The sequence below is a fragment of the Lucilia sericata genome, unplaced genomic scaffold (assembly GCF_015586225.1).
Source record: "Lucilia sericata isolate MDLA Ls3-8-SP2 unplaced genomic scaffold, ASM1558622v1 Contig000176F_arrow, whole genome shotgun sequence".
Classification (NCBI taxonomy): Eukaryota; Metazoa; Arthropoda; class Insecta; order Diptera; family Calliphoridae; genus Lucilia; species Lucilia sericata.
Window position 1 is genome coordinate 67,501 of NW_023994204.1, and position 502,279 is coordinate 569,779.

The 502,279-nt window shown below is 30.5% G+C and overlaps 7 protein-coding genes across 17 annotated transcripts in view; 3 read left to right on the forward strand and 4 right to left on the reverse strand.

Annotated features, from left to right (window-relative positions):
* Nucleotides 1–5,024, forward strand: part of LOC119601600 (succinate--CoA ligase [ADP-forming] subunit beta, mitochondrial) — a 12,145-nt gene extending 7,121 nt beyond the window's left edge. Inside the window, exons 6-10 of one of the 2 annotated variants that reach the window (XM_037952625.1) lie at nucleotides 1–148; nucleotides 652–654; nucleotides 3,388–3,812; nucleotides 3,877–4,046; nucleotides 4,824–5,024. The exon at nucleotides 1–148 is cut by the window's left edge and continues 123 nt beyond it. In XM_037952625.1, the coding sequence (XP_037808553.1) occupies nucleotides 1–148; nucleotides 652–654; nucleotides 3,388–3,812; nucleotides 3,877–4,046; nucleotides 4,824–4,836 (759 nt within the window). In that variant the 3' untranslated portion in view covers nucleotides 4,837–5,024. The remainder of the gene's footprint in view (nucleotides 149–651; nucleotides 655–3,387; nucleotides 3,813–3,876; nucleotides 4,047–4,823) is intronic. The other variant, XM_037952626.1, reaches the window with a different exon arrangement.
* Nucleotides 5,025–6,543: 1,519 nt separating this feature from the next.
* LOC119601599 (beta-catenin-like protein 1) lies at nucleotides 6,544–8,662 on the reverse strand. The gene is made up of 4 exons (XM_037952624.1): nucleotides 8,521–8,662; nucleotides 7,898–8,456; nucleotides 6,967–7,832; nucleotides 6,544–6,899 (listed from the first exon to the last, which is right to left on the reverse strand). Exons 1-4 carry the CDS (start codon nucleotides 8,548–8,550, stop codon nucleotides 6,618–6,620), a joined length of 1,737 nt encoding a protein of 578 aa, XP_037808552.1. The 5' UTR covers nucleotides 8,551–8,662; the 3' UTR covers nucleotides 6,544–6,617.
* Nucleotides 8,663–10,063: 1,401 nt separating this feature from the next.
* Nucleotides 10,064–20,007, reverse strand: LOC119601595. Its single transcript, XM_037952618.1, has 3 exons — nucleotides 19,676–20,007; nucleotides 18,506–18,659; nucleotides 10,064–10,762 (listed from the first exon to the last, which is right to left on the reverse strand). The coding sequence occupies exons 1-3, from the start codon at nucleotides 19,822–19,824 to the stop codon at nucleotides 10,400–10,402; spliced, it is 666 nt and encodes a 221-aa protein (XP_037808546.1). The 5' UTR covers nucleotides 19,825–20,007; the 3' UTR covers nucleotides 10,064–10,399.
* Nucleotides 20,008–44,346: 24,339 nt separating this feature from the next.
* On the forward strand, nucleotides 44,347–49,121 carry LOC119601593. The gene is made up of 5 exons (XM_037952615.1): nucleotides 44,347–45,857; nucleotides 45,925–46,704; nucleotides 46,764–46,896; nucleotides 47,186–48,672; nucleotides 48,731–49,121. Exons 1-5 carry the CDS (start codon nucleotides 44,705–44,707, stop codon nucleotides 48,904–48,906), a joined length of 3,729 nt encoding a protein of 1,242 aa, XP_037808543.1. The 5' UTR covers nucleotides 44,347–44,704; the 3' UTR covers nucleotides 48,907–49,121.
* A 2,438-nt stretch (nucleotides 49,122–51,559) lies between these two features.
* On the forward strand, nucleotides 51,560–341,765 carry LOC119601594 (heparan-sulfate 6-O-sulfotransferase 1). Of its 2 annotated transcripts, none has more exons than XM_037952616.1 (6): nucleotides 51,560–52,123; nucleotides 60,783–62,357; nucleotides 333,668–334,042; nucleotides 338,204–338,752; nucleotides 338,816–339,000; nucleotides 339,110–341,765. In XM_037952616.1, the coding sequence occupies exons 2-6, from the start codon at nucleotides 62,136–62,138 to the stop codon at nucleotides 339,243–339,245; spliced, it is 1,467 nt and encodes a 488-aa protein (XP_037808544.1). In that variant the 5' UTR covers nucleotides 51,560–52,123; nucleotides 60,783–62,135; the 3' UTR covers nucleotides 339,246–341,765. The 2 variants fall into 2 exon arrangements, with proteins under 2 accessions (XP_037808544.1, XP_037808545.1); XM_037952617.1 differs by lacking the exon at nucleotides 51,560–52,123 and adding an exon at nucleotides 53,060–53,293.
* Nucleotides 341,766–348,505: 6,740 nt separating this feature from the next.
* Nucleotides 348,506–353,600, reverse strand: LOC119601596 (collagen alpha-1(IX) chain-like). The gene is made up of 8 exons (XM_037952619.1): nucleotides 353,391–353,600; nucleotides 350,533–350,990; nucleotides 350,285–350,476; nucleotides 349,873–350,226; nucleotides 349,609–349,816; nucleotides 349,138–349,551; nucleotides 348,837–349,073; nucleotides 348,506–348,756 (listed from the first exon to the last, which is right to left on the reverse strand). Exons 1-8 carry the CDS (start codon nucleotides 353,479–353,481, stop codon nucleotides 348,587–348,589), a joined length of 2,124 nt encoding a protein of 707 aa, XP_037808547.1. The 5' UTR covers nucleotides 353,482–353,600; the 3' UTR covers nucleotides 348,506–348,586.
* Nucleotides 353,601–370,852: 17,252 nt separating this feature from the next.
* LOC119601591 lies at nucleotides 370,853–484,030 on the reverse strand. Of its 9 annotated transcripts, none has more exons than XM_037952607.1 (20): nucleotides 483,831–484,030; nucleotides 473,334–473,459; nucleotides 472,627–472,974; nucleotides 471,843–472,554; nucleotides 422,546–423,525; nucleotides 417,697–417,955; nucleotides 417,177–417,464; nucleotides 413,810–414,471; nucleotides 413,609–413,746; nucleotides 413,414–413,548; nucleotides 412,615–412,806; nucleotides 404,911–405,246; nucleotides 403,457–403,812; nucleotides 399,385–402,317; nucleotides 398,453–398,575; nucleotides 390,300–390,537; nucleotides 384,759–384,936; nucleotides 384,523–384,693; nucleotides 384,319–384,453; nucleotides 370,853–371,157 (listed from the first exon to the last, which is right to left on the reverse strand). In XM_037952607.1, the coding sequence occupies exons 1-20, from the start codon at nucleotides 484,002–484,004 to the stop codon at nucleotides 371,155–371,157; spliced, it is 8,487 nt and encodes a 2,828-aa protein (XP_037808535.1). In that variant the 5' UTR covers nucleotides 484,005–484,030; the 3' UTR covers nucleotides 370,853–371,154. The 9 variants fall into 9 exon arrangements, with proteins under 9 accessions (XP_037808535.1, XP_037808537.1, XP_037808534.1 ...); XM_037952609.1 differs by lacking the exons at nucleotides 370,853–371,157; nucleotides 412,615–412,806 and adding exons at nucleotides 378,422–378,551; nucleotides 406,095–406,217; XM_037952606.1 differs by lacking the exon at nucleotides 370,853–371,157 and adding an exon at nucleotides 378,422–378,551 and having other exon boundaries at nucleotides 399,385–402,275.
* Nucleotides 484,031–502,279: the final 18,249 nt, after the last annotated feature.

A 502,279-nucleotide genomic window follows, 5' to 3' on the forward strand; every position in this document is an offset into this window, starting at 1 on the left:
ATGCGTGTTGTACAGAAAGTTGGCTTGTCTGAACCCAAACATGCTGAGGACACCGTCAACATGTTGTTGAACATGTATAAATTATTCTTGGAAAAGGATGCTTTACTAATTGAAATCAATCCTTATGCTGAAGATGCTATCGAAGGCTGTAAGTATTTTGGAAGTTTCTTTCTTAAGCGGTTTATATTTATTATTAATCAAGAGATATTTAAAAGAATTCTAATAAGGCTTCAAAAATATTTAGTTTTTTATTAATTAACTTTAAATTTAAGTCAAATCTCAAAACTAATAACTGACGGTAATTGTTTTCGGATCAACATTTTAAATTCAACATTTTTGTTCAAATATTTTTATGCAATAACAAAAACGAAGAACAGTCTAAACTTAATATGAAGAAAGTTTGTGTAAAGCTTCCGAAACTTTATAAAAATCTTAATTTTAAAATACTTCGTTTAAAAAGTTTTTCGTTTGTGTTATTGAATAAAGTTTTTGAATTTATCAATTTTGAATTGGTTTTTAATTTGTATTTTTAATATATTTTTCAAATTTTTTATTTTGAATTGGTTTACAACACGATTTTGTAATATAATGCACATTTCATTCTATTTCATTGCAATTCCCAACCATTCATATGATGACCATTATCAACAGCCTGTAAGTAGTGTTTTTTTTAACATCCTGATTCTTGATAGAATCAAATGTAGTAATTGCTTTTATTGATGCCCTTTTTTCTGTATAAAACGCTTAGTTTAAATGTTGTTTATAATTTTAGTTTTAGTTTTCAACTTTAAAACTTATTAACTATTATTTTTTGGGGAGATTTTTAGAAATATTATTTAATTTTTTAATATTATTTAAAATTTACTTGTATTTTACACCATTGCACATTTAGGTTGTGGGCAATTTGCACTTTTCACTACAATTCTTTCACCTTAAACCCTAATTTCTATTTAAAGTCTGTTTTTATACAAATTTGACGGTATTTTTATATAAAAACATTTGTTTGAACGAAATTTTACACCAAATTTTCGCCAATATTTCTCGATATGAAAATCAAATGAAAATGTTTTCGATTCACAAAAGAAGTCCGGAGTTATTCTTTCACCTTCGTGAGAAGTGTTTATATGAGTTTATCTTTCGGTTTGTAATTTCTACAATATAATTTTCCGGATCCTTATAGATAGCGGAATCTAATAAGCTATGTCCGTCTATCTGTGTGTCCGTCTGTATGTTTCTTGAAATCAATTTTCTGAAGACCCCAGATATCTTCGAGAACCAACAACAACAACATACAGCTTTATATGGTAAATGTTGTTCTTGTGTACTTAGTTTGCAACACAGTGCGGGGAACAACTCGTAATATTATTTTTTTGTTAATGCCAAAATCAAAGATTGAAAATTGTTTGTGTGAAATTAAGCAGGGATGGAAAAATATTTTAAAAATTAATTTTGACACAAAAATTACACTTTTATACAAAAATTACATTTTACACAAGAATTACATTTTACACAAAAATTACATTTTACACAAAAATTACATTTTACACAAAAATTAGTATTTTCATAGATGTTTACACAAAAATTTTTTTTACACAAAAATTACATTTTACACAAAAATTACATTTTAAAACAAAAATTAAATTTTACACAAAATTACATTTTACACAAAACTTACATTTTTACACAAAATTTAGTATTTTCATAGATGTTTACACAAAAATTACGTTTTAAAACAAAAATTAAATTTTTACACAAAACTTACATTTTTACACAAAAATTACAGTTTTACACAAAAATTACATTTTCATAGATGTTTACACAAAAATAATTACACAAAAATTTTTTACACAAAACTTAGATTACACAAAATTGCGACACAGAAATAAATGAGACAAAAAGGATGGGTTTGCACAAAAAGAACAGGGGACAAAAAAAGGACAGGGGACACAAAAAAAAGGGACACAAAAAGGACAGGGACAAAAAAAAAGGACAGGGGACACAAAAAGGACAGGGACACAAAAAAGGAGGACACAAAAAGACATTTTACACAAAATGACATTACACAAAAAACATACAAAATTTTACTTTTACACAAACATTTTTAAATAAAAATTTCATTTTACACAAAAATTTAAATGTTTACACAAAAATTTAAATGTTTACACAAAAATTTAAATTTTTGCACAAAAATACATTTTAACACAAAAATACATTTTTACACAAAAATACATTTTTACACAAAAATACATTTTTACACAAAAATACATTTTTACACAAATTTAAATTTTTACACAAAAAGTTTACTTTTACACAAAAATTTCATTTTACACAAAAATTTAAATTTTTTACACAGGAATTTTTTGCACAAAATACATTTTAACACAAAAATTACAGTTTGACATAAAATTAGATTTGAAAATACTAATTACATTTTAAAACAAAAATCACATTTTTACATAAAAATTCAATTTTAGACAAAAATTTATTTTTTTAACACAAAAGTTACTTTAAAAAAAAACATTTTTACACAAAAATTACTTTTTTTTTACACAAGAGTTACATTTAAAAAAGTTCATTTACACACAAAATTTTCATTTTAACACAAAAATTTACATTTTTATACAAAAATTTACATTTTTACACATGTTCCGTTGAAGTCTTATAAAATCCGACATTCCTTCTATGTATATAACTAATCTGGTGTCTGTTTTTTATTCGATGATTCGGAACAAGTTTTTGGGTCACTTTTCACCTTTCCGATTTTGTTGAATATTTTTATTTTGATTAAAAAAATAAAAAAAATGACATTATTTTTACTGTTTCCAAGATGTTCTTTCGGAACTAGTACAGTATGTGTTCTTTTGAAGTAGATTTTTTATAATTTCTCCACAGAAAAACTAAAGCTACGTTCATACCTATCAAATATTTGACGAAAATGACGTGACTCCTAAATTTTGATTTCCTTTAAACATTCTTTTTCTTTTTAAACGTTCTTTTTATTAGTTTCGACATGATTTGCAATTGCAAAAATAAAAAATAAAAAAAAAAATAATTACAAAAATAGTGGTTACGTTTTTTTGCTCAAATATTTGATAGGTATGAATGAACTTTAAATTATATTTTGTTGGTATAAGGGTAAAATGTTTATATATTTATTTATTATTTTTCCTATTATTGATATTCTATAGATGTTGCTATTATATTTTCTATAACTTCAACTTCCTTCTCAAATGTTAATAACTCTACTTCCTTCATTTATTAACTTTTTTAATACAACTATTCTAATTTTTATATTAATTAGCTGTTATTTGCTAAAAACGCTAAAATTTCTTTTTTAAAAGCAAATCTTAAACAAAATTTTCTTATAAAATCCCTGCTCTCCATTAGTCTTTGCTCTTGATGCCAAATTCCGTTTCGATGACAACGGTGAATTCCGTCAAAAGGAATTGTTTGCCATGCGCGATTGGACCCAAGAGGATCCCAAAGAGGTGGAAGCTGCTAAATTCGATTTGAACTACATTGCTTTGGATGGTACCATCGGTTGTATGGTCAATGGTGCTGGTTTGGCTATGGCCACCATGGATATCATTAAGTTGTACGGTGGTGATCCAGCCAATTTCTTGGATGTTGGTGGCGGTGCCACTGCCCAAGCTGTAAAGGAAGCTTTCAAAATTATTACCTCCGATCCCAAAGTGTTGTGTATTTTGGTAAACATTTTCGGTGGTATTATGCGTTGTGATGTCATTGCCGAGGGTATTATTGCTGCAGCCAAGGATTTAAATATGAAAATGCCAATTGTTGTTAGATTGCAGGTTAGTGGAAATGATGATTATATTTTCTTAAAGACTTTTTTATTTAAAATTTTTAATATTCCAGGGCACCAAAGTGAATGAGGCTCGTGAATTGATTAAGAAATCTGGTTTGAGAATTATTCCTCGTCACGATTTAGATGAAGCTGCCAATTTGTCGGTACATTTGGCCAAAATTGTTGAATTGGCCCGTGAAGTTAAAATGGATGTTAGCTTCGAAATTCCCGACAGTGTCAAGTAGAGATTTTTATTTTAATTCAACTACTTACTATTCTCTCACTGTCTCACTTTCTTAAATAAAACTCAATACTGCTACTACTATTACTACCATTACATACACATACCGAAATCGGCAAAAACATAATAACATCAGATTGTTAATATAACGAAACATTTTCTTCAATTGTAGTTAAATAGAATATACATCAAATTCATACTAGTGTTTTGCAAAACCACAAAAAACTTAAAAAATTACTATCTACAAACTGATATTGAAGCTTATAAAGCCTTATAAGAAAAAACTATTAAATTATAAATTTAAAATCTCAAGCACAATTTATAAATTATATAATTATCAGGCACTAAATATGAATTGTAAATGTGTTTGTTGTTATCACTGTTAATACGATAAAAAAAAGTAATCGACTTTATTATATTTTTGCAAAACATTTTCAGAACTCTATATTTTTGTTTTGTAGTTTTATTTATCTTTGGTTGTATTTATCTAGTATGTATTGGTTAATTAATTATTATTTTACTCTTAATTTATTTAATTACTTCTCTTTACACATTATTTTGTTTTTCTTTTTAAGTTTTCAAAGCATTTAGTGTATATTCTTTTGTTTTTCTCTACTTTATTATTTTTATTTTCTTTATTTTTTTAGTTTTAATTTAAACATAAACAGAAAAAAATTACACCATCTTAAACATAAAATACCTCTTAAAAAACCAAATATTTATTATTTTATTGTTGTTTTTTTTTTTTTTAACTAATTTATTTTCTTTTTTTGCTAGGGGCAGCAAATAGAAAATCCTCCTTGCAATTTAAACTTTTGAAAGCTTGTTTGAAATTTCCTTTGTTTGTGTGGGGCTTTCTCCATATAGTTTTTGAATGTTTTTATTCCTCCATATTTTGGCCAATGAAAAAACCATTATTTTTAGAATTAAATTAAAAACATTTTATTTAAAATATACAATAATATAAAATATTAATAATTAACAAAATTTATTTACAGATAAAGGATCCCCGTGTACGGCACTAAAATAATTGGCCTATTTAGGCCAGTAATCAGAAATAAAAAGAAAAAAGTAACAGTAACGTAAATAAAACAAACAGAAATATCTGATTTCCATAAAAAGACAATTAATCAAATATTTTGTATAGAAAAGTATTATAGAAAGCGTCATCGAATAGTTATTTAAAGAAAACTTCATAATCAAACTTCTTTTTTTAACAGAAAACTTCTTCGTCGAATAGTTTTTTATGGAAATCTATATAAATGAATAGTTTTATATAGAGAACTTCTTCATGGAACGGTGTTCTATAGAAAACTTCAACATCTAATAGTTTTCTTTATAAAACTTAACTATCGATCAGTTTTTTAAAGAAATTTCCTTTATCGAACAGTTTACTACACAAAACTAGAGAAAAGTTTTCTTCAAAAAACTTGTTCCTCAAAAAATTGTTTATAAAAATTCTCATTATTGTGCAGATTCTATAAAAATCATCTTTATTTAACAGTTTTCTATAGAAAATTTCGACATCAAATAGTTTTCCGTAGAAAACTTCATCATCGAATAGTTTTCTACAGTAAACCTCTTCATCCAACACTTTTCCTACAAAAAACCTTATTATGGAACAGTTTTCTATACTTTTCTATACTTTATCATGGAACAGTTTTTTATATAAAACTTTATTTTCGAGAATTTTCTATAGAAAACTTCTTCATCGAACAGTATTCTTTAGAAAACTTCATCGTCCGAATAGTTTCCCCACAAAAAGTATTTTATCGAACTGTTTTCTATAGAAAACATCATCATAGCTTTCAATAGAAAACTTCTTCATTGAAAAGTTTTCAATAGAAAACTTCTTAATTCAAACGTTTTCTATAGAAAATTTTCTCATCGAACAGTTGTCTATAGAAAACTTATTCATCGTACAGTGTTCGATAGAAAAGTTCTACATTGAAAAGTTTTCTATAGAAAATTTCTTTATCTTCATTGAACCGTTTTCTATTGAAAATTTCTTTATCTTCATCGAATAGTTTTCTATAGAAAACCTTTTCATCGTCTATTCATTATCAAACAGTTTTATATAGAAAACTTTTTGATCGTCTATTCATTATCGAACAGTTTACATTGAAAAGTTTTTAATAGAAAACTTCTCCACCGAACAGTTTTCTATAAAGAATTTCTTCATCGAACGGTTTTCAATATCAAATTTCTTCAACGAACTGGTTTTTATAAAAAACTTCATCGAATATTTTTTCTATAAAAAATTTCTTCATCGAACAGTTTTCTCTAGAAAACTGCCTCGTAGAACAGTTTTCTACAGAAAATTTCCCCATAGAACAATTTTCTATAAATAACTTCAACGACGAACAATTTTTTTATAAAACAAACTTCAAAATCAGTTTTTTACAGAAAACTTCTTCATTGAACATCTTTCATCAGAAAACTTCATCATCGAATAGACTTCAGTACATATTCTATAGACAACTTAATAAATAATAACTTAATAAATGTAACGTAAATTCTCTTAATTGGAATTTATATTTATTTAAACATAAAAAGAATCCATGAAACATTTTAAAAACGATCAACTAACGATAAAATATGAGTTTGTTCCTGTTCTTTCCAATCCGTATCGCCATCATCACCCAAATTGCCAGCATACTCACGCATAATGCTGCGTATGGTCTTCATAGAGGCGCCTCTTAAATTAAGTATCTGAACTACACGCTGTTTAATTGATTCAGTGGTCGAGCTAATTTCCAAAATAATATAATCAATCATTTGTAAAGTAAATAAACCGCCTGTTAAACGTTTAATATAATTGTTTTCTGCCTCTTCATCCTCGTTGTCTTCATCCTACAAGAAAAAGCAAAACAAAATATATACAAAATCTTTAGGGAAACAACAGTATAAAATAGCAAACCTTTTCCTGCTGATCTAATTCTCTATCAACAGCTTCTACCTTTTCCAAATATTTCAAATGTAATTCCAACAAACGATCCACCTTTTCGTGATCATTTTCGGTAAATTTCGATAACAGCCTTTGACGTTGAGCTCCTTTGCAATTTCTCAACATGCTGGCTATAACAGCACAAACATGTTCCTCATGAGCATCGGCCGACAATAAACGTTTGTTTTTCTTGGGTGTTTTCATAAACAGAGGGAAAATTGTACGCAAACCCAAAATATCTACAAATTTATTACAATTATCTTTACCATCCGGACCCGACATGGCATGATCGAGTACTTTTAACGAACCATTTCTTGACATTTTCTTTTCTCTTAACATTAAATTCATCAACTGTAAACCTTCACCTTTCAAGAAACGTTCACGATTTTCTTTCGCCATTAGGGCAGAACACATACAATTAAAAAGATTTTCCATATATTCCTGTTCTTCATTGGAGGCAGGATCATGTTTTTTATAAAAAGCCAATTGTTGCAATAAAATATCAATGCCATCCACCTCGCCCAACATAAGTCTGTTTTCATTGTTAGTCTGTATAAGTATGGATAAGATTTCACTGCAGTACAATTTGTTGGCATCATAGGGTGGCTTCTGTTTAAGTCTTTTTAAAATCCAACTTAATAAACCTTGTTGCGCAGCTTCACGCACCACCTCACTATTAATTTCGGTTAAATTCTCTATAATTGATAAAGTATTGTGTACACCATCGGCCTCTTCCTTAATCTGCTCATTAAGACGTTCCAAGTTTTGCACTAGGAGAGCTGTAACCTGTTGCTTGCGTAAAGCGTCTATAAGTAAATCGCAACCCTCACTACTTTCACCTGTTATTAAAAAATAAATATTAAGAAATTAATGGAATTTTTCTATTTATGCAAAACCAACTTACCCAATATATCGACATCTGTAACCTCCTGCAATAAATCCACTATAGCCACCGATATATCAGTATTCGGATGATTTAATAACTCCAATAAACTTGCTACACCATTTAAATCCACTAACAGAGGATATAAGTCAGGCACGGTAGCCACAGCCTTCAATTCCTGTATAACACTGTGTAATTCTACCTCGGAATCCATAAATTTTACCGGATTATCAGGATATTTGATTCTTAACTCTTGATTCTTTAAGTTTTTCTTTTCAAACACCAACAGCAACTTCTTCAAACCCTGCTCATCTAAGACATCACCCTCGGCTTCTTCACTTTCGACATATTTTAAAATATTCAAACGTTCCTCCTCCGTTAATTCAGGATCCATTAAAAATGACGGCACCGCTGACAAAGTTGGTGGTTCTGGTTTAGCAAAATCTGCTGTTTCTTTAGCCTGAGCTATACGTTTCAAACGTCGGGATTTTTCATCTTGTCGTGAGGAGCTATGATGTTCCGGTGAGCCACCACCATAGTCGTCATCATCCTCATGTGGCCTTTTTGGTGTGGACTCGGGCTGTTAGCAAAAGAAAATTAGTTAGAAATTTGTGTAAGTATTGATAATATATAATTTTACTTACTTTAAATGACAGTAATTCTCCAATATCCATATTTTTCTGCCTTAAAACGTTTAATTAATAAAAAATGTTTTTTCTAGAATTCTAAAAGCAAAAATGTAAACAAAAATACGGCTGTCAAAATATATAGCGAAATAATTTCATAGCCAGCAGCTTGGGTATGTAATGCCAGATTGTTAGCACAAAAAATAGACAATAAGTAACGGAAATAAATAGTAACTATAAATAATGTGAAATTTTGTGCAATTTTTGGATTTTTTAGACAAATCTTTTCTATTAAGTAGAAAATATGATTGTTTGTTTTTTGTTTTAAAAATTTCTGGTTTTCCCATTACAATATATTTTTTTCGTTAAGGGCTAAATAGACTACAATAATTTTGTAACTGCGACTCTTGCCTAATATCGAGCTTTTATATATGTCAAGAATGGAAAGGAAATGACAGGAAAAATATTTTTGTAATGTAAACAAATCAATCCGCGAAAAGTTTTAATTATTTAGAAATAATATATATTTATTTAGAATAAAATATATTTAAAATATACCAAGTGTTTTCCCAGTAAATTAATGGAATTTTTCATAAAAATGTTGTGCAAGTGTTTGAATACGTTAAAGAAACTCGTTTACATTAATTAACAGGTAAAATCTTTAAACAAAAATAATCTAGATCTAATTTTTCAACTAGTAATATCTGAAATCATAGGCTTCTAGCCACTGATGTTAACTATGGACTATTAAAAATCCGTTTATACAAGGTTCATTGCTATTTAGTATATATATATTACTTTGACCATAGGCAATATTGTTCCTGTCTTAGACGGGCGGAAGTCGTTGTTGTAACAGCTTAAACTGTACAATTTTGATCCGGTGGTCAGGTTGAGCTCCAAGCCAAGAAGTTGCACTACTTCAAAATTTTTGGCTAAGTGAAGTAGGGTGGGCTGGACAGTTGTATATGTGTTGGGTATCATAGAGACCATGACCACGTGCTGCTCATATTATGCGGTATGACGAGGCGCTAAGCCGCTGCTCTATCTTCATCTAAGTTGTGCCAGAGCAACTTTTGTTTTCTGTGGTAGGGTGTTCGACCAATAAGGACGATATTTCATTAAAGTATTCAGTAAACAAGTTTTTATAGAAAACGTCAACAACGTTTAGTTTTCTATAGAAAATTTTTGCCATCCATAGAAAACTTCATCATTGTTTCGTTTTCTATCATCATCGATTAGTTTTCTATAGAACATTTTGGCATTGAAGATCTTTCTATTGAAAAAAACTTTATCATTAAACTGATTTCTATAGAAAATTGCAACATCGAATAGTTTTCATTAGAAAACTATAGAAATCTTTATAAACGAAGAGATCTCTCTTTTAAAAAACATCATCATTAAAGAATTTTCTGTAAACAACTTCATCATCGAATGTTTTTGTAAAGGAAATCTTTATCATCCTTGATTTTAGTTTTTAATATTATGATTACCCGATCCTGAGACCTTTTAGCAAAGAAAACTCTTACATTTTTGGTTTTTAGTATTTTTTCTTTTGTTTGGTTTTTTATTTTTTTAACATAAATTAATACAAAAATTAAAAAAAATTAAACTAATTAAGTGTTGAGTAGAATAGAAGACAGTGATATAGATATTTTAGCAGAAACAGAGGACATATGCAGGGAAATATGAACTTTTTAGAGAAATAGTATTAAAGAATATAAAAAAAATTTTATTATTTTTTTTTTTTTTTGGAAAAAAGCGAGAAAAATGAAAGAAGAGCAAAATTTAAATATTTTTGGTTTCTAAAAGTTGAGCATGTGTGTGTGTGTGTGAAACACAAATTTGAATTTTTTATAATTCTTTAATTAAAAGGGAGGAGTTTAACCTCAAACCCACTTTAAATGCGCAATTGAGGGTTGGTGTAACGAACATATTTCAAGAGAGCATCGTTTTCCTCACAAACGAAAGGTTTCTTGTGGTGGCAAGCAACATCATGCCAGTTGACACCATCATTGTAGAATTGATTCAAGAGAGCCAAACAGTTTTCGGGAGCACCATTTTGTTTGTATTCACGGTTATCGGGTTGAGGTAAACCAATACCGCCAGTGGGAGACCAATCACCTTGGCTGCGTTCATTAGTGGGGGCAAGTTTTTGTAAAGTAGCAGTCCAGAACCAGCCGTTAATGTTGGTGGGCTGTAAATCGGGACGTTCGCAACCCTTGAAGTCACATTGGCGACCAGAGGTCCAGATGTATTTTACCTGGAAGAGAGGGAAAGTGGAAAAAAAGGAATTAATATCAAAAAACTTTCTTAATTGTTAAGGAAATTTATTAATTACATTGATCATGTGTTTATTATTTGTTTAATGTGTAACAATTTAACACTTCATAGTCCAAGAAGCATGTAATTTTAACTCATTAACCAAAAACATTTTTTCACTACATTACTTTACGTGTTTTTTTCTCTCTATTTCTTCTCCATTTGTTGAAGCTCATTATTAATAAATAAACAAATTTACCATACAAAACTGATACCAAGCGGTACCAGCATAAAATAATAAATTTAAATTTTTTTTAATTTCCATGAGTGCAAATGTACAACATACAAATGGACGGACGGACGGATGGACAGACAGTTAGTTGTTAAAAAAAAGGAAAAGTTAACGACATTTCTAGCATAAACATGACTGTATGTAAAATATAACGGAAACTATTGTTACCAAATAATAAAGGTAAAGAAATTTTAAACATTAAAGCCCTCATTGTTCAAATACTAGCTAGACCCAAATCGTGCCTATAAATACAACAAAAAAGCCGTAAATTGTCATCACTATTTTTAGTGTTAAACAAAAAAAAAATTCATTCAAGTGTTTGAGTGTGTTATTTTGGTTTTGCTTAAACAAATGCATTAAAAACATTTAACCTAACCCCACCTTAATGTGTTTTGTTACCAACTTTGGTCTAAAAAAAATCGAATTTTTTTCTTAACAATACTTTTTACAATATCATTAACAGACACTTTCTCTTAAGTATGTTTATTTGTAAAGCTATTGAATCTATAGGTTTATTTTATATTTATATTACATTTATATTTGTTTGTTGTTGTAAAATATTTGTGTTTAAAGTTATTTAAGGTTTTTATGTTGAGTTGTGGTTTTCTTGGTAAATAATGCTTCTTTTAAGTTTTTACTTATTTAAATATTTTTGTAAAATATTCATTGATTTTTGTGATTAATTTTAAAGTTATATTGGTTTTTCCTGTAAAATATTGTAAAAAAGCTTTTTAAAGTATTGTGCTTAAGCGTGGCAACGTGATCAAATTTGTCCTATTAAAGTAAAGGAAATCTATAAATGAAGTTTTGGGGTTTTTAGAGACACACGTGTTTTGTTTTTAAAGTTTGAGGCAAGAAACTTTTAAGGTGTTTTTAATTAAACGGCATTTTGTGGCCATTGAAGTTTTTTAAATAAATTTTCAAGATTTTCTTTAACCAAACTTTATGACAATAGTTAGAAATTGAACAAAAAAAAAAATCAATTTCTTTACATTTTGCTGCAGCTGTAAATTGTTGATATACAAATCTTTTATAAAAGGTTTTTTGCAAAGAAAATGGACCTTTCTTAAACTTAATTAACACCATAAATGCTTTCAAAAGCACAATATATTGGAATAAAGCTTTTTTCCCAAAAAAAAAATCAAAAATTTCAATTAGTAAACTTATTTTTGTTATTTTGATTAAAGTCTTAATAAAAACATATTTCTTCTCGAAACGAAAATATTTGAAAAATAAAAATACAAAGCTTTTTAGCTTAATTTTTTTTATAAAAGCTTCAATAAAAATATATTTTTAAATCAAGTGTTATAAATTGTTAAAAATCTGTTATAAAAAGCTTTACCCTTAAAGAAAGCGCTTTAAAAGGAGCTTTTTTGAACTAAATACTCAAAGTCACTCATTTTAAGCATTTTTGATCTACATACTGAAATTGACTATGGAAACGATATTTGAAAAATAAATAAAAAAAGCTTTTTGGCTTAATTTTTTTTATAAAAGCTTCAATAAAAATATATTTCTAAATCAAGTGTTATAAAAGCTTCAATAAAAACGTCATTGTAGATAAATTGTTATAAAATCTGTTTTAATGCAAAAGCTTTACCCTTAAAGAAAAAACTTTAAAAGGAGCTTTTTTGAACTAAATACTGACTTTAAGCTTTTTTGATCTATATACAGAAATTGACTATAGAAACGACATTTTGAAAAATAAAAAACAAAGCTTTTTGGCTTAATTTTTTTTAGAAAAGCTTCCATAAAAATATATTTTTAGATCAGTTGTTATAAAAGCTTCAATAAAAATATATTTTTAGATAAAGTATTATAAAAATAAGTTCTAATGCAAAAGCTTTACACTTTAAAAAATAGCTTTGAAAAAAGCTTTCTTAATTACTATACGGAAAAAAGTTTCGTAAAAGCTTCGTTTTAAGAAAACATATAAAACTTTTGTTAAAAACTTTTATTTTCTTCTTAAGCTCCAGCAAAGCTCGCCTTTATCCCGATTGTTTCTAAAGCAATTTAGTGGACTTTTAATATTCACGATCTATTAAGAATATTTGACAGATCTGTGCATCATATTGTTCGTTAGGATCTCTAGAGCTTTTTAAAGTTATGTTTGACAAAAGCTTTTTCATAGAAAAAGCTTTTCGTGAAAAAAATATTTAAAAAATCGTTTTAATTTTTCAAACATTTTTATCTCTTATCGAAAATACATTTTTAAGCTTTCAAATGAGTAAAGTATTTATTTAGAAAGCTTTAGTAAAGCTCGTCGTAATCTCCATTGTTTCTAAAACAATTTAATGGACTTTTAATATTAACGATTTACTATTAAGAATATTTGTCTGATCTCTGCATCATATGCTTCGTTAGGATCTCTAGAGCGGTTTACAGTTATGTTTGAATAAAGCTTTTTAATAAAAAAAAAGCTTCTCGAGAAAAAATATTTAAAATATCAAATATGGATTTGATAAGATGATTCAAAATGAAAGCATTATTGTAGTCCCTATATCTAAACGGGAAAACTTTTTTAAACAAGTATCGGCAGAGAGTGCAATATTAAAGCTCTCATTGGTTTAGTTAGTTCTTATACATTAACTTTACGAGAGAGCTTTAATCGTTATCTATTATAATAAATGAAGTTTTATAATCAATTATTTGTTATTTATGAAAAACAATTTTCCCAAATCTTATTCAAAATTCTGCTTATGTTTATTGCAAATAATAAACAATTTCATGACTTTAATCTTCTGTTCAAATTTACAATAAATTGCTACCAATTGTTTGTTTTTGTTTTTTTTTTTTGTCTTCTTTCTATTGTATTTCGGCAATTCTATTGTTTTAAAATTTCATTCAATTTAAAAAAACTAAATGATCATTTAATGTGATATTTTTTTTTCTTTCTAAAACAAGCTTTTGTTTATTATTAATGGGCAGTAAAACATAAAATAATTTATTACAACATAAACCACTTCAACTTGAATTTTGAATTTTGATTCATTCATGAAAAGAAAACAAAAACACACACACACACATATACAAAATATTGAGTTTTGACAGTTTTGTATCATTAAACGTGATTTTAACATTAAAATAGATTTGACATACATTTGAAAATGGCATAATTTTTTGGGCCAACGATTGTGTCAACCTTTTAACAACAATATAGGGGTAATTAGTTGTGATCATTTTGAGAGTGATAATGATAATAGTGATAATTTAATGAAAAGATTTTGAGTTCAAAAAAAATTATAGATAATTAAAGTTTTTTTATTAATGATTTTGTAATTTGTAAAAAATAATTTTATTAATTTATAAAATTTGTGAAAATTATTAACATTTCTCTTTTAATTACACAGGCCAACAAAGTTTGGAAAAAAAGTCGAAACCCAGAATCCTAGTAAACTTTTAAAGGACTGAGCAACTTTGAATCTTAATCTAGTTCTTCTTCACATTATGTTTTCCACATATCGTGTCATAAAGATTGAAAAATTCCATTTTCAAGATGTTATAACAAGCCGAAGCCAGTTTTATTTACAATGATTGCTTTATTATTTGAAGATCCAATCTGTCGACTTTCAATTAAAGGTTTAACCACGGTTATAGCTCATCCCTTCTTCGAGATATCCTTAGCTAAAGTTTATAATAACTTTTAGACATTAACGATTGATATCTTGATCTAATTTAAAGATCTACTGAAGCAAAAAATGATCAAAAACGATCATAAGATAAAAGATAAAACAGGCAAAGATGAAAGAGACAAATTTGTTGTTTGCAGGATTTTGTGTAAACTCTTAAATGAGAAGATTTAAGAAGGAATCCTTATACGAAGTTGTGTTCAGATTACATTTGGCTATTTTCTTATCAAGGAATTATTTTTATAAAGGACTGACATATAACGGAGATTACACCTTAATTATGAAGTCGACAGATTGAGCTTTCAGATGACATGACAAATTTTCTAAATAAAGATGTCTTCACGCTATTATAGCGACTCAAATATGATCAAAAACTGAGGGATACAATAACTCGAAAAGTTGCTATAACTCGTTACTTTAGAAAAGTTTACTTGGACTCTCTGAGTTAAAAATATGTTATGTTGCTGTTGTTGTTTTATGATTTGCAAACAGTAGCTAAAGTCTTTAGCTTTATTACCTACTGTACGAGTAAATAATAACTTTTGTTTTAAAAAAAAATTTCCGGCAATTTTTTTATCATTAACATTTTTTCTTTTTCTTTAAATATAGAGACATATACAAGGAAAACTTTTATAAACAAACCGCCAAACATCTTAAGACCTGCTTATTCATGTTAGCTGTTTGTTGTTATTACTTAAAATGCAATTTGTTTGCTAGGGGAAATAGCAACAAAAACCGGCATCACAATTTTTTCATTATTTTTTTTTATAATTTTATTAAAGCCTTAAGTTCAATGTAAACTCTTGTTGTTGTTTTTAAATTAATGCCAGCTTTACGTGCAAATTTTAAACATTTTTATGTTTTTTTTCTGCTGCTGCCTCATGCCACATTATTCATTTATTTATGCCTCTTGCAATTTAAATAAGTATGTATTATGTAAGTTTGTTTTTTTTTTCTAGCTAATTGTTTTTACTTCTTCTTTAAAATTCATTGAGTAAATTTTTTTTTAATTTTTTCCAAACAGTGTTTTAGTTGTGTTGTAAATTGAATAAAATTTTACAAATTTTGTAATTCTTTGTGTTATTTTTAATGCAAACTATAACACATGTATTGTCTTGAAATCGAAAGTGTTTTGTATCAATTCACTTTCATTTTCAATCGTTAGTTTTCTAATTTAAATTTGTAACACAATACGCATAAATAATGCTCTAATTTTTTTTCATTTTTTCATAAAAAGATGTGTTAAGAATTTAAATTTTGTTATACATTGTTAAAAGAAAAAAATGTGTGTTAATACTTAATTTGTATAAAAATTACATTTACAAAAAAACTCTTCAAGAAATTCAAATTCATCGGCAGGTTTGTTTCTTAAGTCTTTTGTTAACATCAATGTTGTTTAAGTCTTTGGTTTATCTTCACTACATATGTGTGGATATATGTGTGTGTGTGCATTACAGCTCTAATTAGTTGAACAATTATGATTATTTAACTCAAATATTTCAACTAGATCATTAACTCCACATTATAAAATTAAGAAATAATTAAAACCCCCAGAGGGTTTTGTTCCCCCTAGGGCTAATTTTAAAATGATCAAATTACCAATTAGTCTTATTATATTATGTTGTCACATTATTTTCAAACTGATATAATCATTCAAAATGACCTTAATGTAACAGACAGAAATCGTTTATCATTATTATGTCATATTGAAGCAAAAAAATTTCAATTAGTTTCTCAAAAGATGATCGCGATTTGTAATGATCGCGACATACATCAGGTCTTATAAAATATAATTATCAGGAAATAATTACATTATTCAACTATTATTAAAAGTTGCAAAAGTTTAATTCCAAAAAAATCTATGTATTTTCCTCTCTGCAAGATCACTATGTCTTATAGTTGTATGGAAATATACGACTGTTGGTAGAAAAGGTAAAGATCGCCATTCTAAGCAACTAAATTGATAAATATAACCAAAATTTTGTATAATTTAAGAAACATATTTTAAATATCAGAGCAAATGCAGTTTTAACAATATCACTAAAGCAGTGATCGCCATTTAAACCTATTAAAGGGAAAACAAATTGAATCGTCTCTTAACAGATTTTAAATTTGTCTCATGTTTGTCTATGTTTTACACATTCGTGATCAATGAAAACCCTCAAAAGAAGATCACTTATTAATTGCTTTCGCGATCACCACACTTATGACTGATCTTTTGCGTTCACAATGAATAAAGAAATATTCATTATTTTTGAGAAATTTTATCTAGAGATCAATCTGATGCAGTAAAGATCCAATGCGATCTTATTAGACATTGCCATAGTGATCACTTGGTCTTAAATGAGAATTTAAATGTTTTTGAATGTTTTTTACCTAGTTATCAATGAAAATCTTCATATAAAGATCTTTTCTGAATAATTTTAAATAAAAAAACATTATTTTTTTTAATTTAATTTAAATATCGTCTGATAGAAAAAAAAATAATAATAAAAATAAGAAGATCAACCTCATGCACAAACAAACGAACTTGATCTTTTAATGAACAAATGAAGAGAGATATTCTTATTGTTTTTTTTTTACTGTGTGATCTCACGCTTAATTTTTATTTCGATCGCATATCCAATAAAACACAAAATCAACACACAAAATCAATAAATTAAGTTTAAAGCAACTTATTACCAAAATATTGTAAATATTGTTTAATTTAAAGACAATTATACAAAATGTTATAAACATTTAATGACAGTTTAGAAAGTTTCCACGGTTTTTTGATAAACAAAAAATGACTCAGAGATCATTTACATGAAGCACTGGATCGAATTTTAAATGGAAAATCTTAAAAGCTTTAGAAAGGGACTTGAAACTATAGAAAAAATTGCTATAGACAAGAGCAAGTTTTCTAGAACAAGTTTCTAGAGAAAAAGTTGCTCTAATCTAGAGCAAGTTTCCATATAAAATGTTGCTCTAGTAAGCCAGTTTTTATATAAAAAGTAGATCTAGTCTAGAGCAAGTTTTTATAGAAAAAGTTGCTATAGTCTAGAGCGATGTTTTCATAGAAAAAATTGTTCAAGTTTAGAGCAAGTTTTCATAAAAAAAGTTGCTCTTGTCTATAGCAAGTTTTCGTAGAAAAAGTTGCTCTAGTTTAGAGCAAGTTTTCATAAAAAATTGCTCTAGTCTAGAGCAAGTTTTTATAGAAAAAGTTGCTTTAATCTAGAGCAAGTTTTTATAGAAAAAGTTGCTCCAATCTAGAGCAAGTTTTTACAGAAAAAGTTGCTCTAGTCTAGAGCAAGTTTTTATGGAAAAAGTTGCTCTTGTCTATAGCAAGTTTTCGAAGAAAAAGTTGCTCTAGTTTAGACCAAGTTTTTATAGAAAAAGTTGCTCTTATCTAAAGCAAGTTTTCATAGAAAAAGTTGCTCTAATCTAGAGCAAGTTTTTATAGAAAAAGTTGCTCTAATCTAAAGCAAGTTTTTATAGAAAAAGTTTGTTTAGTCTAGAGCAAGTTTTATAGAAAAAGTTGCTTTTGTCTAGAGCAAGTTTTTATAGAAAGAGTTGCTCGTATCTAAAGCAAGTTTTCATAGAAAAAGTTGCTCTAATCTAGAGCAAGTTTTTATAGAAAAAGTTTCTGTAGTCTAGAGCAAGTTTTTATAGAAAAAATTGCTGTAGTCTAGAGCAAGTTTTTATAGAAAAAGTTGCTGTAGTCTAGAGCAAGCTTTTATAGAAAAAGTTGCTGTAGTCTAGAGCAAGCTTTTATAGAAAAAGTTACTGTAGTCTAGATCATTTTTTTTATAGAAAAACTTTACATAGATTTATTTAAACTTACTTTTTCATTGACAACACGTTGCTTAATCCATTCGTTTTCCAAGCTAGTTTCCAAAGATACTGAGTCCATACAACGTCTGCGGCAGTAGTTTCTGGCACTCAACCAATCTTCTTCGACACCCTTTAAGGCAGGATCGCGCCAAGAGAAGAAGTAACTGTAATTAAAAATTTAAAAAAATATATATAAAATTTTAAATAATTTAAGGAAAAATTTTACGAAATGAACAAAGTTTAAAGAAAGTTTTTTGAAAAAATTTTTTATTCTAAATTCTAAAATGATCATTAAATAAAATATTTTAATTAAAAAAGTTGTGATATTTGAATTATTTAAATAGAAGTTTATAGTTTAATAAATTAATAATACAATTTTATTGTTTATAATTTAAAAACTTTTAGTTTTCTTTAAATAGAAAAAATAAAACTTTAACTGCCTTATTCATAAACAATTATCAAAGGTTTATATTACAAATTTTGTATGAAAATTTTATTTGAAAATCTTTGATAAAAGTTTATGAATGAGACCCTAATACTTCTTGTTAAAATTAGTTTTAACTGTTTTATAGAAATTTAAGGATTAATCGCGAACAAATTATTCAAAAAGTTCTTAAAGTTAAATTTAAAGAAAGAGGTTTTTATTTGAAAAACATTAAAGTTTTAATTATAATATCGATTTTACTTTTAAAATTTGGAAAATGTTCCTTTTCCGCGAACGAATGAACTCAAAAAAATGTTCAAAAAATTTGATAAATTTTGAATAGATTTTTAAAATTTATTTTATTTCATTTGAAATTTATTCGGCAACTTGGCTGAAAGCATAACTTTAAAATTTTAAAAACTAAAATTTGAAAAATTTCAAAATTATGGAAATTTTTGGAGAAAATATTTAGAACATTTTTTTAATATACAAAAAAAAAATGTATTTAAATTTTAGCAAATTTTCATAAATTTTTAAATAAAACCGTTAAATAATTTTATAATTTTTTTATTATTTTAATTTTTTCTTTTTTTTTTAAATAATGCAATTTATGTTCTTAAAACTTTCACTTTTCAATGACTCATTTAATAAACCAAAAAAAAAATCACAACTTTTTTTTATTTATTTTTCTTTGTTAAATTAATAAAATTAAAATATTTTTTATAAAAAATTCTTATATTCTTTTTCTCAACTCACCCTTTGCCATCGGGTGTCTTTTCATGTATAACTCTTTGAGCACACAATTGTGGATTTGGTGGATCGAGTACACGACCATTGGAGAATTGTGCCAAACCCACACTCAAAATACTGAACAAACAAACACTGGCCACTACAAAGGCTTTCATTTTGGAAATTTTTATTTAATTTCTTTTAATTTTTCTTTAAAAAATATATTAATTTATAACTGAAACACCACACTTTCGTTTTCGTTTTTTTTTCGGTAGTACGGCACTACTACTGTTTTTTAAATTCGTAACGTAACGACGACCGTAATTTATAAAATGACATGGAATTTTATATGCCTCCTCACTTTATATACCTAAATGAAAAAAATTATTAAATGCAAACACAAAATTTAAAAAAAATATACTTTGAGTTTGAGCTAAAAGTAATGAGTGAGTTTTTTTTCCAAACCCAAAAAGCTGAGAGTACATCATGAGCAGTAGTAAGTTTGTTTGTATTACATGTCTGTGCTCTTGGTTTTAAAATTTTATGTTTCTTCAATTTTGGAAAAAGACTTGAATTAAATTTGAATTTTTTTTTCTTACTGGCAATGAGTATTATGTAGTTGGTAATTCAGTTTTTTTTGGTTTTAGGCTTACGTGATTTTAGTGGGGGGACTGAGGACAAGTTTTTATTTATTTTTTTTTTTTTGTTTTACTCAATTGTCTGTGAAGTCCAGTAATTTGAATTTTTTTAAAGGAAAATATTTAACAAAGTTTTTTTTTTAGCAAAACAAATTTGGATAGAAGATCATTGATATTAATGCTTGAATAATTTTGAACACTTTTTTCTTTTAAGGTGTTTGTTAATTATCTTTTTTTTAATAATTATATTTGTTTATACCCTACCTATGGGTTTTAAATTAATTAATAAAATATTTTATAAATTTTGCTAATAATTTTGAAGGTTAAAATCTATTAAACAAAGTTTTCGTCCTAAGTTTTTTGTTAGTCTAGAGTGAAATTTTATAGGAAGAGTTGCTCTAGTCAAGAGCAAAATTTTATAGAAAAAATTGCAAGTTTTTATAGAAAAAGTTACTCTAATTTATTACAAGTTTTAATAGAAAAAGTTACTCTAATCTAGAGCAAGTTTTCATAGAAAAAGTTGTTCTAGACTAGATCAAGTTTTCACAGAAAAAGTTGCTCTAATCTAGAGCAAGTTTTCATAGAATAAGTTGCTCTAATCTATCGCAAGTTTTCATAGAAAAAGTTGCCCTTATCCAGAGCAAGTTTTTACAGAAACAGTTGCTCTAATCTATAGAAAGTTTTTATAGAAAAAGTTACTCTTGTCTACATCAAGTTTTTATAGAAAAAGTAGCTCTTGTCCAGAGCAAGTTTTTATAGAAAAAGTTGCTCTTGTCTACAGCAAGTTTTTATAGAGCAAAGTTTTTGTAGAAAAAGTTGATCTTGCCTAGAGCAAGTTTTTATAGAAAAAATTGCTCTTATCTAGAGCAAATTTTTATAGAAAAAGTTGCTCTTATCTAGAGCAAATTTTTATAGACAAAGTTGCTCTTATCTAGAGCAAATTTTTATAGACAAAGTTGCTCTAGTCTAGAGCAAGTTTTCTTAGAAAAAATTGTTCTAATTTAGAGCAAGTTTTCATAGAAAACTTTAATCTAGAGCACGTTTTCATAGAAGTTTTTATGAAAAAAGTTGCTCTTGTCTAGAGCAAGTTTTTATGGAAAAAGTTGCTCGTGTCTTGAGCACGTTTTATAGAAAAAGTTGCTCTTGTCTACAGCAAGTTTTTATAGAAAAAGTTGATCTTGTCTAGAGCAAGTTTTTGTAGAAAAATTTGCTCTTGCCTAGAGCAAGTTTTTATAGAAAAAGTTGCTCTTATCTAGAGCAAATTTTTATAGAAAAAGTTGCTCTAGTCTAAAGCAAGTTTTCTTAGAAAACATTGTTCTAATTTAGAGCAAGTTTTCATAGAAAAAGTTGCTTTAATCTAGAGCAAGTTTTCATAGAAAATGTTGCTCTTGTCTACACCAAGTTTTTATGAAAAAAGTTGCTCTTGTCTAGAGCAAGTTTTTATGGAAAAAGTTGCTCGTGTCTAGAGTATGTTTTATAGTAAAAGTTGCTCTTGTCTAGAGCTAATTTTTATGGAAAAAGTTGCTCGTGTCTAGAGCAAGTTTTTATAGAAAAAGTTGCTTTGTTTAGAGCATGTTTTTTATAGAAAAAGTTGCTTTGTTTAGAGCATGTTTTTTATAGAAAAAATTGTTCTTGTCTGGAGCAAGTTTTTATAGAAAAAGTTGCTCTTGTCCAGGACAAGTTTTTATAGAAAAAGTTGCTCTTGTCTACAGCAAGTTTTTATAGAAAAAGTTGCTCTTGTCTAGAGCAAGTGTTTATGGAAAATGTTGCTCTTGCCTAGAGCAAGTTTTTATAGAAAAAGTTGCTCTTTTCTAGAGCTAGTTTTGATTGAAAAAGTTGCTCTTGTCTAGAGCAAGTTTTTATAGAAAAAGTTGCTTATGTCTAGAGCAAGTTTTTATAGAAAAAGTTGCTCATGTCTAGAGCAAGTTTTTATAGAAAAAGTTGCTCATGTCTAGAGCAAGTTTTTATAAAAAAAAGTTGCTCTAGATCAAGTTTTTATAGAAAAAGGTTTAGAGCAAGTTTTTATAGAAAATGTTGCTCATGTCTAGAGCAAGATTTTATAGAAAAAGTTGCTCATGTCTAGAACAAATTTTTATAGAAAAAGTTGCTGATGTTTGGAGCAAGTTTTTATAGAAAATGTTGCTCTTGTTTTTATAGGAAAAAAAGTTGCTCTAGTCAATACTAAGTTTTAATAAAAAAGTTTACCCTGGCTATAGACGAAAGCAAATATATCTCTCTTGATCTTTGATAATTTTTAGTTTTTATTGTAAAAAGTAGTGTGTTTCATAAATCTATTAATGTTTGAAAATTTTATGTTTGAACATTTTAAAAATATTTTTAAATTATTTTACTTAAATTTTGTTTGGCATTTATGTTTTTTTTGGTAGTAGTTTTATTCAGTTTGTAAATTATAGCCGGAAGATTTTATTTTATAGATTTCTTTTGTGTTTATATTTCGTATTTTTAGTTTTTCATCTTGTAACTCTTATATACGGTCTTTAGGTACTGTGTATTTTCAAAACAAATATTTACCAAAAACATTTGTTTTTTTTTGTATATTTAAGTAATTTTTGCATAATTATTTAAATGCATTTATGTCCAATTTTTTCAATGTAAAATTTTCTTAAACTATTTTGAGTAAATAGTTTTTGTTTAAAAAAAATCCTATGGCATTGTTTAAATATTTATTCAAGTTGAAGTTTAAACATAATTAGTATATTTTGCTATTATTGTTTTCTTTAAAGTACTTTGTCGGTTGTAGTTTTTTAGGGTGTTGCAGTTGGTCACAGATAAATGATATTTATTTAAAACAATTTGTGTTTTTTCAATGTTTTCTCAGTCTTACATAATATTGTTGTAAGAAATTTATCAATGAAATTTGGGGTTTTTGGTGTCGGTGTGTGGTGTTTTTTGTAAAGAGAAACTTGTTTTTGTCAAAATCATAAAATTTTGTTTGTTCAATTAATTTTTTTTTTATAAATATTTTTTGGTATTTTTGTTTAATTGCCTTATTTTTTTATGAAATCTGTAGGTAGATTTGTATTGTTATTATTAATTCTCACGTTTGTTGCTTAACTCTTTTGATTTTTAATACTTTGGTAATTAGCAAAAAATTAAAAAAAAACATAATTTCTTATTATTTTATAAAGAAATAAAATTACATAATTTGAGTTTTTTGCAGTTTTATGCGTAATCAATCTTTATTTTCTGGTACAACAGGTTGATTGAAGTGTCAGCTATAAGCAACTTTTATATATTTAATTTTTGTTTAATATTTTATCCTTTAACAATTGTTAGTTAAGTTGTCATGCCTTTTTTGGAAGATGTCTACCAATTTCAGCTAGATTAGGTTCCACACGCAGCCATACAGTGATGTTGATCATATAAAAAGTTTAAAAAAATAATCATCTCTAAAAAACATTAATGACTTTCCATAAACGTTAAATTGAAAAAAGATCGTTTACTGATCACTCATAGTTTTAACCAAAATTGTTTTATATTTTTGTCTAAAATTGTTTTTTACAAAATTCTAGTTCAGTTCTAGTTCAATTCTAGTTCAGTTCTAGTTCAGTTCTAGTTCAGTTCTAGTTCAGTTCTAGTTCAGTTCTAGTTCAGTTCTAGTTCAGTTCTAGTTCAGTTCTAGTTCAGTTCTAGTTCAGTTCTAGTTCAGTTCTAGTTCAGTTCTAGTTCAGTTCTAGTTCAGTTCTAGTTCAGTTCTAGTTCAGTTCTAGTTCAGTTCTAGTTCAGTTCTAGTTCAGTTCTAGTTCAGTTCTAGTTCAGTTCTAGTTCAGTTCTAGTTCAGTTCTAGTTCAGTTCTAGTTCAGTTCTAGTTCAGTTCTAGTTCAGTTCTAGTTCAGTTCTAGTTCAGTTCTAGTTCAGTTCTAGTTCAGTTCTAGTTCAGTTCTAGTTCAGTTCTAGTTCAGTTCTAGTTCAGTTCTAGTTCAGTGTTCCTAGTTCAGTTCTAGTTCAGTTCTAGTTCAGTTCTAGTTCAGTTCTAGTTCAGTTCTAGTTCAGTTCTAGTTCAGTTCTAGTTCAGTTCTAGTTCAGTTCTAGTTCAGTTCTAGTCAGTTCTAGTTCAGTTCTAGTTCAGTTCTAGTTCAGTTCTAGTTCAGTTCTAGTTCAGTTCTAGTTCAGTTCTAGTTCAGTTCTAGTTCAGTTTCTAGTTCAGTTCTAGTTCAGTTCTAGTTCAGTTCTAGTTCAGTTCTAGTTCAGTTCTAGTTCAGTTTCTAGTTCAGTGCTAGTTCAGTTCAGTAGTTCAGTTAGTCTAGTTCAGTCTAGTTCAGTTCTAGTTCAGTTCTAGTTCAGTTCTAGTTCAGTTCTAGTTTCAGTTCTAGTTCAGTTCTAGTTCAGTTCTAGTTCAGTTCTAGTCGTTCTAGTTCAAGTTCTAGTTCAGTTCTAGTTCAGTTCTAGTTCAGTTCTAGTTCAGTTCTAGTTCAGTTCTAGTTCAGTTCTAGTTCAGTTCTAGTTCAGTTCTAGTTCAGTTCTAGTTCAGTTCTAGTTCAGTTCTAGTTCAGTTCTAGTTCAGTTCTAGTTCATTTCTAGTTCAGTTTCATTCTAGTTCAGTTCTAGTTCAGTTCTAGTTCAGTTCTAGTTCAGTTCTAGTTCAGTTCTAGTTCAGTTCTAGTTCAGTTCTAGTCAGTTCTAGTTCAGTTCTAGTTCAGTTTCTAGTTAGTTCTAGTTCAGTTCTAGTTCAGTTCTAGTTCAGTTCTAGTTCAGTTCTAGTTCAGTTCTAGTTCAGTTCTAGTTCAGTTCTAGTTCAGTTCTAGTTCAGTTCTAGTCTCAGTTCTAGTTCAGTTCTAGTTCAGTTCTAGTTCAGTTCTAGTTCAGTTCTAGTTCAGTTCTAGTTCAGTTCTAGTTCAGTTCTAGTTCAGTTCTAGTTCAGTTCTAGTTCAGTTAGTTCTAGTTCAGTTCTAGTTCAGTTCTAGTTCAGTTCTAGTTCAGTTCTAGTTCAGTTCTAGTTCAGTTCAAGTTCAGTTCTAGTTCTTTATTTTCTGGTACAACAGGTTGATTGAAGTGTCAGCTATAAGCAACTTTTATATATTTAATTTTTGTTTAATATTTTATCCTTTAACAATTGTTAGTTAAGTTGTCATGCCTTTTTGGAAGATGTCTACCAATTTCAGCTAGATTAGGTTCCACACGCAGCCATACAGTGATGTTGACCATATAAAAAGTTTAAAAAAATAATCATCTCCAAAAAACATTAATGACTTTCCATAAACGTTAAATTGAAAAAAGATCGTTTACTGATCACTCATAGTTTTAACCAAAATTGTTTTATATTTTTGTCTAAAATTGTTTTTTTACAAAATTCTAGTTCAGTTCTAGTTCAATTCTAGTTCTAGTTCAGTTCTAGTTCAGTTCTAGTTCAGTTCTAGTTCAGTTCTAGTTCAGTTCTAGTTCAGTTCTAGTTCAGTTCTAGTTCAGTTCTAGTTCAGTTCTAGTTCAGTTCTAGTTCAGTTCTAGTTCAGTTCTAGTTCAGTTCTAGTTCAGTTCTAGTTCAGTTCTAGTTCAGTTCTAGTTCAGTTCTAGTTCAGTTCTAGTTCAGTTCTAGTTCAGTTCTAGTTCAGTTCTAGTTCAGTTCTAGTTCAATCTACTTTTTATAATTAACTTTGTAAATAAGCGTTATAACAAGAAAAGTGTCACAATCAGTGATCATTTATATATTTTATAAAATAATTAAAATTTTATTTGGAAATAAATTTTATATGCCACAGCTTTATATTCCGTGTCATCATTGGATATCTCCTTCCAATGTTTATTTGAAAATAAAATGTATATAAAACCTAATACCACGATATTCCTAAAAATTAAAATTGTAATCAAGTACTCATTCTAGTCAATAAAATAAATCAAGTTTCTTGCTTAAGTCTTTTGATTTAAAATACCCTCATAATTTTAAACAATACCGCTAATATTTATTAACTATTATTTCTCAAACAACAGCAAAAAACACACGTGCTTATTTGCTTAAAAAGAAATTTCAGTTTTAAAACAACCATAACCATGCACAACAAAGATTAGTCACAAACACAATAAGAAAGAAAAAAACTTGAAATAAATAAATTGTCTAGATAAAAAATTAATCAAAATCATTCAAAATTAAGCAGCAGCAAACATTAAGCGGGTGTGAGATATTTGAGCAGCAAATGAAATTTTATAAAAACAACTATGATATGAATCAAATAAATATATATTTTTTAAATACTTGTTTGTTTGCCTATGCAATATATGTGTTAAAAAGAAAGATTTCCGTTTTTTTTTCATATTTGTTTTTATCATAATGTACAAAAAAATTGGTACTCAATTTTACCAGTAAATATTTCACAATGGTTTTTTTTGGGAAGAAAAAATTTATACAACAAATTTTGTGTATGTATATATAAATATTGAGGCAAATAAAACGTATTTAATTTTTAAAATGTCTGTAAATAATGGGATGGGCAGTACTTAATGAGAAAAAAAGATGTCTCCTCTGTATAACAAGTGAATTATTAAATAAGTAATGAGATATTTAAAAATAAACAAAAGGAAGTTTTTAAAATATCCTACATATACGAAATTCCCGTTTATGTACTAATCAATAGACTAGTTCATATAATAGTAGAGAGAAATAGTCTATAGTCTAGCGAATAAACTTATGAAGACAATAGACTAGTCTATAGAATAGTTCATATTCTATAGACCTGTCAATTGACTGGTCTATAGAATAGTCTATAGACTAGTCAATAGAGTAGTTCATACAGCTGTCCATAGAATAGTCAATAAGCAAGTTCATTTACTAGTCAATAGACTAGGCTGGTACATAGAATAGTCAGTGGACTAGTCATTATACAACTCGGTAGAATAAAATAGTCCATAGACTAGCCAATAGTATATGGACTTAGCTAATAGAGTAGTCCATAGACTAGTCCATAGAAAAGTCAATAGAGTAATCCATAGACTGGTCCATAGAACATAGACTAGTCTATAGAATAGTCCTTAGACTAGTCTATAGAATGGTGCATAGACTAGTGTATAGAATAGTCCATAGAATAGTCTATAGAATAGTCCATAGACTAGTCTATAGAATAATCCATAGACTAGTCTATAGAATAGTCCATAGACTAGTCTATAGAATAGTCCATAGACTAGTCTATTGAATAGTCCATAGACTAGTCTATAGAATAGTCATAGACTAGTCTATAGAATAGTCCATAGACTAGTCTATAGAATAGTCCATAGACTAGTCTATAGAATAGTCCATAGACTAGTCCATAGACTAGTATAGAATAGTCCATAGACTAGTCTATAGAATAGTCCATAGACTAGTCTATAGAATAGTCTATAGACTAGTATAGAATAGTCCATAGACTAGTCTATAGAATAGTCCATAGACTAGTCTATAGAATAGTCCATAGACTAGTCTATAGAATAGTCCATAGACTAGTCTATAGAATAGTCCATAGACTAGTCTATAGAATAGTCCATAGACTAGTCTATAGAATAGTCCATAGACTAGTCTATAGAATAGTCCATAGACTAGTCTATAGAATAGTCCATAGACTAGTCTATAGAATAGTCCATAGAATACTCAATAGACTAGTCCATAGACTAGTCTATAGAATAGTCCATAGACTAGTCTATAGAATAGTCCATAGACTAGTCTATAGAATAGTCCATAGACTAGTCTATAAAATAGTCCATAGACTAGTCTATAGAATAGTCCATAGACTAGTCTATAGAATAGTCCATAGACTAGTCTATAGAATAGTCCATAGACTAGTCCATAGACTAGTCTATAGAATAGTCCATAGACTAGTCTATAGAATAGTCCATAGACTAGTCTATAGAATAGTCCATAGACTAGTCTATAGAATAGTCCATAGACTAGTCTATAGAATAGTCCATAGACTAGTCTATAGAATAGTCCATAGACTAGTCTATAGAATAGTCCATAGACTAGTATATAGAATAGTCCATAGACTAGTCTATAGAATAGTCCATAGACTAGTCTATAGAATAGTCCATAGACTAGTCTATAGAATAGTCCATAGACTAGTCTATAGAATAGTCCATAGACTAGTCTATAGAATAGTCCATAGACTAGTCTATAGAATAGTCCATAGACTAGTCTATAGAATAGTCCATAGACTAGTCTATAGAATAGTCCATAGACTAGTCTATAGAATAGTCCATAGACTAGTCTATAGAATAGTCCATAGACTAGTCTATAGAATAGTCCATAGACTAGTCTATAGAATAGTCCATAGACTAGTCTATAGAATAGTCCATAGACTAGTCTATAGAATAGTCCATAGACTAGTCTATAGAATAGTCCATAGACTAGTCTATAGAATAGTCCATAGACTAGTCTATAGAATAGTCCATAGACTAGTCTATAGAATAGTCCATAGAATAGTCTATAGACTAGTCCATAGACTAGTCTATAGAATAGTCCATAGACTAGTCTATAGAATAGTCCATAGACTAGTCTATAGAATAGTCCATAGACTAGTCTATAAAATAGTCCATAGACTAGTCTATAGAATAGTCCATAGACTAGTCTATAGAATAGTCCATAGACTAGTCTATAGAATAGTCCATAGACTAGTCTATAGAATAGTCCATAGACTAGTATATAGAATAGTCCATAGACTAGTCTATAGAATAGTCCATAGACTAGTCTATAGAATAGTCCATAGACTAGTCTATAGAATAGTCCATAGACTAGTCTATAGAATAGTCCATAGACTAGTCTATAGAATAGTCCATAGACTAGTCTATAGAATAGTCCATAGACTAGTCTATAGAATAGTCCATAGACTAGTCTATAGAATAGTCCATAGACTAGTCTATAGAATAGTCCATAGACTAGTCTATAGAATAGTCCATAGACTAGTCTATAGAATAGTCCATAGACTAGTCTATAGAATAGTCCATAGACTAGTCTATAGAATAGTCCATAGACTAGTCTATAGAATAGTTCATAGACTAGTCTATAGAATAGTCCATAGACTAGTCTATAGAATAGTCCATAGACTAGTCTATAGAATAGTCCATAGACTAGTCTATAGAATAGTCCATAGACTAGTCTATACAATAGTCCATAGACTAGTCTATAGAATTGTCCATAAACAAGTCCATAGACTAGACGATAGACTAGTTCATGGAGTAGCCAATAGAGTAGTCATAAACTAGAAATTTCCATTTTCCATATCCGGTTTCAAATGCTAAAAAAAAACTTCTCAAATGTAGTAAAATTTACACATTTCATCATTTAATGAAATCTTTTTCAAATTTCTAAAAATAAACTTAATAAAATCACTCAACTACATTCCTTTAAAAAATTTACGAGTCGGATTTCTTCAAACATTTTAAGTTGCATATCTTTCAGCTTTATCAACAAATTATATAAAAAGCAACAAACAATATCTGTAAGAATAAATAATGAACATCAGACAATAACAACAAACAACAACAACAAAACCAAATTATTACAACAAATTTTAACCAAGGTCAACAAGGTAAAAATTTTATAATATATTTAACAGAAAGAAGACTAAAGAAAAAACATTAAACAGACAAAATCAGAAATTTCACCCAAAAATGTGTAAAATCATCCTAAAAAAAGTGTGTCATACTAAAAATAAGAAAACTACAAAAAATACAGACGTGAAAAAATGTTTTAACAGAAACCAAAAGCAACTGATAACTGATTGCTTTTGTTACTAGCTTCACCTGTATTTTAGTACTTAGGGCGTTATTGTTTTTTTTTTTTTTTTTTAACAAAATTTTGCAAGTAATCCATCACGTGCATTATTTAACAAAGAAATTTCAAAAACTATGTAAACCAAACTTTAATTTAAAAACGAAGTTTTATAGGAAACCATTTAAGTTACAGCACATTTTCACTGCATTTGGTTTTAATATTTAATTTGTGGTTTTTAAAAAATATAATAAATGTTGTCTTTAGTTAACAGCATCAACGTTGGGTTGCTTTTTGTTTGAACTGAAAAATTAATTATAATTTTAGGGCATAGTAGAGATTTTTCTTTAGAGTTGGGTACTTTTAGTTTGACAGAAGGTTTGTGACTTCAGTATGTTAAGTGATGTAAAACAACTTTGACCTGTGTGGTTAGTAGCCGGTATATTTATAGTTAACCACGATAAACAGCATCCTTTACGAGGTCGAGTATTTGTTCAGGGCAAACTCTGCTTAATTGGGCGAATCATATTGCTTGAAACAAACATATTGAGAACAATTCAATCTTATTTTTAGTTTAATTCAAGTACAAATTCGGATGACTTTAATATCGGATATACATACTTAAATCAATTTTACAACAAGAAAACAAAAAATACTTAAGACAAGTACGTGGTGAGATAACTTTGATTCCAAAAATACTTGGCTGATTCGTACTTGTTTCAAGTATTTTGTACTTGATTCAAGTACAAAGTTACCGTACTATTGAAACCGATCTGGATATGTTCTAGTACGATTTATCGATCCTTTATTTAAATGTATTTTTATATTCTTCACGTTCGTATATAATGTATATACAATATTCCGAGTCGATTTAGCAATAGCTGTCTGTGTGTATGAATGTCGAAGTGTTTTACGTGAACACCTGCCGCCCCGTTTGCGCTTCTTACACGCTGATGGCAATTAACGTATATGAAATTTCCGGTCCAGTATAAGTGCACTTTGTTCGAATGCTCGAGCTATCTAATCTCTTGCCATAGAAGTCCCGTTGGGGAATGACAAGTGTCATGAGTCAAGCTCAATCTATCCCTGACAAGGGAAAAGGCAATCACTGGTTAGAGTCGATAGAAGGGGCGGGCCCAACATCAGCTGAAAACATCCTATTGATATCATAAGGAATGCTCTGTCCCTACTAACATTCTCATCATCTAAAGACTCATCCCAGTGCATTCCAGGACCTCTTAAAGTCGCCCAACTACTGAGAAGGCTTCTGTTGATTCAGCAACAGCACCTAGGGGACGTAATTGGTAGGCCAAAACACGGATCTATATTTAATTAGCCAGACATATTTCAGTGGCCACAAGGACCTACTGTGATAAGTTGTGCATGTTTAAAGTAAACTCCAACACACTCAACCATGTAGAAAAATCGCCGATAAATTAAAGATTAAGATATTAGAGCTCCACAACGTCTCAACCAATTTCACCGACATTCCAACCGTAACTCCTTCTGTCATTCCAACATCTCCACAGATACAATTCAGGATCTCTCTCGTCCATCAGATCCGAATGGTACATCTCACTCCATCACATACCAAATCTTTGCATTATCAGCTCAATTCCAAAATTTTATTAATCCACAACTTTGCCTTGTGGTTTGTACCGCTTCTAGTTTCTAACAAACTTATCCCGAAAATTCATATTTCACCGTGTATCAATCATTTAACCAAACACCCCTTCCCGCAAAATTTGGGTTTAACCTACAGCCACTACGTAGATCCCGAGGGAACCTCAACCAACTGAACAGCCAGGACAAGTCCTGCGCGCAACTGGCCAGATTATGTGATGCTCTGGTTATATCCCAGTTTATAGACCCGGCAGACTAGATGTACTAGTAGCACCTCTTTACCCCGGGATTGCAATACACCAAGATGAGGGTCTTTATGAAAAGTCGATTTTTAGACTTTTGAACTTTTTTCATTTAATTAAAAGTCGACTTTTAGTATTTTATAAATAGTCGACTTTTCGACTTTTTCCGACTTTTCGATTCTTAGACTTTTTGACTATTTTCGAATTTTTTTCGACTATTTTTTTAATTTTTCGAGTTTTTGTGATTTTTTTTAGAGTTTTTGACTTTTTTTCCACTTTTTTAAAATGTTCGACTATTTTTGACTTTTTCTACTATTTTCGAGTTTTCGACTTTTTAGACTTTTTGACTATTTTCGACTTTTTTTCGACTATTTTTTGAATTTTTCGAGTTTTTGTGATTTTTTTTAGGGTTTTTGACTTTTTTCCACTTTTTTAAAATGTTCGACTATTTTTGACTTTTTCTACTATTTTCGAGTTTTCGACTTTTTTCTACTATTTTCGAGTTTTCAACTTTTTTCGACTTTTTTCGACTTTTTCCGACTTTTCGACTTTTTTTGACTTTTATTTACAAAGTCGACTTTTCGACTTTTTTCATAGACGATAGTCGAGTTATCGACTTTTTTGGAACAAAATAGTCGACTTCGACTTTTTTCGACAAAAAGTCGATTGTTCGATTATTCGAAAATCGATTTATAGAACCCTAATCCATACGGAGATATGGGAGATATGAGGAAACCTCTGAAAATTTCAAGAAGAAATGGACATTTGAGTGCATAACAGAACAAGAGCAACACTTAACGTATGAAACTGTGTGCCAAAATCAAGGAAAGAAATGTGTTTGTAGGAAATTAAAAAAAAAACTTTCTGATTCTTTTTCGTTTTTTTTCAATATTTTTTATTTAATATACATATTTATCCCCAAAAAGGACTTAATTTGAGAAAGTACCAAACACATATCTTAATTTAAAAGAAGTACCAGTCATTCAATTAAAAAAATACTATTTATAGTTTCAATAAACTGCAGAAATTTTTATCTTTTAAAAACCTCACCTAAAAACTATAAATTGACCCCTCTAATTAACCCTTTTGTCAAAACAAATTGATTGTCTAGGGTGCAACAAATTGTAAATAATAATTGAAAAAAATAATTGTATACTACATTTACACACTACCCAGCAGTTTGGAGTGGCAGTCCCGAACTAATAATTTCAATCTTAAATTCGATTACAAATGGACTGCTACTGATGAATTAAATAACCATTTTCTAATGGGATATATAGACATTTTCTAAAGTGTAGACCAGGGCGAAGTTATTTAATTTTGCGGCGAATTCATTAAATTTTTTATATATGGAGTTTGACAGCGTCGGTTTTGAGAGAGAAGTTTTTTTATATGGAGTTTGACAGCTTTGATCTAAATTTCCATGGACAAAAAAACATTCAGCTGTTGAAATTAGTTTCGCCATGGTGTAGACATTATAAATTACTTACAGTGGCACTAGAGTGGCGATTTCCTAGAACCAAATTATTTCTCTTTGTATTACTACATAATCATCAGTCAAGGGATACATACTGTACTTATAAAAATATTGGGTAAAGCAGTACTTTAAAAACCATTTAAAAACTGCGTCTGCTTGTAACTCTCAGTTTTGTGTTGATGTAACTTGTTATCGATAATTGTGGTAAACATCAACCCTTTTTCTTTCCAAATGATTAATTTATCACCTCAAACCAATTTCATTATGTGTTTTAACCTATTTATGAACAAGCCAAAAACAAAAATCCATTAAACATAATTTCCTTATAACAATTCAGGCCCAAAACAACACAAACCAAAGAAACTTGCTGATGTTTAATGTGTTCAGACTGACAAAGCATATATGATTTTTTCCACTCATAACGAAATTGAAACCTCCTTCAATTAAAGATCTTTTTCTTCGTTACTAATGGCTAAAATGTAAAATTATGCAATATTGATATAAGAAAAGAGAAGATTTAGTTAGTTTTAATGCGTTAGGTCTTTTTATTTGTATTTCATTAACATTCAGGAATTAGGTGTGAATTTTAAATAAGAAAGTGTATTTAAGTTTTCTTTACTTTTTTTTCGTGTGCACAAATATTATTTAAGAGTAAACAATAAATGACTAACTGTTTCTACCCGGCAATGTACCGGGTTTCCAAGAAACATAAAAAATACCCTAGACTTAAGTTACTTCTTTTAAAAATCTAAATCTAAACAAGCGAAACTTTTTCTGTGGAAACTCAAAATAAGAGCAACTTTTTCTAAAAACAACTAGAGCAACCTTTTTAAAAAAAACATTGCTCTATACTAGAGCAACATTTTCTATAAAAATTTGCTATAAACTATAGCAACTATTTTTGATCTAGACTATATCAACTTTTTCTATAAAAACTTGCTCTAGACTATAGCAACTTTTTCTATAAAAACTTAATCTAGACTAGAGCAACTATTTCTATGAAAAACTTGTTCTAGACAAGAGCAACTTTTTCTTTAAAAACTTGCTCTAGACAAGAGCAACTTTTACTTTAAAAACTTGATCTAGACAAGAGCAACTTTTTATATAAAAACTTGCTCTAGAAGAGAACAACTTTTGCTATAAAAACTTGCTCTACACAAGAGCAACTTTACCTATAAAAACTTGATCTAGACTTGAGCAACTTTACCTATAAAAACTTGATCTAGACAAGTTTTTAAGACAAGAGCAACTTTTTCTATAAAAACTTGCTCTAGACAAGAGCAACTTTTTCTATAAAAACTTGCTCTAGACATGAGCTCTAGTATAAAACAACTTTTTCTATAAAAACTTGCTCTAGACAACAGCAACTTTTCTATAAAAACTTGCTCTAAGCTAGAGCATCTTTTTCTATAAAAACTTGCTCTAGACTAGAGCAACTTTTTCTATAAAAACTTGCTCTAGGATAGAGCAACATTTTTATAAAAACTTGCTCTAGACTAGAACATTTCTTTATAAAAACTTGCTCTAGACTAGAGCAACTTTTTTTTATAAAAACTTGCTCTATATTAGAGCAACTGTTTCAATAAAAACTTGGTCTAGACAAGAGCAAATTTTTCTATACAAACTTGCTCTAGACAAGAGCACATTTTCTATAAAAACTTGCTCTAAACTAGAGCAACCTTTTTATAAAAACTTGCTCTAGACTAGAGCAACTTTTATAAAAAACTTGCTCTAGACTAGAACAACTTTTTTTATAAGAACTATACTAGAGCAACTTTTTTTTATAAAAACTTGCTATAGATTAGAGCAACTTTTTCTATAAAAACTTGCTCTAGATTAGAGCAACTTTTTCTATAAAAACTTGCTCTAGATTAGAACAACTGTTTCAGTAAAAACTTGCTCTAGACAAGAGCAACTTTTTCTATAAAAACTTGCTCTAGACAAGAGCAACTTTTTCTATAAAAACTTGCTCTAAATTTCATCGACTTTTGCTATAAAAATTGGCTTTATACTAGAGCAACTTTTTCTATAAAAACTTGCTCTAGACAAGAGCAACTTTTTCTATAAAAACTTGCTCTAAACAAGAGCAACTTTTTCTATAAAAACTTGCTCTAGACAATAGCAACTTTTTCTATAAAAACTTGCACTAGACAAGAGCAACTTTTTCTATAAAAACTTGCTCGAGATTACAGCAACTTTTTCTAAAAAATAAAGTTTAATTTTAAAACCGGATTCTTTAATATATATTCCTTATATTCTACTCAATCCTTTAAAAATCCATAAATCGATTTAAACATAAATTTAACTATAACGGACTTTTATTGCAAATTTAAAATTCCCTATAGAAACCGACAGTTAAACTGTCAAATTTTGATGGGAGTTTAAAAAAAATACTATTACAAACACAATTTGTTTATTAAAATGTCTTCCTTTCGAAATTTCTTACATAAGTTCAAGCGAAAAAAAGACAAATAAAACCATAAAAATTTAGTACATTTAAACAATAAACAAATTTTAAAACAATTCACGTTTAAACAAATTGTACTGATAGCTAAGGTTTGAGTTTTTTTTTTTTTTGTTTTTTATTGTGACTGTATTAATTGTCTATAATTTAGCAAAAGAAATAAAAATAAATATGTTGTCAACATTAAAAACAAAAAACAACAAATAAATAAATTTATTTAATTTTTTAGCTCGTAATAATAATTGCAATTTTTGGTTATTAAAGTAACCCATTGGTTTTCATAGTTTTACGAGTCTATATTTTATTAATTTATTTATAGTTTTCTTGTACATTTCGGGTGTTTCATGGTCATAATAGTATTTAAAGATTATGAAAAATATTTGGTTACTGTTGTTTTGTTTTTGTTAATTTTTTTATTAAACACTACCTAAAGTACACGTGTAAATTAACTTTGGTTTTAATCATAAAATAAAAAAAAAACAAATTTATTAATAAAAAAATTTTAATAATTAAAAATTTTGTAAATATTCATGTCTGATTATTATAAAAATATGCATATTTAGCTATTTAATACCCCAAACATAGATTATTTTCAATATTGGCAACTTACTGGGGACATATGTTGTTGTAGTGGGAAATTTGGGAAGGTTGTTTGTTTGTAGAATAAAAAAATACATAATTAAAAACTAAGTTTATTATTAATTCTAAGCACATTTAGAGAATATTTAAAATTTTGAAAATAAAAGTTCTAGAAGTTTAGTTTATTATAAACTTAGTCAAGAAATCAAACAAACTAATGGAATAGGTATTTGATGATTTTTCTTTAACAGCTCCGAGGACGTCTGAAAAATGTTACTGTGTAATAAATGTATTTATTTTTACCCACCATTAAAAAATATTGATTTTGTCATTCCGTAACACATTGAAGTATTAAACATAAACTATTAAGGGTGTTCATATTCTGTCTCTATATTAGATTCAAAGAACAGAACCAAAACAGAAGTAGAACAGAACTAGAATAGAACTAGAAAAGAATTAGAACAGAACTAGAACAGAACAGAACAGAACAGAACTAGAACAGAACAGAACAGAACAGAACTAGAACAGAACTAGAACAGAACAGAACAGAACTAGAACAGAACTAGAACAGAACTAGAACAGAACTAGAACTAGAACTAGAACAGAACTAGAACAGAACTAGAACAGAACTAGAACTATAACAGAACTACAACAGAACTAGAACTATAACAGAACTACAACAGAACTAGAACTAGAACAGAACTAGAACAGAACTAGAACAGAACTAGAACAGAACTAGAACAGAACTAGAACTAGAACAGAACTAGAACAGAACTAGAACAGAACTAGAACAGAACTAGAACAGAACTAGAACTAGAACAGAACTAGAACAGAACTAGAACAGAACTAGAACAGAACTAGAACAGAACTAGAACAGAACTAGAACAAAACTAGAACAGAACTAGAACAGAACTAGAACAGAACTAGAACAGAACTAGAACAGAACTAGAACAGAACTAGAACAGAACTAGAACAGAACTAGAACAGAACTAGAACAGAACTAGAACAGAACTAGAACAGAACTAGAACAGAACTAGAACAGAACTAGAACAGAACTAGAACAGAACTAGAACAGAACTAGAACAGAACTAGAACAGAACTAGAACAGAACTAGAACAGAACTAGAACAGAACTAGAACAGAACTAGAACAGAACTAGAACAGAACTAGAACAGAACTAGAACAGAACTAGAACAAAACTAGAACTGAACTAGAACAGAACTAGAACAGAACTAGAACAGAACTAGAACAGAACTAGAAAAGAACTAGAACAGAACTAGAACAGAACTAGAACAGAACTAGAACAGAACTAGAACAGAACTAGAACAGAACTAGAACAGAACTAGAACAGAACTAGAACAGAACTAGAACAGAACTAGAACAGAACTAGAACAGAAACTAGAAACTAGAACAGACTAGAACCGAACTAGAACAGAACTAGAACAGAACTAGAACAGAACTAGAACAGAACTAGAACAGAACTAGAACAGAACTAGAACAGAACTAGAACAGAACTAGAACAGAACTAGAACAGAACTAGAACAGAACTAGAACAGAACTAGAACAGAACTAGAACAGAACTAGAACAGAACTAGAACAGGAACTAGAACAGAACTAGAACAGAACTAGAACAGAACTAGAACAGAACTAGAACAGAACTAGAACAGAACTAGAACAGACTAGAACAGAACTAGAACAGAACTAGAACAGAACTAGAACAGAACTAGAACAGAACTAGAACAGACCTAGAACAGAACTAGAACAGAACTAGAACAGAACTAGAACAGAACTAGAACAGAACTAGAACAGAACTAGAACAGAACTAGAACAGAACTAGAACAGAACTAGACAGAACTAGAACAGAACTAGAACAGAACTAGAAACTAGAAAGAACTAGAACAGACAACTAGAAACAGAACTAGAACAGAACTAGCAAACAGAACTAGAACAGAACTAAGAAACAGAAACTAGAACAAGACTAGAACAGAAACTAGAACAGAAACTAGAGCAGAATTAGAACATTACTATAACAGAACAGAACTAAGAACCAGAACATAACTAAGAACAGAACAGAACTAGAACAGAACAGAACTAGTACAGAACGGAATTCCTGAACTGGACTGGACGGAACAAACAAAAATTGTATTAAGATAAAATATCTGTACTCTTAACTTATTTTTAAATTATCTTGTCATAATTAGTTAAATAAACAAACCATATAGTGGTACCTTTAATGTCGTTTTCGCTGCTTTATTTGCTAAATGAAGAAATTAACTAAATATTAGCATTGTTCCACATTTTGTTTACATTATTTATCTGCAAAAATAACCCGCCAGTAAGCGTAATCAAAAATGACACCAAATCTAAAAAAAATACTTTCTCTTCAAACTGATTACGGGTGTAAAATTTAGGAATGTTTTAAATCCATGAGTAAATAAACAATTGATCAAAATTTAAGTAAAAAAGTGTTATTCGAACATAACAATTAGGTTTTTACAGTGTCAGCCAAAAACTATAGGAACGAATATTTAAAATGTTTTGGGTAATGTGCATTTAATATTTAGTCTATATGATTTAAAAGAAGACATTTATGGTTTTAGAGGCCAAGGTTTTCTTTGAACTAAAATTATTAATAAAATTAAATAAATTTAATATTTTAAAGCAAATATTGTTAACTTATAAAAAACGAAGCCCCTTTTTCAAATTAACAGACAAGTGAATGAATGAGTGAATAACAATGTTAAATTTTTGAAGTTTGTTATTATGACTCGCAATGCTGTTGTAGGTGATGACATTTGGCACACTCGTACCCAAGACCATTAAAAACCCCAAAATCCAAATAAAATTAACACACACACTCAACTTAACTGGTTAAATTGAATGTTTAAACTTAAACTTACAAGTATTTATGTGTGCGGAATATTAAAATTAAATGTACTTAGATTTGAAAACAAAAAAACTTTGAGTGCAAAAATTATAAGAGCCATTTAATAAGTTTTTTTTTTTTGTTTTTGAAAATTGTTTATTAAAATAAGCAATTAAATTGTTTTAATAAAATTTTTCCTAGTCTGTTAAATATTCTAAATTATATTCACCTTGATTTATAATTTGTTTAAAATTTTTTTAACTTTAAAAAAACACCGCAAAGCGTGAATTTATTTGACATAATACGGATGCCAAAAGAAATATTATACGTCAGTCAATATAATTTCATGGATAATTTTGTGTTTTTTTTTTTTAAATAATATTCTCAATAAAATTTAAAATTTTCAACACAAAACTTTTTTTGCACTCTGCTTTAAAAGCGGTAGGCAGTGCAGTTTCTTTAACAATTTTATATGTGGTAAGGCAGTTTAGTAGGTGTTATAGAATATATAGAAATGTACTAGAACTGAACTAGAACTGAACTGAACTAGAACTGAACTAGAACTGAACTAGAACTGAACTAGAACTGAACTAGAACAGAACTAGAACTGAACTAGAACTGAACTAGAACTGAACTAGAAGAATTAGAACTGAACTAGAACTGAACTAGAACTGAACTAGAACTGAACTAGAACTGAACTAGAACTGAATTAGAACTGAACTAGAACTGAACTAGAACTGAACTAGAACTGAACTAGAACTGAACTGAACTAGAACTGAACTAGAACTGAACTAGAACTGAACTAGAACTGAACTAGAACTGAACTAGAATTGAACTAGAACTGAACTTGAACTGAACTAGAACTGAACTAGAACTGAACTAGAACTAGAACTGAACTAGAACTGAACTAGAACTGAACTAGAACTGAACTAGAACTGAACTAGAACTGAACTAGAACTGAACTAGAACTGAACTAGAACTGAACTAGAACTGAACTAGAACTGAACTAGAACTGAACTAGAACTGAACTAGAACTGAACTAGAACTGAACTAGAACTGAACTAGAACTGAACTAGAACTGAACTAGAACTGAACTAGAACTGAACTAGAACTGAACTAGAACTGAACTAGAACTGAACTAGAACTGAACTAGAACTGAACTAGAACTGAACTAGAACTGAACTAGAACTGAACTAGAACTGAACTAGAACTGAACTAGAACTGAACTAGAACTAGAAACTGAACTAGAACTGAACTAGAACTGAACTAGAACTGAACTAGAACTGAACTAGAACTGAACTAGAACTGAACTATAACTGAACTAGAACTGAACTAGAACTGAACTAGAACTGAACTAGAGCTGAACTAGAACTGAACTAGAACTGAACTAGAACTGAACTAGAACTGAACTAGAACTGAACTAGAACTGAACTAAATGAACTAGATCTGAACTAGAACTGAACTAGAACTGAACTAGAACTGAACTAGAACTGAACTAGAACTGAACTAGAACTGAACTAGAACCTAGAACTGAACTAGAACTGAACTAGAACTGAACTAGAACTGAACTAGAACTGAACTAGAACTGAACTAGAAACTGAACTAGAACTGAACTAGAACTGAACTAGAACTGAACTAGAACTGAACTAGAAACTGAACTAGAACTGAACTAGAACTGAACTAGAAACTGAACTAGAACTGAACTAGAACTGAACTAGAACTGAACTAGAACTGAACTAGAAACTGAACTAGAACTGAACTAGAACTGAACTAGAACTGAACTAGAACTGAACTAGAACTGAACTAGAACTGAACTAGAACTGAACTAGAACTGAACTAGAACTGAACTAGAACTGAACTAGAACTGAACTAGAACTGAACTAGAACTGAACTAGAACTGAACTAGAACTGAACTAGAACTGAACTAGAACTGAACTAGAACTGAACTAGAACTGAACTAGAACTGAACTAGAACTGAACTAGAACTGAACTAGAACTGAACTAGAACTGAACTAGAACTGAACTAGAACTGAAACTGGACTAGAGACTGAACTAGACTGAAACTAGAACTGAACTAGAACTGAACTAGAACTGAACTAGAACTGAACTAGAACTGCTGAACTAACTATGAACTAGATCTGAACTAGGAACTTGAATTAGAACTGAACTGAACTGAACTAGAACTGGAACTAGACAACCTGTGAAACTACAGAACGAACTGAACTACTGAACCTGAACTAAGAAACTGACTAGAACTGAACTAGAATTGAACTAGAACTTGACTTAGGAACTGAACTAGAACTGAAACTAGAACCTGACATAGAAACTGAACTAGAACTGGAACTAGAACTGACCTAGAACTGACATAGAAACTGAACTAGAAACTGAACTAGAAGCTGAACTAGAACTGAACTATGAACTAGAAACTGAACTAGAACTGAACTAGAACTGAACTAGAACTGAACTAGAACTGAACTAGAACTGAACTAGAACTGAACTAGAACTGAAACTAGAACTGGAACTAGAACTGAACTAGAACTGAACTAGAACTGACCTAGCAAACTGAACTAGAAAACTGAACTAGAACTAGAACTGAACTAGAACTGAACTAGAACTGAACTAGAACTGAACTAGAACTGAACTAGAACTGAACTAGAACTGAACTAGAACTGAACTAGAACTGAACTAGAACTGAACTAGAACTGAACTAGAACTGAATAACTAGAACTGAACTAGAACTGAACTAGAACTGAACTAGAACTGAACTAGAACTGAACTAGAACTGAACTAGAACTGAACTAGAACTGAACTAGAACTGAACTAGAACTGAACTAGAACTGAACTAGAACTGAACTAGAACTGAACTAGATCTGAACTAGAACTGAATTAGAACTGAACTAGAACTGAACTAGAACTGAACTAGAACTGAACTAGAACAGAACTAGAACTGAACTAAAACTGAACTGAACTAGAACTGAACTAGAACTGAACTAGAATTGAACTAGAATTGAACTTGAACTGAACTAGAACTGAACTAGAACTGAACTAGAACTGAACTAGAACTGAACTAGAACTGAACTAGAACTGAACTAGAACTGAACTAGAACTGAACTAGAACTGAACTAGAACTGAACTAGAACTGAACTAGAACTGAACTAGAACTGAACTAGAACTGAACTAGAACTGAACTAGAACTGAACTAGAACTGAACTAGAACTGAACTAGAACTGAACTAGAACTGAACTAGAACTGAACTAGAACTGAACTAGAACTGAACTAGAACTGAACTAGAACTGAACTAGAACTGAACTAGAACTAGAACTGAACTAGAACTGAACTAGAACTGAACTAAAACTAGAACTGAACTAGAACTGAACTAGAACTGAACTAGAACTGAACTAGAACTGAACTAGAACTGAACTAGAACTGAACTAGAACTGAACTAGAACTGAACTAGAACTGAACTAGAACTGAACTAGAACTGAACTAGAACTGAACTAGAACTGAACTAGAACTGAACTAGAACTGAACTAGAACTAAACTAAACTGAACTAAACTAGAACTGAACTAGAACTGAACTAGAACTGAACTAGAACTGAACTAGAACTGAACTAGAACTGAACTAGAACTGAACTAGAAACTGAACTAGAACTGAACTAGAACTAGAACTGAACTAGAACTGAACTAGAACTGAATAGAACTGAACTAGAACTGAACTAGAACTGAACTAGAACTGAACTAGAACTGAACTAGAACTGAACTAGAACTAACTGAACTAGAACTGAACTAGAACTGAACAAGAACTGAACTAGAACTGAACTAGAACTGAACTAGAACTGAACTTGAACTAGATCTGAACTTGAACTTGAACTAGAACTGAACTTGAACTAGAACAGAATTTGAACTTGAACTAGAACTGAACTTGAACTGAACTAGAACTGTACGGTTACTTTAAGTCGTGTATACCGATCGTAACACTTCGTAACAGTTTGTATTTTTAATGTTAATATGCAATGCAAGTTTTTTTAATTTATACCTATTCTCGCCAGTCTGTTTTGAATATTTTTATTTTAAATTAAAAACACGAGACTTGAGAAACCAAAAAATAAATAAATAAAAATCTTATTAAACCATTTAAATTACTTTTATTTCCGCTTAATAATTTTTTGGACAAATGGGCGTTTGGTTTGAATATTTTTAAAACTAAAATCAATACAAAACAACAACTAGAAGAAAAACTTAAAAATTCTATTGATTCGTTTGCAAATAATGTTTGGCAACAAACTATATTGAATGTTTATATCAAGTTCATTATCATCGATATTAAAAATGTTTTGATTTTATAAAAAAATATACTATTAGAATATTTAATTTTTCATAAAATTAAAGGACTTGGCGAGAGATTTGATAAATAATTTATTAAAATGTGTAAATAATTAAAATTTTGTATGAATTATTGTATAAGGTTTATATTTGATATTTCAATGAGTTTGATTTTGAAATATGGGTCAAATATATTAATGTTTCGGTTAATGACAAATAATAAATAATCGGGAACATGTCATATCTTAAAAATAAACAAAATATTTATGTATTATAAACGACATTTTCTACAAAAAATTAAACATAAAATAAAATCAGATTTTATTTCAAAGTTGTAGAGATTTAAAAAATTTAGCAGTTTTTTCAATTGGCTTCTTATTTAAGAAACTATAACCATTTATAGGTTTTCTAATTAAAATCGAATATTGTCTGAAAATTAAGTAATCAGTATCAAGTTTAGCTATGACCTATATTTCATATAAATCGGTACCGTAGGCTTGTCGTAAATAGCACAACATTTCGAATTTGAAAATAGCTACAAATTTGCATATTTAACCTAAAGAAGAAATCTTAATGATAGTTTGGAATAGCCTATCTTTCTCTCCGACTATAGATCTGACACTGCACCGAATTTCATGTAAAACGGTTTAGTTGTTATGCCGCAGACAAGAAAGCAATTTAATTTTAAAATTTCTTGCAATATCAGTTAAATAAATAACCTGCATCTGGCAACACCCCTCGAAATATATATAACAACTGATAGCTGTGAAACCCAATATCTGCAGATAAAACAGTTTGTCAGCATTTTTTCTCGAGAAAACGTGAATGCGAAGTAGGCTCTGTGAAAATTATAAAAAAATACCAAGAATAATGTTTTAAAATTTAAAAAACCACAAGCAAAGTGTTAAATAAACATAGTAGCATTGAAATAATATAAAACTTTCGCCACAGAAATAAAATTGAAAAGAAAAACGTGAATTTAAAAATTTGCTCAAGAAATTTCGTCACAGAAAATTAAAGGAATAAGAACAAGCATTGGAAAAAAATTCTGACCATCGACGCACACACACATTCGAACGCGTTAACGGCATTACCAAAACACAAAAGTGTAAACATAAACAATAAGAAAACAACAAAACCATCAGAAAACATAAACAATGGGTCGCCGGTGTTGCATTACCGGTTGTACATCCACGTCACGCTTGCCGGAGCATCATGGTGTTACTTATCATTCGTTTCCCGCTGATCAAAATGCACGCTCTATTTGGATACGTAACACGAAAATCAGCTCAGATCGTCATATTACCAAAAGTGTTTTAGTCTGCTCGCGGCATTTTCGACGTGCAGACTTTCAGCCACAACGCAGTGGTAAATATTTGCTAAAGCAAAAGGTGTTTCCTACCGTCTTTCCCTGGGGTAAAATAGATGCAGCACAGATTGAGGAAGATTTGGAATTTTTAAATTCTACTGGCAACTCGGCACCCAGTAATTTGTTGTCAACCTCCTCCACAGTAGATGAAGATACAAAAGCCACTGTGGCCGCCACGGTGGCTCAGATAATGGCTCAGACTGCTGAATTAAATGCTGCTGCGGGTATTAAGTTGGAAAAGCCGGAGTCGGGATTAGAGGAGTCATTTAGTGAACCTGCTGTGGTAGCTACCAACCCCCCTACACCGCCCAATGTTAAATTTGAACCAGTTACCTCATTTAACCCCGGAGCTAGACTAGAGGCCCAAGATTTCGATGGTGTTTGGCATGCGGCCCGTATTGTGGAAGTGGATAATGATGATCGTGAAGTTTTAATTAAATTTGAGAAGACGGGTAAAAATAAATCCACTATGGCTGGTACTGAAGAATGGATTCCCATGAATTCAACACGTCTACGGCAGCGCATTTCCACCAAACCTATATTGAACTTTGAATTAGAGGAAAAATGCTTGGCACGTTGGTCGGGACCACGCAAATTTCCCGGTACTGTTAAGAAAATCTTACCCAATGATGTTTATGAGATTCTATTCGATGATGGTTATATTAAAAATGTACGCGCTATTCATATGAACAAAGTAGCAACAACAACAACATTACTAGAACCAACAGTGATGGAGACAATACCAGCAGAAGTTCCGGCTGATGTGCCTGTACCAGCTGTTGTTTTAGCTGATACTGCAGAACCTTTGCCAGTAATTCCCACTACTCAAGCTATAAAAAGGCCTTCTTCGGGTCAGAATTCTGGTAGTCATACTAAAAAACGTACAGCCAATGGCGGCAGAAAGGATTGGCCTTTGTTGGATTTGTCTAAATTGGATTTGTGTAAGTTTCTATTTTGTTTATACTTTCATAATATTTAATCATAACTATACTCTTCTCCCCTAAACAGCCTCTCTTAATCTTCCCGAGATACCCAAAGATGGTGAATGGACTTGTCATTGGGTTAATGATCAACCCATTGGTCGTGAGGGTTATTTAGTAGTGGGCGAACATCGTAAACCCACAGTTATAGTAGAAGATTGGCGTCTGCCTCCCGGTTGGGTCAAGCATATGTATCAACGTTCTAATGTCTTAGGCAAGTGGGATGTAATATTGGTATCACCCAATGGAAAACGTTTCAGATCAAAACCTGATCTCAAATCCTATCTGGAAGAGTTGGGTCAAATTTACAATCCAGATATATATGATTTTAGTATACATCGTCGTCGTGCTAAGGATATTAATTGTTATGTATATACACCCGACTATGTACCACAGCAGCCGGCTAAATCTAAGTCTTCCTTAAATACTTCGATAGACACTAGTTTGGCAACTAAAACATCATCAATAGTGGGAACATTACCCACTGCTGTTTCCTCACCCTATATGGAAACTCCCATAGCAGAACCTTTGCCACCTATAGAATTATTAACTACTTCTTCTAGTAGTATGGCGGCTGAAGATAAAAGTGTCACCCAAGTAGAGGCAGAAGTACCGAAACAACTTTTAGAAGCAGCAGAAGTTAGTTCGACACCAACACCTACTTCAACACCCACGGTGGGTTTGAAAGAAGAGGTCGTGGTATCTTCAGACTGTGCTACACCTACTCCAGTGATTGCTGCTGCAGTTCCTCCAGCTTCAGTAGCAGCGCCTGCTGCGTTAGAGACTCAAAAAGTTGATGATGGTTATGGTGGGTTTAATTTGTATTTTATAGTAGATTATTTGTACTTATTTTTAACTTATTTTTAGCTCTTATTGGTGGCTTAAAAGTACAGATTATAGATAATCTATTCCGTTGTCCCCAGGAGGGTTGTTCCAAGAATTTCCGCAAAGAAAATCATTTACAAATACATGTCAAGCACTATCATCGCAATTTGATCAAGTAAGTTTAGTTGTATTCCGAGTACATTGAAATCATTTTTCACCTTTTTTAATGAAAAGCTTTTTAAGCCCTTTTTGTACCATGAAGATTTGTTTAAGAAATGTTTTAAAATCATTTTGTTGTAGATCTTAAAAAAGCTTTAAAAAAGAGTTTTTTTTTAATATTTTTCAAATCTTTTTTGAAAAGATTTTTTTATATAACATGAAGCTTTTGAAAGTCCTATAAATATTTATTTACTGTTTTATTTAAAGAAAAACTTTTTATTTAATTTTGATCCTTTCCCCTGCAGATTACTCGGCACCTGTCCCAAAATGCTCGAACTGGCTGAAAAACGTACACATCCTGTCGACAATGAAGCCTCAGAACCGGTACCTAAAAATCAAATACCCAATCAGCAGTTCTTTGCTAAATTGCATCAACAAGATCTTGAACAAACTCGGGCTCATCGCAGAAGTACTGGTGCCCTAAAGGCTTCTGTGGATGCTGTACCAAACGAAATTAAAATCGAACCAACTGAAGAAACACCAATTAAAGTTGAAGATAATATGGATACTTCACAAAATGATACTTCCATTAATACGGCTTCTAGTACAGTTTTGGAAAGTTCTTTTGCTTCGACTAGTGCAGCCGATGAGACGGTGGCTTCAGCAGATGCTTCCATAGCAGCCGAGGCACCGCCCAGTAAACGTTCTAGGTTTTCACCAAGCAAAAGAACTCCGGGCTCTAGGAAAAGTAATCGTCAAAGAACTACTAGAAAGTATCTTACTGCAGCCCAGGCCACTGCAGGAGTGGTGGCTACTACTACCGCTGCTAGCGCGCCACTGCCGGTGCCTGTGGCAGACACCAGTTTTAGTGGTGTGGCTGAATTTGAGGAAACCCGCCACTCCTTTAATGCTACTCCCGATATTAATAAAGAAGTCAAGAAACGTAAAACAGTTTTACCTTCTAACACACCCCTAAGTAGTGTGGATTCTCCCATTACCGCTGATTCGGGATCAAATTCTTTCCAACCACAAAATTCCACAGAAAATGATGCTATCAACCAACCTCCTCCTCAGTACATCAAAGAAAATGGTGAATTAATTAAAATTGTACACATGCGCCAGGAAGAAATCATTAATTGCTTATGTGGCTATTGTGAGGAGGACGGTTTAATGATACAATGTGAACTTTGCCTCTGCTGGCAGCATGGTCTGTGCAATGGCATCGATAAAGTTTCACAAGTTCCAGATAAATATGTCTGCTATATATGTCGCAATCCCCAAAGATGTCGTGAATCTTTACGCTTCAAACATGATCAAGATTGGCTCTATGAAGGCAAACTTCCTGTGGCTAACTATCATACTTCCAATAATAGTGTTTTAAACAAAAGGGCAGAATACCTTAAACGTTCTCATACTTTGACGGGCAATCTATTGGAGTTGAAAAACTATATGCACTCACTAAGAGTTAAAATCAATATAGCCAATAATAAATGTCATCCCAAGCTGTATTTGTGGGCTAAAAAATGGGATGAGGATGAAGTGGTGGATGTAAAAAATGAAATTAAACTTGAGGCGGAGGATGAAAATAAAACTAACAATCCTGCTATGCCGTTAACACCCAGCAAGAAAATTAAATCTGAACCCACAACACCAGCCAGACTGGTGCCCAATATACCACAACCCGAGGCAGCCATAGATCCCAGTGAGTGTCAGCAGCGTTTAATGGAACACATTAAGATTCAGCAGGAATTGGTAATGGGACGTTTGAGTGACATAGAAGCAGCCATAGATGGTAGTTATTTTAATAATTTCTATTGTGAATTTCAAGTTTTAAATATGTTTTTTTTTAGTTTTGGAAAGTGAGGATGATTTACCCGATTTACGTGAAGACGATTTGGGTGCCACCAAAGATGTTCTGGCTGCTTTCATTAAAGAATTGGATACGGTTAAACAAATTGCCAAGCTTAATAGTTTGGAACATACAAAATTGGCCTATAAGAATCCTATACCTCCAGCAGTTAAATAATTTTGCTGATCATTTCCTTTCTTTTCTTAAGGAATTTGTTTTTACTATTTTATAATTTTATTCTTAATTTTTTTTGCTTAGTTTATTTAGTTTATTATAATCAATCGTTTTAATTTGCTATAGCTTTTTAAAAGCTAATTGCTATTCCTTGTAGATTTTTTATAACTTGTTTTAATTGGTGAAATAAATTTTGAATAAAAAACCCCCCTACCCCAGCCAAATTATGTAAAGGATTTTTTAATTTAAAGAAATGTTGGAAAATTTTCAAAAAATAGTTTAAATTTTTTTATGGAAACTCGCAAGTTCGTCTAATATTCAAAATAGGTTGTGGTCTTGACTGTTTTTATTTAAAACTTTTCACATATAGAGGGCGCCTTTATTATCAAAGTGTTTGCTTTCATATTAGATTCGCTGTATTTTGACAGATATACAACAACAATTTAAATATAATGGTTGGCAACGCAAGTAAATTACAAGCAACTACACTTAGGAAAATATTTTTTAAACTATACAGTTAAAATTTAAGGGATAACTAAAGGATCTTTTATTATGCTCTTCCTATCTTTGAATTTAAACACAGCAAAGATATTGAGCGGCATTTTGGATTTTGACGCCCAAGAAAAAGCTGTGTTTCTTACCTAAAACAGAGTCATAATCTACTTCCTTTTAATGTTAAAGGAAAACGTCTCCTTCGTCCAGAGTAGAACAGCACTGGGCGGGTCTAAAATGTTTACATAAGGACGTTTCCAAAAGTCGAAAATCAAACCAATTTTTAATTTGGAAATTAATTAATTATGTAAAGCTATGTATACATGGTTGTTAGATCTTACAACGTTGGCAGTAAAATGTGCAGAAAATGTCTAACAATGGCATCAATTTACAAATTTTATCTTGCAATATTGTCAGCAATGCTTTTTCTGACAAAAGAAAAATTGCGAGTTCACACGATTGTTGGACATTTTCTGCACATTTTACTGACAACGTTGTAAGATTTGACAACCGTGTATCAGAGCTTTAACAAACGTATTTTTGCATCATACACACACACTAATATTCCAAAAAATTACAAAATAATGAATGAAAAAAACAACAACATGGCGATGAACTTGTCAAAATGAATTACGAATGTGTCGTAGAAACGGGTTAATTGTCTATCGTCATTCAAAGGCCGAATAAAGTAATTCAACTGCACGTGTGAACTTGGTATAAAGGATTGAACAGAGCCGAATTCGAATCTGGCATCAGAATTAATCAGTCACATTAGCGTTTGCAACCATTACAATATAGCTTGAAAAAACCCCGTTTTTGACAATATTCGAGTTTGAGTGAGAAATAAAGTAAAAATTCATTTTTTTGGAAATTTAAGATTTTTCCAAACTTTAGTTTAAGAAATTTCGAAAAGGGAAGAAAATATAATAGAGCTTTAATCTGTATTTTAAAGTCGATGGATTGTACTTTGTTATAATAGAACAAATTTTACAAATAACGGTATTTTCGCGCGTCTTATATATAGTCAAAAACGGGTTTTTTTCAATCATGACATGATATCTAGAAAACAGGATCTGATGGATTAATTAAGTGGCCAGATTTGGATTCAGCGCTGCACAATTCTTTAAATTAGAAATTTATTGGCCTTTGTTATTCTCAAAAGTGCGAAAATTTTTTTTTTTCAGTTTTGGTAGACTTGCTCATGGAAGTGATTATATTTTTATCAATATTACCCCACATGTTTATCTTTCTACACAGAAAAAAGTTTCAGCATAAATATTATGAACTGCGTTCATTGACTAAAGTTAATAATATTTAAGAATAAGTTCCTAAAATGTATGAATTTTTTCATTTTTATATTTTTAAACATAATCTAGAAGCCTTGACTTAAAATATTAAAAATTTTCTTTATATTTTTCTGTTTGTTAAAAAATGTTTGAAATTTTCTTTAGAAAATTTTTTATTTCTTTATGATTTTTAGATTGAAAACAATGAAATATGCGCGTAACATGCAACATTTTCTGAAGAATGGATGTTTAGCTATATGCTGGTTTTTTTATTTCATATTTTGTTTTCCAGCATTTTTATTTATTTATCATAAAAATTCGCTAATATGTGATTATTTTCTAAAAAATGGAAGATATTAATAGGTAACGGTTATTTATTTATTGCATTTTTGATGAAAATCAAAGAAAATGAAAAAAAAAAAAAAAAAAAAACAAAAAAATCTTTCATGTACAAATTCATACATTTTATGAACTTTTAATATTCTGAATGAAAATGGTTTGGGAAAAAAAAGTCATGTTCGATTCATTCAATTTATTTCAAAATTTATTCCAAATATGAATTATTTTTTTCTGTGTATGGAAAATAGTTGTTTTTGTTTTCAAAATACGATAAAATTTCTATTTCTAACAAAATAATAAACGCTGTCCAATAAACAAAAACTCATGTTTGTTAGAATCGTGCAATTAAAGTTCAAAACTTTTCTAATTTGATTTCTTATAAGAAACCCAATAAATTTTTCACTAAATCTTTTAAGAATCAAATTCCTATTACGTTTTCCTACAACTTCACCGTGTATTACTAAAAATTTAAAGACGCATTGCCAATCATTTAAAAGAAAATGGTTTGACAACTTAACACCACCAGTCAAAGAAAAACACTTGCCACTGACAGTTGTTTAGTTGACAGCAACATGAAAACATGTTGTACGGGTAGTGCGTAGCGATAAATTATTAAACGAATAAAACAAATTGTAATTTTTTAACGATTTACACAAATAACTTAAAAGAATAAACAAAATAAGATAATAGTGTAGAAAAGAATAAATTTACTTTTAAAAATAAATACAAATTAAAGCAAACGTTTAAGAAAGTTTCAAGTAATTTAACAAAAAGTTTTGTGTATTAAAGTGTGTCTGTGCAATTTCCTTAAAAAGTGTGTAAAAATATAAAGTTGTCCCCCTCTTTTTGTAGCAAAGTGTAGAAAAAAATCCAGTAGTTAATAAATAAAGAAAAAATAACGTGATAAAAACGTAACAACAGCAAGAGAAAGTAAAATATAACAACAAATAATAAAAACAAAAAAAAAAAAAATATTAAAATAAAGTGTAGTGCAAATGTAAATACATAAATTGTTTATAAATGAAAAGCTTGTAAAGCAGCGTAACAAAATTAAAAGAATAAATAATAATTCTACAAAGTACAACAACAATAATCTCTTCAAGGTGAATGAATGGCTGCTTAAAAAACAAAAATCAAATATTTTCTTTAATAGTTTTAAGATTTTTTTATGATTAATTTCCACGGCGTCTGCTATAGCTATAAAAATTTTATGTTTTTTATTTATAATTTTTATTAGAAAACTGAACTAAAAGCTACTCAACTGTTGTTGAATAATGCTTAAAAGAAATTTTCTTTTAATTTCTTTAAATAAATCCAACTTTATGGGAGTTTTTTTCTAATAAAATGTTTTATTTTGGCAAATGTTTACAGCTGTTTTTCTTTCATTTGCTTTAATGCTGTATTTTATTCACTTTTTTGCTTTAGTTTTTATTTTCCCCTTATATTCTTGGTTGTTTTTGATGTTAATGTTGGTGTCATTTTGACAGCTTGGCCAGACTATGGGACGACTACCGCGTCGACACCATAAGCACACACATTTTATGCTGCTGATAACCCTTTCTTTACTCCTTCCTTTGTTTTTTTTTTTCTTTCTCTTACAATTTTCCTTTCTAGGCGGGGGGACACATTTACCTTTTTTACTATAAAACAACAACAAAAACTCAGCAGACGCTTGTCTTCTTTGTCCATTTGTTTTTGTCGTCTTCGTATGTTTTTATTTTTAGTTACACTTTGCCGGTTGTATTATTTTTAATTGCTTGCTATTTACTTTTTCTATTGTTGTTATTTTTCATGTTTTATTTCTTTTTGTTTTTGCATAAATATTTATTGGTTTATTTTGATGTTTAAATTTTCTATCAGTTTATTTTTAATCTTTGTATTTAAAAGAAAAAAAATAATGTTTTCTTTTCGTGTCAATTTTTCTGCGTGTAGTTTTTTTGTTATTGTTTGCTTATTGTCTACCTCTTTCTCTTTGTATTGTTTTTGCCATGTTTGTTTTAACTTTGATTTTGTTGGGGGGAGTGTGTGTGTGCATTTGTTTGTGTTTAGACAACGTTGCAATGCGTTTTTTTTGCATTTCACCAATATATTTGATTGTCTGTCTTTAAAGTGCGTTTAATTTTAGCATTTATTTGAGATTTTTAATTAAAAAGTAGTTTATGTGAATATATTGTTGAAGTGTTTAGTATTTTTAACAATTTTGTTTATTATTTATTTGGTACTAAAGTAAAAATGTGAATTGAACATGGTGGAGGCCTGCGAGCAGCAGACAGGTGAATAAAAAATTATATTTTTTAGGAATTAATAGAATTTGATAACTTTTAACAAATCCTGTGGAATTTGTGCTAATTTGTTAAAATAAGTTATACCTATGGTCTTTTTAAGAAGTCGCCGTTTAAGTTCGTTTACTGTTACAGTTATCACGCCGGTTCTTAGTAAGTGGGAAGCTGCCTTGAATTGTAACAAGGTATTGGACAATCAGTTTTAGTTCCAATTCTTGATAAGAATTTGCCTTTATAAGATGATATTGATTAAAGTAAATTAAAAATTTACACAAATTTCACACATCCCATGTTTGACATAAATTTCGATGAAAATCATACTTATATCCATGTGCTTGCACTTGATAGCACTTACTTGCACATTCTGAAACAGAAATTCACGGTGAATAACAAAAATATTACATCGGAATTGAATTTTAATCGTAAAACAGTATTTCGAGAGTTCGCCGATGCCGCTGGTTAGTTCAAATTTGAAAATGAGCTGTTTTAAGTCATTAGTCTTGAAAAACAACTCTTAAAGGTGGGCACTCACGGCGTTGGGCACTCACAATGTATGCACGAAAGTTGTCTAGACGGAATGTAACTTCAAGCTTCAAGCATCGATATTTCCAAAGTCAGCCACGATTACCGATGTGCTTTACATTTGGTGAAGAATAGTTTAAAACCCTTAAATAGCATTATTCTGAGATCTGTTCGACAAATGAATAATCACTGAAAACGAGATCTCTTTATCTAATAAGCAATTATCTAGGTGTCACTTTGCAGTTTCTAATTTTAAAAACTTTCTAATTTGATTAGAATCAGAAGACCTCTTCGAAAATTCTAATGAACATTCCTCGTTTTCCTTAAAGATTTTGATGTTTGTTTTTTGGTGTAAATTGTTGTAATTTTTTGGGGGTTTTTCCATGTGTAACACCATGTCCTAATGTTTCTTGTTCAAAACAAAAGGACCTAAACATTTGCAGTTATTGAGAGAAGTAATTTTGATAAGAATACTTATTACAATAACAAAAATTCACAAACTTGGATCATTAGACTGATCTATTGATGGTTTATTAACAATCGATAATTTTATTGAATGGTCTATGGCTAAGTCTAATCTATAGACTATTAAATGGTTATTTGGCTAGTTTACTGTCCTGTGTATGTAAAATTATATGGATTAATTTAAGAATAAGTCTTTGGCAACGTCTGTGATCTATTAAGAAGTATACGAACTATTCTATAAAGTATTCGTATTCTTTTGACTAGTCTATTATGTTGCCTATTAAATAGTCTATGGACTAGTCCATGGGTTAGCTAATGCAAAAGTCTAATGATGGAATATGGACTAGTCTATTGATTGGTTATTGACAATGAACTCATTTATTGAAGTGACTAAGTCTAATGTATAGTATAGTTTATGGTCGATCTGCTAACTAGTTTATTGTCCAGTCTACGGTCCAGGCTATAGATTAGTTTATGGACTATTCTATGGACTCGCCACCGGACTGAACAATATACTAGCCTATAATATAGCCCATTGACTATTAAATATTCCATAGGCAATAAACTAGGCAATATACTAGTCCATAATTTTCTCAATAGAATAGTCAATAGGCTTGCCAATAGTTATGTTTCGTTTTAAATCTCTTCATTTGCAACCCTCTCCACTTTTAACCAATTTAAATTTTACACATTATTAATGTTTTCTCCTTCTATGGGAAAATATTAAATACAAAAAAGTTTCGTTTTTCCTTCATTTCAACACTATATTGAATATACATTTTCATTCGGGTGTGTTAATAACTTCAGCCTATTGTTAATTAAATATTATACAATATTTAAATGTTTATAAACATGCTAATAACTAAGTTATTATATTTCTGTAGAAAATAGACCATATATTACCACATACATACATACTATTTATCATCTTGGGTTTTTTTTGTCTGTTTGTAGGCTCAAATTTCCTTAAGTTTTGGTCTCTCTTTAATAGTTAACAAGTGTTAAACTACTTTAATATGTTTTAAGTTGTATTTTATAATTAACATACATACAAATATACAATTTAAATTTTTGTGTTATAATGTAAATAAGTTGCTTTACCAAAGATTATTTTATAAGTGTTAATTCTACAAAATTTCTAAATAACTTCAAGGCATAATATTCAATGCAAATATTTAATAAAATTTTATTTAAGTAACCATTTTATGGTTAAAGAAATTTTATAAAACATAAGTTTAAGTTATTATTTTAAGTTTAAGATATACATAAATATGTTTTTTTAAATACATATTTAAAAAACTTTTATTTCAAATAAGTACAGAAACAAGTATAGAAATGTTAATACTATTGTCCAAAGTAAATAGACTAGTACAAAGAGTAGTGCATCAATTAGTTAATAGATTCATTCATATACTAGATCATAAAATAGTCAATAAACTAGTCTACAGACTTATCCATAAAATATTCTATAGATCAATCAAGAAACTACATTATAGATTAGTCAACTCACCATATACTAGTCCATCGTGTAGTACATCTATCAGCCAATACGATAGTCTATCTACCAATCCATATACTTGCCAATAGATTAATTCATCTATCAGCCAATAGGATAGTCTATCTACTAATCAATAGATTCATTCATATACTAGATCATAAAATAGCCAATAAACTAGTCTACAGACTTATCCATAAAAGATTCCTTAGATCATTCAAGAAACTACTTTATAGATTACTCAACTTATCATATATTAGTTCATCGTCTAGTACATCGACCAGCTAATAGGATAGTCTATTTACTAATCCATAGACTTGACAATGGATTCATTCATATACTTGATTATAAAATAGTCAATAAACTAGTCTACAGACTGCTCCATAAAATATTCAATATATCATTCAAGACACTAGTTTATAATTTAGTCAACTGACCATAGACTAGTTCTTCATCTTGCCCATCATCCTGTCAATGGGATAGTCTATCAACTAATCCACAGACTTGACAATAGTCTATTACACTGAACAGTCAATGGACTGCTCAGTATAATAACAATAGACTTGTCAATAAACTATCCGATATACTTTTACTTAATAGAGTAGTTAATGGAATAGTCCCTAGACTAACCAATAAGCTGAGCGACAGACTAGATTAGTGCAAAGACTAGTTCATATACTAGATTCTAGAATTATCTATAAACTAATCCAAAGATTGGCATATTCATTAGTCAATTGACTAGGCCATAGAGCAGTTCATCGACTAGTCAATGGGCTAGTCTATAGATTAAACCATAGATAAGTCCATAGTAGTAGTGTAGACTAAACCACAGTTTAGTTAATGGACTAATTTATAGAATAATCCACTGACTAGTCAAAACTTTTCAATCGAGAAGTTAACCGAGTGTTCAATTGACTAATTAAGAGACTACTTAGTACTATTTTAGTTAATACACTGGAACATAATATTATCAATAGACTAGTCCCTAGACCGGACAAAAGACTAGTCAACAAAATAGTCAGTGGACCATCCAATAAACTAATTTATAAAGTGGTCAATAAAGCATAGACTAGCAAATAGTCCATCGCCTAGTCAATGGGCTAGTCAATAGACTAGATCGGTTGCTAGTCTATAGACAACTTCATATACTAATCCCTAGACTGGTCAATAGACTCGATCATCTTATAGTCACTAGGCTTGGTAATAGGCAAGTCCATGAAATACTCCTTAGCTGAAAAAATAAATATTTTTAATCCAAATATATGCAATTCTTGGTAAATTTTGATATTTCGACTTTCCATGCCTGTATAGGAGTATGTTTTTTTTCAGAGAGCCAGATAGAGAGAGCGAAATTGTGTGCAATATTTGCCAATATACGAATGAAGACTAGCAAATAGTTCATCGACTAGTCAATGGGTTAGTAAATAGACTAGATCGGTTGCTAGTCTATAGACAACTTCACATACTAATCCCTAGACTGGTCAATAGAATCGATCATCTTATAGTCACTAGGCTTGGTAATAGGCAAGTCCATGAAATACTCTTTGGCTGAAAAAATAAATATTTTTATTCCAAATATATGCAATTCTTGGTAAATTTCGATATTTCGACTTTCCATGCCTGTATAGGAATATGTATGTTTTTTTTTGAGAGCCAAATAGAGAGAGCGAAATTGTGTGCAATATTTGCCAATATACGTATGTAGATATTAGGGTGATCGATTATTCGACATTTTCCAAAAACCGGTTTTCGAATAGTTCGAATAGTTGACATTTAAAAAAAACCGGTTGATATTTTTCAAATTCAGAAAAAACCGGTTAACCGGTTTTTCATTACAATTAAAAAAATATACTGTAATTTGAAAAACTTAATGTTTATGTTTAAATTTGATTAATAAAACATGGCCCGAAAAGGAAAAAGTGGGACACTTCTGTTAAACATAAGGTACTATGTAATCCTAGCTTATTTTAAAAGCCCTGTTTAGGAAATTTGCATAGGCATTCCAACACTTCCATAAAATTTCAGCCGTAAATTAATTATTGTAATTGGAATATAATCTTAAGATTGCTAAATTTTATCAAACAGTTATCCATTTAACAAATAATTTTTTTTAATTAATTAGGAAAATCAAAAAAGTTTAACCAAAAGAGCTGTAGAAAAATATACTCTAGTTCCTCGACTCGAATATTTTTAAAATTTAGACGGGCTGTATTATTATTTACTTAAAAATTTCATTTAAATAATCTTTGAATACAAAGCAAATAAAAGTATTCGAAACCGGGTTTTAAAAAGTGAAAAAACCGGGATATTCGATATTCGAAAAATCAACATTAAGAAAAAACCGACACTGGTAAAGCAGAAAAAACCGGTTGAAAAATCGAGTCGATCACCCTAGTAGATATATGTATACTATGTGTGCAAATATTCATATGTACACTTTTTTGGTGCAGCAGGAAATGCATTTTTTAACCGTCTGTTGTCATGATTTTTAAAAATAGATAACAAACAGCTACTGCAGCTACAACGACACTTAAAAGCAAGTAGCAACACATAATACCTACATATAGATTTTCAACAAATCCTTTCAATTTTATTTATTATTTTTTTACTGCAACAAAACTATTTCACTAGAAAATAAACTAAGAGAATTTCATTCATTTTTTCACGATTTTGTGAAAATAAACAAAGGAAAAAAACTAACATTTATAACATGCAAAAATTCCCCAATTTTTCTTCATTTTGTGCAAATGTCAGCAAAATAAAAATTTGTGGAATATAACAAAAAATTCATTGATGAAAAATTTATAAAACAAAAAACCCTTTAGTTTTATTGCTTTTTCTATTTTTTTTTTCTATACTTAAAATAATATTTGTGGGAATAGCTATTAAAGTACTTCATTTTAGCTGTTGTTTACTAACAAATGCAATTTGCAAATTGCTTTGATTTTTAAGAGTAGAAGGAAATTTTAATTTTGAAAACATAATATAGCTTTTTTTTGGAGCTATAAGTTGACGTGGTTTGTTAAGTGGCTATTATTGCCATTTTAACTTAAATTTTTTTTTAAATCTTAAGAAATTTCGATTAATCGAGCCTAACGTTAGACATAAAAGAATCAGTAGATTTAGCTAGAAAGTGTGTCCAAAGTTTCAGATTACTTTTTTTCTTTTAGCATATAGAGATTGTTTAGCATATTCCCTTTTCTTTTACCCATATTTTGTTAATAGCTTCATCTTGTTTTTATAGGAAGTCTTTAATTAGTTGCTAAACATGAACTCATTAATTTCAGTTTTATTTCTAAATAGAAAAAGGTTTTCTTAAGAAATGTGATATTTATTTTTACCATTAACAAAATATAGTCTTACCTTCATTTAAATTTCTAATTTTTCTCCCCTTTATTTTGGACCCTATCAGCTTTTCTCTTTTATAATTTAATCCTTTTTTTGTTTACAAAAAAAAAAAAAAGAGTAAAAATAACAACAACTTAAATACGTTAATTTTTTTCACAATTTAATATCATTTTAAGTGTAAGGCAGGGATGGATAACTTAGTATTATTGTACTTTTTTTAGCACGAAAATTGTTTATATTTTTTAAACATCAGCTTAAAAGCCGATAGACTATTTAAAGGATTAGTCCATAGCATATTACATATACTTATCTACGGATTAGTTCATAGATTAATCCTTGGAGTAGTCTGTAGTCTAGCCAGTAGAATAGTCCAATAGGCTAGACAATAGACAGGTTAAGAGACTAATAAATAGGATACTCAATAGACTAGTTAATAGACTAATCAATAGACTAATCGATAGATTGGTCAATAAACTAATCCGTAGCTTAGTCACTAGTCTAGTCTACAAGCTAATCAATTGACTACTCCATAGGCTAGTCAACAGATAAATCTACAATTTAGTCAATATATTAGTCCATAAATAATGCCATAGACAATCAATAGACTTGTCAAAAGACTGGTCCATGTACTAGTAAATAGAATAATCCTTAAACCATTCAATAGCCGTCTTCATAGATCAGTCAACAGACTGGTCAATAGACTACTCCATAGGCTAGTCAACAGATAAGTCTATAGGATAGTCAATAGAATAGTCCATAAACAATTCCATAGAAAACCAATAGTCTATTTCTTATACTAGTAAATAGACTATTTTCAATAGACGACTTTATAGATCAGTCAATATACTGGTTCATTTCGCTATAGATCAGTCAATTGACTTGCCTAAATATCGGTCAATCGGCAAGAAATTCATACCCTAGTCCATATACTAGTCGTTAGACTTCTCCATAGATTAGTAAATAGTTCTCCATAGATTAGTAAATAGTTTTATCCCTAGTCTAGTCCACAGTTTAGTTAATAGACTAGTTAATATTATGATCCGTAGACTAGTCAATGGAATAGACCATGGTCTAGTCAATAGATTTGTCCATAGACTAATCAATAGAGTGGTTCATATAATACATTGCCAATAGAATTGTTCATAGAATGGAATACTTCTTCGACTAGTCAATAGAATAGTTCATATACTTGTCAATAGATATGTCCATAGACTATTCAATGGAATTGTCTACAGATTAGTCAATTGATTTGTCCAAAGACTAGTATATAGAATAGTCTATAGACTGGTCAATAGAGTATTCCATAGACAAAACAATAGATTTGTCCATAGACTAGTCAAACTACTCCTAACAGTAGAAGTTCAAAGTTTAAACTTTCCATACCTGATGAAGTTTGTTTTCTGCTTCTCTCTGTGCAAAAAATAATCAGAATTGTTACTTTATCGTCATAATTTAAGGCAGTCCAATGTACTCTTGCTCGCAATGCTTTCATGTATCCGAGAGTGTTGTGCTGACTGTTTTTGGTCCTTGAATGTATTCCTTACTTTTTGTTTTGTTCTATAAAAGTAGAAAAATTACAAAAATATAACGAAAAACTGTAAAAATACTAATTTGCCAACATTTTTTCTCTTTTTTTTTTCTACGATACAGGTTCTTACTAAAGTTAAATGCTCTATTTGCTGCCACGACAAGGATACAAAAAGACAAAAAAGGCACTAATAATGGTGTGAGTTTGCTGTTAACTTGGATGGGTACTTTAGATATGCTAGAGAGCCGAACAGTAAAGTGATTGCTTACAATTTGTGCGTGTGGCAAAGTACATATTGCGGGGGAAAGGAAAGACAAATGGTGGCAAATTAAAAACAGTATCCTACCTAAAAGTATGTAATTGGGAAAAAAATTACTATTTTAGCAATTTTGCCATGATAGCAAGGAAAATAGACTCTATAAAGCGCTAATTGTATTATAATAAAGTGAATAGAAGGAAAGGCAAAAGCAAAAAAGCTTAAATGGAAAAGCAAGAGCAAAAACAATGTATGTAATTGAAATCTAACATTACAATAAATGAGGAAAATCTATTGTCATTATAGTGTTCCACAGCACTTGTGGAATCATTAAACTAAGCCTATCAACAGATTAAGGCAACAAAGTCTATACTTGCATGTTGGCTGGGATTTAATGAGGAAAAAGGGAATTGACAAAAAGGTAGAATTAAATGAAACTAAAATCATTTAAAAATTGCTGTCTATAATAGAAAAAATAGACAGATAACTATTGTCACCCCAGTTAATGGACAGCAAAAAAAGGTTTAATTTTAAAATCACAAACCCAAAACTAAATGCTTAAACTCATTAAAGATAGCAAAACTCTAGCAAAGCCTTTCTATGTACAACAGCGCCATCATTAAAACAATCTTCTAACTATTTGTTAAAAACAAAGCAAACAAAGAAAACAATCGGATTAATTCATTCCATGTACAAGTACACTATATGTAAATAATCGAACATATTGTAGCCCCTGGAGATTAAAACGGCATTTTCCCGTACTCCAAAGCCAAGAAAAAGCCTAAATAACAACACGCCCATACAAAACTTGTTAACACGGAAAAAACGCTCAAATACCCGGGATTACCTACAACAATCAAATAAAAACAGCAAAGTGTAAAAAAAACGCAAAATCTTTATTCCCTTAAAAAACACACACACAACAACAATACACAAAGTAATCCCCCACAACAGCAACAAAATAAAATAAACTCTAGTCCAAAAAAATATAACTTTCAACCCCCAACCCTATTTCCACATAAAATGATGTTTCTACGCCTGCAAAAAATAGTTTAATTCCAACTCCCATTTTTATGTCTTATTTAATGAAGTTATCTTTACGCTTTTCATCTTTAAACTTTTTAAAACGTTCACATTTAATTGACAACTTCATTATTACTACCACTACTACTACTACTATAACTATAATTATTGTTGCTGTTGTTCCACGTTATGGATCATGCCTTTGGTGAAGGAAAAGTTAGAGACCAAAGAAATCATCAAGGATATGCGCAAAAACGTTTCGGTACAAGTTGATAGTGATTTTGCTTTACTTCTGCCCAGCGGTGTTTATGAAATCAAAAAAATGGAACCACGTTCAAAAATACGAACCATTATCGTATTTTGTTTATTTTTAGCTATAGCGGGTATTATTGGTTTCGGTTATTTCTGTCAAGATCAGGTGAGTGAGATATATATATTTTTTATATAAAATAATTTTATTAGAAAAAAATAAAAGTATTAAAAACAAGATATGGACTAGGTCATGGACTTGTCTATCAATAGACAAGTCCTGTACCAGTTTAAGGTCTAGTTTATTAAGGGCGGGTTTCTTAATACTCAGTTAAACTATGCTTAGATTAAACTCGGAACAAATTTAGGCGGACGTTAACCGATGATTGTGTTTTTCAGTTATGGATTTAAGTTCAGTTAACTTTGTTAGTATTGCCAACTTTTCACTCAAAAACATAAATAATGAACAGCTGTTTTTTGCAAATAATACTTTTGTAAAATGAAAAATTTTGAAAAAAATGTTAAATAAACATTTAAAACAATAATAAATAAAACAAAACAAATCAGAAAATTGCAATTTACTTAAAATATTAAGTTTTTGTTCTTCCGAAATCATTGTTTTATTGTTTTTGTTAATTGTGTCTTCTCACTTATAATTTAAGTTTATTTGGCCAATAACACTCAGTTAAACTAAGGTAATAAGTAACGTTACTGTTTACTGAAAAATACAAAACATATATTAAACTAGGTTTAAACAAAGAATGTAGATTATCTTTATCTGAAAAACCCGCCCTAAGTAGTCCATTGACTAATATGTGGACCAGTCTACTGTAGACAATTAATTAGTCTAAGAACTAGTCTTTTAACTAGCCTTAGAAATAATTTCTTTACTAAACTAAGAACTAGTCCATTGACTGGTCTAGTTTATAGGATAATGTTATATCTGCTTTATACTTAGGCTAGTCTACTAACTAGTCCAATATATAGTCTTATGTCTTGTCTTTTTAATGTCTAGTCCATGATCTAGTATATTGACTAGTCTAAAGTTTAGTCTACAGTTTGAACTAGTCTAAGCATTAGTCTACTCACTAGTTCAAGAACTAGTCTATTGCCTAGTCTATGGATTAGTCTCTTGACTAGTCTAAGAACTAGTTTATTGACTTATACAAGCCTGATAACTAGTTTATTGACTTGTCCAGGGACTAATCTATTGACTAGTCTAAGATGTAGTTAACCTATGGACTAATCTGTCTAGTCCATGATCTAGTATATTGACTAGTCTAGTCCATGATCTAGTATATTGACTAGTCTAAAGTTTAGTCTACAGTTTGAACTAGTCTAAGCATTAGTCTACTCACTAGTTCAAGAACTAGTCTATTGCCTAGTCTATGGATTAGTCTCTTGACTAGTCTAAGAACTAGTTTATTGACTTATACAAGCCTGATAACTAGTTTATTGACTTGTCCAGGGACTAATCTATTGACTAGTCTAAGATGTAGTTAACCTATGGACTAATCTATCGTCAAGTATAAGAACTTGTCTAAGAACTAGTATATTGACTCGTATAATAACTAGTCTTAGAACTAGTTTATTGACTAATTTATTAACTGGTCTAGAGGTAGTTAGCCTATGGACTAATCTATCGACAAGTATAAGAAATTGTCTATTGATTTGTGGAATAACTTAGTCGAAGAACTAGTCTATTGACATGTATAATAACTAGTCTAAGAACTAGTTTATTGACTAGTCTATGGACTAATCTTTTGACTGGTCTAAGAGGTAGATAGCCTATGGACTAATCTATCGACAAGTATAAGAACTTGTCTATTGATTTGTCGAGTAGCTAGTCGAAGAACTAGCCTTGTATAATAACTATGTAGTCTAATAACTAGTTTATTGACTAGTCTATGGACTTATCTATTGACTAGTCTAAGAGGTAGTTATCCCAGGGACTTATCTATCGACAAGTTTAAGAACATGTCTATTGATTCGTCGAATAACTAGCCGAAACACTAGTTTATTGATTAGTCTATGCAATAATATATTTACTAGTCTATGTACTAATCTATTGACTAGTCCAAGAGGTAGTTAGCCTCTGGACTATTCTATCGACAAGTATAAGAACTTGTCTATTGATTTGTCGGATAACTAGTCCCAGAACTAGTCTATTGACTTGTATAATAACTAGTCTAAGAACTAGTTTATTGACTAGTCTATGGACTAATCTATTGACTAGTCTAAGAGGTAGTTAGCCTATGGACTAATCGATCGACAAGTATAAGAACTTGTCTATTGATTTGTCGAATAACTAATCGAAGAACTAGTCTATTCACTTGTATAATAACTAGTCTAAGAACTTGTTTATTGACTAGTCTATGGACTAACATATTGACTAGTCTAAGAGGTAGTTAGCCTATGGACTAATCTAAGAACTTGTCTGTTGATTTATCGAATAACTAGTCGAAAAACTAGTTTATTGATTAGTCTATGCAATAATCTATTTACTAGTCTTACAGTTAGTTAATTAACTTGTCAATGGATTAGTATATTTACAAGTATAAGAACTAGTCAATTGACTAGTCAAAGAACTAGTCAATTGACTAATCAAAGAAATAGTCTGTTGACTAGTCAAAGAACTAGACTGTTGACTAGCCTATGGACTAGTCTAATGACTATCCATGGACTTATCTATTCACTACTCTATGGACTAATCTGAGAACTAGTCTATTGACTAGACTATGGTCTAGTGTAATGACTATTCTATGGGCTAAGAACTAGTCAATTGACTAGTCAAAGAACTAGTCTGTTGATTAGCCTATGGACTAGTCTAATGATTACCCATGGGCTTATCTATTCATTAGTCTATGGACTAATCTATTCACAAGACTATGGACTCATGTAACAACTATTCTGTGGGTTAATCTATCTATTGATCTACTTGCAACTTCATCACAACAACACAAATTGTAACAATTTCATAAAGTTTATAACAATTTCAACACACATTTACTATTTACATTTACTATAAACATTGTAGATCTGAATTTTCTCAGTTTCAGCTGTAGTTGTCATTACTAAATTGTGTAAATTTCCTATAAAATAGAAAATAAACAAAATCTCTAATTCTAATGTTCCTAACTATCAGATTAATTTATGCAAGAATTTATTTTTTGCACAAAAAGTAATGACAATAAAATGTTAATAAATTAACGGAAAAAGAAAGACTAAAAGACATGGATTTTGGCGCCACCATAAATAGGTGTTGCCGGTTTTTGTATAATTATTTTAAAGAAATTTATGTTTTTCTCATTATTCTTCTTTCTTTTAATAAAGCGTTTAAAATTTATGGATGTTTTTTATAATTTTTTAAACAGAAAAAATTTATATATGAATGACGACAATAACACCATTTTTTTTTAAATATTGTATATTCTTGGAATCTCCACTTGTTACCCAGTGAATTGTGAGAGCAAAATTAAGTTACAAGTTTTTGAAATCTAAGAAATATTATTTTGAAAATTTGCCCAGAATTTCTGTTAAAAAAGCTGTAATAAACTTTTATTAGCAGTTGCCCGTACTTTACTAATTCTCTTTTGCTTCTGCGTAATCTAAGTGATCTCAATCATTTCGCTGGGTTAAATTTTAAATACCAGCTTTTGAATTTATAACTTTGGTATGCGTATTGATTTTTATTATTTTGTTTGTTTTATATATTTATTTTTATGAATTAAATTTATAAACTCGTTTAAAATGCTGCTGTTAAAATATGATTATTTTAATGATCATAGTACTTTGTAATTCACATTGAAATTTAACATCAATTTAATGATTTAACACACTTGAATATAAAAGACAAAAGAAGATTTAAACAAGATTTAAAACTGTATTTTATTAATGCAATAAATTTTAGATTAAAACAAGTTGCGAATAAGCTATAAAAATTTAAAGAGTAGTTTTAGTAAAATAGAAGGCTTTAGCATTTGATTTGGAGATCTTTTCTATTTCTTGTCGATTTAGAAATGATTTCTTTTTTCTCAACAGGAGAGCGTTTTCTTTACATCAATGGTATGTAAAGAGTTATATGAAGAGCTTTCTTGAAGTCTTAACTTCACACGTATGACTTCTTACACATGTATAACAAATAATAAAAAACAGTTAGAGAGCATTTTTTACTATTTGCCGATTACTGCTTTACATCTCTTTTAAAAGAGCTCTTAACAAAGCTCTTTGCCGATCAGGGCTCTGTACTATAAAAATTTTGTACTCTGTCCATTTTTTAATAGAAAATTTAGCAACGAACTTGAGAGTCTTATTTTGTATATAAAATTTGATCTTTCTCTTAAGAGAGACTTATTTTTTAATACAAATTTTAACCTCTCTCTTAAGAGAAGATGTTTTCTTTAGGAAATTTGAAATCTCTCTATACAAAGTTTAAACTCTCTCTTATTTTCTATATAAAATTAAATCGTTCTCTTAAGACAGACCTATTTTCTATAGCCTACATCGGCAGAGAGTAAAAAATAAGTTCTCTTACTGGTTTTTATCGTTTTTTTCTTATAAAGGTGTAAGTATACATGCGTGGGAAATTAAGAGTGCAAGAAAGCTCTTAACAAAGCTCTTTGCCGATCAGGGTTCTATAGAAATTTTAACCTATCTCTTAACTAGGGAAATTTGAACTTCCTCTTAAGGCAGTCTCATTTTCTATAGAAAATTTATATATCTTACGAGATGCTTCTCTCTTTTGTTTAGGAAATTTTAACTCACTCTTAAGAGACACTAATTTTCTATAGAAAATTTTAAATTTATCTTAAGAAGGACTTAATTTTCTATAGCAAGTTTGGCATCTTACTTGAGAGAGTCTTATTTCCCATATAAAATTTTATCCTTCTCTTAGAAGAGGCATACTTTCTGAAGAAATTTTAAACTCTCTATGTTTTCTTTAGGAAATTTTAACTTCCTCTTAAGGAAGCCTCATTTTCTATAAAAAATTTGTCCTCAGTCTTAGGAGAGGCTATTTACAAAAAAAAAATGTGATATCTCTTTTTAGAGAGGCTCCTTAGAGCAGCTTATTTGGGAAATTTAAGTTTTTATAGGAAATGTGTCATCCCACTTGAGAGAGGATTATATTCTACAAATTTCATCCTTAAGAGAGGATATTCTTATATATTCTTAAAATAGGCTGTTTTCTTTAAGATCTTTGAACTCTCTCTTAAGTGAGACTCATTTTCTATAGAAAATTTGAACCATCTCTTAAGTGAAACTCATTTTCTACAGAAAATTTGAACTCTCTCTCTTAAGTGAGACTCATTTTATATAGAAAATTTGAACTCTCTCTTTAGAGAAGCTACTTTCTTAAGAAAATTTGAACTCTCTTTTATCATAAGAGGGACTTATTTTCTATAGTAATCCTTGAAACCTGTTTTAGTTTTAATAAAAATTTGGCATCGCACTTGAGACAGGAAAATTTTCTATAAAAACCTTGACCTCTCTCTTAAAAGAAACTGTTTTCTTTAGAAAATTTAAACCCTCTTTAAAGACAAAAAATTTAAAGACTCTTTTTTCTTTGAAAAAGAAAGGTAGACTCAGTTTCTATAGAAACTTAGAACTCTATCTTAAGATGGATTATTTTTCTATGAAACATTTCAATTGTAACTTAAGAGAACATCATTTTCTATTAAAATTTATACTTCTCTTTTTAAAGAGGCTTATTTCTTGTATATTATTTGAACTCTTTCTTTCTAGAGAGGCTTATTTTCTATACAAAAATTGTGTCTCTTTCTTCAGAGAGAGATTAAATGTTTTCTTTAGAAAACATATGTTTTCTCTTAGGAAGTTCTCATTTTCTTTAGCAAAATTTTAAGAGAGCCTTTTTTTCTTTTATCTCTCTTGAAAACTTTTTAAACTTCCACTTCTACTTCCCCACCAAAACCAAAACTTTTCTCTTCCCCCAAATTGTCACCTATACAACCTTAAACCCTCTACATACCACCTGTCTCTATAGGGGACTATGTAATTTAATACTTAATATTTAAACTGGTATGTGGTTAAAAAATATGTATATAAAAACAACCATAACTATACGTTGAGTATATTATAAATAAAATTAATTAGATGCACATAAATTAAAATGTTTCATTTTTATATCCACCTCTGAAATATAAAAAGGTGTCAAAATCGATAAGATTAAAGATACCAAAACAAAAAAAATTACAATAATAATATTGTAATCATCGTTTTGACTAAATAGTTAAGCGCTAATCAAAATAAGGGCGATTACAATGAAAAATCATTAAAAGATTATACATATATGCATTTGACTAAAAGTTATAAATCATTTATGTATGGATGATGGGTTTTTGGAAATGGGTTTTAAATAATTCAGAATACATACATACATATGTAAGAGAGAAAGTTAAAGTAAATGTGATGTAGTTAAAGAGACTTTTTAGGACTTTTGAAGGAAATTTATATATTAAATGTTGTCTGTGGTTAAAGACTTAATACTATAACACTATAGTTGGTCTTTTGACATCTTTCGCTTTATGTGTTTTCAAACAAACATTCACACGTTTGCTGCCTGCCTGTCTGTCTGTCTGTCTGTCTGTCTGTCTGTCTGTCTGTCTGTCTGTCTGTCTGTCTGTCTGTCTGTCTGTCTGTCTGTCTGTCTGTCTGTCTGTCTGTCTGTCTGTCTGCCTGCCTGTTTGTCTGTCTGTCTGTCTGTCTGTCTGTCTGTGCGTCCATATGCATATTAAAGCTGTGCTCTCGTGTGGTTTAGCATTAATCTATATTTATTCAATTCATTGGGATTTTAATTCACCATATAGTGTTTTATTTATTATAATATATTTTTAATTTGATATTGTTTTTATTTGTTTTTTTTTTTCTTAATTTTTTTTTATTATTCACTATATTTTAATAACTTTTGTAAAGAAATACATAACAAAATCCATTTTGTGGTTTTTAATTTAAATTTATACGTATTGAAATTGTAAATTGTGTTATGAATATCAAATTGTAAACACAATGAGTTTGCTATAAATATTTAAAATTATATGTGGAGTATAAAAAAAAACAAATGATTATAAATAAAATTTTTATTTAAATTGGGCCAAAAAAACCCCATAAACTTACATTACAATACTACAATAGTGGCTGAAATAATTTATAAATATTATGCATTTTATATCGTTATAAAACAATTCTTTTATATAGTTTTTTTTCTATTGTGGTGGTAGGCGAGAGATAATAGAATTTTCTTGGGTTCTCATTTTTATTTTGATAATTTTATTTAAACTAAATTCATAGAAATGAGAAAAATTATATAAAAACATAAATAATACTTTGTAAAGTCTTTTTGAAAATTCAATAATATTTAAAGAATTCTCAAAAAGGGGAAAATTTTACTAATTTTTTTTATGTCAAAAACGCTCTTTAGAAAACAGATTTATATTTGGAGAAATTTCTATAAATTAACTTTCTAAATAAAATTAATTTAATAAAGAGAGTAAAATGTTCTATAGAAAATTCAACTCACTTATAAAGAGAGTAAAATTGTCTATAAATAAAATTTAAATCTCTTAGAAAGAGAGTAGGATTTTCTATGAAAAATTCAACTCCCTTAGAAAGAGAGTAAACATTTTTATAGAAAGTTCAACTCCTATAAAAATTTCAATTCTCTTGTGAGGAGAGAGGTAAATTTTTTGTAGAAAATTCAACTGTCTGATCAAGAGAGCAATATTTTCTATAAAAAACTAAACTCTTTTAGAAAGAGAGTAACATTTTCTATAAAAAAATCAACTCCCTTTGAAAGATACTAAACATTTTTATTGAAAATTCATCTCCTTAAGAAAGAGATTACAATTTTATACAAATTTCAATTCTCTTGTGAAAAAAGAGGTAAATTTTTAGTAGAAAATTCAACTGTCTGATAAAGAGAACAATATTTTCTATAGAAAATTTTACTTTCTTGTAAAGAGAAAACATTTTCTGTAGAAAATTCATCTCTTTTATAATTTCTTATATAAAAAAGTAGAAAATTCAACTCTCAATTATACACTCTTATATTTTCTAAAGAAAATTCAACTCTTTTATGACGAGAGAAAATTAAAATCTTTTATAAAGAGAGTAACATTTTCTTTAGCAAATAACACTCTCTTATAAAGAGTAAAATTTTCTATTGAAAATTTAACTCTTTTATAAACACAGTAACTTTTTCTATTTAAAATTCGACATTCTTAAAAAGAGAATAAATTTTTTTTATAGAAAATTCAACTCTCTTATAAAAAGAGTAACATTTTTTATAGAAAATTCAACTCTCTTATGAAAAGAGTGAAATTTTTTATAGAAAAATCAACTCTGTAGTAAAAAGCGTACAATTTTCTATAAAAATTCTTTTATAAAGAGAGTAACATTTTTATATAGAAAATTGAACTCTCTTTTAAAAAGAGTAAATTTTTTATAAAAAATTTCTTATAAAATAATTTTCTATAGAAAATTTGAATTCTCTCTTATCCTAAGAGGGACTTCTATAGCAATTTTGAACTCCTTGAAGTCTGGTTTAATTTAAATAGAAACTTTGAACTGTCTCTTAAAAGATGCTGTTTTCTTAAGAGAGACTCAGTTTCTATAGAAACTTTGAACTCTATCAAAAGAGGGACATATTTTCTATAGAATATATAAATTGTAACTTAAGAGAGAGAATACTTTTCTATTAACAATTTTATTTCTCTTTTTTTTTTGTAAAATATGTGAACTCTCTCTCTTATTTTCTATACAACAATTTTGTCTCTTTTTTCAGAGAGGTTTATTATTTTTTAAACATATGTTCTCTCTCTGGAAATTCTCATTTTCTTTAGAAACATTTTAAGAGAGGCTTTTTTCTTTTCTCTCTGTTGAAAATTTTTTAAACTTTTTTCTACCTTCCTTCCAAAATTTCATTTCTTTTCCTACAAATTGTCACTTATACAATCTTAAACACTCTACTTACCACCTGTTTCTATAGGGAACTCTGTAATTTAATACTTGATTCAACTCTGTAATGAAGAGAGTAAAATTTTCTTTAGTAAACTCACGTTTTTTTAAAAGATATTTTCTATATAAAATTCAACTTTCTTAGAAAGAAAAGAAGAAAATTATACAAGATTTAACTCTCTTATAAAGAGAATGACATTTTTTATAGAAAATTCAACTCTATAATAAAGAGAGAAAAATTTTCTATTTAAAAAACAAAAATTTTTTAAGAATGATGACTCCTGATTTGCTATTAATTTACGTTCATTATTCCTTCTTACAACTTAAAATCATTTGACCGCAACGTTTCTGCTGTTGACCGTCCTTCCTTCATATCATGTTTATCAGATTAATTTAATGTATTTTCATTTTGCTTTTAATTTATATGTATATTTTTTTCGTGATTCATCTCAAACATCATACAGGAACACAAAAGAACAATTTAAAAAGTTCAAAATTAAGCCGCTAAAGTAAAATAAAAAAAAAAAAAAAAATAATAAATGAATAAAAGAGAACAGACTTACCAGCAGCACAGAGGGAAGATGCAGCTGATGAGAGAAAGATTAGTTGCAAGATTTTTTCACACAATACACAGCAGCCCCCAGAAAACTTTCCCAAAAAACAAAACGAAACCAAACAATGAAACTTCATTCATTGTCTTATATTGAGATTCTTTTTTTTGCACATTTCTGCATTTCCAGAGCTCTTGAATCATCTCCTCTCATACTGCATTTATTTATGCTTTAGATAAGAAAATAATGCAGGATTTAAGAAACATAAAAAAATAATATTTTCTTTTTATTTTCGTTAAGTTATTTAATGATTTTTTTTTTACTCTCACACACATTCATCCTATAACTTTTTACAAGTTCAAGTTCTTTTTACTTTGAAAGGGCATGAAGGAAAAAAATGAAAAATAAAATTTTTTATTATATTAAAATGCAGTCTTATGAAGCAATAAAACCACCACTAACAGCCAGCCAACCAAGCACCTTGTCAAGAAATTGTAAAGAAAGCACAAAAATAAATGAAAAAATACAAAAAATTTATAAAAATTTCAAAAAAAAAAATATATAATCTTATTATCCTCCCAAAACGACAGACCGAGCATAAAATAAGAAATTATTGGCTGACTCTAGAAAAATATAAAAAGAAATTAATATTTTTTTTGTTCACATTGGTTTGTTTTTATAATTTCAATTGCCTGGGATAGGTAAAAGAGAGGAAGGTAACCTAAGGAGCTTTGAGGTTCTTAGTAATACACGTGCACAGAACGTTTTATCACTTGAATAATTCATCATTGGACCAAAAAATTTAATTAGACTGTGAGGATTTTTTAAAGTAGACTAACTCAGTTTTTAGCAATAAAGAGAGTAAAATGATCTATTATAAAGAGAGTAAACTTTTCTTTAAAATATTTATATTTCTAAAATGAGAGTGAAATACTCTAAAAAATTTCTATAAATAATTCAACTCTCTTATCAAGAGAGTAAAATTTTCTATAGAAAATTCAACTCTCTTATCAAGAGAGTAAATTTTTCTATAGAAAATTCAACTCTCTTATCAAGAGATTAAATTTTTCTATAAAAAATTCAACTCTCTTATAAAGAGAGTAAAATTTTCTATAAAAAATTCAAGTCTCTATAGAAAATTCAACTTTCTATAGAAAATTAAACTCTCTTATTGAGTGAAGTTTTCTATATAAAATTAAATTCTCTCATTAAGAGAGTAAATTTTTCTATAGAAAATTCAACTCTCTTATTAAGAGAGTGAAGTATAGAAAATTAAATTCTCTCATTAAGAGAGTAAATTTTTCTATAGAAAATTCAACTCTCATATTAAGAGAGTAAAATTTTCTATAGAAAATTCAACTCTCTCATTAAGAGAGTAAAATTTTCTATAGAAAATTCAACTCTCTTATTAAGAGAGTAAAATTTTCTATAGAAAATTCAACTCTCTTATTAAGAGAGTAACATTTTCTATAGAAAATTCAACTCTCTTATTAAGAGAGTAAAATTTTCTATAGAAAATTCAACTCTCTTATTAAGAGAGTAAAATTTTCTATAGAAAATTCAACTCTCTTATTAAGAGAGTAAAATTTTCTATAGAAAATTCAACTCTCTTATTAAGAGAGTAAAATTTTCTATAGAAAATTCAACTCTCTTATTAAGAGAGTAAAATTTTCTATAGAAAATTCAACTCTCTTATTAAGAGAGTAAAATTTTCTATAGAAAATTAAACTCTCTTATTGAGTGAAGTTTTCTATATAAAATTAAATTCTCTCATTAAGAGAGTAAATTTTTCTATAGAAAATTCAACTCTCTTATTAAGAGAGTGAAGTATAGAAAATTAAATTCTCTCATTAAGAGAGTAAATTTTTCTATAGAAAATTCAACTATCTTATTAGAGAGTAAAGTTTTCTATATAAAATTCAAACCTTTTATCAAGAGAGTAAACTTTTCTATAGAAAATTCAGCTCCCTTATTAAGAGAGTAAAATTTTTGTATAGAAAATTCAACTCTATTATTAAGAGAGTAAAATTTTCTATAGAAAATTCAACTCTCTTATTAAGAGAGTAAAATTTTCTATAGAAAATTCAACTCTCTTATTAAGAGAGTAAAATTTTCTATAGAAAATTCAACTCTCTTATTAAGAGAGTAAAATTTTCTATAGAAAATTCAACTCTCTTATTAAGAGAGTAACATTTTCTATAGAAAATTCAACTCTCTTATTAAGAGAGTAACATTTTCTATAGAAAATTCAACTCTCTTATTAAGAGAGTAACATTTTCTATAGAAAATTCAACTCTCTTATTAAGAGAGTAACATTTTCTATAGAAAATTCAACTCTCTTATTAAGAGAGTAACATTTTCTATAGAAAATTCAACTCTCTTATTAAGAGAGTAAAATTATCTATAGAAAATTCAACTCTATTATTAAGAGAGTAAAATTTTATATAGAAAATTCAACTCTCATATTAATAAAGTAAAATTTTCTAGAGAAAATTCAATTCTCATATTAAGAGAGTAAAATTTTCTATAGAAAATTCAACTCTCATATTAAGAGAGTAAAATTTTCTATAGAAAATTCAACTCTCTCATTAAGAGAGTGAAATTTTCTACAGAAAATTCAAATTCATTGTACGCTTATTAATTTTATAAATTATGTTTGCTCTTACTTACGTTCGTAAAAATTTCACTTTATTAATTAACTCAGTCCTGGAAAAAATATCTTTAACATCAAATGACTCTAGAAGTTATCGTTACTTTCTGTTAAAACATAAAATCACCTGTGCCGTAATAAAATTTCATTACTAGGCAAAAGATTTTCGTTTATTCTTTGAGTTTTTTTTTCTGCTCAAGCAAAGGAAACCTTCCTCTTATGTCATTTTAAGTATCATTAGGATATTTTTGTCACGATTTTACTTTCCGTTTATGTGGCAGACATTATTTTCTATTAACACATAAAAAAAATCAAATCGTCTTCTTAAACATTTTGGTTATACACACATACCTTTGGTTTTTAAAACTACCTTCAACTGACATATCTTGTACTAACTGGCAAACGGCCTGAAAATATACTTAAAATTTTTCTTTCAAACGACCAACTTCTGTTTTTACCAAAAAAAAAAAAAAAAAACAAAAACGTTGATGATGACTTCTTTTTCATTTAATTTTTTTTTCTTCCACTTGCGAGAGCCATTAAAATCGTGGTTGTAATTTGAAAATATTACTTTTTTTGATTTTTGTTTTATAGAGAAAAAAAGAAATGCTATACAAAACAACAACAACACCATCAGCAATAACATGGAAAATCATTTCTGTTTCCTGTCATTGTTTTGTCATCCTGTATCGTGTTGTCTTTTGTCTGCTGCTACCATCTCTTCCATTGTTATGGTCGCTTTTTTCTTTCGAGAATTTCAAGTGTATATTTTTGTGTAGTATTTGTTGTTGTCATTACAAGTACTAGGGTAATATACGCTTTTTTCTCACTTTTACTATATTTTTGTTGTTTTTCACTTTTTCTCTACTTGTCGTAATTGTCTTTATCAGAATCTTTGTTTTTACCCTTATAATGAAATTTATGTTTGGCACACTTCTTCTTTATTATCATTATTTTTCTTGTTGTTGTTGTTGTACTGTATTCGCTTTTTAGTTGGAGTCATTGTGTTGTGATTTGTTTTAACAGCTTCATGTTCTGCATCAGCAGCAGCCAAAAGAATGTCTAATACCCAGCAGTTCTGGTGTTTGTTCTCGAGAGAAAAATGTTCAACTCTACTTCAGTTCAAGTTCAGTTCTAGTTCAGTTCTAGTCAGTTCTAGTTCAGTTCTAGTTCAGTTCTAGTTCAGTTCTAGTTCAGTTCTAGTTCAGTTCTAGTTCAGTTCTAGTTCAGTTCTAGTTCAGTTCTAGTTCGTTCTAGTTCTGTTCTAGTTCAGTTCTAGTTCAGTTCTAGTTCAGTTCTAGTTCAGTTCTAGTTCAGTTCTAGTTCAGTTCTAGTTCAGTTCTAGTTCAGTTCTAGTTCAGTTCTAGTTCAGTTCTAGTTCAGTTCTAGTTCAGTTCTAGTTCAGTTCTAGTTCAGTTCTAGTTCAGTTCTAGTTCAGTTCTAGTTCAGTTCTAGTTCAGTTCTAGTTCAGTTCTAGTCAGTTCTAGTTCAGTTCTAGGTCAGTTCTAGTTCAGTTCTAGTTCAGTTCTAGTTCAGTTCTAGTTCAGTTCTAGTTCAGTTCTAGTTCAGTTCTAGTAGTTCAGTCTAGTTCAGTTCTAGTTTCATTTCTAGTTCTCGTTTCAGTTCTAGTTCAGTTCTAGTTCAGTTCTAGTTCAGTTCTAGTTCAGTTCTAGTTCAGTTCTAGTTCAGTTCTAGTTCGTTCTAGTTCAGTCTAGTTTCAGTAGTTCTAGTTCTAGTTCAGTTCTAGTTCAGTTCAGTTCTAGTTCAGTTCTAGTTCAGTTCAGTTCTAGTTCAGTTCTAGTTCAGTTCTAGTTCAGTTCTAGTTCAGTTCTAGTTCAGTTCTAGTTCAGTTCTAGTTCAGTTCTAGTTCAGTTCTAGTTCAGTCTGTTCAGTCTAGTTCAGTTCTAGTTCAGTTCTAGTCAGTTCTAGTTCAGTTCTAGTTTAGTTCTAGTTCAGTTCTAGTTCAGTTCTAGTTCAGTTCTAGTTCAGTTCTAGTTCAGTTCTAGTTCAGTTCTAGTTCAGTTTCTAGTTCAGTTCTAGTTCAGTTCTAGTTCAGTTCTAGTTCTAGTTCAGTTCTAGTTCAGTTCTAGTTCAGTTCTAGTTCAGTTCTAGTTCAGTTCTAGTTCAGTTCTAGTTCAGTTCTAGTTCAGTTCTAGTTCAGTTCTAGTTCAGTTCTAGTTCAGTTCTAGTTCAGATCTAGTTCAGTTCTAGTTCAGTTCTAATGCTGGTTCTATTCTATTGCATTAGACATATATAATTCAAAATGTGTAGTTTACCTCTATTAAAACTAAAGGGCTTCGTGCCTTTAACAGCAACTTTATTTACCCTTATTTCCCTTCAAAAAGTACTTAAGAGATAAAGTGGAGACAAAAGCAAATGTTTATTATACAGACTCTTGATTTCAACTAAAAATATAATAACAATATTTGTATCGTCAGAACATCCTTAAACGTTTAATACCAACCTAATATCTTCAACGTTAGTTGTCACTTTTTTGAAATTTTGTCTGCTAGAAAAATTTTTAATTATGACTACAATATCACGTGTACAATCACACAATCGAAAAACAAATTCAATTTCTAGGCCTTTAATAAATGTTTCGTAGAATTTGTTTTCATTTTGTAAAAATAACATTTCCCGTACAAGATTTTTACGCTCATCACCTTCATTCAGGTGTTTCGTTTGCTGTGGCATTCATATTTTTGTTTTAAAATTTTTTTAATTAAATACATTGTTTTTTATACATACAAATTTGTTTCGGCTGCATAAATTAACATGAATTGAAAATATTATTTGTGTTTTTTATTTCAATATTCAGTTTTCAAATTTCCGTTAAACTAGTGTACATAATTTTATTATTCTAAATAAATCTCATGCAACATTTAGAATGAATTTCTCACTTTGCTTATGGAATTTTTAATTAGTATATTGTGTAACATGTTAATGGAATTTGGAATTTTTTTATAAGGAAATGATAATTAAGTGAATGGTTTTGTAGTAAACTTTACAATGATGAAGGATCTTTGAATGAGGGACTAGATCTTTGAATTCTAGCTTTCTATACAGAGAGTTACACATTTTCTATGGAAAAATCTAATTCCCTTATATAGAGAGTAACATTTTCTATAGCAAATATTTTACAGAGTAAAATTTTAAATGTAAATAAAATGAAAAATTCCACTTGAAAGTTTAATTTTTCTAAAGATTACAAAAAAATCTTTTGTTATCTCAAACCTAAAGATGCATAATTATCTTATTGTTACTATTGTACTCAAGACCTTAAGCTTAAAGACCTTTCACAGTCTAATATTTGCTCAAGATTACAGCATCTGATATTTTTTTTCTACTCTAAGCAAAAAAAACTAACTAACTAACACAAATTCATAAACCATTTATAAAATTTGATATCTTTTCATAAATATCTATATTTATACAGACTTGACATCAAATTGTATCTAATTGCCTAAACGTTTGTTTGATCATCAAACTAAACATCAACAACGTCGTCGTTGTCGTCATCTTCATTTCAAAAAAGTCAATGACTTTTAACTAACAAGACATAAACACACAACAAAACATAAAATATCAAATGTCAAAAAATGTAACAATTTTCTTAAACTTAATTTAATTAAAAAAACAATCCAACACGACGAGCAGCAACATTAGCATCACTTAAATTAATAGAAACAAAAAAATATAAAACCTTAAATACCTTTTGACATACATTTGTCTTGATAAAACAAATACTGTAAACTAAAATAAAAGAAAAAAAAGAAGAAATCATCATCAACCACGATTCAGATTATAAAGATTTCAAACTCATTTTAAAAATGACGCGTGTCTTATTTCATTTATACACTTTATACGTTCGTTTTTTTGTACAAATCTTTTTTTTTTCCTTTCGGTTTTTATGTGTTTTATTGCGGTTTCACTTTCATGTGGTTTTAAACTGCTGTTATGATCCTAAAAAAACAGATTAAACCACTGACAGAGTTTAGCTTAACCTGTTGTGAAGCTTAAGTGATCATTTTCTTTCTGATTTTCTAGTTCTGTTCTAGTTCTGTTCTAGTTCTGTTCTAGTTCTGTTCTAGTTCTGTTCTAGTTCTGTTCTAGTTCTGTTCTAGTTCTGTTCTAGTTCTGTTCTAGTTCTGTTCTAGTTCTGTTCTAGTTCTGTTCTAGTTCTGTTCTAGTTCTGTTCTAGTTCTGTTCTAGTTCTGTTCTAGTTCTGTTCTAGTTCTGTTCTAGTTCTGTTCTAGTTCTGTTCTAGTTCTGTTCTAGTTCTGTTCTAGTTCTGTTCTAGTTCTGTTCTAGTTCTGTTCTAGTTCTGTTCTAGTTCTGTTCTAGTTCTGTTCTAGTTCTGTTCTAGTTCTGTTCTAGTTCTGTTCTAGTTCTGTTCTAGTTCTGTTCTAGTTCTGTTCTAGTTCTGTTCTAGTTCTGTTCTAGTTCTGTTCTAGTTCTGTTCTAGTTCTGTTCTAGTTCTGTTCTAGTTCTGTTCTAGTTCTGTTCTAGTTCTGTTCTAGTTCTGTTCTAGTTCTGTTCTAGTTCTGTTCTAGTTCTGTTCTAGTTCTGTTCTAGTTCTGTTCTAGTTCTGTTCTAGTTCTGTTCTAGTTCTGTTCTAGTTCTTTCTAGTTCTTCTAGTTCTGTTCTAGTTCTGTTCTAGTTCTTTAGTTCTGTTCTAGTTCTGTTCTAGTTCTGTTCTAGTTCTGTTCTAGTTCTGTTCTAGTTCTGTTCTAGTTCAGTTCTAGTTCTGTTCTAGTTCTGTTCTAGTTCTGTTCTAGTTCTGTTCTAGTTCTGTTCTAGTTCTGTTCTAGTTCTGTTCTAGTTCTGTTCTAGTTCTGTTCTAGTTCTGTTCTAGTTCTGTTCTAGTTCTGTTCTAGTTCTGTTCTAGTTCTGTTCTAGTTCTGTTCTAGTTCTGTTCTAGTTCTGTTCTAGTTCTGTTCTAGTTCTGTTCTAGTTCTGTTCTAGTTCTGTTCTAGTTCTGTTCTAGTTCTGTTCTGTTCTAGTTCTGTTCTGTTCTAGTTCTGTTCTAGTTCTGTTCTAGTTCTGTTCTAGTTCTGTTCTAGTTCTGTTCTAGTTCTGTTCTAGTTCTGTTCTAGTTCTGTTCTAGTTCTGTTCTAGTTCTGTTCTAGTTCTGTTCTAGTTCTGTTCTAGTTCTGTTCTAGTTCTGTTCTAGTTCTGTTCTAGTTCTGTTCTAGTTCTGTTCTAGTTCTGTTCTAGTTCTGTTCTAGTTCTGTTCTAGTTCTGTTCTAGTTCTGTTCTAGTTCTGTTCTAGTTCTGTTCTAGTTCTAGTTCTGTTCTAGTTCTTGTTCTAGTTCTGTTTTTCTGTTCTAGTTCTGTTCTAGTTCTGTTCTAGTTCTGTTCTAGTTCTGTTCTAGTTCTGTTCTAGTTCTGTTCTAGTTCTGTTCTAGTTCTGTTCTAGTTCTGTTCTAGTTCTGTTCTAGTTCTGTTCTAGTTCTGTTCTAGTTCTGTTCTAGTTCTGTTCTAGTTCTGTTCTAGTTCTGTTCTGTTCTGTTCTAGTTCTGTTCTGTTCTAGTTCTGTTCTAGTTCTGTTCTGTTCTGTTCTAGTTCTGTTCTAGTTCTGTTCTAGTTCTGTTCTAGTTCTGTTCTAGTTCTGTTCTAGTTCTGTTCTAGTTCTTTCTAGTTCTGTTCTAGTTCTGTTCTAGTTCTGTTCTAGTTCTGTTCTAGTTCTGTTCTAGTTCTGTTCTGTTCTAGTTCTGTTCTGTTCTAGTTCTGTTCTAGTTCTGTTCTAGTTCTGTTCTAGTTCTGTTCTAGTTCTGTTTTAGTTCTGTTCTAGTTCTGTTCTAGTTCTGTTCTAGTTCTGTTCTAGTTCTGTCTCTGTTCTAGTTCTGTTCTAGTTCTGTTCTAGTTCTGTTCTAGTTCTGTTCTAGTTCTGTTCTAGTTCTGTTCTAGTTCTGTTCTAGTTCTGTTCTAGTTCTGTTCTAGTTCTGTTCTAGTTCTGTTCTAGTTCTGTTCTAGTTCTGTTCTAGTTCTGTTCTAGTTCTGTTCTAGTTCTGTTCTAGTTCTGTTCTAGTTCTGTTCTAGTTCTGTTCTAGTTCTGTTCTAGTTCTGTTCTAGTTCTGTTCTAGTTCTGTTCTAGTTCTGTTTTAGTTCTGTTCTAGTTCTGTTCTAGTTCTGTTCTAGTTCTGTTCTAGTTCTGTTCTAGTTCTGTTCTAGTTCTGTTCTAGTTGTGTTCTAGTACTGTTCTAGTTCTGTTCTAGTTCTGTTCTAGTTCTGTTCTAGTTCTGTTCTAGTTCTGTTCTAGTTCTGTTCTAGTTCTGTTCTAGTTCTGTTCTAGTTCTGTTCTTGTTCTGTTCTATTTCTGTTCTAGTTCTGTTCTAGTTTTGTTCTAGTTCTGTTCTAGTTCTGTTCTAGTTCTGTTCTAGTTCTGTTCTAGTTCTGTTCTAGTTCTGTTCTAGTTCTGTTCTAGTTCTGTTCTAGTTCTGTTCTAGTTCTGTTCTTGTTCTGTTCTATTTCTGTTCTAGTTCTGTTCTAGTTCTGTTCTAGTTTTGTTCTAGTTCTGTTCTAGTTCTGTTCTAGTTCTGTTCTAGTTCTGTTCTAGTTCTGTTCTAGTTCTGTTCTAGTTCTGTTCTAGTTCTGTTCTAGTTCGGTTCTGTTCTAGTTCTGTTCTGTTCTAGTTCTGTTCTAGTTCTGTTCTAGTTCTGTTCTAGTTCTGTTCTAGTTCTGTTCTAGTTCTGTTTTAGTTCTGTTCTAGTTCTGTTCTAGTTCTGTTCTAGTTCTGTTCTAGTTCTGTTCTAGTTGTTCTAGTCTGTTTTTCTTCTAGTTCTGTTTTAGTTCTGTTCTAGTTCTGTTCTAGTTCTGTTCTAGTTCTGTTCTAGTTCTGTTCTAGTTCTGTTCTAGTTTTGTTCTAGTACTGTTCTAGTTCTGTTCTAGTTCTGTTCTAGTTCTGTTCTAGTTCTGTTCTAGTTCTGTTCTAGTTCTGTTCTAGTTCTGTTCTAGTTCTGTTCTAGTTCTGTTCTGTTCTGTTCTATTTCTGTTCTAGTTCTGTTCTAGTTCTGTTCTAGTTTGTTCTAGTTCTGTTCTAGTTCTGTTCTAGTTCTGTTCTAGTTCTGTTCTAGTTCTGTTCTAGTTCTGTTCTAGTTCTGTTCTAGTTCTGTTCTAGTTCTGTTCTAGTTCTGTTCTAGTTCTGTTCTAGTTCTGTTCTAGTTCTGTTCTAGTTCTGTTCTAATTCTGTTCTAGTTCTGTTCTAGTTCTGTTCTAGTTCTGTTCTTGTTCTGTTCTATTTCTGTTCTAGTGCTGTTCTAGTTCTGTTCTAGTTCTGTTCCAGTTTTGTTCATAACAATTATAGCTTCCTCGCAACTTCGAATCTAACTCATTCAGATCTGTGAGTAGTGAAGATCAACTCCGCTGGCAGTTTTATTCATTTCTCACCTTATCACTTCATGGGTTAATGGCCCTAAAAGTGTTGGTTTTCATACATTTTTATCTGACTCTTTGTGGCTGCTTGACTTGATGGTTTTGTTTGTGTTTGTTTGTTTCAACTGTTGCTTCTTTGTTGCTGATGTCTAAACCACCATCATCAACCAACAATCTTTAACGTCATTGCGGCCTTACTCCTCTCTTCTCACGTTCTATGCCCCGCTTATTTTATCTTCAGCTGCTGTGTTTTTACCATCATATTGCTGATGTTGTTGCTGCTGCTGTTAAATGTCCGCTGTGCTAAAGCCAAACTAATCCCATTAGAGATCATCAACAAGAAGATTAACAATAACAATTTATTCTTTTATATTTTTTCCTCTTTTTAGTTTTTTTTTTGTACTTTTATGTGTATTTTTTCATAATTTAGAGGTTTCTTGTGTTGTGTATTTTTTGTTTTATGATTTTTTTCTTCTTCTTCCTCAAATGTGTTCCTAATGATGATGATGAGTAGCAGAATGCCGCCGAATTGTAAAGTATAAATATTAGTGGCAAAGGAAATAAAAACCGCATATGGTGCTTAAATCGTAATACAAGAGAGATCAAATAATATGGGTTTAAAAAATAATTATATAAAAAACATCCATGAAATATTAATATGAAAATATTTATGCTGAATGTGTGCCTCTGATAGCCAGTCGAGATATAGGTATGATTAAAACAATAAAAGAAAACAGTTTGAACACCCTACGGTTTATACATAGGGAATTGTTCATAACAATTTATCAAAGGTTTATAAGACTAATTTTCATAAAAAAACGTTTGATAAATTGTTATGAATATAGTAGATAAACTTTATAAAATCATTCAAAATCTAAATAAACTTTTAACCTTATTGTTTTCGTACTGGCCTACAAAAGAAACATTTCACCAATAATAACTTCTTTATTTCCGTAGCTCATTTATAAAACGTTTGATGCGTTAATTTAACAAAAAGTATAAGACGTTATGCCTTTATTTAAAAATATTTTATATATTTTTTCTTAAGTAGCTTCCATTATTAAATAATTGCGTTAAATTTTGAAGCATTAAGTTTTTCTTCTTCAACTTTTTCTCAATAAATCTTATTGGTTTGAGCGGCTGAAATCAAAGAAAATTTATTTTTTAATATTTTTTTATTGAAAGATTTTTCAAGTGTTTTTTTGGTTTTTGGGGAACACACAAAAAGTAGAATAGACATGTTAATGATGGGAAGCAAATTTTTTGGTAAATTACGCTAATTGGATCAAGTTTAGTTTAAGTTTTTAAGGAGTTTGAATTTGAAATCCTATTTAAATGAAGAACGAAACCAATTTTTTTTAACACGAAAAGAAATAGCATGGTTCAATTCTAGTTCAGTTTTAGTTCAATTCTAGTTCAGTTCTAGTTCAGTTCTAGTTCAGTTCTAATTCAGTTCTAGTTCAGTTCTAGTTCAGTTCTAGTTCAGTTCTAGTTCAGTTCTAGTTCAGTCTAGTTCAGTTCTAGTTCAGTTCTAGTTCAGTTCTAGTTCAGTTCTAGTTCAGTTCTAGTTCAGTTCTAGTTCAGTTCTAGTTCAGTTCTAGTTCAGTTCTAGTTCAGTTCTAGTTCAGTTCTAGTTCAGTTCTAGTTCAGTTCTAGTTCAGTTCTAGTTCAGTTCTAGTTCAGTTCTAGTTCAGTTCTAGTTCAGTTCTAGTTCAGTAGTTCAGTTCTTTTCAGTTCTAGTTCAGTTCTAGTTCAGTTCTAGTTCAGATCTAGTTCAGTTCTAGTTCAGTTCTAGTTCAGTTCTAGTTCAGTTCTAGTTCAGTTCTAGTTCAGTTCTAGTTCAGTTCTAGTTCAGTTCTAGTTCAGTTCTAGTTCAGTTCTAGTTCAGTTCTAGTTCAGTTCTAGTTCAGTTCTAGTTCAGTTCTAGTTCAGTTCTAGTTCAGTTCTAGTTCAGTTCTAGTTCAGTTCTAGTTCAGTTCTAGTTCAGTTCTAGTTCAGTTCTAGTTCAGTTCTAGTTCAGTTCTAGTTCAGTTCTAGTTCAGTTCTAGTTCAGTTCTAGTTCAGTTCTAGTTCAGTTCTAGTTCAGTTCTAGTTCAGTTCTAGTTCAGTTCTAGTTCAGTTCTAGTTCAGTTCTAGTTCAGTTCTAGTTCAGTTCTAGTTCAGTTCTGGTTCAGTTTTAGTTCAGTTCTAGTTCGGTTCTAGTTCAGTTCTATTTCAGTTCTAGTTCAGTTCTAGTTCAGTTCTAGTTCAGTTCTAGTTCAGTTCTAGTTCAGTTCTAGTTCAGTTCTAGTTCAGTTCTAGTTCAGTTCGAGTTCAGTTCTAGTTCAATTCTAGTTCAGTTCTAGTTCAGTTCTAGTTCAGTTCTAGTTCAGTTCTAGTTCAGTTCTAGTTCAGTTCTAGTTCAGTTCTAGTTCAGTTCTAGTTCAGTTCTAGTTCAGTTCTAGTTCAGTTCTAGTTCAGTTCTAGTTCAGTTCTAGTTCAGTTCTAGTTCAGTTCTAGTTCAGTTCTAGTTCAGTTCTAGTTCAGTTCTAGTTCAGTTCTAGTTCAGTTCTAGTTCAGTTCTAGTTCAGTTCTAGTTCAGTTCTAGTTCAGTTCTAGTTCAGTTCTAGTTCAGTTCTAGTTCAGTTCTAGTTCAGTTCTAGTTCAGTTCTAGTTCAGTTCTAGTTCAGTTCTAGTTCAGTTCTAGTTCAGTTCTAGTTCAGTTCTAGTTCAGTTCTAGTTCAGTTCTAGTTCAGTTCTAGTTCAGTTCTAGTTCAGTTTCTAGTTCAGTTCTAGTTCAGTTCTAGTTCAGTTCTAGTTCAGTTCTAGTTCAGTTCTAGTTCAGTTCTAGTTCAGTTCTAGTTCAGTTCTAGTTCAGTTCTAGTTCAGTTCTAGTTCAGTTCTAGTTCAGTTCTAGTTCAGTTCTAGTTCAGTTCTAGTTCAGTTCTAGTTCAGTTCTAGTTCAGTTCTAGTTCAGTTCTAGTTCAATTCTAGTTCAGTTCTAGTTCAGTTCTTATAAAGTCGATTCTCATAAATACGATAAATATGTAGTTTAAGTTTACTAGACAACCTAACACTACAGCTTAACGACTCAATTTAAAATCAACATTATCAACGCTGGCATTTGAAAACCACATTTAAATGAACATTGTAAATTTTATTTGCATATTAATGTGGGTTTTTGATTACGTTGCTGCAATGCAATCCAATGGACGCCGCCACAGTGCTTCTGCTGTTGCCATTTTCAACTAACGAACTGATTAAGTTGCGTCAAACACATTTCTACTAAAAATTAAAATTTACACCAAAAACAAAATAGAAATGATCCATGTGTGTAAATCCCTTTATTTGCAATAACACATGAAAACTGAAGAGTTGAGTACTCGTACAATGTTTAAATATTTGCATTTATTGCAACTTAATTTCTAAACGAAAATACACAAGTTTTTCGCTTTCCGTTGTTTAGTTATACATATAATACGCAAATATTATGCCATCCATACAATGTGTAATTTAGCATTCCAAACTAATACTTTAAAAATATTTCTTTTTTCGTTTTTATGTTATTCTATTCTGAACTGAAATGGAAGTGAATAAACATGAAAATACATTAAAATGCTTTATTTAATACGAAACCGCACGCAAAAAAAACGTGATGTATAATAAATTAAAGCGATAATGGAATTTAATATTAATTTTAATCATTTTTGCAAATAGAAATGCCAAAAAATTATTATTTTCATTGTTATTACGCCAGTGCGAATAACGAATTTACGAATTTCTAATTGAAATTTATTTATTATGTGGCAAAATTAAAATATCTCGAGTTAAATACTTTATATCTTCTATGCCATATTGACAGATATAATGTGAGTTATGTCTAAAAAATTTAACATTTAATTAACCCCATCTTTATGGTCTATTAGAGAGAAGATTAGAATTTTATACGCGCATTTTGCAAAAAAAGACGAATTGGCAAATAATTTAATTAAATAATTCTGAAAATATATAATTTGATAAAAAAGTTTGTAGTGAATCATTTTTTAAATAATTAAGACAAATTATACTGCTGCCAGACTTTTTTTTAATTTTAGAACAGAACTAGAACTAAACTAGAACAGAACTAGAACAGAACTAGAACAGAACTAGAACAGAACTAGAACAGAACTAGAACAGAACTAGAACAGAACAGTACTAGACGAAACTAGAACAGAACTAGAACAGAACTAGAACATAACTAGAACAGAATTAGAACAGAACTAGAACTGAACTAGAACAGAACTAGCACTGAACTAGAACAGAACTAAACAAACTAGAACAGAACTAGAACAGAACTAGAACAGAACTAGAACAAACTAGAACAGAACTAGAACAGAACTAGAACAGAACTAGAACAGAACTAGAACAGAACTAGAACAGAAACTAGAACAGAACTAGAACAGAACTAGAACAGAACTAGAACAGAACTAGAACAGAACTAGAACAGAACTAGAAACAGAACTAGAACAGAACTAGAAACAGAACTAGAACAGAACTAGAACAGAACTAGAACAGAACTAGAACAGAACTAGAACAGAACTAAACAGAACTAAACAGAACTAAAACAGAACTAGAACAGAACTAAAACAGAACTAGAACAGAACTAGAACAGAACTAGAACAGAACTAGAACAGAACTAGAACAGAACTAGAACAGAACTAGAACAGAACTAGAACAGAACTAGAACAGAACTAGAACAGAACTAGAACAGAACTAGAACAGAACTAGAACAGAACTAGAACTGAACTAGAACTGAACTAGAACTGAACTAGAACTGAACTAGAACTGAACTAGAACTGAACTAGAACAGAACTAGAACAGAACTAGAACAGAACTAGAACAGAACTAGAGAACTCGAACTGAACTAGAACAGAACTAGAACAGAACTAAACGAACTAGAACAGAACTAGAACAGAACTAGAAACAGAACTAGAACAGAACTAGAACAGAACTAGAACAGAACTAGAACAGAACTAGAACAGAACTAGAACAGAACTAGAACAGAACTAAAACAGAACTAAACAGAACTAACACGAACTAGAAACAGAACTAGAACAGAACTAGAACAGAACTAGAACAGAACTAGAACAGAACTAGAACAGAACTAGAACAGAACTAGAACAGAACTAGAACAGAACTAGAACAGAACTAGAAACAGAACTAGAAACAGAACTAGAACAGAACTAAGAACAGAACTAGAACAGAACTAGAACAGAACTAGAACAGAACTAGAACAGAACTAGAACAGAACTAGAACAGAACTAGAACAGAACTAGAACAGAACTAGAACAGAACTAGAACAGAACTAGAACAGAACTAGAACAGAACTAGAACAGAACTAGAACAGAACTAGAACAGAACTAGAACATAACTAGAAACAGAACTAGAACAGAACTAGAACAGAACTAGAACAGAACTAGAACAGAACTAGAACAGAACTAGAACAGAACTAGAACAGAACTAGAACAGAACTAGAACAGAACTAGAACAGAACTAGAACAGAACTAGAACAGAACTAGAACAGAACTAGAACAAACTAGAACAGAACTAGAACAGAACTAGAACAGAACTAGAACAGAACTAGAACAGAACTAGAACAGAAATAGAACAAATGAACACTAGAACAGAACTAGAACAGAACTAGAACAGAACTAGAACAGAACTAGAACAAACTAGAACAGAACTAGAACAGAACTAGAACAGAACTAGAAACAGAACTAGAACAGAACTAGAACAGAACTAGAACAGAACTAGAACAGAACTAGAACAGAACTAGAACAGAACTAGAACAGAACTAGAACAGAACAAACTAGAACAGAACTAGAACAGAACTAGAACAGAACTAGAACAGAACTAACAGAACTAGAACAGAACTTGAACAGAACTAGAACAGAACTAGACAGAACTAGAAACAGAACTAGAACAGAACTAGAACAGAACTAGAACAGAACTAGAACAGAACTAGAACAGAACTAGAACAGAACTAGAACATAACTAGAACAGAACTAGAACAGAACTAGAACATAACTAGAACAGAACTATCAAATCAGTTTCAATTCTGTTCTAGTTTTTTTCCATATAAATTCTATTTAATAGGCAAAAAGTAAAAGCAGCAATAAATTAACAATTATTTTTGATTTCAATTTATTTGACTTTTATATGTATTCACACACCTGATTAATCACTTTCTATTTTCTATATTTCGCAATAAAATGTTTGTTTTTTCTTGAATTTTAATTAAACCTTATAACGCTAATCAACATAAATAATCTCGCTGACAAATTAGTTTGTTAAACCAATAAACGAATAAAATATTAAATAAATACTATAATGAAAATAATATTTTTATTATACACTAAACTAAAACTATAAATAAAAAAATAAAAAGCTTTATCATCAGAACAGCATCCACAGAATTAGCATTAACAGCTCTGCCTCCCCTGGGTCACAGTCATCATAACGAGAATATGCAAATAAATTTGCTTAAAAGGTTTTGTTACATAAATACACACATTATCGCTAAAAGTTAGTACTTTATTTATACTTATGTATATAAATATTTTGTGGTATTTAGTTATTAAACAAACACTAGTCGCAATTTAAATTAGTCATTTAAATGTTGACATTTTTCGTGTCACTAACATTTACTTTTTGTAGGTATTTTGTACTTATTTGTGTTAAACAAGTTTGTTTATTAAAACTTATTAAGTAAAATTGTAATTGTGCCACATGTAGAGTGCATTAATATTTAAATCATTATTTACTTAATCGCTAGATAGTGGCGATGTAATGCTAACGTTAACATGACAAATAGTACTTTTCATTTATTTTAAAATTCACTTTTATATCTGTTTATCTATAGACGATAACATTTACTATTAAGTATAGTTAAAAAGTAATTAATTTGTTTATTTTATATTTTTAAATTGAATCTGTCAAACTTTTATAGTTTTGATTCTATAAATGTAGGATAATGTTGTGATACAAGCAGCTACTTCAGAGTTTATTTTCACTTTAAGTTCAAAGTCGTTTCCAGTTCTAGTTCTGGTTCTAGTTCAGTTCTAGTTCTAGTTCTAGTTCAGTACTACTTCATTTCTAGTTCAAGTTCTAGTTCAGTTCTAGTTCAGTTCTAGTTTCAGTTCTAGTTCAATTCTAGTTCAGGTTCTAGTTGCAGTTTCTGTTCAGTTCTAGTTCAGTTCTAGGTCAGTTCTAGTTCAGTTCTAGTTCAGTTCTAGTTCAGTTCTAGTTCAGTTCTAGTTCAGTTCTAGTTCAGTTCTAGTTCATTCTAGTTCAGTTCTAGTTCGTTCTAGTTCAGTTCTAGTTCAGTTCTAGTTCAGTTCAGTTCAGTTCTAGTTCAGTTCTAGTTCAGTTCTAGTTCAGTTCTAGTTCAGTTCTAGTTCAGTTCTAGTTCTAGTTCAGTTCTAGTTCAGTTCTAGTTCAGTTCTAGTTCAGTTCTAGTTCAGTTCTAGTTCAGTTCTAGTTCAGTTCTAGTTCAGTTCTAGTCAGTTCTAGTTCAGTTCTAGTTCAGTTCTAGTTCAGTTCTAGTTCAGTTCTAGTTCAGTTCTAGTTCAGTTCTAGTTCAGTTCTAGTTCAGTTCTAGTTCAGTTCAGTTCAGTAGTTCAGTTCTAGTTCAGTTCTAGTTCAGTTCTAGTTCAGTTCTAGTTCAGTTCTAGTTCAGTTCTAGTTCAGTTCTAGTTCAGTTCTAGTTCAGTTCTAGTTCAGTTCTAGTCAGTTCTAGTTCAGTTCTAGTTCAGTTCTAGTTCAGTTCTAGTTCAGTTCTAGTTCAGTTCTAGTTCAGTTCTAGTTCAGTTCTAGTTCAGTTCTAGTTCAGTTCTAGTTCAGTTCTAGTTCAGTTCTAGTTCAGTTCTAGTTCAGTTCTAGTTCAGTTCTAGTTCAGTTCTAGTTCAGTTCTAGTCAGTGCTAGTTCAGTTCTAGTTCAGTTCTAGTTCAGTTCTAGTTCAGTTCTAGTTCAGTTCTAGTTCAGTTCTAGTTCAGTTCTAGTTCAGTTCTAGTTCAGTTCTAGTTCAGTTCTAGTTCAGTTCTAGTTTCAGTTCTAGTTCAGTTCTAGTTCAGTTCTAGTTCAGTTCTAGTTCAGTTCTAGTTCAGTTCTAGTTCAGTTCTAGTTCAGTTCTAGTTCAGTTCTAGTTCAGTTCTAGTTCAGTTCTAGTTCAGTTCTAGTTCAGTTCTGTTCAGTTCTAGTTCAGTTCTAGTTCAGTTCTAGTTCAGTTCTAGTTCAAGTTCTAGTTCAGTTCTAGTTCAGTTCTAGTTCAGTTCTAGTTCAGTTCTAGTTCAGTCTATTCAGTTCTAGTTCAGTTTCTAGTTCAGTTCTAGTTCAGTTCTAGTTCAGTTCTAGTTCAGTTCTAGTTCAGTTTCTAGTTCAGTTTCTAGTTCAGTTCTAGTTCAGTTCTAGTTCAGTTCTAGTTCAGTTCTAGTTCAGTTCTAGTTCAGTTCTAGTTCAGTTCTAGTGTCAGTTCTAGTTCAGTTCTAGTTCAGGTTCTAGTTCAGTTTCTAGTTCAGATTCGAGTTCAGTTCTAGTTTCAGTTCTAGTTCAGTTCTAGTTCAGTTCTAGTCAAGTTCTAGTTCAGTCTAGTTCAGTTTTCTAGTTCAGTTCTCGTTCAGTTCTAGTTCATTCTAGTTCAGTTCTAGTTCAGTTCTAGTTCAGTTCTAGTTCAGTTCTAGTTCAGTTCTAGTTCAGTCTAGTCAGTTTCTAGTTCAGTTCTAGTTCAGTTCTAGTTCATTCTAGTTCAGTTCTAGTTCAGTTCTAGTTCAGTTCTAGTTCAGTTCTGTTCAGTTCTAGTTCAGGTTCTCTAGTCAGTCTAGTTCAGTTCTAGTTCAGTTCTAGTTCAGTTCTAGTTCAGTTCTAGTTCAGTTCTAGTTCAGTTCTAGTTCAGTTCTAGTTCAGTTCTAGTTCAGTCTAGTTCAGTTCTAGTTCAGTTCTAGTTCAGTTCTAGTTCAGTTCTAGTTCAGTTCTAGTTCAGTTCTAGTTCAGTTCTAGTTCAGTTCTAGTTCAGTTCTAGTTCAGTTCTAGTTCAGTTCTAGTTCAGTTCTAGTTCAGTTCTAGTTCAGTTCTAGTTCAGTTCTAGTTCAGTTCTAGTTCAGTTCTAGTTCAGTTTCTAGTTCAGTTCTAGTTCAGTTCTAGTTCAGTTCTAGTTCAGTTCTAGTTCAGTTCTAGTTCAGTTCAGTTCAGTTCTAGTTCAGTTCAGTTCAGTTCAGTTCTAGTTCAGTTCTAGTTCAGTTCTAGTTCAGTTCTAGTTCAGTTCTAGTTCAGTTCTAGTTCAGTTCTAGTTCAGTTCTAGTTCAGTTCTAGTTCAGTTCTAGTTCAGTTCTAGTTCAGTTCTAGTTCAGTTCTAGTTCAGTTCTAGTTCAGTTCTATTCAGTTCTAGTTCAGTTCTAGTTCAGTCTAGTTCAGTTCTAGTTCAGTTCTAGTTCAGTTCTAGTTCAGTTCTAGTTCAGTTCTAGTTCAGTTCTAGTTCAGTTCTAGTTCAGTTCTAGTTCAGTTCTAGTTCAGTTTTTCTCTGCAGTTAGTTCAGTTCTAGTTCAGTTCTATCTAGTTCAGTAGTTCTAGTTCAGTTCTAGTTCAGTTCAGTTAGTTCTAGTACATACATTGTTAGCTCTGTTCTTGATAAATGGTCACTGAACGCGGAGTTGTAGTGAAATTTTTAAAATTCATTACAACGAATCCAAAATTAAAATCCTTCTGCGTCTCGGTTCTTGTATCCGTTGGATTTCTTAATTTTATTTTTTATGCTTTTACTTCTCCCCCCTTTATACTTTTAGCAGCAAGTACGTGAAAAGATTAAATGATTAAAAACAAAAAAATAATATAAATGTATAAAATAATAAAAATTTTCTGCTTCTGTTCTCAAGCACACTTCTACTACTTCTTCGGGGATAAAGAAAAGTGTAAAAGAAATTACAATCTAATACTTAGAGGCTCATGTCATATAACACACTCTTACTGAATTTATCATAAGAAAAGCACAAACATAAACAATAACGAATAAAACAAACAAAAATCTTAATACATCTTATGATTTGTTATTAAATTCTCTGCCATATACACTTAGAAAAATATATGAAATATATGAGTTGTAGTTGGTTGTCGTACACTAGACAAGATCTTGTATATAATGAAAATAAGTTTTAAGTAAAATGTCAGATGGACAAAAGTGCTCTCACACCATGATTATAGACATCCTGCTGATTTTGTTGCTCCAACTTTTAAACACAGGCGTTAGAAAGTGTTTAGCTTTTGTTAAACTTTTTGAGTGGGATTAAAAGAAAAAAACTTTGTAAATTTCAACTTTCACTAAAATTTTGACTTTTTAATTATGTGGAATACAAATTCAAAAGCTTTTGCTTCTGCCAGTGATGATCTATGGTTGTACCTATCAAGAAGTATTTGCTCTTATGGTTCTTTTCTAGGGACTAGTCATATTACCACCAAAGGACTGTGAATATCCCTAATATACATGTGGTATAAAAATACCCTTTTCCTTTAATATATAGTCTAATATTGTATTCATTTATTGTTGCTTATTGCTGAAATTCATCATAAAATTATTTCATGCTTTTCCTTTACCGTTCAAATTACAAATTTCATAATGAAATTCATACATACATATAATTCAGACAATCGCATGAGCAGCATATATACCACACTTGCACCAGAGATAGAGAGAAGCAGACAGAATTCGAATATGAAATCCCAGTTTATAATACGAATCACGTTAATAATCTTAAGAATATATACTTGAACAACACAATAATGAATGTATCGACGAAAGCAACGCAAACAGAATTTTATTTCATTAAAACGCACAAATTGCTGAACATCTTACTTCTCTTCTTAGTATAAAGCCTTAATAACCGACAAGAGTGAGCCCGAACCCGAGAGTTCGAGTAATATTTCATTAAGATTTATTTATAGTCATATGCGTGTGTGTACTTGTTGTTTGTATATTTAAGAAATTAGTAACGGATTTATTAAAGTTAATAAATTATTCTGTTTTTGTTTTCTTTTATTTGGTTTTATTTCATACTCATATGTTGTCATTTTGTTTTATGATTTTTGTTTAAATAAATGTGCAACGTGCTTTATAAAAGATTTATTAAATATTTTATTAAGGTTTTGTCATCTTGCTCAAATGAAGGCATATAAATTAAAAAGAATTGAATGAATAATATTAGGATGTGTTAGAAAGGAATGATGAATCAGAGCTTTTTTAGTTTGGAAGTGTTAAAATGGTGACAGTACTTTGTAAAAGAGAGTTTTATTAGAAAAGCTTTCAAAGTTTGTTTTTTGGAAAACATTTTGTTACTTACTACTTATGTAGTAAAAACTTTTACAAAACATTACTTTACATTATTTTAAGCTTTTTTACTCAAAAGCTTTTGCAAAAAATATTTTCAATTCAGAAAACACGTTTCTATGAAAGCTTCTATGAAAACTTTTTTTATAAAAAATTTTTTTATGAAAAAGCTTTGTAAAAAAATTCTTTCAAAAAGGATTTTTTTTTAAATATATTTAAAAAAAAATAATTTTTTAAAAAATTTTTTGGAGTAAAAACTTTTTTTTAGCTTTGAAGCATTTTTACTCAAAAAATATGTTTTTTCATATTTTTTCTATAAAAGCTTTTTTCCTGTAAAAGCTTTTTTAAATAAACGTTTCTATAAAAAAGCTTCTATTAGTGGAATTTTTTGTATGTAAAAGTTTTTCTTCAATAGAAATCTGTTTTGTTAAAAATCTTGCAAAAACATATTACAAAAAAACTTTTCAGGAAAACTATTTTTAAAAAGAGTTTTAGTAAAAAATCGTTTAGGAAGGTTTTTAGTAAAAAATCTTTTAATAAGATTGTTAAAAAGAATTTCATCAAAAAGCTGGTAAAAAGCTATTTCAGTTAAAAAGCCTTTTAGTAAAAAAGCTTGTAAAATGTTTTTACTTAAAAAAGTTTGTAAAAAGCTTTTTAGTAAATAAATATAGTTTGTAAAAAGCCTTTTAGTAAAAATAGGTTATAGAAAACTTTTTAGTAACAAAAGTTCGTAAAAAGCTTATTAGTAAAACAGCTTTTAAAAAGTTTTTTAAGTAAAAAAAAAGTTGTTCGTGAATAAAAATAAATTTTAAAGCTTAAAAAACTTTTTTAAGACTCTAAAAAAAGCTTTTTTTAAGATTTTAATTAAAAGCTTTTAAAGTTTTTTAATCAAAACAGCTTTTTAAAGCTTTGGATGGAAAAAAAGCTTTAATTACGTTTTGAAATTTGTTTATGAATTTCTTAAAAAATTATAAAAAAGCTTTTTATTAAAAAAAATTTGTAAAAAGCTTGTAGAAAACTTTCTAGAAAAGTAAGCTTTTTCTAGAAAAAAATTTAAAAAGTTTTTTAAAACTTTTTAAAGATTTTATTTAATAGATTTTAAAGTTTTTTAATGAAAATAGATTTTTAAAGTTTATATTGAAAAAAACTTTAATTACATAAAACGTTTTAAAAACTGATTATGAATTACTTAAAAAATTAAAAAAAAGCTTTTTATTAAAAATTTTTTGTAAAAAGCTTTTAGAAAAGCTCAGAAAAACTTTTTTAAGCTTTTAATGAAAAAAGCTTTAATTCTATAAACAGTTTTAAAATCAGTTTATGAATTTCTTAAAAAAGTTGTAAAACAGCTTTTTAATAAAAAAAAGTTTTGTAAAAGAATGTAGAAAGTTTTCTAGATGAAAATTGTAAAAAGCTTTTTGATGTTATAAAATTTATTTTAAAAAGTTGTTTTATGAAATACCTTTATTTAAAAATAATTTTTAAAGCTTAATAAAACTTTTTTAAGTCTCTGAAAAAAGCTTTTTTAAGATTTGAATTAAGAGCTTTTAAAGTTTTTTATGAAAACAGCTTTTTACAGATGAAAAAGCTTTAATTACATAAAACGTTTTAAAATCTGTTTATGAATTTCTTAATAAAAGCTTTTCTTTTATGAACGTTAAAAAACTTATTAATGGAAAAAAGCTTTTAAAAGTTTTTTAAACAAAAAAGCTTTTTTAAAATTCCTTTAAAAAAGTACAAATTTCAATTTGTTTAACTTTATTAAACAACAGTCACTCAATTAAAGTTTTTTAAAACAATGTTTTTAAACTCACAAAAAAAACTCAATATATAAAATTAAAAAAATAGTTCTGCATCATTTAATAATTTTATGCAGATGTTTAACACATTTTTAATGACACTTTGGTTTTAATGTGTTTGTCACTCGCATATAAAACAAACACTCAATTGAAAAATATTAAAAAAATCACATCATTCAAAATATTTTAATGATTTTTGAAAGCCACCATAAAAATCACTGAAAAAAACTTTAAATTATTAATTAAAAAAATATATATTTATGCATGTATTTATGTATTGTTTTCCAGCATAAAAATTGATTTTCATTTTGTTGCTATTATTTTATCGGGGGTTAAACATGCTGAACGCAAATATAAATAAATTTATTAATTTAACAAATAAATAAATAATATGAACTCTTAACTAGAGATGATTTTATTATAAAGCTACTGGTTTTTATTTAATTTAAGTGGTTTTTATTTCTCAATATTTTATTTTGTATTTTTTGAGGGATTTTATAGTTTGTATTATGTGTGTATGTTTGTCCGTCTGTCTGTTTGATTATTGTGCTTCTGCTTTGTGGATTTTTAATTTTGTTTTATTTTTTGTGTCCAATTTGGTCTAAAAAAAAGTCTGGCAGTTTTGGCGCCATCATAAATTATAATATAGTTGAAAATGATACAAACTCAAATGTATGAGTTTGTGCAAAAATTACTTAACTCGAAATAAGATGTTATAATTAAATGTAAGTTTAGTAAGAAATCTATGATTAAGATTGAAAAAAAATCCATTTTGAATTTTCAAAAATTTGTTTCACTATCATAATCTGCCTTTCCTTTTTTCATGAGTTTTAATTGGGACCAAAATTTAAACAACCGGATTCTTTTTTGTACTAAAAAGTCTTTGAAAGCTTTACTTAACAAAGTTTTTACATGTTTTTAAGAAAAAGCTTTTAGCAAGCATTTTACCAGCTCATTTACTAAGGGTATTTACAAGTTTATTTACAGCAATCTCTTCACAAATTTTTTTACAAAAAAACTTTTTAAATAAACGGCTTTTTACTTTAAAGAGTTAAAAATTTTCTAATAAGACTTTTAGTAAATAAGAACAAAAAACCTTGAAAAGCTTTTTTAGTTAAAAGCTTTTATTAAAGTTTTTTTTTTAAGTAAAAAACTTGTTAAAGCTTTTTAGCAGAAAGCTTATAAAAATTTCATAAAAATCTTTCATATTAAAAAGTTTTTTTTTTAGTAAAAAGCTAAGTGAAAATTATTTTATTAAAGAGGCCTTTAAAAAGCTTTCATTAAAAGAAAAAGCTTTAAACATTTTACTTTAAAAGCTTTTTATAAGCATTTTATTAAATAAACATTTGTAAATCTTTTTTTGTAAAAAGTATTTTACCAAAAAGGAATAATCTTTGAAAAGCTTTTTACTTTAAAAACTTTTATAAACTTTTTACAAAAAAACTTTTTATAACAATTTTACTAAAAAAGCTGTTTATGAGATTTTTATAAGCTTTTTACTAAAAAGCTTTTATAAGTTTTTTTGGTAAAACTTTTCTAGTAAAAAGCTTTTATGCGAAATATCTTTTACAAAAAAGGAATAAACTTTGAAAAGCTTATAAAAATTTCATAAAAACCTTTCGTGATTAAAACCCTTATAAAAAGTTTTTTTTTAATTAATAAGCTTATAAAAAGTTTTTTTTAGTACAAAGCTTATAAAATGCTGTATTTTTATTGAGGCTTGTAAAAAGCTTTTAATATTTGACTTTAAAAGCAGTTTATAAGCTTTACTAAAAACTTTTAAAGCTTTATTAGTAAAAAGCTTTTATGTATAAAAGTTTTTTAGTAAAAAGCTTATAAAAATTTCATAAAAATCTTTCTTGATTAAAATGCCTATAAAAAAACTTATAAAAAGTTATTTTATTGAAAGCTTTTTATAAGCTTTTACAAAGTTTTTATTGAAAGCTTAAGCATTATAAAAACACATTTTAAAAAGCTTTCTAGTATAAATATTTTCTAAAAACTGAAAAAAGCTTTTAAATAACAAATTTTTTTAGACAATTATTTTTAAAGCTTTTTGATAATAAGAATATGCTAAAAGCTTTTTTTTTTTAATTATGCACAAGAAATATTTTTCGCCTTCACTGTAACCCAGCTAAATAGGGTATTAAAGTAGAATGTATAAATTTATGATGACTATAACAAAGTGTCATATTACACTACTACAAACACTCTACAGTAATTACTACTTAGTTGAGTAGTAGTTGTAAGCATCTTGTACAATACACATACATTTTGTTGTTATAATTTTAGCAAAAAACTTTTTTCTATATTAACATTAATTTCTAAATATGTTTGTTAAAAGCAACTGATTATTAAAATTGGATATTTTGTTAATAATAATATTTTATCGTTTAATGTGTATAATAATAAATGTATACAAAATTAATTATGTTATTAAATATGCAAGAATATATTTATTATAAAACTAAAGCCATTTGTATATTATAATTGGCGCTAAATTAGTTATTCTTCTATGTTTAATGAATTTTATATTTTATATACATTAATGGCAAATAATAGTAAATTTAATTTGAGCAGATGGTTTAATGGAAAAATAATACTAATGTTCAAGGCAAATTGTACAAAAGAGTAGATAAGTTGTGCTAGATTTAACGAATAAATTAAAAACTTTAAAGTCTAAACTAAAACGAAAACTTAATAAGTTGTAAAACTGACTGTAATGATGTACTTGTGCACTAGTTTTCTTCTTTTATTTATTTAACTGTCTGGAGTTGCTTTTAAAACTTTTCTTTGAAATCTATTTAAATAACCTCTTTTTTCCAAATGTATATTTTGTCAGCTTCTTAATGCTGTCATCTCATCTCATTTCATTTCACTTTAATTTACTCTATAGTCTTCTATAAAGCTGCGCTATTTTCAATTTGTTTGTTGTTTAATTAAATGTTTTTATTTTCAGTTCATTTTCTAAACTTTTACTGGAATCTTAATACAACGAACAAAAAAAAAAAAAAAAAAAAAAAAAAACAAGAAAAACATTTAAAAAACAAACAAATTTTCCTAGTCTTCCTTATTTGTTTGTCAGTCTATTTCCAACTTAAACTCATGGCATACAAATTCTTCTATTGTGTGTTTATATATTTTTTTGTGGTTTTAAGTGCTGACAAGTATTTGTAAACATTGTTACAAGTGAGATGAATTACAGAAGCAGAATACAAAAAAAAAAAAATACATATTAAATAAAACGAGAGCATAAAAATGTTGCATGTTGCCAATTGTTAGCAATGATGGAAGGTGGAGGTGGTACCAACAACAGCCAGTTGTGGTTCTGTTACAAGTAAAACAGGTGCTGACAATAAACGACAAGAAGCCACTCAAACATAATGTTGCGGCAATTAGGGTGGTATATGGTGGTTAAGCTTCAAAGTTTTTTGAACTTTTAAAAAAATTAGGGAGAAAAAGAACAACTCAAAAAGACTAAAAAAGTACCACTTATAAACTATTTTAAATACTTCTTTTATTACTTCTATTTATTGTAAATGTTATTTTGTTTTAAGGTTTGTTATAAACGTTTTAGTAAACAACTTTCAAAAAGCTTTAAAAAATGTTTTACTACTTACAATAGATTTTTAATTAAAAAGCAGATTGTTAAAAATTTTAGTTAAATTTGTCTTTAAAACTTTTTAGCTAAAAATAATTTTTACAGCTTTTTGAAAAAAACTACATATGATAAGCTTTATTTAAAAAGGTTTCTTTGAAAATATTCGATATTTTAAGTAAAAAGCTTTATAGAAGCTTTTAAGTAAAAGGCTTTATAAAAGCTTTTGAGAAAAAGCTTTTACGTAAAAAAGCTTTTACGTAAAAAAGCTTTTAAGTAAAAAAAGCTTTATAAAAGCTTTTTAGTAAAAAAGCTTCATAAAAGCTTTTAAGTAAAAGGGTTTTTAAGTAAAAAGCTTTAGAAAAGCTTTTAAGTAAAAAGCTTTAGAAAAACTTGTAAGTAAAAAGCTTTATAAAAGCTTTTAAGTAAAAAGCTTTAGAAAAGCTCTTAAGTAAAAAGCTTTATAAAAGCTTTTAAGTAAAAAGCTTTATAAAAGATTTTAAGTAAAAAGCTTTATAAAAGATTTTAAGTAAAAAATCGTCATAAAAGCTTTTTAGTAAAAAGCGTTATAGAAGCTTTTTATCAACAAAGCCCACATTAAAAAAGCTAGATGATTGTTTTCAGTAAAATACTTAATGTATTATTTGAAAGAGGTTTATGAAATTTTCGGGAAATAGCTTGATGATAGCTTTTTAGAAAAAAAAAAAAATAGCCTGATGAAAGCTTTTTAGTAAAAAAAATATAATTTATTAACGAAAATAGGTCTCAGTTGTAAAAATAGGTTTTGTAAAGCTTTTTATTAAAAAGTTTTAGTAAAAAGCTATTCAAAAAAGCAAGAAAAAGTTTTATAAAAAAGTTATAATATTACAAACAAACTCATGAAAAGTTTTTTTTATAATAAATATTTTATAAAAAAACCTTGTAAAAGCTATTTATAAGAGTGCTTATAAAAATCTTTTTATGAAAAAGATCGTAAAATAAACAGTTTTTTATATAAAAACTTTTCTATACACTTTAGAAAATTTTTAGAAAAAAGCCTTTAAAAACTCCTATAAAACTGTGTAGAAAAAGCACGTAAATAATCCCATAAAAGCTAATAAAAAGCTTTTTAGAAAAAGGATCTTAAAAAGATTTGTTACAAAAAAGATCATTTAGAAAAAAGCTTTTTCGAAAAAAAGTTCGTAAACAGCTTTTTAGAAAAAAGTTCGTAAAAATCTTTTTAGAAAGAAGCTTATATAAAAAGGTCTTATTTTCTTTGAAAAATTTTAGAATTCTAGAAAAAAGCTCCTAACAAGTTTATTCGAAAAGAGTTTATAAAAAGCTTATAAAAAACTTGTAGAAAAAAGTTTGTAAATTTTTTCTAATTTTTTTTTGGAAAAAGCTAATAAAGTAGCTTTTAGAAAGCTCAAAAAAGAGTTTTAAAAAGTTCGTTCAACGAGTTTTAGAACACCTAAGAAACACTAGAAAATGCTCATAAAAAGTTTTTTAGAAAAAAAATCACAAAAAGAGTTTTAGAAAACATTACGTAAAAAGCTTTTTTGGAAAAAAGTTCTTAGAAAACCTTTTACAGAAAAAAAAGTATTTTTTTTAAACACATAAACAGCATAAGTGCCTTTGAAGAAAAATTCTTAAAAAAGAAAAGACTAAAAATCCTGTAATAAGATCAGAATAAAAGTATTTATTTAGTAGGTTTTCTTTAACCAAAAGCTTTAGTTTACTAATATTGTTGACATCTAAAACAAACACCAACACCCTATTATTCCAATCCATCATACACAAATACTTAACTTGTTTCCATTCAAAAAAAAAAAAAAGGTTCCACAAACAAAACTATTCAATGAACTTAATATGTATGATTGGAATTGATAACAAATTGGTTTTTAGTTATATGTACTTTAACAACAATCTTAATATATACTAGTACAAGTGCAACTTATACTAAACATTGTATGTAAGTATATGTTGTAAGTATTTTTAGCTTGCGTTCCAAATCAAATTGCAACGTATCGAACAACTAAAACAGTTCCAACGATAGATACACTCGTGCCAACCTATAGCAGCGCTTTAGAATTGTTAATGCAACTAAAAGTCTTAGTACCTGGTTACAATTAAAATTGCAATCTTGTAAATGCTAATGTTTTTCAAATGAAATTTATGCAATTTTATCCGTATAGCGACTACTGCTGATCCATTTACAATGAATTGATTATTAAAACATGATTTACAATAATAAATTGTTGGCATAAGAATTGGTATAGCCAACTGTCTATCTAACGTTGGTATTGCGAAATTAATACAAGATAAAAGATTTTTCAAATTTTATAAAGTGTTTGTTTTAGGATTTTTTTTTTGATTGGAGGTTATTTTTACAAAAGCTAAACTTAATTAATTAGGCAAAATAATGTAAAATGTTTTCCTTTCGCCAAAATAATTGATACAATTAATTGGAATTGTAAGGTTGTTAAAGACAGAGTTTTTTTGCCAAACAATTATTGCTTTAATTAGATTGAAGAAATCTTTAATAGATTTATTACATTAATTTAATTAAATTATTAATTGAATTGATTATTAATATGAAAATTTTAATTGAACTTTAATCTCAAAATCAATTAAATTAATCTTGACATTAATAAAAATATTAAACAACAAATCTTGAACAGAACTTTATCTCTTGTAGAATTTCAGTATTATATTTAATGAATTTTTTAATTAATTTAATTAATATTTTATTTCCTTCTATCTTTTTAGGTAAGCTTAAAGATTTCGAATAGTTTCTATAAATTTTGCTGTAAGTAATCCCAATAAAATTTTAATTTTGTTTTCAAAACTACCAAATAGGAAACATTAAAAATTTTTCAAATCCCAAAAATTTTCCCAAAATAAAATCACAACCAACGATTAGGCCCCTAGAGAGTTTTAAACTCAACAAATTTTAAAACAAATAGCATAATATCTAAAGAAGTATCTTATCAAAACAATAAGAAGAATACTTTTCAAAAATCCCTACAGAACTCGCCTAATAGTTCCGTCTAAAATCATTTATTTAATGAAAAAAAAAAAAAAACTCATTTAAAAAACATAATTTATTTAAATACTTTACTAAATGAAAAGTGACTGATTTGTTTATTACATCCATTCGACAAGTGATGTTTGTTTTTTTATTTATTAAATCAAATTACCACTAAATCTTTTTTGTTCAGAAGCGTTCATTTGAGCATAATTATGGTACATGCATTTACAAATTGTTGTATTTGTCTATCTGTCTGTCCGCTTGTCTTTTTGTTCGTTTTCGTATATTTTAAAAAATGTTAACACTTAATTAAATTGCTGTTACACTTTAGTAAATATCAAATAAAAACATTTTTATATACATGTTTCTTTTTTATAAATTACATAAAAATACATTTAATTGATATGTGTTTCTAAATTGTGAATTTAAAAAAATGCATTTATTTAACAGTAAATGAACATTTTTAAACCGCCAGAAAAATTAATGTTAAATAAATAAATAATATACAAATAAATAATAAATGTTAGCAAATAAATTTATAAAATAAATATTGAGTGTTTAAATAAGGGTTTATTTAAATAGTAGCAAATTTTTTTGTAAAAAAATGTTTCAAAATTTCAAAAAAACAGCAGTGGAACGGAATGAAAACAGAACGAAAACAGAACCAGAATAGAACTAGAAGATAACCAGAACATAATCAGAACAGAACTAGAACAGAACTAGAACAGAACTAGAACAGAACTAGAACAGAACTAGAACTGAACTAGAACAGAACTAGAACAGAACTAAAACAGAACTAGAACAGAATTAGAACAGAATTAGAACAGAACTAGAACAGAACTAGAACAGAACTAAACAGAACTAGAACAGAACTAGAACAGAACTAGAACAGAACTAGAACAGAACTAGAACAGAACTAGAACAGAACTAGAACAGAACTATACAGAACTAGAACAGAACTAGAACAGAACTAGAACAGAACTAGAACTGAACTAGAACTGAACTAAAACTAGAACTAACTAGAACAGAACTAGAACAGAACTAGAACAGAACTAGAACAGAACTAGAACAGAACTAGAACAGAACTAGCAAACTAGAACAGAACTAGAACAGAACTAGAACAGAACTAGAACAGAACTAGAACAGAACTAGAACAGAACTAGAACAAACTAGAACAGAACTAGAACAGAACTAGAACAGAACTAGAACAGAACTAGAATTAAACTAAAATTGAACAACTTGAACTAGAACAGAACTAGAACAGAACTAGAACTAGAACAGAACAGAACTAGAACAGAACTAGAACAGAACTAGAACAGAACTAGAACAGAACTAGAACAGAACTAGAACAGAACTAGAACAGAACTAGAACAGAACTAGAACAGAACTAGAACAGAACTAGAACAGAACTAGAACAGAACTAGAACAGAACTAGAACAGAACTAGAACAGAACTAGAACAGAACTAGAACAAACTAGAACAGAACTAGAACAGAACTAGAACACAACTAGAACAGAAGTAAACAGAACTAGAACAAACTAGAACAGAACTAGAACAGAACTAGAACAGAACTAGAACAGAACTAGAACACAACTAGAACAGAAGTAGAACAGAACTAGAACAGAACTAGAACAGAACTAGAACAGAACTAGAACAGAAAAAACAGAACTAGAACAGAACTAGAACAGAACTAGAACAGAACTAGAACAGAACTAGAACAGAACTAGAACAGAACTAGAACAAAACTAGAACAGAACTAGAACAGAACTAGAACAGAACTAGAACAGAACTAGAACAAACTAGAACAGAACTAGAACAGAACTAGAACAGAACTAGAACAGAACTAGAACGAACTACAACTAGAACAGAACTAGAACAGAACTAGAACAGAACTAGAACAGAACTAGAACAGAACTAGAACAGAACTAGAACAGAACTAGAACAGAACTAGAACAGAACTAGAACAGAACTAGAACAGAACTAGACGAACTAGAACAGAACTAGAACAGAACTAGAACAGAACTAGAACAGAACTAGAACAGAACTAGAACAGAACTAGAACAGAACTAGAACAGAACTAGAACAGAACTAGAACAGAACTAGAACAGAACTAGAACAGAACTAGAACAGAACTAGAACAGAACTAGACAACTAGAACAGAACTAGAACAGAACTAGAACAGAACTAGAACAGAACTAGTACAGAACTAGAACAGAACTAGAACAGAACTAGAACAGAACTAGAACAGAACTAGAACAGAACTAGAACAGAACTAGAACAGAACTAGAACAGAACTAGAACAGAACTAGAAAGAACTAGAACAGAACTAGAACAGAACTAGAACAGAACAGAACTAGAACTAACTAGAACTAAACTAGAACTAAACTAGAACTAAACTAGAACTAAACTAGAACTAAACTAGAACTAAACTAGAACTAAACTAGAACAAAACTGAACAGAACTAGAACAGAACTAGAACAGAACTAGAACAGAACTAGAACAGAACTAGAACAGAACTAGAACAGAACTAGAACAGAACTAGAACAGAACTAGAACAGAACTAGAACAGAACTAGAACAGAACTAGAACAGAACTAGAACAGAACTAGTACAGAACTAGAACAGAACTAGAACAGAACTAGAACAGAACTAGAACAGAACTAGAACAGAACTAGAACAGAACTAGAACAGAACTAGAACAGAACTAGAACAGAACTAGAACAGAACTAGAGCAGAACTAGAACAGAACTAGAACAGAACTAGAACAGAACTAGAACAGAACTAGAACAGAACTAGAACAGAACTAGAACAGAACTAGAACAGAACTAGAACAGAACTAAACAGAAACTAGAACAGAACTAGAACAGAACTAGAACAGAACTAGAACAGAACTAGAACAGAACTAGAACAGAACTAGAACAGAACTAGAACAGAACTAGAACAGAACTAGAACAGAACTAGAACAGAACTAGAACAGAACTAGAACAGAACTAGAACAGAACTAGAACAGAACTAGAACAGAACTAGAACAGAACTAGAACAGAACTAGAACAGAACTAGAACAGAACTAGAACAGAACTAGAAACAGAACTAGAACAGAACTAGAACAGAACTAGAACAGAACTAGAACAGAACTAGAACAGAACTAGAACAGAACTAGAACAGAACTAGAACAGAACTAGAACAGAACAAGAACAGAACTAGAACAGAACTAGAACAGAACTAGAACAGAACTAGAACTAGAACAGAACTAGAATTAAACTAAAATTGAACTGGTACTGAACTAGAACTGAGCTAGATCTCAACTATAACAGAGCCAGAATTAAATTCGATCTCGATTAAATTTGATCTACAGCTATACTTTAGATTCACAGATTTAACACACATCAACTGAAACAAATTTTCATACCCACAAATTATGTAAATTGTTAATTCATTAAAATATTAAAAACACTTAAAAAAAATTTAATGGCAATTTGTTGGGCTGCTTAACGACACACTCATTCAAACACATTTCATAAATCCTCTTAAGAAGAATCCTCTTGAGAATTTTCACCAAATTAAATAAATAAAAAAAAACATACACTCCTTAATATGTTTTTAATTAAGTATTCATGCATGTGTGTGAAATAACACATTTTTGTATTTTATTTTTGGCTGAAATTGACACTGCTGATGCTGACAGTGCTGACGCTGCTGTGGCTGCGTGTCGCAGTTTTTATTGCAGTTGTAAGTTTATTTAGTTGGGCTGTCAATAAATTATCAATTCTCTCAACATGTTGTTGTGTATATTGTCAATGTTGCTGTTTGCTATTGTGACTGCTGCGAAAAGAGAGTAAGAGGAGAGTCAGGAATGTGTAGCCTATCATTATTATTATATTGTATTTATATAAAAATAAAATGACACTTAATTCAAAGTGTCACTAAAAGTCGTTGTCATCGTCATCATCATCATTTTCATTCTCAGCGTCATTATAACTGGCAATTGTTGTTTTATGTATATTTCTCGTTTTCTAAGTATGTGTGACACTTTAATGGCAAAAAAATACAGTAGTTATTTTTATTTGAATGTTTTATAAATGTATTGAAGTTTGTATATTAAACGGTTCTGTAGAGAAGGACTTCTATCTGAAAAGTTATTATTTTAGGAACCAAAGTATGATTGCTCCAATTCGAGAAACGTTACCAAAATTCGACGTTGAACATTTCTGATTGTGCAAGAACTGTTAAAACAGACCTCGTTAGTGCAGTGCATGTGGTTTGTTCGTATGTATGGAAGTGTACTTAATAGAGTAATTTTTTATAATGAAGTTCAGACTGTTAGTGTGTGGTTCGTAATAACTTAAACTTTATTTTTCAAATATTGCCGCCAACAATATAAACATTTGCTGTTGTTCCTATCTTCTGATCATGTGTGCATGTCTTCGTTTGTGTTCCCCAACAGTTATAAAGGGAATTAATGTATCAATTTCTCGATAACATTTTTCCAATTGTCTAAATACTAACCAGAACTAGAACAGAACTAGAACAGAACTAGAACAGAACTAGAACAGAACTAGAACTGAACTAGAACTGAACTAGAACTGAACTAGAACTGAACTAGAACTGAACTAGAACTGAACTAGAACTGAACTAGAACTGAACTAGAACTGAACTAGAACTGAACTAGAACTGAACTAGAACTGAACTAGAACTGAACTAGAACTGACTAACTAGAACTAGAACTGACTAGAACTGAACTAGAACTGAACTAGAACTGAACTAGAACTGAACTAGAACTGAACTAGAACTGAACTAGAACTGAACTAGAACTGAACTAGAACTGAACTAGAACTGAACTAGAACTGAACTAGAACTGAACTAGAACTGAACTAGAACTGAACTAGAACTGAACTAGAACTGAACTAGAACTGAACTAGAACTGAACTAGAACTGAACTAGAACTGAACTAGAACTGAAACTAGAACTGAACTAGAACTGAACTAGAACTGAACTAGAACTGAACTAGAACTGAACTAGAACTGAACTAGAACTGAACTAGAACTGAACTAGAACTGAACTAGAACTGAACTAGAACTGAACTAGAACTGAACTAGAACTGAACTAGAACTGAACTAGAACTGAACTAGAACTGAACTAGAACTGAACTAGAACTGAACTAGAACTGAACTAGAACTGAACTAGAACTGAACTAGAACTGAACTAGAACTGAAACTAGAACTGAACTAGAACTGAACTAGAACTGAACTAGAACTGAACTAGAACAACTAGAACTGAACTAGAACTGAACTAGAACTGAACTAGAACTGAACTAGAACTGAACTAGAACTGAACTAGAACTGAACTAGAACTGAACTAGAACTGAACTAGAACTGAACTAGAACTGAACTAGAACTGAACTAGAACTGAACTAGAACTGAACTAGAACTGAACTAGAACTGAACTAGAACTGAACTAGAACTGAACTAGAACTGAACTAGAACTGAACTAGAACTGAACTAGAACTGAACTAGAACTGAACTAGAACTGAACTAGAACTGAACTAGAACTGAACTAGAACTTAACTAGAACTGAACTAGAACTGAACTAGAACTGAACTAGAACTGAACTAGAACTGAACTAGAACTGAACTAGAACTGAACTAGAACTGAACTAGAACTGAACTAGAACTGAACTAGAACTGAACTAGAACTGACTAGAACTGAACTAGAACTGAACTAGAACTGAACCTAGAACTGAACTAGAACTGAACTAGAACTGAACTAGAACTGAACTAGAACTGAACTAGAACTGAACTAGAACTGAACTAGAACTGAACTAGAACTGAACTAGAACTGAACTAGAACTGAACTAGAACTGAACTAGAACTGAACTAGAACTGAACTAGAACTGAACTAGAACTGAACTAGAACTGAACTAGAACTGAACTAGAACTGAACTAGAACTGAACTAGAACTGAACTAGAACGGAACTAGAACTGAACTAGAACTGAACTAGAACTGATCTATATCTAAACTAGAAGTATACTAGACCATGCCTTCTATGTAAAACTGTTTTAACTTCATTGCTTTTGTTCCAATTTCCGTGCTACTTTTTTTTTTGCCTCCTGGGAAGTTCTTCAACTCTGTAATCATAGGCCTACTGAACTACAGGGACATACATTTATATGTAAGTGTATTGTGCTATTTAAAAAAATGTTCACACATTTTCTCTGTGTGCGGCATAAATTATGCAATAAAGCTGCCAATTTAGCTTGAAATGGCAAAATATGTAAAGAAAAAAATTATATTAAACAAAATAGAATTAATACACCAACTAACAAGCTCAAACAACAAATTTTTAAACGTTTTTATTATTATTGCTGTTTATTTTTTTATTATTAATTTTATTTCATTTACAAGAGGAAATTACCATGTGGCAGATAATAAAAATTGAAAAAGACACTTGTTGTTTCAGTTTTATACAATAATAAATGAAGAAATTCTTTGTAATATTAAAAACAGACAATAGACATGATGTTGTTATGGTTTAGTAAATAGCATTAGTATGCTGATTATTAGGGGTTATGAAGGGACGTTGAAGAGTTAGTAGTAAGTTAGCAAAATTATGTGCCATTAGGTCTAAATTAGAGTTAACATTTTTATTCTTAAGTTTTTTTCTAAAATCTTGTCTTATGAGTTCAAGCCTGTGAATGATCTCTTACAAAGCTCTACTGAAAATCACATTTAAATTAAATAAACTTAAAATAGACCTTAACAAGTGTCAATTACTCCACCGACTTTCGCAACGAACCTCTAATTTATGCATTAATACATTGGTTTTTCCACTTATTCATATTTATTATACGATTTATATAATTTATTTATTTCCCCCTAAAAGTTCTTTTAGGTTGGCACTTTTAATTTATTTGCCTTTCTCTTTACGTTGGGCAAACCTTAAAATGTTTCCATGTTAAAAAAAAGATAACATAAATGTAAATGTAATTGCTAAAACAGCTACTAAAGGCATATTGCATTTATTAGTTTGCTTTCTTTGTAGTTTGTCTGTAGAGTCATAAAGAAATTTCCCCCCATTTGAATATTGTCTAGGCCTGGGCTCTCCGTAATAAGTTTAATAACACTTGAACTTCTAATAAACATTAACTAAACTACAAAGAAATAAAAAAAAGAACAAAAAAGTCAATGAATAATAAAATACTGCATATGGATATTTATGTTGAAGACACTTCAGAATAGTAAACAGAGAGAAAAATATCATCAAATGTTGAGTATAGTTTCTGCTCTTTAAATCATATATATTTCTTTAAAAAGCTCCATTGTTTTTTTTATTATTTCTCTAAATTTTGTTGTTCGAATTATTTGTTTTTAAAGATGAAGTTTTTAATTAATGAAAATAAAAGCATTTTAAAACGTTTTTTTTAACAAAAAAAGCTTTTTATAATTATGCTTATGTAAATCAAAGTATTTACGAAGCTTTTTTAGAAATAACTTTTTTTACGTTTTTTTTTTTTTTGCAAAAGCTCTTTCTTGAAAAAAGCTTTTAAAAACGTCTAAAAATACTTTTTTAAAAAATTGTTTTCTGCAATGGATTTTCTGACATTTTTCTACAAAAAGTGTTTTTCAAAAGGAACTTTTTTAAAAGCCTTTTTCAAGAAAGAGCTTTTCAAAAAAAAAAAAAACATTTTTTTATAAAACTATTTAAAAAATTTAAGTTTTTTACATAAACAACTTTTTTCAAAAGTCTATTTATTGAAAGCTTTTTAAACTTAGTTTTCAAACAAATTTTTAAAAAGAGCTTTTCTTGAAAATAACTTTTTTATTTTTAAAATTAACTTTTTTAATTTACTATTTCGAGCTTTATAAATCACAAAGAGCTTTTAAAAAGTTTTTCTTAAAAAATGGATTTTCTGAGATTTTCTTTAATAAGCGTTTTCCAAACAGAGTTTTTTAAAAATTACATATTTTTAAAAATCTTTTTCAAAAAAAAAATTTAAAAACCATTTAAAAAAAAATTATTTTTTATAAAAAAGTTTTTTTTTTGAAAAGTTTTTTAACTTATTTCTTAAAAAGCTTTTTTAAAAAAGAGCTTTTCTCAAAAGAAATTTTCTTTTTCAAAATGAACTTTTTCATAAGTTATTTTAAGCTTTTTTAAAAGCCTATTTTTTAAAAAGCTTTTTTACGTTTGGCAAATGTAACGTCACTAATAATTACGCAACACTTTTGGGTTCCATCAGTGACGTTCTAAGTTTACGTTGAATTTAAATATTTTCTAGGGAACCGTTTTCATTGTTCCTAGACCATAACCCACCCCGTTGGTATCCAAATACCACCTTGATTAATTCTGGTCAATTTATGAATTAATCCCAATTAAACAAAATTTACTTAAAAAAATATTCAATTCAAAATGCATAAACAACAAAAACAAAAAAAATATATTTAAAACACGCGTAAAAGAATCGAATTAAAAACAGTGATAAAAAAATTGTTTAATAAACAAAATTTGAAATGTAAAAAAAAAAAAAATATTTTAAAATTTCTTTTAAGCAAACCAACAAAAATTCGAATAATCATAAAAGTTTTGAGTTGTAGAAACTTAAGTTCAAAATGGAATCACAACAAAATTCAAACAAAAAAAAAAATATATTCAAATATTTAAATTCACCATACAGAATTTCAAATTTCATCACAACTAATATTTAGACAAAAATAGGATAACGAAATTTGACAATCTAAATTAAATCAATTAAACTACACAACACACAGTGGTATAGGAAAAAAAAAAGAGGGAAATAATTCGGTAACTTCTAAACGGTTAATCCGATTTTAATGAAATTTGGTGTGCACAAAGAGGAGGTGTTGTCGAGTTTAGGTTTTGAATTTGGACCTTATAGGCCAACCAGGGGCCCGGCGGGGGGTCATCAAATTAGGACACCTCGGCTATGTTAAATTTTTAAAACGATCCTATTTCTTCATTTGAGTTCCGATTTAAAAAAAATTTCGTATATAGAATCTCCTCATCGACCACTATAAAAAATGTTGTCATAGCAGTAAATTATCTCTTATAGTTTAGGAGATATTCGCATTTGAAAATTAAAATTTTAAAATTTTTACCGTCCTTACTTTAGTTTTTTTTGATAATAGCAGGTCCAAATATTCCCGATTTTCGCCATTTTGTTTTATTCGCTTAACAACAAGTTTATATATCAAGCAGTGAAAGAATTATGTAAAAATCATGACTGAGTCCAAAGTTATAGGCATTTTAATTGAAAAAATTAAAAAAAGGCGATTTTTTGTCATTTTTTTGGGAAAAAAGTATCTTTTTCTTTTTAAGTTATCTAAAAAGTTTCTAAGAAGATGTATATAGAATTTATACTTTTTGGAAAGCTGACTTTACATAAAGTACGATAAATGAAACAAAACCTAAAAATTTTTGATACCGAGGGGACCAGGTCCATCCAAAAAAACCCTATTTTTTATGGAAAATTAAATTTTGAGCAAAAATTCTCAAATCGCATAGTCGATATCAAATTATAGTGACCTGTTTTATATGACCCAATAAGTTCTTAATCATTTTGTAACGGGTTTCGATAACCCCGCCCCTGGTATGGATATAATAGGCAAAAAACCAAAAAATCCCATTTTTGGGATTTTTTAAAACTTTTTTGGGAATTCCGGGATTTCTAATAAGAAAATTCGAAATTTTTATTTAATTTTGGATTTTGAGTAAAAAAATCTACCTAACTGTAAAATTTCATCAAAAAATATTCATAAATAAAATTTTTATTGCAATTTGAAAAATTTGTATCTTCGCAAAAACTGAATAAAAAACATTTTTTAATTTTTTTTAAAAAAAGTATTCCGCGAATTTTTTAATTTTCAAAAATTATATACAGTTTTGAAAAATAGACAAAATTACCTTTCCATTGATATATAACATGCCTACCTAATGTTTTTTAAGTGACAAATTAATTAGGGAAAACTCAACATCTTTTAGAAAATTTGCCTAGCACTATTATTTTCATCCATAAGGTTAACTCTTAAATTTGTTACATATATGGATGAAAATAATAGTGCTAGGCAAATTTTCTAAAAGATGTTGAGTTTTCCCTAATTAATTTGTCACTTAAAAAACATTAGGTAGGCATGTTATATATCAATGGAAAGGTAATTTTGTCTATTTTTCAAAACTGTATATAATTTTTGAAAATTAAAAAATTCGCGGAATACTTTTTTTAAAAAAAATTAAAAAATGTTTTTTATTCAGTTTTTGCGAAGATACAAATTTTTCAAATTGCAATAAAAATTTTATTTATGAATATTTTTTGATGAAATTTTACAGTTAGGTAGATTTTTTTACTCAAAATCCAAAATTAAATAAAAATTTCGAATTTTCTTATTAGAAATCCCGGAATTCCCAAAAAAGTTTTAAAAAATCCCAAAAATGGGATTTTTTGGTTTTTTGCCTATTATATCCATACCAGGGGCGGGGTTATCGAAACCCGTTACAAAATGATTAAGAACTTATTGGGTCATATAAAACAGGTCACTATAATTTGATATCGACTATGCGATTTGAGAATTTTTGCTCAAAATTTAATTTTCCATAAAAAATAGGGTTTTTTTGGATGGACCTGGTCCCCTCGGTATCAAAAATTTTTAGGTTTTGTTTCATTTATCGTATTTTATGTAAAGTCAGCTTTCCAAAAAGTATAAATTCTATATACATCTTCTTAGAAACTTTTTAGATAACTTAAAAAGAAAAAGATACTTTTTTCCCAAAAAAAGACAAAAAATCGCCTTTTTTTAATTTTTTAAATTTAAATGCCTATAACTTTGGACTCAGTCATGATTTTTACATAATTCTTTCACTGCTTGGTATATAAACTTGTTGTTAAGCAAATAAAAAAAAATGGCGAAAATCGGAAATATTTGGACCTGCTATTATCAAAAAAACTAAAGTAAGGACGGTAAAAATTTTAAAATTTTAATATTCAAATGCGAATATCTCCTAAACTATAAGAGATAATTTACTGCTACGACGACATTTTTTATAGTGCTCGATGAGGAGATTCTATATACGAAATTTTTTTTAAATCGGAACTCAAATGAAGAAATAGGATCGTTTTAAAAATTTAACATAGCCGAGGTGTCCTAATTTGAGGACCCCCCGCCGGGCCCCTGGTTGGCCTATAAGGTCCAAATTCAAAACACGACAACACCTCCTCTTTGTGCATACCAAATTTCATTAAAATCGGATTAACCGTTTAGAAGTTACCGAATTATTTCCCTCTTTTTTTTTCCTATACCACTGTGCAACATTGGTATATGCAATAATACCACTGGCTGTAGCAAATCAATCCTACAAGACATTTTCATTTAATGCACAATTATTAATCAAAACATTTTGACAATTAAGTTACATTTAAATCAAAACGTCATGTTCCCGTTGGGTGCCATTTGTAACGTCACTAATAATTACGCAACACTTTTGGGTTCCATCAGTGACGTTCTAAGTTTACGTTGAATTTAAATATTTTCTAGGGAACCGTTTTCATTGTTCCTAGACCATAACCCACCCCGTTGGTATCCAAATACCACCTTGATTAATTCTGGTCAATTTATGAATTAATCCCAATTAAACAAAATATTTTATTGTGACTTTATGCCATCTATCCCTAAAGATTTCCACAACTCAATAACAAAAAAAATTACCAACACATAGTTTTCATTTTCCCATTAAATAAAATATAAAAATTATTTATTGAACAAAATTTAAAAAAAAATTTAATAATTAACAAAATTTGAAAACAATAATTTGTACAAAGTCGTTTCCATGTTAAAATATTATAACGACAATGAACAAATACTATTACAAATTAAATTTTATTATAAAAAAAAATTAGAGTTTAAAATTAAAAAAAAAACAATTATAATTTAAAAATTATTATAAGTAAATAAAACTTACATATTTCTGGTTCAACGATGAAATGTACATTTCAGCTTCTTAGAACAATTTAAAATTTTATAATAGTACAAAGAAAAAAAAAAAAAAAAAAAACACAGTTATATAAATTAATGAAAATATTAAAAATTAATAAAAATTAAATCAATTTGTTTATATTATGACTCGATCCGGATACTGACTTCCAACAGATTTCGAAATACACTTTCACTTTCATTGGACTCTTGAAATTATCATCAATTATTTTATTTTGAAAATGTAGCAATGTGTTTTTATTTCTTTCTCTTATTTGAGTTTCAAAATGTTTGTTGGATTGTTTTTCTTTTTAAATGTTTTTTTTTCAAAGTATTAAAAAAAATATTTATAGTCAAAATGTAAATCTTTATTTATATTTCTTTCTTTTTTTTTTTCAATTAATTTTGCTTTATGATATATTTGATTTCATTTGTTTTATTTTTTTTTTAATTTTAGGATTTTTAATTCATCCATCACTGTTTTTATTATTAAAATGTTTTTTTTTTTTTTTTTTTTTTTTTTTTTTTTTTTAACAAAAATTTTTTTTATTTATATAATTTTATTTAAATTTTTCTTACATGTTTTTTTTTATTTGTTTTAATTTTCCTGTTCAAATATGTTAATTTTATTATATACTTCACAAAATTCAATTTATATTGTTTATGTATTAATTTTAGAATTAATCTCTATTTTATTCCTTTTCATTTAAATAATTTTTATTTCACTTATATCCTTTTTTTTATTTAAAAATTATCCTTTCCTTCGAAATTGTTTTTATTTTAGGCGAATGTCCTTTTCTTTTGTATTTATCATTCAGCTAATCCTTTCATATTTTATTTATTTTATCACAACTATTTTTACATTTATTTTCCGTAATATTTTCAAAATTTTTAAATTCACACTTCAATTTCTATTGCTTGAATGAATAATTTCTCAAACTTCAAAAAAAATATAATTTTCCAAAAGCAAAGCCTATACAATTTAAAAAAATTTCTATCCATAAGTAAAACAACAAATTTAAAAATATATTCAAAATTTCAAACATGTTACCTATGCAAAACAAAATAAAAATAATTTTTCAAAACAAAGGTTACTAAATCAAAACAAAAATATTTTCAAATATTCCATACGTTCAAATTTAAAACTTTTAAATTTTCAAACAACATACCCAAAAACAATTTTTATTATAAATTTTCCAAAGACTATGCCAACTCAATTAAAAAAACTAATAAAATTTGAATACAAAATTTGAATTTTAAAATATAACAAGTATTTTGAAAAACAAGTAGAAAACTAAAAAAAACAACCCCAACACAAAGAATTTTAAAAAGCTTTTGAAAAAATGTCTCGTTTAATATTTGTCAAGAAGAGTTATTAAAAATTGCTTCAAAAAGTTTTTTCAGAATGAGCTTTTTTGCAAAATAAAATCTGAATTTTCTGGCATTTTTCATTAAAAAAGGATTTCTTTTACCTTTCTAAAAGGAGCTTTTTACAGAAAGAGTTATCTCTTTTCAGAAACGGTTTTTCTTATTTTTAGTTTTTTTTTCAATAAATTTTCTGGGGTTTCTTCTCAAAAATGTTATTTTATCGAGTTTTTCAAAAATATCTTTTACAAAAATAGCTTTTTAAAGCTTTTTTAAAAAAATAGCTTTTTAAAACTTTTTTTTTTAAATAATAGCTTTTTAAAGCTTTTTTACAAAAATAGATTTTTAAAGCTTTTTACAAAAAGAGCTTTTTAAAACTTTTTTTAAATACATAATAGCTTTTTAAAGCTTTTTTTACAAAAATAGCTTTTTAAAGCTTTTTTTTTTTTAAATAGCTTTTTAAAGTTTTTTTACAAAAATAGCTTTTTAAAGCTTTTTTACAAAAATTGCTTTTTTTTACAAAAATAGCTTTTTTACAAAAATAGCTTTTTTTTACAAAAGTAACTTTTTTGGAAAAAATATCTTGAAAACTTTCTTTTATGTTTTCTAGATATATCTACAATGAGCTTTTTGGATTTTTTCTAAAAAGTGCTTTTAGAGACAATTCCAAAAGGGGGTTTTAAGGACATTATTTTAAAAGAGCTTTTTTCTAAAATGTATTATAAAGCTTTGTATAATATTAACAATATAACTTATATTTTTGGATATTATTTTCCTTTACAATAAATTATTTCTATGAAATAAATTTGTGAAATACATTTTTTATTCAATTAAAGCTTTTTCAAAAATTAAAGCTTTTACTTACACAAAACTTTTTTTAAAGCTTTAAAAATAACTTCTTTACTTCAACGAAAGTCTCTCACAAAGACATTTTTCATGTTTTTTTTTCTGACAGTTAAGCTTAAAGCTTTAGGAATTTATAAAGTTGTTTCTCTCAGTGTATCTAATAATAAAACATCTGAACACACTACCTACAGTGGCGGCCATGAGGTTAGCACATTTGGTATCTGTTAAATATAAAATCAAATATTTCCTATAGTTCTTAACTTTTTTAACAAATTCTTTTTTATGCGTAACACATGTCCTTCGAGGATCACGACACATTACATTTTGTTCCACTACTTTGTTGCATATAGATTTTTTTCTTTCCAAAGTACATCTACCCCCAAAAAAATCTGGACATAAGTTTAGCACAAAATAAAAAAAATCATTAAAAAATTAAAAATAAAGCAAAGAAACCGGATAAATTTATGTAATTGCACTTAAAATTTTATATTTTGTAGAATAGTTGCACATTTTGATAACATAATTTCTTCTCCTGGACATAATCTTCACCAGTACACACTAGAAATTTCATGACATAAATTTTAACTTTCAGCCCATAAATAGGCAAAATTCTTAGGAATTTGTGTTTTATTTGTTGCACCATTTCGTTTAATATGTTCCCTATTGGATTGGGATCTAGAAATTATTCTGGGCGCTGCAAACATGTCAATCTCGCTCGCTTCCAAGAAGCTCCTCTCTGTACTTTTAACATATTTTGGGTCATTGTCGACCAAAAAACGCCATTTAACTGAACTTTTGTCCACTAATTTTTTTACTAAAATATTTAACAGTCTATTTTGATAGTCATACTGATCCATTTGTGCATCCACCTTGCGTATAAAACCTCCACTACGCCCGGAAAACGCCTCCGAATTCGTCATATTTCACCCATTGTGTTTTATGCTTTTAAATGTACACTTTGGTTGTTGCTGCATGTTTGGAGTACAGCATAATTACATTTTTCCATCAAATTTGATCCTATTAATCTTCAACTAGTATCCTCCAATCATGCAGATAAAGCTAAAGTGTTCCAGAGAAATCATATATCACAATAGGGGGAAATTTCATGGTATTCATTGCATTTTCTTGGCGTGCTGTTGGTCCTATATTGATGTTGGATGCAGAAATGGATCCGTATGACTATCAAAATAGGATCTTAAATACTTTATTAAAAAAAATCGGAGGACAAAGATGGCGTTTTTTGGTCGACATCGACCGTAAATATGCTAAAAGTGCTGAGATGAGCTGCTTGGAAGCGAGCGGGATTGTCATGTGTGCAGTGCCCAGTATATTTTCTCGATTCCAATTCAATAGAGAACATATAACATGATATGGACCAACAAATAAAAGCAGAAATCACCAAGAATTTTGCCAATTTATGGGCTGAAAGTTAATATTTATGTCATGAAATTTCTAGAGGGTTCTGGTGAAGATTATGTCCAGGAGGAGAAATGATATTATCAAAATCTGCAACTATTCCACAAAATATAAAATTTTAAGTGCAATAAGATAAATATAGCCGGTTGTTTTGTTTTATTTTTAATTTTTTAATGATTTTTTAATTTTGTGCTAAATTTATGTCAATATTTTTTTGGGGGTAGATGTACTTTGGAAAGAAAAAAATCTATATGCAACAAAGTAGTGGAACAAAATGTAATGTGTCGTGATCATCGAAGGACATGTGTTACGCATAAAAAATAATTTGTTAAAAAAGTTAAGAACTATAGGAAATATTTTATGTTATAGGCAACATATACCAAGTGTGCTAAAATCGTAGCCACCACTGTATGTAAAACATCAATAAAATTTATAAAAATAATAAAAAATTATAAAAAAGCAACAAACAGGCAATAAAATCTATCCACTTCTATTAACAAAGAGGCAGTTAGATCCCCCTGTCATTTAAAGCCATAAATTAACAAGCCCATTCTTTGTCCCCTTATGTTGGTTTTTTTTTTTATATGAATGTACAAATAGGAATAAGTTCAATAAGTATACAATAAAATATTTAGTACCAACTGGTATAAATGTGCGTTATTGTATTTACAATCATTTTGATAATTTCACATTTGCAAAATTATTACAACATTTATCAATTTCCGCGTATATTATTATTATTAATTTGTTGTTCACAGTTCAAAATGATGTATAAGTAAAATATACTACTCCTGTTGCGTCCCAAGATGGTTTCTCGGTTGGTTGGTTGGTCGTTGTTCGGGTAGGTTTATCTTAGTTGTACTTTTATACCCACTTTTTTATGTTTAAACAACGACGAGTATTAGTAATAATGGAACACATCATACTTCTTTATTTATTCTTTTCCTTTTTTATTATTTCAATTTTATTTCCACAATAATCTTGTTTAATTTCAAGTTGTATTTATTGGCAAGTTGTGTTGTAGCTTTGTCACGTCTTTTTTATATTTTTTCATTCCTCTAAACGCGCCTGTTGCTTTATTGTCATTTGCCGTCTGTCGTTCCCGTGCTGGAGTCAGAGTTATACTCCTCTAACATCGTTGTTGTCGTCGTCATCACAATCACCATCATCATCAGTATTTATACGCGAATATATTGTCATTGTCGCCGTTTAGTCATTGAACAAGAAGTTTTCGTTTAATAAATTCTTAAGATTTATTACTCTTCAACATATAAAATTTGTCTGTCGTTCTGAGTCGTTCTTTATTTTTATATCTTTTTTTATTATTCAACATTAGTTTAGTGTAATTTAGCGCTTCTGGTACCAAGTACAAATATGTTTGTTTCAATTTTTACTAATTTTTATTCATGTTTATTTGAATTTGCCAACCAAAAGACTGCCTCTGCCTAACTGACTGCCTCCGAGACTGCCAGAATTGTTGTATTAAGTGATAAATTGTCATTAAATAAAACAAGTGTTGGTTAATAAAAATCTTACAACAACAACAAAATTTACTTTTTTTATTACGTTTTTGATCATTATGTATTTAATTAATATAAGACAAATGTATGTTTGATAAATTCTACACAAGTATAAAGGCGTTTACTTGACAGAATGCGGAAAATCACTTAATAACAAACAATTTAATGAGCGGAAGAAATTGCTTTGGAAACCAAAAAAGGGAAAACTATAAATTTTTTATCATGAATAATTTTTAAAAAATTATTGCTGCAAAGTCTGAGTTTTAAAAAATTTCTGTAAAAGAGCTTTTTTCTCTAAATGAAAAAACAAAGTTTTTAAAGCAACAATGTTTTAAAAACTCAAGAAATGTTTTTATAAAGAGAGCTTTTTGGCAATTGAAGCATTTTTGTACTAAAACAGCTTTTAGAATTTTTTCGTTCAGTTCTAATTCTGTTCTAGTTCTGTTCTAGTTCTGTTCTAGTTCTGTTCTAGTTCTGTTCTAGTTCTGTTCTAGTTCTGTTCTAGTTCTGTTCTAGTTCTGTTCTAGTTCTGTTCTAGTTCTGTTCTAGTTCTGTTCTAGTTCTGTTCTAGTTCTGTTCTAGTTTCTGTTCTAGTTCTGTTCTAGTTCTGTTCTAGTTCTGTTCTAGTTCTGTTCTAGTTCTGTTCTAGTTCTGTTCTAGTTCTGTTCTAGTTCTGTTCTAGTTCTGTTCTAGTTCTGTTCTAGTTCTGTTCTAGTTCTGTTCTAGTTCTGTTCTAGTTCTGTTCTAGTTCTGTTCTAGTTCTGTTCTAGTTCTGTTCTAGTTCTGTTCTAGTTCTGTTCTAGTTCTGTTCTAGTTCTGTTCTAGTTCTGTTCTAGTTCTGTTCTAGTTCTGTTCTAGTTCTGTTCTAGTTCTGTTCTAGTTCTGTTCTAGTTCTGTTCTAGTTCTGTTCTAGTTCTGTTCTAGTTCTGTTCTAGTTCTGTTCTAGTTCTGTTCTAGTTCTGTTCTAGTTCTGTTCTAGTTCTGTTCTAGTTCTGTTCTAGTTTCTAGTTCTGTTCTAGTTCTGTTCTAGTTCTGTTCTAGTTCTGTTCTAGTTCTGTTCTAGTTCTGTTCTAGTTCTGTTCTAGTTCTGTTCTAGTTCTGTTCTAGTTCTGTTCTAGTTCTGTTCTAGTTCTGTTCTAGTTCTGTTCTAGTTCTGTTCTAGTTCTGTTCTGTTCTGTTCTAGTTCTGTTCTAGTTCTGTTCTGTTCTAGTTCTGTTCTAGTTCTGTTCTAGTTCTGTTCTAGTTCTGTTCTAGTTCTGTTCTAGTTCTGTTCTAGTTCTGTTCTAGTTCTGTTCTAGTTCTGTTCTAGTTCTGTTCTAGTTCTGTTCTAGTTCTGTTCTAGTTCTGTTCTAGTTCTGTTCTAGTTCTGTTTAGTTCTGTTCTAGTTCTGTTCTAGTTCTGTTCTAGTTCTGTTCTAGTTCTGTTCTAGTTCTGTTCTAGTTCTGTTCTAGTTCTGTTCTAGTTCTGTTCTAGTTCTGTTCTAGTTCTGTTCTAGTTCTGTTCTAGTTCTGTTCTAGTTCTGTTCTAGTTCTGTTCTAGTTCTGTTCTAGTTCTGTTCTAGTTCTGTTCTAGTTCTGTTCTAGTTCTGTTCTAGTTCTGTTCTAGTTCTGTTATAGTTCTGTTCTAGTTCTGTTCTAGTTCTGTTCTAGTTCTGTTCTAGTTCTGTTCTAGTTCTGTTCTAGTTCTGTTCTAGTTCTGTTCTAGTTCTGTTCTAGTTCTGTTCTAGTTCTGTTCTAAGTTCTGTTCTAGTTCTGTTCTAGTTCAGTTCTAGTTCAGTTCTAGTTCAGTTCTAGTTCAGTTCTAGTTCAGTTCTAGTTCAGTTCTAGTTCAGTTCTAGTTCAGTTCTAGTTCAGTTCTAGTTCAGTTCTAGTTCAGTTCTAGTTCAGTTCTAGTTCAGTTCTAGTTCAGTTCTAGTTCAGTTCTAGTTCAGTTCTAGTTCAGTTCTAGTTCAGTTCTAGTTCAGTTCTAGTTCAGTTCTAGTTCAGTTCTAGTTCAGTTCTAGTTCAGTTCTAGTTCAGTTCTAGTTCAGTTCTAGTTCAGTTCTAGTTCAGTTCTAGTTCAGTTCTAGTTCAGTTCTAGTTCAGTTCTAGTTCAGTTCTAGTTCAGTTCTAGTTCAGTTCTAGTGCAGTTCTAGTTCAGTTCTAGTTCAGTTCTTGTTCAGTTCTTGTTCAGTTCTAGTTCAATTCTAGTTAAGTTCTTGTTCTGTTTTAGTTCTAAATAAACATTTGCTTTCTAATTTTTTTGTTGTTTTTTTAATTCCATATTATGTATATATTTCCATTTATCATCATAGACAGCTAGTCATTTCCAATGTCAAATTTTTTTATTTAAAAATAAATTTTAAAATTATTTCATAAAAAAAAATTTGACAAATGACAAATTAGTCTTATTTTTAAAATAAAAAATTTAAGAATCATCTAAACTTAACACCTTAAGTTTTATATTTTCTAAAAAATAAATCTTAAGGTTTCATATTTTTGGGTGCAGTTACGTGTTTCATATTATTCTTACACCATAGACTAAAATCAACTAATTTAAAAATAATTATAACAAATGCTGATTAATGATAAAAAATATTTCATTAAGTTGCTTTAACCGAAAAAGAATATAAGAAAAACTCATAAAAATAGATTATGAATTATTGTTGAGTTTTTTTTTATACGGTAGCACAGCCCATCAGACAGTCACACATTAATTAATGACACAATCAAATACCATTAAAATCACATCGACCAATAAAGATGATTACCGTGGCTGTGATATAGTAGACGACACAGCTAGATTCCATTACAATAAATAATAATGAAGGGGCGTAACAAAAAAAAAAATACTATTTTTGGAAAAATATTAATTGCAGCATACAATTTAATGTTACTTGGAAAATGAAGAATATAAATTTCTAACACATCATCAACAATATTAAGTTCATGATTAAATGTCATCATCCCAAGCAACATTTGCAGCAGATTTCTTTTTACGTAAAATTTAAGGCCGAAATATTTTCCTCTGATTTTTTTATTTATTTAAATTACTTCAATTTTGTTGCCAAGTACATTTTAGATTTAGTTCATTTTTTTGGAAAATTGTAATGAACCATATGGGCACAAGCGTAACGTACAAATTTATCCATGTATAAAACCAAACAAACAACGAACCAAGCAACCACCCATCCAAGCAATTGCACCCCAGAGTCGTACATAATGCACTCCTCCATAAGCACAGATTTCTACTTTATTTACTTTCCCTGCCACTCAACTCTCTATACTGCAGACCATCTCACTACTACTCTTCACAACTGGATAAAAAAACACATACATACATACTTAAAGAATCTTGCCACAGTTTGAAATGTTTATGAATGTTTGTTTTTATCAGAAAAAAGGGGTCAAATAAAAAACATTTGTAACAAAATTATTACAATGAGTCGTTCAATTGAAATGTAAATAGAATAAACATGAGTTTTATAAATAAAAATTCAAAATTTTAAAGGCATGTGGCAAAGAATAAACAAGAAGTGAAACGCTGTCATTTTTTTACAACAATAACATTACGCTCTTCTCACAGACGAGTGCTGTGTAAATCCAACACATATGTAAAAATTTTATTCTCTCTCCAAACTTCAAAACTTTTTCGCGAAAATTTGAGGATAATAGCACTTTGAAATATTTTTTATCACTTAACATTATATTTTATAATTTTTTTGCACAATTTAAACTCATTTAATAGCCCGAAAATAATATATTTTTTACAAACGAAAAAAAAATATTTTTTGTTTTTTGACATTGAATTTTTGTTGTTTGAAATTAAAACTAAAAAAAAACAATGTTGTAAATTTTCGTATCGTAAACGAAAAAGATATTTCAAATAAATAATTTATTTTTTCAATATTATAGATTAAAAAACAAATAGACGTGTTTATAAAATGTTTATAGATAAAATATGTGCAAAATATCTTAAGAAACCTTTCAAAGTATAAATTGAAATGTAATAATTTTTTTTCAATATTTTTCAATACTATTTTTTGCAACTATGTTGACTTGAGAATTCTACTAATACATTCTTAGAGTTAGGTACCGGATGACAGTAGACTTAGGTACTTTTGACAACAGTTTCATTTCTTATTTATTCTTTGGCATGTGGTCATATTGGTTTAGAAAGAAAAAGAAAAGACATTGATTTTTAAATTAAATATGAGAAATGTCACTATAATTACAACACAATTTAATTTTTTCTAAATTTTCTCATAAAAAAGCTTTTTGGGTAAACTTTTTTGACAAGCCTTATGGATAAAATAAAAACATATGAAGAAAACTTTACTTTAGAATAGAACATTCCGAAAGAAAGACTTGTGAAGATAGCTTAAAGAAAAATTTGCTTTGTCATACAATAAAAAATAAAAAAAAGCTTTGTTAAAAGCACTTGTAAAGAAAGCTTTTCTACAAAAATGCTTGTGAATAAAGAAAGCTTTTCTGTAGAAAAACTCGTAAAGAAAGCTTTTCTATAGAAAAACTCGTAAAGAAAGCTTTTCTATAGAAAAACTTGTAAAGAAAGCTTTTCTATAGAAAAACTTGTAAAGAAAGCTTTTCTATAGAAAAACTTGTAAAGAAAGCTTTTCTATAGAAAAACTTGTAAAGAAAGCTTTTCTATAGAAAAACTTGTAAAGAAAGCTTTTCTATAGAAAAACTTGTACAGAAAGCTTTTCTATAGAAAAACTTGTACAGAAAGCTTTTCTATAGAAAAACTTGTAAAGAAAGCTTTTCTATAGAAAAACTCGTAAAGAAAGCTTTTCTATAGAAAAACTTGTAAAGAAAGCTTTTCTATAGAAAAACTTGTAAAGAAAGCTTTTCTCTAGAAAAACTTGTAAAGAAAGCTTTTCTCTAGAAAAACTTGTAAAGAAAGCTTTTCTCTAGAAAACTTGTAAAGAAAGCTTTTCTCTAGAAAACTTGTAAAGAAAGCTTTTCTATAGAAAAACTTGTAAAGAGAGCTTTTCTGTAGATAAACTTGTAAAGAAAGCTTTTCTACAGAAAAACTTGTAAAGAAAGCTTTTCTATAGAAAAACTTATAAAGAAAGCTTTTCTATAGAAAAACTTATAAAGAAAGCTTTTCTATAGAAAAACTTATAAAGAAAGCTTTTCTATAGAAAAACTTATAAAGAAAGCTTTTCTATAGAAAAACTTGTAAAGAAAGCTTTTCTATAGAAAAACTTGTAAAGAAAGCTTTTCTATAGAAAAACTTGTAAAGAAAGCTTTTCTATAGAAAAACTTGTAAAGAAAGCTTTTCTATAGAAAAACTTATAAAGAAAGCTTTTCTATAGAAAAACTTATAAAGAAAGCTTTTCTATAGAAAAACTTATAAAGAAAGCTTTTCTATAGAAAAGCTTATAAAGAAAGCTTTTCTATAGAAAAGCTTATAAAGAAAGCTTTTCTATAATCGATTTTTTGGTTCAGAATATCGACTTCTCATAAAAAGTAGAAGTGATCACAGATTGAGCTAATTTCCCACAAAACCCAGTACTTACTGAGTTATAAGGATTTTTAGGTTTGGTAGAATTTTTGGCTCGAAATATCAATTTTTCATAAAAAGTAAAAGTGATCACAGATCAACCCTATTTCTTTAAAAACCCAGTATTTACTGAGTTATAAGGGTTTTTAGGTTTAATCGATTTTTTGGTTCAAAATAACGACTTTTCATAAAAAGTAGAAGTGATCACAGATTGAGCTTATTTTCTCAAAAAAAAAAAAAAAAAAAAAAAACACAGTATTTACTGATTTATAGGGGTTTTTAGGTTTGGTCGAATTTTTGACTAAAAATATTGATTTTTCATAAAAAGTAAAAGTGATCACAGATTGAGCTTATTTTCTAAAAAAAAAAACAGTATTAACTGAGTTATAAGGGTTTTTAGGTTTGGTAGAATTTTTCGCTCAAAATATTTTCATAAAAAGTAAAAGTCATCACAGATTAACCCTATTTTAAAAAAAACCCAGTATTTACTGAGTTATAAGGGTTTTTAGGTTTAATAGATTTTTTGGTTCAAAATATCGACTTTTCATAAAAAGTAGAAGTGATCACAGAATTAGCGTTTTTTTTCAAAAACCCAGTATTTACTGAGTTTTTAGGTTTCGTCGACTTTTTGGGTCAAAATATTGATATTTTATAAATATTTTGATCACTTGTTTGATCACTTCTACTTTTCATAAAAAGTAGAAGTGATCACAGATCGAGCTTATAATTTGGTGTATTATTTTGCGCTCTACAGCCCTGTAAAGAAAGCTTTTCTATAGAAATACTGGTAAAGAAAGCTTTTTATAGAAAAATTTGGGAATAAAGCTTTTCTATAGAAAAACTTGTGAATAAAGCTTTTCTATAGAAAAACTTGTGAATAAAGCTTTTTTATAGAAAAACTTGTGAATAAAACTTTTCTATAAAAAAACTTGTAAAGAAAGCTTTTCTATAGAAAAACTTGTAAAGAAAGCTTTTCTATAGAAAAACTTGTAAAGAAAGCTTTTCTATCGAAAAACTTGTAAAGAAAGCTTTTCTATAGAAAAACTTGTAAAGAAAGCTTTTCTATAGAAAAACTTGCAAAGAAAGCTTTTCTATAGAAAAACTTTCAAAGAAAGCTTTTCTATAGAAAAACTTGCAAAGAAAGCTTTTCTATAGAAAAACTTGCAAAGAAAGCTTTTCTATAGAAAAACTTGCAAAGAAAGCTTTTCTATAGAAAAACTCGCAAAGAAAGCTTTTCTATAGAAAAACTTGCAAAGAAAGCTTTTCTATAGAAAAACTTGCAAAGAAAGCTTTTCTATAGAAAAACTTGCAAAGAAAGCTTTTCTATAGAAAAACTTGCAAAGAAAGCTTTTCTATAGAAAAACTTGCAAAGAAAGCTTTTCTATAGAAAAACTTGCAAAGAAAGCTTTTCTATAGAAAAACTTATAAAGAAAGCTTTTCTATAGAAAAACTTATAAAGAAAGCTTTTATATAGAAAAACTTATAGAGAAAGCTTTTATATAGAAAAACTTATAAAGGAAGCTTTTCTATAGAAAAACTTATAAAGAAAGCTTTTCTACAGAAAAACTTATAAAGAAAGCTTTTCTATAGAAAAACTTATAAAGAAAGCTTTTATATAGAAAAACTTATATAGAAAGCTTTTATATAGAAAAACTTATAAAGAAAGCTTTTCTACAGAAAAACTTATAAAGAAAGCTTTTCTATAGAAAAACTTGTAAAGAAAGCTTTTCTATAGAAAAACTTGTAAAGAAAGCTTTTCTATAACTTGTAAATAAAACTTTTCTATTGAAAAGCTTTCTTCACAAACTTGTAAAGAAAGCGTTTTTTTTATAGAAAATAGAAAAAACTTTTCTATGAAAAATATTGTTCAAGCCTTTTCTATCGAAAATCTTTATGTTTTGATGCCATACAATACTTTCATTTAAATTTGGTCATTATTAACATTTCACCCTTTTTCACCTAAATAAATCTTTCAAATACTTTGTAAACTGCCAACTAGCACCTTTATTTTGAACAACACGTGCGCTCTACATTAAAACAATAAAAATTTCTTGAAGATTGTTTTAATCGATTAGATTTACTGCATAACAAAAATGCATTCAAAGTGTTTTTTTCTATTTTTTCTGATGCTCTGATTTTATGGTCAATTCCATTGAATAAATAAGCATTAAAATGCAGTTTTTGTTTTATGCTAAATAAAAACTTTATATTTCCTTATTATTTTTTTTCTGCTGTTATATTGGAAAGTTTTCTTTTTTAATTTTTAGAAATTAGTATGGGATTTATTATGTTGCATTCGTTGCTAAGGTGCTAAGATTTGTATATTTATTACTAGAGGTGTGAATTAATAAATTTTCATTTCATTTTCTTCACAACTTTTTTTGGATCATTTAGTTATTCCATATATATGTTGGCTTAATGTTCCGGTATTTAGCTGTAATTTGTTTGTTTTAGTTTTTCCTTATTTTCATAAACTATATAATTTTAACGCTGAGCTGTGAACAATTAACAACATCACACTCTGTTTTGAAAAATTAAACAAAAACTGGAGCAAAATTGCATATAATTTTGAAGAAAATATAAATATCTTTAAGTAAATTATATGTTTGCCAAAAAGTTAACTATATACATTTTTACAAGATCTTTTCTATAAAAATATTGATTGTATAATTTAAAATGCGAAGTTTTTTTAAATTCTTAACGTAAATTTTAAAATCTGTTCAAAGTATTGATCATTATTTGCTTTGCCTTATTTCCATCTTTTTTGGCTACATATGAATACCATGCCAAAGACGCTAAAAACGTATCAAGCCAATTTCAGATGCCTTGTTCTGAAGAGAAGCGTATCCCAGAGAGAACGTTCTGCAATAGCAATCTTTGACAAGATACCCTCTAAAAATCTTTGATAAATTTTCTTCTAGACATCTTTAATAGGTTTTCTTCTAGAAATCATTATCATGATTTTTTCAAAGATTTTCTCTAGAAAAATTTCCTCTTGAAGTTTTTGACAAGTTTTCCTATACAATTTTTATAGCAAATTTTTGACAAGATTTCTTTTAGAAAGCTTTTCGATAGAAAAAAGAAATTTTTTGTAGAAAAACTTGTAAAGAAAGCTTTTCTATAGAAAAACTTGTAAAGAAAGCTTTTCTATAGAAAAACTTGCAAAGAAAGCTTTTCTATAGAAAAACTTGTAAAGAAAGCTTTTCTATAGAAACACTTGTAAAGAAAGCTTTTCTATAGAAAAACTTGTAAAGAAAGCTTTTCTATAGAAAAACTTGTAAAGAAAGCTTTTCTATAGAAAAACTTGTAAAGAAAGCTTTTCTATAGAAAAACTTGTAAAGAAAGCTTTTCTATAGAAACACTTGTAAAGAAAGCTTTTCTATAGAAAAACTTGTAAAGAAAGCTTTTCTATAGAAAAACTTGTAAAGAAAGCTTTTCTATAGAAAAACTTGTAATGAAAGCTTTTCTATAGAAAAACTTGTAATGAAAGCTTTTCTATAGAAAAACTTGTAAACAAAGCTTTTCTATAGAAAAACTTATAAAGAAAGCTTTTCTATAGAAAAACTTATATAGAAAGCTTTTATATAGAAAAACGTACAAAGAAAGCTTTTCTATAGAAAAACGTATAAAGAAAGCTTTTCTACAGAAAAACTTATAAAGAAAGCTTTTCTATAGAAAAACTTATAAAGAAAGCTTTTCTATAGAAAAACTTGTAAAGAAAGCTTTTCTATAGAAAAACTTGTAAAGAAAGCTTTTCTATAGAAAAACTTGCAAAGAAAGCTTTTCTATAGAAAAACTTGTAAAGAAAGCTTTTCTATAGAAAAACTTGTAAAGAAAGCTTTTCTATAGAAAAACTTGTAAAGAAAGCTTTTCTATAGAAAAACTTATATAGAAAGATTTTTGTAAAGAAAGCTTTTCTACAAAAAAATATGAAGAAAGCTTTTCTATAAAGAAATTTTTCTATAGAAAAACTGATAGAAGAACTGTGAGAAAGTTTTTGTTCTAGTTCTGTTCTAGTTCTGTTCTAGTTCTGTTCTAGTTCTGTTCTAGTTCTGTTCTAGTTCTGTTCTAGTTCTGTTCTAGTTCTGTTCTAGTTCTAGTTCTGTTCTATAGTTCTGTTCTAGTTCTGTTCTAGTTCTGTTCTAGTTCTGTTCTAGTTCTGTTCTAGTTTCTGTTCTAGTTCTGTTCTATTCTGTTCTAGTTCTGTTCTAGTTCTGTTCTAGTTCTGTTCTAGTTCTGTTCTAGTTCTGTTCTAGTTCTGTTTCTAGTTCTGTTCTAGTTCTGTTCTAGTTCTGTTCTAGTTCTGTTCTAGTTCTGTTCTAGTTCTGTTCTAGTTCTGTTCTAGTTCTGTTCTAGTTCTGTTCTAGTTCTGTTCTAGTTCTGTTCTAGTTCTGTTCTAGTTCTGTTCTAGTTCTGTTCTAGTTCTGTTCTAGTTCTGTTCTAGTTCTGTTTAGTTCTGTTCTAGTTCTGTTCTACTTCTGTTCTAGTTTTGTTCTAGTTTCTGTTCTAGTTCTGTTCTAGTTCTGTTCTATTTCTGTTCTAGTTCTGTTCTAGTTCTGTTTCTAGTTTCTGTTCTAGATCTGTTCTAGTTCTGTTCTAGTTCTGTTCTAGTTCTGTTCTAGTTCTGTTCTAGTTCTGTTCTAGTTCTGTTCTAGTTCTGTTCTAGTTTTGTTCTAGTTCTGTTCTAGTTCTGTTCTAGTTCTGTTCTAGTTCTGTTCTAGTTCTGTTCTAGTTCTGTTCTAGTTCTGTTCTAGTTCTGTTCTAGTTCTGTTCTAGTTCTGTTCTAGTTCTGTTCTAGTTCTGTTCTAGTTCTGTTCTAGTTCTGTTCTAGTTCTGTTCTAGTTCTGTTCTAGTTCTGTTCTAGTTCTGTTCTAGTTCTGTTCTAGTTCTGTTCTAGTTCTGTTCTAGTTCTGTTCTAGTTCTGTTCTAGTTTTGTTCTAGTTTTGTTCTAGTTCTGTTCTAGTTCTGTTCTAGTTCTGTTCTAGTTCTGTTCTAGTTCTCTTCTAGTTCTGTTCTAGTTCTGTTCTAGTTCTGTTCTAGTTCTATTCTAGTTCTGTTCTAGTTCTGTTCTAGTTCTGTTCTAGTTCTGTTTTAGTTCTGTTCTAGTTCTGTTCTACTTCTGTTCTAGTTTTGTTCTAGTTCTGTTCTAGCTCTAGTTCTGTTCTAGAACTAGTTCTGTTCTAGTTTTCTAAGGATTTTCTTTAGACAAAATTTGACAAAATTTGATCTAAATAATGTAAATAATCTTTATTTAATTAACTTAATTATTCTCAAACTTTATTAATCTAATTTAATTTTCATCAATATCTCCTTATTATTCGGCTTTTAATCATTTTATATACATTTTGTTTACCTTCAATAATCCCATTAAATTTAATTTTAATTCTTTTAAGTATTTTATTTAATTTAATGATAAATTTCAAAAAAAAGTAACTGCTTGATTGCCAGTGACATTTATCAAATTTATAATGATAAATTGTCTGCATACGTATGACGTTAAATATGCAAGACTACTACGTCAAATTACCGTACGAATATTCACATTATAATAGACCGTTATAAATATTAGGTCGCTCATACACCCATTTATGGTTGGTTCATTTATTACTTTAACTGCTGCAAATAGTCAGTCGTCTGACGCTTTGTCGTAAATTGTCTGTGTAATAATTTTTATTACAATATATGTATGTTTTTTTTGTTTGTTGTATTTGTTTTATCATGCATTTAATTTAAATGCACTAATGATTATTTTGTCATATTTTAAATGAGTATTTTATCGAATCATTATTAAGCACACACAGACACATATTCATGCATACACTCTGACATCATTAAAATAATTAAACTGCTTGTGTTTGTGCACTAGCACTGCTTTTCAAGCAATGCAGCAGTAGTGGCAGTCAATATATTGACATTAAAATGGTACTTTTGTTTTAAAAAATTTGTGAAAGATGATTATTATGTCGAATTTTATATAAAATAGATAAAGTGACAGAAGTTTTAATTAAAATTAATGACATTTTCAATGTGTGTAAGTTTTACAACAATTATGACTATAAATAATTTTTTTACTGTTTTTTCCCTTATTATACAGCAGTTTTTCTCTTATTTTAAATCATTAAGTTATATCAAAAAACCGCAAATTATAATAATTGCAATAACTATGAAAAATGAAAACAATAAATACATTACAATGTAAATAATTTATATTTTGTTGAATAATTTTTAAAGTTGTCATATAAAACAAATTAAAAGATATAATGGAAATTTAAATTTTTATGGCTGTGGAGCAGAGTAATTGGCAACATTTGAATTATGATTAATTTCTGTATAAATTTCTTTCGAAAAGCTTTAGTATGAGATTTTTACTATGCGAAACATCTTCTATAAAAATCTATGTCAAAGTATCTGATAAATCGTTGACCAGATTGTCTATAAAAATCTTCGACAAGATTTCCTATAAAAATCTTTGACAAGATTTCTTATAGAAGTCATTATTAACGTTTTGTTCACAAATTGTTTTTCAAGTTTGACAACATTTCTTTTAAAAATCGTTATCTAGTTCTAGTTCAGTTCTAGTTCAGTTCTAGTTCAGTTCAAGTTCAGTTCTAGTTCAGTTCTAGTTCAGTTCTAGTTCAGTTCTAGTTCAGTTCTAGTTCAGTTCTAGTTCAGTTCTAGTTCAGTTCTAGTTCAGTTCTAGTTCAGTTCTAGTTCAGTTCTAGTTCAGTTCTAGTTCAGTTCTAGTTCAGTTCTAGTTCAGTTCTAGTTCAGTTCTAGTTCAGTTCTAGTTCAGTTCTAGTTCAGTTCTAGTTCAGTTCTAGTTCAGTTCTAGTTCAGTTCTAGTTCAGTTCTAGTTCAGTTCTAGTTCAGTTCTAGTTCAGTTCTAGTTCAGTTCTAGTTCAGTTCTAGTTCAGTTCTAGTTCAGTTCTAGTTCAGTTCTAGTTCAGTTCTAGTTCAGTTCTAGTTCAGTTCTAGTTCAGTTCTAGTTCAGTTCTAGTTCAGTTCTAGTTATTCTAGTTCAGTTCTAGTTCAGTTCTAGTTCAGTTCTAGTTCAGTTCTAGTTCAGTTCTAGTTCAGTTCTAGTTCAGTTCTAGTTCAGTTCTAGTTCAGTTCTAGTTCAGTTCTAGTTCAGTTCTAGTTCAGTTCTAGTTCAGTTCTAGTTCAGTTCTAGTTCAGTTCTAGTTCAGTTCTAGTTCAGTTCTAGTTCAGTTTTAGTTCAGTTCTAGTTCAGTTACAGTTCAGTTCTAGTTCAGTTCTAGATCAGTTTTGTTCTAGTTCTATTCTAGTTTTGTTCTATCATTGTCACTGTCATTACAAAAACCCATATCTCATTTGTTATTAGTTTGATAAATTCAATCTTAACATGACTATGACTTTAACTTTTGTATTACATTTTTTGTAATTTATTTCACACATAAATTTGACTATAAAACTTCAGCATTGACAAATTATTGTCAGAAATTAAATTATACCAATTCATTCTAGCAAATTTGATCTAACCACTAATATTATTTTTTGTATCTAATTCTAGTATAATTTATAGTTTTTGGCAACATTTCAGGAAATTTCTTTGACATTTGTGTTTGTAGAAGTGTGACATCTTAGAGAAACTTTTAATTTTTGTCGTTTAACTATGTATGTATGTGGTTCATTTCTTAAGATTTGGTTTAATTTCTTTAGCTGATTTTTGGTTTATTCCTTTTTTTAATTTCTGGCTACCAAAAGTTAAGATGTCCATTTTTTTACTTTTTTCAGTTGTGTGTTCTTGTGGTATGGAAAAGACGATAAGTCACTAAATAGTAATTTTCTCTTTTAGTTAACGCTTGACCTATTTTGAGGCTTATTAAACATTTCATTTACTGCTGTTGGTCTTTTACTTATCCTGCAACGAGTATGTCTGTACTTATGTGTGTATGTATATGTGGTAATGTATCTGCGTCTAGCTGTATCCATAAAATGATAGTTATCATTTTTATTTTAGGGAATAATGTTGAGAACATTATTATTAAATACATTCTAGACGACGTACTACTGAAGATAATAATGATACTGGTGGTTATATTTTGCAAAATGCTGCTTAACACTGTCATACTCTTGCACTCACACACACACACATTGCAAAGTTTCTTAAGCTGCAGGAATTTTGTTGAGGTTATGGGTCAAACTCTGTCATAGTTGAAAATTTCTTGGTTCAACTTTTTGTGCGCTTTTAAGAAAGTAAGAAGAGAATGAAGGAAACGTTTTCATATGAAAAAAGGTTTTGTTATAAAGTTATAAAGTATCTGCTCGTTATACTAGGAAATTCTTATTATAAAATTTTGTGGTTTGTCATTAATTAGAGGGAAATGAAATTGTTATGTAGGATAAGTTTTGAACGAAAAGAAAAGGAAAGATGATATTAAAAAATAAAGTATATTATTAAAACAAAATGTGTTAAAAGATTTTCTAATAAATCAAGATTTCCTATAGAATTTTTTGCAAAATTAAAGCCAAGATTTACCATAAAGTTATGATCTGATCTAGTTGTGTTCTGGTTGTGTTCTAGTTCTGTTCTAGTTCTGTTCTAGTTCTGTTCTAGTTCTGTTCTAGTTCTGTTCTAGTTTCTGTCTGTTCTAGTTCTGTTCTAGTTCTGTTCTAGTTCTGTTCTAGTTCTGTTTAGTCTAGTTCTGTTCTGTTCTGTTCTGTTCTGTTCTAGTTCTGTTCTAGTTCTGTTCTAGTTCTGTTCTAGTTCTGTTCTAGTTCTGTTCTAGTTCTGTTCTAGTTCTGTTCTAGTTCTGTTCTAGTTCTGTTCTAGTTCTGTTCTAGTTCTGTTCTAGTTCTGTTCTAGTTCTGTTCTAGTTCTGTTCTAGTTCTGTTCTAGTTCTGTTCTAGTTCTGTTCTAGTTCTGTTCTAGTTCTGTTCTAGTTCTGTTCTAGTTCTGTTCTAGTTCTGTTCTAGTTCTGTTCTAGTTCTGTTCTAGTTCTGTTCTAGTTCTGTTCTAGTTCTGTTCTAGTTCTGTTCTAGTTCTGTTCTAGTTCTGTTCTAGTTCTGTTCTAGTTGTTCTAGTTCTGTTCTAGTTCTGTTAGTTGTTCTAGTTCTGTTCTAGTTCTGTTCTAGTTCTGTTCTAGTTCTGTTCTAGTTCTGTTCTAGTTCTGTTTCTAGTTCTGTTCTAGTCTGTTCTGTTCTGTTCTAGTTCTGTTCTAGTTCTGTTCTAGTTCTGTTCTAGTTCTGTTCTAGTTCTGTTCTAGTTCTGTTCTAGTTCTGTTCTAAGTTCTGTTCTAGTTCTGTTCTAGTTCGTTCTAGTTCTGTTCTAGTTCTGTTCTAGTTCTGTTCTAGTTCTGTTCTAGTTCTGTTCTAGTTTCTGTTCTAGTTCTGTTCTAGTTCTGTTCTAGTTCTGTTCTAGTTCGTTCTAGTTCTGTTCTAGTTCTGTTCTAGTTCTGTTCTAGTTCTGTTCTAGTTCTGTTCTAGTTCTGTTCTAGTTCTGTTCTAGTTCTGTTCTATTCTGTTCTAGTTCTGTTTCTAGTTCTGTTCTAGTTCTGTTCTAGTTCTGTTCTAGTTCTGTTCTAGTTCTGTTCTAGTTCTGTTCTAGTTCTGTTCTAGTTCTGTTCTAGTTCTGTTCTAGTTCTGTTCTAGTTCTGTTCTAGTTCTGTTCTAGTTATGTTCTAGTTCTGTTCTAGTTCTGTTCTAGTTCTGTTCTGTTCTAGTTCTGTTCTAGTTCTGTTCTAGTTCTGTTCTAGTTCTGTTCTAGTTCTGTTCTAGTTCTGTTCTATTCTGTTCTAGTTCTGTTTCTGTAAAGACTTTCAACAGACGGACACCTATCTAAAATAACACAGAAATCTACTCTACTCTATACATATATTGAGTTTGGCGATAGTCATAAAAAACTCTATTTAATTTACTAGATTAAGGTGTTAATTAATACAGAAAATCGTCTTACAAAACTTATTAGTTTTTGTTAATAGTCCACTGTTTTTGCCCGTAAAGCTTAACTATATAATATTTAAAAAGTTGCTACTATATACATATATGTAGTTGTTATATTTGGTTAACGTTGTTGTTATTTTTTGTAGTTATTAAATTTCCATATAAATTCAGACTATTACAACAACCATTACTATAACAGCTTTGATAGTGTTAATTACTAAACCTCTTATGGCGCTTAAAATAAAAAAATTAAAAAAACACATATGTATGGTTCAACATGCATCTGGGTTTTTGAATAAAGTCATACTATGCTATAAGCTCTTTAACTATACCCTGCCAGCAACTCAAATAACTTTAAATGCATTAAAAGCCGACTTTTTCATCAACTAGTTATGATTGATTCTTGGGGAACTCCTGCATTATATGATAGTTAACTTGTAGCTAGTCTTTAAAAGTCAGTTGTTGACGTTAATAAATACCTAATTTTGGAACATTTCTGCATTACATTGTTGTTCGTTTATAGTCAGTCTACTAAAGTTAACAAATAAAATCATAATAATAGAGAAACAAGAGAAGACATGTTGAAATACAATAAATTCTCTCCAGATAATTTTGAGGTACTTCTGCATTACATTATAGTTAACTGGTAGTTAGTATTTAAAAGTCGGTTATTTACGTTGCCAAATACAAAATTTCGGGACAGCTCTGCATTACATTGTAGTTAGCTTATAGTCAGTCTGTAAAAGTAAAGTTGAAGTGAATTTTTCTCGTAGTCGACTACAAAATTGCTGGCAGGGTAACTACATATACATACATATATTACTATATTTCTGTGTCTCCCTCTCTCCTACAAAGTTTAAACTTACAAACATCCTTGTACATATATGGAATTGCAATATGTTATTTAAAATACACGATTTGAGAGGTCAAACTTAGAAGAACTTGGAATATATTTTTTTATAAAGATCGCTCATTTTCACAACTGAATATTGCTGAAACCACTTTCTTGTCTAGTTTCATAAAAGTGATCGCGTTTTGGTGTCTAAGGGAAAATGTATCAAAAATTTATTAGTTTCATTTCGTCCTGGATCTCCTTAAAAATACTTTTTCAGTTTGCCTTCTCCTTTAGTACTTTTCTGGTTTGTTTGGGTATTTTGAGTTGTTGCTTTTTTGTGTGTTAAGTACCTCATTTAAATTTTACGAGTACTCTGTGCTGTGTTAGTTTTTTTCTTTAACTGCACCATATTTTTGAATTTAAAAAGTTTTTGCGTGTGCATTTTTTACTAACTACACACATATTTTAATTCAGTTTGTTCTTATTCCCCATTAAAACATCTTTGTAAAAACCTTAACGTACGACACTCACTAACATATCGTTAGCAAAAGTGTTAAAGTTTTTTAAGACTCTAAAAACTCTTTTAATGTTGAAGATAAATGCAAATTAATTGATTAAAAATGTAAAGCTTATGTTCTAATCTTTAACTCAATAACTTGGCTTAGGAGATCTTTCTCTTGTAAATTTATTTAGATCTTTTTGATGTTATTGAGGCGATATACTAACATAACTGTATTGCCAGCAAATTTAAAAAAACTAGAACTGAACTAGTACTGAACTAGAACTGAACTAGAACTGAACTAGAACTGAACTAGAACTGAATTAGAACTGAACTAGAACTGAACTAGAACTGAACTAGAACTGAACTAGAACTGAACTAGAACTAGACTAGAACTGAACTAAAACTGAACTAGAACTGAACTAGAACTGAACTAGAACTGAACTAGAACTGAAAAAACTGAACTAGAACTGAACTAGAACTGAACTAGAACTGAACTAGAACTGAACTAGAACTGAACTAGAACTGAACTAGAACTGAACTAGAACTGAACTAGAACTGAACTAGAACTGAACTAGAACTGAACTAGAACTGAACTAGAACTGAACTAGAACTGAACTAGAACTGAATTAGAGCTGAACTAGAACTGAACTAGAACTGAACTAGAACCGAACTAGAACTGAACTAGAACTGAACTAGAACTGAACTAGAACTGAACTAGAACTGAACTAGAACTGAACTAGAACTGAACTAGAACTGAACTAGAACTGAACTAGAACTGAACTAGAACTGAACTAGAACTGAACTAGAACTGAACTAGAACTGAACTAGAACTGAACTAGAACTGAACTAGAACTGAACTAGAACTGAACTAGAGCTGAACTAGAACTGAACTAGAACTGAACTAGAACTGAACTAGAACTAGAACTGAACTAGAACTGAACTAGAACTGAACTAGAACTGAACTAGAACTGAACTAGAACTGAACTAGAACTGAACTAGAACTGAACTAGAACTGAACTAGAACTGAACTAGAACTGAACTAGAACTGAACTAGAACTGAACTAGAACTGAACTAGAACTGAACTAGAACTGAACTAGAACTGAACTAGAACTGAACTAGAACTGAACTAGAACTGAACTAGAACTGAACTAGAACTGAACTAGAACTGAACTAGAACTGAACTAGAACTGAACTAGAACTGAACTAGAACTGAACTAGAACTGAACTAGAACTGAACTAGAACTGAACTAGAACTGAACTAGAACTGAACTAGAACTGAACTAGAACTGAACTAGAACTGAACTAGAACTGAACTAGAACTGAACTAGAACTGAACTAGAACTGAACTAGAACTGAACTAGAACTGAACTAGAACTGAACTAGAACTAGAACTGAACTAGAACTGAACTAGAACTGAACTAGAACTGAACTAGAACTGAACTAGAACTGAACTAGAACTGAACTAGAACTGAACTAGAACTGAACTAGAACTGAACTAGAACTGAACTAGAACTGAACTAGAACTGAACTAGAACTGAACTAGAAAACTGAACTAGAACTGAACTAGAACTGAACTAGAACTGAACTAGACTGAACTAGAACTGAAACAAGAACTGAACTAGAACTGAACTAGAACTGAACTAGAACTGAACTAGAACTGAACTAGAACTGAACTAGAACTGAACTAGAACTGAACTAGAACTGAACTAGAACTGAACTAGAACTGAACTAGAACTGAACTAGAACTGAACTAGAACTGACTAGAACTGAACTAGAACTGAACTAGAACTGAACTAGAACTGAACTAGAACTGAACTAGAACTGAACTAGAACTGAACTAGAACTGAACTAGAACTGAACTAGAACTGAACTAGAACTGAACTAGAACTGAACTAGAAACTGAACTAGAACTGAACTAGAACTGAACTAGAACTGAACTAGAACTGAACTAGAACTGAACTAGAACTGAACTAGAACTGAACTAGAACTGAACTAGAACTGAACTAGAACTGAACTAGAACTGAACTAGAACTGAACTAGAACTGAACTAGAACTGAACTAGAACTGAACTAGAACTGAACTAGAACTGAACTAGAACTGAACTAGAACTGAACTAGAACTGAACAAGAACTGAACTAGAACTGAACTAGAACTGAACTAGAACTGAACTAGAACTGAACTAGAACTGAACTAGAACTGAACTAGAACTGAACTAGAACTGAACTAGAACTGAACTAGAACTGAACTAGAACTGAACTAGAACTGAACTAGAACTGAACTAGAACTGAAATAGAACTGAACTAGAACTGAACTAGAACTGAACTAGAACTGAACTAGAACTGAACTAGAACTGAACTAGAACTGAACTAGAACTGAACTAGAACTGAATGAACTAGAACTGAACTAGAACTGAACTAGAACTGAACTAGAACTGTAGAACTGAACTAGAACTGAACTAGAACTGAACTAGAACTGAACTAGAACTGAACTAGAACTGAACTAGAACAGAACTAGAACAGAACTAGAACTGTATTAGAAGTGATCTAGATGAGAACAATAACAAACTTAACATTATCAGTCGTATTTCCTACTTCCAGAATTAATCAAAAAATCTCTTGAGATAAATAATTTTCGTTTGCTTGGCAACACTACCACAAAATAAAAATATTCTTTGTTCTTACACTTAAAAGTATTAAAATAAATTGTTCCATAAAGGTTTCATTTCGCATTTTAATGGGAGCGAAAAATGCAAAGAAGAAAGCGAGAAAATAAGTTTCGTATTTGGTAAAAAAGAGTTATTTAAAAATTAAATTACTGCAGATATTTAAGAGAATTAACTACTCTACTATAGGCACTGTCGACAAGCCAAGAAATTGGTTAAATTTTTATGTCTATAATGCATATTTGTACGTGTATAAATAGGGTACCCAATTTGACCTCAAAAAGTAAAAATGTTTTAACAATTTATGCTGCCTAGTGAATTTTTCTTTAGATTTATCTTAATCTATTGTGTGATTTTCGTTACTTTCATGAAATTTGCCAAATATTTAAGATTTTGACCTTTGACCCCAGCTTTCAAAAGTTAGAAAAATTGTGTTATTTTTTGCGAGAAATGATAAATTTTAGGTAATTATAACATTATTCAAATTTCTCAAATATTTGTGATGGCATTTTAGATTTTCAACAATTTATAAAACCCTTCGTTACCCACTATACCGTACACAATAACCAAAAATAAACTTTTTCTCATTTACTGCAAAAGAAAAAGGATTTATTTTTGCTACTTTATCAGATGCTTACATCTATTCTATTGCTTTGTAAAAGTGTAGTTAAGTAAACCCTGCAGATCGCAGAAGCCAATCACAGATTTGTAATCGTTTCTATTGGGAATGGATCTTTTTACTCAATAATAGATTATTTTTTAAAAAACTATATAGAAGATAGTTTCTCTTTTAATGAATTCTTCAATTACCTAGAGCAACTAAAGAGTCAATTAACTTCCTGCTAGTTTACTTAGAGACAATAAAGTAACCCTTGACTTATTCTTACTATTAAGAAGAAGTAATGAAGACAATTTCTGAAAAACTTATGTTTATAAGCTATACCTTGACTTCCCTTTAAAACTGTTGGGTAAATGCAGGTGTACGTATGTAGAACGGAAAATGTATACAAACAAATATACAAAAGTATCTGTGGTACTTGAAGTATTTGCATGTAGTCGTTGTATTTGAGTGTGAACGTAAATAAAACAATATGAAAATTTTATATACAAAACTTTATATTTCTTTTTATTTGGTAGTAATATCTTTTCATATTTTTGTTACTACGAGTATGTTTTCTTCTTATTTTTTTTTTTGGTTATGTATTTTTTACTTTGTTTTCTACTTCTCTGACTGTCAGTGTGTGAAAGTAAACCTTGTGAGATTTCACCTAAAAGTATGTTAAGGTTTCTGTTATTCAAAATATTTGCATTTAAATATTTCTAAAGCTTTTGTATGCACACATACACTGAAATTATCCTAATATACATACCCTGCAGTTCTGTGTGTTTGTACCAAATTATGTGCAGAGCTTATTAGGTTCATATACTGGCATATCGTCAATAGATTAGTAATTATATTAGTTAATAGAGTAGTCAGTAGAGAAGTCCAGACTTTGCCACATACTTAACCAAGAAATTTAACATATTGAAAAATTGTTAAATTTCTTGGTGGCAGGTGGACAATGCAGCCATTGTCCACCTGCCAATCTGTTGGGTCCTATATACGTTCATTCTTATACAAATATGTATTCGTTCCCTATTTTATATGAAATTTGTTTTTTGGCTTGTTATGGTTGTTGGAATTGTTGTTAAACACATGTTGAGTTTTCATGAAAACATTGTTTTGTATTATTTGCTTCTTTTTGGGGTTTACCAGCTTTTTTTTTCTGCAGCAGCTATTGTTACTTCCTTTGCCTTAAACATTTAATTTAATTTTACTTTTATTTAGAAAATTTTCAGTTTTCTAGAGTCTTTTATTTTTTTACTTTTTCTCACTTTATGGTTTTATTTTAATTAAAGTTTCAACTTAATTGGTTGAAAATGCTTATTTTTGTTAAGGTGTACTAAAGAAGAATCCTTTACTAGAAGAGTAGTGTTAACAATAGCAAACCTAGAATTGTTATATAATTTTATATATTTTTAATGGACAATTTCGATAAAAGTTTAAGGTAGTTGAGAATTTCGAAATAGTCAGTAGAATAGCCAGTGGAATTGTGTATGGTCTAGTCTTTGATATAGTCTATGGACTAATTTATGACTAGTGCTTAGACTAGACTAGTCTATGAACTAGTCGGTTGACACGTTTATTTACTAGATAATGGTTTATTCTATGAATTGATTTATTGCCTAGTCTATGTAAATACTAGAGTATGTACACAGAGGGAAGAGGAAATATACACGCCCGGTACCAAATTGACACTAAAGAGTTTATAATTTTTCAATAACATCCGTTGTCAAAGTATATACATACGTACGACAACACCATGGCAACGGATTGTTTGTCAATAGTGAGCTTAACACGTTTGTTAACATTTGGACAACGGATGTGTATAAAAATTTGATTTCGACAACGAATTGTTGCATTATTGTCAACATTACATAGTGTTGTCGTACGTATGTATATACTTTGACAACGGATGGTATTGAAAAATTATAAACAGTTTAGTGTCAATTTGGTACCAGACGTGTATATTTCGTTTTCCCTCTGTGTACTAGTGTAAAGACAAATCTAAGCACTGGTCAATAGATTAGTATAAGGATTCGTCTGTGAACTGGTCAATAGTCTATAAACTAGATTAGTCTATAAACTAGACTTGTCTATGAACTAGTCAATGGACTAGTCCATAAACAAGTCTATTGACTACTTTATGGACTAGTCTATGAACTACTCTATAGAATAGTATATATACTGGGCCATTCTATGATATAGTCTATGGACCAGTATACATATACGAACGAGTTGGTCTATGAATTAGTCTATGGACTAGTCTAAGAAATAACCTATGGACTAGTCTGTGTGCCATTCAATGATATAGTCTATGTATGTATATGAAATACTCTATGGACTAATCAATGAACTAGTCTATAAACAAGTCTATGGACTAGTTTATGAACTTATCTATGGAATAGCACATGAACTAGTCTATGGACTAGTCTAAGGACTAATCTATGGACTACTTCATAGACTAGTCTGCGTGTCATTCTAGGTATAGTCTATGTATATGAACTAGTCTATGAGCTAGCCTATGGACCAGTATATGAATTAATCTATAAGCAAGTCTATGGACTAGTCTATGAACAAGTTTCTGGCCTAGTCTATGGACCAGTATATGAACTAGTCTATAAGCAAGTCTATGGACTAGTCTATGGACTAATCAAAGGACTAGTCCATGGACTAGTATATGAACTAGTCTATGAAATAATCTTTGGACTATTCTATGGACTAGTCAATGGACGAGTCTATGAACTAATCTATAGACTAGTCTATGAACTATGAACTAGTCTATAGAACAATCTATATACTAGTGTATGAATTAGTCTATGAAATAGTCTATGGACTAGTCTATGAACTAAAATAGGGACTATTCTACGAACTAGTATATAGACTAGTCTATGAACTAGTTTATGGAAAAGTCTATGGACTAGTCTATGGACTAATTAAAGGACTAGTCCATGGACTAGTATATGAACTAGTCTATGAAATAGTATATGGACTATTCTATGAACTAATCTATAGACTAGTCTATGAACTATGAACTAGTCTATAGAACAATCTATGGACTAGTATATGAATTAGTCTATGAAATAGTCTATGGACTAGTCTATGAACTAAAATAGGGACTATTCTATGAACTAAAATAGGGACTATTCTATGAACTAGTATATAGACTAGTCTATGAACTAGTCTATGGAATAGTCTATATACTGGACAATGGACTAGTCAGTGGGCCACATTATAGATCTCTTTATTCTACTAGTAAGTTTGTGAAACTAGTCCCCCTATTAAACCTTTCATATACCACAAAAACTAATGAAACTTTTCATTCATTTAAACATTTTTTTGTTACATTTATAATTGTATATAATTTCATATAATTATAAAATTTGTTATTTTATACCAAAGTATTTATTTGTTCTTTCTACTTCTACATCTCGTTTCAGGTAAACAACAAAGAAGTGCAAAATTTTAATTTGTTTATTTAACTCTGGTTTGTTCCGTTATGTTGTATTTATTTAATTATAATTAAGCCTTAATGTATGCTATGTTTCTTATGTATTTGATAGCCCCCCGAATGTAGGCTACACAATTTCTTTTATTTAATGTATACGTTTGTTTTTTTCTTCATTTGTATGTTGGCCTTAATGTATGTAATTATTTTATATGTGTTAACATTTCATATTTTTTTTGTTTGTAAAATTTTATTATTATTTGCTTACACTAATTGGAAGAGGGTTTTACGTTGTATAGCAATTAATTACATTTTTTTCTTTTATAATTTCTGTGAGTTTTTAAATTAAATAAAAAGAAATTGTTTAGCATAAAAGTAAAAAAAAATGTGTGCTGGCAAATGAGTTTGTATGAGCAAATAATAGGAAGTTTTGTGTTTATTTAGGAAAAAAGATAAAAAAAGATTTTTTTTAAAGAAACACATTTTTTCAGTAAATTTTTAAATTTATTTTAAAGTTTTTTTCTTTAAATATTTAAAGAAATTTAATTTTTATTTTTAACTTTACTCCATAACTGCGTAGTGTTGGAAATTAAAAAAAAATATTTATTTTTTTCGGTTTACTGCCTATTTATATTATTTGTTTTGTCATCAACGAACGTGACTTTGAGCTTTAATTATACCAGCAAATAATTAAATTAAAATTATATTTACTTTTGCTACCTTTTTTAAACAGTTTTTTTTATATTGCAAAATAACAATTCCCGTTTTTTTTTTCAAAAATACTTTATGTATAAATTTTTTCATTTAAAATTATTATGACAATTAATTATTTAATCCAATTATGAATTTTAGACAGCTATTGCCTAGTTGTATTATTTAAATACAATAAAAATCTTATTGTTTTAATATTAATTAAAACATATATTTATTTGTTAAATGTTTGTTTTTATTACCCAAAATTTTCATGTTTTTATTTAATTTGTTAACCACTAATTGTTAAATAATGTAAATAAATTTGAACAATATTGAAACTGTTTTTTGCCACAAAACTCCATGCATTTCTTGTTTAGCTTTTCTACTAATGCTAATTAATTTATTATTGGGCTTTGTACTGCGGCAGCTATAATAAAAATTGTTTTTTTTTTAATTAGTTGGTTTAACAAGAATTTTATAATTATTTTAGTATTTTTTTGTGTTTTTGCTTTATTTTAATTAAATTTGCTTTATTTAATTAAGAGAAATGTTTGGTCATTAATTTTAACTTATATTTCTTGAATATAACCTAAACATTATGCGGCATTATAAATAAACAAATATTTACATAAATGATTCTCAGTGATTATTATTGATTTTTATTTGCCTTTAATTAGGCTATGATTTTGTATTATTAAATTCTGCCTTAAAGTATGCCACACAAATTCAAATTAAAAAATAGATTAATAGATTGGACAAAATGTTAGTCATAGTGTAGTCATTAGGATAGCCATAGCCTAGTTGAAAAACTAAACAGTAGACTAGTAAATTAAATAGCCAATGGTCAATTAATTAGTTAATGGATTGGTCGATAATATAGTCAATACACTATTCAATGGACCAGTCTATGGCCTAGTCCATAGTCTAGTCTATAGTCTAGTCTATAGTCTAGTCTATAGTCTAGTCTATAGACTAGTCTATAGTCTAGTCTATAGTCTAGTCTATAGTCTAGTGTATAGTCTAGTGTATAGTCTAGTCTATAGTCTAGTCTATAGTCTAGTCTATAGTCTAGTCCATAGTCTAGTCTATAGTCTAGTCCATAGTCTAGTCTATAGTCTAGTGTATAGTCTAGTCTATAGTCTAGTGTATAGTCTAGTCTATAGTCTAGTCTATTAGTCTAGTCTATAGTCTTAGTCTAGTCTAGTCTAGTCTATAGTCTAGTCTATAGTCTAGTCTATAGTCTAGTCTATAGTCTAGTCTATAGTCTAGTCTATAGTCTAGTCTATAGTCTAGTCTATAGTCTAGTCTATAGTCTAGTCTATAGTCTAGTCTATAGTCTAGTCTATAGTCTAGTCTATAGTCTAGTCTATAGTCTAGTCCTATAGTCTAGTCTATAGTCTAGTCTATAGTCTAGTCATATCTTCTATAGTCCTAGGCTATAGTCGATCTATAGTCTAGTCTATAGTCTAGTCTATAGTCTAGTCTATAGTCTAGTCTATAGTCTAGTCTATAGTCTAGTCCTATAGTCTAGTCTATAGTCTAGTCTATAGTCTAGTCTATAGTCTAGTCTATAGTCTAGTCTATAGTCTAGTCTATAGTCTAGTCTATAGTCTAGTCTATAGTCTAGTCTATAGTCCTAGTCTATAGTCTAGTCTATAGTCTAGTCTATAGTCTAGTCTATAGTCTAGTCTATAGTCTAGTCTATAGTCTAGTCTATAGTCTAGTCTATAGTCTAGTCTATAGTCTAGTCTATAGTCTAGTCTATAGTCTAGTCTATAGTCTAGTCTATAGTCTAGTCTATAGTCTAGTCTATAGTCTAGTCTATAGTCTAGTCTATAGTCTAGTCTATAGTCTAGTCTATAGTCTAGTCTATAGTCTAGTCTATAGTCTAGTCTATAGTCTAGTCTATAGTCTAGTCTATAGTCTAGTCTATAGTCTAGTCTATAGTCTAGTCTATAGTCTAGTCTATAGTCTAGTCTATAGTCTAGTCTATAGTCTAGTCTATAGTCTAGTCTATAGTCTAGTCTAGTCTAGTTCTATAGTCTAGTCTATAGTCTAGTCTATAGTCTAGTCTATAGTCTAGTCTATAGTAGTCTAGTCTATAGTCTAGTCTATAGTCTAGTCTATAGTCTAGTCTATAGTCTAGTCTATAGTCTAGTCTATAGTCTAGTCTATAGTCTAGTCTATAGTCTAGTCTATAGTCTAGTCTATAGTCTAGTCTATAGTCTAGTCTATAGTCTAGTCTATAGTCTAGTCTATAGTCTAGTCTATAGTCTAGTCTATAGTCTAGTCTATAGTCTAGTCTATAGTCTAGTCTATAGTATAGTCTATAGTCGACTAGTCTATAGTCTAGTCTATCGTCTAGTCTATAGTCTAGTCTATAGTCTAGTCTATAGTCTAGTCTATAGTCTAGTCTATGTCTAGTCTATAGTCCTAGTCTATAGTCTAGTCTATAGTCTAGTCTATAGCTAGTCATAGTCTAGTCTATAGTCTAGTCTATAGTCTAGTCTATAGTCTAGTCTTATAGTCTAGTCTATAGTCTAGTCTTAGTCTAGTCTATAGTCTAGTCTATAGTCTAGTCTATAGTCTAGTCTATAGTCTAGTCTATAGTTCTAGTCTATAGTCTAGTCTATAGTCTAGTCTATAGTCTAGTCTATAGTCTAGTCTATAGTCTAGTCTATAGTCTAGTCTATAGTCTAGTCTATAGTCTAGTCTATAGTCTAGTCTATAGTCTAGTTATATTAGTCTAGTCTATTAGTTCTAGTCTATAGTCTAGTCTATAGTCTAGTCTATAGTCTAGTCTATAGTCTAGTCTATAGTCTAGTCTATAGTCTAGTCTATAGTCTAGTCTATAGTCTAGTCTATAGTCTAGTCTATAGTCTAGTCTATAGTCTAGTCTATAGTCTAGTCTATAGTCTAGTCTATAGTCTAGTCTATAGTCTAGTCTATAGTCTAGTCTATAGTCTAGTCTATAGTCTAGTCTATAGTCTAGTCTATAGTCTAGTCTATAGTCTAGTCTATAGTCTAGTCTATAGTCTAGTCTATAGTCCTAGTCTATAGTCTAGTCTATAGTCTAGTCTATAGTCTAGTCTATAGTTAGTCTAGTTATAGTCTAGTCTATATCTAGTCTATGTCTAGTCTATAGTCTAGTCTATAGTCTAGGTCTATAGTCTAGTCTATAGTCTAGTCTAGTTCCAGTCTTAAGTCTAGTCTATAGTCTAGTCTAGTCTAGTCTAGTCTAGTCTATAGTCTCGTCTATAGTCTAGTCTATAGTCTAGTCTAATAGTCTAGTCTATAGTCTGTCATAAGTCTAGGCTCTTAGTCTAGTCTATAGGTAGTCTATAGTCTAGTCTATAGGTCTAGGTCATAGTCTAGTCTATAGTCTAGTATAGTTAGTTCTAGTGTCTATAGTCTAGTCTATAGTCTAGTCTATAGTCTAGTCTATAGGTCTAGTCTATAGTCTAGTCTATAGTCTAGTCTATAGTCTAGTCTATAGTCTAGTCTATAGTCTAGTCTATAGTCTAGTCTATAGTCTAGTCTATAGTCTAGTCTATAGTCTAGTCTATAGTCTAGTCTATAGTCTAGTCTATAGTCTAGTCTATAGTCTAGTCTATAGTCTAGTCTATAGTCTAGTCTATAGTCTAGTCTATAGTCTAGTCTATAGTCTAGTCTATAGTCTAGTCTATAGTCTAGTCTATAGTTTATAGTCTAGTCTATAGTCTAGTCTATAGTCTAGTCTATAGTCTAGTCTATAGTCTAGTCTATAGTCTAGTCTATAGTCTAGTCTATAGTCTAGTCTATAGTCTAGTCTATAGTCTAGTCTATAGTCTAGTCTATAGTCTAGTCTATAGTCTAGTCTATAGTCTAGTCTATAGTCTAGTCTATAGTCTAGTCTATAGTCTAGTCTATAGTCTAGTCTATAGTCTAGTCTATAGTCTAGTCTATAGTCTAGTCTAGTCTATAGTCTAGCTATAGTCTAGTCTATGAGTCTAGTCTATAGTCTAGTCTATAGTCTAGTCTATAGTTAGTCTATGTCTAGTCTATAGTCTAGTTATAGCTAGTCGATAGTCTAGTCATAGTCTAGTCTATTAGTCTAGGTCTATAGTCTAGTCTATAGTCTAGTCTATAGCTAAGTCTATAGTCTAGTCTATAGTCTAGTTCATAGTCTAGTCTATGTCTAGTCTATAGTCTAGTCTATAGGTCTAGTCTATAGTCTAGTTCTATAGGTCTAGTCTTTATAGTCTAGTCTATAGTCTAGTATATAGTCTAGTCTATTAGTCTAGTGCTATAGCTAGTCTATAGTCTAGTCTATAGTCTAGTCTATAGTCTAGTCTATAGTTCTAGTCTATAGTCTAGTCTATAGTCTAGTCTATAGTCTAGTCATAGTTAGTCTAGTCTAGTTATAGTCTAGTCTATAGTCTAGTCTATAGTCTAGTCTATAGTCTAGTCTATAGTCTAGTCTATAGTCTAGTCTATAGTCTAGTCTATAGTCTAGTCTATAGTCTAGTCTATAGTCTAGTCTATAGTCTAGTCTATAGTCTAGTCTATAGTCTAGTCTATAGTCTAGTCTATAGTCTGTCTCTATTCTCTGTCTATTAGTCTAGTTCTCTAGGTCTAGTTCTATAGTCTAGTCTATAGTCTAGTCTATAGTTTAGTCTATAGTCTAGCTTATCTAGTCTATCAGTCTAGTCTATAGTCTAGTCTATAGTCTAGTCTATAGTCTTAGTCTATAGGTCTAGTCTATAGTCTAGTCTATAGTTAGTCTATAGTCTAGTCTATAGTCTAGTCTATAGTTAGTCTCTAGTCTAGTCTATCGTCTTAGTCTATAGTCTGTCTATAGTCTAGTCTATAGTCTAGTCTATAGTCTAGTCTATAGTCTAGTCTATAGTCTAGTCTATAGTCTAGTCTATAGTCTAGTCTATAGTCTAGTCTATAGTCTAGTCTATAGTCTAGTCTATAGTCTAGTCTATAGTCTAGTCTATAGTCTAGTCTATAGTCTAGTCTATAGTCTAGTCTATGGTTTAGACTATAGTTCAGTCTACAGTTTAGTCTTTGTATAAGTATATCAAAAAACAGCGGTTTCATTGACCTCTCCAAAAACTGCTGGGTAATTTTCATTCACAATTTCGTATATATTCATAAGTTTTTAGTTTAGCAGTTACCTGCTCATTGGACATGATTATAGAATTTGAAATAACGCCAAGTTTGTTGTAGGTGAGTGAAGTGTGTCTATAAGTTTTTCTCTTGTTGTTTTGTTATTTATTTTCAAGTTTAATGACTTAAAGTTAAATTACGTGTTAAACATGATGTTTATTTTTTTCGTTTGCGTTGCTGATAATGTTTGCACATGTACACCAAAGTACATTCATATCAACAACAAAAATAAATGAGGTGGAAGGAGTGATGGCTATTGTATATTGTTGTATGTAAATTCAAATTCAGAAGAACATGTGTCTTGTAGAATGTGTAATGGGTCATGATGTATAAAATTTATGATTGGCATTTTGGATAAGCAAAAGTTGTTAAGTTATATTTTTTACTACTTTTTTCATTTAACATTTATTATCTGTTTGGTTTTAATAGCCAGAAAACTGTAATCATTTTGGTTTAATTATGTAATATATTTGTTTGAAAATATAATAAAAATAGCTAAGCATACTTTTAGGTGGTATCTATAGCTTGAGGTTATAGTTTTTATTAGTTAAATAATTTTTATCTAAAAACAATTACATATACATACTGTTAATATGTTTATTTTGAAACCAATTTGTGTTGTTATTATATTTATAGAATTATTATTGTGGAAAAAATTTAACATATTTTCAGGCTGTTATTCTGGGAAATTTTAACATTTATAGTTTTTCTTTTTCATGTAATTACGTATTGTACGTATAATTACACTACTTCATATTAACGCATGTGCTTGTTGTTTAAATTGAATAATTAAATTTAAAAAACAAGTTATATTTGTTATAGTTTTAATATGATTCTAAGAATAAGATAATTATAAACAAATATGTTATAGATTACATTTGTATGATTAAAATACATAATTTATTTTAATTACGGTATTATTTTAATATATTGTATAGCATAATTTTATTATCTTAGTGTTTTCGAATAACTTTTTTGAAATTTGGAAAGACTATAGTATAAACTAGACTATGGACCAGACTAGAAACTAGACTCTAGACTAGACTAGATTATATTGTAGACTATAGACTAGACTATAGACTACATTACAGACTACATTCTAGACTATAGACTATAGACTAGACTAGAATAGACTATAGACTAGACTATAGACTAGACTAGACTAGACTATAGACTAGACTATAGACTAAACTATAGACTAGACTATAGACTAGACTATAGACTAGACTATAGACTAGATTATAGACTAGACTATAGACTAGACTATAGACTAGGCTATAGACTAGACTATAGACTAGACTATAGACTAGACTATAGACTAGACTATAGACTAGACTATAGACTAGACTATAGACTAGACTATAGACTAGACTATAGACTAGACTATACTCTAGACTATAGACTAGACTATAGACTAGACTATAGACTAGACTATAGACTAGACTATAGACTAGAGTATAGACAAGACTATAGACTAGACAATAGACTAGACTATAGACTAGACTATAGACTAGACTATAGACTAGAATATAGACTGGACTATATACTAGACTATAGACTAGACTATAGACTAGACTATAGACTAGACTATAGACTAGACTATAGACTAGACTATAGACTAGACTATAGACTAGACTATAGACTAGACTATAGACTAGACTATAGACTAGACTATAGACTAGACTATAGACTAGACTATAGACTAGACTATAGACTAGACTAAAGACTAGACTATAGATTAGACTATAGACTAGACTATAGACTAAACTATAGACTAGACTATAGACTAGGCTATAGACTAGGCTATAGACTAGACTATAGACTAGACTAGACTATAGACTAGACTGTAGACTAGACTATAGACTAGACTATAGACTAGACTATAGACTAGACTATAGACTAGACTATAGACTAGACTATAGACTAGACTATAGACTAGACTATAGACTAGACTACAGACTAGACTATAGACTAGACTATAGACTAGACTATAGACTAGACTATAGACTAGACTATAGACTAGACTAGACTAGACTAGGCTAGACTATACACTAGACTATAGACTAGACTATAGACTAGACTATAGACTAGACTAAGACTAGACTATAGACTAGACTATAGACCAGACTATAGACTAGACTATAGACTAGACTATAGACTAGACTATACACTACACTATAGACTAGACTATAGACTAGACTAAAGACTAGACTATAGACTAGACTATAGACTAGACTAGACTATAGACTAGACTATAGACTAGACTATAGACTAGACTATAGACTAGACTATAGACTAGACTATAGACTAGACTATAGACTAGACTATAGACTAGACTATAGACTAGACTATAGACTAGACTATAGACTAGACTATAGACTAGACTATAGACTAGACTATAGACTAGACTATAGACTATACTATAGACTAGACTATACACTGTAGACTATAGACTAGACTATAGACTAGACTATACTATAGACTATACTATAGACTAGACTATACACTGTAGACTATAATAGACTTGAATTATTATTTCATGCTTTTTACTCATACATTATTACATTAATTAATTAAAAAATATATTATAAACTTACATTTATTAACCTTTAAATAAATATTTAAGTTAATTTTTTTATTTTTACAAACCAGAAATATACATTTATCTATTGCATATTATAGGGATTTGTATAACATTCGTTTGCTAAGATATTCATAGCATACCTAAGGGATTTATTCAATTACTAGCATTTATTCAAAATTCCTTTGTACTATAAAAGGAAATTCTTATGAAATTAAATGAAATGCAACTTAAAAGATAAAAATAATAATAAATTTGCATATGAAATTTATAAAGTAACTATTTATTAAATATTATTTAAATTTATAAGCTTGTAATAAAATATTTAAAGAAATATTTGCAAGAATTAAAGTTTTTGATAATTTCTTTAATGTATTTATTAAAATCTATTTAAAATTTGTATATATTTTCCATCAAGAGCAAACTGTTGCATACTTTAGGGATTAGCTGCACATTTTACTTGGTATACTTAATGGTGCTATAATACTATTGCATACCTTAGGGATTTATTGTTTATATTCTGTACTAGATTTTATAATATTTTTTAAAATAAATATTGTAAAATATAAATTGTTTTACAGGAAAATTACATTGAAAAATCTGCTTTTATATGGGTCATCAAAATTAGGGAATATATTTTAATCTATTGATTTTTTTAATAAAAAAGTTTCAGTTTGTAAAACTTTTTGGTATATTTTTGGGCATAAATTTAATAAACGTTTAATCAGCATTTTTTATATTGCAGTGATAAGTTGCATTTCAAAAAAGTTTATAATCTATTGCTAGAATTGTTTTTTCTTTTTGCAGTTTCTTTAATTTTCTTTGCTTAAATCATAAAACTTACTTTTTAAGCGTTTTTATAGCATACTTTTTGGCTAGGAAAAATATAAGATTTATTTTATTCAAAAACAACTATGAAGTTTCATTACAACTTATTTATTTTTATTTTTTACCAATTTATTTTATCGTTTTTCTATTTTATTTTGATTATGTTTTTTATTTTTCATTTCTTAGTTTAAAAATAATTTAATCAAATAACTCAAATACTTACGATTGTTGCAGCAATTTCATTCATTTACTGCTTTATCTCTAGACATTTAGGGTTTATTTTAAATGAAAACGTTAAATCTTTTTATGGGATATTTTGAAGTTTTAATATTATATCCTTTTACAACGCTTCTTCTCTGCAACTCCTTATTTTATTGTTATTTGCAACCTGGAATTTTTAACAGAAAAACCAAACAGCCCACAAAAGGTATGTTAAGGACGTTGATGATGATGACGATGTCAGTCAGATGAAGATAAAGTTTTAATGTTGATGGCGTACAGGAATATTGCATTTCAATGATGACTAAAGCCACTGTTTGGCAAGTCATGTCTTTTATTCATTTTCCTTTTATGCTGATGCATTAAATTTTTTTCATTTAACTTAATGCCTTGGGGACTTTTTATCAATATCCTTCATTCCTTCATTTACTCCCATGTAATTGTGTGAATGTATTTTCAAATTCTCCTCTATTCCCCGCATTCCCTTAGATTTCAGTTTATTGCAAAAGTATTTGCAAAAAGATTTCTTTCTCGATGGGGTTTTCTCTCCATTTTTTTTATTTATTTAACAGGACCTGAAACCGAAACAGAAAAGTAATAAAGAAAACATCAACATAAAATAATACAAAAAACCCAAGTTGTATTACCCGCATTTTTATTTCATTTTTAAATGCTGCAAAAAAAAAAAAAAAAAACGGAGTATAACACAAAACTGTCCTGCCATATATTTCAATACATTGTAGAAAATGTCAAGTTTTTTTAATGTTGCGTTTTCATTTTAGAAAATTGTTCACTCAAACAGTAAGGGCAGAGACCATACAAAAACCAACACATACAAATGAATATAAAATGCAGTTTGTTAAGTATATAAAAAATACATAAAAACGTACAAAAAATAATAAATAATAAAGAAAATACAATAAAATGTGCTTGTTATCTAAATACAAATGTTAAGCGCCATTAAAATAATTTCTCTCAGCCTTAAAGTAGGCTAAGGTTTTGCAAATGGTTTCAAATATGTCGAAATCAAGCAGAAAATGGTTTAACATTTCTCTGTTGGCAGGGCATTACGAAACAATGTAGTTTTATGCAAAAATAAATAAGTTATTGGCTGATAAAATTATTGTAAAGTAATTTTGTTGAATGGTATTTAGAGTTGGAAACCCCTTTTTGATATGCTTAGTTTTTAACTGGTTAAAAGTAGGCATTTTCTTCTTTATAAATATCGCTAAGATTAAGTAAAAGTTATTATTATTAACTATCGAATGCAGCTTTAAAAGTATGTCAAAAGAAAATACTCAAAATGAGCTTGTTTTCTAAAAGGAAATGGGAAAAAACAATAAAAAAAATTTTTCATAAAGCCTTAAGTTAGGCTAAGGTTTTACATATATACAAATCAATCAAAAGCTTAACTTTTTTTGTAAAATCGGAGCCTTTTAGATAGACTCCGGATTTTATGCAAAATAAATTAATCATTGACTACTAAATATAAGCTCTATAATTTTGCATATAGTCTAGTCTATAGTCTAGCCTGATAGTCTAGTCTATAGTCTAGTCTATAGTCTAGTCTATAGTCTAGTCTATAGTCTAGTCTATAGTCTAGTCTATAGTCTAGTCTATAGTCTAGTCTATAGTCTAGTCTATAGTCTAGTCTATAGTCTAGTCTATAGTCTAGTCTATAGTCTAGTCTATAGTCTAGTCTATAGTCTAGTCTATAGTCTAGTCTATAGTCTAGTCTATAGTCTAGTCTATAGTCTAGTCTATAGTCTAGTCTATAGTCTAGTCTATAGTCTAGTCTATAGTCTAGTCTATAGTCTAGTCTATAGTCTAGTCTATAGTCTAGTCTATAGTCTAGTCTAGTCTAAGTCTAGTCTATAGTCTAGTCTATAGTCTAGTCTATAGTCTAGTCTATAGTCTAGTCTATAGTCTAGTCTATAGTCTAGTCTATAGTCTAGTCTATAGTCTAGTCTAGTCTAGTCTAGTCTAGTCTATAGTCTAGTCTATAGTCTAGTCTATAGTCTAGTCTATAGTCTAGTCTATAGTCTAGTCTATAGTCTAGTCTATAGTCTAGTCTATAGTCTAGTCTATAGTCTAGTCTATAGTCTAGTCTATAGTCTAGTCTATAGTTATCTAGTTCTATAGTCTAGTCTATAGTCTAGTCTATAGTCTAGTCTATAGTCTAGTCTATAGTCTAGTCTATAGTCTAGTCTATAGTCTAGTCTATAGTCTAGTCTATAGTCTAGTCTATAGTCTAGTCTATAGTCTAGTCTATAGTCTAGTCTATAGTCTAGTCTATAGTCTAGTCTATAGTCTAGTCTATAGTCTAGTCTATAGTCTAGTCTATAGTCTATAGTCTAGTCGATAGTCTAGTCTATAGTCTATAGTCTAGTATAGTCTAGTCTATAGTCTATAGTCTAGTCTATAGTCTAGTCTATAGTCTAGTCTATAGTCTAGTCTATAGTCTAGTCTATAGTCTAGTCTATAGTCTAGTCTATAGTCTAGTCTATAGTCTAGTCTATAGTCTAGTCTATAGTCTAGTCTATAGTCTAGTCTATAGTCTAGTCTATAGTCTAGTCTATAGTCTAGTCTATAGTCTAGTCTATAGTCTAGTCTATAGTCTAGTCTATAGTCTAGTCTATAGTCTAGTCTATAGTCTAGTCTATAGTCTAGTCTATAGTCTCTAGTCTATAGTCTAGTCTATAGTCTAGTCTATAGTCTAGTCTATAGTCTAGTCTATAGTCTAGTCTATAGTCTAGTCTATAGTCTAGTCTATAGTCTAGTCTATAGTCTAGTCTATAGTCTAGTCTATAGTCTAGTCTATAGTCTAGTCTATAGTCTAGTCTATAGTCTAGTCTATAGTCTAGCGAATTTAAAACATGCTTTTATTAACAATAAATTTAACTTCTCTTTACCATTCACTCCAAATTACAAACCACACTTTATAAAAACCTCCAAAAAGTCTGCTATTATTAAGCCAAACCAAAAACTCCTAAAATTATACAACATTTTCTCACATGTGTAGCAAAACCAAAAACCACCTTGTTAGCAGCTGTCTGAAACTCCTTACAATCATTCACTACAAAATTTTAGTGAGTGAGTTAGTGAGTTCCAGTGTATGTGTGTGTTCGCATTCACCTTTTGTTGTTAATTCTTAGCGCGCTCCAAGGTAATTTCAATATTTGAACACATTCATTTAATCCTTTGTACCAACCAGCATGCAACACTGCAATACTTTAGTGAAACCTTCTTTTGGTAGACTTAACGTTTCCGATTTTGTTTTGTTTTTCGCCTTTGTTCCTCCTGTCCTATTCGCATTGATTCTTTTAAACACGAACATCGAGTTAAAATGTCAACCGTTAGCAAGTATGTGCGTGTTTGTTAAACAACGTAGTGTGTGTTTTTCGCGTGACTTTTAAATACTTCATCATTTAATGTTGGATGCATGGTTGTAATACCTTGCACAGCAAATTTTACATAAGTCATAATATACAAACATATGAAATGCTTTTTTTTTGTATAAAATTTAATGTTGCAAAATATGTATGTGCAATTGTTTTACTTTATTTTTACACACTCATATGTAATATTTTTCCAGTTTATTGTTGGTAGTATAATGTATCCTTTGTTCTTTTAAAATCTCGTTAACCAATAATGAACGCCGTAATTTAAAAATGCTTATTGTAGGGAGGTATTTTACTGCAGTGATAATGACATTTTATGTGATTATCAGAGACAGTTGTCGGTTAATGGTGATAATAGGTGATACATTTTTAATGAAAGGAAATAGCAGGTCGGAAAGACTAGTCTATAGTCTAGTCTACAGACTATAGGACTGTTGCATAGACTGTAGACCAGGTAAGAAGTCACAGTAGAGACTACAACTAGAGATCCGAGACTACTATCAGAGGCTAGACCATAAATCAGACTATTAGATTATACTGTAGACTATACTGTGATTAGACTATAGATTAGACTAGACTATAGACTAGACTAGACTAGACTGACTAGACTAGACTATAGACTAGACTATAGACTAGACTCTAGACTAGACTATAGAATAGACTATAGACTAGACTATAGACTAGACTATTAGACTAGACTATAGGACTATAGACTAGACTATAGATAGACTAAGACTAGACTATAGACTAGACTATAGACTAGACTATAGACTAGACTATAGGACTAGACTATAGGATAGACTAGAAGACTAGACTATAGACTAGACTATAGACTAGACTATAGACTAGACTATAGACTAGACTATAGACTAGACTATAGGACTAGACTATAGACTAGACTAAGACTAGACTATAGACTAGACTATAGACTAGACTATAGACTAGACTATAGACTAGATATCGACTAGACTATAGACTAGACTATAGACTAGACTATAGACTAGACTATAGACTAGACTATAGACTAGACTATAGACTAGACTATAGACTAGACTATAGACTAGACTATAGACTAGACTATAGACTAGACTATAGACTAGACTATAGACTAGACTATAGACTAGACTATAGACTGACTATAGACTAGACTATAGACTAGACTATAGACTAGACTATAGACTAGACTATAGACTAGACTATAGACTAGACTATAGACTAGACTATAGACTAGACTATAGACTAGACTATAGACTAGACTATAGACTAGACTATAGACTAGACTATAGACTAGACTATAGACTAGACTAGAGACTATAGACTAGACTATAGACTAGACTATAGACTAGACTATAGACTAGACTATAGACTAGACTATAGACTAGACTATAGACTAGACTATAGACTAGACTATAGACTAGACTATAGACTACACTATAGACTAGACCATAGACTAGACTATAGACTAGACTATAGACTAGACTATAGACTAGACTTTAGACTACACTATAGACTAGACTATAGACTAGACTATAGACTAGACTATAGACTAGACTATAGACTAGACTAGACTATAGACTAGACTATAGACTAGACTATAGACTAGACTATAGACTAGACTATAGACTAGACTATAGACTAGACTATAGACTAGACTATAGACTAGACTATAGACTAGACTATAGAGTAGACTATAGACTAGACTATAGACTAGACTATAGACTAGACTATAGACTAGACTATAGACTAGACTATAGACTAGACTATAGACTAGACTATAGACTAGACTATAGACTAGACTATAGACTAGACTATAGACTAGATAGACTAGACTATAGACTAGACTATAGACTAGACTATAGACTAGACTATAGACTAGACTATAGACTAGACTATAGACTAGACTATAGACTAGACTATAGACTAGACTATAGACTAGACTATAGACTAGACTATAGACTAGACTATAGACTAGACTATAGACTAGACTATAGACTAGACTATAGACTAGACTATAGACTATAGACTAGACTATAGACTAGACTATAGACTAGACTATAGACTAGACTATAGACATAGACTATAGACTAGACTATAGACTAGACATAGACTAGACTCAGTATAGACTAGAATATAGACTAGACTATAGACTAGACTATAGACTAGACTATAGACTAGACTATAGAACTAGACTATAGACTAGACTATAGACTAGACTATAGACTAGACTATAGACTACACTATAGACTAGACCTATAGACTAGACTATAGACTAGACTATAGACTAGACTATAGACTAGACTTAGACTATACTATAGACTAGACTTAGACTAGACTATAAGACTAGACTATAGACTAGACTAGACTAGACTTAGACTAGACTATAGACTAGACTATAGACTAGACTTATAGACTAGACTATAGACTAGACTATAGACTAGACTATAGGACTAGACTATAGACTAGACTATAGACTAGACTATAGACTAGATAGATAGGACTATACTAGACTAGACTATAGACTAGACTATAGACTAGACTATAGACTAGACTATAGACTAGGACTATAGACTAGACTATAGACTAGACTATAGACTAGACTATAGACTAGACTATAGACTAGACTATAGACTAGACTATAGACTAGACTATAGACTAGACTATAGACTAGACTATAGACTAGACTATAGACTAGACTATAGACTAGACTATAGACTAGACTATAGACTAGACTATAGACTAGACTATAGACTAGACTATCTAGACTATAGACTAGACTATAGACTAGACTATAGACTAGACTATAGACTAGACTATAGACTAGACTATAGACTAGACTATAGACTAGACTATAGACTAGACTATAGACTAGACTATAGACTAGACTATAGACTAGACTATAGACTAGACTATAGACTAGACTATAGACTAGACTATAGACTAGACATAGACTAGACTATAGACTAGACTATAGACTAGACTATAGACTAGACTATAGACTAGACTATAGACTAGACTATAGACTAGACTATAGACTAGACTATAGACTAGACTATAGACTAGACTATAGACTAGACTATAGACTAGACTATAGACTAGACTATAGACTAGACTATAGACTAGACTATAGACTAGACTATAGACTAGACTATAGACTAGACTATAGACTAGACTATAGACTAGACTATAGACTAGACTATAGACTAGACTATAGACTAGACTATAGACTAGACTATAGACTAGACTATAGACTAGACTATAGACTAGACTATAGACTAGACTATAGACTAGACTATAGACTAGACTATAGACTAGACTATAGACTAGACTAGACTATAGACTAGACTAGACTATAGACTAGACTATAGACTAGACTATAGACTAGACTATAGACTAGACTATAGACTAGACTATAGACTAGACTATAGACTAGACTATTGCTTTTGAACTATCTTCCTTCTAATAATCTTTTTGACGCCTCTGTTTAGTTTAGTACGCTACCATTTATATACGTACATATACATACACATATGTATAATATGTAGTTATTATATTCTCGCACATGTCAAAGAATGTGATACACTTTTCAATCCAATTAAAATCCGGCAAATAATGTGAACTTTTAACGTGCAAATTTATATTTGGTTTCACTAAAACACCAACACTCTCACAACGAAAGATAGGCTTATTTACATGTACATTTTGCACCCGCACATACATACACAAATGCTTTGTGTGATGAAAACCCCTGAAAAACAGCGAATGTTGTTACTTGTTACGAAAATTCCAAAAAGTTTTGTTACGTAAAGGATCTACACAACTCGATGTGTTTTCGTGAGCATGTGGTGGTAGAAGTTGTAAGTTTAACCAATTTTTTTTTGTCAATCTGTATCATGCACACATCCCCATTCAGACATCCATTTCGACATTTCACCCACACTAGTTTACACTAACAGTTGTGCATGTCTTTCAAAAAGTTTTACAGGGCTTTTTCGCTTTTGCACTTTTTAAGGTTGTTATTTTTGTTCTTGGTGAGTGTGGTGCTGTTATACGTTTAAATTTATGAATTATTTAATATACTTTTAGGAGAATAATAAAGTTTTTTTTTATTTCTTTGCTATTTGTTACAAACTTTGTTTATAGACTTGTTAAAAGTGTTGTGAATTTTTTATGTCAGGAATTTTAAAATTTCCTGATAATTGAATAATGCGTTAAACAATTATTGATTTATAAGGAAAAATGTTTTACTACAAGAGAAAAGTGTTTATGTAGACAAAATTGAGGAGAAATGAAGGAGTTTTGGTTTTAAGGCGCCTTGGAGATATGCAATGGAAATTTGTTATAAAATTTACATTTTTGTTATCAGAATTGTTGTCCACAGTTAGAGGCTCCTAAATTTTACTTTAGTTTGTATTTTGACATTAAGTTTCTTAGCCTATTTTAAGGAGTTACGTTTATTTGATAACATTGCCTACTTTCAGGCTGTGTAAGTGTTAGTAGACAGTATTTTATAGCTGTTGTTTTATTCAAACAATTCTTATTATCTTTTTTACACAGAAGATGGTATCGTAAATAAGAGAATACCACTTTAATCTATAACATCAGTTTTATTTACACAATTTTCAAAAAAAGCTTTTCTATGGCATTTTCCACAAGACGAAAATAATTTTTCAAAATTTCCAAATCTAGGTAAGGTATGACTTTAGCTATTGCAGCCAAAAAAGACGAGAAAAAAACTTACTAAGATTTTCTAGTTGCTAAAAAACAGTAGTTATAAAGCAGAATAGTATATCTTTAATAACAACTTAAGGTCCGGTTTTTATCAGATTTTTGTAGTTTTGCCCCACTGTTGTTTTTTTAGCTTGAGTTCACAATGTAAGACAACAATACAACTTATTGTTGTAAGTGTTTGGCAACATACAAAATATTGCATTACACTTCATACACAATTATTTTTTACAACAGATTCGATTTATTTTTTTATTGCTGCATTTCGATGTTTGGCTCCTAGTTTCCACTTTAGGCTTCTCTGTATTTTTTGTACTTTTTTTTTGCTGTGGTTCCTGTTGTGAATTACAAACCAACATTAACTAAGCCTTTGGCCTAGAAACCAAAATATGTTGTAAGTAAATTGTAGTCAGAACTCTACTGTTATTAAACCCCCTCTTCTTTTTCCATAGTTGGATGAATACAGTTTTTTTCCTAAGTTTCTGTTTATTGTTGTACTTTTTTAAATGTTAAACTCTTTAAGAACGAAAAAAAGTACGTGCTGAAAATATTTACCTTTTAAAGTTGTATTTTCTTTATGATGAGAGCATGGGTTAATGGAAACTTTATACTTGCAACCATCTGCTGCTGCTGGTGGGTGCAATAGTTTTTCGCATAAAGTTTTTCGGTTAGATACTTATTGTTTAAAGGTGAAGTGGAGCTGAAAATATGAACTATGTTTGAGCAAATATTCATATTATGTTGCAAACACTAAAACAAATATATTTAAGGCAAAAATGGACTAGATTATATACTAGACCATAGGCTAAACTAAAGTCTAGCCCATAGACTAAATTAAAGACTACACTAAAGACTAGACTATAGACTAGACTAAACTATACTACAGAATAAATAATAGACTAGATTATAGACTAGACTATAGACTAGACTAAACTATACTACAGAATAAATAATAGACTAGATTATAGACTAGACTATAGACTAGACTATAGACTAGACTATAGACTAGACCAGCGGTTCCCACCGATTTTTACTTCGCGGACCCCTTGAAGAAGTTATTTAATTTCGCGGACCCCCATACATATTTTGATATCTTATTGTTCTAAATAATTGTCCATCCGAAAATTGACCTAGTTCATTAATTCCTAGGTCTAATAAATGTAGAGATGTCATATCTATAAAATATTCCCGTACATTGAGAATACATTATATTTCAGATAGGTTTTCAATTGCATGTTTTGAAGATAGAATGACTTCTTTGTTGATATGTTAACATGATGTTTAATTTTATGATCGTGAGATCTTTCATGTTCATTTTTTAAAAAAAAATTTATAAAGAGATGCATAAAGAGTCACCTCTGTTTTGGAAATATATAATTTTAGTCCTTTCAAACAAGAACACTTTTGCTTACAATTTGATAAACTTAAATCTGTAATAAGCTTGTCTTTGAATTGAACTTCATACTCCGGAATACCAGTATCCCTAATTTAATTGTAAGGCAGAGTATTATTTGTCTGAAATAAAACCATTATTTCAGTACATATACAGGAAATAAAAATTACAAATCACGCAATACTTTAATTTATAAAAGTTATACAATAAATTTGTAGGGCCTAGCTTCTTCCTGATAAACAACCGAAAAAATAAAATTCAAAAAGTCACCAAAAAATTTGGGATTATTGCACAAAAATTGGAGATATTTGTACATACATATAAAAGCAGAATATTGTTTAATCATGGTTTTTTTCGTTCGTCTTCGCGGACCCCCTAGGATTTTACTACGGACCACTAGGGGTCCGCGGACCCCCATTTGGGAACCGTTGGACTAGACTATAGACTAGACTATAGACTAGACTATAGACTAGACTATAGACTAGACCATAGACTAGACTATAGACTAGACTATAAACTAGACTATAGACTAGACTATAGACTAGACTATAGACTAGACTATAGACTATACTATAGACTAGACTATAGACTAGACTATAGACTAGACTATAGACTAGACTATAGACTAGACTATAGACTAGACTATAGACTAGACTAAACTATACTACAGAATAAATAATAGACTAGATAATAGACTAGACTATAGACTAGACTATAGACTAGACTATAGACTAGACTATAGACTAGACTATAGACTAGACTATAGACTAGACTATAGACTAGACTATAGACTAGACTATAGACTAGACTATAGACTAGACTATAGACTAGACTATAGACTAGACTAGACTATAGACTAGACTAGACTATAGACTAGAAAAACTAGAACTATAAGACCTAGACTATGACTATAGACTAGACTAGAAGACTAGACTATGGACTATACATGACTATACATGACTACGACTATAGACTGAGACTATAGACGAGACATATAGACTAGACTATAGACTAGACCTATAATACTAAGACTATAGACTATACATAGACTAGACTAGACTAATAGACTAGACTATAGACTAGACTATAGACTAGACTATAGACTAGACTATAGACTAGACTATAGAACTAGACTATAGACTAGACTATACTAGACTATAGACTAACTATAGACTAGACTATAGACTAGACTATAGACTAGACTAGACTATAGACTAGACTATAGACTAGACTATAGACTAGACTATAGACTAGACTATAGACTAGAACTATAGACTAGACTATAGACTAGACTATAGACTAGACTATAGACTAGACTTAACTATAGACTAGACTAGACTAGACTATAGACTAGACTATAGACTAGACTATAGAATAGACTATAGACTAGACTATAGACTAGACTATAGACTAGACTATAGACTAGACTATAGACTAGACTATAGACTAGACTATAGACTAGACTATAGACTAGACTATAGACTAGACTATAGACTAGACTATAGACTAGACTATAGACTAGACTATAGACTAGACTATAGACTAGACTATAGACTAGACTATAGACTAGACTATAGACTAGACTATAGACTAGACTATAGACTAGACTATAGACTAGACTATAGACTAGACTATAGACTAGACTATAGACTAGACTATAGACTAGACTATAGACTAGACTATAGACTAGACTATAGACTAGACTATAGACTAGACTATAGACTAGACTATAGACTAGACTATAGACTAGACTATAGACTAGACTATAGACTAGACTATAGACTAGACTATAGACTAGACTATAGACTAGACTATAGACTAGACTATAGACTAACTATAGACTAGACTATAGACTAGACTATAGACTAGACTATAGACTAGACTATAGACTAGACTATAGACTAGACTATAGACTAGACTATAGACTAGACTATAGACTAGACTATAGACTAGACTATAGACTAGACTATAGACTAGACTATAGACTAGACTAAACTAGACTATAGACTAGACTATAGACTAGACTATAGACTAGACTATAGACTAGGCTATAGACTAGACTATAGACTAGACTATAGACTAGACTATAGACTAGACTATAGACTAGACTATAGACTAGGCTATAGACTAGACTATAGACTAGACTATAGACTAGACTATAGACTAACTATAGACTAGACTATAGACTAGACTATAGACTAGACTATAGACTAGACTATAGACTAGACTATAGACTAGACTATAGACTAGACTATAGACTAGACTATAGACTAGACTATAGACTAGACTATAGACTAGACTATAGACTAGACTATAGACTAGACTATAGACTAGACTAGACTAGACTATAGACTAGACTATAGACTAGACTATAGACTAGACTATAGACTAGACTATAGACTAGACTATAGACTAGACTATAGACTAGACTATAGACTAGACTATAGACTAGACTATAGACTAGACTATACTAGACTATAGACTAGACTATAGACTAGACTATAGACTAGACTATAACTAGACTATAGACTAGACTATAGACTAGACTATAGACTAGACTTTAGAATAGACTTAGACTAGACTATAGACTAGACTATAGACTAGACTATAGACTAGACTATAGACTAGACTATAGACTAGACTATAGACTAGACTATAGACTAGACTAAGACTAGACTATATACTAGACTATACTAGACTATAGACTAGACTATAGACTAGACTATAGACTAGACTATAGACTAGACTATAGACTAGACTATACTAGACTATAGACTAGACTATAGACTAGACTATAGACTAGACTATAGACTAGACTATAGACTAGACTATAGACTAGACTATAGACTAGACTATAGACTAGACTATAGACTAGACTATAGACTAGACTATAGACTAGACTATAGACTAGACTATAGACTAGACTATAGACTAGACTATAGACTAGACTATAGACTAGACTATAGACTAGACTATAGACTAGACTATAGACTAGACTATAGACTAGACTATAGACTAGACTATAGACTAGACTATAGACTAGACTATAGACTAGACTATAGACTAGACTATAGACTAGACTATAGACTAGACTATAGACTAGACTATAGACTAGACTATAGACTAGACTATAGACTAGACTATAGACTAGACTATAGACTAGACTATAGACTAGACTATAGACTAGACTATAGACTAGACTATAGACTAGACTATAGACTAGACTATAGACTATACTATAGACTAGACTATAGACTAGACTATAGACTAGACTATAGACTAGACTATAGACTAGACTATAGACTAGACTATAGACTAGACTATAGACTAGACTATAGACTAGACTATAGACTAGACTATAGACTAGACTATAGACTAGACTATACTAGACTATAGACTAGACTATAGACTAGACTATAGACTAGACTATAGACTAGACTATAGACTAGACTATAGACTATACTAGAATAGACTATAGACTAGACTTTAGACTAGACTATAGACTAGACTATAGAATAGACTATAGACCAGACTATAGACTAGACTATAGACTAGACTATAGACTAGACTATAGACCAGACTAGACTAGACTATAGACTAGACTATGGACTAGACTATAGACTAGACTATAGACTAGACTATAGACTAGACTATAGACTAGACTATAGACTAGACTATAGACTAGACTATAGACTAGACTATAGACTAGACTATAGACTAGACTATAGACTAGACTATAGACTAGACTATAGACTAGACTATAGACTAGACTATAGTCTAGACTATAGACTAGACTATAGACTAGACTATAGACTAGACTATAGACTAGACTATAGACTAGACTATAGACTAGACTATAGACTAGACTATAGCTAGACTATAGGCTAGACTATAGGCTAGATTATAGACTAGACTGTATAGGCTTGTCTGAAGTCTAGGTTATAGACTAGATTATAGACTGGATAATAGACTGTATTACAGACTAGACACTAGACTAGATTCATTGAGACTAGACTAATTTATAAACTAGATTCATTGAGACTATATTATATACTTGACTATAGTTACTATAGATTGGTCTGCTGACTAGATTACAGACTAGATTATAATCTGATCTGCAGACTAGATTATAGACTAGACTCTACACTAGATACACTTATAGATTTTAAAAATACTAACTTTTTTCCTACCCAAATCACCTTGGGTGTAAATTTCGTGTATATGAGAAAAAGAACATAAAAATCTTAAAAAATCGTTAAAGTCTTGTTCATAATAGCTGTACTTACTTAAATATTCTACGATAATAATAATGTACACTTGTGTGTTGTTCCTGGTAGTTTTTCCTAACTATTGTTTGTTACTTACACAGAGTATTAAAACTATTATCAGCATGGTTGTTACATTTTATTTACAACCAAAACTTAACTGCTTTCAAAAAATAAAACTACAAAAAAAAAAAAAAACAAATACTTGAAAATTTCTTAAAATTGCCTTAAGTATTTTAAAAACTTTATAAAATATTGAAGAGGAATAAAAAACAACAAAAAAATCTTACAAGCACAACGATAATTTGTGTGTTAAGTATTAAAAGTAAAAGTTTTTTTCCATATTTTTATGAAATATGAACACAGTTTTTAAACTTGATATTAAAACATTTTGCAAAATAGCACCTGAAAAGAAATTTCTTGTTTTTGAGTGCATTTTGTGGAGTATTTTTAATGAATTTATGAAATAATTAATAAAGAGAAATTATTATCAAATTAATTTTATATTGATTTGCGGTAAGCAAAACATGCTTTAAATTGTTTTAAATAGAAAAAATGTTGCCTACTTTTATGTAAGATTACTATAAACTAGACTACAAACTAGACTATAAACTGTACTATAGATTAGACTAGAGACTAGACTATAGACTGGTCTATAGAAATTTTTAATGGCCATGTAATCCTTCAATTTATTGTCCAATGATTGCCTACTTTTAGGCTTATATTACATTTACAGTCAGTTATTATTGAAATAATTTAACAATTAATCTTATTACCTTTTGCTTAAAAGTTTTAACTTTTAATTACTTCTTTTAATTTTACAATTTTCTATTTGTACTCTACAATAAAACAATACCATTTTAATTGCATTTCGCAGTAGCGTTTTTTTTTGCGCGTTAAACGTTTTAATTTGTTCTATTTTCCTGTAGCAATTTGCAATAGAACAACTAGATGACATTTCCTTTTAATTCTATTTAAGCTTTTTGTTTGGGTCCTTAAAAAGCTTTTAAGTATCTTTGTTAGGTTCTTACTGTTTTCTCTTTTTTCTAACAACTTTTCTTATTGTTTTCGTTTTGATTTCTTTTTGCAAAAATTTTTGCTAAAAGCCAAGAAACTGGAAAAAAAAGTAAACAAATAAAATAGTTCAATTGAAATCCTTAAGAATTTTTTTTATAGCCACTAAAAGTTGCAGTAGAAAAAGAGGAAAATAGCATGGTTACCAAGAACACGCCAGCACCATTAAGTTGTGTTGGCAGAAATAATGGCAATTTTATTGTTTATTTGTCCTGATCAAATATAGTGAATAGAAATTTAATTTTAAGAAAAATACAAATAATGAGTAGAAGTCAATAATTGCAAAAATTGTTAATTAACTTAGAATAAAAGGAATTTGTAAATGTTGGAAACGAAATATTATTAAAAAGTAGTTGAGTTTTAGTGACAGTTTTTCTTTATAATTATTACTTTTATTTTAATTAATAATTGTTTGAAACTGACAGTTTATACGGGAGTTTGTCTACTATAGATTCGACTATAGACAATTGACTAGACTATACACTAGACTATAGACTAGAATATAGACTAGACTATAGATTAGACTATAGACTTGACTATAGACTAGAATATTCACTACACTATAGACTAAACTATAGAGTCGATTATAGACTAGACCATTAACTAGTCTATAGACTAGACCATATACTAGACTACAGACAAGACTATAGCCTAGACCATTTACTAGACTATAAACTAGAATATATATAAGACTATAGACTAGACTAAAGACAAGACAATAGACTGGACTATAAACTAGACTATATACTTGACTGTAGACTATATTGTAGACTTGACTATAGACTAAACTATAGACTAGACTAGACAACAGACCATAGACCAGAATATAGACTAGACAATATACTAAACTATAGACTAGACTATAGACTACACTATAGACTAGACCAAAGAGTATACTATAGAGTAGACTATAGACTGGACTATAAACTATAGACTAGACTATAAACTACAGACTAGAATATAGACTAGACTATAGACAATACTATAGACTAGACTATACTAAAGACTAGACTATAGACAATACTATAGACTAGACTTTACTATAGACTGGACTATAGATTAGATATAGACTAGACTATAGACTAGACTATAGACTAGACTATAGACTAGACTATAGACTAGACTATAGACTAGACTATAGACTAGACTATAGACTAGACTATAGACTAGACTATAGACTAGACTATAGACTAGACTATAGACTAGACTATAGACTAGACTATAGACTAGACTATAGACTAGACTATAGACTAGACTATAGACTAGACTATAGACTAGACTATAGACTAGACTATAGACTAGAACTATAGACTAGACTATAGACTAGACTATAGACTAGAATAGATAGACTAGACTATAGACTAGACTATAGACTAGACTATAGACTAGACTATAGACTAGACTATAGACTAGACTATAGACTATAGACTATAGACTAGACTATAGACTAGACTATAGACTAGACTATAGACTAGACTATAGACTAGACTATAGACTAGACTATAGAAGAGACTATAGACTAGACTATAGACTAGACTATAGACTAGACTATAGACTAGACTATAGACTAGACTATAGACTAGACAGACTAGACTATAGACTAGACTCTAGACTAGACTATAGACTAGACTATAGACTAGAATAGACTAGACTATAGACTAGACTATAGACTAGACTATAGACTAGACTATAGACTAGACTATAGACTAGACTATAGACTAGACTATAGACTAGACTATAGACTAGACTATAGACTAGACTATAGACTAGACTATAGACTAGACTATAGACTAGACTATAGATAGACTATAGACTAGACTATAGACTAGACTATAGACTAGACTATAGACTAGACTATAGACTAGACTATAGACTAGACTATAGACTAGACTATAGACTAGACTATAGACTAGACTATAGACTAGACTATAGACTAGACTATAGACTAGACTATAGACTAGACTATAGACTAGACTATAGACTAGACTATAGACTAGACTATAGACTAGACTATAGACTAGACTATAGACTAGACTATAGACTAGACTATAGACTAGACTATAGACTAGACTATAGACTAGACTATAGACTAGACTATAGACTAGACTATAGACTAGACTATAGACTAGACTATGACTAGACTATAGACTAGACTATAGACTAGACTATAGACTAGACTATAGACTAGACTATAGACTAGACTATAGACTAGACTATAGACTAGACTATAGACTAGACTATAGACTAGACTATAGACTAGACTATAGACTAGACTATAGACTAGACTATAGATAGACTAGACTATAGACTAGACTATAGACTAGACTATAGACTAGACTATAGACTAGACTATAGACTAGACTATAGACTAGACTATAGACTAGACTATAGACTAGACTATAGACTAGACTATAGACTAGACTATAGACTAGACTATAGACTAGACTATAGACTAGACTATAGACTAGAATATAGACTAGAATATAGACTAGACTATAGACTAGACTATAGACTAGACTATAGACTAGACTATAGACTAGACTATAGACTAGACTATAGACTAGACTATAGACTAGACTATAGACTAGACTATAGACTAGACTATAGACTAGACTATAGACTAGACTATAGACTAGACTATAGATAGACTATAGACTAGATATAGACTAGACTATGACTAGACTATAGACTAGACTATAGACTAGACTATAGACTAGACTATAGACTAGACTATAGACTAGACTATAGACTAGACTATAGACTAGACTATAGACTAGACTATAGACTAGACTATAGACTAGACTAGACTAGACTATAGACTAGACTATAGACTAGACTATAGACTAGACTATAGACTAGACTATAGACTAGACTATAGACTAGACTATAGATTAGACTATAGACTAGACTATAGACTAGACTATAGACTAGACTATAGACTAGACTATAGACTAGACTATAGACTAGACTATAGACTAGACTATAGACTAGACTATAGACTAGACTATAGACTAGACTATAGACTAGACTATAGACTAGACTATAGACTAGACTATAGACTAGACTATAGACTAGACTATAGACTAGACTATAGACTAGACTATAGACTAGACTATAGACTAGACTATAGACTAGACTATAGACTAGACTATAGACTAGACTATAGACTAGACTATAGACTAGACTATAGACTAGACTATAGACTAGACTATAGACTAGACTATAGACTAGACTATAGACTAGACTATAGACTAGACTATAGACTAGACTATAGACTAGACTATAGACTAGACTATAGACTAGACTATAGACTAGACTATAGACTAGACTATAGACTAGACTAAGACTAGACTATAGACTAGACTATAGACTAGACTATAGACTAGACTATAGACTAGACTATAGACTAGACTATAGACTAGACTATAGACTAGACTATAGACTAGACTATAGACTAGACTATAGACTAGACTATAGACTAGACTATAGACTAGACTATAGACTAGACTATAGACTAGACTATAGACTAGACTATAGACTAGACTATAGACTAGACTATAGACTAGACTATAGACTAGACTATAGACGACTATAGACTAGACTATAGACTAGACTATAGACTAGACTATAGACTAGACTATAGACTAGACTATAGACTAGACTATATACAAGACTATAGACTAGACTATAGGCTTGACTATAGACTAGGCTATACACTGGACTAAACTATAGACTGTAGGCTAAACTATAGACTATACTGTAGACTTGACTATAGACTAGGCTATACACTGGACTAAACTATAGACTGTAGGCTAAACTATAGAGTATACTGTAGACAAGACTAGACTATAGATTAGACTATATACTGGACTATGGACTAGACTATAGGCTGGACTATAGACTAGTCTATACATAGACTAGAGCATAGACTAGACTATAGACTAGACTATAGACCGGACTATAGACTAGACTATAGACTGGACTGTAGACTAGACTAGGCTATAGATTAGACTATAGAATACACTATTGACTAGACTAAAGACTAGGCTGTAGACTAGACTATAAGACTATACTATATATAGACTATACCATAGACCGGACTATAGACTAGACTATAGAATGGACTGGACCAGATTATGTACTATACCATAGACGCAACTACTGACTAGAAATGTTTCATGGAGAGTTTCCCCTTGAGACATTTGAAATTTCTATATAAAATATATTTCTAGATAGCATTTTAAAGTAACAAATATATTGCATATATTTGCAGTATATAAAAATATGTATGTATATAGTCACCTGCTTTTAAGAATATAATTTAATATTATTATTTTTATCAATAAACAATTCTAATTGATTTCTTTCTTTTTTTCCAGGTAAGCTGCTATTATTTTGTAATATTAAGAGTAAGTAATTTTGCAGTGGAACCATTACTACATATGAGCTAAATTTAACTACTCTCCCTTCAAAATCCGGTCATAGGTATTTGTTAATGATTATATATATATATATATATATTAAACACAAAAAACAAATACTTAGAATCATCAAACAAAAGCTTGCAATTTATTAGCAAAATATGTATTTGCTAATTTTATAGTGCATATTTAAAGGCTGTAATTATTTGCTTTTGTACACGTTAGACATCCAGGTAATAAATTGTCACAAAGACGACATGTTAACATAGTTAAGTAAACACTTTTACATTTAAGCTTAATCACAAAATTGCATGTCTTCATGTACGTAAATAAACTATAAATAAAATATATTTTCACCTAAAGGTAGGCAATATTTTAGATACACTCCTGCTCCTGGTATGAATGCAAAAAAGGAAATCTGGTCAATTCTTAGCATATTTATAAGGCAAATAAACTATAAATAAAATAGATTGCAGCTTAAGGTTGAAATTTACAACATTTTCAACTTCTTCGATGAAAACAAACTTTATAAAAAAGATTCGTAACATTTTTAAAGAAACCTTAAAATGTTTTCATACCTTATTTTTAGCTTTAAAAGAATTTGAAAAATATTCTAGAAAGGAAAAAAAACAAAAATGCTTGTTATGCAAAAATTTTCTTGTTGAAACGAAAAATGAAAACAATCACTTACCCCAGATTAACTGACTATCTGTATAAGAAGAAATACAATGAAAAGAAAAATAAACTAAACAAAACTAAACTAAAGAAAGCAAACTAAACCAAAACTATCCACCCAATGATTCCTTAGAATATATTCTTCTAAGCAAAAACCTAAAACTTTAGATTAAGACCAATGACTGACTGGTGGAGGTGACGTTAAGACAAGGGATTACAACGCAAAATGGAAAAAAGTGCGAACAACTAAAACTTGAGGTAAAGTAAGAAGAAAATGTTTTTCTTTCTGTTTTGTATTGCTTTTTCTGCTGTTGTTTTCCTTCTGCTGCTGGTCAAGGTATTTGAAAAAATTACACACAATATCAATTAATCACTTAGAGTGCGAGAAAGGAAAACACACATGGGGGTCAAAACACACAACATGTACCATGAAGGAGGAAAACAAATGGAAAAACTGAAGATGGAATTTGTAATGGCTAATAAATCGATAAAATTAAAAGGAATATATGAGATTTTGTGAAATATGTACTGTAATGGAAAGATAAAAATAAGTGAACTAGAACTTAACTAGAACTGAACTAGAACTGAACTAGAACTGAACTAGAACTGAACTAGAACTGAACTAGAACTGAACTAGAACTGAACTAGAACTGAACTAGAACTGAACTAGAACTGAACTAGAACTGAACTGAACTAGAACTGAACTAGAACTGAACTAGAACTGAACTAGAACTGAACTAGAACTGAACTAGAACTGAACTAGAACTGAACTAGAACTGAACTAGAACTGAACTAGAACTGAACTAGAACTGAACTAGAACTGAACTAGAACTGAACTAGAACTGAACTAGAACTGAACTAGAACTGAACTAGAACTGAACTAGAACTGAACTAGAACTGAACTAGAACTGAACTAGAACTGAACTAGAACTGAACTAGAACTGAACTAGAACTGAACTAGAACTGAACTAGAACTGAACTAGAACTGAACTAGAACTGAACTAGAACTGAACTAGAACTGAACTAGAACTGAACTAGAACTGAACTAGAACTGAACTAGAACTGAACTAGAACTGAACTAGAACTGAACTAGAACTGAACTAGAACTGAACTAGAACTGAACTAGAACTGAACTAGAACTGAACTAGAACTGAACTAGAACTGAACTAGAATAGAACTGAACTAGAACTGAACTAGAACTGAACTAGAACTGAACTAGAACTGAACTAGAACTGAACTAGAACTGAACTAGAACTGAACTAGAACTGAACTAGAACTGAACTAGAACTGAACTAGAACTGAACTAGAACTGAACTAGAACTGAACTAGAACTGAACTAGACTGAACTAGAACTGAACTAGAACTGAACTAGAACTGAACTAGAACTGAACTAGAACTGAACTAGAACTGAACTAGAACTGAACTAGAACTGAACTAGAACTGAACTAGAACTGAACTAGAACTGAACTAGAACTGAACTAGAACTGAACTAGAACTGAACCAGAACTGAACTAGAACTGTACTAGAACTGAGCTAGAACTGAACTAGAACTGAACTAGAACTGAACTAGAACTGAACTAGAACTGAACTAGAACTGACTAGAACTGAACTAGAACTGAACTAGAACTGAACTAGAACTGAACTAGAACTGAACTAGAACTGAACTAGAACTGAACTAGAACTGAACTAGAACTAAACTAGAACTGAACTAGAACTGAACTAGATCTAAATTTGAACTGAACTATAATTGAACTAGAAATGAACTAGAACTGAACTAGAACTGAACTAGAACTGAACTAGAACTGAACTAGAACTGAACTACGAACTGAACTAGAACTGAACCAGAACTGAACTAGAACTGTACTAGAACTGAGCTAGAACTGACTAGAACTGAACTAGAACTGAACTAGAACTGAACTAGAAACTGAACTAGAACTGAACTAGAACTGAACTAGAACTGAACTAGAACCTGAACTAGAACTGAACTAGACACTGAACTAGAACTAAACTAGAACTGAACTAGAACTGAACTAGATCTAAACTGAACTGAACTATAATTGAACTAGAACTGAACTAGAACTGAACTAGAACTGAACTAGAACTGAACTAGAACTGAACTAGAACTACTAGAACTGAACTAGACTGAACTAGAACTGAACTAGAACGAACTAGAACTGAACTAGAACTAGAACTGAACTAGAACTGAACTAGAACTGAACTAGAACTGAACTGAACTAGAACTAGAACTGAACTAGAACTAGAACTGAACTAGAACTGAACTAGAACTGAACTAGAACTGAACTAGAACTGAACTAGAACTGAACTAGAACTGAACTAGAACTGAACTAGAACTGAACTAGAACTGAACTAGAACAGAACTAGAACTGAACTGAAATCAGCAATCAACAACTTTCTTAAGCATTTAATGTATTTAATCTTTAAATATTTACAGCTAATTATTTTTCTACAGAAGGCGAGAAACAACTGCATTTTTAAAGTGTTCTAAAAAGAAATTCTCAAATTTAATTGACAATTTCTTTTGTGTCACTAGAAAAACACAATTTAAATGTAAAATCATAAACATTTGATAGCAGTTTCCTTCAAACTCTCTGTGCAATCAAATGTTATTGCGGACTTTGATGGGCCTAAAAGGACATACATATGAAACAACATGAATTAAGTACTTGTTGTATTTTTAAATTAAAACATTTACACTAAGACCGACGGACAAACGAACGAATGGGCAGAGTGTAGACAAAATCATACACATGCTGAGATACCACCCTCTAGACACCAACAGACTTGTTCATTTAGGAAACTTAGAAAAAAAAATATATAGAGGAAATATATACAAACGTATGACCGAATCCGAAATTGTGCAGACATTACAGTTTTGTATAAAACTACTACAAAAGATGTAAATTTTGTGTTTCATTTCTCCCTACTAAATGTGCAAATCAAAATTGTAATGGAAAAAGTATAAACCAACTGAAAAAAACAGGAAAAAAATTTACATTTTTAAACTGAAGTCATTTGTGTAAAATGTTAAATGAATTGTCATTGCTGCCATAAAGAATCATGCAAATGAAACATGTCTCCTATTGCTGGGTTCACACAAGCGTAGTAAAATACTCCAACAATGGCTAAAATGCACTTGACAGACAAACATGGCAGGGAAATGCAAGAGGCAGACAAAAAAAGCAAAGCACTTGCAAATGGAATGGATAAAACTAAAATGTTTCTTGGAAATATGTACTTAAAAGCAGACATAGATGGAATAAAAATGCAAAAATTTTATATAAAAAATTAAATTAAATTAACACTTTTGTTAAACAAAACCGAAAATTGTCATATCAAATATTTTGACATGTAACAAAGGAGAAAAAATTTTTTTGATTAACCAAGTTGTCCTGTAACAGACAATGCTTTTAAAGATTAAAAGAACATTTTGATATTTTAAAACCATTAGACAAAATTTTCAGAATTTTTTTTCCAAATGTTTACTTTTTTCATATTAAAACCTTTGTCAACAGTGAAATGTCTGTCTACAACATAAGTTTCTTTTAAAAAATTATTTTTATTTTAAGGAGAATATTTGTCTTTGTTAAAAAGGTCAGTTTATACTTAAAGCGTTAGGAAAACCACACAAAAATTACAAATGTGAATAATACGAAATATTTTATGTTTTAATTACAGTTATAACCTTCTTTTAAAATCAGTTTTGAGCAATTTTCATTGTAACCAAAAAATTTTTTGGTAATCTGTTGAAAACATAATAAATATGTATATTGGTTTTCAAAATTATCAACAATATTAGTAAAATATTATTAGTTATAGCCAAATCAATACTTCTCAATAATTAATATCAATCATACGCCCCGTATAAAAAAATTATATAAAGGCAATAATTGATAAGAATTTGGAAACTTAAAAGTGGAAAGCAAATACTTTTTTCTTTAGAAAAAAAATTTTCTATAGAGAAATGTCTTAGTTCTACTTCAGTTCAGTTCTAGTTCAATTCTAGTTCAGTTCTAGTTCAGTTCTAGTTCAGTTCTAGTTCAGTTCTAGTTCAGTTCTAGTTCAGTTCTAGTTCAGTTCTAGTTCAGTTCTAGTTCAGTTCTAGTTCAGTTCTAGTTCAGTTCTAGTTCAGTTCTAGTTCAGTTCTAGTTCAGTTCTAGTTCAGTTCTAGTTCAGTTCTAGTTCAGTTCTAGTTCAGTTCTAGTTCAGTTCTAGTTCAGTTCTAGTTCAGTTCTAGTTCAGTTCTAGTTCAGTTCTAGTTCAGTTCTAGTTCAGTTCTAGTTCAGTTCTAGTTCAGTTCTAGTTCAGTTCTAGTTCAGTTCTAGTTCAGTTCTAGTTCAGTTCTAGTTCAGTTCTAGTTCAGTTCTAGTTCAGTTCTAGTTCAGTTCTAGTTCAGTTCTAGTTCAGTTCTAGTTCAGTTCTAGTTCAGTTCTAGTTCAGTTCTAGTTCAGTTCTAGTTCAGTTTAGTTCAGTTCTAGTTCAGTTCTAGTTCAGTTCTAGTTCAGTTCTAGTTCAGTTCTAGTTCAGTTCTAGTTCAGTTCTAGTTCAGTTCTAGTTCAGTTCTAGTTCAGTTCTAGTTCAGTTCTAGTTCAGTTCTAGTTCAGTTCTAGTTCAGTTCTAGTTCAGTTCTAGTTCAGTTCTAGTTCAGTTCAGTTTCAGTTCTAGTTCAGTTCTAGTTCAGTTCTAGTTCAGTTCTAGTTCAGTTCTAGTTCAGTTTAGTTCAGTTCTAGTTCAGTTCTAGTTCAGTTCTAGTTCAGTTCTAGTTCAGTTCTAGTTCAGTTCTAGTTCAGTTCTAGTTCAGTTCTAGTTCAGTTCTAGTTCAGTTCTAGTTCAGTTCTAGTTCAGTTCTAGTTCAGTTCTAGTTCAGTTCTAGTTCAGTTCTAGTTCAGTTCTAGTTCAGTTCTAGTTCAGTTCTAGTTCAGTTCTAGTTCAGTTCTAGTTCAGTTCTAGTTCAGTTCTAGTTCTAGTTTCTAGTTCAGTTCTAGTTCAGTTCTAGTTCAGTTCTAGTTCAGTTCTAGTTTCAGTTCTTCTAGTTCAGTTCTAGTTCAGTTCTAGTTCAGTTCTAGTTCAGTTCTAGTTCAGTTCTAGTTCAGTTCTAGTTCAGTTCTAGTTCAGTTCTAGTTCAGTTCTCGTTCAGTTCTAGTTCAGTTTCTAGTTCAGTTCTAGTTCAGTTCTAGTTCAGTTTCTAGTTCAGTTCTAGTTCAGTTCTAGTTCAGTTCTAGTTCAGTTCTAGTTCAGTTCTAGTTCAGTTCTAGTTCAGTTCTAGTTCAGTTCTAGTTCAGTTCTAGTTCAGTTCTAGTTCAGTTCTAGTTCAGTTCTAGTTCAGTTCTAGTTCAGTTCTAGTTCAGTTCTAGTTCAGTTCTAGTTCAGTTCTAGTTCAGTTCTAGTTCAGTTCTAGTTCAGTTCTAGTTCAGTTCTAGTTCAGTTCTAGTTCAGTTCTAGTTCAGTTTAGTTCAGTTCTAGTTCAGTTCTAGTTCAGTTCTAGTTCATTCTAGTTCAGTTCTAGTTCAGTTCTAGTTCAGTTCTAGTTCAGTTCTAGTTCAGTTCTAGTTCAGTTCTAGTTCAGTTCTAGTTCAGTTCTAGTTCAGTTCTAGTTCAGTTCTAGTTCAGTTCTAGTTCAGTTCTAGTTCAGTTCTAGTTCAGTTCTAGTTCAGTTCTAGTTCAGTTCTAGTTCAGTTCTAGTTCAGTTCTAGTTCAGTTCTAGATCAGTTCTAGTTCTGTTCTAGTTCAGTTCTAGTTCAGTTCTAGTCAGTTTAGTTCAGTCTAGTCGTTCTAGTGTGTTCAGTTCAGTTCTAGTTAGTTCTAGTTTTCAGTTCTAGTTCTGTTTTCTAGTTTCTAGTTCTGTCTCGTTTCTAGTTCTAGTTTGTTTCAGTTCTAGTTCGTTCTAGTTCTTTCATCTTTCCTTAGGTTAGTTCAGTTTCAATTTCTATAACTTTCCTTTCAGGAGTTTTCCATAAAAATTCTATTATAGTCTATAGATAAATATGGACAATTTATTAATATATTAAAACAATTTTATGTCTTCTAAAAATTATTTAAAAGACATTTTCTGAAAATCCCGAACCATTTTTCCTTGTTTACAATAATCCCTAAAGTATACCTTAAATGTTCCCTTACAAATAGTTCTCTAAAGTATGCTAAATTTTAATAGCACCTAAGTAACATTACTATTGCTCATGTGCCATTTTCAAATGGAAAATATTCCAGCTACAACAGGCAAGAAAACATACTATGCACTACCATTTTGCCATTAACTACGGATAATTATAAGAATTAAAGAAAGAAAAAAATAAACTAAAAATAATATTATTCAAATGCAGTACAATTATTCCATTCAAGTTCTGCAACAACACAATTATTTGTCTACAACATTTAACAAAATGTTTTGTTTTTTGTTCGCTTTTCTCATTTCATTTGTATTTTTACATAATTTTCCTGCAACATGACTGTCAGTCATGTCATGAGTATGTTTGTTATTTTGTCCCCCTGTTGTAAAAGTTGTTCTTATTATTTTACATGTATTTGGCAGAGAAAAACTATAGAAAAAATTATAATAATAAAGAAAACATTAATGTTAGACTAACACTAACACTTGATAGAAATAAAATGTTTTACATTTTCTAAACGTATTAGTATAGGGTGGTAATAAAATATGAACATAAAAAAATCCGAAAATTTAAATGCAAAATTCATAGCACTCGCTATGTGTGTTGCAACATGACTTTTGGGGCATAAATGGTTGTTACTGGTTGTCGATGTGTCTGTATGTTTGTCTCTGTCAATCTCTGTATGCTGGCAAATATTTAAAATGATTTTAATACATAAGTTTGTCATAGATATTATGAAAATATCTACAATTCAATTTACATACAATGTTTTTTAAATATATATGAACCACTTGCTAGTTTGTCATCATCAGACAGAGAATCATCATTATTATCAGCCAGCATCAGTAACAGCTTTAGAGAGAAAAGTTGTAGAAGCAACATCAATATTATTATCATGACAACAGATGTGTGTGGCAGCAGCATTTAAGCAGCAGACCCAAGAAAGTGGAATCCAAAAAAAGCTGTAAATTGCTTTCAAATAGTAATAGTTCTAAAAATGACTAAATTGCAGCTTTTATGCTGTTCTAAATTCTGTTCAGTTTTTCGAAGAACTTAACTCTTTATCTGATAATTTTCAAAATGTTTCTATGAGGCGTATGATTAATATTAATTATTTACGTGATACATATACTAGTCCATAATATTATTTGTCTGTTTTTTTTTTTTTTTAATAAAAGGTAATGCTTGTCAATCTACCTAATATTTTTCGTAACTTACAATAATTACAACTTTAAAATACCTATGAATGAGAACAAATTATTTTCAATCCTTTTTTCAAACCCCTGTATATATAAAATATATTTAATCCCTTGTATATTTTTGAATTTTACCAAAATATAAATGTTTGCATGAATCTTAAAAGAACATACAAATATGGACATGAATATTAAGAAAATATCAACATAATGTGAGGGATCTTTAGTACCAATGAAGAGTCAGAGGTTTATTTTCAAGACACGATTCATATAAAAAATAATAATACTCACTTTTTCATATTGTCGTCATTTTTTGACTTAAGGTGTTTTTGAGGAAAATGTTCAAGTCAATGTTCCATTGAATATATGTGATACAGAATTTACTTTTTTCATTCTACAATTGCGTTGTTCGGCCTTAGTTGCAGCCCAGATCTTGTTCAGTTCTTGATCAGTTCTAGTTCTATTCTAGTTCAGTTCTAGTTCTGTTTTAGTTCTGTTTTAGTTCTGTTCTAGTTCTGTTCTAGTTCTGTTCTAGTTCTGTTCTAGTTCTGTTCTAGTTCTAGTTCTGTTCTAGTTCTGTTCTAGTTCTGTTCTCGTTCTGTTCTAGTTCTGTTCTAGTTCTGTTCTGTTCTAGTTCTGTTCTAGTTCTGTTCTAGTTCTGTTCTAGTTCTGTTCTAGTTCTGTTCTAGTTCTGTTCTAGTTCTGTTCTAGTTCTGTTCTAGTTTTGTTCTAGTTCTGTTCTAGTTCTGTTCTAGTTCTGTTCTAGTTCTGTTCTAGTTCTGTTCTATTTCTGTTTTAGTTCTGTTCTTGTTCTGTTCTAGTTCTGTTCCAGTTCTGTTCCAGTTCTGTTCTAGTTCTGTTCTAGTTATGTTCTAGTTCTGTTCTAGTTCTGTTCTAGTTTGTTCTAGTTCTGTTCTAGTTCTGTTCTAGTTCTGTTCTAGTTCTGTTCTAGTTCTGTTTTAGTTCTGTTCTAGTTCTGTTCTAGTTCTGTCCTAGTTTTGCTGTAGTTCTGTTATATTCTAGTTCTGTTCTAGTTCTGTTCTAGTTCTGTTCTAGTTCTGTTCTAGTTCTGTTCTAGTTCTGTTCTAGTTCTGTTCTAGTTCTGTTCTAGTTCTGTTCTAGTTCTGTTCTAGTTCTGTTCTAGTTCTGTTCTAGTTCTGTTCTAGTTCTGTTCTAGTTTTCTAGTTCTGTTCTAGTTCTGTTCTAGTTCTGTTCTAGTTCTGTTCTAGTTCTGTTCTAGTTCTGTTCTAGTTCTGTTCTAGTTCTGTTCTAGTTCTGTTCTAGTTCTGTTCTAGTTCTGTTCTAGTTCTGTTCTAGTTCTGTTCTAGTTCTGTTCTAGTTCTGTTCTAGTTCTGTTCTAGTTCTGTTCTAGTTCTGTTCTAGTTCTGTTCTGTTCTAGTTCTGTTCTAGTTCTGTTCTAGTTCTGTTCTAGTTCTGTTCTAGTTCTGTTCTAGTTCTGTTCTAGTTCTGTTCTAGTTCTGTTCTAGTTCTGTTCTATTTCTGTTCTAGTTCTGTTCTAGTTCTGTTCTAGTTCTGTTCTAGTTCTGTTGTAGTTCTGTTCTAGTTCTGTTCTAGTTCAGTTTTAGTTGAAAAAATATTTTTGCAGGAAACTAGCAGTGGTGTTCTAGTTTTTAGATTTGCAAAACTAAATTCATTAATCTGCTTCAATCTAATATTATCTTATAATTTTCTTAAGATATTTTATACAAATGCTAGCACAAACTATCTTTGGAATGGGTTTAACGTAATACTAGTTTTTGATTAGATTTCATATAAGTCATTCAATGTAAATATCTTTATATAAATTTAAAAAAAAAAATATTATTAAAATAACATCTCAATATGGTCAAGAGAATTCTCCAAATGCTTTGCATACCAAATTAAATTGAAATAAAATGAAATTCGAACTAAAAACCAATAATAATTTCTATTAAGCAAATACAATAATATAGCATATGTGTATGTGGAAAATAAATTTTGCCAAATTAAAAAAAATATATTCTAAATAGCTTACATTTGATGGTATAATTGAACAACAACAAAATCGTTGCATATAATTTACATTATTCCCATTACACATGTAAAGTATATGGTAAATAAATATTAATTATTTAGAAATTACAATCTACTTTTGGGGGTTGTACAATAGATTATATTAGTTTTGCATATTTTATTTGTAATGAAAATTATTTATTAGAGGTAAATGTAGATAAAATGTTGGTGATTTGTTTTGAATAAAATTATGTAAATTTTTTTGTTTTTGCCTTAAAGCACAAATTAACCTTAATGTTAACTAGGTGTTTCCTGCAAAAATTAATATATATTTCTATTTACTATTTCGTACACTGGAGCGTCTGATTATTATTAATTATAAAATTATGATATAAAATTACAAAAAATCACTTCATAAGTCTTTATTTATTTATTAAACATATTAAAACCGAATTTAGAAAATACTTTAGACCACGTGCTATTTTGTGGAAAAGGTCTATAAAAATGGCCTCCAAACATGACTGTTTCAACATAGTTTCTACATTAATATTCTTTAAAGTTTAATGTGGCAACTAAACGTCTTTAAATAATTTCTCCTCAGAGAAATTGCAAAATTCCAGTTGACTCATAACACAGATATGAATGAAATCATTATTTTGTTGTCCACACAAAATGGGCGTAGTAAAACAGCAAATAGCATTAAAACTTTTTAATTTCCATTTCAATCAAACAAGCCGTCGACTAATCAATTCATTAAAATTACAATTAATTTTATGCCCCCACACACAATTTAGAAAATGAGTTCGCATTTTAAAAGGAATCTGCCAAATACACTCATTATTTGTTTTAATTTTCACTCAGATGAATGAAAAGAAAATATAAATAAGACTGAAGGGAAATTTTTTTTATAAGGTTTTTTTGGTACTGTACTTAAATATGGTAGATATGTATTTGTAATTCTTTATTATGTTCGGTTCTAGTTCTGTTCTAATTTTGTTCTAGTTCTGTTCTAGTTCTGTTCTAGTTCTGTTCTATTTCTGTTCTAGTTCTGTTCTAGTTCTGTTCTAGTTCTGTTCTAGTTCTGTTCTAGTTCTGTTCTAATTCTGTTCTAGTTCTGTTCTAGTTCTGTTCTAGTTCTGTTCTAGTTCTGTTCTAGTTCTGTTCTAGTTCTGTTCTAGTTCTGTTCTAGTTCTGTTCTAGTTCTGTTCTAGTTCTGTTCTAGTTCTGTTCTAGTTCTGTTCTAGTTCTGTTCTAGTTCTGTTCTAGTTCTGTTCTAGTTCTGTTCTAGTTCTGTTCTAGTTCTGTTCTAGTTCTGTTCTAGTTCTGTTCTAGTTCTGTTCTAGTTCTGTCTAGTTCTGTCTAGTTCTGTTCTAGTTCTGTTCTAGTTCTGTTCTAGTTCTGTTCTAGTTCTGTTCTAGTTCTGTTCTAGTTCGGTTCTAGTTCTGTTCTAGTTCTGTTCTAGTTCTTTTCTAGTTCTGTTCTAGTTCTGTCTAATTTGTTCTAGTTCTGTTCTAGTTCTGTTCTAGTTCTGTTCTAGTTCTGTTCTAGTTCTGTTCTAGTTCTGTTCTAGTTCGTTCTAGTTCTAGTTCTGTTCTAGTTCTGTTCTAGTTCTGTTCTAGTTCTGTTCTAGTTCTGTTCTAGTTCTGTTCTAGTTCTGTTCTAGTTCTGTTCTAGTTCTGTTCTAGTTTCTAGTTCTGTTCTAGTTCTGTTCTAGTTCTGTTCTAGTTCTGTTCTAGTTCTGTTCTAGGTCTGTTCTAGTTCTGTTCTAGTTCTGTTCTAGTTCTGTTCTAGTTCTGTTCTAGTTCTGTTCTAGTTCTGTTCTAGTTCTGTTCTAGTTCTGTTCTAGTTCTGTTCTAGTAGTTCTGTTCTAGTTCTGTTCTAGTTCTGTTCTAGTTCTGTTCTAGTTTCTGTTCTAGTTCTGTTCTGTAGTTCTGTTCTAGTTCTGTTCTGAGTTCTGTTCTAGTTCTGTTCTAGTTCTGTTCTAGTTTCTGTTCTAGTTCTGTTTCTAGTTCTGTTCTTTCTGTCTGTTCTAGTTCTGTTCTAGTTCTGTTCTAGTTCTTCTAGTTCTGTTGCTAGTTCTGTTCTAGTTCTGTTCTAAGTTCCTTGTTCTAGTTCTGTTCTAGTTCTGTTCTAGTTCGGTTGTAGTTCTGTTCTAGTTCTGTTCTGTTCTAGTTCTGTTCTAGTTCTGTTCTAGTTCTGTTCTAGTTCTGTTCTAGTTCTGTTCTAGTTCTGTCTAGTTCTGTTCTAGTTCTGTTCTAGTTCTGTTCTAGTTCTGTTCTAGTTCTGTTCTAGTTCTGTTCTAGTTCTGTTCTAGTTCTGTTCTAGTTCTGTTCTAGTTCTGTTCTAGTTCTGTTTCTAGTTCTGTTCTAGTTCTGTTCTAGTTCTGTTCTAGTTCTGTTCTAGTTCTGTTCTAGTTCTGTTCTAGTTCTGTTCTAGTTCTGTTCTAGTTCTGTTCTAGTTCTGTTCTAGTTCTGTTCTAGTTCTGTTCTAGTTCTGTTCTAGTTCTGTTCTAGTTCTGTTCTAGTTCTGTTCTAGTTCTGTTCTAGTTCTGTTCTAGTTCTGTTCTAGTTCTGTTCTAGTTCTGTTCTAGTTCTGTTCTAGTTCTGTTCTAGTTCTGTTCTAGTTCTGTTCTAGTTCTGTTCTAGTTCTGTTCTAGTTCTGTTCTAGTTCTGTTCTAGTTCTGTTCTAGTTCTCTGTTCAGTTCTGTTCTAGTTCTGTTTCTAGTTCTGTCTAGTTCTGTTCTAGTTCTGTTCTAGTTCTGTTCTAGTTCTGTTCTAGTTCTGTTCTAGTTCTGTTCTAGTTCTGTTCTAGTTCTGTTCTAGTTCTGTTCTAGTTCTGTTCTAGTTCTGTTCTAGTTCTGTTCTAGTTCTGTTAGTTCTGTTCTAGTTCTGTTCTAGTTCTGTTCTAGTTCTGTTCCTAGTTTCTGTTCTAGTTCTGTTCTAGTTCTGTCTAGTTCTGTTCTAGTTCTGTTCTAGTTCTGTTCTAGTTCTGTTCTAGTTCGGTTTAGTTCTGTTCTAGTTTCTGTTCTAGTTCTGTTCTAGTTCTGTTCTAGTTCGTTCTGTTCTAGTTCTGTTCTAGTTCTGTTCTAGTTCTGTTCTAGTTCTGTTCTAGTTCTGTTCTAGTTCTGTTCTAGTTCTGTTCTAGTTCTGTTCTAGTTCTGTTCTAGTTCTGTTCTAGTTCTGTTCTAGTTCTGTTCTAGTTCTGTTCTAGTTCTGTTCTAGTTCTGTTCTAGTTCTGTTCTAGTTCTGTTCTAGTTCTGTTCTAGTTCTGTTCTAGTTCTGTTCTAGTCTGTTCTAGTTCTGTTCTAGTTCTGTTCTAGTTCTGTTCTAGTTCTGTTCTAGTTCTGTTCTAGTTCTGTTCTAGTTCTGTTCTAGTTCTGTTCTAGTTCTGTTTAGTTCTGTTCTAGTTCTGTTCTAGTTCTGTTCTAGTTCTGTTCTAGTTCTGTTCTAGTTCTGTTCTAGTTCTGTTCTAGTTCTGTTCTAGTTCTGTTCTAGTTCTGTTCTAGTTCTGTTCTAGTTCTGTTCAAGTTCTGTTCTAGTTCTGTTCTAGTTCAGTTCTATTTCTGTTCTAGTTATGTTCTAGTTCTGTTCTGTTCTAGTTCTGTTCTAGTTCTGTTCTAGTTCTGTTCTAGTTCTGTTCTGTTCTGTTCTGTTCTAGTTCTGTTCTAGTTCTGTTCTAGTTCTGTTCTAGTTCTGTTCTAGTTCTGTTCTAGTTTACTCCAGGGAAAGAAAGTGTTCCTAAATTTCGTTTATGTCTTGTTAACAAGTTCTTTGTTATTTTTATATTAATTTAATTTTCTTGTTAAGCGATTATGTTAATTTATGCAAATTCAAATAAAGATTGAAGTTAATGCGTAAAATGCCTTAAAGTAGACAACATTATTTAAATAAAATCACATTTATCAAAACATTTACATTATTACGACATTACAAACATTTTGTCTGTTCTCATTTTTAACAGGATCTCATTAAATATTTTTTTTAATAATAAAAAAAAACAAAACGAATAAAATGTATTAAACATACAAGAGCATTAAGCTCAAACTTTATTTTTTTGTTTGGTGGCGATGGCGACAATAACTACGACGACAACAACAATCACATTAACAACACAACAGCAACAATAAACAGCATTTTTTATTGTTGTTATTATTATTGTCGTCGCTGTTAATTCAAATATAATTTTCATGCTTTTAGCCTGTTTTCACATTCAATGTTAAATGTTTAGGGCGGATACACTAACCAGCAAGACTCTAAATGCGTGTCTGTATTTAGTTGGTAGAATACAAACATATAAATATAGAACATTAATTACAGTCTACATTTAGGCTGTTAATACATGAAAAATTTAACTCCCTGTTTTTTGATACTCTTTCTCCCTGCACTGCAAAGAAGGGGATAACGCAATTAATGTAAACAATGAAAAATTAATGAAATTACAGCAACACAGCAATAATAAATGACAAACTCATACATATACATAAGTATGTATATACATATAAACAGTAAAGAGCATAATGAAGGAAAAAAGAGCGATAAAAATTAAAGAACTTAAAAGGATTTGAAACTGAGCCTTTGGAAACAATACGATAAAAACAATCAGCCACCCTGCTGCTCAAAAACGAAAAAAATGGATGTGATAAATAAGAACAAAAAAAAGACAAATTAAGATGATATTATTATGACAAAAGAAGGGAAAATGGCAAAAAAAAAAAAAAAAAACTTTTTCTCGCTATAGAGATGTGAAAATCTTTATAAATTATTAACTCTGTTTTTGTCATTATTGCTCTTATTAAAAATTACGAAAAGAAGAAGGGCTATCTATTACTTATTCCTTTCGTTCTCGTTTTAGATTTTGTACATTTTATACGTACTTCTGGACAAAAGATTAATAACTGTATGAAATCACTGAAGTATGAAGTAGTGTTACTGTGCGTTAAATCCTTCTATTTAAATTTCTAATGTTTAACCAAATATAAAATGAAACTGATATCATTTTACAGTCTAAAAGCAACAATTATAAGCACATCATACACTCAAGCACAATTTCTCATTAAAGCTGCTGTGAATGTAATCAATGACAAAAGATCACAGGGAAGAGTCACCATTATTCAGATCTATTTAGCTTCGGCTTCAGTTCTAGTTCTGTTCTAGTTCAGTTTTAGTTCAGTTCTAGTTCAGTTCTAGTTCAGTTCTAGTTCAGTTCTAGTTCAGTTCTAGTTCAGTTCTAGTTCAGTTCTAGTTCAGTTCTAGTTCAGTTCTAGTTCATTTCTAGTTCAGTTCTAGTTCAGTTCTAGTTCAGTTCTAGTTCAGTTCTAGTTCAGTTCTAGTTCAGTTCTAGTTCAGTTCTAGTTCAGTTCTAGTTCAGTTCTAGTACAGTTCTAGTTCAGTTCTAGTTCAGTTCTAGTTCAGTTCTAGTTCAGTTCTAGTTCAGTTCTAGTTCAGTTCTAGTTCAGTTCTAGTTCAGTTCTAGTTCAGTTCTAGTTCAGTACTGGCTAAACTAGAAGAGCTAGGGCCAAAAGAATGAAAATCTGTGATCACTTGTATTTCCTACCAAAACTCAGTTATTGTGTGAAAACACAAAAGCCCATTTTCTGGCTAAACTAGAAGAGCTAGGGCCAAAAGAATGAAAATCTGTGATCACTTGTATTTCCTACCAAAACTCAGTTATTGTGTGAAAACACAAAAGTCCATTTTCTGGCTAAACTAGAAGAGCTAGGGCTAAAACAATGAAAATCTGTGATCACTTGTATTTCCTACCAAAACTCAATATTTGTGTGAAAACATAAAAGTCCATTTTCTGGCTAAACTAGAGGAGCTAGGGCTAAAAGAGTGAAAATCTGTGATCACTTGTATTTCCTGTCAAAACTCAATATGTGTGTGAAAACATAAAAGTCCATTTTCTGGCTAAACTAGAAGAGCTAGGGCCAAAAAAAATGAAAATCTGTGATCACATGTATTTCCTATTAAAACTCAATATTTGTGTGAAAACATAAAAGTCCATTTTCTGGCTAAATTAGAAGAGTTAGGACCAAAAGAATGAAAATCTGTGATCACTTGTATTTCCTACCAGAACTCAATATATGTGTGAAAACATAACAGTCCATTTTCTGGCTAAACTAGAAGAGCTAGGGCTAAACCATGAAAATCTGTGATCACTTGTGTTTCCTACCAAAACTCAGTTATTGTGTGAAAACATAAAAGTCCATTTTCTGGCTAAACTGGAAGAGCTAGGGCTAAAACAATGAAAATCTGTGATCACTTGTATTTCCTACCAAAACTCAATATTTGTGTTAAAACATAAAAGTCCATTTTCTGGCTAAACTAGAAGAGCTAGGGCTAAAATAATGAAAATCTATGATCACTTGTATTTTCTACCAAAACTCAATTTTTTTGTGAAAACATAAGAGTCCATTTTCTGGCTAAACTAGAAGAGCTAGGGCCAAAAGAATGAAAATCTGTGATCACTTGTATTTCCTATTAAAACTCAATATTTGTGTGAAAACATAAAAGTCCATTTTCTGGCTAAATTAGAAGAGTTAGGACCAAAAGAATGAAAATCTGTGATCACTTGTATTTCCTACCAGAACTCAATATTTATGTGAAAACATAAAAGTCCATTTTCTGGCTAAATTAGAAGAGTTAGGACCAAAAGAATGAAAATCTGTGATCACTTGTATTTCCTACCAGAACTCAATATATGTGTGAAAACAGAAAAGTTCATTTTCTGGCTAAACTAGAAGAGCTAGGGCTAAACCATGAAAATCTGTAATCACTTATGTTTCCTATCAAAACTCAGTTATTGTGTGAAAACATGAAAGTCCATTTTCTGGCTAAACTAGAAGAACTAGGGCTAAAACAATGGCTAAACTAGAAGAGCTAGGGCCAAAAGAATGAAAATCTACGATCACTTGTGTTTCCTACCAAAACTCAGTTATTGTGTGAAAACATAAAAGTCCATTTTCTGGCTAAACTAGAAGAGCTAGGGCCAAAAGAATGAAGATCTGTGATCACTTGTATTTCCTACCAGAACTCAAGATTTGTGTGAAAACACAAAAGTGCATTTTCTGGCTAAACTAGAAGAGCTAGGGCTTAAACAATGAAAATCTGTGATCACTTGTATTTCCTACCAAAACTCAATATTTGTGTGAAAACATAAAAGTCCATTTTCTGGCTAAACTAGAAGAGCTAGGGCCAAAAGAATGAAAATCTGTTCAGTTCTAGTTCAGTTCGAATATTATATTGTTCAGTTCTGTTATTAAAAAGCTTATTCCGCAGTAAGGGTTCTTTCCCTTGTCTAAAATATACATGGCATACATTGGTAAAATCCTCCACTCAACTAACATCCATGTTACCAAACAATAACTACAACTGGCGCTAGTTAAGCCTGGATAATGGCGTCTCTTTATATTTTTAGGTCATTGTTATTTTTGCTCTAGATATTTATGTTGTTGCTGCTGTTGGACTGTTTATTATAAGTTGTCTAACATTGTTGATTGTTCATTTTTGTTGTTGGTTGGTTTTAATGGCTGTTCGTTAGTTGTTAAAAAGAAGACAAAATTTTGTGTTGAAAGAGTCCTCTAATTATTAAGAATATCCACGCGTTTTCATATCTTTCATTAGGATACAATCATAATACTTAGCCGCCCGCAGCAGTACACATATACTAAAAGCATTCTCTTAAGCACAAACACATACAGACATACACTTAAACTTTCCAGGAAACGGAAATGCTGGTGTTTGTTAGAATGTGTTGAATTTTGTCTCTGTGTTTTTGTTTTTTTTTGGACTGGAGTGTGGGGTTCCGCTTGATATTTTAGTCAAAATATTTATGGTTTACCAGAAACAAGTAATTTTTCGCACGAATGCCCTTCTTCACTCTATTTCTTTTCTTGTTCTTTTTTCTTTATTTTAGTATAAAAATATTCTAAAAATTCTTACTTGCGTTATGCTCTTGTTTTTGTTACCATGATGGAAACACTAGAAGAGAATTCTCATGATATCCTAGTAGATGTCTTTGGATATTTGCACAAGTTAGTGTTAGAAAAAATAGGAGAAAAATTCAGCACACACCAAACTAACACTTAACAATGACGAACACTAAAAGAACAAGTCGAAAAAAAGTTCTCAAATGTACTGAAGTTGGTTTTTGTTACTTTTCGAGGAAAAAAGGAAACTTACTTCATCATATTGTTGGCAGCAAAATTATATTATGACTCCAAGCCATAAATCAAAATTCATGTAAGGATACCAGCACTCATACACTCACACAATCCTTCCTGCCTCATCATCATACTAAAACATGCATATGCCTTCATATAGCCGTATGAATATCTGGTGATTAGATCTGGCCTAATATCACTTCTTTTATCCGCCCTATATTCTTAGATTTTAACAAGTAAAGGATGAGGAGTATGATTTTTAGTTGTTTCATATATCACAATTACATACATGGTTGCGTTAAATGGGAGAGTTTTTTTTTGGCATATTAATTCTTTCTTCTATCGTTTCAGTTTTAATCCAAATAACAATTTTTAATTACGACATACTTCACTGTAATTAATATTGAGATTGTTCTTCTTGCTATTGCTTTGTGTGAAAAGGATAAGGCTGCAGAAGAAATTTTTAATAAATTTCATTTATTGGAAATTCTTTTAATTACAAAATGTAAAGGGATTTTTCTTACATTTCGTATCCCGTTTTTCATTTTTTTGTTTAGCTCTATTCTAATTATTTTTTAAAGGTGTCCGTTTAATTCTTGTTCTAGTTCTGTTGTAGGTAGTTCGGAATTCTGTACTAGTTTTCTGTTCTAGTTCTGTTCTAGTTCTGTTCTAGTTCTTTCTAGTTCTGTTTCTAGTTCCTGTTCTAGTTCTGTTCTAGTTCTGTTCTAGTTCTGTTCTAGTTCTGTTCTAGTTTCTGTTCTGTTTCTGTTTCTAGTTTAGTTTCTGTCTAGTTCTGTTCTAGTTCTGTTCTAGTTCTGTTTCTAGTTCTGTTTCTAGTTCTGTTCTAGTTCTGTTCGAGTTCTGTTCTAGTTTCTGTTCTAGTTCTGTTTCTAGTCTGTTCTAGTTTCTGTCTAGTTCGGTTCTATTCGTTCTAGTTTCTGTTCTAGTTCTGTTCTAGTTCTGTTCTAGTTCTGTTCTAGTTCTGTTCTGTTCTGTTCTGTTCTGTTCTAGTTCTGTTCTAGTTCTGTTCTAGTTCTGTTCTAGTTCTGTTCTAGTTCTGTTCTAGTTCTGTTTAGTTCTGTTCTAGTTCTGTTCTAGTTCGTTCTAGTTCTGTTCTAGTTCTGTTCTAGTTCTGTTCTAGTTCTGTTCTATTTCTGTTCTAGTTCTGTTCTAGTTCTGTTCTAGTTCTGTTCTAGTTCTGTTCTAGTTCTGTTCTAGTTCTGTTCTAGTTCTGTTCTAGTTCTGTTCTAGTTCTGTTCTAGTTCTGTTCTAGTTCTGTTCTAGTTCTGTTCTAGTTCTGTTCTAGTTCTGTTCTAGTTCTGTTCTAGTTCTGTTCTAGTTCTGTTTAGTTCTGTTCTAGTTCTGTTCTAGTTCTGTTCTAGTTCTGTTCTAGTTCTGTTCTAGTTCTGTTCTAGTTCTGTTCTAGTTCTGTTCTAGTTCTGTTCTGTTCTAGTTCTGTTCTAGTTCTGTTCTAGTTCTGTTCTAGTACTGTTCTAGTACTGTTCTAGTTCTGTTCTAGTTCTGTTCTAGTTCTGTTCTAGTTCTGTTCTAGTTCTGTTCTAGTTCTGTTCTAGTTCTGTTCTAGTTCTGTTCTAGTTCTGTTCTAGTTCTGTTCTAGTTCTGTTCTAGTTCTGTTCTAGTTCTGTTCTATAAATTTGTTGTTTTAATTTATTTGTTTGAAATTATATCTCATTTCAGTATTTAAATATTATTGCAGAAAATTCATAAAAGATTCTAATTTTTTATACTTTGTTGCAATATTTAGTCTCTTAAATAAATTATCAACTCATAAACATGACAGAAACTTTTTCACATTTTATTACTTTTTCTAAAATTTTAGTGCAAAAAAAAAAAAAATCCTAAAACAAATTAGTCCACATAATATTTCTGGATGCAAAAAAAAAAAAAACTATCTTAAATAGTCTCAAAAAGGAAAATTATAGAAAAACAAAATAATTATATAAAACTTTTGCAACTGTTGTTGCTGCAAACATAACGAAAAATTTAAAGTGAGGCTGTTTATATATAAGTAGTACATGTTTAACATCCTCGTTGGTGTCCTCGCAGCAGCACAGTTATAAGGATCCCTTTCTAAAAGGGAAGCAGCAGCTAAATAAAACAGGAAGCACTGTTTTGCTAAAACACACAAAACTATTTCGTATAATAATAAATATTTAAGTATAAATAAACGGAAATATTTAAGTTTCTCTTGCTTATTATTACTTTTTTCAAATAAACTTTGAGCTTTTTTATGTTTTTGCAATTCTATTTTATCAGCAGCAACTTTGTTTCCCAACTAATTTTTGGTAAAATTGTTTGCTAAATTGTTGAACGAAATTCTTTTAGTTTATTTATTTGTTTTCTATTTTTTAAATAGTTGAAATTAAATTTTGGAATTAAGAGAAACTGCCAAAGTAAAAGAGTAATTATGAGTTGTATATAAAATAATAATTATATATTTATTTTGTTTTTGCAACAGATTTTTGTAGAATTTAATAAACTTGCTAAGATCTTTTTAAGGGTAACTAACACTATGGGTTGGGAAAATTTAATATGTAGTTTTCAAAAATGTTTCTTATACATATTTTCTTTATTTACCTTCAATCAGCATTGTATTCATTAACCTAAGATTGAAGCCATTTATTATTTCCTTTTCCTGTTTAACATTTTTCTCATATAACACAATGTTTTTAATCAAACTTTTTCTTCTCTCTCTCTAATTTCAGGTAATTTTTCCATATTGTATGATTTTTAATAGAAAGACATCAATAACTCGGGTATTTATGTAGGTTGTAAGTATATGTTATTCATTTTTCATATCGAGTTACTTCATAGTATGTAACATATCAAATCAATAAACAAAAAATCCCAGCAAACATTTTTTAATAATTCCGTATTTCTTAAATTTTGTGCATAAATATTGTTCTAAAACATGGCAAATATTTTACAGCTCATACCTATCTAAAAATGAGTTGTTGCTCCTTGTTTCTATAGTCAATTTGTATGTTACCCAAATGAAGGCAATATATAGAATGAGAAAACTGAAAGACTCAAAAATATTCTTTCATGAAGTTGGGTTTCTTTTTTTTTTAAGCAAAAATCAATAATGTTATAAAGAAATTCCATTTGGCTATTGTTTGCCTTTGAACAAATTGTAATGTTTGGCATGTAAATCTGAACCCAATAAACAAACTTTACATGATCTTCAAGAAATATTAATACAGACTGTAAAAATAAACTGATCTAGTATATTGAATAGCTTAGTCTATAGTATAGTCTATAACCTAGTCTATATCCTAGTCTATAGTCTTGTCTATAGTCTAGTATATAGTCTAGTCTATAGTCTAGTCTATAGTCTAGTCTATAGTCTAGTCTATAGTCTAGTCTATAGTCTAGTCTATAGTCTAGTCTATAGTCTAGTCTATAGTCTAGTCTATAGTCTAGACTATAGTCTAGTCTATAGTCTAGTCTATAGTCTAGTCTATAGTCTAGTCTATAGTCTAGTCTATAGTCTAGTCTAGTCTATAGTCTAGTCTATAGTCTAGTCTATAGTCTAGTCTATAGTCTAGTCTATAGTCTAGTCTATAGTCTAGTCTATAGTCTAGTCTATAGTCTAGTCTATAGTCTAGTCTATAGTCTAGTCTATAGTCTAGTCTATAGTCTAGTCTATAGTCTAGTCTATAGTCTAGTCTATAGTCTAGTCTATAGTCTAGTCTATAGTCTAGTCTATAGTCTAGTCTATAGTCTAGTCTATAGTCTAGTCTATAGTCTAGTCTATAGTCTAGTCTATAGTCATGTCTATGGTCCTTTCTGTAGTTCAGTCTACGGTGTAGTCTATTTTCTAGTCTATAGTCTATTCTAAATATAGTCTATACTCTAGTCTATGGTATAATCTGTGGTCTAATCTATAGTCTAGTCTGGTCTATAGTCTCGTCTGTGATCTAGTCTTTTCTAAGGTATAGTCTATAGTCTAGTCTATAGTCTAGTCTATAGTCTAGTCTATAGTCTAGTCTATATAGACTAGACTATAGACTAGACTATAGACTAGGCTATAGACTAGACTATAGACTAGACTATAGACTAGACTATAGACTAGACTAGACTAGACTATAGACTAGACTATAGTCTAGACTATAGACTAGACTATAGACTAGACTATCGACTAGACTATAGACTAGACTATAGACTAGACTATAGACTAGACTATAGACTAGACTATAGACTAGACTATATACTAGACTATAGACTAGGATATAGACTAGGTTATATATTGAATATACTAGATCAGTTTATTTTAGTCTATAGTCTAGTCTATAGTCCAGTCTATAGTCTAGTCTATAGTCTAGTCTATAATCTAGTCTATAGTCTAGTCTATAGTCTAGTCTATAGTCTAGTCTATAGTCCAGTCTAGTCTAGTCTATAGTCTAGTCTATAGTCTAGTCTATAGTCTAGTCTATAGTCTAGTCTATAGTCTAGTCTATAGTCTAGTCTATAGTCTAGTCTATAGTCTAGTCTATAGTCTAGTCTATAGTCTAGTCTATAGTCTAGTCTATAGTCTAGTCTATAGTCTAGTCTATAGTCTAGTCTATAGTCTAGTCTAGTCTAGTCTATAGTCTAGTCTATAGTCTAGTCTATAGTCTAGTCTATAGTCTAGTCTATAGTCTAGTCTATAGTCTAGTCTATAGTCTAGTCTATAGTCTAGTCTATAGTCTAGTCTATAGTCTAGTCTATAGTCTAGTCTATAGTCTAGTCTATAGTCTAGTCTATAGTCTAGTCTATAGTCTAGTCTATAGTCTAGTCTATAGTCTAGTCTATAGTCTAGTCTATAGTCTAGTCTATAGTCTAGTCTATAGTCTAGTCTATAGTCTAGTCTATAGTCTAGTCTATAGTCTAGTCTATAGTCTAGTCTATAGTCTAGTCATAGTCTAGTCTATAGTCTAGTCTATAGTCTAGTCTATAGTCTAGTCTATAGTCTAGTCTATAGTCTAGTCTATAGTCTAGTCTAGTCTAGTTAGTCTAGTCTATAGTCTAGTCTATAGTCTAGTCTATAGTCATGTCTATGGTCCTTTCTGTAGTTCAGTCTACGGTGTAGTCTATTTTCTAGTCTATAGTCTATTCTAAATATAGTCTATACTCTAGTCTATGGTATAATCTGTGGTCTAATCTATAGTCTAGTCTGGTCTATAGTCTCGTCTGTGATCTAGTCTTTTCTAAGGTATAGTCTATTGGCTAGTCTATAGTCTGGTTTCTCATCTAATCTATAGCCTAGACTAAAATCTATACTTCTCCTTTGTTCTTGTTTTTCGTCTTGTTCTTTGTATTAGGTTTACGTAGACAATTGTTGGCTTCCTAGAATATTTTAGTTTAACACCTCCTACTTGCAACTGCATTGTTATAGGTAGATTAACCTACTGCAGCTACAAAACAGTACCTGTGTCATACGAATCCTTGTAAAATTCCTTCATAAACATTTCCCAAATACATAGTTACATATACGTACACATGCTGTTCGACATGCTTGAGCGTAAAATTTATTCAAACAAAGAAGAAAGCAAAAATGCACGCACAGCACAACTTCATAAGTCAGACACTGAAGCTGCAGATAATCAAGCGTTTTGTATTGTGCTGCATTGTATTGTTGTGTTTGTAAGTGAAGAAGTAAATTCCTTTATTTCTTTATTTTATGCTTCAACAAATTTTCTTGTACTTACCTTTTCTTCCTCCTTCTCTCTCTCACGCTCTCTATTAACTTATGTGTAATTGTATGACATTTTCATAGATATACACAGGTTTATCTTAATACACAAATACATATGTAGTTTAGCAATATACATATAAGTTAATCATAGCAGTTTTAAAAAGATTCAGTGTATCCTGTTTTAGTTTTTTAGGAATTGAAACCATTGCCCATTTTGAACGCAAAACTGATGTAATAGTAGGCGGTGTTGGGTCAATCCTGGCAAATCTCATAGTTGTGATCAGATCACAACTTTGAGACGGTCTCCTCGAGTTGCAGGGTCTTGCTTATTTTTGACTACATTGAAGGTGCAAAAGAAAATGAATTTCATTTATAATACAATTCTCGTCTAAAATTTATGCAATTTGTGTTTGTGTTCACAAATTTATTTGATTGTCAATGTATGCACTGTTGTATGCATTTTCGTTCGCAGTGAGTGCAGTGTCTATATTCAATATCTTTTTTCCAATACATTTGTAAATAGTTCAACAAAGTGTTGGAACATGTTCAGACATGCAGGAATATAGGTGGCCATTAGGGTGCATGCTATTTATTCGGAAGAAGTCTGCTCTTAATCCTCTACAATTTAAAAGTACTGCATCCTGAATTTTAATGCTGTTGAAGAATTTTAAGCTTAGTCCTAATAATTCCCTTAAATGAAAAACATCCTCTAACTTTTTTAACAAACTTTTATAAGCTCCATTCTAGTAATTCCACTCATCCGTATATTTGATAATACAAAACAACAACAACAACACTTTACTACCATTACAAAATTTCAAAATATTATTTAGATTTATACGCACTGTTTGATTTATAGATCTCTAATATGTATATAGTATCTGGTTTTTTATACAGAAGTATTTTTATTTGTCACATCCGTATTTATTGTAAAATACAAAATACATGTGTATTGATTGTAGTGAATGATAGATTATTGTATTTGTATTTACTAGGGAATTTATTTAATAAATTTATTTATGTTTATGTATATGTTTTTTGGAAAATATGATTTAACAGGTGATTGCTGCTAATGGTATAATTGAAATCGTCTAGAAATTGAGTTAAAATAAAATGCAACAATATTTTAAATCAAATTTCTGTTGACAGAGTAATGTAATTTTCAAAACATTATTTGCGAAATAAATATTTGAGAAAATAGAATGAATTTAATGCAAATTCGATCAACATCTTAAAATCGATTGAGATTTTAAGCGGTATTCCTTTTGTATCTATAGTATAACAAACTATAGCCTCGACATTAGGATAGTTTAAAGTCTAGACTAAAATATATCCTGGACTGAACTATAGTCCAGATTATGGACTAGACTATAGACTAGACTATAGACTAGACTATAGACTAGACTATAGACTAGACTATAGACTAGACTATAGACTAGACTATAGACTAGACTATAGACTAGACTATAGACTAGACTATAGACTAGACTATAGACTAGACTAGAGACTAGACTATAGACTAAACTATAGACTAGACTAGAGACTAGACTAGACTATAGACTAGACTATAGACTAGACTATAGACTAGACTATAGACTAGACTATAGACTAGACTATGGACTAGACTATAGACTATAGACTAGACTATAGACTAGACTATAGACTAGACTATGGACTAGACTATAGACTAGACTATAGACTAGACTATAGACTAGACTATAGACTAGACTATAGACTAGACTATAGACTAGACTAGACTATAGACTAGACTATAGACTAGACTATAGACTAGACTATAGACTAGACTATAGACTAGACTATAGACTAGACTATAGACTAGACTATAGACTAGACTATAGACTAGACTATAGACTAGACTATAGACTAGACTATAGACTAGACTATAGACTAGACTATAGACTAGACTATAGACTAGACTATAGACTAGACTATAGACTAGACTATAGACTAGACTATAGACTAGACTATAGACTAGACTATAGACTAGACTATAGACTAGACTATAGACTAGACTATAGACTAGACTATAGACTAGACTATAGACTAGACTATAGACTAGACTATAGACTAGACTATAGACTAGACTATAGACTAGACTATAGACTAGACTATAGACTAGACTATAGACTAGACTATAGACTAGACTATAGACTAGACTATAGACTAGACTATAGACTAGACTATAGACTAGACTATAGACTAGACTATAGACTAGACTATAGACTAGACTATAGACTAGACTATAGACTAGACTATAGACTAGACTATAGACTAGACTATAGACTAGACTATAGACTAGACTATAGACTAGACTATAGACTAGACTATAGACTAGACTATAGACTAGACTATAGACTAGACTATAGACGAGACTATAGACTAGACTATAGACTAGACTATAGACTAGACTATAGACTAGACTATAGACTAGACTATAGACTAGACTATAGACTAGACTATAGACTAGACTATAGACTAGACTATAGACTAGACTATAGACTAGACTATAGACTAGACTATAGACTAGACTATAGACTAGACTATAGACTAGACTATAGACTAGACTATAGACTAGACTATGGACTAGACTATAGACTAGACTATAGACTAGACTATAGACTAGACTATAGACTAGACTATAGACTAGACTATAGACTAAGACTATAGACTAGACTATAGACCTAGACTATAGACTAGAAACTATACACTATACACTCAATAGACAAGAACTATCAGACCTACTATAGACTATACTAGAACTAGACTATAGACTTAGACCTATAGACTAGACTATAGACTAGACTATAGACTAGGAGATAGACTACTAGAGACTAGACTAATAATAGACTTAGACTATAGACTAGACTATTAGACTAGACTATAGACTAGACTATAGACTTAGACTATAGACCTAGACTATAGACTAAGACTATAGATACCTAGACTATAGACTAGACTATAGACTAGACTATAGACTAGACTATAGACTAGACTATAGACTAGAACTATAGCTAGACTATAGACTAGACTATAGACTAGACTATAAGACTAGACTATAGAACTAGAACTATAGACTAGACTATAGACTAGACTATAGACTAGACTATAGACTAGACTATAGACTAGACTATGACTAGACTATAGACTAGACTATAGACCTAGACTATAGACTAGACTATAGACTAGTCTAGGACTATAGACTAGTCTAGACTAATAGACCTAGTCTAGACTAGACTAGACTATAGACTAGACTATAGACCACTATAAGACCACTGATATTTAAATGTAGTACATGTTAATAATGTGTTATAAATTTTCATTTAACAACTTTTATTAATCGTTGTACAACAACAAAAAACTTGTATTCAAAGAAAAAAAAAAAAAAAAAAAATTATAAAACAAGTATTTAAACAATTTCCATCAAATTCTACTTAAAAATTGTTTGCAATTGCATATTTTTTTGAATATAGTTTACATACAAACCCTGACACTCATTATCATAAAAATTTTTTAACAATCATATCAAGTGCTACAGCATATAAAGTTGGTAGCAGTAAAAGTGCTACAGATATTACATACTATCATCAGCAATATACATTTTTATTTATATTATATTTGCAGCTGTTTTCTTTTTTACTTGATGGTAGAAGAAGGGGTAGCATAATGTTTAACATGTTCTGCAATAATGTTGACAACAATAAAAACAGGCAACAGGAGCAGGTTTCAGTAGCAGCAAATGTTCTTATAAATGACACTTTAAGAAAAAAAAAAAAAAAAAAAAAAAACAAAAAATTGTTCACATATGTGTTGGTTGGTCTCATAATTTTAATGTCTGTTGTCTTCTTTCAACTGCAGAAGTGTCTGTGGTTTAACACAAACATTTGTGTCATTGTTGTCTGTTTGTTTGAAATTTCTTTTATTTTTGGGGTTATTTTTTTTATTAAACATTTCAAATATTTTACTTTTGTGCAAATTAATGACACTTTAATGTAGAAACATTGAAATAAAATAACCTTATTTCTTTTATATATATCTTGTATAAATTAATACAAAAATTCCCTAAAGTATGCTAAAGTATTTAGTTTAATATGCACATAACAAATGGAATAAGTTTGTCTGTATTAGTGTCTGTGCTAGTGTTTTAGTATAAAAAGTTTAGCATACTTTGTTTGTGAATTATTTACAAAAATTTGAAGCATATACTCTAGGGTAAAAAAATGGAAACTAGATTTATATGTATTTGGTTTATTTTTTAGTTTTGGGGAATTTTTAAGTTTATAAAAAAGGTTCTTGTGGTAATGTAGGGTTTTTTTTATATTGACAAAACACAAGAAAACTTTAGAGACTGACAATATGTTACATAAATAAAAAATACGTAGCATATTTTTGGGAAATATATAGTAATTAAAATTTAACAATTTACCATAATAGTCATTAAGTTTATATATGTGTAGTAAAGATTACTTCTTTTTAGAGAAAATTTTTTTTATAATGAATGGTTTTAGTTTTGAAATGAAATTAAATAATATAATAATATTTATTTTCCTCTATTTTTAATTCCATTAAAGTATTAAAATTAAATTTTGTTTTATTTTATTTTTAGGTAATTAATCTCTTTGTTAAGTATGTGACTGAAACGAAAAATAAATGATTATTTCGATAATGTAGTTTGTAAGTATAAAAGATTTAAACTAACTTTTCTCATTTGGACTTTATAGTCAGGACTATAGTCTAGTCAATTGCCTGGACTATTGTCTAGTCTATAATCTGGACAAAAGTCTAGACTATAGTTTGTCCATAGTCTATTCTATAATCTGGACAGTTTCTTTTTTTCCCTTAAGTGCCCTATAATCTAGCCTATAGTTCGGACTATAGTCTAGTCTATAGTTCGGACTATAGTCTAGTCTATAGTCTGGACTATAGTCTAGTATATAGACTGGATTATAGTCTGGACTATGGTCTAGTCTATAGTCTGGACTATAGTCTAGTCTATAGTCTGGACTATAGTCTCGACTATAGTCTGGACTATAGTCTGGACTATAGTCTAGTCTATAGCCTGGACTATAGTCTAGTCTATAATGTGGAATATAGTCTAGTCTATAGACTGGACTGTAGTCTAGTCTGTAGTCTGGACTATAGTCTAGTCTATAGTCTGGACTATAATCTAGTCCATTGTCTGGACTATAGTCTAGTCTATAGTCTGGACTATAGTCTTGTCTATTGTCTGGACTATAGTCTAGTCTATAGTCTGGACTATAGTCTAGTCTATAGTCTGGACTTTAGTCTAGTCTATAGTCTGGATTATAGTCTAGTCTATACTCTAGATTATAGTCTAGTCTATAGTCTGGATTATATTTTAGTCTAAAGTCTGGACTATATTTTAGTCTGTAGTCTGGACTATTGTCTAGTATACAGTCAGGAATATAGTCTAGTCGATAGTCCAGACTGTAGTCTAGTCTATAGTCTAGACTAGCCGATAGTCTGGATTATAGTCTAGTCGATAGTCTGGATTATAGTCTAGTCTGTAGTCTAGACTATAGTCTCGTCTATAGTCTGGAGTATAGTCTAGTCTACAGTCTGAACTATAGTCTAGTCTATAGTCTGGACTATGGACTAGTTTATAGTCTGGACTATAGTCTAGTCTATAGTCTGGACTATTGTCTAGTCTTAGTCTGTACTATAGTCTAGTCTGTAGTCAGGACAATAGTGCAGTCTATGATCTGGACTATAAACTAGTCTACTTGGGCTATAGTATATATAGCCCTGCAGACTAGACTATAGCTCAAGTCTAGTCTATAGTTTAGTCTACAGTTTGGACTATAGTCTAGTCTATAGTCTGGACTATAGTCTAGCCTATAGTATGGACTATAGTATAGTCTATAGTCTAGACTATAGTCTAGCCTATTGTCTGGACTGTAGTCTAGTCTATAGTCTGGACTATGGTCTAGTCTATAGTCTGGACTATAGTCTAGTCTGTAGTCAGGACAATAGTGCAGTCTATGATCTGGACTATAGACTAGTCTATAGTCTGGACTATATTCTAGTCTATAGTTTGGGCTATAGTCTAGTCTTTAGTTTGGACTACAGTCTAGTCTATAGTCTGGACTATGGTCTAGTCTATAGTCTGGACTACAGCCTTGTCTATAGTCTGGATTACAGTCTTGTCTATAGTCTAGACTAAAGTCTGGACTATAGTCTAGTCTTTAGTTTGGACTAAAGTCTAGTATGTAGTCTGGACTAAAGTCTAGTGTGTAGTCTGTAGTGTAGTCTGTAGTGTAGTCCAGTCTATAGTCTGGACTATAGTGCAGTTTATAGTCTGGACTATAGTTTGGACTATAGTCTAGTCTATAGTCTGGACTATAGTGTAGTATATATTCTGCACTATAGTCGAGTCTATATTCTAGACTATAGTCTGATCTATAATCTAGTCTTGACTGTAGACTTCGGTCTATAACCTGGACTATGGTCGGGTCTATAGTATTTAATATAATGTGGACTAGTTATAGGGTGGACAATGGTCTAGTCTGTATAGTTTAGTTTATGTATTATATAGTGCGGACTATATTCAGGACCATAGTCTGGAATATAGCCCACACTATAGAAATATAGTTAGAACTGTTCAACTTTTCATCCAGTATATGTGTTAATTCTTGTTTTTGAACTTGATCAAGAAATCTATTGTAATCTTTCTTTATTTATGTTCCATCGCTTCTACTTTCCGAACAAAATTAAATTTTAATTGATTTCTTAAAAAAAGGGATTTTGACTCCAGCATCCATAGTGCACGGTGTCCTTGTTTTTTGTCATCCTCATACACCAAAGTGCTTATTAAAAGCAAACACAAATTTATTAAAAAATTTTATTAATGCAGTATTTCATGACTGCTAACCAAATAGCACTCACAGTCAAGTCCTAATTATGTCTTTATATAAAAATCCTCAAATACATAAAAGATTTTAATGGGGATCAAATATTTTTTTGTAGTAACAAAAGAGCACACAACACAAACACATCTGCTGACATGTAGCAATCTGCAATACTTAAATAGTCATAAAAAGCGGAAATAAAAAAAACTATACAATATGTTTTGCTTGTAAAGCCATTAACTTTTCAACCAAAATAAAAATATACATAGAAAAGGGCATAAAATAGGAATCAACAGTGGACAAGACAACAACTGAAAAATGAGCAGAGTTATAAATACATAAAAATCTCAAGGGTTTCATTGTAAGTTTGTCTCTCTGTCTGTCCATCTGTCTTACTGTTTGTCTGTCTGTCCTGCCAACCCAGTGACATTTAAATACGCGACCTCTTATCACAAGTACGAAAAACATATTTGACATTTTTGCGTACATTTTTTTGGGGGGAATACTAAAAATGGAACTCTCCCCAGGCATATAAAAATACTTACGTACACGTTCATACAATGTTCAGAAAAAGTTTTTTTTTTTTTTTTAAATAAACACAAAACTACCAACTACAACAAGAGAAATTTTTCAAATATTTCTAACGTTTGACATTTTAATCAAGCGCCTTGGTTGTTGTGCTGATGATGATGATACTTCTTATATTGTTGTATTTGTTATTGTACAGTGGGGTAGAAAGGAAAATGTTAGGAAATTAAATCGGAGTTCCGTTTTAAATAAAATTTTTCACTTGCGTACATTTATACCCTACATATATTCAACTGATGGGTCTTTGAGCAGCCTTTTCAAAACTTAAGGTCATATACTGCTTGGTCTCGGATATACAAAAATTTGACTTAAATCACAGCAGCCGTTTAAAAATCACAGCATTATTTTCTAAAAATATCAATTCCATGAACCACTGTGCACTATCGTTGTTTTTACTTTTAGAAAAATGTGTTTGGTTGGCTCTTTGGTACGATTCATGTCTCCCTGGTGTATAATGATAATGATGACAACGATGGAACAAACATTCATCATCATTATCAGCGGCAGTGTCATCATCATTATTTGCAAAAATGTTCATTTTTTTTTCTTTCATAGAAATTATAATGAAAATGTAAATGATGATGATGGTGATAATGATGTTTCCTTCGGTCACAACTATTAAATAAAAGTTTTTCTCATTTCTTTCCTTTTCACATTTTAGTTTAATGAATGCGTCATGTTTAATGAAAAGAAATTATTTTCGTTAAATGAAAGTGCTGGTGAATGGAATGATGGCGCCTATATCCACCTCTTTAATTTGCCGCCTCCTGCTCTTAACGACTTATTGACAAAGTGGTATAACCAAACTGATTTTAACTTTAAAGGCCGACATTAAATAAATATTTGTATTGGTTTTCGCTTTTTTTAAGACAACATTATGATGAGGGCGATTTTTTTTTTGGTGATAAGTAGTGTTTTGCCCACCCCTCACCAACAGCAACATTCTCACTCTTGATCAAAAATGATTGAAGCAACTTAAACGTGAGAAAAATTTCTTGAACAAAGAAATACAACAAGAAATATTTTAATGCGTTGGGATGCCAATGACAAACAAAATGTCAACATTGACAATTGATTTAACAAGTTGTGTGCTGCTTCACAACAAAGTAAGTTTTTTTTTCAATATGCGGTTTTCTTTTCTCATACTTTTCTTGATTAAATTTTATGTTTATTTTAATTTTATTTCAACTAAAACCGTAAACCATGAATAGTCAAGTTTTCTCTTACGCTCTTTTGTCTACTATACTTTTCATTTATAGTTAAAGCCTGTTTGTATACTATAGTTTTTTTTTCTTTTTAACATATTTATTATTCGCAAATGTAGGCAACCAGGCAATCATTGCAGTAGTTACCATACTTGAAATGGAATTTTTGATTAACCGTGATGGTTCTCTTTTTTTTTCCACTTGGCAAAGCAAATGGGTCAAGATATTTTTTTCTTATCTTTTTTTTTCATTTTGGGATTAATTTGCATAGCAGCACCGCTGAGATTTATAAAATTAGCCCCTTTACAGGGAGAAGCGAAAAAATTATTAATGGATTAATAAAATGTGATTGAAGATGAGTTTTATATGGAAAATATTTAATATTAATGTTAAAGGCAAAAGGTGGAAAAAAAATTATGAAGTTTTCAGAAAGTTTAAATATAAGTACTAATGGACTATATCGTGTCAAAAAGTGGCAACTTATACCCACTTGTATGATGATTTTTCGATGTTAAAGTTTTTACGAAGAGATCAATTTTCCAAATTCTTACAATCGATTAATCTTTGAAAGTCGAATTTTCTTTATGCTTATTTTAACTACTTTCTGAATTGGATTTGTTTTGAGCAATATTGGGCCATCAGCTCTACACTTTTGAGTTCTTGCGGAACAGCCTCATTTCGGTTATCCAGTTCGGCAAAAACTTAACTTCGATTTTTTACTCTATGTTTGGCAAAGATTTTGCAGAACTTGACACCGACAGCACAAGTTAGACTACATCTGATCGTGAATCTTAAGCTGCTGAAAGTACATGATTGTCATTAATTCTATTCTGACCTTGTCTGATGAAGATCAAATGGAAACCACAGTATAAAAGGTTTGCAATTTAAAAATCGATCTAGATGTTATGAACAGCATCTTCTCTGATGGCCCCAGTGAAACGAATCCGAACTTCATATGTTGACTTTGACTACTGCATGTTCTCTGCTTCGATTCAGTTATAATTCGGCCGTGTCAATATGATCTCTTGGATACTTGATTATTCCGGAAATTTAATTGTATCGAATTTGTTCGGACATTGGATGTGATCAATAAATGGACACTCAAAGAATCGGAACACGATTTCTATTCACACAATAGGACCCCCAGATGACTTGAAAGGAAAGCAACTACTGTTTGAATAAGATTGTGCTCATCATTCCTACTCCAGAAAAGTTTGAGAGTGGATAATGAAAAACACAGATTCACGAGCTAGACTTTTAAGAAAAGTTTCTTGGTTTCTTACAGATCAGCCGAACGAATCCAAACTGTCGAAGATATATAAAGCTGTTAATCTTCATAGAATAATGGGAAATTGTACTTGTTTTATATCGGATCTTCAGAATATTAATGACTCTATAATGGAATTCCATGGATGTGAAGAAAGAGGAACACGGTTTAATGATCGGAACTGTCAGATATAGGTTTTTGGTCAACGAAACCATCTAATAGGACGGAGAAACCGATGTGTGTTTTAAAGCATTGATCTATTCCAACCAGCTAATAATGTGCGAAGAGTTGAAGGAAAAACAGCCAACGCGGAATTACTGGTATTTTTCCGATCCTGTAAACTCGGAGTCTCTGGATTAAAAATTTGTTGACCTTTGTAATCATCGATGTTTAGATACTTTGTCGAATCGGATCGAAGAAGAAATACTCATACAATCAGCATTTCTCTATCCAAACTTCCCTGTCATTCGCAAAAGAATACTTATAAAAAGTTTTAACAAAATTTCGCTTTGAAAACTTAATGTAAGCTTTCCTTGTAATCTGACAAATCTGAAGAATCTGTTTAAATTTCAAGAGTCAGGAAGTTAGAAGAAAAAATTTAACATTCTAATATATTTCCCTTTATCAATTTTCTTTAAGTTTTCACAATTTATTCCTACTATTTTCCATATGCCATGAATTATTCAACTAACGACAAAGTATTGCATATTTCAAGGTACACTATAAACATATATATTGTTGCATATTTCAAAGATTTATCATACTCCTTGATGCTCTTAGTATATTATAAATAAATTCTTTATATGCCATGCAACGTGCAGCAAGCAAATTTAATTATACTCTTTTTTTCTCTTTCCTTTCTCTATACATTCAAATTTTTTTGTCATTGTATAACGAGCAGTTTTTACCATATGACACCGGAGACGTGTTTTTGTTGTTGCTATTGCTGTTACAATTCTCGATGACCTTGTGTACGTTAGAGACTTGAGGTTCACTATTCTATTATACGAATATAATTCATTATACTCTGGGCAACAAACACACAAAAATAATGTTCAAAAAGAAAGTATAATAGAGAGGGAGGAGATGGTGGTTGGGGGAAAGGATATGAATTTTATTTTATATAAGAAATTTTCAATATAAATGCAAATTATGATTTAAAACAGGCAGTAGCACAAGTTAAAAATCTTAGAACGAAACGAATGGTGAAAATGAATGAATTGTTAGGAGAGAAAGAGAGCAAAAAGATTTCAAAAAATTGCAATTTGTATTAAAGCTAGAGGTTAGGAAATGAAAAATAATAATACTTTGTTATTTATCTATTCTGTTTTCTCTCTAGTGGTTTCGAATGGTGGTGGTGAATGGTCTAATCTTAATATTTATGCAAAATTGTTATTACCTTTTGTTAAACTTTGGCATGAGATATTAAATGTATTTATAATATTTAAATAATTGGCTTTTTGTGGAAATTTCTATGAAAAAATTATGTGGATTATGATGGGGAATATATATTTTTAGGGTAACTTTCCTAATGCGCACATTAGGTGTGTAAGGAATGTTTTTATAATCTGTTTTTATAATCTTTGGCAGATTTTCCCACTGTTGCAGACTATGATAGCTCATTTTGAAGTGATTCAATGTACTGATGTTATCCTCCTGGGGCATGTTTCCTTGATGAAAGACTTTCATCGTGGTGTATTGCAAACCCGGAATGATTTGACATGAAGTCTAACCAGGGAACCACATAATCTGGTACTACGGATGGGCAGTTGCCCGAATGACTTCTCCTGTCTGATCTGTTGGTTGAGGTTCCTTCGGGATCCAAGTACTGGCTGTAGCTTAAACCCAAATTCGCGGGTAGAGTAAGTTGCGGTTAAAAGACTGATGCACGGTGAAATGCATTCAGAGTAAAATCTGTTCATACCACAGTGTGTCACTGTAAGTAAGCACAAAGCCTCGGCTTATTTGATGTATTCGTACTTCAGTCTACCGGTTACGTGTCTAGGTGCTGTTGCCGACTCAACAGAGGCCATCCCATCTACGTGGTTGTAAACGGAAGTAATGTTTTTGCATCTCGGAAGTTAAGCAACGGGGTAGCAATGGTCAATGATTAGTTAGCTCAAGTACTTGAGCAAAGTGCATGTATAATGGACCGGAACTTCCATATTCGTGTAAGAAGCACAATGGGGCGGTGATGAGTCGTCACAAAAGCTCACCCAGTGGTTGAAAAACCAACGTGAAATAGGTCAACACGGCACTTCGACATTCGTTCTGATGTTGTAGGTTTCTTTAAAACCATTTGGTATCCGCTTTGTTCTTATGGAAACTGTCTAATAATCTGATAAAAGAAGCATACTGGTTACTCGCCGAAGCTTATAATGAATGTGTTCCATCGGATTGAACGTCCGAGAGATGCCTTGTGCGATTCAGAAGTGTTGAAGACTAAGATGGTTCTATTAAGTCTGTAGACCAAGAATCCATGAAGAGCTTGCAAAATCGATGGGAGAAGCAAGATTCATCCAAAAGCACGACAATTGTATACCGTACGAACTAAAGCCGAGAGACCTTGTAAGACGATTTTGCATATCCAAAATGCTGTTTGAACGCTATAAAGGAAATCAATGTTTGCACCGAATCAGTACTGCCGATGAGAAATGGATCCATTATGATAACCAAATTCGTAAGAGATCTTGTGTGAAGCACGACCCAGCAACCTAATCGACACCAAAGTTAAATGTCCTTGGCGATATATCTATATATGAGCTGCTCAAATCTTAAGAAATCATAACCTGAGATCCTATACCTGTATTCGATCAACATAACGATCTGCCACATGTTGCAATACCTGTTATAATGAAGTGCTTGGGAAGTTTTGCTTCACCCGCCTTATAGTCCAAACTTTTCTCTGTTCGACTACTATTAATTTCGATCGATGCTGTTCACTCCCTCTGGGATACGTTTCACTTCAGAAAAGGATATACGAAATTGGCTTGGCCTCAAAAGATGAGCAGAAGCGACTCTTTGGCCCTTTTTTATTCTTCAAATGGTACTTTTGATATTTTCTATAATATGGAACCAAAAGACATGGAATTAAATATTGCTTCTTGGTTAAATGAGAATGTATCAGAGAGAAACTTTTGCTATTTCTATACTCTTCACCTTCGTGAGAAGTATATACATATATTCTGGATCTTTATAGATAAGAGAGAAGAGTCGTTACTGATTAAAAAAGATTCCATGTAGTTCAAAACTGATTCGTTACTGTCTAACCCAGACTTCATTACTACTATTTTTTATTGTTATTTTTTTTTTAACTTGCCAATTTCCCAGTAGTCCTGCGGTTTTTTATACATAAATATTTATTATATAGAATTTTTGTTTTAGTCTGGTGTGTTAATTTTTTTCCTAGAATTTTGAAGCCAACTTACACACAATTCCCTGTAGTATAGAAATGTTTGTAAAATAAGGAGGCCCCAATATATTCAACAAGTTTCTTTATATTATGAAACTAAAGTTTTTTTTACAGACGTAACTCTGGTGCCCCTCTAATGTTTATGCAACTGTGTAAAGGTATAAATGTATTTGTTTATGTATTTTATGGAATTTTTTCTTTTTCTATTGTGGTGTAGTTTTGATTTACATTTTCCCATTTTCCCACACTCGCACAATTTTTCCAGTTAATGGAGTCACGTATAGAGTGACAAATAACTGTACATTAGAAAAAAATCACGAAGGAGCCAAGGAATACTGTTAGCAGTAAATCTCATCTAGCCAGCTGTTAGAAAAAACATGTATTTTTTTGGTTTTCAAACTAAATATTAAAAAAATCGTTATGTTGCTTTCTTTATTTTTGACAATGACTTAAAGTATGCTATTATTTATGAAATTTTCTGTTTAGCCTAAAGCTATGCTTCTTCATATGTTTACGTACATATTTGGCACTGCTAAACATTAACCTTAAATTATGTTACTTTTGTCGCTGTTTTCTTTTTCTAAATTTCTTGCTGCGCCTCCTAAAAGTAGTCTCTACAACTTTACATGATTCAATGAATATGTTCGGGTTTTTTGGGGTGTTTCTATATTTCTATGTCGTCAGTTGTAGTAGTCGTATTTATTGCTTTTTAGAGGTAAAATATATTTGTGCTTGGAGGCTAGATTTGTAATTTTAACATTTTGTTTTCGCATTATATCTACTTTCGCCTGTCGCTATAGACAAACAGTTTTTTGTCTTTGGTTGCCAATTTAGTGTTTTTTCTCTTAAGGGGTAATATAATTGTTGTTTTATGGCCATTAACTGCTGGCTTTTAAACAGACATTTATTAGGTTGTTTGCGAAATTTGTCTGTGTAGGGAAGTTTTTTTAGTGGGAGTAAAAACAGTTTGACTGAAAATATGTAAATAACTACTTTACCAGGTTTGCTTCGCTGCACAAAATCGAATTAGACAGATAGATATAGATAGATAGATATAGATAGATAGATATAGATAGATAGATATAGATAGATAGATATAGATAGATAGATATAGATAGATAGATATAGATAGATAGATATAGATAGATAGATATAGATAGATAGATATAGATAGATAGATATAGATAGATAGATATAGATAGATAGATATAGATAGATAGATATAGATAGATAGATATAGATAGATAGATATAGATAGATAGATAAGATAGATAGATAGATATAGATAGATAGATAGATAGATATAGATAGATAGATAGATAGATATAGATAGAGATATAGATAGATAGATATAGATAGATAGATATAGATAGATAGATATAGATAGATAGATAGATATAGATAGATATAGATGATAGATAGATATAGATAGATAGATAGATATAGATAGAGATAGATATAGATAGATAGATATAGATAGATAGATATAGATAGATAGATATAGATAGATAGATAGATATAGATAGATAGATATAGATAGAGATATAGATAGATAGATAGATATAGATAGATAGATATAGATAGATAGATAGATAGATAGATAGATAGATAGATAGATAGATAGATAGATAGATAGATAGATAGATAGATAGATAGATAGATAGATAGATAGATAGATAGATAGATAGATAGATAGATAGATAGATAGATAGATAGATAGATAGATAGATAGATAGATAGATAGATAGATAGAGTAGATAGATAGATAGATAGATAGATAGATAGATAGATAGATAGATAGATAGATAGATAGATAGATAGATAGATAGATAGATAGATAGATAGATAGATAGATAGATAGATAGATAGATAGATAGATAGATAGATAGATAGATAGATAGATAGATAGATAGAGATAGATAGATAGATAGATAGATAGATAGATAGATAGATAGATAGATAGATAGATAGATAGATAGATAGATAGATAGATAGATAGATAGATAGATAGATAGATAGATAGATAGATAGATAGAGATAGATAGATAGATAGATAGATAGATAGATAGATAGATAGATAGATAGATAGATAGATAGATAGATAGATAGATAGATAGAGATAGATAGATAGATAGATAGATAGATAGATAGATAGATAGATAGATAGATAGATAGATAGATAGAGTAGATAGATAGATAGATAGATAGATAGATAGATAGATACCACCATCAATTACACAACATTACCTTACCTTCATATTTGTGCTTTACATACCATCTCTTATGCTTCTGGTTGTTATTATAAAGAGCAACGTTTCGTTGCAACATTAATTAGATTCTAAGTTTGTTTTTGTTCCACATTCACTCTTCTTCAGTATTATTTTACATTATCCCCAAAAGTATGCCTCAAAATATTTGTTTATTCAGCCCCTAAATAACTTGCGGTCACTATTAGAAAACAAAGATTTAAATATTTATATTTCTATCATGTTTTTTTCAGTTTTGATTTTTCCCTAAAACTTTTTTAATATAATAACATGTTTATGTTCTTTTTTCACAGTAAACAACCATATTGAAATATTAATTTTAATAATATTTTGCAAACTCTGTTTTCTCGTAGCCATTAAAAAAAACAAAATTTCCTTTTCTGCAAAAAAAACAAACTGTCAAGAAATACAATAGAAAAGTTTTTGTATTTTAATGTTTGATTTTTTTCCGTCATTTATTTTGTTTTTTTTTTTGCTTTGGCATATAATGTTCTCTTATAAAATTTATGGATTTTCCATATGTCAGATGCCAGCCAGAGTAAAGTTGGTTTTTTTCATTTTTTTTTTTACTTTTTTTTAAGAACGAATTCAAACAAGAACGGAACATATTTATAAGTAGCAAATATATATTTTTTTCTACACTTAAGTAAGAATATGAAGATTTGTTTGGTAGAAAAACAAAACTTTTTTTCCATCTTCAATAAGTATGTAAAAAGTATGCAAAAAGTCTTTAGTAAAAATAGATCTAGCCAGAAATAATAACTTAAATATTGGATGAATAAGAGCAAATGTTATGAAAAAAAGTTTTCTTTTTTCCAAATATGAAAAAAAGAAACGTCTGTAAGACGAAGAAAAAAGAAACAGATTCAACAGAAAATCAAATAAAATGTCACAAGTAAATACGAACTTTGTTGACTTTTTCCACAAACTCAAATACATAATGCAGTTATACAAATATATTTATTATAATTTAGCTGGCATTTGGGAGAAAAGAAACAAAAGTTATACAAAATTAAATATAAAATATAGTAGCCAAAATTTTCGGAGTTAGAGGCAAAAGATGATTTAGTTTTAATTGGGGTATTATTAAGCTGTAACAATTTTTAATTCACCACTGATTTCACATTGTATGTACTATAGATATACCTTCGGTTTACTATAATATTAAATTGAACTTCTTACTAAATTCTGGCTTTACATAAATAGTAAATTATCGCATATTTATTGAAAATTTTGATTTCCATATAAATTGAAAACTTACAAGACTTAAATCATAAATTCAATATTTATGATTATTACTTTCCAAAAATTTTAAAATTTTGCACACAATGACCAGTTTTGGACAGCATTACTACAAGTTCATAATAATTTATGCCACAATAAAGTGTTAGTATATAAACGTACACATACATAAATACATATGTCGTTAGTAAAGGGATTCAAAGAATAAAAAATCAACAACAATAACAATATACATTCCATTTGTAGTTAGGAGTAAATAGTCCTTTATTCTTGTACATATGGCTGCCATAGTTTTTAACCAAATAACAGCAAGAAAAGTTAGGCTTTTTTTTAAAAAAGCCGCTTTACATTCCCTACACCAACAGACTATAGACCAGACTATAGGCTACAAACTAGACTATAAACTAGACTATAGACTAGACTATAGACTAGACTATAACCTAGACTATAGACTAGACTATAGACTAGACTATAGACTAGACTATAGACTATAGACTAGACTATAGACTAGACTATAGACTAGACTATAGACTAGACTATAGACTAGACTATAGACTAGACTATAGACTAGACTATAGATTAGACTATAGACTAGACTATAGACTAGACTATAGACTAGACTATAGACTAGACTATAGACTAGACTATAGACTAGACTATAGACTAGACTATAGACTAGACTATAGACTAGACTATAGACTAGACTATAGACTAGACTATAGACTAGACTATAGGCTAGACTATACACTAAACTATAGACTAGACTATAGACTAGACTATAGACTAGACTATAGACTAGACTATAGACTAGACTATAGACTAGACTATAGACTAGACTATAGACTAGACTATAGACTAGACTATAGACTAGACTATAGACTAGACTATAGACTAGACTATAAAAAAGCCGCTTTACATTCCCTACACCAACAGACTATAGACCAGACTATAGGCTACAAACTAGACTATAAACTAGACTATAGACTAGAATATAGGCTAGACTATAGACTAGACTATAGACTAGACTATAGACTAGACTATAGACTAGACTATAGACTAGACTATAGACTAGACTATAGACTAGACTATAGACTAGACTATAGACTAGACTATAGACTAGACTATAGACTAGACTATAGACTAGACTATAGACTAGACTATAGACTAGACTATAGACTAGACTATAGACTAGACTATAGACTAGACTATATTCTAGTCTATAGTCTAGTTTATAGTCTAGTTTGTAGCCTATAGTCTGGTCTATAGTCTGTTGGTGTAGGGAATGTAAAGCGGCTTTTTTATAGTCTAGTCTATTTGTGCTTTACATACCATCTCTTATGCTTCTGGTTGTTATTATAAAGAGCAACGTTTCGTTGCAACATTAATTAGATTCTAAGTATTTGTTTTTGTTCCACATTCACTCTTCTTCAGTATTATTTTACATTATCCCCAAAAGTATGCCTCAAAATATTTGTTTATTCAGCCCCTAAATAACTTGCGGTCACTATTAGAAAACAAAGATTTAAATATTTATATTTCTATCATGTTTTTTTCAGTTTTGATTTTTCCCTAAAACTTTTTTAATATAATAACATGTTTATGTTCTTTTTTCACAGTAAACAACCATATTGAAATATTAATTTTAATAATATTTTGCAAACTCTGTTTTCTCGTAGCCATTAAAAAAAACAAAATTTCCTTTTCTGCAAAAAAAACAAACTGTCAAGAAATACAATAGAAAAGTTTTTGTATTTTAATGTTTGATTTTTTTCCGTCATTTATTTTGTTTTTTTTTTTGCTTTGGCATATAATGTTCTCTTATAAAATTTATGGATTTTCCATATGTCAGATGCCAGCCAGAGTAAAGTTGGTTTTTTTCATTTTTTTTTTTACTTTTTTTTAAGAACGAATTCAAACAAGAACGGAACATATTTATAAGTAGCAAATATATATTTTTTTCTACACTTAAGTAAGAATATGAAGATTTGTTTGGTAGAAAAACAAAACTTTTTTTCCATCTTCAATAAGTATGTAAAAAGTATGCAAAAAGTCTTTAGTAAAAATAGATCTAGCCAGAAATAATAACTTAAATATTGGATGAATAAGAGCAAATGTTATGAAAAAAAGTTTTCTTTTTTCCAAATATGAAAAAAAGAAACGTCTGTAAGACGAAGAAAAAAGAAACAGATTCAACAGAAAATCAAATAAAATGTCACAAGTAAATACGAACTTTGTTGACTTTTTCCACAAACTCAAATACATAATGCAGTTATACAAATATATTTATTATAATTTAGCTGGCATTTGGGAGAAAAGAAACAAAAGTTATACAAAATTAAATATAAAATATAGTAGCCAAAATTTTCGGAGTTAGAGGCAAAAGATGATTTAGTTTTAATTGGGGTATTATTAAGCTGTAACAATTTTTAATTCACCACTGATTTCACATTGTATGTACTATAGATATACCTTCGGTTTACTATAATATTAAATTGAACTTCTTACTAAATTCTGGCTTTACATAAATAGTAAATTATCGCATATTTATTGAAAATTTTGATTTCCATATAAATTGAAAACTTACAAGACTTAAATCATAAATTCAATATTTATGATTATTACTTTCCAAAAATTTTAAAATTTTGCACACAATGACCAGTTTTGGACAGCATTACTACAAGTTCATAATAATTTATGCCACAATAAAGTGTTAGTATATAAACGTACACATACATAAATACATATGTCGTTAGTAAAGGGATTCAAAGAATAAAAAATCAACAACAATAACAATATACATTCCATTTGTAGTTAGGAGTAAATAGTCCTTTATTCTTGTACATATGGCTGCCATAGTTTTTAACCAAATAACAGCAAGAAAAGTTAGGCTTTTTTTTAAAAAAGCCGCTTTACATTCCCTACACCAACAGACTATAGACCAGACTATAGGCTACAAACTAGACTATAAACTAGACTATAGACTAGACTATAGACTAGACTATAACCTAGACTATAGACTAGACTATAGACTAGACTATAGACTAGACTATAGACTATAGACTAGACTATAGACTAGACTATAGACTAGACTATAGACTAGACTATAGACTAGACTATAGACTAGACTATAGACTAGACTATAGATTAGACTATAGACTAGACTATAGACTAGACTATAGACTAGACTATAGACTAGACTATAGACTAGACTATAGACTAGACTATAGACTAGACTATAGACTAGACTATAGACTAGACTATAGACTAGACTATAGACTAGACTATAGACTAGACTATAGGCTAGACTATACACTAAACTATAGACTAGACTATAGACTAGACTATAGACTAGACTATAGACTAGACTATAGACTAGACTATAGACTAGACTATAGACTAGACTATAGACTAGACTATAGACTAGACTATAGACTAGACTATAGACTAGACTATAGACTAGACTATAGACTAGACTATAAAAAAGCCGCTTTACATTCCCTACACCAACAGACTATAGACCAGACTATAGGCTACAAACTAGACTATAAACTAGACTATAGACTAGAATATAGGCTAGACTATAGACTAGACTATAGACTAGACTATAGACTAGACTATAGACTAGACTATAGACTAGACTATAGACTAGACTATAGACTAGACTATAGACTAGACTATAGACTAGACTATAGACTAGACTATAGACTAGACTATAGACTAGACTATAGACTAGACTATAGACTAGACTATAGACTAGACTATAGACTAGACTATAGACTAGACTATAGACTAGACTATAGACTAGACTATAGACTAGACTATAGACTAGACTATAGACTAGACTATAGACTAGACTATAGACTAGACTATAGACTAGACTATAGACTAGACTATAGACTAGACTATAGACTAGACTATAGACTAGACTATAGACTAGACTATAGACTAGACTATAGACTAGACTATAGACTAGACTATAGACTAGACTATAGACTAGACTATAGACTAGACTATAGACTAGACTATAGACTAGACTATAGACTAGACTATAGACTAGACTATAGACTAGACTATAGACTAGACTATAGACTAGACTATAGACTAGACTATAGACTAGACTATAGACTAGACTATAGACTAGACTATAGACTAGACTATAGACTAGACTATAGACTAGACTATAGACTAGACTATAGACTAGACTATAGACTAGACTATAGACTAGACTATAGACTAGACTATAGGCTAGACTATAGACTAGACTATAGACTAGACTATAGACTAGACTATAGACTAGACTATAGACTAGACTATAGACTAGACTATAGACTAGACTATAGACTAGACTATAAAAAAGCCGCTTTACATTCCCTACACCAACAGACTATAGACCAGACTATAGGCTACAAACTAGACTATAAACTAGACTATAGACTAGAATATAGGCTAGACTATAGACTAGACTATAGACTAGACTATAGACTAGACTATAGACTAGACTATAGACTAGACTATAGACTAGACTATAGACTAGACTATAGACTAGACTATAGACTAGACTATAGACTAGACTATAGACTAGACTATAGACTAGACTATAGACTAGACTATAGACTAGACTATAGACTAGACTATAGACTAGACTATAGACTAGACAATTTTTCGAAACTTGTCAAGATTATGTTTTATTGATGTAGAGTATTATGTCAAGAGGCTTGACCAAATACACGTTTTTACTTGTTATTCCCTTTTTCAAACATTTTAGACTCTTGTTATGGGTTTAAACTTTTATGCAGTTTTTCTCAAAAAATTTTCCATTTACTGAAACTGATGCTGTGTTAGTCCTTTTTAAGTGATGGAATGATGTTGTTGCGATTGCGATAGGGTTTGCAGGAAGAATAATAAAACTAAATTTTAAAGTTAAAGATTTCCATTAAAGGATTGTACAAAAAAATTTGATCGAAACAAATTGTGTTTTTATTATCACTCAAATCTGTTTTTAATATAAATCCTGTTAATTAAAATAATTTTAATGATAATAGTTGAAAAGCCTTCCTTGTTGCGAAACCCCTTGATTACTTTGTATAGAGTTGTTAGTTGGTTGCGCTTATTGTTGTTTATAGAGCAGCTCATGTTGGTTGTCTGCTCGCACTTAAGTTGTTCCTGATGATGCTAAATATGGCTGAAGCTGTAGTTGTTATTGCTGTTTTTACCATTTTGCCGCTGTGTAGTAACTGTGTTATTTGTGGTGGTCGTTGCTGTTAAAAACAGGAATAAACAAACAAAAAATTGTTTTTCCCTTTAATATTCAAGTACAAAATTTTCCTTTAAGGGACTCATGTGTAACAGTGTTTTTATGTGAAGAAAAAAAAAAATACTGAAAGCTAAGCTGTTGTAGTTGGTCGAAGAATTGTTCGTTTGTATCTGCTATATGATGAATTGCGACATTAACAGTATCATACAAAATACTTAAGGGTATCTCTCCACATGATAGAAAAAAATTTAATTGAGAAAACGAAAAAAAAATCAGGCAAAACAGAAATAAGGGAACATAAAACCTATTTTACTAACAACAGGGACTTAAAAGGAGAAAGAGACATAAATCACGGAAATGATTTTGTTTTCGTTCGCAAAATTTATTTGCATTCTTTAGTAAAATTTTACAATTTTTCAGACTTTCAATTTTTAAAAATGGAAATGAAATATTATGCAATGGAAAAGGGAAAAAGTGAGGCCTAACCTCGACCTGTAGCGGACGATAGAGAAAAGAAATAATATTTGTAGGCTTGACTATAGACTATAGACAAGACTATACACTAGACTATAGACAAGACTATACACTAGACTATACTAGACTAGACTAGACTATAGAAGACTAGACTAGACTATAGACTAGACTATAGACTAGACTATAGACTAGACTATAGACTAGACTATAGACTAGACTATAGACTAGACTATAGACTAGACTATAGACTAGACTATAGACTAGACTATAGACTAGACTATAGACTAGACTATAGACTAGACTATAGACTAGACTATAGACTAGACTATAGACTAGACTATAGACTAGACTATAGACTAGACTATAGACTAGACTATAGACTAGACTAGACTACTATAGACTAGACTATAGACTAGACTATAGACTAGACTATAGACTAGACTATAGACTAGACTATAGACTAGACTATAGACTAGACTATAGACTAGACTATACTAGACTATACTATGGACTAGACTATAGACTAGACTATAGACTAGACTATAGACTAGACTATAGACTAGACTATACTATGGACTAGACTATAGACTAGACTATACTATGGACTAGACTATAGACTAGACTATAGACTAGACTATAGACTAGACTATAGACTAGACTATAGACTAGACTATAGACTAGACTATAGACTAGACTATAGACTAGACTATAGACTAGACTATAGACTAGACTATAGACTAGACTATAGACTAGACTATAGACTAGACTATAGACTAGACTATAGAACTAGACTATAGACTAGACTATAGACTAGACTATAGACTAGACTATAGACTAGACTATAGACTAGACTATAGACTAGACTATAGACTAGACTATAGACTAGACTATAGACTAGACTATAGACTAGACTATATACTAGACTATAGACTAGACTATAGACTAGACTATAGACTAGACTATAGACTAGACTATAGACTAGACTATAGACTAGACTATAGACTAGACTATAGACTAGACTATAGACTAGACTATAGACTAGACTATAGACTAGACTATAGACTAGACTATAGACTAGACTATAGACTAGACTATAGACTAGACTATAGACTAGACTATAGACTAGACTATAGACTAGACTATAGACTAGACTAAGACTAGACTATAGACTAGACTATAGACTAGACTATAGACTAGACTATAGACTAGACTATAGACTAGACTATAGACTAGACTATAGACTAGACTATAGACTAGACTATAGACTAGACTATAGACTAGACTATAGACTAGACTATAGACTAGACTATAGACTAGACTATAGACTAGACTATAGACTATACTATAGACTAGACTATAGACTAGACTATAGACTAGACTATAGACTAGACTATAGACTAGACTATAGACTAGACTATAGACTAGACTATAGACTAGACTATAGACTAGACTTAGGACTAGACTATAGACTAGACTATAGACTAGACTATAGACTAGACTATAGACTAGACTATAGACTAGACTATAGACTAGACTATAGACTAGACTATAGACTAGACTATAGACTAGACTATAGGACTAGACTATAGACTAGACTATAGACTAGACTATAGACTAGACTATAGACTAGACTATAGACTAGACTATAGACTAGACTATAGACTAGACTATAGACTAGACTATAGACTAGACTATAGACTACTATAGACTAGACTATAGACTAGACTATAGACTAGACTATAGACTAGACTATAGACTAGACTATAGACTAGACTATAGACTAGACTATAGACTAGACTATAGACTAGACTATAGACTAGACTATAGACTAGACTATAGACTAGACTATAGACTAGACTATAGACTAGACTATAGACTAGACTATAGACTAGACTATAGACTAGACTATAGACTAGACTATAGACTAGACTATAGACTAGACTATAGACTAGACTATAGACTAAACTATAGACTAGACTATAGACTAGACTATAGACTAGACTATAGACTAGACTATAGACTAAACTATAGACTAGACTATAGACTAGACTATAGACTAGACTATAGACTAGACTATAGACTAGACTATAGACTAGACTATAGACTAGACTATAGACTAGACTATAGACTAGACTATAGACTAGCTAGACTATAGACTAGACTATAGACTAGACTATAGACTAGACTATAGACTAGACTATAGACTAGACTATAGACTAGACTATAGAACTAGTTCGTATGTATTTGCTATTTTTTTAAGAAAAATTGTAATAATGTGTCGTTTTTTTATATTTGCAGCAAAAAATCCAGCTTAAAGTATTTGCCAAGTTTTGAATTTCTATAAAGAAATATTAAAAACGTTATTAATATGACAAACAAAGTGACGACTGACTGACTTATTTGTTGTTATTTTTCGCAAGAAAAAAAAAATAGAATGCAATCTTGTATAAAATAGATGTTTTGGATTTATATTTTCATAACAATATGAGCTGGTATTTGTGTAATAAAGTGATGGTAAGGAAAGATGTAGGGAATGGGAATGTGTTCAAGTACGTGTGTTAATAATATCATGTAGCATATGCGTAGGTGCTTGCTCATATTTGTATGCTGATACACAACAATCTTTTATCCTTGCTTTCGACTCACAGTTAGTATGCATGTTTGGTAGCTGTTGTGTCTGTGTGTTGTTTACAATACTTATGAGTGTAGTTTAAGGATTCAACACTCATACATTTAAAGCTGTACACAAATGCTCTTATACCGGCTTTAATAAGTGACAAAATAGAAAAAACACTTTTAGCTGAATAAAAGAAAACAGTGCTAAAAGAAAAACAGTTTTTTTTTATTTTTTATAAATCGTTCCTCTACAAAGGCAAACAAAAGATGTTGAATGTTTAAGAAAAAGAAAAATGGAAACATCACGCAATTGTATGGTCTGTTGGTAGGTAACAAATAAACATCGTTTAGAGTAAAAAATCAGATTAATGTGCGAAAATATTTACAAAAATATTTTAAATTTTTATAAATTTTTCCATTTTTATATTCTGATTTAAAATAAAATTTTACAGCTCTTCTATTGTAGGGTACTCAAACAACATAAATATACCAAAAAAAAATATTCGTAAACGTGTTATAACAATATGTTGCCGCCTGCCAGTCTGTATTATTCATTTAAATTTTCTTAGTCTTGTAGTCTTAATACCACCCAAAGTTGCCCTAAATTCAATTATTCTAAATATACAAAAAAGTTTTTGTCTTGTTTTTTTTTCATTTTCTTACAAAACAACAAATAACAAAGAAAACGACTAAACACATTAAAATAAAATTAAGTTTATTTTAATAAATTTCACGTGTTAAATTTTGACAAGTTTTAATAAATTTTTCTTCTTTATTTCCTTTTGTTTCCCTTTGTTTGGGGAAAAATAAAATTAATTTACATAAAAAGACCCATAAACAAGATTTCGTTGATGAATTTCTTTATGTTTTCTCTTTCCTTCAAAAAGCCTGTTTTTAACAATAAAATTAAATTTACTTAAAATAAATTTAAGAGACACACACAGCATTATAAACTAATTATTGTTTTTTTCTGAAACGTTTGAAAATTACTGTTTAAAATTCGTTTCATGTAAGCGTAAGTAATTTTGTTAAAATTAAATTACTCATACGTCAAGGGAAATTAATCATACGTCTAGGGACAAATTTTAAAAATTTTATATTATTTCATATAAAAATGTTTCCCCTGCATTTCATGTTTTATATGCTACCAACAAATTTCTTTAGTATTTCTGTTTATTATTCATTACAATTGTATATAACTGTTAAGAATTTATAACAATAATTTTGTCATCTCTTTGGTAAAACTGTCTTAGTTGTTGTTCCTTCTTATATATTTAAGCATTTAGTTTTAATAACTAGTTTGTCCTTGTTATCCTTTTGTTCTAAAAGTCTTTTTTTCTTTTTTTTTCTTTCATAGTCAGATTTCAACATGAAATTTTCGCTTAAAAAATATTTTTTTATGAAACAAAAAAGAAAAGTGATATACGAGTTTTATGTAGTTTATAAAAAATATATAAAACGAAATAATCAAATGTACTTTTATTTTACGGTAATAAAAGGAATGATAAGAAGAATTTCGCAAAATGGTTGTACTTCGAGCACATTACGGAGTAGACTAATCAGATTATAAGAAGTTCTGTTCTTGTTTAGTACTAGTTCAATTCTAGTTAAGTTCTAGTTCAGTTCTAGTTCAGTTCTAGTTCAGTTCTAGTTCAATTCTAGTTAAGTTCAGTCTAGTTCAGTTCTAGTTCAGTTCTAGTTCAGTTCTAGTTCAGTTCTAGTTCAGTTCTAGTTTCAGTTCTAGTTCAGTTCTAGTTCAGTTCTAGTTCAGTTCTAGTTCAGTTCTAGTTCAGTTCTAGTTCAGTTCTAGTTCAGTTCTAGTTCAGTTCTAGTTCAGTTCTAGTTCAGTTCTAGTTCAGTTCTAGTTCAGTTCTAGTTCAGTTCTAGTTCAGTTCTAGTTCAGTTCTAGTTCAGTTCTAGTTCAGTTCTAGTTCAGTTCTAGTTCAGTTCTAGTTCAGTTCTAGTTCAGTTCTAGTTCAGTTCTAGTTCAGTTCTAGTTCAGTTCTAGTTCAGTTCTAGTTCAGTTCTAGTTCAGTTCTAGTTCAGTTCTAGTTCAGTTCTAGTTCAGTTCTAGTTCAGTTCTAGTTCAGTTCTAGTTCAGTTCTAGTTCAGTTCTAGTTCAGTTCTAGTTCAGTTCTAGTTCAGTTCTAGTTCAGTTCTAGTTCAGTTCTAGTCAGTTCTAGTTCAGTTCTAGTTCAGTTCTAGTTCAGTTCTAGTTCAGTTCTAGTTCAGTTCTAGTTCAGTTCTAGTTCAGTTCTAGTTCAGTTCTAGTTCAGTTCTAGTTCAGTTCTAGTTCAGTTCTAGTTCAGTTCTAAGTTCAGTTCTAGTTCAGTTCTAGTTCAGTTCTAGTTCAGTTCTAGTTCAGTTCTAGTTCAGTTCTAGTTCAGTTCTAGTTCAGTTCTAGTTCAGTTCTAGTTCAGTTCTAGTTCAGTTCTAGTTCAGTTCTAGTTCAGTTCTAGTTCAGTTCTAGTCAGTTCTAGTTCAGTTCTAGTTCAGTTCTAGTTCAGTTCTAGTTCAGTTCTAGTTCAGTTCTAGTTCAGTTCTAGTTCAGTTCTAGTTCAGTTCTAGTTCAGTTCTAGTTCAGTTCGTTCAGTTCTAGTTCAGTTCTAGTTCAGTTCTAGTTCTAGTTCAGTTCTAGTTCAGTTCTAGTTCAGTTCTAGTTCTAGTTCAGTTCTAGTTCAGTTCTAGTTCAGTTCTAGTTCAGTTCTAGTTCAGTTCTAGTTCAGTTCTAGTTCAGTTCTAGTGCAGTTCTAGTTCAGTTCTAGTTCAGTTCTAGTTCAGTTCTAGTTCAGTTCTAGTTCAGTTCTAGTTCAGTTCTAGTTCAGTTCTAGTTCAGTTCTAGTTCAGTTCTAGTTCAGTTCTAGTTCAGTTCTAGTTCAGTTCTAGTTCAGTTCTAGTTCAGTTCTAGTTCAGTTCTAGTTCAGTTCTAGTTCAGTTCTAGTTCTAGTTCAGTTCTAGTTCAGTTCTAGTTCAGTTCTAGTTCAGTTCTAGTTCTAGTTCAGTTCTAGTTCAGTTCTAGTTCAGTTCTAGTTCAGTTCTAGTTCAGTTCTAGTTCAGTTCTAGTTCAGTTCTAGTTCAGTTCTAGTTCAGTTCTAGTTCAGTTCTAGTTCAGTTCTAGTTCAGTTCTAGTTAAGTTCTAGTTCAGTTCTAGTTCAGTTCTAGTTCAGTTCTAGTTCAGTTCTAGTTCAGTTCTAGTTCAGTTCTAGTGCAGTTGTTTTGAATAATCTGAAGATTTTAAAGGTGCCATTTCTTGCCAAATGTAGAGTACCTCGAAACACTACAATAAAGTGTCAAACAAAAGATTGTAAAACCACAAAAGAAATTGCAGAAACTGCTTGTTATTTTCTATGTTTTATTTCTGTTTTAAACACAGACAATAAATTTAAATGGCGCAACATGAATTCTTCAAGACACTGACTGTTTCCAAAAGCAGCACATTTTCGTTGCTTTCTTTTTTGAATGTACAAACTCTTGCAACATGAAAGAGAAACATTTTATATGAAAATGTGAAAATAACTACAAAAAAAATAAATTAAAAACAATAACTTTTCTTATAACATATTTTCGTTAAGTTTTATCACAATGTATAAATACTAAAATATAGTTAAAACAAAGGAAAGGCAAATTCAAAGAAAAAAAGATTTCTTTCTTTTGTATTTAAGAATAATAATTTTTGGGTATTTTAAAATGACCTTGTCATATTATTTTAAAGAAAAATTTAAATTGTTTTGTTTATTTTCCGGCTTAATCCTTAATTAAAATACCTAGAACATTATTGCATTATTGTGGTTATTATATTTATTACAAAATATCATTTCATTTATTGAAAGAATGATATTAAAAGACCTTATAAATATTGTGATATTTGATAAATACTTGGACAAATATTTGTTTTAAATTTAATTTAAGATTTTCTTATAAATAAATGAATAACTAGCTTTACCAAATAAATCTGATTTTGTGTTTTGTTGGGAAATATTTATAAACTTGTCTTTAGAAATGTAAAATATTTGAATTTTCTAGTTGAAATTTGCTTGTTTTTGTTAAGACAAGTATTTAATTTCTTTTAATATTTTTTTCAATACGTAATACTTTTGTAAATAAAAAGTCACAAAAGATTGACAAAATTGACAGACATACAAGACAGATATTTAATTGATACTTGAAATTTTCTCAAACTTATGTGAATATTTTAAACATTTGGTGTTGTGTGTCATGAATATGTTTTTAAATATATTTATCATTTGTATGAAATGTATATATAAAACAGAGTTGTGGCATAATAATTTTGATTTTATTCAAATTTTGTTATATTTTATTCATATTGTAAAAATATTTCGACTGCGCTTTTGTCTGCAAGAGAATTTCTATATAAATCTGTTTGTATATTTTTGTTTATTTTGTCTTTATTATTTCTATAAGTTTTATATTATTTTATTTATTTTTGTTTTTATATTGAAGTTGTTTGGTGTTTTTGTTTCTTGAAATATTAATTCCATAGAGAATATAAATGGTCATAAAATACTATAAAATTGCTATTGAAAATTGTTTTAATAAATTCTCTACATTATTGATATTTTTGTTCTAAAGAAAGACAAAAATATATAAGAAGATTTTAAGCTTAAATAGTATTTTATCTTAAAAAAATATGTATACTCAAAGTATTAAACAAAATTTTAAGAAAAAATAAAAAAAAAACTTTGAAAGCGTATGAGTGTTATTTAATTAAATATTTGTGCAACAGGCCGTATGTGAAATTTTTTTCACATAAAAATTGCTTATACGCACTCTTACACGTAATTTTTTGAACTTCAACTGAGTGAAAATAAAACAAAAGAATAACATGAATGTAATAAAGGCTAAAGTAAAGTTCATGCTTTCTTTGTTTTTATACGTCAAAGCGAAATAATGAAAAAAAAAAATTAAGAAATTCTTAGAATGCAAACCGTCTTTGTTTAACTTTTTCTGAATAATTTTTGACCGTTTTACAGATGAAAGATTTAAACCAGCAGAGCACGAAAAAGGAGAAAAATGCCAATTGTTCTTTATATATTTGCTGTTTACTTCTTTATGCATTCAGTTCTTAATTGTGATATTTTATGAAGAATTTCGTAAACTGCATCAACAAACGATAAAACGGTTGCTTAAGGAGCAGCTAGACTAAAACATGTATATAAATATACAACTCAGTGGCATAAATGGAAAAGTTCTTAAGTTGTTTTTTTTACTTTTCAGGAGAACGCATTAAAGTTTTAAATTTCAATACAAAACTAGAGTAAAATACATTTAAAAATGCCGATATTTTCAAAAGTACTGATCCGATTATTATACAAAATTTTATTAAATATTATAAAAAATTACACAATTTAGATTTCAGCATGGACCATTCATCTGTTTCTAGTTCTGTTCTAGTTCTGTTCTAGTTCTGTTCTAGTTCTGTTCTAGTTCTGTTCTAGTTCTGTTCTAGTTCTGTTCTAGTTCTGTTCAGTTCGTTATAGTTCTGTTCTAGTTCTGTTCTAGTTCTGTTCTAGGTTCTGTTTTCTAGTTCTGTTCTAGTTCTGTTCTAGTTCTGTCTAGTTCTGTTCTAGTTCTGTTCTAGTTTCTGTTCTAGTTCTGTTCTGTTCTGTTCTAGTTCTGTTCTAGTTCTGTTCTAGTTCTGTTCTAGTTCTGTTCTAGTTCTGTTCTAGTTCTGTTCTAGTTCTGTTCTAGTTCTGTTCTAGTTCTGTTCTAGTTCTGTTCTAGTTCTGTTCTAGTTCTGTTCTAGTTCTGTTCTAGTTCTGTTCTAGTTCTGTTCTAGTTCTGTTCTAGTTCTGTTCTAGTTCTGTTCTAGTTCTGTTCTAGTTCTGTTCTAGTTCTGTTCTAGTTCTGTTCTAGTTCTGTTCTAGTTCTTTTCTAGTTCTGTTCTAGTTCTGTTCTAGTTCTGTTCTAGTTTGTTCTAGTTCTGTTCTAGTTCTGTTCTAGTTCTGTTCTAGTTCTGTTCTAGTTCTGTTCTAGTTCTGTTCTAGTTCTGTTCTAGTTCTGTTCTAGTTCTGTTCTAGTTCTGTTCTAGTTCTGTTCTAGTTCTGTTCTAGTTCTGTTCTAGTTCTGTTCTAGTTCTGTTCTAGTTCTGTTCTAGTTCTGTTCTAGTTCTGTTCTAGTTCTGTTCTAGTTCTGTTCTAGTTCTGTTCTAGTTCTGTTCTAGTTCTGTTCTAGTTCTGTTCTAGTTCTGTTCTAGTTCTGTTCTAGTTCTGTTCTAGTTCTGTTCTAGTTCTGTTCTAGTTCTGTTCTAGTTCTGTTCTAGTTCTGTTCTAGTTCTGTTCTAGTTCTGTTCTAGTTCTGTTCTAGTTCTGTTCTAGTTCTGTTCTAGTTCTGTTCTAGTTCTGTTCTAGTTCTGTTCTAGTTCTGTTCTAGTTCTGTTCTAGTTCTGTTCTAGTTCTGTTATTTTCTAGTTCTGTTCTAGTTCTGTTCTAGTTCTGTTCTAGTTCTGTTCTAGTTCTGTTCTAGTTCTGTTCTAGTTCTGTTCTAGTTCTGTTCTAGTTCTGTTCTAGTTCTGTTCTAGTTCTGTTCTAGTTCTGTTCTAGTTCTGTTCTAGTTCTGTTCTAGTTCTGTTCTAGTTCTGTTCTAGTTCTGTTCTAGTTCTGTTCTAGTTCTGTTCTAGTTCTGTTCTAGTTCTGTTCTGTTCTAGTTCTGTTCTAGTTCTGTTCTAGTTCTGTTCTAGTTCTGTTCTAGTTCTGTCTAGTTCTGTTCTAGTTCTGTTCTAGTTCTGTTCTAGTTCTGTTCTAGTTCTGTTCTAGTTTGTTCTAGTTCTGTTCTAGTTCTGTTCTAGTTCTGTTCTAGTTCTGTTCTAGTTCTGTTCTAGTTCTGTTCTAGTTCTTTCTAGTTCTGTTCTAGTTCTGTTCTAGTTCTGTTCTAGTTCTGTTCTAGTTCTGTTCTAGTTCTGTTCTAGTTCTGTTCTAGTTCTGTTCTAGTTCTGTTCTGTTCTAGTCTGTTCTAGTTCTGTTCTAGTTCTGTTCTAGTTCTGTTCTAGTTCTGTTCTAGTTCTGTTCTAGTTCTGTTCTAGTTCTGTTCTAGTTCTGTTCTAGTTCTGTTCTAGTGTTCTAGTTCTGTTCTAGTTCTGTTCTAGTTCTGTTCTAGTTCTGTTTTGTTCTAGTTCTGTTCTAGTTCTATTCTAGTTTGTTCTAGTTCTGTTCTAGTTCTTGTTCTTGTGTTTTTTTAGTTTTTAGTTAAATTTGACTTAAATTCCAATAAAATATCGAAATAAAGCCTGAAAAACTCACATGCCCCCTTACTAACGTTAAAGGGTATAATAAATAATACATGTAATATCACGTAAAATTACAAATGAATACAATAATTTATTCATTCATTTAATAATAAATAATATGAACATGAAAAAAAAAATAAATAACAACCAACGAAATTTCTTTTACCATTAATTTCATTTCATTTTTCTCAGTGACATCATGAGATAAAATATACTTTTTACACACATTTGTAGTCTGATTATGAGACCATACATGCATAAATTATTATCCATTTCCTTTTTTAATATTTTTCGTTCGCCATTTTTAATTCATGTCTTTATTTTGTCCCGGTGTGTTGTATGGTAATTTAAGTTCATAATTTTGTTGCGTTGTGTTCATTTTTGTTGTTGTGATAATAATGAGCCGGGCAGTAAAAAAAAAATATTTAATAAGAGCTTTTGTTAAAATAACAACCATAAATGAATTTTACTATAAAACACAGACATATGTTTTTAAAAATCTGGCCAGAAGAATTTTTTTTGATAGTAAATATATGGGAAGAAGAATCAGTGGATTGGGTTTATTCTTGCAGTTTATGAACAAAAAATGCAATTTATTAACAGTGAAAAATTGCAGTATTTTTAAGTGGTATTATATTTTATTTGTAAGAGTGTTTTATTTAATGAGATTGTAGAGTGTGATATGGTTTGTAAAGTATTTAAGTTTATTTAAGAGTTGTTGTTAGTTATGCAAGCTTCCTCCTAGCACTTATAGTGTGAAATTGTTGTTCATCCCTTTGCTTATAAGGTTTTTAGTGAAAATTAATTTTTATCTCAAATTTTGTTTGCTTTAAATAAGTATTTTTCCATCCTGAAAGCCTACAACGTAAACTTTAAGCAATATCACCCTTGTAGGAATTGTCGAATTTAAAAAGTCTTGATAAAGAAAATAAATCGTTTGAACTTTTATTATCGCATTGTTAGATCACACCTACAATTATTTATTTACTTATTTTGTGTGTTTCATTGGAAAACAAAATAAATAATTTGTTAACATTTTCCTCCCCTGTCTTGCGTTTTTACAACTGTGTGTAGGTTGTGATAAGAAATCATGGAAAAAAGTTCTTATGAAAAACTCACACACAGACAAATATATCCCTGTTTTATTATTACACAACAATAATTTGTACGAATGTAGTTTTTGTTTATTTTTGAAAAAAAGTAAAAAAAAAATATATATTAAAAATATTTGTTAGAAGTTTAACAAACTTAAATGAAGCAGAAACCTTAAAAGATGTCACAGTCTTTGATAAGGACACATACACAGCGTTATCCGTGGAAGGATGAGTGACAGGATGTGGTATTTATTTTTATGTAGTCGAAAGAATTGATTTGTTTAATCGACATCTAAATGTAGTTTTTGTGTTATTTTACATTTATTTATAAGCTAGAAGGCAACTAGATTTGTTCTTAAATAGAAATATTAAGTGTTGAAAATTCTTAAATTTCTTTTGAATAAATTTAATTTTTTTTATTATTTCATTAATTTAACCTATTATTTCTTTATACCGTTTTTTATTATTAAATATTATAAAATTGCTTTTATAGCTTCAAGTAATCAAGTGTAACAAACACGTTTTGAAGTGTAAGGAAGGTATGATTTGTTTTGAAATAGAAAAAAAATATTTGAAAATAAAAAGAACATAAAAATATGAACTTGAATTGGTAAATAAAGGAATTTTATGTCTTGACTCAAGCGAACAAAATGAGTAAGTTTAGAGATTAGGTCTGATGAAGGTTACACATTACTCGTGTTTCATACAGCAGCATTATACGCCAAAGCATCGGTGTCGTTGATTGTTCTGGTTCATTAATTTACGTCTATAAATCAGAAATAAGTCAGACAAAAATATATTTAATATTATTTTTATTTAGGAGACATAATAAAGTTCGCTCATACTTTTTTAAATAGTTGATATTAAATACGTCATGTTAAAGATTTGTTTAAAAGCTATAATTTAGTTCTAGTTCAGTTTTAGTTCAGGTCTAGTTCAGTTCTAGTTCAATTCTAGTTCAGTTCTAGTTCAGTTCTAGTTCAGTTCTAGTTCAGTTCTAGTTCAGTTCTAGTTCAGTTCTAGTTCAGTTCTAGTTCAGTTCTAGTTCAGTTCTAGTTCAGTTCTAGTTCAGTTCTAGTTCAGTTCTAGTTCAGTTCTAGTTCAGTTCTAGTTCAGTTCTAGTTCAGTTCTAGTTCAGTTCTAGTTCAGTTCTAGTTCAGTTCTAGTTCAGTTCTAGTTCAGTTCTAGTTCAGTTCTAGTTCAGTTCTAGTTCAGTTCTAGTTCAGTTCTAGTTCAGTTCTAGTTCAGTTCTAGTTCAGTTCTAGTTCAGTTCTAGTTCAGTTCTAGTTCAGTTCTAGTTCAGTTCTAGTTCAGTTCTAGTTCAGTTCTAGTTCAGTTCTAGTTCAGTTCTAGTTCAGTTCTAGTTCAGTTCTAGTTCAGTTCTAGTTCAGTTCTAGTTCAGTTCTAGTTCAGTTCTAGTTCAGTTCTAGTTCAGTTCTAGTTCAGTTCTAGTTCAGTTCTAGTTCAGTTCTAGTTCAGTTCTAGTTCAGTTCTAGTTCAGTTCTAGTTCAGTTCTAGTTCAGTTCTAGTTCAGTTCTAGTTCAGTTCTAGTTCAGTTCTAGTTCAGTTCTAGTTCAGTTCTAGTTCAGTTCTAGTTCAGTTCTAGTTCAGTTCTAGTTCAGTTCTAGTTCAGTTCTAGTTCAGTTCTAGTTCAGTTCTAGTTCAGTTCTAGTTCAGTTCTAGTTCAGTTCTAGTTCAGTTCTAGTTCAGTTCTAGTTCAGTTCTAGTTCAGTTCTAGTTCAGTTCTAGTTCTAGTTCAGTTCTAGTTCAGTTCTAGTTCAGTTCTAGTTCAGTTCTAGTTCAGTTCTAGTTCAGTTCTAGTTCAGTTCTAGTTCAGCTCTTTTTGCCATTTCCAATATGCTGCGTGTAGTTTATTTTAAGTTTAGTGCAATATGGCGTATGAGTAATAATTAATTAAGCTCACTGTAATTAGTTTGTATACGCTTTAATAGTTTTATTAATTTTATTGTGTTTAAATTTATTTCAATAAGAATTTAATTAATTGTGTTTTAAACATATTTATTTAAGATTATTATTCACCTTAATTCTTTAATTCTTACAATTTCTTGCAAAACTTTTTAACTTTTAATTTTTCTTTATCTTTGCAGGTACGTTCTTTCCATCTTGACTTATTTTTTCTATCTAAGGTATTTTATTTTTTCAGTATAATTATTGGTATATTAGTTTACAACGAAAATTCTACATTTTAATCAATTATATGGGTAAAACAATTTTGTATTCACCTTACACGTAAAAGCTTCTTGTTTAAAGTAATTTTAAAAATTATCTTAATATACATAAGAAAACAATGAAGCTGTTGGCATATTTGCAAAAAAGTGTATAATCGTATTAAAGATTAAAGACAAAGTAACAACATTCATTTAAGGGTACTTAAAGAGAAAACGTTTTGCATACCAGGGTTTAAATGTACATAATGTTTTTTTTTTCGCTTGTGATAAAGAGACGTCATTTTGTTTTAAAGCCTACCTGGTATATTATTTAATAGCGGAATGTGTTGTAGATTGAAAAATTTCGTTAATATAATCCCAAATTTATAAAATTTTCTATTCATTATTCACAATAACTTTTGTTACCATTCTCGTTCTCTTTGACATCAAGCTTCTTGGCCTTTTGTTTTAATTTTCTTTGTTTTTGAGCAACACAATTTTTTAAATTTGTTTTTCTTCAAAACAAACAATAAATATGGCCCCTTCCTGTTCGCGGAAACCTCATTAAAAATTATGCGTTAAGGAATCACCTTAAGCGCATACCACAACCATATAGCCGTTTATTCATATACAGTCACAGTTCCCACAGCAACGTGATCCGAAACACAACAACATATACAACGTAGAAAAACAGCAAAGATTTTAAACTTTTACAATGAAATGCTATCTAATTACTTTAGAGAGCTCTGCGTATACGCTATGAGCCGCATAATGCCAAGCGTTGAGTTAAGGTGAAAGACCTTAATTCTTTTTTTTTTTCATTCTAAACATTGTTCATTAAGTTTAACCTCTATTAACGCAGAGAAAAAAATTAAGAAAAGCAAAAATAAAATAGAAAAACACAACCATCAAGTCTACCCATTTATATACTGGCTTACTTCCGTTTCCGTTTAAATGCTTTAGCAGTAAACAAAAACCCCCAAAGCACTTTTGCACAGGACCAAAAGTAATTTAAAAGACAATTGCTCTCGATATACAACACACTTGCAAATGGACAGTGGCATAAAGTTAGAAATAATTATGCGAAACTTATGAGAAGTTGCCATGGGACTATTGGACGTGATCCGTTTTGATTTAATTGAATTCAGTTAAAATATTTAGTTCAGTACTAGGTCAGTTCTAGTTCGGTTCTAGTTCAGTTCTAGTTCACTTCTAGTTCAGTTCTAGTTCAGTTCTAGTTCAGTTCTAGTTCAGTTCTAGTTCAGTTCTAGTTCAGTTCTAGTTCAGTTCTAGTTCAGTTCTAGTACAGTTCTAGTTCAGTTCTAGTTCAGTTCTAGTTCAGTTCTAGTTCAGTTCTAGTTCAGTTCTAGTTCAGTTCTAGTTCAGTTCTAGTTCAGTTCTAGTTCAGTTCTAGTTCAGTTCTAGTTCAGTTCTAGTTCAGTTCTAGTTCAGTTCTAGTTCAGTTCTAGTTCAGTTCTAGTTCAGTTCTAGTTCAGTTCTAGTTCAGTTCTAGTTCAGTTCTAGTTCAGTTCTAGTTCAGTTCTAGTTCAGTTCTAGTTCAGTTCTAGTTCAGTTCTAGTTCAGTTCTAGTTCAGTTCTAGTTCAGTTCTAGTTCAGTTCTAGTTCAGTTCTAGTTCAGTTCTAGTTAGTTAGTTCTAGTTCAGTTCTAGTTCAGTTCTAGTTCTAGTTCAGTTCTAGTTCAGTTCTAGTTCAGTTCTAGTTCAGTTCTAGTTCAGTTCTAGTTCAAGTTCTTCTAGTTCAGTTCTAGTTCAGTTCTAGTTCAGTTCTAGTTCAGTTCTAGTTCAGTTCTAGTTCAGTTCTAGTTCAGTTCTAGTTCAGTTCTAGTTCAGTTCTAGTTCAGTTCTAGTTCAGTTCTAGTTCAGTTCTAGTTCAGTTCTAGTTCAGTTCTAGTTCAGTTCTAGTTCAGTTCTAGTTCAGTTTCTAGTTCAGTTCTAGTTCAGTTCTAGTTCAGTTCTAGTTCAGTTCTAGTTCAGTTCTAGTTCAGTTCTAGTTCAGTTCTAGTTCAGTTCTAGTTCAGTTCTAGTTCAGTTCTAGTTCAGTTCTAGTTCAGTTCTAGTTCAGTTCTAGTTCAGTTCTAGTTCAGTTCTAGTTCAGTTCTAGTTCAGTTCTAGTTCAGTTCTAGTTCAGTTCTAGTTCAGTTCTAGTTCAGTTCTAGTTCGTCTAGTTCAGTTCTAGTTTAGTTCTAGTTCAGTTCTAGTTCAGTTCTAGTTCAGTTCTAGTTCAGTTCTAGTTCAGTTCTAGTTCAGTTCTAGTTCAGTTCTAGTTCAGTTCTAGTTCAGTTCTAGTTCAGTTCTAGTTCAGTTCTAGTTCAGTTCTAGTTAAGTTCTAGTTCAGTTCTAGTTCAGTTCTAGTTCAGTTCTAGTTCAGTTCTAGTTGAGTTCTAGTTCAGTTCTAGTTCAGTTCTAGTTCAGTTCTAGTTGAGTTCTAGTTCAGTTCTAGTTCAGTTCTAGTTCAGTTCTAGTTCAGTTCTAGTTCAGTTCTAGTTCAGTTCTAGTTCAGTTCTAGTTCAGTTCTAGTTCAGTTCTAGTTCAGTTCTAGTTCAGTTCTAGTTCAGTTCTAGTTCAGCTCTAGTTCAGTTCTAGTTCAGTTCTAGTTCAGTTCTAGTTCAATTCTAGTTCAGTTCTAGTTCAGTTCTAGTTCTGTTCTAGTTCAGTTCTAGTTCTGTTCTAGTTCAATTTTAGTTCACTTCTAGTTCTGTTCTAAATTCATTATGAGATACATATGTTGGAAGTTTTGTATATCGCTATTTACTTCCCACTGTACAACGCATAATTGTAATCCTGAGTACGCGTTACAACCGAAACTGTCATAAAATTAAATTGTCTAAAATACTTAAAAAACATTTTATGGTCCAAATGAGTAAAATCCTTTCTTTTGTATTTCAGTGGTTGTCATAAAAAGCTCAAAAAATATTATTACTTGTATTTAGATTATAATTGTGAACAACGCAACAACAAGACAAAACTTTACAACTTTTCTTCAATTTTGCTTTTGTTGTACATTTCTTTTTATTGCGTTATAAGTGAAAATAATAAAGTTGAATATATATTTTATTCAAAAAACAAGATATGTGTGAAGGAGAGAAAGTACTAAAATTATTATGAAGAGATTTTATTAATGTGACACAAGGATTTGTTGAAAATAAAGGACTTTAGCTTTTGATAAATGATTCAGTTTTTTTGCACGTTTTGTGTTTTTCTGTTGTTGGTGTCTAAATGTTTTATTTGAATATACTTAGTTTGAGGATGTTGGAAGTGGTGTTCAGAATATTGTAATTACAATGGCGCTACAATGATAAATGTTTTAAATTTTTGAATAAAGCAGTGCTTATTTAGTTTCAAAAATTAAAAAAAAAGATCGTTAGTTTCAATAACAAAATAAACAAATATGTCGTTGCTTCTACTTAAACTGTATTTCTAGAATGTGCTAAAAAACCATTTAACCCATTTGACCTGGTGTTGTTTTCAACATTTTATATTCATTTATATCCATAACATACTTTTTGTTATAACAAAGTTACAAAAACTGTTGCCTGCTTATAGGATTATATACTAAATTTGCCTTATTTAATTTAACTATGCATATAAGTAATTAATAAGTCTACTTTTGGGATTATCTCTTAAATAACATATTTTTTATAATAACAAAATTAAAATACCTTATGTTTATACCACAGCATACTTTTAGGATTATTTTGAAACTATCAAAAAGTAACATTTTAGTATTAAACATAATCTAGCCTGTAAAAATGTTTACTAGACAAAATTCGTAGATAAAAATCTCTACTTAAAGCAGATTGATAGCAAAAATAACTTATGAATCTTTAAAGAAATTTACAACAATTTTAATTTTATGTCTAACATTAGAAAAGTATTCATAATTCAATGCACAAAATTTAAACGATCAAAATTGTACAAAAAAAGCAAGACCACAAATGACTACTTACTGCAACTGAATAAAAATGGACTGTAAATTAACTAAACGTGCATCAGTGAGCAATCATCCACAGCTGAATTTAATAGTGTGTTCACTCACTCATTTACACACAGATACTTTCAAACACACACACACACAAACAATTGACCAACCAGCTAATTAATTCATTATTGTGTGTTCACGATGAAATCCATGACAAAAATACAGTCTCCATAAAATTGTATTACTTTCCCGGCAGTTTAAGATTAATTTTTAGCTCCTTTTTGATATAGCTACCAATTCCAATATTTCTGTTTTAGTTCTGTTCTAGTTCTGTTTTAGTTCTGTTCTAGTTCTGTTCTAGTTCTGTTCTAGTTCTGTTCTAGTTCTGTTCTAGTTCTGTTCTAGTTCTGTTCTAGTTCTGTTCTAGTTCTGTTCTAGTTCTGTTCTAGTTCTGTTCTGTTCTAGTTCTGTTCTAGTTCTGTTCTAGTTCTGTTCTGTTCTAGTTCTGTTCTAGTTCTGTTCTAGTTATGTTCTGTTCTAGTTATGTTCTGTTCTAGTTCTGTTCTAGTTCTGTTCTAGTTCTGTTCTAGTTCTGTTCTAGTTCTGTTCTAGTTCTGTTCTAGTTCTGTTCTAGTTCTGTTCTAGTTCTGTTCTAGTTCTGTTCTAGTTCTGTTCTAGTTCTGTTCTAGTTCTGTTCTAGTTCTGTTCTAGTTCTGTTCTAGTTCTGTTCTAGTTCTGTTCTAGTTCTGTTCTAGTTCTATTCTAGTTCTATTCTAGTTCTGTTCTAGTTCTGTTCTGTTCTGTTCTAGTTCTCTTCTAGTTCTGTTCTAGTTCTGTTCTAGTTCTTTTCTAGTTCTGTTCTAGTTCTCTTCTAGTTCTGTTCTAGTTCTGTTCTAGTTCACTTCTAGTTCTGTTCTAGTTTTGTTCTAGTTCTGTTCTAGTTCTGTTCTAGTTCTGTTCTAGTTCTCTTCTAGTTCTGTTCTAGTTCTGCTCTAGTTCTGTTCTAGTTCTGTTCTAGTTCTGTTCTAGTTCTGTTCTAGTTCTGTTCTAGTTCTGTTCTAGTTCTGTTCTAGTTCTGTTCTAGTTCTGTTCTAGTTCTGTTCTAGTTCTGTTCTAGTTCTTTTCTAGTTCTGTTCTAGTTCTGTTCTAGTTCTGTTCTAGTTCTGTTCTAGTTCTGTTCTAGTTCTGTTCTAGTTCACTTCTAGTTCTGTTCTAGTGTTCTAGTTCTGTTCTAGTTCTGTTCTAGTTCTGTTCTAGTTCTGTTCTATTCTGTTCTAGTTCTGTTCTAGTTCTAGTTCTGTTCTAGTTCTGTTCTAGTTCTGTTCTAGTTCTGTTCTAGTTCTGTTGTAGTTCTGTTCTAGTTCTGTTCTAGTTCTGTTCTAGTTCTGTTCTAGTTCTGTTCTAGTTCTGTTCTAGTTCTGTTCTAGTTCTGTTCTAGTTCTGTTCTAGTTCTGTTCTAGGTTCTGTTCTAGTTCTGTTCTAGTTCTGTTCTAGTTCTGTTCTAGTTCTGTTCTAGTTCTGTTCTAGTTCTGTTCTAGTTCTGTTCTAGTTCTGTCTAGTTCTGTTCTAGTTCTGGTTCTAGTTCTGTTCTAGTTCTGTTCTAGTTCTGTTCTAGTTCTGTTCTAGTTCTGTTCTAGTTCTGTTCTAGTTCTGTCTAGTTCTGTTCTAGTTCTGTTCTAGGTTCTGTTCTAGTTCTGTTCTAGTTCTGTTCTAGTTCTGTTCTAGTTCTGTTCTAGTTCTGTTCTAGTTCTGTTCTAGTTCTGTTCTAGTTCTGTTCTAGTTCTGTTCTAGTTCTGTTCTAGTTCTGTTCTAGTTCTGTTCTAGTTCTGTTCTAGTTCTGTTCTAGTTCTGTTCTAGTTCTGTTCTAGTTCTGTTCTAGTTCTGTTCTAGTTCTGTTCTAGTTCTGTTCTAGTTCTGTTTCTAGTTCTGTTCTAGTTCTGTTCTAGTTCTGTTCTAGTTCTGTTCTAGTTCTGTTCTAGTTCTGTTCTAGTTCTGTTCTAGTTCTGTTCTAGTTCTGTTCTAGTTCTGTTCTAGTTCTGTTCTAGTTCTGTTCTAGTTCTGTTCTAGTTCTGTTCTAGTTCTGTTCTAGTTCTGTTCTAGTTCTGTTCTAGTTCTGTTCTAGTTCTGTTCTAGTTCTGTTCTAGTTCTGTTCTAGTTCTGTTCTAGTTCTGTTCTAGTTCTGTTCTAGTTCTGTTCTAGTTCTGTTCTAGTTCTGTTCTAGTTCTGTTCTAGTTCTGTTCTAGTTCTGTTCTAGTTCTGTTCTAGTTCTGTTCTAGTTCTGTTCTAGTTCTGTTCTAGTTCTGTTCTAGTTCTGTTCTAGTTCTGTTCTAGTTCTGTTCTAGTTCTGTTCTAGTTCTGTTCTAGTTCTGTTCTAGTTCTGTTCTAGTTCTGTTCTAGTTCTGTTCTAGTTTCTGTTCTAGTTCTGTTCTAGTTCTGTTCTAGTTCTGTTCTAGTTCTGTTCTAGTTCTGTTCTAGTTCTGTTCTAGTTCTGTTCTAGTTCTGTTCTAGTTCTGTTCTAGTTCTGTTCTAGTTCTGTTCTAGTTCTGTTCTAGTTCTAGTTCTGTTCTAGTTCTGTTCTAGTTCTGTTCTAGTTTTGTTCTAGTTCTGTTCTAGTTCTGTTCTAGTTCTGTTTTAGTTTTGTTCTAGTTCTGTTCTAGTTTTGTTCTAGTTCTGTTCTAGTTCTGTTCTAGTTCTGTTCTAGTTCTGTTCTTCTAGTTCTTTTCTAGTTCTGTTCTACTCCTGTTCTAGTTCTGTTCTACTCCTGTTCTAGTTCTTTCTAATTATCTTCTAGTTCTGTTCTAGTTCTGATCTAGTTGTTGTTCTGTTCTAGTTCTTTCCAGTTCTCTTTTAGTTCTGTTCTAGTTCTTTCCAGTTCTCTTTTAGTTCTGTTCTAGTTCTTTCCAGTTCTCTTTTAGTTCTGTTCTAGTTCTGATCTAGTTCTGTTCTAGTTCTGATCTAGTTCTGTACTAGTTCTGTTAGGTGTCTGGTCTATCGCTGTCCTCTCAAATTTATTAATATTGTCTTGTTTTCCATATGAACCCACATATCTATCACCCAATTATGCAGGGTCGTGGTGCGCATTTAATGAATGAATATGAATTGTTTGGGGAGAATGACAACTCAAAAAAGAAGCGAAAATTTAACATTTGCATGGAATCCAAATCATTAATAAAATTTATTAGGATTTTAACAGAAAATGACAGACGAAAACGAATGAATGAATAAATGAATGAGCAGAAATTATGCAAAGTAGTCAATTAAACAATTAGTAAACTGACAATGACCCTTTTATCTGCTCATGATATTAAAAAGGAAATATTATTGTAGGAGTAAGCAAATAAATAAAAGAAGGGGTTTAGCTAATGGGTCTGTAATTTTTTAGCATAGTGTAACATAATTCCATACTTTTCCGTTTGCCTTAAAATTTTATAAATCTATTATTAATTCTTTTTCACACATTTTATAAGAAATCCATTGAAATCTTAAACGTTTCATTATTTTACACATTTTAACACGTTTTACATTATTGAATGAATTTATATTGAATTTGTAAATTTGAGTACAAAAGAATTTCTGCATTTTGTGCACGCAAAACCAAACGCAATTGCATTAAATTTGTTCTAGCATCGTTTATCAAATGGTTATTAGTTTTTTTTTATAATCTCTACGGTGTATGCGATAGCAACATGAGATTGGCAGTGATAAAGCAGCTCAAAATTCAATGAAATCATAATCGTGCAGCATCAAAGATTTTATCTCAAACTCATCAGCAGCATCGCTGACAAAACATGTTGTAAGCATCAGTCATCGTTGGCTGCAGTGGGAAGTAAAAAAGTGGTCCATAAACGTATCCCCTTTAAAAGTAAATGTTTTTTATTGGTTGCAGTAAAAATCTGGAACAAAATAGGGAGATAGAAAAGTGACTACTTTTAGCTTTAACATTAAGACTTTGCATGCCCCCTTTTTAAAGTTGCTGCTTTTATGCCATATGAGGGTTAATATTTAATGTAGAACACCACTTCCGCGAATTCAACGGACTTAAACAATTTGACAACAATGCAAAAATAAGAACAACAACTGCAATTGAACGCAACAGAAATAAATATGTACAACACAATTTAAAACACAATATGCTTCATTTGTCACCAAAAGAAATCTGAATAAAAAAATTAAATGAGAACACTTGAGACTCGAAGAACTATGTTGATAGTGTTTTAACGCAATTTTCGGACCCTCTAATTTAACTTTAAACTAATTTTAACTTCTAGTTTAATTCTAGTTTAGTTCTAGTTCAGTTCTAGTTCAGTTCTAGTTCAGTTCTAGTTCAGTTCTAGTTCAGTACTAGTTCAGTTCTAGTTCAGTTCTAGTTCAGTTCTAGTTCAGTTCTAGTTCAGTTCTAGTTCAGTTCTAGTTCAGTTCTAGTTCAGTTCTAGTTCAGTTCTAGTTCAGTTCTAGTTCAGTTCTAGTTCAGTTCTAGTTCAGTTCTAGTTCAGTACTAGTTCAGTTCTAGTTCAGTTCTAGTTCAGTTCTAGTTCAGTTCTAGTTCAGTTCTAGTTCAGTTCTAGTTCAGTTCTAGTTCAGTTCTAGTTCAGTTCTAGTTCAGTTCTAGTTCAGTTCTAGTTCAGTTCTAGTTCAGTTCTAGTTCAGTTCTAGTTCAGTTCTAGTTCAGTTCTAGTTCAGTTCTAGTTCAGTTCTAGTTCAGTTCTAGTTCAGTTCTAGTTCAGTTCTAGTTCAGTTCTAGTTCAGTTCTAGTTCAGTTCTAGTTCAGTTCTAGTTCAGTTCTAGTTCAGTTCTAGTTCAGTTCTAGTTCAGTTCTAGTTCAGTTCTAGTTCAGTTCTAGTTCAGTTCTAGTTCAGTTCTAGTTCTAGTCCTAGTTTAGTTCTAATTCATTCTTGTTCAGTTTTAGTTCATTTCTATTTTAGTTCTAGTTCTGTTTTAGTTAACTTCTTCCTGCGGTATAACTGAACTATTTAATTGTCCTCCAGTTTTCACAGTTAATGTTCAAAAAGATAATACAGAATTCTAGCACTAAATAGATTTAACTGGATTAAGTGTATACATTACATACTTATTATTATTATTATGTACAAAAATTTTTGCGTATACATTATTATTTCAATATCCATTTATTTGTATACATATTGTTACTCGTTATACTTATAAAATATAATGTATAATACACTACTTGTGAATCTCCTACTTCATCTTGTATACATGATTGTATAAGTTTTCACGCGGTTTGGCATAATTTATTCAATGAAGCATAAAATCCTCGAAACAAACAATTTCCCAAGTCGTTCAATAAAAAAAAAGAAAAAATTGCAAAGAAAAAAAAAAAAAAAGCAACAAATAAAACTACTCAAATAAGCAACCAACCATATAATATGAGTTTATAGCTGCAATGCTATTGTTGCAAACAATACAATGCGACAACAACATCAGCAATAGCAACAACAGCAAGGGCACTATAGGCCTGATTTTATACATTACCACACCAAAAAAAATATTTATAAAATTATAAGGCATAAAAATAAACGCTTGAAAAACTAAAAGCTGTTTAATGGAAAGGGATCATTACGAAAGTGAAGAATAAAAAGAAAATTGTAGAATAAAAACAAGTAAAAAATTATAGTCGGACGAGGCCGACCATATAATACCCTACGCCTTTGACAAAAATATAATGTGATTTATTTGCCATAATAAAGCATTTAAATTGAATTGTACCTTGCCTCAGATATACATACTTAAGCCGTTTATTGTTGAATTGTGGACATTTAAGTGAAATTTTGATGGGGGCTTTTCATAGGGGCTAGGGTCATATGAGGACCTATTATTATGGAATTCGTAAGGGTCATCAAATCTTGTATAGAACTTGGTTTTTGCAGCTTTTTGTCGAGATATATTAAACATAATTATGAACTTTAAAGCCCTATTCGGCGGGTTCAGTTGTATGGCGGCTAGGTGAAATAATGGACCGATGTTAACCATTTTCAACTAGCTTCGTCTACGGTACCATAAAAGATCATGTGCCAAATTTCATTGAATTATCTCCAAAATTGCGACTTGTAGTTTGATTACAAGGTTTACAAGCCCTATTGGTGGGTTCAGATGTATGGGGGCTAGGTGAAATAATGGACCTATGTTAACCATTTTCATTAGGCTTCGTCCCTGGGACAAGAGAAGATCATGTACCAAATTTCATTGAATTATCTTCAAAATTGCGACCTGTAGTTTGATTACAAGGTTTACATGGACGGACGGACGGACAGACGGGCGGGCATAGCTAAATCGACTCAGAAAATGATTCTGAGCCGATTGGTATACTTTAAGGTGGGTATAGGACCAATATTATTGTGCGTTACAAACATCAGCACAAACCCAATATACCCTCCCCACTGAAGTGGTGTAGGGTATAATAAATTAAATTACTGAATGAATTTCATTCGTTTTCAAGCATAATCATTAAGAAAAATATATAAAATTTGTATATATTAAATATTACGAAAAAACATATTCATAATAATTTCTCATTTCATTTATAGACTTCGAAAAATATTCATATATTTTTAAATTAAACACACAATACAATTTCACACATATAAGTAGATATGGTATGGCTTGTTAAAGGAATATTCTGGTTCTCATTTATTAAAATATATAAATTATAATGATAAATATTGCATACTTATTAGGGATGTACAGATATGGTAGGAATATATGCCATTTTCAGATTTCAGCCTTCGTTTCATTGAAAGATTTTTCATTTCTCCTGTCCAAGAAATGGGGTCCAGTATAAGCAGGAATTTTCGTCTTTCTTATGAGTTTCTTCCTTTAAGTATGTCCTGCTTGTTTTTTATTCTTCTTTTTTTCAAGAGCCTCCCTTTTAAATATCTCTTTCATATGTGTGAGAAAATTATGACACACATATAATTTATTTCTATATATTTTCTTGAAAAAGTAAAATACGCACAAAAAAAGTTTAATAACATTTGAACTTGTTTAAAGTTATTAAACTGAGAAAAATATACATACACTCCTTTTTTGCTTTCTCTAGCATTTTCAAAAAGACGTTTCCTGCTTTTTTCGCTCTTTCAAAAACAAATAAGTAAGCGCAAAAGTTAAATATTATTTATGATGTGTAAAAAGTTTTAAATGAAAAAATATACTTTTCAAAAAAGTGAAAAAAATTTAACGGTAAACAATATTTTAAGTGAATTATAAAAAGTATTTTATAATTTTGTGAAATATAGGCAACAACTCCTTAAAGTATGCAATATAATGGTTAATGTTATTGGTATAAAATTAATAGCATATTTTATGGCAATAAATAATAACATAGAATTGTTATAACTTGATAAGAAGTCTCGAATTATTTTTCTTTTTTCATATGAATTAATAAATATGTATGAGTGAATGCAATCGTGACGCTTGATTTCGTATTATTATGAGTATGTATTTTTAGGTCCTCAGTAGGGTCTAAGATGATCTATTCATGTCCAACCCTAAAATATCATTTGAACGGCAGGAGCTCGAGGTTTGACATTTTCCATAAATATTCTCTAATAAGATTTGTTTGGTATTAAAAATGGGTAAAATTGGTCCAAGATTTAAACTACCCCTGATACTAGTTTGTAACATAACGAAATATAAGTCGTAGACCTATAAAAGTCCTTATTAAAGACACGATCTAGACATATGCATCTGTCAAATGAAAACTCTGTAGAATATAAATGGATGGAGCTAAAGGTCTGATATTTTACAAACGTATTCTATATTGATGCAATTTGCTTTATATTTAAAATGGATAATAAGACCCCTTCGGAAAATGAATGAAAAAACGTATACAGCTTATAAATATTCACTGGTAAGATGACTAATGAATTAGAATGTATTTATATAACACATTATTGGTAAGACCTTATTAGACAACTTCTATGTAATACAGTTGTTGTCATCGAAAAGTATGTTGTTAGGTAAGTAATTACAATTGAAAGCCATTACCCATAATATTTAATAAAATCCAAATTTTTCACTAAAAGTCAAAATTTTTATTAAAAATCTAAATTTTTTCACTCAAAATATAAATTTTCAATACAAGACCAAATTTTCATTAAATTCCGATTTTTCATAAAAAATTCAAAATTTCGAATTTTCACTCAAAATTCAATATTTTCGCAAAAAATCAAAGTTTTCACTGAAATCCAAATATTTCAATAAAACAACTAAGAAAGTATAGTCGAGCGTGACAGACCTAATACCCTACAGCGGTTATAAAAATTCTTAAATATTACTATGTTTCCGATACATTTAAGCAATTTATGAACGAAAAACAAATTTTCTGAAAGGGGCTTTATATGGGGGCTAGGGCCAAATATGGACCGATCCCGATAAAATTTTTGGATTTAAGCTGAATTTCATCGCGACATTAGTATTTATAAGAGAATTTTGGACATTCAAGTCATTTTTTGAAGGGCACTTTGTATGGGGAGTAGGGTCAAATGAGGTCCGATCTTTATGGCAAGGTCATCAAGACTTGTATAAAACTTAGTGGTGTCGCATTTTATCGAGATATAGGTATATTTAATATTATTATGAGCTCAAAGTCCCTTTTCGGGGGTTCTGTTGTATGAGGGCTAGGTGAAATAATGGACCGATTTTAATCGTTTTCAATAGGATTTGTCCTTGAGCCAAAAAAGCGTATGTGTTAAATTTTATCCAGTTATCTTGTAAATTGCGACTTGCAGCTTGCGCCCAACGTTTACATGAACATCCAGCCAGACGGACTGACGAATATGGCTTAATCGATTCAGAAATTCGATTCTAAGCCGATTGGTATACTTAAAGTATAGGACGAATATTTTTGTGCGTTTTAAACATCAGCACAAAAACAAGCATTGCCCACCGTATGATACCCTACACCAGTGTGTATGTTAAAAATGTGGATTATTTTCCAAAATATTTTAACAAATTATTGACAAAAAAGAGATTTTCCAAAAGAGGAGTTATGTGGGAGCAAGGGAAAAAATGGGACTATCCTTAAACATTTTGGTAGAGGGATTTACGTTTACATTAAAGTTATTTATGCAGAATTTTATCGTGATACATGCACTTGTTTATAAGTGAATTTTGAACTTCAAGTTATTTTCCGACGGGGACTTTGTATGGGGACTAGGGTCAAATATGGACCGATCATTACGAAAATCGGGAGTATAATTTAGTCGTACTAGAACATTTAACATAATAATGTGTTCAAAAGCCCTATTCGAGGGGTATAGTTGTATGGGGGCTAGGCGAAATAATGGACAATTTTTAATAGGCTTCGTCCCTGGGTCGAAAAAAGAGTATGTGCCAAATTTCATAAAATTATCATGAAAATTGCGACATGAAGCGTACGCACAAGGTTTACATGGACACACAGACGGACAGACGGACATAGCTTAATCGACTCAGAAAGTGATTCTGAGCCGATTGGTATACATACGCATAATACCCTCCCCACTATAGTGGTGTAGGGTATAACAATATGTCCTCCCCACTAAAGTGGTGTGGGCATAAAAAAAAAAAATACTAAAAAAGGACATTTTTACCAAAAATTCAAATTTCAACTAAAAATCTACTAAAACTAAAAATTTTCACTACAGAATTTTTCACTAAAAATCTCTTGACATTACATTACAATAAAATTTTAAATTTTTTCACTAAAAATCGAAATTTTCACTAAAATCCGATTTTTCATTAAAAATCTAAATTTTTAAATTTTCTTTAAAAACCAAATTTTTTCAAAAAATCCAAATTTTTCACTAAAATCTAAAGTTTTCACTAAAAATCTAAATTTTCACCAAAAATTTAAATTTTCACCAAAAATCGAAATTTTCACTAAAAATCCAATAATAATTAATTTAAAATTTTTACTACAAGATTAAAGTCTTACTGTAAATTCAAATTTTCACTAAAATCCAAAATTGTAATTAAAATCCAAATGTCGCATTTTATGATTTCTTTAAGTCAAATTTTCAACAAAAACTCTGATTTTTCATTAAAAGACAGATTTTTTACTAGAAATACTTTTTTTCACTAATACTCAGATATTAATTTTACTGATACATACTTAGAATTAATTAATACTCGATTTTCACTAACAAAAGACATTTCAGACCGAAACCAAATATTCGATTAAATACTATTAAGAACTTTATTTATTTATTTGTCCATAACAATTTAATTACAAATTATATTCTAAACTAATATACCGAGCAGACCAAAGTCTATAGTCGGAATCGAATCAACATACCCCCGACTGAAAGGTTAGCACACTACCAACTAGCATACCGGGGCACCCATAAAGAACTTTATTATTTTCGCAAAAAATATGACTGCGATACAATATTGCTGAATAAAACTCTCCTCCAACTTGCATTTGTTATCATCAAGGTTTTCACTTAAAATGCCTCTGGCTTTAAAGGAAGAAAAAACGCAATCGCTTGTCGTCAAAGAAACTTCAAACTATTGTTTAATGTACATATTTCATAGATAGTATCATAAAGTTTTTCCTTTGTCATTATTTCAATGTCTTCAAATTTCCTTTGATAACAAAAGATTTCAATTTTGAAAATGATGCTGGTCTACTTACTACTGCCTTAAAAACTTAGTTATGACAGAGGCAAATGATGTTTTAAAAGCAGAGTTGGAAAGGAGTGATAGGTAATAAAATTTGATTTCATTTTTAGATTTCTATTGGTAATGCAATTGTCTCAGTCATTTATATTATAAATTTTTAAGAAGCGGTGGAAACCGCTTTAAACGAAGTTGTTCACTACATAGGTGAAACCTTCGATAGCAAACTGGATACACTGGCGGTATGCATTGACATTGAAGGTGCTTTCAATAACGTGCACACTGATACTCATATCCAATGCCTAGACCAGTTTTATGTTGACCGGCTGCTCCGTAACTGGATCAACTACATGCTAAGGAACAGATGGATAAGCGAGATGTACGGCATTACTATTAGGAAAAAGGTATTTCGCGGTATACCACAGGGTGGCATTTTGTCAACTTTACTCTGGGTTACCACGATTAATAGCCTCCTAAGGACCCTAACTGAGAAAGGACTTAGACCCGCTGCTATTCAGACGATGTCGCTATACTTTTAAAGGGAAAGGATCCAATGTTAACCCGGCGAAGACAGAAATCTGCCTTTTCAAAAAGAAAGACAAAAATTTCTACGTATACTGAACCTTGCTTCCTGGGCAAGAAAATACCGGTGACAGGCAAAGTTAAGTCTTAGGTGTAATTCTCGACCGGAAATTAAAATGGCGACACCACATAGAGGATAGTATCAACAAGGTACATCGGTGCTGGGCAATGTGTAGGAGTATTATAGGCATCAAATGGGGTCTTAGTCCTACTATGATAAATTTTGCTAATTAGACCAATTCTAGCTTATGCTTCAATAATCTGGTGGACAAAAAGTGTAATATCAAACTACTCCAGGGAGTTCAGCGTACATGCTGCTTGGTTATAAGTGGTGTCATGTGTACTACTTCAACCAAGGCTCTGGAAACGTTGCTAGATATTCCACCCATTGAAACATATATAAGATATGAGGCGGTGCTTACAGCCGAACGGCTCTTTACTTTAGGCGAACTGGCCAAAAGAGGTTATAGGACACGTCATCAATGTATAATGGAAACATTGGAAGGTTATACACAATCATCGGACGTGCCTGATCGCATACCAGACACAGATTATGTCGGAAACTTTGAGACACTGATCCCAGATAGAATGCCTTGGCCAAGCGCAAAACTAGAGCAAATCCCAGTAGGAATCCCTTGTTATACGGATGGCTCTAAATTGGGGGATAAAGTGGGCCTGGGGTTTTATATTGAAGATCCAGAAACAGAAATATACCACCGTTTACCTAATCATAACACAAGCTTCCAGGCAGAAGTCCGAGCAATAACGGAATGTGTAAATTGCATTAGAATAAATATGGCGCCCACGGCCCTTAATATATTCCCCGACAGCCAGAAGGCAATTAGAGCGATATCAGGTGATAGAATTAAATCTAAGACCGTATTGGATTGTAAGAAATCTTTAACTGAATACTCTCCCAGAGGTAAGGTTTACATCATACCAATCCACTCGGAGGTAATCGGCAACGAAAGTGCGAATGTATTATATTCGCCCTTACGGGCGCTTTAAAGGGAAGGTAGCTCGAGGTAGTTAACCTGACGAACGCAAAACCATTTGACGCAACAAAAGCTGAATTGAAAATATGGGTGAGAGAATCCCATAAGGTCTCTTGGAATAATAAAACGGAACCACAAAGATCCCAAAGACCCTAATGAGAACAAGACGAGAAATCTCCTCAAAATGAGCAAGTCTGAAGTTAGTATGATGCTACGTATTCTGAGTGGACACACAGGATTATGAGCACATCCATACAAAATTGGCCGTGCGGAGTCAGACGAATGTAGAGCATGTGGAGAGGACAGTGAAACTCTGGAGCACTTTCTTTGCCACTGTCAAGCATTCGTCGAAGTTAGATCCAAGTATCTTGGAAGTGATCTTATTCCGGAAATAACATTCCTGACTAACACTGATTGGAAAATTCTTAGGAATTACGTCCAGGAAATTGAGTTAGTTACTTAGTGAACAATTTTTTTTTCATGAAAAGGAGCGCACAACAGGCCCGATAGTGGCCTAGGTGTATTTCTTCGGATTTGATGTACTATACATCCTCCTATCAACCTAACCTAAGAATTCATTGATTTCTTCTTTTAAAACTCTGCTCCTTTTTACCTTATACACCTGTAAGCTAGACATCCGTTATATAAAAAACATTTTGTGTGTATAAGAGGATTTTTAGTCATTCATTTGTTGTTTGTAGGTTTGACTATACTTAGCTTTACATTACAAACACATTCAAAATTGATTCTCTTTTAAATATGTTGTTTTTTGCTTCATCCTTCTACTCTCCTTATTATTCCGCATGTTAAGTTATTTCCTTTCGATGTTGTCAACCAATTTCCTATGGCAACCATTGTGTCATTGTATTTGAAATTGAGTATTTAGTTTTGTGTTTATTTTTTAACATGACATTTCACGCATTTTAAAGTAAAATCAGTATAAGTTATTATTTCTTTGGAATCTTATTGTTATAAAAAGTTTGCAAGTCTAACGTAGAAGAAATGGCTAAGAAAACGTTTAAGAAAAGTTTTTCTTTAAAGGAAATGATATTTTCGAAAGAATAAGGAATATATAATAAGGACCCAGAAAAATTGTATTGATAATGGTCCTGTGTATAATATTATTAAATTCAATCTAAAACAAATTATTATTTAAACATCCATCGTTTCTTCTCAATAATTTAATCTAAATTCTTTTATTTCTTATTATAATTTTTATACCCTACACCACTTTAGTGGGGAGGGTATATTGGATTTGTGCTGATGTTTGTAACATACAAAAATATCGTCCTAGACCCACCTTAAAGTATACCAATCGGCTTAGAATCGTTTTCTGAGTCGATTAAGCTATGTCCGTCCGTCCGTCCGTCCGTCCGTCTGGCTGGCTGTCCATGTAAACCTTGTGCGCAAGGTACAGGTCGCAATTTTCAAGATAATTGGATGAAATTTGGCACGCACGTTTTATTTCACCCAAGGACGAAGCCTATTGAAAATGGTTAAAATCGGTCCATTATTTCACCTAGCCCCCATAGAACAGAACCCCCCGAAAAGGGCTTCTGAGCTCATAATTATGTTAAATATACAGATATATCGATAAAATACGGCACAACTAAGTTTTATAGAAGTCTTGATGACCCTGCCAAATTTCATAAAGATCGGGCCCGATTTGACCCTAGCTCCCATACAAAGTCCCCTTCAGAAAATTACTTGAATGTCCCAAATTAACTTATAAACACAAATATCGCGATGAAATTCAGCACAATAAAATATTATGTAAATATAAATATATTCACAAAATTTGATCGGGCTTGGTCCATATTTGCCCCTAGCCCCCATATAAAGCCTCTTTCAGAAAATTAGTTTTTCATCCATAAATTGCTTAAATGTATCGGAACAAGGGAATATTGAAGATAAATGCTTTATTATGAAAAATAAATCACATTTAATATTCATAACTGGTGTAGGGTATCATATGGTCGGCCACGCCCGACTATACTTTCTTACTTGTTTTCTTTTAAACTTTTCCATTTCTCTCTTATTTCTTTCACTTCTTTTGGTTAACAACTTGTACAAACAATTGTCAAGTTCTGTCAAAACCACTGAAACCGCTTGCAACTATTTACAATTTACACAAAATAAGAAGAATGACAAATAGGGAGAAAGCTGAAAAAAAACCAGCAGCAAGTCGTAACAACAACAACTATACAATAATTTTAATGAAAATAAAATGAAGTGAAATAAAATGAAAAGCGTTCTAACTAACACACTTATCCACAAAAACCCAAGTAGTTGACAACAATTTGAACAAAAGAAAAAAAAAAAAAGAATAATTGTGTAAAAAATAGAAAACTAAAAAAGAAACTTAAAAGTCAGTCAAATCTAATGACACAATTGTTGTTGTATGTATGCCGTTTAATTATTTTATACTTTGGAACAGTTAAAAGAAAAAACAAACGATGATGGCGCAATAAAACGAAAAAAGGAAATGCGGTTGTGTTAAGTAAAAGTAGTTGCCGCTTAAAGCTAATTAAAAAGGAAATAAAATGTCACAGATTTCTAGGGAATATTTAATGGAGTAAAAAAAATACCAATAAAAATCCCCTAGAAGTAGGCTTTATTAAATATTATATACTCATATCTTTATCTTTCAGTCACAAAATTCTAAGTTCTTTTTCTCATACATTTTATTAAAAAAACTTACTCAAAGTAATTTATTTCTTTAAAACTAGCTTTTTATTTATTTCCTATTTACTATATCCCCTCTACTCCTTACCCTTCAAATCTTGTACATAATTATTCTCTTTCAAATTTGTATGCAATTTTCAGTTCTCTCAACATTAAAGGTCAAAGTATTTTTGTTTGTAATCTCTGTTTTAAAGGTCATGTAATTAAAAGCAACTTGTTCAACTGTAATTATCTATATTCTGGTTTTTTCTTTGTTTCTTTTTCTCTGCTGTATTTTGCATTCATTCGCTCATTATATTTTTCTAGGCTGTTGTTAATTGTTGCAATTAAATTATTTTTATATTCCCCACTTTTCTTACAAATTACACCATTTAATTACTTTTAATGGCAGAGATTTTGTGAGATTTTTTTTCAGTAGTGGGGTGTCTGTTTGACAACAGAGCTATGGACCAACATAAACTACTGGATTAAAGCAATTAATCAGATTTATTTCAAAGAGTCAGAATTGTTTTTTGTGTTAAATACATTTTGGGACTATTTAAATACTTAGTCCAAAATATTACTAAAATGCTGATTATTGTCCAGACTATAACTCAGAGTATAGATTAAACTCCAGACTTTACTGCAGCTCATATTGTAGCCCAGACAACTGACGAAGCTAAAGTCCACACTATTGACTAGACTATAACACATACTACAGACAAGTTCATAGTCAAGACTGTGGACTAAACTTCAATCAAGACTAAACAACAGTCAATACTTGACAATATACTAGACTATAGACTACACTATAGACTAGACTATATACTAGACCAAGACTAGACTATAGACTAGACTTTAGACTAGACTATAGACTAGACTATAGACTAGACTATAAACTAGGCTATAGACTAGACTATAGACTAGACTGTAGACTAGACTGTAGACTAGACTATAGACTAGACTATAGACTAGACTATAGACTAGACTATAGACTAGACTATAGACTAGACTATAGACTAGACTATAGACTAGACTATAGACTAGACTATAGACTAGACTATAGACTAGACTATAGACTAGACTATAGACTAGACTATAGACTAGACTATAGACTAGACTATAACTAGACTATAGACTAGACTATAGAACTAGACTAATAGACTAGACTATAGACTAGACTATAGACTAGACTATAGACTAGACTATAGACTAGACTATAGACTAGACTATAGACTAGACTATAGACTAGACTATAGACTAGACTATAGACTAGACTATAGACTAGACTATAGACTAGACTAGACTAGACTATAGACTAGACTATAGACTAGACTATAGACTAGACTAAGACTAGACTATAGATAGACTATAGACTAGACTATAGACTAGACTATAGACTAGACTATAGACTAGACTATAGACTAGACTATAGACTAGACTAGACTAGACTATCGACTAGACTATAGACTAGACTATAGACTAGACTATAGACTAGACTATAGACTTAGACTATAGACTAGACTATAGACTAGACTATAGACTAGACTATAGACTAGACTATAGACTAGACTATAGACTAGACTATAGACTAGACTATAGACTAGACTATAGACTAGACTATAGACTAGACTATAGACTAGGACTATAGACTAGACTATAGACTAGACTATAGACTAGACTATAGACTAGACTATAGACTAGACTATAGGACTATAGACTAGACTATAGACTAGACTATAGACTAGACTATAGACTAGACTATAGACTAGACTATAGACTATAGACTAGACTATAGACTAGACTATAGACTAGACTATAGACTAGACTATAGACTAGACTATAGACTAGACTATAGACTAGACTATAGACTAGACTATAGACTAGACTATAGACTAGACTATAGACTAGACTATAGACTAGACTATAGACTAGACTATAGACTAGACTATAGACTAGACTATAGACTAGACTATAGACTAGACTATAGACTAGACTATAGACTAGACTATAGACTAGACTATAGACTAGACTATAGACTAGACTATAGACTAGACTATAGACTAGACTATAGACTAGACTATAGACTAGACTATAGACTAGACTATAGACTAGACTATAGACTAGACTATAGACTAGACTATAGACTAGACTATAGACTAGACTATAGACTAGACTATAGACTAGACTATAGACTAGACTATAGACTAGACTATAGACTAGACTATAGACTAGACTATAGACTAGACTATAGACTAGACTATAGACTAGACTATAGACTAGACTATAGACTAGACTATAGTCTAGACTATAGACTAGACTATAGACTAGACTATAGACTAGACTATAGACTAGACTGTAGACTAGACTATAGACTAGACTATAGACTAGACTATTGACTAGACTATAGACTAGACTATAGACTAGACTATAGACTAGACTATAGACTAGACTACTAGACTAGACTAGACTAGACTATAGTCTAGACTATAGACTAGACTATAGACTAGACTATAGACTAGACTATAGACTAGACTATAGTCTAGACTATATAGACTAGACTAGACTAGACTAGACTATAGACTTGACTATAGACTAGACATTAGACTAGACATTAGACTAGACATTAGACTAGACTATAGACTAGACTATAGACTAGACTATAGACTAGACTATAGACTAGACTATAGACTAGACTATAGACTAGACTATAGACTAGACTATAGACTAGACTATAGACTAGACTATAGACTAGACTATAGACTAGACTATAGACTAGACTATAGTCTAGACTATAGACTAGACTATAGACTAGACTATAGACTAGACTGTAGACTAGACTGTAGACTAGACTATAGACTAGACTGTTGACTAGACTGTTGACTAGACTATAGACTAGACTGTTGACTAGACTATAGACTAGACTATAGACTAGACTTTAGACTAGACTATAGACTAGACTATAGACTAGACTATAGACTAGACTATAGACTAGACTGTAGACTAGACTATAGACTAGGCTATAGACTAGGCTATAGACTACACTATAGACTAGACTATAGTCTAGACTATAGACTAGACTATAGTCTAGACTATAGACTAGACTATAGACTAGACTATAGACTAGACTTTAGACTAGACTACAGACTAGACTATAGACTAGACTATAGACTAGACTATAGACTAGACTATAGACTAGACTACAGACTAGACTATAGACTAGACTATAGACTAGACTATAGACTGGACTATAGACTAGACTATAGACTAGACTATAGACTATGATGACTCTTAATTGGCAAAATACTTTTATCTCCATTTTCTAATAACTTGAATATTAAGTAGTACATTTTGCTGCACCACTTTTGCCATAAATTACATAATTTACCTATATTACCACATTTTCCACCTTCCATTACTCCTTCTCTAACAAGAATATAATTTTATGACCCAATTTCTTGACTTCAAAACCATTTATTTACTTGTCCAATTGCAATAAATTTGTATAAATTTCAATTACACCATAATATACATGGAGTACTACTCTTACACACATAAAATATGTAAATTCTAAGTGGTTTTATACATAAAATTTTTGTCGGAAATTTTATTTAGAGCCCAGCAAATTCAAAACATATGTATTAATGTAATCTTAAATTGTTAAGGAGATGTACCAGAATTTGCCTTTTTATTTAGCATTTCATTTTATTCGTTTGCATGCAGTGATGTAGGAAAATTTTATTATTCCTATAAATAGATTTATAGGACCAGCTTTTTCTTTCTTCATTCTCATCAGCATGTTCCACAAATAATTCAATTTCAATTCAATGTGTTTTTTGTTTGTTTGTTTGTGGCATCCTTAGGCTGATTCTAGTACAATGGTATGTACATTCAATATTCTTAGAAAATTGAGTATGTGTTTGTTAGTGAAAAAGTTTAAATATGAATAAATTTTTATTAGGGAATATTTTGCTGTTGTTATTATTGACATAGTATTTCTTCATTCACAGGCAGGATTTCTTAAAGAATTTATGAGTTTTATATTCATATGGGTTTACATATTGTAGTGGTTTTACATGGAAAACCACACCAACGCTAACAACAATAATAGCGTTATCAACTATACACCATCTTGAATAACAAATATTAATAATGTAAGTAAGAAATTGTACACACATACATATGTACATAAATTTACTTACATACATATGTTAAGCTATGTGTGGTTGATATTGTCAATAGGAAACTTTTTCAAAGACATTCTACATGACCCTTTTAATGTCATGTTGTAGTATAAGTTCCTGTTTATCAGATTTACGTATTCCGCAGGCGAAAATTTGGATATTTTTGCTAACAGCGAAATTTTGTTAACTGGAATTATATAGATAGATCAGTATTACAAATTTTTGTTATTTAGTTGCCATATATTTTCCAATAGGGATCTATGGGTAAATTTATTTCAAATACAACCATTAAGGTAGCAAATATCACATGAGTGAAAATAAAACCGTTTATTTTTTATAATTTAAAAAAAATTAAAGATTTCAATTTTTCTAAAAAATGGATAAACTTTTTAGAAAAATTTCTAAAATAAGCTCAACCTTAATAAGGGCAAACTTTTTTTCTTTAATCATATTTGTTTGCTGGCTTGTGAGCCAACACATTTCAAAATCACACCCATATGTGCACACACATACATATCATCACATTGATTGTTGAATTTGCCAACGGAAATTAACATGTCATCTGTAACGGAAATCAGTAAAAAATTTATTAGTTCATCCTCAAAAAGGAGCGTGTAAGCAAAAACGAGAAATATGTTAATTTAGGTTTTGAACTCGTAAGGAAAGTTTTTAGGCAACCAAATATGGAAATAAAGGAATGGCGAAAATTGCCATAAAAATATTTAATTAAAGTCAATCAGTTGTGCTAGAGGGGGGTGGGGGTTTGGTGTTAAGAAAGTAATAAATATAATTAGAAATTTTGCAGATTTTCTTTTAAATTTTTAAAGAAGTTATCGATTACTTTTGAAACACAACGACCTTGAAGGTATGAAGGGCTTTTGTACTTTTTTAAGATTTTTGGAAAATTTAGCTCTTTTTTAAAATATTGTTTTATTTTCCAATAAATAATACTCTTCGTGTACCTCCGTGTTCGGTTACTCTGTAATTGTAGTCCGTAGTGTGCAGGAGGTGGGATCCATTTACACCAGAGAATTCTATAAGGGAGCCTGCAGTAGACACGACAGTGACCTACTGACTTTTCCTATCTAATTTAACGTACGTCCTCATACCAAACTAACTAACTAACTAACTAACTAACTAACTAACTAACTAACTAACTAACTAACTAACTAACTAACTAACTAACTACTAACTAACTAACTAACTAACTAACTAACTAACTAACTAACTAACTAACTAACTAACTAACTAACTAACTAACTAACTAACTAACTAACTAACTAACTACTAACTAACTAACTACTAACTAACTACTAACTAACTAACTAACTAACTAACTAACTAACTAACTAACTAACTAACTAACTAACTAACTAACTAACTAACTAACTAACTAACTAACTAACTAACTAACTAACTAACTAACTAACTAACTAACTAACTAACTAACTAACTAACTAACTACTAACTAACTAACTAACTAACTAACTAACTAACTAACTAACTAACTAACTAACTAACTAACTAACTAACTAACTAACTAACTAACTAACTAACTAACTAACTACTAACTAACTAACTAACTAACTAACTACTAACTAACTAACTAACTAACTAACTAACTAACTACTAACTAACTAACTAACTACTAACTAACTAACTAACTAACTAACTAACTAACTAACTAACTAACTAACTAACTAACTAACTAACTAACTAACTAACTACTAACTAACTAACTAACTAACTAACTAACTAACTAACTAACTAACTAACTAACTAACTAACTAACTAACTAACTAACTAACTAACTAACTAACTAACTAACTAACTAACTAACTAACTAACTAACTAACTAACTAACTAACTAACTAACTAACTAACTAACTAACTAACTAACTAACTAACTAACTAACTAACTAACTAACTAACTAACTAACTAACTAACTAACTAACTAACTAACTAACTAACTAACTAACTAACTAACTAACTAACTACTAACTAACTAACTAACTAACTAACTAACTAACTACTAACTAACTAACTAACTAACTAACTAACTAACTAACTAACTAACTAACTAACTAACTACTAACTAACTAACTAACTAACTAACTAACTAACTAACTAACTAACTACTAACTAACTAACTAACTAACTAACTAACTAACTAACTAACTAACTAACTAACTAACTAACTAACTAACTAACTAACTAACTAACTAACTAACTAACTAACTAACTAACTAACTAACTAACTAACTAACTAACTAACTAACTAACTAACTAACTAACTAACTAACTAACTAACTAACTAACTAACTAACTAACTAACTAACTAACTAACTAACTACTAACTAACTAACTAACTAACTAACTAACTAACTAACTAACTAACTAACTAACTAACTAACTAACTAACTAACTAACTAACTAACTAACTAACTAACTAACTAACTAACTAACTAACTAACTAACTAACTAACTAACTAACTAACTACTAACTAACTACTAACTAACTAACTAACTAACTAACAACTAACTACTAATAACTAACTAACTAACTAACTAACTAACTAACTACTAACTAACTAACTAACTAACTACTAACTAACTAACTAACTAACTAACTAACTAACTAACTAACTAACTAACTAACTAACTAACTAACTAACTAACTAACTAACTAACTAACTAACTAACTAACTAACTAACTAACTAACTACTAACTAACTAACTAACTAACTAACTAACTAACTACTAACTAACTAACTAACTAACTACTAACTAACTAACTAACTAACTAACTAACTAACTACTAACTAACTAACTAACTAACTAACTAACTAACTACTAACTTACTTACTAACTTACTAATTTACTAACTTACTAACTTACTCATTTACTGACTTACTAACTTACTAACTTGCTACCTTAATAACTTAATAACTTACTAACTTACTAACTTACTAACTTACTGACTTACTAACTTACTAACATACTAACTTACTACCTTACTAACTAACTAACTTACTAACTTACTAACTTACTAACTTACTAACTTACTAACTAACTAACTTACTAACTTACTAACTTACTCACTTACTAACTTACTAACTTACTAATTTACTGACTTACTAATTTCCTAACTTACTAACTTACTAACTTACTAACTTACTAACTTACTAACTTACTAACTTACTACCTTACTAACTTACTAACTAACTTATCTTCTTTATACTATTTCCTCTTTTAAACAATTCCTTAAATCAATAAATTTATAGCTGTTATACATGTCTAAACTTGTTTTCCAAAAATAAGCAAGATTTTATAAACTGACACAGTGAAAAGAACAATAGAATAAAATAACCCACAAAAAAAAACACATTGAAATTTTTTATTTCCTTTTCAAAAGAGTGAAAGTGCAAGTAGTTCCTCTTATCTATTCCATTCTGTAATAGTGTTTATACATTTTGTATCCTTTTTTAGCAACAACAGTATTTTTTTTTTGCAAATAATTCCTTTATGACCTTGTTAATAATATTTTGTATTTTAGTAACTATAAGTATGCTAAGAACGAGCAAAATCTAAAAGTTTCTGTTGCATACAACAAGGAGGTGTATTTATTGCCTGAATACGAGGGAGGTTTTCAAGAGTCTTTTCTTTTTTTTTTAATTTTTATATATGTACTCTATAAGTATGTGTTAGGTTTTTGTCTATTTTGTTTTTATCTAAGATTTTATGGTTTTTATTGGTTTTTGTAATGTTTTGTTAAGGCTAGATGAACACTACCAGCTAGTACTAGCAGTCTGTTAGCATTATTTTTATTACACGTAAAAAGTTCATATATTGTTAGGATTTTCTATTTTCTACAATTTTCTATATAATTTGTTGTTGTTGTTGTTGCCTGGCTGCCCTGGTTATTGCTGTTGTGCTAAAAACAATGGAAAATCTGCTTCTTATCGTAACAAAAGAAAAAAACTTTTAAGAAAAAAAAAATGAAATAAAATCATAGAGAGTGCAAAAACAAAGTTTCTCGATTGCATGTTTCAACCATTTAGTAACATATAATTGACATTGAGTTGGTTGTTTAGACAAAAGACGCGAACTTAAATGGAAATTTAATAAGCTGGGTGGTACAGCGAGAGAAAACATATTCAAGGTCAAGGGTAAATCTAGATTGTAAGTTTTTAAGGAATAAAAACTTAAAGATATTATTAAAAACTTTATATATTTAGTGCATTCATAAGTTTCTAGAGAAACTTTTCTAAATGAAATTCTCTCTGGAGAAACTCCCAAGTAAAAGTTTTAAAAAAATCTATCTCTATAGAAACTTATATAAGAAAAGCTCCCTCAAGATTAACTTTTCTAAATATGTAAACTTTTTCCAAAGAAAACTGTCTCTCTAAAGAAACTTTTGTAGATAAAGCTTTTGTAATGCAAACTCTATTTGGTGCAAGTTTTCTAAAGAAAATTTTCTCTAGAGAAACAATTCCAAAGAAAACTATTCCTTGAGAAAAATGTTTAAAGAAAACTTGCTCTAGAGAAATTTTTCTAGAAAAATTTTTTCCAGAGTAACTTTGTAAATGAAACCTTTATCTCTTTGCTAAACAAAGCTCTCACCTGAGAAAATTTTCTAATAAATATTCTGTCTAGAGAAACTTTTGTGAAGAAAACTCTTTCTAGAGAAACTTTACTAAAGAAAACTTTTTTTGAGAAGCTTTTCTTAAGAATACCCTTTTTTAGCTTTAAGCTAAAGAAAGCTACCCCTAAAGAAACTCTTGTAAAAAAGCTTTTTCTAGAAAAACTTTTGTAAGAAACTTTTGTAGAGAAAAGATCTTCTTGAGAAACTTATGCAAATAAATTTCTACTTACAGAAAAGTTTCTAAGGAGAACAAACTCTAGAGAAACATTTCTAAGCTCAACTTTCTCTAAAGATACTTCATATATAAAACTTTTTAACGACAACTCTCTCCAATGAATTTCTTTTAAACAAAAAACTTTTGTAAAGAAAACTCTCTTTCGATATACTTTGTAAAGAAAACTCTTTCTGGATAAACTTTTCAAAAGAAAACTGTTTCTAGAGAGAAAGAAAACTCTTTCTAGAGATATTCTTATAAAGAAAGCTCATTTTAGGGAAAGTTTTCTAAACAAAGATCTTTCCAGAGAAGTTTTTCTAAAGAAATTTCTTTCAAGAGAAGCTTGTTGTAGTCTGATATTTTGCAACAGTAGAAAAACCTTGTTATTTTCTTTTTATCCATAAAAATTTAATATCAATATTTTTATTTAATTTTATAAACCAATTATAATACATATGTATACATTGGCATTTTATTTATTTCTTATTTTTCTATTATTTTATTTATTTATTCTATTTTTGTAAATCCCAAATAAAAGAACCACAAATTTTATTCAATTTATTTAAATAATACTAGTGTATATGTATGTATTTGTCTGTTGGTGTGAATATAGTCGCGTATGTTTTAACAAATTCATTTTCATTTTATAATCGAATAACAATAGTTTTTATTTTTATTTGTAATCACTTGCAAATTATTTTATACGTTTATATAAAATTTTTTCGATATTTGTTGTTAGTTTTTTTCCTATTTTAAAAACTACCCAAAACAAATGATGCTTGAAGCTTTAGTAGTTTATATAAAATGACCCAGTGAACATAATAAAGTATTACTATTTACTTTGAATTGATTGGAGTTTGAAAGCTTTTCGCGAATATGTTCGTGTATGGTGGTTGAATCATATATAATACAAACAATTTCTTGAAATGAGTTTTTACGAAAATCTTTCAAAAATTTGCTTAAAAAACACTGCACGATTATGCTCGCGATTAAATCGCGAATTTTTTATGTAATATCGTTCTCCTAGTTTCTCCCTATGATTTTAAGTTAATAAAATGCAATTGTGTTCTCTATCGACATGCTTTTGTATTCATATACATATGTATGTACGTATGTCTATATGTGCATGTGTAAGCTTGCGGTATGTGTTTGTGTGTATAGCAAATATTACTAACATTATTATAGTAACAATAAAATAAATGCCATTTTAAATTGCAATTTCTATTTCAATATCTGTGGGGACAGCAGCAGCGCCGCCAGAAAATCCAGAAAAAAATAACAATTCTCACACATACAGTATAGAAATTTCATTGAAAATGTTATTTAATTTGACAACAAAAGAGAAAATAAAATTAAAACCATCTGGTTTGATAATAAAACTAATAATAAAATCCCCAAAAAAAAAAAAAATATATAGAAATATTTTAAAATTAGAAAAAAAATATTTCCTATCTGTGGACAAAGGGGGTTAAATTTTATATATTTTTGTTAAAGTTTGTTCGGTTTAAAGAATTAGTTTGACAAAAGTTCGCTTCAAAATTATATAAACACTTTCTAAAGTTATATCCTAATAAAAGCTTTTTCTAGAGAAACTTTTATAAAGAGATCTTCCTTAAGAAACTTTTGCAAATAAAGCTTATTTAAAAGTAATTCTCTAGAGAAACTTTTGTAATGAAAAAATCTCTCGGAAAAAGCTTTTCTAAACAAAATTTATTTAAAAAAATTTCGCAAGAGAAACATTTGTTATGAAAACTCTCTTTGAGAAAGCTTTTCTAAAGAAAATTGTCTCTTTAGGAACATTTCTAGAGAAAGCCATCTCTATAGAGAAACATTTGTAAAGAAAAATCTTTAAATCTCGCTAATGAAAACTCTCTTTGAGAAAGCTTTTCTAAAGAAAACTCTCTTGAGAAAGCTTTTCTAAAGAAAACTCTCTTTATGAAAGCTTTTCTAAACAAACCTGTCTCTTTAGAAACACTATTTACTTTGAATTGATTGGAGTTTGAAAGCTTTTCGCGAATATGTTCGTGTATGGTGGTTGAATCATATATAATACAAACAATTTCTTGAAATGAGTTTTTACGAAAATCTTTCAAAAATTTGCTTAAAAAACACTGCACGATTATGCTCGCGATTAAATCGCGAATTTTTTATGTAATATCGTTCTCCTAGTTTCTCCCTATGATTTTAAGTTAATAAAATGCAATTGTGTTCTCTATCGACATGCTTTTGTATTCATATACATATGTATGTACGTATGTCTATATGTGCATGTGTAAGCTTGCGGTATGTGTTTGTGTGTATAGCAAATATTACTAACATTATTATAGTAACAATAAAATAAATGCCATTTTAAATTGCAATTTCTATTTCAATATCTGTGGGGACAGCAGCAGCGCCGCCAGAAAATCCAGAAAAAAAATAACAATTCTCACACATACAGTATAGAAATTTCATAGAAAATGTTATTTAATTTGACAACAAAAGAGAAAATAAAATTAAAACCATCTGGTTTGATAATAAAACTAATAATAAAATCCCCAAAAAAAAAAAAAATATATAGAAATATTTTAAATTTAGAAAAAAAATATTTCCTATCTGTGGACAAAGGGGGTTAAATTTTATATATTTTTGTTAAAGTTTGTTCGGTTTAAAGAATTAGTTTGACAAAAGTTCGCTTCAAAATTATATAAACACTTTCTAAAGTTATATCCTAATAAAAGCTTTTTCTAGAGAAACTTTTATAAAGAGATCTTCCTTAAGAAACTTTTGCAAATAAAGCTTATTTAAAAGTAATTCTCTAGAGAAACTTTTGTAATGAAAAAATCTCTCGGAAAAAGCTTTTCTAAACAAAATTTATTTAAAAAAATTTCGCAAGAGAAACATTTGTTATGAAAACTCTCTTTGAGAAAGCTTTTCTAAAGAAAATTGTCTCTTTAGGAACATTTCTAGAGAAAGCCATCTCTATAGAGAAACATTTGTAAAGAAAAATCTTTAAATCTCGCTAATGAAAACTCTCTTTGAGAAAGCTTTTCTAAAGAAAACTCTCTTGAGAAAGCTTTTCTAAAGAAAACTCTCTTTATGAAAGCTTTTCTAAACAAACCTGTCTCTTTAGAAACATTTCTAAAGAAAGCCATCCCTATAGAGAAACATTAATAAAGAAAAATCTATAAATTTCGCTCTAGAGAAACTTTTCTAAAGGAAACTCATATTAACTTTTTTATAGAAAACTCTCTACTTTTATTTAGAAAACATAAACATTTTCAAGAAAACTTTCTCTCTGAAAACTTTAAAAAAACATAGAGAAAATTTGCTAAAAAGAAACTCCTCCAGAGAAAATAATGTAAAGACCACTATTTCGGGAGAAACTTTTCTACAGATAAGTCATTCAAGAGACATTTTTGTAAACAAAACACTGTCTACCTAAAGTTTTATAAACAAAACTTTCTCTGAGAAAGCTTTTCTATAAAAAACTCTCTCTTTAGAAATATAGCTAAAGAAAGCATTCTATATAGAGAAACTTTTCTAAAGAAACTCTTTAAATCTCACCTTTTCTCAAGGAAACACTCTCTAAAGAAACTGTTATATAGAAAACTCTCTCTAACAACATTGCTAAAGAAAACTCTATCTAGATCAACTTTCCTAAAGAAAACTCAGTGTTTAGGAACTTTTCAATAAAAAATTTTCTCTGGAAAAGTTTTGTAAATATAACTTACTCTAAACTAAATTTTCTACAAAAAACTTTCTCTGGAGATCTTTTCTAAACAAAACACTATTGTTTGAAAGAATAAATAAAATAAAATAAAATAAAATTTTAGAAACTTTTCTAAACCAAACTAGAATCTGGAGTTATTGTTGTATGCTCCTTACAGGGAATTTTTTCTAAAGGCAACTCTATCTAAAGAATGGTTTCTTAAAAGAAAACTATTTCTATAGAAACTTTGTTAAAAGAAAACTCTTTCTCTCTCTCGAGAAATTTGTAAAGAAAACAATCTCTCTAGAGATTTTTTTTAAAAAGCTTTCTATCTCGACCAACTTTCCTAAAGTAAGTTCTCTTTCTTGAAACATTTGTAAAGACAAATTCCTCTAGAGAAACTTTTCTAAGAATAATTTTTCTTAAAAAAATCCAAAAAAGCTTTTCGAAATAAAACTCTTCAAATAGATTTTTTTTGACTCTTTAATTGCCCAACACAATCATTTAATTAGCAAGCAAGTGCTTGTAATATAATACAATTTCTAATTTGAAATACAAAACCTTAAAGTTATAATATATTTCTCAAGAAAAAAGAATATACATCAATTTTAGAAATGAAAAAAAAAATCTTCCTGTATTCAAGTAAAAAAATAAATCTCTTTGATTACTTTGTAAAATATTTTAAGGATTGACATTATTAAGAACTTCTTACGAATTTAATTAAGCTTCTTTTTTATCTCTTATCATGTTATGTTATGCTTTGAATTCATATAATATTTCTAGCATTTCCCTAAAAAGAATTTCCGTTTCTAGCAATAGTAAAGTCCTTACAAATCAAATACACATTTATAAGCCTGTATATGTAACTTTCTGTAAATGTATAAAGAGGACTTTGTCTTACAGTCTATATGTAGTATGTCTTTCTATACTGTAAGATGTTTTTATCATTTGTCTTATAAAAAAGCGAGTATTAGTAAAACTATACTTGACTTTTTCAGCACTACTACTTTGACACTATTAAAGTCATCATCATGACACTTTATAAGCTTTACAAGTTAAGCTTTGGAACTGATGCTGTAGCACAGCAACAACCATAACAACTAAACAAGTATCATGATGGTTGGTAGTATGTAAAAAAGGAAAGTAAACTTAACAAATACTACTTTAGCATTTTACCACCATTTGCTGGAACTGCAACATTTTCAAGTAACCAAACGAATGAAACTTACTTAAATACCAAAAGCATGTAATACACATTTATACAAATAACAAATAGAAAATCCTTTTTGCCCTCTTCTTATACATATGCATCTCCTTTGAAATGTAATAGAAATTGTGGAATAATAAAAAAAAAAAATACAAAAACTGTTGGCATAAAGAAGTATGTAGAGTAGTGAGTGTAAATACTATACACTCGGTCACACTTTAACGCACATCGAAACGCATACACATTTTGAAAAGTGTAGTTAAACACTTGTTAGATAAAATTGAATGTTCTGTGGCACACATAAACTCATACTTAAGAACTTATTCATTTGTGGGAAGACCTAAGATGGAAATTGTACGTATATTTGTTGTATGTGTGATTAAAATTTTGTCAAATCGGATAATGTAGAATAGACTCAGAACTAGGACTGAACTAGAATTGATGTAGAACAGAAGTAAACTGGAACTGAACTTTAACTGAACTAGAACTGAACTAGAACTGAACTAGAACTGAACTAGAACTGAACTAGAACTGAACTAGAACTGAACTAGAACTGAACTAGAACTGAACTAGAACTGAACTAGAACTGAACTAGAACTGAACTAGAACTGAACTAGAATTGAACTAGAACTGAACTAGAACTGAACTAGAACTGAACTAGAACTGAACTAGAACTGAACTAGAACTGAACTAGAACTGAACTAGAACTGAACTAGAACTGAACTAGAACTGAACTAGAACTGAACTAGAACTGAACTAGAACTGAACTAGAACTGAACTAGAACGGAACTAGAACTGAACTAGAACTGAACTAGAACTGAACTAGAACTGAACTAGAACTGAACTAGAACTGAACTAGAACTGAACTAGAACTGAACTAGAACTGAACTAGAACTGAACTAGAACTGAACTAGAACTGAACTAGAACTGAACTAGAACTGAACTAGAACTGAACTAGAACTGAACTAGAACTGAACTAGAACTGAACTAGAACTGAACTAGAACTGAACTAGAACTGAACTAGAACTGAACTAGAACTGAACTAGAACTGAACTAGAACTGAACTAGAACTGAACTAGAACTGAACTAGAACTGAACTAGAACTGAACTAGAACTGAACTAGAACTGAACTAGAACTGAACTAGAACTGAACTAGAACTGAACTAGAACTGAACTAGAACTGAACTAGAACTGAACTAGAACTGAACTAGAACTGAACTGAACTAGAACTGAACTGAACTAGAACTGAACTAGAACTGAACTAGAACTAAACTAGAACTGAACTAGAACTGAACTAGAACTGAACTAGAACTGAACTAGAACTGAACTAGAACTGAACTAGAACTGAACTAGAACTGAACTAGAACTGAACTAGAACTGAACTAGAACTGAACTAGAACTGAACTAGAACTGAACTAGAACTGAACTAGAACTGAACTAGAACTGAACTAGAACTGAACTAGAACTGAACTAGAACTGAACTAGAACTGAACTAGAACTGAACTAGAACTGAACTAGAACTGAACTAGAACTGAACTAGAACTGAACTAGAACTGAACTAGAACTGAACTAGAACTGAACTAGAACTGAACTAGAACTGAACTAGAACTGAACTAGAACTGAACTAGAACTGAACTAGAACTGAACTAGAACTGAACTAGAACTGAACTAGAACTGACTAGAACTGACTAAACTGAACTAGAACTAACTAGAACTGAACTAGAACTGAACTCGAACTGAAATAGAACTGAACCTCAACTGAACTAGAACGAATAGATTATATTATAATTTTTTTTTTTTCTAAACTAGAACTTAACTAGGAACTGAACTGAACTGAACTAGAACTGAACTAAGAACTGACTAGAATGAACTAGAACTGATAGAACTGAACTAGAACTTAACTAGAACTGACTAGAACTACTGACTGAAGCTAGACCTGAACTAAACTACACTAGAACTGAACTAGAACTGAACTAGATACTGACTAGAACTGACTAGAAACTGAACTAGAACTGACTAGAACTGAAATAGAACGAACTGAACTGACTAGAACTGAACTAGAAACTGAACTAGAACTGAACTAGAACTTAACTATAACTGAACTAGAACTGAACTAGAACTGAACTAGAACTGAACTAGAACTGAACTAGAACTGAACTAGAACTGAACTAGAACTGAACTAGAACTGAACTAGAACTGAACTAGAACTGAACTAGAACTGAACTAGAACTGAACTAGAACTGAACTAGAACTGAACTAGAACTATAGAGCTATAGTAAGCTAGAGATAAGCTATAGTTAAGCTCTATTCAAGTTCTTTAATGCATACTTTTAGAATATTGCATTTCCCAACCCTGAACTGCACATTCTATTATAAGATTTTCTTATGGCAGAAGTGGGTGTTAGTGTATGTTTGTGTTTATGTGTACGTAGTTGTACCAAGAATAAATACAAAATGACAGAAAACACAAATAACCACAATTTAAGTTAAAAATACATAGAAATTTGTGTTTAACCTGAAAAGTTAAGCACATAAAAGTTTTTTAAAACGATAGACAAGATAAGAAGTTGAAATAAAAAATAAACAAAAATTATAGAATAAAGGTTTAAGAAAGTGTATGTTTTAAGTTAGTTTAAAAAGAAAATTAAAAAAACTATTTATTTAATAAATATTATGACAAATATTAATAAAAATTAAGAAACTTTAGAATAACAAAGTTTTACTTATAAAGCTTATTTAAGTTTTAAGAAATTTAATTAGATTTTTAGTTATAAAACTATGAATAGTTAAGAAGTTTATTTTAACAATATTATGCATATATTAAATTTTATTTGTTATTATGCTTACAATATTAACTATTATGGTTAAAATTGTATTAAAATGCTGACAAAAGTTAAAACTTTTGCTAAATAGACCAAAAAGCAATAATATTTTTTAAGCCTATAATAACTTTAAACACATAAATTTAATTTGATTTATATCATATCCTTTTTCAAAAAACTCTAATAATTTTATTATATTTGTTGTGTACTTTCAGGTATGTAAGATTTTCCTCTTAACGAAATCATGTTTTTGAAGATATCCAACCATTTAAGGTAACATTGGTTTATTTGTTTATATTTTCCTTTACATTGATTACCCAAAAAAAAGAAATGTTTCATGTCATTTTACAAAACCCCTTAAGCCTAAAAATGTATTTGAACACTACAATTAATCTGTTGAAAATTCCTTTTAAAATTCTTTGGTATATTACTTTGCAACTTAAGTGTGTGTATCAGGGTTTGTGTACTCAACCAATTCTAAATTTAAAGCTCTTGAAAATCTTCTTATAAATTTGTTTGGGTTATTTCCACATAAAATTGCAAATAAACCTACAAATACAAATCCAAATACTCACACACACCTATACAATACATGCACTAAAAAAAAAACAGAAAAACAGCAAAAATAAGACAGTATGTTTGGTGTATCATGGCATAATATCCTCTTCCGTTAGATTATCCTCTAACAATTTTATCTCCCTCAATTTCCACCTCATATTTATCTTAAATGTAAGTGTGTGTTAAGCTTTATTTATTCTTTTTTCTTCTCTTTCTGCAAATACAAGCAAAAGTAAAAGATTTATTATCTTTACAGGGTTTTTATAAGAGTGTTTAGGGAATTTCTTTTCTTTTTTGGGTTCTTTTTAGAGGAAAATCAATCTTTAAATGTAAGAATTCCTTACTTTGTCGGAGTCTTTCTTTAACCTTATTTGCTATAGTAAAAAGATACTTTTTTAATAACTAACATCAAGCAACTATAAACATCCAATATAAATGGCACTTTATTTTCAATTTTCTCTTATTCCCGCTCTTTTAATTCTTTTCACATCTTTTGATAAAATGTTTTTGGGGGAAATGTAGTGAAAGGAATGAAAAAGGTACTTGTGTGAGGCTCATTGTGCTACAGTCTATTTACAGTCTAGTCTATAGTCTAGTCTATAGTCTAGTCTATAGTCTAGTCTATAGTCTAGGCTATAGTCTAGTCTATAGTCTAGTCTAAAGTCTAGTCTATAGTCTAGTCTATAGTCTAGTCTATAGTCTAGTCTATAGTCTAGTCTATAGTCTAGTCTATAGTCTAGTCTATAGTCTAGTCTATAGTCTAGTCTATAGTCTAGTCTATAGTCTAGTCTATAGTCTAGTCTATAGTCTAGTCTATAGTCTAGTCTATAGTCTAGTCTATAGTCTAGTCTATAGTCTAGTCTAGTCTAGTCTATAGTCTAGTCTATAGTCTAGTCTATAGTCTAGTCTATAGTCTAGTCTATAGTCTAGTCTATAGTCTAGTCTATAGTCTAGTCTATAGTCTAGTCTATAGTCTAGTCTATAGTCTAGTCTATAGTCTAGTCTATAGTCTAGTCTATAGTCTAGTCTATAGTCTAGTCTATAGTCTAGTCTATAGTCTAGTCTAGTCTAGTCTATAGTCTAGTCTATAGTCTAGTCTATAGTCTAGTCTATAGTCTAGTCTATAGTCTAGTCTATAGTCTAGTCTAGTCTATAGTCTAGTCTATAGTCTAGTCTATAGTCTAGTCTATAGTCTAGTCTATAGTCTAGTCTATAGTCTAGTCTATAGTCTAGTCTATAGTCTAGTCTATAGTCGTCTATAGTCTAGTCTCTAGTCTAGTCTATAGTCTAGTCTATAGTCTAGTCTATAGTCTAGTCTATAGTCTAGTCTATAGTCTAGTCTATAGTCTAGTCTATAGTCTAGTCTATAGTCTAGTCTATAGTCTAGTCTATAGTCTAGTCTATAGTCTAGTCTATAGTCTAGTCTATAGTCTAGTCTATAGTCTAGTCTATAGTCTAGTCTATAGTCTAGTCTATAGTCTAGTCTATAGTCTAGTCTATAGTCTAGTCTATAGTCTAGTCTATAGTCTAGTCTATAGTCTAGTCTATAGTCTAGTCTATAGTCTAGTCTATAGTCTAGTCTATAGTCTAGTCTATAGTCTAGTCTATAGTCTAGTCTATAGTCTAGTCTATAGTCTAGTCTATACTAGTCTATAGTCTAGTCTATAGTCTAGTCTATAGTCTAGTCTATAGTCTAGTCTATAGTCTAGTCTATAGTCTAGTCTATAGTCTAGTCTATAGTCTAGTCTATAGTCTAGTCTATAGTCTAGTCTATAGTCTAGTCTATAGTCTATCTATAGTCTAGTCTATAGTCTAGTCTATAGTCTAGTCTATAGTCTAGTCTATAGTCTAGTCTATAGTCTAGTCTATAGTCTAGTCTATAGTCTAGTCTATAGTCTAGTCTATAGTCTAGTCTAGTCTAGTCTATAGTCTAGTCTATAGTCTAGTCTATAGTCTAGTCTATAGTCTAGTCTATAGTCTAGTCTATAGTCTAGTCTATAGTCTAGTCTATAGTCTAGTCTATAGTCTAGTCTATAGTCTAGTCTATAGTCTAGTCTATAGTCTAGTCTATAGTCTAGTCTATAGTCTAGTCTATAGTCTAGTCTATAGTCTAGTCTATAGTCTAGTCTATAGTCTAGTCTATAGTCTAGTCTATAGTCTAGTCTATAGTCTAGTCTATAGTCTAGTCTATAGTCTAGTCTATAGTCTAGTCTATAGTCTAGTCTATAGTCTAGTCTATATTCTAGTCTATAGTCTAGTCTATAGTCTAGTCTATAGTCTAGTCTATAGTCTAGTCTATAGTCTAGTCTATAGTCTAGTCTAATCTAGTCTAAGTCTAGTCTAAGTCTAGTCTGTAGTCTAGTCTAAGTCTAGTCTATAGTCTAGTCTATAGAGTCTATAGTCTAGTCTATAGTCTAGTCTATAGTCTAGTCTATAGTCTAGTCTATAGTCTAGTCTATAGTCTAGTCTATAGTCTAGTCTATAGTCTAGTCTATAGTCTAGTCTATAGTCTAGTCTATAGTCTAGTCTATAGTCTAGTCTATAGTCTAGTCTATAGCTAGTCTATAGTCTAGTCTATAGTCTAGTCTATAGTCTAGTCTATAGTCTAGTCTATAGTCTAGTCTATAGCTAGTCTATAGTCTAGCCTATAGTCTAGTCTATAGTCTAGTCTATAGTCTAGTCTATAGTCTAGTCTATAGTCTAGTCTATAGTCTAGTCTATAGTCTAGTCTATAGTCTAGTCTATAGTCTAGTCTATAGTCTAGTCTATAGTCTAGTCTATAGTCTAGTCTATAGTCTAGTCTATAGTCTAGTCTATAGTCTAGTCTATAGTCTAGTCTATAGTCTAGTGTATAGTCTAGTCTATAGTCTAGTCCAACGGTTCCCAAATGGGGGTCCGCGGACCCCTAGTGGTCCGTAGTAAAATCCTAGGGGGTCCGCGAAGACGAACGAAAAAAAACCATGAATAAACAATATTCTGCTTTTATATGTATGTACAAATATCTCCAATTTTTGTGCAATAATCCCAAATTTTTTGGTGACTTTTTGAATTTTATTTTTTCGGTTGTTTATCAGGAAGAAGCTAGGCCCTACAAATTTATTGTATAACTTTTATAAAGTAAAGTACTGCGTGATTTGTAATTTTTATTTCCTGTATATGTACTGAAATAATGGTTTTTATTTCAGACAAATAATACTCTGCCTTACAATTAAATTAGGGATACTGGTATTCCGGAGTATGAAGTTCAATTCAAAGACAAGCTTATTACAGATTTAAGTTTATCAAATTGTAAGCAAAAGTGTTCTCGTTTGAAAGGACTAAAATTATATATTTCCAAAACAGAGGTGACTCTTTATGCATCTCTTTATAAAAATTCCAATCCGACGTGATACACAGATTTTAACTTGATTTTGTCGACCAATACATATTATTAAATTAACATCAGAAAATCCATAGCGTTTCGCGTAAATATGTAGCCAAAAACCATAAAGTAAAATAATTCGTTGGTATTTTAAAATTCAAATTTAAGTTCCAAATTCACAGTACTTTAACAAAGAGTTCAAATCATATATTATGCGGATAACGCATTCCGCAACAACATAGAAGAAGTCCAACTTTCTTATATTATTTTCCCGAAAACTAAGCTCACTTACTCAGTTCACCCTTTGCAATCGCAACAAATTTTTGAAACGTGACTCCTTAAGCACATGTGACAATATTTGATAAAGAAACCTTTTCGCTACCTTGAAGAAAAATGAACATGAAAGATCTCACGATCATAAAATTAAACATCATGTTAACATATCAACAAAGAAGTCATTCTATCTTCAAAACATGCAATTGAAAACCTATCTGAAATATTATATATGCTCAATGTAAGGGAATATTTTATAGATATGACATCTCTACATTTATTAGACCTATGGATTAATGAACTAGGTCAATTTTCGGATGGACAATTATTTAGAACAATAAGATATCAAAATATGTATGGGGGTCCGCGAAATTAAATAAGTTCTTCAAGGGGTCCGCGAAGTAAAAATCTGTGGGAACCGCTGGTCTAGTCTATAGTCTAATCTATAGTCAAGTCTATAGTCTAGTCTATAGTCCAGTCTATAGTCTAGTCTATAGTCTAGTCTTTAGTCTAGTCTATAGTCTAGTCTATAGTCTAGTCTATAGTCTAGTCTATAGTCTAGTCTATAGTCTAGTCTATAGTCTAGTCCATAATCTATTTTATGGTACATATGGTCTATAGTCTAGTCCATAATCTATTTTATGGTACATGTGGTCTATAGTCCAGAATTTTTTCAACTCTATAGATAGAGATTTCAATTCTATATTTTCTATATATTTTAAGTGCTTAAAAGTTGGCAATATTGTTTCAATTTAACCAAAAAGGTACCTTTTTCCTGGTACCAAAAATTTAAAAGTTTTACATACTTCTATCTACTGCTGTTTTTTTATTTTTAGGGTGCAAAAAGAGGGAAATGAATGAATGATTGTTTATTCTTTTTCGGAAATTTTTCATTTTTAATGTGGTATTTATATTTGTATTTTGGGTTATAAGCTGCTTATTTTCTAAGCATGAATATGTGTTCTTATTTGTGTGAGTGTGTGTGTAGTAAAAAAACTGTGTGTCAACATTTAAGTGTGTAGTTAAGTGTAAAGATATTTATTTTATCCTTTTTTTAATAACTTCTACTTACTGATGATTTTCAATCAATTTCACTATGCAAACGATTTTGTAAATCACAGGGATTTGTTTGTGATTATTGATTTTTATTGCGTAAAAGATAAGAAACAAAATTAAGAAGAGGTTAAGTGTTGACATTGCAGCTGGCAGGAGTTAATGAAAGTACTTGATCTATTACTTTTATCTCAAACAAAATAATTTTTTATTAAACAAAATTAAATTTTATTTGAAATTTCAATTGAAAAAGAGACTTTATTAGAATTATTACAGTTTATATACAACTCAATTTAATGTAATAGGATTTGAAACGTTTATAAATTGACTTTATGTGAACTTTTCAAACATTTGTTCTTATTCCCAGAAACAGAAATCCGTGGTATACTACATACACAAATACTTGATAAAATATTATATATCAACTTTTTTGCGGTAATTGGTAATAATAGCCTAACTCAGAAATTATATTTAAGGAAATACAAAAAAATATTTGGAAAGTCCCCAACTATTCCAAAAACTTTTTCAGGAAAATTGAAATTTCTCGGCAAACATATGTACATAATTTTTAATTCAACTTAGGTGGTTATCGCTTATCAGCACAGATTTATAAATTAAACGCATACTTAAACAACAACTACATATATCCTCACACACACAGATAAATAAATATACACCTACACTTGCACGTGTATATGCGATTATAAAATTTAGTAGTCTAGTTACTACATTGTCATTTGATAACAATGGAATATAATGGAAAAGAAAATTAGTACAATACAACGTCAACAAAATCTAAACAAAAATAAATTAAAGACAAAAAAAAAACTACAGAACAAACGTAAACGTTTAGTTCAATTTGTCCCCCGGCTTAGTTTTAAGCTGTTTTATTTTATACTTTTTATGTGGGGGCCTGTATAAGATTTTGTGTCTTGGCGGAGTTAATGCAAAAAGTTAAGGCATAATTTAACAATCTAAAAAGTTATGTACGTGAATGACTTTCTTCTGCTCTCATTTTATTTTACTGTTCAAATAACAATTGTGGCAAAACTAGAAGTAATATTTAGTTGAACTAAACAATCGCAGAGCGAGAAAAGAAGGAATTCTTCTACCTCCTAGTATAGGAATTTGTTTATGAACTACTTAGAATATGATCTAGTATACATTCATACTAGTCTGTGATCTATCTAGTTTAGTCTATGGACTAAACAATTATCTTGTCTATAGGCTAGACAATGATCTAGTCTATAGAGTAGACAATGATCTAGCCTATAAAGTAGACAATAATATAATATATATGGTAGATAATGATCTAGCCTATAGATTATACAACGACCTCTACTATAGACTTGATAATGATCTAGACAATTATCTAAAGTGTAGACTAGACAATGATCTAGACTATAGGCTAGACAAGGATCTAGATTATAGGCCCGACAATGATCTAGACTATAGACTAGACAACGATCTAGACCATAGACTAGACAATGATCCACTCTATAGCCCAGACAATGATCTAGTCTATAGAGTAGACAATTATCTAATATATATGCTAAACAATGACCTAGTCTATTGATTAGACAATGATCTACTCTGTAGACTAGACAATGATCAGATTAATGTCTCGTCTATAGACTAGACAATATCTAGTCTATCCGCTACACATTTTTTAATCTATAGACGAGACAATGTTTAGCCTATAGACGAGACAATGATCTAGTTTATAGACAAGACAATGATTTAGTCTATAGACGAGACAATGTTTAGCCTATAGACGAGACAATGCTCTAGTCTATTGACGAGACAATGATCCCGTCTATAGACTAGATAATGATCTAGTCTGTAGACTAGACAATGATATAGTCTAAAGACTACACATAGATTAGACAATGATCTAGACTATAGACTAGACAATGCTCTAGACTAGACTATACAATGCTCTAGACTATAGACTATACAATGATCTAGTGTAGACTAGACAATGATCTAGTGTAGACTAGACAATGATCTAGTCTATAGACTAGACAATGATTTAGTCTATAGACTAGACAATGATCTAGTCTATAGACTAGGCAATAATCTAGACTATAGACTGGACTACTAGAGTAGACAATTATCTAATCTATGTATATGCTAAACAATGCTCTAGACTATAGACTAGACCAACGGTTCCCAAATGGGGGTCCGCGGACCCCTAGTGGTCCGTAGTAAAATCCTAGGGGGTCCGCGAAGACGAACGAAAAAAACATGATTAAACAATATTCTTTTATATGTACATATGTACAAATATCTCCAATTTTTGTGCAATAATCCCAAATTTTTTGGTGACTTTTTGAATTTTATTTTTTCGGTTGTTTATCAGGAAGAAGCTAGGCCCTACAAATTTATTGTATAACTTTTATAAAGTAAAGTATTGCGTGATTTGTAATTTTTATTTCCTGTATATGTACTGAAATAATGGCTTTTATTTCAGACAAATAATACTCTGCCTTACAATTAAATTAGGGATACTGGTATTCCGGAGTATGAAGTTCAATTCAAAGACAAACTTATTACAGATTTAAGTTTATCAAATTGTATGCAAAAGTGTTCTTGTTTGAAAGGACTAAAATTATATATTTTCAAAACAGAGGTGACTTTTTATGCATATCTTTATAAATACTCCAATCCGACGTGATACACAGATTTTAACTTGATTTTGTCGACCAATACATATTATTAAATTAACATCAGAAAATCCATAGCGTTTCGCGTGAATATGTAGCCAAAAATCATGAAGTAAAATAATTCGTTGGTATTTTAAAATTCAAATTTAAGTTCCAAATTGACAGTACTTTAACAAAGAGTTCACATCATATATTATGCGGATAACGCATTCCGCAACAACATAGAAGAAGTCCAACTTTCTTATATTATTTTCCCGAAAACTTAGGTCACTTACTCAGTTCACCCTTTGCAATCGCAACAAATTTTTGAAACGTGACTCCTTAAGCACATGTGACAATATTTGATAAAGAAACCTTTTCACTACCTTGAAGAAAAATGAACATGAAAGATCTCACGATCATAAAATTAAACATCATGTTAACATATCAACAATGAAGTCATTCTATCTTCAAAACATGCAATTGAAAACGTATCTGAAATATTATATATTCTCAATGTACGGGAATATTTTATAGATATGACATCTCTACATTTATTAGACCTAGGGATTAATGGACTAGGTCAATTTTCGGATGGACAATTATTTAGAACAATAAGATATCAAAATAAGTATGGGGGTCCGCGAAATTAAATAAGTTCTTCAAGGGGTCCGCGAAGTAAAAATCGGTGGGAACCGCTGGACTAGACAATGATCTAGTCTATAGACTAGACAATGATCTGATTATTGTCTCGTCTATAGACTAGACAATATCTAGTCTATAGGCTAGACATTAGTTAGTCTATAGACGATACAATTTTTAGACTATAGACGAGACAATGTCTAGTCTATAGACTAGATAATGCTCTAGAATATAGACTAGACAATGATCTAGTCTATAGACTAGACAATGATCTAGTCTATAGACTAGACAATGATGTAGTCTACAGACTAAACAATGGTCTAGTCTGCAAACTAGACAATGAACTAGTCTATAGACTAGACAATGATCTAGTCTATAGACTAGACAACGATCTAGTCTATAGACTAGACATGATCTAGTCTATAGACTAGACAATGATCTAGTCTATAGACTAGACAATGATCTAGTCTATAGACTAGACAATGATCTAGTCTATAGACTAGACAATGATTGATCTAGTCTATGGACTAGACATTGATCTAGTCTATGGACTAGACATTGATCTAGTCTATGCACTAAACAATGATCTAGTCTATAGACCAGACAATGATCTAGTCTATGGACTAGATAATGATCTAGCTATAGACAAGACAATGATCTAGTCTATAGACTAGACAATGATCTATTCTATATACTAGACAATGATCTAGTTTATAGACTAAACAATGATCTAGTTTATAGACTAGACAATGATTTAGTCTGTAGACTAGACAACGATTTAGTCTGTAGACTAGTCAATGATTTAATCTATAGACTAGACAATGATTTTGACACTAGGCGATGATCTAGAGACTAGACGATAGGTTTAAGTATAGACCAGACTATAATCTAGTCTATGCGATTGATTATGACATAAGCTCTGTGATTGATTGTGACATAAGCTCTATATACTCTGATCTACACTTTTGACCAATCTTTGGTTAATTTCTTATGTTTTAGTATCTTTGACTCTTCTGACCATTGCACAGTGGGGCAGAATGGAAATTTTTTGGAAATAAATCTGGCATTTCTAAACGGCTGATCCGATCGGGATAAAATTTGGCGTGAGCGTAGCCAAGGAGTATTCGAGTTTAAGTTTTGAAGATGAACCCTGCAGATGCCCCAGGGACGGCGCTGTGGCGGCTCAAAGTAGGGTACCTACGACATGTAAAATTTTTAAACTCGTGCCATTTTTTTGTTTTTCACCCAAATACAAAGATTTTTATATTTTGTGAAAGCGCTCGACGAGATCTTGAAAAAATATGCTTGGACATACTACTTATCTCTTATAATATCCGAGTTATAGGCATTTAAAAATTTAGTGATACAAAATTTACCATACCTTGGTCCGCCTTTTTTTGAATACCGGGCGTAATTTTGGACCAAATGGACTCAATTTTTTCTTGTTAGTTAGACAACAAAATTTCCAATAATATACAAAAAATTTCAGATCAATATTGTTTACAGATCCAAAAATATACGTTTTTTAATTTAAAAATTCAAAACATTTTAGATTTTTGCCGTTTTTTTGCCAAAAATGTGTCTTAACTCTTTTATTAATAAAATAAAATTTTTATTAAGAACATATAACAATTTTATAGTTTTCTAAAAGGTATCTTTACGCAGAACGCTTTGGCGTAAAAAACTTGTCCTATTTTTTGAAAATGTTGCCACCGCGTCCTTCCGAATATGACCTATTTTTTATCAAAACTTCAACTTTGGGCGACATGTTCTAAAATCCCAAAGCTGGGATCAGAAAACTGAAAGCAGTTTTGGAAACCTCAATATGTTTTCTATTTACTCCAAAAGTATTTTCCCAGCCCTGAAAGAAATGTGGACCCTATGGGCAAAAAAGTAAAAAATCCCATTTTTGGGATTTTCATTCCTATTTTTGGGAATTGCGGGATGCCCTTTGACCTTTTCAATTTTTTTTTTGCATATTCTTATTTGAAATGACAAATTTAACAAGCGTTGAAAATTTCATTGAGTTTTGTTCATAAATAAAGATTTTGTCATATATTACATATTTGTTTAATTTCTAAAACTATGATTTATATCAAAATTTTAATAGGATCGCAGATAGCTACAACAATTTAGTCCATATTTATCCCTTAATATCATTTTTTAGTTAGATATGGAAATTCTCGACCCTTTACAAAAAATTTCAAGCCAATATCTCAATTACGTTCAAAAATATGTTCATTTAAACCTGTGTCCTTTAATTTCATCTTTTTCATATTTTAGTATTAAGTATGACAGCACATATTTAAATCTTATATTTGCCTATTTTCTATTTGTTTGCTTATCCTTATAATTGAAAGGTCCTATTATGCTTAAATTTTCAAAAATGTATAACTATTTTTTACCTAAATTTTTTCGACAGATCATTTCGTTCTGTTTCGTTTATGATCATGTAGGTAAAAATATACAGGTAATGATAATTTCGATTCATTCACTAATAAGAAATATCAATGACTGAATTACAGGTTATAGTAATATAGTCCTAAATGTTAATAGGTAGACAATTCGTAATTTTTTACTTTGGAATACCTGTATCGGAAGTGACAAGAATTGGTATATAAGTAAACTTCTCAGATTTTAAGTACCATATTTAATAAATCTACAATGAAGATTACATTAAAGTACGAAGAGTTGTGTTCCGTTTTATGGAGTATATCTTCAAAAGGGCCAGAAAGAATTGAAGACATTTCAAATTATATAAAAACTACATATAGTAGAAAAGTAGACAAAACAGGCATATCAAAAATTTAAAACTTTTTAAAACTTTTTGATGTAAAAAGTAAGTCTGTGGATGGAAATCAAAAGAAATTTCGATTAAAATTTTGTAGTTGGATGGAAACTACTACGGAAATCTCAACTTACAACACATCAATAGGAGCGCCTTGCAAGTCATACGAAGAGGGTCACACAAAAACTTTTTTCAATCTCAAATGAGGAAATTGCTGATACATTTAACGAAATGCTGAAAAAGGAAAACCAACATATGGATGTCGTACATATTGCAACTATTCTTCCTAATGCATCACCAAAACGACTTAAGCGAATTGTGGAGAGTATACCAACTCCAACATCATAATCAAATTTTACTGAAGAGGAAGCAATAGCGCTTATGTTGGAACTGGGTCTCAGTCGAAATAAGTACCAAATATTAAGGAAAGCTCTGCATGAAAAAGGACACAATATATTACCATCATACAAGGCGATCCAGGAAAAAAAAACAAACTATCCTACTAAATCAACAAAAAATAATGAAGAATTGAAAGAACTGAGAACTGCGGAAAAAAGCAGAATCCAAGAAGAATTTAAAGTTCAGATGGGATTAAACATCGACAAACCACTTTCAAGTTGCGGTAGTACAAATGACGGTAATACGTCGAGAAGGTTTTTTCGTGATTTTGAAATTACTTCAAAAATAACTGGAATCGACAAGGAGTTGCTTCGAAGAGTTAAAACTATTTTAATGGCACTGAATAGTAAACATAAAATTAATGAAAATCGATTTGGGGAATACACATCTGAAATTTCTAATTACTTGTATCTCTGTATCCATGGAGGGAACTAACACCAACAGTACACAAAGTATTGTGTCATGGTCAAATAATAATTGAATCGAATATTCTTCCACTTGGAGAGTTAACAGAAGAAGCCCAGGAAGCGAGGAATCGAGATTTTAAGCATGTTCAACTATTCAGCTCAAGAAAATGCTCCAGGCAATCACAGAATGAAGATATTTTTAATAGTTTACTTCTATCTTCTGATCCTGTTCTTTCAACTATGCGAAAAAGATGGATTTGTTATGAAACTCTATCATCTCAAAACAAGGAAGATTTAAAGGACTTATATTACCTTCTGGATATGTATACCGATATGACAGATTATTTTATAGAAAATAAGTAGTGTTAGGAATTAACTATATAAGTAGGTTGTAAGAATTAATTGTATTATGTTTAAGATAAACAGTTCAAATAAAAAAAGCTATTATACTAACTGATGATATTGTATTAAATTGTGTTTTATATTTCGGTGGGCGGGAAAGGTAATTTGTGTGGGGTGATTTAGGTGTTGTTGTGCGTGGCTCATAATAAAATTATAATTTTTTTTATTTTATATACAATATTATAATAAAATAATTAACTAAATAATTTTTAAAAATTGTCCAAATATTTTATTCAACACCAAATGTATGTTCTGTCATACTTAATACTAAAATATGAAAAAGATGAAATTAAAGGACACAGGTTTAAATGAACATATTTTTGAATGTAATTGAGATATTGGCTTGAAATTTTTTGTAAAGGGTCGAGAATTTCCATATCTAACTAAAAAATGATATTAAGGGATAAATATGGACTAAATTGTTGTAGCTATCTGCGATCCTATTAAAATTTTGATATAAATCATAGTTTTAGAAATTAAACAAATATGTAATATATGACAAAATCTTTATTTATGAACAAAACTCAATGAAATTTTCAACGCTTGTTAAATTTGTCATTTCAAATAAGAATATGCAAAAAAAAATTGAAAAGGTCAAAGGGCATCCCGCAATTCCCAAAAATAGGAATGAAAATCCCAAAAATGGGATTTTTTACTTTTTTGCCCATAGGGTCCACATTTCTTTCAGGGCTGGGAAAATACTTTTGGAGTAAATAGAAAACATATTGAGGTTTCCGAAACTGCTTTCAGTTTTCTGATCCCAGCTTTGGGATTTTAGAACATGTCGCCCAAAGTTGAAGTTTTGATAAAAAATAGGTCATATTCGGAAGGACGCGGTGGCAACATTTTCAAAAAATAGGACAAGTTTTTTACGCCAAAGCGTTCTGCGTAAAGATACCTTTTAGAAAACTATAAAATTGTTATATGTTCTTAATAAAAATTTTATTTTATTAATAAAAGAGTTAAGACACATTTTTGGCAAAAAAACGGCAAAAATCTAAAATGTTTTGAATTTTTAAATTAAAAAACGTATATTTTTGGATCTGTAAACAATATTGATCTGAAATTTTTTGTATATTATTGGAAATTTTGTTGTCTAACTAACAAGAAAAAATTGAGTCCATTTGGTCCAAAATTACGCCCGGTATTCAAAAAAAGGCGGACCAAGGTATGGTAGATTTTGTATCACTAAATTTTTAAATGCCTATAACTCGGATATTATAAGAGATAAGTAGTATGTCCAAGCATATTTTTTCAAGATCTCGTCGAGCGCTTTCACAAAATATAAAAATCTTTGTATTTGGGTGAAAAACAAAAAAATGGCACGAGTTTAAAAATTTTACATGTCGTAGGTACCCTACTTTGAGCCGCCACAGCGCCGTCCCTGGGGCATCTGCAGGGTTCATCTCCAAAACTTAAACTCGAATACTCCTTGGCTACGCTCACGCCAAATTTTATCCCGATCGGATCAGCCGTTTAGAAATGCCAGATTTATTTCCAAAAAATTTCCATTCTGCCCCACTGTGCATTGCCACACAATTGTTTGTGCGTTTAATTTCACTTTTTTTCTGCTATTATTTGCCAACCAGTTTTTTTTTTAATTTCGTTGAATATTGTCGTAATATGGTAATTGGAACGTAAACGAAACTTTGTTTTATTTTTGCTGCTATTGTTGGTTTTTTGTGTTTGTTGTTGTACGGATTAATTGCCATAATAAGGCAAAAACCGTAAAATGAGTTTTGCATAGAAGCAGGAATAATAGTTGAATGGAAAATCTGCAATTGTTTGCAAAACGTTATGATGATTGTTTTTTATTTGATATTTGTTTGTATTTTTTTTTTTTTTTTGTACAAATAAATTTTAAATTGGATTAATTTAAAACTAATAACTACAACTTATGTGTGTTGGAAGAGTTGAGCTTGATTACTAAATTAAATGTTAATTAAAATAAAGTTTTTAATTTGAGTTGCTTGGCGAAAAAGAAGTAAAAATGGATAAGTTTTTTGTTGAAGTTTTAGTTGTAAATATGTGGGGCATAAAGTGAACATTTTTGCAGGTTTTGGTAGGATTTAAGAAATTTTTGTTTAAGATGTAATCGTTTATTATTCCAGCAATTAATATGTGAAATGAGAAGGAGTAATGTTAATGAACAATCGAATGTGAGAAGTACACTTGAACGTATGAGTATGAAATATTTATTTTTATCAAGTATACGTTTAGGTGCAATGAATCGTTAGAATATAAGGCCACTTGAACGTATGCGTATTATATATTTAGTTTAATCAAGTATACGTTAAACAGGCATAAACTGATATTAATATAATAAGAATTTTATTTAAGAACATATAAAAAATACAAAGAATTCAGAATGTTACTAACATTATAGATATTTTGCTTTATACTTTTTATATTAATGGAATTCTTTTTTAAAGTAAATTAAAAATTCCAAAAAATTTTAAAGCCAAAATTTTTGTGCAACTAATTTGAATAAACATTTTCCATATATTTTTGTTTTTCTAATATAAATAAAGTAACAAAACCAAGCTTTTATTTATGGTCGCACTTTAATAAAAACCTCCCTACTCTTTCGCCCCCCTCACAGGTGACGTTGTGTCTGCCACGAAATAAAATATATTGCATTTCATATTCATGTAATATTGTACAAGTATTTGAATAAATAAATTTACAAGCTCTCTTTTGTTTTACACAGCATAATGTTTAAATATTACAAAAAATGTTGCTTGCTAATGTTGTTAGTATTTCGGCTACTGTTGTTGTTAGTTATATATATATGTATGTGTGTTGCCTGCTTAGTTTGCCAAAAACTGTTTCTTGCGCTTCAGTGGTATTCAAAATTGTGGTACAGGCAAAAATAACCAACCTTAACCAACGAACCCAAACAGGCAAACCAAACTCTTAACTAACTTTAGTATTTTCTATGTGAAATGTATATTTCTAGTTTTTTATTATATTTTTTCCTGCATATTTATGTTTTATTTTTCTAGTGCAAATATTCTATACAATATAAATACATATTTTTATTATTTTAGCCCTGCTTGAAAAAGTATACAATACAAAAAAAAAACTTAGTATGAAAATTAAAATTTTTCCTGCCAACTCACAGCACTCGTGTACTTGCAAAACATGTTAAGTTTTGCATAAAAGTGCCCGAGATCCATTATGCATTGGCTTTGCAGCAGTCAAGGGTAGATTTTAAATACTTTAATACATGTACTCCACAATGCAAATACATCTTTTAACAAATTTTGTTAAAAAGCTTTTTTAAAAATTCACCTGCCAAAAACTGTTTCTGTTGCTCTACACTCTACCATAAATGTTAATGTAGTGCCCATCACTGCATTTTATATCAGAATTTGTTGCTGGTGCATCAATGTTGCTGTTGCATTTTCTAGAATAGAAATGTATATTGCTGTAAACATGAGCTTTGGTTTTTGATTTCAATGTTATTTGAGTTTTTATGCGTGAGTTAAAATTCATTATGTTGTTAGCCAAATAGGCTAAAAAAAAATTTTGCATTTTTTTATGTTTTAGTTACAACTCTTCATTTTATGTTTTGGTTTTTATTAAAATATAATATTTACTGTTGAGAAACTTTCTCTTCAAAGTTAAATTGGAAACTCAGAAAACAGATTTTTTCAGAAATTTTGCTGCAGGGGCTACTTTCAAAATGTATATATTTATGTAATTTAGTTGATAAGGAGTACACTACAGTTTATGTATTAGTCCCTAGACTAGTCTATGTTCCAGTCTATTGTCTAACCTATGATCTAGTCTGATGACTGGCCTACAGGATTGGTCTACAGATAAGTCTATGGATGATTCAATGAATTAATTTATGGATTAGATTAGCCTATTGATTTGACATTAAACGAGTTTAGAACTGCTATATTGACAAGTGCACTGGTTTCTAGATTATTATTATTTTTTTTTTTTTTTGTAAAATGTCTATGGTCTTGTGTATTGACTATTCGACTGACAAGTCAATGGAGTAATAAATGGACTATAGATTTACCTATTGATTTGACACTAAACGAGTCTAGAACTGGTATATTGGCTAGTTTATAGACTATTCTTTCAACTAGTCTTTCGTCTATGTATAAGTTTATTGACTAGTCTATGGACTAGTTTGTTAACATGAGTAGTCCTTGGAGTAGTAAATGGACTGTTCTATGGACTAGTATCTAGACTGGAATCTAAACTAGTCTACGTACTTTTTCAATTCAGCACAGGATATCGAAAATTTGCTTCGTACTATTTAGCCTCAAGAAATGAGTAGTTCTTTCGGAGCTGTATCTTGCAGATTAATATTAATTTTCTACAGCCGAACGTCTCCTTACTTTAGGCGAACTGGCCAAAAGCGGTTATAGAACACGTCATCAATTGGAAGGTTATACACAATCATTGGACGTGCCTGATTGCATACCAAACACAGAATATGTCGGAAACTTTGAAACGCTGATCCCAGATAGAATGTCTTGGTCAAGCGGAAAACTAGAGCAAATACCAGTAGGAATCCGTTGTTATACGGATGGCTTTAAATTGGGGGATAAAGTGGGCCTGGGATTCTATATTGAAGAACCAGAAACAGAAATATACCACCGTTTACCTAATCATAACACAAGCTTCCAGGCAGAAGTCCGAGCAATAATATATTCACCGACAGCCAGAAGGGAATTAGGGCGATATCAGGTGATAGCGTTAAATCTAAGACCGTATTGGATTGTAAGAAAGCTTTAACTGAATACTCTCCCAGAGGTAAGGTTTACATCATATAGGTACCAGGCCAATCGTGAGTAGTCGGCAACGAAACGGAAGGGAGCTCGAGGTAGTTAACCTGACGAACGCAAAACCATTCGACCTAACAAAAGCTGAATTAAAAATATGGGTGAAAGAATCCCATAAAACCTCTTGGAATAATGAAACGATGAGTTCAACCACAAAGATCCTATGGGGTGACCCTGATAAGAACAAGACGAGAATTCTCCTCAAAATGAGCAAGTCTGAAGTTAGTATGATGGTACATATTCTGAGTGGACACACAGGATTACGAGCACATCTATACAAAATTGGCCGTGCGGATTCAGACGATTGTAGAGCATGTGGAGAGGACAGTGAAACTCTGGAGCACTTTCTTTTCCAATGTCAAGCATTCGTCGAAGTTAGATCCAAGTATCTTGACAGTGATGTTATTCCGGAAATAACATTCCTGACTAACACTGATTGGAAAATCCTTAGGATATACGTTCAGGAAACTGAGTTTATGAACATTGAGAAATAATATACTCAGTGAACAATATTTTTTTTCATGAAAAGGAGCGCACAATAGGCCACTATTGGCCTAGGTGCATTTGTTCGGATTTGATGTACTATACATCCTCCTATCAACCTAACCTAACATATATTTTTCTTGGAAACCCCAATATCTGTGGTTTACATTTCCCAAAAAAAAAAATCCTTGAATTTCTTTTTATTTTGTCTTTTCCCGTTCATTTTTATAACAAGTTGTCAACATTGTTTTACTTCAATTGCCTTTCACTCATAATTACGCTTAAAGTGTTAAACTATAACGACAACAATATAGAAAAAAATACTAAAATACAAATAACAAGAGTAACATCTAAAATAAAACATAAAAACAAGCAAATCTCATACGCATCGTTGAACTATTGTTAGTGTCACCAAAAATTAATATTTTGTAGCAGTAAAACAGAAAACAATAACAAACAGGATTATTATCATCATCAACAACATTGTCCTTGTTGACATCGTCATACGCATGGTTGCTAATACTATAGGAGGGGAAACTATATTGTAACTAATGCATAGAACCATATTTTCCTCATAAGAGTATTTGTTATTGTTATAGGTCACTTGGTCTTTACTTGTGGAAAAAAAGTACCCTCTTAAAGTATTAACACTGGTGGCAGAGATTTTTTCTTGTTTTCCTTCATTCTTTTGTAAATGTAGATATTACAATGTGATCGATGATTTTCAACTTGATGGTAATGGAAAGAATGCGGCTACTTAGTGGACTGATGCTAAATGAGGATGATGATGTTAATGTTGCTGTCACTTTTGTTTTTGGTTTAGATGAGGTACTATTTTTATTCTTTTAAGATTTTCTCTTACAAGACTTTGGGTTAATGTTATTTTTAGAAATAAAATATAATGGCAATTACGTATGATAACAATGGCCACCTTAACGTATGAGTATTAAATATGTCAATTTATTAAGTATACGTTTATGGGAAGAGAATTAAATTAAATAAAATTTGAAGGTTTGATATCTGTGAATCAAATATTTGAATATTTGGGAATGATGGGCGAACTATTGACAATGGGGAACATAACTAAATTATTTCCCCAACCTCCCCATTGTGCATTTAAGTTAGTACATATTTTCCAAACCAAATTTGTTTGCATTTAAATACTTATTTTTCAAGATTTTTTTGTCAAAAGTTTTAAACAACACTATTAAAGTTTTATATTTTTCAACTATTGCTTTATTTTTTTTTTCCAACAAACTTTTCCAAAAAACCAATCACTAGTTGTATATAAAAAAAGCCACACACACACACACACACACCAAATGTCATCTCTTTTTAAAAAATTGTATTTGCGATCAATATAGAAAACATTCCAACAAATAAAATAAAAAAGCAATAAATGCCTTTAGGTTGAGTTGAGTCCATTGCATGAAATGAAGTTTCAAAAGGAAACCACTACTACTAAATAAATTCCAATTCCTATTTTTATTATTTTCTTGGTCTTTTTTTTTTAAACATTTTTTATACAATTCTGTCTTTGGTACTTGTGTGTCATGACACCAGTATTGCATTCCAATATTGTATTGAATGAAGTTGGTAAAATAAAGTTTGTGTCATAGAGAAACTAAGAAAAGGAAAAAAAGTTTTTTCTATCAAAATATTTGTTAGCCAACTAACAAATATATATAATAAAAGACTTGATTGTAAGGAATAAAAGCCAGGACTCTAAACAATTTTTTAATAATTTTTATTATAGGAAAAAATCTTAAATTATTAGAAGCCACACACATAGTGATGTCTTGTAGGTGGTAAAAGTTTGGTAGCTGATGATGTCTTTAAATAATTTTATTTAAATTATATTTCTTTGTAAATATGTATTTTTTCTCTCTCTCATATACGAGGAAATATTTTTTAATTAATAATATTGTAAAATGTAACTGAAACCTGTAAACAGGAAATTAGTTTTTATTTTTATTTTCTACAAAAATATATAACCAAACCTTATTAAATTACTCTATTTAGTGCTATTAAACAAAATATTTTTTCTACTAAAAAAAAAGATCAATATTTTTAACATCTTCCACAGCAGAAACACCCACAACACTGCTGCTAATGATGAAATAAAGCAAAGAAATTGAATAATATCTTTAAAATTATTAATTAACAGCACTATAAATATTTTCGATAGTCTAGTCTGTAGTCTAGTCCATAGTTAGTTCTATAGTCTAGTCTATAGTCTAGTCTATATCCCTAGTCTAAGTCTAGTCTATAGTCTAGGCTATAGATCCTAGTCTATAGTCTAGTCTATAGTCTAGTCTAGAGTCTATTCTATAGTCTAGTCTATAAGTCTGAGTCTATAGTCTAGTCTATAGGTCTAGTCTATAGTCTTAAGTCTGATAGTCTAGTACTATAGTCCTAGTCTATAGTCTAGTCTATAGTCTTATCTATAGCTAGTCTATGTCTAGCTATAGTCTTAGTCCTATAGTCTAGTCTATAGTCTAAGTCCTATAGTCCTATAGTCTAGTCTATAGTCTAGTCTATAGTCTAGTCTATAGTCTAGTCTATAGTCTAGTCTATAGTCTAGTCTATAGTCTAGTCTATAGTCTAGTCTATAGTCTAGTCTATAGTCTAGTCTATAGTCTAGTCTATAGTCTAGTCTATAGTCTAGTCTATAGTCTAGTCTATAGTCTAGTCTATAGTCTAGTCTATAGTCTAGTCTATAGTCTAGTCTATAGTCTAGTCTATAGTCTAGTCTATAGTCTAGTCTATAGTCTAGTCTATAGTCTAGTCTATAGTCTAGTCTATAGTCTAGTCTATAGTCTAGTCTATAGTCAAGTCTATAGTCTAGTCTATAGTCTAGTCTATAGTCTAGTCTATAGTCTAGTCTATAGTCTAGTCTATAGTCTAGTCTATAGTCTAGTCTATAGTCTAGTCTATAGTCTAGTCTATAGTCTAGTCTATAGTCTAGTCTATAGTCTAGTCTATAGTGTAAGCTATAGTGTAGTCTATAGTCAAGTCTATAGTATAGTCTATAGTATAGTCTATAGTCTAGTCTATAGTCTAGTCTATAGTCTAGTCTATAGTCTAGTCTATAGTCTAGTCTATAGTCTAGTCTATAGTCTAGTCTATAGTCTAGTCTATAGTCTAGTCTATAGTCTAGTCTATAGTCTAGTCTATAGTCTAGTCTATAGTCTAGTCTATAGTCTAGTCTATAGTCTAGTCTATAGTCTAGTCTATAGTCTAGTCTATAGTCTAGTCTATAGTCTAGTCTATAGTCTAGTCTATAGTCTAGTCTATAGTCTAGTCTATAGTCTAGTCTATAGTCTAGTCTATAGTCTAGTCTATAGTCTAGTCTATAGTCTAGTCTATAGTCTAATCTATAGTCTAGTCTATAGTCTAGTCTATAGTCTAGTCTATAGTCTAGTCTATAGTCTAGTCTATAGTCTAGTCTATAGTCTAGTCTATAGTCTAGTCTATAGTCTAGTCTATAGTCTAGTCTATAGTCTAGTCTATAGATTTGTTTATAGTCTGGTATATATTCTAGTCTATAGTTTCGTCTAGTCTTATCTGTGTTGAGTACAAATGTTGTGTTTTATGTACGGGTTACAATAAAAGTGGGCATAAAAGTAGGCGTGGTATCTAATCGAGATCTATATTGTATTCGAATGCTGCTGCTGTCGACATTTTTTTAATTTCTAAATCATTAAAATAATTTTAAATTTTTATAAAAATTCTTTTAAAAATTTCCTTACTATTACACTCTAACTCTATACTAAAATCTCCACATGCTACCTATACAGATACATATGTATAGGCATAAATCCATGTTACCGAATATTTAGGGCACCATAAAATAACATGGTAAATCAAGCAGCATTGTCTGTAGGAACCAACGAGAATACAAAAAGACCTAAATGACCATAAATTTTCTTACAAATTTGCTGCCTACTTTGTTTGAATTTCTGATTTTCCCTTTTTTTGGAAGAATGCCTACATTAAGTTTAAAAAATATAACCAAAAACACACTCTCCCATGGAAATGTGGAAAAATGTTAGGCACAGCAAGCGCCAGCAAAAAAACAAAGTTCAAAAGAAAAAAAAAAACATGACTGGTTGTAGAATTTTTACATGTTTCCAATTGTTTTGTGTTTTTAGATTTTTTTTTTTTTTTTTTTGAAGAATTTTTTGATATTGAAGGTTTTCTTCCTGTTTAAGTATCCCAACTTGTGGGGTTTTTTGTCATTTGTGTTATTTGAATATATAGAAAATAATGGTTTGCTCACTCTTTTTTATTTCTTGTGATTTTCAAAGCTATTATTTCAAATTTGTTCTACTCACATCCTTTTAGTAACTCTAACCTACTAATACCAACAAAACACACTTGTGTTTTAACACAAAACTCAAGTACTTCAGTATTTTTTGCTTTTTTGTTTGTTCGTTGCCTTTGGTAGCTTCATTTTTATTCTTGCCACAATAGTTTGTTGCTGTTGTTGTTGTCTGTTTGTATTGTATTTGCATGTGCTAGACCACCAAACACATATGTCAGTGGCACAAAACCCCTAAAATGTCATATTGTGTCAGAAGTTAAACCTCAAAAATGTTAAACAAACTTTGGCTCATTATATATGAGCGAAGCTTTTAGCAGACAGACGACTGTCAGATAGATGGCCACATATAAAATACCAGCAAAATGCCGACCAACCGACTGACTGACAGTTAGGCAAACATGCCAAGACTGGTTTTTACTATAAATTGTTTTAATTTTTACTTCAGAATTTTTTGTTTTAAATAATGACAGAAACAACTTGCAAAAATTTTATATAATATTTATAATGTTTTTGTGTTAAGTGTTTTGAGAATTTTAAGTTTAAAGTGGGAAAACTATGTTGTAGTATTTTCTGTTGCAAGTTTTTGTCCTAATGGAGAATTTAGTAAAATGGAAATCTGTTTTTTTTTACAAGAAATACAGAAAATTATTAATATACTGAAATCCGGTTCATGGTAAGTATGATTTCAATTGCTGATTGGTTTAAATAACCAAAAGTAATAATTGATCGGAAACTAAAATCTAATTTCAAGATCGAGAATAAAACAAACAAAAAAAAAAATGTTGGGAACTAGGCAGGATAACCATAGTGTCGAAATCTAAGCCCAATTATAACTTACGCGTCTATAATCTGGTGGAATGCTTTGAGCAAAAAGTGTAACATACTACCACTTCAGCGTACATATTGCTTGGGACACTTCTCCTATTGAAACTCATGTAAGATACAAGAAGGTATTCATAGCATAGCGGCTCTTATCTTCAGACGAATTGATCATAGTCGGTTACAGGATACGTCTCCAGTGTATACAATGTCTATTAGGAGGTTATAAACAAACATTAGATGTGATCGAACGGAAACCAAAATTTTCGGAAACTGTGAGATATTTGTGTCAGTTATTAGATCGTGGCCAAGCGGAACCTATGGGAATCTGGAAACTACATTGAAAACCCAGAAACTGGCTTCCATGTATTGAATTGAACACGGCGCTTACAGCAGTTAATAATAATAAAACCAGTATTTTGGGTGCCCCGGTAGGCTAGTTGGTAGTGTGCTAGCCTGTCAGTCTGGGGGTTGTGGTTTCGATTCCCACTAGAGCCTCTAGTCTGCTACACAACAACGGGCGTATGGTCATCGTCACGGTAAAGTAGGCTAGAATATAATTTGTAATTGTATTGTAATGGACAAATAGATAGTAAATAAAACTAGTATTTTCCCATTAGAAAAAAAAAACAATATTTTTCTAAAAGAAAACCAACTGGAATTTTGCTATAGAAAATTAATATTTAGCTATAAATAGTAAAAACAGTATTTTTCCATAAAAAAGTAGTACTTAGCTATAAAGCAAAATAAAACCAGTATTTGTCTATAAAGAAAACCACTATTTTTCGATAAGAAAAATTAAACCATTTTTTTTCCAAAAAGAAATATTAAACCAGTATTTTTGCTATACAGCATTGAAATTACTCTCTATACAGAAAAATATAACCAGTATTTTTCTAAAAAGAAAGTAAAATTAGTACTTGCTTGAAAATAAAAATAAAACCAGCATTTTCCCAACAGAAAAATAAAACCTGTATTTTACTATAGAAAATTATTAAAACTAGAAGAAACTAAAACTTGCATTTTGCTATAAAACCAGTATTTTTCTATAAGAAAACGAAAAGAAACTAAAACTAGTATTTTTCTATTAAAATAGTATTATCCTACAAGAAAACTAATACTAGTTTTTAGCTATAAATTAAAATAAAACCAGTATTTTGCTGCAGAAAATTCAAATTACTATCTATACAGAAAACTAAACCAGTATTTTCCTAAAAGTAATATTTTTATATAAATAAAATTAAAACCCGTATTTTCTCATAAAAAAATATTTTTCTTTTAATCATATTTAAAAATATTGGTTTTTATTTTTACATAGAAATTCATTTTCAGTTTATGAGAAATACTGGTTTTCTATCACATATATACATAAATATATAAAATATTAGTTTTCGATTTTTATGAAAAAATTGCTTGTTTCTTTTCGAATTTTAATGAAAATACAGTTTTTGTTTATTTAAATTTACCCGCCTTAGTTCGCCTCCAACACTGCAACATTTCCATATTTTTATAAATTTTATTTTAGTTAAATAAACAATTTATATGTTAGTTTATTTATATATTTTATAGTTCAATTACGAAAAAAAAAAACAGCAAAAATATTTAATAAACAACAAAAAGCCACTTAAAAAAATACTGGAATTTATTTGAAATAAAATAATAAAACTAACGAGAGGATAACTATAAAAATGTAAATACACACATTAACAACTTTTGTAAAAAAAAAATCTAAAATAAAAAATTGTAAAGAATGAAAAAATTAAACAGTTTTTATGTTGTGAATAAATAAAAATAAAATTGAATTGTTTTAGCAAACATTAAGGATATTATTAAATTAAATTCTGATAAAAAAAGGAAGGCAAACAATAAAGTAATGTTGAAAATTACTTTATAGCTTTATTAAAGCAACTTGGAGTATAATAATCTTTATACATTGACAGTAAATTAAAAAAAGGAACAAATTTTGTTAACAGAAATTTAAACATATACAGTGAAAAACCAATTTCCTGTCCTTCGAAACAGTTGTGTTATTTTTTAAGAAAAACCATAAATTATTTCAGTCTATCACTTTTATCCTCACATGAGGAGGGGGTATAAGAGGTTTATTGCTTAATAAGCAGCTTATGTTTCATATTTCCAATATACATCTATTCTACCAAATTTTCTTTACTTTTTGATATTTTTATACAACAGCCAAAGAATTCTTCTTACCTTCCACAATTATAGTTTTGTTCATTTTTGTTTAAAAAAAAGAAATAGGAAATAAAAATGAAAATATAGTTTTATTACATTCTCAATTTAGTTTTTTTCTTCAATAGAACAAAATATCTAGCATTTGTAACACATCATCAAAATCTAGACCAATAGTAGCAAATACAAAAAAAAAAAAAAGACGAAAACCAGGGTATGCTTGGCAGACACTTTATTGCTATTGCCAGCTCGTTGCCAATCGAATCCAAATCCAATCAAACTCATAAATTCTCTTATGACTCCCTTATGATTTGATCTCACACAGCCATACATTTAACACCATCTATAACAATATTTGAAATTTTACTCTGTCTTGTTTTAGTTTTCTTCCTTCTTACACTCCTTTGTAGCACTATATTCTTTCTTATTATTAGAGTCCCTTTTCTTTTAAAGCTGTTTATATGTATGTACGTCTTTAAGATGATTGGAAATATAGCAAACGAAAAATACCTATAAAATAGTGTACACTAGAAAATATATTCTTTACACTCAGATCACGTAAATGTTTAATAGTTTTTCTTACTGATTGTGTAAAATGCTAAGAAAAATGAGATAAAACTGAGGTGTTGTCAGGATGTAAATTTAGTTTTTTTGATGGGGATATTTATATGGCTCATTTGAAGATGTTAGAAAAATTGGTAAAGTTTTTCTCGTGATACGGTAGCGTTTTTACAATAATGTAAAACTATCCGATTAGAAGTTCTTATTATATCATTTAAAGAGCACTGCTTTTCAATTCTTGATTTCATGAACGCTTCCAAAAGATCCATTGAACCAAAACGAACTATTCACTTCTTTTCAATCATATTCAGGGAGAACTGTGTGTGTTCAGTTTTATGTTTCTAGGTACAATATTGTACAAAATTCGAAAAGTAGATAGATAGATATATAGATAGATAGATAGATAGATAGATAGATAGATAGATAGATAGATAGATAGATAGATAGATAGATAGATAGATAGATAGATAGATAGATAGATAGATAGATAGATAGATAGATAGATAGATAGATAGATAGATAGATAGATAGATAGATAGATAGATAGATAGATAGATAGATAGATAGATAGATAGATAGATAGATAGATAGATAGATAGATAGATAGATAGATAGATAGATAGATAGATAGATAGATAGATAGATAGATAGATAGATAGGATAGATAGATAGATAGATAGATAGATAGATAGATAGATAGATAGATAGATAGATAGATAGATAGATAGATAGATAGATAGATAGATAGATAGATAGATAGATAGATAGATAGATACGTTTATTTCAATAAATCGACCTGCCATTGGGCTTTTAAGATCGGTCAACATTAATTCCTTGCTTAATTCCTGTGGGGACACGTGAAGTCACTAGTGCTCTTAAATGCAAAAATTGCTCCTGTTATTGGTGACATATGGTCAGCAATGACATGTCTTACTCTTTCGAATAAAGAAACTTTTTTGAATAAATTTTTGTGCTATTTTTAACATTTACAGGTTCTGTCGGTCTTAAAAAAGGACATTTCCTTTAACAATTGCGTCATAATGTTTTTCATATTGCTATATCAAAATTGTATCCTTTTTTAAGTATTACATCTTAAATATTTATTTACCTTCCTTTTTTTATGTCTTTTTAGGTATGTATTTAAATAAAAACCATTAAGAAAACAACAAAAACAGAGGCAATTAAGGTAAATTGATTTATACAAATTAAGCTATTTTCTCTCTCTGTGGGGAAAATATTAAAATATCTTTAATAAAAATTTGTTTACACAAGTGGGAACACAAAATAGCAAAAGAAACCCTTGTACAAAAGAGATGTTACAACTCCTCTACAAGCAACTTTACTTTTAACGACTATTTGTCCTTACAAAATATTTCCACAAAACTTTTCAACTAATAAATATTCATAAAATGTATGATTTTCGTTTAACTAACGAAAAAGCTTAAAATAATGAAAAGAAAAACAAAATCTGGCCAAAAGTTGGGGAGATGGGAAAAAATTTTGAAATACATGAAATAAAAGAAAAAAACTAGAGAACAAAAAACATCTTTTATTGACCCCATTTTTCCACTTGAAAACCGCATAAAAATGCAAATACCACGTAAATTAAAAACATTTCTTTTTGTTTAACAATATGGGTTTTCTTTGCTTTCTGCAATTTTTACGTTCGTTATTTGTTATTTTGAAGGGGTCTATGGTTTCCCTGTATATTTTGTATATTTTACCCCTTTGAATAAGGTTTTAACTACAATTCACGTTTTTCCCTTTTGACAATTCAAACGATTTTTATACTTAATGACTTCATTCTGTATTGTGTAGTTAATGAACTAATGAACAGCAGCAGCAACAACTTTAACTATGTAGTATTATAGCTATAGCAAACAATAAAATTAATAAAAAAAAAAATAAACTGAGAAAAAAACTATATAGAAATTCTAATTAATTCATCAACACCTTTTTTTCGCTATAAACAATTTCAATTTAACAAACATTTTTAACTTGAACTTAAACGCACACAGTTGTAAAACATTTATACGCAGCAATTTTCCGTTTCCTCTTACCCACACACTTATGAATTTACTTGTTTTAGCTATTTAATGAGAAATCTGCGTGCGTGTGTGTATAGAGGGGTGTATAATTTTGCTATGTTTGCTTAGGTGTTGTTTCAAAGTTGTAATTATTAGGGGGAGGAAGTTCCAACTAAATGAGTACAACTGCTAATATTTAATTAAGTTAATCTATGTTTTATGTTTTTTTTTGCTCTTTTTTTTTGCCTCTTGTGTTCGTTTGTTGTTATTGTTGAGAGTACGTGATAGGTTTTGTTTATGGTTAAATATGTGTGTGTGAGTACAACTACAAGTATAATAAACAAGGCTAAAACATGAATATTAATGCGAACATGTGTTTGTATTTAGCGTATATGTTAGTAAGAGAATTTATTAGGATTTACATTTAAATTTAAGCTTTGCAAGGGAATCATTTGTTGGTAGCTGCTTATTATTAGACCGACTGTATTATTTTTTAATCCAAATTAGTGTTAAAGGAAGGCAGAAGGTTGCCTGGAAAAGTGTCCTTGTTTAAACACTTTTTCCATGAAACTTCTTACTTTGAGGGTGAGCGTCCTGCATCCATTGAAATAAATAGTGGTCGGTTGGGGTAAGGTCTGAACTATAAGGCGGTTGAGCAAAAACTCAATCTCAATCACTTCATTATAAGTAGTTTTAACATCTATTGCAACATGTGGCCAAGTGCTGTCAAGATGTAATATAAGACTTTCATGTTCCATGCCATTGCACGCTTCAAACGAATCAGTTGCACTCGGAACAAATTGATGATTTAGCCAGATGTCAGCATGTCATGATAAATAGGACCCTTTAGATCTCACCAAATATAGAGCAATTGAAATTTGGCTTTTGAGTAGATTCTGGTTGGCCGGGCTTCATAAATGATCTGATATGGGTTATCGGAATAGCGTTCAAGCATTACTTCGGATAAGATGTCTAAGTGCTTAACGTGAACACTTGCTTTGACGTCTTATTTCACGGTGGTTTTTTTTTCATCCACTGGGTAGACTTGAAGTGGTCTACCACGCGCCCCTGAAACCTTCTATGAAGAACTTAGGTGGCAATTTTTGTACATGGCTGAGCCGGTCCATGTACAAGCACTTTGCTGAAGTTCTCGAGCTATCTAATCTCTTGCCATAGTAGCCCCGTTGCGGAATGACAGACCAATGCAAACCCCGACAAGGAAAAAGCAATCACTAAAGGTCTAAAGTCAATAGAAGCGGAGACTACTTCAACATCAGGTGAAATCAATCTTCCGATATACCGGAAGGTGACCACCCTTTTGATGTCATGAAAGATTGCATTATTTAAAATGCAATCCCCATCAACTAATAACCCATTCCAGTGCATTCCATAACCTCTTAAAGCCCGCGCAACTACACTACTGAGGTGGCACTGTTGATTTGGCAACTGCACCAGCCAATAAATCAGGATCCCTCTGTATGTCAGATAATGTGACAAAGGAAAATTTCCCCGGCAAGTTGAGGGAACGGACCTTAACCATAAGTCGCGTGGCATGAAACAAAATTAATCCTGTTGAACCCCGAGAACTTCCCTGAATTAAAAGGTCTACTAAATCAGTACTAATCTCCTGTCGGCTAGTGGAATCTTTCCCGATCGTTCACCAATTACATTAGTTCCATTCTCAGACCATAAAGAACGATCTACGGAATGACAGGCAACTACCAAGTGTCAATCTGAAAATTCCTCAACCTATACTGGTGCCCTACTACGCGAAAAGTATAAGCATAAGTTGCTCTGTCACATCACCCAGTGACATCTGTTGAGATGGCAACAGCACGGGAGAGAAAATCCAGACATATATGGCATTTGGATATATCAGTCCTTGAACAAAATTTCTCTCCCCGCAAATTTGTAGATCCCGAAGGAACCTCAACCAACTGATCAGCCAGGACAAGTCCTGGCCATCCGTAGTGCCAGATTATATCGTGCTCTGGTTAGACCCCAGAGCAATCATTCCAAGGAAAGGCCGAGGATACATTTGATCATCACCAGTTTATAGTTCCGGCACACTAAAGGTATTGGTAACACATCTTTTCCCCGGGATATTGCAATAATACCAAGATGGAGATTTCATCAAGGTAACATACCCCCGGGGGGAGCATTACTTCGGACATGCAAAATCGTTTTTCGATGGCAATAATCTTCATGGATTAATGCCTCTGATCTAGGTCTTAAAAAGTAATGGCGTTAAAAAAAACGTCATCTGTTGTAAATCTTGTATTTTAAATTTTAATCCCAATATAATTTTAAATCGGTTCAGAAATTAAATACCTGGGTGTCATATTTTCGAACCTTTGAGATGCGCTTCTGTTGAATTATAGTGGTCCTAAAACAAAACTTTAACACGACAACACTACTTCGATAAGCATGCACATTTTTGTTAAAACTAACGGTTCAGAAATTATGTTCAATTTCGAAATTTCCCCAATGTGAAATGCTTAAACTTTCGGGATAAGGCTTTTCAAAACCAATTATTCTGTATATCCGGCTTCTTCGACACATAAATAATGCAGATTTTTGTTCTAATTTACTACTTTCAGTAGCTAGTATTTGGCAAATCCTTCAAAATCTTTGAAAAGGGTAAAAATTATTCCTCCACCATGTAAAACTCGCAGAATATTAGCTATAAATTATTACTAACATTTGTTACAAACATTTTGTGGCAAATAATTTGTGTATTTTTAGAAACCAATCCGTCCCCTGTTCTGTTGGTGTTTTAATCCTCACTCAATTTTAAAATAATGTATATTTTTATAATCTTTCACATAAAGATTTATTTTGCCGCACCCTTTTAGTATATTTCCAAAGCACATTTTAATCTAACAAAAATCATTTATTAACATAAAAGTTTTGACATTTTCAATTTAGTTTCAATTCAAAAAACACACACACCATTATATACTTTCCCCCGCTACTCTTGAAAATCCTTTAGACAACCAACTGCTAAACATCATCACACTATCATTCATCACATTAATGACCAACATTCCCCAAAGTGTTGATTCATCATCTGCATTTTTCTCTTGAAATGAAATGCCCCAAAAAATATTGTGTTAATTCCCATATAAATGTTAAGTATAAGTTTTTTGTATGGCTTCTGCCATCCTTTGGCCACTCTAACTTTTATAAATTGTATGATTCGCAATTGTGTGTGTGCGTATATATATGAAAAAACTTTTGCTGGTGTTTATGTAGGATAAATCCTTTCATTTCCTTTTTCTGCGTTGCTTTGTTAATACAACCGGATATATTAGCTGGTACTACTACGTATGGGTGGTTACCTTTTGATTATGTGTACGCTACAAACACAGTAACAATCATGTGTATTTTCAGTCATACAAACATATCTTTATCTGGGAATTACACTCACTGGTTATTTTGTATATTCGTATTTACTTTTTTGCTTATGTTAACATTTTTCTTTGTGTGTTTTCTCTTTTAGTTGTTATACTTGTTTAACCATTTTTTATATATCGAATGTTTAAATAACATACAAAATACCGGAAAAAAATAGTGGGAAAGGTAATTTTCTATTTGTTCATATGTATTTGTGCTAAATTATAAAAAAAACTATTTGTTTTAGTAAAGTCCAGTTAATAGAAACATTTATTTACAGTGAGTAACATAATAATTGCATATTTTCTAGAATTTTTTGGGATTTTTGGAAAACCAAAAATTTTATGAAATTTTGATTTTATAAATTTTTTCTATTAAAAACGCTGAAGTGAAAAGGAAGTTTAGGTATTTAGCAAGATCCACGCTAAAGCCGATATGAAACCCTTTACAAACTGATAAAGAACCTATTGGTTCTGATATTATTCTCTAAATGTTAAACAAAAATATATCATAAACATTTGTCCTTCACTGTTTTATTAACCTCCCACTTTGTTGTTTGTCTTAACTCTATTACCAACAAATGTTTTTGTTATAAAGCGGAAAATGAAGGTATTAGCTAAACACTTAAGTACAAATGTGAATGAATTCCCAAAAAAAAGTAGGAAAAACAAACCTTATCATAGTTACTATTTACCCAACCCTAACTAAAGCAAACACCTTTACCTTTTACTAATACAACTTTGTTGTATTGACTCTAGCTACAGTTTACATTAAATTATTTGTAAGTGGGGATATGATTTTGTACAAAAAAAATCCTTTTTCAAGCACACACATACATGCAACACAGTCGTCGATGGCAGTGTAAGTCCCTGCAGTTCACAGTGACTATCAGGGGTTAGCTTTCATTGCAGATTAGCTGGTCTAAAATCTAGGTAGGTATCCCAAACTATAGTTTGTCTATAGTCAGATAGTCTAGTCTATAGTCTGCCTATAGCCTAGACTATAGTCCTTCTATAGTCCAGACTACTGTCTATCTATAGTCCAGATTATAGTCTGTTTATACTTCTGACTATAGTCTTCCTGTAGTCCAGACTTTTGTCTCTCTATGGTCCAGACTATAGTCTGTCTATAGTCCAGACTATAGTCTGGACTATAGTCCAGACTACAGTCTTTCTATAGTCCAGACTACAGTCTTTCTATAGTCCAGACTACAGTCTTTCTATAGTCCAGACTACAATCTTTCTATAATCTGGACTATGGTCTGGCTGTTGTCCAGACTGTAATCTGCCTGTTGTCCAGACTATAGTCTGTCTGTAGTCCTGTCTATACTATAGTCCGTCTATAGTCCTGACTACAGTCTATCTATAGTCCAGATTATAGTCTGTTTATAGTTCAGTCTATAGTCAGCCTGTAGTCCAGATTATAGTCTGTCCATTATTCAGACTATAGTTTGCTTGTCGTCTACTCTATAGTCTGTCTATAGCCCAGACTATAGTCTGTCTAAAGTCCTGACTGTAGTCTGTCTATAGTCCTAACTGTAGTCTGTCTATAGTCCTGACTGTAGTTTCTCTATAGTCCAGACTATAGTGTGTCTATAGTCCAGTCTATAGTGTGTTTATAGTCTGTCTGTAGTTCAGACTATAGTATGTTCATAGTCCAGACTATAGTCTGTCTATAGTCTATCTATAGTTCAGTCTATAGACTGCCTGTAGTCCAGACTACAGTCTGTCTATAGTCCAGCCTATAGTCTCTATATAGTCCAGCCTATAGTCTATATATAGTTCAGACTATAGTCTGTCTTAGTCCAGACTACAGTCTTTCTATTGCCCAGATTATAGCCTGTCTATAGTCGAGACTATAGTCTGGCTGTTGTCCAGACTATAATCTGCCTGTTGTCCAGACTATAGTCTGTCTATAGTCTGTCTATAGTCCAGACTATATGTCTATAGTCCAGTCTGTAGTCTGTCTATAGTCCACACTATAGTCTGTCTATAGTCGACAGTATAGTCTGTCTATAGTCCAGACTATAGTATGTCTATAGTCCAGACTGTAGCATGTATATAATCCAGACTATGAATACAATTTACAACTGTCCAACAAGGTTACCGGGAAAAGTAAACTGCAATTACATACATAAATGTTTGTAAATTTATGTGTGAGTAGTAATTTGTTTTTGTCTATACAAGGACTTTGAAAGTGAAGCACAGTTTCTCGGTGGCTTTTTCAATAAATATTTATTTATTAGTTTGTGTATGTAAATTTTTGAAAAATGTTTTGATTAGGTTGTCGTTATTTGAAATAGTGTGTGAGAATGTTTGTATGCGTGTGGGTGCCTGTGTTTGTTTGTATGTGTGGTGACTTGTTATTTTAATAATATTATTTAGTTGTGGTTCATAAACAAGTACATAAGGGAGGTCCCCAAAAAAGAATCGTACGAAAATTTCTTAAGGAATACCAAAACTATATGAAGTCCTTTGTCATTAACAAACTAATGTAAAAATAATTTTTTTAAAATCAATCACTTATGGAATAAAAACTTCTCCAAATAAGTGACAGCACCCTATTGTTTATACATACATGGACATTTTCCTATATGACTTACATGCAAATCATAGTACTGCATAGTTTGGGGTCACTTTAAATTTATTTTAATAGAATAATTGTGATTACAAACAAAACATTTTAAGTTTCAGTTAGTGGTTTATATGTATAATGAAAGTTAACCACAATAATGGCTTAAAGTTAATGAACGTAACAGGTTGTTAAATATTAATAAAGTTTAAGTGGAAAATTACAAGTTCGAAAATATTTTTGAAATGAAAATTATATAAATATTTTTAAAGAAAAGCAATTTATTAAGTTGGCAAAAAATAAACCCTTAAAAAATTCGTAGCAAAAAATTCTAAAAAAAATTATAATTACATCTTGTAAAACTAGATCTTATATTTCCTAAAACATTTTGTTTCAATTCAGAAACCCCAAATATTTACCTGTGTCCCTATTAGTTTTTTTAACTAGTAACATTCGCAAAATGTAATAATTCTAATCCCTATAAGTTTTAGTTTTTAAATTTTATATTAAAAACAAAGTAGTACATTTGTATAGGTATAATATAAAAACACTTTTCTATAGAAAATGCTCATATAACGATTGCATGAGTGAACTTTAACTAGAAAAACCCAAAAAGGAAAAAAAAAAAACAGTGAAAAACGAAAACACAAGTGTGTCTAACATTTCAAAAACAATTCCAAAACCGCAATGGTGTTGCCATTAGAATCACATTCATTGTTATCGTGGCGCAGTGGGTAGGTAGGGGAGAAATTGTGATGAAGTGGAAATTTAATGAAAAATGAGCCGGGTTCATTTCGAATGGAATAAAAATAGAAATTAGAATAGGATGAACTTTGAAAAGTGGAAAGTGAACCCAGGTTCCTTTAGAATAGAATGAAAAATGAACCTGGTTCATTTAGAATAGAATGATAAATGAACCTGGTTCATTTAGAATAGAATGGAAAATGAACCTGGTTTCTCTAGAATAGAATGAAAAAATTAACCTGGTTCATTTAGAATAGAATGAAAAATAAACCTGGTTCTTTTAGATTAGAATGAAAAATGAACCTGGTTCATTTATAATAGAATAAAAACTAAACCTGTTTCATTTAGAATAGAATGAAAAATGAACCTGGTTCATTTAGAATAGAATAAAAAATAAACCTGGTTCATTGAGAATAGAATGAAAAACGAAAAATGAACCTGGTTCATTTAGAATGGAATGAACAATGAACCTGGTTCATTTAGAATAGATTGGAAAATGAACCTGGTTCATTTAGAATAGATTGGAAAATGAACCTGGTTCATTTCGAATAGATTGGAAAATGAACGTGATTCATTTAGAATAGATTGGAAAATGAACCTGGTTCATTTAGAATAGATTGGAAAATGAACCTGGTTCATTTGGAATAGAATGAAATATGAACCTGGTCATTTAGAAAAGAATGGAAAATGAACCTAATTCATTTAGAATATAATGAAGAATAAACCTGGTTCATTTAGAATAGAATGCAAAATGAACCTGGTTCATCTGAAATAGAATGAATGATGAAACTGGTTCATTTCAAATAGAATGAATAATGAAACTGGCTCATTTCAAATAGAATGAATAATGAACCTATTGCTTATATATTATCAGTTTTTAACAATTTTGGCCAACTGTAAGTTGTGCAAGTTTTGCAGTACTTGATACTGTCGTTTTACTCACACAAGTGTTTTTTGTATTTTTAAACGAAAACAAAACCTAGAGTAGAAAAATGGTGAAATGTGACACACTACCCTGCAGTTCGGAACCTTTGACTTTACCAGACATTCACAAACACATTTTATTTCGTTACCAAATAGACAATTGAGTCTGTTCAATAAAAGTAAAAAAGGTTAAAGTTGTCTATCTTCTAGGTTACTTATACTTACTAAAGTTGGCTTCCCGTTAGATTACTTAAGGATTATAACTTTCTCTTTGTGTTATGACGAAGCATATAGGACGTGTTTAATGATTCACAAATATAACAATTCAAGTCAAATAAGTAAAACTCTTTGACTCCTTGTAAAACTACTGGGTAATTCAAATTTCCCATAAAAAATGTTTGTATGTCTGTTCGTTTGTGTCTAGAATTCTAAATGTGTATGTGATCCTCTCTCCATTATACCTTTATGTCCTTTTTTTTTTGCTTTCCGCATACCATATTAGTATTTTGTATTCCTTACCTAGCCTTTTGACTCCTTACTTCAGATTCATTCATTCGTATAACTAATACGAAATAAGAAGGACATTTTGGTATATCATACAGTCACCAGCCCATAGCAGAGTCACACATAGACCATAGAAACAGGAATAAATACCAAAATAACCACAAAATGTTACAATTCCAATTTACAAGGATTACAATTGCTTGAAACATGATAAAAATAATATGTATAAGAAAATATAAAATGAAATTCAGAGAGAAAAAAAAAAACAAAAGGACATACTAAAGTACTGCATGTTAAACTTAAATAACAATGACAATTTTTATACCTTTGTGTATGGTTCGTTTTTATTTCTTCAACTCATTTGCCAAAAAATTCCGAAAAAACACAAAAAAAAAAAAAAATACTCTAGAAAACAAAAGAATTGTAAACTAAAATAATATTAAAGTCTATGTTGGTTTAGTTCTATAAACATGTTACAAAGAACTTTTTATAATATTCTACTATATATGACAAAAAAAAAAAACGTAAATATTATGGTAAATACCTCCCAAATTGTATGTTTTCTTAAGATTAAAACAGAATTTGATGTAGTTTATGAGAAAAACTAAAACCAAAAAGATTTAGACAAAAACACAAACTAGTAAATTTTATGCACGACATTTTAATGAAAATGAATAATATATAAGGGGAGATTATCTGGAAATGAGTGTGTTGGTTTTTTTTATAGATATTTGTTTCATTATAGAGCATATAAGGAGTCTTATATGAAGATTTGTTGTTTGTATTAATTGGAACAGAATTTTAACTAATTTTAAATTTTAGGCAATAATAAAACTATATTCTAGTTCAGTTCTAGTTCAGTTCTAGTTCAGTTCTAGTTCAGTTCTAGTTCAGTTCTAGTTCAGTTCTAGTTCAGTTCTAGTTCAGTTCTAGTTCAGTTCTAGTTCAGTTCTAGTTCAGTTCTAGTTCAGTTCAGTTCTAGTTCAGTTCTAGTTCAGTTCTAGTTCAGTTCTAGTTCAGTTCTAGTTCAGTTCTAGTTCAAGTTCAGTTCTAGTTCAGTTCTAGTTCAGTTCTAGTTCAGTTCTAGTTCAGTTCTAGTTCAGTTCTAGTTCAGTTTAGTTCAGTTCTAGTTCAGTTCTAGTTCAGTTCTAGTTCAGTTCAGTTCAGTTCTAGTTCAGTTCTAGTTCAGTTCTAGTTCAGTTCAGTTCAGTTCAGTTCTAGTTCAGTTCTAGTTCAGTTCTAGTTCAGTTCTAGTTCAGTTCTAGTTCAGTTCTAGTTCAGTTCTAGTTCAGTTCTAGTTCAGTTCTAGTTCAGTTCTAGTTCAGTTCTAGTTCAGTTCTAGTTCAGTTCTAGTTCAGTTCTAGTTCAGTTCTAGTTCAGTTCTAGTTCAGTTCTAGTTCAGTTCTAGTTCAGTTCTAGTTCAGTTCTAGTTCAGTTCTAGTTCAGTTCTAGTTCAGTTCTAGTTCAGTTCTTCTAGTTTCAGTTCTAGTTCAGTTCTAGTTCAGTTCTAGTTCAGTTCCTAGTTCAGTTCTAGTTCAGTTCTAGTTCAGTTCTAGTTTCAGTTCTAGTTCAGTTCTAGTTCAGTTCTAGTTCAGTTCTAGTTCAGTTCTAGTTCAGTTCTAGTTCAGTTCTAGTTCAGTTCTAGTTCAGTTCTAGTTCAGTTCTAGTTCAGTTCTAGTTCAGTTCTAGTTCAGTTCTAGTTCAGTTCTAGTTCAGTTCTAGTTCAGTTCTAGTCAGTTCTAGTTCAGTTCTAGTTCAGTTCTAGTTCCAGTTCTAGTTCAGTTCTAGTTCAGTTCTAGTTCAGTTCTAGTTCAGTTCTAGTTCAGTTCTAGTTCAGTTCTAGTTCAGTTCTAGTTCAGTTCTAGTTCTAGTTCAGTTCTAGTTCAGTTCTAGTTCAGTTCTAGTTCAGTTCTAGTTCAGTTCTAGTTCAGTTCTAGTTCAGTTCTAGTTCAGTTCTAGTTCAGTTCTAGTTCAGTTAGTTCAGTTCTAGTTCAGTTCTAGTTCAGTTCTAGTTCAGTTCTAGTTCAGTTCTAGTTCAGTTCTAGTTCAGTTCTAGTTCAGTTCTAGTTCAGTTCTAGTTCAGTTCTAGTTCAGTTCTAGTTCAGTTCTAGTTCAGTTCTAGTTCAGTTCTAGTAGTTCAGTTCTAGTTCAGTTCTAGTTCAGTTCTAGTTCAGTTCTAGTTCAGTTCTAGTTCAGTTCTAGTTCAGTTCTAGTTCAGTTCTAGTTCAGTTCTAGTTCAGTTCTAGTTCAGTTCTAGTTCAGTTCTAGTTCAGTTCTAGTTCAGTTCTAGTTCAGTTCTAGTTCAGTTCTAGTTCAGTTCTAGTTCAGTTAGTTAGTTCTAGTTCAGTTCTAGTTCAGTTCTAGTTCAGTTCTAGTTCAGTTCTAGTTCAGTTCTAGTTCAGTTCTAGTTCAGTTCTAGTTCAGTTCTAGTTCAGTTCTAGTTCAGTTATTTCAGTTCTAGTTCAGTTCAGTTCTAGTTCAGTTCTAGTTCAGTTCTAGTTCAGTTCTAGTTCAGTTCTAGTTCAGTTCTAGTTCAGTTCTAGTTCAGTTCTAGTTCAGTTCTAGTTCAGTTCTAGTTCAGTTCTAGTTCAGTTCTAGTTCAGTTCTAGTTCAGTTCTAGTTCAGTTCTAGTTCAGTTCTAGTTCAGTTCTAGTTCAGTTCTAGTTCAGTTCTAGTTCAGTTCTAGTTCAGTTCTAGTTCAGTTCTAGTTCAGTTCTAGTTCAGTTCTAGTTCAGTTCTAGTTCAGTTCTAGTTCAGTTCTAGTTCAGTTCTAGTTCAGTTCTAGTTCAGTTCTAGTTCAGTTCTAGTTCAGTTCTAGTTCAGTTCTAGTTCAGTTCTAGTTCAGTTCTAGTTCAGTTCTAGTTCAGTTCTAGTTCAGTTCTAGTTCAGTTCTAGTTCAGTTCTCTAGTTCAGTTCTAGTTCAGTTCTAGTTCAGTTCTAGTCAGTTCTAGTTCAGTTCTAGTTCAGTTCTAGTTCAGTTCTAGTTCAGTTCTAGTTCAGTTCTAGTTCAGTTCTAGTTCAGTTCTAGTTCAGTTCTAGTTCAGTCTAGTTCAGTTCTAGTTCAGTTCTAGTTCAGTTCTAGTTCAGTTCTAGTTCAGTTATAGTTCAGAGAAACTCTAGAGATATTTAAAATGTGAAAATCTTAAATCCTTAATCCTTAAACCCAAAAGAACTGGGAAAACTGCAGCTGTAAGAAAATATTTTCAAATTTCAAATAACAATAAAATTCATCTTATCAAACAAAATAAATTAATGAAAATGTACTATTTTATACTTTATTTCATTTGTAATTCTATTATTATATTACAAGAAAATATGTAAGTAAATATATGAAATATATAAGTTATGGGTTTGCGAATGTCATGACTATTTTGTGATCAGCTCATCATTTTTATTGTCTCTTTTATTATTTTCATTTCTTCTTCTGTCAGTTTGCTGCTGCTTTATCAAATGTGGCGATGAAGTGAAATAAACATAATTCAATTATAAATCTTTCTTCAATTTCTTTAGCTCTTTTTTATTTTTGCACTTTTATTGTTGGCATTAAACATGTTCACTCATATGTGTCGTTATTAGTTTATGCGATTTAATGAAAGGAAGTAGTGAAATAGAAGAAATACCAGATATAATAAAAGAAATTAAAGAAAAAAAGGATGCAGAATAAAATGTGAGAATCCAAGTGATAATAACATAATAATGTTTTTTTTGTTGCGGACAGGTTTTGATAAGAATAGTTTATGAGGTGAAGAAATTGTTTTATGGAGGTGTTATTTTATTAAAATAAAAACTTTGTAATATTTAATATTTCAAGAATCCGCGAATTTACTCTCAAATTATATTTTTCTTTCAAAAGATTAATAAAATGGCATACACACTTCCTGTCACATTTATTATTTTTAATGAAACAGAAAAAAGTTTAAAGTTTTAGCAAAAATGCCACAATCGACTATAATCACTTGGATAGGATTACGAAATAACATGACAGGTTTATTATTTTTTAAATCCAATTCAACCAAAATAACTTACCTCACTTGCTGGTATTCATTCAATAGGAAATTGTATGTAAATACCAACACTTATTAAGAGTTATTTCATAAAAATTCAATTTGTTTTTATACCCTACACCACTTCAGTGGGGAGGGTATATTGGGTTTGTGCTGATGTTTGTAACGCACAATAATATTGGTCCTATACCCACCTTAAAGTATACCAATCGGCTCAGAATCATTTTCTGAGTCGATTTAGCTATGTCCGTCCGTCCGTCCATGTAAACCTTGTAATCAAACTACAGGTCGCAATTTTGAAGATAATTCAATGAAATTCGGTACATGATCTTCTATTGTCCCAGGGACGAAGCCTATTGAAAATATTAAGATCGTTCCATTATTTCACCTAGCCCCCATACAACTGAACCCCCCAATAGGGCTTGTAAACCTTGTAATCAAACTACAAGTCGCAATTTTGGAGATAATTCAATGAAATTTGGCACATGATCTTTTATAGTACCGTAGACGAAGCCTATTGAAAATGGTTAACATCGGTCCATTATTTCACCTAGCCCCCATACAACTGAACCCCCGAATAGGGCTTTTAAACTTGTAATCAAACTATAGGTCGCAATTTTGGAGATAATTCAATGAAATTTGGCACATGATCTTTTATGGTACCGTAGACAAAGTCTATTAAAAATGGTTAACATCGGTCCATTATTTCACCTAGCCCCCATACAACTGAACCCCCGAATAGGGCTTTTAAACATTGTAATCAAACTACAGGTCGCAATTTTGGAGATAATTCAATGAAATTTGGCACATGATCTTTTATGGTACCGTTAACGAAGCCAGTTGAAAATGGTTTACATCGGTCCATTATTTCACCTAGCCCCCATATAACTGAACCCGCCGAATAGGGCTTTTAAGTTCATAATTATGTTTAATATACTCATATCTCGAAAAAAAAGCTGCAAAAACCAAGTTCTATACAAGATTTGAGGACCCTCACGAATTCCATAATAATAGGTCCTCATATGACCCTAGCTCCTATGAAAAGCCCCCATCAAAATTTCACTTAAATGTCCACAATTCTATTCAACAATAAAAGGCTTAAGTATGTATATCTGAGGCAAGGCAAAATTCAATTTAAATTCTTTATTATGGCAAATAAATCACATTATATTTTTGTCAAAGGTGTAGGGTATTATATGGTCGGCCTCGCCCGACTATAATTTCTTACTTGTTTTTTTTTTTTTTGAATTTTTAATAACAACAACATTTTATGTCAAATGATTTACATGCCGTAATTTAACTGCAAAATATATAGTAGGAGCAGAAGTGGAACAAACGTAAAATTGCAAAAAATATATATAAACAACCATAAAACATTTTGTAAAATATTTTATTACCAAATATTTAAAGTCTTCCTTTTCATCATACATATACATATATAAATAGGTATTTTTTGTTTGGTGTAAATTTCTTATTCCTGTTTTCGTTTTTAGTATTTACAATATTTTTTCAGTCTTTATTCGACTTCTTCCGTTTTGTTTTGCAGCACTCAACACACACGGTTGAAAATAATTTATAAAGGGAATTTAACCGTAAAAATATATACACTGTCATTTATCACTCAACAACAGACAGTTGGGCTTTTTTTTCTCTTTCTTTCACTCTCTCGTTTGTTTTCTTTGTAGCCACTGATGTGTGTGTTCCTGTTGTTAGTCAACGGAAATCGTAAACAACTGTATAAGAATTAAAAAAAATAAATAAATAAGTAAAAAATTCCTATAATAATCCCTTTTGCATACTGCCAAAAAAATATTTCCAATCTGAAAGGATGGAAATGAAGGACCATAAAAAGAGCCTCTATACAATGACAGCTAGCAAATGAGTGCGAGTGCTTGCTTTACTTTGCCTAAAGTAGAGAGTATATCTTGATGTAATGAGAATTAATATCTGCACTTGTGTTCTGTTTCTTAAGGATATGGGAATTAAATAGTTTTACGATACGGGGGTTTGAAAAAAAAAACCTATAAAATTAAAAAAAAAAAATCTTAAAAATTCTTGTGTAATAGATTTGTGGAATAAAGTTAAACTTTTAAATCAGGGCCATATCTAGTTTATAGTTTTACGAGACGAGGGTTTGAAAAAACCTATAAAATTAAAAAAAGAAATCTTAAAAATTCTTCGGTAATAGATTTGTGGAATAAAGTTAAACTTTTAAATCAGGCATTTCCCATATCTATACAAATTATTCCATTCTCGGTTCACCTTGTCATGTTGATTAAGACGGGCAGATATCAGAACGCCCAGAAATACATAGGCATTAGGACGGACATATAGAGGGTCGGATATAATAAGGAACGGAGATTAAGAGGGAGAGAGATATTGAGGGACGGAGATATGGAGGGACGGAGATATTGAGTGACGGAGATATTGAGTGACGGACATGTAGTGGGACGGACATATAGAGCGACCAACATGAAGAGGGTCGGGCACATATAGAGACGGACGGACGGACAGATAGATAGATAGATAGATAGATAGATAGATAGATAGATCGGATCGATCATAGATAGATAGATAGATAGATAGATAGAAGATAGATAGATAGATAGATAGCTAAGATATAGATAGATAGATAGATAGATAGATAGATAGATCGATAGATAGATAGATAGATAATAGATAGATAGATAGATAGATAGATAGATAGATAGATAGATAGATAGATGGATAGATAGATAGATAGATAGATAGATCGATTCAGATAGATAGCTAGATCCGTAGACTGCTCGACTAGATCCTGATCTCTCGCTCTCTCTCTACTCGCTAGCACTCCTAGCTCCTAGATAGTATGCTCGTGATAGATCTCTTAGTAGCTCGATGCTAGATAGATGATCTCGCTGATCGATCGCTCTGCTCGCTCCTCGATGCTAGCTCGCTCGTCGCTCGCTCGCTCGCTCGCTCGCTCGCTGCTAGCTCGCTCGCTCGCTCGCTCGCTCGCTCGCTCGCTCGCTCGCTCGCTCGCTCGCTCGCTCGCTCGCTCGCTCGCTCGCTCGCTCGCTCGCTCGCTCGCTCGCTCGCTCCTCGCGCTGCTCCTCGCTCGCTCGCTCGCTCGCTCGCGCGCTCGCTCGCTCGCTCGCTCGCTCTCTCGCTCGCTCGCTCGCTCGCTCGCTCGCTCGCTCTCGCTCGCTCGCTCGCTCGCTCGCTCCTCGCTCTCTCGCTCGCTCGCTCGCTCGCTCGCTCGCTCCTCGCTCGCTCGCTCGCTCGCTCGCTCTCGCGCTCGCTCTCGTCGCTCGCGTCCCCCGCCCCTTGTTGTTGCCCTTTCCGGTCCGCGTCCCCCCTCCTCGCCCTCCTCGCTCTCCCCCGTGTGCTTCCTCCCCTCCCCGGCCTCTGTCTCCCTCCCTCCCCGCTTTTCTTCTCTGTTCCCTCTGCCCGCTTCCCGCCCCTTCTTGCCGTCGCCAGTATCTATCTATCGCCAATTTCTATCTATCTATAAAAAATTTGAATAATATAAGAGTTTCCAAGATGCACGAAATTTTGTATTTAATTCATATATGTTGTGCCAAGCCACCCATTGAAAGTCCGCCCGTTATGCTCTAAATGTTCACATGAATTTCAAAGTTCTCCATGTAAAGTTTGAAGATTCTAGCTCTAATAGTTTCTAAGATATACGAATTTTTCTATTTGATTCATATGGGGGCTTCAAGACCCCCCAGATGAAAGTCCGTTTTTTTTCCTCCAAAATGTTCAGATGAATATTTAAGTTCTTCGTGCGAAATTTGAAGAATTTAGTTCCATTAGTTTTCCAGATAAACGAATTTTTGTCTTTAATTAATATGGGAGGTGCCGCTCCCCTCATGGGTAGTCCGCCAATTTATTACCCAAAATGTTTAGATGGATGTTAAAGTTTTTCGTGCAAAATTTGAAGATTCTAACTGTAATAGTTTCCAAGATAAACGTATTTTTATATTTAATTTATATGGGAGGTGCCACGCCCCCTAATGTTAGTCCGCCTACTTTTTGTCCTAAATAATTATATTGACACTAAAGTTGTACCGATAAAATTTGAGGACTCTAACTGTTATATTATCTAAAATATACGTATTTAATATTTTCTTAATATAGGCGTGGCTCCTCGCCCACTCGGAATTTCAAAATAAAAAGTAGCCTATTACCTATTCCAGACATACAGCAATACGCTGTCAAAATTTGAATAAAAACGGTTCAGCCGTTTAGTAGTCTATAACGTTCAAACATACAGACATATAAACTTACAAACAAACACACATTCATTTTTATATATATAGATTTAGGTGTTACTGACATACATACATAAGTGTTAGAGATACTACACTTATGTATGTATGTCACTATCGCTCACACAAAAGAATGCTATTACATTTCATAATAATTAATATTAACTAAGCAATACCCAGAAAAAAATCAGTCTTCTCTGTGAAAAATAATAAATATTTGCATAAACCATAATTAGGAAAAAATTTCACTAGTAATTTATGTCTATGTATGTATGAGTACATGTGTGCTGTTAGCAAATAAATATGTTAGCTATTTCCCTTTGGCATGTGGTAACTAGTCATCAATTTAATTAACCACATGTCGTTTGGTTATATTTTAGTTTATGAAATTCTATAAAATATAGAAAATAATATGCGCCGAAATATAAGCCAAATGATTATACTCCTACGGAAAGAGATGTAAATGCAGTAGTATGCAATTTCATCATTTGATGAAAGCAGTCTAGCTAGGCGTGACAGTTGCAGGTTCGATTCTCGCCAAAACCTACATTCCAAGTATTACTTAATTTTAAATGTGTCGATGATATTTCTCGTTTCATTGACATTACAAAGTTTGCTTTTTATATGTATGTCTTTTATATATCCAGCTTTCCTCGTTTTATTTTCATTTCATTATTTAATCTCCCTCCGGCATAAAGGTGACAAACAATTTACGTTTATTAATCGTAAATTAATAATCTCCTCGTGTTTTTTTCTGCGCATCAAGTTTACTCACCTAATAACCTGATTATATGTATGTGGAAGGAGATCATAAGCCATTTTATTAAAAAAAGAACAACTTTATTACATATACAAACTTAACATTTCATACTTATTATCCTTACATCCTCTTAACGAACACACTTACATGAACTAAGTACCAAACATGACTTCTAATAATTTGTGTCAACCCTCTGCCAATTATGGATAATTTTCTGTCACCATTATTTTCGTTGCCATTTAATGACACTTTGCAAAAAAACTATATAAAAAGCTGAAAAAGAACATAGGGAGAGAGTAAACACTGCAGAGACAGATAGGAAGTTAGAAAGGGAAAGTTGAAAAAAATAACTGTTAGTAAAAAAGAAAATATTGCAACATTTCCGGTTTTTAGGTTAACCACAGTCAACAAACACTAGCAGCCGGAAATACAAACACATAAACACACATACATACATATTATTATGCTCTACTTCACACCCAATAACTCCATAACTTTATGTTTGTATGTGTGTGTTTTAGAGTAAATTATTAGCGGTAATATGAACCGTAACATATTTAACTTCCGTTTTATTTTAATTTTTTATATATTTTTTGCACATTATTTTATGTGTTGCTCACGAGTGGAGTTTTATTAGCAGGATTTCATAAAATTGTTTTACGGTGTAAATAAAAATATTGTTGATTTTAGTTTTATTAAATTTTTCTAACGAAATTCTCTGTATGAAAAATATTTGCAAACTCTGCAACTAAATAACCATTTTAAAAAACATTTTTGTAAACTCTTTACCAATGATGCTAGACTACTATGCTTTTAAAAAAATTATTTAAATGGAGGATATGCATATTTTTAATACTTTATAAAATAGCTTGTTGAATATTTGTTTTTATATTTTTATACCCTACACCACTTTATTGGGGAGGGTATATTGGGTTTGTGCTGATGTTTGTAACGCACAATAATATTGGTCCTATACCCACCTTAAAGTATACCAATCGGCTTAGAATCATTTTCTGAGTCGATTTAGTCCGTCCGTCCGTCTGTCCGTCCATGTAAACCTTGTAATCAAACTGCAGGTCGTAATTTTGAAGATAATTCAATGAAATTTGGTACATGATCTTCTATTTTCCCAGGGACGAAGCCTATTGAAAATGGTTAACATCGGTCCATTATTTCACCTAGCCCCCATACAACTGAACCCCTGAATAGGGCTTGTAAACGTTGTAATCAAACTACAGGTCGTAATTTTGAAGATAATTCAATGAAATTTGGCACATGATCTTCTATGGCTCCGGAGACAAAGCCTATTGAAAATGGATAACATCGGTCCATTATTTCACCTAGCCCCCATACAACTGAACACCTGAATAGGGCTTGTAAACTTTGTAATCAAACTACAGGTCGTAATTTTGAAGATAATTCAATGAAATTTCGCACATGATTTTCTATGGTACCGGTGACAAAGGCTATTAAAAATGGTTAATATCTCCATATCTCTCACAGATTAGCGGTACCAGCGATTTGAATTTTGAAGATTTTGGAAAAAAAAATTTTTTGATAAAATTTTTGAAAAAACACGCTTTATTCTTTACTGTTATGCATTGGACGTTATGACAGTGTTTAAAACTGTCATAATGTCCATGGACATCGTGACACTTTTAAAACAGAAATGTATTGGAAAATTTGTTTAGAATTTAGGAAAGGGACACTGTCATCCCGAACAGAATTGCTCCTAAATTTGGTGTATGTTGCATTATGGATTCCTTTTAAAAAGTGTCCTGGATAGCCGGCCTTCGGCCGGGCGCAAGGATTTTCAATACTGGGATATTTCGAATACCGGCTTCGCTAAATTAAGCATTTTTTCTAAATGGACACTTTTTGAAATCCATGGACTTTATGTCATTTTGCTCATAGACATTGTGACACTTTTAAAACTGTCATTACGTCCATGGACACTATGATTCAATTTAGTGTGTAATAATGTCTATGGACATTATGTCACTGGACATTATGACAAGCCTCAAAACATACATCTGAAGTTTTAGTAAAATCGAATAATGTTAACCCATAAACTGTGAAAGTCAATTTTAAGCTATGCAATTTTCGGAACATTTCTTGAAACCATAGTAAAATATTATTTTGTTTTTAACCGATTGCAATAAAACTTAGGAAAATATATAATGAAGACCCGTATTTATGATGACATGGAAAAACCGAAATTAAGATTCTAACTCTAATTGTTTCCCAGAATTTATATGGGAAGTACCATGCCCCTAAAATCTAGTCCGCGAATTTATTACCCAAATGTTCACATGGATGTCACTGTAGTTCGTTCAAAATTTTAGCTCTGACAGTTAACAGATAAACGAATTTTAATATTCAATCCGTATAGGAGGTACCAAGACCCCCTTATAAAAGTACGCCCATTTTTCCATTAAATATTCTCATTAATGTTAAAGGTCTTAGTGCAAAATTTTAAGATTCTATCTACAATAGTTACCCAGATTAACGAATTTTTAATTCATATGGGAGGTGCACGCCCCCCTATTTCTAGTCCTCCCATTTTTTGTCCTAAACATTCATGTTGATACTAAAGTGTCTCCGAAAAAATGAGGACTCTAGCTGCTATATATTTTTTCAATTTAATATTTTATTTAAATGGCAAGTGCCACGCCCATTGCAACTAGGATGTATTCATATAAATGTCAAAGTTGTCCGTACAAAATTGTAGGACTCTAGCTCTTGCAATTTCAGAGTTATGTAACTTTTAATGCTTATTTTGCTTGTGGGCGTGGCACGTCGCCCACTTGAAATTTTGAAGTAAAAAGTAGCCTATAGTTCCTTTTAAACGTACAGGAAGAGACTGTGATTTCAATTTGCGAGAATCTAAAAGTTAATAAAAACAGTCAAATTGGTGTCAAAAGTTTAAAAGTTATAAGAGAGAGTTTATCGAATAAAATGTATTAAGAGAAAGTTAATTAGTCGAAAATTATATATGTAAATTATATATGATCGTCAAAGAGCTTTGTTAAGAGCTTTATTGCACTCTTAATTTCTCACGCATGTATGCTTAGACATGTATAAAAACAATAAAAACCAGTAAGAGAACTTATTTGTTACTCTCTGAATATAAAATTCTCCATAAAGAGAGAAATTATTCAAAATTCTCGAGAGAATTTATCACAAATTCTCTATAAAGAGAGAATTTATCAAGAATTCTATGTAAAGAGAGAATTCATCAAAAATTCTCTGTAAAAGGAAAAATTTTCAGAAATTCCGTAGAAAGAGAGAATTTTAAAAAAGAAATTATTTAAGAAAGACATTTAGTCGAAATCTATAAAAAATTCTCTATAAACAGAAAATTAATCTAAAATTCTCCATAAATAGAGAAGTTATTAAAAAATCTCTATAACGAAAGAATTCCCAAATTCTTTGTAAAGAGAGAATTTATAAAAAATTTTTTGTAAGGAGAGAATATATCAAAAATTCTCTGTAAAAGGAAAATTTGTCAAAAATTCCACTTAGGAAGAGATTTTGTCGAAAATTCTTCTAAAAACTGAATTTATCCGAAATTATCTAAAACTCTCTATGAAGAGAGAATTTATTAATATTTTTTTTTATAAAGAGATAATTTAGTCAAAATTCTCCTTAAAGAGGGCATTTTTCCGACATTCTCTATAAAAAGATAGTTTAACAAAAATACCTTTTAAGAAAAGAATTTATGAAAAAAATCTCTATAAAGCGAGAATTTATTCAAAATTCTCTCTAAAGAGAGCATTTATCGAAAAGAGAGAATTGATCGAGAATTTTTAAGTGAATAATTACGAAACAGTTGAGGGTTTAGTTTAAAAAAATAATTTGGGTACAGTCTTTAATTCCTAGTATAAAGCAGATAAAGATAATTTTATAAATGTTTGTTAAACATATATTGGGGAAAATACTTAAACTTTTTTTCAATTAAGGTAATTATCTATATCCTTTATTATATACATATCTTCTATTTTTCTTTAGCAAAAAGTTTTTTTTTATATAATCCCCCAAAAAAGGGAAATCCGAAAAACTTTACCACTAGTCTTTAAAAAACTCCCTCTCGTTTAATCACACACACTAATAGTGTGTTATAGCTCTTTGTCACTGTTGTCAATATTTAGCAGACCTTTTGTCTCTTTCATTATCTCATCTCATACTTGATTAACAATCAAATTCCCTAGAGGGGTTTTCTTTGTGTGATTTTTTCTTCTTCTTCTTTTACTCTTCTTACAATCACTGTTAGAGGAGGATGGGTGGTATAAATAAACTTTGTTCTTTATTGTAATCCTAATTGTATAGACATCAGTTTTGGCTTTTTTGAACTTTTTTTTTTTGTTTATTTTTCTTTATGTCTTCGTATCTGTGCCTCTTTCATTCTTTACATATGACAATTTCCTTTGAATAGGTTTTTTTTGTGAATGTGACATATTACAGTTAATATTTAAAGTAAACAGTCATGTGTATGATAGTACCATTGAGAATAAGAGCGATTCCCTTTGGGGGGGAAAACTTTTTTGGGTTAACTAAAGGGAAACTAAGTGTATATGTTTATAGTTTGGTAATTAGCAATTTTGTTCTCATTTGTCAAACTTTATAATTGATAATTTAGGTTAAATAAGCAAACTAGATCAAAGGATTTTAATAAACTAGTTCAATGTTTTAGTTTAGTAGCTCTTTTTATTAACATATCTAAGAAGTAGATATATAACTGTCTTTAATTTTAAATTCTGTAATAAAACTCTTCAATTTATCATACATTGAGAATATTGTGTCGCAATTTTTTTCATTGTATCCTTGATAATATCCACAAACTAAGTTATTAAGCCTTAGATCATACAAAATAAAAAACAAGTAAGGAAGTATAGTCGGGCGTGACCGACCATATGATACCCTACACCAGTTATGAATATTAAATGTGATTTATTTTTTTCATAATAAAGCATTTATCTTCAATATTCCCTTGTTCCGATACATTTAAGCAATTTATGGATGAAAAATTAATTTTCTGAAAAAGGCTTTATAGGGGGGCTAGGGGCAAATATGGACCAAGCCCGATAAAATTTTGTAAATATATTTATATTTACATAATATTTTATTGTGCTGAATTTCATGGCTATATTTGTAATTTTCTGAAGGGGAGCTAGGGTCAAATGAGGGCCGATCTCTATGAAATTTGGCAAAGTCATCAAGTCTTGTATAAAACTTATTTGTGCGGCTTTTTATCAATATACAGGTATATTTAACATAATTATGAGCTCAGAAGCCCTTTTCGGGGGGTTCTGTTGTATGGGGGCTAGGTGAAATAATGGACCGATTTTAACCATTCTCAATAAAAAAGAGTGTGTGTCAAATTTCATCCAATTATCTTGAAAATGGCGACCTGTACCTTGCGCACAAGGTTTACATGGACAGCCAGACGGACGGACGGACGGACAGACGGACATAGCTTAATCAACTCAGAAAACGATTCTAGGCCGATTGGTATACTTTAAGGTGGGTATAGGACAAATATTTTTGTATGTTACAAACATCAGCACAAACTCAATATACCCTCCCCACTAAAGTGGTGTAGGGTATAAAAACACTTTCATACGCACACAATAAAGTCTGGCAAAAGTTATAGGAAAAAGTGGTACTATAAATATAAAATAAAAAAATATATATATTGTTGAAAACAAAGAATAAAACAACAGCCTGAATGGCATATATGACCTATTCAGAGATTTTTTTCCCATTTCGCCCTCCCTCTACCCCAACTCAGTCAGAAATGACATTGTTAACCCAATGAGTGTTTTTTTTTGCTCTCTCTCTGGGTTATTGTTGATGATGACGAGCATGATGTTGGCGATGATGCTGATGATTTCACTTGAAATAAACTGGAAAATGTTGAGAAAAAAAAATTGCAAAAAAATTAAAACAAAACCAATAGAGACAACAAAACAATGTAAATATATGTGACTATAGAAAATTTCACTGTCGTATGACATGATTTTATGTGGCTGAAACTATTATTTGTTTTGTTTTATAAGGAGATTTACTTGTATTTTGACCGACTTTGTTTGTTGTATGTGTGTTTTTTTTTTTCTTTTTTACTTAAATGGGTTTTATTTTTTAGACGCCAAACTTTTGATTTTTATTACATCATCATAGATTTGTAACGAAATTTATCAGACCTTTTTATTGTGCAATTTTATTTGTATCTAAATAAAATTCCACTATTCTTTGCTCTCTTTATAAGAAATTTTTGATTAATTTTTATAATAATGAGCACACTAATGAGCTCTCTTGTAAATTTTTTTTCACTCGTACGTATGCTCCCACTCTGTGCAATTGTCCAACACTAAGGACTCGTCGAGAAAGAATCTTAAGTGCTGCATCACTAGCCCCGAAGGATATATTCAATCTCTCACCAATCAAACCCGGTATTTTCTGTTATGGAGAACACAACGGCTGCACAAAGGATTAAAAGCAGTGCTTAGGGCCTTCTCTAATCTAATATAATCTTCCCTGTTTTAGAAATAAAAAAAATTCTTTCTTTATAGAGAATTTTCATTAAATTCTCTCCTTATAGAGAATTTTAGATAAGTTCTTTTATTACAACTAATTTACGATAAGTTCTCTCTTTATAGAGAATTTTCGATAAAGACTCTCTTTATGAAGAATTTTATATAAATTATCTTTCCGACAACTTTAGTTTTACAATAAATTTTATTGAAAATTCTCATTTAAAAGAGAATTTTTGATAAATACTTTTTTAATCAAGAATTTTTTTAAATTTCTCTTTAAGGAAATTTAAGTAAATTCTTTTTGGAAATTTTTTATAAATTCTACCTTTATGCAGAATTTTCTATAAATTCTCTCTTTATAAAGAATTTTCTATAAATTCTCTCTTTTTAGAGAATTTTCTATAAATTTTATCTTTATAGAGATTTTTTTATAAATTCTCTTATAGAGAATTTTCTATAAATTCTCTCTTTATAGAGAATTTTCTATAAATTCTCTCTTTTTAGTGAATTTTCTATAAATTATCTCTTTTTAGAGATTTTTCTATAAATTCTCTATATATGGAGAATTTTTGACAAAACATTTTCTTTTTATGGAAAATGTATATTGTTTTTATAGCAAATTTTCTATAAATTCTTTCTTTATAGAGAATTTTCTTCAAATTTCTCTCTTCATAGAGAATTTTCTATAAATTTTCTCTTTATAGAGAATTTTCAATAATTTCTCACTTTAACTCTCCTTCTCTCTCTATAAATTCTCTCTTTTTAGAGAATTTTCTACAAATTCTCTATTTATAGAGAATTTTCTCTAAATTCTCTCTTTATAGAGAATTTTCTAATTTTTTTTTTATAGAGAATTTTCTATAAATTCTCGCGTTTTAGAATTTTTTTTTATTTTCTCTTTTAGAGAAGTTTTTATTAACTCTCTCTTTTTAGAGAATTTTATATTAATTCTCTCTTTTTAAAGAATTTTAGACAAATTCTGACTCAGAGAATTTTGTATGATTTTTCTCTCTGTAATTTCTAATTTTGTGATTAATTCTGTTTTTATAGACAAATGTTCAATAAATTCTCACTTTTTCTCTCCTTCTCTCTCTATAAATTCTCTCTTTTTAGAGAATTTTCTACAAATTCCCTATTAATAGAGGATTTTCTATAAATTCTCTCTTTATAGAGAATTTTCTATAAATTTTCACTTCTTAGAGAATTTTCTATAAATTTTCGCTTTTTAGAGAATTTTTTGTAAATTTTCTCTTTTTAGAGAAGTTTCTATTAATTCTCACTTTATTGATAATTTTCTATAATTTTTCTCTTTTTATAATTTTTTATAAATTCTCTCTCTATAGAGAATTTTCTATAAATTCTCTCTTTATAGAGGATTTTCTATAAATTCTCTCTTTACAGAAAATTTTTAAAAAAATTCTCTCTTCATAGAGAGTTTTCATGTATTCTCTCCTTATAGAGAATTTTCTATAAATTCTCTCTTTATAGAGTATTTTCTATAAATTCTCTCTTTATGGAGAATTTTTGATAAATTCTCTCTTTTTAAAGAATTTTAGACAAATTCTGAATGTTAGACAAAATTCTCTGTAATTAGTAATTTTGCGATTAATTCTGTTTTTATAGAGAAATTTTCAGTGAATTTAATTTTTATATAAAATTTTCGATAATTTTTTTTTATAGAAAATTGTATTTTTGTAGATAATTTTTTTACAAATTTTTAATAGATTTTCATTTTATGGAAAATTTTTGAAAAATTTTCCCTTTATAGAAAATTTTCCGCAAATTTTCTTTTTATAGAAAATTTTCCATAAATTCTCTTTTTTTATACAAAATGTTCGATAAATTCACTTTTTATACAAAATATTTTATAAATATTTTCGTTTTATAGCAAATATTCGATAAATTCCCTTTTTATAGTGAAATTTTCTATAATTTCTATATTTATAGAGGAATATTTCTATAAATTTTCCATTTATAGATGAATTTTCATTAAATGCTACCGTATGTGATGGTATTCCGCCAGAAACTTTTAAAGCTGATCCAGATGATTATAAGTTTCAAATAAAAATATATAATTCTTTTAATATAATTTTCATAATTTTTTCGTAAATTCTCACTTTAAGACAATTTTTTACTAAATTCTCTTTTTAAAGAGAATTCTCTTTTCATTGAAGATGTTCAATTATCTTTTATAGAGAATTTTATGTAATTTATTTCTTGGTGAAGAAATTTTGCTAATATCTCTCTTTATAGAATAGTAGTTAGTATAATTTATTCATATAGTATAGAATTTACTTCAAACTTTTTGCTGAAGTATTTAGATACATTATTGGTTAATGTGTGTTTACAAAATTCATATTGAAAATTTCTTTCGCAACAAAGTTTTGCCACAAACAAAAACCATAAAACATTTGATACTTTTAATAGAATTAATATTTTGTTTTCAAAAAGTTTCTACACACACTATGAAATATAACTTATTACATACATTCTAATGTATGTAAAAGAATATTCATACAAGAATATTAACATACACATATACAAACATATAACAAAAAACTACCGAACGAATAGCACTCAGGTTATTTCCGTTTCCTTTAGAACATGCCTTAATATATAGTAGATACATATTTCTCTAAGAGACATTTTGTATAAGTGTTGTCAACTATTTTTGTTGATACTATTTTTCCAATACTTGTATATAAATATAGAAAAACAAACTATAAATAGCAACATAAGGTAATAAATTTTACATATTGCTAAAGTTTACTTGTAGTTCTTAGATATTAGAAGAGCATTCTTAGAGCCAAGTGAAAAAAATTTATATTCAAATTTATTTATTTTTGTACATGTGTATGTGTTGTATGGCTTGAAGAAGAGTTTCTCATAAAATTTTACTTTCATAATGGTTAAAGTTTCGTTTTTTATTCTGCAGCTTTTTTCCTTTTCCTTTGTCTTTGTGTAGTGTTGTTGTGTTTTAGCTAGAAAAATGAGAATTATTTTCTTACTAACAAAAGTTTACAATTTTTATCTATTTTTTTTATCAGAAAAGTTTTATGGTTGTTATCAAATTTATAGTAACACAAGTTACAATGTTGACAATATTAAATATTTGACTGAGACAAAAAGTTGTAAGGAGTATAAAAGGGGAAGTAATTTTTTAACAAGAATATTTTTCTTACAAAAAAAAAAAGAAAATGTGTTATATTACCTCCTTTAAAAAAGCTAATTGTACTGTTTTCTTAATTTGTTTCTATTTGTAACAACAATTTCTTATCACTTAACTTGACTATAAAAAAAGTGTTGCTTTTACAACCCTTAGGAAAACAGCTTTCTTACACTTTATAAATTGCGTCCTATAGTTTGTGTTTTCTCAAACAGGCTAATAAATAAACATGTTTAAATATACCAGAACAACAGAAGACTCTAAATAAATTTATGACCATCTTAAGCTTCAGCAGCATAAACCTATTAGGTAATAATTTAATCAACAAAGGATTTTTTTCTCGTTTCTTTTCTCCAGCAAAAGAAGCGTAAAGATTACTTGTCCATATTAGTTATATGAGAAGATTTTACTTAATTTGTAACCTAAAACAACAGCTCCATTCTTAAAAGAAACAGCAAAAAAAGCGCAAAACACAAGATATAATAGTAAAAATACCAAGACAATATTAATTAAGTTTACGCTTCCATGACTTAATTACACCAAACTCAAGCATAAACAATTTTTATCTACAATATTTGTATCCTTTCCTGTTGTTTTAGCTATTTGTTCGGCTTTCTAAATAGTAACTAATACTCATTCTGTGAAGATGTTGTGGAAAGGGAATATTTAGAGTAAAAAAAACTTATTGTTGCAAAAAAGAAAACGAAAAAAACAACAATGTTGTACATGGCACAACTAGAAATTACAAAACAAATTTTACTGATATAAAAGTATATATAATTTAACATAGACTATATAATAGACTATAGCTAGAATATAGACTAGACTATAGACGAGACTATAGACTAGACTATAGACTAGACTATAGACGAGACTATAGACTAGACTATAGACGAGACTATAGACGAGACTATAGACTAGACTATAGACGAGACTATAGACTAGACTATAGACGAGACTATAGACTAGACTATAGACGAGACTATAGACTAGACTATAGACGAGACTATAGACTAGACTATAGACTAGACTATAGACTAGACTATAGACTAGACTATAGACTAGACTATAGACTAGACTATAGACTACACTATAGACTAGACTATAGACTAGACTATAGACTACACTATAGACTAGACTATAGACTAGACTATAGACTAGACTATAGACTAGACTATAGACTAGACTAGAGACTAGACTAGACTAGATAGACTAGACTATAGACTAGACTATAGACTAGACTATAGACTAGACTATAGACTAGACTATAGACTAGACTATAGACTAGACTATAGACTAGACTATAGACTAGACTATAGACTAGACTATAGACTAGACTATAGACTAGACTATAGACTAGACTATAGACTAGACTATAGACTAGACTATAGACTAGACTATAGACTAGACTATAGACTAGACTATAGACTAGACTATAGACTAGACTATAGACTAGACTATAGACTAGACTATAGACTAGACTATAGACTAGACTATAGACTAGACTTAGACTAGACTATAGACTAGACTATAGACTAGACTATAGACTAGACTATAGACTAGACTATAGACTAGACTATAGACTAGACTATAGACTAGACTATAGACTAGACTATAGACTAGACTATAGACTAGACTATAGACTAGACTATAGACTAGACTATAGACTAGACTATAGACTAGACTATAGACTAGACTAGACTAGACTATAGACTAGACTATAGACTAGACTATAGACTAGACTATAGACTAGACTATAGACTAGACTATAGACTAGACTATAGACTAGACTATAGACTAGACTATAGACTAGACTTAGACTAGACTATAGACTAGACTATAGACTAGACTATAGACTAGACTATAGACTAGACTATAGACTAGACTATAGACTAGACTATAGACTAGACTATAGACTAGACTATAGACTAGACTATAGACTAGACTATAGACTAGACTATAGACTAGACTATAGACTAGACTATAGACTAGACTATAGACTAGACTATAGACTAGACTATAGACTAGACTATAGACTAGACTATAGACTAGACTATAGACTAGACTATAGACTAGACTATAGACTAGACTTAGACTAGACTATAGACTAGACTATAGACTAGACTATAGACTAGACTATAGACTAGACTATAGACTAGACTATAGACTAGACTTAGACTAGACTATAGACTAGACTATAGACTAGACTATAGACTAGACTATAGACTAGACTATAGACTAGACTATAGACTAGACTATAAACTAGACTATAAACTAGACTATAAACTAGACTATAGACTAGACTATAGACTAGACTATAGACTATTCCTAAGTCCCAGCAAAAAAAAAAAAAAAAAAATGAATTTCTTATAGAAAACCAATAACAAAATGAAAATAAAAGTCTTTAAAAGATTTCTAACATACGCTCTAATGATGTTATACCCAGTTAGAGTTTTGAAACTTTTTATAAATATTGTAGTTGTGTATGAATATATTGTGGCCACATGTTGTTATTTTTTCTTTTTCTTCGTTTTTATTTTCTCATTACTTGCACAGGATTTTACTGTGTTCATATATGTCCTTTGTTTTTTCTTCCTTTTGAGGTCTATTAACATCTTACTTATTATTTACCCAATTTATTTGAAATTTTTCAATTATATTTGTATAAAGTTTATGGTTATTGCACAAGTCAATTGTGAGGTTTATATCTGCTGGCAGTAATTTTACAAAGAAATTGAGTTTTTTTTTTTTTCAATTGAAATTTTATTGTTCAAGGAAAACGTACATACTTATTTGTAATTGAAAGTTAATTGCAATTTTCAGAAAAATTTAATAAAGAAATAATAAGTTGTGGTATTGATTGTTGAGCTACTTTACAAATATGCATAAGATTTACTGAAAAATTTAAAAACTAAGTTCATATTGAGAACGATTTTGTGTGGTTTGTTGTAAACATATTAAATTTAAATGAAATTAAAGTGATTGGATTTTTAATTAATTTAAAGTAAATTCAAAGAATGTTTTGTTAAGAATAGATTTTCAATGAATTATTTTTTTAGAAAACTCTTGATTACTACAGACCAGACTATAGACTAGACTATAGACCAGACTATAGACTATACTATAGACTAGACTATAGACTAGACTATAGACTAGACTATAGACTAGACTATAGACTAGACTATAGACTAGACTATAGACTAGACTATAGACTAGACTATAGACTAGACTATAGACTAGACTATAGACTAGACTATAGACTAGACTATAGACTAGACTATAGACTAGACTATAGACTAGACTATAGACTAGACTATTGACTAGAGTATAGACTAGACTATAGACTAGACTATAGACTAGAGTATAGACTAGACTATAGACTAGACTCTAGACTAGACTATAGACTAGACTATAGACTAGACTATAGACTAGACTATAGACTAGAGTATAGACTAGACTATAGACTAGAGTATAGACTAGACTATAGACTAGACTCTAGACTAGACTATAGACTAGACTATAGACTAGACTATAGACTAGGCTATAGACTAGACTCTAGACTAGACTATAGACTAAACTATAGACTAGACTATAGACTAGACTATAGACTAGACTATAGACTAGACTATAGACTAGACTATAGACTAGACTGTAGACTAGACTATAGACTAGACTATAGACTAGACTATAGACTAGACTATAGACTAGACTATAGACTAGACTGTAGACTAGACTATAGACTAGACTATAGACTAGCCTATAGACTAGACTATAGACTAGACTATAGACTAGACTATAGACTAGACTATAGACCAGACTATAGACTAGACTATAGACTAGACTATAGACTAGACTATAGACTAGACTATAGACTAGACTATAGACTAGACTATAGACTAGACTATAGACTAGACTATAGACTAGACTATAGACTAGACTATAGACTAGACTATAGACTAGACTATAGACTAGACTATAGACTAGACTATAGACTAGACTATACTAGACTATAAACTAGACTATAGACTAGACTATAGACTAGACTATAGACTAGACTAGACTAGACTATAGACTAGACTATAGACTAGACTATAGACTAGACTATAGACTAGACTGTAGACTAGACTATAGACTAGACTATAGACTAGACTATAGACTAGACTATAGACTAGACTATAGACTAGACTATAGACTAGACTATAGACTAGACTATAGACTAGACTATAGACTAGACTATAGACTAGACTATAGACTAGACTATAGACTAGACTATAGACTAGACTATAGTCAAGTAGACTAGACTATAGACTAGACTATAGACTAGACTATAGACTAGACTATAAACTAGATTATAAACTAGACTATAGACTAGACTATAGACTAGACTATAGACTAGACTATAAACTAGACTATAGACTAGACTATAGACTAGACTATAGACTAGACTGTAGACTAGACTATAGACTAGACTGTAGACTAGACTATAGACTAGACTATAGACTAGACTATAGACTAGACTATAGACTAGACTATAGACTAGACTATAGACTAGACTATAGACTAGACTATAGACTAGACTATAGACTAGACTATAGACTAGACTATAGACTAGACTATAGACTAGACTATAGACTAGACTATAGACTAGACTATAGACTAGACTATAGACTAGACTATAGACTAGACTATAGACTAGACTATAGACTAGACTATAGACTAGACTATAGACTAGACTATAGACTAGACTATAGACTAGGACGATAGACTAGACTATAGACTAGGACTATAGACTAGACTATAGACTAGACTATAGACTAGACTATAGACTAGACTATAGACAGACTATAGACTACTATAGACTAGACTATAGACTAGACTATAGACTAGACTATAGACTAGACTATAGACTAGGACTATAGACTAGACCTATAGACTAGACTATAGACTAGACTATAGCCTAGAACTATAGACTAGGACGATAGACTAGACTACTAGACTAGACTAGACTATAGACTAGGACTATAGACTAGACCCTCTAGACTAGACTATAGACTAGACTATAGACAGACTATAGACTAGCACTAGAGACTAGACTATAGACTAGACAAGACTAACTATAGACTAGACTATAGACTAGACTATAGACTAGGACTATACTAGACTATGACTGACTATACTAGACTATAACCTAGACTATAGACTAGACTATAGACTAGACTATAGGACGAGACTATAGACTAGAACTATAGACTAGACTATAGACTAGACTATAGACTAGACTATAGGAACGATAGACTATAGACTATAGACTAGACTATAGACTAGACTATAGACTAGACTATAGACTAGACTATAGACTAGACTATAGACTAGACTATAGACTAGACTATAGACTAGACTATAGACTAGACTATAGACTAGACTATAGACTAGACTATAGACTAGACTATAGACTAGACTATAGACTAGACTATAGACTAGACTATAGACTAGACTATAGACTAGACTATAGACTAGACTATAGACTAGACTAGACTAGACTATAGACTAGACTATATACTATACTATAAACTAGACTATAAACTAGACTATAGACTAGAGTATAGACTAGACTATAGACTAGACTATAAACTAGAATATAGACTAGACTATAGATTAGACTATAGACTAGACTATAGACTAGACTATAGACTAGACTATAGACTAGAATATAGACTAGACTATTGATTAGACTATAGCCTAGACTATAGACTAGACTATAGACTAGACTATAGACTAGACTATAGACTAGACTATAGACTAGACTATAGACTAGACTATAGACTAGACTATAGACTAGACTATAGACTAGACTATAGACTAGACTATAGACTAGACTATAGACTAGACTATAGACTAGACTATAGACTAGACTATAGACTAGACTATAGACTAGACTATAGACTAGACTATAGACTAGACTATAGACTAGACTATAGACTAGACTATAGACTAGACTATAGACTAGACTATAGACTAGACTATAGACTAGACATAGACTAGACTATAGACTAGACTATAGACTAGACTATAGACTAGACTATAGACTAGACTATAGACTAGACTATAGACTAGACTATAGACTAGACTATAGACTAGACTATAGACTGGACTATAGACTAGACTATAGACTAGACTATAGACTAGACTATAGACCAGACTATAGACTAGACTATAGACTAGACTATAGACTAGACTATAGACTAGACTATAGACTAGACTATAGACTAGACTATAGACTAGACTATACTACACTATAGACTAGACTGTAGACTAGACTATAGACTAGACTATAGACTAGACTATAGACTAGACTATAGACTGGACTATAGACTAGACTATAGACTAGACTATAGACTAGACTATAGACTAGACTATAGACTAGACTATAGACTAGACTATAGACTAGACTATAGACTAGACTATAGACTAGACTTTAGACTAGACTATAGACTAGACTATAGACTAGACTATAGACTAGACTATAGACTAGACTATAGACTAGACTATAGACTAGACTATAGACTAGACTATAGACTAGACTATAGACTAGACTATAGACTAGACTATAGACTAGACTATAGACTAGACTATAGACTAGACTATAGACTAGACTATAGACTAGACTATAGACTAGACCTTAGACTAGACTATAGACTAGACTTTAGACTAGACTATAGACTAGACTATAGACTAGACTATAGACTAGACTATAGACTAGACTATAGACTAGACTATAGACTAGACTATAGACTAGACTATATACTACACTATAGACTAGACTATAGACTAGACTATAGACTAGACCTTAGACTAGACTATAGACTAGACTTTAGACTAGACTATAGACTAGACTATAGACTAGACTATAGACTAGACTATAGACTAGACTATAGACTAGACTATAGACTAGACTATAGACTAGACTATAGACTAGACTATATACTACACTATAGACTAGACTGTAGACTAGACTATAGACTAGACTATAGACTAGACTATAGACTAGACTATAGACTAGACTATAGACTAGACTATAGACTAGACTATAGACTAGACTATAGACTAGACTATAGACTAGACTATAGACTAGACTATAGACTAGACTATAGACTAGACTATAGACTAGACTATAGACTAGACTATAGACTAGACTATAGACTAGACTATAGACTAGACTATAGACTAGACTATAGACTAGACTATAGACTAAACTATAGACTAGACTATAGACTAGACTATAGACTAGACTATAGACTAGACTATAGACTAGACTATAGACTAGACTATAGACTAGACTATAGACTAGACTATAGACTAGACTATAGACTAGACTATAGACTAGACTATAGACTAGACTATAGACTAGACTATAGACTAGACTATAGACTAGACTATAGACTAGACTATAGACTAGACTATAGACTAGACTATAGACTAGACTATAGACTAGACTATAGACTAGACTATAGACTAGACTATAGACTAGACTATAGACTAGACTATAGACTAGACTATAGACTAGACTATAGACTAGACTATAGACTAGACTATAGACTAGACTATAGACTAGACTATAGACTAGACTATAGACTAGACTATAGACTAGACTATAGACTAGACTATAGACTAGACTATAGACTAGACTATAGACTAGACTATAGACACTAGACTATACTAGACTATAAACTAGACTATAAACTAGAATATAGACTAGACTATAGACTAGACTATAGACTAGACTATAAACTAGAATATAGACTAGACTATAGATTAGACTATAGACTAGACTATAGACTAGACTATAGACTAGACTATAGACTAGACTATAGACTAGAATATAGACTAGACTATAGATTAGACTATAGACTAGACTATAGACTAGACTATAGACTAGACTATAGACTAGACTATAGACTAGACTATAGACTAGACTATAGACTAGACTATAGACTAGACTATAGACTAGACTATAGACTAGACTATAGACTAGACTATAGACTAGACTATAGACTAGACTATAGACTAGACTATAGACTAGACTATAGACTAGACTATAGACTAGACTATAGACTAGACTATAGACTAGACTATAGACTAGACTATAGACTAGACTATAGACTAGACTATAGACTAGACTATAGACTAGACTATAGACTAGACTATAGACTAGACTATAGACTAGACTATAGACTAGACTATAGACTAGACTATAGACTAGACTATAGACTAGACTATAGACTAGACTATAGACTAGACTATATACTAGACTATAGACTAGACTATAGACTAGACTATAGACTAGACTATAGACTAGACTATAGACTAGACTATAGACTAGACTATAGACTAGACTATAGACCAGACTATAGACTAGACTATAGACTAGACTATAGACTAGACTATAGTCTAGACTATAGACTAGACTATAGACTAGACTATAGACTAGACTATAGACTAGACTATAGACTAGACTATAGACTAGACTATATACTACACTATAGACTAGACTGTAGACTAGACTATAGACTAGACTATAGACTAGACTATAGACTAGACTATAGACTAGACTATAGACTGGACTATAGACTAGACTATAGACTGGACTATAGACTAGACTATAGACTAGACTAGACTATAGACTAGACTATAGACTAGACTATAGACTAGACTATAGACTAGACTGTAGACTAGACTATAGACTAGACTATAGACTAGACTATAGACTAGACTATAGACTAGACTATAGACTAGACTATAGACTAGACTTTAGACTAGACTATAGACTAGACTATAGACTAGACTATAGACTAGACTATAGACTAGACTATAGACTAGACTATAGACTAGACTATAGACTAGACTATAGACTAGACTATAGACTAGACTATAGACTAGACTATAGACTAGACTATAGACTAGACTATAGACTAGACTATAGACTAGACTATAGACTAGACTATAGACTAGACTATAGACTAGACTATAGACTAGACTATAGACTAGACTATAGACTAGATTTTTTACTCCTTGCCTATTCCTACTTAAGATATAATTTTTTATAAATGTCGGTTTTTGGAGAATTTTCAATAAATAATAAAGCTATTTTTTATTAAATATTTTTAATTCAAATTTATTTAAATTATATCTCACTTTATCGCACTTAAAATTGTAATATAAATTTAACATGATTTTTTAATTGTCCCACTTTTTTATGATATACAAGCTGCTGTTGTTATAACAAAGTTTTTCTGTCAATGTCACAGTCAGCCAGACTTTATAGTTCTTTAAAATATTTTTAATGTTTTACATGCAACACATACGAACACAATGCAAAAATATAAATAAAACAACAAAACAATTGGATAGGACTCAATATTGAATTAAAGAAAATGCCAACATAAACACACTCTTATATTTTTTCACTGAATATGTTGGCGGACACTACAATTGAGTTTTCTTTTATTACTTGCAACAGCAATCGCAGCATTTTGTATAAAAAATATATATGAAAAAAACAAAATATTTTTATTCAATTAACTTTTTCGTATATTTAATAACACACATACGGCCGCAACTACTATGAAAGTATATGTGAAAAAAAAAAAATCGAATAAAAATGAAATAAAATTTGTGCAACATGGAAAAAAAGTATGCAACTTATTTGCGTACTACTATGTATATAAACTATTGTACATAACTATCCCAGGAAAAACTTACATTGAAAAGTAATGAGTTAAATAGCTAATAAAACCTCTTTTCACTACTTCTTCATTAGCATTTTAAGTCATTATTTTAACATGGTGATGTCATTGGAGGCAAGTACTTCTACGCACGCTTACAAATAGGGACTTAAAGAAGTACTTGCAATTTCCCTTACAAAACAGTTGTTGAGTAGTTGTTTGTTTTTTAATAATAAAAAGAGCAGCTAGAATACGAACCAGGGGCTTCGGTTTGTTAGTCAAATGTTCTACACACTGCACCACTGCTTAGCTATTTATTGCGCGTCAAATAATGGTTTTCTCAAACAAAACTAATTTTGTTTTATTTTTTAAAACACAATTCTTAAAACGCAATTAAATAAATGTGCAAACAAAATGACAAAGCCGAAAATAAAGTACTTCTATATCAGATTATAATAAAGTCATTACTAGAGTACTTCTATGTAATGCAGACGGTAAGTAGTAGTCATTGAAAAGTAAGTGGTTATGGAAGTACAACCCATTACCGAGTTTTTGCTGGGATATTATGGTACATGGTTAATTTTCATTTTTTATTTTACTTTTTTTTTTGCACTCTATAACCACAATATGTTGCCATTATTATGGCCAGTATATTGGATTGTGTTTCTTTTCTGGTACACAACTGTTTTCAATGCTAAATGAAGTTTACTCTACAAAAAAAAAAAAAGAACATGAAAACTGCGAATGGATTAAAAAAGTGGCCAGTTGCCACACTTGCACACACATTTAAAAATACTCATATTGGCTACTGTGCAAAAATAGCAATTATTTTTATGAAAAAATATAATTCATTAAAAATGTAATAAAATCAACATTAAAAATTTTGTATATAATGTGTGTTTGTCACTATTGTAAATTTATTTGCAACATAATGTTATACAACCACTAAATGCATTCAATAGAAAAGTATACCACAGAAAAATATGTAATAAATTAAGTTTATTACTTGTTACAGAAGGAAATAATAATGTTGTAGGAGTCTGTGGTGAATTTCAGTTTTTTTTATTAATTTATGAAAAATTTTAGTTTAATTAGTGTCAACATGAATGGAAATGTGATAAATGGAATGTTAATAATGAAGTACAGTAAACCGGGATTAATTACACCAACTAACACATTACTTTGCGATGTAATCAAATTCTAGCTCATCTCTCTCACTTATACTTTAGTTCAGTTCTAGTTCAGTTCTAGTTCAGTTCTAGTTCAATTCTAGTTCAGTTCTAGTTTCAGTTCTAGTTCAGTTCTAGTTCAGTTCTAGTTCTAGTTCAGTTCTAGTTCAGTTCTAGTTCAGTTCTAGTTCAGTTCGTCAGTTCTAGTTCAGTAGTTCAGTTCTAGTTCAGTTCTAGTTCAGTTTATAGTTTCAGTTCTAGTTCAGTTCTAGTTCAGTTCTAGTTCAGGTCTAGTTCAGTTTCTAGTTCAGTTCTAGTTCAGTTCTAGTTCAGTTCTAGTTCAGTTCTAGTTCAGTTCTAGTTCAGTTCTAGTTCAGTTCTAGTTCAGTTCTAGTTCAGTTCTAGTTCAGTTCTAGTTCAGTTCTAGTTCAGTTCTAGTTCAGTTCTAGTTCAGTTCTAGTCCAGTTCTAGTTCAGTTCTAGTTCAGTTCTAGTTCAGTTCTAGTTCAGTTCAGTTCTAGTTCAGTTCTAGTTCAGTTCTAGTTCAGTTCTAGTTCAGTTCTAGTTCAGTTCAGTTCAGTTCTAGTTCAGTTCTAGTTCAGTTCTAGTTCAGTTCTAGTTCAGTTCTAGTTCAGTTCTAGTTCAGTTCTAGTTCAGTTCTAGTTCAGTTCTAGTTCAGTTCTAGTTCAGTTCTAGTTCAGTTCTAGTTCAGTTCTAGTTCAGTTCTAGTTCAGTTCTAGTTCAGTTCTAGTTCAGTTCCAGTTCTAGTTCAGTTCTAGTTCAGTTCTAGTTCAGTTCTAGTTCAGTTCTAGTTCAGTTCTAGTTCAGTTCTTTCAGTTCTAGTTCAGTTCTAGTTCAGTTCTAGTTCAGTTCTAGTTCAGTTCTAGTTCAGTTCTAATTCAGTTCTAGTTCAATTCTAGCTCAGTTCTAGTTCAGTTCTAGTTTAGTTTCTAGTTCAGTTCTAGTTCAGTTCTAGTTCAGTTCTAGTCAGTTCTAGTTCAGTTCTAGTTCAGTTCTAGTTCAGTTCTAGTTCAGTTCTAGTCAGTTCTAGTTCAGTTCTGGTTCAGCTTCTAGTTCAGTTCCAGTTCAGTTCTAGTTCAGTTCTAGTTCAGTTCTAGTTCAGTTCTAGTTCAGTTCTAGTTCAGTTCTAGTTCAGTTCTAGTTCAGTTCTAGTTCAGTTCTAGTTCAGTTCTAGTTCAGTTCTAGTTCAGTTTCTAGTTCAGTTCTAGTTCAGTTCTAGTTCAGTTCTAGTTCAGTTCTAGTTCAGTTCTAGTTCAGTTCTAGTTCAGTTCTAGTTCAGTTCTAGTTCAGTCTAGTTCAGTTCTAGTTCAGTTCTATTCAGTTCTAATTCAGTTCTAGTTTAATTCTGTTCAGTTCTAGTTCTAGTTCAGTTCTAGTTCAGTTCTAGTTCAGTTCTAGTTTCAGTTCTAGTCTAGTTTCTAGTTCAGTATAGTTCAGTTCTAGTTCAGTTCTAGTTCAGTTTCTAGTTCAGTTCTAGTTCAGTTCCTAGTCAGTTCTAGTTCAGTTAGTTCAGTTCTAGTTCAGTTCTAGTTCAGTTCTAGTTCAGTTCTAGTTCAGTTCTAGTTCAGTTCTAGTTCAGTTCTAGTTCAGTTCTAGTTCAGTTCTAGTTCAGTTCTAGTTCAGTTCTAGTTCAGTTCTAGTTCAGTTCTAGTTCAGTTCTAGTTCAGTTCTAGTTCAGTTATAGTTCAGTTCTAGTTCAGTTCTAGTTCATGTTCTAGTTCAGTTCTAGTTCAGTTCTAGTTCAGTTTCTAGTTCAGTTCTAGTTCAGTTCTAGTTCAGTTCTAGTTCAGTTCTAGTTCAGTTCTAGTTCAGTTAGTTCAGTTCTAGTTCAGTTCTAGTTCAGTTCTAGTTCAGTTCTAGTTCAGTTCTAGTTCAGTTCTAGTTCAGTTCTAGTTCAGTTCTAGTTCAGTTCTAGTTCAGTTCTAGTTCAGTTCTAGTTCAGTTCTAGTTCAGTTCTAGTCTAGTTTCCGTTCAAGTTCAGTCTATTTCAATTCTAGTTCAGTTCTAATTCATTTCTAGTTTGTTTTAATTTCAGTTCTACTTTCAGTTTTTTATTTAAAATCATGATCATTACTATTTTTTTGAGTGTACACACATACATACATTAGCTTAACTTAATGCAATACCATTTTTAAAAAAGGGATTTATTTCTATTATTGTCGCAATACTTTGTGCATAATTTCAAAACTTTTAAAATTTTGCTAAATTCTTTCTTTATTTTTTTTTCACTCCATTTTTAGGTCTGTGCATTATCAAAACGTAGCATGATTTTACAACCAGATTTATTATCATACAATGATATACCACAGCAGCCACCATTACCACCCGGTGCTGTTGGAGCGGCCTCAGCACAGGCTGTAGCAACTGGAGCCTTAATAGTTCATCAACAGCTGCAGCAACAAATGCATCAGCAGCAACCACTACCAATGGCCTCGACCAAAACAATACAACAGAATAATATAATTATAGCCAACGCTGGCTTAAGTTACGACGATGTACTAAATGATGATTTTCAATTTGATATGGATGGTCATGATGTGATGGTATTTTTGCATATACAAAAAACCGGAGGAACATCATTTGGTCGTCATTTAGTGCGTGACTTGGATTTAAAGGTGAGTATTTGTTTATTTTTGATTTGAGGGAAAAACGATTTTGAAATTGAAAAAAAATTTATATGTAATCAATTTGTGTGATGAACGACTTAAGTTATTATAACAATAGAGTTTGGATGAATGAGAAAAAACTGCCGCAATTTTCAGGGTCAATACATTTTGAAACGGTCATTTGTTGAGATTGATTTTTTTCCTTTTTCTTGGGATTTGTTCTTGTTGTTTCTTTTTTTAAAGAATTACTTTTAAAATGTCATTATTTAGCCTAAATACACTCTACATGAGCCATTGTTTTTGGTAGTGATTATACACATCAAACATCAAAATGTTACGTTCGATTCTAGTTTACTTGTAGTTCAGGCCCAGTTCAGTTCTAGTTCAATTCTCATTCAGTTATAATTCAGCCTTATAGCATTCTCACAAGTCGTTTTCACCCAAATTAACTTTTTTGCACTTTAATCTCATATTCTGTTCATCATAATCTTTATATTAAATTAAAAAGCTCATTATTATTCTAAACCACAAGGACAGGTTATGAGCTTTAGGCATTATTGGCAGTGGTTTATGGTCTATTTAATGCTGATTTTTTTTATTTCGTTTTCAACAATTTTATTTTTTACCAGTTCGTTTCTTTTTCATATAAAGTTTGTTGAAAAATGTTTACTTTTTGTTTAACTTTTGTATATCCTTTTTATGGTCACTAAATCATTAATTTTATTTTCAATTTATTTTTATCTTTATTTTTCAAAATTATTTTTATTTTGTTTAAATTTTTTTATCAAGAAAAAATTAACATAAATTGTCATTTTAAAATCTTGTCAGGATTTGCTTGTCATTTCATGTTAAAACATTTTTTTGCAAGTTTGGAATTTTAATAATGTTTTTGTATGTTCATGTACGAGTATTTACAGAATGTATTTCTTCTTGTCATTTTTGTAAATAAAATCTTCATAAAATTTTATTACTTTTTTCGTTTTGCAGTTGTTCGATTTTTCAATAAAGTTGCAAAATTGATTTCTGTTTGTTTTAAAATTGAAATTAAATTTATGAATGCCTTGTTTAACTTTTGGAAAATGATAGTTGTAAAGTAAAGAAATTTTATTAGGCAGAAAGAAAGAAATTTATGAAATTTTTGTACATATGAATATTAGATGATTCGTATTCTTGTGTAAAAGCTACAACTTGAGAAATATTTTAGAAATTTAATTAGAACAGAAATAGAACTGAACTAAAACAGAACTAGAACTGAACTAGAACTGAGCTAGAACTGAACTAGAACTGAACTAGAACTGAACTAGAACTGAACTAGAACTGAACTAGAACTGAACTAGAACTGAACTAGAACTGAACTAGAACTGAACTAGAACTAAACTAGAACTGAACTAGAAATGAACTAGAACTGAACTAAAACAGAACTAGAACTGAACTAGAACTGAACTAGAACTGAACTAGAACTGAACTAGAACTGAACTAGAACTGAACTAGAACTGAACTAGAACTGAACTAGAACTGAACTAGAACTGAACTAGAACTGAACTAGAACTGAACTAGAACTGAACTAGAACTGAACTAGAACTGAACTAGAACTGAACTAGAACTGAACTAGAACTGAACTAGAACTGAACTAGAACTGAACTAGAACTGAACTAGAACTGAACTAGAACTGAACTAGAACTGAACTAGAACTGAACTAGAACTGAACTAGAACTGAACTAGAACTGAACTAGAACTGAACTAGAACTGAACTAGAACTGAACTAGAACTGAACTAGAACTGAACTAGAACTGAACTAGAACTGAACTAGAACTGAACTAGAACTGAACTAGAACTGAACTAGAACTGAACTAGAACTGAACTAGAACTGAACTAGAACTGAACTAGAACTGAACTAGAACTGAACTAGAACTGAACTAGAACTGAACTAGAACTGAACTAGAACTGAACTAGAACTGAACTAGAACTGAACTAGAACTGAACTAGAACTGAACTAGAACTGAACTAGAACTGAACTAGAACTGAACTAGAACTGAACTAGAACTGAACTAGAACTGAACTAGAACTGAACTAGAACTGAACTAGAACTGAACTAGAACTGAACTAGAACTGAACTAGAACTGAACTAGAACTGAACTAGAACTGAACTAGAACTGAACTAGAACTGAACTAGAACTGAACTAGAACTGAACTAGAACTGAACTAGAACTGAACTAGAACTGAACTAGAACTGAACTAGAACTGAACTAGAACTGAACTAGAACTGAACTAGAACTGAACTAGAACTGAACTAGAACTGAACTAGAACTGAACTAGAACTAGAACTGAACTAGAACTGAACTAGAACTGAACTAGAACTGACTAGAACTGAACTAGAACTGAACTAGAACTGAACTAGAACGGAACTAGAACTGAACTAGAACTGAACTAGAACTGAACTAGAACTGAACTAGAACTGAACTAGAACTGAACTAGAACTGAACTAGAACTGAACTAGAACTGAACTAGAACTGAACTAGAACTGAACTAGACTGAACTAGAACTGACTAGAACTGAACTAGAACTGAACTAGAACTGAACTAGAACTGAACTAGAACTGAACTAGAACTGAACTAGAACTGAACTAGACTGAACTAGAACTGAACTAACTGACTGAACTGAACTAGAACTGACTAGAACTGAACTAGAACTGAACTAGAAACTGAACTAGAACTGAACTAGAACTGAACTAGAACTGAACTAGAACTGAACTAGAACTGACTAACGGAACTAGAACGAACTGAACTGAACTAGAACTGAACTAGAACTGAACTAGAACTGAACTAGAACTGAACTAGAACTGAACTAGAACTGAACTAGAACTGAACTAGAACTGAACTAGAACTGAACTAGAACTGAACTAGAAACTGAACTAGAACTGAACTAGACCTGAACTAGAACTGAACTAGAACGTGAACTAGAACTGAAATAGAACTGAAACTAGAAACTGAACTAGACTGAACTAGAACTGAACTAGAACTGAACTAGAACTGAACTAGAACTGAACTAGAACTGAACTAGAAAACTGAACTAGAACTGAACTAGAAACTGAACTAGGAACTGAACTAGAACTGGAACTAGAAACTGAACTAGAACTGAAGTAGAAACTGAACTAGAACTAACTAGAACTGAACTAGAAACTTAGACCTAGAACTGACTAGAACTGAACTAGAACTGAACTAGGAACTGAACTAGAAACTGAACTAGAACTGAACTAGAACTGAACTAGAACTGAACTAGAACTGAACTAGAACTGAACTAGAACTGAACTAGAACTGAACTAGAACTGAACTAGAACTGAACTAGACGAACTAGAACTGAAGTAGACTGAACGAACTGAACTAGAACTGAACTAGAAACTGAACTAGAACTGAACTAGAACTGAACTAGAACTGAACTAGAACTGAACTAGAACTGAACTGAACTGAACTAGAACTGAACTGAACGAACTAGAACTGAACTAGAACTGAACTAGAACTGAACTAGAACTGAACTAGAATGAACTAGAACTGAACTAGAACTGAACTAGAACTGACTAGAACTGAACTAGAACTGAACTAGAACTGAACTAGAACTGAACTAGAACTGACTAGAACTGAACTAGAACTGAACTAGAACTGAACTAGAACTGAACTAGACTGAACTAGAACTGAACTAGAACTGAACTAGAACTGAATAGAACTGAATAGAACTGAACTAGAACTGAACTAGAACTGAACTAGAACTGAACTAGAACTGAACTAGAACTGAACTAGAACTGAACTAGAACTGAACTAGAACTGAACTAGAACTGAACTAGAACTGACTAGAACTGAACTAGAACTGAACTAGAACTGAACTAAACTGAACTAGAACTGAAAGAACTGAACTAGAACTGAACTAGATTTGAACTAGATTCGAACTAGAATTAAACTAGAAATGAATTAGAAATGAGCTAAATCTGAACTAGTTCTACTAGAACTAACCTAAACTGAACTAGAACTGAACTAAAACTGAACTAGAACCAAATAAGAACTAACAAAAATCTAAATTTTAATCAGAATTGGTAAAAATTTATTAGGAATCTAGTTACCGTTATAAATCAAATAGTAATTTAATAAAACTTTTCTAACATAAATTTTCTCCCCACAGAGACCCTGTGAGTGTCAACGACAGCGCAAACGCTGCTATTGCTTCCGTCCACATCGCAATGAAAATTGGCTATTTTCACGCTACTCAACCGGTTGGAAATGTGGCCTACATGCCGATTGGACTGAACTAACCTCTTGTGTCGATCAAGAACTCGACAAAAACGAAGGTGAATCGGCGAAACGAAGATATTTCTATATAACCCTACTACGAGAACCTATAGCACGCTATATGTCGGAATATCGACATGTTAAACGGGGAGCCACCTGGAAGGGCTCAAGGCACTGGTGTCTGGGTAGACAAGCCACTACACAAGAATTGCCACCCTGTTATAAAGGCAAAGATTGGTTGGATGTAACCATAGATGAGTTTGCGGGTTGTGATTCAAATTTAGCGGCAAATCGACAAACTAGAATGTTGGCCGATTTAGCTTTGGTGGGTTGTTATAACAAATCGGCCATGCCATCGCACGAAAGAGATCGTGTTATGTTGGCCAGTGCTAAGAGAAATCTAGCAGCCATGGCATATTTTGGTTTAACGGAATATCAAAAGGTAGGCTATATAATATAGATAAAAGTTGTTGATGTTTTTTTAATTAAAATATTTATTTTACAGATTTCCCAATATATTTTTGAAGAAACGTTTAATTTAAGGTTTGCCATACCGTTTGAACAGCACAATACCACCTTATCGGTATCGGCCATACATAATCTACGACCCGACCAAAGACGCCACATAGAAGAATTAAATAGTTTAGACATTGAATTGTATGCTTTTGCCAAAAATTTATTATTTGAAAGGTTTGTGTTTAACAAGAAATTAAAATAATAATTTATGTTTAATTAAAATTAAAATTAAAAAAATTATTTAATTACTGTAAATAATTGTTTGTTTTCTTTGCAATTTTAGATTTGAACATCTTAAAGCTAAAGACAACGATTTTGAAAAACGTTTTGCCAATTTAGGCAATATTTATTATAAACAGGGTGTTACCGAATTCAATTGGGACAGTAATATCGATGAAACTGTTAGTACAGAACATTGAATATTTCCAAAAAATATATATATTACACACAACAAAATATTTAAAAGAAATCTCTAAAAATTAATGAAAGTGAACAATTGTTTAAACCAAAAATTATTATAAATAATCTAAAAACTAAAAAAAAATTATACACAAATCCAAATAAGTTATTTAGTTATAAAAATACTTTTAATATTAAAATAATATTAATAATTTTCTTTCTTTTTTTTAAGCTTAATTTTAAGCTAACTAAATACTATTTAAGGCTTAAGTAATAATTATTATAATATTAATTATTAATATTTAAATTAAAACAGACAGACTTTAAGTAGTTTTTAAGTCTTACATTTTTTTTAGTACTAATAATAGAAAACCTAAACGAAAGAAAACCTTACAAAAACCTTTTAATTTTTAAAAATCACTACTGTATTATTTGTTTTTATGTCTATACTTTATAAAATGTAATTGTATATATTAATAAGAAAAAATCTGTATAAATTAAGTTTAACTTAAAGTAATTATGTTTCAAATAATACAAAATGAATTTGGGCATATCACAGAATTTCGAATGATAGTTGCAATTTAATATATTGAGGGAAAAAAATTTTGTGAAATTGTTATTGATTTCAATGTCATTATGCTTTCTGAGACATGCACGAACGTGTCCAAAGTTTTATATATTTTAGATTTTATCATCCAGTTTAGCAATTTTTTTGTGATATGCCCCTTTAAAGTATTTTTTTGTCTGATTTTAAAAACCAACTGTCTCTCTGTTATTCTCTCTACTCTTTGAACTATATAAAATTTACAACGAAATTTCTCTTCTCTGAAATTAATTTTTTGTTTTTTATATACAATTTATTGTAAACAGGAAACTACTCAATAATTCTAATTTTAGAAAAAATTTATAAAATTTATTAAAATTTGAAAATCAAATTTTGAAAACTCCAACTTAAATGAAATTATATTCGATTAAGCTTTTGCATTAAAAAACTCGTCTATAGACGAGTTTATGGACGAGTATTTACTAGGCGAGTTTATAGAGTAGTCTATAGTTCTGTTTATAGACAAGCCAAGGGGTCTTTAGTCGAGTTTATAGAAGACACTATAGTCGAGTATTTATTTTAGTATTCAGTCGATTGTAGATGAGTTTTTAGACGAGATTATGGTCAACTTTGGAGACTAGACGAGTCTGAGTTTATAGATAAGAATGAAGTTGAGTCTATAGACTAGTCTTTAATTGAGTTAATAGAAGAGACTATACATGAGTTTAGAGTCCAGTTTATAGATGAGTAAAAGTTTGAGTTTATAGACGAGACTTAAATCGAATTTATAAACAATCTATAGTTGAGTTAATAAATGTAAATGAGTTTTTAGACGAGTTTGTAGATGAGTTTTTAGACGAGTTTGTATGTGAGTTTGTAGACGAGTTTGTAGGTGAGTTTGTAGACTAGTTTATGGTCAACTTTGTAGACGAGACGAGTCTTTAGTTGAGTTTATAGATGAGAATAAAGTTGAGTCTTTAGACTCGTCTTTAATTGAGTTCATAGAAGAGACTATACTAGAGTTTAGAGTCCAGTTTATAGATGAGTAAAAAGTTGAGTTTATAGACGACACTTAAATCGAATTTATAAACAAGTCTATAGTCGAGTTAATAAATGTAGATGAGTTTTTAGACGAGTTTGTAGATGAGTTTTTTGACGATTTTGTAGGTGAGTTTGTAGACGAGATTATGGTCAACTTCGAGACGAGACGACCCTTTAGTTGAGTTTATAGTTGAGAATAAAGTTGAGTCTATAGACTCGACTTTATTTGAGTTCATAGAAGAGACTATACTCGTGTTTAGAGTCCAGTTTATAGATGAGTAAAAAGATGAGTTTATAGACAAGACTTAAATCGAATTTATAAACAAGTCTATAGTCGAGTTAATAAATGTAGATGAGTTTTTACACGAGTTTGTAGATGAGTTTTTAGGCGAGTTTGTAGACGAGATTATGGTAAACTTTGTAGACGAGACAAGTCTTTAGCTGAGTTTATAGATGAGAATAAAGTTGAGTCTATAGATTGGTTTTTAAATGAGTTCATAGAAGAGACTATACTCGAGTTTAGAGTCCAGTTTATAGATGAGTAAAAAGTTGAGTTTATAGACGAGACTAAAATCGAGTTTATAAAGAAGTCTATAGTCGAGTTAATAAATGTAGATGAGTTTTTAGACGAGTTTGTAGGTGAGTTTGTAGACGAGTTTATGGTCAACTTTGTAGACGAGACGAGTCTTTAGTTGAGTTTATAGATGAGAATAAAGTTGAGTCTATAGACTAGTCTTTAATTGAGTTCATAGAAGAGACTATGCTCGAGTTTAGAGTCCAGTTTATAGATGAGTAAAAAGTTGAGTTTATAGACGAGACTAAAATCGAGTTTATAAACAAGTCTATAGTCGAGTTAGTAAATGTAGATGAGTTTTTAGACGAGCTTGTAGATGAGTTTTTTGACGAGTTTGTAGGTGAGTTTGTAGACGAGACGACTCTTTAGTTGAGTTTATAGGTGAGAATAAAGATGAGTCTACAGACTAGTCTTTAATTGAGTTCATAGAAGAGCCTATACTCGAGTTTAGAGTCCAGTTTATAGATGAGTAAAAAGTTGAGTTTATAGACGAGACTAAAATCGAGTTTATAAACAAGTCTATAGTCGTGTTAATAAATGTAGATGAGTTTTTAGACGAGTTTGTACATGAGTTTTTAGACAAGATCATGGTCAACTTTGTAGACGAGACAAGTCTTTAGTTGAGTTTGTAGATGAGAATAAAGTTGAGTCTATAGACTAGTCTTTAATTGAGTTCATAGAAGATACTATACTCCAGTTTAGAGTCCAGTTTATAGATGAGTAATAACTTGAGTTTATAGACGAGACTAAAATCGAATTTATATATAAGTCTATAGATGTGTTAATAAATGAGCATAATGGAGTTTATGGATAAAACTTTAGACGACCACTTTTCGAGTTTATAGAAAAGTCTATCATGGAGAGTTTATTTTAGTCTTTAGTCGAATTTCTAGACGAATCTTTAGTTGAGTGTTTATTTTAGTCTTTAGTCGAGTTTTTAGACCAGTCTTTAGTTGAGTTCCTAGATGAGTTTTTAGACGTGATTAGGGACAACTTTACAGACGAGACTATAGTCGTTTTTATAGGTGAAACGGTGGTCAACTTTATATATGAGTCGATTGTTTACAAGACCTTAGTCGACTTTATAAACAAGACTAGGGTCGACTATAGTGAGTTTATAGACAAGACTTTTATTGAGTTTATAGAAAAGAGTCGAGTCTGTAATCAAATTTGTGGACGAATCTACTGATGAATTAAAAGACAAGCCATACAGTCAAGTCTATAGAATCTCAATACAACATAAATTCGACGATATATTTGAAAAAGTTTGAAGCTGATTCTCAATAAAATTTTTACAACAACTTATAGTGGAAAATGTTTTAAGTATTTTAGAATAAAAGAGTATATTTTCGTAAATTCGATCTTTTATTCAAAAATCTTAAAAATGGTTGTTTATTATAATATTTTTTTAAATTCGAACTTATGTTTGGTCTCTAAATTACAAGGTTCCCTAAAACGTGTACTGTTCTACTTATGTGGGATCAATTTCTTTCGATGTTTTCAATTTCAAACTTAAAAACTTTGAAAATATTTTCAGTTAGAATTGTTGAGTAGTTTTTTCTTTTAAATCAAATATTATGAAATTTTAATTTATCTGTTTTATGCTTTTATAATTAATGACTGATCTTTAAAGTAATTTTATAATTGTTTATGTTTTTATTATAAACTCTAAGTATAACTTAAACTAAAAACAAGAAAATCTTAACAAAAAAACAGCAGTTGTAAATAATTAATATTTAAGTTTAAAAAATAGCAATTAATTACAAATATAATTTAAAAATACCTAAACGGCTTACAACTACAAAGAAAAATATCAAACAAAATCCAGAAAATAAACTTAAATGGCTGATAAAAATTTTTAAATTTAAACAGTTAACTGTTGTTTAAAAGTTTAAATTTAAAACTTGATAATAAAAAATTTTCCTACAGTTTTTATGTTTTAATAAAATTTCTTTAATTTTTAAAAGAATTTTGTAATCTTTTTGAGTAAATTATTCAATATTTTTTTTTTTTAATCCTTTTATCAGCCTGTTAAAGTTTAAAACCCTTATAAAACCCAACACTATTCATTTACAAACAACTAAAAGTCATTAAAGTTAAACTATCTGCATGACAACAAAAGTATTGTTAAACAAAAAAGAAAAACAAAAAAAGTAAATATTATAAGGACAATAATAAATAACAAACAAAAACAAATTTGGGAAAAAATATAATAAGAAACAAAATAAAATTGCATTAAATGACATTTGTAGAAAATCAATCAAATCTCGAAATCGAAATTAATGACAGATCACATCTGGGTCTATATTTAACATCGAATCAATAAAAGTTTGATCCAAAGTCAAAAACTTTTATTGACAAGTTTTTAGACGAGTTAATGGAAGGGTCATTAGTAGACGATTCTATAATTGAGTTAATAGATATAGGCTCGTCGAGTTTATAGATGATACTATATTCGAGTTTATAGACTAGTCTAACCAAATGTCGAAATCAAAATCGAAATGAATGACAGATCACATCTGGGTCTATATATATAACATTGAATCAATAAAAGTTTGATCCAATGTCATTACTGTAATCATAATCGAATAAGCTTTTGTATTAAAACAAACTTTTATTGACGAGTTTTTAGACGAGTTAATGGACGTGTCTTTAGTAGAAGAGTTTATAAACGAGACTGTAGTCGAGTTTATAAGATTTTAAAGATATAGACGATATTATATTCGAGTTTATAGACTAGTCCATAGTCGAGTTTATAGACGAGGTTATAGTCGAGTTTATTGATGAGACTGTAGTCGAATTTATAGGCAAGTCTTTATTTAGTCCAGTTTGTAGACGAAACTGTGTTGGAGTTTATAGACGAGACTATAGTCGAGTTTATAAAAGAGATTCCATTCGAGTTTATAGACAAACCTACAGTAATTTTTATAGTCGTCTTTATAGACAATACTGTATTCGAGTTAATAGACGAAATTTTTGTCTAATTTATAGACGAGTCTTTAGCTGAGTTTGTAGATGAATCTTTAGGTGAGTCTTTAGTTTATAGACGAGACTTTTGTCTAGCTTGTAGACGAGACTACGGTCGAATTTACAGAAGCGATTAAAGTCAAGTTTAAAGATGAAATTTTAGTCTAGTTTATAGGCAAATTTGTTAAATCTTTAGAATAAATTGTAAGTGACTTTCTTTCATATAATGTAGTTTATGGACGAGTCTATAGAATAAAGACATTGACAGTCTATAGTCGAATTTATAGGTGAGAACTTAATCGAATTTATAGAGGAATCTGCATCCGTGTTTATATACGAGACTTTAGCTGACATTATAGATGAGGCTTTATGCAGACGAGTTTATCGACAGGGATATAGCCGATTTGATACACTAGACTAGGGTGGTGTTTATAGATGAAACTATTATTGAGGTTATAGACGAGACTATGGTCGAGTTTACAGACGCGATTAGTTGAGTTTATTGACGAGTTTTTAGACGAGCCTTAAGTGTATTTAGTGTACGAGTCTATAGGCGAGACTGTAGTCGAGTTTATAAACGATTCTATAATTGAGTTAATAGATATAGACTCGTCAAGTTTATAGACGAAATTTTAGTTGAGTTTACAGGCGAAATTTTTGAGTCTTTAAAATCAATTTTAATTGACTTTTTTTGTATAGTAAATGAGAATATGCTCGACTTTACAGAGGTGTCTATAGTCGACGAGTCTGTAGAAGAATTTTTGAAGATATTGACAGTCTATAGTCGAGTTTATAAATGAAACTTTAATCGTATTTATGGAGGATTCTGCATTCGAGTCTATAGACGAGACTTTAGTCGACTTTATATACGAAAATTTAGCCGACTTTATAGACGATATGTTATAGTCGAATGTATGAACAGAGTTTATAGCTAAGAATATGGTACAGTTTATAGAACGGACTAAGATATAATCGAGTTCAATGATCAGTCTTTACTCAAGTTTATAGATCTGACAAATTTCAAATGAAATCTTTCGACAAGATGTGATCCTGTCGCTTAAAATAAAAATAAACCAACTTTAGGTATGTTCACATCTATCAAATATTCATTTCATATCTTTAAAGTTATTACTTATAAGTCTTTATAATCAATTTCAACATTATTTCCAATTAAAAGAATCACATAAGATCAAGAAAACTTGTACAAAAAAATGGTAACATCTTTTTCATCAAATATTTGATAGATGTGAACGTACCTTTAATCAAATTTGTGTATTAATTTTCTATTAAAACAATTAAAATATTAATAATAAACTTTAAAAACTAATTTTTAATTAGTTTATGTTGTATATACACAAAGTTTTATTTATTAATAATAATTTTTTTATATAAAAACTTACAACTACTACTACTATTCTCATTATATTAAACTTAACAATATAAATAAAAAACAACTCATTATAATATAATTTTTTTATATATTATTAAAAGCATGTGCCATTTTTGTAAATTTTTATTCATTCATAAAATTAATTAAGTTTGTTGGGAATGCAAAAAGAAACTTAAAGTTTCTAAATTCTTTTAACTTTTTTTAATGATAATATACAAACATTTTCATTTTATCATTTACCAAAAATTGTGCAATTTTACAAAATAATTATTAACGAAAATGCAAAAAATAAAATAAATAAAAACTAACATAAAGTTATTAATAAATAAGTAAACTTTAAGTAATAATAACAACAATATAAAAGATAAACATTTATAAAATATTAAAAATATTAAAAACAAAACGTAACGAAAACAAACTAATTGATATTAAAATATTAATAAAAAAAATTGAAAAAAAATATATAAAAGATTTTGTATTTTAATTAAATTTTATGGTAAGTTAATTAGATTTTGAAATAAATTTTACACTAATTGCGGTCACAATAACTAGATAACTAGATTTAGACGATTCAAATGGATACCAATGATCGTAACAAAATACTATCAAAATAGCTGGAATAATGCCAAAAACTGCCAGTTGTATCCTTTAACATAAATTTAGATTTCCGTAATATCTCGGTTGTTCTTTAAGATATTTTAATGAAATTTTGTTTGGGCGTAAACATATATGTGCGATTTTCAAAAACTTTGACTTGCTTTTTTGCAAAATGAATTTAACAATCTAATAGCTGAAATCCTCACCTTTCATTTGATATAACTTTCTTCGCAATAGATCAAACATTAAACGAGTTATAAGATTCCAAACTCTGGTGGAACAATACCAAAAACTGCCAGTTGTGTCCTTTAACATCAACTTAGATTTCCGCAATATCTCGGTTATTCTTTAAGATAATATAATGAAATTTTGTTTGTGGATAGAAACAAAAATGTTGCATATTTATACAAAAATAAAAAAAGTTGCCACGCCGTCTACTACGGATGAAAAATGGGCGTAAACATATATATGCAATTTTCAATAACTTTTACTCAATTTTTGGCAAAATGAATTTACCAATCTAATAGCTGAAATCCTAACCTTTCCTTTGATATAACTTTCTTCGCAATACATCAAACATTTCTCTAGTTATAAGATTCCAAACTTTGGTGGAACAATGCCAAAAACTGCCTGTTTTGTCCTAAAATTGTTTTTTGAGTTTATTCAATATTTCGACAAATTTTAAAAGTTTTCAAATAAAACTTCACACACTCATAGAATGGAATATTGTGATTCCTATGAGCTATCATATAACTCTCTATGTTCATTATGAAGTAAGATATACCCATCTTAACAATGAATTCCACTTTTTAGACATTTTGCGGAAAAGCCTGGCGGGCCAAAGGTCGCCCACCTTGTAGCCAAGTTTTCAATCTATTTCATAGTAAAACATTCACTTAAATATCTCAAGTAGTTTTTTAGATATATCAAGTTAAAGAAAATGGTGTGTAGAAATCCACCTACTATCAGGTTCTGGTGACCTGGTGTTTTTCAAATTTTTGAAATTTCATTTTTTTCTCACTTGCGCGTAAATTAAACTTTTGCATTTTAAGTAATATCTCCGTTGCTTTTCAAGTTAATTTAATAAAATTTTGTGTGTGGATAAAGAAGAAAATGGAGAATACTTTTTATAAAATAAAATAGTTGCCACGCCCTCTCTTAGGGATGAAAATGGGCGTAAACATATATTTGTTATTTTCAAAAATGTTTACTTACTTTTAGGCCAAACGAGTTTATCAATCTAATAGCTGGAATCCTAAACTTTTCTTAGATATAACTTTTTCACAATATATCAAACATTTCTCGAGTTATAAGGTTCCAAACTTTGCCGCGGCAATGACAAAAACTGCTAGTTGTGTATTTTACCATCAATTTAAATTATCGTAATATCTCGATTGTTTTTCAAGATAATTTAATGAAATTTTATGTGTGTATAAAAAAGAAAACGGGGAACACTTCTCATAAAATAAAAAAGTTGCCACGCCCTCTGTTAGGGACGAAAATGGGCGTAAACATATATTTGTTATTTTGAACAACTTTTACTTACTTTTTGGCCAAAGGAATTTACCAATCTAGTAGCTGGAATCCTAAACTTTTCTTTGATATAACATTCTTCATAATAGATCAAACATTTCTCGAGTTATAATGTTCCAAAGTTTGTCGGAACAATGCCAAACACTTCCAGTTGTGTCCTTTAAGATTAACTTAAATTTCCGTAACATTTCGGTTCTCATTTAACATAATTTATTGAAATTGTGTTTATGGATAGATACGAAAATGGGTTACCCATTTCAAACAATAAAAAAGTTGCCACGCCCTCTATTAGGGATGAAAAATGGGCGTACACATATATTTGCTATTTTCAACAACTTTGACTTACTTTTTGGCAAATATTATCATTATGATAGCTGAAATCCTAACCTTCACTTGATAAAACTTCTCAATAAATTAAACATTTTTCGAATTATAAGTTTTCAAGCTTTGATGGAACAATTTCGAGGAAGAAAGTATAAAGGAGCATAACATTAAGATTAAAATTGAATAACACAAAGATTTAAACGCTTATAGCTTCTGTATTGCCAAAGCGATTTAAAAGTGATATGGATGAAAAGCTCTTGAAGCCTACTTTTTATTCACGTACTTTTTTGAAATGCTTGAAGTTATGTTAATGATTTGAAAGCATTCAGTGTCCATAAAGATCTTATTTGGTATATTTTCTTTTACAAAATTTAAGTTGTTTTATTAATAATTATCCCTTATTATAATAATTTGGTGGTCCTTTATTGTAGTAGTTTTGGGGACCTTTGTTGTTCTGTTGCTGTTGAGCCAAAAGCAATGGATAAGCGTAAGCAGCCTGATAAGCCGAACAGTCTGGGCAAGAGCCAGGTTCACCAGGAGGTCCTCTAAGACCAGGTTCGCCTATGAGTGGATAAACAAAATAAAATGTTAGTTAATTAGAACATCTAAGACTTATTTTATTATCAACAAATTGTACTAACCTGGTCTTCCTACATCACCACGATCGCCAGGTCTACCAGGTATACCATCAATACCATGGCCTTCAGGACCAGGTGGACCCATAGGTCCCATGGGACCTTCTCTACCAACTCCCGGTTCTCCCCTGTCACCCTTTTCACCGGGTGGTCCTTGCGGACCCATATCACCAGTAGATCCAGGATTACCAGGTATGCCAGGATAACCACGTTCACCCTGAGGTCCGCGAACTCCCGGTTCACCTATTAATATTTAAATATTCATATTGCTTTTAAGAATAAAATGACAAAGTTATATTATATATACCCTGTAATCCCTGAGCTCCTCTGGGTCCAGGACGTCCTACTCCTCTTTTGCCAGGTGGTCCTGGAGGTCCTACTAGTGTGGCAGATATTTCACTAATGTAATCCCTAACAACAGCCATACAAATATCACGAATTTCTCTTTCATCAATATTACGACTGTTCATTACTTCTGGTCCTGGTGGACCTGGGGGGCCGGGAGGTCCTGCTGGACCAGGAGGTCCGGCTGGTCCCATAGGACCAATCATTCCTGGATTGGGATAAGGCAAGTAATCAGCAGTTTGTACAGCAGCAGCTGGGCCAGGAGGACCTGGTGGTCCGGGTGGACCCACGGGGCCAGGTTCACCATTAGCACCATCTAAGCCGGGTAAACCTCTTTCGCCTTTTTCACCAGGCAAACCAGGTTCACCTATTAAACCTAGAAATTATAAAAATATGTTATATCACTCATTGTTTCTAGAAAGTGAAATAATACCTCTGGCTCCAAAACCGGGAGGACCTTGTGGTCCTGGCAAACCCTCTATACCCTTTTGACCAGGTACACCAGGTTGACCGGGTTCTCCAGGTAAGCCCGGAGCTCCAGTTAAACCCACCAAACCAGGTTCACCCTTTTCACCTTTCACAGCTGCCGATTCATAACGACCAAACGATGAGGCTGGAGTACCGGGCACACCCATTAATCCCTGAAAAATGTTTAAATATATTATTATTTTTTTTAATTAAGTAAGATTTTGCTTACTTGTGCTCCTGTCGAACCTCGAGGACCCGGAGGACCTGGTGGTCCAGGGGGGCCACGTGGACACTGTTCGGGACAAGCCAAAAGATCTTTACCAATTAAATAATTCGGAGTACTACTTATAATCCAAGGCTGAGGAGAGGTGGGTTCGGCAAATTTCAAATCTAAAGGATTTGGGGTAGTTTCTTCTTCCCTTTCCCAAATGCTAGGGGAGGAGGGTGTATAGCTACTACGAAAAGTTGTTGTTTCATATTGGATCATACCCTTAGGAGCACGTGCATATTGTGGTATATCCTCACAATTGGTATGTTCGGGTTTATCTTTATCACAGCTGAATATCATCCATTGCAAATCGATCTAAAAGGGAAATTGTTGCATTAAATGAACCGAGTATTTTGATTGATTTTCAACTTACTGGCACAGTTTCTTGTTTGTGGCATTTTTTTGCCACCGAAAAGGAACCATCTGTGGCATCAATGGGACCTCTTACATCTAGCGGAGCTTTTAGACTACCACTTTTATCTGGCACTGGCTTGCAATCCACCCATAAACGTACACCATCTTGACCCACACCCAACATAACTTTATGCCAAGAACGATCAAATATCTAAATATAAATTGGATTAAGAGCAATCTCTTGTTGTTATGCCATAAAATACCAACCTCTGTCTCTTCAAAAGTAACCGTCTGTATGGAACCATCATATTTGGGCAAAGAAAATTCTATAGCACTTTCTTGTGGCAATAGCTTAACATTCATTTGTGAATGATATTCATAGTCGGACAGTTCAAACAGATACCATTCCTCGAGTATGGGTTGTGGTTGGGGCACTCGGAAAGTACACTCAAATGAAAATTCATCGGGTATACCCTTGGGAAAGGCACGTGATGATTCAATAGTCATATTAGAGTATTCACTAACATGATAAGCCTGCTGGTAACCAGTTGATCCCACTATTTGTTGAACTCCCTGATATTCATAGTGATATTCATCGAAACGATACGAGGATATAATATCATAGGTGGTTAAATCTGGATCACCAGGACGTACTACATTACAGGGACTTATGGGCACAAAATCTTCGTCTTCATCTTGATCATAGTACTCTTGACCAGCATATGCTTTTTTATGAGAGAGAGGCAGATTAGAAGAGAATTAGACATTGATTAATAGAAAAATAATGCATGCTTTGTTTTATTTATACGATTTTTTGTGAGCTTTGTTTTAAATTATTGTTTTTTCTTAAGTTATTTCTAATTATGTGGGTTATCATTTAATTGAATTTTATATGATCTTTGAGCACTCTCGGCTAGTGTTTAATTTATAAAGTATTTCCGGCAAATAATGCAATATTCAATAAAAAGAAATATGAGACATCAGCTAAAAATGTAATCAAAGAGATTTTTGATCGGTTATCCAATAAAGATTTTTGACTTAATTATAGTTCGATTCACCGATTAATGTACATACACACATACATAGATATGTATATACCTATGATACCTGAATTCTAAATATCACTTCACTCGCTATTTTGTTACTAAATCAACTATTTTTTCAAACTTTAACAAAATTGTCTTTAAACATCTCTACCAAATTTGATGAAGATCGGTTCATAATTGACACTACACCCTCAATAATTGAGGTTCCACTCAGAAAATTATGTGATTCAAAATGCCACTTAAGCAATGAGATTATCTAAGTTTATATATAGAGCCACTATCCGAAATTAACTTTATCTTTAGGACATATGATCTGATATATATCCGGATATATAAGGCATAGCCGATTATGGGTTGGATTTTTTGGTAACCGTATTAGTTTAAGAGATATAAGGCAATCAGTTTTTTCCTTTAAGCATTTGAACTTCAAAAAAAAATCCCTCTTTCTGGATCCATTTGGCAAAAGACACTCCCGCAGTTCAAATTTCAGGCGGCTGTGCTATGATTTATCATGATTTTGTAAACGCATCGAAATATTGGTCGTAGATCCTAATGTATATTATGCGTCCTTAATAAATTCTAAGACGATCTTGACATGTCCGTCTGTCTATGGTTTAAACGAGAAGGATTTGTTCGGTATTGAGAATGAGCAATATCGGTCCTATAATACACAGCTATCGGAAACTATTTATCAGAAATCGTGATGAAATTTTGCACTAGTTAGGTTCACGCCTCCTTAAATTATATAGTATGACCCTATTATGTCCTCTAAATTTGAACCCCTTACATTTCAATGCAAGATTTTGCTGGGTAATGACTTGTATTTACTCAGAATTTCAATGTGATACTTTCCACCTTCAAGTAATTTTCTGAAGGGGACTTTGTATGGGAGCTATGGTCATAAGAGGTTCTAACATTACGAAAATCGGCAGTATTATATTTAAACTTCTATAAAACTACTAGATATAACATAACTATAAACTCAAAAGCCCTATTCGGGGGGATACGGTTGAATGGGGGCTAGGCAAAATAATTGACCGATTTCAAACATTTTCAATAGACTTCGTCAGAAGAAGAGTGTGAAAAATTTCATAAAATTATCTTGAACATTGCGACATGGAGGTTTATATGGACACACAGACGGACAGACTGACATAGAATTCTGAGCCGATTGGTAAACTTTAGGGTGGGTGTTACAAACATCAGCACAAACGCATAATATCCTTCCCACTATAAAAATATTTTGTTTTTGAAAACTAATAATAGACGTAGTGGACTTATCATTGTAGGCAATTTCCTCACTTAAAACAAACTACTAATATAACTCCCTATTTCAAGGCGATCGTTCTAAGTACTTACCTAACTATACTCCCATTCTTTTCAATATAAGTTTTTTCTGGGTAACAAAAATGTCAATGTATTTCGAATCATTCAAACAATATTTCGAAATAAATTTCTATAAGAATCAGAAGTTTATTTTTCATCGAAAAATCAATTTTATTCCAAAAATTTTATTTATAAATCTGATTGTAGCCTACACCACTATAGTGGGGAGGGTATTATGCGTTTGTTCTAATATTTGTAACACCCAGAAATATTGGTCCCACACCAACCTTAAAGTATACCAATCGGCTCAGAATAACTTTCTGGGTAAATTTATCTATGTCTGTCTGTTTGTCCGTCCGTATGTCTCTCCGTCTGTACGTCCGTCTGTGTGTCCATGTAGTAGTAGTAGTAGAAGTAATAGTTTAGACATGAACTTGTCATTGCTTTGGTATAACGTTAGAAGTCATGCATAAAAAAATGGGTATCAAACTTTTAGTTTGGATGTAATTCTTTCGCTGAGATTATTGAAGACTAGTTGTTCTTGATTTCGTTGGCTTAGAAGGTGATTAAGCTAGGCTGTTAGATAAATTGTTACATTTATGCAGTAGTTAAACAGATTGAAGCTCAACTTCATTGGAAATAGTTTATAATATTTATGCGAATATTGTTATTTTGATAAATATATTATATACATATGTATGTACATATTTTGGTTATAATAAAATAAGTTACAATATTTTTTAAATCACACACCATTGGGCACAGCTAAAGCAGAATCTGTTGCAAACAACTTTATTAATAGAACTAGTGATAATATTAAATTTGATTTCACTATTAAATTCATTTTATATTTTGTTTTTGTACTTATTTTTTATATTTTAATTTCAATACATTTTTTTTTTCAATCACAAATTTTCTTTTATCCCAAACCGTACCGCAGCGCTCGAAGTTTAAAACTAGACTAATATGAAATTAATACTTCCAATACTCTAAGCTGACAATTTTTGTCTAGCAACATTAATGACGTTTCATAATCAACATATGTAGTGAGTACTTGCTATTAAGTACTTATCACCAAAGACAATATTAAAAAAAATTTTGATTAAAAGTAAACTATTAATTTCATAAATTTAAAAAAAAAAAGAATAAAAGATTTCTTATCAGTTATTTGAAGACACATATGAAAGAATAAAGGCAGCATCTTTTATATGAGATTTCATAAAAAAAATATTAATGATTTAAACAGATGTTTTCTGTTAAAGTGATGTGGAATAGATTCTATCCTGTTTCGTTGGAACAGTTGAATGCATTTTTATGTGAGAATTTAATAATTTCGAAATATATTTTGATTTTATATAACTGATTGTAAAATTAATGAGTACAAGATATTGCCATGAATCTGTTAAAATATCATTTGAAATTTAAATGAAAAATTATTGACCTTGTATATTTTTATTGGGGTGATCGACATTATTCAAATACAGACAACTCCCGGTATAATGAATGATATAATGTCAGACCCTTTCGTCAAATCGAAAAATTCATTAGATCGGAATTATTTATATCCTGCACCACTATAGTGCTGATGTTTCAAACACCCAAAAATATTGGTCCTACACCCTTAAAGTATAACAATCCTTTCAGAGTAACTTTCTGAGTATATTTAGCTATGTCCGTGTCTCCGTCCGTCCGCCTGTCCGTCTGTGTGGTCATGTTAACCTTGTGCGCACGATACAGGTCACAATTTTCAAGATAATTTAATGAAATTTGGCATATACTCTTCTTTTGAATCAAAAGCCTATTGATTGGTACATTATTTCGCCTAGCCCCCATACCACCGTACCCCCCGAATAGGGCTTTTAAGCTCATAATTATGTTAAATGCTTTTGTAGCTCTACTGAAATCGGTAAGGCTTAGTTTTATATAAGTGAAAATGTATAATGATATATAAGTATAAATGATATTACCGATTTTTATAATGATCGGGCCTCATTTGACCCTGGCCCCCACAAAAAGTCCCCTTCAGATAATGACTTGAAGGTCAAAATTCACTTATAAACACTAATATCACAATGAAATTCTCTATAAATAACTTTAATGTAGAAATCCCTCCCCTTGTCCTTGCCCCAGTATAACCCCTCTTTCAGAAATTCACATTTTTTCCCTTTTCCCTACAGCCCCCTCCTCTAAACTTCCGTGCTGTGTATTTGTATGCACCATTACGTCGCATGGGCCGTGAGTTACCTAACCTGGAGTAGCAGGGATTTTGAATACTCATGGTGTTTCTGGTCTTGGTCAAGGTTTTTTTTAAACTAGATCTTAAAGGTGAGAATGTAAAAGATTCTACAGTTGATCCATTGAAAACACTAGGGACCTCATAGAGGCCACACTGTCCGAGCCACTGTCTGTCAGTATATGGTTTGGTCACAGAAATGCCTTTCTTAAAATTTTTAGTTCTTGGTTCTTTAAAGCCTGGATTATATATCGTTGTGGCTGGTGATGGTAAGGCAACATCTATCATCATAGCGGGATCACCACCCTTAAATGTAGGAAATTTTAGAAAATTATGATTTTTTTTAAATTCCCAAGTTTAAAGCAAAAAATAGAAATTTTAATGAATGTTGGACTTAGACCCATAGTACAACAAAACTTTATTTTTTTGTTTGCTTTAATCTTGAAAACTACTGGCCGAATTTGGCTGGAAACTCACCTTTCTGGTAAAATCCCATGCTGAATCCGAAAATGAACTCAGAATGGACCTAGGTCCATTGTGTCATTAAAATTCCCGAATTTTTTTTATTCTGAACAATTTGTACTCTTATTTTCGGGAAATTTGTCATTTAAGACCAAAATCTATGATGAATTCGTTTAAATCTAAAATCTATGATGAATTCGAATATGGTTTCAGAATTGAGCTAGGTCCAATATTTCATAAAAATTTCAGCAAATAAAGTTTGGAACCAGATATCCCACGATTTTTCAAAAGTCAAGACAGGAACCAACAAATGTAGAGGAAATTTTGGAAAATTTTGAGATGACATAAAATTTTGTAGTAAAATCGGACTGAAATTTTGTTAAGAAATGTTCATGAAATGTTGGTTTCACGTCCACTATGAGTACATATTCGGATTCAGCTTATGTACTAATCTTGAATGTCAGCATGGGATTTTACCAGCAAGGTGGGTTCGCAGCCAGATTCGGCCTGTAGTTCCCGAGTTTGAAGCAAAAATAAAAAAATCTGAAATTTTGATGAATGTTGGACCTAGGACCCATACTACAACAAAATTTCATATTTATTTTTTTTTGTTTGGTTTAATCTAGAAAACTACTGGCCGAATCTAGAACTGAACTAGAACTGAACTAGAGCTGAACTAGAACTGAACTAGAACTGAACTAGAACTGAACTAGAACTGAACTAGAACTGAACTAGAACTGAACTAGAACTGAACTAGAACTGAACTAGAACTCAACTAGAACTGAACATTTTACACTCTATTGGACCACAATTGAACACAACTCCCTTATGAAACTCAATTTCGTTAAACAATTCAAATTAAAACCACAGTTTTTTATTTTTATTAGAAAACAATTTTTTATTTTTCATTTTTTCATAATAATTTTTTATAAGTTTTTTTTTTCATTTTTTTATAATAATATTTTTTTAATGCAATATTTTCACATTTTTAATGAGATTTTGGGTTTGTTTTCATTTGTTGCTATAATTTGTTTATTTTTTGTTGTTGTTGTTTTAAGACATAATGAAATAAGTTTTGGTTTTATAGTTTTAAGAGAATTTGTTTTTTTTTTATTTTATTTAAATTTTTTATTTATTTTTAGTTTTAATTTGTTTTTTTATTTTTTCTTTATAATATTAAACACAATTTTTCACAGTTTATTGTCGTTTCTCGACTATCGATTCATGGTCGAGATAATAAGTGTTTTTTGTTTTTTCTTTTAAATTATTAAATATATAATTTATATTTTATTTACTTGTTTTTGTTGTTGTATTTGTTTTAAATATATATAATAAATGTAGGGTGTATGTAGTATGTGTGTAAGTATGCTTTTGTTTTATTCTTTTGTTTAAAGAGTAAGTTTTATTAAATTTAAAATTAAATAAGATTTTATTTTTTTTACTTAATTTGTGTTTGAATTTTTTGTTTTATAATTTGTTGTAGTTAATTATTTTTTAATATACAATTGTTTTTTGTTTATTTTTTATTTTTTTTGACCCCTTTTTCATATTTCGATTTGTATTGTTGTTATTATTATGTACTGACGTTGCTGGGTTTTCAATGTGTTTTTTGTTTTATTGATACATAAAAATTAAAATTTATTAAAAAATGTCATAACTTAAATAAAATTTTCTTTGAAAAATACATATAATATACATATAAAAATATTTAAATTATAAAAAATTTGCAATATTAACGGACAGTTTCAATAAAAATTAAAGAAGCTTTAACTGAACTAGAACGGAAGTAGAACTGAACTAGAACTGAACTAGAACTGAACTAGAACTGAACTAGAACTGAACTAGAACTGAACTAGAACTGAACTAGAACTGAACTAGAACTGAACTAGAACTGAACTTGAACTGAACTAGAACTGAACTAGAACTGAACTAGAACTGAACTAGAACTAAACTAGAACTGAACTAGAACTGAACTAGAACTGAACTAGAACTGAACTAGAACTGAACTAGAACTAAACTAGAACTGAACTAGAACTGAACTAGAACTGAACTAGAACTGAACTAGAACTGAACTAGAACTGAACTAGAACTGAACTAGAACTGAACTAGAACTGAACTAGAACTGAACTAGAACTGAACTACAACTGAACTAGATCTGAACTACAACTGAACTAGAACTGAACTAGAAATGAACTAGAACTGAACTAGAACTGAACTAGAACTGAACTAGAACTGAACTTGAACTGAACTAGAACTGAACTAGAACTGAACTAGAACTGAACTAGAACTGAACTAGAACTAAACTAGAACTGAACTAGAACTGAACTAGAACTGAACTAGAACTGAACTAGAACTGAACTAGAACTAAACTAGAACTGAACTAGAACTGAACTAGAACTGAACTAGAACTGAACTAGAACTGAACTAGAACTGAACTAGAACTGAACTAGAACTGAACTAGAACTGAACTAGAACTGAACTACAACTGAACTAGATCAGAACTACAACTGAACTACAACTGAACTAGAACTGAACTAGAACTGAACTAGATCTGAACTACAACTGAACTAGAACTGAACTAGAAATGAACTAGAACTGAACTAGAACTGAACTAGAACTGAACTAGAACTGAACTACAACTGAACTAGAACTGAACTAGAACTGAACTAGAACTGAACTAGAACTAAACTAGAACTGAACTAGAACTGAACTAGAACTGAACTAGAACTGAACTAGAACTGAACTAGAACTGAACTAGAACTGAACTAGAACTAAACTAGAACTGAACTACAACTGAACTAGATCTGAACTACAACTGAACTAGAACTGAACTAGAAATGAACTAGAACTGAACTAGAAACTGAACTAGAACTGAACTAGAACTGAACTACAACTGAACTAGATCTGAACTAGAACTGAACTAGAACTGAACTAGAACTGAACTAGAACTGAACTAGAACTGAACTAGAACTGAACTAGAACTGAACTAGAAACTGAACTAGAACTGAACTAGAACTGAACTAGAACTGAACTAGAACTGAACTAGAACTAAACTAGAACTGAACTAGAAACTGAACTAGAACTGAACTAGAATGAACTAGAACTGAACTAGAACTGAACTAGAACTGAACTAGAACTGAACTGAACTAGAACTGAACTAGAACTAGAACTGAACTAGAACTGAACTAGAACTGAACTAGAACTGAACTAGAACTGAACTAGAACTGAACTAGAACTGAACTAGAACTGAACTAGAACTGAACTAGAACTGAACTAGAACTGAACTAGAACTGAACTAGAACTGAACTAGAACTGAACTAGAACTGAACTAGAACTGAACTAGAACTGAACTAGAACTGAACTAGAACTGAACTAGAACTGAACTAGAACTGAACTAGAACTGAACTAGAACTGAACTAGAACTGAACTAGAACTGAACTAGAACTGAACTAGAACTGAACTAGAACTGAACTAGAACTGAACTAGAACTGAACTAGAACTGAACTAGAACTGAACTAGAACTGAACTAGAACTGAACTAGAACTGAACTAGAACTGAACTTGAACTGAACTTGAACTGAACTAGAACTGAACTATAACTGAACTAGAACTGAACTAGAACTGAACTAGAACTAAACTAGAACTAAACTAGAACTGAACTATAGACTAGAACTAGAACTGAACTAGAACTGAACTAGAACTGAACTAGAACTGAACTAGAACTGAACTAGAACTGAACTAGAACTGAACTAGAAACTGAACTAGAACTGAACTAGAACTGAACTAGAACTAACTAGAACTGAACTAGAAACTGAACTAGAAACTGAACTAGAACTGAACTAGAACTGAACTAGAACTGAACTAGAAACTGAACTAGAACTGAAACTAGAACTGACTAGAACTGAACTAGAACTAACTAGAACTGAACTAGAACTGAACTAGAACTAAACTAGAACTGAAACTAGAACTGAACTACAACTGAACTAGAACTGAACTAGAACTGAACTAGAACTGAACTAGAACTGAAACTAGAACTGAACTAGAACTGAACTAGAACTGAACTAGAACTGAACTAGAACTGAACTAGAACTGAACTAGAACTGAACTAGAACTGAACTAGAACTGAACTAGAACTGAACTAGAACTGAACTAGAACTGAACTAGAACTGAACTAGAACTGAACTAGAACTGAACTAGAACTGAACTAGAACTGAACTAGAACTGAACTAGAACTGAACTAGAACTGAACTAGAACTGAACTAGAACTGAACTAGAACTGAACTAGAACTGAACTAGAACTGAACTAGAACTGAACTAGAACTGAACTAGAACTGAACTAGAACTGAGCTAGAACTGAACTAGAACTGAACTAGAACTGAACTAGAACTGAACTAGAACTGAACTAGAACTGAACTAGAACTGAACTAGAACTGAACTAGAACTGAACTAGAACTGAACTAGAACTGAACTAGAACTGAACTAGAACTGAACTAGAACTGAACTAGAACTGAACTAGAACTGAACTAGAACTGAACTAGAACTGAACTAGAACTGAACTAGAACTGAACTAGAACTGAAACTAGAACTGAACTAGAACTGAACTAGAACTGAACTAGAACTGAACTAGAACTGAACTAGAACTGAACTAGAACTGAACTAGAACTGAACTAGAACTGAACTAGAACTAGAACAGAACTAGAACTGAACTTGAACTGAACTAGAATTGAACTAGAATTGAACTACAACTGAACTAGAACTAAACTAGAACTGAACTAGAAGGGAACTAGAGCTGAACTAGAGCTGAACTAGAACCGAACTAGAACTGAACTAGAACTTTCGCTTAGATTGAATTGAAATCTGTTCGCTTATTACGTATTAAATTAAAAAATACATATATGTATATATATTGAAATTTGTGTTGATAATGTGTTTATATATTGGTTTTCTTCTTTTTCGGAATCCTTTCCCTTTCCGAAGAAACATAATTCTTAAAGCCATTTTTTTCGTTATTATGGATGTATAAATATATTTTTATTTGTATATGAATCTTGTATTATCTATATGTCTTTAACAAGTTTTATTCTTAAATATCATTTAATACCATTTTCTTGCTATTTAGGAATTTTTGTATGTTTTTTATTAATGGATGGAAAAATTTGTTAAATTTGTTGTTTTTCTTCGTCCCAAAAATTGGTGAATAAAATATGTTGCATGTAAAATAAGTTTATGTTTCAAATGGATGTATTTTTTTTGGCTTTGATAAACTATAATTAGTTGCTTCTTTTGAGTCGACCCAACAACCGATATTTATATAACTATTATATAGGCAATCAAACATTTCGGTTGTCCTGATTAAATGTTCTTTTTTTATTTAGTATGAACGGACGGAGAAAGATATGCATACTAACAAAAATATATATGTATGTATGTATGTATGTAGGTTTGTTTATCTCTTTGGTTTTATGGTATTTTATATATATATGTTTCTTTTTTATTTCAGTAGATTTTAAAGATATTTTAATATGTATATAAATTGAATAAACTATGGTTCAAATTCTATGCTATTTTCTTCTTTTCTTTTCAATTTCGGGCATAATTTTTCGTAGTTTTAGAAGTTTACTATCCAGAGAAGTAGGTTTCTCAAATTGTCATCTTGTAAGTAAAATAAAAGAAATGAATTAGAACTTGATGTAAACTGGAACAACACAAGAACTGAATTAGAACTGAACTAGAACTGAACTAGAACTGAACTAGAACTGAACTAGAACTGAACTAGAACTGAATAGAACTGAACTAGAACTGAACTAGAACTGAACTAGAACTGAACTAGAACTGACTAGAACTGAACTAGAACTGAACTAGAACTGAACTAGAACTGAACTAGAACTGAACTAGAACTGAACTAGAACTGAACTAGAACTGAACTAGAACTGAACTAGAACTGAACTAGAACTGAACTAGAACTGAACTAGAACTGAACTAGAACTGAACTAGAACTGAACTAGAACTGAACTAGAACTGAACTAGAACTGAACTAGAACTGAACTAGAACTGAACTAGAACTGAACTAGAACTGAACTAGAACTGAACTAGAACTGAACTAGAACTGAACTAGAACTGAACTAGAACTGAATTAGAACTGAACTAGAACTGAACTAGAACTGAACTAGAACTGAACTAGAACTGAACTAGAACTGAACTAGAACTTAACTAGAACTGAACTAGAACTGAACTAGAACTGAACTAGAACTGAACTAGAACTAAACTAGAACTGAACTAGAACTGAATTAGAACTGAACTAGAACTGAACTAGAACTAGAACTGAACTAGAACTGAACTAGAACTGAACTAGAACTGAACTAGAACTGAACTAGAACTGAACTAGAACTGAACTAGAACTGAACTAGAACTGAACTAGAACTGAACTAGAACTGAACTAGAACTGAACTAGAACTGAACTAGAACTGAACTAGAACTGAACTAGAACTGAACTAGAACTGAACTAGAACTGAACTAGAACTGAACTAGAACTGAACTAGAACTGAACTAGAACTGAACTAGAACTAAAACTGAACTAGAACTAAAACTGAACTAGAACTGAACTAAAACTGAACTAGAACTGAACTAGAACTGAACTAGAACTGAACTAGAACTGAACTAGAACTGAACTAGAACTGAACTAGAACTGAACTAGAACTGAACTAGAACTGAACTAGAAACTGAACTGAACTAGAACTGAAGTAGAACTGAACTAGAACTGAACTAGAACTGAACTAGAACTGAACTAGAACTGAACTAGAACTGAACTAGAAACTGAACTAGAAATGAACTAGAAATGAACTAGAACTGAACTAGAACTGAACTAGAACTGAACTAGAACTGAACTAGAACTGAACTAGAACTGAACTAGAACTGAACTAGAACTGAACTAGAACTGAACTAGAACTGAACTAGAACTGAACTAGAACTGAACTAGAACTGAACTAGAACTGAACTAGAACTGAACTAGAACTGAACTAGAACTGAACTAGAACTGAACTAGAACTGAACTAGAACTGAACTAGAACTGAACTAGAACTGAACTAGAACTGAACTAGAACTGAACTAGAACTGAACTAGAACTGAACTAGAACTGAACTAGAACTGAACTAGAACTGAACTAGAACTGAACTAGAACAGAACTAGAACTGAACTAGAACTGAACTAGAACTGAACTAGAACTGAACTAGAACTGAACTAGAACTGAACTAGAACTGAACTAGAACTGAACTAGAACTGAACTAGAACTGAACTAGAACTGAACTAGAACTGAACTAGAACTGAACTAGAACTGAACTAGAACTGAACTAGAACTGAACTAGAACTGAACTAGAACTGAACTAGAACTGAACTAGAACTGAACTAGAACTGAACTAGAACTGAACTAGAACTCAACTAGAACTGAACTAGAACTGAACTAGAACTGAACTAGAACTGAACTAGAACTGAACTAGAACTGAACTAGAACTGAACTAGAACTGAACTAGAACTGAACTAGAACTGAACTAGAACTGAACTAGAACTGAACTAGAACTGAACTAGAACTGAACTAGAACTGAACTAGAACTGAACTAGAACTGAACTAGAACTGAACTAGAACTGAACTAGAACTGAACTAGAACTGAACTAGAACTGAACTAGAACTGAACTAGAACTGAACTAGAACTGAACTAGAACTGAACTAGAACTGAACTAGAACTGAACTAGAACTGAACTAGAACTGAACGAGAACTGAACTAGAACTGAACTAGAACTGAACTAGAACTGAACTAGAACTGAAACTAGAACTGAACTAGAACTGAACTAGAACTGAACTAGAACTGAACTAGAACTGAACTAGAACTGAACTAGAACTGAACTAGAACTGAACTAGAACTGAACTAGAACTGAACTAGAAACTGAACTAGAACTGAACTAGAACTGAACTAGAACTGAACTAGAACTGAACTAGAAACTGAACTAGAACTGAACTAGAACTGAACTAGAACTGAACTAGAACTGAACTAGAACTGAACTAGAACTGAACTAGAACTGAACTAGAACTGAACTAGAAACTGAACTAGAACTGAACTAGAACTGAACTAGAACTGAACTAGAAACTGAACTAGAACTGAACTAGAACTGAACTAGAACTGAACTAGAACTGAACTAGAACTGAACTAGAACTGAACTAGAACTGAACTAGAACTGAACTAGAACTGAACTAGAACTGAACTAGAACTGAACTAGAACTGAACTAGAACTGAACTAGAAACTGAACTAGAACTGAACTAGAACTGAACTAGAACTGAACTAGAACTGAACTAGAACTGAACTAGAACTGAACTAGAACTGAACTAGAACTCAACTAGAACTGAACTAGAACTAAAACTGAACTAGAACTAAAACTGAACTAGAACTAAAACTGAACTAGAACTAAACTGAACTAGAACTGAACTAGAACTGAACTACAACTGAACTAGAACTAAAACTGAACTAGAACTGAACTAAAACTGAACTAGAACTGAACTAGAACTGAACTAGAACTGAACTAGAACTGAACTAGAACTGAACTAGAACTGAACTAGAACTGAACTAGAACTGAACTAGAACTGAACTAGAACTGAACTAGAACTGAACTAGAACTGAACCAGAACTGAACTAGAACTGAACTGGAACTGAACTAGAACTGAACTAGAACTGAACTAGAACTGAACTAGAACTGAACTAGAACTGAACTAGAACTGAACTAGAACTTACTTACTTTAGATGTAAAGTAATTGTAAGCAATTTTCTATATGACGGATTTTCAAGATGTGTTGATAAATTTTGCCCGAAATATATCGCAGTTATATATTTTCTTTTATTCCTAAATTTTTTATTATTTTTTCATAACCAAAAACTAGAAAACCCTCTACATAATTGTGCGTTTTTATAGGAAAACCATTAGTATTCATTTGAATAATTCGTTTTGTAAAAGTATTTAGATATAAGGAAATTCAATTAGAGAAATGTATGTATGTAATGGATGTTATTTAATCATCGAATTTAAGAAAACATTAAAAATCTTATATGAAAATTTCTTCAAAATAGTGTGAGTAATTTTCATACAAAATTTTAATTGTTTTTCTGTTTATGTTATCAATTATCATGTTGTTGTAATACTAGCCATTTTTATTAAATTTTTCATTTTTTCTTTTAAATATTAAATTTCTAGTTTGAGTGACTTTCTTTTAGTTTGGGCCTTAAGATTCTTATTTCTTCGGAAGAAAAGTTATTACTTTTTATATAAAATGTTTGGTTTTTCGTTATGCATTTGGTTTTATTTATATGAATTTTTGCTAAAATTTGAAAAATGTTTCAATTCAGTTTCCTTTTTTTCAAAATTTTAGTATTATTTTTTTTTTGTTTTTGTAACTTTCAAGCAGGTATCGTTTTTTACAGCTCTTTCTATCTTTTAGGTACTTTCAACTTTTTATTAAATTTTTTCCTTAGGATTATAATTTGGTTAAAATGGTATAAAAAAAATCTATATGTAAGCAAAGAAAAAAGAAATAAAGGAGAAATTAATATAAGTTAAATGGCATTAATTAAATTATTCTAACACGACCCTTTTGACTAGTTACAACAGCGGTCACTTAAAGTCTAAAAAGCATTAGTTTTCAAAGAATTATAAAAAATTTCTGTATGACGGAAGATGTCGTTAGAGGACCTTCGTTATATTTATCCGGGGTTGGAAAAGATCTTCATTTAAAAATGCTCAAACCATCTATCAATCACTTCTATTTTACCAAGAAATGGAATTCCTTGCTAAATTTCAATTTTGTATAAAAAAATATTCTTTTAAAATTTGTTTTTGTAAATATAACAATTTATTCAATGCCATTTATAAATAACTTTTTAATAATACATTAAATTAAAATAGAAGGAACTTTAACAGAAATATTTTTTTTTTTTTCATTTTGTATGTGACTTTTTTATGTAAATGATTTGATTTTTTGTTCTCTTTAATTTTACACAATCGTCATTAACTTTTGAAATATAATATAGAAGTTGTAACAAATTTTAAATAAACAATAAATGATTGTGTAGTTATTATTATTAATTTAAATCAGACATGTTTTTTAATAAATTGGAAAAGTGGTTTATTTAAACTTAGGGTTCTTATACATAATTTGTCCAACTTTTAGGTGGCTACATTACTGGCCCTTATTATACTAAATAATCTTAAAATTACTCCATCTCTGACTATGTGAAATTTTATTACGATATGTATAATATTTCACGAGATACCGAATAATTTCCTAAAACTTCTAAAATAAACATTAAGATCAATAGAGGGATCAGATCAACTGTCCATTATATACCAATACATATGTATGTATACTAACCATTCGGTAAGGGAGTATTTTCAAACATTAGATCCCGATTGTAATGAAAAATTTTCAAGCTATAAAGCCCGAGATGCTTCATATGGATAACTCAACATCTGCGGCTTAATTACTGCCACAAATTGGAAACTAATAATACTCCCAAAAAGGATTGATATAACTATAATGAGTAGAACAGTTCAAGCATGACTAATCTTATTACACCGATCTAATCACTATAGAATTATTAGTGTTGGAACACTTTCAGCTTTTCAATAGCAGAATAGTTCAGGCTTTTATTTTGAACCTCCGGCATGACTTATCGTATAACAATGATCCCATCACTCTGGAATGGTTATGGAATGGAACTCTTTTACTTTTCAATGTTGTTCTTCATATCATTGTAGGAAATCTGATCAAATAAAGCTATAAGGGGCCTCAATGAACGTTTGAAATACTCAATTGCAAGATACTCCATCGAATTAGTTGCTTACGAAAAAAGCATTATATGGAAGTGCCAACTCGAGACAAAATTTTCGAAAACCTACGACGTAAAAGTTTTCATAGACAATGTTTGCGCTGAACTAACTTTCTCAGAACGATTTTAAGGATCATGAAACAGCTGACAATTTGATTGGATTTGAAAGAGAGCATCGAAAAGCTTTCAATAATCTAATCGATCTAATAGAAAGTTAAGTTTTTAGTCGAGTACGACATTGTTTTCATTGACAGCCCTGATGTTTCAGAAGCGCTGTTATCAGTGCTGTCTCTCTTAGCTGTTCAATATTGTTCTGTACGTAGCCTCTAGTTAATTTTTACTACCTTTTTTTGCTTTAGAATGCAAAAAAAGGAAGATATAACTGTAGTGAGCTGCTCCCAAGTCCATTGTCTATCGTCTATGTATAAGACTATTGACTAGACTCTTCACTAGTCTATTAATTAATCTAGTCAATATGGACTAATCTAGTGACCAGTCTATGGTCTAATCTTTTCCGACAAACGATTCAGAGCTAAAATAGCGAACGTTTCATGTTATTATGGTAATGAAGTGCTCGTTTCCATCCAATTCTAAAACGGGAGTGCAAGGTAGCTTGTACATTCCCCGTTTGAATAAAAGTCTGTGTTTAAGACTGAACTTTCAATGAAGCATCTTACAGGCTCATATTTTGGCTATACAAAGGTCCAATTTCTAACCTCACGACATATATATTGGTTCACCAATGTTGGGTGTCTCTAGATGAAATCGATATATGTTGTCATGTTGTAATTTTCTAATATGTACAATGTGAACTTTAAAGGTCTAGTCAGATCGGTTAGTTAAACCTCTTACTTGATCTGTCCTGATAAGAGAATAACATAGCGAACGGCTCACGCCTACATGAAAGGGAAATCGACACAATAATTCTTGTCATGTTGTAAATTTCCAATATAGCATGAACTTTAAAGGTCTGATCAGATCAGATAGTCAAACCTGATCACTTACTTCGTAAATTACAGCGTGAACTTTACAGGTCAGTTTAGGCAAGATGATGAAACCTGACCATTTGCTTTGGCTATGTCCTGCTGTGTCAAGGGACTGAGACTTTTAGCTATTGCACATTCAACAGGTTATATCTAATATCAATACCAATAAGATAGAGTTGTTCGTTCGTGTCTTGTCATGGGTCGATTACATATTAAACATGGACTTATAATGAGGCCATCCATTGTCGGTATCAAATGTGTATACAAATTATATCCTTATACAAATATGTATAGAATCGAATTTTTTGTAATGACCAGCAGTTATATCGTACATTATTTGGTAATTTATGAAAATTATACACAGGCCGACAAATGTTTGACCCAGATACCATAGTGTACTTTTCTAAAGGATTGAATCTGACCTCAGATTTTCTTATTAACAACTAGGATTGAGATATAGTATCCGTAGCCCTTTTTGAGACGCTATTACTGCGATAAGACAATTTATAAAATGTTGTACGCCGTCTGAAAGTTCATTCTGTCAGCTTTAAAATAAAGGTATAACATTTGACACGTTTTTTTATCTTCTTCGAGATATCTTCACCTAAAGCTTGATTGAAAAAAACTGTATTTTTTCGAATACTTTGCCTTTACTTTACCAAAAATATGTATCTGACCTCAGATTTTCTCCACAACAACTGGGATTTGAGATATCGTGTTATTTTTGGCACTTTTTTCAGACGCAATAACATAGCCAAGACAACTTTATTTATAAAATGTTGTACATTGCCTGAAAATTAATTCTGTCAGTTTTAAAATAAAGGTATAACATCTGACACGTTTTTTATCTTCACCTAAAGCTTGATTGAAAAAAAAACTGTATATTTTCGAATACTTTGCCTTTACTTTACCAAAAATATGAATCTGACGTCAGATTCTCTCCACAACAACTGGAATTTGAGATATCGTGTAATTTTTGGCACTTTTTCAAATGCAATAACAGTGCCAAGATAACTTTATTTATAAAATGTTGTACGTTGCCTGAAAGTTCATTCTGTCAGTTTTAAAATAAAGATAAAATTAATATTTAACATATTTTCTATCTTCTTCGAGGTATTTTCACCCATACTGTGTTTTGAATTGTTTAAAAATTTGCTGTAGTTGCTGAGTTATCATGCCTTGAAATTGGCGGACCAACACACATCGTTAAGTCGAATCAGAAAGTGATTTTGAGTCGATTAAAGCAACCTTAGATAGATGTGGTTTCAAAATGTTTGTCTGTTTTAAACAGCCCCCCCCGGGCATGTTTCCTTGATGTCAGACCGCATCTTGGTGTATTGCAATCTGGGGGTAGATAGGTGCTACCAATACCTGTAGTCTTCGGGGACTATAAATTGGTGTTGACAATTTACTGCCTGGCTTAGTCCTTGCATAAACTGGAAAGAGGTCTAACCAGAGAACCACATAATCTGGTACTACGGGTGGCTAGTTGCCCGCAGGACTATGTTCTGTCTGGTCAGTTGGTTGAGGTTCCTTCGGGATGCACGTACTGGCTGTGGTTGAAACCTAATCGCAGGAAGGGGGTGCTTGGTCAAAAGACTAATACACAGTGAAATATAAATTTTCAGGATACATTTCTGTTATCGTTCCTAGATGCAAGGAGCGGTACAAATTATAGAGCATGACTGTGGATTAATGAAATGTTGGAATTGAGCTGATAATGCAAAGATCGGGTATACGAAGATGAACGATGTTTCTGATGTCTACTATGATTCTATAGAGAGAATGGAGTGATTGATGGATTTGACGGATGTGTGATGGTGTAACGATCAACGATGTGTTAGACTACGGTCTAGCAAAAAGGGGAGGAGTTTATGGTACAAGGTCGTCACTGCCCTTTCTTTAATTTATTGGCGATTTTCCAACATGGTTGAGTGCATGTTCAACTTATTACAGTGGGTCTTTGTGGGCACTGAAATAAAGTCTTGTCAATTAATATGATCCACCAATTACGTCCCCTAGAAGCTGTTGCCGAATCAACAGAACCATAGTAGTGTGGTTGGGCGACATTATGTCGGGGTAGATTGAGCTTGCTCATGACACCTGTCTTTCCCCAACGTGACTATTATGGTAAGAGATTATATAGCTCGAGTACTTGAGCAAAGTGCTTGTACTTGGACCGGTTTTTTCCATGTACAAAAATTGCGACCTGCGTTTAAGGGGCAGTGGTGAGTTGTTTACTTGTTACTCACCCAGTGGTTGAAAAAGTACCACGGTGAGATAGGGCTCCACGTCAGGTACTCACGTAAAACACTTCGACTTCATGTCTGCTGTAGTTGCTGAGATATCATGCGTTGAAGTTGACGGAAGGACAGACATCGTTAAGTCGAATCAAAAAGAGATTTGGAGTCGATTTTTTTTCTTAAAGATTTTAGAAAACAATTTAGTAAAAACATGTCTGTTTGTGTTTTAAAATTTCTTGTAACTATTTTTTTTATATATATGGATTTTTACTTTCTTTTGCTTTTGAGTTTTATTTTATGTATGAAATTTGAAAAATATTTTTATTTTATATTTTTTTCTATATTATTTTCTTTAATTTTGTTTTATTAATATATTATAATACAAATGCTAATATTTTTTTTTTTAATTTATTTTATAACTTATTTATCATTCTTGCAAATTTGATTTATATTTAAATATTAATAAATTTTCTTTTATTATTTATAATTTTTTTTTATTTATTTAATTTCTTTGGTTGGTAACTAAATGTTTTATATTAATAAATATTTTTTTTATTATTTACTGCTTTAATAATATTTATTTTTGTTTTTAATAATAAATTAACTATTTACAGGAAATTTTTTTTATGTTTTCTTTAATATTATATCATTTTGTTTTTGGTATTAATAAATATAAAGAGTTTTTTTTTTGTTTTGTTTAATATATATTGTTTTTGTATATTAAATTTAAAGTGTCAGTTGTTACTTTATTTTTCTTTGAATTTCAGTTTTATATATATAGCAAATTGTTTTTATATATATTTTTTTTTGTTAAATTTTCAGTTTTTACTTATATGGGGTTTTTAAGTTAATATTTAATAATAATTTTATTTTATTATAATATATTTTTTTTTTAGTTATTTAATTAATTTTTGTTCATTAAAGAATGGTCGTTTGTTTTTTTGTTTAATTTAACTTATTTATACTTTTATAGGTATTTTAAAATTTTTTTTATTATTATTTTTTTAATTAAAATAATATTATTTTTTTTTTCTTGTATTATAATATTTTTAATAATAAATTTTAACTATTTTTTTTATTAAAGTATAATATTTTCTCTTGTCTTGTTTTGGTTTTTTTAGTTTTAAGAAGTAATAAAGTTATATTTTTATTTATTTATATATATTTTTGTTTTTAATTTAAATTAAATAACAAATATTTTTTTTATGTTTAATTATTTAGCGTTTTTTGTTTATTTTACAATTTTTTAATTTCTTTTTATTATATTTAAATTTGTTTTACTAAATTTAATTTGTGGTATTAAATGCAATTTTCTTTTACATATTTTGTTTTTAATTTTATACTTTTTTTTATAATTTTTCTTATTATTTTTTTCATTAAATTTTTCAATTGTTCTTATATATTAAGCTGTTTCTTTTTTGTTCGTTTTTATTTTTGTTTTTTATTTAATTTTTATTTTTAGATTTTTTAAACCTTTAAATGTCCTGATTAGTGTTTTTCTTTTGCAATATTTTCTGTTTCTTAAGTAGTTAATTGGAAAATGCTTTAAAAAAATGATATTCTTTTTTGTATAATGATCCATCTTTAACTTCTTTTTACTCAGTTTCCCCGTTTCTAGTTTTAACTTTTGAGTGATAGTATCTCCTTCAGGTTTGTTCTTTCTTGTTTTTTTTCTGTTACTTTAGGCTTTAACTAATTGGCTGCTAATGTGGCAGCCCTTTGTAAAGGTTACTGTAATAGAATTAATAAGAAGTTATTTGATATAAATTATAGCAACTGTAAACAATATGATTAGTAAGTGCAAGCTTTTTTTTGGTTTTTATTTTGCAAAATGTGAATTAGAAAAATATAAATATTTTTTTTTTTTTTTTTTTGGAATTTGACACAAAACATAATAAAATGGCTGATGAAGCTTAATAGCTGGCGCTGTCTTTATAATTAAATTGAAAGCTTTTTTATACATAACATATTTTATATATGTACAATGTTCTCGCTAAACTATTGTTCTTTCAACGAATTTTAAGATCTTGAAACTGTTGGATAAGTCTATACTCTAGTCTTTAGTCTAGTATACAAAGAAGAATATAGTCTTGTCTATTATCTAGTCTATAGTATAGTATATAGTCTAATCTATAGTATAGTCTATAGTCTGGACTGTAGTCTAGACCTTCGTATAGTCTATAGTCAAGTCTGTACTTTAGTCTATAGTCTAGTTTATAGTCAAATCTATAGTTTATTTTATAGTCTAGTCTTTAGTCTGGTCTATAATCAAGCCCATAGTCTAGTCTATAGTCTAGTCTATAGTCTAGTCTATAGTCTAGTCTATAGTCTAGTCTATAGTCTAGTCTATAGTCTAGTCTATAGTCTAGTCTATAGTCTAGTCTATAGTCTAGTCTATAGTCTAGTCTACAGTCTAGTCTATAGTCTAGTCTATAGTCTAGTCTATAGTCTAGTCTATAGTCTAGTCTATAGTCTAGTCTATAGTCTAGTCTATAGTCTAGTCTATAGTCTAGTCTATAGTCTAGTCTATAGTCTAGTCTATAGTCTAGTCTATAGTCTAGTCTATAGTCTAGTCTATAGTCTAGTCTATAGTCTAGTCTATAGTCTAGTCTATAGTCTAGTCTATAGTCTAGTCTATAGTCTAGTCTATAGTCTAGTCTATAGTCTAGTCTATAGTCTAGTCTATAGTCTAGTCTATAGTCTAGTCTATAGTCTAGTCTATAGTCTAGTCTATAATCAAGCCCATAGTCTAGTCTATAGTCTAGTCTATAGTCTAGTCTATAGTCTAGTCTATAGTCTAGTCTATAGTCTAGTCTATAGTCTAGTCTATAGTCTAGTCTGTAGTCTAGTCTATAGTCTAGTCTATAGTCTAGTCTATAGTCTAGTCTATAGTCTAGTCTATAGTCTAGTCTATAGTCTAGTCTATAGTCTAGTCTATAGTCTAGTCTATAGTCTAGTCTATAGTCTAGTCTATAGTCTAGTCTATATAGTCTAGTCTATAGTCTAGTCTATAGTCTAGTCTATAGTCTAGTCTATAGTCTAGTCTATAGTCTAGTCTATAGTCTAGTCTATAGTCTAGTCTATAGTCTAGTCTATAGTCTAGTCTATAGCTAGTCTATAGTCTAGTCTATAGTCTAGTCTATAGTCTAGTCTATAATCAAGCCCATAGTCTAGTCATAGTCTAGTCTATAGTCTAGTCTATAGTCTAGTCTATAGTCTAGTCTATAGTCTAGTCTATAGTCTAGTCTATAGTCTAGTCTATAGTCTAGTCTATAGTCTAGTCTATAGTCTAGTCTATAGTCTAGTCTATAGTCTAGTCTATAGTCAGTCTATAGTCTAGTCTATAGTCTAGTCTATAGTCTAGTCTATAGTCTAGTCTATAGTCTATCTATAGTCCTATAGTCTAGTCTATAGTCTAGTCTATAGTCCTAGTCTATAGTCTAGTCTATAGTCTAGTCTATAGTCTAGTCTATAGTCTAGTCTATAGTCTAGTCTATAGTCTAGTCTATAGTCTAGTCCTATAGTCTAGTCTATAGTCTAGTCTATAGTCTAGTCTATAGTCTAGTCTATAGTCTAGTCTATAGTCTAGTCTATAGTCTAGTCTATAGTCCTAGTCTATAGTCTAGTCTATAGTCTAGTCTATAGTCTAGTCTATAGTCTAGTCTATAGTCTAGTCTATAGTCTAGTCTATAGTCTAGTCTATAGTCTAGTCTATAGTCTAGTCTATAGTCTAGTCTATAGTCTAGTCTAGTCTAGTCTATAGTCTAGTCTATAGTCTAGTCTATAGTCTAGTCTATATCTAGTCTATAGTCTAGTCTATAGTCTAGTCTATAGTCTATCTATAGTCTAGTCTATAGTCTAGTCTATAGTCTAGTCTATAGTCTAGTTTCTCTAGTCTGTCTATAGTCTAGTCTATAGTCTAGTCTATAGTCTAGTCTATAGTCTAGTCATAGTCTAGTCTATAGTCTAGTCCTATAGCGAGTCTATAGTCTAGTCTTAGTCTAGTCTATAGTCTAGTCTATAGTCTAGTCTATAGTCTAGTCTATAGTCTAGTCTATAGTCTCTATGTCTAGTCTATAGTCTAGTCTATAGTCTAGTCTATAGTCTAGTCTATAGTCTAGTCTATAGTCTAGTCTATAGTCTAGTCTATAGTCTAGTCTATAGTCTAGTCTATAGTCTAGTCTAGTCTCTAGTCATAGTCTAGTCTATAGTCTAGTCTATTCTAGTCATAGTCTATATAGTCTAGTCTATAGTCTAGTCTATAGTCTATAGTCTAGTCTATAGTCTAGTCTATAGTCTAGTCTAGTCTAGTCTAGTCTAGTCTAGTCTAGTCTATAGTCTAGTCTATAGTCTAGTCTATAGTCTAGTCTATAGTCTAGTCTATAGTCTAGTCTATAGTCTAGTCTATAGTCTAGTCTATAGTCTAGTCTATATCTAGTCTATAGTCTAGTCTATAGTCTAGTCTATAGTCTAGTCTATAGTCTAGTCTATAGTCTAGTCTATAGTCTAGTCTATAGTCCTAGTCTATAGTCTAGTCTATAGTCTAGTCTATAGTCTAGTCTATAGTCTAGTCTATAGTCTAGTCTATAGTCTAGTCTATAGTCTAGTCTATAGTCTAGTCTATAGTCTAGTCTATAGTCTAGTCTATAGTCTAGTCTATAGTCTAGTCTATAGTCTAGTCTATAGTCTAGTCTATAGTCTAGTCTATAGTCTAGTCTATTCTAGTCTAGTCTATAGTCTAGTCTATAGTCTAGTCTATAGTCTAGTCTATAGTCTAGTCTATAGTCTAGTCTATAGTCTAGTCTATAGTCTAGTCTAGTCTATAGTCTAGTCTATAGTCTAGTCTATAGTCTAGTCTATAGTCTAGTCTATAGTCTAGTCTATAGTCTAGTCTATAGTCTAGTCTATAGTCTAGTCTATAGTCTAGTCTATAGTCTAGTCTATAGTCTAGTCCTATAGTCTAGTCTATAGTCTAGTCTATAGTCTAGTCTATAGTCTAGTCTATAGTCTAGTCTATAGTCTAGTCTATAGTCTAGTCTATAGTCTAGTCTATAGTCTAGTCTATAGTCTAGTCTATAGTCTAGTCTATAGTCTAGTCTATAGTCTAGTCTATAGTCTAGTCTATAGTCTAGTCTATAGTCTAGTCTATAGTCTAGTCTATAGTCTAGTCTATAGTCTAGTCTATAGTCTAGTCTATAGTCTAGTCTAGTCTAGTCTATAGTCTAGTCTATAGTCTAGTCTATAGTCTAGTCTATAGTCTAGTCTATAGTCTAGTCTATAGTCTAGTCTATAGTCTAGTCTATAGTCTAGTCTATAGTCTAGTCTATAGTCTAGTCTAGTCTAGTCTATAGTCTAGTCTATAGTCTAGTCTATAGTCTAGTCTATAGTCTAGTCTATAGTCTAGTCTATAGTCTAGTCTATAGTCTAGTCTATAGTCTAGTCTATAGTCTAGTCTATAGTCTAGTCTATAGTCTAGTCTATAGTCTAGTCTATAGTCTAGTCTATATCTAGTCTATAGTCTAGTCTATAGTCTAGTCTATAGTCTAGTCTATAGTCTAGTCTATAGTCTAGTCTATAGTCTAGTCTATAGTCTAGTCTATAGTCTAGTCTATAGTCTAGTCTATAGTCTAGTCTATAGTCTAGTCTATAGTCTAGTCTATAGTCTAGTCTATAGTCTAGTCTATAGTCTAGTCTATAGTCTAGTCTATAGTCTAGTCTATAGTCTAGTCTATAGTCTAGTCTAGTTCTATAGTCTAGTCTATAGTCTAGTCTATAGTCTAGTCTATAGTCTAGTCTATAGTCTAGTCTATAGTCTAGTCTATAGTCTAGTCTATAGTCTAGTCTATAGTCTAGTCTATAGTCTAGTCTATAGTCTAGTCTATAGTCTAGTCTATTAGTCTAGTCTATATTCTAGTCTATAGTCTAGTCTTAGTCTAGTCTATAGTCTAGTCTATAGTCTAGTCTATAGTCTAGTCTATAGTCTAGTCTATAGTCTAGTCTATAGTCTAGTCTATAGTCTAGTCTATAGTCTAGTCTATAGTCAGTCTATAGTCTAGTCTATAGTCTAGTCTATAGTCTAGTCTATAGTCTAGTCTATAGTCTAGTCTATAGTCTAGTCTATAGTCTAGTCTATAGTCTAGTCTATAGTCTAGTCTATAGTCTAGTCTATAGTCTAGTCTATAGTCTAGTCTATATCTAGTCTATAGTCTAGTCTATAGTCTAGTCTATAGTCTAGTCTATAGTCTAGTCTATAGTCTAGTCTATAGTCTAGTCTATAGTCTAGTCTATAGTCTAGTCTATAGTCTAGTCTATAGTCTAGTCTATAGTCTAGTCTATAGTCTAGTCTATAGTCTAGTCTATAGTCTAGTCTATAGTCTAGTCTATAGTCTAGTCTATAGTCTAGTCTATAGTCTAGTCTATAGTCTAGTCTATAGTCTTAGTCTATAGTCTAGTCTATAGTCTAGTCTATAGTCTAGTCTATAGTCTAGTCTATAGTCTAGTCTCTTGTCCTAGTCTATAGTCTAGTCTATAGTCTAGTCTATAGTCTAGTTCTATAGTCTAGTCTATAGTCTAGTTATAGTCTCGTCTATAGTCTGTCTATAGTCTCGTCTATAGTCTAGTCTCTAGTCTAGTCTATAGTCTAGTCTATAGTCTAGTCTATAGTCTAGTCTATAGTCTAGTCTATAGTCTAGTCTATAGTCTAGTCTATAGTCTAGTCTATAGTCTAGTCTATAGTCTAGTCTATAGTCTAGTCTATAGTCTAGTCTATAGTCTAGTCTATAGTCTAGTCATAGTTAGTCTATAGTCTATATGCTAGTCTATAGTCTAGTCTATAGTCTAGTATATAGTCTAGTCTATAGTCTAGTCTATAGGTCTAGTCTATAGTTAGTCTATAGTCTAGTCTATAGTCTCGTCTATAGTCTAGTCTATAGTAGTCTAGTCTATAGTCTAGTCTCATAGTCTAGTCTATAGTCTTAGTCTAGTAGTCTAGTCTATAGTCTAGTCTATAGTCTAGTCTATAGTCTAGTCTTAGTCTAGTCTATAGTCTAGTCTATGTCTAGTCTATAGTCTAGTCATAGTCTAGTCTATAGTCTAGTCTATAGTCTAGTCTATAGTCTATAGTCTAGTCTATAGTCTAGTCTATAGTCTAGTCTATAGTCTAGTCTATAGTCTAGTCTATAGTCTAGTCTATAGTCTAGTCTATATCTAGTCTATAGTCTAGTCTATAGTCTAGTCTATAGTCTAGTCTATATCTATCTATAGTCTAGTCTATAGTCTAGTCTATAGTCTAGTCTATAGTCTAGTCTATAGTCTAGTCTATAGTCTAGTCTATAGTCTAGTCTATAGTCTAGTCTATAGTCTAGTCTATAGTCTAGTCTATAGTCTAGTCTATAGTCTAGTCTATAGTCTAGTCTATAGTCTAGTCTATAGTCTAGTCTATAGTCTAGTCTATAGTTCGTCTATAGTCTAGTCTATAGTCTAGTCTATAGTCTAGTCTATAGTCTGTCTATGTCTAGTCTATAGTCTAGTCTATAGTCTAGTCTATAGTCTATAGTCTATAGTCTAGTCTATAGTCTAGTCTAGTCTAGTCTATAGTCTAGTCTATAGTCTAGTCTATAGTCTAGTCTATAGTCTAGTCTATAGTTCTAGTCTATAGTCTAGTCTATAGTCTAGTCTATAGTCTAGTCTATAGTCTAGTCTATAGTCTAGTCTATAGTCTAGTCTATAGTCTAGTCTATAGTCTAGTCTATAGTCTAGTCTATAGTCTAGTCTATAGTCTAGTCTATAGTCTAGTCTATAGTCTAGTCTTAGTCTAGTCTATAGTCTAGTCTATAGTCTAGTCTATAGTCTAGTCTATAGTCTAGTCTATAGTCTAGTCTATAGTCTAGTCTATAGTCTAGTCTATAGTCTAGTCTATAGTCTAGTCTATAGTCTAGTCTATAGTCTAGTCTATAGTCTAGTCTATAGTCTAGTCTATAGTCTAGTCTATAGGTCTAGTCTATAGTCTAGTCTATAGTCTAGTCTATAGTCTAGTCTATGGTGTAGTCTATAGTTTAATCTATTTTCTAGTCTGTAGTCTAGTCTATAGTCTAATCTATAGTCTAGTCTATAGTCTTGTCTATAGTCTAGTCTAGTCTATAGTTTAGTATATAGTTCAGTTATAGTCTAGACTATAGTCCAGTCTATAGTATAGTATAGGATGTAGTCTAGTTTATAGTCTAGTCTTTAGTCTATCCTATAGTCCAGTCTCTAGTCTAGTCTATGGTCCAATCTCTAGTCTAGTCTATAGGCTAGTCTACAGTCTAGTCTATAGTCTAGTCTATCGTCTGGTCTATAGTCTAGTCTATAGCTTAGTCTATAGTCTATTCTATAATCTAGTTTACAGTATAGTAAAGTCTGTAGTCTAGTCTATTCTATAGTCTAGCCTATAGTTGTGTCCATAGTGTTGTCTATGGTCTGGTATTCTTCTAATGACTATTATATTAACCAGTTTATATACTAGTCTCTTGATTAAACTGTGGATTAGTTATGGAATATCTTGTGGGCTTATCTCTTGTGTTATTCTCTTGATTAATCTATTGACTGGTTTACGGAATATTGACGGTTTGATGTACTATTACTATATTTCTTCTGTGGCTTTAAAATATTGAGCTTTATAAATCAAATTTTGGTTTCAAGATCTTAAATCGCTTGTTCCACTACTTTTCGATTTTCGGAGCTGCTATAAACTATAAATTAAAGAAAACTTATATTATAGGTATAAGTAAATAATTTATTTATTAAAAAAATATAACAAATAAACTCACTCATTTCTCCCAGTTATCAATTCCTGATAAAATGTACTTTTCTTAAATGTTTTTTATTATATTTTTGTAAAACGGTGTTAACATGTGTGTATGTGTGTTTTGTGTAGATTTAGTTTGGCCGTTTTAAATCTTGGGAGTTGCTCTTATTTTTTTTTTTGGTCACAACCTCATTTAGTTTAGTTGTTTTGTTTAGTATTACTTACGAAAAGTGTTGTGTGATTAAAGTGCAATAATCATTAGCATAAATTTTGCAATTAATTGATATTATTCATAATCTTCTTCCATTATTGTGTCGCCAGCCCAAACAATAGGACGACCCTTTTGGTGTATGTAAGTTTTTTGTTGTTATTGTTGTGTGTGGTATTGTAAAAATAAATAATAAATTATTTGATTAATTATATCAAATATAAAAAAATATGTTTAAATTATAAATTGGACAAACACTTGCTATTTTTTTGTTGAAATGAAGCTACAGAAGCTTAATTTTGTTTAAAATTTTTTTTTTTAAAAAAAAATTAAGTTAATTTATTATTGTAATGTTATGTTAACTAGACTAGGACACATTGAGTATGAATTCTAGCCCTAATAATATTTTCCTTTATTTTACAAAGCTAGCCATTTTATATGTTTTTGTTTGATTTTTAGAATTTTGGAAAATATTTATATTTTTCTAATGTTTGAGACAATTACACAATGAGAGAGAGAGAGAGAGATAATGTTTTGAAATGTTAAGTTAAAGGGAATTATAAATGTTAGCACGAATACATATATATATATATAGTTATTAAAATGTTTTAATAATGTTAAAAGAAATTATTAAAATATGAAAATATATGGAAAGAATATAAACAAGTTTTAGCTGTGAGCTTTAAAGCTAACAAAAGCTTTATTAAATGATGCTTTTTAAATTAAGTTCAATTGAGTTTTATACAACATATTTTGTTCCACTTTTTTTCCTTTAATAAGCTGCTGGCCTTTAAACTTGTTTATATAACAGATTTATTTAGCAAAACTCATGTTTTAAAGATTTTAATAAATTTTGTAATTTAAAAATAAAAACTTTAAACAATTTGTTTATTAAATGATTGCTATTTCAGTATATTTAAAAACTAATTACAAAATATTAATATGAATGTACATATGATTTATTTAAATTTTTACATTTGTTAAGTTAAAATTTGTTATGAATTAGTTGAACTATTTAAAGCTTTTTTAAAAAAAATTTATGAACTACTACAACAGGCATTAGGAAAGGAGTTTTAAAAAGGGGTTTTAAACTACAAAATAATACAAATACATATTTAAATGTGGAAAAACTTATTAAATGAGAACTTGTTAAAAAAATATGTTAGAAAAAACATTCCTAAAACAGAAAAAAAATTCTTTAGCAAGATCTATTGTAAAATAAAACTATATATGTATTAAGAAATTGGATAATTGGATTACTAACATGTGATTACTGAATTTTTTTGTCAGGAAAGTTGAATACAAAACAAATTACGCTCTAATCGAAGATGGTAAACATAAAGACTTTAGAAACACCTCGTCTCCGTTTTGTTTTAAGGAGGATAACAAAAGACTTAAGACACAAACCTTAATATCTATACAAAGAGTAATATGTTTTGAGATTACCGAGTCGCGGAGGAAATTTTCTAAGAGTGTTTAGAAAGACTTAAGAAATAAACCTTAATATGGCCGTCTTTCACTTTTGTTAAAAGGAAAATAACAAAAGACTTAAGACACAAACATTGCGGTGAGATTAATCATTAATGTCAAAACAAAGAGTAATATGACATTCTTGTTAGTTGGGAAAAGAAAGTTTGTAGAAAAAAGAAAACTGTTATACAGAAAAGTTTTCTATAGAAAATAACTGTTATACTTTAAATATTCTTTAGAAAAAAAACTATTATATATACATTTGCTATTCAAAGATGGTAAACATAAAGACTTTAGAAACACCTCGTCTCCGTTTTGTTTTAAGGAAAATAACAAAAGACTTAAGACACAAACCTTAATATCGATACAAAGAGTAATATAGCGTTCTTGTTAGTTCCTTAGAAAAATAGTTATGCAGATAATTATTTGTAGAAAAAACTATTATACAGGAATTTTTTTCTATAGAAAATATAAAAACAACAGTAATGTATTGAGATTACCGAGTCGCGGAGGAAATTTTCTAAGAGTGTTTACAAAGACTTGAGTAACAAACCTTAATATGGCCGTCTTTCTCTTTTGTTAAAAGGAAAATAACAAAAGACTTAAGACACAAACATTGCGGTGAGATTAATCATTAATGTCAAAACAAAGAGTAATATGACATTCTTGTTAGTTGGGAAAGGAAAGTTTGTAGAAAAAAGAAAACTGTTATACAGAAAAGTTTTCTATAGAAAATAACTGTTATACTTTAAATATTCTTTTGAAAAAAAACTATTATATATACATTTGCTATTCAAAACCGGTATAATATTGAGATATTATATTGAGAACTGTTATATTGAGATGTTTCTATAGAATAAACTGTTATACATAAATTTATACTTTCAAAAGAATGTAAGGTGATAATTTTTTGTATTATTTTCCTACCAGGATACTTCACCTTTTTCAAAGTTTCTATACTATAATTTCTATATTATGAACTTGAAAGAATAATATTGTTTAATCAAAACTGAATTTTACTCCAAGTAATGTGTAGAATGTATGTGAAAAAATTAGGATCAGATATGTAAGTTGTTAGGATTTCACTCTAATGCCATTGTTGTAACACTCTTTGGCATCTTACTGATACCATGCTCGGGTCCAGATGTTATCGATAACAGAAGCATGTAGCATGATGTTTTCATGGCTTTGGTTTGACGCCTTTTGATTAGGTATTTCCTATGTAATCTTGTGATATCATATGTTGATAAATTGGCAACAATTAGGAAGTGAATGACAAAACAATTATGCAGAATATATTTTGTCAAAAACAGACGCTTTGGCCATATCTCACGTATTGATTTTTCGAATAAAACTATAATTTAATGTTTCATTGCAGGAATATAAAAAAAGTACCATTTGCAAAACGAATATATACTATTCAGGACGATGCTTGTTTAATTCTATATTTCATAGTTTAATTTTAAAAAAATATTCAAAAAGTTCTAGTTTGAAGAAGGAAATATTTTTTCTTATATATTTTCTTTCCATCAGGTTCCTGAAAAGTGCCTTTTTATTTTATAAGGATGCTGCATGTTTAATTTTATATATCTATCTAGGATCAATATTGCTGAAAATAAAAAAGTAGCAGTTGAATGACGAAAAGAATCAGAAAATCCCCATTTAGAGATTTTCATTCAATCGGGATACTGGATATTAAATTGTATGTTTCTGAGTTAATTTTTATAAAACATTCAAAAAGGTACCAGTTGAAGAACAAAAATTACTAAAAAGTCCATTCTTATAGTTTTCGTTCCATTAGGATCATATATATTTCTAGGTTCAAAATGGCAGACAATTTAAAAAAGTACTGTACTTCGGCTGTGCCGAATCTTATATAACCTTCGCCAAGGTGTATTTAATTTACATTTTTTAAAATATATTTTTATTTTATTTTTACAAAAAAAAAACAAAAATCAAATTTCAGTCATAAATTACTTCACATGGACTGTGACAAAAAGGTTAAAAAAAGCAATAAAAACTTAATATGGAAACAACAACTTTGTTTTGCATATTATTTTAAACGTTGTTGTTGTTAACAAGCAAAAACAACGTGTTGACAAGCAAACACTATATTTACTTTGTTTTTATTTTCTTTCTTCTGCGCGCAAAAATTCTTACTTTTTACGAAATTTTCAAAGGTTGTCTTGGATTTTTGCTCATATTTCCGTTATTTATTTGTAAATTTAGTTGATTTTAAATAAAAAACTTCTCAATAGCATGTAGATAAAATAATGAAAGATTTAGATCCCAAAGATATCTGGGGGTCTTCAGAAAACTTATTTTAACAGTCGGACAGACAGACAGGCAGAAAGACAGACAGAAAGACATACAGACAGACATAGGGACGTGACTTAATCGACTCCGCTATCTATAAGAATCCAGAATATATATACTTTATAAGCTCGTAAAATAATTAACGTTAAAGTAATTTTTTGAGGGGTATCTTATATGGAAAGTAGGGTATGTTAGGGACCGATCTTCATCAAATTTTGTAAAGATATTTCGTTTTTTTTTTAATTTGCTTATATTGAATTCCATTATGCTATTCTTTTCAATTCAGTTATGATTGTTTAAACTATATTCCTGGATCCAAGTGAAATCGTGAACCGATCTTGTACATTTTCACCGAACAGCTGGTATGAAATGAAACAAATTTTTAAAAAATTTCAACTCTCTAGCTTTTTGCTTTCGGACCTTATAGTGTTTTCAACAGATGAACGTACATGACGTATATGAGATCCTGTTTTCAAATTTTGTAGAGATACTTTGGTTCTTTTAAAACTTGATTATGTTGAATTTCATTATACTGTTCATTTTAGGTCAGTTATGACTGTTTAAACTGTATTCCTGGATCCAAGTAAAATTGTAAACCGATCTTACCCATTTCCACCAAACAACTTGTATCAATGAAACAAATTTTTGGAAAATTTCAACTCTCTAGCTTTTTGCATTCGGACCTTATAGTGTTTTCAACAGACGGGCGTAAATGACGTACATGAGACTGATCTTGCCCATTTTCACCAAACAACTTGTATCAATAAAAGACATTTTTAGAAAATTTCAACTCTCTAGCTTTTTGCTTTCGGACTTTATAGTGTTTTCAACAAACGGACGGATATGACTAGATCGTGTTAGAATCTATTGAGAACCCAGAATATGATGGTGGGTGTAAAAATAGAAAAAATAATTCCACTTTCGGTATGAATGGAATTCTGTGACAGGCCACTATATCTAAAGATAGTCTGTTTTTTGGGGATTTCACTCATATCTAACTATTTATGCAAAGAATTTGCGATCTTGGTTTTATGAATTTGGGAATAATGTGGTTTGAAATTATATTGGTACCATAACTGATTTACTACTATACAATTATATATTGAAATTAAATACATATAAGTATAATCGGTAGCAGTTGCCAAAAAGCTTTATAAATAGATTAGCTAAAGCTTAATTTAAGCAACAAAATCAGCAAACTTATATTGGACCTAAGAAAAGCGATTATTTTTAACAAAATTTCTACTATATAGCGCTTAACAGGAAAGCTTTAAAGCTTTATATGAAAAAAAGCAATTTACAAAAGAAAAAAAACATATTGTAAGTATTAAAAAGACATGCTTTTAGTAAAAAAATTAAATAATTAAATACCAAATAAATAATTGAGGCAAATATATACCAAAAAAAAAAAACGTTTAACAAAAACGGGGGGTGTTATAAGAAAAGTAATTAACATACCTAAGTACTACGTTGTAGAAGAAAACTATGTCAAATTATTTATAGAAAATATTTTTAACATATTTATGATGATGTATAAATATATTGTTTTTAAAATTTGCAATAAAAAAATTTGGATGTTATACAAAAACAGAACTATGTTTTAACATTATTTTAGCTGTTGTAACAATATAATTATTTATATATATAAAATTTTTTTGTTTGAAACAAATAACTACTGGTATGCACTATCATAATAATAAGGGTGAAGTAAGTACTTTTTCAACTACTTTTTTTTCATTACATATTTCAAGGTTTAATTTTGCTGGCAAATGTAAACGAACGAACGAACGCATGATGTTGATCAAAATTTTCTTTAAGTGTATTAAAGTATTAAATGTTATTTGCATGTTATTAATTATTTCATTAATCAAAAAAGATGTTTGTTTTTTTTTGTTGGTTTTAGTAATATTTTAACGATACTAAGTAATATAGTTTTTATTTTTTTTTTTTTTTTTGATATATATATATTATGTGAAGAGAGAGAGTGGGGGGGGGGAGGACTGACTGATTGATTGATTGATTGACTATTTGGTTTTTAAAATTTTAAATTAAGTGATTCAAGCGATGCTAGTGATGAACGCCTAGATAAACCTGTATTGGCAGGACAACTGACCAGTGATGTGGTGCCGAATAGTTTATACCAGCCAATTACAATGCCATTCGATAGATCTATCTGATCCAGCATTATTTGGGCCACGCCCATAAATACTTTCTTTTCAATGCGGCCATAATCACCCCAAACGGTAACCTAAAAAAAACGAATTATTAAATAAAAAACAATTTGTATAAAAATTAAAAAAAATCGAAAAAACTTTACTTGTAAAACACAGCCTTTAGTATTGCAGTGCTGAAAAACCAATTGCTGCTGATACAATGGTTCCAAAGTACGACGAGCCGTTGATGTCTTCATTTTATCTATACATTTTTTGCCCGAAACCAAATAAACTTTAACATAAGGAGCCGGTAACATTTTGGATGTGGGTTTTTGCTAATATTACAAAAAAATAAACCATTAACAATTATGTAAATGTTTCTTTTAACCTTAAAATATACCTGTAAACCTCTGGCTCTTATAACCTCCACCTCTAGACAGTTTTTCTGACAGCACAGCGACAGTTGTATATCACCCAAAGAAGGAGCCCCCAATACCTGGCGACCTACTAATTGTCCCGGTCCCAAGCCTTCTACAAATTGATTAATTTGTTCATCGGCTCTAATGGTGGGTGAATATCTAAATATTTTTTGTGTTTTTATTTAAAGAAAATTTTATACATTAATTTATATTTAAATTAAAGTTTTTTTTAATATAACAAAATAAATTAAATTTTTTAAAATATTTTTTAATAATATTCATAAAAGTATAAATTCATAATTTTTGTTTGTATAATACACAGGGAGATATAGAAGGCAATTTTGAAAATTTTAAAATAATTTTGCTTATTTAAAGAAGTTTTTTTTTTTTTGTTAAAAAACGTGCATTTTGTTCATACAGTTTTTAAATTTTGCACATAGAAAGTGAAAAATTGCATGCAAGTTTTTATTTACACTGAGAAAAAAAATGTTATTATTTACAAAGTTAAAAAAAAATAACTTAATATGATAATGTTAAATGTTTTGAAGATTTTTATATATTATTTTTATATATATATTAAAAGTGTATGTCATTGAAAATATTAGCTAATCATTACTATAAACCCTCTGCATTACATAGAGGTACTTTGGTAACGTGTCTTATAATAATTTTATAAAATCTATTAAAAAATATACACTTCTGGAATGGAACATTATGTTTAAAAGTACGCGCCGGTGTTTTTAGTAAAGAATCAATATAATTCTCATTTAGTTAAGAACATTTTATGTATAAGTATTTATGGCTTCTTCCCGACGTTGTTACAAATCCAAGTTCATATGTATGCATGGGAATATTCTTATGGTTTAAAAATATCGACCGGTATATGGGACAAGAAGTCGAAAACCTAATTTCACGGTGGTCTTTTTCATCCACAGCGTGAGCTTTTTTGACGACTCACCACCGACTCTTAATCTCTATATAATCTAATCTATATAATCTCTGAATATTTCTGCCCCGTTGCATAACTTCTGAAATGCAAAAGCATCACTTCCATCCCCACGCTGATGAGATTGCCTCTGTTGATACGGCGACAGCACCTAGAGACGTAATCGATAAAACGAAACACGAATCAATCAAATAAGCCAAGGACTACTTCTTACTCACAGAGAACACACAGTGGTAAATCTATTATGAACAGAGTAACCCTAAATATACCCGGACAGGGAAGGAAAATTCAATGGTATCGCATCGATCAACATACAACCCGGCATACTTAATCCTACACTCACTCCTCTGTGGGTTATCTGTTGTCTCGGCAACAACACTGAACTTATCCTGAATTATAGAGATACTGGTAGCACCTACTTTCCCCGAGATTGCCATAACACCAAGATGAGGGTCTTTCATCAAAATAACATGCCTTCGGGGGGCGATATATGGGACAAGATGTCTAAGTGCTTAACGTGAACATCTGCCTTGACGGACTTATTTCACGGTGGTTTTTTTCATCCACTGGGTAGACTTGGGACGGTCTACCATGTGCCCCCGGAATCCTTCTATGAAGAACTCAGGTGGAAATTTTTGTACATGGCTGTGCTGGTCCATGTACAAGCACTTTGCTGAAGTGCTCGAGCTTTCTAATCTCTTGCCATAGTAGCCCTGTTGCGGAATGACTGGCAGCATGGGATCAATCCCCATGCAAACCCCGACAAGGAAAAAGCAATTATTGTTCTAAAGTCAATAAAAGAGGAGACAACCCTTACGTGGGATGAAATCAATCTTCCGGAACACCGGAAGGTGACCACCTTTTATATGTCATGAAAGATTGCATTATTTAAAATGCAATCCCCATCAACGAATGACCCATTCCAATGCATTCCTTAACTTTTTAAAGCCCGCGCAACCATACTACTGAGATGGCGCTGTTGAAAATTCACCAACCCTACTACGAGAAGAGTAAGTGATACTCAACGGATTCAGGAATCCAGCATAAGTTGTTCTGTCACATCAGCTAGTTGAGATGGGAACAGCACCGGAGATAGAATTCGGATAGTCCGTAGTGCCAGATTATATGGTACTATGGTTCAACCCCATGTCAAATCATTACAAGGAAAGGCCGAGGATACATTTGATCATCACCAGTTAATAGTCCTGGCAGACTAGAGGTATTGGTTGCACTTCTTTTTCCAGGAATATTGCAATAACACCAAGATGGAGATTACACCGGTAATATGCACAGGTTCGAAATGTACCTAAAGGAAAAAGTTTCTTCTGTTATCAATATTGGTAGTTTAGTTCATAGACTAGCCATAACCAGTCAATATATTAGTTAACAGAACATTTAATGGAGTGGGCCTTAAAAAAGTATATGGATTTGACCATAGTCTAGTTCAAAGGCAAGTCAACAGACTAGTTAATAAGCCAGTCAATAGACTAAGCAATAAAATAGCCAATAGATATGTCCATAGACTAGTCGGTTGGCCTTACAACAGTCTATGTATTATTATATTAGTCCGTAGTCTAGTTCATAGGCAAGACAATAAGTTAGAATAGTTATTAGACTCGTCTACAGAAAATTCAAAAGACTTAACAACAGAGTATATTCTATAAACCGTAGGCAATTCCATAGACTAATCACTAGAATAGCCAATAGAATAGATAATAGACAAGTCAATTTACTAGTTAATAGACTAGTCTATAGATATAATCTAAACCATAGACTAGTCGTTATACCAATCCATAGATTGGTCCATGCAGTAGAGAATATACTATTCCATAGATTTGTCCCTAGTCAAGTTCATAGACTAGCCAATAAAATAGTTAATAGACTATTTCTTGTCTAGACCATAATCTAGCCCATAGACTAGTCCTTACACCAGTCATTAGACTAATCCCTACATCGGCAGAGAGTAAAAAATAAGTTGTCTTACTGGTTTTTATAGTTTTTATACCCTACACCACTTTAGTGGGGAGGGTATATTGGATTTGTGCTGATGTTTGTAACATACAAAAATATTCGTCCTAGACCCACCTTAAAGTATACCAATCGGCTTAGAATCGTTTTCTGAGTCGATTAAGCTATGTCCGTCCGTCTGGCTGGCTGGCTGTCCATGTAAACCTTGTGCGCTATGTACAGGTCGCAATTTTCAAGATAATTGGATGAAATTTGGCAAGGACGAAGCCTATTGAAAATGGTTAAAATCGGCCCATTATTTCACCTAGCCCCTATAGAACAGAACCCCCCGAAAAGGGCTTCTGAGCTCATAATTATGTGAAATATACCTGTATATCGATAAAAAGCGGCACGACTAAGTTTTATACAAGCCTTGATGACCTTGCCAAATTTCAAAAAGATCGGGCCTCATTTGACCCTAGCTCCCATACAAAGCCCCCTTCCGAAAATTACTTGAATGTCCGAAATTAACTTATAAACACAAATATCGCGATGAAATTCAGCACAAATAAATATTATATAAATATAAATATATTCACAAAACTTTATCGGGCTAGGTCCATATTTGCCCCTAGCCCCATATAAAGCCCCTTTCATAAATTAGTTTTTCATCCATAAATTGCTTAAATGTATCGGAACAAGGCAATATTGAAGATAAATGCTTTATTATGAAAAATAAACCACATTTAATATTCATAACTGGTGTAGGGCATATGTACTTTCTTACTTGATTATAGATGTGTAAGCATACATGCGTGTGAAGTTAAGAGTGCAAGAAAGCTCTTAACAAAGCTATTTACCGATCAGGGGACTAATCAATAGAAAAGTTAATGACTAGTCAATAGAATAGTCCATAGTATATAGTCCATAGACTATTCCATGAACAATTCAATACCATAGCTAATTAACAATTCTATAAACTAGACAAGAGTCTAGTCAGTTATATTGTCAATAGACTAGTTCTAATTCTAGGCTATTTCTAAATTCGGTCCATATTCTAGATAATAGATTAGTCCATTGACTAACTTTAATGACTGGTATTTTAACTAGTTCAGTTCATAGTCGAGTGCCCACGACAATCGGTTTTTCGCACCGGAACAACTCGGCCAAGGATTGTCAACTTAGCAACACCGACCTGCACGTGTCGCTGCTACAACAACAACATAGTCAAGTTAATAGACTAGTACTTAGCCTACATTTGAAAGACTTTTAAAATTAAATGATATATTTGTGGATCGAATTAAAAAGTCAAAAACTTTATTCGGATTGTAACCATTCAACGGACTGCCCTTGTTTTTACTGAGGGTCAAAGCTTCTAATATGTTGGTAAATAGTTTATAGTTCCTTAAGAATTAACACAATAATAAGCAGACTCAGAGGTGAAGAATGTTTTTATAGTTATTTTTCTATATATTTTTAATACCTTAATACTAAAAGATATCGAGATATTATATTCAAAAACTGCTAACTCACAAAATAAATAAGCTGAGTTAGCTCTTTTTTAATATATTTTAAGTTTTAAAATAAATTTATATTTACAGAATTTATTAGCTTTAAAATACATAAAGTAAATAAATTTTCATATAACAGCATAACAAAATAATAACAACAATAAAATATATGTATTTATACACTGAAAATAATAGTGCAATTATAAAGAAAATACACCAGACACAAACTTAAAAGCGAAATCAAAGCAAAACCATATACACTGAACAATAGAGAGTAAAAAATATACAGAATAAAGGTTTTTTTTTGGTAAAAACCCAAAATAAATCAAACAAGGCAAAATTAAAATGAAGGCAATTTTTAATTAAATCAATTAAACTTTTTGTACGCAAATACACTTAGAGTTTTATATATGTTTAGTTACTTTTTTTGGGTTAATAAAATAATTTAGAATTTATTATTTATGTTTTTTTTTTAAAGTAATTATACAAATTTTTCAATCCTTAATCAGAAGCATCAGACACAACAACAACAACACTTTAGTAGCAATATGGAAGGTTTTGGTTTTTTTGGTTTAATTAAATATATTAATTGTTTTTAATTAAATATTTTTGTTATTTAGAGCAATATAAACACTTAGAGAAACACTGAGAGAAACACACACATAGAGAGACAGTTAAAAGAAAGAGAGACAGATTTACAGTTAGAGTTTATATGATTATATGGTACAATTGGTATAGAGCAGTAATTTAGATAAAAAAAATAATTAGACACAAAGAGAGAGAGAGAGTTAAAGACAGCTGTAGTATATTTTATATCAAATAAATGAAAATAGTCAAAAATATCAGACAACGAAAAAAAGTTGAACTTAAATCCATTTCGTTCAAAAAAGGGACACACATTTATTTAAATTTTGTTTTATTATATAGCTTTTTTTTAAATTGATATTTTATTACATTGAATATAGCCAGGCATTATACTGAATGTGATTATAGTTTTTTTTAAAAAGAGCTTTTTTATATAGTTTCAAAGAGAGCTTAAGAAAAGAGACTCTCTTTGTTTGCAAGGCAATTAATTTTTGATTTTATGTTTTTTTTTTTTTTTTTTAAGTTAAACTTACGATGAGGCTTCTGAGCTGGGTAATGAATGTATACTACCGGTACGATATTGCATTATAGATGTCGATGGTGTAACTTCAACAGATCTTTGTATACTACCAGCTGAACCACGCGATTGACGTTGATAATGAATTGGATGTAATTGATGAAGATGATGAGATGTGTTAGAGGTGGTGTTGTTATTGTTGGTTGTAGTGGAGGTGGTGGTTGTAGTAGTGCTATATTGTGCCTCATTTTGGTCTGTTAGTAAAATAAAAATATTTCGAATTTTTTGTTTGTTGCTTAGAATTTTGTTTTTCTTTTAGAGAGAAAAGCTTTAGTAGGTTATAGAGAAACAAAATTTTTGGAGTTTTTTTTTATAAAACCCTACACCACTTTTCTTATTTTGATTTGGAGAGAGCATTAATTACAAGGATTAATGGTATTTACTCTTTTTTTTTGAAATGAAGGAAGTTTTTAATATAATCCTGAGCGTTTTAAAGATTTGTAGGAATATGGAAGACACTCGTTAAGAAGGTTAACTAAAGGTAGATGTGCGAACGGATCACAGTATATAAGAAATCGTATCTTGGGTGTTTTATTTTTTATATACAAAAACTTTTTTCTCGACGGTTTTCTTTCATTAACAAAAAATCATTAGTAAAAGGAGGACGAGAAGAAAAATGTGGCATGATAGGAAACAACCCTTTGAACTTTTATTCGTTTTACAGGACTTCAAATATTAGTTTTAAAAGAAAAGAAAAGCGGAAAAAATTAAAACCTAAAACCGATCTGAATGACGACCCTTAATCTTCAATATCTTGCTTAGCTTGCTTAGCTATAATCTGTATTATAATCTGTTCTATAGTCTGAGCTATTGTTTGAACTATAGTCTACATTTTAATCTGAACAGCAGTCTGGACTATTTTCTCAACTATAGTATGCACTATAGACTGTACTGTATTTTAAATTATAGTTTGAACAATCGTCTGAACTATACAGGATTATGTGTGAACTACATACAGGATTATAGCCTGAACTATATTCAGAATTATAGCCTGGACTATATTCTGAACTATAGTCTGAACTATAATCTGGACTATGGTTTGGAAGATAGTCTGAACTATAGTCTGAACTATAGTTTGGACTATAGTCTAAACTATAGTCTGAACTATAGTCTGGACTATAGTCTAAACTATAGTCTGAACTATAGTCTGAACTATAGTCTGAACTATAATCTGAACTATAGTCTGAACTATAGTCTGATCTATAGTCCGAACTAAAGTCTGAACTATATCCTGAACTATAGTCTGGACTATAGTCTGAACTATAATCTGGACTATGATTTGGATGATAATCTGGACTATAGTCTGGACTATAGCCTGGAATATAGTCTGAACTATAGTTTGGACTATATTGTGGACTATAGTCTGGATTATAGTCTGAGCTATAATCTGAACTATAGTCTGGACAATAGTCTAGACTCAAGTCTGAACTATAGTCTAGACTATAGTCTGAACTATAGTCTGGAATGTAGTCTGAACTGTAGTCTGAACTACAGTCTGGACTATAGTCTAGACTCTAGTCTGAACTGTAGTCTATACTATAGTCTGGACTGTAGTCTGGACTATAGTCTGAAATGATGTATCAACTATAGTCTGAACAATAGTTTGCAATATAGAGTGATTTATTACCTGGACTATAGTCTGATCAATATCCGAACAAATAGGTTGGACTAAGCTCTAATGAATTTAGACTTTGATCTGAATTATAGTTGGAACTCTAGTCTGGATCATAGCCTTAACTATAGTCTGGAGTATAGTCTTAGCTATTGAGCTATTACCTGGACTATAGTCTGATCTATATCCTAAATACTAGGTTATAGACTATGCTCTGAGGTATCCACTATTTTTCAGATTTTGATCTGAATTATAGTTTGAACTCTAGTCTGGATCATAGCCTTAACTATAGTCTGGAGTTTTGTCTTAGCTATTGTCTAGAGTATAGCCTGAATTGTAGTCTGCACTAAAGTCTATCCTATCTATTCTAAACTGTAGTCCGAAGTATTGACTAAACTATATTCAAAATTATAGTCTAAACTGGAGTTTTGACTTGACTAGACTAGACTTAACTATTGTCTCAAATCATACATATAGTTGGAATTATATTCTGAACTCTAGTCTGGACTATAATCTAAAATATAGTGTGGACTATAGTCTGAACTACAGTTTGAAATATAATCTCAACTATTGTCTACATAATATCGTGATTCAACTTGCAAAAGCTTTTTAATCTATTTTTAAATTTTTCTACATAAAAAAGTGGTGTAGGGTTTCGTGCCAAAAACAAATAATAAAATAATCGCAGGACTTCCATTTCCATTTTCGGTGCTAACAAAGCCGTTATAAAAAATGTTGTTATATAGTTTAGAGCCTTAATAACATAAAACAAATTAAACTAATTTTTTAATTATATAAAGAATAAAATAATTTAAATGATAAACCAATTAAAACAAAAAATAAACATATAAATAAATAATTAACTAATAACAGCAAATAAGCATACAAAAAAAGCAGCAATTATTATAAATAAGTTATTTTTCTTATAATAAATATTATTATTTTTATGATTGTCTGAAACATAAAACATAAATTATATGTTTGAAAGAAATTTTTCGTACACAGTGTTAATTTTTAATGGTAATATAAAATATTAAATTGTTTTTTATTTTATAAAAAAAAAGTTTGGTTAAACCTTAGTTGTTGTTTTACGTTTTAGATTTTTGTTTGATGAAAATTTGTTTCGTTTGCCAATTATTACTCAAATAATCTAAGGTCTTCCCTTTGGTAAAAAAAATCTTTTGGGATTTTGGTTTTTATTTTTTATAAAAGAATATTTATAATTTTTTTTTTTATATATAAATTATGTTAAAGGTATGGAATTCAAAAACATCCTATATCTCCCTGGTTTGGAAAAAAATTTGTTGTTAGAAAAATAAAATACATTTTGTTTTTTTTGTTAAAGAAGTTATAAAGATGATAAACATTAGAAATGTTAGAGTTTTATATAAAATGGCATGCAAATATTAAGTTTAGAGAATTTATGTGTTTGAATGAGAATTTATTTTTTTTTCTAGTGTAATTTGTTTGGCAATAAATAATATTTGTAATATTATTAAGAATCATTTTAATATGTTTTTATGTCTTCTTGTTATGTGTTAATATTTAATTGTTTTTATCTCAATAAATTCCTATTGAATAGGAAAAACGCTTTGTTTATATTAATTTTTATTTTTAAAATTTTGTATTTTAAAAGATCCCCACTTTATAACGCAAAAGTAGATAAGAAAGTTAAAATTTTCTTTACAGTTTTATGATTATTTTGAAAATAATATTTTCACATTTGGTGGATATCGAACATACGACGCTTATAGAACATGAGCTTAACTTGTCACTCATTTACTACTAGACTGGTTCAATCCAAAAAAGTCTTTTGAGAAAAATGGCTTTGAATGAAAAATTAAATCAGATTCTGATAGTAGAGGTTAATACGTTTCTACAATTCTATTAAAATATAAAAACATTTCCCGATTTAAGTCAACTATTAGACAAAGTCTGTATTTTGAACTGTATTATGACTATGGTATGAACTATAGCGTTGTTTAGACAATATTCTGCAGTATAGTCTGTAATATAATCTAACTGAAGGCTAAATTGTCTGAACCCTAGTCTGATATGTAGTCCGGACTATATAAAAAGTTTAGCCTTAAGTTTGGTCTAAAGTCTACACTATAATTTGGTGGACTATAGGCAGAATTGTGGTACATATTAATAAAAAGATAAGATTAAAGTTTAATCTAAAGCATTTACTGTAATTCGAAATACATTAGGGAAACTACAGTCTGGACTATATTTGGGACTTAATGTAGTTTGGAAAATAGTCTAAATTACAGTCTGGAGTATTATCTGAACCATATTATGGACTATAAACTAAAATATAGTTTGAACTATAATTTGGTATGGTACAATCTACAATCTGAACTATAGTCTGAACTATTGTATGGACTATAGTCTGAACTCGGGTCAGAACTGTAGTGTATAGTCTAAACTATAGTCTGAAGAATAATTGAAAATGGACTATAGTCTAGAGTATAGTGTAAACTATTGTCTGGACTATAGTCTGTATTATAATCTGGACAATATTCTGTTCTATTGTTTGGACTATAGTCTGTACTATAGTCCGGACTATATTCTGTACTATAGTCTAGACTATAATCTGTACTATAGTCTGAACTATAGTCAGTACTATAGTCTGAACTATATTCAGCACTATAGTCTGTACTATAGTCTGGACTATAGTTTGTACTATAGTCTATACTTTAGTCTGTACTATAGTCTAGACAATAATCTGTACTATATGATCTGTACTATAGTCTGGACTATAATCTGCACTATAGTCTGGACTATATTATGTACTATAGTCTGTACTATAGTCTGGACTAAAGTCTGGACTAAAGTCTATACCACAGTCGGAACTATAGTCTGAACTATAGTCTGGACTATAGCGTGTACTAAAGTCTGGACTATAGTCTGGACTATGGTCTGTACTATAGTCTGTACTATAGTCTGTACTATAATCTGTACTATATTGTGGACTATAGTCTGTACTATAGTCTGGACTATAGTCTGTACTATAGTCTGGACTATAGTCTGTACTATAGTCTGGACTATAGTCTGTACTATAGTCTGAACTATAGTCTGTACTGTAGTCTGGATTATAGTCTGTACTGTAGTATGGATTATAGTCTGTACTATAGTCTGGATTATAGTCTGTACTATAGTCTGGACTATAGTCTGTACTATAGTCTGGACTATAGTCTGTACTATAGTCTGGACTATAGTCTGTACTATAGTCTGGACTATAGTCTTTACTATAGTCTGGATTATAGTCTGTACTATATTCTGGACTATAATCTGTACTATATTCTGGACTATAGTCTGTACTATAGTCTGTACTATATTCTGGACTATATTCTGGACTATAGTATGTACTTTAGTCTGGACTGTAGTATGTACTATAGTCTGGACTATACTCTGTATTATAGTCTGTACGATAGTCTGAATTATAGTCTGTACAGTAGTCTAAATTATAGTCTAGACTTTTGTCTAAACTATGGTAAGTACTATAAATAGATCACTATTACGAACTATAGTCTAATCTATAATCTGAACTATAGTCTATACTATATTCTGACCTTTAGACTATAGTATGAATAATAATTTGAACTATAGTTTAAACAATAGTACGAACTACGGTCAAGAAGCTGTAGTATAAATCGTAGTCGTAACTACAGTGTGAACTATATTCGGGAGTATAAGCTAAAGTGTAGTATGGTTATATTTAAACTATAGTCTAGACTATAATTTTAACTGTAGTCTAGCGAACTATTGCCTGAACTATAGTCCGGTTTATAAGAATAATCTGAACAAAAGTTCATTTTTTAGTCTAAGATATGGACTTGGTTATAGTCTGTACCATAATCTGTACCAAAGTCTGGACTATTGTATAACAGTTCTTTATTCCGTGCTATAATCAGGGAGTAGTTTGTTGAGTAGAATCGCTTTTTCGCTAACGGTTATTTGTAATCTTATATATCCACTATCAAAACATGTCTCGTGTTTATAACAAAATCTGCTTGACATGCCCAATAATGATTTTCGGAATATAGGTAGATCCTATTGGAATTTAATCAGGGGTTACTTAAGTGTTGGCATTATTAATGAATGAGAGTTATACTATCACCTTAATATTTTGATATAAACTTAAAATTATTTGTGATTGTCATTATGATTTACAGACTATGATCCTTCATGGACATCTGATTCATTTAAGAACCGAAACCTAATTAATTTTCTTTTAGAATGAAGCATGTATTTTTTATAAAATTTTTGCTGAGATTAATGTTCATCACGATATTGTTTATGGATGTTAAAGTAGTTATCTAGTGGAGATCAGAAATGGGCCTACGGCCAAGAAGTGACTGGATTTTATTAATTTTTTAGTGTTACGAGATGACATTTGTACGAAGCATGGGACGATTTCGCTTATTGTCAACAGTACATAATATTTGTGGAATTAATCAGCCTTCAAGATATTTCAATGTATGTCCTATTTTGGCTTCAAGAGCCAGGCGGCCATCGGTCATAGAACAGAAAGTAAAAAATATCATAAATGTTTATTTTACTTTAATACTTCTTGCGATTTTTTACCAGCTATTTGGGCTTTAACCACACGACATACATATGTTTTGAATGGTTATTTGAACTTTCAGAGCTTTATATAAATATTAAAATTTTTTAAATTTTATTAAACTTATTATATCTCAAATTATTTTAATTAGCAAAAGTTGTCTATTGCCTACAATTTGTAAACTTTAGCTAACAAAGCTTTGATCTATTGATATGTTAAAAGCTTAAAAATCCATAATGTTTTTTAATCAATTTGTTTATGTTTATATGTTTAAAAAAAAGCTTACCGATATAAATCCTGGTAAAAATCTAGAAAAAATAATCTTAAACTAAGAAAAATATGATAAAGTGTAGCTTTACTTTTTAAAAACGTTAGTATTTACTAAAATTGTTAGCATTTTGTAGTATTGTATATATAAAATAAATAACAAATATAATTTAAAATAATTTAAATATAAACAAAACTACATGCAGAAACTGTAACAAACTTTTCTGTAAAAACTATTTAAGTATTTGACGATAGGAATATAATTTGAGGAAATGTTGTAGCAAAATGTATAATAATAATTGTGTTTTAAAATAAAATGTTAGTGATGTAAATATGTATGTCGAAAAAATAAATTAACTAGCAGTATGCATAAACTAAAAGCTTTTTTTTAAGTTTATTTCGAAAAAAAACTAAATATTTTATTAAATTAATGCTTTTTTGAGCTAATCTTTGCAAAGAAAGCTTTTGACAAAAATAATTTTATTTCTTTTTTCTTTATTGAAGTAAAAAGAGAACTAAAACTTGTAAAAGCTTTCTTGAAAGATTAAAGCTTTTCAATGTTTGGTTTTAATTATTTTAATAATTAGCCAAAGTAAAAGCCTAAAAATACGTATCGACTTTGGATTGGATTGTTTTTTTAATAATCTTTTTTTGATACAACATTATGTTAATGTTTTTTTTTAATAAATTTAAGGGATGTAATTAAAATTTTGGCTGTAAATACTGTTATTTTTATAATTTTCTTTTTGTAGTCAAATGGATTAAGGGATGTGGTAATGGTTTCGCAAATTTTCTTAATAAATTCTTAAAAACTTAATAATTACAATGTAGTAGTAGTTAAATTGGCTGGTTGTTTGTTATAAAATAATTTAAGCTTTCTTAAGCTTAAAGCTATAATTAGCATAGCTTTTTAAGGTATTATATTATTATATATATAATAAATTAAACTTTTGAGTTCTTAAAAACTAATGTTTATCATCATTATTAAAAAAAAAATAATAAAAACTTAGAAATTAAATTAATTAAAAAAATCAAATAAATAATAATAGAAAAACCTAAAAAAATAGAAAAAAAGTAGATTTGCGAACCTGTCCCCACCACTACCGGCTCCAGGATCAACTAAGCCTTCGCCACCATCGGCTTCAGATGAAGAGCCACGCGATAGAACCCCTCGTATCTCACCTGGCAATACTTCTTCACTGCGATTCACCGTAAATGAGCTTTTACCCTTTTTTCCAAAGCCCATACGTCTTTTACGACCTTTTGTTTCAAATTTTAACGTGAAATTAATTTGTTTATATATTTTCACATTTTGTTGTCGTTAATACGAAAAATATTAGTAACAATTAAAGCAAAAAAGTTTATAACAACTAAATTTTAAAAGAATTAGAGTGAACTAAAATGAAAATTCTAAAAATGATAACAAACGTAAATGATTTCTAATCTTAAGGAAACACAAAGAAATGATAAAAGTATAAAAATATTTTAACGAAAATGAAGTTTTTTTAAATTGTTTTTAATAACGGCCATGATTTATAAATTGAATTCTTGTTTGGAATACATGATCTGGGACACATTACTGTGTTATTATTTCTTTTGATCTTTTTTTATATATACAAAGAAAAGTTAACAAACTATTGGAACATAAGAAAAAACTTACCTGTTGCAGATAGTTGGGAGGTGGAGTTGGATTTTTTACCCATGCCACTACCGCTTTTGGGTGAACGTTCTTGGTCCAAAGTACCTTTTTTACGATCCTGGGCAGTGTCTGATAAACTGCCATCTAAGTGGGGAGAAATTTAAAGAAAATTAAAGGAATTGTATTAAAAAATAGTTAGTGACTTTAAATTAAACAGTCAAAAGCTAAATGCTCTGCCTGTAGAAGCTTTTATTGTTATTAGAAACAAATATTTTATGAAAATTAAAGCCTTTAATAGCTTCAATTAAAAGCTTTTAAAAATTAACATTGCTGAAAACTTTAACTAAAGTTTTAACATTGCTGAAAGCCTAGCCAATAGTTTGGAAAAGCTCAATTCCTTAAGTACAACTCATAGAAAAGCTTTTGGGTTATTACAGTTCTGTCTAAAAATCAGTTACTAAATATGAATTTTTATCTTAGACAGAAGTTTAAAGCTTAGCCTAGACTTCTAGAAAAGCTTTCGTTACTGTTTAATGCGCGCTTTTATATTTAAAAGTTTATATGAATTGTTCAAAATCTGTAGACCTAAACTTCTAAAAAAGCTTTCGTTTCTTTCTAAGCACTAAAATAGTTTATATTTATGTTAAAAAGAAAAAATTCCAACCTTTTGAAACAAGAAATAGCTTAAATTAAAAGCTTTTAAAAACTAACATTGATTAGTGACCAAAACTTGCCAATAGCTTATGTACAAAAAGCTTTTCTCAACTAACTGCACTTTTTTCGTAGTTAAACTTTCTGTCTTTTTTCAAAGTTTTACACTAGAATGCTTTTTAAGTCATACTAAGACTAATGTTTGAAAGAACGAAAACTTATTTCATTCACAATTTGTCAACATGTGTTCATTTATACTAAAGCATATATCTTCTATTCAAACAAAACCCTCTACCACTTACCGACTTTTTCATCAGCACTCTGTATTTGGTTGGGATCATCCTTTTTATCACCGCCTTCAGCTTTTGTATCAACATATTCACTAAAATCATCATCCAGCATTGCATCAATTGCATCCCAATCGATGGCCGCATCCAGATCAACGGCAGCATCACCATCAGCCGCAGCAGCCGCACCATCGGTTGAGGTTGGATCAACAGTCATGTTGGCATTTGATGGCGAAGCATTTGTTGTCGTTGTTGCATTTATCGTTGATGAGGTTGATGTGGTTGTTGTTGTAGTTGTTGTGAGATTAGTGGTTTGTATGATTGTTGTTGTTGTAGTAGTTGTTGTTGTTGGTTGATTAGTTGATGTGATCGTTCCGTCAGCGTTAACGTTTACGTCGTTAGTATTATTGATGGTGGTTGAATGTTTCAATGAGGCACGTTTATTGGGTGATGTGGAATTTGCGACACCATGATGGGAATTTGCAAAAGAGGAAGAAGAAGCAGCATTATTAGCATTATTACTACCAGCAACAACATTACCAGCAGTGGCAGTTGTAGTGCCAGCACCACTACCACTCCCACTGCCAGTTTTCACTGCCTGTTGTTCTAAAACTTCTCCCTTCCCTCTTTGTCTAATACTACCGCTACCACTAACTGGCATAGCACTACCGCTACTACTACTGTATTGGCGATTTGTGGTGTGATGTTGTGAAGTGTTGTGTGACGCAGTACGATCGCCGTAATCGTCGTACTCAAAATACTCTGGCTGATCGTTAATACTGACGAGATTACTGCGATCACTGCCGGTTTCGTGTAGATGTTGTTGGTGTGTACGGCCGCTCTGCCTTTTCGAGGAGGCAGACGAGGCCATGGCCGATGGACGTGGTCCCGAACGACCAGTGTCGCCCACCGGTCCCGGTCGTTCACTAGCTGCGTGACCATTAACCATGCCACCGTGCGACATTGATGCAGATGCGTGTGGACCGGAGCCCATGTGAGCATCATCATCGTAGGGCATACGAGAGCCCGGTTCTACGGGCGAAAAGTTATGAGCATTTTGTGCACTAGGAGGATGCGGCAAGTTGCGACGGCGTTTCTGATATGGCATAGCCGCCGAACCACTACCATAAAGCTTGTCATGAGTCGAACGGTCCAAGTCAAGGGACATGTGGTTACGTTCACGAGCCACATCGTAGCGGCGTCGAGAATCGCGAAATTGCGAGGGAGCCACACCACGTCTAGTCCAACCCACGTCCGAGTCATATGTAATGGTCACAATTTTATCGTCCGTCACCAGGAAATGCGAATGGCTGAGCGGATTACTGGCATCAACATTGGCCCCCATGTACGACTGACGTATGTTCGTTTCAGAACCATAACGTCGTGAAAGTTCTTCATCAAATTGAGCTGGATATACCTCGTCCTCGTAGCGTATGCGTCGACGACCCCAGCTTTTGGCATGTAAGTCGTCATAGTCCAGAGAGCGCGATTGTCCCTCATGAAACATTTTTCGTCGATCCAGCGGTGTACGACCCGTGGGTATACCGATTTTGGGTTTCTTTAAGATTGAAGGAGGTTGGGCTTTGGCCTCGGCTATGGGCACTGCCGAGACTAGAGCATCTTCGCTTAGTTGACGGGACAAACGTAACACCGACTGTGTAGGCAACTGAGGGGGAGGGGCCAAGGAGGATTTGGCCTTTTTGTGCGCTGTTGGTGTAGGGGTATGGACATGGTAAGTGGGTACGGCGCCTAAATCTAACTGAGGGGCAGTCAAGCCGCTGACAAAGTGTTGATCCACACATTCACCGCACATTGCCGTATCGGTGGTGGGCAGTGAGGGCTCCGACGAGGAGGGCTGAAACATGGATAGGGATGGTCGTCGCAACAGCTGTTCCGCTGTGTAGGGATAGGCGACAGGGTGATGTTGCGGATGTGGATGAGCGTCTACCAAACAGTAGGGATCAGCACAAGCCCCTATGGTTACGCCGGATGAGGCCAAGGCGGCATTAGTGGATAATACCACCGGCTGGCTGCCATTCTGACAATGACTGCACGTATTGTCGTAGTGATCGCGTATGTAGCCTACATACGAAGAGGGTGATGAGGACACGGTATGGGCATGAGGCTGACCGGCATCAACCGTTAAGCCAAAATGCTGGGGATGCTGACGAAAAAAGTTCACCACTGGTGATGTTAGACGCTTAAGACCACGCATTGCAACACCACCACCGACGCCGCCACCCATGCCGGCGGCCTCGGCTTCCATGGCACCTAAAAGACTATCGGAAGCAAAACCTGGATCGGAAGGGAAATGCGTGAAATTGGCAGCATGCGTTTGAAACTCTGGGAATTGTATGGTGGGTATTGTATGTGGTGGAGGTGGGTATTGAGGTGGATTAAATGTATTGAGTTGTTGTAGTTGTTGTTGCTGCTGCTGTTGTTGTTGTGTTTGTGTTAGAGGATCTTGTGTGAGACGTGGCTGTGTTGCTACATTGGCACCGATGCCGCCGCTACTGTTGTCCATCATTATGAGACTGGTTGGTTGGCCGGCATCGAGAAAATATTGCTCGACTAAATCGCCGCTATTGTCTGTCACCATAAGTTGTGTTGGCAGTTGTGGTTGTGATTGTAGTCCTGCTGCTGCTACGACGTTCGCCGTATTCGGTGGTGATTCACTGGCAGCCAATTCGGCAAGACGTTGCAAATGTTCCAGCTGCTCGAGCAGCTGTATTTGTTGTGGTGTCGTCGTTTGCATATGCAAATGCGAAGGCGGATATGCCGTCATGGGCAAAAAGTCACAGTCGTCCACTTCAATGGTGTTTGAGCGAAAACGTTCAAAGAAACCACCTCTGCCGCCGCCGTCGTCGCCGCCACCTAGACGCATACTGGGGCCAGCAGTTGTTATACTGTTGGGCCCAAAATAAGAGCGCCAATTACGTGGTAAGCTACTGTTATTTTTTGTACATCAAAATTTTCATTTTTGATTTTTATTCAAAGTTGGAAAAGTGTGTTTGTTTGTGTAAGTGTTTGTGAGAGTTGAGTATGTAGTAGAGAATAGTTTATATTGTGTGGTGTATTAGTGTGTTGAATATTTTTAGAGGTGAATTTTGTTTTTGGAGTTTGTTGTTGAGTGGTAGCAAAAAAATACATGCATAGAGTGAGAATTTAAAATAAGGAAGTAGAAAATACAACAACGAAAGACAAATCAAAGCAAAGAACCAAAAAGGAAAGAGAAATAAAGAACAAAACCCAAAATGACGTCCGAGTGGTAAAGAGTAGGTGAATACATGCACACATATGTGGGAATGTATGTATGTATGTGTGTGAAAGTAGCAGAATGTATGTAAATGTATATGTGTGAGAAAGTGATTATGTTGGTAGTTGGTGGTTGTAATTGTAGGCACATTTAGAGGCATGTAAAACACAAAATAAAGCGCAGGCGTCATTGAGTCGTTGGTTGAGTAAAAGAGTTGAAATTATAGTTGAGGTTTTATTTGATTTTTTTGTACATTAAGTTGTTGTTGGTTTTTTTGTTTTTGTTTTAAAACATACATAAAGAAGGGAAAACAATAAAAAAAGAAAAACACATAGTAAACATAAAGAAAGAAAATAGCATGTTTTTTGATATTTGTTTTGTATTATTTTGTTTTAATATTTTATTGTTTAATGATTTTCTCTTTTTTTTCCTTTTAGCAATTCGCCAAATACTGTGTACTTTGATAGTTTTTTTTCGGTTTAATATAATATATATTTTTGTAGTTGTTGTATACTTTTAATGCCAGCCAGATTGGGTATTATTTTTCAACGATTTTTTGTTTTAGAAGATAAACAAGATTTTCATTATATATTCTTAGAACCAAAAATGTAGCAAATTTTGTGAAAATTTTCCTATTTGCTGAAAGCTTTAGTGTTGTAAAGCTTTTAGTATTACAAAAATTTCACTGCACTGCATAAAAGCTTTTTCTGGTGTAGTTGAAAAGCTTTTACATTATTCTCTAACTTTCCAATTTCTTATGAGAAGCTTTGTTATTTTATAATAAAAGTGTAGGTGATTTTTTATCATCTTTCTATGATTTTATGTACTCACCTGAGACCTCTGGACCCTCGTGGCCGTTCGGATTGTGTGGAGAAAGAACTTGATGTTACACTAACTACTGACTCCATATCGGAATCACCGAATTCACCCATAAAATCTTTGTCGGGCGATAGGGAATGTCGTGGTCGCATACGAGTTTCCATCGAGTGCAGATCACTGTCCGAAGCACCGGTGTAATGACGTTCCCAGCCACCGCCACCGGTACTACGATACAATGGCTGATGATGTGGCTGACGTGTGCGATGTCGTCCGAAACGGCCACCACCACCGTTACCAGACGTTAAACGATCATCGAACTCCTGTCCCAAGCGATCACGTATCATAGCGCTGCGTGATGTTTGGGGGACCTAAAATTATTAGTTGTTTAAATTTTTTTTATAAGTTAGCAGAAAGCTTTTAATGTTGATGGGCAACTTTTTTATATTTAATACTAATTCAGGAAAGCGTGTTTTAACAAAAGCTTTTTATAATAAAATGTTTTACAACACTATTTTTCATATTTTTTTTACTGGAGAGCTTTTTTACTGAAAACATAATAAGCTTTTTCGAGAATAGTATTTGTTCAATAAACAAAGGAAAGATGGAATTTAGATAAAAAGCTTTTCTTTATATGTTTTATAAAAGTGTGTTCAGCATTATAAAATACTTATTTAATAAAAAGCTTTTATTACAATAACATTTCCTATAAAATATAAAAATTATTTTACAAAAATTTTTATCATAAGTTGTTTTATTAAAAAAACATTTATTTTCTTTTAAAAACTTTTACTAAAAAGCTTTTTTTTTTTTAAAGTTGTTAAAATATTTTTTTTGTAAACTTTCTAAAAACCATAAAAATTTACAAGAAAGCATTTTGTTAGTGAAAAAGCTTTTTCACAAAATATATAATAATTATTTTATTAAAAAGCTTTTTCACATGTTTTTTTATTTAAAAAAAGTTTTTACAAAGCTTTTATTAAAAAAGCTTTTTATAAAAAGTTTTTTTTTTACAAAAAAAGCTTTTTATAAAAAGTTTTTTTTACAAAAAAATCTTTTAAGATTTTTATTATTTAATAAAAAGCTTTTATTACAATAACATTTCCTATAAAATATAAAAATAATTTTACAAAAATCTTTATTAAAAACACTATTTTTTTTTCTTTCAAAACTTTTACTAAAAAGCTTTTTTTAAAAAAAAGGTGTTTAAATATATATTTTTTTTTTTTGTAAAAATAAATAAACTTTCTAAAAACCATACAAATTTACAAGAAAGCATTTTGTTAGTGAAAAAGCTTTTTCACAAAATATATAATAATTATTGTATTAAGAAGCTTTTTCACATGTATTTTTATTTAAAAAAGTTTTTTACAAAGCTTTTATTAAAAAAGCTTTTTATAAAAAGCTTTTAAGATTTTTATTATTGCGATTTAAATTTAAAGCTTAACAAATCACCATATACTACTTACCTTTGGCAGTTGTCTCTTTTTGGGCGAACCAGTCGGCGTGGCAGTCGCTGAGCGCGATTGAAAACGTTGCTGCTGTGATGACGACGATCCCACCCCACTATCGTACGGTGTGATTATCGAGGTGGCACCACTGTAAGGCGGTATGCTGCCTATATCGTGACCTCTATACTCAGGCGGTGACAATGAGCCACGTCTTGGACTGGAACTGCGATAGTAACCGCTATGATAGGCATCACTTGGAGCAGCTGAATGACTACGTTGGCTAAGACTCATGCCACCAGGACCAGTGGTGGTAGCACCATTACGACGAAAGTAACCACTTTGTGCGCCAGGAGCCTAAAGTTTTCAAAAACAAAAAAACGGAGGAACATAATAGACAATCAATAAAATTTGCAATAAAAAATAAAAAGGAAAACATAATGATTTAGTTCTTAAAAAATGGCTTTGTAAGGTTAATAAACTGAAAATTTTATATTTTATACATTTGAACAAAACCGTTTTATTAAAAAATGAAAATTATTAAATATAATTCTTTCATAATTTGTAATTGTAGTTTAAAGTTTTAAAAAACACTGCAAGTGTACTAAAGCTACTTAAAGTTTAGTTTTTTTTGTTAAGAAAATTCATTAAATTCAAACCATTCATTTGAAGAGTAACTTTTTTTCAAATAAAATAAATATTTAAAAATATTTAAAAAAAGTTTAACATTAGTTAAGTAAGAGACAGAGTAAAAGAAGCTTTAAACAGCTTTCAATTTGTTAAAAAAGAGAGTAGCAATATGGAGAAAAGTTTAAAAGGATTATTGTTAAGTGCTTAAAGTATTAAGGGATTTTACTAAGGAGTCAGTTTTAATGAGTTTAACTATAGGGTGAGAGAAAGCTTGATTATATGAAAGGTTGTTGATCTTAATAAATAATGAAGGGTTTTGTTAAAAAGCTATTCCCATACTTAGGTGTCTAAGTGAAAAAGCTTTAACTAATAATGAGTTTAAGCTTAAGTGTTAAAAGCTTTTAAGCTTTTTTTGCTTTTCGTAAACGAAATTTGAGAGAAATTTATTGGCCTAATTTTTTATAAGTTCCTGTTTACCAAAGCTTTAACTGTTAAAACATTCCCTGCTTAAAACGTTTTTTAGCTTTATTTTTTTTTTTAATAATTTTACATTTTATTTATATAAAATTTCAAACCTGATTGTGATAACTTTGTCCAATGCCCGAAACCGTACGATAATCACGAGCTACCATGCCGGCCACTCTTTTACGGCCCTGAGGTGACATATCACGTCTTGAACGACGCTCTTGCAAATCAATCTACATTTTTTTTGATTTTGTATTTTTTTTCAATTTGATTTTTGTATTTTTTTTTTTCCAAAAGGACCACAAGGATTAATGTTTGAAGGGTGTTTGACATTATTTACAATATTATTACAAGGATTTAGAGTTTGTTAGGCGGAAAGTGGGGGGAATAACGTTTATGTTTTAGAGGGGGCAGATGTTAAGAAAAAAGACAAGATAATAGAAGAAAATATTGGTTTTTTAACAAAACAATTCCAAAAAAGTTTGACAACATTTAGAAAAAAAAAATTAGGACACTTTAGTAATAAAATGAAAATAAAATTTTAATTAGAAATAAAAAAAGTTTTAGTTTTACCGTGTTGCAGGTGTTTTGACTGTGATTTTGTTAATGTAATTTGTTGTTTTAATTACAAAAGCTACTTGGCATTTAAATATAATACATTTAAAGCTTAAAATAATAATGTTAAATAAAACAAAAGAACAGAAAATATTACTAAACTTAAAAGCTTTATAAATTAAAGCTTATAGGTGTAACAAAAGCTAACATGCATAGTGCTAAAAAGTTTTCTTTTTTTAATGTGCTTAAACCTTATATGAAGGTTTTTAAAGAAAAAAGCTTCTTTTTTTTAAATATTAGTTAAAACTTTTTTTGTTACAAAAAGTTTCTTTTGATAAGTTAACGAAGCATGTGTTCTCTTATATTGTTTTCTATTTTTTAACTTTTTAAAGTTTATACTTAAAAGTTACATTATTTTTACTTTTTTGTTGTTGCTTTTATTTAAAATTAAAGTTTAGTTTTAGTTTAGAATTACAACACTTAAATTTATAACCTTAGCAAAATTTCATACATTCTTCTTTTTAAGTTTTGTTTCGTTTATTTCATACACATTATAGAAAGTTCAGTTTAGTTAAGTTATGGTTTTGAGAAGAAAAAAATTTACACAACATCGATTAGAAAAACAAATTCAATCTAATTTTTTTAAACAAAATTATGTAAAGAGAAATTTTTGTATTAAAATAAATTACTTAATTTTATTAATTTTAAATGATAGAGTTATAAATTGTTGCATGAATTTCAGGAGCTTTGGTTTTGATTTTCTTGTTAAACCCTTAAAGTATGTTTAACAATTTGTAACTCCATAATGTTTTTAACATGAAAATCATGTATAGGTGAGAATGTATGTATGTATGTCTATCGAGTATATATGGCTCAATGTTGTTATATTATCCAGAACAATATGATATGGATGTTGTATGAGGATATGTAGGTAAATGAGTATGATGATGAACATGTCGAAAATATTTTGTTATTGCAACTTTTATAAACATATTAGTATTTATATAATACAGTGTTAGACCCACTATATTAAACCTTTGCAGAATCTAAACATTATATTGATAGGTATAGGTCTTAACAGAACGCTGTCGATAGGCATGGAAAATATAAATTTTAGAACAGCACTAAATAGAACTAATTTACTGCTCGACGTGATAGACAGACTAAAGACTAGACAACAGACTTAACTATAGACTAGACTATAGACTAGACTAGACTATAGACTAGACTATAGACTATACTATAGACTAGACTAGACTATAGACTATACTATAGACTAGACTATAGACTAGACTATAGACTAGACTATAGACTAAACTATAGACTAGACTATAGACTAGACTATAGACTAGACACTAGACTATAGACTAGACTATAGACTAGACTATAGACTAGACTATAGACTAGACTATAGACTAGACTAAAGACTAGACTATAGACTAGACTATAGACTAGACTATAGACTAGACTATAGACTAGACTATAGACTATAGACTAGACTATAGACTAGACTATAGACTATAGACTAGACTATAGACTAGACTATAGACTAGACTATAAACTAGACTATAGACTAGACTATAACTAGACTATAGACTAGACTATAGACTAGACTATAGACTAGACTATAGACTAGACTATAGACTAGACTATAGACTAGACTATAGACTAGACTATAGACTAGACTATAGACTAGACTACTAGACATAGACTATAGACTAGACTATAGACTAGACTATAGACTAGACTATAGACTAACTATAGACTGACTATAGACTAGACTATAGACTAGACCTATAGACTAGACTATAGACTTAGACTATAGACTAGAACTATAGACTAGACTATAGACTAGACTATAGACTAGACTATAGACTAGACTATAGACTAGAGACTGATAGACTAGACTATAGACTAGACGATAGACTGAAACTATAGACTAGACTATAGACTAAGACTATAACTAGACTATGACTAGACTATAGACTAAGACTATAGACTATACTATAGACTACTATAGACTAGACTATAGACTAGACTATAGAACTAGACTATAGACTAGACTATAGACTATTACTATAGACTAAGATACTAGACTAGACTATAGACTAGACTAATAGACTAGACTATAGACTAGACTATAGACTAGACATAGACTAGACTATAGACTAGACTATAGACTAGACTAGACTAGACTATAGACTAACTATCGAACTAGAACTAGAGACTAGACTATAACTAGACTATACTATAGACTAGACTATGACTATAGACAGGACTATAGACTAACTATAGAATAGACCTATAGACTAGACTATAGACTAGACTATAGACCAGACCTATAGACTAGACTATAGAATAGACTATAGACTAGACTATATAGAACTAGACTATAGACTAGACTATAGACTAGACTATAGACTAGACTATAACTAGGACTATAGCTAGACTATAGACTGACTATAGATAGACTATAGACTAGACTATAGACTAGACTATAGACTAGACTATAGACTAGACTATAGACTAGACTATAGACTAGACTATAGACTAGACTATAGACTAGACTATAGACTAGACTATAGACTAGACTATAGACTAGACTATAGACTAGACTATAGACTAGACTATAGACTAGACTATAGACTAGACTTAGACTAGACTATAGACTAGACTATAGACTAGACTATAGACTAGACTATAGACTAGACGATAGACTAGACTATAGACTATACTATAGACTAACTATAAGACTAGACTATAGACTAGACTATAGACTAGACTATAGACTAGACTATAGACTAGACTATAGACTAGACTATAGACTAGACTATAGACTAGACTATAGACTAGACTATAGACTAGACTATAGACTAGACTATAGACTAGACTATAGACTAGACTATAGACTAGACTATAGACTAGACTATAGACTAGACTATAGAACTAGACTATAGACTAGACTATAGACTATAGACTAGACTATAGACTAGACTATAGAACTAGACTATAGACTAGACTATAGACTAGACTATAGACTAGACTATAGACTAGACTATAGACTAGACTATAGACTAGACTATAGACTAGACTATAGACTAGACTATAGACTAGACTATAGACTAGACTATAGACTAGACTATAGACTAGACTATAGACTAGACTATAGACTAGACTATAGACTAGACTATAGACTAGACTATAGACTAGACTATAGACTAGACTATAGACTAGACTATAGACTAGACTATAGACTAGACTATAGACTAGACTATAGACTAGACTATAGACTAGACTATAGACTAGACTATAGACTAGACTATAGACTAGACTATAGACTAGACTATAGACTAGACTATAGACTAGACTATAGACTAGACTATAGACTAGACTATAGACTAGACTATAGACTAGACTATAGACTAGACTAGACTAGACTATAGACTAGACTATAGACTAGACTATAGACTAGACTATAGACTAGACTATAGACTAGACTATAGACTAGACTATAGACTAGACTATAGACTAGACTATAGACTAGACTATAGACTATAGACTAGACTATAGACTAGACTATAGACTAAGACTATAGACTAGACTATAGACTAGACTATAGACTAGACTATAGACTAGACTATAGACTAGACTATAGACTAGACTATAGACTAGACTATAGACTAGACTATAGACTAGACTATAGACTAGACTATAGACTAGACTATAGACTAGACTATAGACTAGACTATAGACTAGACTATAGACTAGACTATAGACTAGACTATAGACTAGACTATAGACTAGACTATAGACTAGACTATAGACTAGACTATAGACTAGACTATAGACTAGACTATAGACTAGACTATAGACTAGACTATAGACTAGACTATAGACTAGACTATTGACTAGACTATAGACTAGACTATAGACTAGACTATAGACTAGACTATAGACTAGACTATAGACTAGACTATAGACTAGACTATAGACTAGACTATAGACTAGACTATAGACTAGACTATAGACTAGACTATAGACTAGACTATAGACTAGACTAATAGACTAGACTATAGACTAGACTATAGACTAGACTATAGACTAGACTATAGACTAGACTATAGACTAGACTATAGACTAGACTATAGACTAGACTATAGACTAGACTATAGACTAGACTATAGACTAGACTATAGACTAGACTATAGACTAGACTATAGACTATAGACTAGACTATAGACTAGACTATAGACTAGACTATAGACTAGACTTAGACTAGACTATAGACTAGACTATAGACTAGACTATAGACTAGACTATAGACTAGACTATAGACTAGACTATAGACTAGACTATAGACTAGACTATAGAACTAGACTATAGACTAGACTATAGACTAGACTATAGACTAGACTATAGACTAAGACTATAGACTAGACTATAGACTAGGACTATAGACTAGACTATAGACTAGACTATAGACTAGACTATAGACTAGACTATAGACTAGACTATAGACTGACTATAGACTAGACTATAGACTAGACTATAGACTAGACTATAGACTAGACTATAGACTAGACTATAGACTAGACTAAAGACTAGACTATAGACTAGACTATAGACTAGACTATAGACTAGACTATAGACTAGACTATAGACTAGACTATAGACTAGACTATAGACTAGACTATAGACTAGACTATAGACTAGACTATAGACTAGACTATAGACTAGACTATAGACTAGACTATAGACTAGATTATAGACTAGACTATAGACTAGACTATAGACTAGACTATAGACTAGACTATAGACTAGACTATAGACTAGACTATAGACTAGACTATAGACTAGATAGACTAGACTATAGACTAGACTATAGACTAGACTGTAGACTAGACTATAGACTAGACTATAGACTAGACTATAGATTAGACTATAGACTAGACTATAGACTAGACTATAGACTAGACTATAGACTAGACTATAGACTAGACTATAAACTAGATCATATGAAAGGAGTCAAGTAAATCCTGTTATTACTTTTTACCAGAAGATATAAAATTCGACCACCTAGCTGGATGTTATCCAATATCTGGAGTTGAAAAGAACTCGAGAATAAAATCTTGACATATCGATCGTTAATATCTGCATGATCAGTTTTGCTATTATTTCGCCTCAAATATGGTTAAAAAAATACGATACGATATCTCGCAAACCTTTGCTTAGCTTAGTCTATTAAAAATTGTTTCAGCATGACATAGAAATTTGATCAGAGACCCTGGAAGGCGTTTAATATGTTAATTTTTTTAGTGAGAAAGTCACATTGTGATCCAGAGTAAATCTCTACGATTAATATTTCGCGACAGCAAATGCACAAAATAATGATATTAAAAGATCACGATCAAATAGTCAAAATCCTATATATAATTGTATTTTCAAGAGAGAAGAAAATTTTTATCAAATAAATAGATGATCCTAAACATTGTTATAGTCGATGAATGAAATCAAAATGGAAGGAAATGAAATTGTATGAATTTTGTATAAAAAACAATGCTGTTAATAATAAAATTTTCAAATCAATAATTACACACACTTAGAAGTTTTTATTAAAAAAATGTTTAACAAATGCGCCAAGCTTTTAAAAACCTTTTAAAACTTTAGTATTTTTTTTTTTGTTCAAATCTTACTGTACAATTGAATAAAAAATCATGTTTTAAGCAAAGTTAAAGTTAAACTCTTAAAACGCAGAGTTGCAAGGCAATAAAGAGTAACAAAACATGATCTTTTTCTTGATTAAAACTTGCAGAGAGCAAGTGTTTTTAGGAGTTTTGAGTGTTGAACTGTGTTTTATATTAACCGTTTTAAAGTTACTTAGTGTTAAAGGAGTTTTAGTAGTATATCATTTATACATGTATCAGTTTTTGTAAGTAAGTAATTGTTTTTGTAGAGAATAAAGGGAGAAAGAGTTACTTAGTTATTTATAGAGAGTGAGAGAGAGATACAAAGAGACAGTTTGTTTTTTTGTTTTTTTTTTTAATTAGTAGATTTAACAACAATTGTTTTGGTTACCTCTGGAGGTGGTGTACTGGCTGAACTTCCCATGGATGAGATACTGGCACCATCACGTTGTGATATATAATCAATTTCAGACATGGTATCAGAATCACTATGACGTGATGTAGTACTGGGTGGTGATAAATGATCACTGGGTGTTAAAAGCACTATATCCACATCTCGGGATGATGAATCATGACTGCGTAACTGTATTTTTTTTTTTATTATTATTTTTTTTTTTTTTTTGATTAAAATGTAGTTGTAGTACGAGTAGTTGTTGTAGTTGTAGTTGATGATATTTTGATTTTTATTAATTTTTGTTGAAGGGAGGAGGGGAAGAGAGATCATAATGAACATGAAATAGTGATAATTGTAAATTAAAATAAAACTTAAAATTTTATTATTTTGATAATTTTTAATAAAAAAAGTAAAATTTGTTCCCTTCTCAAAACCAAAACTATGGCAGATTTGTTTTTTTATAACTATATATATAGAAAGAAAATTATATATCATTAAATATAAGCTGTTGATTGTTATTGGTTTTTACATAAAATTATAAACAAAATTAACTTTAAGGGAACAAGATGACGCAATGAAACTGTAGTTTATAGTTAGAATTTAAATAAAACAAATTCTGTTTGTTTAGGTGTTTTTTTCACTTTCGTACTTAAATAATTATACAAAAAATTGTTTAAGAGTTTTAAAAAAAAATACTTAAAATGTCTGTTAAGTTCGATAATAAATCATTTCGAAAGAAAACAAATTATAGAGAAATTTTTAATGAAATCATTAAGAAAAAGTCAAAAGCACATACGAGATATGAGGTATCCTGATGAGGTTGTAATTTATACCAATCTGCTTCATCATCCAATGAATGATGGGCCAAATCAATAACAACTTCGCCAATGAAATCATTGGCACCATAACGTACATAATCCCACAGGGTGACCTAGTTCAATAAAAACATTATAAAACCATTGCAATTTTTAACCTATAAACCCCAACTTACCTCTAAATATCTGCCCGTTAAATCACAACGTCTTAAACCGGTATAAACAAATGTTTGACCCCAACGAGGTTCACAGGTATTGGCTAAAGTTTTCGTGCGTCTTTTAGATTTTGTACCACGATCGGGTAAAAGGAACACCTGTGCCAAAAGATAAAACACAAATACAATTCCCAAACAATTTCTTTCAAAATTTCCACTTACTTTTGCATAAGGATTACGGGCAATACCAGTTTGACGCAGTGTCAAACCGGTGGCACATACAATTGTTACAATCAACTGTAACGTTGTCTGATCATAGCCCAATTTCATCTGTAATTCACCCTCAATATGCAGGGGTATAGGACCGACCATAGCTCCTGTATGTGAGGTTTGATGCTGCTGTTGCTGTTGTAGTGTATACGGCTGCTGGTGGTGTTGCTGTGGTCCCAAACCCGAGCCATATGTATAAGACGACGCTGACGACGTATGCGTGGCCGGTGGTGGTACTTGATGACAATGATGATGATGTGAATGATGATAATGGCCCGCCGTCGTTGTTGCTGCTGCTTGTGTCGACGATGCCGATGCTGGTGGTATTTGCGGTGGTGCTTGTGTAATACTACTACTACCGCTACTACAACTACTGACCGAATTACTGCTGTTACTAGCGGTTGATACGTTTTTTGGTCCCAAACGTTGTACTGTACTCTCGTAGGTGCGTACCACATTCGCACTGTGTCTTAGTGTAAGACCGCCTGCTGTTCCAGCACCACTAACACTACCAACACTACTACTATTATTTGCATGTAAATCGGGTGATCCGGGTGATGTTATAAGTACGCTCGGTTTATCACGATGTATTTCAAGATCATCGACTAGGGGTGCTAGAAGTGGTTGTGTGTGCGTGTGGTTATGTAATTTATATTTATATATTTCATGTTTTTTTTTGGACATTGGATTAGGCGTTCGGGAAGCATAAGGGTAAAAAAATGTTGGAGAAAAAAAAAACACAAATAGGATATTAGTTGTGCTAAGTTTTAATTTTAAATTAATTTGAATTTAAAATAAGTATAATTTTTTCACTGTCGATTCTAATTCACCGTGAACAGAAATTGCAGCAAAGTTGGCTATCGTTAGTTTCAACTAATTTTCCGGTTTTAGTAAACGAAACCTTTATTTGGATTTATTTTTCAGCTATATTTTAGATCATATTGTAATTAGAACTCTTATTCTCATTACAAATTGAGATCATTTATAAAAACTCATTCACTTTTTATGAGTTATTTCTAAAAGTAACTGTAATATAGACGAGATATATCATGATTTTATAATGAAATCTTTGCAGAAAAGATGTAACAATCGGAATATGTTGTATCCAAGGATATTCTAAAATAATAAAAAAATTATTGTCGCTCAAGGATGATCATATGTTCGAAGCTTATTTAGCAAGTAAAAGATCCACGGCTACTTTACCTACCCATGTCCGATTTCACGTTTTCCTGAAGAAACCAGTTATGCTTTGGCTATATAAGTAGCCGATTCACTACCTCTCTTTAATAAACTTTGGGCACCTACCGACTTGAAATTATCTTTAATTGGGTCAATGAAAATTATCAGTGATAGTCCAGTCATGGATTTACGATTACTACTAACTTATAATATATTGTTTTACAATACACCGTTATTGGTTTCATTTAGAGACGAAATTATCAATATCTTCCATCGTCAATATGTAGGTAGTGCCTCTGATGGATGAAAATACCCAAAAAATACTCCCGATACATCAACTTAATTCGAGTGACTCAGATAATCCAACATATACCCATTTTACCCAAAAGATAACAAATTCTTTTTGTAAAACTTTAAACTAAGTAGTTAAAATGTCATTGAATTCCGAAACGTTAAGAAGACTTGTTGGGAAATAGCCTCGTTGAAACGAACCGTTATAGGGTCGACAAGCCCTTCTTTGGCATTGCCCAAGGATGCGGAACAGCTAAATTTTAATCTTGAAATCTGAATTTACTCGCCATTGGTAAGCAATACCAGGGCTCAGACAGACAAAGGGAAAATGCTAAAAGCTATTAGAGCTCAATAAAAGCGATATCAGATTACTAACTGAACATTGTGGTCTTAGGTACCATCAATAGACTCTAGGCAACTCTATAACGAATCTATGCAGATTCTTTGGCTTACAAGAGGAAACCTCTGAACATATTTTATGTAATTGCCCATTATTAGGGTCCTGAAGAGCTAAGATCTTGGGTGTTGCCTTACTAACCAAGTTACCTTCATGAGTGAACAGAAACTATTATGGTGAACCAACGTGCTGCATAAAAGATTCACACATAGGTAGTGCTTTGTGCCCCTTCAATCTAAACTAAGCTTGACAACGTCGGGAAATAATATAAACTTATTTTAAGTAAGTGCTGATAACTGTACGATTGTGGTTGTAAACATTGTTTTAAAGGTTTTTGACATTAACATGTCCGTGCACGTCGCAACAGATTCAATTCAAGTACATCGACAACGGATGATATTGAAAGATTATAAACAGTTTGGTGTAAATTTGGTACAAGGCGTGTATATTTCTTTTTCCCTCTGTGAATGAACCTAATTTGATAGAATTCTGCAAAAAAACTTGGATGGACATGTCTTTTAATACCCTTCACCTTCGTGAGAAGGGTTTGTTACTTCTATAAGTAAGTATATAATTATATTCAGGATTCTTATAGATAACGGAGTCGATTGAGAAATGTTCGTCTGTCTTTACCTTCAGCATGTTTGTTGAAATCATTTATCTGAAGATCCAAGATATCTTTGGGGTCCTAATCTTCAACAGTTCTATTAGAGATGGTTTCGAGAAGTTTTTTATTTAAAATCGGTCCATAAATTAATAAACCCATGAAAATATTGCCAAAAAATATGAATTTTTGTCATAACATACGAAAACATAGTGTAAATAAGAGCAATTCCAGTAATTTGGTAGGACAGTCTCGAACTCCTAGTACCCCTAGTCACCGACTGCCCAGGTGACCAGCTACAAATAGATCTACAAATAGACAGACAAAAGGCTTAACTTTGTTTCTAAGTGTCCACTCTCCCGCTTACAAAGGGGGCACTAAAGTGACGATTATATTAACGCTCGTTTACCTAGAGTATTTGAGTCAACTAGATAGTTAGACGTTAGAGTCTTTTTCGGATGCATTGACTCTTAGTCGAACTGCATTTGCATTAGATTCATCTAATTTTATTGCAAAAATACGATACGTACATAATAATTGGGTTTATGTAAACCTATTATTATGTTCCGGTGAATTAGAATATTGATATAATACAGATTTGTTAGTGTTTCAAAAACATAGCCCCAACTATTCGGAATCCAGTTATCGTAGTCAAAAATCAGCAGTTTTGTCGTAATCGAAAATATTCACGACAACTAATAAAAACAACTCCGACAATAAATTCGACTACGATAACGTTAATCGAAATAGGGGAAATATCAAAATTTTAAAAAAATATTTTTATATATTCAACTCAGTAGAAGCTGAGACTAAAAAAAAAACTTTATTTCATTGTTGTAGTTATATACCTTTTCTTTGAACATAACGTCCGCCACTGCTGACCACAGCACTACCCGCTATATAACTGGCAATTGAATTACCAGGCACTTTACGATTAGACTGATTTGCAGTAGCAGCAGTAGCAGATGCCGTTGATGTTGTTGCAGCTGTTGTAGACGAATTGTTTGAACTGATAACGGGTCTTGAGACAACCAGTTCAACTTGAGCATCCAAACGACTTTCATCGATAATATCATAGACCTCATCGGCCGATTTATTTTGTAAAATATGACCATTCCATTTAATAATTTCATCACCTTTTTTAAGGTCAAAATCATAAAGTATAAAATTGTCACACACACACACATAAAAGCACGCATACATACAGTCACACAGGATGAGCACACAATATGGAGGGACGGAGATGAATGAAGATGATAAGAGAGAAGGAAAGAAAAAAACATAAAAAGATAAAATTAGTTTAGAAAATGTTTCAGTTTTTTAGTGGTTATACGAATTTGTAGCAGTTTTGACGAGTGTTATTATTACCTGGTTTTATGTGGCCCTCTATATCCGCCACTGATCCTCTTTTCACCTTTTCCACTACAGCACCATAACTTGTGAGATGTGTAACACCACTACCACCACCAGCAGCACCACCAATTAAATGACTACTTTGTTCGTAGGTTACCGGTTGACCACCCAATACTTTTAAGCCTAGAATATCTTCGCCATCGTAGTATTTACGTAATATCATATGACCAATCATGCGAGTATTGTCCGCCGATATTTGCCAATTCACCGGTTGCTATTTTTGTTTACATATTTTTGGATTTTTTGTGATCGTTTTAAGTTTAGGTTTTGGTCGAATTTTTATTTTTGTGGGCAATTTCGTTATATGTTGGTCAATTTGATTTTTGATTTTACATAACATGGTAGGATTTTCAAAATGTTTAGTATATTTTTGGATTTTGGTTTGGATTTCAAAGTTCCAATCACATAAAATGGAAAATGTATATGTCAATATAGGTTTAATGAATTCACAGTAAGTAATAGTAGTAAAAGGTAAAAATTATAATAACAATTTATAAAATTATTTTTAAATTTATAAATTGTGGTTAGTAGTTTCTTTTTTTTTTAATGATAATAATTTTTACAAAAGAGTTTTTTTCTTTTTAATAACATTGTCATACTTAAACTAGACAGTTAAGAAGAAAATAATAATAATGACTTTTTTACAAATTAATCATTACAAGACTTAATGGAGACAAAAAAAGAGAGAAGCTTAATTTCTAAGTATTTTTTTTTTGTAATAGTAACAGGCTTACATCAATATGTAACTTTCATTTCATATTTTTCGATATATGATATTTATAAATATCTGTTTTTTTTATATTGTTAGAGCTTTCAAACGCAATTTATGGCAGAGAACACATACGTATAAGAAACTTGTTTGTTATAAATTTTATTTTTATAGGAATTTCTAAATAAAATGCAAGTGCAAAGTTGTGGTTGAGAAAAAACAGTTATAAATTATAAATAGGTGGTGCTTTAAATAAAAGCCATGCATAGGTGTTAAAGGAAATTAAATTGATTTCAGTTTTAACATTTGAAATTTTTTTAAATGGAGCACCTCAATATAATCTGTTCTTCTAATATCATACGCAGTTTTTAGAAATTTTTATTTTGAATATAAATCTCGGGCAATATTATTAATACTGTAATAAATATTCCCAGTTGATAGTGAGGTATTTTCGAGTTAATTTTTTTGTAAACGTAGTCTCAACGAAGGCAAACGATGGCCCCTAAATCTGTTCATATCGATATATATTTTTAATAGCAAAAAGTCCTTTACATACGATCATAATGGAAATGTTTTATATTGTTACATAATGCCATATAACCTTAGGGTTCTAAAAATGTATCCAATGATTGTACTCAACTGATCAAGAACCGAACTAGAACTGAACTAGAACTGAACTAGAACTGAAGTAGAACTAAACTAGAACTGAACTGAACTAGAGCTGAACTAGAGCTGAACTAGAACTGAACTAGAACTGAACTGGAACTGAACTAGAACTGAACTAGAACTGAACTCGAACTGAACTAGAACTGAACTAGAACTGAACTAGAACTGAACTAGAACTGAACTAGAACTGAACTAGAACTGTACTAGAACTGAACTAGAACTGAACTAGAACTGAACTAGACTGAACTAGAACTGAACTAGAACTGAACTAGAACTGAACTAGAACTGAACTAGAACTGAACTAGAACTGAACTAGAACTGAACTAGAACTGAAATAGAACTGAAATAGAACTGAACTAGAACTGAACTAGAACTGAACTAGAACTGAACTAGAACTGAACTAGAACTGAACTAGAACTGAACTAGAACTGAACTAGAACTGAACTAGAACTGAACTAGAAACTGAACTAGAACTGAACTAGAACTGAACTAGAACTGAACTAGAACTGAACTAGAACTGAACTAGAACTGAACTAGAACTGAACTAGAACTGAACTAGAACTGAACTAGAACTGAACTAGAACTGAACTAGAACTGAACTAGAACTGAGCTAGAACTGAACTAGAACTGAACTAGAACTGAACTAGAACTGAACTAGAACTGAACTAGAACTGAACTAGAACTGAACTAGAACTGAACTAGAACTGAACTAGAACTGAACTAGAACTGAACTAGAACTGAACTAGAACTGAACTAGAACTGAACTAGAACTGAACTAGAACTGAACTAGAACTGAACTAGAACTGAACTAGAACTGAACTAGAACTGAACTAGAACTGAACTAGAACTGAACTAGAACTGAACTAGAACTGAACTAGAACTGAACTAGAACTGAACTAGAACTGAACTAGAACTGAACTAGAACTGAACTAGAACTGAACTAGAACTGAACTAGAACTGAACTAGAACTGAACTAGAACTGAACTAGAACTGAACTAGAACTGAACTAGAACTGAACTAGAACTGAACTAGAACTGAACTAGAACTGAACTAGAACTGAACTAGAACTGAACTAGAACTGAACTAGAACTGAACTAGAACTGAACTAGAACTGAACTAGACTGAACTAGAACTGAACTAGAACTGAACTAGAACTGAACTAGAACTGAACTAGAACTGAACTAGAACTGAACTAGAACTGAACTAGAACTGAACTAGAACTGAACTAGAACTGAACTAGAACTGAACTAGAACTGAACTAGAACTGAACTAGAACTGAACTAGAACTGAACTAGAACTGAAACTAGAACTGAACTAGAACTGAACTAGAACTGAACTAGAACTGAACTAGAACTGAACTAGAACTGAACTAGAACTGAACTAGAACTGAACTAGAACTGAACTAGAACTGAACTAGAACTGAACTAGAACTGAACTAGAACTGAACTAGAACTGAACTAGACTGAACTAGAACTGAACTAGAACTGAACTAGAACTGAACTAGAACTGAACTAGAACTGAACTAGAACTGAACTAGAACTGAACTAGAACTGAACTAGAACTGAGACTAGAACTGAACTAGAACTGAACTAGAACTGAACTAGAACTGAACTAGAACTGAACTAGAACTGAACTAGAACTGAACTAGAACTGAACTGAACTAGAACTGAACTAGAACTGAACTAGAACTGAACTAGAACTAGAACTGAACTAGAACTGAACTAGAACTGAACTAGAACTGAACTAGAACTGAACTAGAACTGAACTAGAACTGAACTAGAACTGAACTAGAACTGAACTAGAACTGAACTAGAACTGAACTAGAACTGAACTAGAACTGAACTAGAACTGAACTAGAACTGAACTAGAACTGAACTAGAACTGAACTAGAACTGAACTAGAACTGAACTAGAACTGAACTAGAACTGAACTAGAACTGAACTAGAACTGAACTAGAACTGAACTAGAACTGAACTAGAACTGAACTAGAACTGAACTAGAACTGAACTAGACTGAACTAGAACGAACTAGAACTGAACTAGAACTGACTCGAACTAACCCTAGAACTGAACTAAACTGAACTAGAACGGAACTAGAAATGAACTAGAACTGAACTAGAACTGACTAGAACTAACTAGAACTGAACTAGAACTGAACTAGAACTGAACTAGTAACTGAACTAGAACTGACTAGAACTGAACTAAACTGAACTAGAACTGAACTAAAATGAACTAGACTGAACTAGAGACTGAACTGAGAACTGAACTAGAACTGAAACTAAGAACTGAACTAGAACTGAACTAGAACTGAAATCTACGAACTGAACTAGAACGAACTATGAACTTGAACTAGAACTGAACTAGACTGAACCTAGACTGAACTGAAATGAACTAAAACTGACTCTAGAACTGAACTAGAACTGAACTAGAACGAACTAAACCAAATCAACATAAATGACAACGTACTGCAGAAAGAGTCCGTATATAAAGCCTATAAGTAATTCAAACAGAAAATTACTCGAGGTTATCACTGACATACTCGCTTTTAGGCAATTTTCAACAGTTTAGTATTTTTTTGTTAATAATAATCAATTTAATTTTTTAACACAGTTTAAAAAATTGTAGGATTTGCTCGATTTTTATTTACAATAAATTGTGCAGTTTTTTGTGGGGAATAAAATGTGTGAGGCAAAATAATAATAACAATAATATAACATGCAACATATTGACAACAATTAAAGCATTTTAAAAACCAGAGTTGATTTGAACTAAAAATTAATAAAAAAAAATATATGGTGATTGTATTTCAATTTCAATTTCATTTTCAGCACAAAAAAGGTAATTGATATTTTTGTTTATTGGCTAAATGTTATGAATGTATGTTTTTGAAAAAAGTAAATAATTTTAAATAAATAAATGTTTAGTAAAGTGTTTATATATAAAGTGGTTATAGGTATGTAAGTGTAGGTATTGTATATAGAGTTATTGTAGTTTATATATATGGAAATATTAAGTAATAGGTAGTTTTATATACAAACCGCAAAAGGTTTCAGTTTTTTGTTTGAATCGAATTATAAACAAATTTTAACTTTTGAGTTATTTTTTGGGGTGGGGGGAGAAATTTTAAATATTTTACAAAAGTCAGTTGTAAATCTGTTCAAATCTTTTTTTGTTTGCTTTCTGTTAAATTGGACGTTATCACATAAGTTGTTTAATAGAACAATAAAAAAACCCAAAAAGGAAATAAAAACTAAAGAAAAATTTTAAATACAAACTCAACACAAACAGAGTGTAAAAGATCCTTTAGAAGACACAGAGTACACACTACAAACGTGTTAAATAGTATTTTTAAATTTTCACTCAAAATATTTTTGCATTTCAAATTTTATCAAGCGTTCAATTTCATGTTGTTGTTTTTATTTTTAACTACCTTAAGGCCATCACCACGATTGGAATCTTCACTACTGGTAAAGGTACTGCTGGTATCAATACCCGAATCCTTGGTGGCAGAATCTTGACTTCCCTGCCGCTCACTGTCCCACTGACGAGACCAGTTATTGGCATTGTCACTTAAACTACTATTATTAGTGGCAGTGTTTGTGGCGCCCAATTTGGCGCTGGTCAATATTGTGGCCACGCCCACATCCACCGCCGTCGAAGGTAAAATGGTGGTGACCGGCGGTAGAGACGTTAGGCCTGGCACTAATGGATCTTCATCGTCGTGTGCATCAAAACGTACTGTCTTTTTTATTCTACGTTCCGTAAAGCGACGTGAATCTTGAGCTTTGTTCGATAGTGTTGAGCCAGGACTGGGAAATTCATCTAGATAACCATCTACCAAGCTACGTTCACGACTTAAACTACGTGTGGTGGCCCCTTCAGCTGTTGATCCCGTTAATGATGCCATAGTTGCACTACCGCCTATATAACGTTCATATAGAGATGTGGCGTTTGATGAGGCTTTAGAAGCCAATGTATGTCCAGTATCGCCTATAACGATTTGTGGCTGTTTATGGTTGTGCGTATAGTTGCTACCGGCCACACCTCTGGAGGCAGCAGTAGCCAAGGGTGGAGCTCTTCTAACACCATAAAATGTCTCACTACCACCACTAAGACCTCCTCCTGCAACTCGACCGCCTTCAAGGCCCGTACTTAGACCCACGGTTTGCCGATCGTGATTAGAGCGATTAAATGTATTACGCTGTTGTACATCCAAGCGTGCTGTACGTGTTAAAGGATATTTTTCCAGTCTTTCACGATGCAAATCGTAACGATCACGATCTGCTGATGAATACAAACGATTGCTAGACGACAATCGATGGTAGTCCGAGGCATATGAATTGCTTACACTTAAAAGATCACGTTCGTTAAGACTTCGTTGCTGGCGCCAGGGTTCCACACGCAAAGATGCTGCAAGATTTTCAAGAGTTGAACACAAGAAAATGATAGTAGTTTCTGTTGTTGGAAAATTCATAACAATTTCAATTGTTTATTTTATTTTTGTTGGGGGCATAGACATTTTATTACAAGGGTTTTTATTTTGGTACTCTATTGGTTTCAGGTTATTGGTATACATCCTCTCTTGGTATTTTTTATTGAATTTATTAGGCTGTTTGAGTTTTGATGGGATTTATATATTTGGGATATTTAAGGAGTTTTATACAAATACAAATTGTTGGAAATTTTATATATAAAAAAATGTTTTGTTTTATGCTTAAATATGTTAGAGTATTTGTGTAAGTAGTTACGATGAAATATTGCATTATTTTGTAATGTCCAAAATGTTATATTTGTTTCAAAATTTTAGCTTAGGTTTAGATGATTTTCAAAGAAATTTAGATATTTCCTATTTTTATCTGTTTAATCTACATTTAGATAATTCCTTGTTTTTCCTTTAAAATTTTAGTTGTTTTTAAAACATTATAAAAAACGCCATACTGCGACATTTTTTAGTTTTGAAATTATTTGATATTTCGGACATTAAAAAATTTATGAAAATAAATTATTATTGACTTTAGATAGTATCCTTTTTATAATGATTTGCTCTTGTTACACCCTATCTCAACCCTGGTATTGTTGCGCAATTACAAAGCATTACGATCGTTGTTTATTATTTTAATTTTCAGTCAGAGTCATCTAAGATCTATTTGAATAACTTTATGATGTTGACTTATCTGAGTTTTGATCAATTAATTTCTAGTCATTAGGTCTATTTCTTTGTTTCGTGAGTTTATCAACAATAGAATTACCAGTCTTACGTCCAATATCGTCTTATCCTGTAGAGTCTCAAACCGAAACCCTTCTTAAAGTCAAATCCTACCAATTGTGCATGATCATGATGATTTTCTGTGGCAGTTGTAAGATTTAAATCATTTATAAAATGTTTATGGATACACAAATTTTACACCGTCCAACAGTAATTTTCACACATGAAAAAACAGAACCATTTGTATTAACTCTATGTACTCAGTTTTTCATAATCAGCTCTTAAGTCTCTGTTAAAGGACCTTAAATAAAGGACATACGATTTTAAAAGATGGAATTCTAAATTTACATTAACAATTTGGTGTTAATATTAAATACAGCCGAGAATTTCTGCTTCAAAATAATATTATTTATTTCAATTCATTATGATTTTAATCCTGTAGGATTAAAAAAGAAATGGAAGCTTAAAAAAAACTTGCTAAATATGTACCCTAGTTTCACATGTATATCAACTTTTCTATGTGTGAAAGCTTTTTTTTGCAAAATTCCCAGCACATTGACAAAGTGTTAATATATCCGAAATAGAAAGTATGCTAAAGAGTGGACATTTAAAGAAACTTAAGCTTTTTGTCTGTATCTTCGTATTCTTCGAGTGACGATTGACTTACTGGTAGGACAAGCACATGTTAAAATAGCTAGTCAGCTAGGCTAGGTTGGGTTAAATAGATAGTTCGTGGCAGTCCGACCGAATTGCTGGTTGGTACTTTCTAGTTAGTTAGTTAGTTAGTTAGTTAGTTAGTTAGTTAGTTAGTTAGTTAGTTAGTTAGTTAGTTAGTTAGTTAGTTAGTTAGTTAGTTAGTTAGTTAGTTAGTTAGTTAGTTAGTTAGTTAGTTAGTTAGTTAGTGTTAGTTAGTTAGTTAGTTAGTTAGTTAGTTAGTTAGTTAGTTAGTTTTTTTAAAGCTTATTGAAACTACCAATTAGTTAGTTAGTTAGTTAGTTAGTTAGTTAGTTAGTTTAGTTAGTTAGTTAGTTAGTTAGTTAGTTAGTTAGTTAGTTAGTTAGTTATTCGTTAGTTAGTTAGTTAGTTTAGTTAGTTCGTTAGTTAGTTGTTAGTTAGTTAGTTAGTTGTTAGTTCGTTAGTTAGTGTTAGTTAGTTAGTTCGTTGTTAGTTAGTTGTTTTAGTTAGTTCGTTCGTTAGTTAGTTAGTTAGTTAGTTCGTTAGTTCGTTATTGTTAGTTCGTTCTTGTTGTTAGTTAGTTCGTTCGTTCGTTCGTTCGTTCGTTTCGTTCGTTCGTTCGTTCGTTTCGTTCGTTAGTTCGTTCGTTCGTTCGTTCGTTCGTTCGTTCGTTCGTTCGTTCGTTCGTTCGTTCGTTCGTTCGTCGTTCGTTCGTTTCGTTCGTTCGTTCGTTCGTTCGTTCGTTCGTTCGTTCGTTCGTTCGTTCGTTCGTTCGTTCTTTCGTTCGTTCGTTCGTTCGTTCGTTACGTTCGTTCGTTCGTGTTCGTTCGTTCGTTCGTTCGTTCGTTCGTTCGTTAGTTCGTTCGTTCGTTCGTTCGTTCGTTCGTTCGTTCGTTCGTTCGTTCGTCGTTCGTTCGTTCGTTAGTTCGTTCGTTCGTTCGTTCGTTCGTTCGTTCGTTCGTTCGTTCGTTCGTTCGTTCGTTCGTTCGTTCGTTCGTTCGTTCGTTCGTTCGTTCGTTCGTTCGTTCGTTCGTTCGTTCGTTCGTTCGTTCGTTCGTTCGTTCGTTCGTTCGTCGTTCGTTCGTTCGTCGTTCGTTCGTTCGTCGTTCGTTCGTTGTTCGTTCGTTCGTTCGTTCGTTCGTTCTTCGTTCGTTCGTTCGTTCGTTCGTTCGTTCGTTCGTTCGTTCGTTCGTTCGTTCGTTCGTTCGTTCGTTCGTTCGTTTTCGTTCGTTCTTTCGTTCGTTCGTTCGTTCGTTCGTTCGTTCGTTCGTTCGTTCGTTCGTTCGTTCGTTCGTTCGTTCGTTCGTTCGTTCTTTCGTTCGTTCGTTCGTTCGTTCGTTCGTTCGTTCGTCGTTCGTTCGTTTCGTTCGTTCGTTCGTTCGTTCGTTCGTTCGTTCGTTCGTTCGTTCGTTCGTTCGTTTCGTTTCGTTCGTTCGTTCTTCGTTCGTTCGTTCGTTCGTTCGTCGTCGTTCGTTCGTTCGTTCGTTTCGTTCGTTCGTTCGTTCGTTCGTTTCGTTCGTTCGTTCGTTCGTTCGTTCGTTCGTTCGTTCGTTCGTTCGTTCGTTCGTTCTCGTTCGTTCGTTTCTTTTCGTTCGTTCGTTCGTTCGTTCGTTCGTTCGTTCGTTCGTTCGTTCGTTCGTTCGTTCGTTCGTTCGTTCGTTCGTTCGTTCTTCGTTCGTTCTCGTTCGTTCGTTCGTTCGTTCTTCGTTCGTTCGTTCGAGTAGTTCGTATCGTTCGTATAGTTACGTTCGTTCGTTCGTTACTGTTCGTTCGTTACGATTCGTTAGTTCGTTCAGTTCGTTCGTTTCGTTTACGTTCGTTTCGTTCGTTCGTTTTTTCACAGCTTCTTGCCCCTACCACACGTCCCTACTACTTTTCTTTTACTCTCTACCACTCGCCGTCCGCCTTCAAGTCCCCTCCTCCACCAAGTACCCCTTACGCCCTGTAACCTAGATTAAGTGAATACCCTTAATATGTTTTATTTCGTTTAACTTAACTCTTAAAAAAAAACGATTGCATACTTAACCTGTGGCCTAAAATAAAGAAAGTTTTTCAAAATTTGTGTTTCACTTTTTTTAAGATAAAAATAACTTAGTGTTTATGACGAATTTGTTTTGAGTGTTTTTGGTGTTGTTGTGAAAAAAATCTTGTTTTTTTGTAAAAATTACTTAAAATTAAAAAAAAAAAACTTTGTGTTAACTGTGTGTGTTATTGTGGGTGAATATTGAATTGTTTTCATTTTGGTGTAGAAAAAAGTTTTTATAGTTTTAATTTGAATTGAGTCGTTTAAAACAGCATTACGATATCCATGCAAATTTTCCACATTTTCATAGCAAAAATTTACAATATTTAGTTGAATTTATAGTTTTTTTTCTTAATACTTAAAAGTTAAAAAAAATAAGTATTAAAAGGATTTGTTGAGTTTAGGGGAAAAAATTATAAGAAATTGAGTAAAAATAGAAAAAATTTAGTGTGAAGGTGTAGTTGGATAGTTTTGTAGGGATAAAAGTGTATAAAAACGGCTTGAACAGGCAAGACAAGACAAATACTTAGAGTAGTAGAGTTAAAGACTAGAGAAACAACATCAATTCTTAAGATTTTTTTGTTTTGGAATAAAAAAAAATATTTAAAAAAAACTTTTTTATTGGGAAGCAAAAACCAACACCTTGAAGTTTTTTTTTTATACACAAACACATACACAATAATTATAAATATAAATAAAATACAAATAAATTTTCCCAAGAAAAGCAAAGTGTAGATTTTGATAAACAAAAAAATATACATATTTGTGCCAGGAAGAGTTTGTAAGAAATTAAAAAAAAAATATATATATAGAACGCAAAGATCACATTGATATGACATTCCAAGGAAATAATTTTCATTTCAGTTTTTGATTTGTGGTTAGTAATTCCATTTATATAGTTATAAAATAATAATTAAAAAATAATAAAAATTTAAAAACAATTTAAAGAAATTTTCTCTTACATTTGCATGAATCTGTAAGTCGCCGGGCGTTAATACACCACCAACAACAACACCAGAACTAGTTGCTGAAACACCACCAATTTTACCTGATCAAACGTTACGAGGTTTAGATTTACAAAAAGAGATAGAGTGAGGGCATGTTAATACATGTCAGGGGCGTGGGCGTGGTAAATTTGTTTTGAAGACACACAAATACACACATGTTTAGATATTTCATAGGTGAAGGATGTGGGGTTGTTGGTTTGGTTGGTTGTTTGGTTGATTGTGTTTTTTTATTGTTGTTGTGAAGGGGTCACAGGTCACACACAGTTTACAACACATACACACACACACAAAGTTGGTTTTGCACAGGAAGTTTTGAGATTTGTTTTTGTTTGTTAACAATTTATTTTGTTGTTGTTGTTTTTATTGGGGGTGGAAAGGAAATATATATAAAAAAATGAAAAAATATATAAAATAAATTAATTAAAATTTTCGTTTTTGTATGAAATTTTTTTATAAAGTATTATTTTTTTTTTCAATAGCAAGGAATATTAAGGGAGTTTTTATGTTTTTTGTTAAAATTTTGTTGTTTTGTGTAGACTAATTATTTAGTTGCTGTTATTGTGTTTAAGTATTAGTGGTGTTTATATATTTTGTATTAAATAAAATTTTATTATTTAGTTATTTTTTAGTTTTAGTAACTCATTTGAAATTGTGGAGAATTTGTAGGATTTTAATTTTTTTATAGATATTTTCTTTAGTTTTATTAAAATAGTTTAATTTTTTTGAAAAATAAATATAAAATATATGTAGAGTTTAGTGTTAGTTTAGCTAGATAGTAGCCTAAGAAGATTTTTTTTAATTTCTATAATAAACTTAACTAAGATAACTTATTTGGATGAGATATTTCCTAAAAAGACCTTATAATATGATAAATGATTTCATATTTTAACTAATTAAATCCTTTAAAAATATAATTATATTTCGCTTAATTATTCTGTTTAAATTTCTTAATGTCCTAATATAATCTTATAAATAAAAATTTTAATAGAATACTGTACAGAAAAAACATATTTTAAAAAATTTCCAATAAAACGTTTAATAAAAAATTAAAAGAAGATTATGAGCCAAATTTCATCAAATTATGTTGAAAATTGCGACCTGTAGCGTGCACACAAGGTTATATGGACACACAGATGGACAGATAGACGGACGGACGGATGGACAGACAGATGTACGTACAGATGGACAGACAGATGGATAGACAGATGGATGGACAGATGGACAGACAGATGGATGGACAGATGGACAGACAGATGGATGGACAGACGTACATAGCTAAATGGACTCAGAAAGTAATTCTGTGCGGATAGGTATACTTTAAGGTGGGTGTTGGACCCATATTTTTGGATGTTACAAACGCATAATACCCTTCCCACTATAGTGGTGTAGGGTATAATAAGTGTCAACATGAATATTAAGAACTGTTTTCATTGTTTAAAGTTAATAATATTTAAGAATAAGCTCCTAAATTGTTTGAATAATTATAAGCTAGAAGCCTCGACTTAAAATATTAAAAATTTTATTTCTATATTTTTATTTGTTAAAAACTTTTTGAAATTTTCATTGGTACGATGAAGTGTGCGATTGACCTGCAGGATTTTCTGAAGAATTGATGTTTAGTTATATATATGTATGTTGATGTTTTTTATTTTATATTTTGTTTTTCAATATTTATCGCTAATATATGATTATTTTCTAAAAAAAATAAGGAAAATATTAATCGGTAATGGACATTTATGGCAATTTTTACGAAAATCCAAAAATCATTCATATCCGTCTGTCTGACCATCCATGTAAATCGGCAACTCGCAATTTTGATACATTATTTTCTTTTATTCCAGGGATGAATCCTATTGAAAATGGATTCCCAACTAAATCTATATAAATTAGTTTGCTGTAATCTTTAGTGATATTGCTGATTCTTTAGACAATACGAACTGTAAAATTCTCTTCTTAATATTAATATCATGAGGTAATTCAGCATAAATAACATTTATATAAACATAAATCCTTTTACCAAAATTTTCGAGGATTGTCCCATATTTAACTCTATCCTCCATATAAAGCATCCTTCAGAAAATCAGTTTTTTAACAATTTTGCATTAAGGAAAAGAAAATAAAGAAAAAATACTTTCAAAAACATCTCCAAACTTGGTCAACGGTGCAAAACTAAAATAAAAAATATGTTCGCTGATGAAATTTACACATATGTATCCCTCCAGATTACTTAAATGTTATATATGTATGTCATTATAAAGGTCTCAGCTTCGTAGAGAAACTTAATATTGTTTCAGATTCAACTAAGTTACTGACTTATAAGTGCTTAAAGGTACAAAAAACCAGTTTTTACCCGTAACTCAAGATTTGGAAGGTTTTTGGCAAATTTCAAAAACATATTTTTGTTCTACTCATATCCAACTTTCAGAAAAATAGTATATCTTCCCAGGTATTTATTTTTGTCATATAGTGCAATAACTACCTTCTGAGCTGCAACATTTTATTTCTATTCTAAAATTAGACTTCGTAATGTTTACTTTAATAAGATAACAAATTACAAGTGTTAAATTTAATAAATTTAACAATACATTATTATCAGGCGCTATTAACCCTGAACGTATACTTTATATGGACACTTCACACTAAGTTAAATATTAATCATACGCCTCATGTACAAATTAAGAATTAAGCAACATATGAAAAAGTTTGTTAATGATACATTAACCCATTAATAAGGTTTAAAATGTGAAATTTGGATATGACAGTTTAGTTACTTGAGTATATGAACCGTCTTTAATTAAAAAATCTTGCCTGTTTCAGATTTTAAAAACGTTACATCTATGTACGTAATAAGCGGCATCACCCTAGAATTTTTATTCCTTTAGTATTTTAAGTAACATTTATATTTTTTTCATAAAAATCTTAAAAAAAAAAACTGGCCAACTATTCATTTTTAACCATAGACTAGCTTATATGATATATCACACAAATAATTCAAAAAAATATTCTTGGAATCTTGTAATTTTTGTAATGAATTTAATGAAATTTTTATATATTCTTACACCAACAGATATTTAGACTATTATTACATATTTTGTGGATATTGACCTAAGGTACTTGGTCGTAGATTCCTCGCAATTCCCTTAATATGTATGTTTAAAAATCATGTGTTTTGTATTCATATTATAGAACATACAAAGTGTATTATTTGAAAAAAAGAAAAAGTACCAAAAGTAGAATAAATTCTATCTTTTTGGAAATTACTAATAAAAGGGGTACCATTTTCCCACTTTCGCCTAGAAATACAATTTTTCGAGAATTAAGTTTACTAAATACTCCTTGTTTAAATCTATGTATATATCACAGATAAAACTCCAACTATTCAAATCTGCATTATTTGTTCCAAAAAAAAATTTGTTTTCAAAAAGTACCAAACAATTTACCGGAATTTGGTCCTATAAATACCAATAGCATATTTTGTATGAATAAATTAACTATTTTTTCGAATTTGATAAAAATTGGCTTAATGATTTTGAATAAATTAAATTTCCCGTTTTTCCCCTTTTTGGTACTTTTTTCCCCAATGAAATACCAAATATTTTGGTTCAGTAAATATTACACAGTTAGTGCGTAATTTAATGGGTATACGTCAACAAATCGAAAAAGGTTTCTTAATGTGCTAAAAAAAAGTACCAAAAATATAGTTTTCTCCCTTTTACACCCAAAAAGTACCGAATTTTAAAAAAGTACGAAACAGGTGTCTCATAATTTTGGAAGATATATTCAAAATATTTACAAAAATTGTATTATGTTTATTAGTTAAAATGTTATAAAGGACCACAAAAGGTACCAAAATCACTTTTCTTACAAATTTTCACCCCTTAAAAGTACGAATTTGAAAAAAGTACCAGACACCCATCTGCTTATTTTAAGAGTAGATACAGGTGCATTTAAAAGTTTTCTAGTTTCACTAATATTGTGTAATATAATTAAGGAAAACTGTTTTACCCGTTGTTTACCCTTTTTAACCCTAAATATACAAATTTCCAAAAACATATCTACTGTCAAAATTTCATGATTCTAGGTTCAGCCGTTTGGGCTGTGCGATTATGAATCAGTCAGTCAGTAACGCCACTCTTTATATATATAGAAGATAGATAGATTACGCCTTATAGTAAAAGTTTAGAAAAATCTTAATAAATTTAACATTCAATAAGATACCTGCCCTATATATTTATAATTTATAACTACATTATATAAAAATTTTATTTAAAAAAAATAATAATAAATAAAACATATTTTAAACTACATTGCATTCTTCTGGCATAAACCTTAAACCTTTCCTTGGCTACATGAATTAAATTGGTTTTTCATTTATATTTATGGAGATTTCTTATTAACGCCCATTTTCCAATAAATTTAATAATGTAAATGCAAACGTACAATAACAAAAAAACCGAACATAAACTTGTACAACACAAAACAACAGTAAACAAAAATTAATTAAAAGAAATACAATTCAACAGCCTGCGTAAAAGTGGGCAACAACGACAACAATAGCAACATTAACAAATATTGCAAACAATAACAATAACAACAGCAGCAACGACGAAAACGATAAAACACAACGAGGACAATGAGGATGTTGTTGCTGCTGATGATGATGACGATGATGAAAATGACGCTGATGACAATACTCATTGTTGTGTTGAGTCTCTGTGTATTGAGAGAGTAAATCTAGTATTTTATAATATGATAAGTAAAAAAAATACATACATATGCATACTTTCAAATACACACACATACATACATACATCCCTATAAACAAATAAAACACATTTTTACATTTCCCTTTTCCGCCAACTGTCTATCATTAAATTTATTTCATTTCATTTCAGTAAATGTTACAAAAGTACAGAGGAAGATGCCGAGGAAATGGAATGGCTTTAAAAAAAGCATGTGAAATAATGAAAATAAAATAAATTTATAAACCACAAAATGGTCCAGTAGATGAAAAAAAAATCTACATAAATATAAATAAATTGAAAAAAGAAGTGTTTGCTTTTTTATGTGTGTGTGTTGTAGAGTTTAAAAATAATGACTTAAAATGCGCAACTGTGCGTATGAGCAACTATAATATAATTTATACAACAAGCACATTATGTACACGGAGACCAAGAGGCACATTTACCGAAATATATGTACAGAGATCCACACACATACGCCGACTATTATTACATACACATTCACTCACAGAAATATATACAACATCTTCACAATAGGTTCAGATATCATAAAATTTTCACTGATTATTCAATAAAGATATCTGAGGAACAGTTTATATCATACCACCTTATAGAATTTTATTTTAAAAATACTAAAAACGTATAAATTTCATAGCATAGTTTTAAGTGTTACAACCGCAGGCGTATACTTTATATGGACTGTAGGTATTGAATTAAATATTGATCATACGCACGATAGTGCCGAAACATAGTGGTACTGAACTAGAACTGAACTAGAACTGAACGAGAACTGAACTAGAATTGAACTAGAACTGAACTAGAACTGAACTAGAACTGAACTAGAACTGAACTAGAACTGAACTAGAACTGAACTAGAATTGAACTAGAATTGAACTAGAACTGAACTAGAACTGAACTAGAACTGAACTAGAACTAACTAGAACTGACTAGAACTGAACTAGAACTGAACTAGAACTGAACTAGAACTGAACTAGAACTGAACTAGAACTGACTAGAACTGAACTAGAACTGAACTAGAACTGAACTAGAACTGAACTAGAACTGAACTAGAACTGAACTAGAACTGAACTAGAACTGAACTAGAACTGAACTAGAACTGAACTGAACTGAACTAGAACTGAACTAGAACTGAACTAGAACTGAACTAGAACTGAACTAGAACTGAACTAGAACTGAACTAGAACTGAACTAGAACTGAACTAGAACTGAACTAGAACTGAACTAGAACTGAACTAGAACTGAACTAGAACTGAACTAGAACTGAACTAGAACTGAACTAGAACTGAACTAGAACTGAACTAGAACTGAACTAGAACTGAACTAGAACTGAACTAGAACTGAACTAGAACTGAACTAGAACTGAACTAGAACTGAACTAGAACTGAACTAGAACTGAACTAGAACTGAACTAGAACTGAACTAGAACTGAACTAGAACTGAACTAGAACTGAACTAGAACTGAACTAGAACTGAACTAGAACTGAACTAGAACTGAACTAGAACTGAGACTGAACTAGAACTAGAAATGACTAGAACTGAACTAGAACTGAACTAGAACTGAACTAGAACTGAACTAGAACTGAACTAGACTGAACTAGAACTGAACTAGAACTGAACTAGAACTGAAAACTAGAACTGAACTAGAACTGAACTAGAACTGAACTAGAACTGAACTAGAACTGAACTAGAACTGAACTAGAACTGAACTAGAACTGAACTAGAACTGAACTAGAACTGAACTAGAACTGAACTAGAACTGAACTAGAACTGAACTAGAACTGAACTAGAACTGAACTAGAACTGAACTAGAACTGAACTAGAACTGAACTAGAACTGAACTAGAACTGACTAGAACTGAACTAGAACTGAACTAGAACTAACTAGAACTGACTAGAACTGAACTAGAACTGAACTAGAACTGAACTAGAACTGAACTAGAACTGAACTAGAACTGAACTAGAACTGAACTAGAACTGAACTAGAACTGAACTAGAACTGAACTAGAACTGAACTAGAACTGAACTAGAACTGAACTAGAACTGAACTAGAACTGAACTAGGAACTGAAAGATGACCATGATAGTGATTGAAGAGTAAATAACAAAAAAAAAAAAAAAAGGAAAACTTTCTTACATTAGACTGATTTTGTTCTGTTGGCGAAAATGGCTGCAATTCGTTTAAGAATTCTAAAAAGTTGGTTAAAATAGTGACTTATTTCTCTTTATAAAATATCTGCTATTTGAAAATCTTCAAAATAAGTTTTATTATTACTTTTTAAAAACGCACAGCTCTATATTGAGATTTTTCCCACTAATTGACAGCAGACATTTTTCATAGAATTCATCCGAGTGGATTTTTAATTAATGTCGTTTATGGTTAACCTTTTGCAAGACCTTTCTTGCTACCAATAACAGAAGTCTTCCCACAGTTTTTAATGAAATTATGCACTTACATATAAAACAAACAATAATTTCAGTTAAAATCGGAATATGGTTTATATAAAGCATTTTGTTGACGTAAATTACTAATATGACTAACAGTTTTCTGTTTTTAACTATTAAAAATAATAAAAAGTTAATAGAAACGAATTTGTAAGTTCCAATCGCTTTATAAAAATTTAATTAAATTTCACAGGTCTAGAGATAAAGTGTTGATTGAATATTTATTTAAAACGTGGACTTCACAAACATAACCATAGTGGTCACAGAGGCCCCAAAGAAGAAAATATATTGAAATTTAAATGGTAAAACTCTACAAAATTTGTTATACATTTAAGCTATCGCACTACACAGTGATTCAATATAACTATGTACACAAAATTATATAGAAATTATTTAAAAATATGTACCCACAGTAAACAAAATTGTGTGCTATAAATAAACACATACATACTTATGTATGTTTAAAAGCCAAAGGATATACAAAATTCATACATGACAATATCTGTGATACGATACACATATATTTTTCGAAAGGAAAACACACACATTAAATGTCACAAATTCCATTGACTATTTTAAAAACTGAACGCAATAATTTAAATTCATTAAACAACTTATTGTTATTTTGACACATAAAAACCGACAGCAACTAGAACCAAAAAACTTGTGAACGAAACAATAAAATATGTTTAAATAAACTAGAGAATGTGTCACAAAAGAACACACTCATTTAGTTATAAATTAAAAATTGACTGCATTATGATGCACTATATATTTAAGTGACATAAAAGTTTTTCAATGGTTTATATATATTATTGTGTTACAAATAAGCTTTTGAAAAAAAAAAAAAAGATGCGTTTAAGAAATGTTGCTAAAAAATGTGTGCCAAAAAGAAACCTATATGGAGCCTACAGCAATTTTTATTTAAAAATGAATTTATTGTAATGTACTTAAAGAGGAGCAGTGCAAATCGAACTACAACTAAAACTGCAATGAAAATGGATTAGTAATAAATATAAATTGAACTAGAAATAGAACTGAACTAGAACTGAACTAGAACTGAACTAGAACTGAACTAGACTACTAGAACTGAACTAGAACTGAACTAGAACTGAACTAGAACTGAACTAGAACGACTAGAACTGAACTAGAACTGAACTAGAACTGAACTAGAACTGAACTAGAACTGAACTAGAACTGAACTAGAACTGAACTAGAACTGAACTAGAACTGAACTAGAACTGAACTAGAACTGAACTAGAACTGAACTAGAACTGAACTAGAACTGAACTAGAACTGAACTAGAACTGAACTAGAACTGAACTAGAACTGAACTAGAACTGAACTAGAACTGAACTAGAACTGAACTAGAACTGAACTAGAACTGAACTAGAACTGAACTAGAACTGAACTAGAACTGAACTAGAACTGAACTAGAACTGAACTAGAACTGAACTAGAACTGAACTAGAACTGAACTAGAACTGAACTAGAACTGAACTAGAACTGAACTAGAACTGAACTAGAACTGAACTAGAACTGAACTAGAACTGAACTAGAACTGAACTAGAACTGAACTAGAACTGAACTAGAACTGAACTAGAACTGAACTAGAACTGAACTAGAACTGAACTAGAACTGAACTAGAACTGAACTAGAACTGAACTAGAACTGAACTAGAACTGAACTAGAACTGAACTAGAACTGAACTAGAACTGAACTAGAACTGAACTAGAACTGAACTAGTACTGAACTAGAACTGAACTAGAACTGAACTAGAACTGAACTAGAACTGAACTAGAACTGAACTAGAACTGAACTAGAACTGAACTAGAACTGAACTAGAACTGAACTAGAACTGAACTAGAACTGAACTAGAACTGAACTAGAACTGAACTAGAACTGAACTAGAACTGAACTAGAACTGAACTAGAACTGAACTAGAACTGAACTAGAACTGAACTAGAACTGAACTAGAACTGAACTAGAACTGAACTAGAACTGAACTAGAACTGAACTAGAACTGAACTAGAACTGAACTAGAACTGAACTAGAACTGAACTAGAACTGAACTAGAACTGAACTAGAACTGAACTAGAACTGAACTAGAACTGAACTAGAACTGAACTAGAACTGAACTAGAACTGAACTAGAACTGAACTAGAACTGAACTAGAACTGAACTAGAACTGAACTAGAACTGAACTAGAACTGAACTAGAACTAGAACTGAACTAGAACTGAACTAGAACTGAACTAGAACTGAACTAGAACTGAACTAGAACTGAACTAGAACTGAACTAGAACTGAACTAGAACTGAACTAGAACTGAACTAGAACTGAACTAGAACTGAACTAGAACTGAACTAGAACTGAACTAGAACTGAACTAGAACTGAACTAGAACTGAACTAGAACTGAACTAGAACTGAACTAGAACTGAACTAGAACTGAACTAGAACTGAACTAGAACTGAACTAGAACTGAACTAGAACTGAACTAGAACTGAACTAGAACTGAACTAGAACTGAACTAGAACTGAACTAGAACTGAACTAGAACTGAACTAGAACTGAACTAGAACTGAACTAGAACTGAACTAGAACTGAACTAGAACTGAACTAGAACTGAACTAGAACTGAACTAGAACTGAACTAGAACTGAACTAGAACTGAACTAGAACTGAACTAGAACTGAACTAGAACTGAACTAGAACTGAACTAGAACTGAACTAGAACTGAACTAGAACTGAACTAGAACTGAACTAGAACTGAACTAGAACTGAACTAGAACTGAACTAGAACTGAACTAGAACTGAACTAGAACTGAACTAGAACTGAACTAGAACTGAACTAGAACTGAACTAGAACTGAACTAGAACTGAACTAGAACTGAACTAGAACTGAACTAGAACTGAACTAGAACTGAACTAGAACTGAACTAGCACTGAACTAGAACTGAACTAGAACTGAACTAGAACTGAACTAGAACTGAACTAGAACTGAACTAGAACTGAACTAGAACTGAACTAGAACTGAACTAGAACTGAACTACAACTGAATTCAAACTGAACTAGAACTAAGAAAAATGTAGCAAAAGTGGTTATTTTTCAAGATTTTACATCAACTAGAACTGAACTAGAACTGAACTAGAACTGAACTAGAACTGAACTAGAACTGAACTAGAACTGAACTAGAACTGAACTAGAACTGAACTAGAACTGAACTAGAACTGAACTAGAACTGAACTAGAACTGAACTAGAACTGAACTAGAACTGAACTAGAACTGAACTAGAACTGAACTAGAACTGAACTAGAACTGAACTAGAACTGAACTAGAACTGAACTAGAACTGAACTAGAACTGAACTAGAACTGAACTAGAACTGAACTAGAACTGAACTAGAACTGAACTAGAACTGAACTAGAAAACTGAACTAACTAGAACTGAACTAGAACTGAACTAGAACTGAACTAGAACTGAACGAAACTGAACTAGAACTGAACTAGAACTGAACTAGAACTGAACTAGAACTGAACTAGAACTGAACTAGAACTGAACTAGAACTGAACTAGAACTGAACTAGAACTGAACTAGAACTGAACTAGAACTGAACTAGAACTGAACTAGAACTGAACTAGAACTGAACTAGAACTGAACTAACTGAACTAGAACTGAACTAGAACTGAACTAGAACTGAACTAGAACTGAACTAGAACTGAACTAGAACTGAACTAGAACTGAACTAGAACTGAACTAGAACTGAACTAGAACTGAACTAGAACTGAACTACTGAACTAGAACTGAACTAGAACTGAACTAGAACTGAACTAGAACTGAACTAGAACTGAACTAGAACTGAACTAGAACTGAACTAGAACTGAACTAGAACTGAACTAGAACTGAACTAGAACTGAACTAGAACTGAACTAGAACTGAACTAGAACTGAACTAGAACTGAACTAGAACTGAACTAGAACTGAACTAGAACTGAACTAGAACTGAACTAGAACTGAACTAGAACTGAACTAGAACTGAACTAGAACTGAACTAGAACTGAACTAGAACTGAACTAGAACTGAACTAGAACTGAACTAGAACTGAACTAGAACTGAACTAGAACTGAACTAGAACTGAACTAGAACTGAACTAGAACTGAACTAGAACTGAACTAACTAGAACTGAACTAGAACTGAACTAGAACTGAACTAGAACTGAACTAGAACTGAACTAGAACTGAACTAGAACTGAACTAGAACTGAACTAGAACTGAACTAGAACTGAACTAGAACTGAACTAGAACTGACTAGAACTGAACAGAACTGAACTAGAACTGAAACTAGAAACTGAACTAGAACTGAACTAGAACTGACTAGAACTGAACTAGAACTGAACTAGAACTGAACTAGAACTGAACTAGAACTGAGCTAGAACTGAACTAGAACTGAACTAGAACTGAACTAGAACTGAACTACAACTGAACTCAAACTGAAATAGAACTAAGAAAAATTAAGCAAAATTTGTTGTTTTTAAAGATTTTCCATCTTTATTTAAAGTTAATTGAACTGCAGTATTCTTCGAGGCGCTGCGATTGATTTATATTAAGATTTTAGTTTTATTCATATTGATTTATTTTCCATAACAACTTTAAATAAAAATATTGCATGTACTACACGATCATCTACATTTGTGTACAATTTCTGTATATTATGGAGAGATACATTTTATATAAATCGTAACATTTAATGTAGTCTTTTGTTGTTTTTTATTTGTTGTTATTGTGTTCTTTTGGTTATTTTTTTTTCCTTTTTGCTTATTTCTATGTATTATTTATTGTATTTACTTTGCAAGGCATTTATCTTTTGTTTTTATTTGTGGTTTACCGCATTTCACTAGAGTTTTTGTTGTTATGTTTTTTTTTTTTTCTTCTTATTTTGTGGTCTTTTTGTATTTTATTGTATTTGTTGTTGTTCTCTAGTTTTCTAGTATCTAACGTGACCAAAATCAACTGGCAAGTGGATGGAAAAAAAAAATCGAAAAAAACAAGAAACAGAAACTATGCCAGGGGTACGTGCTACTAAATCTTATTTTGTACAATATTTTTTTTTTTTACTTTCCATTACAATTTCTGTGTTGAAGGTAAACATTTTATAATATTAGAAAAAAAAACTATTGCATAGAAATGTATAAAATAAAAGAAGTGGGCATGAGTATTGTACAAGAAGAAATTGTTTTATAGAATTGTAAGTGGGTAGTTTTACAAATAAATTTGTCGTGGTGGCATTTGAAATCTAAAGATATTCTTCTATTAATATTAAAACGGCATTAAGAACATTGAAATTTGCTTATTTTTTTTATTTAATCCTTAAAATTTCTAATTATTTCGCTTTTTTACTCTACACTTCTGACCCCATCTTCGTATAGTGCGTTTTATTACCATTTATTTGTTAGTCTAAGCTTGAGCTTACTATTTTTCCCCCAACAGTTTTTTTTATGTTAAATTTTATTTTTAGTTGGCAGTGACATACATTTTGTATGGAGAACAGAAATAGAAAAAAATATCTAAAAAAAGTATGGATTGCATTTAAGTGGTTACAATTAAGTTAGAGAAAATAAACTAAATTGCAAACATTTTTACGCAAAATGTATATATTTGAAGTGATTTCGATTATTTCTAAAGAAAATGAAGTTATTTTTTTAGAATCTGATGCCACTACATGCTAAAAAGGATAATATCCTGCTATATCCTTCAAAAACACTTTTTAATTTTTCATCAAAAATGATCAATATACGTCAAAATAAAGCGAGTAAAGAAGTCATATTCGTAAAAAGTACAGTGGTTTAGTTTTGTGCATAAAAGGGTTAAACAAGACAGTTTTGTTAATCATAGGACTGACTGCCATTAAGGATCTTCATGCCATACCAATGGATCCAAGATAACGAGAGATCCAAGATTGAAGAGATTGGAACTTCATGCTGAAATATAAGCGATAAAAAGAACGTGAAACTGGATGTCGTCAAGCTGATATATAATCCTTCAACATTGTGTACTTCACTTATCAACTTATTCGTGAATGCCGAAGGACTCTAAACGAAATGGCAAGACACTTAAACCCAAATGAGTCAAAGGATACGATAATTTTAATGTCAATAATATTGAGGAAACATTGGCAAGATCTGGAACTATGTTGATTGAATCTTATATACACAGTTCTGTGTTTCCTTGTCATTACTAAAGCTAAAGACCGCTGGTCGCATGAGTCGTACGAAGACTAAATTGCTATGGTCTTGTATTAATCCGGAAAAGTCTACTAGTTTTCTTGGTCTTTAGATTTCTACAAAAGCTGTCAAAGTGAAGATGAAGACTGTACGCCATCATATTTGTAAAACTTCAGCAGCAAAAACAATACGACATCAAACATTGGAACAACTTACATCAAAGTTCTGATCTATCAAATGTTCAATAAAAAGGACTAAAAGCCAAATGGAGTGTGAAATATAATTCTAATTAAAATGGAAGTATCTTTTAAAAACTCTCTAATAGAATTCCTCTATCTCACTGACCTTATTTTTCATAATTATGGTGAATGTGTTCCAATGGTTTCAATGCCCAAGAGATGGTTAGTGCAGTCAAAGTGATGATTTTTATAAGGAAGACAAAGATCGTCCAGACTTGGCAAAACAGTTTGATTGGCAAAACAGTTTGATAACAACTATCTTACTTTTATACTAAAACAAACAGCAACCATACAAATAATCTCTTTCGATTAAAGCTTAATCTTTGCACTTCAACCTCATTTCTTAATTTCAAAAACCAAAGAGTAATTACTACTTAGTTCTCCAAAAAAAGGATACACATCAAACTTAAGATTCTTACAATTAAACCAATTCACTTTCCGATTTAGAAAAACACACAAACACACAATCTTAAACAATTTAAAAGTTTGCATTAATTTACAAAATGACTGATTGAGTGTGAGATTAGTTGAAAGTATTTAAATCAAATAAAGCAAATAATGCTGTTTAACATACAATTAAATGGGTTATCGAAGGAAATACAATGAATACAAAAACACTGAGCAAAAGAGAAAGAGAGAGAGAGAGGAAATTAAAACAGATGTTGACAAACACACACACACACATTCATAAACATATAGAAATAGTAAAAGTAAACATTTTAGACTCATACATACAAACAAACATACAATTATGATACACACCACACACACACACAAACGTTTCACAAACATTCATTTGGTTTCATTTTCAATATTTTCACATACAAATGTACATTTTTTATTTCCTTTTTTTTTTGTAAATTTTTTGTGTTTTAAATACAAATAGAGAGTATTACTCAATAAAAAAAAAAATATTTTTTTATTTCTGTTTTTTAGTCTTCTCTATTGTATAATATTTACAAAGCATGTTTTTAAGTATTTAAATAAAAAAAAATAAAACAAATAATTTGCAAAAGAAAAATTCTGCAATTTTTATACTATTTTGCAATTTTATTTAAGTGTTTTTAGAATTACGAAAAAAAAAAAACATAAAACGAAAACGTAGCGAAAATATATTTGTCTATTGTTAAATTTTACCACAAACTTAGTACACCTAGGGAAAAGTGTAGGTTGATTTTGAAATTTTTAATAATCTAAAATATTAAAAGTTTTAAATTGCGACGAAATTTAAAACAAATCTTTGTATAGTTTAGTCACATCTAAAACAATGCTCAACTTGAACTGAACTAGAGCTGGACTAGAACTAAACTAAAACTGAACTAGAACTGAACTACAACTGACCTAAAACTGAACTAGAACTGAACTAGAACTGAACTAGAACTGAACTAGAACTGAACTAGAACTGAACTAGAACTGAACTAGAACTGACTAGAACTGAACTAGAACTGAACTAGAACTGAACTAGAACTGAACTAGAACTGAACTAGAACTGAACTAGAACTGAACTAGAACTGAACTAGAACTGAACTAGAACTAAACTAACGAACTAGAACTGAACTAGAACTGAACTAGAACTGAACTAGAACTGAAACTAGAACTGAACTAGAACTGAACTAGAACTGAACTAGAACTGAACAGAACTGAACTAGAACTGAACTAGACGACTAGACTAGAACTGAACTAGAACTGAACTAGAACTGAACTAGAACTGAACTAGAACTGAACTAGAACTGAACTAGAACTGAACTAGAACTGAACTAGAACTGAACTAGAACTGAACTAGAACTGAACTAGAACTGAAACTAGAACTGAACTAGAACTGAACTAGAACTGACTAGAACTGAACTAGACTGAACTAGAACTGACTAGAACTGAACTAGAACTGAACTAGAACTGAACTAGAACTGAACTAGAACTGAACTAGAACTGAACTAGAACTGAACTGAACTAGAACTGAACTAGAACTGAACTAGAACTGAACTAGAACTGAACTAGAACTGAACTAGAAATGACTAGAACTGAACTAGAACTGAACTAGAACTGAACTAGAACTGAACTAGAACTGAACTAGAACTGAACTAGAACTGAACTAGAACTGAACTAGAACTGAACTAGAACTGAACTAGAACTGAACTAGAAACTGAACTAGAACTGAACTAGAACTGAACTAGAACTGAACTAGAACTGAACTAGAACTGAACTAGAACTGAACTAGAACTGAACTAGAACTGAACTAGAACTGAACTAGAACTGAACTAGAACTGAACTAGAACTGAACTAGAACTGAACTAGAACTGAACTAGAACTGAACTAGAACTAGAACTGAACTAGAACTGAACTAGAACTGAACTAGAACTGAACTAGAACTGAACTAGAACTGAACTAGAACTGAACTAGAAACTGAACTGAACTGAACTAGAACTGAACTAGAACTGAACTAGAACTGAACTAGAACTGAACTAGAACTGAACTAGAACTGAACTAGAACTGAACTAGAACTGAACTAGAACTGAACTGAACTGAACTAGAACTGAACTAGAACTGAACTAGAACTGAACTAGAACTGAACTAGAACTGAACTAGAACTGAACTAGAACTGAACTAGAACTGAACTAGAACTGAACTAGAACTGAACTAGAACTGAACTAGAACTGAACTAGAACTGAACTAGAACTGAACTAGAACTGAACTAGAACTGAACTAGAACTGAACTAGAACTGAACTAGAACTGAACTAGAACTGAACTAGAACTGAACTAGAACTGAACTAGAACTGAACTAGAACTGAACTAGAACTGAACTAGAACTGAACTAGAACTGAACTAGAACTGAACTAGAACTGAAACTAGAACTGAACTAGAACTGAACTAGAACTGAACTAGAACTGAACTAGAACTGAACTAGAACTGAACTAGAACTGAACTAGAACTGAAACTAGAACTGAACTAGAACTGAACTAGAACTGAACTAGAACTGAACTAGAACGGAACTAGAACTGAACTAGAACTGAACTAGAACTGAACTAGAACTGAACTAGAACAGAACTAGAACTGAACTAGAACTGAACTAGAACTGAACTAGAACTGAACTAGAACTGAACTAGAACTGAACTAGAACTGAACTAGAACTGAACTAGAACTGAACTAGAACTGAACTAGAACTGAACTAGAACTGAACTAGAACTGAACTAGAACTGAACTAGAACTAGAACTGAACTAGAACTGAACTAGAACTGAACTAGAACTGAACTAGAACTGAACTAGAACTGAACTAGAACTTGAACTAGAACTGAACTAGAACTGAACTAGAACTGAACTAGAACTGAACTAGAACTGAACTAGAACTGAACTAGAACTGAACTAGAACTGAACTAGAACTGAACTAGAACTGAACTAGATCTGAACTAGAACTGAACTAGATCTGAACTAGACTGAACTAGAACTGAACTAAAATTGAACCAGAACTGAACTAGAGTGAACTAGAAACTATAATTAAACTAAAACAAAGTCAACTAACAAAGTCGCGATTCCCTATAGGCTACCATCGAATTATGCGTTACTAGATATTAAATCCGACAATTTTAAATATCATAATCCTTTTTTTTCCAGTGTACTAAGTCCATGTTTCTTCTTCATACATAAACATATGTAAATGCACTAGTATTTATATTTATTATTGATTGTTGGATATATTGTTTTTTTTTTTCATTTATATTTTGTATAGTTTGTTGAAAATTGTATGACTTGACATACCTTCAAATTTTAATCCAGTGTTATATTTGATTTAGTGTTGTTTTTGTTGTTTCGTTTATTGTAGTTTTTTGCTTTATGCTTTATTTAGTAGAAAATTAAAAAAAATATATATATTTATTTTATTGCAACTGCTGTTACTTTGGACAGTCATGGCATTCTTTTTTTAAGCACTTTTTATAAATTTGGATTAAATTAGTAGTTTACTTGTTTAATGGCGTTATTTAATTAACAATGTTTTAATACAAAATAATTAATCATATTTGTAATACTTTTGTGTTTTTTATTGGAATTCATGGTTAAACAATTTTCTTTGTTTTATTTTCATTCATGGCAAAAATTTTTAATTGTGTTATTTGTTTTAAATTTTATTAACATTATTTGTAGTTTGTACATTTTTCATGCTTAATTTAATTATGCTTTTATTCACAATGTATACCACACTGCGTATGAGTAATGAAGAATATTTTGTTAAATAATTTAAAATAAATCCTAAGGATGCTTTTACGTAAGATCTAAATTTTAGTAAAATTGGAGTAAATTATTTAAATTAATATCTTTGTTATTGGTAATTGAAGTCAGCAATTTAAGTTTCTTATTATGTTCTATAATATCATTAACCTAGTTTGAAAGAAAGATGTTTAAATGAGATCCTGAAGTTAATTAGAACTGAAATAAAACAGAACTAAAATTGAACTAGTACTGAGCTAGAACTTAACTGTAACTGAACTAAAATTTAAATATAACTGAACTTCAACTAAACTAGAACTGAGCTGGAAGTTCAAATTTATAAAATAATCAAAAAAATTTTAATATTTTTAAGCATTTTAAATGTAAATAATAAAGGGCAATATGTATGAGTTATTAGCCTTTACTTTATACTTTATGAAGTTTTTTAAAAATATTGCATTAAAATACATAATTTGATAAACAAACTTTAGTTATTCAATTTACATACTGTGCTACACGTCGTATGAGTGTTTTGTAATTATCAGTAATAATTATACGTCGTGTGGTATGTATAAAGGGCAAAACTGTATGTATGTAAGCAGGAAGTTATTGTAAAGAACTTTAAGTATTTTTATCTGACAAGGAAATTGCATAAATGAACCAGTGCAAACATTAATCAAAAATCAGTTCAATTTCTGAAACAACTGACCAAATATTGAAATAAACAGGTAGCAGAGAATAATTTGATTTGGCAATTACTTAGCTTCATAAGAGGCAAGTAAAATTAACTTACCAATGCAAAGAATAAGTGGTTTTCTTAGAGAAAAATGGATTTATTTTTAGCTTTGTATGAGAGCTAGGATCAAATGTAGCCCGATTATTACAAAATTCGGCAGAGTCATCAATGCTGTCAAAGGGAAAATCCCAAAAGCTACTGGCTCTCAATAAAAGCGATATCAGAGTTCTAACGGGATTACTTACTAGACATTGCGGTCTTAGGTACCATCAATTCACTCTAGGCAACCCTATAACGTATCTGTGTAGATTCTGTGATCCTCAGAACATATTTTATGTAACTGCCCATTATTAGGGTCCCGCAGAGCTAAGATCTTGGGTGCTGACTTACTAAACCAAAATACATCTTCAATATCTTACCAACAAAACCAGTTACCTTCATGCGTGAACTAAAACTAATACGATAAACCAACGGGCTGCATAAAAAATCCACACATAGGTCGCATTGCTTTGTACCCCTTCAACATAATCTAATCTAATTATATCTATATATATAAAAATGAATGTGTGTTTATTTGTTTGTGGGTTTGTTTGTTTGAAGTCTATAGACGGCTAAACGGCTGGACCGATTTTCTTGACATTTTAACACTACCTTCCTGTATATCTGGAAGGAACTATAGGCTACTTTTTATTTAAAAATTTCAAGTAGGCGAGGTGTCACGCCAACTTATTAAATAACTATTAAAAGTCATATATCTTGGAAACTGGTACAATTAGAGTTCTCAAATTTTGCACGGACAACATTGACAGCCATAAGAATATTTTGGGATAAAATGGGCGGAATGACTATAGTGGGCGTGGCACCTTCCATATTAAGAATTTATTAAATCAGTATATCTCGGAAAATGTAACAGTTAGAGCCCTCAAATTAAGTCTCAATATGATTAGTTAGAATAAAAAGTGGGCGGACTAGCAGCAGGGGGCGTGGTACCTCCCATATTAATTAAACACACAAATTCGTTTATCTTGGAAACTATTAGAGTTAAAAGCTTCAAATGTTGCACGAAGAACTTTAGCAGCCAAGTAAATATTTTGGGTAATAAATTAGCGGACTACCAATGGGGAGAGTGGCACCTCCCATATGAATTAAATAGAACAAAATATTTTATCTAAGAAACTAATAGAACTAGATTCCTAAAATTTTGCAAAAATGACTTTCATATTCATCTCAACATTTTGGGGTAAAAAAAGCGGTGGCTTGGAACTCCCATATGAATCATATAGAAAAATGTGTATGTCTGAGATATTGTAGAAGCTAGAATCTTCAAATTTTACATGAAGAACTGTGACATTCATGTGAACATTTAGAGAAAAATTGGCAGACTTTCAATGGGGGGATTGGCCCCTCCCATTTGAATTAAATTCGGAAAAATTGGCGAACTTGCAATAATTTGAGTGGCATCTCCCATGTGTAAGTGGGTTTTTTTTTGCTTTTAGGGTAGCAAAGCACACTGGGTATAGCTAGTTTAACATAGTTATGAGGTCGAAAGTCCTGCTGTTCAGTTTTATTGAAATAATGGATAGATTTTATCTATTTTCAATTGGTTTTGTTTCTGGTACAATGAAAGACCAAATTTCATTTAATTATTTTTAAAATTGCCACCTGCAGTTTTATTGCAAGGTTTACATGGACGGACGGATATACCTAAATAGACTCAGAATGTGATTCTAAGATGATTTGTGTACTTTAAGTTGGTTATAGGACTAATATTATTATGCGTTACAAAGATCAGTACAAACCTAATATATCCTCAACTATTCTACATCCGTCTATCTGCCTGTCTGTTTGTCACTTAATTATCTTTAAAATTGCTGTAGTTTGATTACAAGGTTTGCAGGGACGGACAGACAGACGGACATAGCTTAGTAGACTTAGAAAATGATTCTAAGCTGATTTGATTACCTTAAGCTACAAGGACCATTATTGTTATGCATTACAAACATCAGCACAAACCCAATATATCCTTAACTACTTAAGCTATATCCGTCTATCTGTCTGTCTATTTGTCTGTATATTTATTGAAATCAATGTTATAGAGACTCCAGATACCTTCGGAATTGAAGTCATATTCTGAAGGAGACTTTGTGGTCTAGGTTCCAATTTCTACGAAAATCAGCATAACCATTTAGACTTATATAAAACTAAGTCTTACAGGTTTTTCGACGTTAACGGTTGTATGAAGGCTAGGCGAAATAATGAACCGATTTCAGCCGTTTGCAAAAGGCTTTGTTCTTGTCAAAAGAAGAATATTAAACAAATTTAGTCAAATTATATTGAGAATATGCGACCAGTAGCGTGCGCAAGAAGGTTTACATGAACACTAGAGGTGCCCAAAAAATGTCGACCTTTTTGGACATGGAAAGACGGACATAGCTATGTCGACTTTGAAAGAAATTCTAAGGCTGATGTCAGAGTGTCTGCTACAAGCAATGCGAAGCTTTGCGCTACAAACCTTTCCTTGAGTTTTCCTATGTGTCATGTCTGAGTGAAAGCGAAGCTTGATGTGAGAAAACACAAGCAAAAGTTTGTAGCGCAAAGCTTCGCATCGCTTGTAGCAGGCACTCCAACATCAGCCTAAGCCGATTGGTATACTTTATGGTGGGAGTAGTATCAATGATTTTTTGTGTTACAAACATCAGCCAGAACGCATTACATTCTCCCCACTATATTGGTATACAAAGATGAAACCTGTAAATATTTAAATACACTTTTTGAAATTTAATAAAAAACTATTTTCTAATGAAGCTCAGAATGTCTTAAATGTCATAAAATTTGCTGCATCTTCAATAGTTCACAAGATACTGACTTATTTCCAAATAAAAGTTTCTAAACCAATTAGAGTCTATATTTGTTTTTTGTTTTTATAATATAAATAAGCATCGATTCTATCACATATCCGATTATTTAAATATCAATAATACTTTCCTAGACTAAAACTGACCAACTAGTAGTATGAGCAATATTTAAATATTAAAAAAATTTTAAGAATTTAAAAGTAACTAATCATTTTTGTACAAAATTTTATTAGCTTTTATATTTTTTGCTTTTTTTATGAAAAAGCAGGAAAAAACTTAAGGAAATCACTTCTTTAGTAAGTAGTAGTACACGAAATATTTCCTATGCTATTATTTTTTTTTTGTTTCTTCTTAATACTCATACGCCAGAGGGCACTTGAAAAACATTTGCTACATTTTGTATTTTTAGGCTAAAATTATGCTTGTAATTTATTTATGTTGTTGTTGTTGTTTTTTTTTAATTTAATATTTTTTTATGATTTTTATTTGCTGGCTTTTACTTTCTTTACTTGGTTGGTGTTTTTGTTGTTGTGTGTATATTTTTATACATACATATGTATACTTTATGCTGGTATATAATAAGAAAAAAAGAACTCTTTGTTGTATATACTTGGTTATATACAACGAATGTATGTAGCTATGTATATTTTTGTATATATATACACTTGCTTCTTTTACTTAAAATAGATTTCATTTCATTTTAACACTCACATACACTCACACTGGCACAACAACTACACTAACACTTTTACAGCATGTAGGATATTTTCTGTTTTTTTTTTTTTTTGTTATTATATGCCCACTAATTTTTTTTTTACTTTTATTGATTTTTAACAAAACAACATAAAAATTAACCAAAAATAAAGTTAAATTTATATAAATCTAAAGAGTTTTAAGCAAATTTTTATAGTAAATTTAAGATTTTAGAATTTTTAAGTACCAAAAACATATGTTTTAGTTAAATAAAATTTTAATAAAAAAAATTGTTTGTACAAAAATTTAAATTTACTTTTTTTTTGACGGCTGTTGTAGGAAAACACTTTTTCTTTTGGAATTATTTTTCTTAATTTTTTAAGATTTTTGTTTTATTTCTTTAATTAATTTAATTTTCTTTTGGTATTGCTATAAATTTGACCATATTTTTGCATTTTTCTTTAATAATTTATTCATTTCTTAATTTTTATTTAAACATTTTATAAAATATTTTTTTTTATTTAAAGATTTTGAAGGTTATTTGTTAGTAAATTTTACAGATTTTTACGTTTTATAGTAGTATTTTTATTTTCTTCAGCTGCTGTTTAAAATGAATCAAGGTTACTGAAACTGTAGTTAAATTTGCTTTTAAACAAAAAATCCTTTTACTTTTGTTTAACACTTTTCAATTGTTAAATTTGTCGTTTAAAATCCTTTATTTAGTTTCAAAATTTTCACAATTTTCACCATATATTTTGCTTTTTTAATAGTTTTTCATTTTGTTTCTTTTATAATATTTAAATATTTTTCTTTTAATACAATTTTTATTCTCTTGTTAAGTAAATAAACCGTAAAATGTTTATATGCTCTTTGCAAGTTCATCGAAAACTAATTTAAACTGCTTCGATTTCATATAAACCAAAAAAAAAACAACACAAACATATACACACACCAACACATACACTTATGCCCAAACTCTCACTCACACCAGCTCAACAATAGGGAGAACATTCACAGCCTTAATAGTTGTATTAGTAGTAGAAAAATACTCAATGGAAAATTTTTAGTTTAAAATTCCAATTGCAGAGACTTTAAGCCAAAAAAAGAAATAATAAAAAAATAACACTAGGACAACAACAAAATTGTTCACCAAATAACGGTAAAATTGTCTCTTGTATTGTTGAAAGGAGCAGGAGCATAAAAATAGAGAAAATATTTTTACACCAACACTAGCAACCTTTAAAACTACGAAGAGATTATACAGAAAATTGAGACAAATGTCAACATTGAAAACATATAGCGCGGTCATGAAGGGGGGAGAATATTGTTCTATTCTAGAGAAATTTCTTATAGAAAAAGTTTTTCTAAACTAGAGCAACTTTTATAGAAAAAGTTGCTCCAGTCTAGAGCTAATTTCTATAGATAAAATTGCTCTAGTCTAGAACTAATTTTATAGAAAAAGTTGCTTTAGTCTAGAGCTAATTTTACAAAAAAAAAGTTGCTCTCTTGCTCCAGAGCAAGTTTTTATAGAAAAAATTGCTGTAGTCTAGAGCAAGTTTTTATAGAAAAGTTGCTCTAATCTACAGCAAGATTTTATAGAAAAAGTTGCTCTAATCTAGAGCAAGTTTTTATAGAAAAAATTGCTCTAGTTTAGAGCAAGTTTTTATAGAAAAAGTTACTCTAGTCTAGAGCAAGTTTCTATAGAAAAAGTTGCTCTAGTCTATACCAAGTTTTTATAGAAAAAGTTGATCTAGTCTAGAGCAAGTTTTTATAGAAAAAGTTGCTCTAGTCTAGAGCAAGTTTTTACAGAAAAAGTTGCTCTAGTCTACAACAAGTTTTTACAGAAAAAGTTGCTCTCAAGTTTTTGTAGAAAAAGTTGCTCTAGTTTAGAGCAAGTTTTTAAAGAAAAAGTTGCTCTAGTCTAGAGCAAGTTTTTATAGAAAAAGTTGCTCTAGTCTAGAGCAATTTTTATAGTAAAAGTTGCTATAGTCTAGAGCAATTTTTATAGTAAAAGTTGCCATAGTCTAGAGCAATTTTTATAGTAAAAGTTGCTCTAGTATACAGGTACTTTTTGTAAAAAATGTTGCTCTAGTCTAGACCAAATTTGTATAGGAAAAGTTGCTAAGCGAAGCTTTTCTATAGAAAAATATTTAATAAAAGCTTTTCAATAGAAAAACAATTAATCAAAGCTTTTCTATAGAAAAACTTTTAATCAAAGCTTTTCTATAAAAAACTTTTAATCGAAGCTTTTCTATAGAAAAACTTTTAAGCGAAGCTTTTCTATAGAATAACTTTTGAGCGAAGGTTTTCTATAGAATAACTTTTGAGCGAAGCTTTTCTATTGAAAAACTTTTAAGCGAAGCTTTCCTATAAAAAACTTTTAAGCGAAGCTTTTCTATAGAAAAATTTTTAATCAAATCCTTTCTATAGAAAACTTTTAAACAAAGCTTTTCTATAGAAGAACTTTAAATCAAAGCTTTTCTATAGAAAACTTTATAACGAAGCTTTTCCATAGAAAACATTTTAATGGAATCTTTTCTATAGAAAAACCTTTAATCGAAGCTTTTCTATAGAAAAACTTTTAGGCGAAGCTTTTCTATAGAAAAACTTTTAGGCGAAGCTTTTCTATAGAAAAACTTTTAGGCGAAGCTTTTCTATAGAAAAACTTTTAGGCGAAGCATTTCTATAGAAAAAATTTTAAGGGAACCTTTCTATAGAAAAACTTTTTAGCGAAGCTTTTCTATAGAAAAACTTTGAATCGAAACTTTTTCTATAGAAAAACTTTGAATCGAAAGTTTTTCTATAGAAAAACTTTGAATCGAAACTTTTTCTATAGAAAAACTTTGAATCGAAACTTTTTCTATAGAAAAACTTTGAATCGAAACTTTTTCTATAGAAAAACTTTGAATCGAAACTTTTTCTATAGAAAAACTTTGAATCGAAACTTTTTCTATAGAAAAACTCTGAATCGAAACTTTTTCTATAGAAAAACTTTGAATCGAAACTTTTTCTATAAAAAAACTTTTAATCCAAATTTTTTCTATTAAAAAACTTTTAATACAAATTTTTTCTATAGAAAAACTTTTAATACAAACTTTTTCTATAAAAAAAAACTTTTAATACAAACTTTTTCTATAGAAAAACTATTAATCCAAACTTTTCCTATAGAAAAACTTTTAATCCAAACTTTTTCTACAGAAAAACTTTTAATCCAAACTTTTCCTATAGAAAAACTTTTAATCCAAACTTTTCCTATAGAAAAACTTTTAATCCAAACTTTTTCTACAGAAAAACTTTTAATCCAAACTTTTTCTACAGAAAAAATTTTAATCCAAACTTTTTCTACAGAAAAACTTTGAATCCAAACTTTTTCTACAGAAAAACTTTTAATCCAAACTTTTTCTATAGAAAAACTTGTAATCCAAACTTTTTCCATAAAAAAATTCATAATACTGGATCAAAAATCTTGTTTTATTAACTTAATCATGAGCAAACTAACACTCCGTTAATCACAGCGTATAAGTAATTTTGTATTACTTTCAATTAATTCCCTAATAATCATACGCCTTCGGTTACTCCTAAAAGTAGGCTATATTAACAACCTTTCATATACAATTTAACAAGTTTATTGGTCCATTATGATTACTATTTTTTACAACATCAACAAATTTATCTTTTTTCCAAAAAAAAAGTATTTTCATTTCACCTTCTTAAAACTCAATGAAAAAAGTAAAACAGAGAAAAACCTTCCAATGACAATGAAATTTTTTCAATTGTAATTCTGTACACAATTCTTTTTGTTGTTGATTTTCTATGTGTTTTCATTTTCAGTTTCGCTTTTGCTTAAATTGTATTGTTCTCTTTGTTGCAAATGTGTGTTTTGGCACAATTTTATGTTTCTTAATGTAGGGTAGTATTTTAGTTAGACACACATACAATGTTATAACAACAAACATGTGTAGAAATTTGCAAATAAACTGGAAATATTATTAAGCTCTCAAAAGAGCAGAGCGTATAGGAGCGAGAGAGTTCAACAAAAATGAGTATAAACAGTTGTTGTTTTTGTTTTTGTTTTTTTTTTTGTGTGTAATATAAGTTACTGTTATTATTATTGTGCGTGGGAAAAACGTATGCAAGGAAAAGCATGCGCTGATTTGTTTTTGGTTTTGGGATGCGACATTGTATATTTTAGGTGGTTTATTTTTATTATTGTGAATTATTTCTGTTGTCAATACCATAATTTACAACTGTTCAAAAATGCAACTGTTAAGTGTAGGTAAAAAAACATATGCTTTTATTTAAGGTGAGTTTGGTTGGGGGGTTAAAGAAAGTTTTTTTCTCAAAACAGAAAAACAGCTGTTTTATGTTGGATTTCCGCAAAATCTTTAAAAAAAGGTTATATATGAAAATTTTTGTCGATAGATAGAAGTTTTTCTTTATAACTTCCATATAAATAACTTCTATAAAATAATGCAATCGAAATTTTTTCTATAGAAAAACTTTCAATCGAACATTTTCCCACAGAAGAACATTTTTTTATAGAAGAACTTCCAATCGAACATTTTTGTGTAGAAAAACTTTTAGTAGAAACTTTTTTCTATAGAAAAACTTCTAATCGAAACTTTTTTCTACAGAAAAACTTCTAATCGAAACTTTTTTCTATAGAAAAACTTCTAATCGAAACTTTTTTCTATAGAAAAACTTCTAATCGAAACTTTTTTCTATAGAAAAACGTCTAATCGAAACTTTTTTCTATAGAAAAACGTCTAATCGAAACTTTTTTCTATAGAAAAACTTCTAATCGAAATTTTTTCTGTAGAAAAACTTCTAATCGAAACTTTTTCTATAGAAAAACTTCTAATCGAAACTTTTTCTATAGAAAACTTCTAACCGGAACTTTTTCTATATCAAAACTTCTAATTGAAACTATTTCTATATAAAAATTTATAATCGAAACTTTTTCTATAAAAAAACTTCCAATCGAAGCTTTTTCTATAGAAAAACTTCTAATCGAAACTTTTTCTATAGAAAAACTTCTAATCGAAACTTTTTCTATAGAAAAACTTCTAATCGAAACTTTTTCTATAGAAAAACTTCTAATCGAAACTTTTTCTATAGAAAAACTTCTAATCGAAACTTTTTCTATAGAAAAACTTCTAATCGAAACTTTTTCTATAGAAAAACTTCTAATCGAAACTTTTTCTATAGAAAAACTTCTAATCGAAACTTTTTCTATAGAAAAACTTCTAATCGAAACTTTTTCTATAGAAAAACTTCTAATCGAAACTTTTTCTATAGAAAAACTCCTAATTGAAACTTTTTCTATAGAAAAACTTCCAATCGAAACGTTTTCTATAGAAAAACTTCCAATCGAAACTTTTTTTTTTATAGAAAAACTTCCAATCGAAACTTTTTTTTTTTTATAGAAAAACTTCCAATCGAAACTTTTTCTATAGAAAAACTTCCAATCGAAACTTTTTCTATAGAAAAACTTCCAATCGCAACTTTTTCTATAAAAAAACTTCTAATCGAAACTTTTTCTATAAAAAAACTTCTAATCGAAACTTTTTCTATAGAAAAACTTCTAATCGAAACTTTTTCTATAGAAAAACTTCTAATCGAAACTTTTTCTATAGAAAAACTTCTAATCGAAACTTTTTCTATAGAAAAACTTCTAATCGGAACTTTTTCTATATCAAAACTTCCAATCGAAACTTCTTCTATAGAAAAACTTCCAATCGAAACTTGTTCTATTTATGAGAAAAATATCACCAAGTAGCAACAATTTTCTATAGAATGTGTGTCTCCGTATGGACATATTTTTGAATAGGAAAAGGAGACTATTCTTTGATGATTTCAAATGAAAATGATTTTCGATAAGAAAGAGTCTTCAAGTGGAAACAATTTTCTGGGGAGACTCTTTAAGTAGAAATAGTTTTCCGTATGAAAGATATCTTTAAATGGAAATAATTATCTTTAAGAAATAAGTCTACAAATGTAAATTGTTACCTATACGAACTTTGTTATGAACACAATCCCCAAATTGAAATAATTTTCCATGTCATTTATGTCGAATATTTGTTCATCCCCAAAAGATGTCACACAATTTATAATTATATTTTAAGTAATTTTAAAACTGATTTATGAGTTTCAAACAAAAACTTTTAAGTTTTTTTCTTTATCAAATTTTGTAGCACAAACACTCTGCATTCAGCAAAAGTTTTCAACAGATTTAGAAACTAACTGTCGAAAAAAATATACAAACTGCAATTAAAATCAATAACGGAAACAACAAAAAAGAATTAAAATACAAAAATTACAAGTGTTTTATAATTTTCTCGTTAAATAGTTAAGATTTTACCGACAGAAGTATGAAAATAGCACAAACATATGCTAAGTTTTATTTATATATATATTTTTTTTTTTTGCAACATGCCCATCTTTCTTCCCCCACTTTTGAAACAGCAAACCGTTTCAACACTAACAACAAAAGCAACTAGCACTTATAAATGACGTTTGTTTTAACAAATTGTTGTTGTCGTAGTTGTTGGAAAAATAATGTACCAAGTGAATCCTTAATGTGAAAGAACTAAAAGCAGCGACAACAACAACAAGAACAATGTAATTGTGTTATATTTTCAAAACTAAATCATGGCAAAAACCAAAAACAAAGTGTTAAAGAATAGTTTTTTTGTGTTGTTATACAAGTGTAGTTACACTTTACAAAATATATTTATATTAAAGCATACTTTAAGGCAAACTGATAGAAGGGGAGGTAGTAGAGCTAAAGTGTTGAAATGTGCTAGAGGAGAGTTCGAAATAAAGCAATTGAGGCACAATGGTAGAATTTTTTCGCTAATTTTCTACAAGAAAAAACTTCACTAAATTAAGTTAATTTTCAAATATGGAGTCAAATTTCTACAAAAGAACTGGCTCCAAATGGAGTCAAATTTCCATAAGAAAACTGTCTCCAAATAGAGACAATTCACTATAAGAAAATTGTTTCCAAATCGCGAAAAATTTCTCTAAGAAAGGTACTTTAAAATAGAGACAATTCTCTATAAGAACACTGTCACCAAATGGAGACATTTTTCTATATGAAAACTGTCTCCAAATAGTGACGTATTTCTATAAGAAAATTGTCTCTAAATGGAGACATTTTTCTATATGAAAACTGTCTCCAAATGGAAACATTTTTCTATACGAAAACTGTCTCCAAATGGAGACATTTTTCTACAAGAAAACTGTCTCCAAATGGAAAAATTTTTCTACAAGCAAACTATCTCTTAATGGAGACATTTTTTATAAGAAAACTGTCTCCAAATAGGGAAAATTATCTATAAGAATATTGTCTCAAAAAGGATACACTTTTTCCACCTAACTCTTTTCTAATGGAGACAATTTTCTATAAGAAAACTCTCTCAAAATGGAGACACTTTCTATATAAGAAAACTCTGTCTTAATAGAGACAATTTTCTATAAGAAAACTCTCTCCAAATGGAGACAATTTTCTATAAGAAAACTCTCTACAAATGGAGACAATTTTCTATAAGAAAACTCACTCCAAATGGAGAAAATTTTCCATATAAAAACTCTCTTCAAATGGAGACAATTTTTTATAAGAAAACTCTCTCCAAATGGAGACAATTTTTTATAAGAAAACTGTCGCCAAATGGAGACAATTTCTATAAGAAAGCTGACTCCAAATGCAGATTTTCTATAAATCTGTATAAGAAAATCATCCTCCAATAGAGATAATTTTCCAGATAACAGCCTGGACATATTTTTCATATAGAAATTTATCTCCACTTGGAGACAATATCCGCCTACTGTGCAGCAAGTGTTTATAATAGCGCTAATATAGTTAAAAAACCAAAATATGAAAAAAGAAGTTTTTAAACCAATTGGACTTGCTTTAAGACATACAATATCTAACACATTACTTATTTGCTTCTTGAAATTTTCTTGTTTTTTTTTTAAGTAAACTAGAAAAGTTTGGACAGGCTGCATAAGATGTAAAGGCCTTAACAGCCTTTAACATTTGTTATTGCTTCTGCTATAGTTGTGTGTTTATTTTTGAGAATTGAAACCATTTAATTGGTTTCATAAATCTTGGGAGAAGCACACTTGAAATAGAAGTTAAACCCGCGAAAACTATGTTACCAGCAGGCGTGCAAATGAAGGGTGAATGCCAACACGAAATTGTATAACAAAAAATAACAAATACTTATACTACTGCTATTATACAAATATTTATGGAAATAACAACTACAATATGGCTATAATATTTTTTCTTAGTTATGTTGCATGTATGAATATTTGTATGTAAATATACATAGTTTTGTGGAAATAAGAAAAAAAAAAAAAAATTGCTGCCAACAGCAACAAAGACTTGGGTTTCATTTGCCAAAAGAAATGTTGCATGAAAATATGTGTAGAGTTCAATCTTACATTTTTATAAGAATATAAGAAGTTTAAGGAGGGTGAAGTAATTGGAGTTGGGTTAACAAAGAACATTTAAATATATGAAAAGGATTTCAATAAGAAAAGTGTCTCAATTGTGTGACAATTTTCTGTACCAAAGCACTTTTAACGGAGACAATTTTCTAAAGGAAAAGTGTCTCCAAATAGCGAAAATTTTTTATAAGAAAAGTATCTCCACATGGAGACTATTTTTTATAAGAAAAGTGTCTCCAAATGGAGCCAATTTTCTATAAAAAAAAGTGTATCCAAATGGAGCCAATTTTCTATAAGAAAAGTGTCTCCAAATGGAGCCAATTTTCTATAAGAAAAGTGTCTCCAAATGGAGATATTTTCTGTAAGAAAAGTGTCTCCAAATGGAGATATTTTTCTATAAGAAAAGTGTCTCCAAATGGAGAAATTTTTCTATAAGAAAATTGTCTTCAAAAAGTGGCAAATTTCTATAGGAAACGTGTCTCCAAATGGAGACAATTTGCTATAGGAAAAGTGTCTCCAAGTAGAGACAATCTTCTATAAGAAAAGTATCTCCAAATGGAGACAATCTTCTATAAGAAAAGTGTCTCCAAATGGAGGCATTCTTCTATAAGGAAAGTATCTCCAAATGCAGAAAATTTTCTATAAGAAAAATGTCTCCAAATAAAGACAATTATCTATAAGAGAAGTGTCTCCAAATAGAGACAATCTTCTATAAGAAAAGTGTCTTCAAATGGTGACAATCTTCTACAAGAAAACTGTCGCCAAATGGAGACAATCTTTTACAAGAAAAGTGTCGCCAAATGGAGACAATCTTTTACAAGAAAAGTGTCTCCAAATGGTGAAAGTTTTCCATAAGAAAAGCGTATCCATCATTTCTTTTTAAATTATCTTAGAAATTTCCAATAAGATGATGTGTGCCGTTTGAAAATCTAAAATTCTGTCGATTTATTGAAATTTGAATACGTTTGTGGAATGCTACAGCACACAGTGGGGCAGAATGGAAATTTTTTGGAAATAAATCTGGCATTTCTAAACGGCTGATCCGATCGGGATAAAATTTGGCGTGAGCGTAGCCAAGGAGTATTCGAGTTTAAGTTTTGAAGATGAACCCTGCAGATGCCCCAGGGACGGCGCTGTGGCGGCTCAAAGTAGGGTACCTACGACATGTAAAATTTTTAAACTCGTGCCATTTTTTTGTTTTTCACCTAAATACAAAGATTTTTATATTTTGTGAAAGCGCTCGTCGAGATCTTGAAAAAACATGCTTGGACATACTACTTATCTCTTATAATATCCGAGTTATAGGCATTTAAAAATTTAGTGATACAAAATTTACCATACCTTGGTCCGCCTTTTTTTGAATACCGGGCGTAATTTTGGACCAAATGGACTCAATTTTTTCTTGTTAGTTAGACAACAAAATTTCCAATAATATACAAAAAATTTCAGATCAATATCATTTACTGATCCAAAAATATACGTTTTTTAATTTAAAAATTCAAAAAATTTTAGATTTTTGGCGTTTTTTTTGCCAAAAATGTGTCTTAACTCTTTTATTAATAAAATAAAATTTTCTTTTAGAACATATAAAAATTTTATAGTTTTCTAAAAGGTATCTTTACGCAGAACGCTTTGGCGTAAAAAACTTGTCCTATTTTTTGAAAATGTTGCCACTGCGTCCTTCCGAATGTGACCTATTTTTTATCAAAACTTCAACTTTGGGCGACATGTTCTAAAATCCCAAAGCTGGGATCAGAAAACTGAAAGCACTTTTGGAAACCTCAATATGTTTTCTATTTACTCCAAAAGTATTTTCCCAGCCCTGAAAGAAATGTGGACCCTATGGGCAAAAAAGTAAAAAATCCCATTTTTGGGATTTTCATTCCTATTTTTGGGAATTGCGGGATGCCCTTTGACCTTTTCAATTTTTTTTTTGCATTTTCTTATTTTAAATGACAAATTTAACAAGCGTTGAAAATTTCATTGAGTTTTGTTCATAAATAAAGATTTTGTCATATATTACATATTTGTTTAATTTCTAAAACTATGATTTATATCAAAATTTTAATAGGATCGCAGATAGTGTTTATAAACCGGTTAACCGGTTAACCGAAAAACCGGTTTTTATTGCATATTTCGGTTTTTCGCAAACCGGTTTTTTAAAACATTGGTTTTCGGTTAACCGGGTTATCCGGTTTTTAAGTCTCGGTTAACCGGTTTCAAAAAAATCTAATTTTTAGTACAAAATTGTATGTTTTCTTTGATATTTTATTGTGATTTTTAAAAATTTTGGATAGATAATTTTAAACATTATTTTCCGTTTGTGCATATGAAAACAGACCTAAGATTGTTAAACAAATATTATCTATATACTTACTTGTTTACTGCGTGAGTATAGTAAAAATCGAGAAGTTTCTCAAACGTTCTCAAAACGGACTTTATTTATCGAAACATAAGGATTGTTGTTGCCGTCCGAGAACTTATGCTGCTGGGGTTTTTCACAAACTGTAATGGCGCTTAGGTTGATTGACAGGAAGTCAGAATGACACCTGTCAATATTCCTAAGCGTCATTCACAGTAATTTGAACAACCACAGGCGTAGTGAGTGGAGGGAGGTCACTGTCTATGTCGAGACAATCGTCGCGAACCTGAACACTGTTTATAGTTCTGGGCATAATTTTTGCTATTGATATATATGGTCAATTTATCCCTCGTATGGCAACTTCCATATACCTAACGAATCAATAATATCTTCAGATCTATATAAGTTTGTTTTCTTATGATATATTAATGTACATATCTATACTAAAAAATGCAAATATCTTATTAAGTAATTTATAATATTTCGCAAAATGACATTTTTCAACTATATATTATAATATTTTAAAGATTTCCAAACATTTCGGTTAACCGGTTTAACCGGTTTTTTATACTCGGTTAACCGACAAACCGGTTTTTTAGAAATGGTTAATTTTCGGTTAACCGAAAAACCGGTTTTTCCAAAAGTCGGTTTTTTATAAACACTAATCGCAGATAGCTACAACAATTTAGTCCATATTTATCCCTTAATATCATTTTTTAGTTAGATATGGAAATTCTCGACCCTTTACAAAAAATTTCAAGCCAATATCTCAATTACATTCAAAAATATGTTCATTTAAACCTGTGTCCTTTAATTTCATCTTTTTCATATTTTAGTATTAAGTATGACAGAACATACATTTGGTGTTGAATAAAATATTTGGACAATTTTTAAAATTATTTCGTTAATTATTTTATTAAAGACTATAACATTGTATATACAATAAAAAGTTATAATTTTATTATGAGCCACGCACAACAACACCTAAATCACCCCACACAAACCACCTTTCCCGCCCACCGAAATATAAAACACAATTTAATACAATATCATCAGTTAGTATAATAGCTTTTTTTATTTGAAATGTTTATCTTAAACATAATACAATTAATTCTTACAACCTACTTATATAGTTAATTCCTAACACTACTTATTTTCTATAAAATAATCTGTCATATCGGTATACATATCCAGAAGGTAATATAAGTCCTTTAAATCTTCCTTGTTTTGAGATGATAGAGTTTCATAACAAATCCATCTTTTTCGCATAGTTGAAAGAACAGGATCAGAAGATAGAAGTAAACTATTAAAAATATCTTCATTCTGTGATTGCCTGGAGCATTTTCTTGAGCTGAATAGTTGAACATGCTTAAAATCTCGATTCCTCTCTTCCTGGGCTTCTTCTGTTAACTCTCCAAGTGGAAGAATATTCTATTCAATTATTATTTGACCATGACACAATACTTTGTGTACTGTTGGTGTTAGTTCCCTCCATGGATACAGAGATACAAGTAATTTAGAAATTTCAGATGTATATTCCCCAAATCGATTTCCATTAATTTTATATTTACTATTCAGTGCCATTAAAATAGTGTTAACTCTTCGAAGCAACTCCTTGTCGATTCCAGTTATTTTTGAAGTAATTTCAAAATCACGAAAAAACCTTCTCGCCGTATTACCGTCATTTGTACTACCGCAACTTGAAAGTGGTTTGTCGATGTTTAATCCCATCTGAACTTTAAATTCTTCTTGGATTCTGCTCTTTTCCGCAGCTCTCAGTTCTTTCAATTCTTCATTATTTTTTGTTGATTTAGTAAGATTCTCTGGCATACTTCTATATTTGAGGATTGTATTCTGGCATGAAGTGGTGAAATTCCGAAAGACAGGTGTTCTTCATTAATACTTCTGCTTTTGTTTATATTTGAGAATTGCGACTTTTTCTCATTACATATTGAGCATCTCCAGAAGGAAGAAGTTTCTGTTATGGCATTGCTGACCTTTCCATCAATCACTGTTAAGCTTAGCTGATATGATACGTTAATAGAGAATTCCTTTATTTTTATGCAAATGGGCTCCAGTGCATTTATTTCATCTTTTAAATATTCCACTAAATCTTTTGTTGTTTTCTTTGACTCCTTTATATGTTCAAATCCAATGGGTCTACAAAAATTTTTTGAACCCGGAGTTGTATTGATATATATATCTTCAAATGAAATTCCGATGCTTGACGATGATGGATTAAGGGAATATGAACGAATTCGTAATGGCACTAATGATGACATAAATACACTTTTGTAGTCTGCTAATGTCCGACTTTTACAAGCTTGTTTGTATTCTGGAAGTGCTGATAAGCCGTCACATCCCCACTTACATATTAAGACAACATCACAGTTATGAATTTTCCTTAGTTGGTCTTCTGAAAAGTCTGACACAATTCTTGATCCTGTGTTTTCGAGCAAAGATGATATATCAATACACGCTTCCACATCATTAACAGCAATAGGTGATGGTAGGATAGTTTGTTTTTTTTCCAAGATCGCCTTCTATGATGGTAATATATTGTGTCCTTTTTCATGCAGAGCTTTCCTTAATATTTGGTACTTATTTCGACTGAGACGCAGTTCCAACATAAGCGCTATTGCTTCCTCTTCAGTAAAATTTGATTGTGATGTTGGAGTTGGTATACTTTCCACAATTCGCTTAAGTCGTTTTGGTGATGCATTAGGAAGAATAGTTGCAATATGTACGACATCCATAGGTTGGTTTTCCTTTTTCAGCATTTCGTTAAATGTATCAGCAATTTCCTCATTTGAGATTGAAAAAAGTTTTTGTGTGACCCTCTTTTTTTTTTTGACCTTGAACATAAGTCTTCGTATGACTTGCAAGGCGCTCCTGTTGATGTGTTGTAAGTTGAGATTTCCGTAGTAGTTTCCATCCAACTACAAAATTTTAATAGAAATTTCTTTTGATTTCCATCCACAGACTTACTTTTTACATCAAAAAGTTTTAAAAAGTTTTCAATTTTTGATATGCCTGTTTTGTCTACTTTTCTACTATATGTAGTTTTTATATAATTTGAAATGTCTTCAATTCTTTCTGGCCCTTTTGAAGATACATTCCATAAAACGGAACACAACTCTTCGTTTAATGTAATCTTCATTGTAGATTTATTAAATATGGTACTTAAAATCTAAGAAGTTTACTTATATACCAATTCTTGTCATTTCCGATACAGGTATTTCAAAGTAAAAAATTACAAATTGTCTACCTATTAACATTTAGGACTATATTACTATAACCTGTAATTCAGTCATTGATATTTCTTATTAGTGAATGAATCGAAATTATCATTACCTGTATACTTTTACCTACATGATCATAAACGAAACAGAACGAAATGATCTGTCGAAAAAATTTAGGTAAAAAATAGTTATAAATTTTTGAAAATTTAAGCATAATAGGACCTTTCAATTATAAGGATAAGCAAACAAATAGAAAATAGGTAAATATAAGATTTAAATATGTTCTGTCATACTTAATACTAAAATATGAAAAAGATGAAATTAAAGGACACAGGTTTAAATGAACATATTTTTGAATGTAATTGAGATATTGGCTTGAAATTTTTTGTAAAGGGTCGAGAATTTCCATATCTAACTAAAAAATGATATTAAGGGATAAATATGGACTAAATTGTTGTAGCTATCTGCGATCCTATTAAAATTTTGATATAAATCATAGTTTTAGAAATTAAACAAATATGTAATATATGACAAAATCTTTATTTATGAACAAAACTCAATGAAATTTTCAACACTTGTTAAATTTGTCATTTAAAATAAGAAAATGCAAAAAAAAAATTGAAAAGGTCAAAGGGCATCCCGCAATTCCCAAAAATAGGAATGAAAATCCCAAAAATGGGATTTTTTACTTTTTTGCCCATAGGGTCCACATTTCTTTCAGGGCTGGGAAAATACTTTTGGAGTAAATAGAAAACATATTGAGGTTTCCAAAAGTGCTTTCAGTTTTCTGATCCCAGCTTTGGGATTTTAGAACATGTCGTCCAAAGTTGAAGTTTTGATAAAAAATAGGTCACATTCGGAAGGACGCAGTGGCAACATTTTCAAAAAATAGGACAAGTTTTTTACGCCAAAGCGTTCTGCGTAAAGATACCTTTTAGAAAACTATAAAATTGTTATATGTTCTAAAAGAAAATTTTATTTTATTAATAAAAGAGTTAAGACACATTTTTGGCAAAAAAAACGCCAAAAATCTAAAATTTTTTGAATTTTTAAATTAAAAAACGTATATTTTTGGATCAGTAAATGATATTGATCTGAAATTTTTTGTATATTATTGGAAATTTTGTTGTCTAACTAACAAGAAAAAATTGAGTCCATTTGGTCCAAAATTACGCCCGGTATTCAAAAAAAGGCGGACCAAGGTATGGTAAATTTTGTATCACTAAATTTTTAAATGCCTATAACTCGGATATTATAAGAGATAAGTAGTATGTCCAAGCATGTTTTTTCAAGATCTCGACGAGCGCTTTCACAAAATATAAAAATCTTTGTATTTAGGTGAAAAACAAAAAAATGGCACGAGTTTAAAAATTTTACATGTCGTAGGTACCCTACTTTGAGCCGCCACAGCGCCGTCCCTGGGGCATCTGCAGGGTTCATCTTCAAAACTTAAACTCGAATACTCCTTGGCTACGCTCACGCCAAATTTTATCCAGATCGGATCAGCCGTTTAGAAATGCCAGATTTATTTCCAAAAAATTTCCATTCTGCCCCACTGTGCAGCATTATATTTATTGTTTGCCAATGTTTGTTGATTTTGTTTTTTGTATTTTTTTGTCTTGTTCTTTTTTGGCTATTGTTGCTTTTATCATATCTTTTCTTTTATTCATGTTTTCTGTTTTTTTTTTTTTATTTTCTGTTGACTTCTTGTCTTGTTTGCCAAATTGTGTTTTCAGGTCAGAGGCAACAATAGTTTAAAGGCAAAAACTCATACGAAAAAAACATTAAAATGCTTAAACACACACACACACACAGAAACATGCATATGTAGAAGATAACACAAACTAAAAAAATTTCTGTAATACACAGAGATTTCCATATAACAAATTACAAACTCATATGAAAGTGTGGTGCATATGAATTGCATATGTACAAGTATTATATGAAAATCCATATTACTGACCATTTTTCTTAAAGTTTGCTTGTTGTATATGTAGTAGAGTTTTATACAACTGAATTCAAATACACCTAGAGAAAAAATAGGATAAATATGATTATAGTTCATTAAGAAAAGCGTCTTCTAATGAAGACAATTTTCTATAAGAAAAGAGTCTCCAAATGGAGACAATTTTCTATAAGAAAACAGGCTCCAAATGGAGACGATTTTCTATAAGAAAACAGTCTCCAAATAGAGACAATTTTCTATAAGAAAACAGTCTCCAAATGGAGACAATTTTCTATAAGAAAACAGTCTCCAAATGGAGACAATTTTCTATAAGAAAACAGTCTCCAAATGGAGACAATTTTCTATAAGAAACAGTCTCCAAATGGAGACAATTTTCTATAAGAAACAGTCTCCAAATGGAGACAATTTTCTATAAGAAACAGTCTCCAAATGGAGACAATTTTCTATAAGAAAACAGTCTCCAAATGGAGACAATTTTCTATAAGAAAACAGTCTCCAAATGGAGACAATTTTCTATAAGAAAACAGTCTCCAAATGGAGACAATTTTCTATAAGAAAACAGTCTCCAAATGGAGACAATTTTCTATAAGAAAACAGTCTCCAAATGGAGACAATTTTCTATAAGAAAACAGTCTCCAAATGGAGACAATTTTCTATAAGAAAACAGTCTCAAATGGAGACAATTTTCTATAAGAAAACAGTCTCCAAATGGAGACAATTTTCTATAAGAAAACAGTCTCCAAATGGAGACAATTTTCTATAAGAAAACAGTCTCCAAATGGAGACAATTTTCTATAAGAAAACAGTCTCCAAATGGAGACAATTTTCTATAAGAAAACAGTCTCCAAATGGAGACAATTTTCTATAAGAAAACAGTCTCCAAATGGAGACAATTTTCTATAAGAAAACAGTCTCCAAATGGAGACAATTTTCTATAAGAAAACAGTCTCCAAATGGAGACAGTTTTCTATAAGAAAACAGTCTCCAAATGGAGACAGTTTTCTATAAGAAAACAGTCTCCAAATGGAGACAGTTTTCTATAAGAAAACAGTCTCCAAATGGAGACAATTTTCTATAAGAAAACAGTCTCCAAATGGAGACAATTTTCTATAAGAAAACAGTCTCCAAATGGAGACAATTTTCTATAAGAAAACAGTCTCCAAATGGAGACAATTTTCTACAAGAAAACAGTCTCCAAATGAAGACAATTTTCTATAAGAAAACAGTCTCCAAAGGGAGACAATTTTCTATAAGAAAACAGTCTCCAAATGGAGACAATTTTCTATAAGAAACCAGTCTCCAAATGGAGACAATTTTCTATAAGAAACCAGTCTCCAAATGGAGACAATTTTCTATAAGAAACCAGTCTCCAAATGGAGACAATTTTCTATAAGAAACCAGTCTCCAAATGGAGACAATTTTCTATAAGAAACCAGTCTCCAAATGGAGACAATTTTCTATAAGAAACCAGTCTCCAAATGGAGACAATTTTCTATAAGAAAACAGTCTCCAAATGGAGACAATTTTCTATAAGAAAACAGTCTCCAAATGGAGACAATTTTCTATAAGAAAACAGTCTCCAAATGGAGACAATTTTCTATATGAAAACAGTCTCCAAATGGAGACAATTTTCTATATGAAAACAGTCTCCAAATGGAGACAATTTTCTATATAAAAACAGTCTCCAAATGGAGACAATTTTCTATATGAAAACAGTCTCCAAATGGAGACAATTTTCTATATGAAAACAGTCTCCAAATGGAGACAATTTTCTATATGAAAACAGTCTCCAAATGGAGACAATTTTCTATATGAAAACAGTCTCCAAATGGAGACAATTTTCTATATGAAAACAGTCTCCAAATGGAGACAATTTTCTATAAGAAAACAGTCTCCAAATGGAGACAATTTTCTATAAGAAAAGAGTCTGCAGATGGAGGCAATTTGCTATAAGAAAAGATTCTTCAAATGGAGACAATTTTCTATAAGAAAAGAGTCTGCAAATAGAGACAATTTTCTATAACAAAAGAGTCTCCAAATAGAGACAACTTCCTATAAGTAAAGAGTCTCTAAATAGAGACAATTTTCTATATGAAAAGAGTCTGCAGATTTGGAGACAATTTCTATAACAAAAGAGTGTCCAAATAGAGACAACTTTCTATAAGTAAAGAGTCTCTAAATAGAGACAATTTTCTATACGAAAAGAGTCTCCAAATAGAGAGAATTTACCATAGGAAAAAGTCTCCAAATGGAAAAGAGTCTTCAAATGGAGACGATTTTCTATAAGAAAAGAGTTTCCAAATGGAGACAATTTTTTATAAGAAAATTATCTCCAAATGGAGACAATTTTTTATTAGAAACATTTCTCCAAATGAATACAATTTTCTGTAAGAAAAGTGTCTCCAACTGGAGACCATTTTCTACAATAAAAGATTCTCTAAATTGAGACACTTTTACATCAACACTTTTTCTCTGCGTGTATGTATACATTTTTATATGTGTAGTTATATAGCAGTATTCCTATGTTATTTTATATTGTTACAAATTTGTTTCTCTTTTGTTTTAGTTCCCTTGTTATTGTTTTTCTTCTTCTCAATTTGTAGCAATTTATTATAGTGTTCCACTATGTTGTGAGTTTTTTCCTCTTATTCGCGTGTATTTGTTATTGTTTTTATTTAAAGCGACATCGAACAGCAATGCATGCTTTTGTGTTTACGAAAAATTTATGTTGATTGTATTTTAAGTAAATTCTTTTCATAGCAAAGAAGTAGAAAAAAATAGAAAAATATTGCTTAAACATGCTGCCAGTACATTCATATGTATGCAACATTCTTGAGTATTGTATTTATTTGTATAATTTTTGTTTTCCGTTTTGTAGAATTTTAGTTAGATTTTAAAAATATGCAAAGCTTAAAAATGAATTTGTAGTGTAAAGCGTAAATTGTTTATATGTAGAGTTAACAAGTTAAATAATTGATCACATGATTCTATGAATGTTGTATAATATTGTAGAGGAGGCTAGAAATGTAAAAACAAATTTTTATATTTTGAATTCCACATACTATCGACTATTCATCAGACTATAATCTTGATTATAAATCAGTCTATAGTCTTGACTATAGATCGATCTATAGTCTGGACTTTATATCAGTCTATAGTCTGGACTATAGATCAGTCTATAGTCTTGAATATATATAGATCTGTCTATAGTTTTGACTATAGTTCAGTCTATAGTCTTGATTATAGATCCGTCTATAGTCTTGACTATACATCATTCCATAGTCTGGACTATAGATAAGTCTAAAGTCTTGACTATAGATCAGTCTATAGTCTGGACTATATATCAGTCTATAGTCTGGACTATATATCATTCTATAGTCTGGACTATATAGCATTCAATAGTCTGGACTATATATCATTCTATAGTCTTGACTATAGAACAGTCTATAGTCTTGACTATAGATCAGTCTATTGTCTTGACTATAGATCAGTCTATAGTCTTGACTATTGATCAGTCTATAGTCTTGACTATAGATCAGTCTATAGTCTTCACTATAGATCAGTCTATAGTCTTCACTATAGATCAGTCTATGATCTTGTATATAGATCAGCCTATAGTCTTGACTATGGATCAGTCTGTAGTCTTGACTATAGATCAGTCTATAGTCTTGACTATAGATCAATCTATAGTCTTAACTATAGATCAGTCTATAGTCTTGACTATAGATCAGTCTATGGTCTTGACTATAGATCAGTCTATGGTCTTGGCTATTGATCATTCCATAGTCTGGACTATAGATCAGTGTGGACCATAGATCATTCCATAGTCTGGACTATAGATCCGTCTATAGTCTTGACTATAGATCAGTCTATAGTCTGGACTATAGATATAGTCTATAGTCTGGACTATAGATATAGTCTATAGTCTTTACTATTGATCAGTCTATAGTCTTGACTATAGATAAGTCTATAGTATTGATAATAGATCATTCCATAGTCTGGACTATAGATCATTCCATAGTGTGGACTATAGATCATTCCATAGTCTGGACTATAGATCCGTCTATAGTCTTGACTATAGATCCGTCTATAGTCTTGACTATAGATCAGTCTATAGTCTGGACTATAGATCAGTCTATAGTCTTTACTATTGATCAGTCTATAGTGTTGACTATAGATAAGTCTATAGTATTGATAATAGATCAGTCTATAGTCTTGACTGTAGATCAGTCTATAGTCTTAAGTATTGTCTATTGTCATTACTATAAGTCAGTCTGTAGCCTTGACTACAGATCAGTCAATAGTCGTGACTATAGGTCAGTCTGTAGTCTTGACAATAGATCTATAATCTATAATCTGGACTTCTATAATATTGCCCATAAATCAATCTATTGTCATTATTATAGATCAGTGTATTGTCGTGACTATAGATAGTCTTGATTATAGATCAGTCTATAGTCACGATTATAGATCAGTCTATAGTATTGGCTATAGATCAGTCTATATTCTTGACTATAAATATATCACGATATTTAACTTAAATTTTCTCTTCCGAAAACTTCATAGAAATATAAATTCTCTTCAAGGAAACTGATCAGTTTTTAGTCTTAACTATAGATACGTCTATAGACTTGACTGTAGATCAGTCTATAGTCTTGACTATAGATCAACAACCCCAAGAATCTTCAGAAAAAATATCCTCTTCGAGGAAACTGTAAGAAAATTGTCTTTTAAAAAAGAAAAATTTTTTTCTGTTCTCTTGAAACAAGTATTCTCTTTAAAGAAATTTTTTTCCGTAAAGAAAATTTTACAAAAATTCCTCGTTAAAGAATCATTCGAAGAAGATTATGTTAAATGTAAATTTTATCTTTAATATGACAAAAATTTCTCCTGAAGAAACTCTTTAAAGTGGTTTTGAATTTCAATTTAGAAACATACAAATTACATCAATTATTGTATATATAAAATAGTGATACAAATAAATATTATAAATAAAATTATCAAAAATGGAACGACTTCTTAAATACACTAAATACAATTAACGCTATAAATATTACAAAATCGAAATCCATAAATGAAGGTATGTAACAAAATAACTAGATCCTTTCTTAATTATTTAAAACTTATAAACGATACTTAAATTTAAAAAAAAAAATTAAAATTCTTAATTATAAAAATTAAAATCCTACAAAATCTTAAGGTTAACTTAATATTTTTTTCAAAATTTTCAATGATACTTAGAAAAAATTTGATTAATTTTTTATAAAATTCCCAACAAAAATTACATTTAGGAAGAAATGTAAAAAAATAAGGATTTAAAATTTAATCCTCAGTGGAAATAGGGATTTCAAATAGTGTAAAAAGGGAATAAAAATTAAAAAAATATAAATAAATTTTGAAACAAAATAGAGAACAAATTGATTTTGTTTAGTGTAATGGGTGAAGGAAGTTAAACAAAAGAGTGTTCAAAATAAGAGGGGTTAGTGATTTAGTTTTGTTTTAAGAGAGTACGCATACACAATTATTATATAAGAGAGAGAGAGATAGTTAGATAGTGTGTGTTAGAGATAGATGGAGACAGAGAGTAATATAGCTAGACTTGTGAAATATTACAGACACCGAAACTATGTTGGTACAACGATCGAACTTACCTTCAAACTCATATTGATGTTGCTGTTGTTGCTGCTGCGCCTGTTGCGCAGCATTAACGGCTGATGTCTGAAGCTGTGAAAGCATTTGTTTCGTTGGTAGTTCATCTTCGTAGGTATTGAAACTTCTTTGTTGTTGTATGGAATATTGTTGTTGTTGTTGGGTGTTGGTGGTCAGATGGCGACGTGCATTGTAGGTAGTGGGATCCATAGCATGACCACCACTAATGGTTAGATTACGTTGTATGGGTGGAGGTTTCTGATAGCCCTGAGACGCAGTGGCGGAGGAGACAGAAGCCGACATGGGGCCGGCTAAAGGCGGCGTTGGCAACTGAGCATTTAAAGCGGCGGCAGAGGATGATGACATTTGTGCTGAACCGTAGGCATGCTGTGATTGTGGATGATGTAATGCAGCCGCAGAGGATGACTGCAAATGATGGGGATGATGCGATTGCTGAGATACTGGAAGCCTTTGTTGTTGTTGGTGTTGGGGGTAGGAGGAAATAGAGGAAGAAGTAGCATTGGGTGGCAAATGTTGTTGTTGTTGTTGCTGAGAGCGCATAGCATGTTGTGTTTGTTGGCTGCTAGCATATTGTTGATGATGTGCCTGCTGTTGTTGTTGTTGCTGCTGTTGTTGGTATTGATATTGTTGCTGTTGTCTTTGACTGGGATGAGCCAAATGGGGATGCTGTTTCATTAAGCCATCAATTTCACCCTAAAAAAGAAACAAAATTTTTTAAAATTAATTTCTGTCTTAAAGTTTTTTTTTCGTTATTCTGAATTTTACCTGATATAATCTAGGATCTTCATCGGTGTGATAGGCTGTTGAGCTGCCTCCACCCCCACTCAACGTCTGTCCTCTATATTGTGCCTGCTGTTGTTGCTGTTGCATTTGTTGCGGTGTCATGGGCTGCATACGTTGTCGTTGTCCCGGACTTATCATATCCATGCCGCCATCGTTTCCCATCATCCGTTGATTCGTTGTTTGTTCCTGCTGTGAATATTGTCGCTTTAGCATACTGCCCGAACGTTGCAGCGGCAGATTTTCCTTTTCCGCTGCACTTCGCGTTCGTTCGAGTTTTGGTCGTTTGTCGAGCGTATCATGAGGATCTACTATTGCCTGTTGCGAAATATCCTAAAGGAGAAATCAAGAGAGAAATTGTTGTTTATTCGCATAAGACTTGGAAAACTGCAAGATTCTATTGTCTCTATTAGCTAATTTACCGACTAATCTATAGAATAGTTTATTGTCTAGGAGTTATCTATTGACTTGTATCTAGACTAGTCTATTAAATAGTCTATGGTCTACTCTATGGACCTGTCTAATGACTAGTCTATGGACTATTCTATTGACTAGTATACGGACTAGTAAATTGATTATTTTATCATCTAGTATATTGTCTGGTCTATCTACATTATCTATTTAGAATATCTAAGGAACAGCGTCATATTATAAGAATCATCATTAATTTAAAAAATTCTTCATATACTTACACTACTGCCATCCGGTTCATTGCGTCTTATGAAACCATCTTGTTGTACCGCTCCCTTATTCATCCATTGACCAGTCTTTGATAATAATTCTTGTTTTTTACGACACAATATGCACACCCAGATGACCTGTAAATATCACAAAGAGAGACGAAAAAATAAGAATTAATAAAAATACATTTGCCCAGTATACTCTACATAAACAAACATGAACAGGAACATAAATTTATTTTTGGATTGGTTGAGTTTTAATTGGCATAAGTTCAACGACTCAAGTGAAGTATATTGTAAAATTCAATTGTTTTTCCCCCGTTTCAATGCATAAACATACTCATGTATGAGTTTAGCTAAAACCCAATAGTTTTACGGGGATTTAAGGTATCACTTTGCAGGGTATTTTTTAACACGTTTGCGACTTTTTCATTAACGTTTCTAAAAGCATTAAATGCACACGGTAGAAGCTGAACTATTATTTAGAAATATAAGAGTTCATTTTGACCACTAACAGACTTACGATTAAGCTAATATAAGAGTTCATTTTGACCACTAACAGATTTACGATTAAGCTGAACTGAGACTTTGAATGGAGCTATAATCGATTGAAGCTGAAGTAACACATTAAAAGTATAACTAGAGGAGCTAAGTATTTAGGGACTTTCCTTGATAGCAAGTTGGCATGGAGGGAACATTCTCAGGAAAGAATGAAAAAGCGACTCAATTACTAATACACATGCAAGAATTCTATAGGAAAGAATACGACGACCTTACAAAAATTCTGCAAGAAATAGGTCTTCTTGATCAGGCTAATTCCCTTCGTGGTATTACGGATTACAATATTACGACTCTAGACTTCGGGGAAACACCTCTGACAGAATTTCTAAGTAGGGATGATTGGCTTGTATCCGATAGACTGTTGTGTGTGTGTGCAGTTTTCACTGATGGGTTCAAGATATCTATATCGCAGATATCAACATAAAACGGACCTTCAGACACCCTGACGAATGTAGTGTTTTCCAAGCAGTGATCCTAGCGTTTTGGAAAGCGACGGAACTGATACGGAAACATATCGTTCCGGGGTCAGTTGTGACAATTTATGTTGATAGTCAAGTTGTTCTCGGAGCATTGGCTTGTTACACGATACATTTGCGCCCAGTTGTAGATTGTAGAAGGGGACATTTTGAGGCTGTTAGGTAGTTAGTAGTTATTCAGTCCAGTCAGTCAGTCCAGTCAGTCAGTCAGTTAGTTAGTTATTAGTTAGTTAGTTGTTTAGTAGGTAGGTAGTTAGTTAGTTAGTTAGTTAGTTAGTTAGTTAGTTAGTTAGTTTAGTTAGTTAGTTGTAGTAGTAGGTTAGTTAGTTATTGTTAGTTAGTTAGTGAGTTAGTTTAGTTAGTTATTTTAGTTAGTTAGTTCGTTAGTTAGTTCGTTGTTAGTTAGTTAGTTTTAGTTTTGTGTTAGTTAGTTAGTTAGTTATTAGTTAGTTAGTTAGTTAGTTAGTTAGTTAGTTAGTTAGTTAGTTAGTTAGTTAGTTAGTTAGTTAGTTAGTTAGTTAGTTAGTTAGTTAGTTAGTTAGTTAGTTAGTTAGTTAGTTAGTTAGTTAGTTAGTTAGTAGTTAGTTAGTTAGTTAGTTAGTTAGTTAGTTAGTTAGTTAGTTAGTTAGTTAGTTAGTTAGTTAGTTAGTTAGTAGTTAGTTAGTTAGTTAGTTAGTTAGTTAGTTAGTTAGTTAGTTAGTTAGTTAGTTAGTTAGTTAGTTAGTAGTTAGTTAGTTAGTTAGTTAGTTAGTTAGTTAGTTAGTTAGTTAGTTAGTTAGTTAGTTAGTTAGTTAGTTAGTTAGTTAGTTAGTTAGTTAGTTAGTTAGTTAGTTAGTTAGTTAGTTAGTAGTTAGTTAGTTAGTTAGTTAGTTAGTTAGTTAGTTAGTTAGTTAGTTAGTTAGTTAGTTAGTTAGTTAGTTAGTTAGTTAGTTAGTTAGTTAGTTAGTTAGTTAGTTAGTTAGTTAGTTAGTTAGTTAGTTAGTTAGTTAGTTAGTTAGTTAGTTAGTAGTTAGTTAGTTAGTTAGTTAGTTAGTTAGTTAGTTAGTTAGTAGTTAGTTAGTTAGTTAGTTAGTTAGTTAGTTAGTTAGTTAGTTAGTTAGTTAGTTAGTTAGTTAGTTAGTTAGTTAGTTAGTTAGTAGTTAGTTAGTTAGTTAGTTAGTTAGTTAGTTAGTTAGTTAGTTAGTTAGTTAGTTAGTTAGTTAGTTAGTTAGTTAGTTAGTTAGTTAGTTAGTTAGTTAGTTAGTTAGTTAGTTAGTTAGTTAGTAGTTAGTTAGTTAGTTAGTTAGTTAGTTAGTTAGTAGTTAGTTAGTTAGTTAGTTAGTTAGTTAGTTAGTTAGTTAGTAGTTAGTTAGTTAGTTAGTTAGTTAGTTAGTTAGTTAGTTAGTTAGTTAGTTAGTTAGTTAGTTAGTTAGTTAGTTAGTTAGTTAGTTAGTTAGTTAGTTAGTTAGTTAGTTAGTAGTTAGTTAGTTAGTTAGTAGTTAGTTAGTTAGTTAGTTAGTTAGTTAGTTAGTTAGTTAGTTAGTTAGTAGTAGTTAGTTAGTTAGTTAGTTAGTTAGTTAGTTAGTTAGTTAGTAGTTAGTTAGTTAGTTAGTTAGTTAGTTAGTTAGTTAGTTAGTTAGTTAGTTAGTAGTTAGTTAGTTAGTTAGTTAGTTAGTTAGTTAGTTAGTAGTTAGTTAGTTAGTAGTTAGTTAGTAGTTAGTTAGTTAGTTAGTTAGTTCGTTAGTTAGTTAGTTAGTTAGTAGTTAGTTAGTTAGTTAGTTAGTTAGTTAGTTAGTTAGTTAGTTAGTTAGTTAGTTAGTTAGTTAGTTAGTTAGTTAGTTAGTTAGTTAGTTAGTTAGTTAGTTAGTTAGTTAGTTAGTTAGTTAGTTAGTTAGTTAGTTAGTTAGTTAGTTAGTTAGTTAGTTCCTGTGATATCTCCTTTCCGATACTTGTTAAACAATTCTCGATAACTCAGAGAACCTCCACGCCCAAACTACAGGGAAGTTTTACTATTTATTTAGATATGTGAAAAAATTTATTTAGTTTCCGTTAATAAAAACCCCTACAGCAACAACAAAATCTATTACATTTTTCATTTAATTACAAAAACACTGAACAGGAAATGTTTGCCAACTATAACTGACCTGATAAAAGACAATTGATTTTAAGAACCTGCACTTGTGTTTTAAGGGTCTAATTTCATCAAATGCAAATTGTTGACAATTTGCCAAAAACAAAAAATAAACAGAAAAAAGGCAACAAATTCGTATGGGAAAAATATTGGTGTAATTTAGGCTGACAGTGAATAATGAATGAATGAATATTGAAAAAAAGAGCGGAACCAAACAGTAGGAAATTAAATTCATGTTAAAATATGTATGGAAAATACAACAGTTTTATAACTGAAGCATTCAAGGGTCATGAAATTTATTTTGGAATTAAATTAAGATTAGAATAGAGAATAGCAAGTAAGTGCTTTTGTGAAACCATGTCAAAGTTTGATTAATCCTGAAAATACATAGAAAAAGCACGGTATATGGAATTTTTTTTATTAGTATTAACTATTAAAGTATTTAAAAGAAAATTTTGTATAAAACATCTACAACTAAACTTTTAGCTTTATTATGAACCAAACTCCCATAAATTACTTTACTTCCTTTTATTGCAAGCATTGATTCTTTATATTTAATTTTTTCATTTCACAAATATCAATATTATTTGCTGTTTTTTACTTCTTCTTTACATTGAAGGTTAATTATAGCATACATATCATTACATTTTTCAGTATTTTTTTTTTTCAACAATTTTACATTTCCATAACTGCTGCCAAGAAAAATATGGTTCTTATCGTATTTCCTTTAAGATAACAAAAAAACGAAGGAAAAATAAGAATTGAATATTAAAATATAACGAATCCATTGGTTCTTTGATAGCAAATGACCTAAATTTTCTATTCAAGACTCCCACTCAAACAACTGTTGGCTAATTTAAAATAAAAATCTACATTTAAAGTGGAGGCAGAAAAGAAAACACCAATAGCAACAATACGAGAGTAAGGCAAACAAATCGAAATGAAAATATTTTTTAATAAACGCCTTCGTTGTACCATAATTATAGTAGAAAATAGAAATAGTTGGTTATAAATAAAACTAATGTATATGAAGAAATTAAGGAAATTTATTTTATTTTTTATTTAAAGCTTTAAATTATTCTATTACTGTTTTTAGCCACCAAAGAGAGTTGATTTCGTCATTTCGTTTATTATATATCGAAATATTGGCCCCGAACTATCCATTCTATAAAATATGACAATCTGGATTCAACCATCCAACAACATTACCGCACACACGGACTTTGATAGAGTTTTCAAAGTCGTAGTTCCTTCTAGGAGCAAGTGGTGCAGTTGTAACCTATTCTAATGTCTTCTGTGAGGAAGCTGGAATAAGTATCTTTTACTATCATAGACTAAAATATTTGTAATAATGTCAGCCTGTAGGGTGTTTTTCAACTCAATATTCCTGGCAATGTAAGAATTTTTGTCGATAACCAAATCCTTCGTTAAACTCTTATACTACCACTTCCCTATTAGTCAGACAATTCAAGAAAGATCTGTTAAGGCTGGGTCGCCTGTCTAACGTTAACCTTGTTTGGATCTCCTCGCTTAAGAACTGTTATGGATATGAAGAGCCAGATGATCTAGCCAGTACGGGATCTGCTCTGGACATCTCAAACACCAAATTATATTTTTCTTCTACATGCTGAAAATAGATGGAATATCCTTGGTACATGTAGAGACATCAATATATTGTGGGCTTCTTTCAATGAGTTAATCACAAGAACACCTTATAACCTGAAATAGCCGGGATATATAGAGGTCAATAGCAACGATAACTGAACACTGGGTGCTATACAGACATACAAATCGGCTTGGGCTCTATTTCAACAAATACTATCGCAGTTACAATGACACGAATATCGAAGTGCTTTACGTGAACACCTGCCATGTTGACCTATTTAACGGTGGTCTTTTTCAACCACTGGCTGAGCTTTGTGACGACTCACCATCGCCCCATTGTGTTTGTTACACGCAGGTGGCAATTTACATATATGAATGTTCCGCACTTTGCTCAAGTACTTGAGCTATCTAATCTCTGACCATTGCTGCCCCGTTGCTTAAATTTCGAGATGTAAAACATTACTTCCGTTTACAACCACGCAGATGGGATGGCCTCTGTTGAGTCGGAAACAGCACCTAGAGACGTTACCGGTAGACCGAAGTACGATTCCATCAAATAAGCCGAGACTTTGTTCTTACTCACAGTGACACACTGTGGTAATTCTGGTATGAACAGAGTTTATTCTGAACATACCTGGACAAGGAAGGAAAATGCAATGGTATCATTTCACTCACTCATAAGAGAAAAACATACGACACACTTATTCTAGGTAAACGGCAAACATTCAACTCATTTCCAACCCTTAGTCCCACAGTCACTCCTCTGTTGGATATCTGTTGTCTTCGGCAACTGCACCGAACTTATCCCGAAATATTGACTTTACCTTACATCAGTCTTTTAACCACCATTTACTCTTCCAGCGAATTTGGGTTTAAACCACAGCCACTACGTGTATCCCGAAGGAACCTCAACCAACTGACCAGCCAGGACATAGTGGCAACTGGCCACACGTAGTACCAAATTATGTGGTTCTCTGGTTAGACCCCATGTCAAACAATACCAAGGACTAGCCGAGGAGTGAAGAGACACCACCAGTTTATAGTCCCGACAGACTAGAGGTACTGGTAGCACCTCTTTAAACCCGGATTGCGAATGTTCTGCTATATCCGCGACAACAGTTTCCTTGGCAGTTACTTCATAACCAACCTTTGTGAGATTTCTGGGTCAAAACAAAATGACCTGAGATTTCTTATGACTACAGGCTGCATATAATACTATACAAGTCAAAAGAGAGTACCTTTGACTCTAATTAAATGTTTGCGTGCAGTGATCTGCCACGATAACCACCCAACAAATTATGGAAAAATCTACGAAATTTGGACTATCTAAGGTCAGCGCTAAGTATATGAAATGTTTTATGATTTTTATATCCTACACCACTATAGTGGAGAGGGTATTATGCGTCTGTGCTGACTATACCCTACACCTCTATAGTGGGGAAGGTATTATGCGTTTATGCTGATGTTTGTAACACCCAAAAATATTGGTCCTACACCCACCAAGTATACCAATCGGTTCAAAATCACTTTCTGAGACGATTTAGCTATGTCCGTCTGTCAGCCGTCCGTCTGTGTGTCCATGGAAACCTTGTGCGCAAACTACAGGTCGGTTGGTTAGTTAGTTAGTTAGTTAGTTAGTTAGTTAGTTAGTTAGTTAGTAGTTAGTTAGTTAGTTAGTTAGTTAGTTAGTTAGTTAGTTAGTTAGTTAGTTAGTTAGTTAGTTAGTTAGTTAGTTAGTTAGTTAGTTAGTTAGTTAGTTAGTTAGTTAGTAGTTAGTTAGTAGTAGTTAGTTAGTAGTTAGTTAGTTAGTTAGTTAGTTAGTTCGTTAGTTAGTTAGTTAGTTAGTTAGTTAGTTAGTTAGTTAGTAGTTAGTTCGTTAGTTAGTAGTTAGTATTAGTTAGTTAGTTAGTTAGTTAGTTAGTTAGTAGTTAGTTAGTTAGTTAGTTAGTTAGTTAGTTAGTTAGTTAGTTAGTTAGTTAGTTAGTTAGTTAGTTAGTTAGTTAGGTTAGTTAGTTAGTTAGTTAGATTGAGTTAGTTAGTTTAGTTAGTTAGTTAGTTAGTTAGTTAGTTAGTTAGTTAGTTAGTTAGTTAGCCTAGTTAGTTAGTTATGAGTTAGTGTTAGCCAGTTAGTTAGTTAGTTAGTTAGCTAAGTTAGTTAGTTAGTTAGTTATTAGTTAGTTAGTGTTAGTCGTTTAGTTAGTTAGTTGGTAGTAGTTAGTTAGTTAGTTAGTTAGTAGTTCGTTAGTTAGTTAGTTAGTTAGTTAGTTAGTTAGTTAGTTAGTTAGTTAGTAGTTAGTTAGTAGTTAGTTAGCTTAGTTAGTTAGTTAGTTAGTTAGTTAGTTAGTTAGTAGTTAGTTAGTTAGTTAGTTAGTTACGTTAGTTAGTTAGTTAGTTAGTTAGTAGTTAGTTAGTTAGTTAGTTAGTTAGTTAGTTAGTTAGTTAGTTAGTTAGTTAGTTAGTTAGTTAGTTAGTTAGTTAGTTAGTTAGTAGTTAGTTAGTTAGTTAGTTAGTTAGTAGTTAGTTAGTTAGTTAGTTAGTTAGTTAGTTAGTTAGTTAGTTAGTTAGTTAGTTAGTAGTTAGTTAGTTAGTTAGTAGTTAGTTAGTTAGTTAGTTAGTTAGTTAGTAGTTAGTTAGTTAGTTAGTTAGTTAGTTAGTTAGTTAGTTAGTTAGTTAGTTAGTTAGTTAGTTAGTTAGTTAGTTAGTTAGTTAGTTAGTTAGTTAGTTAGTTAGTAGTTAGTAGTTAGTTAGTTAGTTAGTTTAGTTAGTTAGTTAGTTAGTTAGTTAGTTAGTTAGTTAGTTAGTTAGTTAGTAGTTAGTTAGTTAGTTAGTTAGTTAGTTAGTTAGTTAGTTAGTTAGTTAGTTAGTTAGTTAGTTAGTTAGTTAGTTAGTAGTTAGTTAGTTAGTTAGTTAGTAGTTAGTTAGTTAGTAGTTAGTTAGTTAGTTAGTTAGTTAGTTAGTTAGTTAGTTAGTTAGTTAGTTAGTTAGTTAGTTAGTTAGTTAGTTAGTTAGTTAGTTAGTTAGTTAGTTAGTTAGTTAGTTAGTTAGTTAGTTAGTTAGTTAGTTAGTTAGTTAGTTAGTTAGTTAGTTGTTAGTTAGTTAGTTAGTTAGTTAGTTAGTTAGTTAGTTAGTTAGTTAGTTAGTTAGTAGTTAGTTAGTTAGTTAGTTAGTTAGTTAGTTAGTTAGTTAGTTAGTTAGTTAGTTAGTTAGTTAGTTAGTTAGTTAGTTAGTTAGTTAGTTAGTTAGTTAGTTAGTTAGTTAGTTAGTTAGTTAGTTAGTTAGTAGTTAGTTAGTTAGTTAGTTAGTTAGTTAGTTAGTAGTTAGTTAGTTAGTTAGTAGTTAGTTAGTTAGTTAGTAGTAGTTAGTTAGTTAGTTAGTTAGTTAGTTAGTTAGTTAGTTAGTTAGTTAGTTAGTTAGTTAGTTAGTTAGTTAGTTAGTTAGTTAGTTAGTTAGTTAGTAGTTAGTTAGTTAGTAGTTAGTTAGTTAGTTGTTAGTAGTTAGTTAGTTAGTAGTTAGTTAGTTAGTTAGTAGTTAGTTAGTTAGTTAGTTAGTAGTAGTTAGTAGTTAGTAGTTAGTTAGTTAGTTAGTTAGTTAGTTAGTTAGTTAGTTAGTTAGTAGTTAGTTAGTTAGTTAGTTAGTTAGTTAGTAGTTAGTTAGTTAGTTAGTTAGTTAGTTAGTTAGTTAGTTAGTTAGTTAGTAGTTAGTTAGTTAGTTAGTAGTTAGTTAGTTAGTTAGTAGTTAGTTAGTTAGTTAGTTAGTTAGTTAGTTAGTTAGTTAGTTAGTTAGTTAGTAGTAGTTAGTTAGTTAGTTAGTTAGTTAGTTAGTTAGTTAGTTAGTTAGTTAGTTAGTTAGTTAGTTAGTTAGTTAGTTAGTTAGTTAGTTAGTTAGTAGTTAGTTAGTTAGTTAGTAGTTAGTAGTTAGTTAGTTAGTTAGTTAGTAGTTAGTTAGTAGTTAGTTAGTTAGTTAGTTAGTTAGTTAGTTAGTAGTTAGTAGTTAGTTAGTTAGTTAGTTAGTTAGTTAGTTAGTTAGTTAGTTAGTAGTTAGTTAGTTAGTTAGTTAGTAGTTAGTTAGTTAGTTAGTTAGTTAGTTAGTTAGTTAGTTAGTTAGTTAGTTAGTTAGTTAGTTAGTTAGTTAGTTAGTTAGTTAGTTAGTTAGTTAGTAGTTAGTTAGTTAGTTAGTTAGTAGTTAGTTAGTTAGTTAGTTAGTTAGTTAGTTAGTTAGTTAGTTAGTTAGTTAGTTAGTTAGTTAGTTAGTTAGTTAGTTAGTTAGTTAGTTAGTTAGTTAGTTAGTTAGTTAGTTAGTATAGTTAGTTAGTTAGTTAGTAGTTAGTTAGTTAGTTAGTTAGTTAGTTAGTTAGTTAGTTAGTAGTTAGTTAGTTAGTTAGTTAGTTAGTTAGTTAGTTAGTTAGTTAGTCACTCCAAAATCAGCAATACTTAGTTTTATATATGAAAGTCTTAATGATGCTGCTGATTTTCGTATCTCCCATATAAAGTCCCCTTCTGAAAATTACTTGATGGTTAATATTAACTTATAAACACTAATATCACGATGATATTCTGCATAAATAACTTTAATGTTGACTTAAAACTCTCTACCAACATTTATAAGGATAGACCCATATTAACCCACTGTCCCCAATAACCTCACTTTTAGAAAAATTTAGAAAATATAGTCACTGGTGTAGGGTGTCATAAGATCAGCATGGCGCTTGAACTTTGAAGCTAAACTTTTCCAATCCAGATTATCAAAGAAGTTTGTCCATAGATTATATATAGTATTAATTCATTTCAATTTTACTTTTATACTTTTTAACCAATTTAACTTGCAGTAATGCTAAACAATAAAATGACCTAAATAATATTAAATATTAAAAAAAGGGCGAAATATTTTCTTAAATACTAATAACAATGTTGGTGTCTTATAATTTTAGTTAAGAAAATGAGTTGTCCTTCATTTATTTATAAGTATTTATTTATAAGTATTGTAGTATTTTTTTTTTTTGGCAAAATTATAATGGTTTGTTTTCTATATGGGGTTTTTTTTCTTTAGTTTCTATGAAATAACCTTCAACATATTGCTGCCACAAGAAACACAAACAACAAACTCTACTCATGTAGATAATTGAGAAGATAAAGTTACGCAGTAACCAATTTTTCAAACAAAACCCTAACGGAAAATGACAAACATTGTATGAAAACAACGTTGGCGAGTGAGTGTTTAAAGTGAAAATTTTTAGACATAGGATTTGCGTAGCCGGTTTTTAGGAAATTTGGCGTCACATAAACCATTATTTAAAGACAAATAATGTGTGGTGTTAGAATCACTTACCAAACAACAACAATTTCTATAAAATATTTGCAACTTATTTATATATGTATGTATATATTATCTTTGCGCTTAACAACAACGACCTACATTTTATAAAATAAAATTAGAAAACAGAAAAACCCTTAAAACCACACAACTTTCAAAATAATTAGTATTTGAGCAATAAGTACAATGAGTAAATAAGCTGAATGAAAAAGCTACCCGAAAAATCTATAAAGTTTAAATATTCATGTAACTTGTCAGTCAAAGTAAACTTAAGATTCTTTCATTCACTCTACTTGGCATTTTTCCTTTTTAGAACCAAAACTGTCATCAAACTTGTAAGTAATGTTGTGTGAAAATTTAATGCTGCTATTTACTCATGCCATTATCCAGAAAAAACAAAAAAAAAAACCTACCCCTACCTACACCACGTATGACTAACACACTTACCTTATTGCTGCGTAGTGTCACTTTGCCTCCACAACGAGCACAGCATCTTGTATTACAGTAGTTACAAATGTGTCCAACACCATCGGCAAATTTCGTCTTAAGGCATATGTGACAGGTTGCATCAAGTTCAACACCAGCTTTTTTCTGCTGCTCTGAACGTTGCTTGATTTGCATTTCCAATGTTATAACCTCATCCTGTTTGCGTCTGTAATGGTAAAGAATGGGAAAAATAATAATAATGATATTATTATGTTGTTATATGTTTTAAATGAAAAACTATTTGTTAGTGTTTTGAAATTACAATCATTTCAGGAGGGTTTAATATAGTTAGACGTATTCAAATTATATGTGTATATAAAAAAGACATATAATCTACTATAAAATTTTAGATGTCTTAGTTGGAGTCTCATCTTAACTGATCACGAGTATAAAAAGCTCAACAATTGAAAAGAACTAAAATCATAAACAATTTTATAAAATTCATCAGGATCATCAAGGCTAGTATAGAACTTGGTTCTGCAGCTTTTTGTCGAGATGCTAGTATATTAAACATAATTATGAGCTTAAGAGCCCTTATTCGGAGGATTCCGGGACAATAAAAGATAACGTACCAAATTTTATTGAATTATCTTCATTGCGACCTGTAGTTTGATTACAAGGTTTACATGGACGGACAGACAGACAGACAGACAGACAGACAGACAGACAGACAGACAGACAGACAGACAGACGGACGGACAGACGGACGGAAAGACGGACGGTCAGACGGACGGACATAGCTACATCGACTCAGAAAAAAATTCTAAGCCGATTGGTATACTTTAAGGTGGGTAAAGGAACAATATTATTATGCGTTACAAACATCAGCACAAACCCAATATACCTTCCCCACTAAAGTAGTGTAGGGTATAAAAAAATCAGAGATCAAGTATAAACTTTGCTTATAAAAATATCAAAGACTGAAGTTGAAATTGGGTTACAAACAGATTTACGATTAAGTCTAAATTTAATTTATAAAAATTTACAATAAAAGCTAAAATTAGACTATAGATCAAAGACTAAGTTTAACTTTGTTAACACTAACTTAGTTAATAGGGTGAAGTTTAGTTTTTAAAATGATCTATGATTGTACTCTACACCACTTTAGTGGGGAGGGTATATTGGATTTGTGCTGATGTTTGTAACATACAAAAATATTCGTCCTAGACCCACCTTAAAGTATACCAATCGGCTTAGAATCGTTTTCTGAGTCGATTAAGCTATGTCCGTCCGTCCGTCCGTCTGGCTGGCTGTCCATGTAAACCTTGTGCGCAAGGTATAGGTCGCAATTTTCAAGATAATTGGATGAAATTTGGCACGCACGTTTTATTTGACCCAAGGACGAAGCCTATTAAAATCGGTCCATTATTTCACCTAGCCCCCATAGAACAGGTCCCTCCGAAAAGGGCTACTGAGCTCATAATTATGTTAAATATACAGATATATCGATAAAATATGGCATAACTAAGTTTTATAGAAGTCTTGATGACCCTGCAAAATTTCATTAAGATCGGGCCCCATTTGACCCTAGCTCCCATACAAAGTCCCCTTCAGAAAATTACTTGAATGTCCCAAATTAACTTATAAACACAAATATCGCGATGAAATTCAGCACAATAAAATATTATGTAAATATAAATATATTCACAAAATTTTATCGGGCTTGGTCCATATTTGCCCCTAGCCCCCATATAAAGCCTCTTTCAGAAAATTAGTTTTTTATCCATAAATTGCTTAAATGTATCGGAACAAGGGAATATTGAAGATAAATGCTTTATTATGAAAAATAAATCACATTTAATATTCATAACTGGTGTAGGGTATCATATGGTCGGCCTCGCCCGACTATACTTTCTTACTTGTTGATATTTAACTTTGTATATATAAAGATGTATCTTTTAATATATTTTTAAATTTGCTCTGTTAAATATCTTCTGGAATTGTTTGAAATAAATGAACAATTCATTGGCCTCAAAATTATTAAATTATTTTAAATCTTTAAATTTATTTATGACTTAAATCTTTTCCAGTTGTTTTATTTTTGCTCCAATAAACATAAATTGCATAAGTATGAAAATTTTATTTATTAATGTACATTAGGGTAGTAGCTTTTACATGAGGACTCTGAAGGATAAACTTTCCAATTTAATATACACATATATAAAGCATATCAATGGATATTCTATCCATTAATAATCCTTTTTGGCCTGGGGCCTTTAGTTTAGCCAGAAAATGGAATTTTATGTTTTCACTCAAAAATCGAGTTTTGATAGCAAAAACAAGTGATCAAAGATTTTAATCCTTTTCTGGGACTTTTAGTTTAGCCAGAAAATGGACTGTTATGTTTTCACTCAAAAAATCGAATTTAAGTAGGAAGTAGAAGTGATCAGAGATTTTAATTGGTTTTGCTCTAGCTCTTACAGTTATGTTTTCACTCAAAAAATTGAATTTTGGTAGGAAGTAGAAGTGATCACAGATTTTCATTGTTCTCAAAAAATCACTCAAAAAATCGAATTTTGGTAGGAAAAAAGAGTGATCACAGATTTTCATTGTTTTTGCTCTATCTCTTATAGTTTAGGAAGAAAATGGACTTTTATGTTTTCACTCAAAAAATCGAATTTAAGTAGGAAATAAAAGTGATCACAGATTTTCATTGTTTTTGCTCTAGCTCTCAACAAATCACTCAAAAAATCGAATTTTGGTAGGAAAAAAGAGTGATCACAGATTTTCATTGTTTTTGCTCTATCTCTTATAGTTTAGCCAGAAAATTGACTTTTATGTTTTCACTCAAAAAATCGAATTTTGGTAGGAAGTAAGAGTGATAACAGATTTTCATTGTTTTTGCTCTATCTCTTATAGTTTAGCCAGAAAATGGACTTTTATATTTTCACTCAAGAAATCGAATTTTGGTAGGAAGAAAGAGTGATCACAGATTTTCATTGTTTTTGCTCTAGCTCTTATAGTTTAGCCAGAAAATGGACTTTTATGTTTTCACTCAAAAAATCGAATTTTGGTAGGAAGTAAGGGTGTTCACAGATTTTCATTGTTTTTGCTCTATCTCTTATAGTTTAGCCAGAAAATGGACTTTTATGTTTTCACTCAAAAAATCGAATTTTGGTAGGAAGTAAGAGTGATCACAGATTTTCATTGTTTTTGCTCTATCTCTTATAGTTTAGCCAGAAAATGGACTTTTATGTTTTCACTCATGTTTTGACTTTTTCAAAAAATCGAATTTTGGTAGGAAATAAGAGTGATCACAGATTTTCATTGTTTTTGCTCTATCTCTTATAGTTTAGCCAGAAAATGGACTTTTATGTTTTCACTCAAAAAATCGAATTTTGGTAGGAAATAAAAGTGATCACAGATTTTCATTGTTTTTGCTCTATCTCTTATAGTTTAGCCAGAAAATTGACTTTTTTGTTTTCACTCAAAAAATAGAATTTTGGTAGGAAGTAGTGATCACAGACTTTAATTGTTTTTGCTCTATCTCTTATAGTTTAGCCAGAAAATGCACTTTTATGTTTTCACTCAAAAAAACGAGTTTTGGTGGGAAATAAAAGTGATCACAGATTTTCATTGTGTTTGCTCTATCTCTTATAGTTTAGCCAGAAAATGGACTTTTATGTTTTCACTCAAAAATTTGAATTTTGGTAGGAAGTAAGAGTGATCACAGATTTTCATTGTTTTTGCTCTATCTCTTATAGTTTAGCCAGAAAATGGACTTTTATGTTTTCACTCAAAAAATCGAATTTCGGTAGGAAGTAAGAGTGATCACAGATTTTCATTGTTTTTGCTCTATCTCTTATAGTTTAGCCAGAAAATGGACTTTTATGTTTTCACTCAAAAAATCGAATTTTGGTAGGAAGTAAGAGTGATCACAGATTTTCATTGTTTTTGCTCTACCTCTTATAGATTAGCCAGAAAATGGACTTTTATGTTTTCACTCAAAAAATTGAATTTTGGTAGGAAGTAAGAGTGATCACAGATTTTCATTGTTTTTGCTCTATCTCTTATAGTTTAGCCAGAAAATGGACTTTTATGTTTTCACTCAAAAAACCGAATTTTGGTAGGAAGTAAGAGTGATCACAGATTTTCATTGTTTTTGTTCTAGCTCTTATAGTTTAGCCAGAAAATGGACTTTTATGTTTTCACTCAAAAAATCGAATTTTGGTAGGAAGTAAGAGTGATCACAGATTTTCATTGTTTTTGCTCTAGCTCTTATAGTTTAGCCAGAAAATGGACTTTTATGTTTTCACTCAAAAAATCGAATTTCGGTAGGAAGTAAGAGTGATCACAGATTTTCATTGTTTTTGCTCTATCTCTTATAGTTTAGCCAGAAAATGGACTTTTATGTTTTCACTCAAAAAATCTAATTTTGGTAGGAAGTAAGAGTGATCACAGATTTTCATTGCTTTTGCTCTAGCTCTTATAGTTTAGCCAGAAAATGCACTTTTATGTTTTTACTCAAAAAATCGAATTTTGGTAGGAAAAAAGAGTGATCACAGATTTTCATTGTTTTTGCTCTATCTCTTATAGTTTAGCCAGAAAATGGACTTTTATGTTTTCACTCAAAAAATCGAGTTTTGGTAATAAATAAGAGTGATCACAGATTTTCATTGTTTTTGCTCTATCTCTTATAGTTTAGCCAGAAAATGGACTTTTATGTTTTCACTCAAAAAATCGAATTTTGGTAGGAAGTAAGAGTAATCACAGATTTAGCCAGAAAATGTGATCACAGATTTTCATTGATTTTGCTCTAGCTCTTATAGTTTAGCCAGAAAATGCACTTTTATGTTTTCACTCAAAAAATCGAATTTTGGTAGGAAGTAAGAGTGATCACAGATTTTCATTGTTTTTGCTCTAGCTCTTATAGTTTAGCCAGAAATTGGACTTTTATGTTTTCACTCAAAAAATCGAATTTTGGTAGGAAGTAAGAGTGATCACAGATTTTCATTGTTTTTGCTCTATCTCTTATAGTTTAGCCAGAAAATGGACTTTTATGTTTTCACTCAAAAAATCGAATTTTGGTAGGAAGTAAGAGTAATCACAGATTTAGCCAGAAAATGTGATCACAGATTTTCATTGATTTTGCTCTATCTCTTATAGTTTAGCCAGAAAATGGACTTTTAAGTTTTCACTCAAAAAATCGAATTTTGGTAGGAAGTAAGAGTGATCACAGATTTTCATTGTTTTTGCTCTATCTCTTATAGTTTAGCCAGAAAATGGACTTTTATGTTTTCACTCAAAAAATCGAATTTTGGTAGGAAGTAAGAGTGATCACAGATTTTCATTGTTTTTGCTCTATCTCTTATAGTTTAGCCAGAAAATGGACTTTTATGTTTTCACTCAAAAAATCGAATTTTGGTAGGAAGTAAGAGTGATCACAGATTTTCATTGTTTTTGCTCTATCTCTTATAGTTTAGCCAGAAAATGGACTTTTATGTTTTCACTCAAAAAATCGAATTTTGGTAAGAAGTAAGAGTGATCACAGATTTTCATTGTTTTTGCTCTATCGCTTACAGTTTAGCCAGAAAATGGACTTTTATGTTTTCACTCAAAAAATCGAATTTTGGTAGGAAGTAAGAGTGATCACAGATTTTCATTGTTTTTGCTCTATCTCTTATAGTTTAGCCAGAAAGTGGACTTTTATGTTTTCACTCAAAAAATCGAAGTTTGGTAGGAAGTAAGAGTGATCACAGATTTTCATTGTTTTTGCTCTATCTCTTATAGTTTAGCCAGAAAATGGACTTTTATGTTTTCACTCAAAAAATCTAATTTTGGTAGGAAGTAAGAGTGATCACAGATTTTCATTGCTTTTGCTCTAGCTCTTATAGTTTAGCCAGAAAATGCACTTTTATGTTTTTACTCAAAAAATTGAATTTAAGTAGGAAGTAGAAGTGATCACAGATTTTCATTGTTTTTGCTCTATCTCTTATAGTTTAGCCAGAAAATGGACTTTTATGTTTTCACTCAAAAAATCGAATTTTGGTAGGAAAAAAGAGTGATCACAGATTTTCATTGTTTTTGCTCTATCTCTTATAGTTTAGCCAGAAAATGGAGTTTTATGTTTTCACTCAAAAAATTGAATTTTAGTAGGAAATAATAGTGATCACAGATTTTCATTGTTTTTGCTCTATCTCTTATAGTTTAGCCAGAAAATGGACTTTTATGTTTTCACTCAAAAAATCGAATTTTGGTAGGAAAAAAGAGTGATCACAGATTTTCATTGTTTTTGCTCTATCTCTTATAGTTTAGCCAGAAAATGGACTTTTATGTTTTCACTCAAAAAATCGAGTTTTGGTAATAAATAAGAGTGATCAGAGATTTTCATTGTTTTTGCTCTATCTCTTATAGTTTAGCCAGAAAATGGACTTTTATGTTTTCACTCAAAAAATCAAATTTAAGTAGGAAATAAAAGTGATCACAGATTTTCATTGTTTTTGCTCTATCTCTTATAGTTTAGCCAGAAAATGCACTTTTATGTTTTCACTCAAAAAATCGAATTTAAGTAGGAAGTAGAAGTGATCACAGATTTTCATTGTTTTTGCTCTATCTCTTATAGTTTAGCCAGAAAATGGACTTTTATGTTTTCACTCAAAAAATCGAATTTAGGTAGGAGGTAGAAGTGATCACAGATTTTCATTGAATTTTGCTCTATCTCTTATAGTTTAGCCAGAAAATGGACTTTTATGTTTTCACTCAAAAAATTGAATTTTGGTAGGAAGTAAGAGTGATCACAGATTTTCATTGTTTTTGCTCTATCTCTTATAGTTTAGCCAGAAAATGGACTTTTATGTTTTCACTCAAAAAATCGAATTTTGGTAGGAAGTAAGAGTGATCACAGATTTTCATTGTTTTTGCTCTATCTCTTATAGTTTAGCCAGAAAATGAACTTTTATGTTTTCACTCAAAAAATCGAATCGAAGGATCACAGATTTTCATTGTTTTTGCTCTATCTCTTATAGTTTAGCCAGAAAATGGACTTTTATGTTTTCACTCAAAAAATCGAGTTTTGGTAATAAATAAGAATGATCACAGATTTTCATTGCTTTTGCTCTATCTCTTATAGTTTAGCCAGAAAATGGACTTTTATGTTTTCACTCAAAAAATCGAATCGAATGATCACAGATTTTCATTGTTTTTGCTCTATCTCTTATAGTTTAGCCAGAAAATGGACTTTTATGTTTTCACTCAAAAAATCGAATTTTGGTAGGAATAAGAGTGATCACAGATTTTCATTGTTTTTGCTCTATCTCTTATAGTTTAGCCAGAAAATGGACTTTTATGTTTTCACTCAAAAAATCGAATTTTGGTAGGAAGTAAGAGTGATCACAGATTTTCATTGTTTTTGCTCTATCTCTTATAGTTTAGCCAGAAAATGGACTTTTATGTTTTCACTCAAAAAATCGAATTTTGGTAGGAAGTAAGAGTGATCACAGATTTTCATTGTTTTTGCTCTATCTCTTATAGTTTAGCCAGAAAATGGACTTTTATGTTTTCACTCAAAAAATCGAATTTTGGTAGGAAATAAGAGTGATCACAGATTTTCATTGTTTTTGCTCTATCTCTTATAGTTTAGCCAGAAAATGGACTTTTATGTTTTCACTCAAAAAATCGAATTTTGGTAGGAAGTAAGAGTGATCACAGATTTTCATTGTTTTTGCTCTATCTCTTATAGTTTAGCCAGAAAATGGACTTTTATGTTTTCACTCAAAAAATCGAATTTTGGTAGGAAGTAAGAGTGATCACAGATTTTCATTGTTTTTGCTCTATCTCTTATAGTTTAGCCAGAAAATGGACTTTTATGTTTTCACTCAAAAATCGAATTTTGGTAGGAAGTAAGAGTGATCACAGATTTTCATTGTTTTTGCTCTATCTCTTATAGTTTAGCCAGAAAATGGACTTTTATGTTTTCACTCAAAAAATCGAATTTTGGTAGGAAAGTAAGAGTGATCACAGATTTTCATTGTTTTTGCTCTATCTCTTATAGTTTAGCCAGAAAATGGACTTTTATGTTTTCACTCAAAAAATCGAATTTTGGTAGGAAGTAAGAGTGATCACAGATTTTCATTGTTTTTGCTCTATCTCTTATAGTTTAGCCAGAAAATGGACTTTTATGTTTTCACTCAAAAAATCGAATTTTGGTAGGAAGTAAGAGTGATCACAGATTTTCATTGTTTTTGCTCTATCTCTTATAGTTTAGCCAGAAAATGGACTTTTATGTTTTCACTCAAAAAATCGAATTTTGGTAGGAAGTAAGAGTGATCACAGATTTTCATTGTTTTTGCTCTATCTCTTATAGTTTAGCCAGAAAATGGACTTTTATGTTTTCACTCAAAAAATCGAATTTTGGTAGGAAGTAAGAGTGATCACAGATTTTCATTGTTTTTGCTCTATCTCTTATAGTTTAGCCAGAAAATGGACTTTTATGTTTTCACTCAAAAAATCGAATTTTGGTAGGAAGTAAGAGTGATCACAGATTTTCATTGTTTTTGCTCTATCTCTTATAGTTTAGCCAGAAAATGGACTTTTATGTTTTCACTCAAAAAATCGAATTTTGGTAGGAAGTAAGAGTGATCACAGATTTTCATTGTTTTTGCTCTATCTCTTATAGTTTAGCCAGAAAATGGACTTTTATGTTTTCACTCAAAAAATCGAATTTTGGTAGGAAGTAAGAGTGATCACAGATTTTCATTGTTTTTGCTCTATCTCTTATAGTTTAGCCAGAAAATGGACTTTTATGTTTTCACTCAAAAAATCGAATTTTGGTAGGAAGTAAGAGTGATCACAGATTTTCATTGTTTTTGCTCTAGCTCTTATAGTTTAGCCAGAAAATGGACTTTTATGTTTTCACTCAAAAAATCGAATTTTGGTAGGAAGTAAGAGTGATCACAGATTTTCATTGTTTTTGCTCTATCTCTTATAGTTTAGCCAGAAAATGGACTTTTATGTTTTCACTCAAAAAATCGAATTTTGGTAGGAAGTAAGAGTGATCACAGATTTTCATTGTTTTTGCTCTATCTCTTATAGTTTAGCCAGAAAATGGACTTTTATGTTTTCACTCAAAAAATCGAATTTGGTAGGAAGTAAGAGTGATCACAGATTTTCATTGTTTTTGCTCTATCTCTTATAGTTTAGCCAGAAAATGGACTTTTATGTTTTCACTCAAAAAATCGAATTTTGGTAGGAAGTAAGAGTGATCACAGATTTTCATTGTTTTTGCTCTATCTCTTATAGTTTAGCCAGAAAATGGACTTTTATGTTTTCACTCAAAAAATCGAATTTTGGTAGGAAGTAAGAGTGATCACAGATTTTCATTGTTTTTGCTCTATCTCTTATAGTTTAGCCAGAAAATGGACTTTTATGTTTTCACTCAAAAAATCGAATTTTGGTAGGAAGTAAGAGTGATCACAGATTTTCATTGTTTTTGCTCTATCTCTTATAGTTTAGCCAGAAAATGGACTTTTATGTTTTCACTCAAAAAATCGAATTTTGGTAGGAAATAAGAGTGATCACAGATTTTCATTGTTTTTGCTCTATCTCTTATAGTTTAGCCAGAAAATGGACTTTTATGTTTTCACTCAAAAAATCGAATTTTGGTAGGAAGTAAGAGTGATCACAGATTTTCATTGTTTTTGCTCTATCTCTTATAGTTTAGCCAGAAAATGGACTTTTATGTTTTCACTCAAAAAATCGAATTTTGGTAGGAAGTAAGAGTGATCACAGATTTTCATTGTTTTTGCTCTATCTCTTATAGTTTAGCCAGAAAATGGACTTTTATGTTTTCACTCAAAAAATCGAATTTTGGTAGGAAGTAAGAGTGATCACAGATTTTCATTGTTTTTGCTCTATCTCTTATAGTTTAGCCAGAAAATGGACTTTTATGTTTTCACTCAAAAAATCGAATTTTGGTAGGAAGTAAGAGTGATCACAGATTTTCATTGTTTTTGCTCTATCTCTTATAGTTTAGCCAGAAAATGGACTTTTATGTTTTCACTCAAAAAATCGAATTTTGGTAGGAAGTAAGAGTGATCACAGATTTTCATTGTTTTTGCTCTATCTCTTATAGTTTAGCCAGAAAATGGACTTTTATGTTTTCACTCAAAAAATCGAATTTTGGTAGGAAGTAAGAGTGATCACAGATTTTCATTGTTTTTGCTCTATCTCTTATAGTTTAGCCAGAAAATGGACTTTTATGTTTTCACTCAAAAAATCGAATTTTGGTAGGAAGTAAGAGTGATCACAGATTTTCATTGTTTTTGCTCTATCTCTTATAGTTTAGCCAGAAAATGGACTTTTATGTTTTCACTCAAAAAATCGAATTTTGGTAGGAAGTAAGAGTGATCACAGATTTTCATTGTTTTTGCTCTATCTCTTATAGTTTAGCCAGAAAATGGACTTTTATGTTTTCACTCAAAAAATCGAATTTTGGTAGGAAGTAAGAGTGATCACAGATTTTCATTGTTTTTGCTCTATCTCTTATAGTTTAGCCAGAAAATGGACTTTTATGTTTTCACTCAAAAAATCGAATTTTGGTAGGAAGTAAGAGTGATCACAGATTTTCATTGTTTTTGCTCTATCTCTTATAGTTTAGCCAGAAAATGGACTTTTATGTTTTCACTCAAAAAATCGAATTTTGGTAGGAAGTAAGAGTGATCACAGATTTTCATTGTTTTTGCTCTATCTCTTATAGTTTAGCCAGAAAATGGACTTTTATGTTTTCACTCAAAAAATCGAATTTTGGTAGGAAGTAAGAGTGATCACAGATTTTCATTGTTTTTGCTCTATCTCTTATAGTTTAGCCAGAAAATGGACTTTTATGTTTTCACTCAAAAATCGAATTTTGGTAGGAAATAAGAGTGATCACAGATTTTCATTGTTTTTGCTCTATCTCTTATAGTTTAGCCAGAAAATGGACTTTTATGTTTTCACTCAAAAAATCGAATTTTGGTAGGAAATAAGAGTGATCACAGATTTTCATTGTTTTTGCTCTATCTCTTATAGTTTAGCCAGAAAATGGACTTTTATGTTTTCACTCAAAAAATCGAATTTTGGTAGGAAATAAGAGTGATCACAGATTTTCATTGTTTTTGCTCTATCTCTTATAGTTTAGCCAGAAAATGGACTTTTATGTTTTCACTCAAAAAATCGAATTTTGGTAGGAAAGTAAGAGTGATCACAGATTTTCATTGTTTTTGCTCTATCTCTTATAGTTTAGCCAGAAAATGGACTTTTATGTTTTCACTCAAAAAATCGAATTTAGGTAGGAAGTAAGAGTGATCACAGATTTTCATTGTTTTTGCTCTATCTCTTATAGTTTAGCCAGAAAATGGACTTTTATGTTTTCACTCAAAAAATCGAATTTTAGGTAGGAAGTAAGAGTGATCACAGATTTTCATTGTTTTTGCTCTATCTCTTATAGTTTAGCCAGAAAATGGACTTTTATGTTTTCACTCAAAAAATCGAATTTTGGTAGGAAGTAAGAGTGATCACAGATTTTCATTGTTTTTGCTCTATCTCTTATAGTTTAGCCAGAAAATGGACTTTTATGTTTTCACTCAAAAAATCGAATTTTGGTAGGAAGTAAGAGTGATCACAGATTTTCATTGTTTTTGCTCTATCTCTTATAGTTTAGCCAGAAAATGGACTTTTATGTTTTCACTCAAAAAATCGAATTTGGTAGGAAGTAAGAGTGATCACAGATTTTCATTGTTTTTGCTCTATCTCTTATAGTTTAGCCAGAAAATGGACTTTTATGTTTTCACTCAAAAATCGAATTTTGGTAGGAAATAAGAGTGATCACAGATTTTCATTGTTTTTGCTCTATCTCTTATAGTTTAGCCAGAAAATGGACTTTTATGTTTTCACTCAAAAAATCGAATTTGGTAGGAAGTAAGAGTGATCACAGATTTTCATTGTTTTTGCTCTATCTCTTATAGTTTAGCCAGAAAATGGACTTTTATGTTTTCACTCAAAAAATCGAATTTTGGTAGGAAATAAGAGTGATCACAGATTTTCATTGTTTTTGCTCTATCTCTTATAGTTTAGCCAGAAAATGGACTTTTATGTTTTCACTCAAAAAATCGAATTTTGGTAGGAAGTAAGAGTGATCACAGATTTTCATTGTTTTTGCTCTATCTCTTATAGTTTAGCCAGAAAATGGACTTTTATGTTTTCACTCAAAAAATCGAATTTTGGTAGGAAGTAAGAGTGATCACAGATTTTCATTGTTTTTGCTCTATCTCTTATAGTTTAGCCAGAAAATGGACTTTTATGTTTTCACTCAAAAAATCGAATTTTGGTAGGAAAGTAAAAGTGATCACAGATTTTCATTGTTTTTTGCTCTATCTCTTATAGTTTAGCCAGAAAATGGCACTTTATTGTTTTCACTCAAACATCGAATTTTGGTAGGAAGTAAGAGTGATCACAGATTTTCATTGTTTTTGCTCTATCTCTTTATAGTTTAGCCAGAAAATGGACATTTTTGTTTTCACTCAAAAAATCGAATTTGGTAAGGAAATCAAAGTGATCACAGATTTTCATTGTTTTGCTCTATCTCTTATAGTTTTAGCCAGAAAATGGACTTTATGTTTTCACTCAAAAAATCGAATCGAATGATCACAGATTTTCATTGTTTTTGCTCTATCTCTTATAGTTTAGCCAGAAAATACACTTTGTGTTTTCACTCAAAAAAGCGAATTTGGTAGGAAGTAAGAGTGATCACAGATTTTCATTGTTTTTGCTCTATCTCTTATAGTTAGCCAGAAAATGGACTTTTATGTTTTCACTCAAAAAAATCGAATTTTGGTAGGAAGTAAGAGTGATCACAGATTTTCATTGTTTTTGCTCTATCTCTTATAGTTTAGCCAGAAAATGGACTTTTATGTTTTCACTCAAAAAATCGAATTTTGGTAGGAAGTAAGAGTGATCACAGATTTTCATTGTTTTTGCTCTATCTCTTATAGTTTAGCCAGAAAATGGACTTTTATGTTTTCACTCAAAAAATCGAATTTTGGTAGGAAGTAAGAGTGATCACAGATTTTCATTGTTTTTGCTCTATCTCTTATAGTTTAGCCAGAAAATGGCACTTTTATGTTTTCACTCAAAAAATCGAATTTTGGTAGGAAGTAAGAGTGATCACAGATTTTCATTGTTTTTGCTCTATCTCTTATAGTTTAGCCAGAAAATGGACTTTTATGTTTTCACTCAAAAAATCGAATTTTGGTAGGAAGTAAGAGTGATCACAGATTTTCATTGTTTTTGCTCTATCTCTTATAGTTTAGCCAGAAAATGGACTTTTATGTTTTCACTCAAAAAATCGAATTTTGGTAGGAAATAAGAGTGATCACAGATATTTCATTGTTTTTGCTCTATCTCTTATAGTTTAGCCAGAAAATGGACTTTTATGTTTTCACTCAAAAGATCGAATTTTGGTAGGAAATAAGAGTGATCACAGATTTTCATTGTTTTTGCTCTATCTTCTTATAGTTTAGCCAGAAAATGGACTTTTATGTTTTCACTCAAAAAATCGAATTTTGGTAGGAAATAAGAGTGATCACAGATTTTCATTGTTTTTGCTCTATCTCTTATAGTTTAGCCAGAAAATGGACTTTTATGTTTTCACTCAAAAAATCGAATTTTGGTAGGAAAGTAAGAGTGATCACAGATTTTCATTGTTTTTGCTCTATCTCTTATAGTTTAGCCAGAAAATGGACTTTTATGTTTTCACTCAAAAAATCGAATTTTGGTAGGAAGTAAGAGTGATCACAGATTTTCATTGTTTTTGCTCTATCTCTTATAGTTTAGCCAGAAAATGCACTTTTATGTTTTCACTCAAAAAATCGAATTTTGGTAGGAAATAAGAGTGATCACAGATTTTCATTGTTTTTGCTCTATCTCTTATAGTTTAGCCAGAAAATGGACTTTTATGTTTTCACTCAAAAAATCGAATTTTGGTAGGAAATAAAGTGATCACAGATTTTCATTGTTTTTGCTCTATCTCTTATAGTTTAGCCAGAAAATGGACTTTTATGTTTTCACTCAAAAAATCGAATTTTGGTAGGAAAGTAAGAGTGATCACAGATTTTCATTGTTTTTGCTCTATCTCTTATAGTTTAGCCAGAAAATGGACTTTTATGTTTTCACTCAAAAAATCGAATTTTGGTAGGAAGTAAGAGTGATCACAGATTTTCATTGTTTTTGCTCTATCTCTTATAGTTTAGCCAGAAAATGCACTTTTATGTTTTCACTCAAAAAATCGATTTTTGGTAGGAAATAAAGAGTGATCACAGATTTTCATTGTTTTTGCTCTATCTCTTATAGTTTAGCCAGAAATGACTTTTATGTTTTCACTCAAAAAATCGAATTTTGGTAGGAAGTAAGAGTGATCACAGATTTTCATTGTTTTTGCTCTATCTCTTATAGTTTAGCCAGAAAATGGACTTTTATGTTTTCACTCAAAAAATCGAATTTTGGTAGGAAGTAAGAGTGATCACAGATTTTCATTGTTTTTGCTCTATCTCTTATAGTTTAGCCAGAAAATGGACTTTTATGTTTTCACTCAAAAAAATCGAATTTTGGTAGGAAGTAAGAGTGATCACAGATTTCATTGTTTTTGCTCTATCTCTTATAGTTTAGCCAGAAAATGGACTTTTATGTTTTCACTCAAAAAATCGAATTTTGGTAGGAAGTAAGAGTGATCACAGATTTTCATTGTTTTTGCTCTATCTCTTATAGTTTAGCCAGAAAATGGACTTTTATGTTTTCACTCAAAAAATCGAATTTTGGTAGGAAAGTAAGAGTGATCACAGATTTTCATTGCTTTTGCTCTAGCTCTTATAGTTTAGCCAGAAAATGGACTTTTATGTTTTCACTCAAAAAATCGAATTTTGGTAGGAAATAAAGTGATCACAGATTTTCATTGTTTTTGCTCTATCTCTTATAGTTTAGCCAGAAAATGGACTTTTATGTTTTCACTCAAAAAATCGAATTTTGGTAGGAAATAAGAGTGATCACAGATTTTCATTGTTTTTGCTCTATCTCTTATAGTTTAGCCAGAAAATGGACTTTTATGTTTTCACTCAAAAAATCGAATTTTGGTAGGAAATAAGAGTGATCACAGATTTTCATTGTTTTTGCTCTATCTCTTATAGTTTAGCCAGAAAATGGACTTTTATGTTTTCACTCAAAAATCGAATTTTGGTAGGAAATAAGAGTGATCACAGATTTTCATTGCTTTTGCTCTATCTCTTATAGTTTAGCCAGAAAATGGACTTTTATGTTTTCACTCAAAAAATCGAATTTTGGTAGAAATAAGAAGTGATCACAGATTTTCATTGTTTTTGCTCTATCTCTTATAGTTTAGCCAGAAAATGGACTTTTATGTTTTCACTCAAAAAATCGAATTTAGGTAGGAAGTAAGAGTGATCACAGATTTTCATTGTTTTTGCTCTATCTCTTATAGTTTAGCCAGAAAATGGACTTTTATGTTTTCACTCAAAAAATCGAATTTGGTAGGAAATAAGAGTGATCACAGATTTTCATTGTTTTTGCTCTATCTCTTATAGTTTAGCCAGAAAATGGACTTTTATGTTTTCACTCAAAAATCGAATTTTGGTAGGAAGTAAGAGTGATCACAGATTTTCATTGTTTTTGCTCTATCTCTTATAGTTTAGCCAGAAAATGGACTTTTATGTTTTCACTCAAAAAATCGAATTTTGGTAGGAAAGTAAGAGTGATCACAGATTTTCATTGTTTTTGCTCTATCTCTTATAGTTTAGCCAGAAAATGCACTTTTATGTTTTCACTCAAAAAATCGAATTTTGGTAGGAAATAGAAGTGATCACAGATTTTCATTGTTTTTGCTCTATCTCTTATAGTTTAGCCAGAAAATGGACTTTTATGTTTTCACTCAAAAATCGAATTTTGGTAGGAAGTAAGAGTGATCACAGATTTTCATTGTTTTTGCTCTATCTCTTATAGTTTAGCCAGAAAATGGACTTTTATGTTTTCACTCAAAAAATCGAATTTTGGTAGGAAGTAAGAGTGATCACAGATTTTCATTGTTTTTGCTCTATCTCTTATAGTTTAGCCAGAAAATGGACTTTTATGTTTTCACTCAAAAAATCGAATTTTGGTAGGAAGTAAGAGTGATCACAGATTTTCATTGTTTTTGCTCTATCTCTTATAGTTTAGCCAGAAAATGGACTTTTATGTTTTCACTCAAAAAATCGAATTTTGGTAGGAAGTAAGAGTGATCACAGATTTTCATTGTTTTTGCTCTATCTCTTATAGTTTAGCCAGAAAATGGACTTTTATGTTTTCACTCAAAAAATCGAATTTTGGTAGGAAAGTAAGAGTGATCACAGATTTTCATTGTTTTTGCTCTAGCTCTTATAGTTTAGCCAGAAAAATGAACTTTTATGTTTTCACTCAAAAAAATCGAATTTTGGTAGGAAATAGAAGTGATCACAGATTTTCATTGTTTTTGCTCTATCTCTTATAGTTTAGCCAGAAAATGGACTTTTATGTTTTCACTCAAAAAATCGAATTTTGGTAGAAATAGAAGTGATCACAGATTTTCATTGTTTTTGCTCTATCTCTTATAGTTTAGCCAGAAAATGGACTTTTATGTTTTCACTCAAAAATCGAATTTTGGTAGGAAATAGAAGTGATCACAGATTTTCATTGTTTTTGCCTCTATCTCTTATAGTTTAGCCAGAAAATGGACCTTTTATGTTTTCACTCAAAAATCGAATTTGGTAGGAAGTAAGAGTGATCACAGATTTTCATTGTTTTTGCTCTAGCTCTTATAGTTAGCCAGAAAATGGACTTTTATGTTTTCACTCAAAAAATCGAATTTTGGTAGGAAGTAAGAGTGATCACAGATTTTCATTGTTTTTGCTCTATCTCTTATAGTTTAGCCAGAAAATGGACTTTTATGTTTTCACTCAAAAAATCGAATTTGGTAGGAAATAAGAGTGATCACAGATTTTCATTGTTTTGCTCTATCTCTTATAGTTTAGCCAGAAAATGGACTTTTATGTTTTCACTCAAAAAATCGAATTTTGGTAGGAAATAAGAGTGATCACAGATTTTCATTGTTTTTGCTCTATCTCTTATAGTTTAGCCAGAAAATGGACTTTTATGTTTTCACTCAAAAATCGAATTTTGGTAGGAAGTAAGAGTGATCACAGATTTTCATTGTTTTTGCTCTATCTCTTATAGTTTAGCCAGAAAATGGACTTTTATGTTTTCACTCAAAAAATCGAATTTTGGTAGGAATAAGAGTGATCACAGATTTTCATTGTTTTTGCTCTATCTCTTATAGTTTAGCCAGAAAATGGACTTTTATGTTTTCACTCAAAAATCGAATGAATGATCACAGATTTTCATTGTTTTTGCTCTAGCTCTTATAGTTTAGCCAGAAAATGGACTTTTATGTTTTCACTCAAAAATCGAATTTTGGTAGAAATAAGAATGATCACAGATTTTCATTGTTTTTGCTCTATCTCTTATAGTTTAGCCAGAAAATGGACTTTTATGTTTTCACTCAAAAAATCGAATGAAATGATCACAGATTTTCATTGTTTTTGCTCTAGCTCTTATAGTTTAGCCAGAAAATGGACTTTTATGTTTTCACTCAAAAATCGAATTTTGGTAGGATAAAGTGATCACAGATTTTCATTGTTTTTTCTATCTCTTATAGTTTAGCCAGAAAATGGACTTTTATGTTTTCACTCAAAAACGAATTTTGTAGGAGTAAAAGTGATCACAGATTTTCATTGTTTTTGCTCTAGCTCTTATAGTTTAGCCAGAAAATGGACTTTTATGTTTTCACTCAAAAATCGAATTTTGGTAGGAAATAAAGTGATCACAGATTTTCATTGTTTTTGCTCTATCTCTTATAGTTTAGCCAGAAAATGGACTTTTGTTTTCACTCAAAAAATCGAATTTTGGTAGGAGTAAAGTGATCACAGATTTTCATTGTTTTTTGCTCTATCTCTTATAGTTTAGCCAGAAAATGGACTTTTATGTTTTCACTCAAAAAATCGAATTTTGGTAGGAAGTAAGTAACAGATTTTCATTGTTTTTGCTCTAGCTCTTATAGTTTAGCCAGAAAATGGACTTTTATTTTTCACTCAAAAATCGAATTTTGGTAGGAATAAGAGTGATCACAGATTTTCATTGTTTTGCTCTATCTCTTAGTTTAGCCAGAAAATGGACTTTTATGTTTTCACTCAAAAATCGAATTTTGGTAGGAATAAAAGTGATCACAGATTTTCATTGTTTTTGCTCTAGCTCTTATTTAGTAGCCAGAAACTGGACTTTTATGTTTTCACTCATAAAAGCGAATTTTGGTAGGAAGTAAAGTGATCACAGATTTTTCATTGTTTTGCTCTATCTCTTAT

What these genes read in the sequence shown, in the direction of transcription:
- LOC119601591 (XM_037952604.1), bottom strand. Translation starts at nt 484,004, where the DNA reads ATGCAAATCAAGCAACGTTCAGAGCAGCAGAAAAAAGCTGGTGTTGAA. An exon ending in CCCGTAATCCTTATGCAAAA is followed by an intron (nt 413,747 to 413,809) that starts GTAAGTGGAAAT and finishes CTTTTGGCACAG; the next exon opens with GTGTTCCTTTTACCCGATCG. An exon ending in CTAAAGGCTGTGTTTTACAA is followed by an intron (nt 384,454 to 384,522) that starts GTAAAGTTTTTT and finishes CGTTTTTTTTAG; the next exon opens with GTTACCGTTTGGGGTGATTA.
- LOC119601599 (XM_037952624.1), bottom strand. Translation starts at nt 8,550, where the DNA reads ATGGATATTGGAGAATTACTGTCATTTAAA. An exon ending in TACAGATGTCGATATATTGG is followed by an intron (nt 7,833 to 7,897) that starts GTAAGTTGGTTT and finishes TTTTAATAACAG; the next exon opens with GTGAAAGTAGTGAGGGTTGC. An exon ending in AATTAGATCAGCAGGAAAAG is followed by an intron (nt 6,900 to 6,966) that starts GTTTGCTATTTT and finishes TTTTTCTTGTAG; the next exon opens with GATGAAGACAACGAGGATGA.
- LOC119601594 (XM_037952616.1), top strand. Translation starts at nt 62,136, where the DNA reads ATGCCTTTGGTGAAGGAAAAGTTAGAGACCAAAGAAATCATCAAGGAT. An exon ending in GTTATTTCTGTCAAGATCAG is followed by an intron (nt 62,358 to 333,667) that starts GTGAGTGAGATA and finishes CTCCATTTTTAG; the next exon opens with GTCTGTGCATTATCAAAACG. An exon ending in TGCGTGACTTGGATTTAAAG is followed by an intron (nt 334,043 to 338,203) that starts GTGAGTATTTGT and finishes TTCTCCCCACAG; the next exon opens with AGACCCTGTGAGTGTCAACG.
- LOC119601593 (XM_037952615.1), top strand. Translation starts at nt 44,705, where the DNA reads ATGGGTCGCCGGTGTTGCATTACCGGTTGTACATCCACGTCACGCTTG. An exon ending in AAAAGTTGATGATGGTTATG is followed by an intron (nt 46,705 to 46,763) that starts GTGGGTTTAATT and finishes ACTTATTTTTAG; the next exon opens with CTCTTATTGGTGGCTTAAAA. An exon ending in TATCATCGCAATTTGATCAA is followed by an intron (nt 46,897 to 47,185) that starts GTAAGTTTAGTT and finishes TTTCCCCTGCAG; the next exon opens with ATTACTCGGCACCTGTCCCA.
- LOC119601596 (XM_037952619.1), bottom strand. Translation starts at nt 353,481, where the DNA reads ATGAATTTAATAGTGAAATCAAATTTAATATTATCACTAGTTCTATTA. An exon ending in GAGGTTCGACAGGAGCACAA is followed by an intron (nt 349,817 to 349,872) that starts GTAAGCAAAATC and finishes AACATTTTTCAG; the next exon opens with GGATTAATGGGTGTGCCCGG. An exon ending in TCCCGGTTTTGGAGCCAGAG is followed by an intron (nt 349,552 to 349,608) that starts GTATTATTTCAC and finishes TATAATTTCTAG; the next exon opens with GTTTAATAGGTGAACCTGGT.
- LOC119601595 (XM_037952618.1), bottom strand. Translation starts at nt 19,824, where the DNA reads ATGAAAGCCTTTGTAGTGGCCAGTGTTTGTTTGTTCAGTATTTTGAGT. An exon ending in AAGACACCCGATGGCAAAGG is followed by an intron (nt 18,660 to 19,675) that starts GTGAGTTGAGAA and finishes TTTTAATTACAG; the next exon opens with TTACTTCTTCTCTTGGCGCG. An exon ending in AACGTGTTGTCAATGAAAAA is followed by an intron (nt 10,763 to 18,505) that starts GTAAGTTTAAAT and finishes CCTCTCTTCCAG; the next exon opens with GTAAAATACATCTGGACCTC.